Source organism: Saccopteryx bilineata, chromosome 7, assembly GCF_036850765.1.
Source record: "Saccopteryx bilineata isolate mSacBil1 chromosome 7, mSacBil1_pri_phased_curated, whole genome shotgun sequence".
Lineage (NCBI taxonomy): Eukaryota > Metazoa > Chordata > Mammalia > Chiroptera > Emballonuridae > Saccopteryx > Saccopteryx bilineata.
This window is the reverse complement of record NC_089496.1, coordinates 13,127,702-13,615,288: the sequence shown is the minus strand read 5'-3', so window position 1 is coordinate 13,615,288 and position 487,587 is coordinate 13,127,702. Positions and strand designations below refer to the sequence as shown.

The following is a 487,587-nucleotide window of genomic DNA, read 5'->3' as shown; positions in this document are numbered from 1 at the left end:
TGTTGTATAACTGAAATGTTCGAGGCGTAGACCTATAAGGTTTGAAAGAAAGAGAATCATAAAACAACTTGTACAATACACTATTATAAAAGGAAAAAATCTATGTTCATACATCAGGCTGCAAAATAGCTGAATGCATCTCTCCCCAACAAAACAAGTTATGTCTTAAATTATGCAAAAAATGATGAATCAGTAGCAATTACATCATATTTATGATGTGTTTTATTCACAGCTTAAAATTACACTGATGTCATAATAAGTACTAAGCAGAAAGCATGCTACATGAGAACTATGGTACAAAGATAATTACCTTCCCCCATTACCTATATCCTTGTATAATCTCCTTCTCTTGAGTGTGAGTGGAAACTGTAAATGGGATGAGACATCACTCCCATAAGTATGTTATATTATATGACAAAACAAGATTATCCTGGGTAGGTCTAACCTAATCAAGTGAGCCCTTTAATAGAGTTTTCTCCCGTTGGTTGCAGAAGAGGTCAGATATTCAAGTATTAGAAGGACTTAATGCCTCTTCGCTGCCTTGAAGATGAAGGCCACACAAGAAGGGATGTGGGTGGTCTCTAGAAACTTAGAGCGAATGCTGACTAACAGCAAGAAAGGAGACCTCATGGAGTCACTAGATTTTGCCAGCAATGTCAGTGAGCTTGGAAGATATTTTTTAAAGCAGCCAGAGGAGAACTCGGCCCAGCCAACAGCTTGAGACCAGACTGTGGTCCCCTAAACAAAGAATCTAACCATGCTCCTGTTCTAGAGTGTAAGCTGATAATGGGTGCTATTTTAAGTCAGTCTGTTTGTGGTCATCTGCTACAGAGCAGTAAGATAACTAATAGCTAAGTACAAATTTTGAATCCCACCCCCAAGACAATTCACCAGTACTTATCCAATTTGTTTTTTCAACATTTATATGAACAGTGGTATTTGCATTTTTGTAGTCATGAATCTACTAATCATTATTAAAATTATAAATACAACTCAAACCATTCTTAGTCCTGCAGTTTCAGGGACTGAAACCAGCTTTGACTTTTAAAACTTATCATGCCTTTTGGGGCATCAGCCTTAATCCAGTTTTCATGTTTGCTTCCTTGATTCATGAGCCCTGAAACACAAAATACATGAAGTGATAGTATGAGTGACAACAGCAATATTTGTCTACATAGACTCTAACAATACTATACCTCTAAAACTAAGAACACATTGGCACAGCAAAAAATCATCTTAGTAAAGTCAGAGTTTGAGAAGAGTTACAGAGGATACCGGCGCTTGTCCCTCCTTCATTTGCTCAAACAACTCTAAAAGGGAAGCTACTGTTTTGTTTTTAATTTTTTAAAATTCATTTACTAATTTGAGAGGAGGGAAAGAGAGCAAAGCATCGATTTGTTGTTGCATTTATAAGGCATTCATTGGTTGACTACTGTATGACCAGGATCAAACCCACAATCTTGGCATATTGGGATGATGCTCTAATCAACTGAACTACCCAGCCAGGGCCACTATTCTGTTCTTTATTTGTATTTTTTTTGGTATGGTTTTTAAAAGGGCAATGTATTTAAGCACAACTGATAAATAAAAGACATGTATTTAAAGTATGCAATGTAGTAAGTTTTGGCATATGTAAAAATTCTAAGCATATCTATCACGCCCACAGGTTTCCTTGTGCCCCTCTGTAATCTTTCCCTCCTGTGCCTCCCTGCTCGTCACCTCCAGACCCTGCCCCCTTCCTGAGCAATCACCAATCCATTCTGTGTCACAATGGATGTTTCATTTTCTTAAATTTTAATAAACAAGATTATACAGTATGTACACTTTTTTGAAAATCTGGGGTTTCACTCAGCACAATAATTTTTCAGTTCACGGTAGCATGTATAAGGTAGTTTCCTCACACACGGTGATCAGTACTTGACTGAGTGCTCTCGGGCACCCCATGCAGCACCCTCCTCCCAGAGCTCTCTCCTGTGAACTCTAGCAGCCCTGGTCTCCACAGATGCTCAGCTCAGTCTCCTTCACTGGGGAGTCTGTCGGGCTCTGCCTGTTACCCCTCGCCTCCCTGCAGCCCAGAAATTCTCTCAAGAATTCTAGTTCTGTTGTTCTCTCAACCAAGGTAAGTAAGGCTTTCCACCTCTGGCACCCCACTGCACTGTGCACTTTAGAACCCAGTCAAATCTAAACTGAGCAGAGTTGAGCACATACTGTCTCAGCTCATCATATCAACTTTCTTTGCTGAATCCAAACACAAAAATCAGGCATCCTTTTCTTTGATGTAGTTTTCCCTGTGTTAGTACTACATATATGATATTCCCAGCTGATGAGGAGGTGCTTTGTACCATCCGATCTCTGTGTCAAGTGCTCACTTGATAAAAATTCTTCTCTGAATTCCTACGTCTCATTTAATCTGAGCCATAATTTCAGCCATGTCTTCGAGTTCACAGCATCTTTCCCAGAACATAGCTGAGTATTCAGTGACTTCAAGTTTTTCCTTCCCTTGTTATATTTTTAATATCATTATGACCCCACTCCTCATTAAATTGGTAAATCCCTGTGTTAGAAGCTTTTCTTTTTCCTCTAACTCTTCATCATTAAAGGGTTCAGCTCTGTCACTTTTAATCTGTTTTTCTTTTTATGCCTGTGCTGCATTTGGTTGGTCAGGATTTCGAGGTTTCTGTACCTAGCAGGTTTTCTATAATACAGAATTTCTTTCTCTTGTGATTCAAGTAAACAGAGGAAAGAACTGAAAATCTTGAAAAATGGTTGCTCTAACTTTATTATATTTTTAAACAGTTCTCAAATATCTAAGATCTTTTCCTTATATATTATTTGTCACCTTCCCAAGCATGTGCTTCTTGCTTATGGAGAGAGAAGCCGACCTGTCTGTCCCCTCTGCAGCAGTACAGGCCACACATGGTGCCATTGCTATGAACAAAATGAACACCAGCGATTTTAGCTTGGAAACAATACTCAAAAAAATAAGACAACTTACAAAAGTCTATTTAGGTTCCTCAAAATAGCTTTCTCTATCTTGCCAATAAGTAATTTACTGAAAGCTCTTTATACCTTGGCCTGAATCTGTAGAGGCTCTCCTTTAATTTGTAAAGTTTATAAATTCCTTCCTCAAAAAACCTTGTAACACAGATTGGAGCTTAGGGGTACAGAAACCTTGTTCCTCATTTAAATCCCTTTGCCAGTGAAAATCAGACAATGTTTCTTTGACCAACAAATAGGAAACGCCCACCCTATCCCTGGGTTGTTTGGCTTCCTTTAATGGGAAAAAATTTCTTCTCAGGACATATTTTTAAACTATAGCATTTGTGCTCTAAATCTGCCTTGTTTAAACCTACCCAAATATATAAATCTCCCAAGTACTTTTTTGTTTATTTCCCCAAATACCTAGTTGAGAAGCGTTAGTCATCAATTAACCCCAAATGCACCTGATCTAATCAGCACTAGCTGTGGATAAAGACGGGGCTCTAGGAGTAATTTACAGAATTTAGTTCTCTGGTCCTAAAACAGGCTTGAAAAGCTCCTCAGCTGAGGTGAGCTTCTCTCTGCACCCCCTCCTCCAGCCCCTAAACAGACTGTTCTCTCACGTTTGGTTCAGAGCAATAATTCCGGTGCTGCCTTACGAGCAGCAGATTAAACTTCAGTGCATCGTAGTTGGAGGATTCCCTCTCTTACATTATAAACTCGACTGACCACCACTATGGGAAGCATTTACTAGACTAAGTATTTTAGGGAGGGTCAAAAGATGTAAAGAAGACATGCTAATAACCTCAAAAAGCTGGCCAGCTGGCTAGGAAAATAAATCACACACTTATGAAACATAAAAATAATTATTTTCTTTTTTAATCTGTATATTTCACAAACAAAACCTCCAATACCGCACACAATTCCATAATCATTATTTTAATGTTGTCAACACTCATTAACTGCTTAGTCGTCCCTTGACAAAAGTGCAACCCAAGATATCTTGACAACAAATTTTTACTGATAAGTTTTAATGGTGCCTATCATTGTATTTTCTCTCAAATACCTGGACTAATAACAAAGATAATCATACTCCAGGTTTTGAGTAAGTATATAATTAATTAGTTTTGCCAAAGATATATTCTTGGAGAGGATTTCTCTTTCTCAAATTTTCAATGTCTAATCTCATCCACTGAATTTTTCATTTCAGATACTGTACTGTAGTTTTTGTTTTTTCTTGGTGACAGAGACAGAAAGAGAGCAACAGAGAAAGGAACAAATGGGAACAGACAGACAGGAAAGGAGAGAGGTGAGAAGTATCAATTCTTCGTTGTGACACCTTAGTTCAGGGGTCCCCAAACTTTTTACACAGGGGGCCAGTTGTTCACTATCCCTCAGACCGTTGGAGGGCCGGACTATAAAAAAAACTATGAACAAATCCCTATGCAAACTGCACATATCTTAAAGTAAAAAAAACAAAATGAGAACAAATACAATATTTAAAATAAAGAACAAGTAAATTTAAATCAACAAAATGACCAGTATTTCAATGGGAACTATGGGTCTGCTTTTGGCTAATGAGATGGTCAATGTCCGGTTCCATATTTGTCACTGCTAGTGTAACAAGTGATATGACGTGCTTCCAGAGCTGTGACGAGTGCATCTCGTGTCACCGGAAGTAGTACTGTACGTGAGCAATGCCGCGCTTTGTGGCGCCGCCACATACAGTACTCCAGGAGCACAGGATGCATCTCTCACTGACCACCAATGAAAGAAGTGCCCTTCCGGAAGTGCAGCAGGGGCTGGATAAAGGGCCTCAGGGGGCCGCATGTGGCCCACGGGCCGTAGTTTGGGGACCCCTGCCTTAGTTGTTCATTGATTGCTTTCTCATATGTGCCTTGACCAGAGGGCTACAGCAGAATGAGTAACCCCTTGATCAAGCCAGCAACCTTTGGACTCAAGCCAGTGAGCCCGTGTTCAAGCCAGCGACCTTGGGTTTTAGAACCTGGGTACTCTGCATTCCAGTCCGATACTCTATCCATTGCGCCACCACCTGGTCATGCTGTAGTTTTCATTTCTATTTCTAGAAATTCAATTTTGGTCTTTTTTACATTTCTGATGTTTTAACTTTATTCCAACATGTGGAACACAGTTATAGTAACTTTTATTTTCTCTCTCTGCTAATGCTAACATCTGTATCTGTTCTGGGTGGATTTTACTTGATATTCTCTTCATTATGGGTCATGTTTTCTTGCTTCTGCATGTCTGATGTCCTTTGATTAGATGCCAGACATTGTGAATTTTATTTTGTTGGGTGCTGAATATTTTTGTATCCTATAAAACTTTAGCTTTATTCAGGGATACAGTTAAGTTATTTGGCAACAGTATAAGCCTTTCATCTCTTGCTTTTATAATTTTTTAGGCAGTTCTGGAGGGGTGCTCAGTCTAGTGCTAATTGTTTTCAACTACTAAGTCCTCTACCCGATGCTTCATGAGTTACAATTTTTTCCAGTCTGGCAAGAGTACAGTCATTATTCCTGGCCCTGTGTGAGCACAGGTTCCATTTCCTCTGATGTTTTTTGTCCTCTGAACTCTAGCTGTCTTGGTCTCTGTGGATGCTCCACATGGTCCTCCCTCTGTACTAACTACAGCCTGGAGGCTCTCCAGGCAGTTGGCTGTGCTTTATTTTGTTCCCATCAGTGATCACCTTCTGTCATTGCCTAATGCCTAGTGCAGTGGTTCTCAAACTTTTTGAAGTTGGGGAGCATTTAAAATCCTACAAATAATTGTAGGCGCACTATATACAAATTTCTGAGAAATATGTTATAATAAGTCAAATATTAAAGAAAAAATATAAAGTCCAAGTGTGCTTTTATGGTAATTAAACAAAATAAATACAAGAAAATTAAATTTTATTCTGACATTAAAAAACATTTTTATGTTACATTTTTTGTTATGCTTTTTAGAATTTGTAAAAAAGAGGGGTTAAAAAAAATAAAAAAATGACAAAAAGTTATCTTTTTATATATATAGGCACATTCTTAGTAAGATTTAGTAAATTCGGCAGGTCCTGGCGCAAATGTGTTAAGTTTTTTCATTCTTGTGTTTATGAGAAACATGAGCCTGATGTGTCCTAGAGATTTCTTCAATGTTTGGGCATATATTTGAAAGGCAAACTCTCATTTCCTCGTCAATACATTGAAGAATTCCTCTCTTTTTACTCTTGTGTTGAGTGCAGAAACCCCCCACCATACATATCATCTTAACTTTACACCAAACAAAGGATAGAAGAAACTTGCCTCCAGTCTTTCTGGGGAACATGGGGATAGTGTAAACAACCCAGCATCACAGCTTAACAGCCTTTTGCAACCTAATCAGAAGAGTGAGGTAGGGGGTTGGACAAACTGTCAGCTTACAGCCAATTCCCCACACCTCTGTCCCCCAAAAATCTAAATTCTAAAAACCCTGTTGGTTTTTTGGTCCCCAACAGGCACATATTTCTCTGAAATACCATAGGGCGCACCTGGAAATCTAGGGCGCACCAGTGTGCCCTGGCACACACTTTGAGAACCACTGGCCTAGTGTCTTGGAAACTGTTTTTTCATGTATTATGTCTGTTTAAAATGTTTTGTTGTTGTTATTTTAGGTAGAAGGGGAAATTAGTCCTTTTTACTCCACGTCTTGCCTGGAAGCCTTCATTGTTTCTTTCTGTTTTCCACTCCTCCTTTCCTCCCTGCATCATGCTCTTACTTGCTCTCTCTCTCTCTCTAACTTCTTATTTTAAAATAATTAAGGACTCACAAGAAGTTGCAAAAATAGTAGAACGAGGTTCTGTGCACCCACTACCCAGTTTCCCCCATAGTGACATCTTGTATTATGACAGTACATTATCAAAACCAGCTAATCTGTTAGCAAAGTACAATTAATTAAACTACAGACCTTACTCAGATTTCACCATTTTTTGCATACTCACATTTTTATGTTTTAGATGTGCTTTTATGACATTTGTCATATGTATAGATTCATATAACCATCACTATAATCAAGATACAATCACCTATGACATCTCTTTATAGCCTTCCTCCCCTTCCTTCCCTAACCTTTGGCAACTACTTGTCTGTTCTCATAATTTTGTAATTTCAAGAATGTTTCATAGAATCATACAGTTTGTTACATTCTGAGACTTTTTTCACTCAGTATGATACCTTTAAATTCCATCCAAGTTGTGTGTTATCAACAGATTCTTCCTTTTTATTTTTGAACAGTATTCCACTGTATGAACATAAAATGGTTTGTGTGACCATTTACTGGTAGAAGGATATTTTAGTCATTTCCAGAGTTAACTATTACAAATAAAGCTATGAATATTTGTGTGAACATTTTTATATGAACAGTTAAGTTTGATTTCTCCAAGAAAAATGCCAGGAGTATAAATGCTGGGTCATATGGCAGTTTCATGTTTAGATTTTAACACTCTGCCAGACTGAATGCTGGACTGACTGCATCAGTTTACATTCCCAGCGACAGTGCAGGAGAGATCCCATCTCTTTACATCCTTGTCAGCATTTGGTATTACTGGTATTTTTCATTTTAGCCATTCTTCTAGGTAGGTAGTAGTATCTCGTTCTAGGTTTAACTTGCACTTCACTAATAGGTAGTGATGTTGAACATGTTTTTGTGGGGTTTTTTTTTCCATCATGTATCTTCTGTGGTTGCACTTATACAATTACACTTTTATAAGCACAAATCATTTTTAGTTCACTACTGGAAAGAGTTCATTCAGGGTATGATTTGGCCGTGGTCCAGTATTTCTTGAATGATCAAAATAAATACAAAACCACAAAAAAACAAAAAACCCAGGCATCACAAGCAGAATTCCAGTGCTCTGTGACTGGGGCTACACTTTGGTCTCTAGTCTAAGGGTCAGCAAACTATCGCCAAATTTGGTCAGAGGGCTGTTTTGTTTTGTTTTTGTTTTTGTTTTTTTTGTCCTAAGAAATAAGAATGACTTTTACATTTTTAAACCAAAACAAAAGAATATACAGAAGAAACCATATGTGGCCTTCAAAATCTAACATATTTACTATCTGGCCTTACATATAAAGTTTGCTGATGAGTTTGAAACAAAACCTGTCTTTTTTAGGGGCAAACATTAAGAAAATTGATGTCTGATTATCTATTATATCCCAGGGTCTTACACTTTACATTATGATGGGGAAACAAAATCACCACAAAAGCCTCTAACAGTCTTTATTCTGTTAGTAAATTTCTCTAAGTCATTCTGAAGCACATCTACATGACTGACAGGTTCATGTGCTATAAACTTGGAGAAAACCAAAATTTCAGAGTGTTCTAAAAAAATGTATTTCTACTAGTCATATCAAAAGACTATTTTTTTACCATTTGGAGAGAAAATACTGTCTCTAGATCTTAAAAGTGCCATCCAGTGGCCCTTAGTACCATTTAAACCTCTTTTCTAACCCATGGACCAGTTTTCCATCATAAATCACAACACCATAAACATAACTCTCCAGACAAAAAACAAATGAGAGCTCTCTTCTAATTTGGTTTATTTTGATCCCAATGAATTTATTTTTGTATGCTTTACATTTCCAGTTTGACTAAAATAAAGTAAAACCAGTAGTACCACTTTCCCTACTGTGACTATGACCAATAACAATCTGGGGCTGGTAATACACTTCATCTCTAATACTCTCTAAACACCGAAACTGGGGAGCTGGAAGAGGGCTTTGTACCATTAGCACTTTTGGGCTTAGGGAATGGCTTGATATTCCAGTGAGGTTTCATATCTAAGTTGTTGAACCAAGTCTAAAAGAGAACTCAACTTCTTTCTAGAAACATTTTGCCTAAGCCATTCACCATCTGTTGAATTTGCCATATATGGACAGAGACAAAAGTTAGAACCAAGGATCTCATAAGGATTGGAGAATGGACCCCAAAGAAAACACATGTGCACATCTTTTTAGTAGGTAAATATTTCAGCCTGAGAGAGTCCCAGGTTTTCTTTTGACCTCAGAATAACATCTAACATTTGTAAATCACTTTAAGAATCATACAACGTATCCTCATTTACAAGTGACAGCAACAGCAAGAAAAAACATGAAGCAGGAAATCAAATAAAATCATAGGGCTGAAACATCAAACCCTGTGGGAAGCCTGAGTCCCAGGGACTAAGTTTTACGGCATGGCTTCTGGTAGAACTCATGTGCAAAGCCAATGCAGACCTCTTAGCGGTATTTCCACTGCTGAGCTTCAGAGGCCCTGTAAGAAAGGCCCAGATGAGCTGGGCTCAGTTGCCTATAATAACTCACATAGAAAGCTGCTATTTATTTCTAAAATTGGGTTTCAGATTGAAAATCTCCACAGGAGAAGCAATCTGCCCTAATATTCTAAGCCTCTTAAATCATTCCATTCACTTGATAAATAAAATCTGTGGCCTTCAGGCACCCAAGTTTTAGAATCAAAATGAATTATGAAAGTTTCTCTAATTCCCATCAGTTGTTCATACAGCTCTCTCCAGAAAAGACTGCTGTGTCTGTATCTGGGTCCTTCTGCACTATCACTCTAACGGACTTAATCTAATATTACAGACAACCTGTAGATACGTCTGGCTCAACCTTATAGTGTATCATTTGCTACTAGACAAAAGAACTCTGCTAATCCATATTTAGAATCTTGTGCTATGAATAGGAAATAAAATTCATTCTGCAATTGAGCCTTCCTGGTTTAGGAAGAAGGAGCTAGAGTATAAGACATAATAATAAATTAACACACAAAAAGAACTAACTAGGCTGAGAAGCTTCATAATAACCAATTAGGTAAGGATGATGCATCTTCCTCACAGCATCCATTTACCTGTTTCTTCAGCCTAAATTTGTTGAAAGCTTATTTACATGTTGAATTTAACACAGATCATTGTGGAGTCCAAACTACTGAACTTTGTCCTGAATTACTGCATTAACCTGCTGCTAATTAGCTTTTACTTCATTCTACTGTTGTCTTTTCTACTATTTCCCCACTTAACACTGTGATCTTTCTAATATACAGACCTGACTATGTGAACCCCAGATTAAAACCTTCTAGAGCCTTTGCAGTGCACTTCATATAAAACCCAACTCGGCCCTATGTGGTATGACCCCTCCCAAACTCTGGTCTCGTGTGCCACGATACCCCTCCTCTGTACTCTAGCTACACTGGACTTCTCTCACTTCCTCACAATACTAGTGTAAGTTAGATATACCACCTACATTATCTCACAGTACCACCTACTTAACTTACTGTAACACTTTTTCCAGTTTATTGTATTCACTGGTTGGTTTGTCTTGCCTCACTAGAATGTAAGCTCCTCAGATGGCAAAGATCACACTTCATTACCTTTGCACTCCTAGTTTCTTGTAGTTGCCTGACTTAATAAATGCTTGTTGAATGATTGACTTACCAAATAAAGAAAAATAAAGAAGACAGCTGGAGGAACAGCTAGACTAAGGAAAGATGATGTTTGTTTTTAAGTACATTAAGTTGGAGGGGGTAGTACTGGTTTAGTGGAATAGAAACGGGCAAGAAGTTAATAAAGAGATCAGGTCTGCAGATGCTGATTTTATACAATGACAGAACTAGTAAGTATCCTTAAATGATTTAATGAGGTCTTCATTTTTGTTCTAATAGCTGAAGTGATGAGAATGGGGTTTTAAAACTAATTAAACTTCTAAATTTCAGAAAGGCATATGATTTTATGTGTAACAGAAAGAAAAATGACAATATAACTTTATAATTCAAACATTCTTAATATAGGTAAAATAATTTGATTACACTATCATTCAGACCACTATTAAATAAATTTGAATTATTTATAGATTACAGGGGTCAAAAAAAGGTAATTCTGTTGGTTCCTTATCAAATTCAAGAGATTAGATCACAAGTAGTTGATTCTTTCATTTAATATATTTAATTTTCATCATGTAACCAAGAGTTACCCATTAAGTATTGAGTGTACGGGTATTATTTTATTACTATTGTGCTTTTGTTAATAGTCTACGATTTTTAACACATTGTTTTCTTAACACAAAAATGAAAATTTTAAACAAGCTTGATTTTTATGACAACACCCACAGTTGCTGCTGCCACCAGCACCAGCACCACACACTTCCTTTTCCTAGACGTGAGCTCATGGATAAGCCTGTAGTGTACATGCCTGGACACACTAATTTCAATGTCTTCCTTGATGCTGGTAAAATTTAAAAAAAAACCTCACTAGCATTAATTTTTTTAGTATGTACATCTATACAATAAATATATTTATTTATTTATTTATTTTGTGGGGTGCACAGGCAGGACAGACAGACAGGAAGATAGAAAGATGAGAAGCATCAACTTGTTGAAGGACTTTAGTTGTTCATTGATTGCTTTCCCATAAGTGCCTTGATGGGGGGTGGGGGCTCAAGCTGAGCCAGTGACCCCTTGCTTAAGCCAGCAACCTTGGGCTCAAGCTGGTGACCTTCGGGTTCAAGCCCATTGGTTCATGTCTACGATCCCTACCCAAGCCAGCAAGCCCGCACTCAAGCCAGATGAGCCCCCGCTCAAGTCAGTGACCTTGGGGTTTCAAACCTGGGTCATCGGCATCTCAGGTCAATGTTCTATCCACTGTGCCACCACCTGGTCAGACTATACAATAAATATTTTTAAAAGTAGTATTGGTAATCAGTGCAGCTAAAGGTAATTAGAAAAATGTGCAGAGCTAATCACATTTCTGGGACTGAGAAACTTTTATACTAAAATTGCAAGTTTTTGATTTGCATAATACTGAATCAAACTCCTATGTATTCTAATCATACAAAGTTAACTTTAAATCTTGCATTATGTTATTTAGTTGATTTTTAAGTCTAAGAATTAGAAAGTTGCTGTGCCAGAAAAAAAATTATTTTTAAAATTTTGAATTGGTGTAAAAAACAGCATGTAAAAATTATCACATCTTAACTACTTTTAAGTTTACAGTTTGGCAGAGGTAAATATATTTACACTATTGTGTAACAGATCTCCAGAACTTTTTCATCTTGCAAAACAAACTCTATAACCACTGTAAACTAACTCCCCGTTTCCCTCCCTTTTCTTTCTGTTTCTATGAATCTGACTACTTTAGACATCTCATGTAAGTAAAATAATGTAGTATTTGTCATGTTATGATTGGCCCAATTCACTTAGCATAATGTCCTCAAGGTTCATCCAGGTTATAACATGGGGCAGGCCTTTCTTCCTTTTTTTTTTTTTTTTTTTTTGTGACAGAGAGAGGGACAGATAGGGACAGACAGACAGGAAGGGAGAGAGATGAGAAGCATCAATTCTTCGTTGCAGCTCCTTAGTTGTTCATCAATTACTTTCTCATATGTGCCTTGACCGGGGGGATACAGCAAGGTTAGTGACACTTTGCTCAAGCCAGTGAACTTGGGCTTCAAGCCAGCAACCTTTGGGCTCAAGTCAGCAACCTTTGGGCTCAAGCTGGTGAGCCCGCGCTAAAGCCGGCAACTTCAGGGTTTTAAACTTGGGTCTTCCACATCCTAGTCTGACTCTCTATCCACTGTGCCAGCACTGAGTCAGGCCCTTTCTTTCTTTTTAATGCTGAATAATGCTGTATGTATTATATCACACATTTCATTCATTCATTCATTCATCAATAGACTGGGATTGCTCTACCTCTTGGCTATGGTGAATAAGGCTGCTATAAACATGGGTGTGCAAATATCTCTTTAAGATAAGAAAATTTTTAAGTCAATTTTATCCTAGTGAGTATTTAAAACAAAATGTCTGCACTGTGTTACTGATAAGAAGTTGGAAGAAAAGAGTGTTAAATACCAAAATATGACAATGGAAAATAATAAAAGACTAAAACTGCAATTAAGTGTATCATACTTATGTATGGACAATGATATTCATCTTACAAAGCAAAATGTAGCCTCCTTACCAGTAATTATTATACCATCATCTTTATGAGCTTCAGACATCTCTTGAATTTGAACTTCTGAGTTCACATCAACCTCTTTTCCTGATAATTGTAAATGAGCTTGAAGAGAAGGTTCAACCTTGACGAGAACAGAGCCTGTGATAAGTTTATAGGAGAGTTTATTAATGCAAAGAAATGAAAAGTCCCAGAGCCTATTACAAAGATGAGTGAACAGTAGCCCTGCTCCCGGTACACTGTCTTTATTCCTCGGCGTGTTTTACTTCAACGGCAGTGTCTTCTCCTTACTGCCAGGTAGTCAATGCCTCCTTACTCCCAAGGCGTTCAGTTACTTCTATGAAGAGTATGAGTTATTAGGACATTATGAACTACTAGTTCTTCTTTTGCCAAAAGCCCTCTTCACAGAAAAGTGAGTGGTTTATTATACATGAAGCTTGTAGAAAGGATTTACCATTAATTGAGCATTTACTAAGGTGAAATGTAATTATACTTTAATTACCTCTTTCATTCTCCATGTCAACTAGGTGGTATTATTATAATCTTGATTTTACAGATGAGAACTTGACCAAGTTCCCACTAGAGCTAGTATTAGAGTCTAGGTCCAGTTCAATGACTACAAAGCCCATGCTCTAAACCACTGTAGTATTTCACACACGGCTCCCTCATCATATTACAAAATCTGTGACCTCATTGATCATTGTAACACAACCAGAATGATGAGCTCTTGTGCCTTAAGTTGTACTTTGTGGGGGGTAAGTGGATACTGATAATAAAAACAGAATATTTGAATTTTAACTGACTAATGTTTCTGCTCAATGGATTACAATCTTTTCGGTACCTCAGGAAAGACACTCAACTTTATTTCTACTATAATCTTATAGTGATTCAAGCTTCTAAAGGAGGATATAAGAAAAAGAACTCTAAGGAATTGTTTTTCAATACAATGAGGTGGGTTGCAGTGCAAACTCACAAGCGTACTTCTCTGTCACAAGATTTTCTTTCTCTGTTTCTCATATATCACAAAAGTAAGAGGCCCTGCCATGAAACATTAGCCCCGGCTCTGCACAAGACGGTCAGGATGACAGCCATGCTGGATCCTGTAGAGATTCCTTTTAGGGTGCAGTTACTATGGGTCACTGCTTGTCTTGTCGTTTGGTTAACATCAACTTAAGTTTACTTAAGTAACTTTATATCTTTTTAGCCTTCCTAACTGGAGCTGGAAGTTTGGGGTAAGACTGATGACCCCTCAAGAAAGGGGTCAAAGCACATTACTCAGAGTTTAAATGTAAACTACTGACAGCAGATTCCCCATAACAACAGATATGAGGGCTTTAGGACAAAAACAACCCTAAAAAATTTCCAGATGAAAAAAAATACACATTTTTCTACCAAACATACTTTAAAAAGTAGACTAGAATGATTTAAAAAACTTTTTAGGACTTTATTATATCTCTAAATACATCAAATGTGAAAATTTGTTTCTTCTCTTAAATGAATAAGGGATCTGAAATCTGTGGTAGCTTTACAATTGTTAAGCAATGCAAATAGTTTTATCCCCGTGTCTTTCTATACCCTTAAAAAACAAAACCATCACTATACTATCAAAGTCCCATTACTGTGTGCAAATGAAGACTTCTTATGATTTGAAAAACCCTGGCCAGCTAGCTCACTGGTAGAGCTTCAGCCTGGCGTGTGGAAGTCCTGGGTTCGATTCCCAGCAAGGGCACACAGGAGAAGCACCCATCTGGTTCTCCACCCCTCCCCCTCTCCTTCCTCTCTGTCTCTCTTTCCCCTCCAGCAGCCAAGGCTCCACTGGAGCAAAGTTGGCCTGGGCACTGAGGATGGCTCTATGGCCTCTGCCCCAGGCACTAGAATGACTCTGGTTGCAAGGGAGCAATGCCCCAGATGGGCAGAACATCGCCCCCTGGTGGGCATGCCAGGTGGATCCTGGTCAGGCACATGTGGGAGTCTGTCTCTCTGCTTCCCTGCTTCTCACTTCAGAAAAAAAACAAAGAATTCTTATGATTTGAAAACTCCCAAGTGTCTCCACTTTAATGTGGTCATTTATTTTTTAGAAAGGAGAGCTTTTGTTTTATCTTCAAACTCTTTTCACTTCATAAACTGCTTCACGGTTACTGACATCAATACTGTTTTTATTTTAAATTGAAATATTAGCATTAAAATTAACTGCACCATTTACTGAAGGCATAATTCACTGAGATTAATAGTTTTACCAAGGACAAATTTTAAGTGGAAAAGTCAGTATTCAGATACAGGCCTGACTCAGCCTTTCTGTATTTTTTCCGAAGCTGGAAACGGGGAGAGACAGTCAGACAGACTCCCGCATGCGCCCGACCAGGATCCACCCGGCACGCCCACCAGGGGGCGACGCTCTGCCCACCAGGGGGCGATGCTCTGCCCCTGGGGGGGGGGGGGAGTGCGTCGCTCTGTCGCGACCAGAGCCACTCTAGCACCTGGGGCAGAGGCCAAGGAGCCATCCCCAGCACCCGGGCCATCTTTGCTCCAATGGAGCCTTGCTGCGGGAGGGGAAGAGAGAGACAGAGAGGAAGGAGAGGGGAGGGGGTGGAGAAGCAGATGGGCGCTTCTCCTGTGTGCCCTGGCCGGGAATCGAACCCAGGACCCCTTGCACGCCAGGCCAACACTCTACCACTGAGCCAACCGGACAGGGCTCTGACTCAGCCTTTCTGAATGAATTAATAAGGTCATGCTGCCTTTCACAGGGAGAGAGAAAGCAAGCACTGGAACAGTTTCTCACCTGGTACAATGCTGAAGACCTAAGAGACTCAAGTGGCTGGCCCCTGAGCCCTACGCAAGACAGTGGCAGAGTTGGAAAGGAGTCTAGATGTCTTTACCAACCATTAAAAAACAGAGTCATATATGGCATTTTGTGAATGCCATAGAAGTCATATAATTGCATTTTCTTATTAGAGACTCAAGGAGAAGAAAAACCATTATTATGACATTTAATATTACTAGTAACAGAGTAAAAGCTCTTACATGAAGTCTTTTCCTGTTTTGTATGGATGGACAAAAAGTAATACAAAACAAACAAAAAACATTGTCAATTTTCATTCTCATGAAATCTTTTTGAGTGTTATTTAAAATGTTCCAGTAGCCTATTAAAATGGCCTGTGATGTTATAAAATTTGATTGAGATTACAATTTTGTTTCTCAAAATAACTTTCCATTACTTTAAAAAGTTACTGTTGCCAAAGGTATGACAATTAAGAGACCTGAAGTATAGTGGACACAGAAATCTTTACTTCTAGTTATCTTTAAATTTCTGCCAGTAACATGGTTCCAGTTGGTGAAAACAAAATTGTAATCTCAATCAAATTTTATAACATCACAGGCCATTTTAATAGGTTACTGGAACATTTTAAATAACACTCAAAAATATTTCATGAGAATGAAAATTACAATGTTTTTTGTTTGTTTTGTATTACTTTTTTGCCCATCCATACAAAACAGTTAAAGACTTCCATGTAAGAGCTTTTACTCTGTTACTAGTAATATTAAATGTAGTAATAATGGTTTGTTTTCTTCTCCTTGAGTCTCAAATAAGAAAATGCAATTATATGACTTCTGTGGCATTCACAAAATACCCTGAGTAGCATTAATGAAGCTCTTAGAAATTTAGTTGAACATGATATTATTTAAAGGAAAATAATGTGATCTTGAAAAAGCTGTATGTCAGCAGTAACTTCAGTTTCAGACCTCTGTGTTTGTGGTTTTATTTTGTCACTCTGACAAGTGAGCCTCCTTGACAAAAAAATGTATTAAACCAATGTGGAAAAAAAAATTACTAACAGCAGGAACAACAGGTCTCTGTAAGGAAGTATTTTCCTTGTTATACATGTAGCCCTGCTCTGGCCAACATGCAAGAGCTTCTAGACCACATTTTCAAAGATTTTTATATAGAGCTATAGTTCTTAACTTTCTGTGCCCAGGCCATTTCAGCCCCTACTGCCAAGGTACTCAAAGCACCCGAGCCACTTGCTGCCATCTGTGAGTGCACACACATGTACGCAGTCTTCAGATGACTAATCAGTGGGCCACTTTAATGAAAGACCTGGACTCTTAAAATAAGTTATTTGTGTTAGAAATAAGATTCAGACACAGAATAAGTCTTGTCTTGATACTTCAAAGAGACTAAGGGGACACTCCAAGTGATCGATTATTTCAGGACCACATTTTGAAAAGTGTTCTAGAGTGACAGCCTCACAAGGTCCTCTTACAGACTGGTAGAATGCTTTTAAAAATGCATTGGAGCATTTGCCAAAGAATACTCTATTTAAGACATAAAGCTAAACTGAAAAACCCGAAAACTAATACTAAAACATTTCACAATAGGAAGTCAATATATTACATTTTTGCTTGCACTATATAGGTAAAGATAGTCTTCATGGCCACCTGTCCCCAAAGTTTTAAAAGTCATTGGTCTATGGCAGCAATTTTCAACCAGGATGCTGCAGCAGGCACAATGGTGTGCTGCAAGAATTTTTAAAACATGCACTACCTGACTATTTAGTCAGCTGCACTGACCTCTTTCTCTTAGATCGTCAAATAAAAAAATGCCAACGGCCAACACAATAGCCATCAGGTGTGAATGAATCAAAATTATACCTACTTTTTTTGTCATATCGGCAAGAAAATATATTTTTTCATGTGCCAAAGAGTTTTAATAATTAAGTTTATATGTGCCACGAGATGAAAAAGGTTGAAAATTGCTGGTCTACAGGACTAGTATTTCAGTCTTTAAATCAGGTTCTATCAGAAGAAATTTTCTAGAAATCACTCTGTCAGTACTATAAATAAGATAATCTGACCATCTGTTTCCTGATGTTATATAAAACCTTCCTTATGCCATATGTCAAAATAAAACATTCCACTTGGCTAACCTTTATGGGATTTCAATTCCACTTTCCCCAGTTGGCTGACATAAACATCTAAGGCTCCTTGACAAGTTGAGGCTTTCAGACATCCAGAGGATGAATCTAGGGGAAGAAAAACACCATAAGCACGATCATTCTTGAGTAACTGAAATGATAAACTTTAGATAAGGAGCTAAGAATCTTGCGCGTTTCTTTTTCCCTCATAACTATGCCATCTTCTGCTTTAAAATGAAAACAGGAACAGAAATCTATAGTTATACACCCAGACAACTAAAAAAAATCCCTATGGCTACAGTATCCTGCAAACTTACCTCTAAACCTCTGAGGCCCCCTGTCTCAACACGGACTCTAAAACATAAGGTAGGAAGGATGGTGCACAAGCAATGAATCCTCGGCAGTCAAGACCATTAAGCATCACAGATATTTAGTTTATTATCGATTTTCAATATTTATAAAGAATTATAGCTTGTAAACAGTCACATATAAGTAGCGGCAAAGTTAACAAAAATCAAAACCTCTTCTTTATTCTTTTAGCAAATTTGCTAGTACTAGCAAGTGCTACTCAGAGTAAGATTATATAAGGTTTTGTTACTTTTCTTTCTTTTTTTTTAAGTGAGAGGAGGGGAGACAGTGAGACAGACTCCCGTATGTGGCCTAGGATCTACTGGGCAACCTGCACCTGGGGCCAATGCTAGAATCAACTGAGCTATTTTTAGCACCTGAGGCCAACTCTTGGAACTGAGCTATCCTCAGCACCAAGGCCAGTGCTCGAACCAAGCCACTGGCTTCAGGAGGGGAAGAGAGAGAGAAGGGGAAGAGAGAAGCAGATGGTCACTTCTGCTCTGTGCCTTGACTGGAAATCAAACTTTGGATGTCCATATGGGCTGACACTCTAACCACTGAAAAAACCAAACAGTGCCAGCATTTCTTAAAGGGACAGAAATGGGGGGGGTAATCACTTGAAGTGTGGGTAAAGCTTGTTTATATCTAAATATTTCTTATGTCATCATTGACCTTCTTTGTATTTTAGAGAGAGGTACAGACAGGAACAGACAGACAGGAAGGGAGAGAGATAAGAAGCATTAATTCTTCATTTAGGAACCTTAGTTGTTCATTGAATGCTTTCTCATATGTGCCTTAACTGAGGGGCTCCGGCTGAGCCAGTGACCCTTTGCTCGAGCCAGCAACCTTGGGCTTAAGTCAGCAACCTTGGGCTTCAAGCCAGCAACCTCTGGGCTTAAGCCAGCGACCACAGGGTCATGTGTATGATTCCATGCTCAGGCCAGTAACCCTGGACTCAAGCTGGTGAGCCTGCACTCAGCCCAGGACCTCAAGGTTTCAAACCTGGGCCTCCATCATCCCAGGCTGACACTCTATCCACAGTACCATTGCCTAGTCAGGCGACTTCCATTTTACAATCAGCCAACCTTTCAAATTCAAGTCAGAGATAAAGAAGTAAAAGAATGATGCTGAAGAGTTGGTGCTTACTAGCTTCTCTTTCTTTCTCCTCTCCCATGGAAACTGAACCTTATTAAAGCAGTATTCTATCTGACTGCCCTGAGAAGGCCAATGCATATTTTTTTAAAGAGGTCTCTTAAAAAGCATATGTAGGAACTTTTATTAATTCAAAGTGAAAACAGAGTTATTAGGGAGTGTGATGAAACTAATGCCAAAAATTATACTATTATATTTTTTATAAAATATGGTGAAAAAGTATTTGTGTAATTATAAAGAAGACAACATTTTTCTTTAAATTTTAGATGACTCTAAACACAATGTCTTGGAAATAAGATGTTTAAAGTCTGACTCAAAGATAATTTATAATAATTTATACTAAAAAATGGCCTTTATCAAAACCAATTTAATTTTTAAAATACTTTGCAATTTTTTCTTTTTTAATCTTTTCAAGACTTTATTAATTTTAATTATTTTTTATTTTTTAAGACTTTATTTATTCATTTTAGAGAGGAGAGAGAGAGAGAAGCCAGGGAAAAGCAAGAAGCATCAACTCTTATATGTGCCTTGACTGGACAAGCCCAGGGTCTCAAACTGATGACCTTAGCATTCCAGGTCAATGCACTACCACAAGTCAGGCTTAATTTACTTAATTTTTAAAATTTAAGTACCGGTGGCATACAATATTGTTTAGTTTCATATATAAGTTCAACATTTACTTATTTTTTAAGTATCATACTTAAAATTCTAGTATGCCACTACAGATAAATGACAGACTACGTAGACAAAGATGAATATCTGTCTCCTCAAGTACCAACAGAAACTGCTTTAAAATCTCTTACTGCATCCTAAAAGAGGCCACGTAAAAATATATTATGATAAAGAAAATGTAGACATATCATGTGTGCATTATCTCAGGTTGAACAAAATAAAATATTCGACACAGTTTGATTTCTTGCTTTCTCTAGGGCTGGGGTCGGCAACCTATGGCTCGCGAGCCAGATGTGGCTCTTTTGATGGCTGAATCTGGCTCGCAGACAAATCTTTAATAAAAAAAATAATAACGTTAAAAATATAAAACATTCTCATGTATTACAATCCATTCATTTCCTACCGCTTATGTTCATGGTTGTGAGTGGCTGAAGCCAATCACAGCTGTCCTCCGGGACAACACCAAATTTTTATTGGATAATGCACAACATACAAGAGAGTCGTTGTATGGCTCTCACGGAATTACATTTTAAAATATGTGGCGTTCATGGCTCTCTCAACCAAAAAGGTTTCCAACCCCTGCTCTAGAGGGAAAAATACAAAATGTTTATGTGGTTCATAAATCATACTTTTCACTTATCTCTCCCTCTCCCTGCAAATAGAAAAAATAAACACAGCTAAGTAATTATATCCCAAGTCACTAAGTAACTACATTCTCATGTTATCAGTGTTGAGCTCTGATAATGGCCTATCCCTGAGAGACTGTAAAAAATTAAATTAAAACTCAGGATGTATTTTCAAAAGAGAAGGCAAAGATGATATTAAAAAAGCTATGTAGTAAAACATACAGTATTTTTTTCCTTATAACACAAATAATTGAAACTAAAAATCAACTATCAGGAAAGAGTCAAAGTAAGGCTTTATTCACAGAATTTCATATTTTGGAGACTGACATAAAGGAGATATTCTATAGCTCCTAGAGGAAGCCTTAAGGGAATAAGCATTAGAAGGTGATTAAGAAGTAAACAGACATTGTTAGCCTAGACCAGTGGTCAGCAAACTCATTAGTCAACAGAGCCAAATATCAACAGTACAACGATTGAAATTTCTTTTGAGAGCCAAATTTTTTAAACTTAAACTATATAGGTAGGTACATTCCTTATCGAGGTAACGCCAGCATGTGGTATTTTGTAGAAGAGCCACACTCAAGGGGCCAAAGAGCTGCATGTGGCTCGTGAGCTGCAGTTTGCCAACCAGGGCTCTAGACGGTGGTTGGACTAAGTAGACTTCTATAGTTTTGTCATCACAATTTGGGACAAAGATATTGTTAGTCTGACAGAGACTTCTGAGTTTTCCTGGAAAATTACATATACAAAAGAGAAAAACTAATGTCAACTACCAGTTAACACAATATGCAACCAAAGTAATAGATAGTTGTAGTATGCACTTTGCTAGTAACAGAGCATAACAAATAAGCTTGAAAGGCTAAAATTCCAATCTTTGCTATTTTTCTAAAGATAAAGAATTCTCTCAAAATTGGCCAAGTATATTCAGAAAATTCTTCTAAATTTTTATAATCCTGTCAACATGTAGACACTAAGAACAGCAACACAAAAGATATTTCTTGATTTTTACAACTTGATGCCTGATGTATGACCAGAGGCCGCCACCATCATGGCCATGTACATGAAGGTTCTCACCGAATTCAGGCAGATGGTAAAGAAACAATGGAGCCAAAAAATGGTAGGCCATTCCTTTATTAAAGTCTCACACTGGCCAATGAGCAAACACATAGGGCTCCCAAAGCCACTGACACATTCTCTGGTTCCACAACCAGGGGAATCTTCTCTGGTTTCTCCTAGAATCAAAGGTCCCACTAGTCTTAGTGGAGCTCGCAAAGTCCCTCAGCTCTGGTTCCCCATCAGCTCTCTTTCTCTTTCCCAGCAAACATGGCTTCTTCTTCAGCACTCTTCATTCTCTGTGCTCTCACTCTGCATGTGAGAAACATGCAGAAACATGGCTTCTTTTTTCCTCTTCTTCTCTCTCTCTTTTCAAAATTTTCTGGTGCAAAAACCTCTCCTCTAGCAAACATTAGCAAAACAATGGCCCTTCCCAAGCAGGAAGGTAATCTGCAAATTCACAAACCACATACACCTGTTGCTGCCCAGCCCCCAATGCAAACTATAAACGAGCAAACATAAAAATAATATTTTACAAACTTATTTGACCAACACCTATATTTCCAAAGCTACACTAATTCCAAGTAAAAGGAACAAATTTTATATTCAATATATACGACTAAATATATAAGCCTTAATTTGACTTAATAATTTTTAGTTGCAATTATTTATATTATAGCAAAAAAGTTTCAAAGGCAGAATTTTAAGGTTACTTCAAGTACTTTTCTAAATTAATGTCCTCCCTAGGTATTCTGTATTTGGGAAAGAGCATATAGGAAGGAAGCTGGGCTTATGAAAAACACACAGAGCACCTCCCTGCTCCACCCCCTTGAAGATTTTTTTTTAAGGATATAATTACCAGTACACAGCTTCTGGCCATGACTTCCAAAAGAGGCAACAGAGGACAAAGTAAGGCTCTACCAGCACCCCAGGCCACCATTACCTATTATCAAGCTCTGCTCTCTCCTGCTGACTTGGTTTAAATGGAACATGACCTGCTGTTCCAGAAGAAAGTTATTATTTTAAAAAATATGAGTTCAAGAAAAATCAAGGTTTTGATAATCAAATCTTCAGCTTCAGAAGAGAGCTCTATATTACAGAAATTAGGAAAAATAGGGTTTGGGAGGTAGCTTAGAACATACATACAAAATCCAAATGACTGAGATTACTTAAGAAACTGATCAATTATATTACCTAAAGTAGAAATAAAGGACTATAATTATACATATTCTTCTTAATAAAGAAATCATGGCAAGGACACAGTCTAAGACTACTTTCCTGAAATCAGATAGGATAATACCTAAATCATCTCAAGTCTCTTAATACTCCAACTGGATAATATTACACAACCTTTTTTCAACACCCATTCCAGTATTTTGAAGCCTCTGCTATTCTAACAAATTTCACTCTCAGGTTCCTAAAAATCACTTTTTGTTCCTTTGCAACTGTTTCCCTTCCACTAATCTCAATTCCTCGAAATTCAAGTTACTCAGTAGACTTTAATCAGGTTGTCATGATTTGTAACAGCTGCATTCAACCTTTTCAAGTAAATATTTTGTTTTAAGGGAAACACAAACCAACCAATCAAGAAATTTCAAATAAACATTACCCACTTATCATCTTTGGAATTAAAACATCAAACCCAAAATTTCTCCAGAATCATAATAATGGTTTTTAGGGTCTAAGGCAGAGGGTTGCCAAACTACAGCCACTGTTGTAAAGTAACCATACCCCAGATGCTGAAAAGTACTGTACCTCACTTCTCCAAGTTTACGTAGAAACACCAAGTCCAGATGAGTTTTGAAGGGTTTTATTTAAGGAGGATATTTATTTAATATGCTGGCCACATATGGCTGACACGGGGCATTGCAGACCCAAATCATGTGCCCAAGTACACCTCAGGGGCTGTTTAGACACCCTTGATCACTCACAGGCTGAGGAGAGCATGACATCATGGCACAAGCTTACAACATTTGTTTAGGGGATACATAAAAACATTAAGATTTTCAAAGTAACACAATCAAAGATATTTACAATCTTTCAGGGTTTATCTTCCCTCCTTTGCCTGGAGGTATGTTGCTCTCAGGATTCCAGGAAGGGGGGAGGAACTACAATCAATGCAGGGTGGTATGTAAATTCTGTCTCCCACTGAAAGAGAAGTTTCTCAGTCAACCTTTATTTTAGTTTTGAAACTAAATGACCTATTGTCCTTGCAAGCCAGAAACTTCTACATCCTTCTCCCTCCCTTCCCCAAAGGAAGGACGGGACAGGAAAGCCTGACCTTTCCTCCTAAAATATTGTTGGGCAGATAAAATGTATTATGCTCACTTTGTTAAAAAGGCTGTTGCCCAGGTGATATTAATGTGTGTTGAGAATTGTTGTAGCCTGAGGCTTGGTTTTGGGATTAAGCCTGTCCCACCCTTTTTGGTGTGAGGTGGTACAATCCTATCATGCCTCAGAGAAGTGACTTTGTATTAGAGACTTCCCCATTATGTATATTGGATTAAGGGTTTGGATTTCTACACTATAAAATGGGAACGGAGCGAGAGTTTGCTCGCTTGGTTCCTGAGATTAGAAGAGAGAGCAGAGGAGAGCAGAGAAAGGCCACGTGGAGGAGGCCAGGAGAAGCAGCCAAGATGGCGGAGTGCTGAGTGAGATGCCAGTTTGTGTAGAGTTTGTATCTGGGATAAGGAAGGAGATGGGGAACAGAGGTGAATAAGTCTGGTGAGCTAGAAACCTTTGATTCTAGGAAACTCGGATAAGTCAGTAGCTTTGTGAGCACTGAATGTGACTGGGTTTTGGAGCCCAGTGTGTATTTTTACTAGCCCACCGGGTGCAAGCTAGAATTAAAGACTATGGCCCACCAGTTTTTGGCTCCGCTGTTTCTTTGCCGACTGTCCGAATCCAATGCGAACCTGCATGGACCAGAAGGCTGCTGTGATAGTGGCCCTGGCCCTGGCTCCTGGCTTTACAAATATCAATATTAATTTTGCAGCTTTTTGTTACCTTACTACACCACCTCTTATTTTGATTAATAGAGTTTTACTACAACATAGATGCATCCATCCATTTATTTCTGTATTATTAATGGCAGCTTTTATGTTAAAATGACAGGGTTGATTAGTACAAATAGACTGTGTGACCCAGAAAGCCAAGAATATTTATTTTCTGGCCCTTTATACACAAAGTCTGCTGACACCTAACGCAAACCACTTTGTTTAAGGAAATAAGCTTTTCCTCAAAAAAAAAATATTTTTTGATTCTGTTTAAGACAAAGAAATTTACCAATTTACTGAAATGGGCTCTTTTTCTAAAGCCCAAGTAATATACAGTTAGGTATATAATTCTTGCTTATAGAAATGAAAAAACTTCTCACCAGGCGGTGGCGCAGTGGATAGAGCATCGGATTGTGACGTGGAGAACCCCTGTTCGAGACCCCAAGGTCGCCAGCTTGAGCACGGGCTCATCTGGTTTGAGCAAAGCTCACCAGCTTGGGCCAAAGGTCACTGGCTCGAGCAAGGGGTTACTCAGTCTGCTGTAGCCCGACGGTCAAGGTACATATGAGAAAGCAATCAATGAACAACTAAGGTGTAGCAATGAAAAACTGATGATTGATGCTTCTCATCTTTCTCCATTCCTATCTGTCTGTCCCTAGCTATCCCTCTCTCTGACTCTCTCTCTGTCTCTGTAAAAAAAAGAAAAGAAATGAAAAAACTTACTTTCTCAAGGCAATATTAATTTCTAACTGAATATCTATAAGATATTTCTTAACTCTGGGCTCAGGTAATTTTCTTTGAGTCAACAGATTTATCTAAGAAAAATAAAATATCTTGCCTTAAAATTCCTCTAATACTTAATAGTGGGAAAAGGGGAAAGTTTATAGGGAAATTAACAAGAATTCATAATGTTAACCACTTATACAGAGTATGAAACCATCCTCAAAAATGTACATTACTACACATTTCACCCTTTCTATTGCTATTCTTTCCAGTATGGATAAATAACCATTAATTTACAATTTTAGAGGGAATGGTTTTCCATTTATTTTCCCACATTTCCATGCAAAAATAACACCAGCATTTATATTATATTCCTCAACTTCATGTCTGCCTAAAGGACTGCCAGTGAGTAGTATCCTGTACCTCTGAATTTTGAATATTTGCTTCCCCCTCCTTCTTTATTGCTACAAACTCCACCCATGGCTCAAAGTTCTCCCCAGCTAGCTCAGCTTCTTGCCAGTGTACCTCTTTTCCACCCTAGAAACTTCCCTTACTAGTCTCAGGTGTGTTCTCTGCTGAAATGGCTTGAAGATTCTACAGTAAATATTGATTTGCCACTGGAAAACAGGTTAAGTCTTTCTGTCATGTCTTAGTTAAAGTGATTTATAATTATCACTGAGGAAGCCTTTATCTTCTACTTATCCCCATTCAACATAAAACATCTCTAGAAAACTTCAAGAAGGATGTGCACTTTAAACCAGATAATCCAGAAATGATAGTGTTGGTCAAATAAGTTCGTAAATATGATATATATGTTTGCTCGCTTATAGCTTGCATTGGGTGTGGGGGACAGGCTGTAAGCAGGCAAGATCATTATACCCTAAGGCAGTGGTTCTCAACCTGTGGGTCGTGATGTATTTTCCAATGGCTTTAGGCGACCCCTGTGTTTTGGTCGTTTGACCCACGCCGGGGTCGCGACCCACACGTTGAGAACTGCTGCCCTAAAGCTTAGCTTTAAGACTAAGCTTTTCCCCACACCCTTGACTGTTGCATGATAGGATGTGGTGCACTCTCATGAGGAATCCCATTAGGCCTCAGATAAGTGACTTTGTATCAGAGACTTCCTTGTTTGTATATTGGATTAAAGGTTTTGATTTCTACACTATAAAAATGGGGCAGAGGAGCCCATGATGGAGGAGAGCAGAGAAAGGCCATGTAGAGGAGAGGAGAAGCAGCCAAGATGGCGGAGTTCTGGAGGAGAAGCCAGTTTGTGCAGAGAGAAGGACATGGGGAACAGAGGTGAATAAGGCTGGTGAGATAGAAACCTTTGATTCTAGGAAACTCAGATAAGTCAGTGACTTTGGAAGCCTGAATAGAAAGAAAAGTGTTTTCCCACTGTGTGTATTTCTTGCCCACCGGGTGCAAGCTAGGATTAAAGCTAATGGCCCACCAGTTCTTGGCTCCGTTGTTTCATTATCGTCTGTTCAAATCAAATGCGAACCTGCATGGGCCAGGCGGCTGTGATGGTGGCCCTGGCTACTGGCTTTACAGATAGTAAAAAACATTGTTGGACACACTATTTCAATCAGCACAAAGAAAGAAAATATGTGCCTGACCAGACGGTGGCACAGTGGATAGAGCACCAGACTGGGATGCGGAGGACCCAGGTTCAAAACCCCGAGGTCAACGGCTTGAGTGCGGGCTCATCTGGTTTGAGCAAGGCTCACCAGCTTGACTCCAAGGTTGCTGGCTTGAGCAAGGGGTCACTCACTCTGCTGTAGCCCTCCACTCCACGTCAAGGCACATATGAGAAAACAATCAACAAACAACTAAAGTGCCACAATGAGGAACTGATGCTTCTCAACTCCCTTCCAGTCTGTCTGCCCCTATCTGTCCCTCTCTCTGACTCTCTCTCTTTCTGTCTCTGTCATAAAATAAATAAAAGGAAAATTGTAAAATGTCAAAAAGTATAAAACCAGGATGTCCTGGGCATTCATATTGGCTCTAATTCACTGCTCTCCCACAAAGCTCCCAGTTTCCTATCCCAAACCCCCTACCCTCTAAGGAGAAAAAACCACCACCACTCAGAAAGCTCAGAGTGTACCTTGCCCAATAGGCAAGCAGAAGCGAGCTGGGACAAAGAAAAGCTCTAGCTAAACTTTCTTGAAATCTGAACGTTTTCCTCCAGCAGGCACAGCATCACATGTGGTGATCAGGTCTAAAGTACCATTAACCACTATTATTTCTGGCCTAGAATTAGAACAATAACAAGAATAAAAATGGCCCTGGCTGGGTAGCTGTTGGTTGGAGCGTTATCTCAATATGCCAAAGTTGTGAGTTCAATCTCTGGTAAGGGCGCATGCAAGAGTCAGCCAATGAATGCATAAATAAGTGGAACGACAAGTCAATGCTTCTCTCTCTCCCCCCTCTCTCAAATCAATCAATAAAACAATAATAAAATCGCTTGACCAGCAGAGGCACAGTATATAGAGCATTGACTTGGAATGGTGAGGTCGCTGGTTTGAAACTCTGGGCTCACCTGGTCAAGGCACATATGATAAGTAACCAGTGAACAACTAAAGTGAAGGAACTATGAGTTGGTACTTCTTGCTCTCCCCTCCTCTCTCTGTAAACTCAATAAATAAAATATTTAAAATAATAATAATAATGGCTGTTATTTGTTGAATTTTACCATGTCAGACACTGTGCTAAACTACTATACACACACACACACACACACACACACACACACACACAAAATCTTGTTTAATCCTGTAACAACCCTATATGATAGGTACTTACTATTTCTATTTTTTTCAGATGTGAAAATTGAGGCACAGAGAAGTCAGTGCAAGTTAGCAACATGTGTAGAAAGTGGTGAAATCAGAATTCTAACACTATTCTGATTGATGCCAAACTTATAATTATACACTTATAGGATGATGAACCAATAAATTTCCAGAAATAACTTCACATATTCATACATTGGGTCTGCCTATATTTAACTTGCATATCAGGATCCTATCAAGTCATCAGCTAAACTGTAGACTTTATCCAAACAAAATATCAAATAATATGGCTATTTTTAAAAACATGCAAAATTTACCAACAAGCCTTTTAGTACGTACCTACTGTGATGTTACCCATCTTGCTCTGTAATGTTATATTACCTATAAAATAGAGAAAAATAAAAGGCAATTTTATATATCAGGAATAATATAGAAAGAAACTATGTTATATGGTATTCTAAAATATAGCTGGATAATCACAATGTTATTTAATAACGTTGTTTTTGGCAAATTTTCTCAGTACCACACACCAATCAAGACAGTTAGTTGTAACTCTGAAATAAAGAGCTTTTAGGCATCTATCTATGCACTCTTTCTTCCTCCGCCCCACCTTAAGCTTTTATACCATAACTACAAAAAATACCACCATACATTCTGGGAAACGTGGAAGAAACATCATACTTCTAAGATCCATAAATGAAAAAATTACTTAAATGCACTGACTATGCATTTTCAACCCAATATCACCATATTTATCATACTACACAAATCCAAGTTTTGAACCAAGTAGTAGTAAAAAATCTATAATTACTATTATTTTTCAGGTCAGTATACCATGCCTATATGTTGAAGTGGGTTTTGTCCAAGAATTAAAGAGATTTGGGGCAGAAATAATGAATATATTGAAATAGGACTAACAAATTTCCATCTTTCAATGAAAACATATTTAACAGAACAAGTATGGGACATTACCACCTCTTTCCTCCAATATCAAAAATAGTAGGTTATTTCTTCATATGTGTGTTTGTATGTATAATTGTTCTAGAGCCAAACTACCCATATTTACTGCACTGAAGGTATAAGCCATACTGAAGTTTCTACTGTAACTCCAAAACTACATTAAAAAGGAAGAGAACCAAGATGGCAGCAGAGTAGGCAGACGCACAGGCTCCCAGCTCACACCACCAAACTGGATTACAAGTTAATTTAGGAACAACCAGCGTGAAAAACCAACTTTGGATTAAAAGAACAGGTCTCGGCCCTGGCCGGTTGGCTCAGCGGTAGAGCGTCGACCTAGCGTGCGGAGGACCCGGGTTCGATTCCCGGCCAGGGCACACAGGAGAAGCGCACATTTGCTTCTCCAACCCTCCGCCACGCCTTCCTCTCTGTCTCTCTCTTCCCCTCCCGCAGCCGAGGCTCCACTGGAGCAAAGATGGCCTGGGCGCTGGGGATGGCTCTGTGGCCTCTGCCCCAGGCGCTAGAGTGGCTCTGGTCACAACATGGCGATGCCCAGGATGGGCAGAGCATCGCCCCCTGGTGGGCAGAGCGCCCCCGCATGGTGGGCGTGCCTGGTGGATCCCTTCGGGCGCATGCGGGAGTCTGTCTGACTGTCTCTCCCTGTTTCCAGCTTCAGAAAAATGAAGAAAAAAAAAAAAAAAAAAAGAACAGGTCTCAAAAACTAAGGAGCAAAAAAGAAGCCACACTGAGCCTGGTAGGGAGCTCCAAGCCACTGGTGGGGAGGCTCCCCTGCTTCCGGGAGTGAAGGTAGGGTTAGGCTGAGAGGCCAGAAGGGCTCTCATTACAAGAAGAGCAGAAAATATCGCACACAGCCACTTGTCTGTGGACCTGGGAACAAGGTGTGCTAAGAGGGCTGGCTTGTCTTCCAAAATGAAAGTGGGGAGAGAGAGACAGCCAGTGACAGGCAGAGGAATGTATGGGATGTCCTGAGAAGCTGACTCATCCAGTGCAGAGGCACCCATAGCTGGAGGTGGGGTAGAACCCTCAACAAAGCACAAGCATAAAGTGGTTCTGGGTGAACCACCTCCAGAAAGCTCTCCAGTTCCAATCAGAGCAACAACACAGCTCAAAACAGGAAGTGGGGAAAAGGGACAGTAACTCAGATCTCCATGGAGATCTGAGATACACCTCCCCCTACTGAAAGGAAGAAAGCACCCGCCCCTGGAGAGAAGCTGGCAGATGGGGCCTTCAGAGTCTCAGGTTACACCCACCACATTCCTGGATACAGCTTAAAATAAGCGCCCTGCTGAGATCTGTAAACAAGACTACCACTGAGTTAAGAAAACAAACAAATCAGGACTTCAAAGAGGCTCTACTACGTAAGGAGATCACAAATGGAAGAAGCCTACAAGTCATAGAGAATAATGAGTAGGCAGAGAAGCATTAGTCATATGATTCAACCAGATAAATCCTCTGATAAAGTCTTGGATGAATCAGAAGTAATCAAATTACTGATGCAGAGGATAAAATAATGAATTTTAGGATGCTTAAAGATCTCAAAGCTGCAATAGATGGACTTTATGAAAACTTCAATAAAGAAAATGAAAGCATCAAAAAGGACATGGAAATCATAAAGATACAAAAAAATACAAAAAAAATACAAAAAAATACAAAATAAAAATACAAAAATACAAAAAAAAAAAAAAGATTGATAAACCCTTAGCCAGACTCACCAAGAAAAAAAGAGAGAGGACTCAAATAAATAAAATTAGAAATGAGAGTGGAGAGGTAACAATGGACACAGCAGAAATACAAAGGATTGTAAGAAAATACTATGAAGAACTGTATGCCAAAAATTAGAAAACCTAGGTGAAATGGACAAATTCCTTGAATAATGTAATCTTTCAATAATCAACCTGGAAGAATCAGAAAACCTAAATAGACCAATTACAACAAATGAGATCAAAACAGTTATCAAAAAACTCACAACAAACAAAAGCCCTGGGCCAGATGGCTTCACAGGCAAATTCTACCAAACAATCAAAGAAGAACTAACTCATCCTTCTCAAGCTATTTCAAAGAATTCAAGAAGAGGGAAAACTTCCAAGCTCCTTTTGAGAGGCGAGCATAATTCTGATTCCAAAACCAGTCAAAGACAACACAAAGAAAGAAAACTATAGGCCGATATCCCTGATGAATTTAGATGCTAAAATTCTCAACAAAATGTTAGCAAACTGGATCCAACAATACATGAAAAAAATCATACACCATGATCAAGTGGGATTTATTTTGGGGAGGCAAGGATGGTACAATATTTGCAAATCAATCAATGTGATTCATCACATAAACAAAAGAAAGGACAAAAACCACATTATAATGTCAACAGATGCAGAAAAAGCATTCGATAATATCCAGCACCCATTTATGTTCAAAACTCTCAGCAAAGTGGGAATACACTGAACATACCTCAACATGATAAAGGCCATCTATGACAGGCCCACAGCCAACATCATACTCAACGGGCAAAAGTTAAAAGCAGTTCCCATAAGATCAGGAACAAGGCAGGGGTACCCTTTCACCACTCTTTTTTTTTTTTTTTTCCTGAAGCTGGAAACGGGGAGAGACAGTCAGACAGACTCCCGCATGCGTCCGTCCGGGATCCACCCGGCACGCCCACCAGGGGGCGATGCTCTGCCCACCAAGGGGTGATGCTCTGCCCCTCCGGGGCGTCGCTCTGTTGCGACCAGAGCCACTCTAGTGCCTGGGGCAGAGGCCAAAGAGCCATCCCCAGCGCCCAGGGCCATCCTTGCTCCAATGGAGCCTTGCTGCAGGAGGGGAAGAGAGAGACAGAGGAAGGAGAGGGGGAGGGGTGGAGAAGCAGATGGGCGCTTCTCCTGTGTGCCCTGGCCAGGAATCGAACCCAGGACTTCCGCACACCAGGCCGACGCTCTACCACTGAGCCAACCGGCCAGGGCCCCTTTCACCACTCTTATTCAATATAGTTCTGGAAGTCCTAGCCACAGCAATTAGACAAGAAGAAGAAATAAAAAGGCGTCCAAATTGAAAAAGAAATAAAACTAGCATTATTTGCTGATGATATGATACTGTACCTAGAAAACCCTAAGGTAGCAGTCAAAAAACGACTGGACTTGATAAATGAATTCAGCAAGGCGGCAGGATATAAAATTAATACTCAGAAATCAGAGGCATGTTTATACACCAACAATGATGTGTCTGAAAGGGAAATTAAGATAACAATCCCCTTCACTATTACAACAAAAAAATAAAATACCTAGCAGTAAATTTAACCAAGGAGGTTAAAGACCTGTACTTGAAAAATTATAAAACATTGATAAAAAAAATCAAGGAAGATACAAACAAGTGGAAGCATATACCATGTTCATGGCTAGGAAGAATAAACATCATTAAAATGTCCATATAACCCAAAGCAATTAATAAATTCAATGAAATTCCCATTAAAATACCAAGAACATACTTCAAAGATATGGAACAAATATTCCAAAAATTCATATGGAACCCAAGAAAGAACACGAATAGCCTCAGCAATCTTGAAAAAGAAGAATAAAGTGGGTGGTATCACACTTCCGGACATCAAGTTATACTACAAGGCCACTGTACTCAAAACAGCTTTATTCTCTTATACTAATCTTCAATGAATGAAGCAAAACTTGAAGATTTTTTTCATAAAAATATGGTCTTTCTTAAAGAGTATATCATTAGTGCTCATGAGGAAAGTAAAGCAATCTCAAGAAAATAATGGTTCTTAGAACCATAAAGTAGAAGCTTTAAATTCTTAAAGGACTAGTTGCCCTGGTCGGTTGGTTCAGCAGTAGAGCATCAGCCCGGCGTGTGGAAGTCCCAGGTTCGATTCCTGGTCAGGGTACACAGGAGGAGCGCCCATCTGCTTCTCCACCTTCCCCTTCTCCTTTCTCTTTATCTCTCTCTTCCCCTCCCACAACCATAGCTCCATGGGAGCAAAGTTGCCCAGGTGCTGAGGACAGCTCCATGGCCTCTGCCTCAGGCGCTAGAATGGCTGCGGCTGCAATGGAACAACACCCCAGATGGGCAGAGCATCGCCCCTGGTGGGCATGCCAGCTGGATCCTGGTTGGGCGTATGCCGGAGTCCAACTGCCTCCCTGCTTCTAACTTTGGAAAAATACAAAAAAAAAAAAAAAAAAAAAAAAGAATAAGTACTAGTTCATATTATAGTGAGACCTAGTATAAAGTCTGAGACTATAGCTTTTTTGAATGTTAGAGTACAGTACAGTAAAACCATAATAGAACAAGAAAATGATGTAAATAAGAAATATTTGTAAATATAGAAAGTATTTCAAAATATTTTGTCAATGCTAAAAGATTTTAAAGCAACAAAAAATATTTTTCAACTTATATCAAAATTTTTAGAAAATCTCTACCCTAAATAGTAACATTCCAAAATCATTAGAATATACAAAATGGGCCTCTTACCTCAAATACTTTGTGGAATAAGGTAAGAGTATTTTAAAGTACACAAATCAACCAAATGGGCATTATTAGCACATTTTCTGTATTGTTTTCACTTACTCCCCAATCTCTGGAAACAATAAATCAATCAGCTATCTGAGAGGAGCAGATCTTGTAAGAGCCTTCTTCCCGATAAGCACGTGCCGCGTGGTCTGTAGTAACCATGCGTGCTTATGCCACTCTCGAGTCACACGGTTTTCCCACAAACCCCTGTGTTTAAGAAAAATATAGTTTTTCTTAGCTAGCAATTCTTCATTCTAGCATGGTCAGAGGGAAAAATAAGCTATCAATTTAAAAAGAAATATTAGTTTATTTTTCTTCACTAAAAGAAATGTGGCAACAGTTAAAACAGTACATATTCTTACAGAAACCAAGCAGAACAATCAAATATCCTTAAAAGTTAAAATTCTCTTTTGTGTTTTATTTTTTGGAGGGTGGAGAAGCAGAAAGGGAGGCACTTGCTATTTGCAAACCACAGTGCTAAATGCTAAGAATATATAGATGAATAAAACATGATCTTTGCTACTGAAGTGTGTGTAATTAGGCAAGAATCTATGGGTCAATGGACAGCCAGAGATTAGAGGATGCTTTAGCTGAGTACTAGAAGATTACTAAAAGCCAATGGGATGAAGAAGGCTGGGGAAAGAACTTTAGAAGACTACAAACAGAATAATCAGCATGATCAAAGGCTCTGATCAAGGACTCAGAAGTATAAAACAAGTAAGAAGGTATACAGGAAAAGTAAGAGACTGCAATTCTGGAAGACACAGCATAGAGTCAGAAGAGGTAAATGGTAAGTTAGCCAGGTCACTGAGGAAAGGTCTAAGAGAATACCATGTTCAATGTGCATTTATAATAAACAACCATTGCTATAGTGAAAAGGATAAATTTGAAGAAGGCAAGTCTGGAAACAAAGTTATTGCTAGAGTTAAGGCAAGAGATGACAAGAATCTGAAGTTGAACAGAAGTTAGAAAGGAAAAAGATGGGACAGACTGAACAAATATTAAGATGCTAAAACCTACCTATAGTTGGTAACTGATTATAGATGTGGAACAAAAGGGAAAGAGGGATTTAGTACAGGTACCTCGTTTTATTGTGCTTCACAGGTGTGGCTTTCTTCTCCCCAAAACTGAAGGCAAGACCCGCCACCAACAAAAGGATTATAGCCTGACCAGGCGGTGCCGCAGTGGATAGAGCGTCAGACTGGGATGCGGAGGACCCAGGTTTGAGACCCTGAGGTTGCCAGCTTGAGCAAGGGCTCATCTGGTTTGAGCAAAGCTCACCAGCTTGGACCCAAGGTCGCTGGCTTGAGCAAAGGGTTACTCAGTCTGCTGTAGCCCCACGGTCAAGGCACATATAAGAAAGCAATCAATGAACTAAGGTGTTGCAACGAAAAACTAATAGTTGATGCTTCTCATCCCTCTCCGTTCCTGTCTGTTCGTCCCTATCTATCCCTCTCTCTGACTCTCACTGTCTCTGTAAAAAAAAAAAAAAAAAAAAAAAAGATTATAACTTCCTTTATTGAGATATTCACTTTATTATAGTGATCTGGAACTAAACCTACACTATCTCCAAGGTATGCCAATATTATTTTTAGATTGTCAGTTTAAGGAGTCAGATACATGGCATTTCAGAAACAGCAAATGGAAATAAAAATGGAGGGACACAGCCTGACCGGGCGGTGGTGCAGTGGATAGAGCTTCGGACTAGGATGCGGTTGACCCAGGTTTGAAACCTCGAGGTCGCCGGGTTGAGTGCAGACTCATCTGGTTTGAGCAAAGCTCACTAGCTTGAGCCCAATGTTGCTGGCTTGAACAAGGGGTCACTTGGTCTGCTGTGCCCCCAGGTCAAGACACCTATGAGAAAGCAATCAATGAACAACTAAGGTGCCACAATGAAAAATTGATGCTTCTCATCTCTCTCTATTCCTGTCTGTCCCTATCTGTCCCTCTCTCTGTCACACACACACAAAAAATTTTTTTTAATTTTGAAAATAAAATGGAAGGACACAATATGGATGGGGTTGGAAGAGGTGGAAAAGTTGGAGGAATGAGTTAGAAATGTTGAGTTTGATATGCCTGTAAAGATCTAAATGGCTATGTCTCCAGCAAGCTGATAGATGTGTAAGTTGGAAGTCAAGACTAGAAATATAGATCTGAGTCATTAGAATACAAGGGTAGTTAAGACACAAAGTGTATTAGATGCCCAAGGTAAAGAAAGTAGAGAAAGAATGGAACAAGGATGAAATCTTAGAGATTACCAAGGGGGTGGAAAAATCAGGAACTCATAGAACAAGGATCAGGAACCTATGGCTCGCGAGCCAGATGTGGCTCTTTTGATGGCTGCATTTGGCACGCACACAAACCTTTAATAAAAAAAATGGTAAAAATATATAACATTCTCATGTATTACAATCCATTCATTTCCTACCGCTCATGTTCATGGTTGCGGGTGGCTGAAGCCAATCACAGCTGTCCTCCGGGACAACACCAAATTTTTATTTGATAATGCGTAATGTACACGGGTCGTTGTATGGCTCTCATGGAATTACATTTTAAAATTTGTGGCGTTTATGGCTCTCTCACCCAAAAAGGTTCCCGACCCCTGTCATAGAAGTTTGAAAAGAGCAATTACAAATACAAGATTTGACAAAAACTACCAGTAACCTCTATATATGTGCGCTTTTCTCCTTCTTTAGAACAAGACTAAACTCTGTATTGCCACCTCTTATAGTCAGATAAACTCAAAAATATCCTGGATAAAAGTATATGACAGGATAAATGTATGCACTGGTAGGACTGGTTTCTGAAATTTCTCACATGATACCCTCTGATCGTACTTCTTTTCAAGGAAAATTGGAGGTCATACTCTGAAGGTGGCAGCATCACCTTTATGGCAGGAGCCATGACTGCAAGGAGCTGAACCAAACCCAATGTTGTGTGGAATAGCAACGTTTTGTATCACATGTCTAAATCCTGAAGAAAAAATCTATGTTGTCTATACTACAAAGGAAGTTGTAATTCCTTTCTAGTATTTCACATAAAAACACTGTAAGTCCAGATTCAATATTAACATAGCATTATCATAGGTCAAAATGATAAACCAAAGTTTCACAATAAACTTAAATACTAAAATTTGAACAAAGCAGTTTCATAAACTTCGTAAAAAATTGTTTAATCCTATAAAAGCTTCTTTCTTTTAAAAGTTTATATTATTCTTTCTAAATTTACAAGGCAGATTTAGAAATTAACTAGTGACTACTTGTCCTTCTTTAGGCAAAATAGGACATTTCTTTATGAAATTCTCAGTGCTGTCAAAGTTAACTGAATTTGTATCATTAATGTAACTTTTCTGTGAAAGTTTCTAAAATCCAAGGTGATTATTTAAGGAAGAGCTTACGCATGTACATATTGTTAAATCTTTGGGGAACAAAGGACTTTTGAAGTACTAAGAAAATGAGGGAACTAATACTCAGCAATTTATTTATCAATGTATGTTCCCAAAAAACTAAAATGAGACTCTAAGTTATATAGGGAATCTGTTTAAAATGAAATTTTATTCATCAATTACATTCTCCAAACAATAAGTTAAATATAAAACCTAAAATAAAACTGTCATGAGTACTCCTACATATTAAACTTAATCAATATGTTTAAATTATGTTATAAGTAAAACCAATCCCAATAAAACATTTCAAGCTTTACTTTCTCAGGAAACTAGATAGATAGATAGATAGATAGATAGATAGATAGATAAATATTTAAAATATATTTGGTACAATATATGCAAATACATATATATTATATATATGTATAAAATTCTTTAAAATCATAAATACTCAAATAGCAGAATATAATAAAATGTATTTAACACAATCTAATTTTTGATAACTTAGAAGGAAATAAAAATAGTAAAACTGTCACAAAACCTTTTATTTAAAGACTATCCAAGTACCTATTTGTTGACTCAATGAATAAACTAGTTCCTTTTGTATTAGAAGGCATATATACTTAACAATTTTGATTCTACCAACTTTACAAATAGTAAATATTACTGCCCAGTTAGCTTATTCATTGCCCAGTACTTACTACTAGAAAATACAGGGTGAAACAAAAGTAGTTTTACACTTGTTCATGTGCAAACTAGTACAATTGATAAATAATAATACAAGAATAAACTGTTTTTCTTATACTCACAACTGTAAACCTACTATTGCCTCATTCTGTATATGAATCAATCAATACACCTATAGTGGGTACCATGATTCATCATCCAGAACCCCCTTTAAAATGGAAGGGCTTATTTTCCTAGCTGTTCGGATTGTTGCTGGTAGACACCCCTCATCTGTCAGCTCTCTTAGGGGCTCAAATAGGCACAGCCATTTTGACCCAAACTCATACTCCTTCCTGAGGCAGCTTGCATCTAAATGAGGCAATACAGTAAGAAGCTAGGAAAATTCCTGGACAAGTGGAATGTGGAAACTGAGACTAATTAAACAAAGGCAAACAATTTGACCAGTTTACAGACAGCTAGTGAATCACACGATCTTTTCTTCCCTAACTAAGGACACTTGAGAACAAATGGTTTACACTTTTCCTCCTCAACCAGAGAATAAATAGCTTAAATCACCCTGGTCATAAAGATAGAGAACAGAGATCCAATTAATGCCATTTGTGCCAGCCAAACCCAAGGACAGATGAAGTCAGGGGAACATATAACAAAACCCAGTTAGAGGCAGACAGACCCAAGATAAAAGTAAAGCAGCGAAGCTGACCAGAAAATAATTCCAAACTCCTATATATGCTCATTTTGATGCATCAGCATATTTTAAAAAACGTACCTGAAAAGCTTATGAATATTCTGTTGAAACCATCCTTTAAGATTCTTGTGCAGAACAAAAACCCTCATGACAAAGGATCTGAATGTGGGCTCTCTCTGGAGCACACCCATGCCTTTTCTAGGCATGAACCTTTTACTTTCTTTCTCCCAAAGGTCCCAGCAAGACTGCAACCAGGGGAGCAGTGGGCAGCAGCAGCTCTTCCTGGGCTTATCCCCGGAACCTGTCTCGAGGCCCCTTTCTCTTTCCAGTGAGCTGACAGCAGCCCCACCTCAGCTCACTTCTTTCCTGTTTCTAGGGAGCCAAAGCAGAGCCCCACCTATACTCTTTCCTGTTGCTTCTTCTATTCTAAGCCCTTTCTTTGTTAGCTCTTCCCATCTTTAATGAATGTACTCCCCAAATCACAACTCGTATTGTGAAATTTTTCTTGCACAAAGTCAAGGACCCACACACTACAAGCTGGCCTAAGGCAGGCCTGCTCTGAGCCTAGTCCTTGTCCAATAATATAATGATTGGGGATATAAAGGTTCAGCTACCTTTACCCCAACTTGAGACAATCATAACGACCACCTCAGCTTCAGAGCTCCCTCTGGGGTTGCTGAGGCGGTATCACAGTCCAACTTCTCTGGAAATTGGGCTTCCTTCCTTTGCATGGCACTGGTCCCAAAAGGCCTCCTAGCAAATTTGCTGCACTCTAATGTTCATCTGAGAGTCTGCTCTCCTGAGACAACAGTCCAAAAGAGATCTAGGTCTGACTCAGATTTAAACAACCCAAGGAAAGGTATTTGACCATATGAAAAGTCAGTAAATATAAAAGGTTTTACAAAGGCTAAGGAACTTTAAACTTTTATCCCTACAATTTGTTTCCATTTAGCTACTTTAAGCAAACAACATACCTAGAGTATTTTGAAGACTACCTCAGAAAAGTGCATCTGTTTTACTATCATGTAAGCTATTAATGACAAACTGTACCAAATCCAATTCTTGTCTGAAAGAAAAACAATTAAACATTAATGAACTTAGTGGAAACATGGTATAAAGCACTGAGCAGAGCTGTTGTTATTGTGGGTGTTAAATGACTTGATAAGGTATTGCTTTACCAGTAAAAGCTACTCAATGTATTAACTATAGTACTTTTAATTGCAATTAACAGAAATGCAATGCTTATAAAGTCATTGTTAAAATATGAAGAGTTTAAAATTATCAAAACTATTCAAGGCACAGTAGAGGAAAAAATAAATAAATAAACAAGTAAGAAAACTATTCACTTTATCTGGATACAGCTCCACTGGACTCAAGCTACTTTGGGCTCTAATATAACATTACAAGAATGGTTGATAACGTTTAACTATTAAATTAAGGTTCAGGAACCATTTCAAGAATAGAAATACTAATTTCCTAACATTTTTTTAACTGTAAAACTAATTGCCAATCTGCTACACTACTTGGCTAGCACTAGCCACACCTTCCAGTATCACCTAATAATTCACGCTCCTGACCAAAATCTGGAAGTTTTGCCAAAGTGTATAGATCCCAACAGTCAGCTTTCTTATAGGAGTTGGCCAAGAGGTCTATATATGGAAAAAGTTCAGACTATACTCCCTGGAAAATGGTCCAAAAGGTATTTAAGCAGATCTGTATACACTGTACTTCTTGCCAGGATAAGTGAATTAATTCTATCTGTGTATATTTTAGAAAACATACCTAGACTTGAAATATCTGCTACCTGAAAATTTAAGAAGCATGCTGAGTGACACTGAATCATCGCAGGCCCTTTGTCATTTTTCTTCACAATTATCTTCTTCTCTTTTCTTTCAATGAAATGAATTAACTAATATTACTTTTCTGTAAAACATGTTTTGAAAGTCACAAGATGATATTTAATCAAAGAAAACTGACAATAGCAGGGTACTGAAAGGGCCTGCTGCCAATACTAATACACATAAAATACCTTCATCAGAGAGGCGGCAAGATAATAATGGAGAAGGCGGATGTACCAACTTCCACCTCCCAGAACCAAAGTGGATTACAACTTAATTTTAAGAACCATCATCTGGAAAAACCAACTTTGGACGAAACTAAGAGGACTCTTTAACCAAGGAACACTGAAGAAGCCACACTGAGACTGGTAGGAAAAGCAGAAACACGGAGAGGGCTGCCCAAATCCCGGGAGTGAACGGCAGCCGGGAGAGACTCGTGTGGCGGGAAGTGAGTTTAGCAGAGAAGGGAGGGTCCTGGGCCCCAAAAACAAAACCCCAGCCTGTAGCCCCAGAGCCTAGAAGAGGCATACAGACAGCATTTAGCTGTGAAACAAGCCAGGATACTGTTTGCGAGAGACAGATTTCTCAGACCAGGATTCTTCTTAAAGGGACCGTGTAGAAAACCTCTCTCACAACCACTCACCTGGCTGGGGCTCTGGGGATGGGGAGAGCTGAGAGGACCGGAGTAGCAGGAAGAGAGTGTAATCTAGGAGGCACAGGGAGAAACACTCTGAGGGACAGCCACCCTAACCCCTGGGCTGAGTCACCCCCTAAATCTAAAGTGAGTATTTCCCCTGAAACCAGCAATATCAGCAAAGGGAAGCAGGTTACCAGCCAAACAGAAGCTCTCCTGCTACAGCAGAGCAGAGTCACTTAGAAGCAGGGAGCCCGTCAGAGATACAGTATTGAGTGCTAAGGTCTGAGCTGCATTGCCACCCTCACACTGCTGAGTGCTTGCAGGAGGGCCAGCGGCAGTGGGACACAGAAGCACAGTCCCTGTAGGCGGGGAAGAAAGCCAGGGGCTGGCCACACCTGCGGACCTGGTACAAGTGCAGTCCCACCCGGCGGGGGCTAGGCTGAGGGTGGCCGTGGAGGCAGAAGGGGTGCACAAAAGCAGTCAGACAAGCAGCTGAGGGCCCGGCGAGTGAGAACAGTCCGCCTGCAACCCAGCCGCAGGGGCAGGGCGAAAGCCGGGAAACTGGCTGAGGCCTGCAGCTGAGCACAGGAGTGCAACCCTACCCACAGGACCTAGGCTTGCAGCCCTGGCAAATCAACGCAGTCCCACCTGCGGGGGTGGGGCAAAGGCTGAGGCCATCTAAGGCTTTTAGCCCAGATGCAGGAGTGCAGTCCAGCCCATGGGGGCGAGACAGAGGCAGGGGGCCGGCCAGGGCTTGAAGCCCAAAAACGTGAACGCAGTCACACAGGTGGGACAGGGCGGAGGCCGGCCACCAGGGCTCGCAACCCAGGCACGCGAACACAGTCCCGCCTGCGGAGGCGAGGCAGAAACCACAGCAACTGTCGCAGCGGGCTGACACAGGCAACGCCCATGCATGAATGCCCAAGGCAGCATCAGAGGTGGTGGCGGGCCTGCATACAGACCACACCTAGGGAACACAGAGGAAACACCCATCGGACTTCTGTGGCCACATCCTTCTTATACACAGACAAAAGGGAAAGGCAGAGAAATGTACCCTAAATGAATCAAGAGAAATCGCCAGAAAAAGATTTGAATGAGTAGAAAATACGCCAATCACCAGATGCAGAGTTTAAAATAATGATTGTTAGGATACTCAAAAATATTAGAGCAACAATGGATGGACATAATGAGCACCTAAATAAAGAGATAGCAAGTATAAAAAAGGACATTGCAATAATAAAAAAGAATCAGTCAGAACTGACAAATACAATATCAGAAATGAAGACCATGCTGGAAGGAATTAAAAAAGGATGGATTAAGCTGAGAATCAAGTCAGCGAGTCAGAGGACAAGATAAATGAAAGCATAGAAGCAGAGCAGCAAAAAGAAAAGAGGCTCAAAAAGTCTGAGGAAACTCTAAGAGAGCTCTGTGACAACATGAAGAGAAACAATAGCCACATCAAAGGGGTTCCTGAAGAAGAGAAAGAACAAGAGAGAGAATCTATTTGAAAAATCATAGCTGAAAACTTCCCTAAATTGATGCAGGAAAAAGTAACACAAGTTCAAGAAGCACAGAGAATCTCATTAAAGAAAAACTCAAAGAAACCTACACCAAGACACATCATAATTAAAATACCAAAGCTAAGAGATAAAGAAAGAATTCTAAAAGCTGCAAGACAAAAGCAGTCAATCATCTACAGAGAAGCCCCCATAAAGATGACATCCAACTTCTCAAAAGAAACACTTGAGGCCAGAAGGGAATGGCAAGAAATATTCAAAGTAATGCAGAACAAGAGCCTACAACCAAGATTTCTCTATTCAGCAAGGCTATCATTTAAAATTGAAGGAGAGCCTGACCAGGAGGTGGCGCAGTGGATAGAGCGTCGAACTGGGATGCGGAAGGACCCAGGTTCGAGACCCCGAGGTCGCCAGCTTGAGTGCAGACTCATCTGGTTTGAGCAAAGTTCACCAGCTTGGACCCAGGGTCGCTGGCTCAAGCAAGGGGTTACTCGGTCTGCTGAAGGCCCGCGGGCAAGGCACATATGAGAAAGCAATCAATGAACAACTAAAGTGTTGCAACTCACAATGAAAAACTAATGATTGATGCTTCTCATCTCTCTCCATTCCTGCCTGTCTGTCCCTGTCTATCCCTCTCTCTGACTCACTCTCTGTCTCTGTAAAAAATAAAATAAATAAAATTGAAGAAGAAATAAAAAGCTTCCCAGACAAAAAAAAAAAAAAATTCAAGGAATTTATTAAAACCAAATCAATGCTACAAGAAATGTTAAGGGGCCTACTGTAAACAAAACAAAGGGGGAAAAATATCTAGTAAAAGAGGAATGTAGATTTAAAGGATAAAATGGCAATAAACAACTACATATCAATAATAACCTTAAATGTAAATGAATTAAATACTATAATCAAAAGACAGGGTAGCTGCATGGATAAGAAAACAGGACACATATATATGCTATCTACAAGAGACACACCTCAAAACAAAAAATGCACATAGACTAAAGGTAAAAGGATGAAAAAAAAAATTTTATGCAAATGGAAATGAAAAAGAAGCTGGGGTGGCAAAATATCAGATAAAATGGACTTTAAAACAAGGCTATAGTAAGAGATAAAGAAGGTCACTACATAATGATAAAGGGAGTAGTCCAACAGGAGCACTTAAATACATAAAGCAGATTTTGATGAGCATAAAGTGCGAGAACAACAGCAATACTATTATTGTAGGGGATTTTAATATCCCACTAACATCAAGAGATAAATCCTCAAGAAAGAAAATTAACAAAGAAACAGCAAAATTAAGGGATACACTAGATCAACTGGATTTAATAAATATCTTCAGAACCTTCCACCCTAAAGCAGAAGAATATACATTCTTTTCAAGTGAGCATGGTATATTTTCTAGAATAGGCCACACATTAGGGCATAAAACGAGTCTCAACAAATTTAAGAAGATTGAAACCATATCAAGCATCTTCTCTGACCACAATGGCATAAAACTAGAATCAACAATAGAAAAACTGATAAACACTCAAACACTTGGAAACTAAACAGCATATTATTAAATAACAAATTGATCAACAATGAGATCAAGAAAGATATCAAAAATTTACTTGAAACAAATGAAAATGAACATGCAGCAACTCAAAATATGTGGGAAACAGCAAAAGTAGTCCTGAGAGGGAAGTTTATAGCATTACAGTCAAACCTGAAGAAGCTAGAAAAAGCTAAAAAAAAAACCACTTTAATCCTGCAACTAAAAGAACTAGATGAAGAACAGCAAGTAAAGTCTAGAGCAGGCGTCCCCAAACTACGGCCCGCGGGCCGCACGCAGCCCCATGAGGCCGTTTATCTGGCTCCCTGCTGCACTTCCTGTACGAGCACGTCTTTCATTGGTGGTCAGTGAGAGGAGCACTGTATGTGGCAGCCCTCCAATGGTCTGAGGGACAGTGAACTGGCCCCCTGTGTAAAAAGTTTGGGGACCCCTGGTAGAGGAAGTAGAAGGAAGGAAATAATAAAAATCAGAGCAGAAATAAATGACATAGAAACTAAAAAAACAATACAGAGGGCCCTGGCCGGTTGGCTCAGCGGTAGAGCGTTGGCCTGGCGTGTGGGGGAACCGGGTTCGATTCCCGACCAGGGCACATAGGAGAAGTGCCCATTTGCTTCTCCACCCCCCACTCCTTCCTCTCTGTCTCTCTCTTCCCCTCCCGCAGCCAAGGCTCCATTGGAGCAAAGATGGCCCGGGCGCTGGGGATGGCTCCTTGGCCTCTGCCCCAGGCGCTAGAGTGGCTCTGGTCGCGGCAGAGCGATGCCCCGGAGGGGCAGAGCATCGCCCCCTGGTGGGCAGAGCATCACTCCTGGTGGGCGTGCCGGGTGGATCCCGGTCGGGCGCATGCGGGAGTCTGTCTGACTGTCTCTCCTTGTTTCCAGCTTCAGAAAAATACAAAAAAAAAAAAAAAAAAAAAAAAAAAAACAATACAGAGGATCAATGAACCAAGAGCTGGTTCTCTGAAAAAGTAAACAAGATTAATGAACCCTTAGCCAGACTCACCAAGAAAAAAAGATAGAGGACTCAAATAAATAAAATTAGAAATGAGAGTGGAGAAGTAACAATGGACACAGCAGAAATACAAAGGATTATAAGAAAATAGTATGGAGAACTGCATGCCATAAAATTAGACAACCTAGGTGAAATGGACAAATTCCTTGAAAAATGTAATCTTTCAAAAATCAATCCGGAAGAATCAGAAAACCTAAATAGACAGATTACAACAAATGAGATCAAAACAGTTATCAAAAAGCTCCCAACAAACAAAAGCCCTGGGCAAGATAGCTTCATAGACGAATTCTACCAAACATTCAAGGAAGAACTCTTAGCCTTCTCAAGCTATTTCAAAAAAATACAAGAGGAGGGAAAACTTCCAAGCTCCTTTTATGAGGTGAGCATAATTCTGATTCCAAAACCAGGCAAAGACAATACAAAGAAAGTAAACTATAGGCCAATATCCCTGATGAATTTAGATGCTAAAATTCTCAACAAAATATTAGCAAACTGGATCCAGCAATACATGAAAAAAATCATACACCATGATCAAGTGGGATTTATTCTGGGGAGGCAAGGCTGGTACAATATTCGCAAATCAATCAATGTGATTCATCACATAAACAAAAGAAAGGACAAAAACCACATTATAATGTCAACAGATGCAGAAAAAGCATTTGATAAAATCCAGCACCCATGTATGATCAAAACTCTCAGCAAAGTGGGAATACAGGGAACATACCTCAAAATGGTAAAGGCCATCTATGACAGGCCCACAGCCAACATCATATTCAATGGGCAAAAGTTAAAAGCAGTCCCCATAAGATCAGGAACAAGGCAGGGGTACCCCCTTTCACCACTCTTATTCCGTATAGTTCTGGAAGTCCTAGCCACAGCAATTTGACAAGAAGAAGAAATAAAAGTCATCCAAATTGGAAAAGAAGAAGTAAAACTAGCATTATTTGCTGATGATATGATACTGTACCTAGAAAACCCTAAGGTAGCAGTCAAAAAACTACTGGACTTGATAAATGAATTCAGCAAGGCGGCAGGATATAAAATTAATACTCAGAAATTAGAGGAATTTTTATATACCAACAATGATCTGTCTGAAAGAGAAACTAAGAAAACAATTCCCTTCACTATTGCAACAAAAAAAATAAAATATCTAGCAGTAAATTTAACCAAGGAGGTTAAAGACTTGTACTTGGAAAATTATAAAACATTAATAAAAGAAATCAAGGAAGATACAAACAAGTGGAAGCATATACCGTGTTCATGGCTAGGAAGAATAAACATCATTAAAATGTCCATATTACCCAAGGCAATTTATAAATTCAATGTAATTCCTATTAAAATACCAAGGACATACTTCATAGATATAGAATAAATATTCCAAAAATTCATATGGAACCAAAAATAACATGAATAGCCTCAGCAATCTTGAAACAAAAAGAATAAAGTGGGTGGTATCACACTTCCGGACATTAAGTTATACTACGAGGCCACTGTACTCAAAACAGCTTGGTACTGGCAGAAGAACAGGCATAGATCAATGGAACAGAACAGAGAACCCAGAAATACACCTGCGCCTTTATGAACAATTGATATCTGACAAGGGTGGTGATAGCATACAATGGAGTAAAGACAATCTCTTTAACAAATGGTGTTGGGAAAATTGGACAGCTACCTGAAAAAAATAAAACTAGATCACCAACTTACACCATTCACAAAAATAAACACAAAATGGATAAAAGACTTTAATGTAAGTCTTGAAACCATAAGCATCCTAGAGGAAAACATAGGCAATAAGCTCTCCCACATCACTCGCAGCAATATATTTGCTGATTTATCTCCACACGCTAGGGAAATAAAGGACAGGATAAACAATTGGGACTATATCAAACTAATACTATATCAAACACAATGGGAGAACATTCAACAATATGTCTGATAAGAGGTTAATAACCAAAATTTATAAAGAACTTGTAAAACTCAACAACGGGAAGATAATCCAATCAAAAAATGGGCAAAAGAAATGAATAGACACTTCTCCTAAGAGGACATACAAATGGCCAATAGATGAAAAAATGCTCAACACCACTAATCATTAGAGAAATGCAAATTAAAACCACAATGAGATATCACCTCACACCTGTCAGAATGGCACTCATCAACAAAACAACACAGAATAAGTGCTGGCAATGATTTAGAGAAAAGGGAACCCTCCTGCACTACTGGTGGGAATGCAGACTGGTGTAGTCACTGTGGAAAACAGTATGGAGATTCCTCAACAAATTAAAAATAGATCTGGAAACATCCCAAGTGTCTGACTGTGGACGAATGGATTAAAAAGCAGTGTACATATATATATACAATGGAGTACTATGGGGCAATGAAAAAGAAGGAAATATTACTTTTTGCGACAACATGGATGGACCTGGAAACTATTATGCTAAGTCAAATAAGCCAGGCAGAGAAAGAAAAATACCTATGACCTCACTCATTCGAAGAATCCAATCAACAATGTGAACTGAGCAATGGAACAGAGGCAGAGGCGGGATCAGAGGGACCAGAGGGAAAGCAGTCAGAGTGAACACAGAAGAGAAGATGGGATCAGAGAAGAGAAAGAGATTAATGAAATTATATATACATAACACAGTATTATAGTGAACAGGACAGAAAATCTTGGAATAGAAGGGGGGAAGGCATTGGGAGAAGGGGTGGGGGGACCGCAGGGAAATAAGGGGGTGGGGGGAGATATATTCAGTGGATCACTTGAATCTATGTAAACACAAATTGAAATAAAAATAAATTTCATCAAAATTGGTATCAAGTTACTATACAGTTACTTTTTTTAGCTTATATTACTTTATCTGTGAGTTTTTAAAAAGATGCTTACTCTGTAATTAATTATTATTAGTTATTTAGAGGAAAGAGAAAGAGAGAAACATCAACTGGTTGCTCCACTTTAGCTGTGCACCCACTGACTATTTCTCACACTGCCCTGACACTTGAACTGGTGACCCGTGGTCAAGCCCCTGGGATTGCGCTGGCGACCCCAGGATGAAACCACCGACCTCCGCACTTTGGGGAGACATCTAGCCACTGTGTCCCCAGCCAGGCTCCACACAAATATTTCATTAATTTATTTAATCCTTGCCTTTCTTATCATAACATAAAAGCAACCACTCAAACACATCTTTATTTTTAACACTGTTTTTATTTCTTTGTGCTTTCCTTGAATATCTCCTGCACATTCCTTGTTGTTGTTTTTATAAGGAAATGCATTAAAAATCGGAATTATTACTTTTATGTATAACAGCGTAATATTCAATTTCTTGCCAAGATTAAATAGCTTGTAAGTCATTTTATTTTATGAGTTTTTAAAAAGATGGTTACTGTGTAATTAATTATTTAGAGGGCCAGCTTCTAATGGCAGATTCTGTAACTACAGAGAACAGAGCCATCTGTTAAAATTTATATTTTGTGGAAAGTCTGAGATGTACTAGGCCTTTGTCATCTTACCATGAACACTTCCTAATGTAATATCCCCAGCAGCAGAAGACAGAAATGACGATTCGGTGTAAAGATACTTGGCTTTCAGCAAACCATCTTCAGTGGATATATTAACAGAACTTCCCTGCAGTTTATCTACAGTCACAGTCTAGTAAGAGAAACACTCACATCAGTTCATTATAAAACAAAGACTGGTAAAAAGCCACAACGGTGCCTTACAGAAATAGTGGGCAACCACATAAAAAATTACTTCTCAATCACTTTAACTTTGATTCCCTAATTCCATCAGTTACAAAATTATGAATAACAGTGTATTCTCTATGGAATGTGAAACAGACCCATAATATTCCCTTCATTTATCTAGATCTTCTTTAATGTCTCCTAATAACGTTTTATAATTTTATGTAGATATTTTATGAAGATATTTTTAACTTCATTTTATCTTAATTGGTTTTATTTGACCTTAAATCTAATAACTTCACTAAACTCATTAATTCTAATGATTTGCCAAAATTTTTTTTTTAATAAATTTTTATTAATGGTAATGGGATGACATTAATAAATCAGGGTACATATATTCAAAGAAAACATGTCTAGGTTCAAAATTTTTTAAAAATTTACGTACATAATTATATTATCTACAAGTGATAGTTTTATTTCTTCCCTTCCAATCTTTATATCAATGTTTTTCCTGCTCTTTCTCCCTTACTATCTTTCTGGTTCAGGCCTCCAATCCAATGGTGAACAGAAGCCACAGGAGAGCAAGAATCCTTTTCTCATTCCTGTTCTCAGAGGGAAAGCTTACAACATTGCATCACTGAACCTGATGTTTGCTATAGATACGTTTTTGATCCCTTTTATTTTATTGAGGAAGTTCCCTTATATTTCAAATTTGTTTTGTTGTTGTTTCTGTTTAAATAATAATGGGTTTTGAATTTTAGCACATACTTTATCTGATTTTATTAGACCACCATGATTTTTCTCCTTTTATCTCTTAATACACTGAACACACTACTGTGTTTAGAATTTTCCACTTTATATCTAATAAGGAAGTAGTTTTCAACTGAATAGAAGGAATTTTCTGTTCTGAGTTTCCCTAACAAAATATAGTATGTATTTGTTTCAAATATTGAGCATAATGTAAAATAAAGACATCTAAGTTAGAATTACAAATCATCTTTGCCATATTAAACAATTTTTTTATCATACAGTGAATGCTAACATAAAAGTGCTGACACAGTAACTGAGATCACCAGGAAGGCCTGCCATTTTTGCCCATGGCAAAGTTCAAGTATTATACTGGAGTGTTAAAAGAAAGAACATTACTGTTTTTCAACATATGGGCATCAGTGTAACCTGCTTAATATGTCCCTCAAAAACTGTTAACAATTCAAAATTTTTGTTAGTTTCAAGAATACTAAAATATGAGAAGACAAAATATTAAAGGAAAGAAAAGTGCCCTAAGGTTATGGATTTAAAAAACTTTTTTTTTAATGGTTTTTTATTAAATATATAATGTACACCCAACTGCTTCGTATTCTACTATAGTTTGCTGTAAACTAATTATGAATTCACAGGAACTTTTACTTTAAATTTAATTTCAATAAACTTGTCTGAGAAAGATACGTGTATATTCAAATTTGTGAGGATACAAATATTTTATATTCTTCAGTATTATAGTAAAGGTATAAAATTCCTGGAAAATTTTATGGCCCTTGCCGGTTGGCTCAGTGGTAAAGCATTGGCCCTGGCGTATGGAAGTCCTGGGTTTGATTCCTGGTCAGAGCACACAGGAGAAGCAACCATTTGCTTTTCCACCCCTCTCTCTCCTCCATCTCTCTTTCTCTTCCCCTCCCGCAGCCATGGCTCAAATGATTCGAGCAAGTTGGCTCTGGGCACTGAGGATGGCTCCATGGCCTTGCCTCAGGTGCTAAAAATAGCTCAGTTGCTGAGCAATGGAGTGACAGCCCCAGATAGGCAGAGCACCACCCAGCAGGGGACTTACTGGGTGGATCCTGGTTGGGGCATGTGTAGGAGTTTGTCTCTCTGCTTCCCTACCTCTCACTTAATAAAAAATTTAAAAAAAAAGTAAAAAGGAAAATGTTTATCCTTTACTTAAAGCTTGCATAAATTAGAAAATAAATAGGAATACTCTAGCTTTTTACAGATACAGAGGCTGTTTTAGTGAACACAAAAGATAAATAAGTATTAAGAGAATATTTAAAACTTAACTGAAGTGGCAAAGGAGCACTTTTTATTAGACTCTCCCCACAACCAAATAAAGCCTTTAAGAGCTTCTTTATGAATTTCTGGAAAATGTCAAGGATTTACTTTGTTCATTAAATATCAAATATTTTATTCTGTAGGAAAATAAAAAAATATCCACCACCACCCCCCAAAGCAAATTTTCCCCACCACAATACAGTTATTTTAACCAATCATTCTATAAAGTTAATTTCAAACAAATTCAAATTCACTAATACAATGGACTATATCAGATACCAACTAGAACAATTAAACTTAGGATACCACAGTTTACAGCAAGATATCGAGGCTCTGAGTTAGTTACTAATGACAATAAAACAAATCATCATAAATAGACCTTTGGATTAAACCATACTGCTTGCTTATTAACAGAAACAGCTACTTAAAGAAAAAAATGTAGATCCAAAAATCAATAAATACCTTACTGACAGAGATATTGGTATAAATTAATTTTCTTTCCTATACGAAAGGGAAAACTTTTCGTAAGTTTGGTTATTATAAATCCACATTATATATAATGAACACCAAGTTTTTTTGTTTTGTTTTTTAATTTTTTAATTAATTTTCTTTTTTTTCAGAGACAGAGAGAGTCAGAGAGAGGGATAGATAGGGACAGACAGACGGGAACGGAGAGAGATGAGAAGCATCAATCATCAGTTTTTCATTGCGACACCTTAGTTGTTCATTGATTGCCTTCTCATATGTGCCTTGACCGTGGGCCTTCAGCAGACCAAGTGACCCCTTGCTTGAGCCAGCGACCTTGGGTCCAAGCTGGTGAACTTTTGCTCAAACCAGATGAACCTGCACTCAAGCTGGCGACCTCGGGGTCTCGAACCTGGGTCTTCCGCATCCCAGTCTGATGCTCTATCCACTGTGCCACCGCCTGGTCAGGCTGAACACCAAGTTTTAAGGAAGCACTGTGTCATTGTAGCCCAAGCTAAGAAAGAGAGGTCAACCAACAACTATGTCGTTAATTCATCCAACAATCAGATGAATTTCTATCCTCTCTGTACAAAATTTATGATACTGAAATGAATGACAATAGAAAAACAGTAACTCCATATAAAATAATATGCAATGAATGCTGTTGTTTATAGAGCTCATTAGACTCTCACAAGCTTGTTCAGTATACAAAACAAATAATATCATCCCTGTTTTATGAACAATGAAAAACAGTCTCAGTCAAGTCAACTGGTAGTTAATTTTGTTTTAAGTACTTTGTCTATATTAACAATCATTTAACTCTCACAACAATCCTCTGAGTTAAGTGCCTTACTATTATTCTATTTTCCAGAAAATGAAGACACAGATTAAGTAAATTGTCTAAAGTTAAAGAGCTTAGTAAGTAGCTGAACCAGGATTGAAACCCAGGGAATTTGGTTTTTAATCCTGTACTTTTAACCAATTTAAAATGCTGCCACTCAAACAGGCAAAGCACATTTCTGTAAATGTAGTGTACTGAAAGTTAACATTTCATAAGCATTAATTTTATATAAAACATAATCATAAACTTAGAAACATGCTTTAAAAATTAACACTATAAATAGAAATATCTAAACTGATTCTTTTGTACAACATAAAACTCAATCAAGCAAGAAACAAAATAGTGTAACGGGAAGCAGGATTAAGGCCCTGGCCAGTTGGCTCAGCAGTAGAGCATCAGCCTGGCATGTAGAAGTCCCAGGTTCAATTTCCAGTCAGGAAACACAGGAGAAGCAATTATCTACTTCTCTACCCTCCCCCTTCTCTTTCTCTCTCTTCTCCTCCTGTAGCCATGGCTCAAATGGTTCAAGTTGATCCTGGGCCCTGAGGGTGGCTCCATGGTCTCAGGCACTAAAATAGCTCAGTTGCCGAGCAACAAAGCAGCCCCAGATGGGCAGAGCACTGCCCCGTAGGGGGCTTGCCAGGTGGATTGGGGTCCATGTGGGAGTCTGTCTCTCTGCCTCCCCATCTCTCAATAAAAAATTAAAAATTTTTTAAAAAAGAAAGTAGGATTAAATGTATATGTGATGAACTATGAACTTTGTGAGAAAAAAATGATAAGTGAAACAGCGGCCAAAATATTCAAAATATCAAAAAATTATGAGAGAATTTAAATTATTCTTTGATATTTACATATGAATGTCAATATGTAATATTTTTATAACTTAGATCATTTCAGAAACATAAGTCATCAATTAAAGGACAGAGTTTGAAGAAGATAAAAAAAAAGCTGTACAAAATTTCCCTTTTGTAAAATTTACAAAATTTCCCTTTTGTAAATCCGAGACCACAGCACTCTGCCAACTAAATGCCATATCAAAAGAGCTGCCACATGAGGCAAGGCAGTGTTTTTCAATATTTTCCTAGTTTAATGTAAAGGATATATTTAAATGTGTGGGTTTAAATAGTCTCCTACAGGTTGATGACAGAAAATAAAAGTGACAACAACAGAAACAATTAGTGTTATAATCTACCTTGTTTAATTATGTCAACAGTAATATACCTATAAAATATACTCGCAATTCCTCCCTACCATGTATCTGAGAATAAAGCTGAATCTGCAATTTAACAAATTTATAACAGAAAATCCCTGTAAATTGTGAAAGTGCAAAATAAAATGTAACTCAGATCTTTCTCAAAGATTTAAAACATTAGAAGTTGTGTTAAAAAAATTTGTGATAATTTGTACTTCAAAATTAAACTTTTACTCATGAATACTATGTAAAGTCACAGCAACAAAAGTTGATTAAAAAATACAAACTATCTAACAATCAAAATCTCTATAGCTAATAAAAGATTTTTGGAGAACAGTAAAGCTATCTATTGGTGCCATCTTGTGGAAAGTACTAAAGTTTTGAAACTTATCCTTCAGTTGCCTAAAGGCAAAGTAAACAGGTCTTGGAAAAACATTCAGATAAACTTAACACATAAGAAAAAGTTAATCCCAATATGATGGTATTACTTAATGATCAATTTTAACCCATGATCATAAAAATCTCTTCAGGACTAGAATTAAATATTAAGTATTTAAAAATGTTACTGATTCCAAATAAGAAACTAAAAAACTGTCAAAAATATTAAATCACAAACTAAAATTTAAATTGTATAATATTTAATCACCTCAATTTGAAATTTGAATTTACTAATGAGTGAAAATGCAGTAAAAATGGAATGTTATGCCACAAATTTTGTAGAAGCTACCCACTGTATAAGCCAACTTGATGTAACTTCCAATTACTAAAAAAAGAAAGTTTCAATCTTACACTTTTATTTGATGCATGAATATCTATATCTCCATAAATTGTTCCCAGACAGATCACTTTGCCTCCTTTTGTTTGAACATGTAATTTTTGACTCTGAAAGACAAATACAAAAATACATATAAAGAAAAAGAAGAGAATAAATTTGACTTACACTAATAAAAAGATTTCTAACATTTTATACATTTCTTTTTAAATAATGACAAAGGAGAAAAGAGGAACTAGGAATTATATAGACATGCACTGTTTGGAATAATAACACCAACTAGAAAAGAATGTCACCTGCTGTTAAAGGAATTAAATAAGACATGTGAACTCAAAGGGGAATAAATAGCTACTTGGGTGTTCCAATAGCGTCACTGAAAAAGAACTTGAGAATCAAAGATCACTGACTGGCTAACTAAAGGTAAATGATGCTGATGATAACAATAATCACTGTCACTGTTCACTGTTATTAATAGTCATCATTAATAATAACAAATTTATCACTTATCTGGCACTTCTTTGCATCAAAACACAATATTCACTACTTTAACTATTATTTAATCATCACAACAACTCAGAGGAATGGGTATCCTATATTCTCATTTCACAGAAGAAATCCAAGATTCAGTTACCCACAGTGATACGAATCTGAAGTCAGATAGTATAAAAATATAGTCATTATCAAGCAGACAAATAATTGATGGATATTAGAAAAAAGTATTCAAAACAACTGTCACTTTAAATCAAGAGTTCTTAAACAATCTTAAAGTTCTATGGAGTCTGTGAAACTTTAGAAGTTGTAAATAAAAGGTGACATACATGTGCATTTGTTTTTTTTTCTGAGAGGGCTAAGGCTCTCATCAGATTTTCAAAGAGGTCTAAAGCTCAAAAACATTAAGAGCTATGATTAGCCTGCCAGTGATAACTAGTAGATACAGCATAACCTGGGGCACTGAGGTCCCTGCTTTGAAACCCTGAGGTCACCAGATTGAGCATGAGCTTGTTGGCTCGAGCACAGGCTTGACAGCTTGAGTGCCAGGTTGGGGCTCTGGCCTGAGCAAGGTGTCACTGGCTCTGCTTGAGCCCCCTCCCCCAACAAGGCACCTATGAGAAGTAATCGATGAACAACTAAACTGAAGCAACTACAAGTTGATGCTTCTCATCCTCTCTCCTCCCTCACTCCCTTCCTGTCTCTATCTAAAAAAAAAAAAAAAAAAAAAGTTAAGAGCTATTATTTTAATTTAAAGCTCATGTAATTCCAAAAAATAAAATTAAATTAAAAAAATGAGGCAAGTTATAAAATTTTTAAAAATATGAAACAAAATAGTTAATATAAATGTTTAAATCATTAACTATTTAGTATAATATAAGCTATTATACTACATTTAAACAATGCAAATGTGTGGCATTCAATAAGTTAAGGGTCTATTGCCTAAAATATTTACTTATTCTCTAAGAATGCCGGATAAATGTAGTATTGTCATACATTTTGATTGGATAATAAGAAAAGTGGAAAGAGCATGAGCTTAGAAATCCGAAAGACCAAAGTTCAATTCTCAGGTCAATTTATTAGCTATGTGAACTTAAATGAGTTCCTCAGTATCCTCGTGTTTCATAGTTTCTTTCTTGCTAAGAGGAAGATAATTCAAGTATTAAATGAAGGGTTAGCTAAGTTTTCTGGTACATAAAAAGCACTGGAAAACACTGGCTATAAACATGTTATTACATAAGCCAAATATATTTCAAGTCCTTAAAATGAGTGGAACAGAAACTTATACTAATAACTGATCATTAATTCAAGATAATGATACTGTACCATATTTAAATCTTAAAACAGATATTTACCAAGTGTTCTCATTTGTGAATTTAAGTCAGTTAAATCCTGAGCTCTCAAGAATAATACTTTTAACCCTTGGTGTATACCTTAGGATGCACTGGACCTAATTTTATTTTATTAATTTTTAAAATTGATTTTAGAAAGCGAGGAAGAGAAGAGTGGAGAGAGACAGAAACAGAGAAACATCGATTTGTTGTTCCACTTAATCACGCATTCCCAGGATTATTCTTGTATGTGCCCTGTCAGGGAATTGAACCAACAACCTTGGTGTATCAGGACAATGTCCCATTCAAGTGAGCTGATTGAAGAGGAAGAGAGAAATCCCAGGACCTAAGAGATTTACTACCAAGGGTTTGGCTGAAGGTTTTTCTATGGTAGAGCAGAAGTGGATTTAACAGTGGGCACACCGGGCGCTCGACCTGGGCCCTAGCGTCCAAAGAGCCCCGCAAAACCCAGCTTTACATATTTTTTCTAATGACACCAAGTTTGGTTTCATATGTGCAATTTTTACATTAGTAGTACATAATATTTTTTATTTATTTAAAAATATGGTTAACATGTATTTTTATTTTCCCTCTCTCTCAATATTTTCTTCTGTACTTCAGGCCTCAACTAAGCTTAATCTGCGTCTGTGATAGAGGACAGGTTGGCAAAATGTCAGGCTGAGGACTCAGTGAAGACAGATTTAGTGAGGTCTACAGAGCTGTTATGGATGCCTTGCAGTGCTATAGGCAGATTTTAGAAAAGAGGTCATCAACCTCCCAGACTAGCCTGGAGCAATTCTTTAAGAAGGTGGAGAGGCCTGCAACAGTTCCTGTACCCTCTACATCAGCTGCTTCCTGAGATGAAACACCTGTAGCACAGGTACACTCATCTCCAGCGTCTCCTGCATGTTCCTTAATTAATCCTGAGTCACCTGACCCAGTATCTCCAGCACCTTCTGCAGGTTCTCCTGCCTCTCCAGCTTCTTCCTCCCAGTAGGTCCCTCTCTCCCACCTTGCAATGTCCCTTCCAGTGTGCAAGCCAACCACAGGAATAAAGGTAAGAAATATTTTTTACACTTATTTTTTTCTGTTGCTACTGTACAGTGTATTTATATCCTTGTCCTTTTCCTGTGGCTTAGTTGTGTTTTTATGTTCTAGATTATGATTTTACAACTGTGTTAAAATAGGTAAGTGACTTAGGCTAGGGTGTGTTTCGACTGAAACCAAAATTTGGGTTACATCGCTATCGTCGGAACAGAGGACCCCCTGTATTCTTTAATCTTCCATATTTAAGCAACTAAGTTTATTTGAAATGGCTCACATGTGGACAGTGCTAAAGGCAAGTGTGCAAAATAAAGGTAATTGGACAAAACAAATTAACATCAAAACTTTTAAATGAATTAATCATTCTAATTAGTTTATGAATCTAAAAATGAATATGTTTTACAATTGCAAAGCAAAAATGAATGACTTCTCATCAACAAAGTTACCTGACACCAAAGTTCACAAAAATATTGGGAATATTTTGAATATGCAAGTGTAAGAAGTACCAGTAGTAATAAGCCAGAACCAATCAGAGATGTATTTAAAATCATAGATTGGTTGAGACCAATCTAATTTTAAGAAAATTAAGTATAAAATGTCATTACAAAACAAGATGAATTTGTTGTTTAACAAAAATACCTACTTAATCAGTAAGTAATGAGCTACCTGATATATTTAAAATATAATTGATCTAATATTTTTTAATGTCCTATTAGTTTCACTGTACACTTTGAAATGAAATCTAAAAGGAATGAGGAAAAAAACCTTCAAAGTTGCTATACCTTCTATACTTTCAGAAATACTCAATATCACAACAAATGATACTCAGAATAATAGCTTTAGTCTGGTACTGCAGTTCATAATTTAAGGTTTTTTAAAAAATATAATGCTGAAACAAAATTAGAAAAATGCTTATACCTTAACAGACTGTAAGATGCTATCCCCCTGTTCAGTTTCAATTTTGCAATTATCACACTGAATATTTTGGACTTTTACACAGCCAGACCCTGATGACTTGATATTCAAATCTAGAAATGAAAAAATAAAATACAAGTTAGTACTATGGTTAATGGGCTCCAAAGCATTTTGATACCCCCCAGAAATCCAGCTCCTCAGTCACGTTCATAGTATTACTGCAAACTGGAAAGAGCACCAGCCGCCTCTCTCTAAAGCAGGGGTCTCAAACTCAACTCAGCATGTGGGCCGCAGAGCCAAGATCACAGCCATTCAGCGGGCCGCACTAGGTCTACAAAAGGCAACTGTTACGCAACATTTTTCTCACTGCAGTTGAAAACAAAAATCAGTACAACAAGCACAATCGTACATGCAGTTTACTCAGTGTCACAAAACGACCAGAAACTGTAGTTCGCATCACAACTGCTGTTAACTAAGCTAATATCTAGCTAGGATGCTAGAGAAATGAAAAATACAAGTAGGCCCCTAGGCTTACTTAATTTTATCCAAAATATTTTGAACTTCGTGGATTAGTCTGCGGGCCGCACAAAATTGTTCGGCGGGCCGCGAGTTTGAGACCCCTGCTCTAAAGGGAGGGAGCCTCCACTGTGGCAACAGGACCAAATGAAACTTTTTCTGCCAGTTTTTAGACACAGAGCAATACTTTCTGTTGGTCAATGTCATCTAAAGAGAGAAAGGAGCATAGGAGGGAGAGAAGGTCAGAAACTCCAAATCTTAAAAGCACTTCTGGGAAAGATCACAGAAGTTTCTTTCCCACAGAGTTCTGTGTAAAAACATAGCAAGTTAACAAGCCATTATTGTAAACTGGGTAAGTCAGTTAGCCTATTCTTCCTAATATTCATGGAGATTTAAAACTTTGTTCCCTAGCCTCTCCAAATCAAAAACATTTTGCAAGAGTAGCATAGATCACCGTTTATGTTCACAACTTAGTATTTAAAATGCTAACTCTAACCTTTCGTATTCAAAAAGGAGAGTATTACCATGCAGCTATTTCACAAGGTATTTTCAGTAATAAAAAATTAAAAACTGTGAAAAATCTAGCAGTAAACAATATTAAAGCCTTAAAACTGTGGATAAATAACACCAATTATCTGAAGAAAATCAGAAAAGAAAAATAAAGGTGCCATCCTTGGCTATCAATTTAAACATATTTAAACATATAATCTTAGTTGTCTCTGTATAAAAAAAAATACACTGATATTTAATACAATAATCAAGTCTATTTTGTACTGTAATGCTATATTAGTAAATCATCCTCCCCACTCCATACTGTTACATTTTGACATCAATGGTCTCTTATTAATTTAAAAACTTAAAAGAGAGCCCTGGCTGGCTGGCTCAGTGGTAGAGCTTCGGCCTGGCGTGCAGGGGTCCTGGGTTCGATTCCCGGCCAGGGCACACAGGAGAGGCGCCCATTTGCTTCTCCACCCCTCCCCCTCTCCTTCCTCTCTGTTTCTCTCTTCCCCTCCCACAGCGAGGCTCCATTGGAGCAAAGATGGCCCGGGCGCTGTGGGTGGCTCCTTGGCCTCTGCCCCAGGCCCTGGAGTGGCTCTGGTTGCAACAGAGCGACCGCCCTAAAGGGGCAGAGCATCGCCCCCTGGTGGGCAGAGCGTTGCCCCCTGGTGGGTGTGCCGGGTAGATCCCGGTGGGGCGCATGCGGGAGTCTGTCTGACTGTCTCTCCCTGTTTCCAGCTTAAGAAAAATACAAAAAAAAAAAAACAAAAACTTAGAAGAGTAGCAATAAAGCATAGTGATTCAGCAGTCTCCATTCAGTTCAAATCCCAGTTCCACCCTTTTATCTGCAAGTGAACAGGCATATTTCTTGACCTAATTCCCACTAGAAAAATGTAATGAAGGCATGGATTTTTTCTATTTGTTCACCCACAATAAATATGTACTTTATGAAACTTGCTGTTATCTCAATTTCCTTATCTGAAATGGTGATAATATCTACTTTATAAGTGCAATTGTAAAGATTAGAGAAGATTATTTCAGAAGTGTTGGCTGCTGGTATGATCAACAATATCGTCCTTCAGTCCCAGGAAGGAGAAGAGCCTGGGGGAGCCTTTCCTAGGAAAGTGTTGGCTTGCACTTGAGAAATAACAGGCAAGTCAAACACAGAGGAAGCATCATGTAGGCATTATCAACTGAAGTTTCCTAGGTGGTCTCACTATGTTTTTCTTCAAAACCTGTTACGGAAATTTTACTTAGGCCAGTATGAACGAAGACGGGTGCCTATATGAAACCGAACACTTGGTCCAGGTTAGAAAGGAACACTCAATAGCCAGGGCTGTCTTGGGCCAGACCCAGCTGCAGGCAAGGGGAAACGCGGATGGACTGCCATACCACTGAGGGGTTATCAATAAACACCAACCCTGAAAAATAAAACGCTCTTCTATTGACAAGGTGCAGTGACAGAAATAGGAACAAAGTGTCAAAGGAGAACATAAGGATCTCCACAAATGTTATCTGATTTAGCTTATCCCAAACCATGTTTCCATTCGTTTTATAAAACTTGAATGATTGGTGCTGGAATCCATGGGAGTCCAAAAAGACCAGAGTAACAGGCTTTGTTGAAAGGAAGAAAGGTACCCTGCGGGGCAGTTCTCCGGGGAGAAGGGCATCGGTACAGACTAGGGGGTGAATTTTATAGGGTTTGGGAGAGCCTGAGGGGATACTGAGTCAAGTTCTGGTATGTTCCCTTTTATGATTTTACGATTTCAGCTTCCTGGAAAGCTCCTCCTTGGGCAGTTGATCAGCTTTCTGGAACTTTTCTGCCTCAGAGGCGATTGTCCAGTAAGTAAGGGTGAGGTCAGGCAGCCAGGTGGGACAACAAAAGGGCAGTTGGAAGTTCCAGTAAATTCATATCTATCAGTTGGGAAATGAAATCTGTATCGACTGACAAACTCTAAGAGGAAGCTTTAAAGGGGACAAACTAAATCAGGTTAGAATGGCAGATCCAAAGGCACCAAACCCGTTGTAACTCCACTTGCCAAACGTCAGGGGCACGTCCACCTCCACGGACGCCCCGGGGTCGATGGTGTCCGACAGCACGGCCACTTCCCTCAGCGCCTCGTCGTACTTCACCTGCAGGCCGGCCGGGTCCTGCGCCCCACTCACGGCCACCAGCACGCGGTCGGCGTCGGGGTAGGCGAGGGGGTCCAGGGGCTTCACCGCCAAGTGGCACGGGAGCCGCGCCAGCAGCCGACCGCACGGGCTCACCGGCAGCGCCCACTCCGTACGAGCTCCGCGCGCGGGGCCAGGCGGAGAGCCCTCGGGCTCGGACCCGGGCCGGAGCCCGCCCCCACCGGAGCCGCACCGCCGGGCCTCGCCGGGCCTGCGCGCCCAGCGGCCCGCAGCCTCGCCGGCCCACGCCCGGGAGTGCCCCAGCCTCAGGCAGCCAAGCTCCCAGCCCGCGCGGGCTGCGAACATGGCGCGCCCCTGTCGCGCCGCCTCGGACCACCTGAGCCCCAGGTGACTCGCACTGCCCGGGTCCAGAAGGGGAAAGTGTCAGCGAGTGTTCGCTGAGGACAGCGAGATCGCTCACTGTTTCTAGCAACTTAAAATTCAACCGCACACGCCTCAATTGCAAGCTGAAATTTCAAAGCTGTAAGTGTCCATCCCGACCCACACTTCTCGCCTACCGCCCCCCTTCGCAAAGGCAGACGGGATAAGTAGTTCTAAAAGGAGCAAATGGGGAGGGCCTAAGTTGCCCAGAAACTACATATCCCAGGAGGCAAAGCGTGGGGGTGAGGCATGCGTTCTTTGCCTCAAAATCATTAGCCATTGGAAGGACAGAAAGAAAAGGCGACATGACAAAGCAACTGACCAATGGAAAGCGCGGAAGGGGCAAGGTGGGCAAGGCTACGTAGTTTCCTTGGATACCAAGGACGCGATTTCTTCGAAAAGGGTGGAGCTTTAGAGTGAGACCCTGGAGGCCACAACCCAGAGAAACAGAGGATCTTAAATAAGGATCAGTACCAAAGGAAGGAGTAAGAAACTGCGGCGTTGAAGGTGAGAACTAGATGCAAACTAGGAGTACCCTCAGTGGGTAGTTAGGTCCAAACTTCACTAAACTAGACCGGGGTACCGAGAATTGGAGAGTCCTTGACAAGAAGATAAAGAACTAGGGTTGGTACTGTTTGAGAAAACTTTTTCTTTGACAGAAAATATTGAAATAGAGTTAGACTCCTGCCTCGTTCTGACTCTAAATGATCTTAGGCCGCTCATTGGACGTCTCTGTGTTTTAATTGCTCGCTCTTAAAAATGACCTCAATAATATTTCCCTTGACTTGCCTCAAAAGGTTTTTGTAAGGGTCAAATGAGATACTGGTCATTTAACCAGTCAAAAATACAGATAAAGTACTGTATTTTTATTTTAGGGATAACAATGACTAAGTTACCAAGAAAAATATGAGAGATCAGGACTGTGTTGACAGCAGTATTGATCTCTTTTGTCTACAACATGGGAATCATTATTTTACTGGCTTTTCCATTGGTTTATCTGTGTCACTGGACTGGACTTGTTTCTTCAACCTTTAGATGAACAGGGATTGTACTTAATGACTCTATAAGGTCCTTTTTATATTCTATTATTCTGTGGGTAATGTTAAAAATGGAAAAGTGATTTTTTTCCTCCTTTACTGCTTAGTTCTCCCTTTGGAGCCACTTCCTCCTCCTACAAATAATTCTCTAAGTTCTCATCAAAGACACACTGCAAACAATGGTGTTTAATAAAATGCAAGTGCAGAAACTGAATACCTTAACGAAAGGGAAGCCCTTGGCCAAATACAATAAGCAGGATTACTGGGAGCTATAGTGATAGAGATGGCTGGAGTCCAGATGGGCTGAAGTCCTTACAAGCCCAAGTCACAGGGTTCTTTGCTATCCATTAACTTTTTAAAATTTTAGTGTTTTCAGTTATTCTTACCTGCCTTCTGTCCTTGTTCTTCCTCCCCCATTTTCCTCCTAATGAAGGCTTATAACAGGTGCTAACTTTTAGGTTCACCAAGAACTAAATACTAGTTCTGTCCTTGGCTTTAGTTTCATTTGGTCATAATTATTCAGACTGATCTTCAAACTGTCTTTTTAATTAAAATAGCTTTGGAAAAGGCATTGGTTTAAGCAAGTTGAGAATGCATTCAAATTTGTTGTACATGTGCCAAATACTTTAGATTAAATAGGAATTTTTAATGGATAATTTTTTTTCTATGACAAATTCTTTTCTGAGACAAACCAAGTGAATAGAATTGGCAACTGAACCTTAATTGTTTATACGACAAAATGATTGTTTTACTATTTTGAAGTATATACAATAAAACTGAAGACAACTAATTAAAAATTACTTTCCTGATCATATGAATTTGAAATGAAGAAAGTTATTGAAAATCAAGATTAATATATTAAAAAGCTATTGATACTTTAAAACATCTAATGATTTATGTATCAAATCAGTCTACATGTCAATAATGACAAATAAAAGTGACATTATAGTTTTCAGTGCATGTTCACATGTATTATCTCATGGTATCCCCACAAAACACTGTGCTTAGCAGAGCAAGTATTATTATCCTTATATAATAGGTTAGGAAACAAATTCAGAATGTTTAAGATTAAGCAGTTAAAAGGTCTGGCCCTTTTACCACACAACCAAAAAGTCCTATCTTCCTGACACCTTTGAAGAAAAAAAATTATTCATCAAATGAATAGCGAATCATATATAATCCCCCCTTATTTAGAGTTTAATTGTAAGATATTTTTACATCTTCAATTTTTAAAAAGCCTTTCCTGTAGTCATGAACATATACTGTTGGAGGGAGTATAAGTTATTGTAAACTTTTGAGTGATCAGTTCAGCAAAATACATAAAGCACTGTGAAAATATGTATATCCATGACCTGGAAATTATATAAGGTCTACCGGAAAGTTCTGTCCGTTTTTGGAATAAAACAAAATACAAATTTTTCTTACCGTCAATAAACTTTATTAAATAATATAATTGCTATTGTTATTAATGATTTCTTGCCAGCGTGAGTGCAATTTGTATATCCCATTTTTGGAAAATGGTTTATCTTTTGATGCGAAAAATTGAACTAGCGCTTTGATATCTTCTTCATTTTTGAATTTTTGCCCTTCAAAAAATTTTGTAAGGACAAAAACAAGTGATAGTCGGAGGGTGCTAAGTCCAGGGAATATGGTGGATGTGACAGACATGCTTCTGTAGCATTTCTTCCTTGTTGAAATTTGTAAAAATTACAGTGGCGTAAATGAACTTTATCAATAGCCATGGGTACACTATCGCTTCACACATAAGACTAACGTAAATCAACTTTGTTTTAGTTAATTTGCTACATCAGTATATATACATTAAGTGATAAAAATAGAGAGGCACACATGCGCCAAATAAACATGTGCTTACGTGTCGAAACTTGTGATAGAAACGGACAGAACTTTCTGGTAGACCATATACTTTTTGGATTTTAATATAAGCAAAAAATTAGGGATATTTAAAATTACTTAGGTTCAAGACATTTTGTTTTACAGGGTTACTTATGATAGTAAAGAATTGAAGCAACTTAAGTGTTCAAAAGCAGAAGAATGTTACATAAATTAGTATACACCTGGAATATTATGCAACAATATAAACTTACATTTTGAAGACTATTCAAAGATATGGACATTTTTCCATAATTTAACTGTAAAGGGAAAACCTACAGTTCTTCTTCTGCATGTGTCCCCTTTACTCTCACACTATTACCACACTCACACTTCACTTCTGTCACTTCTGACCACCAAATGGTGGTCTTTTACCCATAACAACCTCTGTGGCACCAGTTGGGTGTCCTACAATTTAACTTAATTGTGACACTATCTACCTGGAGATAATGTCAGATCCCACCTCTTAAGGGCTCAGTCCCACGAAACTGTCTGCACCCACTTCAAACGTGGATCACAAATAATAGGTCCCTTGGTTACTCACAACTTCTGTCTGATTTGGTTACAAATTGTAGATTCCCCTGATCCCCTCCTCAGGTTCAGTTAACTTGCTAGAATGGTTCACAGAGCTCAGAGAAACATTTAACTTAGTTTACCAGTTTATTCAAGGATATGACAAAGGATACAGATAAGCAGCCAAATGAAGGTCTGGGAGAGTCCCGAAAGCAGGAGCTTTTTCTATGCCTGTGGCGGTGGGTGTATCACTCTCATGGCGGGGATGTGATCGCTGTAGAGACGGGGTGCTCCGAGAGGGTGATGCATCCCATCTGCACAGGATAGAAGAAGCTCCTGTTCTCAGTAATATGGAGTGAAAGGAACAGAGTACCAACTGTATGATGATCCCAATTCTGTAATAATAATTGTAATTTTAACATAAATTATATTTAAATAAACATATATATTCCATAGAAACAATTCCAGAGGAAAATTCAAAACTTGGTAACTCTAAGTTGTGAGATAATGAATTGCATATTTCTTCATTTTGTGTATGTGTGTTTTCAATAATAAACATATTATATTTATCATTTAAAAAATTTAAAGCGGCCCTGGCCAGTTGGCTCAACGGTAGAGCGTCGGCCTGGCGTGCGGGGGACCCGGGTTCGATTCCCGGCCAGGGCACATAGGAGAAGCGCCCATTTGCTCCACCACCACCCCTCCTTCCTTTCTGTCTCTCTCTTCCCCTCCCTCATGCGGGGGGTCTGTCTGACTGTCTCTCTCCATTTCCAGCTTCGGAAAAATACAAAAAAAAAAAAAAATTAAAGCATCTCTTTGTATATATTACTTCCGAAGACTTACTCAATAACGAAATAGGTAGAGGATTTCTTACCATCTATATGTAACTACCCATGAATATTTTACTTTATTTAATAATTTCAATATAATGGACAGCAGATGGCATAAGAGAGTTTTCAGAAAAAATGTAACCTAAACAAAGAATTATGAAACTCAGCTTAAGTGAGGGAAGACCTAGGAATTTGCTTTCCCAATTATAAACTTTTAAATATATCTTATGACTTCATATGAAATCTTAATAAAATCAATAATCTAAACTACTAACTAAGAGTACTAAGAAGTATTTAATGAATAGGTAGGTCACTTGAAAATTGACACGTTGTTTGTTTCCACATAGATGATGGACAGGAAAATGTTTGTTATTTAATGTGGTCAAATTTTTCTACTTTAAACACCGTAAGAAGTTACCTAGGTTACAAATATCTCAGGAAGATTCTTGAGGTAGGGGGATGTGAGTACTTTGTACTTTAAAGCAATATGTATTTGTGTATTTGTATGTGTGTGTTTAAGATAGTATTTATTGTAACCACAGAGTTTACTTACAATAGAAAAGTTTAAAAGCTTGCTTTAGATTAGAGTTCTTGCAGTGCTAATGCTTTATTCCATTTCCACAAGGAAGCAATAGTGTTTCAACCATCACATAGTAATAGCATTGATATATTCGTTGAGTAGCAACAGCATAATTGCATTCTATATATTTTGAGGCTATGTTGTTAGTTATATCAGGATTATTGCTTCCTGATTTTTTTTTGTCATTAAATGATGAACCTCTTTATCTCTACTATTGTATTCTGTCTTGATGTATATTTTTATCTAATAACAATTTCATTCTTTTATTTCAAACCCGTGACAATATATTTGAGACTTGTCTCTCATAAACAATATAGCTCGATATTTTAAATCTAATTTGAGAATCTGTCTCAACAGGTAAATGTAATCTATTTACATTTTTGGTAATTACTTTTACATTTATATACCTATTCATAACACCTTGCTTTGTATTTTCCACTTGTTGTTCCTCTTTTTCTCTATTAAAGTCTTCTTTTAGTCTAAATGTTTTTCTTTACTCACCTTTTTCCTCCATAGTAACTTAAAAGGTTATTTTCTTCTAATTATTATCCTTAAAACTTTAGTATACTCACTGGACTTTGCAGATGTCTATCAGTCAGTCTCTTCCTCATCCTTTAAAACAATAGAATTTTTTGGCCCTGGCCGGTTGGCTCAGCGGTAGAGCGTCGGCCTGGCGTGCGGGGGACCCGGGTTCGATTCCCGACCAGGGCACATAGGAGAAGCGCCCATTTGCTTCTCCACCCCCCCCCCCTTCCTCTCTGTCTCTCTCTTCCCCTCCCGCAGCCAAGGCTCCATTGGAGCAAAGATGGCCCGGGCACTGGGGATGGCTCCTTGGCCTCTGCCCCAGGCGCTGGAGTGGCTCTGGTCGCGGCAGAGCGATGCCCCGGAGGGGCAGAGCATCGCCCCCTGGTGGGCAGAGCCTCGCCCCTGGTGGGCGTGCCGGGTGGATCCCAATCAGAATGCGGGAGTCTGTCTGATTGTCTATCCCCGTTTCCAGCTTCAGAAAAATACAAAAAAAAAAAAAAAAAAAAAAAAGAATAGAATTTTTTAACATCAGTCTTTTCCCTTCCATCTTCCATGTCATTTATTACCTTGGGTATTTTAGTTCCACCTTGTTTTTGAAGCCACACAAGTAGTTATTATTGTTGTTGTTTTTATTCAATGCTTTTTAAATTTTAGTAATGTTTACCAATTTACCCCTTTCCTTTAGATTCAGTTCATATTTTACTAAAGTATATACATTTTATATATTCATTGAGCCCCTGAGTAATTTCTTCAGACTTTGTCTAAAAATGTCTTTATTTTACCCTCACTTTAATAATAATTTAATTGACAGATACTGTCTCTCAGTACTTTGAAGAAGTATAGTTTTTGCTAATGAGAAGTCTTCTGTCAAATTTAGTTCCTTTATAGAGATCTGTTTTTTCTCTTTGGTTATTTTTGTAATTTTTTCTTTATTCTGATGGCCTTCAATTTTAATTAACAGTCAGTGTAGACTGGTTCTTCTTGTTTGCTTTGCTTTGTTTTAAAGTTAAGTTTATTGAGGTATAATTTATGCACAATAAAATTCACAATTTTTAGGTGTACAGCTCTATGAATTCTGGCAAATGTATACAATCGTATAACTACCATGACAATCAAACCATAGAACTTTTCCATCATTGCCAAGAATTCTCTCAAGACCTTTTTAGTCAGTCTTTCTCCTCCAAAACCCAGAACCCTGGCAACCACTGAACTTTATTACCTGTCCCTATACCTTTTCCAGAAACTCATGTAAATGAAATCAAATAGTACATCGCCATTTGTCTTAGTATATTGCATTTGAGATTCATCCATGTTGTTGTATGTATCATGGCTTGTTCCTTTTCATAGTTCAATTCCAGTGTATTAATATACCATAATTTGTTTATACCTCCACAACTTGATATTTGGATTGTTTCCAATTTTTGTTGAATACGATTAAAGACAATGTAAACATTTGTGTAGAGTTTTGAATGGATATGTCTTCATTTACCTATACATGAATGGGATGCTGGGTCATATGGTAAATGTATGTTTAACTTTATGAGAAACAACTAAAATACTTCCTAAGGAACAGTAGAAATTTGCATTCCCACTAACAATATGTGAGAATTCCAGTTACTCCACATCCTCACAAACACTTGGAATTGTCACATTATTTAAAATCACTCTAATATGACCCTGGCCAGTGGTTCAATGGCTAGAGCATCAGCCAGCATATGGACATCTGGGTTCAATTCCTGGTCAGGACACCCTGGAGAAGCGACCATATGCTTCTCTCTCCATCATCCTCCCTCCCTCTCTCCCTTTCCTTCATGCAGCCAGTGGCTCAGTTGGTTCGAGCGTGGCCCTGGCCACTGAAGATAGCTCTATTGGGACACATGGGCCTCAAGCACTGAAAATAATTCGGTATTTGAGCATCAGTCTGGGTGGATCATGGTTGGGGCACATGCAGGAGTCTGCCTCACTATCTTTCCTCCTCTTACCTAAAAAAACAAACAAAAAGTACTCTAATATGTATGTAGTTCTATCTCTTTGTGATTTTGATTTGAATTTCCCCAATTACTAATAAAGTGAGCATATTTTCATATTCTTATTTGCAATTTGTATATCTTTTGTGAAGTATTTGTTCAGATTTTTTACCTATTTTTCTATTGGTATCTTTGATTTTTTTTATTGATTTATATATTCTTGATACCAGTCTTTTGTTATATACATTATTTTCACATATTATACTTTATTCCCAGCTGTGGCTTTTGTTTTTAGTTTCTCAACAGTCTTCTGAAGAGATCTTTTAAATTTTGAATAACTTCAATTTACCTATTTCTTTTCTTTCATGATTTGTGATTTTGTGTTCTATCTTTAAAAAAACAAAAACAAAAGAAACAAAAGAAAAATTTTCCCCAAATATTGTTCTCCTATGTTTTTTCTTGGATTTTTTTTTTAACTTAAAGTTTTACATTTAGGTCTATACCTTATTTCAAGGAAATTTTTGTAAGTGATGCAGGGTATGAGTTGAGATGAATTCTTTTGCATAAGGATGTCCAATTGTTCCAGAAACTGTTGGAAAATATGATCATTTCAGTGGATTTAAAAAAATTCAGCAAAATTTGCCCAATTGGTGGTAGCACAGTAAATAGAGTGTTGACCCAGAATGCTGAGGTCCCAGGTTCAAAACCTCAATGTTGCCAGCTTGAGCACTGCCTCAGAAGTTTAAGAGTGACCCCTGGCTTGAGGGCGGGATCATCAACATGATTCCAATATCACTGACTTGAGCCCAAAGGTCACTGGCTTGAGCCCAAGGTCTCAGCTTGAGCAAGGGGTCACTGGCTCAGTTTGAGCAACCCCCCAATTGGGAAACTTATGAGAAACAATCAATGAACAACCAAAATGAAGCAAATACAAGTCGATGCTTTTCATCTCTCTCTCTCTCTCTCTCCCTCTCTCCCTTATTGTCTCTCCCTCTCAAATCAATAAAAAACAAACAAAAACATGTAGCAAAATTTAACTCATTCCTGATAAAAACTCTTCATAACTTGGAAGATAAGGAAACTTCCTTCACCTAATACAGGTATCTATGAAAACACTTAATGCTATACTTAAGTGTAAAAGACTAAATGTTTTCCTGCTTAAGATCTGGAACAAGGCAAGGATGTTCACTCTATCACTTTTATTCTTCATTGTACTGGAAGCTCTACACAGTGCAATAAGGTAATAAAAAGAAATAAAAGGAGTCTACATTAGAAAGAAAGAAGTAGAATCATCTTTACCTGGGGACAACATGATCATCTAAGTAGAAAATTCTAAGGAATATTATATAAGTTACTGAATTAATTATAAAGTTTCACAATGTTACAAGACACAAGGTCAATAACAAAATTCAACTTTATTTCAAAAGATTAACAATGACACTTGGGAATTGAAATTTAGTAATAATGCCATTTATAATATCATACAAAATGTGGAATACATAGGGATGAAGTTAATGAATTATATACAAGACCTGGTTTCTGCAAGCCATAAAACATTGCTGAAAGAAACTGAAGACCTAAATAAGTAGGGGAGAAATACCATATTAGAGGACAATAAGACTCAATGTTATGATGACATAACACCCCATATTGATCTATTAATTCATTGTTCAGTCATAATTCCAGCAGGTTTTTGTAAAAATAGAAATTGACAAGATGCTTCTAAAGCATATGGATATATAAAATACCTGGTATAGCCAAAACCATTTAAAAAAAAAATAACATTTTGAGGACTTATGCTACCTCATTTTAAGACTTATTCTAAAGCTATAATAATAAATACAGTTTAAGAACCAACATATGAATCAGTGGGACAGAATAGAGAATATAGAAATAGACCTACACATATTTGGTTAATTGATTTTTGTAAAAGGTGAGTTGATTCTTCAATAGGAAGAGAACACATTTGCCAACAAATGGTGCTGGGAAAACTGGATAACCATATCACCCCCCACCACCACTGCCCTATACCAAAGAACATCAACCCTTACCCCTTACTTCCTAGCATACATAATAAATTGAAATAAATAAAAGATGCAAATAAGAGAGCTAAAATTATAAAAGTTCTAGAAGAAAATATAGGGGAATATCTATGACTATGACTTTGGCAAAGATTTATTAAATAAGATACAAAAAAGCATAAACCATAAAAGAAACTGTCAAATTGGATTTTCTCAAAATTGAAAACTTTTTCTATTCAAAGTATTAAATGCTAAGAAAAGATTGAACTGAAAGTATTTACAAAGCATATTAATAAGGAACTTCTATCCAGAATACACAAAGAACTCTTATAACATTAATATAAAGAAAAACAACCTGATTTTTAAAAATATTTATTTTATTGATTTTAGAGAGAGGAAGAGAGCGAGAAAGAGACAGGAACCTAAATATGCTCCCATATGTGCCCTGACCAGGGATAGAACCAGCAACCTCTGTGCTTGAGGACGATGCTCTAACCAACTGAGCTATTCAGCCAGGGCAAAAACAATCTGATTTTTTTAATGGGCAAAAATTTTTGAATAGACACTTTACCTAAGAAGATATGTAATTGGAATATAAGCCCATTTGATATAATCTGTCATTAAGGAAATGCAAAGTAAGACCACAAATTAAATAGGAAAAGTAGATACCACTACACACCTGCCATAATGGCTAAAACTAAAAATACCGACAATGCCAAGTGTTGAAAAGGATGCAGAACAGGAACAGTTTATATTCCCACATTTTATATTGCTGGTGGGAATGTAAAATGGTACAGTTGCTTTGGAAAACAATTGATGGTTTCTTATAGAATTAAAGATACACTTCCCCTATGACCTAGCAATTCCACTGCTATGGATTTACCCAAGAGAAATGAAAACATATATTCACATAAAGACTTGTACTCAAATAACAACTTTATTTATAATAACCAAAAACAAGAAACAAATCAAATGTCTATCAATTGGAGAAAGGCAAATAAATTGTGATGTATTCATACCATGGAATAGCATTTATCAATAAAAGGAATGAAATATTGATAATCCACAGCAATGAAGATGAACATAAGAAACTTTATGCTAAATGACAGAAATCAGACATCTATAATCTTATTTACACAACATTCTAGAAAAGCAAAACTACTGGTGGTTACTGGGTGCCTGGGATAGAGAGAACACTGATTGTAAAGGAGCACAAAGGAACTTTTTAGAGTGATGGGAATGTTTGTGGCAGTAATTACACAACTGTCAATATTTGTAAAAAAATCACATTATACACTTAAAATTGAGTTTTATTGTACATAAGCTTTACCTCAACAAAGCTACTTTTTGGTTGATCCAGAATGGTAGCAGAATAGATGGAAGCTACAATCACTTTCTCCCAGAACCAAAGTAGAATTACAACTAAAATAGAGAGCAATCAAACTGCATAACTGAAGAGTAGCTGAAGACAAGTCTTATAAGCAAGGATTTACAGAAGCCACAATAAACTCAATTAAATAAATAAATAAATAAAGCTGGCCCTGGCCGGTTGGCTCAGTGGTAGAGCATCGGCCTGGTGTGCGGAAGTCCCAGGTTCGATTCCCGGCCAGGGCACACAGGAGAAGCACCCATCTGCTTCTCCACCCCTCCCCCTCTCCTTCCTCTCTGTCTCTCTCTTCCCCTCCCGCAGCGAGGCTCTATTGGAGCAAAGATGGCCCGGGCGCTGGGGATGGCTCCTTGGCCTCTGCCCCAGGCGCTAGAGTGGCTCTGGTCGCAACAGAGCGACGCCCCGGAGGGGCAGAGCATCGGCCCCTGGTGGGCAGAGCGTCGCCCCCTGGTGGGCATGCCGGGTGGATCCGGTTGGGCACATGCGGGAGTCTGTCTGACTGTCTCTCCCCGTTTCCAGCTTCAGAAAAATATTTAAAAAATAATAATAATAAAGCTGCTTTTTGAATAACAAGACTTAATTGATTTCTCCCTTTTCCTCTTCTCATGGGCATGAGACTCAACTTCAGGATCATTAGGTAGCATTATGGCTTCAGGATGCTTGTCTGGTCAGTCATTGGTATCTAATCATCCTGACTTCTCCTGAAGTACATCTACCTGGATCTCAGACATGGGCCTCCATGCTGGCATCTTCTGAGAATTCTGATTCCCAGAAGATGTCGGTGATCTACAAAACTTTATGAAGCAGTGTCTTTTTATCACATCAAGGGTTCTTGTGATGTAGTACTCCCAACCAGCCTCAACACCTCTCCCACACCCCATGGTGAAAACTCTTGGGCCCTTTCTGCTTAGATATTCCTTTCTACTACATCATGTGAAAAGGTAAGGTTTAGGGTGGCTCCAGAACCTTGCCACTTCCCCAAGGCCCAGTTGGGAATTGAGGCAGATTATCCCTCTGATGCTTTGCATGTCCCAGCTCCACTGTTTTATTATCTGAGCCTGGTCCTATGTGAACAGGGGCCAATGCAGAGGCGGATTTAATGGCGGGCGCACCAGGCGCGCACCCTGTCCCCGACTTCTCAAGGGCCCCACAAAATCCCAACTTGACACTTTTTTCTAATGTAAGGGGCTTAATATTTTCTTCTGCACCCAGGTCCTCAACCGACCTTAATCCAACTCTGGGCCCATGCCAACTCGTTTTCTAGCCAACTCTGCCTGTTCCCCAGCTCAGAGAAAGAGAATTTGTTTATTTTTATTTTTGATTTCCTCTTCCAATGCAAAATAGGAAGATTGGCTTAGTAGAACCTTTGCCTTTAGAGCAGCGATTTTCAACTAGTGTGCCGTGGCACACTGGTGTGCCGCAAGAATTTTTAAAACATGAAATACCTGGCTATTTACTCAGGGGCACTGGGCTCTTTTCCCTTAGTTTGTCAAATAAAAAAGTAACAACAGCCAACATAATAATAGCCGTCCAGTGTGAATGAATCAAAAATATACCTAATTTTTTGTTAGATTGGCAAAAAATATATATTTTGGTGTGCTGCAGAATTTTAGTAATTAGTTTATGTGTACCATGAGATGAAAAAGGTTGAAAATCATTGTTTTAGAGGAAGGAAATAAATTGAGTAAGGGAAGCAGCCCAGGGGGGGAAAGACTGATGTGGAGATCTGCCTATGGCCAGGGTAAGCCTGAGAACAGGAAATACGCAATAAGGAGAGAAGACTATGAAATTTCTAGACATGAGAGAGGGAATTTTGCCTGTTTTACTTAATTGTCTGAAGCTGGCTCTGCCCATACTTGGATTTGACACATATTCTTTTAAGGACTTTTAAAAATAATGTGTTGCTCACGTCCTCCCTCTCCTCCGCCCTCTCTCATACCCAATGTCTTAGACAGTCTTTTTTATCTTAGATTTAAACATCTCACAGTGGGATTTGAAGATTAGGTTTAGCAGGACTCACACAAAATCCTGAGGAGTCCTCTGGGACAAATGTGTGCTGAAAAGGATCCAGATCGCCTTTCCCAGCCTATAGTTCCCAAGCTGACCTCTATTTCCTTGTTCCCTGTCAACACAATTTAAGTCATGTTACACATGAAAGCAAGAGAACCAGGTAGTGATGCGAGGGAGCTAAGAGTTATTGAGGACTACGTGCTGGGCGCTGGACTGAGACTTCACATGCACTGTTTCATTTACTCTTCACAACTTTTGAATCATTTTACATTTAAGCAAACAGCCACTTGCAGGTTGAATATCTTACCTAAGGTCACCCAGAAAGGAGAGGAATGAAATTCAAGACTAAATTGAAGAACTTCGTGATAGTCATTTCCTTGACTTCACGCTATCATCCTAGTGAACTAAGTTAAAACTTCTAATCACAATCTTAGATGAAATAATATGAGAAGTAGGTGGAGGAAGAGGGGGGGAGGGAAAAAAGGAAGGAAGAAACCTGGGCTGTTTCAGATCAAAAGCAGTAATAGCCCATATTTCATGAATAGAACTTCATGAAACAATCCACAGTTTCTAACTAAGATAGAGGAAAGAGGAAAAGGCAGAGGTGGGAGTCAGCCGGCTTGCACTGGTTCAGCAGAACGATGCCTAATTGTTGTTGAGTTTGGCAAACTGGTTATTAAAATGGCACTTGTAATCAGGGTTCTCTCTCAGGTGGGTGCCTGGGCAACTGCCCAATGTGGGAATCACAAATTTACATTCCTTACTCTTTTTTAACGTTATTTGCACAACAGCATGTTCTAAGTGCCCATAGTAATGTTCATTCCATCCATAGGTGAAAAAAATTGCAAGTGAGGATGCCAATCAAGAAACAATATGGAAATATCCTAAATAACAGTTTTATTCCTTTTTGTCAGGTATTATTTAGTATTTTTCATTGATATTTTAAAGCTCTTATAACAATCTAGTTTGTGTACCTCTTTTATTGTTCTTATTTATGTATTAAATGCATGAAGTAATAAACTATCTTTTGTTATATCATTTTTTTAAAACTTAAAACAGTCATTAGGGCAGAGAACTGGTTGTTAAATTATTTGAATGCCACCACTGATGTGTATGTATTTTTTAATTAAAGGTAGTCCAATCCACGTTGTTATTTTAACACTTCAATTATGGGGTAAATTTTGCTTGCAGCTACTTACTGCACTGGTTTTGGTTTTTTCTGTGTCAGAATGGGGTTTTTTGTGCTGGATTCTTTTTTGAGAGGGAGTTTTTCTTTTTCACTTTTTTTAAAAAACGGAAGTTGTGGTTTGATTTCTTGGATATTTGAATGACAAAGCTTTTCTACCCGCTCTTTTTAAAATTTTTATTTTTCAATTACAGTTGATATTTAATATTAGTTTTAGGTGTACAACACAGTGGTTAGACATTTATGTAACTTATAAAGTGATTCCCCTATAAGTTTTGCATTCACTTGATACCATGTATAGTTATTTTCATATTACTGGCTATATTCTCCAATCCAGTGGTTCTCAAACTTTTTGAGGTCGAGGCTCATTTAAAATCCTACAAATAATTGTAGGCACACTATATACAAATTTCTGAGAAATATATTATAATAATTAAGTCAAATATTAAAGAAAAAATATAGAGTCCAAGCGTGCTTTTATGGTAATTAAATGAAATAAATACAACAAAATTAAATTTATTCTGACATTAAAAAACATTTTTATGTTACATTTTTTGAGTTACATGTTTTAGAATTCAAAAAAAGGGTTAAAAAATAAGAAAAATGACAAAAAAGTTATCTTTTTATATAGTATATAGATACATTCTTAGTAAGATTTAGTAAATTTTGCAGGTCCCGGCACAAATATGTCAAGTTTTTTCATTCTTGTGTTTATTAAAAACATGAGCCTGATGTGTCCTAGAGATTTCTTCAATGTTTGGGCATATGTTTGAGAAGCAAACTCTCATTTCCTCATCAATACATTGAAGAATTCCTCTCTTTTTATTCTTGTGTTGAGTTCAGAAAACCCCCACCATACATATCATCTTAACTTTACACCAAGCAAAGGATAGTTAAGAAACTTGCCTCCAGTCTTTCTGGGGAACATGGGGGATAGTGACTGTAAACAACCCAGCACCACAGCTTAACAGCCTTTTGCAACCTAATCAGGCAAGTGAGGTGGGGTTTGGGCAGACTGTCAGTTTACAGCCAATTTCCCACACCTCTGTCTCCCAAAACTCTAAACTCTAAAAACCCTGTTGGTTTTTTGGTCCCCAACAGGCACATATTTTTCTGGAATACCATAGGGCACACCTGGAAATCTAGGGTGCACCAGTGCGCCCTGGCGCACACTTTGAGAACCACTGCTCTAATCTATACTTTACATCCCTGTGACTATTTTGTAACAGCTAATTTGTACTTCTTAATCCCCTCACCTTTACACCTAGGCCCCCAAACCCCCTCCCAACTGACAACCATCATTTTGTTCGGTCAGTTTGTTTATGTCTTGCTTGTTGGTTTATTTTGTTTTTCAGATTCTACATATATGTGGAATCATATGGTGTTTGTCTTTCTCTGTCCAACTTACTTTGCTTAGCTTGATATCTTTAGGTCCATTCATATCGTCACAAATGGTAAGACTTTATTTTTATTTTATTTTATTTTATTTTTTAATTTTTAAATTTGTTTTATTTTGTTTATTTTTGAGAGAGAGGCAGGGAAAGAGACACAGGAACATGGAGCTGCTCCTGTATGGGCCCTAATTGGGGACTCAAGCCAGCAACCTCCATGCTCCCGGACGACGGGAGTTTATTCTTTTTATGGTTGAGTAATATTCCATTGCATATATGTACCACCTCTTTATCCATTCATCTTTTGATTGGAATATTTAATCCATTTACATTTAAAGTAACTATTTATATATATATAATTATTACCATTTTATTTATTGTTTTCTGAATGTTCATGTAGTTTTTCTTTTTTTATTCTCTTGTTCTCTTATATGTTGATGACTTTCTGTAGTGTGTGTTTAGATTCCTTTCTCTTCAATTTTGTATACCTTTTCTAGATCATTGGTTTGTGGTTACCATGTGTTTCGTACATATCAAACTATTGATATATTTATAGCAGTCTATTGTCGGTTGAGGGTTGCTTAAGTTTGAACACATTCTACAATCACTACCATTTTTACTCACCTCTCATGTTTGTTTTGTCATTGTCTTTTTTACTTTTGTGTGTGTGTGTGTGTTTCCTTAATTTACTGTTACAGTTACACATGATATTTCTACTTTTGCTTTTACTTAACCTTTGTGCTAGCTTTAGTGTTGGCTGATTTATTCAGTGCTTTTACTTTTTGTTTGCGTTTGTCACTGAGAATTTTTTTTCTTTATGACGTTTTTTTATTCATATTTTTAATCTTTTTCCTCTTCTTAAAGAAGACCCTTAACATTTTTTGTAATACTGGTTTGATGGTAACCGACTCCTTTAGCTTTCTTTTGTCTGGGAAGCTCTTTACTCTTCAATTCTATATGATACTTTTGCTGGGTAGAATAGTCTTGGTTATAGGTCCTTGCTTTTCATCACTTTAAATTTTTAATGCTAATACTGTCTTACCTGCAAAGTTTCTCTTAAGAAATAAGCTGACAGTCTTATAGGAGCTCCCCTTTAGGTAACTTTTTTTTTTGCTGCTTATAAAATTATTTTTGTCTTTAACCTTTGGCATTTTAGTTATGATGGGTCTTGGTGTGGGCATTTTGGGGTTTATCTTCTGTGCTTCCTGGACTTGTATGACTATTTACTTTGCCAGGTTAGAGAAGTATTCGGTTTTTACTTCTTCAAATAAGTTCTTAATTCCTTGCTCTCATCTCTTTCTATATATTGTTTCACTTGATGCTGTCCCAGAGTTCCCTTAAACTATCCTCATTTCTTGGAATTCTTTTTTCTTTTTTGATGTTCTTAAGTGTTTTCTGCTACCTTGCCTACCAAATTGCTAATTCTGTCCTCTGCTTCATCTAATCTGCTATTGATTCCATCTAATGCATTCATTTTCTTCATTTCTGACTGTATTATTTTATGGCTTCTATAGCCTTTATGTTTTCTCTTTGTTGAAGTTTTCACTGATATCATTTATGCTTCCCCTAGGTTCATTGAGCATCATTATAACCAGTGTTTTGAACTCTGCATCTAGTAGATTGCTTGACTCCATTTTGTTTAGTTTTTTTTTTTTTTTTTCTGGAGCTTTGTCCTGTTTTTTCATTTGGAGCATGTATTTTTTGCTTTCTCATTTTGGCTGCCTCCTTGTGTTTGTTTCTATGATTAGGTAGGTCTGCTACTTCTCCTAGTCTTCAAAGAGTGGCCTTATGTAGTAGTAAGTGCCCTGGGGGGTCCAGTGGCACAATATCCCTGTTGAGTCAGATGCTCCAGGAGTGTACCTTATGTGGGTTGTGTGTGCTCTCCTATTGATTGCAGTAGGTGGGATTAATCCTCAGGCTGATTGGCAGTGAGGACTGTCCATGACTACAGTGGACAAGATGTTGTGTGTGGGTTGAACCCATGGAACAAGATTCACTTTATTTGGGTTCCGCTGCCTGCTGACTTGGGTGTGTCATTTGTGGTCCTAAGTGGTTGGTACTCTAGTGTAGTTAGAGCTGTCCATTGGGTGTTGGTTCTTGGGCTTCTTAGGCTCTAGTGCAGGCTAAGATCAGCCACTGGCCATTCTTACCAGGGCCACCTGGTAAGAGCTACAAAGTGATCTTTATTTGGTAGCTGCTTATATTGGGCTTGGAGGCATCTTGGAGTGGTTATGCAGTCAATAGAGGCTGCCTGCCTCTAGTGCCAGGCTTGGGCTGCTTAGCAAGAGGTACAGGGCATGCTGAGGCCAGCCACTGCTTATTTGGGCTTGGTGGACCTTTGAGAGACTTTAGGAAAGTTCATGGTGTGGACCAAGGCAGGCAACTTATATGTATTAACCTCTGAAAGAGGTTCAGGATGGGCAGGGTCTCAGAGAATCATCAGTATGGGGCAAAAACCATGTCAGCCTAGCTAATGGAGACTCAGACTGGATGTCCACCTGTGCCTGCTGGGTGTGTAGAAGGAAGGTTTAATGAAAGAACAAAGGAAACTGCAGTCATTTTAGTCCTTCCAGCTCTTACCTTGAAGCCCAGCAATTCAGCTCCTTCCCGTATGTCCCTGCTGCCCCTTTGCTGGAGCTCAGTATGAGTGTTTATGAGTGAATGAGTCTGTGTGTAGACCCTTTAAGAGAATGCCTGGGTATCCAGCAGCCTTCATTCTCACCCAGACAGAATCCCAGCTGATTTTCACAGCCAGAAGTGGGGACCCTCTTCCTAGTACTGGTGGTCTAGGCTAGGGAGCTTCATGTGGGGCTGAAACCCTTCACTTCTCTGGGGAAAATTCCATAGTTGAGCTGTCTCTCCCTATTAATTTTTTTTCTTTTTATTGAATTTATTAAGGTGACACTGGTTAACAAAATTATACAGGTTTCAGGTGCAGAATTCTACAACTCGTCATCTATACACTGTATTCTGTTCACCACCCCAAGTCAAGTCTCTGTCCATCACCATTTACCCCCCTCCCCTCTTCTACCTCCCCCCACCTTTTCTGTCACCCCAGAAATCACTACACTGTTGTTCCTGTCCATGAGTATTTTCTTTTCTTTTTTCTCAATCCATCTACTCCCCTCACCCACTCTTTCCTTCCCCAGCAGCTGTCCACCTGCTCTCTATCTATGAGTCTGTTTCAATTTTGTTTGTTAGTTCATTTTGTTCATTAAATTCCACATATGAGTGAAATCATATGGTACTTACCTTTCTCTGACTGGCTATTTTCACTTAGCATAATAATTTCCAGGTCCATCCATGCTATCACAAAGAGTAAGATTTCCTTCCTTTTATAGCCAAGTAGTATTCCAATCCCTCCCTACTCTTATCCACTGCACGTGGGTGTGGGGCCATCCCCTTTCATGTCTCCACCCCTCCTACCAGTCTCAACATGGTTTTATATCCTTAGTTATAGGAGTTTTGTTCAGCTAGTTTTTAGGTGGTTCTTTGGGATGGTTGTTCTATAATTTAGTTGTAATGTTGATGTGGTCATAGGAGGAGGTGAGCACTGCATTTACCTACTCTGTCATCTTGACCAGAAGTTTCTACCCCCTCTTTTTAAAATATGACCTTGAAATCTGAATCTACATCTTTAAAAAAATGCTTCAAGTCTAATCTTGTCTTTATAGAGTAATACGAGGTATTACATAATAGGACATAGAATAAAAGATCCATACAAGAGTAAGTGCAACAGTTGTATCTGTGCATTAGGCTTACCAAAATGGTAATATCTGATGATGATTTTGTTGTTTTTGGATTAAGCGGATCTGAGGTAACTGTAGGCTACGTGTTGAATTGGCTGCCCAGTCTTGGAAGCCTCTTATATTGTGGACAAGAAAAGGCCTTTCAGAAAAGGCCTTCTATAGATTTTTATTAATATTTCCAAAAGAGAATATACATATAATCACAGTGACATGGTCGAGTGGAATTTGTCACACAAATTTAAATATACCACAATTTTGTAATCTCGTTTTGACGTATCTGTTGAGGAGCCACTGAGCCATTTCACCCGCAGGTGTTGTAAAGTACCAAAAGCTGCAGAATTAATATTAATATTTTAAGAGGCTTGGAGAACATTTTATTAATTTGGGTTAAGGTGTGCAGAGAAATTGTGAGAATAGTCTCTGTACTGTGTGATTGGCATAACCAGGATGGCCCTTGGCATTGTATTGTAAATGCAAGGGGAGGAAAACATGGATCCCCAGACATTCCACCACACCTGTGGGGAAAGGGGTGAATGGCTAGCCAGGTGCAGGAAGAGAAAAACCAAAATAAACCTTTTCTTATAGCAGTTCGCCATTTGCAGGCATTTGTCCCCACGGAAACTACCTCTCCTATGTAAATGCATGTGGTTAATACGTCTGAGTCTGGCTCTGGACAGAGAGATGGCGGATGAACACTAGAAAATACAGAAAGGCCTTTTAATATGTAAAGAGACACCTTTCTACCATTGTGTTGATTTGTAAATTTTGTTTTCTCCAACATGATGTATGGCTTGCAAAATTGAACATGGTCCTATCATGTAAAGGACATATGACTATAACCAATAGTGGTAAAGGGCTCTTAATTACAATTTTTGCTTCTATACTTCCCACTTACAAAACTATAAAAACTAGGTAGAACAAAGGGCCAGCGCGCTCTCCCTCAGATTTCTGTCGGAGCTGCTACCGCTTGGCCAAGCTAGACAATAGAGCTTTGATGTGTAAACAACGGACCTTGTTCCTGTCTTTCATGTTTTGAGTCCCTCCGAATTTGGCTTAATACTGTGTTTTCTTAATAAATATAGGAAACTAAAACAACAACAAAAAATTGGTGTCTCAGACTTCTCCCTCCAAGAGGCCTGGTTCCAAGTTCCATAGAAACGATCATGTAACTAACCTGTAGTGATGCGTACTGGGGAAAGAATGCATGATCATGTGCCCAGGGCAGTGAGAGGAGCTAAATTATGAAGAAGAACGCTCAGGTTCTGTGTGGAACTAGGAGAGGAATGTCATGTTTGACTACATTATACCCTGCTGTTCTAAAATGAGTAAAACTTGTGCTTGCTCAGTGACAAGTAATATTAGAGGAGAGTAATATTGGACAATTCCTGCTACGCTGCATTGTTCTTGAGACAATCACTGCCATTTTACCTTAAAAAGGCCACATCATTTGTGTATCCTGCCCCATGCACTGGTGCACAGATACTTGGTTTTTGCACATGCTCCTTGTAACTGTCAAGAAAAATTTCCTTAAGAGTTCAAAATCAAAACAAAATGATGATTTTCTCTTTAGATTTAGAGAAGAGGAAGTAGTAGTGTGTTTTACAAACCAAGGCAAACCATACATGTTCATTGCTTAGTATTTCTTTGTGAAGCTTCCTGTTTTGACTTGATGAAGTTTGAATAATAAAGGAATTCAGTGTTCTTCTGTAACAGGACTAACTTTGTTTACCTTCCTTTCTCCTTTACCCGTCTTTCGCTTTTCTGTGTCACAGCTCAGTACATGTCCTGCTCCTTTTAGAAAGCTTCATGAAACCATGTCCTCTCTTCTTTGGCCTCCTGCCACACAGCAAGCACTGCCTGGGCTGGGCTCTCACTGTCTAACCTTCCAGTCAGGACTGCTTCACTGCAGAGCTTGCTTTGCGGTTGGTGCCCACCGGAAGTGTGCGATACACTGTAACCCTCCTCCTGTAGTCCAGGCTTTTATAGCACCCGTTTCAGTTACATGTACATTTAGACATGTCTTTGCAATTGTTTGATTAATTTCTGCCTGGTCCACCAGTTTGTGAGCCCCCTTGAGGCCAGGGACCTTGTCTGGTTTTGCTCATCACTGAAATCTATCTTCCCACAGCACAGAGGCTGGCGCATGCCCCTAAATTGTCTCTTTGCCTCCAAATGCGTGTCCCTTCCAAACCATTCTTCTCACTGTCACCAACATCTTTCAAACTCAGATAACTCCTCTCCACCATATATATATATAATATATATATATATATTATATATATATATATATATATAATTTCTTGCAATACCTACAGATTAAAACCTAAATTCCAGGTTATGAGATGTCCTTTAAGCCTTGTTTATCCTTCTGAGAACATTGCTTTTTATTCAGGCTTATTTTACATGACTTTGTCTGATGCAGAGCTAGTCATTTCCCTACCTTGTTTTCTCTTTATATTGTAAAATACTTGCATCTTGTAAACTCTTTGTCCTCATAAAATTCAATTAATAGTTGTTTAATTGACTTATTATGGAGATATAATCTCTAGAATTACTATAGTAATACTTAATAGCTATGAAGTTCTTTCTACATCACAAATTTAAAATGTTTTATAAATATTCTCTGGTTTATATCACAGTAGACTGAAAATATATTTTATTCCATTTTTTCACTTATAGCTGTCAATTATATTGCCTGCAGCATGGTGATATTAATACAGTGGGCTTCGCAGCCCTATATTAATTAGAAACCTTGACTATTTGTTTTATCTGTTAAATTTTGGTATCTATTTAAGCCCTTTCCAACCTGCTATTTAATTACATTAACTACTGTTTCAGGTTTTAATTCATTTGATACTTAAATATTTGCCTCTATTATAGTTTCTTACTTTCCTATTCACTCTTTCTTTCTTTTCTAAAGGGTTCTATCAGAACTCCGTCACAGTGTCATTTAGTTTCTTCCCTATGTAAAATAAGTTTACCTGTTTAAAATATTTAGAATGCTTGCAAGATAATAGAAAATAAAAACTTCAGCATAATGAGAATTTGTACAAATTCAACATAACATCTGTCTTTTCTTACCTAGGTAAGATGTATCATATTTAAATGTGCAGTGCTTTGGAAAAGTTGACTAAAGTTAAGTTTTCAAAGTTAATGCCATCTTGATTATAAAGATTCCAAGAACCTTTTAAAAATGTTTTTAAATAAATAGAGGTACTATACTTTGCAAAACTGTAATAGCAGAAAATTGGAAACATTTTATACATTTATAAATTGGGGGTTGTTTGAATAATTTGTGGTGCATCCATGCAAAGGAATGCTATGCTGTTATGAAGTAGAATGAGAACTGTCTCTGTATATTATTATTATGGAGTGCGTCAGCATGTATTATTAGTTCTGTGTACCTAGATTTTGCTTCAAAATAATAAGAAGAGTGGAGAGGAGAAGTAGAAGGGTTTAAGTTTAATTGCTTATGAATTGATATTTGTTGAAGCTTGAGTATTCTTTATACTATTCTTCAGCTTTTGTTTATATTTTATATATTTCATTTTTAAAATTTTTATTAATTATATTTTTTGTGTTAACATGGAATCAAGTGTCCTACTCAGTATAACACCCTCACCCTCCACCCCCATGTCCCTCATTACACCTCCTTTGCTCCCCTTCCCCTAGCTCCCTTCCCACTTCCCTCTGGGATTTGTTGTCCTGTTATCTGTATCTATGTGTTATGTATATATAATTTCACTAATCCCTTCACCTTTTCTGATCCCATCCCCTCACCCCCCTTTTCTTTGACAGCTGTCCCTCTGCTCCCTGTGACCCTGCCTCTGCCTATATTCTGTTCCTCAGTTCACTTTGTTCATTAGATTCTGCATATAAGTGAGATCATATGACATTTGTCTTTCTCTGCCTGGGTTATTTCACTTAGCATAATATTCTCCAGGTCCATCCTTGCCATCGCAAAAGGTAAGATTTCCTTCTTTTTCACAGCTGCATAGTATTCCGTTGTGTATATGTACCATTGCTTTTTAACCCACTTCTCCACTGATGGACACTTGGGCTGTTTCCAGATCTTCGCTATTGTAAACAATGCTGCAATAAACCTAGGAGTGGGTATATATTCTTTTGAATCAGTGATTTGATATTCTTGAATATATCCCTAAAAGTGGGATAGCTGGGTCAAAAGGCAATTCCATTTTTAATTTTTTGAGAAAACTCCACACTGTTTTCCACAGTGGCTTCACAAGTCTGCATTCCCACCAGCAGTGCAGGAGGGTTCCCTTTTCTGCACACCCTCACCAGCACCTACTGTGTGTTGTTTTGTTAATGAGTGCCATTCTGACAGGTGTGAGGTAATATCTCATTGTGGTTTTAATTTGCATTTCTCTGATGATTAGTGTTGTTGAATATTTTTTCATATGCCTACTGGCCATCTGTATGTCCTTTTTGGAGAAGTGTCTATTCAGTTCTTTTGCCTGTTTTTTAATTGGATTGTTTACCTTCCTGGTGTTGAGTTTTACAAGCTGTTTATAAATTTTGCTTATTAAATCCTTATCAAATTTATTGGCTAATATGTTCTCCCATTGTGTGGATTTTCTTTTTATTTTGTTCATGGTTTCTTTTGCTGTGCAAAAGCTTTTTAGTTTGACATAGTTTCATTTGTTTATCTTGTTCTTTATTTCACTTGCTGGTGGAGATAAATCAGCAAAAATATTGCTACGAGAGATATCAGAGAGTTTACTGCCTATGTTTTCTCCCAAGATGTTTATGGTTTCACGACTTACATTTAAGTCCATTTTGAATTTACAGTGGTACCTTGAGATACGAGTTTAATTCGTTCTATAACCAAGCTCCTAAGTCAACTCGTATATCAAACAAATTTCTCCCATTTAAAATAACTGAAATAGATTTAATCCGTTCCAGCCCTGTGAAACATCCCCAAACTATCCTAAATTATGAAAAAAGACATGTTTTATAATTAAGAAACACACATGTATACTTTACCAATGCATAACAAAATATATGAAATAAAAGAAAAAAGTGTTATTTAGTACTGTATTCTTACCTTGGAGACAGATAAGTGTGGCTAACGAAGGTGAATGGCAGAGGAGGAGGGAGGAGGAAGGGATGCAGGCACTGTAGACATGTAAACTAAAACTGCATTTTCTTAACACTAAATGTAAACTAAAACTGCATTTTCTTTACTTTAAACAAAACTAGAACTACACTTTATTTATTTAAAATAAAACCACAAAAACTTAATTGTAAAAAAATGCACTTTCTTAACTGTAAATTTAACCTAAGCTTAACATTACATATTTTTTATTTAATCATCACCTGTTTTTGCCTTTTTGGCTGCACTTCTGGCACTTTCACTTGCAGGACTTTTGAATAAAAATCTATACAAAGAGGTTTGCTTTTGCCTGCCTTTTAAAATGTTACGTCACCCTCATCTACCTCCAGACCCGTTGACTTTCCGAGGGACACAATCTCGTCCAACACTTCTACCTCAGTCTCAGTCTCTGGTTCGAATCCTTCAAAGTCCCTGTCAGCAACAACATAAGGCCATAATGCGTAAACATATCACGCTATGCCAAGTCAATAATGTGTAAACATATCACGATGTTGTAGAGATCTTTCTAAAACTCTCAAAGGGTTAGAATTGTATTCTCAGCCTGACGAGGCAGTGGCACAGTGAATAGAGTGTCAGACTGGGATGCCAAGGGACCCTGAGGTCACCAGCTTGAGCGCGGGCTCAACTGGTTTGAGCAAAGCTCACCAGCTTGGACCCAAAGTCGCTGGCTCAATTAAGGAGTTACTCAGTCTGCTGAAGGCCCACGGTCAAGGCACATATGAGAAAGCAATCAATGAACAACTAAGGTGTCACAGCAAAAAACTGATGATTGATGCTTCTCATCTCTTTGCGTTCCTGTCTGTCTGTCCCTATCTATCCCTCTCTCTGACTCTCTCTGTCTCTGTAAAATAAATAAATAAATAAATAAATAAATAAATATTGTATTCTCAGTTGCCTCAAAGCAGCGGCGGAACAAGTGCTTTGTGTAAAGCTTTTTAAAGTTGGAAATGACCTGCTGATCTATAGATTGCAAGATTGAAGTCGTGTTGGGTGGAAGGTAGAGGACTTTCACGAATTTGAACTCATCAAGAATGTCATCTTAATTCAAGACCAGGTAGATAGGCTGGAGCATTTTCATGGACTAGTAATGCTTTCATAGGGAGTTTATTTTCTTGAAGATATTTCTTCACTGCAGGACCAAAGACGAGATTTACACATTCAATAAAAAACTGCCGCGTAACCCATGCCCTAGCATTGGTGCTCCAAATACCCTGCAGTTTTTCTTTTCTTTTTTTTAAAATAAATTTTTATTAATGTTATTGGGGTTACATCAATAAATCAGGGTACATATATTCAAAGAAAACATGTCCAGGTTATCTTGTCATTCAATTATGTTGCATACCCATAACCCAAAGTCAGATTGTCCTCCGTCACCCTCTATCTAGTTTTCTTTGTGCCTCTCCCCTTCCCCTTCTCCTTTCCCTCCTTCTGTCCCCCCTCCCCCCCCCAACCACCACACTCTTGTCCATGTCTCTTAGTCTCGTTTTTATGTCCCACCAATATATGGAGTCATGTGGTTTTTTCTGATTTACTTATTTCACTCCATATAATATTATCAAGATCCCACCATTTTGTTGTAAATGATCCGATGTCATCATTTCTTATGGCTGAGTAGTATTCCATAGTGTATATGTGCCACATCTTCTTTATCCAGTCTTCTATTGAAGGGCTTTTTGGTTGTTTCCATGTCTTGGCCACGGTGAGCAATGCTGCAATGAACATGGGGCTACATGTGTCTTTACGTATCAATGTTTCTGAGTTTTGGGGGTATATACCCAGTAAAGGGATTGCTGGGTCATAAGGTTGCAGTTTTTCTTTAAGACTCTTTTGGAATGATACACTAGCAGTGGCTTTACTTTACAGTCACCGCTAGCATTTGCACATAATGCAAGGGTCAGATGGTCCTTCATGGGTTTATAGCCTGGCAGCTTCTTCTCCTCTGCAGTGATGAAAGTCCTCTGGGGCATTTTTTTCCAAAAACAATCTTGTTTCATCACAGTTGAACACTTGTTGGGGGATGTAGCCTTCCTTTGAGATAAGCACAGCAAAATGTGCAATGTACTCCTCAGCTGCCTTAACGTCAGCACTTGCAGCTTCACCATGCCTCACCACCAAGTGGATGCCAGATCTCTTCTTGAAATTTTCAAACCATCCATGACTTGCCTTAAACATCCCTTCTGCTGCCTCTTTTTTTTTTAAATAAACTTCAGACAGACTCCTGCATGCGCCTGACCAGGATCCACCCGGCAGGCCCACTAGGGGGCGATACTCTGCCCATCTGGGGCATCGCTCTGTTGAAACCAGAGCCATTCTAGTGCCTGAGGCAGAGGCCATGGAGCCATCCTCAGCACCCTGGCCTACTTTGCTCCAATGGAGCCTTGGCTGTGGGAGGGGAAGAGAGAGACAGAGAGGAAGGAGAGTGGGAGGGGTGAAGAAGCAGATGGGCGCTTCTCCTGTGTGCCCTGGCCGGGAATCAAACCCGGGACTCCTGCATGCCAGGCTGACGCTCTACCACTGAACCAACCAGCCAGGGCTCACCACTGTTCTTTACACTTACTTTCTTTGGTTCCATGATAGCACACAAAAAAGTTAGTAAAAAATGCAAAAATGATGCAAGAACAAGTACAGCACAGTATCATGTCATCAGCAAATAATGATAGTTTTACTTCTTCTTTTCCAATTTGGATGTCTTTTATTTCTTCTTCTTGTCTGATTGCTGTGGCTACAACTTCCAGAACTATGTTAATAAGAGTGGTAAAAGGGGGCATTCTGGCTTGTTCTTGATTTTAAGGGGATTGCTTTTAATTTTTGCCCATTGAGTATGATGTTGACTGTGGGTTTGTAATAGACGGCCTCTATTATGTTAAAGTGTGTTCTCTGTACTCCCAATTTGCTCAGAGTTTTGATCATAAATGGGTGCTGAATTATATAAAATGCTTTTTCTGCATCTGTTGATATAATCATGTGATATTTATCCTTCCTTTTGTTTATGTGATGAGTCACATTTATTGATTTGCAAATATTGTACAAACCTTGCCTCCCCAAAATAAATCCCACTTGATCATGAGGTATGATTTTTTTAAAATTTATTTATTAAATTTAATGTAGTGACAATAAATCAGGGTACATACGTTGAGATAAAACATCTCTAGATTATTTTGACATTTGATTGTGCTGTATACCCCTCCCCAAAGTTAAATTGTCTTCTGTCACCTTCTATCTGGTTTTCTTTGTGGCCCTCCCCTCCCCCAACCCCTCTATCCTTCTTCACCCCATCCCCCTTCCCCCCAACCCTTACCCCTGTTGCCATCACATTCTTGTTCATGTCTCTGAGTCTCATTTTTATGTCCCTTCTATGTATGGATTCATGTAGTTCTTAGTTTTTTTTCTGATTTACTTATTTCACTCCGTATAATGTTATCAAGGTCCATCCATGTTATTGTAAATGCTCCGATGTCATCATTTCTTATGGCTGAGTAGTACTCCATAGTATATATGTACCAAAGCTTTTTAATCCACTTGTCCTCTGACGGACACTTGGGTTGTTTCCAGATCTTCGCTATTGTGAACAATGCTGCCACAAACATGGGGGTGCAAAGGCAGTTCGATTTTCAGTTTTTTGAGGAATCTCCATACTGTTTTCCACAGTGGCAGCACCAGTCTGCATTCCCACCAGCAGTGCAGGAGGGTTCCCTTTTCTCCACATCCTCGCCAGCACTTATTCTGTGTTGTTTTGTTGATGAGCGCCATTCTGACTGGTGTGAGGTGATATCTCATTGTGGTTTTAATTTGCATTTCTCTAATTAGTGCTGTTGAGCATTTTTTCATATGCCTGTTGGCCTGTAGGTCTTCTTTGGAGAAGTGTCTATTCATCTCTTTTGCCCATTTTTGGATTGGATTGTTTGTCTTCCTGGTGTTGAGATTTACAAGTTCTTTATAAATTTTGGTTATTAACCCCTTATCAGACGTATTGTCAAATATGTTCTCCCATTGTGTAGTTTGTCTTTTTATTCTGTTCTTGTTGTCTTTAGCTGTGCAAAAGCTTTTTAGTTTGATATAGTCCCATTTGTTTATCCTGTCTTTTATTTCACTTCCCCGTGGAGATAAATCATCAAATATATTGCTCTGAGAGATGTCGGATAGCTTACTGCCTATGTTTTCTTCTAAGATGCTTATGGTTTCACGGCCTACATTTAAGTCTTTTATCCATTTTGAGTTTATTTTTGTGAGTGGTGTAAGCTGGTGATCTAGTTTCATTTTTTTGCAGGTAGCTGTCCAATTTTCCCAACACCATTTGTTAAAGAGGCTGTCTTTACTCCATTGTATTTCCTTGCCTCCTTTGTCAAATATCAGCTGTCCATAGAACTGTGGGTTTATTTCTGGGTTCTCTGTTCTGTTCCATTGATCTATATGCCTGTTCTTATGCCAGTACCAGGCTGTTTTGAGTACAATGGCCTTGTAGTATAACTTGATATCAGGAAGTGTGGTACCTCCCACTTTATTCTTCTTTTTTAAGATTTCTGAGGCTATTCGTGTTCTCTTTTGGTTCCATATAAATTTTTGGAATATGTGTTCTATATCTTTGAAGTATGTCATTGGTATTTTAATTGGTATTGCATTGAATTTATAGATTGCTTTGGGTAATATAGACATTTTAATGATGTTTATTCTTCCCAACCATGAGCACGGTATATGCTTCCACTTGTTTGTATCTTCCTTGATTTCTTTTATCAATGCTCTGTAATTTTCCGAGTACACGTCTTTAATCTCCTTGGTTAAGTTTATTCTTAGGTACTTTATTTTTTTGGTTGTAATTGTGAAGGGGATTGTTTCCTTAATTTCTCTTTCTGACTGTTCATTGTTGGTGTATAAAAATGCCTCTGATTTCTGAGTATTGATTTTATATCCTGCCACTTTGCTGAATTCATTTATCAGGTCCAGTAGCTTTTTGACTGAGACTTTAGGGTTTTCTATATACAATATCATATCATCTGCAAATAATGATAGTTTTACTTTTTCTTTTCCCACTTGAATTCCTTTTATTTCTTATTCTTGTCTGATAGCTGTGGCTAGGACTTCCAGGACCATGTTAAGTAAGAGTGGTGAAAGGGGGCACCCCTGCCTTGTTCCTGATCTTAAAGGGATTGCTTTTAATTTTTGCCCATTCAGTATGATGTTGGCTGTGGGTTTCTCATAGATGGCTTTTATCATGTTGAGGTATGTTCCCTGTATTCCCACTTTGCTGAGAGTTTTGATCAAGAATGGGTGCTGGATTTTATCAAATGCTTTTTCTGCATCTATTGAAATTATCATATTGTTTTTCTCCTTCTTTTTGTTTATGTGATGAATCACATTGATTGATTTACAAATATTGTACCAGCCTTGCCTCCCCAGAATAAATCCCACTTGATCATGGTGTATGATTTTTTCCATATATTGTTGGATCCGGTTTGCTAATATTTTGTTGAAGATTTTAGCATCTATATTCATCAGAGATATTGGCCTATAATTTTCTTTCTTTGTGTTGTCTTTACCTGGTTTTGGAATAGAATTATGCTCGCCTCATAAAAGGAGCTTGGAAATCTTCCTTCCTCTTGAATTTTTTGAAATAGTTTGAGAAGGATAGGAGTTAGTTCTTCTTTGAATATTTTTGGTAGAATTCTGTTGTGAAGCCATCGGGCCCTGGACTTTTCTTTGTTGGGAGTTTTTTGATAACTGTTTCGATCTCCTTTGTTGTAATCGGTCTGCTTAGGTTTTCTGATTCTTCCAGATTGATTTTTGGAAGACTGTATGTTTCAAGGAATTTGTCCATTTCATCTAGGTTATCTAGTTTTTTGGCATACAGTTCTTCATAGTATTTTCTTATAATATTTTGTATTTCTGTTATGTCAGTTATTATTTCTCCTCTCTCATTTCTAATTTTATTTATTTGAGTCCTCTCTCTCTTTTTCTTGGTGAGTCTAGTTAAAGGTTCATCAATCTTGTTTACCTTTTCAAAGAACCAGCTCCTAGTTTCATTGATCTTCTGTATTGTTTCTTTAACCTCTATGTCATTTATTTCAGCTCTGATCTTTATTATTTCCTTCCTTCTACTACATTTGGACTTTACTTGCTGTTCTTTTTCTAATTCTTTTAGATGCAGGGTTAAGTTGTTTATTTGAGCTTTTTCTAGCTTCTGAAAGTGTGCCTGTAGTGCTATGAACTTCCCTCTCAGCACTGCTTTTGCTGTGTCCCATAAATTTTGAGTTGTTGTATGCTCATTGTCATTCGTTTCTAGGAATTTTTTTATTTCTTCTTTGATCTCATTCTGAATCCATTCATTATTTAACAACCTGCTATGTAGTTTCCATGTGTTTGAGAATTTTTGAGCTTTTCTGTTGTGATTCATTTCTAGTTTCATGCCATTGTGATCGGAGAAAGTGCTTGATACGATTTCAGTCTTCTTAAATTTGTTGAGAGCACTTTTGTGCCCTAACATGTGGTCTATCCTAGAGAATGTACCATGAGCACTTGAAAAGAATGCATATTCTGCTGCTTTAGGGTGAAAGGTTCTGAAGATATCTATTAAATCGATTTGATCTAGTGTTTCCAATAAGTCTGCTGTTTCTTTGTTAATTTTCTTTCTTGAGGATCTATCTAATGATGTTAGTGGGGTATTGAAATCCCCTACTATTATAGTATTGCTGTTGATCTTGCCCTTTAAATCCATCAAAGTCTGCTTTATATATTTAGGTGCTCCTATATTAGGTGCATAGATATTTATAATAGTTATATCTTCCTGTTGGATTACTCCCTTTATCATTATGTAGTGGCCTTCTTTATCTCTTACTATATCCTTTGTTTTAAAGTCCAATTTGTCTGATATAAGTATTGCTACCCCAGCTTTTTTTTCATTTCCGTTTGCATGAAACTTTTTTTTCTATCCTTTTACCTTCAATCTATGTGTGTCTTTTGTTCGAAGGTGTGTCTCTTGTAGACAACATATATATGGGTCCTGTTTTCTTATCCACGCAGCTACCCTATGTCTTTTGATTGGATCATTTAATCCATTTACATTTAAGGTTATTATTGATATGTAGTTGTTTATTGCCATTTTCTTCTTTAAAGGTGTATTCCTTTTTTTTTTTTTTTTCTGTATTCTTTTCCCACTTTGATCTGTTTACACCAGGCCCCTTAATATTTCCTGCAGCATTGGTTTGGTTGTAATGAATTCCTTGAGTTGTTTTTTGTCTGGGATGCTTTTTATTTCTCCTTCGATTTTAAACGATAGCCTTGCTGGATAAAGTAGTCTTGGTTGTAGGTTCTTGTTCTGCATTACTTTGAATATTTCTTGCCATTCCCTTCTGGCCTCAAGTGTTTCTGTTGAGAAGTCGGATGTCATCCTTATGGGGGCTCCTTTGTAGGTGATAACTTTTTTTTCTCTTGCAGCTTTTAATATTTTCTCTTTATCACTTAGCTTTGGTATTTTAATTATGATGTGTCTTGGTGTAGGTTTCTTTGGGTTTCTCTTTAATGGAGTCCTCTGTGCTTCTTGGATTTGTGAGAGTTTCTCTTGCATTAATTTAGGGAAGTTTTCAGCTATTATATAATTGAACAAAGTCTCTATCCCTTGTTCTTTTTCTTCTTCTTCAGGAACCCCTATGATGCGGATGTTATTTCTCTTCATGTTGTCACAGAGCTCTCTAAGAGTTTCCTCTGACTTTTTGAGTCTTTTTTCTCTTTTCTTCTCTGCTTTCATTCCTTCATTCCAGTTGTCCTCTAACTCGCTGATTCGATCCTCTGCTCTATCTATCCTGTTTTTAATTCCTTCCATTGTGGTCTTTATTTCTGATATTGTATTTGTCGTCTCCATCTGATTCTTTTTTATACTTGCTATTTCTTTATTTAGGTTTTCAAACTGCCCCTCCATTGTTGTTCTAAGATCCCTAAGCATCCTTACAATCATTATTTTGAACTCCGCATCTGGAAGTTTGATTATTTCCATATCACTCAGTTCATCTCTCGAAAGTGTCTCTTGTGGTTTCATTTGGATTGCACTCCTTTGTCTTCTCATCCTCTTTTTTTTGTTTTATTTGTAGAGTTGGTTGAGTCTAGGCTTGGTGTTGTCTGCCTCCAGTTTTCAGTTGTGTTATTTCTAGGTCTTCTTGGGTTGGTATCAGCTGTTATCTGTAATCCACTTTCGGATTTGGGCAGCTTTGAAGTCTTGATTTGTTTGTTTTCTTAACAGGTGATAGTCTTGTTTACTGATCTCAGCAGGGGGCTTCCTTGAAACTGTATCCAGGAATGCGGTGGGTGTAACCTGAGACTCTGAAGGCCTCTTTAGCCAGCTAGACTCTCTGGGGGGCAGGGTGTTTTTTCAGCTTCAGTAGGTGGAGGTGTAGCTCAGATCTCCATGGAGACCTGAGTTACTGCCCCTCCTCCCCACTTCTTGTTTTCAACTGTGTCTTGTTGCGCTGATTGGAGCTGGAGAGATGTCCGGAGGTCTCTGATCCGGAAGCACTTCAGCTCTGTTTTGTGAAAGGTTCAGTCCCTCCCCCAGCTATGGCTGCCTCCAGCACGATGAGTCAGCCCTTTTAGCTCCTCTCCTGCATTCCTTATCCCCTCACAGTCTGTCCCTCTCCCTGTCCTCTCCACCTGGGAGATAAGCTGGTCCTTTCAACGCACCTCGCTCCCTGGTCGCCAGGCAAGTGGCTGTGAGCAGTAGTTTCTGCTCCCCTCCCTCCGAGATCCTCTCTGGGCTCTCAGCCCCACCCCACCCCTCTGTTCCAGCAAGCAGAGGAGGTTCAGGGGCTCCCTACCAGGATTTCTGTGATTTCCTCTTTGCTCCTTGGTTTTTGAGAGCCGTTCTTGCAGTTCAGAGTTGGTTTTCCATGCTGATTTTTCCTAAATTGATTTGTATTCCAGTTTGGTGGTGAGAGCTGGGCGTCTGTGCATCCACCTACTCTGCTGCCATCTTTTTCTCCCCTCGAGGTATGATTTTTTCATGTATTGCTGGATCCTGTTTGCTAATAATTTGTTAAGAATTTTAGCATCTATGTTCATCAGGGATATTGCCCTATAGTTTTTTTGTTTTGTTTTGTTTTTAGAGTGTCTTTACTAGGTTTTAGAATGAGGATCATGCTTGCTTCATAAAAAGAGCTTGGAAGTTCTCCCTTTTCTTGAGTTTTTTGAAATAACTTGAGAAGGATATGTGTTTGTTCTTCTTTGAATGTTTGGTAAACTTCGCCTGTGAAGCCATCCAGTCTAGGACTTCTATTTGTTGGTAGTTTTTTGATAACTATTTCAATTTCATTTGTTGTAATTGGTCTGTTCAGGTTTTCTGATACTTCCAGATTGAGTTTTGGAAGATTACATGTTACTAGGAATTTATCCATTTCACCTAGGTTATCCAATTTTTTGGCATATAGATTTTCACAGTATTTTCTTATAATCCTTTGTACTTCTGCGATGTCAGTTATTACTTTTCCATTTTCATTTCTAATTTTATTTATTTGAGTCCTCTCTCTTTTTTCCTTGATGAGTCTGGTTAAAAGTTCATCAATCTTGTTTACCTTTTCAAAAAAACAGCTCTTGGTTTCATTGATTTTTTGTAAAGTTTTTTAAGCCTTTTTGTCATTTATTTCTGCTCTGATATTTATTATTTCCATGCTTCTACTTCCTCTGGGATTTATTTGTGGTTCTTTTTCTAGTCGTTTTTGATGCAGGGTTAAGTAGTTTATTTGAACTTTTTCTTGCTTCTTAAAGTATGCCTGTAATGCTCTGAACTTACTTTTCAGGACTGCTTTTGCTGTGTTCCATAAATTTTTGAGATGTTGTGTGTTCATTTTCATTTGTTTCAAGAAAATTTTTATTTCTTCCTTAATCTCATTGTTAACCCATTGGTTATTTAATAACATGGTATTTAGCCTCCAAGTGTTTGGATGTTTTTCAGTTTTTCTATTGTAGTTGATTTCTAGTTTCATGCCATTGTGATCAGAGAAGATGCTTGATATGACTTCAATCTTCTTAAATTTATTGATACTCGTTTTGTGCCCTAACATGTGGTCTATCTTAGAGATGTACCATGAGCACTTGAAAAGAATGTATATTCTGCTGCTTTAGGGTGAAAGGTTCAGAAAATATCAAGTAAAACCAGTTGATCTAGTGTGTCATTTAAGGCCACTGTTTTGTTGTTTGTTTGTTTTCGGTGACAGAGACCAAGAGAGGGACAGACATACAGGAAGGGAGAGAGATGAGAAGCACCAGTTCTTCGTTGCACTTTAGTTGTTTGTTGATTGCTTTCTCATATGTGCCTTGACCAGGGTGAGGGGGGGCTACAGCACTGAGTGACCAATTACTCAAGCCAGCGACCTTGGGCTCAGGCTGGTGAGCTTTGCTCAAACCAAATGAGCTTGTGGTCAATCTGGAGACCTCAGGGTTTCAAAGCTGAGTCCTCCATGTCCCAGTCCGATGCTCTATCCACTGGGCCACTGCCTGGTCAGGTTGTAGTGACCTTATTTATCCCTTACTATATAGCCTTTGTTTTATAGGCCATTTTGTCAGATATAAGTATTGCTACCTCAGCTTTTTGTTTCTTTGTTTCCATTTGCATGAAAAATTTTTTTTTATGTCTTCACTTTCAGTCTATGTGTATATTTTGTTCTGAGGTGGGTCTCTTATAGTCATCGTATGTATGGGTCCTGTTTTCTTATCCATTCAGCTACCTTATGTCTTTTGATTTCAACATTTAACCATTTACATTTAAGGTTATTATTGACATGTACTTATTTATAGCCATTTTATTCTTTAAATCTACAATCCTCTTTTTCTCAATGTCTTTTTTTTTTTCCTTTGCTTTTTTACAGCAGGTCCCTTAACATTTCTGGCAGTGCTGGTTTGCTTGTAATGATTTCCTTGAGTTTTTGTTTGTCTGAGAAGCTTTTTATTTCCTCTTCAATTTTAAACGATATCCTTGCTGGATAAAGTAGCCTTGGTTGCATGTTTTTGTTTTGTATCACTTTGAATATTTCTTGCCAATTCCTTCTGGCCTCAAGTGTTTTTGTTGAGAAGTCAGATGTCATCCTTATGGGGCTCCTCTGTAGGTAATTAACTGCTTTTCTCTTGCAGCTTTTAGTATTTTTTCTTTGTCTCTTAACTTTGACACTTTAATTATGATGTGTTTTGCTGTAGGCCTCCTTGGGTTCCTTTTTAATGGGACTCTCTGTGCTTCTTGAACTTGTGTGGCTTTTTCTTTCATCAGTTTAGGGAAATAATCAGCTATGATTTCTTCAAACATTCTCTATCCCTTGTTCATTCTCTTCTCCTTCAGGAACCCCTTTGATGTGGATGTTGTTTCTCTTCATGTCTTCACAGAGCTCTCTTAGAGTTTTGTTAGTCTTTTTGAGCCTGTTTTCTTTTTGCTGTTCTACGTCTGTGCTTATGTTTATTTTGTTTTCTAAATCGCTGACTCAATTGGCTTCATCCTGCCTGTTGTTGATTCCTTCTAGTGTAGTCTTCATTTCTGATATTGTGTTTGTCGTTTCTGACTGGTTCTTTCTTATGATTTCAATGTCCTTTTTTATGCTTGCTATCTATTTAGGCACTCATTATGTCCATCCATTGTCACTCTAAGATCCTTGAGCATCTTAAAAATCAGTATTTTAAACTCTGAATCTGGTATTTTGGTTATTTCCATCTCATTCAGCTCTTTTTCTGGAGATTTCTCTTGTTGATTCATTTAGGTCATGTTTCTCTGTCTGCCTGTTTTGTCTGTGTATTAGGTAGCACTGTCAGACTTTGAAATTTTTGTGTTGTCTTTATGAGGAAGAGGGCTTTGTAGTACTGTCCTCCAGGCCACCTGTTTTTCTTGTTCTAAGAATGCTTCTTGTGGGTACTATTTTCCTTCCTATTGTATGGGAGTATTGAATGTAGTTGGCCCTTTTTTGGTATGGTTATTCCTTCAGGCTGGCTGGCTCTAAGGGTCAACCTGGATCATGTGTATTACTCACTGTGCAATGTCTGTCCTGTTAGGTGTATTTATTCTCCACAGTTTCTGGTGCCTGGTAGACTACTCCTTTGGGTGTGCTGCTTGTGTAGCTAGCCAAGTCTAGTGTTGGTGCTGTTCGCCACCCATTACCAGTTGTGTTAGTCAGCTGTTGTTTGTAACCCACTGTGGGCTACTTGTCTGCAGATACTGTTCTTTTTGCTGTTTGTGTCTGCATTTTCTGTGCCTGAGTAGTGTGGGAGTGGCCAACCTGTGTATAAGGATCAGATTTTTCTGCTTAGAGATGAAAGCAGCTCCATAAAAGCCCCAAGCTACATAAGATTTGTCTCCACTTTTCAACTGCTTCACCTCCTCTTGCAGCTGCCTGGTCTTCCCACGGTGTTTTCTGTAGAAAGACCATAGTGTGGGCTCAGACTGGCCTCACTCAACCAACCCCTCTACAGGTTTCAAGATTGTTGGGTTAGGGAAGCTGAAGTTGGGAATACAACGCCAGTGGGACCCCCTACTTCATGGGTCTCTTAGTTAGGAGCTCAGTATGGGGAATGTGGTCCCTAATCCAGAGCCTAATCCCTTAGCCTCTGCTGGTTACTCATCTTTTATTTCTCAACAAGTTGAGTAGCAGGTTCAGGTTGAAGTTGAGCCAACAGTCCTCTCTGCAGAACTTCTTACAGCTAGTGAGACCCTGGTTTCAGGGAGGAAGACTGAGAGAATCCTTTCCTGGGACTGACTGTGCCCCCCCCCCCCAGAGAATGGCTAAGGCTCTTGACCAGATCCAACACTAGGCTCACAGGGACCCACATTTTAAATGTCCATGCTCCAAACCTCTCTACCTTCCCCCTGTGGAATATAACCCAGCAGGGTAGGATATCCAGCACTCAGGCCGGTTGACTCTGAAGCTCCACCCTATACAATGCACATGAGTCATTGCGCCAATGCTGATCACAGAGAGCAGAACTCATTCACCAGGTGTGAGGGGCCCTTCCTTAGGAGACACTGGACCAATGCTCTCCACAGCTGGTCACTGGATGTGCCAGCCCTGGGCCTCCTTGGCAGGAACCTGGCACAGACCAGTGGGAGACGCTGCCCTTGACTGGCTCTCAGCAACTTTCTTGGAGCTACAAGCAATCCAGAGTTTGTGGCTGCCTTTGCTGGGCCCAGGGGCCTCATGGAAATACCAAGCTGCAGGAATAGGCTGACTTTTAACCATACTGGGCCTGGGGAAAAGTCCACTTAAAAGGCCGAGTTTCCCTGAGTTCCGCCTTCTGCACCCTCTCTCTACTGGTTGCTTGTTGGGATCGGCCACTGAAAACACCTCTGCTAGAATCTAGAACCTGAAGCTATTCAGGGATTAGGAAGGGTGGTGGTTATGGCTCCACCCCTTGGCTCCAGGTATCAGTCTGTTCAGACTTTTTTCTCAGACGTCAGTAGGGTGTGGCCCCAGGAGTCTGGTGGGTGTGGCCTCTGAGACCCAGAGGTGTGGTCTGCCTGCACTCCAGACAGTTTCTTCTGAGTTTCTGGTGAGGTGGAAGCACCAGTTCTAGTCTCTGGAGCATGTTGGGGGAAGCTCTGGCCTCCACACCAGAAAACTGAGTCACTGACATGCCCCCTGCTTCCTGGCTTCTCAGCACAACCCAATCTTCATGACTGGGGCAGAAGAGACTCCTGAGGGGAGAGAAGTTGCTTTTCCCCAGGCTGATGCTTCTTAGAGGAAACTGTTCCACCCAGGAAAGATGGCGACTGAAGTATTGGAAAACGACTTAGCACAGGGGTTCCAGTGGCCATTCCTCACAGTGTCTTTCCTGGGCCTCCAACTTTACACTTTCCTTACGCAACTCTAGTCCTCTCATCTCTCCCTCCACTGGAGCCCTGGGTAAGTGGTTGTGAACGAGATTTTCTGTGCAGGCCCTTTAAGATGGAGCCTGCATCACCAAGAGCTCTTTCTCTTTCTCACAGACAGAATGCCTGGCTCTTTTCACCTCCAAATACTGTGTGGGCACCTCTCTAGGCTCTGGGGCTCATGGCCTGGGGCTGAGGACCCACACCTCTCAGGGAGGCCCCCCCCCCCGCCACAGTGAGAGTCCCTCTAGACCCTCAGCCACAACTTGCTCCTGGGAGCGGCACAGCCCTTTCCACATCTTCGCCCTTCCTACCACTCTCAGTGTGGCTTCTCCTGTGATCCTTGGTTATAGATTCCTCTTCGTTTAGTCCAAAGGTGGTTTTTCAAAATGATTGTTCTTAAATTAAGTTGTAATCCAGTTTGGTCCTGGGACGTGGCAGTTGAAATGTCCTCCTACTCCATCACCATCTTGGAATCCCCTATATATATATTTCTTGAATGAAAAGTTGAAATAACAGGTGTGGTCTAACATTCTGAAGGAAACATTTTTATGGGATAGTCATTAACATTTGACATCATGAAATGATTGAACACACAGATTTTAGCATATTAAACACAAATAAATCTAGATATATAACCAAACCATTTTCCTCTCCCTAAAGATTTAAACAATAAACTATGATTACTTAACAAAAGTAAAATGTACGATGCCCTTATAATAATAGATTCTTTTAAAACTGTGTTATGGCATTGAAAAATATGTGTATTAATGGAGGAAAATATCAATGTCTATTAATAGCACATTAAGACAACCTGACATTTAGTGCCTCCTGATAGAAATACATGCTACCACCTATGACGTAGTTTTGTGGTGAGAGGAGGAAAACAAGTGCATGTGTAATGTACAGTTATAGAAGAAAAATAGAGTTGGAAGCTAGTAGTCCAGAGGCATTATCACATCTAATCTGCATATATCAGTGATTTTCAACCAGTATCTCACAAGAATTTTTAAAACATACAGTACCTGATTATTTAGTCAGGGCACTGACTTCTTCTTTTCCCTTGCATTGTCAAATTAAAAAAATGACAACAGCCAACACAACAATAGCTACCTGATGTGAATGAATCAAAATTATACCAATTCTTTTTGCCAGGTCAGCAAAAAAATACACATTTTTTGATGTGCTGCAGAATTTTAGTCATTAGTTTATGTATGCCATGAGAGAGAAAGGTTGAAAATTATTGCCATACATTCTTTATGAAGCAGAAAAATTAGTTACTATTACTCCCATTTTAGAGAGGAGGAAAGAGACTCAATGAATAAATGATATGCCTGTGGTCACGTGACTAATAAATTCAGGAGTCAGAGCCTCCCAGACCTTCTGGATCCACATGATAGAATATGCTTTCCATATTAAAACAACAACAACCAAAACAGGAATTCCTATGACCAAGGAGCAGCTGGTATGATAAGATAGACATATAGATTTGAGAGATGATACATGTTGAACAGAAGATCCGGACCTTAAAATTAAGACAGTTGGTCAAACATAAGGTGATGGATGGAGACTAGACTTTCAATAGTAAGCACTGAATGCAATATACAGATGATGTATTATAGCACTGCACATTTGAAATTCACATGATGTTATAAACCAATGTCAGCCCAATAAATTTAATCTTTAAAAAATTATGACAGTTGAAGTTATCTTCTTTGGCAAGAGAAGAGTGCTGGTATATTATTCTGTTGCATGAAGATTCATATATTTCAGGCCCTGGCCGGTTAGCTCAGTGGCAGAGCGTCAGCCTGGCGTGCAGGAGTCCTGGGTTCGATTCCCAGCCAGGGCACACAGGAGAAGCGCCCATCTGCTTCTCCACCCCTCCCCCTCTCCTTCCTCTCTGTCTCTCTCTTCCCCTCCCACAGCCAAGGCTCCATTGGAGCAAAAGTTTGCCCGGGCACTGAGGGTGGCTCTGTGGCCTCTGCTTCAGGCACTAGAATGGCTCTGATTGCCCAGAGCGATGCCCCGAATGGGCAGAGCATCACCCCCTGGTGGGCATGCCGGGTGGATCCCGGTCGGGCACATACAGGAGTCTGTCTGACTGCCTCCCCATTTCCAACTTCAAAAAAAAAAAAAAGATTCATATATTTCAGAGATGAAAAGAGCAAATGATTAAATTGGCATTCTCCTGTGCAGTGGAAGCCTCTTACCAGCTCTCTCTTGGAAGGGCAGCCATCCCAATGCCTCCAAAGTAGGCTAATAGAGACCCTGCAGGCCAGGCCAGAGGCCCTTTTAGTAACTGCTCTGTGTTCACTTAAATGCATGAGCAAATCAATGACCAGTGCACAGGGCTGGCTTCATAGGTGTGTGACCTATACAGTCATATATGGACCTGCTCTCAGAATGGTCTTGCATTTAGTTTAATGCTCTGGTGACAACATCTTGATGTTTTTAATAATTTTAATTTTGAACTTATACTTTGTAAATGAAGTCTGACAGGACAACTGAGCATACACATGCACAGTGGAGAGAGGCCAGGTGGCAGTGCATACAAGCAGAGGCCTGAGCTGTGGCCATAGTAGGCAGTGTGGCTGTTGATCAATTAGCCTGGTGGCCTGGTGTGCAGGTGCATGTCTCAGGCAATAGGGACACCACAGGATGTTGGTTCTATATTCCAGAAATAATATGAGCCCTGGCCAGATAGCTTGGTTGGATAAAGCATTGTCCAGATGCACAGAGGTTGCTGGTTCAATTCCTGGTCAGGACATGTACAGGAACAGATAGATGGATGTTCCTGTCTCTGTCTCCCTTCCTCTCTCTTTAAAAATCAATCAATAAATAAATAAAATTTAAATGTCATCATTTAAAATAATTTAATTAACTACGTATTGAATTTTAACGATAAAGGTTTACTTATTTACCCAATTAATAAATAGTAATTGAGTGCCTATTACAATGCTCAGTAAACAAAATAAGGTTTCTTCCCTCATGGAGCTTACATTCTAGCTATATGTATTATTTTCCAATTAATGCAACAACAATTTACTTTTTAATTAGAATTATTGGTTTGAGTGTAACAATGGAGAAGATCTTTATAACAAAGCAGGCTTCTATAATAGCATGATTATGACTAACTTTCCTGACCAATAATTCCATTGGAAAATAGCTTACACCAGTTGAGTTTTGTTTGCTTTTATTATTTTCCATTAATTTTACATTGTAAGTGAAGATATCCCTAAATAGCTGAATATGGAATGACTTTGTTTTAGAATTGTGAAAAATGAAAGAGAGTACCACAGACACAGAAGAAGAAGAGGAAGAGGAGAAAGAGGAAAAGGACCAAGAAGACCCCATCTGTGCCATCGTGCCCACAGTTAATATCCGAGATGAGCAGTTTGTGGATTTATCTACAACCCCAGCTTTCATTTGTTTGCATGAGGTATATTTATCTCTCTTTATATACTACTATAGTAAGACCCAAATTGTCTACCTAAAAAGTCGTATGAAACTACTCTCAAAATAATATGTTACGTATAACCTGAAGGCAATATGTACAGTTGAAGCACTTTAAAATAAAATAGTTTCTGCCCTGGCCGGTTGGCTCAGCGGTAGAGCGTCGGCCTGGCGTGCGGGGGACCCGGGTTCGATTCCCGGCCAGGGCACATAGGAGAAGTGCCCATTTGCTTCTCCACCACCCCCACTCCTTCCTCTCTGTCTTTCTCTTCCCCTCCCGCAGCCGAGGCTCCATTGGAGCAAGGATGGCCCGGGCGCTGGGGATGGCTCCTTGGCCTCTGCCCCAGGCGCTAGAGTGGCTCTGGTCGCGGCAGAACGACGCCCCGGAGGGGCAGAGCATCGCCCCCTGGTGGGCAGAGCATCGCCCTTGGTGGGTGTGCCGGGTGGATCCCGGTCGGGCGCATGCAGGAGTCTGACTGTCTCTCCTCGTTTCCGGCTTCAGAAAAATACAAAAAAAAATAATAAAAATAAAATAAAATAAAATAGTTTCTACCTTCTCTTCTAAGAGCTTATCATGTATTCCTGTACTAATGCAGTAGTGTAGGTTCTGATACTTTTATAGCATAATAAATATTTGCATACATGCAGTCAGTTAAGTACATTTATAGGTTGGTAAATGAAGTAAAAGAGATTTATTTCACTATTGAATATACTACATTTACTTTCATAAAATGAAGATAAAAGACCTTGTCATTGAATGCAAGCATGAATATACAAATGCCTAACTAAATGTAATCACTGTAACAGCACTGAAACCTGCTGTCTCCTATCAGCAGAGAAGCAAAAAGAGGAATATGATATATATTTTCATTGTCTTATTTTTTTAAAGGATGAACATTTAAAAAGTACTCATATAGGAGGATTTTTTTAAAAAGTATTGAATGACCATATATGCAACTGTTACCATGTTATGCTTGAGAGCTGTACTTTAGAATATGGTTTAAAGCAGTGGTCCCCAACCCCCGGGCTGCAGACCGGTACTGGTTCGTGGGCCATTTGGTACTAGTCTACAGAGAAAGAATAAATAACTTACATTATTTCCGTTTTATTTATATTTAAGTCTGAACGATGTTTTATTTTTAAAAAATGACCAGATTCCCTCTGTTACACCTGTCTAAGACTCACTCTTGACGCTTGTCTCGGTCACATGATACACTTATCTGTCCCACCCTAAAGGCCGGTCTATGAAAATATTTTCTGACATTAAACCGGTCCGTGGCCCAAAAAAGGTTGGGGAGCACTGGGTTAGAAGACACTTAAATTCTGGACTACTATTAACTTTATGTGAATGTCACTGAACAGTCATAATAAAATTTAATAAACAGTCATAATAAAAATTTAATAAACAGTCATAATAAAAATAAGCTTAAAAAGTCTTAATGGAAAAAGAGTTTATTCAAAACCAAGAAGCAAAACCACATCTGTCCCCCCAAATATTTTGTTGTACAGTACTTTAAACAATTACCACAATGACTATTGAGTACATATATATGTATGTATATATAATGTATGTAATATTGTTATATCTCTAGATATATAATATCAGGAGCACATGATGTCAACGTATGCCATTACTGGTGTTGTTAACTTAGATCACTTGGTTAAGGTGATAACTTCTAGGTTTCTCCTTTGTAAATTTATTATTTTTCTGCTTGAAATTAATAAACACCTATGGGGAGATACTCTGAGACTATTTATATTTCCTATTCCTCCTAAAATTTTTACCTACTGGTTTTACATCTCTTAGTGATTCTTGCCCAAGTCAATTATTATTATTATGGTTACCAAATGGTGATTTTCTAATTCCATCATTGCTTCTACATTTATTAGTTGGCTTCCTATAGCAAGGAAGTACTTTCTTTTTTTATCTAGCTGTTTGTTAGTCTATTTATCTTCCTAATCTACCTATGTAGATTATGAGTTCTTACTCTATTCAATGGGTAAGAATTACCCATTACTGTCATGACTCATTTTGGCACTTTAATTGTCCCAGATTTGGCCAGTGTACACCCCTTCAAAGAGGTTCACCTGTCTTTCTGATGTGCCCGTATGATTCTTTCTGCATGTCTTTATTTTATGTCATAAGAACATGTTCCAGACTAATCTTGTATTTTCTTTGCTCCAACCTTGGAATCAGCCATTTCTTGAAGAATCTCGTGCTCCTTTTAGTGGAGAATGATATTTAAAACCTAAGATCGTGATTCTGGTTATGTTCATTACTGCTAGTTTGTCATTGCTTCTAAGTTCTCTCAGCAGACAGAACCATGAAAGAGATGGATGAGAGAGATGCATGATTATATTTATTCACACAAGTTTATATCTATTTCTACATCAATCTTTCTATATTTAAAACCACAAATTTGTATCTCCGAGCTTAATATTTTTAAGTGAGCAGGGCTCTGCATTTCTGCTAAACAATAAAAATTGTAGTCCAGTTTTTTAAGCCACAGTTAAAGAAACATGAAAGGTTTGTTTTGTAAAGCCAAAGAACTTAGGACATCTCCTGCATTGTAATCTTCAGTGTAACAATTTATTAAATATTTCAAGAGACCCTCAAATTATACTAATTAATGTATATATGAATTATAGTTATTAATTCTTAAATGTGACCAACCCCTGATAAAGTGGATATCTTAGATCAGTGGTCCCCAACCTTTTTTGGGCCGGTTTAGTGTCAGAAAATATTTTCACGGACCGGCCTTTAGGGTAGGATGGATAAATGTATCACGTGACCGAGACAAGCATCAAGAGTGAATCTTAGATGGATGTAACAGGGAATCTGGTCATTTTTTAAAAATAAAACATCGTTCAGACTTAACTTACATTGTTATTTATTCTTTCTCTGCGGACCGGTACCAAATGGCCCACGACCGGTACAGGTCCACGGCCCAGGGGTTGGGGACCACTGCCTTAGATTATAGCATCAAAGAACTGTCTTACCTACACTTTTGAGTAGTGTAAAATTGCCATGTTTCTTTATGTATAAGAACCCTCCCATGTATAAGACACACTTTAATTTTGGGGCCTGAAATTTGAAAAAAAGTATATTACATAAAGTTATTGAACTCAAGTTTTATTCATCATAAAATTCATACAACTTCTCGTCACTGTCAAAACTCCCATTTATTAGCTTGTCCTCATCTGTCTGATGATGAATCACTGTCTTCAACAGTAAGCGCAAAAACAAGTGCAAAAAAGCAGGAAATGCAAGTAAAAAAACCTACAACCACTGTATAAGACGCACCCAGTTTTTAGACCCCATATTTTTGAAAGAGGGTGCGTCTTATACATGGGTAAATATGGTAAATAAATAATTACATCAGTCATTGTACTGCATATGAACTGTTCCTCCACTCAGCAAAATCTTACAGAATAAATTATTGGCTTCCGAAAACTTTATTTCCATTAAAAATACCACTGACGTTGCTCCTTTTGGCATCTCTAACTTTATATTCTAATTCTTTTAACATTCTCCAAGATTTATAATTCTTTTTTTTAAAGATTTTATTTATTGATTTTGAGAAAGAGAGAGAGAGAGAGGGAGGGAGGGAGGGGAAGGAGCCAGAAGCATCAACTCGTGGTAGTTGCTTCGCATGTGTACTTTGACCCAGCAAGCCCGGGTTTTGAACCAGAGACCTCGGCATTTCAAGTCAACGCTTTATCCACTGCACCACCACAGGTCAGGCAAGATTTATAAATCTTACAAAAAATTTAACCTACTTTGTACAAGCTATCCCCCTTTGGTTGTATAAACAGAAAGTGTATCTGCAGAATAGCAGGAGTTCAGATGGCAACTGAGAGAAAACAGTCAGAATTCACTCCCGAAGGTCCAGATGCTTAGCATCACATGGAAAGAACCAGAAACTACTTGTGACATTTATTGTTACTATTGTTAGCTGCACAATTGGCCCAGCACTCCTGAGAGGCAAAACATGGATGTCATGATCCCATCTAACATTTCCTACAGACTGTGTTCAATATGGCATTCATGGCACTCTGCAGTTTTTGCCCAAACTATATTTGCAATCTAATAATTCACTTAGACCAGGGGTCAGGAACCTTTTTGGCTGAGAGAGCCATAAACGCCCATGTTTATTTTAAAATGTAATTCTGTGAGAGCCATACAAAGACCCGCATACATTACACATTATCCAATAAAAATTTGGTGTTGTTCCAGAGGATAGCTGTGATTGGCTCCAGCCACCCACAACCATGAACATGAGCGGTAGGAAATGTAATACATGAGAATGTTTTATATTTTTAACGTTATTTTTTTTATTAAAGATTTGTCTGCGAGCCAGATGCAGCCATCAAAAGAGCCACATCTGGCTCACGAGCCATAGGTTCCCAACCCCTGACTTAGACCCTCATGATCTTCTGTTTAGGTTGTTCCCTTAGCAATTCTCACCTATTCAGAAGCCTAGGAACCTGGCACATACTTGCAAAGCATTTTACAAGGTCATGGATATCCACAGATCCTCCCAGTCTCATCACATTTGAGTGTGCCATTTAAACTGAAAAATCAAATAAAATGCTTTTATAGGCCACGCTTTGTTAAGCCTGTGTCTCTTTCTAACCTTTTAGAGTCTTGCTCCATTCTTAGTCCTCTGAGGAACTTATCATATTTCTCATAGAAAATTTAGAATTCTCCACTGATATTATGATATTCTAACAAGGCAGAACTACACTGTGTTAAGTTTTTACTTCAGGATGAATGTTCATAGTAATGCTTGGGAATTATATGGCTTATATTATAAGCCATATAATTCCCATTCCTGGACTGGGTGCGTTAATGGTGGATACTACTCCCCAACTCTGCCACTGCTGCCAACTCTGAGGCCTGGCCCTTCATAGGCTTTTCTTGTGCTATTGGAAATTTGATCCTTGTCTGTTTTACATTTATGTAAAACAAAATTTTGTGTATCATATATATACAGTAAAGCCCCAAATATTCAGTATATAGCTTGGTGATTTTTTACATATGGCTATAACCAACATGTTCAGAACTGAATTTATCATTCTTCTCTCAATCCTAATTCTCCTCCTATGTTCTCTTTGTTGTTGTGCGATTTAAATATCTCTTTGCAATATCTTTTGATATTTCACTGTAGATTGAGATGATCTGGAAACAAGTGTTTGGAGGCAGTAGGACATGAGAGGAGGTGGTTCACCCACATCCATGGCACCCACGGTGAACCTACCTTTTATCCTCGAACTTTGCCCGCACCCATACATTGCACACATTTGGAATACCTGCACTGGATGACTCAGGTTACTAAACATGTTCAAAACTCAATGCATCATTCTCCTCCAGGCCCAGTTCTCCTGTATGCTATCAGTTGGCTCTGGCTTAGATATCTAGTAAATTTGTCTCATTTGCATTCCCGCTATGTCACCAATTACAATTCCATTTCAGTAATTGAGATAAGATATGGAGAGAGACGGAACCAAGGGTTGCCAATGGAAAAAAGGATAGAATACACAGAGGAGAGATATTACAGAAGTATAAAATGCTGGAGTTAGTGTCTAAATGAATGGGACGGGCATGAGGGGGACAAAAAAATCTAAACTGATGCTAGATTTCTGATCCCAGAAAGTGGTTGAATTACGGTACTACAAGTGACAGAAGAAATTCAGAAGAAGCAACCGGTCTGAAGGAAATGTCTAATATGTGGCTCTCCAGTTCACCAGGGAAGTCCTGGCTGGAGATGTAGTGATAACATGTTCTTGATAGTATTCAGATTGCTTTCTGAAGAAATTGCATATTGTTTCTTATGTATATTTAACAGCACAGTTTTTATATATAAAAACACTACTGTGTATTTATAAAAGGATGTCACCACCCTTTACTAATTCCCTGCTTTTAAAATTATGCCTTTTACTGGGATGTTCAAAAGATACTTTATTTTTTTATACATTTTGTTCTTTTAAAGTTGGTAACAGATTAAATATATTTTGGAATTATTAATAAAAATTTTAACACTTTTTTTTTTTTTTTTAGAGAGAGAGAGACAGGCAGGGAGAGAGGAAAGAAAGAGAATGAGAAACATCAACTCACAGATGCTTTCATTTTAGTTGTGTATTGATTGATTCTCGTATGTGCCTTGACCAGGGATTGGATCTTGGGCTCAAGCCAAGCCAGTGTCCCTAGCTCGAGCCAGTGACTTGGGCTTTTCCTGGCAGCAAGCTTTAGGCTCAAGCTGGCAGCCTTTGGGATCCTGAGGACAATCCTCTGCTCAAGCCAGTGAGCCTGCACTCAGAGCCGGTGACCTCAGGGTTTCAAACCAGCGACCTCAGCATTCCGGTCAGGAATGCTGAACCACTACTGGTCAGGCTAATACAAATTTTAGATTAACTACTGAAAATATTGATTTTCTGATGTTATTAAAATTTCCTGTATAAGAGGTTGTACCTTCTATACAGTTACTGATGAGTTTCTTGAGATAATCCATAATGAAATTTAAAGTGTTTTTTTAACTAATTAAAAAGTTTTCTATTTCTTTTCTACATGAATTTATTAATCAAGTAACTAGTAAAATGAAAACGTAAGCTCCCCATCTTTAACCAGCTTACGGTCAGTGTAGTCTCAGGTATGTAATTTGATTTTCACAATGATTCCATAGGGAGTAGAGGCTTGAGACATTATTATTTTTATCCTGAAAGTTCTGAAAGTGGAGGCTGCCCAGGTGGCCAGCCGGGCAGAGGCAGAGCCGGCGTGGAACCGGCCTGCCGCCTTTCCTCTTAGTGCATGGCTCCCTGACCGTCTTCACTTGGCCTTCACACATCTGAACACTGCTATTTTAGGCTTTTACAGAGTGATATTTTAAATAAACTGTATATTAAAAGAAAAAAATGTGATAAATATTTAACACTCTATTTAAATATTTCTCCTGGTCTCTCTGTCCTTCTCTTGGTTATCACACCTTGCTAATAGCTGTACTTAGAGGATATGCGTTAGAAAAAAGCCACTAAATTTCTTTTTAAACTTCTTCTGCAAGCCTTGCTATTGTTGGCATGTTTTCACTTTTCCTTCACACATCCAGACAGCCTTGCAAGAATTTTGTTTAACTGTCAAGAAACTTTAAACAGACTGATGATTTACTAAACAATACAGATAGGTTTCATTTTCTCATAAAGGTTTTTTGTTTTGTTTTGTTTTGTTTTGTAACTCTGACGGTGAGGTGGAGATATCAAAATCTTTCCAGTGTGGAAGAAAACCCTGGGACATGCCTGGAATGCACTGAAACATTGGGCTGTTGACATGGCTCATATCTATTTACAAAGAACAAAGATTTACATTAGAATTGCAAGAATACAAGTCATATCCCACTTTGCAAAGTAGATTAACACCCCTAAATTCAATCTGTAAACTTGTTCACAGTAAGAGAAAAGAAAGTCCCCTGTTAGGGTATCATTATACTTGGCACATTCAAAATAAAAGAAAAAAAAATAACGAAGATTGAATCTTGTCAGAAATCTGGGGTATTGTCAGAAAAACTCTGCTATCTGAACAGGCTCTCACCGGTAGCAAGCATGAGTCAGAAGAGTTTTGAAAATCAGGGACAGAGAATTGACAGTCCCTCTGCCTCCTGTCTGGGGATTGTCTTCTTTTACTCACTGTGATCATCTTTACTGAGCCTTGACCACATGCCAGACTCGGGCTAATAACCAGAGGATGTGCGGCTGCGTGCTAACCCTAGCGGCTCATCTGCCCCTTCCTGTATGGTTAATTCTCTTCGATTTCCTTTTCTATTTTTTAATTCCCTTACTGACATAATGAGAACCTAGTTATGTGTGTGTGTGCACTCTGGAGCCTTTATTTTTAATTTTATTTAACAAAGTTCATTGCTTCTTTAGCTACTGTTGTAGCAAGTTGATTAAATATTAAAAATAATTTAAAATCCGATGCTGTTTCTTTTTTTTAAGTAGTTGCTCAGCAGATGCTGCTCTTAAAAATAAGGGTTAGGAAAACTAATTAATGATATTTAATTCTTTTGAGAAAGAACCTGAGAGAGAAAGTATGTTGGCTTTTGAAAGCTCGTGGCTCTCAGTAGAGAACGTGCATCTTGTGAGACATAAAAGCTTTAGTAACCCAAGAACTAGTCATGCACCAGACAGGTATAAATTCTGAGAGGCGTTGTTAGGGGATTTCCTCATTGTGCAAATGTCATATAGAGTGTACTTACACAAACCTAGATGGTACAGCCTACTGCGGTAATTGTATGTGCTGTACGTTGTATAACTGGCAGCATAATAGGTTTGCTCACACCAGCACCACAGACGTGTGAGCAATTGTAGCATAGGCCCCAACAGTTGGCTTTTCTTTCTGTAATGCAAGTGCCTGATTTGCGGAGGCATCTACTTCAGCCAAGGCTATCTCTCCAATAAACACGTTGCCAGCCACACACTAAAGAGACAAATGATCTCCTCCATGTCCCCCGCTACTCCTCACCCCGAGGTTCCTTTATTTTGGAGATCTTGGTCGATTTAGATAACTGACCATTTAAGCTAATCCCAACCCCCCTTCTCACACTTCAAATTTCACTCTCTTTTTAAATTCACCAATACAAGGTGAGCCCGTGAAACCCTAGGCCTGCACCCTCAACCCCAATAATAGCAGACCCCAAGCCTGTGTTCTCCCCACCATGACCTCACTATGTGCCCCCTGCGTGCCTTGAATACTCCAGGGCCTGTAAGTAATAACTTTTTTTTTCAAAGTTTTCTAATGGTTATTGCTGACATGCTTTTTGTGATCATAATAAACCCACAGTTGCAGCACTGGTTTAGAAAGGGGATATGTCCGCAGGATGCTCACCAGGGCCAGAGGAGTGCCCCAGGCATTTCTCACCCATAGCACTACTATCACTGGACTGGACCCACACAAAATAGTAATATGTTGTTCCACATCACAGCAGCCACAAAGTCACTAGGTGATAGGAATTTTTCAGCTCCATTCTAATCTATATGACCACCATCGTATATGTGGCTCATTGTTGACCAAAACATCCATATGTGGAATATATTAGGTACTAAAGATGGAAGCTTATAGATTAAAATCTATTATATATAGGTGGATGAGAAGAGAGTGCTCTTATCTGGTGGGCAGATTCCTTGGGGAATAAAGCAGAATGGAGTAGGATTAGGAATTTGGCTATTTAGTAACTGGATTTACAGGTGGCATCAGGAAATGAGTCAGCAGTAGTGAATGCCAGGAAATTCAACTAGAAAAAGGCAATCATAATTTTCATTAGGCAAGCAAGATCAGGATCTCAGTGGTCAAGTAGTGAGGTACACACCAGACTAGGAAGTAAATAAACAGTATCAGAGAGCCAGGTAATGTTTTTTCAGCCACAAGGTTAGTTTCTTATTTTTATTTTTAACTATTTTTAATACATAAAATGCATACATTTATGCCATGGCAAAAAATTCAAAAGGTGCATGGTGTAAAAGTAAATTAGCTTCCCACCCCATTCTATGATTCACAGTTCTCCTGCCCAGCCTGTAGGAGTCAATGCACAAACCAGCAAGTGGTGGTATAATATACACACTTGCTTTTCTTATACATAGTTATCTTGCAACACTGAAACTCTATCCCCGTTAAACAACTTCCCCTTTCCCCCTCCCCCGCTCTCTGGCAACCACCATTCTGCTTTCTGTTTCTCTGAATTTAATTACCCTAGATACGTCATATAAGTGTAATCTTACAGTATTTGTCATTTTGTAGCTGGCTGATTTTACTTACCAAATATCTTCAAGGTTCCTACACATTGTAGCACATGATAGGATCTCCTTCCTTGTTAAGGCTGAATAATATTCCATCAGATGTACATACCAAAGTTTGACTATCCATTCAGCTTTCAATGGACACTTGTGTTACTGTCACCTCTTGGCTATTATAAATAATAATACCATGAGCATGTTGTACAAATATCTCTTTGAAATCCTACTTTCAATTCTTTTCAATGCATACCCAGAAGGGGAATTGTCGTGTTATGAGTTTGTGCATTTTGACATTTTGTTTTTATTACCAAGGTGCTATCCATAGAGGTGTAATTTATGTTCACCAACAATAAATAAATGTCTCTCTACTCATACCAGCACTATGTGGTATCTTCTTTATCTTTGTCCCTCTAATAGGGGGGAATATATCTCATCATAGTCTTTATTTACATTTATCTTAAAATGAGTGGATAGAGCTTCTTTTCACATGTTTAGGACTGTGTTAAAACATAGTGTAGTAGTAGAAAATGTGAGACAAAGGAAGTCCAGATTAGGAGGTAAGTGCCATTGAAATGACTATTCGTTACAGTTCCGAAAAGAAAGGGGCATGCATGTCACAGGGTCAATATGGCGAGGCACCAGATCAGTCAGGAAGCAGAGGGAGAGGGAGGAATTGTAGGCAAGAACCTTTACTGCAGTTCCTGGGGAAGACATGAGAAGCAGGGAAGCAGATTTAGGATTGGCTGTTTTGAATAATCTCAGTTGGCTCTGGAGCATAAGAGATGTCTCTAGTTATTTGGTACCTGCCATTGGGGTGATTAAGTCAAGTGTATAGTGGCCTGAGTGTGAGAAACTTATAAGGGAGATGCTTGAAGAGTGTGGACTCTGGACTGGTTGGTTTGTATTTGAAAAGTATAGCCCTGGAGGAGGACTCTGCTCAATGGTGGGGTGTGTGGAGGCACCAACGAGGAAGCAGGAAGCAGGGCAGAGTGACTCAGACATATTATCAGGCTGTCCAGAACAAGGTGTATCCAGCATACGCACGTAGGGCAAGTGCTGAACCACCAGCCTGACAGAAGCGGAAAGCGTGGTTAATACAAAGATCCATTGTACTTCCTTTTTTGTGAATTCTATCTATATCTTTTTTTCCATTTTTCTATGTGTAGTTTTTACTTGTAGGTTCTTAGAAACTCTTTATACATTTAGAAAGTAGGACTTTGTGTCTAATATGCATTGCAAAAATCTTTGTTGGATTTCATTTGAGTTTTTTCTCCATGTGAAAATTGATTTTTTGTGTGCTTTTCTTTTATAGCTTCAGAATTTTGTGTCACACTTATGAAGACCTTTGCTATTACTATGAGGTGATAAATTTGTTTCCTGTTTTCTCCTAGTGCATTGCTAGTTTGAGTTATCACATTTAACCTTTGTTCCACTGGCATGTCTGTGGTGCAAGGGGAAGCAGAAAGAAGGTGCTAGAACCAAGCTTAGAATTTAATGCAAATCTGCTACCTTCTGAGGCAAATGTTCTTTACATATTTCCAGAATATACAGACATGGATGGAGGCCGGCAGGCATCTCTGGGTGGCATCAGAGTTATGAAGTAAGGGGGTACATGAATTACTAAACATCAGACCTCAAATTAAGAAGACAGGATTACTGCTGCCTGTAAAGACTATGTCTAAGAATGGACAGGCTCACCCTGGCTGGTTGACTCAGCGATGGACTTCCAGCACGTGGAAGTCCCGGGTTTGATTCCAGTCAGGGCACACCAGAGAAGTGACCATCTGCTTCCCCACCCCTTGCCTTCCCCCTTCTCTCTCTCTCTCTTTCTCTCTCTCTCTCTCTCTCCTCCTCCTCCTCATACAGCAGTGGCTCAAATGGTTCAAGCAAGTTGGCCCCGGACATTGAGGATGGCTCCATGGCCTTGCTTCAGGTGTTAAAATAGCTCGGTTGCTGAGCAATGGAGCAGTGGCCCCAGATGGGCAGAGCATCACTGGGTAGGGGATTTGTCAGGTGGATCCTAGTTGGGGAGCATGCGAGAGTTGGTATATCTGCCTCCCTGCCTCTCACTTAATAAAAAAATTTTAAGCCATAAAACCATAAGCATCTTAGAAGAAAACATAGGCAGTAAGCTCTCTGACATCTCTCGCAGCAATATATTTGCCGATTTATCTCCATGGGCAAATGAAACAAAAGACAGGATAAACAAATGGGACTATATCAAACTAAAAAGCTTTTGCACAGCTAAAGACAACAAGAACAGAATAAAAAGACAAACTACACAATGGGAGAATATATTTGACAATACATCTGATAAGTGGTTAATAACCAAAATTTATAAAGAACTTGTAAAACTCAATACCAGGAAGACAAACAATCCAATCAAAAAATGAGTGAAAGAAATGAATAGATACTTCTCCAAAGAGGACATACAGATGGCCAATAGGCAGATGAAAAAATGCTCAACACCACTAATAATTAGAGAACTGCAAATTAAAACCACAATGAGATATCATCTCACACCAGTCAGAATGGCGCTCATCAACAAAACAACACAGAATAAGTGCTGGCAAGGATGTGGAGAAAAGGGAACCCTCCTGCACTGCTGGTGGGAATGCAGACTGGTGCAGTCACTGTGGAAAACAGTATGGAGATTCCTCAAAAAATTAAAAATCGAACTGCCTTTTGACCCAGCTATTCCACTTTTAGGAATATACCCCAAGAACACCATAGCACTGTTTGAAAAGAAGAAATGCACACCCATGTTTATGGCAGCATTGTTCACAATAGCGAAGATCTGGAAACAGCCCAAGTGTCATCAGTGGATGAGTGGATTAAAATGCTTTGGTACATATATACTATGGAATACTACTCAGCCATAAGAAATGATGACATCGGATCATTTACAACATGAATGGACCTTGATAACATTATGCTGAGCAAAATAAGTATAATAAATCAAAAAACTAAGAACTGTATGATTTCATATATTATAGGTGGGTCATAAAAATGAGACTCAGAGACATGGACAAGAGTGTGGGGGTTACGGAGTGGGGGGAAGGAGAGGGAGGGGGTTGGGGGTGGGGAAGGGCACAAAGAAAACCAGTTAGAAGGTGACAGAAGACAACTGGACTTTGGGTGATGGGAATGCAGCACAATCAAATGTCAAAATAACCTAGAGATGTTTTCTCTGAACATATACACCCTGATTTATCAATGTCACCCCATTAAAATTAATTTAAAAAAAGAATAGACAGGCTCAAAATATCTTAAATCTTAATAGTTTGAAAAGAAAAAAGTCTCTGGCTGGCTGGTGTGCAGGGGAGTGGCTCAGTCAAAGTGGGTCTTGGCTCTTGCTCTGCAGGTACCAGCTTCTGTGCAGCTCTCGGCAAGTCATAGAACTTTCTGAGCCTCACTTTACACTAATAGGACATTTCTCAGCTTCTGATCTTTCAGGTGTGACAGGCCTCCCTGTCTACCATAGTGGTTTTCACACTCTTTTTAAACTACAATACATTCACCATTTTTCCACTGGAAATCATACACTGAAGCACAATATGTAAAACAGATTTGGATGTAGCCAGTAGTGATATTCAGATAGTTTAACAACCAGTTCTCTGCCCTAATGACCATTTTAAATATAAGAAAACAATATACTGAAAGGTAATTTATTATTTCATGCTCTTAATACTTAAATAAGAACAATAAAAGAGGTACACAAAACTAGATTATAAGTTTTAAATTATTAATGAAAACATATTAAATAATACCTGACAAAGAATAATAAAACTGTTATTTTCATATTGTTTCTATTTTTGAGAGAGAGACAGAAAGAGAGAGAGACAGAGGGACGGGCAGGACAGACAGAACGGGAGAGAGGTGAGAATCATCCAACTTGTTGTTGTGGCACCTTAGTTGTTCATTGTTTACTTTCTCATATGTGCCTTGACCCGGGGGGCTTCAGCTGAGCCAGTGACCCCTTGCTCAAGCCAGCGACCTTGGGCTTCAAGCCAGTGACTATGGGGTCATGTGTATGATCGCAGGGTCAAGCTGGTGATCCTGTGCTCAAGCTGGTGATCCTGTGCTCAAGCTGGTGAGCCCGTGCTCAAGCCAGCGACCTCAGGTTTCGAACCTAGGTCCTCAGCATCCCAGGATGATGCTTTATCCACTGTGCCACCTCCTTGGTCAGGCCATATTGCTTCTTGATTGGCGTCCTCATTTGCAATCTTTTTCGTTTTTATTTGAGCATGATTGGCTGTGTGTTTTATTCTTAGCCATCTTTTCACTGTAGGAGTATGATCTCATTTCTTTACCTATGGATAGAATGAATATTACTATGGACGCTTAGAATAAGCTGTTCACAGATGAATGTTAAAAAAGAGTAAGGATTTGTCATTTCCACATTGGGTGACTGCTCAGGCACCTACCTTAAAGAGAACTTTGATTTACTAGTGCCATTTTAACAACCAGTTCATCAAACTCAACAAAAAATTAAGTATCAGTTCCGCTGAACTGGTGCGAACCAGCTGAATCCCATCACTGGGTGTGGCAGATGTAGAGGTGAGGGTGCAGAGGTGAAGATCCCTGTTCTCTCCCCTTCTCATCTACTGTCACCAGCAGCACCACGGCCCAAAGCCCCCTGAGCACACTGGGGGAAACCCATGCTCTGTCCAGGTCGTTTCTGGACTGATATAAGTTAGCCCTCTTCCTCCTACTTTCAAACCCATCTCAGCATGGCCAAGACCCAGACCTGCCCCCAGGACGCCTTGAAAAGCAGTGTGACTGGGCTGAAGTTTCTTTCAGGAATAGGAGAGGGAGTTCCCAGTGCGGCCTACAGCAAACTTCCCCAAATTCCTCATCACAGCAGAGGCCTCTCCTATACCCCCTTCTATCCCTTGTTTAAAAACTCCTCTGCAAAGTTTTCTTCTCACCCTCAGGGTGGTTTTCCCCCTCTGTATTTCCATCCATCTTCTCCTTGATATCTTTGACTATTTCATTATTTTTTATTTGAATTTTATTGGGGTGATACTAGTTAACACAATTATAAAGGTTTCAGGTGCCCAATTCTACAACACATCTCTGTACACCGTATTGTGTGTTCAACCCCCAAGTCAAGTCATAGTCCACCCCCATTTATCCCCATACCCTCCTCCCTCTCCCCACCACCCCAGTAACCACCACACTGTTGTCTGTGTCCATGAACTTTTTTTCTTTCTTCTTTATTTTTTGTCTTCAGAGTTCCTTCGGCTTTCCTTCCCACCCAGCATCCTATCATGACCCCCCCAGCCCTGGCACAGGTGGGTGGCAGGGGAGACTGCAGATACTTAGATTTGCATTTTCCTTGCCCTACATAAGGATTAAATATCACCTTTGACCTTACAGTCAAATCTCTTTACTCTGATCTGATGCATGCTTTCTTTCTTCCTTTTGTTGCTGTCCCTTGCCTCAAACCCCATGTGTGGTAGACTGCAAGTGGCAAAATTCGAGGCTTAGCAGAAGGCTAAGTTCTCCCCCCTCTGCCTCCATATCGGCTATGAAGCTGAGTATTTGCGCCCACTTCACTTGCTTGCTTAAGTTGCTGGAAGCAATTTACATGCCCTTCCTCTCACCCTTTGTTTGTTCACATGTTTGTTGATTTCACTTATGCATGGTGGGGGGATTCCTGTTTATGCCTTAAAAGAGTTCCTGTTTTTGCCTTAGATGTGTGACTTTGTATCAAGGACTTCCTTATTTGCATATGGCTATATAATAAAGCAAACGGGCAGGGGCTCTCTCTCTCTGATCTTGCCATCAGCATCGGAAAGGCCTACTGATCCCATCCTCTTTTCTCGATGAGTCTATTTTCTTAATTCTGCACTGTTCTTCCTCAAGACCCAGAATTTCTAGCCATGCTGATCTGCTGCAAGTGGCACCCAAACAGGGACTTAGTATGAGAAAACTAAACTAAAGGCAGGTGACAGAATTCCCCAAGTGTGCACAGTGAATAAATATAGTTGAGAGTAATAAATTATGGGACAATTAGGGTCAAAAGTAGGGGACCTTTTTGTATGAAGAGTTATGCAGCTAAAATGCTTTTTATAATATATTCAAGAGGTGTGCCCCTGGTTCCTGAAGAAGGGAATGGTTAGTTCTGCTGCAGGGGAGCAAGTAGGTAAAGTTATGAGAAGGCAGTGGTGTGAGGAGACAATGGCAGGTGGTCCTGTACTTTGCGGCTTGGGGGCTAAGGAATGTGGGACAGTGTGGCTGCTCCTAGTTCTCTCCAGGTGCTTGGTCTGCCACTCAGCTAAAATTGAGGTAGAAGAAAAGTCTTGTCATGGTCTTCCCGAGCCACCAGTTACAGAAACTATGGAATTTGAGAATGGTTAGGAGACTCAGCTATTTAAGTTATAGCTTTTCCTGTTATTGTCTGATTTTCTTTAATGTGTTAGCAACAATCCTCTGAACTATTATTTTGTTTCTTTCCTATTCTTTGCCTGGAAATTTAGGCAGGGGACCTCTGGGTAGATTTGACTACAAAATTTCTCATGCAGCTGCTGAGAGCAAATTTTCTCAGGGAGATTTTGTTTAGTCCCATCCTTCAGTCCCTCTGTCTGAAAATGCCCTGACTAAAATCAGGCAGGCATCTTTCTAATCTGGTAGTGCTCTGAAATCTCGAGTTTCTCTCTGGTTTGTCTAATTCTTGTTTCTGTTTAGTCTTTGTTTAATGTTGTCTAAAATGTGTCTTTTTTAGGCCTGAATTAAGTTCTTGCATGCAAAAATTGAAATGCCGGCTCTAATGTTGAAAAAATAAAATGATTTTAGAACTTGTAAGGAACGCTCATTTAAATTTAAATAGAATAGAACGTAGATCCTTAAGACTTACTAATTTGGTTAGTACATTGTGTGGTGGTTTCAGAGTTAGGAGTGTTGTTGAAATAGCAATTCAAGTACTAGGATTAATCAAAGTTATATGTTATACTTGTGTTTTTGTGCGTAAATTGTCTTGTTTACTTGTAAAGTTATACTCAGGTAGGTAAAACAAAGGAATTGAGCAAAATTAAGCAGAGCCCTAATAAGGCCATTTCAAGAATTTGTCTCAAGCTGCTTCAGGCAGTTAGAAGAATAGTATAAGGATGCTAATTCTGCTTCTCAGGCCACATCCTGCAAAAGGGACCCTGAGTAAATTGGGGATTTGGCTCCTCTGATTTTGCCTATTGGATTCAAAAAATAGGTCAGGAACGCCCTGAAATGGAACAAACAATACAAAAGCATAAATTTAAAAGACTTTTAGATGCTAGAGCTGATGTACCTGTTATTGCTAAGCTACATTGGCCTCCTTCCTGGCCACTTATGCAGCAGCCACACAATTACAAGGTATAGGGCAGAGTAAATCCCCTCAACAAAGCTCTAGTTTTTTACAATGGGAAGATAAAGAAAGTCATTCTAGACTTTTTCAGTCTTATGTGCTCTCTGGAGTGCCAGTTAATTTGTGGTGTAGAGATGTTTTGAAAAATATGGGAGCATTGCTTGTCAGTCCTAATAGTTTAGTTAGTACTCAAATGCTTGATCAGGGATTTCTGCCCACTAAGGCAGTGGTCCTCAACCCCTGGGCCACGGACCAGTACTGGGCCGTGGGCCATTTGGTACTGGTCTGCAGAGAAAGAATAAATAACTTACATTATTATATTTAAGTCTGAACGATGTTTTATTTTTAAAGAATGACCAGATTCCCTCTGTTACAGCCATCTAAGACTAACTCTTGACGCTTGTCTCAGTCACATGATACATTTATCTATCCCACCCTAAAGGTGGGTCTGTGAAAATATTTTCTGACATTAAACCGGTCCATGGCCCCAAAAAAGGTTGGGGACCACTGCAGTAAGGGACTAGGGAAAGAACAGTGGGGGATTCTCACCCCCATAGAAGTGGCACCCAATACCAGAAGGCATGGATTAGGATATCAAAATTTAGCATAGGGACCTTGGTAGCTCCTGCTACCCCAATAATGCATTGTGAAGACCCAATTACTTGGAAATCAGATAATTCTGTATGAGTAGACCAATGGCCCCATTCTCAGGTGAAACTTAAGGCAGCTGCTCAATTGGTACAAGAGCAGTTACAGCTTAGGCACATTGAACCTTCCAATAGCCCATGGAATATGCCTATATTTGTTATTAAAAAGAAATCAGGAAACTGGAGGCTGTTACAAGATTTGAGAGCAATAAATAAGACTATGGAAATTATGGGTCCTCTCCAACTAGGACTCCCTTCTCCTAATGCCATCCCATGAAATTTTCACCTTGTAATTATTGACTTGAAGGATTACTTTTTTACTATTCCTTTATGCCCTTATGATCACAAGCATTTTGCATTCAGTGTCCCTTCACTTAATTTCCAGGCTCCAATGGAATGATACGAGTGGAGAGTTTTGCCTCAAGGTGTGGCTAACAGTCCTACCTTGTGCCAAAAATATGTTGCTCAAGCTATCTCTCCAGTATGAAGGCAGCACCCTAAGGCATGCATACTTCATTATATGAATGATATTCTTATTACTCATCCAAATAAAGACACTGTGTTGACAATTTTGCAACAACTAAAATATTCTTTGAAAGAATCAGGACTTTATATAGCTCCTGAAAAGGTACAGCAATCTTTACCTTTCTCTTATTTAGGACAAATTATTGAGAGACAACAAATTCAGCCACAAAAATTAGAAATCAGAACAGATCATTTGCAAATTTTAAACGATTTCCAGAAATTATTAGGAGATATTAATTGGCTTTAGACCTTCCTTGAAATTAACTACTGGGGAACTAAAGCCATTTTTTGATATTCTTAGAGGCTCGGCTGAACCAGCTTCTCCTCAGCTACTTATAGCTGCGGGACAGCAAGCTTTAAAGCTTGTAGAAAAAACCTTGCAACAAGCACAACTAAAACACATAAATCCTGAAAAATCAATTGCCTTACTAATTTGTCCCTGAGTTACACTCCAACGGGACTATTGTGGGAAGCTTTAGGTCCTATTGAATAGATTCATTTAGCTGTTACTTCTAAGAAAGTTTTATCGCCGTATTTTGATCTTGTCGCCTCCTTGATTATCAAGAGGCATAGGCAACTCTTACAGCTTATAGGTTTTGAGCCTCAAATTATTGTTGTTCCTTTTTCAAAGGATCAACAACAATGGCTCTGGGAAACTTCCACTAAATGGCAAATTGCTTTTGCAAATTTTACAGGTCAAATTGATTCTCACTACCCAGCTGATAAAATAGTTCAATTTTCATTAATTACTACATTTGTCTTTCCTAAAACAATTGTTAATGAGCCCATTCCTGAAGCACCTACAGTCTTTACTGATGGGTCCAGCACAGGAAAAGCAGATTAATAAACAATGGACAAGTTTATACTAAAACAGTCACCTTGAAATCAGCTCAAAGAATAGATTGCCATTATCATGGCTTTTCAGCATTTGCCATGTTCCTCCTTTAATCTGTATACAGACAGCAGATATTTACTTATGGTTGTTTCCACTATAGAGACTGCTATCTTAGGGACAACTTCTGATGAGGTACTATTTCAGCAATTTCACCTTTTTCAAAGACTCATACTCAACATAGACCTTCATGTTTTATAGGACATATTAGAGCTCATTCCATGCTCCCTGGAGCTTTGGCACAAGGAAATGCCCTTGTTGATCAAGCTACTCAAAAGAAAATTATTGGAGCAACCATGACAGATAAAGCAATTCAGTCTCATACTGTTCATCACCAGAATGCTGCAGCCCTGCGTAAACAGTTTCAACTTTCTCAGGAAGCAGCACAGCAGATTGTTAATCCTGTCTAAGGTGTTCTGTGCTACAGTCTGTCCCCTCATTAAGAGTTAACCCTCAAGGACTCCTACCAGGACAATCTTTGCAAATGGATGTTACTCATATACCTTCATTTGGTAAACAGTCCTATGTCCACGTTACAGTGCATACTTATTCTGGATTCATAGTAGCCTCTGCCAGAACAGGAAAGGCTGCTAAGCATGTTACAGCTCATTGTCTGTATGCATTTTCTATTATTGGACTTACTAAACTGACTAAAACTGACAATACTCCTACATATGTAGGAAAAGCATTTACTATCACAAGTATTTCTTACAATCTTTAAAGTCAAGGTATTATTAAAGTGTACCCAGCAAATATTTAAGGTCAATTTTAAAACAAAATTTAAAAAGGGGAGTCATATCCTGGAGCTCCTGCAAATCTACCTTATCATGCTTTTTACTTTAAAACTTTTCTTTTGATTGCTGATGTACAGGAGACGCCAAATCTCTTTCTCCTGCAAACTTCTACCCTCTTTTATTTGATCCAGCTAATAATACTGTTTTGTCTTTTTCCAAATAGCTCCAGATAGATGAAAAAAGTTTATATAGGTGGATGGAGGACCCTCAAACCCCTCAGTGAGATCTTGATCTTCGAGATCTTCTTGAGCATGGCTTTTAAGGTCTATAATGACCAAGAGGCAGACAAAGCCCAAAAGAGATCAGGTAAAATACCAGCTCTTGGAGGCCACCCTTAAAAACTCCAGCGCCCCGAAGAGACCTCATAGGACTCCATCTGGGCCCTGCTTCAATAGTGGAAAGAAAGGTCATTGAGCTAAAGCCTGCCAGGCTTCTTGGCCCCCACCAGGGACATGCCTTTGCTGTGGGAAAAAGGGACACTGGAAGGTAGGCTGCCTTCTCACTCCTCTAAGGGAGGGTTCAGTCTCTTCCAGCCCTGCTCCAGCCACCTGTGACCTAACCTTGCCCAGCCTGCTAGGATTTGCCATTGGAGGCTAAAGGTACCCAGAGCCATCGACCCCATCTCACATCACTGTGGATGAGCCTAGGGTATTTCTTCCAAGTAGCAGGTAAACTGATCTCATTTCTTATGGACACAAGGGCCACTTACTATGTCTTGCCCAAATATTTGGGTTTTTATTCATGCCTTGAAGATCTCTGTTGTGGGTGTTGAAAGTCCTATTTTCTGCTGCTTTGTTTGTCTCCTTTATTCTGCCTCAATGCCCCATGCATATTTTAGGCTGGGACCTACTCCTAATTTAGAGCTCTCTTTCTCCTTTTTGCCAACTTCTGTTACAAATTTACCTCTGCCACTCAGCATAGTATATCCCAAGGTTCTCCTCACCACCTCCATGGCTGCAAAACTCCAGGAAAGGGCCCCCTGGTCTCATCTCTCCAGGCTGAAGAGAACAGAGGCTCCATCTCCACACATGTTGCAGATGGCTTTTCCAGTCTACCTGAATCATTACCAGCTAGAAGCAGTGGTCATTGGGACTTGGAGACTAGCTACAAAGTGTAGAAATGTGACAACAATTCCAGTGCCATGCGCACTTTTCCTGGATGTGTTGCTGGACTCCTGGACTTTTCCTGGATGTATCATATCCTGGACTCCTACTCCTTGTGACAGCTCTCAATGGGACTGAAGTGGGGTTGGGTCGCATCTGCAGGGATGTGGCATGGTGATGGTGCCAACATGGACGTGGTGAAATTACATTAACATATTAAGGACATTTAAAATAGCAAAGATTCTAGTATAGATCTTGCTGTATTAGCTAAAAATTTGCTTGATAATCTAAAAGTCTGTAATCCCTTTAATGTATTAGAATATTTGGGTATCTGTTAGCATTGGCTATACTAATTTTGTGTTTATTCTGTATTTTTTTCAGTCTGCCTCCGAATTAGAATCTGGGAAACTAGGAAATCAGATGAGTGCAAATCTCAGCACACAAATTAAAAATAAAAAAGAAAAGGAGGATATGTGGTAGACTGCAAGTGGCAAAAAGCCTTTGTAAATTCGAGGCTTAGCAAAGGCTAAGTTCTCCCCCCTTCACCTCCATATTGGCTATGAAGCTGAGTATTTGCACCCACTTCACTTGCTTGCTTAAGTTGCTGGAAGCAATTTACATGCCTTTCCTCTCACCCTTTGTTTGTTCAGATGTCGGTTGATTTCACTTATGCATGGTGGGGGAATTCCCTTTTATGCCTTAAGAGAGTTCCTGTTTTTGCCTCAGATGTGTGACTTTGTATCAAAGACTTCCTTATTTGCAAATGGCTATGTAATAAAGCAAACTGGGGGCTATTGGGCTTTTGGATATTGCATTTAAGAGGCCTCTCAATCCCATCCTCTTTTCTCGATGAGTCTATTTTCTTAATTCTGCACCGTTCTTCCTCAAGACCCAGAATTTCTAGCCATGTTGGTCCACAGCATCCATGCTTCAGCTGAACTAGACCTATTGCTACTTTTCTAACTAGCTCCTGATTGCCAGCCACGGGTGCCTCTCCTCATCCTATACCCAGTCAGATGTGTCTCCTCCACATTCTGTGCTTAGAATTCTACCCATTGTCAAGGACAGCTCGGGTCCCACTTTGTTCTTGTAGCATTCTTTTTCTTGACAGTGTGATCACTTCTGTTTCTGTAACCTCCTCACATTGTGCTTATACATACCTTACACCACTTATTTAGTTTCTTGTTTTTTAAGCTAATTCATAATAGCTTTAGGAACATGGAAAGCAGGAAGCCTGTGGTATTCTTTTTGATAGTCCTTGTGAACTCTTAGCTCACTGTCGCAGTAAGTGTAGCTGTGCCATTTTCAAAGGAATGCTGTATACCAGGGGTCCCCAAACTACGGCCCCGCGGGCCGCATGCGGCCCCCTGAGGCCATTTATCCGGCCCCCGCTGCACTTCTGGAAGGGGCACCTCTTTCATTGGTGGTCAGTGAGAGGAGCATAGTTCCCATTGAAATACTGGTCAGTTTGTTGATTTAAATTTACTTGTTCTTCATTTTATGAACTTGACTCCAATGGCAAGAGAAGTGAAGGCAAAGATAAATGAATGGGACTACATCAGAATTAAAAGTTTTTGCTCAGCAAGAGAAACTGATATCAAAATAAACAGACAACCAACTATATGGGAACTGATATTTTCAAACGACAGCTCAGATAAGGGCCTAATATCCAAAATTTACAAAGAACTCATAAAACTCAACAACAAACAAACAAGCAATCCAATAAAAAAATGGGAAGAGGACATGAACAGACACTTCTCCCAGGAAGAGATACAAATGGCCAACAGATATATGAAAAGATGCTCAGCTTCATTAGTTATTAGAGAAATGCAAATCAAAACTACAATGAGATACCACCTCACCCCTGTTAGATTAGCTATTATCAACAAGACGGGTAATAGCAAATGTTGGAGAGGCTGTGGAGAAAAAGGAACCCTCATTCACTGTTGGTGGAACTGTAAAGTAGTACAACCATTATGGAGGAAAGTATGGTGGTTCCTCAAAAAACTGCAAATAGAACTACCTTATGATCCAGCAATCCCTCTACTGGGTATATACCCCAAAACCTCAGAAACATTGATACGTGAAGACACATGTAGCCCCATGTTCATTGCAGCACTGTTCACAGTGGCCAAGACATGGAAACAACCAAAAAGCCCTTCAATAGAAGACTGGATAAAGAAGATGTGGCACATATACACTATGGAATACTACTCAGCCATAAGAAATGATGACATCAGATCATTTACAGCAAAATGGTGGGATCTTGATAACATTATAAGGAGTGAAATAAGCAAATCAGAAAAAAACAAGAACTACATGATTCCATACATTGGTGGAACATAAAAATGAGACTAAGAGACATGGACAAGAGTGTGGTGGTTACCAAGGGTGGGGGGGGAGGGAGGACATGGGAGAGAGGGAGGGAGATTTAGGGGGAGGGGGAGGGGCACAGAGAACTAGATAGAGGGTGACGGAGGACAATCTGACTTTGGGCGAGGGGTTTGCAACATAATTTGATGACAAAATAACCTAGACATGTTTTCTTTGAATATATGTACCCTGATTTATTAATGTCATCCCATTACCATTAATAAAAATTTATTAAAAAAAAATAAATAAATAAATAAATTTACTTGTTCTTTATTTTAAATATTGTATTTGTTCCCGTTTTGTTTTTTTACTTTAAAGTAAGATATGTGCAGTGTGCATAGGGATTTGTTCATAGTTTTTTTTTATAGTACAGCCCTCCAACAGTCTGAGGGACAGTGAACTGGCCCCCTGTGTAAAAAGTTTGGGGACCCCTGCTGTAGGTAGTACTTAGTAAAGCCCTCCGACGAAATAATCACATTACTGAGTCACTATTTTACAAGGCAAACTTAAAAAGGAGAAATTGCTTCTGGATTTCTGAATGTATTTTCCACATCAAGTCCACCTAAATGTTCAGATATTTAAATGTTTAATGTTAGAAATAGCATCGCACATTAGAACCGTCATGTACCTATTCCAGTTTTATTTTTGCTGGCTGATCTTCCAAAAGAATATGCAACAGGGAAGCAATGATTTTTGAAATAGTTTTTGAAAACAAAACAAAACCTTTTCTTTAAGTGAAATTGAGGGTGGAGACCAAAGATACAAAATAAAAGCAGAAGCACTCTAGGTGAACAGTGTTTCATGCATCATACATTGTCCTGGCTTTTTCATATTCATGAAACAAGTCTGCAGAACTTTAGGGTCTCTGTGGACACAGTTTGAGAACCCCTATGCTAGCAGTTCAGCATGTTAAATACCAACACTGTATTCATCATAAGAATATAAGTCCTCCTGCCTAACTTCTATACCTATCCATGATATTAGAGCCTCTCTAGATTTCTATTGTTGGTTTGATCAGATAAAGACAAAATTTTTGTTATAGGATAGAAATAAAAAAGTCTTAGCTGACATCATTCATTTTAAAAGAAATGTAAATTTTATTTGTTTTTATGTAACAAATGAAAATAAGGGCTTCCGTGTTTACTGGATAAATCTATCAGCCTGCAAAGAACTTACAGCATGCTTTGAACTTAAGCAGTATGTTTTCATCAGTGAATTCTGCCACGTAACCATGGAAGTGAAATAGTGTTTGGAGAGCACTGAAACTTGTTTGCCTTTTCTGTCAGTGTCATAAATTCCAACTTAGCTGAAGGAATAAAGTAATTTTTAACCACTAGGTTAAGTAGGGACATTAACACACTTGGAAAACATATTAATTTTTGAATTATTTCTTGTCAACAGAATTTTATGTAATTGTTTTTATTTTATTGGAATCATTTCCCACTTTATAGATTTACACAGAAAGTCAGAGCAGGGGTGACACTGAGATTTGCTATGTGTGCATTTCACTGTGGAATTAACATGGGTAATTTATCATGGAAAATTAACCGAATCCATGAGAGCCAGGAAAGCTGGAAATGGATAACGGTCCACAATGACAAACCGTTTGTATATATCAGAGGTTTGTTTTGAGTTTTTTCAGGAAGGACTTTCGTGAGTGTAAAACATTATCTCCTTATCACAGATTAATCATGACAAATGGAGATAACATTGCAAATGTTCCTGGGAAAATGTCCAGCACATGTTGGCACTCAGTAAATGACAGCTGTTTATCATTATTAGTGTTTAGAAGCATGAATATCTAAGCAAAAATTAACACAAGTTACTTAGATTAGCTGGAAAAATTATGATACTAGCATTACTGAAATAGAAATTAATATAAGAACTAGTATTGTAGACCCTTTACAACATAAGCACACATTATTTGCTCCTGGTGGAAAATGAGAAGAGCGAGAGGCAATTTGTCTTCAACAGTATCATCCTTAATTACTCAGAGAAAATCTTGAATGCTAGAGATTAAACTCAGAGTTTAAAAAGTTATTTTTTGGGAAAAAATCTTATTCAAAATATTTTGATAAGCATAGAGCACCATGTTATGTACATGCTAGAGAAGTGATAAATATTTATTGGGTTAAAATAATAACTATAAATGTAGTATCAGTTATTTTAAGGGGTTAAGATGTAAAGGATGTTTATTTTTAAAAGTTTGTTTTCAAAAGAAGGGCATATACTCTCAGAAGTATAGTGTAGATTTCTTCAGAAAATAGCTGATAAAGTAATACAGATGTTTTTGAAAGACCACGTAGTGTTTGGGAAGACACTGGTCATCTTTGGGACTCCTGAGGAGCAAAGGTGCAGGGGCAGAGCAGAGTGTGAGCACAGGGGTGGCAGGCTGCTGGCCCGACAGAGGAGTCACCACGGACTAGAAAGGAGTCATTCCCTGGAGAAAGAGAGGCAGTGGAGAAGGGACCGTTCAAGGAATACAGCAGCATTAATAGCATAGAATCTACTATAAGGGATTTAAAGAGACTACCTAAATTCCTGTTTCATTTCATCTATTTTAGATAATGTTGCTTTAAAGAAAGCTAGCTATTGACCATGGTGGATTTTGTTGTGCTGACTTTTGACTATGTGTAAGAGCTACACATCCATTTTATTAGATGTGGGCAGGTGTCCTTGCATGTTACAGCATATGTGTTACAAATAACATTTTTAGCATGTATGTGCATCATATATGTACATGTTTTGTGTATGTATACACTACAAGGAGAACCTACCTATAAGAAAAGAATTACACTCATTTCCACCTGCAAGTGGAACCGACATTAAGTGAACATTGCCAGTCAGATTAACTTATAGCCATTTGAGTGTTCATACCTTAAAAGCTATAGAAATTTAGATTTAGGTTACCTTTAACTTGGATAACTTTTGGAAAGTATTTGCAAATGGAGCAAGGTTTAAGATCATTAATGTTTCCAAAATAAAGAGAAAAGGTGGGGGAAAGTCTCTGCTTAACTAAACTAGTACCTTTATGATTCAAAATGACCATATGTGATTCCTCAAACTTGGGCATTATGCTTTTAACAAAGACTGTTTTTTGGTTTATGGCCTAGTTTTTATTTTGCTATATGCATGTGTGCTATGTCCTGCACAACAGGTCTATTTCAGGGTCTCAAGCAGGAAATGGTATGAAATTTAATTAAAGATAGAGACTTAAAGATATATACATACAGGATGGGTTTGGGAGGATGCCACGGCTTACCAACAATCACTACTGTCCTGCTGCAGAAACATGGCTGCCCCCAGAAAGACATCCGACTTCATTCTTGGGTAATATGGGCCATTAGAAATTCAATGATGTTTCCAAGGCAACTCAAAGACAACCTGCACTGTGTAGTCAATCTAACTTTATACCAAGAAGAAACATGCTTCCAGTCTCTTCTGGGGAACATGGGCGGGTAGAACGAGCAGAGAAGCACAGCCCTGTGTTAACTTAATTAGGCCTGTGAGGTGGGGGGTTGGGCAGACTGCCTCTGCCCCTAGATATCCAAACTGCAAAATACCCTGTTTGCTTTTCAGTCTCTAACACATGTGCACACACACATACACTGTATCCTGCATGATAACACTCCAACTTCACAAGGTGGTTTCTCTCAGAAGATGCAATAGGTCATCACCTCCTCCCTTCATTGTGAAGTAACTGCCTACGTCTAAAGCAGTGATTTGTAGAATACTGTTGTGGAATACTATAATAGCTTTTAAGACATCTAGTAACTCAACAAAATAATTGCTGGCAGAAACAAGAAAAAGCACATCCAAATCTAAAGTAATCTAGAGAAAGTGTTCTAGTGGGAATAAATCTCTGCCCTCTCCACCAGGAAGCAGCCCTTGGACCCCTCAAACAACAGGGTGACAGGGTGGGTGTATGAGACGTATTGGTTCCTCCGTATTTCCAACTGCTTCTGTTCACACATTATTTGTTGTACATTATTTACCAGGTTATCTCATCCAGTCCCGTGGATTTGTTACCATCTGTATTCTAGTGACTTGCAGTTGTATTTCTGAACCCTAGATGTCTTCCCTTAGTGTCACACTAATATTCAAATGCCATCCATTTGGATGTCTTAATAGCTATTTGAACTTAGAAAGTTCACAACTGCTGATCACACACACACACACACACACACACACACACACTTTCCAAACAAGTTCCCCTGCAGTCTTCTGAGCTCAATTAACAGCAGCTCCATTCTTGTAAGTTGCTCAGACTAAAACCCTGTAGTTTTTGGCGGTACCTGCAGTCCTTTCACTGTCCACCTCTGATCTCTGATCAGCACATTTTGTCAACTTTACCTTAAAGATTCACTTCTCTGCAGCCACCACCTGCAGGCTTTTATCATCTCTCTTCAAGGTGATTGCAAACACCATCAAACTGATGATCATGCATCCATCTTGTCTCCCAACTGTCTGTTCTCCACTGAACAACAGTCTTTTAAAACTGGATGAAATCATGTGCTTCCTCTAATCAAAACCTTTATGTCTCTTAGTTAAAGGCAAATCCTTACCATGACTGACAAGGTCTAGATCTGGCCTCCCCACCCCATCCCTTATTTAACCCTAATTCCCCAAGCTGTCTCTGATCTCATAACCTACCCCTACACCCTACACTGTCTGCTTTTCCTGCACTGCCCTTCTTACCCTAAAACAGACCAAGCACTGTTCAACCCGATGCTCTCTTTGCTTGGGGCATAGTTCTCCCAGGTATCTGCCTGGCTGGTTCTCTTGTATCTTTAAGTCTTTGTTCAGATATTACCTCCTCAGTGAGGTCTCCTCAACCACCTGTTAACACCTCTCTGATACTCCTTATCTCCCTTACCCTGCTTAAGTTTTATGGCACTTGTTGCTTATTTATTCATCTCCTCTGATAAAATATAAACTCTCCAAGAAGAGGGTTTTTGTCTGTTTTCATCACTGATATTTTTGGCTTCCTAAAGATTGCTTAGCACATGATATACATTTAATAAATACTTTTTGAATGACTGACAACAAAATCCACTCTAACATTTCTATCTCCACAAGTCTTTTAGTTTCAAGACGTTTCTGGCATCTCAGCTTCAGTTAATATAGCTGCTGCTGACTCTAGGTTTATGTTAACTAATCAAGCAAGCTGAAAGAAACAAACAGATTTGCTTATGCTGGCCCATTGAATTCAGAATTTCTGGTAAATATACCTATACCAATGAATTCAATTGCATCTGAAATTCTGCTTTTTCTTCCTTAGCTAAGCAACCTTAAAATCTCTTCCCATACATATTCCCCGGTTTCCTGCTGATATAATTAGTAAAGTAGTGAAAAGGCTCCTCCCCCAATTTGACTTTATAACTGACATTAGGGCATGCCCTGGTTACAGATCTGGAAATGACAAAGAACGGGATGAAGGAGAATTAAGGTCACTTGCTCGAGAGAAGAAGAGCGTTAGGGATCGCTTTAAGGAGCAACAAAGGCTCTGTCACATTTCGGAATTCAGGGCCTTCTGAGCTCTCCAAGTATAGCCAACTTCTCTCATTTCTATTCTCACTTCCAAACCTTCCCAATTAATAAACAAAAGAAAACTGGCAAAGCTATGATTCGGCAGGTGTTGCAACTTGGCAACACACAGAATGACATTACCATTTGGATTTAGCCAACTGCTTGTTACCTCAGGGGAAAGGGAGGAGGTTTGGAACTGAAGATGGTTTACAAAGGGGTCTTTAGTCTAATCTGTGCTTTTTAAAATTATTCATGGATCTTGTGTGATTAAAATTAATTTAAAGTTACCATATAGTATACAAAGTATGCAAATATTTTTTCCTTAGGAACTCAGGTGGAGCAATCACTGTCCAGCCCAGTACAGCCATACCCCTCTACATGACGTGTACCCAGAGGCATGTTCCTGCTACCAGACCACGTCCATGCCAGGGGCTCGCCCTATCCTGGCACTGTCCAGGACCCTGAGCATGTCAGGCAACCTCCAAGTTCTGGACTCATGCAGGGAAAGTTTTAAGACATGAGGCCAGGTGCAAGTGAGAGTAAGTTTATTAAAGCTTGGGACAAGAAGGCAAAGGCAGGGCCCCTGGAGACCAGATCGGGGGTAAGGCTAGATGAGCTGCTGCTGCTCATTGCTCCCCTGGGTGCAGGTCTCACGGGACCCTTAGAGCTCAGGGTAGAAGCAAAGCACACATGCACAAAGGAGAGTGCACGGTGGTGTCCTTTGTCCTGCAGGTTCTACCTATTTTCTGTAGACAGGAATTTTAGGGGAGCTCCCAGGGAAGGATCTCAACAGACCATTCATTAGATCTCCAGGTGAGTCATTTATTATGCTGATGTAGCAGAATGGGTGTATAGTGGGGCCAGGGGTCCTTCTCTGCTTAGTTCTACCTCTATCTTTGATTAGCCTGACTCTGGTTGGTTTTTTGTTATCTGTTTCCCTCATTAGGGTGATTTAAACCATTTCCTCTCTTGTATCTTTGGTTAGGGAGGGTAGAGTCTTGTAATTCATTTGCTGGCTGTTAATTGCTCAGCTGTTCCAACCAACCATTTGTTCAACCATTTGTCTCAGTTTCCTCCATCTGCTCTTGGTGTCTTTGGGTAGGGTGGGTTAGCTGGCTGTTTGTTGCTTGTTATTCTGGCTCTTTGTTCAACCATTTGTCTGTTTCCTCATTTCACTTGTCAGGGAATTTTCCTAGTTTCTTACTAACCTGCCTCAGTTCCCAGAACCCCTTCTAAAAGTTTGCCATTGTTATGTACCCAATCCTGTAGTATATATCTGATCCTGTCTTGCCATACTTTCCCCTGGCTTCCAACTTCTCACCTGTATGTACCATCTCCCAAATCCTCTGATCTGAAAGGTCCACTCCTCTGCAACTCTGGCTTCTTTAGAACATAGCCCTTCCTGCATGGTAACATATTCATGAACAACTTAGAATAACAACATTCTGCCTCAAATTCCCATTACATCCTAGACAAACATTGCTTTCAGGATAGACTCTAGATAACTGTTGAGTAATGTAATGTATAATAAAGAGTATTATAATGGTAGAGGACCAAAGAAGAGAAGTACCAAATTCCTCCTAATGTCTTCAGAGAAGGCTGCCCAGAAGAGATACCTATTTAGGATGAGGATGATGATGATGATACATGTTATCTCATTTAATCCCTCAATAACTCTAACAGGAAAATCCTCTTGTTATCCTTATTTTATAATTGAAGAGACCAAAGAACAGCGATATTAAGTTACTTTCCCTGTTATCACATAGCTTGCAAATGGTGGGGTTAAAATTCAAACCTAGCAGGTTTGGCTCCTGAGTCCCTTCTCCTAAAGTGTGGGTGAGAAGATAAAACTCAGCAGGTATTGAGAATGGCATCCAATCTAAACCAAAGGAGTAGGATACACAAAGTCATGAAAACATGAGAGAACATGGTTTGTTCAAGAACAAGGCATTCAGTATGGCAGGAGTATGGGTCAGTGGTGGTAAAGGACACTAAAAGGATAGGCAGAAACCCACCCACGAAGGGGCTTATTCGCTGGATTTTGTCATCTGAGAAATGAAGCATTGTTGAAAGGTTTTGAAGCAGGACGATAACATGTCCAGAACTATATTTTTGAATAATCCCTCTGGCAGTGCCATGGAGGACAGATTGGAATAGATTAAAACTGGCGATCCAGGTCGCTATTAGAAAGCGTTTGCATTTTCCTAAGGAGATGATGAAGGCTGGACCAGAGCAGCAACGTTAATGATGGACAAAGGAGATAGGGTTAAATGCCTCAAAATGAAAATGAAACTTTTGTATTACAAATGTGTCAACAGTATTCCAACAGAGGGAAATAAGATAATGGCTTCCTGTATTTGCGTCTATCTTCCTGTTAGCAAAGTAGGACTCACTCAAGTCTTCAAAACTATATATTTGTCTGGTTAGACAAACATTATACAACTTATCAGACAAGAGCAAATATATAAATATTTCACAATGTTTAATATTTTCACACTAAAGAAATAAACTCATGTGAAGATTAAATCTTTTATTTTACAAGGTTTTTGAAAGACATGAAACATAAGTTTTTTATACACAAAGAAAAATAAGAATTATAAACAAGAGCTTATTGTGATGACATTTCCCATCACTTCTACGTTTCCTTGGGTATCCATTCAAAAATAAGGAGCAGCAAATTTTGTTGCTAGAATATCTTCTATGTTTTGCATATTTCGGCTATTAAATGGGTATGTCATTAATTCACCGGAGCATTATTGCTTATCAGAAAATTTTGATTTTTTTTTCAATGAGTGAATTAGTTCCACTTGGAATTTCTAAGGACCAGATTGTAGTCAATATTTTCAAAGAATGATAAAGTTCAAAAATAAAGTCAATTAAGATAACAAATGTTGGCCATTAAAATGGAACCAACACAAGACTCTAAAATAACATATTTGTTAATAGTAAATCCACATATATGAACATTATCATATGTTAGTAAATAGTTATCTTAAGGCAAAAGACTCTCTTAGTTGTAAACTACTTCTATCAACATGTTAAAGATTATAAAAATATAAAATATATTTAGTAAGTGATATGAAATGATTTCAAAAAGGAATGTCTATGTTATAAAATTTTAATTAAAAAATTGTCATAAAAGTTTAATGGAAAATAAAATTTTGATCCTTTGAAATAAGGTAAAAAGACAGAAGGACAAGCTTTTGAATATTTATGTGGATTAAAGGATCATATGCCTAATTCTCCTGAAATGATATTTAGTTCCCATTAAATCAGTCCACACTCATTATATCTGCTATTTTTCTATCTGTCCATTTCTAATCACAGGAATTTAAATTTGCTTAAATTTATATACATATCAATAATTATATATAGCAAATCTAAATGCCCTTATCTGTAATACATTGTATAATATCAAAATGTTCATTTTAAAAAAACAAAAGAGAAAGAAATAAAGAATAAATCAGTTACAACACATTTGGTTTCCTAATGGATAGATATGCAGCCTTTGAGATCTATAATTATAAATTTTGGTCTACAGTGATACATTTTGATCATAACTTCTGTTTAACGTTTTAACAGTATTCATAATAACTTAATTTTCATCACATTTACCTGAAAACTTTGTATGTTATATATTGTCAAAAGAATGTTTTGCTTCTTTTTGATTTAAAATTGTCTAGAAAGGGCAATACTTGAAAAATTAACTTTTTACCTGAAGCAATCATCCTCCTTAATCATTTTCAAATGAGTAAAAAGGAAATTTGTGAATATATTGAAATCTTGGTTACTATATTAGAAACAGACACTAAAAATTAAAGATTGAATGTATATATTTCTATGTCTCACATACAGTGAGTATTTCAAATTTTATTCTAGACTATGTTTAAACATGCAGAATACTGTGGTTCTCTCTAAAATGATCCTTTTTCACAATGATGAAACAACACATTTTTTATAATTTTTGAATATGATGTTGCATTTCAGAATCAATTAATGAATTATGAAATATCCAGACACTTTTTTGGTTAAAAAAATACATACCTGTGTTTGAATCTTCTGTTAGTAAAATAACTGATATACTAGTTAAGGTTAAAATACACACTCTTTGAACTATTGTTCTATATATTTTGAAAGTCATGTTTTTTGATAAATACATTTATGTATTTGTCTTATGAAATTTACCTTTAAAGCTATTATTACTTTGGATATAAAGTCGGCCTTCAGAGTATTACAGACTATAAATAAATGTTTCATTCTTCACTCATACCAACATCTCCAACAGAAAGCCTACCAGTAGTCTTGCACAGTAGTGAGTAATCTTAACTTAAAAACTATTAGGCATAGAGAGCAAAGGAAGATAATTTTTATGTTAGAGCAATGTTCACCATCAAACATCTAAAAAGAGTTATAAACTGTGAGTGAACTATCTTTAAACCAAGGTCTTTACAGTTAAATTAATTTTCTGAATGTGTTTAAGAGTGACATTATTCTACCACATTTTAAAATATTTTCAATGACAAATTTTATTTTCTACATTTCATGAATAGTACACATAGAACAGCTTTAATTTGCCCTGGAACTAAAATGCTTTAGGGTCTTTCTGACCCTAAGTAAATGCCATAAATTAAATAGCTTTACCTCAGAATGAGGATTAGGGCTTTTAGACACAATACCTGAATAACTCTTTATAGTCCAAAAAGAATGCTACACCTTCGGTGTGCTTAAGTCACAACCGCAATACAAATTACTTGGGTAAAATCTGGACTGCTGAATAAATAATTAATTTTAAACAGGAAGTAACACAACTAATAGAAAACTTTTCAATTAAGAAAATTATAAACCTAATGTGTAATTCTCAATATTCCCAGGTACTTGCATAACAGCTACAAAGGACTCCTTTTAAATGTATATTTTTCAGCTTTATTGCAAATGCTGTATAGCTCAAGAACCCACTGCTCAGATACAAATTTTTAACCATGAAAAAGGAATTAAATTGCCCTATTTAGGTAACAAATACTTAGAGGAATGAGCATTAGTGGTTTATGGCTTAAAATGCTTGGGTCTGATCATCATTTTGACCTCTTTGAAGGAGGACTTGTAGCCAGCAGGATGTGCCTCATTCACACCAGGCCAAGTGCCCCAGAAAATCCCATTACGGACACCTTTGTATTTTTGGTGATAATATTTGCCATTTAAGTTTGCTGAAAGACATGCATCAAACCACCAACCTGAACTGTAGTAGAGCCCACAGTTCCCAGAGGGGTATCGGTCATTGTCTCTATCTGGGGTGGTAAAAAACTTCATATCATGGTTATAGTGTTTACTGAAATGTAAGGCATCACCAGCTGTGCCATTGTAGTTACCAACATGTAAACGGTATCTGAGAAACTCATTGGCCACATAAAACTGATCGTACAAGGCATAGAGTTTGACACCATTAAAGTCTTCAAGATCTATTCGAAGAATCATTTCCTTGCTCTTGGTCAGAAGATGAATTTTATCATTCCCCAGCCAAAATTCTCTCCTGAGGTTTCCAAAACCTACTTTGTAGTCTCGCCAGGTCCTGGTGAAGTTGGTGCTTCCGTCGAGCCGCGCCTGCAGCACGGTCCAGCCTCCCCCCATGGTGTCCATGTCACAGTAGACTTCGAAGCTGCTGTTTCTGGGATCCGGTGTGACTCTGTAGGTCTCACTGGCTCTTTTGCCTATTGTGTAGTACTCAGAGCAGTCTTTATATATTAAATGTTGGACTGATGGGGGAAGAAAAGAAAGACATTGGATTTTGTTTAAAAAAAAACTATGCATCTGAAGAGTTCTTTGTATGTACAAAAGCAGTCTGACAATTCTATCATTGGTGATAATGAAACCAAGCTCTGCTAAACTTATTTTAACCTGATTAGCAAATGCTTGTTAAAGCCTCAGAAAAAGAACCTGGTGTTACAAAGGAGACAACATACTCTTGGATGGCAATTATATTTACAATATTGACAACAAACAACAATAAGAACTAAAACTAACAGTTTTAATAATTTAGTAACATTTAGTGAGGGCTACCCTCAGTAAGCATTCTGCCAAAGACTTGATAACATTTTTACACTTAATCTGCACATGAAACTTATGATGTAGATATTAATGCAAATCTGCTGGTGAGAATATTTAGGCTCAAAGAGGATTGGTGGCTTGCCCAAGTTCAGAGAGGCATTAAGCAGCAGAGTCAGGACTCTGATCTAGCAGCTGCAAAGCTTGTTCTTGTAACCACTCATTCCTTGGTCCTGAAAATCAGATGATTACTACTGTCCTGTTCCATGCATTCAGGAGAATCAAAGGTTTCTACATTTTTGTCACCTACAGAGGCTGATAGCCTCCACTGTCAAAGAGCTTTATAGGATATGTTCCAAATGATGTGTTAAAATTCTAGTGTACAGTATTGATCATACATTCACATTTATTTTACTTGCTTGACCACTAAACAAAGCAGAAGTAAAAATGAAATTTTTTTCAATAATATACCAATATTCTTATTCTGAATTTATTATCCAGGAAAGCATTTAGCCAAATATTATATGTTTGGTTTATAGAAATAAATGACAGGTGATTATGTTCAGAATAAGTATAAAATCAGTTAGCATGTTTTGGTAGGAGTCAAATACAGATATTTATTCCCAGATAATTTTATAAAAATTTGCACCAGATAAGGCAAGCTTAATATAAACTACTCTGCAGCACGAGAAATCTATTCATGTGTATTAAGAATTCAAACTATTTGTAATAGACAAGAAAATCTAAATGGGGTCCCAAGGATGTCACCTAAGATGTGAACCTCCCTGCCTTGCAGTCTTCAGGGTAACCTCAGATACGGCTGCCTGGTGTACTAGCCGCAGTGGTCCTTGAAACCCCCACCTACCTTCAGGGGTGTATTTCCAGGGGATGGAGCATGCATGAAGTGCTTGTTCCAAATGAACGTGATCCCTGCCTCAGGAACCATACCCCTTCCAATTCACACTTATGGTAAGCCCTGGTCCTAATGCAGAGATGACTTTCCCAAGAGTAACAAGGCTGTGAGCAGCAGTGGTCCCAGAATGGAAGGCCAGGATTTGGAAGAACCAGTGCCAGAGCTGGTTTATGAGCAGCATGGGCAGGTCTCTATCTTTAACATAGCTTTATTAAAGTCAATTTAGTTATTCCGGGTGGTGAGGATGGGTTCTATTTTTATATGCTTAATTCTAGTTTTAAAAAGAGGGAAAGAAATAAGAACGCATTCCTTTCCTTATTGGCATGCCAACATTCCCTTAAAATGTTTTTGTGCCACTAGGTCTCAAAGCAAAACGTTTTACATACATGTGAAACCATGTAATTGCTTTTATTCCATCTATAAAATCTCCCAATTTCACTAGATATTTGAGATTATGAACTGCAGATTACTTGCTATAAAATCTTGCAAAGATCTCCTTTTGCCACATGATAAGGAGCAGCCAGCAGCGGACCACAAGCGTCTGATCTGCAATGAACAGAGCACAGCCGCAAACCCGGCCTCATCTCTATTTTCAAACACTTCAGCCAAGAGACAAATACATAAGTTAAATGTACTAAAGCATTAAGAAACTCTCTTTACTTCTGTTTGTGTGTAGGTCTGGCATCAACAAAAAATTTGGAATTGAAAGTGCTTTCTAATGGATACAGACTAATTATGATTTTTATAATTAGGGTCCTGTATCATTTCTGCGGTCACACATTTGCAAAGATTTCCTGTACTACCACATTTCCTGTACACACATTTCCTGTACTACCTTGATGAATAAAGGCTTAATTTATTTCATCCGTCATTTATTTAACTTACTTGCTCAGGTTAATGTTTATAGAGATTGTCAAGCTATATAACATTCGTGAACAAATGATAAGAAAATGGTATTATACATACCTGGATGTGATGATTGTACTTGTTCTTGACTGGGACACTTAGAACATTTGCCATCCAAACTGTTGACCACAAATGTCAGATTTGCCACTTTGCTATCAATATAATTTTCTACGTTGTTCATGTTTATAAGATTCAGTTTCTCCAGGTGGCCCTGAAGTACATTGATCTCCTTCTTTGCATCCTTTAGGTCAGAGGACAGCTGGTTAAGCTCGCTCTCCAATTCTGTAACTCTGTTGTCAGCCTCTCCTGGGGCTCCTGCGACCGGAGGCAGTCCATTGCTGCCGGGGTCTCGGTTGTCATCAGCCTGCAGTTTGCTGTCTTGGCAATATTTACTCAGGTTATTTACGATTTCCTTGAGGTTCTGGACTTCTTTGAACACCTCCTCGATCCTGCCGAACTGCTTCGGGAGCTGAATAGTCAGCGGGGGCAGGTTCACCTGGTAGGGGCAGTCACCTCCCTGCTCGCATTTCCCTCGGCTCTCCAGTCTAATCGGGCAGGCGTCCTTGGCCGGTTCATCTTGGACTTCTGTTTCATTGTTTGCCGCAACCAAAACACTATAAGCGAGGATAGCTGAGGTCAGCCAGCACCAGGTCACCGGCTTCATCTCGGCCTTGCGCGCAAGGCAGGGAAGTGGGGAAATGCGCGCGGCTGGAGCTGTTTTAACAGCGGCGGCGCCTGCCTGAGTCAGGCGGTCTGTGTTCTCCGAAATGGGCGGGAGCGCTTGCATCACAAGTTTCAGAAACTCAGGGATGAGGAGATTGTCCTCATCAAGCACGGTTTGCCAAAAATTCTTCCTTATTCTCAAGCAATAGTAGACTCATAGGAATTATTGTTAGTTGGTCGGATACACACGTGGAACAAGTTTAACTTTGATAATTTATTTTATAAAGCACAAGAAAAATCTTGGATTTCTAGATAATTATGCTTTAAAGCAAGTCACTTAATGGTACTTAACTCCACTGGGAAAGAAATTTAAGATAAAAATTCATTGCTAGTTATTCAGACTGTCTGAAGAAAAGAAATATTACAAATATGGAAATGATCCTTTCCCCCTTTTTAGAATGGAGCATTGAGGATCCTGCATTTTCTTCATGTCGGACATTCAGGTGAAATCTTAAGCGTTTCAAAACCTTTAAAAAATATAACAAAGTGCAGCTTTTTTACTTGTGCCGAGGATTATTTAAAAAGGGAAGAAAACGGGTAGAGGGGGGAAAGGGCTGCTTTCTATTCCTTTGACGATAACAGTGTAGTAGAAATGACTAAGTGACCAAAACACGCTTGAAAGTATGTACATCGTTGTCCTTCATCGAAAGCGCAGCCTTCTCCTTTGCCCTGCACTAATTTTGTGATTGTCTGGTCGTCTTCCTCGGCTGCACGCGGTGAATCTGTGAGCCGTGGCTGTGTTCTGAGCCTCTCGTTCCAAGCTCCTTATCCCCCCACCGTCCCCTGAGCCCTGACAGTCGCACCTCCTGCTGGTTTCATTTTTTTTTCAATTTCAAACTCTTCTCAGAGGCTGAGCGCAAGGAGGAACAGTTTCAATTGGAGAAACCACCTCTTTTTAATTTTTTCTTGTATATTGACATTTCATATAAGATTTCTTTTTTTTTTCTTTTTTCTTTTTCTTTTTTTTTTTTTTTTTTTTAATTCTGAAGCTGGAAATGGGGAGAGACAGTGAGACAGACTCCCGCATGCGCCCGACCGGGATCCACCCGGCACGCCCACCAGGGGCACTGCTCTGCCCACCAGGGGGCGATGCTCTGCCCCTCCGGGGGTCTCTCTGCCACGACCAGAGCCACTCTAGCGCCTGGGGCAGAGGCCAAGGAGCCATCCCCAGCGCCTGGGCCATCTTTGCTCCAATGGAGCCTTGGCTGCAGGAGGGGAAGAGAGAGACAGAGAGGAAGGGGGGGGGGGGGGGTGGAGAAGCAAATGGGCGCTTCTCCTATGTGCCCTGGCCGGGAATCGACCGGGTCCCCCGCACGCCAGGCCGACACTCTACCGCTGAGCCAACCGGCCAGGGCCGATTTCTTATTTAAAAATGATTTTACTGCTTTTTAAAATATATATATTTTTTATTGATTGATTTTACAGGGGTGGAAGCAAGAACTATCAACCTCTAGTTGCTTCACTTTAGTTGTTCATTGCTTGTTTGTTGCTTTGTTGTAAGTGTGTGGCCTCCTGAGGCAAACCCAGGGTTTTGAACCGGCGACCTCAGCGTTCCAGGTCGATGCTCCATCTGCACCACCACAGGCCAGGCAACATTTTATTGCTTTAATAATAATTTCGAAATGACTGATGTGGATAAAAATCTAAATTCTTAAGGCACTCCGTAACCTATCTCATATATTTCTTTAACTTGCTTTCTTATGACTTTCCTACATACCCTCTTCATTCCAGCTAAATTACCCATTTCATGTTCTCTGAATGTGTCAGGCTCACTTTACATCCCACAACTATATTTACTCCGGCATACCCAGGTGGCTTGGTCCCACCCCTGGATTGATCTCTTATATGTAGATCATTAACTGTACTGAGCCTTGGTTCTGGGAACTCCGAAGGAGGAATCTGGCTAGTATTCCTTCATAAGGGAATGATGGTTTAAAAAACTGAGAGTGGAGTGCTTCAGGGGAAAAACATGAGTGTATAAATATAACATTCTTTCCAAACAAATTTGTTACACATGTTGTAACACCCTGTGCCTCATTTATCCTCCATCCTCTTCCAGTCTTTTAAAAAATTAAGTTGCTTTTTCTTCATTTTCTTCAATATATTCAAATCAATTTTGTACAAAATTTTTTACTTTGTCTAAAAATATTTATTTAATCTCCTAATTTTATTTTTTACCCTCACCTACTTTCAAGCTGTGACACTCCCTTGTTGTGAGGATAGAAATAAATGAACGATTAGCCCTAGCTGGTTTGCACAGTGGTAGAGCATCAGCCTGGTGTGTAGAAGTCCCAGGTTTGATTCCCAGCCAGGGCACACAGGAGAAGCACTCATCTGCTTCTCCACCTTTCTCCCTCCTTTCTGTCTCTCTCTTCCCCTCCCCCAGCCAAGGCTCCATTTTCCTAGGTGCTGAGGATGGCTCGATGGCCTCTGCCTCAGGCACTAGAATGGCTCCAGTTGCAACAGAGCAATGCCCCAAATGGGCAGAGCATCGCCCCCTGGTGGGCATGCCGGGTGGATCCCCATCGGGTGCCTGCAGGAGTCTGTTTGCCTTCCCGCTTCTCACTTCAGAAAAATACAAAAAATAAATAAATAAATAAATAAATAAATAGGTATATAATTTTTTTAAAAAAAGAGAATGATGATAATATATATAAAAAAGGTTTTATAAAGTAGAAACATAAAAAACAAAGTACTATTTTAAAAAAAAGAATACAGAGAATAAAGATAATATATAACAATATTTTATAAAGTAGATATATGCTGAAATAATATTTAGTTTAAGGTACATTATTAAGTGCCCTTGACTGGCTAGAGTATCTATGAATCCATATATTTAGCTAGTCAAGTATTTATTAAAGATCTTCTGTATACTCAGCCCTATGCTAGAACATACAGAAGATGCAAGCCATGGCCTATTTCATTAGTGCATTCATTTATTTATCCATCCATCCACATTGTCTATTAACTGAGCACCCACTGCATGCAAGACATTATTCCAGGCCCTTAGGCTACACTAGTGAGCAAATCAAACAAAAATCCCCTTCCCCTCTTAGACATACTGAGGACCTTGTATTTTCTTCTTGTGGGGCTATCAAATAAATCAGAAACACTTTCAAAAGTGTCTAAATCTAAAAAGAGCGCTTTCTGTCTCTTGTAATGGGCTTTTGTTTCATGTGTTTGAATCCAGGATTTGCTTTCCAAGCCCTGCTGCTGATTCTTGTGTCCTGCACACCGCACTTAACCGAGGGCCAATGGCATAGTTCCACCTGAAAGGTTAAATATGCTGTGACAGCTGGCTCCTGTTCCTCCAAGACCCATAAAGGGTTCCCCCAGACAAAGGCAGAGAACTGCATTAATAATCAGTTTTTATTGACACTGATAGGGGACCCTCTGGGATTTTGATTTAGACAATTATTGGTCACTTACTACAGGCAGACAGTAAGTGACTACTGCATGGAAGAGTCTCCACCTGCCTAATGATTTATAACCTGTGGGGCCAGACAGTGCTGTGCTATAATTAGTGTAAGAAACTTTCACAAAAACTATCTCCCTACATCCTTCCATCTCTGCGATTACTGCCTGTACTTGCAGAGGAGCAAAAAAGGTCTCAAAGCAATAAATGACTTGCCTGTGGTTTTACAGTATTTCAGATACAGAGTTGGAACTTGCACCTGGATCTGATTCCAAAGTTCATGTCTTTTCTTTCATGCCGCACAGCCAGGCATATTGGTAGCATGTTATGGACAGCCTGGTGCTTAATCACTGGTTAGGTCAGCAGGGAGCCATTGCAGGTTCCTGAGCAAAGGAATGATATAACCAGTTAAGCACTTCACAGAAACTAATGTCAGTGGAATGCTAAACACATTGGAAAGGAGAAATGTTAGGCATGGAGGGCAATTTAGAGACCATTTAAACACTCCAAGCCGTTGTTTCCTAAAACGTGTTTTCTGGAACATGAGTGACCAGATATTGATAATTGTTATGTGACAATAGAGGTCCAGGACGAAATATATCATTCTTATCCTAATATGGCTGGCCAAGAAGAAGGTGATGTACACTGTGTTTTTCAAATGTAGGTTAACAATAGGAACCTTTCATTTTCTAGGATCATTTTTAGGAATGACTCTACTGCTAGAAACCAGCAAAAAGTGGTGTTCAAGGTGAGAGATATTAGTGTGGTGACAGGTACGAGGTAAGTTGTAGACAAGTGTTGTGGCAGGAAGGGTGGAACAGGGTTTGTGGACATATTACAAGCAGTGATAGAAGCCATAGGATCTGATAGGTGATGAGAAATGGAAGAAGAGGAGGGAGAATTAAGGGAGGACTATGAAATAAGACTCTGGTTGAAGTAATATCATGGCAATGAGAGTAGAGAGGAAGCAGTAGTTTGGGGAGTGTGGAATTCCCACTTTCTGACTTTGACTTCTGCCTCCTTCCTCTTGCTGGAAAGCCTTTCTGATCTTCTCATGCACAGCCTAACTGCTAGTATCATCCTCTGATCGGCCCCAACACAGAACTGACACATTATGGCTATTTACAGATTTCTTTTTCCAATCTAAACAAACTATTTAACACTAATATATGGTGGAATTTCAAAGTAACAAGATTAGTTTCTATAAGCCTCATGTGAGAATTACTTTCATCAGTCTGTATTCATATACACAACATATTCAAAGTTCTTTTTTTTCCCTTATACAAAGTATAGTCAAGGGAGGATCTGCACTTATTATATTTGGATCAGATTCCAAAGGTAAAACTTCATTTCCTCTAATATAGTTTTTTAAGGAAACACCATATGTCTCTATTTATACCAAAAGAAGTAAATTTATTGACAATTATTATTTATAGTATTGAGATCCTTCACTAATGTTATGTTTATTATTTTTAATTAATTTTAATGGGGTAACATTGATAAATCAGGGTACATATGTTCAGAGAAAACATCTCTAGGTTATTTTGACATTTGATTATGCTGCATTCCCATCACCCAAAGTCCAATTGTCTTCTGTCACCTTCTAACTGGTTTTCTTTGTGCCCTCCCCTCCCCCAACCCCCTCCTTCTCCTCTCCCCCCAACCTCTTGTCCATGTCTCTGAGTCTCATTTTTATGTCCCACATATGTATGGAATCATATAGTTCTTAGTTTTTTCTGATTTACTTATTTCACTCAGCATAATGTTATCAAGGTCCATCCATGTTGTTGTAAATGATCCGATGTCATCATTTCTTATGGCTGAGTAGTATTCCATAGTATATATGTACCAAGGCTTTTTAATCCACTCGTCCACTGACAGACACTTGGGCTGTTTCCAGATCTTTGCTAGAGTTAAAAACAATGGTTATAAGAATGTTCAATAAATTTAATGAGAACTACAACAGTATGAAAAAGGACATGGAAACCATAAAAAAGAACCAGTCAGAAATGAAGACTACACTAACTAAAATGAAGAGTATATTACAGGGAGTTAGCAGCAGAGAAGATGAAGCAGAGAGTCAAATCTGCAATTTGAAATACAAGGAAGCAGAAAACACCCAATTAGAAAAGCAAAAAGATAAAAAAGAATTCAAACAAATGAGTACAGTGTAAGGAGACTCTGGAACAACTTCAGGAGTACCAACATTTGTATCATGGGGAATACTGGAAGGAGAACAGAGAAAGGAAAAAATTGAAAACCTATTTGAAAAAATAATGACAGAAAACTTTTCTAATTTGGTGAAGGCAATAGACATACAAGTCCAGGAAGCACAGAGTCCCAAACAACATAAACCTGAAGAGGCCCACACTAAGGCACATCATAATTAAAATGCCAAAGGGTAAAGACAAAGAATCTTTTTTTTTATTTATTTATTCATTTTTTTAGAGAGGAGAGAGAAAGGAGAGAGAGAGATAGAGAGGGAGAGAGAGATAGAGAGAGAAGGTGGGGAGGAGCTGGAAGCATCAACTCCCATATGTGCCTTGACCAGGCAAGCCCCAGGTTACGAACCGGCAACCTCAGCATTTCCAGGTCGACACTTTATCCACTGCGCCACCACAGGTCAGGCCAAGACAAAGAATCTTAAAAGCATGAAGAGAAAAGCATTTACCTGCAAGGGAGATCCAATAAGACTGTCAGTTGATTGCTCAACAGAAACTTTGCAGGCCAGAAAGTATTGGAATGAAATATTCAAAGTGATGAAAAACAAGGACCTACAACCAAGATAACCCAGCAGAACAATTATTTAGAATCAAAGGACATATAAAGAGCTTCCCAGAGAAGAAAATGCTAAAGGAATACATCACTACTAAATCAATATTATAAGAAATATTAAAGGGTCTTCTTTACAAAGAAGAAAAAAGATTAAAAATATGAATAATAAAATGTCAATAAATACATCTATAGCAACAATTACTTTAAGTGCAAATGGATTGAATGCTTCAATCAAAAGTCATAGGGTGACTGAATGAGTAACAAAACAATACCTTACATTTGCTATTTGTAAGAGACTCACTTGAGATGGAAAGACACAGTAAAGGGAAGGAAAAAGATATCTCATGAAAACAGAAACAAAACAAAACAAAATAAAACTGGGGTAGCAATACATATACCTGACAAAATAACTTTAAAACAAAAGCTATAACAAGAGACAAAGAAGGACCCAGCAATTCCACTTCTGGGTATTTATCCAAAGAAACCCAAAACACTAAATCAGAAAGGCATATACATCCACATGTTCATTGAAGCATAATTTACAATAGCCAAGCAAACTAAGTGTCCATCAATAAAAAAATGGATAAAAAAGTGATGCATATATACAATGGAATATAATTCAATCACATAAAGAATGAAATCTAGCCATCTTCAACAACATGGGTGACCTAGAAGGTATTATGCTAAGGGAAATAAGTCAGACAGAGAAAGCCAAATGCCATACGATTTCACTTATATGTGGACTCTAAAAAAAAAAAAAAAAAAAAAAAAAACAGAAACAGACTCATAGATCCAGAGAACATTTTGACATTTTGACAGTTGCCAGATAGGAGAGGGGTCAGAGGGATAGATGAAAAGGGTAAAGTGATTAAGAAGTACAAATTGGTAGTTACGGAACAGTCACAGAGATGTAAAGCACAGCATAGGGAATAGAGTCAATAACATTGTAATAACTAATAACGACATGCTGTCAGATGGGTATTAGATTTATCGGGGTGATCACTTTGTAAGTTATGTAAATATCTAATCGCATGGTTGTACACATGAAACTAATATAATACTGTACATCAACTGTAATTTAAAAATAAAAAAGGGTAAAAAAAGAGAAAACATATCATTGGTCATGTGTAACATAGAACTCATGATCAACAGAACTATCACCCATGCCTGAAAGAAGAGGAAGCTTATCTAACATGTGTTTTCTCCATAAGGTACATCATAACCTTCTTGTACTTAATTAACACTAGATAGCACTTTGTCTGACCAGGCGGTGGTACAATGGATAGAGCGTCAGACTGGGATGCGGAAGACCCAGGTTTGAAACCCTTGAGGTCGCCAGCTTGAGTGCAGGTTTATCTGGTTTGAGCAAGGCTCACCAGCTTGAGCCCAAGGTCACTAGCTTGAGCAAGGGGTCACTCGGTCTGCTGTAGCCCTCCGGTTAAGGCACATATGAGAAAGCAATCAATGAACAATTAAGGTGTCACAACAAGGAATTGATGCTTCTCATCTCTCTCCGTTTCTGTCTGTATGTCCCTATCTGTCCCTCTCTCTGTCTCTTCTGGCTCTATCACACATCTCACACACACACACAAAACCACTAGACAGCACTTTAGCACTATGCTCAGGGGCCATTTTAAACAGTGACACCACCAACAAAAAGCACAAAAGTGAAAAACGTGATACTTAGACTACACGGATACTTGTGTTGCCTCCTTTGAGCTTAGCTGAAAATGTGCATGTTGAGCAACTCAGATTTTCAGTCACCCTACACAGGTCTGCAAATGATCTCAAAAGCCCACAAGAATTATCTTGGAATTACAGGTAAATTTTAAATGAGTAGGAGAATTTACAAATACAGAATCCATGAATAATGAGAATCAACTCTATATTATCACAAAATCTAGAGCTTTGAATTTTTGGAAATGACTATATATTCATTTTAAGCTAAAATGATTAATTTAGTATTGCCTGTTTTACCACTTGCATTCCTTGGGATATTGTTTGTTTTGTCTGTCTTTATTTGGTACTTTAAAATAATATAGAAATATGAATTTATATAATATAATATTACATGTATATATATTATATATTATATAATGTTATATCATTTAGATGTTAGGTAATCTATAGAAATATAAATTGAAACAAAATTTAACTTAAGCCTGACCTGAAGTGGTACACTGGATAAAGCGTCGACCTGGAATGCTGAAGTCACCGGTTGGAAACCCTGGGCTCGCCTGGTCAAGGCACATATGGGAGTTGATGCTTCCTGCTCCATCCCCCTTCTCTCTCTTTCTCTCTCTCTCTCTCTCTTCTCTCTAAAGTGAATTTTTTAAAGTTTAACTTAAGGCTTTATTTTAATATTTTAGTTCATTTATAAGAATAATGTTCATCTTAAATTATATGTAAAAGTGAAAATATTAAACTAATTTTCTGCTAACTGAATAATTCATGCTGAATGCATGTCTTTTAAATGCCTGTTCGTGATCTTTATAAAACACATTTTTAAAAGACTCAAGTTTATTTTAAGAAATATATATGTCAGCACGTACACTCAATAAGTGTTAATTTAAAGATGATTTCCACAGTGTTGGTAACTAAACAAAATTTATGAAATGGAGTTAATGTTACAGTGCTAATTGAAATCACTGACTGCTCATCACCCAAGTTCTTCTAAGGAACTCTTTTAAAACATGAATTTAAGTATAGCATTCTAAAATATAACATTATCTTATTTTGTTTATTTCTTTTTCTACTTTTAGTCTGATAATATCTATGATTTGAGTCATTTCCTGTTATTTTCAGTGAAAACTTTGCAGGGTAGAAGGAACCACTTTGTGATCATTATCAACAGATGTAAAATTGCTTAGCCCTTATTTTTTTAATTTTAAAATATCCACCATTATTTATTACAGCTTTTCTCAGCTTGTGTATTTAACATAAATTATTTTGATCATGTTTACATGTACAAATGATGTGGTGTCGGGCACACCTGCTCCACGAGGGTGATCCAGGCGGTGAGACCCCCACGGTGAAGGGAAGCAAGAGGGGCTGGAGGCAGGGCGGTACCTCTTCTAATGCTTTACTGCGGCCTCAGCTCGCTGCTTCTGATGCTCCTGCTGCTGCTGCTGCTGCTGTTACTTCTGCTTCTGATGCTCCATCCTCGTCTCCTTGGTCTCAGTCTCAAGTGTCCTGGATTCTGATGTCTCCCGTCTTCCTTCTCTAACAGTGCCAGCGTGGGTAGATATAGGGCTTAGGGACAATAGCAGCATGGGGCCAATATTACATCAACCATCACATTGGTGTACTGATGTCCACTTCCTGAGCTAGCTAACCTAAACCCAAAAAGGTAGTCTTCTGAGCAGCTGACCGAAAAGTGCCTAGGAACCAAGGCTAAGGCAGCTAGCCCAGATATGCAGAGGAGCTGTACTAGGGCACACAGCCCAGAGAGTCGGGGAGCTAGTACTGCTTAGTTTCTCATAAGAACCAGACCTCCCATCCTAATCTTCATTATTAGGGTCCTCAAATATGGCATGTAGTTTTTTTATTTAATTTATATTTTAATTTATTGGGTCGACATAGTTCACCAAACCATACAGGTTTCAAGTGTACAACTCAATATAACTATCTACACACCACATCAGGCCCTGCTCCACCTCAAGCAAAGTTTCTTTTGGCCCCCATTCCTCCCCCTTTTCCTTCTTCCCCCTACCTGAACCCCCCTTTCTGTCTGACTGTTGCCACTCTGCTGTCTGTATTTGTGTGTTATGTATATATTTTTTGGCTAATCCCTTCACCTTCTTTGATCCAGTCCTTTCTTCCCCCTCCCTCTAACACCTATGACATGACGTGTGTTTTCACAATTGATACAAAGTTTAGCTGCAACAACTGCTGTTATTCCAAAAGATGACAATAGACACAATAGCTGTATAGTAGCATATAAATATAAAATTAAAATAAGTCTCCATTCATTACTGTGATCATCTCAAAAAGAGCATGACAGGAAAGAAAAGAGCCTTAATATGGTAGTCATAGAACCATGTTTTCAATGAGGAATCTTCCACTTTCCTGCCACTTAACTAAGCCTTAATTTTCTCATCTATAATATGAGAAGGTCGGATTAAAGGTCTTTAAGCTCCTTTTCAGGTATTTATGACTCTAAATATTATTAATTAGAAGCCATATAATAGCCAAGCAAATCATCAAAAGGTAATCAGACTGTCCTTTAATTAAATCATTAATTCCAATGGAAAATCATAAAGATCTACCTTGTTTTAGGTCTTCATTCATTGAATACTTACTGAATCATGCTCTGTACTGATCCTGGGGATGACAAGGGTGAAGAAAACAGACACATCTCACACTTAGAGGAGCATTAATATGCAGAGCAACGTGTTTCGAGCCAGAGCCAGAGGCAATGGCAGTTCAATAGGCACTCCCCCCCGCCCAGGATGCAAGGGCATTGGTCTCTCTTTTTGCTACTCAAATGGCTGCTTTTAGTCATTTTTTGCAAATAAGAACACAAAGGTTGTACAGTGTCTGTAAAGAAACAGTGCTATGTTGGGTATATGCTGCCTGGGCAGAGAAGAAAACTTCCTGTTTCCTTTATTTTCTCATTTCTTTGCCTCTTCACCCACCTTTCTAACTACCACCACTCCAAAATCTCCCATTTACACAGCAGAAAATGGAAGTGTTTAGAATAAAAGGGTCATTTTCATGTGTTTTTTTTATTTTGAGTGGTGAACACTGGTCAATAGGTTTCATGTGTACAATTCTATGATACATAATCTATATACTGCATTGTGTACCCACTACCCAAAGTCAAGTCATCTCTGTCACCGCACATTTGGCTCACTTTACCCTTTAACAACCCCAACCCCCTCACTCTGATAAGCACCACACTGTTGTCAGTGTCTATGAGTTTCAGTTTTATATCCCACATGAGTGAAATCATATGGTTCTTAGCTTTTTCTGACTGACTTATTTCACTAAACATAATAAAGTTGTTGCAAATGGCAGCAGTTCTTAATATATATATACACTCAATCAGGGAACACTGAAATATATAAATTATAGTTGCTTAATACAGGCCTAAAGGGAGAAACTGGCAAAAACATTCTCCACTGTCAGCTCTAGACAGATTGTGCAAACAGAAAATCAATAAAGAAATAGTAGCTTTAAATGACACATTAACCCAAATGAACATGGTTGACATTTACAGAACCATTTATCCCAGAACATTCTTCTCCAGTGTGTGGGGAACATTCTCAAGGATAGACCAGATGTTGGGTCACAAAACTACCCTCAATAAATTCAAAAACATTGAAATCATACCAACACGGCCTTGATTGGTGGCTCAGTGGATAGAATGTTGGCCCAGCGTATGGACATCTTGGGTTTAATTCCCTTTCAAGGCACACAGAAGAAGCGACCATCTTCTTCTCCCCCCATCCCTTTCCCCTCTTCTCCCTCTTCCCCTTCCATAGCCTGTGGCTCAACTGGTTTGAGCATGACCCCAGTTGCTAAGAATAGCTCGATTGATTCAAGCATCAGCCCCAGATGGTGTTGTGGGGTGGATCCCAGTGGGGTGCATGTGGGAGTCTGCCTCACTATCTCTCCTCTTCTCACCTAAAACAAACAAACAAACAAACAAACAAAAGGAATATTACCAACATATTCTCTGATCATACTGAAAAAGGAAGTAAATAAAGGAATTTTTTAAAAGAAAACCTTGTCTCATAAAAAATGACATGGGTAACTTCCCTCAGTCTAAAATTTATTTAATGAGTGTAGAGTTTATCAATTCAATAAATTGCAGATTCTGCAGAATGCACAGAATAAAGATATAGCTGTAACACTGAAAATATTAAAACACATGAGGCACATACAGGGTGGGGCAAAAGTATGTTTACGGTTGTTTGTATGGAAAATAATACAATAATTAATGAATAAAAATACAAGAATACTCTGTTTCTCATACTCACAACTGTAAACATACTTTTGCTCCATCCTGTATATTAAAACTTCTTTTTTTACATGCTCTGTTTTACCTGTTCTCCCCTCTTCTTTATACCTTTGCTTCTGCAGTGTGAAGCAGGGTGGTGGGAGGTAGAGAGCTAGAAGTTGCTTTTTAGCAACTTGAAAGCATAAGGATCTGGAGTTCTTACTCTTTTCTTTTTTTCTATAAGGCAAGCACCACCTGTGGAGTCTGGACTGACTTGGAGAATCTAGGCCAAGTTTAAGTTGTTCTTTCTCACCGCTCCACAAATACCCAATATCTGCTGCTTACTACATGGCCAGTCTTTTCTAATTATTCTAATACAGGGGGTCCTCAGGTAGACAGTCTTGACATGCAATGTTTCGAGTTTACCATGCTCACTCCATGGAGAGGAGCTGTCTGCTGAGGACCTCACTCAGCTGGAGAAGCAGCTGATTGAAGAGGAAGAGATAGAAACCCCAGAACCCAAGAGATTTACTAACAAGGGTTTGGCAGAGGTTTTTCTATGGTAGAGGATGGGTAGGCACAATTTCAGGCTGAGGACCCCAGCGATGACAGATTCAGTGAGGTCTACAGAGCTGTTATGAATGCCTTGCAGTGCTACATGTAGGCAGATCTTGGAAGATAAGAAGTTATCAACCTTTCAGACTAGCCTGGAACAATTCTTTAAGAAGTAGAGAAGACTGCAAGAGATGAAACACCTGTAGCGCAGGTAGAATCATCTCCAGCATCTCCTGCATGTTCCTTAGGCAGTCCTGATTCACCTGACCCAGTATCTCCAGCACCGTCTGCAGGTTCTCCTGCCTCTCCAGCTTCCTCCTCCCAATAGGTCATTCTCTCCCACCTTGCAATACCCCTTCCAGTGTGCAAGCCAACCACAGGAATAAAGGTAAAGAACTTTTTTAACATTGATCTTCTATCATTTTTTCTATTAGTTCAGTACAGTATATTTCTGTCCTTTTCCTTTTTCTGTGGCTTAGTTGTGTTTTTATGTTCTAGATCAGTGTTTCCCAACTTTTTTGTGCCATGCCCCACCTTAACCTTTCTAAAATTTTTATGTCTCCCCCTATGTAACATACATAATTTTTAACATAAAAAAATTGATTTGTTCACTTAATAAACATAAATGATAGGTTTTAGGAAGAAATCACTATGAAATTGTTAACAAAACACAGTAAGTAAAATTTCAAAACATATAATGAAAAACAGAAATTTAAATTCCAAATAATTTTAATACAGATTTTTCTATATTAATTTATTATTTTCATTTAGTGTGATCCTTGCGCTTGATGCTTGCTGCACAGAGATTTTATATTAGGTTCCAATTTGGTTAGCTTTAGTCTCAAGTCTCCACGTTGTGTTATATCCAGCCGATTTCTTTTTTTTACCAGTAAATCATTTACAGCACTAAATCCACATTCAGCTAAAAATGAAGATGGAAATGGTAACAATAGTTTTCTTGCACATTTGGTTGAATTTGGGTATTTGATTTCTGTTTCCTCACAAAGCCATGCCATCTCTCCTTTGATATAAATAAAGCTTTAACTGACTCATCATTTTGCAATTCTGCGAGTTCTTCTTGATACTGCATATTTGATATATCAGACAAATCCACTAACATTGGCTGCATCATCCATGTTGGGAAATCAATTTGTTTTAAATCAGAAAATCTTTCTTTTAAATCAGCCGATAGAATATTCAAATGATTGACAATAACAAGTAAAGCGGTATCAGTTACTTCACATTTTTGGAGCCAATGAAACTGTTTAAAGTTTTTGTTGTTAATATGTTTCTGACATAACTCAATATTGGTAATGAAACCAAATATCTTTGCTTTTGCATCCACAAGAGTTTTATTTGTTCCTTGAAGTTGCTTATTTAATATATTTAGTTTTTCAAAGATATCGGCTAAATAACTCACAAATGCTTTACCATCTATTGTTAACAGATACTTCATTTCAGGTTTGTCGCTTAAAAAATCACTAAGAGTATCAAACAGTTCCATAAATCTTTTCAAACAGTTTCCTTTAGATAGCCATCTTACTTCAGTATGAAGTAAAAGTCTCACATGGTCTTCATTTTGTTCTTCACAAAATAGCTTGAAAAGACGCTCACATTTGGCACTAGCTTTAATAGCATTAACATACTTTATTACTGTATGGAATACTTCGTTCAGAACAGGCGAGATGTTTTTAGCTACCAAGTTTTCCCTATGAATAACACAATGCACAAGAATCATTTCTGGATTCTCATCTTTCATCAATTTTAAGCAGCCATTTTTCTTGCCCATCATATTGGGAGTACCATCTGCAGCACAAGATGTTATATTTTTCATTGGTATATCATTGACATCTAAGTAGTTTTTTAGCTTATTATATATATCTTTGGAGGTAGTGGTGCTTTCTGATCTTTTACAGAACAACATTTATTTCTTCAGCAAAATGTCCTTTATCAATATATCTTACGTAAGTTATCAATACTGCCTCACTGTCTCTCAAAGTTGATTCATCCATTTGCAAGGAGAATTTTCTTGTTTTCAGCTTTTCAATAAGTTGTTTTTCAATATCCTCACTCATTTCGTCTATTCTTCTGCTAACAGTATTGTCACTGAGTGGCATAGCTTTTACATCTTTGTCATCTTTTTCAAGGACTGTTTTAAGAAATGCTGATATTGATGGTTTTATTAAATTCTCTCCTATAGTGTGATTTTTCTCCAGTTTTAGCAATGAATAAAGAAATTTGATAACTAGCCTCAAGAACACGATTATTAGTTGAAGTATGAGCAGTAAATAGAGACTTTAATGTTGTTCTTTTTTCAAAATTTTTCTTTAAAGTTTTAAAGTAACTCAAATCTGAATTAATATGAGCACTATTTTTCGCCTTCAAATGCGCCTCAAGACGACCTCGTTTCATTGATTCGTTGGTCAAGCATTGCTGGCATAAAAGACAAAAAAGGAAACCGCTCATCGTGAACAGCGGGTATGAACCCAAATTTTAAATATTCCTCCAAATATTGATGAGTTTTTTTCTTGCTTGCACCACTCATTTTACTATGGGCTATAAGAAATAAAAATAAGATCAATTAAAAACTAATATTAAAATATGTGTTAAAATATATTCAATGTGACATAGAGTAAACGTATACTAAAAATTCATATTTATTTAAATGTATATAACACATTTACTACACTACCACCGCAAATCAAAAGGTATCTATATTTTTTCCACTTGACAAAATTTTCTGGAAAGTTATGCTTCTAAAATTAAAATTGTCGTACATGCACTATTATAGCCCCAATAATATTTATAAAATATTATTGCTTTCTAGGCCCGATGCAAGAAGTACTTAATAAAGAGTTTAATATTGATAAAAATAAAATCAAATACTTACCAATTATATCTATACAATATATATATGTATATTTATTAAATCAACAAGCTTTTACAACAGTTTTGACTGACACTTATTTCAAATTAACACCAACTGAATGATGTGAAACACTACAGAAGTTGCGATGGGCCAATTAGGTGAGAATAACTGCGTTGTTTAGCGAGTTTTTAAAATGTCCGGGGTTCCCCGCGGCAGATGGCACGCTCTGCGGTGAACCCAGGACGAAGTTTACTTGACGATGCCAATCACCCAAGTTGACATTTTGGTCTCATCAAACGAAATTATACTTAATAATTATGTACTGCAATTATTTAAGAATTGCATTTTTTGTTAAATTTAGCACCGATATCTAGCATTGCATTTAAATGGCCCGGGGTGAAAGAGTTAAAGTCGTGCCAAGTCCATTTTCAAATTGCCCCCCTTAACTATCGAATTGCCCCCCTGTGGGGCGTTGGCCCCACATTGGGAAACTTCGTTCTAGATTATGATTTTACAACTGTGTTAAGATAGGTAAGTGACTTAGATTAGGGTGTGTTTCAACTTACAGCAAAATTCAGGTTATATCACTGTCATAGAAATAGAACTGTGTCGTAACCCGAGGACCCCTGTAATTCCTATCCTAACACAGTAGACAGGAATAGTGTAGAGGAATGAAATGGAGCCCAGAGACATGAAAGTGGAGGGATAAAGAAGGCAGACAAAGAAATAGAAAAGGGACTCGGAGGGAAAGAGAGAGGAAAATTGAATCATGGTGGGAGCTGTACCATACCCTTTGTTTAATAAAGATATTAAGTCCATATGTAAAACTAGTTTTACAAGATTTTTGTTTTCCAGAATGGAAATGAACAAAGTTAAAGGAAATTATTAGTATCAGAGCATTAGAACATCAAAGATAAATGCCTTCCCTGTCATTTTGACAGTGGCCAGTCATGTTTCAGATTATATTATTATATTGCCCATCAATAAAGTTAAATAAAGTTTTAGGACATACAAGTTTCAAACAGTTTAACCTTATAAACAGTGAATTTTTATCCAACATACCCAATTTCCAAATGTTCAAAGGAGTGTTTGCTGTACAACTATGTTATTTCTTAAGTTAATTTATTATATATTTTGTTTCTCATATTTTAAAATACCGGTACTACAACAAATATCAACTAACATTGTCAGTTGGAAGTTGAGTATACTAGATATACAGTGTGTCCGTAAAGTCATGGTGCACTTTTGACCGGTCACAGGAAAGCAACAAAAGATGATAGAAATGTGAAATCTGCACCAAATAAAAGGAAAACTCTCCCAGTTTCATACCTATTCAGTGCAGTTCGATGTGGGCTCACGCACAGATTTTTTAGGGCTCCTTAGGTAGCTATCCCGTATAGCCTCTACAGACTCGTCACTGACTGATGGCCTACCAGAATGGGGTTTCTCCACCAAACTGCTTAGCGGTTTCCTTCAACTGCTTATCCCACTGAGTAATGTTATTCCTATGTGGTGGCGCTTTGTTATAAACGTGCCGATATTCACGTTGCACTTTGGTCATGGATTTGAATTTAGCGAGCCACAGAACACACTGAACTTTTCTCTGTACCATCCACATCTCAACTGGCATAGCCGTGGGCTGCTCCACTGTAAACATGGTGTTACGTCATCATCTGCACATGCGCACATGCTGCCACATCATCTTACAAAAACTGGGAGGATTTTCTTTTATTTGGTGCAGATTTCACATTTCTAACATCTTTTGTTGCTTTCCTATGACTGGTCAAAAGTGCTCAATGACTTTACGGACACACTGTATATTCCAGTAATTAACACAACATATTCAGAACAAATATCATTTAGAGTTTACTTAAACAATTTTAATAATAAAGTTATTTCAAGCTTAGTTTTCAGTGTCATAAAACCTTAGGAAATGACATTATGTGTTATCAGGACCAGCCCCTTCACTTTACAGCTGAGTAAATAGGTCTAAGAAAAATGAGATGACCTGTCAAAGCCTGAGCAAGTTTGTCAGAGCTCCAATTCCCAGTCCATCTATTCTAGATTGATCTCCATAATATGTAGCTAGACTATGAAAAACATGCCACCAAACAGTTTACTGTATTAAAACTTTTCTAGCACAAAGCTTCTGGGATTTTTGAAAACAATACAGTTTCTTCAGATCTTTCAAAATAATTGGGAGTTCCCACATATGCTATTCACATGCCTTGCTGCACATGAAAATGATACAATTTCTCTGATACATCTTATGTCTCTATAATTTTTTTCCCATTTCCCTTTCTGTATTATGCTTATGTGTGTTGTCTGGCTTAGAATATAAATTCTTAACCTAACATATTTCTTAAAAATCTATCTCGTGCCCCACCCTGCCCAGAGCTGCATTTTAGAAGGCATGTGACACATTTTTAAAATTTATTTATTTATTGTGTTTACATAGATTCTAGTGTCTCCCCAAAAGCATCCCCCGGCCCCCATATTCCCCTCAACATCTCCCTCCTCCCTTCCCTTCAGGTTTAATTCTGTTCCTCAGTTCACATTGTTCCTTGGATTCCTCATATGAATGAGGTCATATGATATTTTTCTTTCTCTGCCTGGCTTATTTCACTCAACATAATACTTTACAGGTCCATCCATATTGTTGCAAAATGTAATATTTCCTTTTTTTCATGGCCCCATAGAATTCCATTGTATATATGTACCACTGCTTTTTAATCCACTTGTCCACTGTCGGACACTTGGGCTGTTTCCAGATCTTCACTATTGTGAACAATAGTGCCATGAACATGGGGGTGCATTTCTTTTTTTCAGTAGGTGATATTGTGTTCTTGGGATGTATTCTTATAAGTGGGATGGCTGGGTCAAAGGGCAGTTCCATTTCTAATTTTTTGAGGACTCTCTATACTGTTTCCCACAGTGGCTGCACCAGTCTGCATCCCCACCAGCAGTGCAGGAGGGTTCCCTTTTCTCCACATCCTCTCCAGCACCTATTGTGTGTTGTTTTGTTAATGAACTCCATTCTGACTGGTGTGAGGTGGTATCTCATTGTGGTTTTAATTTGCATTTCTCTAATGATTAGTGTGATGTTGAACATTTTTTTCATCTGCCTATTGGCCATCTGTGTGTCCTCTTTGGAGAAGTGTCTATTCATTTCTTGTGCCCATTTTTTTATTAGATTGTTTGTCTTCCTGGTATTGAGTTTTACAAGTTCTTTATAAATTTTGGTTATTAACTCCTTAGATGTATTGTTGAATATGTTCTCCCATTGTGTGGAGAACATTTTATTTTGTTCATATTGTTTAAAAATTACATTTTTAAAAAATCTTTTTTCTAGGGAACTCTCATCCACTGTTGGTGGGACTGTAAAGTAGTACAACCATTATGGAGGAAAGTATGGTGGTTCCTCAAAAAACTGCAAATAGAACTACCTTATGACCCAGCAATCCCTCTACTGGGTATATACCCCAAAACCTCAGAAACATTGATACGTAAAGACACATGTAGCCCCATGTTCATTGCAGCACTGTTCACAGTGGCCAAGACATGCAAATAACCAAAAATCCCTTCAATAGAAGACTGGATAAAGAAGATGTGGCACATATACACTATGGAATACTACTCAGCCATAAGAAATGATGACATCAGATCATTTACAGCAAAATGGTGGGAACTTGATAACATTATACGGAGTGAAATAAGTAAATCAGAAAAAAACAAGAACTACATGATTCCATACATTGGTGGAACATAAAAACGAGACTAAGAGACATGAACAAGAGTGTGGTGGTTACCAGGGGTGGGAGGAGGGAGGACATGGGAGGGAGGGAGGGAGAGAGTTAGGGGGAGGGGGAGGGGCACAGAGAACTAGATAGAGGGTGACGGAGGACAATCTGACTTTGGGCGAGGGGTATGCAACATAATTTAATGACAAAATAACCTAGACATGTTTTCTTTGAATATATGTACCCTGATTTATTAATGTCATCCCATTACCATTAATAAAAATTTATTTAAAAAATAAATAAATAAATAAAAAATCTTTTTTCTGGCCTGCCCTTGGTGGCGCAGTGGATAGAGCATCGACCAGGATTCCCGAGATCACCGGTTCGAAACCCTGGGCTTGCCTGGTTAAGGCACATGTGGTAGTTGACGCTTCCTGCTGCTTCCCACTTTTCTCTCCCCTATTTCTCTCTCTCATCTCTCTATAATGAATAAATAAAGTCTTTAAAAAATCTTTTTTCTGAAAAATAATTTTCTAACATAAATAGAATACTTGCTCATTGTAAAAAAAAAGATTAGAAAATACAGAAATGCATATGACAACTGTAATCCTACTACTTACATTTTTTTGTTGTTGTTTTTAGAGAGAGAGGAAGGGGGGGAGAGAGAGAGAGAAAATAGAGAGAGGGAAACAGGAACATAGATTTGTTCCCGTATGTGCTTTGATGGAGGGTCAAACCAGCAACCCCACACCTGGGGATGACACTCTCCCGTATGTGCCTTGATCGAGGATCAAACCAGCAACCCCACACCTGGGGATGACACTCTCCCGTATGTGCCTTGATGGAGGGTCAAACCAGCAACCCCACGCCTGGGGATGACACTCTCCCGTATGTGCCTTGATGGAGGGTCAAACCAGCAACCCCACGCCTGGGGATGACACTCTCCCGTATGTGCCTTGATGGAGGGTCAAACCAGCAACCCCACGCCTGGGGATGACACTCCAACCAACCAAGCTACCCGGCCAGGGCTACTTCTTTTTTATTGTGGTAAAATATTCACATCATAAAATTCACCATTTTAACCATTTTTTGGTGTACAGTTCAGTGGCATTAAGTGCACTCACACTGCTATGCAGCCATCAGTGCTGTTTATCTCCAGAACTTCTTAATCGACCTGCACTTAAAAGTTTGTATCCATTAAACATTAGCTTCCCATTCCCTGCTGTCCCGGCTCCTGGCAAACACTGCTCTCCTTTCTGTCTCTATGGATTTGACAATTCTAGGTACCTCATAGGAGTGAAATCATACAGCATTTGTCCTTATTTCACTCAGCATACTATTGTTAAGGTTAGTTCATGTTGTAGCCTGTATCAGAATGTCATTCCTTTTTAAGGCTAATATTCCATTGTACATAGGTAAATGACTTTTTGTTTATCTGCTCGTCTGATATTAACATTTGGGTTGTTTCCATCTTTTTGGTTATGATAAATAATGCTACTGTGAACATGGGTGTACAAATTAACTGAGTTTCTGCTTTCAATTTGTGTGTGTACACAGACGTAGAATTAATAGATCATATGGTAATTTTACATTTAATTTTTTTGAAGAACCACAAGACTGTTTTCCACAGCAGCTGCACCATTTTACGTTCCGCTATCTATGCACAAGGGTTCCAATTCCTCCACATCTTTCTGAACAACTGTTATTTTCTGTTTTGTTTTGTTTTTAATAACAGCCATCCTAAAGGGGGGGAAGTGGTATCTCATTGTGATTTTTATTTGTGTTTCCTAATGACTAGTGATGTTGAGGTTTTATTCGTGTGCTTATTGGCCATTTATATTCTTCTTTGGAGAAATGTCATTCAGGTCCTTTGTCCATTTTTAATTGGGTTGTATAATTGTTGTTGAGTGTGATGTTATTACTTTTATTAACATTTTGGAATATTTCAAATTATTTTTTGAATATATAAATACATGTATGTTAATTTTGCAAAAATTAGACCGTCTTCAACATAGTTTTTAATCTTTCTAAATTTTGCAGTATAATACACATACATTAAAGTATTCAAAATACAAAGATATAATTCAAATCAGATATTCAATGACAACTGAGGTCAAAAAATAAAATATTGCCAGATTCCAGAAATTTCCCCCAAGCGTCATTACTCTGTGGTAGTTACTGTTCTGACTTTTATGATAGTCTATAGTTTTACCATTTAAACATGAATCTTTAAACACCACACTTTTGTTTCGCCCATTTTTAAAATTTGATATAAATAGAATCACACAAAATGTGCTCTTTTGTGTTTGGTTTCTTTAACTATATTATATTTGTGGGAGCCATTCATATTTTTGCATGTATTTTCTATTGTGTGGTTATACCACAATTTATTTATCTATTGTTTTTAAGTGAGAGGAGGGTCGACAGAGAGACAGACTCCTGCATGGGCTAGGACTGAGATCCACCTGGCAATACCCCTTACTGAAGATGCTCTGCCCATCTAAGGCCATTGTTTGTCAACCAAGCTATTTTTAACACCTGAAGTGGAGGCTCCATGGAGTCATCCTCAGTGCTGCCGGCCAACTCACTGGAACCAATGGAGCCATGGAAGTGGGAGGGGAAAAGAGAGAGAAGGGGGAGAAGAAGGGATGGAGAAGCAGATGGTTGCTTCTCTTGTGTGCCGTGACCACAGTCGAACCTGGGACATCCAAACTCCAGGCCAACACTCTACCACTGAGCCAACTAGGATCTATTTACCCATTATATTGCTGATGGATATTAGCGTTGTTGACAATTTTTATCTATTACTGATAGTGTACTTAAACATTCAAACTTTTAAATTCAAAGTATTCTTGTAAGATGTTCTAGGAAATTCTGTTCTTTTATGCTTTTTAAAAAACTAGTCCATTCTAATTCTGCAGTACATTCTCTTCATCATCTCTATGACTAGCAAATATGCTCTGGGGATGCATTTGGGATTTGTGGAGACACAAAGCTTATGTAGAGCTAAGTCTGTTGATTGCAAAGGAAGCCAACTGATAGGAATTCTGTGTAAAAGATTAGCTATACTTATGAGTAAGTATTTATAATATTGATAATTATGACCTATATATAGAAACAATATAATATTTTTGAAATAACTTGGTAGCCTTTAAAGTGTTTCATATCAATACTCAATTGGATATATAAATTCTAATACTTTTGGTTATTAAGAAATGTATAACGTTTTAATGAATATTTTCAAAAATTTAATAATGACCCTGTGCAAAAGTAAAGAATACATCCCCAAGTACCTGTACCCTAGCTTCAACAATGATCTATTTATGGCCAATCTTGTTTCATCCCATTCATTTCCTGTACCACCGAACTCCAGATTATTGTGTAGCAAATTCCTAATATCAAAGCATTTTGTTTATAAATATTTTAATCTATCTCTAAAAGACAAGAACTCCTTTTTAAAGTGTAGCTACAATGCCATTATAATACTCCCCTACCTGGCAAAAATTCCTTAATATTATCAGACATCCAATTAGTTCTCATATTCCCCTAATTGTCCTAAACAATTTTTGTTATTATTTGGGGTTTTTTTTATAGTGTGTTTATTTGAACCAGAATCCAAATAAAGTATCCACATAAGGTCGAACTACTGCAACTAAATCTATATTCTTCAGGTTCCTCCTATCAAATTTTTTTCAAACAACTTTTTGTTTAAGAGTCTGGATCATTTATCCTGTAAAATTTCTCACAGTGTGGATTTTGTCATTTTGGTTAATACGATCTTTCTTCCTTATATTTCCTTTGCTTTCATATAAGCTTAATGGAGTCACATTGAAATATGTGTGTATATGGTGGGGTAGGGGGTAGACAAGCTGCTTTCTAAATGGTGCTATATCCTTCCATTAGGAGTCTCCTACTACTGGTTTCTCCCCTTCGGTGACATTACCAGCCATTGGTGATCCTTGTCCGGATTCACTAATGCATTAGGAATTGCAAAATGTAATTAGTTACATTATCATTTCTTTTTCATTTATTAATTAGAATTCTTCTAAAAAGAGAGACTTTTAGAAGTCTCTCATCAACTATTTGGCTACCCTGAGGTAGAGTTCATGCAGGAGAGGTATGATAAATCTTTGATTCAGTCCCTTGATTTACCAGTTTTCAAAATGCTTAATTGATTTTATCCTCCAAATGTAAGAGGCTTTTTCTTTTTGTTATGAATTCATTTATTTAAACATATTCATTTCAGTATTTTATGTTATCACCCTTATTGGCAGTCAACCTGACCCATTTTTGTCCAGTGTGAGGCTTTTGACATGACTTTGGATTTCGTTGACATAACTCTAATAGCCTTTGATAGCTTTTTGCTTTATGAAGTGACAGGGTTTCAAGGCTCATTTTGTTCTTCACATGCTCCAAACTTGGAATCAGCTCTATTTCTAATAGTACGAAGTGATATTTGGAGACTGGAGGGGCTTTTTGCTACTATATTGATCTTTGTTTTGATACCTTTTTAATGGACAAAGCAGGAAAATTTATGTTATATACTTATATAATATATAATATAACATGTTATAGCAAAGTCAGCAAGACAGGGAATTTACTTAACCTCATCAATCTTATAGACATATCTCCTTTCTTCACATCAAAATCATGGTTTTTAATGACACTCATTGACTTTATTCCACAATTCACACCTAATAGTTTCAGAATAGCACTGCCACCAGCAATGTGGTTTCAGAAAACAGATGCAGGTCTTTTTGTCTTTATGGTATAAACTACCTCAGATTTATAGTCAAATTGGAATGGTTCCTCTCTGTGCAGTTATGTACCAACTTGATATATAGTTATGTTCAATTAATTTACTTTATTTTCAATGTTTAGCCATTACTTTTAAATGTAATTATGATTTTATAATTAAGGTATTATTTATAAAATAAGTTAAGCTAGATGATACCTCCTAAACAAAGTATATTCAAAGAATTCTAGCTTCATACCTACTCCCTCCACCCTGTTTCCTCTCTCTTCCTATAAGATAACTATACTTTAAGGTTTATTCTTCCTTTATATTTATACATATTTGTATTCACAGTATAGTTTCTGGAATTTAGGAAAGTTTGTGATTTTGTTATAATGGCTATCTTGATATTCACCCCATTATTACAATGCCCTTTCTCCTCTTTTTTAGAATTAATTTTGAATGTTGTCTCTTGGTTTCATACTAAAAGTGATACTGAAATTAGCTAAGGTATCTTCTTCCCTCTATCCTTTTTCACAGCATCCATTTGACATTGTATCCTTCTACAGATGTCATCCTCCCCTACATGGTCTTTTATGTCAGTCAACCTGTATTACCTTAAGTTCTCAACTGTGTTTCACACTGTTTCTATTCTATTAACAAGACTATGCTACTCATTTAGAGTTTCTCTAATTCACTTCAAAATGACTAAGAGGATAGAGTCATGGTCAAATCCCTACAAAGCCACTCATCAGCTTTATGACCTTGCTCAAGTTACTTAGCCACCTTGAGTTTTGTTTTAGTTTTTAAATTTTGAATTGTAATACTTATTTATAGGGTTATTGTGAGGACTAAATAAGATAACATACATAAAGTACCCAACATAATAAATATCAATATTTTAATAAATAGTTAATGAATACTTTACAATATAAAAAAGAATGATTAATTTGTACTTTTCATGTATTCATTTGGTAAATATGTATTAAATTCATTTCATGAATGATTTATTTAGTAAATATTTATTGAATGACTGTCATTGGCTAAGCATTCACACATACTCTTTCTTTCACTTACTCAACAAGTAATTATGAGTTGCACATGGGCTAGACTTTGGGCATACAGTGATGAGATAGAATGACATGTTCCCTACTTTAATAAAACTTCCCGTCTTCCATTTTACCAGAAGTCATAAATTTTGCTATTTTTGAGTAAGTTATTTTTGTATCACTAAATCCCTAGTGTGCTGGTGATTGGTTTGCCTGGAAATAATTTACCCGTTTGACTATATTACTAGATGTTCACTTCCTGTTTAGCTCAAGCCTTTACTAAAATGATAACTGCTGGGGTAAGTTGTCAGAATTTATCTGCATTTCCCTTACAAATTACAATTTTCTTTTTTTTTGTCAAAGCTTGTAAAGTACAGAGCCAAAGGAAACATTAGCTGCAAAGATAATGCTGCTAGAGAAGGAAAAGTTCTTTATAACTCAATGTTTCCTGTTTTCAAACCCCAACAAAATTTAGCTGACACATTTTTTCAATGTCTTCATATCTTTTTAGGTTACATTTTGTTTCATGGTGTGTGTTTTACTGAACTAAAAATATGTACATTTGAATAGCCTGACTTGTGGCAGCACAGTGGATAAAGTGTTGAACTGGCACACTGAGGTCATCAGTTCAAAACCCTGGGCTTGCCTGGTCAAGGTACATATCGGAATTGATGCTTCCTGCTCCTCCCCCCTTCATTCTCTCTCTCTCTCTGTCTCTCCTCCCTCTAAAATGAATAAATTTTTTAAAATTAAAAAAAAGAAAATACATTTGAATGACAAAGTAACAAAATATTTTAATTTAAATAATTTAAAAATATTTCAGTTAGTCAAAAATATCAAGCTCATGTTTATTTAATCTTTTCATTAAATTATCAAAAGCTAAAGTGGAAAAATGGTAAGAAAATCTCAGAAACTTTAAAGTATTAAATAAGTTCTAAATCTCAGATAGCAGTCGTATACCCTTCTGCTAAGGAAGGTGCAGAGATTGGCAAGAGAGACAGCTACACCCTGAAGAATATGACATTCCAAAAAAACTGTACAAGAGTTTTATAAGTAGAACCGTTCTCTCAATTAACTGAGTATTTTCTACCTTTAAATATATATTGTAGAAAATATTCATATATATGAAATAAAAATATTTTTATTATAAGTATAAAGTCGGGTCCCTAGTGTATCTCAAATGCTTATGTCCATAAAAGTCTGGTCTCAAATGCTTATGTCCATAAAAGTAACATAAATGAATGACAAACAGCTTAGGTGTTATGTTAACATTGCCTTTACATTGAATGTGCCTCTATTAAAAGGGGCAGCATCTTTTAGTACCTCTGAGGTCAGTCTCATCTAAATGCCAATTGACTGTTAGGATATAATCTAGTGTCATCAAACCTAATAATTTTTCAAGAGGCTGAAAATTCTGATTTTTATGGAAAATCTATTTTTTTTAGGTGAGAGGAGGGGAGGGCTGTCTCCTATATGCACCCTGATTGGGATCCACTGGGCAACCCCCCATCTGGGGCCGATGCTCTGATTACTGAGCTTTTTTTAGTGTCTAAGGTTGATGTGCTCCAATAGAACTATCCTCAGTGCTCAAGGTCACACTCAAACCAAGTGAGCTGGCTTTGGGGAAGAGAGATGGGGGAGAAGGAGTAGGGAAGAAGCAAATGTTCACTTCTCCTGTGTGCCCTGACCAGTATTCAAACCCAGGATCTCCATATGCCAGGCCAATACTTTATCCACTGAGCCACTGGCCAAGGCCAAATCTATCAGTTTTTAATTGTGCATACTAGAAATATCCAGAGTGTAGTTATCCTATTGGCTGCTAGTTTGAAATCTCTGGCATGAAATACCCTGTTATAACAAGGATTAAGGTCTATCTTACATATTTTAAGAGATTTAGGTAGTATCATCCTTCCTTCTTTTTCTAGGATAGAAATAGTTACATATCCTTAAGCTGTTACAACCTTTTATGAATAACTAGAAATGTGGCACTTCCATGAAATGAGGCTCTTTATGTTTGCCAGAAAACACATTATTTTGTAATAGTTGACTTAGTGAACTAGAAACAGCTGTGTTTGGTGAAATGTTTGTTAGAATCTATTTTTAAGGGTTTATTTTTCCATTTCTTTTTACTTTATTTTGCTTGGGCATCAAAGTTGGTATCAAGTGAAAAAGTTAAAGTTACACTTGGTGAGGTGTCGTCAGAGAAATGGTGCCATTAGGGGTGCTCCCAATATCTCCGCCTAAAATTTCAACAAATTCAACAACTAGAGACAGAGAAAAAATCTCAGGAGCATCTAAAATATAAACATACCAGGCAAAGGTATGATTGGGTGAAAAGGTAGCTGAATATGCAATCCATTCTGAAGGAAATAAGATGGAGAACGGAGTATTCCGCTTTCCTCACTGATCTAAGGAAGGGCTGCTTTCGCCTGGAACTGAGAGAAATGGCGGATTTGGGGCAGAGGGAGGAAGGTGGGATAGGGCGGATAATCAAGCAAGGGGGAGAGTGCACTGGCTCAGCCTGAGATTGTGGACGTGGGGGTAGCACAGGTGGCAGACTCTGAAGGAGGTTGCTGGAGCGGATTGCCCGTGGAGGCCGACACCAGGGCAGCTTTGGGCTTTGTGCACTCCCAGTCTGTAATCACAGGTGGTGTGTGAGTGGCTCCACCTGACACCTCTGGCATGGGTGCGTGCACTGGCGGGCAGAGGGGCTAGGCCTGAGATTGTCGGCAGTGGACTTCTGCACAGTATGTAGCCAGCATTTCTCTGTGGTCCTGGCTTCCTGACCAACAACACAAGAAGTGTGCAAGGGCCAGGATTCCTAGGCCTGGACATGTCCAGGTGGGGCACCTCTGCGAGCCAATATAGGTCACAGATCACATTCCTGTGGTGCAGACCTCCAAGTGCACTGTGGAAATTGTGGGGGCTGGGCTGTGGGCTTCCAAACACGGCACAAGGGAGAAAAGCTTGTGGAAATTAGACCCGCGGAGTGCTGAGGTGTACTAGACATGCCTGGGGGCGCTTAGAAAGGCGCCTGATCAGCAATCGGCTTCCTGCCCTGCCTGCTTTCTCTTATGGCTCTGGTTGGCACAGCCTTACCCAGAACTGTGCTTTGAGCGGTGCTGGACAAAGGACCTGGCAGCAGTTAGAGCCTCTTGCTCCACAAGCAGTGGCTGGGGCAACTTCACTGCTAAGTCCCCAGGCTGCTAGCTCAGAAGAGAGAGGTGTGGGGGAAAAGCACCTGGAAAAATGACTCTCCCACTGTCGGAGCCTCCAAACCCTAACAAGCCCCACCTACTAACGTGACTGAGGCCCAGCTTACATCATGGCCATAGCAACAAAACAGCAAATCTCTACTCAGGAGCACCTCAGGGGCAAAACCTGTAGTACAGCACCACCTGCCAAAAAGAAAAAGAAAAAAAAAGAAGATACCTCTCAAAACCAGGAAAAAATTACATTTTTTATAAATTTTTTCCTTTTGTTCTTATTTTCTTTCTTTTTTTTTTTCCACTTTAGTCATTTTATCTTCTTTCCGTCTTATTCTTTCCTTTTCCTTTGGAACTTCATTGTCCATAGGTGTTACTTTTTCATTCTTGTTTTTTTTTTTTATGAGGGTTCTATTTCAAAACCTTAACATTTTTTTTCTTCTTTTGTCTTTTTATTTCTCTTTTTCTTTTTCTCTTATTTGATCATCATTTATCAACAAATTATTTTATTCTGGATTCATATTTTTCTTTGTGGCATTTTGTGTGTTTTTTACTTTATTTTTTTATCTCTTCGTCATTTCCCCCAGCTCAGGCTCCCCATTCTATGTAGTTTTTGTTCCACTTATCATAATAAACTTTTCATTTTTTCACTGTATTTTTTTTCTATTTTTATTTTTATTTTATTTTAATCATCTCTTATTAGTGTTATTAACAATACCACTCTCAAATGCCATTAAGGAAAAAGGAATCAAATATCATGGATACAAAAGACAGAGAGGAAGCTCAGATAGATGATGAAATATCTCTAGAAAAAAATTTCAATTGCTTGGAAATCTTGGAGTTAAATGATAGAGAATTAAAAATTGAAGTCCTAAAAATACTCAGGGAAATACAAGAAAGCATAGAAAGGAAATTTAGAGAGCTCAAAAAACAACTGAATGAACAAAAAGGAAATTGAAACTATGAAAAGGAATCAAACAGAGATAAAAACCTCAATACATGAACTGAAAAATGAGGTAACAAGCTTAGCTAATAGGACAGACCAGATAGAGGAGAGAATTAATGACATAGAAGACAGGCAACTATAGACACTACAGAGAGGAGAGAGAGATTCACAAACTTAAAAAAATGAGAAAGCCCGAAAAAGACAAGATGGCCACAGAGTAGGCAGATGTTCCAACTCCCATTTCCCAGAACCAAAGTGGATTACAACTTAATTTTGAGAACAGTCTCTTGAAAGACCAACTTTGGACTAAACTAAGAGGATTTATAGCCAAGGACCACCAAAGAAGCCACATAGAGACTGGTAGGAAAGGCATAGATGCAGAAAAGGCTGCCCCACTCCCAGGAGTGAGCGGCAACCTGGAGGGACTCTTGCAGCAGGGAGGGTTGCCCCAGCAAGTTGTGGGTCATCAGCCCCAGAACCAGAATCCCAGCCTATAGTTTTGGAGCCTGGAAGGGACGTACAGACTGTATTTGGCTGAGAAAGGAGCCTAGATACTGTTCGAGAGAAGGAGATAGAACTCTCAGACCCAGGCTCTGTCTTAAAGGGACCGCACAGAAACACTCAGTCACAGACACCTGCCCTGGGCTCTGGGAGTAGGGAGTGCTGAGAAGACTGGAATTGCCAAGGGAGAGTGTGGTCTCTGAGGCACAAGGGGAGAAACTTTGAGAGATGGCCACCCTAACACCTGGGCTGAGTCACTCCCCAAATCTAAAGTGAACATTTTTCCTAGGAGCAGCAACACCAGCAAAGGAAAGAAATTTCCCCACCCACCAGAGGCTCTCCTGCTCCAGTCAGAACAAAAAGGCGCTTAGACGCAGGTAACACATTAGGGACACAGGTAGTGAGTACGGAGATCTGAGCTACACTGCTCCCCCCCACGCTGCTAGGTGCTCACTGGGGGCAGGTGGGCTGGTGGTAGCAGGGTGCAGCTGTGGGGGCCAGGGTGTTCAGAGCACATGCGGGCCCACCTGCAGAGGTGGAGGCCGCAGTGGTCGCAGCAGAGGTTCAAACTCGCGCGCAATCCCACCTGCAGTGCAAGCCCATACTTGGCAGCAGCAGCAGAAGCCAGGGTGACCACAAAGGGGGTCCGAGCGGGCAAGCGCAGGCTTGACCATGGAGGCAGAAGCTCGGGCAGCATGAGCCCACCCTTGGTGATAGCGGAGCCCTGGGCAACCACAGAGGCCATACAGCGGGTGCGCATTGACCCACCTAAAGAGGCTGAAGTTGCAGCAAACGCTGCAGAGGACCAAGCTCACTCACAATGCTGCCTGTGGTGCAAGCAAGCCCTTGGCAGTGGCAGAGGCCCAGGCGACTGTGGAGGCAGTCCATGTGAGCACATGCAAGCCCGCCGCAGTGACGCAGGCCAGGCCAACCACAGAGGCAGCCCAAGCACACACATGCAAGCCCGCCCGTGGTGACTGAGGGCAGGGCGAATGCAAAGGCAGTCCAAGCAGGTGTGCTCTAGGCCACCTGGGGTGGTGGAAGCCACAGCAGCCAAGGAGGTGGGCTGGCACCAGCAGCACCCCTGCCCAAACACCCAAGGTGGTAGCAGCAGTGGTGGGCAGGACACACCACACATTGGGAGCACAGAAGCCACACCCACTGCACCCCTGTGGCCACACCTTTCAGAGTGCTGAAAAAAAAAAAAGCAAAATAAAAAAATAAATAAAAAGTCTGGATAGAATGACACCTGAGGCTAAGGGCCAAGCCACATCCAATACCATACTTAATCACTGAATTACAGTACTGAGCCCAACAAGTAGCCAACAATAAGAGGCAGCAGAAAGTAAATCTCAGGGGAACTTGAACTTTTTTGTTTGTTTGTTTTTGTTTTTTTGTTTTGTTTTTTTTTTAGAGAGACAGAGAGAGGGATAGACAGGGATAGACAGACAGGAAAGGAGAGAGATGAGAAGCATCAATCATTACTTTTTCGTTGCAACACCATAGTTGTCCATTGATTGCTTTCTCATATGTGCCCTGACCATGGGCCTTCAGCAGACCGAGTAACCCCTTGCTTGGGCCAGTGACCTTGGGTCCAAACTGGTGAGCTTTTTGCTCAAACCAGATGAGCCTGTGCTCAAGCTGGCAGCCTCGGGGTCTTGAACCTGGATCCTCTGCATCCCAGTATGATGCTCTATCCACTGTGCCACCACCTGGTCAGGCGAACTTGAACTTTTAAAAGAACTTCCCCCAGGCTAAGAGTAGATCAAAGCTAGCCTAAGAGTGCAACTGATATTTACAATGGCACCTGGGCCCAGCAGAGGCAGCCAGAGTATCTGGATCACCTGTAGCTCCTAAAAGGTTGATAAGAGACAGTCATAGGCAGTGTCCCCACTGATCTGCACCAGGCTCTGGCCAGGGAGGTCCAGGATGGGCACATCCAGTGGCCAAATATAGAGAGCATCAATTCAGGACCTAACATCCCTTGTTAGTGTGGTAGCTTAAGGAAAGACTCCTCACACCTGACCCAGCTAAGACGTAGAAAACGCAGACTCAAATAGAAAAAATAACAGTGAAAGCAGATAAGTAGCCCACAGCAGAATACAAACAACAGTTGATGCCAACCCAAGAATACCTAGAAACAACACAAGTGAAAATTGGAGGCAGACAATATACCAACCCTAGACTCAGCTAGCTACACAAACAACACACCCAAAGGAAGAGTCTATACAAAGACAAAATGGGAAGACAAAGAAATGGAATCAAATGAACCAACAATAGAAATCCCAGGAAAAAGAATTGAATGAGATGGAAATAACAAAATAACTGAAGGCCAAGTTTAAAATAATGATTGTTAGGATGCTCAAAGATCTTAGAGTGATATTGGATGGACATAATGAGACTAAAATATATAAATAAAAAGCATCAAAAAGGACATTGAAATCATAAAAAAGAACCAGTAAGAAATGACAAATACAATATCACAAATAAAGACTACACTAGAAAGAACTAAAAGCAGGCTGGATAAAGCAGAGGGTCAAATCAGCAATTAAGAAGACAAGATAAATGAAAGCATGGAAGTGAAGCAGCAAAAATAAAAGAGGCTCAAAAATTCTGAGGAAACTCTAAGAGAGCTCTGTGACAACATGAAGAGAAACAACATCCACATCAAAAATGTTCCTGAAAGACAAGAGAAAGAACAAGGGAGAGAATCTGTTTGAAGAAATCATAGCCAAAAACTTCCCTAAATTGATGCAGGAAAATGTCACACAAGTTCAAGAAACACAGAGAATCCCATTAAAGCAGTGGTTCTCAACCTTTCTAATGCCGTGACCCTGCAGTACAGTTCCTCATGTTGCGGTGACCCCAAACCAAAAAATAATTTTGGTGGCTACTTCATAACTGTAATTTTGCTACAGTTATGATTCAGAATATAAATACCTGATATGCATTATGTATTTTCCGATGGCTTTAGGTGACCCCGCAAGGGTCGTGACCCACAGGTTGAGAACCGCTGCATTAAAGAAAAACCCAAAGAGACCTATACCAAGACACATCATAATTAAAATGCCAAAGCTAAGAGATAAAGAAAGAATACTAAAAGCTGCAAGAGAAAAGCAATCACCTACAGAGAAGCCCCCATAAGGATGACATCCAACTTCTCAAAAGAAACACTTGAGACCAGAAGGGAATGACAAGAAATATTCAAAGTAATGCAGAACAAGAGCCTACAACCAAGACATTTTTATCTAGCAAGGCTATCATTTAATGTTGAAGAAGAAATAAAACACTTCCAAGACAAAAAAGAAAAAAACTCAAGGAATTTATTACAACCAAACTAATGCTGCAAGAAATATTAAGGGGCCTGTTGTACACAGAACAAAAGAGAGAAATAATCTAGTAAAAAAAGGAATGTAGGTTTAAAAAATAAATTGGCAATAAACTACATATCAATAATAACCATAAATGTAAATGGATTAAATGCTCCAATCAGAAAACATAGGGTAGCTGCGTGGATAAGAAAACAGGACCTGTACATATGCTGTCTACAAGAGACCCACCTAAAAACAAAAGATGCACATAGAATGAAAAAAAAGGGATGTAAAAAAATATTTCATGCAAATGGAAATGAAAAAAAAAGCCTGGGTAGCAATACTTATATCTGACAAAATAGACTTTAAAACAAAGGGATAAAGAAGGTCACTATATAATGATAAAAGAAGCAATCCAACAGGAAGATATAACCATGATAAATATCTATGCACGTAATATAGGAACACCTAAATACAGTACATAAAGCAGATTTTGATGGACATAAAAGTCAAGACCAACAGCAATACTATAATAGTAGGGATTTCAAAACCCCTCTAACATCACTGGATAGGTCCTCAAGAAAGAAAATTAACAAAGAAACAAGCAGACTTAAAGGACACACTAGATTAACTAGATTTATAAATAACTTCAGAACTTTTCACCCTAATGCAGCAGAATATACATTCTTTTCAAGTGCTTATGGTACATTCTCTAAGATAGATCACAAGTTAGGACACAAAAAGAGTCTCAATAAATTTAAGGAGATTGAAATCATATCAAGCATCTTCTCAGATCACAATGGCATGAAACTAGAAATGAACTTCAATAGAAAACTAAAAAACACTCAAACACTTGAATACTAAATAGCATGTTTTTAAATAATGAATGGGTTAACAGTGAAATCAAGGAAAATAACAAAAATTTCCTTGAAACAAATGAAAATGAACATACAACTAAAAATCTATTGGACACAGCAAAACAGTCCTGAGAGGAAAGTTCATAGCATTACAGGCATACCTTAAGAAGCTAGAAAAGGCTCAAATAAACAATTTAACCCTGCATCTAAAAGAACTAGAAAAATAACAGCCAGCAAAGCCTAGAGGAAGTACAAGGAAGGAAATAATAAAGGTCAGAGAAGAAATAAATAACATAGAGGCTAAAAAATACATACAGAGGATCAATAAAAGCAAGAGCTGGTTGTTTGAAAAGGTAAACAAGATTGATCAACCCTTAACCAGACTCACCAAGAAAAAGAGAGGACTCAAATACATAAAATTAGAAATGAGAGTGGAGAAGTAACAACTGACACAGAAGAAATACAAAGGATTGTAAGAAAATACTATGAAGAACTGTATGCCAAAAAAATTAGACAACCTAGGTTAAATGGACAAATTTCTTGAAACATGTAATCGTTCAAAAATCAATCTGGAAGAATCAGAAAACCTAAACAGGCTGATTACAACAAATGAGATTGAAACAGTTATCAAAACACTCCCAAAAGACAAAAGCCCTGGGCCAGATGGCTTCACAAGTGAATTCTACCAAATATTCAAAGAAGAACTAACTCCTATCCTTCTCAAGCTAGTTCAAAAATTTCAAGAGGAGGTAAGACTTACAAGCTTCTTTTATGAGGCGAGCATAATTCTCATTCCAAAACCAGGCAAAGACAACACAAATAAAGAAAACTATGGGCCAATATCCCTGATGGATTTAGATGCTAAAATTCTCAACAAAATATTAGCAAACCGAATCCAGCTTATATATAAAAAAAAATCATATATGATGATCAATTGAGATTTATTCTGGGAAGGCAAGGCTGGTGCACTATTCGCAAATCAATCAATGTGATTCATCACATAAACAAAAAGAAGGAAAAAAATCACATGACCGGTTTGAAACCCTGGGCTTGCCTGGTCAAGGCACATATGGGAGTTGATGCTTCCAGCTCCTCCCCACTTCTCTTTCTCTGTCTCTCTTTCCTCTCTCTCTGTCTCTCTCTCTCCTTCTCTCTCTCCATTCTAAAAATGAATAAATAAATAAATAAATCACATGATATTATCAATAGATGTAGAAAAAGCATTTGATAAAATCAAGCACCCATTTATGATCAAAACTCTCAGCAAAGTGGGAATACATGGATCATACCTTAACATGATAAAGACCATCTATAACAAACCCACAGCCAACATTATACTAAAAGGGCAAAAATTGAAAGCAATCCCCTTAAAATCAGGAACAAGGCAGGGGTGCCCCGTTTCACCACTCTTATTCAACATAGTTCTGGAAGTTCTAGCCATAGCAATCAGAAAAGAAGAAGAAAAAAAAGGCATACAAATTGGAAAAGAAGAAGTAAAACTATAATTATTTTTGATGATATGATACTGTACATAGAAAACTTTAAAGTCTCAGTCAAAAACCTACTGGACCTGATAAATGAATTCAGCAAGGTGGCAGGATATAAAATGAATATTAGAAATCAGAGGAATTTTTATACACCAACAATGATCTGTCTGAAAGAGAAATTAAGAAAACAATACCCTTCACTATTGCAACAAAAAAATAAAGTAACTAGGAGTAAATTTAACCAAGGAAGTTAAAGATTTGTACTCAGAAAATTATAAAACATTGATAAAAGAAACCAAGGAAGATACAAAGAAGTGGAAGCATATAACATGTTCATGGATAGAAAGAATAAACATCATTAAAATGTCTATACAATGGTACCTTGAGATATGAACAAACCAACATACAATTTTTTAAGATACAAACTACGACTCGGTCCGTATTTTTGTTCGAGATCTGAGTGAAATTCTGAGATACAAGTTGTGGTTCGGGAAGCTGCCACTAGTTGGGGCATTGGCGCAGAGGTCCAGTATTGGCAGTTTGATATATGAGTTGACTGACTTATAAGCTCAGTTACAGAACGAATTAAATTTGTATCTCAAGGTACCACTGTATTACCCAAAGCAATTTATAAATTCAGTGCAATTCCTATTAAAATACCAATGACATATTTCAAAGATATAGAACAAATATTCCAAAAATTTATATGGAACCAAAAAAGAACACGAATAGCCTCAGCAATCTTGAAAAAGAAGAATAAAGTGGGAGGTATGTATCAAGTCATACTACAAGGCCCTTGTACTCAGAACAGCTTGGTACTGGCATAAGAACAGGCATATAGATCAATGGAACAGAACAAAGAACCCAGAAATAAACCCACACCTTTATGGACAACTGATATTTGACAAAGGAGGTAAGAGCAATCAATGGAGTAAAGACAAATGGTGTTGGGGAAATTGGACAGCTACTGACAAAAAAATGAAACTAGACCACCAACTTACACCATTCACAGAAACAAACTCAAAGTAGATAAAAGACTTAAATGTAAGTCAGGAAACCATAAGCATCTTAGAAGAAAGCATAGGTGGTAAACTCTCCGACATCTGTCACAGCAATATATTTGCTGATTTATCTTCATGGGCAAGTGAAATAAAGAACAGGATGAACAAATGGAACTATATCAAACTAAAAAGCTTTTGCACAGCTAAAGACAATATGAAGACAATAAAAAGACAAACCACACAATGGGAGAACATATTCAACAATACGTCTGATAAGGGGTTAATAACCAAAATTTATAAAGAACTTCTAAAACTCAACACCAGGAAGATAAACAATCCAATCAAAAAGTGGGCAGAAGAAATGAATAGACACTTCTCCAAAAAGGACATACAGATGGCCAATAGGCAGATGAAAAAACGTTCAACATCACTAATCATTAGAGAAATGCAAGTTAAAACCACAATGAGATATAACCTCACACCAGTCAGAATGGCTCATTAACAAAACAACACCAACTAAGTGCTGGCGAGGATGTGGAGAAAAGGGAACCCTCCTGCACTGCTGGTGGGAATGCAGACTGGTGCAGCCACTTAGAAAACAGTATGGAGATTCCTCAAAAAATTAAAAATGGAAATGCCTTTTGACCCAGCTATCCCATTTTTAGGAATATATCCTAAGAACACCAAATCACTGATCCAAAAGGAGAAATGCACCTCCATGTTTATGGCAGCATTGTTTACAATAACCAAGATCTGGAAACAGCCCAAGTATCTGTCAGTGGACAAGTGAATTAAAAGCCACATATATATGGTCAAATAACCTTTGATAAAGGAGTCAAAAACACACAATGGACTAAAGAAAGCCTCTTCAATAAAATGGTGCTGGGAAAACTGGAAAGCCACATACATGCAAAAGAAAAGAAACTCAACTGCAATTTGTCCCCTTGTACCAAAATTAATTCAAAATGGATCAAATACCTAAATATAAGATCTGAAATGATAAATTACATAGAAGAAAACATAGGTACTAAATTCATGGACCTGGCTATAAAGAGCATTTTATGAATTTGGCTCCAAAAGCAAGGGAAGTGAAGGCAAAGGTAAATGAATGGGACCACATCAGACTAAGAAGCTTTTGCTCAGCAAAAGACACCAACAACAAAACAAACAGGCAGCCAACTAAATGGGAGATGATACTTTCAAACAACAGCACAGATAAGGGTCTAATATCCAAAATATACAAAGAACTCACAAAACTCAACAACAAACAAGCAAATAACCCAATAAAAAAAAATGGGAAGAGGACATGAACAGACACTTCTCCCAGGAAGAAATACAAACGGCCAACAGATATATGAAAAGATTCTTTTTTTTTTTTTGTATAATATTTTTCTGAAGCTGGAAACGGGGAGAGACAGTCAGACAGACTCCCACATGCGCCCGACCGGGATCCACCCGGCACGCCCACCAGGGGCGAAGCTCTGCCCACCAGGGGGTGATGCTCTGCCCCTCCAGGGCGTCGCTCTATTGCGACCAGAGCCACTGTAGCGCCTGGGGCAGAGGCCAAGGAGCCATCCCCAGCGCCTGGGCCATCTTTGCTCCAATGGAGCCTTGGCTGCGGGAGGGGAAGAGAGAGACAGAGGAGGGGAGGTGGAGAAGCAAATGGGTGCTTCTCCTATGTGCCCTGGCCGGGAATCAAACCTGGGTCCCCCGCATGCCAGGCCGACGCTCTACCGCTGAGCCAACTGGCCAGGGCCAAAAGATTCTTATCTTCACTAGCTATTAGAGAAATGTAAATCAAAACTACAATGAGATACATCACGCCTGTTAGATTAGCTATTATCAACAAGACAGGTAATAACAAATGTTGGAGAGGCTGTGGAGAAAAAGAAACCCTCATTCACTGTTGGTGGGAGTGTGAAGTAGCACAGCCATTACGGAAGAAAGTATGGTGGTTCCTCAAAAAATTAAGAATAGAACTACCTATATTACCCAGAAATCTCTCTACTGAGTATATACCCCCAAAACTCAAAAACACTGTTACATAAAGACACATGCAGTCCCATGTTCATTGCAGCATTGTCCACAGTGGCCAAGACATGGAAACAACCAAAAAGCCCTGCAATAGATGACTGGATAAAGAAGATATGGTACATATACACTATGGAATACTACTCAGGCATTTACGACAACATGGATGGACCTTGATAACATTATACTGAGCGAAATAAGTAAAGCAGAAAAAACTAAGAACTGTATGATTCCATACATAGGTGGGACACAAAATTGAGACTCATGGACATGGACAAGAGTGTGGTGGTTATGGGGGGGGAAGGAGGGGGTGGGGAGGGGAGGGCCCTAAAAAAAACAAATAGAAGGTGACGGAAGACAATTTGACTTTGGGTGATGGGTATACAACATAATCAAATGTCTAAACGATCTGGAGATGTTTTCTCTGAATCTATGTGCTCTAATTGATTAATGTCACCTCATTAAAATTAATTGTCTAAATAAAATTTTTTTAAATTACACTTGGTTATATTATATGTTTTTTTCTGCTTTTTCAGAAACTAAGACAAACTAAATAATTACATCTCCAAATATGATAAAAACCAGATTTCTTGGAAAGCTGTTAGTTTCTGAATATTCCACCCTTTTCTGAGGAAATTCCAAAATAATCTGTTATATAATTGCCATGAGTAATAGCTATCCATCTGTTACCATTCATACATTTATAAGGTGAGTAATTGGTTCAAATTAGTGCATAAACTAAAAGATTCTGAGGCTCTAACTTTGGGTCTAAATGTAATACTTTATAGTACCCATTTAATTATTTAAAAATTCTAATATCTTGCTTTTTAAAGAGTTCTTGTTAGGATTCAAATATTAAAGTATTAGATTTTCTGCTTTATTAATAGTTTTGAATCTCTCTGAATCTTAAATTTGGCCCACTCATCATTTGTAGTTATTTATGTTGAGTAACTGTGGGCTGAGTTATGTGTCCATGGAAGTAGATCATGTTAAGTACTTTCCCTGGGTGACAAGCTTCAGGAGAAAACTTTTGACAGTTTTCTAATCAGAGGCTCTTAATACTCCATTTCACCTGTATAGAAAATGTGTATTCCACATACAATCAGTGCATAAATCTCCCATGATCAGGATCAAGTTTACTCCCAAGTTTTCCTATTTGTAGACACACACACACAGACACACACACACACACACACACCATTCAATTTGCATACTAGTGTTTTTATATTCTTTTGGTGATGTCCATAATGATCTTTGGCCCAATTCACATGTGCATATGGAAATGGAAACTCATACATTGAGATTTCCTTCTGTGATATGCTCAACCCTTCATGCCACACCCCACTTTGGTAGACACTGATAGATACTTCAGACATATGCTAAGTACCTGCTGTGTGCCATGAAAGATTCTTGGGGACACTAGAAAGCCCTGCCTCCAGGGAGCTTTCCATATGGTGGACTGACATGACACGTGAGTATGATTTTAACACAAGGTTAAGTGCTCTACTTGAGGAATGTGTGAAATATGGTAGCTTCATTCATTAAATATTTTTGAGTACCTAAGGTCAGGCAGTGTCCCAGATACTAAGGATACATCAAATGAACAAGAGTCAGAGGTATTCTTCCCTAAGTGAAACATTTGAAGAAAGACTTACACCAGGATTATGAAAGTTAGCCTGTATTTTCATGGTTAGTAATTTTACTTAACAGCGCTGGCCGGTTGGCTCAGAGGTAGAGCATCAGCCCAGTGTGTGGAAGTCCTGGGTTTGATTCCCAGCCAGGTCACACAGAAGCATCCATCTGCTTCTCCACCTCTCCTCCTCTTGCTTCTCTCTCTCTCTCTTCTCCCTCCTGCAGCCATGACTCGATTAGAGCAAGTTGGCCCAGGGTGCTGAGGATGGCTCCATCACTTCGCCTCAGGTGCTAAAAATGGTCTGGTTGCAATGGAGTAAGGGCCCCATATGGGCAGAGCATCGCCCCTTAGTGGGCTTTCCGGGTAAATCCTGGTCTGGGTACATGAGGGAGTCTTTCTCTGCCTCTTCTCCTCTCACTAAAAATAATAATAATAACAACAACAATAACTTTACTTAGCAAAATGGAATGGCTTCTACACACTAGCAATAGACAATTCAAAAATGAAAATGCAAAAAAATTTATTTATTTTGTATTTTTTCTGAAGCTGGAAACGGGGGAGACAGTCAGACAGACTCCCGCATGCGCCCGACCGGGATCCACCTGGCACGCCCACCAGGGGCCACGCTCTGCCCACCAGGGGGCGATGCTCTGCCGCGACCAGAGCCACTCTAGCGCCTGGGGCAGAGGCCAAGGAGCCATCCCCAGCGCCCGGGCCATCTTTGCTCCAATGGAGCCTTGGTTACAGGAGGGGAAGAGAGAGACAGAGAGGAAGGAGGGGGGGTGGAGAAGCAAATGGGTGCTTCTCCTATGTGCCCTGGCCGGGAATCGAACCCGGGTCCCCCGCATGCCAGGCCGACGCTCTACTGCTGAGCCAACCGGCCAGGGCCGCAAAAAAATTTATTTTTAGTAGAATCAAAAAGAATAAAATACTTAGAAATAAACTTAATAAAATGAAGTGTCTTGTCTAAATCTCTGCCAGGACTTAAAGCCCCTCACCCGTGAATCAGCAGGAATGAACTCAGGCATCCCCATGTTCGCTCCCAAGTTTCCATTTGATGGAATCAGTGGGGAAATTCAAACTGAAACTTTTGAGTTTTTCTTCTTTTTTAAAGAACAATTCTGTGATTGGCAGTGAGAGGCATCACTGTCTAGCACAGTCTGCCTGCGACAAGGGGAAGCAGAAGGCAGTGCTGCAGCCACATGCTGCTGGGCCTCGCGGCTTCCCGGATGCTTCTGCTAACTAGTTATTTGTGAGTACTGGAAATGGTACTGTGGGCAGAAGCATCCTCAAAACAGGAACTAGACATGGGCACTAGAGGCCCCACGTTTCTTTCTTGTGGGGCATGGCTACGTCCCTTTCCTGAAACCTCACATCCTAGCGCTGAGAGACACTGGTTGGCGCCTGCTAGAAGGGGCAGTACTCTCAGCACACTAGAGGAGGTCTGAAAGGTGGGCACCCACACCTGCTCAGCTACATAGAAAGCAGCCAGTCCCAGATCCCAGCCCCCTGCTCTCTGGGCTCATTCACATTTACAGTGACAGACCCTTAGGACACGGTCATGGCAGGCCAGTGAGATCACTGACCAACTGTGGACATTTTCTTCATGCATTTGTAACCCTGTGCCAGAGCTGCTCTGGTCTCCAAGGGCCTGGCTCCATTCGGATGTCTCACTGTAAAAGTGCACTGGAGGTGGGACTTCTGCATGCGAAAGACTGAAAGCATGAGTCAAAATCAACTGGCAACATGGTTCTTTCTGCAACCATTGCTTTTCCTGCCTCCACCCTATTCTTCTGGTTCCTGTTTTGTGACTTTTTTCATTCACTGGTTTTAACCTGGCTCTGTTTCTTGACTCTGATTATCTCCTTACCCTTATGTGAATACCCCTCATGGCTTTGGTTCTGTTAGGCTCACCCTTTAAAGTTCTTAAAGAGGCATGTGGATTTCAGTCTGGCTTGTTTCCTGTCTTCCAACCTGGTACTCTCTCTCCCCAGGATCTTTGGAAGTAGGGGAAAATAAGTTTAAACAAGGTGAAATGATTGTTAAAATTCTAAGCATTTGTAGTTGCATTGGGACAAATATGAATTTTTAAAGGAGTGTACTCATTAACATGCATGTACTTAGGCATGCTTTTTGCTTCTTTGACTGTACATGTTATCTTAAGATTATTGTAACTTAACTTTGAAGTTTTACATATAGATATGCCTCTGCATTACTCATCCACAATGGCCATTACATTTGATACTATAACTCTTGGGAGGCCCTGTTTGTGACTTGCAGCCTCCTCATCACATTCCTGTGGTGGACCACCAAAGGAGAAACAGCACAAGGGAGTCCCCATTGCTCTGCTCTCCCTGTGGGGCCTGCCAACCACTGGGGAGAAGTGAAGCAGTGGACCAGGCAGCAGTTTTGTATGGAACACTCTGCTCTTTCAAGTCTACATTTGGGCCAAGTTACTGTTCACTCTTCCTCCTTTTCCATTGCCTTCTCTAAGAGGTAAGTTAGATTGGAAGTGAATGAGTAAATAAGATGTCTTCCAACTATATCATTGGTTTTTATTTAAGCTTAAATCAAGAACAGTTTAAGATGGCCAAGAGACATATGAAAGGATACTCAACATCACTAATCATCAGAGAAATGCAAATTAAAGCTACAATGAGATATCACCTCACACCTATCAGAAGAACTATTGTCAATAAATCAACAAACAAGAGCTGGCGAGGAAGTGCACAAAAGAGAGCCCTCGTGCACTGTTGGTTGGAAGGCAGATTGGTGCAGCCACTGTGGAGAGCAGCATGGAGTTTCCTCAAAAAATAAAAAATAAAACTGCCTTATGACCCAGTGATTCCATTTCTAGGAATAATATATCTGAAGAAATTCAAAACACTAATTTGAAAGAATACATGCACCCCTATGTTCACTGCAGCATCATTTATAATAGACAAGATCTGGAAGCATCCCAAATGCCCATCAGTAGACGAGTGGATAAAGCAGCTGTGGTGCACTTACACAATAGAATACTATTCAGCCATAAGAAGAAAGAAATCTTGCCCTTTGCAATGACAAGGATGGACTGAGAGTGTATTATGCTAAGTGAAAGCAAGTCAGAGAAAAGACAAGTACCATATGATTTCACTGTGTGGAATTTTTTTTTACTCTTTATTTTTATTTTATTTTATTTATTGATTTGAGAGAGAGAAGGGGGGGGACAAGAATCATAAACTTGTAGTTGAGTCTTATGTGCTTTGACCAGGCAAACCCAGGATTTTGTACCAGTAACATCAGCATTCCAGGTCTACACTTTGTCCATTGTCCATTGGTTACTGTGTGGAATCCAATGAACAAAATAAACTAACAGACAAGAAAGAAACAAGGCCCTGGCTCAGTAGCTCAGTTGGTTGGAGTGTCATCCTTATACACCACAGTTGTGGGTCTGATCCCCAGTAAAGGCACATACAAGAATCAACCAGTGAAGGCCTGGCCAGTTGACTCAGTGGTAGAGTGTTTCCTGGCATGTGGATGTCCTGGGTTTGATTCCTGGTCAGGGCACACAGGAGAAGCGCCCCCATCTGCTTCTCCACCCCTCTCACCCTTGCTTCTCTCTCTCTCTCTCTCTCTCTCTCTCTCTATATATATATATATATATATATATATATATATATATATCCCCTCCCCTCCTACAGCCATGACTTAATTAGAGCGAGTTGACCCTGAGTGCTGAGGATGGCTCCATGGCCTCCAATTCAGGTGCTAAAAAAAAAAAAGGCTCTGAAGGGCTTCCTCAGTGGATTCCAGTCAGGGCACATGTGGGAGTCTGTCTCTGCCTCCCCAACTCTTACTAAAATAAAAAAAATTTTTTAAAGAATCAACCAGAGAGTGAGCAAAAAGTTGAGGAGGAGGTGCAGCCGGCCATGAGGAGAGAAGAGCTCCAAGACTGTTAGTAAGGCATATGCTTCTGCGCCCCATAGTGTGAGGGTATGCCATTTTAAAATTCGGTAGAGGGAGTGATGTCAGAGAAATGGTGCAGTAAGGAACAATACTGATAAATCTCCCCCAAAATTCAACAAGATCTTCGACCAGAGACAGAAAAATCTATCTTTGGAGCCTCCAGAAGTTCTACACTAAACGTGAAGTACTATCAACAAAACCACCCTCAGATACCATTAAGAAAAAGGAAATCGAATATCATGGATACAAAAGACAGAGAGGTAGCACAGATAGATGAGGAAAAATCTATGGAGACAATATTTAATAGATTGGAAACCTTGGAGCTAAATGACAGAGAATTTAAAATAGAAATCCTAAAAATACTTAGAGATATACAAGAAAACGCAGAAAGGCAATTTAGGGAGCTCAGAAAACAACTCAATGAACTCAAAGAATATATTACCAAGGAAATTGAAACTATAAAAACAAATCAAACAGAGATGAAAAACTCAATTCGCGAGCTGAAAAACGAGGTAACAAGCTTAGCTAATAGAACAGGCCTGATAGAAGGTAGGATTAGTGAAATAGAAGACAAGCAACTTGAGGCACAACAGAGAGAAGAAGAAAGAGACTCAAAAATTTTAAAAAATGAGAAAGCCTTACAGGAATCGTATGACTCCATCAAAAAGAATAACATAAGAATAATAGGTATATCAGAGGGAGAAGAGAGAGAAAAAGGAAGGGAGAACATATTCAAACAAATAATAGATGAGAACTTCGTAAGCCTCTGGAAAGAACTAGAGCCTCAAATTCAAAAAGTAAACAGAACTTCGAGTTTTCTTAACCCCAACAAACCTACTCCAAGGCACATCATAATGAAATTGGCCCAAACCAACGACAAAGAAAAAATTCTCAAGGCAGCTAGGGAAAAGAAGAATACAACATATAAAGGAAGGCCCATTAGATTATCATCAGATTTCTCAACAGAAATTCTACAAGCTAGAAGAGAGTGGACCCCAATATTTAAAGTCCTGAAAGAGAGGAACTTTCAGCCAAGAATACTCTACCCATCAAAGCTATCTTTCAAATACGAAGGAGAAATAAAAACATTCACAGATACAGAAAAGATGAGGGAATTTAACATCAGAAAACCCCCACTCCAGGAATTACTAAAGAGGGTTTTCCAACCAGATACAAAGAACAAAACAAAACAAAACCACAAGTAAAAGCTCCACCAAGGACACAATAAAACCAAATTTAAACTGTGACAACAACAAAAAAAGGGGGGGGGTAGAGGACGGAGATTAACAGTAGCAAAGGACGATGGAATGCAAAAGTACTCACAAGATAGTGCACTACAATGAGCAGAGTAGGAACCGTTTTCATTACTTAATGGTAACCACCCTTGAAATAACCACCACAGAAGCACATGATTTAAAAAAGATAGAAACAGAGGAAAGAAGTATAGAATACAAACAAACAAAAACAAAGGATAGAAAAACAAAAGAGAAGAATCAAACAATATACAACATTAACAGAAAGCCATGTATAAAATGGCAATAAGGAACCCACAAGTGTCAATAATTACACTAAATGTAAATGGATTAAACTCACCAATAAAAAGGCACAGAGTAGCAGAATAGATTAAAAAAGAAAATCCAACTGTATGCTGCCTACAAGAAACCCATCTAAGCAAAAAGGATAAAAACAAATTCAAAGTGAAAGCCTAAAAAACAATACTCCAAGCAAATAACATCCAAAAAAAGCAGAGGTAGCCAATACTCATATATGATAATGCTGACTACAAGACAGCAAAAGTACTCAGAGACAAAAATGGTCATTTCATAATGATTAAGGGGATACTAAATCAAGAAGACATAACAATTCTTAATATATATGCACCAAACCAAGGAGCACCAAAATATATAAGACAGCTACTTATTGACCTTAAAAAAAAACTGACAAAAATACAATCATACTTGGAGACCTCAATACACCGCTGACGGCTCTAGATCGGTCATCCAAACAGAGAATCAGTAAAGATATATTGGCCTTAAACAAAACACTAGAGCACCTGGATATGATAGACATCTACAGGACATTACATCCCAAAGTGACAGAGTATATATTTTTCTCTAGTGTACATGGATCATTCTCAAGAATTGACCATATGTTGGGCCACAAAAATAACATCAGCAAATTTAGAAAAATTGAAGTTGTACCAAGCATATTTTCTGATCATAAAGCCTTGAAACTAGAATTCAACTGCAAAAAAGAAGGGAAAAACCCCACAAAAATGTGGAAAATAAACAACAAACTTTAAAAAAAGGAATGAGTCAATGAAGAAATAAGCGCAGGGATCAAAACATATATACAGACAAATGAAAATGAAATACGACATGTCAGAATCTATAGTATGCAGCAAAAGCAGTGATAAGAGAGAAGTTCATATCACTTCAGGCCTATATGAACAAACAAGAGAGAGCCCAAGTGAACCACTTAACTTCACACCTTAAGGAACTGGAAAAAGAAAAACAAACACAACCCAAAACCAGCTGAACAAAGGAGATAATAAAAATCAGAGCAGAAATAAATGAAATAGAGAACAGAAAAACTATAGAAAAAATTAATAGAACAAGGAGCTGGTTCTTTGAAAAGATCAACAAAATTGACAAACCCTTGGTAAGACTTACCAAGGAAAAAGGAGAAAGAACTCATATAAACAAAATCCAAAATGAAAGAGGAGAAATCACTATGGACATCATAGATATACAAAGAATTATTGTAGAATACTATGAAAAATTATATGCCACCAAATTCAACAACCTAGAAGAAATGGATAAATTCCTAGAACAATACAACCTTCCTAGACTGAGTCAAGAAGAAGCAGAAAGCCTAAACAGACCAATTAGTAGGGAAGAAATAGAAAAAACTATTAAAAACCTCCCCAAAAATAAAAGTCCAGGCCCAGACAGTTATACTAGTGAATTCTATCAAACATTCAAAGAAGACTTGGTTCCTATTCCACTGAAAGTCTTCCAAAAAATTGAAGAAGAAGCAATACTTCCAAACACATTTTATGAGGCCAACATAACCCTCATACTGAAACCGGGCAAGGACAACACAAAAAAAGAAAACTACAGACCAATATCTCTAATGAATACATATGCTAAAATACTAAACAAAATACTAGCAAATCGAATACAACAACATATTAAAAAAATAATACATCATGATCAAGTAGGATTCATCCCAGAATCTCAAGGATGGTTCAACATACGTAAAATGGTTAACATAATACACCATATCAACAAAACAAAGAACAAAAACCCCATGATCTTATCAATAGATGCAAAAAAGGCATTCGATAAAATACAACGCAATTTTATGTTTAAGACACTCAATAAAATGGGTATAGAAGGAAAATATCTTAACATGATAAAGGCCATATATGATAAACCATCAGCTAACATCATATTAAATGGCACAAAAATGAAGGCTTTCCCCCTTTAAATCAGGAACAAGACAGGCTGTCCACTCTCTCCACTCTTATTTAATGTGGTGCTAGAAGTTCTAGCCAGAGCAATCAGACAAGAGAAAGAAATAAAAGGCATCCATATTGGAAAAATAGAAGTAAAGGTATCACTTTATGCAGATGATACGATCCTATACATTGGAAACCCCAAAGAATCTACAAAAAGACTACTAGAACAATAAGGCGATACAGTAAGGTCGCAGGATACAAAATTAACATACAAAAGTCCATAGCTTTTCTATATGCCAACAATGAAACATTTGAGAACAAACTCAAAAAAATAATACCCTTAACGATTGCAACAACAACAACAACAAAATACCTAGGAATAAACATAACAAAGAATGTAAAGGACCTATATAATGAAAACTACAAAGCACTGTTAAGGGAAATCAAAAAAGATACCATGAGATGGAAGAATATTCCTTGTTCTTGGTTAGGAAGAATAAATACAATCAAGATGGCCATATCACCCAAAGCTATATACAGATTTAGTGCAATTCCCATCAAAATTCCAATGACATATTTTAAAGAAATGGAACAAAAGATCATCAGATTTATATGGAATTATAAAAAACTCCAAATAGCCAAAGCAATCCTAAAGAAAAAGAATGAAGCTGGGGGTATTACAATACCTGACTTCAAAATATATTATAGAGCCACGACAATCAAAACAGCATGCTATTGGCAGAAAAATAGACACTCAGACCAATGGAACAGAATAGAAAGTCCAGAAATAAAACCACATATATATGGTCAAATAATTTTTTTTTTTGTATTTTTTTCTGAAGCTGGAAACGGGGAGAGACAGTCAGACAGACTCCTGCATGAGCCCGACCGGGATCCACCCGGCACGCCCACCAGGGGCGACGCTCTGCCTACCAGGGGCGATGCTCTGCCCCTCTGGGGCATCGCTCTGCTGAGACCAGAGCCACTCTAGCGCCTGGGGCAGAGGCCAAGGAGTCATCCCCAGCGCCTGAGCCATCTTTGCTCCAATGGAGCCTTGGCTGCGGGAGGGGAAGAGAGAGACAGAGAGGAAGGGGGGGGTGGAGAAGCAAATGGGCGCTTCTCCTATGTGCCCTGGCCGGGAATCGAACCCGGGTCACCCGCACGCCAGGCCGACACTCTACCGCTGAGCCAACTGGCCAGGGCCAAATAATTTTTGATAAAGGGGCGAACAACACACAATGGAGAAAAGAAAGCCTCTTCAACAAATGGTGCTGGGAAAACTGGAAAGCCACATGCAAAAGAATGAAACTCAACTACAGTTTGTCCCCTTGTACTAAAATTAATTCAAAATGGATCAAAGACCTATATAAGACCTGAAACAATAAAGTACATAGAAAAAGACATAGGTTCTAAACTCATAGACCTTGGTTTTAAAGAGCATTTTATGAATTTGACTCCAAAGGCAAGGGAAGTGAAGGCAAAAATAAATGAATGGGACTACATCAGACTAAGAAGTTTTTGCTCAGCAAGAGAAACTGACAACAAAATAGACAGCCAACTAAATGGGAAATGATATTTTCAAACAACAGCTCAGATAAGGGCCTAATATCCAAAATATACAAAGAACTCATAAAATTCAACGACAAACAAACAAACAATCTAATAAAAAAATGGGAAGAGGAAATGAACAGACACTTCTCCCAGGAAGAAATACAAATGGCCAACAGATATATGAAAAGATGCTCATCTTCATTGGTTATTAGAGAAATGCAAATCAAAACTGCAATGAGATACCGCCTCACACCTGTTAGATTAGCTATTATTAACAAGACAGGTAATAGCAAATGTTGGAAAGGCTGTAGAGAAAAAGGAACCCTCATTCACTGTTGGTGGGAATGTAAAGTAGTACAACCATTATGGAAGCAAGTATGGTGGTTCCTCAAAAAACTGAAAATAGAACTACCTTATGACCCAGCAATCCCTCTACTGGGTATATACCCCTAAAACTCAGAAACATTGATACGTAAAGACACATGCAGCCCCATGTTCATTGCAGCACTGTTCACAGTGGCCAGGACATGGAAACAACCAAAAAGCCTTCAATAGAAGACTGGATAAAGAAGATGTGGCACATATACACTATGGAATACTACTCAGCCATAAGAAATGATGACATTGGATCATTTACAACAAAATGGTGGGATCTTGATAACATTATACGAAGTGAAATAAGTAAATCAGAAAAAAACAAGAACTGCATTATTCCATACGTAGGTGGGACATAAAAACGAGACTAAGAGACATTGACAGGAGTGTGGTGGTTAAAGTGGGGGGAGGGAAGAGAAAGGGGGAGGGCACAAAGAAAACTAGATAGAAGGTGATGGAGGACAATCTGACTTTAGGTGATGGGTATGCAACATAATTGATCGACAAGATAAGCTGCACATGTTTTCTTTGAACATATGTACCCTGATTTATTGATGTCACCCTAGTAAAATTTTAAAATAAATAAATAAATAAAAAGAATCAACCAATTAATGCATAAATAAATGGAACAAATTGCTTTCTCTCAAAAATAAATTAATAAATGCATACATACCTACTAAATAAATAAATAAATAAATAAACCGTTTCACAGGCACAAAGAACAGACTGGTAGTTGTCAGAGGGGAGGGTATTGGAGGGCTGGCTAAAAAAGGTGAAGGGATTAAGCAAAAATAACAAACAAAACTCATAGACGACAATATGGTGATCACCAGAGGAAAAGGGAGTGGAGAGAGGTAGATGAAGGTAAAGGGAAGATAAATGGTGATGGAAGAAGACTAGACAAGGTGGGGAACACACAATACAATGTACAGATGATATGTTATAATATTGGACACCTGAAACCTATATAATTTTATTAAATGTTACCTCAATACAATAAAAAGTTTTAATTTAAAATAAAAGAACAGTTTATTGAACATGATTGAGCACTTACAAAATACCAAGCTATATGCTGGAACTCAAAGATGATTGCAGTAGGGTTCCCATCATCAAGGAGTGTATAGCCTAGTGGGGAGACACATTTAAACATATATTGATAATTGTGTACAATGTGTATAATACTAGATGCATCTAAAAGTAGAGAAGCCATAGAGAGAAAAAGTAATTCTGCCTGGAGATGTCTCTGGAAAGATCCACAGGTGGTGACCACTGAGATGTTTTAAAGGGAGAATACGAGCTCTCCAAGTGGACAAGATAGTAAAGAAATTAAAGACAGGAGAATATAATGTGCAAGGACATGGTACAGTTTGAGAGCTGTCTTAGTTTTCTATTGCTTTCATAACAAATTAGCACAAATTTATGGCTTAACACAAATTTACTATCTTTAATTTTGTAGTCAGAAGTCCAACATGGTCTCAATGAGCAAACATCAAGATATAGGCAGGACTGCATTCTTGACTGGTGGCACTTGGGGAGTAACTGATTTCTTGCCTTTTCTAGCTTCTAGAGGCTACACACATTCTTCTTCTTATGACTCCCTTCATCTAGTAAAGTCCTTCTCACAGTCCTTTCATTCTTTCCTCCTTATTCCATTTCATCTCTCTGACTCAGCCAGGAAAGATTTTCTGCTTCCAAGGACTCATGTGATTAGATTGGGCCCAGTCAGATAAACCATAATAATCTCCCCTTTCTCAAGGTCCATACTCTTAATCACATCTGCAAAGTCCTTTTTACCACGTAAAGTAGCATATCCACAGGTTTCAGGAATTAGTACATGGACATCTGCCTACCACAGGAAATATGATAAAACTGAAATGGTCATGGGAGGTTTAGAAAAGGAGGGGAGGGATGGCAGTTGACAGATAATGAAGACCCTTGTACACCATGTTGAGGGATCTAACATTAGACTTAATTCTGAAGGTGATGGGATATTTTGAAAGGTTTAAAGCAAAGTAAAAAATGTGTTTGCATAGAGCACTTTGTTGGCAGCCTGAAAGATAAATTCAAATGAGACAAGACTTGAATTTAAAGAGAGTGGTTAATTGGCTATTGCCACATTCTCAATAAAGAGTGTTGAGGGACCCTGGCTGGTCCCTGAGCAGTGGATAGAGCATTGGCCCAGCGTATGGATATCACGGGTTTGATTCCTGATCAGGGCATACAAGAGAAGCAACCATCTGCTTCTCTCCTCTCCTTTTTCCCCTTCTCTCCCTCTTCAGGCAGTGGCTCAATTGCTTTGAGCATTGGCTCAGTCACTGAGATGGCTCAGTTGGTTGGTCCCAGTACATCAACCTCAGGCACTAAAAATTGCTCAGCTGATTCAAGCATTGGCTCCAGACGGGGGTTGCTGGGTAGATCCTGGTCAGGGAGCATGCAGGAGTCTGCCTCACTATCTCCCCTGAAAGAAAGAAAGAAAGAAAGAAAGAAAGAAAGAAAGAAAGAAAGAAAGAAAGAAAGAAAGAAAGAAAGAAAGAAGGGAGGGAGGGAAGGAGGAGGGAAGGAGGGAAGGAAGGAAGGAAGGAAGGAAGGAAGGAGAAAAAAGAGGAAGTGATGAAGGCTTGTGCATGGCATATTATAAATTATTTTGTTATATAAAACAAGCTGACAATATCTATTTCAGCAGAATCTATAAATGTAATGCCCCATATTACCCAATATCTCTTAAAAAATGGTCACAATACCTAACAATGATATTCTTCAAATAAATAATTTTAGGGGTTAAGCAAAGAAGAGGTCTATACTCTAATCATAATTACCATAGCTTTACAGGTGCCTTCACCAGGACAACCTGTTCCAGCTTGTCCAATAATAACAGATAGCCTGTGGACCCTTCTATTTGAGAGTCATCAGCATATAAGTGATAGTTCAGACTATGAGAGTAAGTAAGATATTCTTGGATTGTGAGTAACTTAAAATGAGTAAAAGCGTAAAGACTAAATCCTGGTCAACACCAACTTTTATGGGGGGACCAGAGAAGAAAACAGAAGAATAAAGAAAGAACCATGAGACCATATGTCACAGGAAACAGAGAAGGAGAGAATTCTAAGAATAACGAACTGTAAATAGGTCGATTGTAATAAATGTCATAAAATTACTAAGTAAGATAAAGACAGAAAAGTGTAACTTGAACTTAATACTTAAAAGTTCACTAGGGCTCTACTTCCAGCAAAGTGTATTAAAAGAAACTGGATATATTCTTCTACATTAAGTTACTAAAAAAACTGATCAAATGATATGAAACAATGGTATTTAGACTTTGGACAACAGACAGCACACGACAGTAATCCCTGGCAGTAGGGAAATAAATGAAGTTAAGCCTATAGTCACCAGCTTACTATTTAGATAATTTCCAGTGGTTGCATAGAAAAGAGAACACAGAGCCAGGTATTGCTGATTTGGGAAGACAGAATTTGGGGTTCAGGGAGGCCCAAACTGGCAAAATACATAGATCATGAAAGGAGAGAGTTTCAGGGAAAGAGGGAGAGAGATGGAGATATCCAGAGTCCTGCAGGATGGTACTGATCAGTGCATACTTGCAAAGAGACTGCTGAGGCTGGAGAAGGAACTCCCAGAGAGGAGGGTATGGAACAGTACCTAGAGCCAAGAATACCAGGACCAAGAATGGCTCATGTTTCCATCAACCAGAATAGAAAGACCTCCTAATACATGGGCTCTGGATAGAAAGGTATTGAATAAGTAGTGGGGTCAGATAGTCCTGGACAAAATACTGTATATTTTTAAAAAGAGTATGTTTGAGAGCATAAGTAGATGAGTTAAAAGCAAGTCTTGAAAAAACCAAACTATTTCCAACAGTTTGTTAAATTAACAGTAACTTAACTGTGACTCACAGAACCCCAAAATAATTAAAGGAACACCAAAAAAATTTATCTCTCAACAGTGTAAAATTCACAATATCTTGTATCCAATCAAAAATTACTAGGCTTGCAGCCCTGGATGATTGGCTCAGTAGTAGAGCATCATCCTGGCATGTGGAAGTCCCAGGTTCAATTCCCAGCCAGGCACACAGGAGAAGTGCCCATCAGCATCTCCACCCTTCCCTCTCTCCTTTCTTTTTTTTTTCTTTTTTGTATTTTTCTGAAGCTGGAAATGGGGAGGCAGTCAGACAGACTCCCGCATGCACCCAACTGGGATCCACCTGGCACGCCCACAAGGGGGCGATGCTCTGCCCATCCGGGGCATTGCTCTGTTGCAACCAGAGCCACTCTAGCGCCTGAGGCAGAGGCCACAGAGCCATCCCCAGTGCCCAGGCCATCTTTTTGCTCCAATGGAGCTTTGGCTGTGGGAGGGGAAGAGAGAGACAGAGAGGAAGGAGAGGGGGAGGGGTGGAGAAGCAGATGGGCGCTTCTCCTGTGTGCCCTGGCCAGGAATCGAACCCAGGACTTCTGCACGCCAGGCCGACGCTCTACCACTGAGCCAACCGACCAGGGCCCCTCTCTCCTTTCTATCTATCTCTCTCTTCCCCTCCCACAGCCAAGGCTCCATTGGAGCAAAGTTGGCCTGGGCACTAAGGATGGCTCCATGGCCTCCCCCTCAGGCACTAGAAGGGCTCCAGTTGCAACAGAGCAATGGCCCAGATAGACCAAGCATCACCCCCTGCTGGGCATGCCAGGAGGATCCCATTTGGGCGCATGCAGTAGTCTGTCTCTCTGCCTCCCTGCTTCTCACTTCAGAAAAATACAAAAAAACTTACTAGGCATGCAAAGAAGCAGAAACATATGACATATAATAAGGAGAAATCTCAATTAGTAGAGTAGACACAGAAATAGAATTAGTAGACAAGTGCTTTAGAATAGCTATTTTGAATTTTGGGGGAAAGGTAGAGGAAAGCATAAGCATAAAAAGAGATGTGGAAGTTATAAAAAGACCCAAATCAAACTTGCAAAGATAAAAATTACAATAGCTGAGATGAAAAACTCAGTAGATGGGGTTAACAGCAGATTAGACACTAAAGAAGAAGAGATTAATGGACTTTATGATATAACAGTAAAAACTGTCCAAAAATGAAAGAAAAAGACTAGAAGATAAAAATGAACAAGACATCAGTGATCTATGGACATCATGTGGCCAAATATATGAGTAATTACCCTCACAGAAAGAGGGGGGGACAGTAAAAATATTTAAAGAAATAATATGAGAAAATATCTCAAACTTGATGAAATCTATAAACCCACAGATCCAAAACTTTGACAAATCTAGAGCCAAAGAAAACTACACCAAGGCAGATCATAAACAAATTACTAAAAAACAGAGATGAAGAAAAACTATCAAAAGTAGCCAGAGAGAGGGAAAAAAATGGTGACGGAGTAGGGGGATGTTCCAACTGCCACCTCCCAGGACCAAATTGGATTACAACTTAATTTAAGAACAATCATCTTGAAAAACCAACTTTGGACTAAACTAAGAGGAGTCTATAACCAAGGATCACCAAAGAAACCACACCGAGACTGATAGGAAGGGTGGAGACGTGGAAAGGGCTGTCCCACTCCCAGGAGTGAGTGGCAGCTAAAGGTCTGAAGGGACTCACAGAGCAGGGTGGGTTGCCCTTAGAGCTGTGAGTCCTCAGCTCCAGGCCCAGAGCCCCAGGATAGAGCCCCAGAGTTTAGAAGAGGTGCCCAGACAGCATTTAGTTGTGAAAAGTGCCAGGTTTCTGTCAGCAAGAAAGAGACAGAGCTCTCAGGGACAGACTCCATTTTAAACGGCCCAACAGAAAACTTCATTCACAGCTCTGTTGGAGGAGAGCTGAGAGGACTGGAGTTGTGGGAGGAAAGTGTAAAGTTGGAGGCTCAGGGAGAGACACTGTGGGGGATAGCCACTGGAACCCCTGTGCTGAGTCATTCTCCAGTACTGCAGTCGCCATCTTTCTTGGGTGGAGCAATCCCCTCTGAGTGGCATTGCCTGGGGAAAAGCAGCTGCTCTGCCTTTGGGAGCCTCTCCTACCCCAGTCATGGTGATGGGTCATTCTGAGAGGCCAGGAAGCAGGGGGGCATCAGTGATTCAACTTTCTGGTGTTGAGATTAGAGCTCCTCCAACACACTCTCTCAAGACTATGACTGGTGCTTCCACCTCACAGGAGACTCAATTAAAACTGTGGGTGGGCAAACCACACCTCTGGGTCTCAGAGGCCACACCCACCAGACTCCTGGTTCCTCACCCTATTGAGGTCTGTGAAAAAGGTCTGGACAGATTGACACCTGGGGTCAAGGGGCAGAGCCATACCCACCACCCTTCCTAATCTCTGAATTGCTGCAGGCTCTAGACTCTAGCAGAGGTTTTTTTCAGTGGCTGAGCCCAATAGCCAGCCAGCAGACAGAGGCTACAGGAGGCAGGACTCAGGGAACCTTGGGTGTTTCAGTGGACTTTCCCCCAGGACCAGAGTGAGTAAAAACCAGCCTAGGAGTGCAGCTTGGTATTCCCATGTACATCTGGGCCCAGCAGAGGCAGCCACAAACTCTGAATTGCTTGTAGCTCCAAGAAGGTTACAGAGGGCCAGATGTGGGCAGTGTCTCCCACTGCTCTGCACTGGGTTCCTGCTTGGGAGGCACAAGGCTGGCATATCCAGAGGCCAGCATGGAAAGCATCGGTTCAGGACCTAACAACCCCTGCTAGAGTGGTCTCCTAAGGAAAAGGTCCTCACACCAGGCCTAGTTGAAGCGAGTTCCACTCTCTGTGATCAGCACTGGCACAGCGGCTCATGTCCATTAGATAGGGTGGAGCTTCACAGTCAGCTGGCCTGGGCACTAGATATTCTGTCCTGCTAGGCTAGATTCCACAGGGGGAAGGGAGAGAGCCTGGAGCATGGACATTTAATATGTGGGTCACTGTGAGTCTATTGTTGGATCTGGTTGAGGGCCTTAGCCACCTTCAGGAGGGGCACAGTCAGCCCCAGGAGAGGACTCTCTCAATCTTCCTTCCTGAGACTGGGATCTCAACAGCTGAAAGAACTGTTGAAGAGGGGACTGTGGGCCTCACTTTGATCTGAAACTGCTGCTCACCTTGTTGGGGAGAAATAAAATTTGAGTATCCAGCGGTGGCTGAGTGATCAAGCTCTGGAGTAGGGGCCACATTCCCTGTACTGAGCTCCTGACCAAGAGACTCCTGAAGTAGGGGGGTCCCACAAACGTTGTATTCACAACCTCAGCTGTCTAACCTACCAAGCATGCAACTATAGAAACATGACCCAAATGAATCAACAAAAGGAATCCCCAGAAAAAGAACTGAATAAGATGAAAATAACCAAAATACCAGATTCAGAGTTTAAAATAATGATTTTTAAGATGCTCAAGGACCTTAGAGCAAAAATGGATGGACATAATGAGCACCTAAATAGATAGCAAGCATAAAACAAAGACATTGAAATCATAAGAAAGAACCAGTTAGAAATGACAAACACAATATCAGAAATGAAGACTACACTAGAAGGAATCAACAGCAGGCAGGATGAAGTAGAAGACTGAATCAGCGATTTAGAAAAGAAGATAAACTTAAGCACAGAAGTGATTAAGTGTTTCTCTTCATGTGATGACATGAAGAGAAACAACACTCACATCATAGGGGTTCCTGAAGGAGAAGAGAATGAACAGGGATAAAGAATCTGTATGAAGAAATCATAGCAAAAAATGTCCCTAAATTGATGTAAGAAAAAGCTACACAAGTTCAAGAAGCATAGAGAGTCCCATTAAAGAGGAACCCAAGGAGGCCTACACCAAGACACATCATAATTAAAATGTCAAAGTTAAGAGACAAAGAAAAAATACTAAAAGCTGCAAGAAAAAGGCAGTTAATTACCTACAGAGGAGCCCCCATAAGGATGGCATACAACTTCTCAACAGAAACGCTTGAAGCCAGAAGGAATTGGCAAAAAATGTTCAAAGTGATGCAAAACAAGAACCTACAACCAAGCCTACTTTATCCAGCAAGGCTATCGTTTAAAACTGAAGAGGAAATAAAAAGCTTCACAGATAAAAAAAAAGAAACTCAAGGAATTCATTACAATCAAACCAGTACTGCAAGAAATGTTAAGGGGCCTGCTGTAAAAAGAGCAAAGGGAAAAAAATTGAGAAAAGGGGAATTGTAGATTTAAAGAATAAAATAACAATAAACAACTATATATCAATATTAACCTTAAACATAAATGAATTAAATGCTCCAATCAACAGACATAAGGTAGCTGTGTGGATAAGAAAATAGGACCCGTACATATGCTGACTACAAGAGACCCACTTCAGAACAAAAAATACACATAGACTAAAATTGAAGGGATAAAAAAAAGCATTTCACTCAAAATAAATGAAAAATCTGAGTTAGCAATACTTATATCTGACAAAATAGACTTTAAAACAAAGTCTACAATGAAGGATAAAGGTCACTACATAATAATAAAGAGAGCAATCCAACAGGAGGATATAACTATTGTAAATATCTATGCATCTAATATAGGAGCACCTAAATATATAAAGAAGGTTTTTATAGACATAAAAGGAGAGATCAACAGCAATACTATAATAGTAGGAGATTTTAATACCCTACTAACATCAATGGATAGATCCTCCAGACAAAAAATTAACAAAGAAATAGCAGCCTTAAATGACACACTAGAAAATAGATTTACTTGATATCTTCTGAACCTTTCACCACAAAGTAGCAGAATATACATTCTTTTCAAGTGCTCATGGTACATTCTCTAAGAAGACTGAAATCATATCAAGTATTTTCTCTGATCACAATGGCATGAAACTAGAAATCAACTACAATAGAAAAACTGAAAAACATTCAAACACTTGGAGGCTAAATAGAATGTTATTAAATAGCAAATGGGTTAACAATGAGATCAAGGAAGAAATAAAAAAAATTTCCTTGAAACAAATGAAAATGAACATAAAACAACTCAAAATTTATGGAACACAACAACACCAGTCCTGAGAGGAAAGTTCATAGCATTATGGGCATACCTTAAGAAACAAGAAAAAGCTCAAATAAACAAGTTAACCCTGCATCTAAAAGAACCAAAAAAAGAACAACAAATAAAGCCCAGAGGAAGTAGAAGAAAGAAAATAATAAAGTTCAGAGCAAGCCCTGGCCATTTGGCTCAGTGGTAGTGCATCAGCCCAGGTGTGTGGAAGTCCTGGGTTTGACTCCCAGTCAGAGGACACAAGAGAAGCACTCATCTGCTTCTCCACCCTTCCTGCTCTCCTTTCTGTCTCTCTCTTCCTCTCCAGCAGCCAAGGTTCCATTGGAGCAAAGTTGGCCGGGGTGCTGAGGATGGCTCCATGGCCTCTGCCTCAGGTGCTAGAATGGCTCTGGTTGCAACAGACTAACACCCGAGATGGGCAGAGCATTACCCCCTAGTGGGCATGCTGAGTGGATCCCAATTAGGTGCATGTGAGAGTCTGTCTGTCTGCCTCCCTGCTTCTCACTTCAAAAAATATACCAAAAAAATTTTAAATTAAAAAAAAAAATCAGAGTGGAAATAAATGACATAGAGGCTAAAAAAACAATACAGAAGAGGCCCTGGCCAGTTAGCTCAGTGGTTGAGCGTCGGCCTGGCGTGCAGAAGTCCCGGGTTTGATTCCCGTCCAGGGCACACAGGAGAAGCGCCCATCTGCTTCTCCACTCCTCCCCCTCTCCTTCCTCTCTGTCTCTCTCTTCCCCTCCCGCAGCCAAGGCTCCATTGGAGCAAGGTTTGCCCGGGCACTGAGGATGGCTCTGTGGCCTCTGCCTCAGGCGCTAGAATGGCTCTGATTGTGGCAGAGCGATGCCCCAGATGGGCAGAGCATCACCCCCCAGTGGGCGTGCCGGGTGGATCCAGGTCAGGCACATGTGGGAGTCTGTCTGACTGCCTCCCCGTTTCCAACTTCAGAAAAATACAAAAAAACCAAACAAACAAATAAAAAAAAATACAGAAGATCCAGGAAACTAAAAGCTGGTTTTTTGACAAGGTAAGTAAGACTGATGAAACCTTAACCAGACTCATCGAGAAAAAAAGACAGAGGACTCAAATAAATAAAATTAGAAATGAAAGTGGAGAAGTAACAGCTGACACTGCAGAAATACAAAGGATTGTAAGAAAATACTATAAAGATCCATATGCCAAAAAAATGGACAACCTAGGCAAAATGGATAAATTCCTAGAAACATATAACCTTCCAAGACTAAATCTGAAAGAATCAGAAAACCTAAACAGACCGATTACAACAAATGAAATTGATACAGTTATCAAAAAACTTCCAGCAAACAAAAGTCCTTTACCAGAAGGCTTCACAGGCAAATTTTACCAAATATCTATCTCCTATCCTTCTCAAGCTATTTCAAAAAATTCAAGAGAAAGGAACACTTCCAAGCTCCTTTCATGAGGCAAGCATAACCCTCATTCCAAAACCAGATAAAGACACTACAAAGAAAGAAAACTATAGGCCAATATCCCTGATGAACTTAGATGCTAAAATTCTCAACAAAATATTAGCAAACTGGATCCAGCAATACATGAAAAAAATCATACATCATGATTAAGTGGCATTTTTCTGGGGAGGCATGGCTGGTACAGTATTTGCAAATCAATAAATGTGATTCATCACATAAACAAAAGGAAGGGTAAAAATCACATGATAATAATCAATATATGCAGAAAAAGCATTTGATAAAATCCAGCACCCATTTATGACCAAAACTCTCAGCAAAGTGGGAATACAGGGAACATACCTCAACATGATAAAGGCCATCTATGACAAACCCACAGCCAACATTATATTCACTGGGCAAAAATTGAAAGCAGTCCCTTTAAGATCAGCAACAAGGCAGGGATGCCCCCTTTCACCATTCTTATTCAACATAGTTCTGGAAGTCATAGCCACAGCATCAGACAAGAAGAAATAAAAGGCATCCAAATTAGAAAAGAAGTAAAACTATCATATTTCCTGATAATATGATATTATATATAGGAAACCCTAAAGTCCCAGTCAAAAATCTACTAGACCTGATAAATGAATTCAGCAAAGTGGCAGGATATAAAATTAATATTCTGAAATCAGTGGCATTTTTATACACCAACAATAAACTGTCTGAAAGAGAAATTAAGGAAGCAACCCCCTTCACTATTGCAACAAAAAAAATAAAGTACCTATGGGTAAATTTAACTAAGGAGGTAAAGGACTTGTACTCAGAAAATTATAAAACATTGATAAAAGAACTCAAGGAAAATACAAACAAGTGGAAGCTTATACAATGTTCATGTATAGGAAGAATAAAAATCATTAAGATGCCTATATTACCCAAAGCAATCTATAAACTCAATGCAATTCCTATTAAAATGCCAATGTCATACTTGAAAAATATAGAACCAATATTCCAAAAATTTATATGAAACCAAAAAAGAACACAAATAGCCTCAGCAATCTTGAAAGAGAAGAATAAAGTTGGGGGTATCACACTTACTGATATCAAGTTATACTACAAAGCCATTGTACTCAAAATAGCTTGGTACTGACATAAGAACAGATTAACAGAACAGAGAACACAGAAATAAACTCACACCTTTATGGTAAATTAATATTTGACAAAAAAAGGTAAGAACACACAATGGAGTAATAACAGTCTCTTTCATAAATGTTATTGGGAAAATTGGACAGGTACCTGCAAAAAAAAAAAATGAAACTAGACCACCAACTTATACCATTCACAAAAATAAACTCAAAATGGATAAAAGAACTAAATGTAAGTAGTGAAACCATAAACATCTTCGAAGAAAACATAAGCAGTAAACTCTCCAATATCTCTCGTATTTTTGCTGATTTATCTCCACACGCAAGTGAAATAAAGGACAGGATGAACAAATGGGACTATAACAAATTAAAACGCTTTTGCACAGCAAAAGACACCATTAACAAAATAAAAAGACAACCCACAGCCCTGGCCAGTTGGCTCAGCGGTAGAGTGTCGGCCTGGCGTGCAGGAGTCCCGGGTTCAATTCCCGGCCAGGGCACACAGGAGAGACGCTCATTTGCTTCTCCACAACTCCCCCTCTCCTTCCTCTCTGTCTCTCTCTTCCCCTCCCGCAGCGAGGCTCCATTGGAGCAAAGATGGTCTGGGCACTGGGGATGGCTCTGTGGCCTCTGCCTTAGGCGCTAGAATGGCTCTGGATGCAGCAGAGCGATGCCCCAGATGGGCAGGGCATCACCCCCTGGTGGGCATGCTGGGTGGATCCGGTCGGGCGCATGCGGGAGTCTGTCTGACTGCCTCCCCGTTTCCAGCTTCGCAAAAATGAAAAAAAAAAAAAAAAAAAAAGAGAGACAATCCACACAATGAGAGGACATATTCGCCAATACATCTGATAAGGTGTTAATAACCAAAATTTATAAAGAATTTCTAAAACTCAACACCAGGAAGATAAACAATTCAACTTAAAAATGGCAAAAGAACTGAATAGACACTTCTCCGAAGAAGACATACAAATGGTCAATAGGCAGGTGAAAAAGTGTTCAACTTCACTAATCATCAGAGAAATGCAAATTAAAATCACAATGAGATACCAACTCACACCTGTCAGAATGTTGCTCATTAACAAAACAACACAGAGTAAGTGCTGGCGGTGAGGATGTGGAGAAAAGGGAATCCTCCTGCACTGCTCGTGGAAATGCAGACTTTTGCAACCACTGTGGAGAACTATATAGGGTTTCCTCAAATAATTAAAAATGGAACTGCCTTTTGACCCAGCTATCCCAGTTTTAGGAATATACCCTAAGAATACCAAATCACTGATTCAAAAGGAGAAATGCACCCCCATGTTTATTGCATCATTGTTTACAGTAGCCAAGATCTGGAAACAACCCAAGTGTCCGTCAGTGGACGAGTGGATTAAAAAGCAGTGGTACATATACACAATGGAATACTATGTGGTTGTGAAAAAGAAGGAAATCTTACCTTTTGCGATGGCTTGGATGGACCTAGAGATTATCATGCTAACTAAAATAAGCCAGACAAAGAAAGACAAATATCATATGATTTCATAATATATGTGGAATCTAATGAACAAAGAACTGAGGAGCGGAATAGTGGCAGAGACGAGGTCACAGGGAGCAGAGGGACAGCTGTCAGAGGGAAGCGGATGAGGGGTGGGATCAAAGAAGGTAAAGGGATTAGAGAAACTATATATAGTTATACATAACACAGAGATATAGATAACTGGATGGCAAATCCTAGAGGGGAGGGGGGAGGGTGTTGTGGGGGGGCAAAAGGGTATAAAAAGTGACATAGGAGTGGAGGTGAGGGAGTTATATTCAGTGGGACACTTGAATCCATGTAAACACAATAAATTAAAAATTAATAAAAATTAAAAAAACAAAAGAAATACATTAGGCCATCCTAAAATATGCTGCAGATATTAAAAGATTATGACAATTTCATATGAATAACCTTAAGTTAGAAGTGAAAAATACTAGAAAAATATGACAGTGCCTAGAAAATGTGAAGTTAAAACTAGAATAAGCAATAGAACGTTCATCCATAAAGGAAAATCACTGTGTTTAAAGGGAAACATTATTCTTACAGAAAATATAAAAGAAAAAGGAGGCAGAGATATAAGGGGGTCATCAGTTAGTTTACCAGTTTGCTGAGGTGCTGGTGTTCTGGTCACCATGGACTGCTGTGTGACTGGCAGACAAGGAAGTGGAGATAGGAGCTGAGAGACTACACTTTCTGAGATAGACTGAAGTGAAAGTGAATGTGTGAGAGAAAAGGGTGAGTAGACGGGAGCATAGCATCCAAGGCGAATTTTGTCTTTTCTTTTTTAACGAGAAAAACTTGAACAAATTTATAGGTCGAGGTTAATATTAATGATAATAATAAAATAAATAACATTGATTAAACCCTTACTTGTGTACTCGATAATATACAAAATACCTTATATGGCTGAGTCATTTAGTCTTCACTACAGTTTAATGAAAAGGGGCTATTTTTGTGTCTTTTACAAAGAAGAAACTGAGGCACAGATTGATTTAATATTACTTCAAGTTACATAGTTAAAAAGTAGCAGAGCTGCAATTCAAACCAAATCCACTTGTGATATACTTGACTACTACCTGCTGAGCCAGTAAAGAGGGAAAAATAGAGGTTATCAAGGAGAGAAGGCATAACTCAGGGGTCCCCAAACTACGGCCCGCGGGCCGCATGCGGTCCCCTGAGGCCATTTATCCGGCCCCCACCGCACTTCTGGAAGAAGCACCTCTTTCATTGGTGGTCATTGAGAGGAGCACATTGACCATCTCATTAGCCAAAAGCAAACCCATAGTTCCCATTGAAATACTGGTCAGTTTGTTGATTTAAATTTACTTGTTCTTTATTTTAAATATTGTATTTGTTCCCGTTTTGTTTTTTTACTTTAAAATAAAATATGTACAGTGTGCATAGGGATTTGTTCATAGTTTTTTTTATAGTCCGGCCCTCCAATGGTCTGAGGGACAGTGAACTGGCCCCCTGTGTAAAAAGTTTGGGGACCCCTGGCGTAACTGGTGATTTAATGTCTAGGAAGGGGTGGAAGAGCATACATATGAGAGCATGGGTGGGTCAGCTGGTCTTAATCAGAAGAAAAGGAAGACTTGGTTTTTGAGATCTGGTGCAAGAACTGAAAGGTAGACGTGGTGTGGATCAATGGATCCGCTGATGTGGGGGATCACCAAATTGTTTGGTGAATGATTTAGGTGTATGAGAAAGCTAAAGCTTCATATAACCGCTAAGGGAGAAAATCAAACAAAAGGAGTGATGAATGGTTGTTGAGACTCAGCTGTATTGGGAAACTACTTCAAAAGGCTGTATTGTATATTTCCAGCAATGAAAGGGAGAGGGTGGGGGAGATGAGCATGGTAAGGATTTCAAGTTTATGCTGCCTCCCAAAGCATGGGAACAATTTCTCGAAATGAGACCAAACCAATAGGTAATGTCAAAAGAAATGACAAGAATCGAGTAGGTTAATAATCATGGCCTTTTGGGTTGCACTGCAGACACACAAACACCCAATTGTTTCCTTACGCTGACCCCATTCCGGATAAGTTCACTTGGTGTAAGTTCTTACTAAGCTATTACTTTCCCTGGAATGTCCTAGAATTCCAATTTTTGAAATTTTTTCCATATTGTTGCATGTCATCTATGAATCACTAACTCTTGTTAAACTTTTAGCTCTAGAGTAAATGTTTCCTTCCAGTGTCAATTACCAACAAGGCAATTTAGTAACACAAGTAACTATTGTGAAACAGTATTTATGAACTTAGGATATTATATCTAACCTTTCATTATATGTACTCTTTGACAGTTTAAGATAGGTCTTTATGCTCTATTTCTTAGATTCTGCATTTTTAAAACATGACAAATTCGGTACCCATTTGTATCATGTGGTGTGAAAATGCAACTATTTTTTCCACGTTATGTTTGTGTGTGAAGCTTTTCATTTACTAGAATTGAGTCTGACCAGAGGTGTACTTGCTTACAGAGGCAATTTCCAATTTCACAGAAATGTCAATTTTTTATGACATTTAACTTCCAGATTATGACTATTATTTTTAAGGAGAGCAAAATCTATTCTCCACAGTTTTGTCCTTTTTTAACTTTTTGAAAGTTTATCTTTTAGTAGAGTAAACCAACTGATAGCTTACCAATCCTTTTCCTGAACACCCATGACTTAACCTTTTCCGGTTTATGTAGAAACTGCAAAGACATATCAGATGTTTGCCCTGTCGAGCTCTCCTCAGTGTTTAGGCACCAGAGGCAGGGGAGTGATGGGAGCAGCAAATAGGAAAGGAACCCTCCCTATCCTCCTGCTTCTCCTGTGGTCGTAACTCTTGCCAACATGCATCCTTGGCACACCTCCCAAGAGGCTTCAAACCACTCTTCTTGAGAGGAGACCCAACTGAGGGAAAATAGCCGAGTTTTTGCTAAGTCTGCTTTTTTTTTTTAGGTGAGAGGCAGGGAGATAGTGAAACCAACTCCAGCATGCACTCCAACCAGGATCCACCTGGCAATCTTGTACGGGGCTGATGCTTGAGTAGTGAGCTATTTTTAGTGCCTAAGGCTGATGTACTCCAACAGAGCTATCCTCAGCAGCCAGGGCCATGCTCAAGCCAGTTGAGCCACTGGCTGCAGTAAAGAAAGAAGAGAGAAATGGGGGAAAGTAGATGATCAATTCTCCTGTATGCCCTGACTAGAAATCGAACCTGAGATGTCCATACACCAAGCCAATGCTCTATCCACTGAGCCACAGACCAGGGCCTAGAGTGCATTTAACAATGTTTTTCTACTCTGATTTGGATACAGACACCATGAAACCTCACTATGTAGACTCAAATCTTTACATTTTATTGGTTACATTCATTCTTTTGCTCCCTTGGCAAACCTTTGCCAGGCACCTATACTGAGCCTACGGTTCCACTGGCCGGTGATGGAGTCAAGAACAAGGTAGCCTGGGCCCTGTCCTTATGGTGTTTATTTACTAGTTGGAGAGCAATGTGGTTTTTTTTTAATTACATAAACTTATTGCCACATATTGTGACATAAAAATACAAATGATCTGGGGAGGGTGGTGTATGTGAATATCTAAAATTTAGAAGTCAGAGAAGGTGGTCTTATGGATTGACAGTCAAGCTGAAGTCTGAAGAGAGAGTTGAAGTGGAGTTGGGTAGAGTGAGGAAAGGCCACTGCAGAAGCCCTAGGGAAGGAAAGACATGCATTTGTGGAAATAAAAGGCAGCTCATGTGGCTTGAGCACCGTGAGGCTGAGAAGGGTGTTGTGAAAGAGTTCACGCAGGACCTTAAGCATCACTTCAAGACTCTTGAATTCTATTTCACTTGAAGAGTTTTGATTACTGAGTATAACAAGACCTTGTTTGAGTTTTTAAAAGATCTCCAGAAGAAGCAAAAGGACAGGGGCCCCATGTGGAAACAGTGACGGAGGGAGGGCCGTGGAGATTACTCTGTACTAGTCCACCTGGCAGAGGGTGGGACTGGGGCCGGTGGGGTCAGCAAAGGAGAAAAGTGCATAGATTTAAAAAATATTTTGGAGATAAGAACAACATGGTAATGAAAACCACAAATCTTTTCTCTAGTTCTATCTTTTTGATACTGTGTCACAAGCAGTTCAGTCAAAGTCAAACCAAATACAAAATATTCATTACATTATGGTAAAACTTTAGTGTTCAATGTTGTGTTATAATGTCTGTTAACTACTTATCACCTAACTTACAGAGTAAATCAAGGTTCTTTTATCAGAAATGAAAAGAGAATGAATAATACTGCTATATGTACTGGACAATCTTGCAGGGTTTTTTGACACTAGAGGCAGAGACTTCGAGGTACAAGAGGTGAATGTAGATTTTTGGAGCTGAACCACTTATGTTTCAATCCTGATTCTGCCTTTAAATAGCTCTGTAACTTTGAATGACTTCCTTAAATTTTCTAAACTTTAGTTTAAAATGGAGATTATATCTACTTCACAAAATACTTTTGAGAATAAAATAACTGATGTACAACACTTGCTCCTAGTAGATGCTCAAATAATTATTAGTTCTCTCACCGTAAAAATAGCCATCCTAGTAAACTACACTATTCAGTTTGCTTGTTAAACCTAGAAATATTGTTTTAGAATTGGAGAAATTTATTTCAATTTGCTCCCTCAATTTGCAGATGAAGAAATCACAGTCTTCATCTAGAGAGAAGAAAGACTTGCTCAGGAGCACGGAGTTGACTAGAGCCAGTATAGAACTAGAACTACTTTCTCCAAGCATCCAGTTTCCTCTCTAATATTTAACTGAAAGATTTTCTAAGATATCCATGCTCTCTCTGCTTAACACAGAAAGAGAGTGATGGCTAACAGCGATCTTGTGTTCTCTTTGCTAGTTATACGCTGCGGGAAAGCTTGCTGGAACCAGAGTGGCGGAGTTAAAAGCCAAGTACTCCTTGTTGCATGATACTGTCATAAGGTATGCTGTTCACCGATGTGCAGACATCTTCAATCATATTTCTATTTCTTACTTATGATGGGACCTGTCTTATTTTGTATTTCCCCCAAAAGCAGGCCTTGAGGCAAGGATTTGAGTTCAAGTAGTTGGAGAAGTGATACCGGAAATTGTCGTGAGAGAGTGGGGAAGTGAGAAGGGATGGGAGGCGGCCAGTTGGGGATGTGTTCATCTTCGGGTTAACACTGTGGCGGCTGGAGCCCAGTCTCACTGAGGGCACTGTGTGTGACAGTGTAGAGCACACAGCAGACCTCCCACTGAGGGGCGAGGAAAGTGGGGTATTTGTCCATCCCTTTTTGATTAACGGTTTCTTCTCAGGAGAAGAGCTCCTGGCACTTCTAGCTTGTCCTCTGAAAAGCCAAGCAAGCTCTGATGGCAGACAGAGCTCTCGGCCAGAAGCAACAGTGCTGTTGGCATATATGAGAGCGGCCGGGATCTGGTAGGACACTTACACTGTCCACTGCAGGACATCCCTGTAGGAGAGTTCTCCCGCACTTGTCACCACTCAGAGGTGTGGGGTCTGTGGCAACCCCAGCCTGCGTCCGCTGAGACTGCGGTCTGCTTCTCACCTCTGTCCCACAGCAGGCAGTGTAGGACACTTCTCACCGCCAGTCCCAGCCAGCAGCAGGCCAGAGCAGGCTGCCACAGAACAGCTGAACAAGTCTCCTTGAGCACCTGCTATCGCCATTGGGAGCAAGGGGGGAAAGCGTGAGGAGAGCGGGAAGCCCTGTCCGCGCTGCCCCTTACTGCTCCCAAGCCGCTGCTTCCTCTGCCCACCCTGCTTCACAGCCTGGCACGGTGTCTCCATTAACAGCCAGGGAGAGATAGCAATGGATAGGAACTCCATCCTGCCATCCCAGCCATCCTTTTCCCGTCTCCAACCACTCCCCTGCTTGTCTTGTCCAGTCACTTGGCTGCTTTGAGGATGGGAGCAATGGTGAACGGGGAACAGATCAGAGCCACGTCCCTGTGCACCCTTCACTGTCACCCACCTCATGGTCCCTCGGCTGCTCCGAGGGTCCCGACCACACTGCAGGCCCTCCTCGGCCTCCCCACCCCCAAGCTGAATCCCCAGCCTGTCCCAGCGGAGCCTCCGCTTCCCAGAGGTAGTCCTGCCTGCGCACGAGTTCTCAAGACTCGGCACTTCGAGGAGTTAGATGGAAACTCTGGGCTGATCTTTCCCAACACACTCTGCGCTGCTTAGCTGGGAGAGAACACGCAGTTCCTGGGCATCCGTCCCACCTCTCTGAAGATACAGGAATATTGCGCGTCTCGCCCCCTAGGTAGCTCTAACCGGAGCCCTGCAAAGCCTCGCGGGCCCGGGCTGGGCTTCCTCACTGCCTGGCCCACAGCTCAGTCCCGGGGCCCCAGGACAGATAGCAACGTGAAACCAGAGCTGCCGCGTTCTCGTCCTACTTCCCAGTTGGGTTGCAAAACTATTCCTCTCCTTCCGCTGCCTAGTTCTAACTGCTCTTGCCCCGTAGTTCTCTTTTTTGTTACTACAAACAACCACTCCTCTCCGCTCCCCCCGTGCTTGGTGGGGGGAGGTGTGAAGCAGTCTCTTCGCTCTTGCCTCTGGGGCTGGGACAGGGTGGATGGGCTGGGAATACTGAACTGAAACCAGTGAGTTTCCCGTAGAAGCTAGTGGTAAGAGCTGTCCAGTTCTCTTCAGCTGACAGGATACTTCAAGGCCGTGCTGCTAAGTTACCCTTGTGTTCTGACTGGCGCCCCTCCACCGTGCCACGTCCTCGGGAGGAAGCCGTGCTGCACACTCACTACGGGACTCTCCTTTTCTGGGACACAGCACACAAGAGTCGGAGCTCCAGCTGCTCCACAACGCCAAGCGCTTCACTGAGCAGATACAGCAGCAGCAGCTCCACCTGCAGCAAGCTGATGACTTTCCAGAGGCCTTCTCCACTGAGGTGTCTAAAATGCGAGAGCAACTGCTCAAGTATCAGAATGAGTATAATGCAGTGAAGGAAAGAGAGTTCCACAATCAGTACAGGCTGAACAGGTAAGCACACACTTCTCTCACCACACTGAACACAGACATGAGCCAAGCTGTCTCTATGGAAACAAAATTAGAAAATTGACTGAACTGGGCATTTTAGGTACAATGAGTATGGATAGCAATGTTTCAATGATGACAAACTCATTTTTCCCCTTGATTCCCTAGAACGGGCAGTCCCAGAACAGTAAGGTTACACAACTTCTAAAAAGCAGCTCAGGTGACAGGGAGATGCTCTCAGGAAAAGGAGGTCCCTGCTGTGTGTCAGAACAACCATGAGCTTTGGGAACTGCAGCCAGAGAACACATTCCCCAGGCCAGAACAAGGGCCTGGCACACACTCCGGCCCTCCTCGCTGTGACCTCGGCCCTTCCGTTCTGGAGATCACGTGTCTGCGTGGCCGGTGCACCACACTCGCTTCTCCAATCAGCCTATGCGAGCTGAAGGTCAGAGCTGGCTCACTCTCTGCTTCTAATATCAGAATTCGGGTCACATATACAACCTTATTCTCCTATTACTAAACTATTCCTTAGGACCAAGAAGGAAAGTTACATCCTTTTGAAAGACACATTTACTTACTCAAATCTACAGTATGTCCTTCAGTGAACTAAAGCAACAATATATTGCCGGAGGGCAAATGTTATTACCAAAATCTTTATTAACATTCCTCCTGTGGGGAGCAAGTTTGTGGGAGAGTTTGTTCAGCGAATCACTCTGTTTAGACTGAATTTCTAATGAGCGTAATGAAGGTTTTGTGCTGTGGTGGGCTGCGTGCCGTGCCATGCCGTGCTGGGTCCTGACGGAGAGCCACGCTAGCGCTCCTAGAATTTGTTCCCAGTTAAGGTGGCAGAGGTTTCCTGGCTATTTTTATAAGTAGGAAGATTTCTGACCAAGAGAATGTAGTTCAGTCCTGCTGATCTATTAGCAGATGACTTAAGTGACCTTGCGAGCCCTGAGTTTTGAAATCTACCTTTAGGTCCTATTTTTTCAGTGGGGAAATGAAGAAGATGAACTTAATCAGAATTATATTTATGAGGAAAAAAACCTTTGCCCTTTTTTGTCTTTCCATCTAAACTTGTTTCAGGCTCACCAGTGAGATCTATAAAAAGAAAGCTTAGCTATTTCTGTGCTCTGTAAGCTCTTTCAGTTGAAAAAATAATGAAATTAAAACAATTGGTGGTTGTTCATTAGTATTGAAAATATGAATGCTTGACATTTCCACGAAAGGGTAAGAACATAAGTCAGTTGATATTTAAATTGTTTAAAATTTCCAAGTCTTCCTGCCAAGGGGAAAAACACCACCACCAGACCTCTTTCTTTTAGGTATAGACAGGCGAATTGTTCATTGAGTCGCTCGGGTAGGGAGGGGCCCGTGCATACTGAACCACAGTGAACAAGGACAGTCAAAACGCGCGTTAGCAAAAATGTTTAGTGAGTGTTCCTTTTGGATTTGTAATGTATGATACTTTAGCTTGAGCATACTGCTTTCTCAAATATTAACAGCTCAAGAAGTAACAAATGTATCTTTATAAAAATATCAGGAAAGAATAATAAGCTGCATATTTCATTGTCTTAACATGGTACAGAAACAAATTCACTCAACACTCTTCCCTTAGGAGAATAGTAGATGTTTCCATCTCCACATAAAAATAAAGAAAGTAAGCTTGTGAGAGACTCTTCATCCAGATATACAGATGATAGTTTTCACACCGACACAACAAACCCTCATTTTAATCAGGGTCTAAATACTAGAAACCCAAATAACTAACCCTCCTCGACCGAACATTTGAAGGAATTTCTGAATTACTGATAACAACTAAGAATTATATATTGTTCAAGTGCCCTATAGAGTAGAATTTTCCTCTGTAATTTAGCTGATTTCCTCATGTTTTCACAAAATAAAAATTCTTTAATAAATGTTAATTAGAAGTATAATTACATGGTTAGTTAATTAAATCTGTCATAATGGCTAGTTTCAGTTTGGAGATTAATATTTATTGATGACCTCTTGATAAATGTGAAGTTTAGGAAATAATATGTAACATATTTAAATAAATTAAATTAACATATTATAAATAAAGAATGAAGTAATTAAATGAATACTGCTTGTAACTTATTTTTGAAACAAAGCAGAAATTACATGTCTAGAAACTTTCCCTGAAAAATTTTTCCAATGTTCTTTTCACCCTTTTCCTTGCATTCGCTTTACCTGTTTTTTTTTTACTTCTCTGCTTTCCAGTAATTCCTAAGATCAGGACAGGAAATACATTGAGTCTCTCCCACTAAACCTATGATATATTCTGGCACATGTCGATCAGCTGGGGAACCAAGGCCATTGGCAGCACTGTCCGTCGCAGGAGTGGATGTGGAGAGTGGGGACACTGTGCTGCACGTGTGTGGGGCTGTCACATGGCCCCGGCCTTCGTGTCTATTACTCTTCTGTACTGGCCCCTGGTGTCCTGTGGCTGCTCACCCAGACTGTCGTAATTATTTTCCACTCTTAGTGCAGTAGTGACAGCAAAGTTGGGACCAAAGACAAGCAGATCCAGTAAGAAGGGAACAGGAATTATTGTAGCAATGCATCTGGAATTCCAGAAAGTTAGAATGTGACCGAGGGGCACGCAGGTCTTCAGAATTAGCAGTAAGGAAAAACTCACAGCTCAAACCCTTGTTACCTTCTAAATTAAAAAAAAAAAAATCTTTCCTGCCTGCCCTGCAGCAACCAAGATCAGAGCCAGCTTAGAACAGGTTTGCAGTGTAGTCCTCATAACCCAAAGAGAAGCACCTGAGCTACGTGTTTAAGAGGCAGGCCCAACCCTAACGATTCTTTCTTTCTAAGCCTTCTCACCCAAGGTGACATTTGGACGTTTTATAAGCTTTCTGTGTGGTCCTGATTCTTGTCCAAATTTGAGAACTGTTGGTTCCCAAAGTGGTTCTCAGCCCTGACGACATGTGAGAACCACCTGAGTCTTCTCTCAGTGACTTCTCAGTCTGTGCTTCACCACCTCCAGTGACAAGGTCACACCCCCACAGCAGCCAAGCCAGCTTTGAACAGTCTAACTCTGAGATGTCTATTGCTTGTATTGGTTTAGAAATCTACCTTATTGCAACTTCCACCCATTAGGCTGGTTCTACTCCCAATGGTGAATAATTCCTCTTGTACATGGCAGCACACAAGGTCTTCTGAATTGTCCATTCACTCACAGGTCCTTAAAAACAAAAGGCTTTGGCCTGACCAGGTGATGGTACAATGGATAGATCATTGACCTGGGAAGCTGAAGACCCAGGTTCGAAAGCTTGAGGTCACCAGCTTGAGCATGGGATCATAGACATGACCCCCATGGTCTCTGGCTACAGCCCAAAGGTCTCTGGCTTGAGCAAGAGGTCACTGGCTCAGCTGGAGCCCCAAAGTCAAGGCACATATGAGAAAGCAATGAATAACTAAGGTGCCACAATTATGAGTTGATGCTTCTCATCTCTCTCCCTTCTTGTCTGTCTGCCCCTCTCTGCACCTCTTTTTCTCTCTCTTTCTAAAAAAATAAAATAAAATAATAAAAATAAAATAAAAATGAAGCCCTGACTGATTGGCTCAGCAGTAGAACGTTGGACCGGTGTGTGGCGGGCGGTCCCAGGTTCGATTCCTGGTCAGAGCACACAGGAGAAGCGCCCATCTACTTCTCCACCCTTCCTCCTCTCCTTCCTCTCTGTCTCTCTCTTCCCCTCCTGCAGCCAAGGCTCCATTGGAGCATTCCCCTCCTGCAGCCAAGGCTCCATTGGAGCAGAGTTGGCCTGGGTGCTGAGGATGGCTCCATGACCTCCACCTCAGGTGCTAGAATGGCTCCAGCTGCAATGGAGCAACGCCCCAAATGGGCAGAGCATCGCCCCCTGGTGGGCATGCCGGGTGGATCCCAATCGAGCGCATGCAGGAGTCCGTCTGACTGCCTCCCCACTTCTAACTTTGGAAAAATAAAAATTTTTAAAAATAAAAATAATAAATAAATTAAAAAGTTAAAAAACCCAAAAAACTTTGGTGACATGGTTTCAGTGCAGACTTTCTCACCTCAGAAAAGAGATGAATCCTGAGGAGTTTTGACATTGAGCACCTTTTAGTCAGGAAAGCTGAAGATATCAGACACATTTCAATTTTAATGTTATTTTAAAAGGTTAAGAGTTAATATATATCAAGATGCACACAAAAATTGTGGTAATGCTACACAAAAATTAGAATCCAAAAAGAGAAAAGAAAATGACATTGTGTGTAAAGGTGTTTATTACATTATTATTTATTATAACAGTGAAAAACTGAAAGCAATCTAAATTCTAAAAAATAATGGAACGTTAAAATAATCGCATATTCCAGAGACAGACTGGTATTGAAAAGCCCTCTGGAGTCAGGTAGTAATTGGTTTGAATGTCAGTTCAGCCTGGCCTGTGTGACTGGAAGAGGTGCTTGTCTCCTCATTTCTTCATTTGTACAAAGGAGATAAGCAATACTTACTCAGCAAGGTTCTGAAGTTTACTAATGATGTATGTACCTAGCATATAATAGGTTCAGTGAAAGATACTGTAGATCAGATTTAGGAGTATCTTATTATGGAAAATTTTTTATTATGGTAAAATTTTTTATCTACCTACTAGAGAACACTGAAACTAGCAAAGAAATTATGTTTTTCACCTTTAAATTTTTTATTGTATTTATTGAGGTGACATTGGTTAATAAAATTATACAGGTTTCAGGTGTACAATTCTATAATACAGTCTCTATATATTGTATTGTTTTTTTACCACTTGAAGTCTCCCTCCATCTGTCCTTGCTCTATCCTTCTCCATCTACCCCACCCCTTTTCCTTCCTGCAGTCCCCACACTGTTGTCTGTGTCTACAAGTTTTATTTTCTTTGCTTAATCCCTTCACCTTTTTCAGCCAGCCACCTTCTCCCCTCTGACACCTGTCACTCTGTTCTCTTTATCTATGAGTCTGTTTCTATTTTGTTGTTAGTTTATAAGTGAAATCATATGGTAATTAATTACCTGTCTTCCTCTGACTTGGGTGTTTTGCAATTAGGAATATATATATATATATATATATATATATATATATATATATTTTTTTTTTTTTTTTTTTTTTGTATTTTTCTGAAGCTGGAAACGGGGAGAGACAGTCAGACAGACTCCCACATGTGCCCGACCGGGATCCACCCGGCACGCCCACCAGGGGGCAACGCTCTGCCCACCAGGCGGTGATGCTCTGCCCCTCCCGGGCATCGCTCTGTCGCGACCAGAGCCATTCTAGCGCCTCACCCGGGCCATCTTTGCTCCAATGGAGCCTCGCTGTGGGAGGGGAAGAGAGAGACAGAGAGGAAGGAGAGGGGGAGGGGTGGAGAAGCAGATGGGCGCTTCTCCTGTGTGCCCTGGCCGGGAATCGAACCCGGGACTTCCGCACGCCAGGCCAACGCTCTACCACTGAGCCAACTGGCCAGGGCCTAGGAAAATATTTTGCACTTGAAAAATAAATTATTGATAGGCCCTGGCCAGTTGGCTCAGTGGTAGAGTATAGGCCCAATGTGTGGAAGTCCTGGGTTTGATTCCTGGTCAGGGCACACAGGAGAAGAGTCCATCTGCTTCTCCACTCTTGCCCCTCTCCTTTGTCTCTGACTCTCTCTTTCCCTCCCACAGCAAAGACTCCATTGGAGTAAAGTTGGCCCGGACGCTGAGGATGGCTCCATGGCCTCCACCTCAAGCGCTGGAATGGCTCCAGCTGCAACAGAGCAACAGCCCAAATGGGCAGAGCATTGCCCCCTAGTGGGTGTGCTGGGTGGATTCAAGTCAGGTGCATGCAGGAGTCTGTCTGACTGCGTCCCCACTTCTAACTTTGTGGGGGGAAAAATTTTTTTAATTATTGATTGATTTTAGAAAGAGAGAGGAAGGAAGATAGAAACATCAATTTTTTGTTTCACTTTTTTATGCATTCATTGGTTGATTCTTGTATGTACCCTAACCAGGGATCAAACCCACCACCCTGGCATATTGGGACAACGCTCTAAGCACTAAGAAACCTGGCCAAGGCCAGAAAATATTTTACTTACACATTGGGTACAAATGGATTCAATCCTATGAATAGATTTAATATAATTTTATTAAAAGCTACTAAAAGGAGGCCCTGGCCAGTTGGCTCAGCGGTAGAGCATCCACCTGGTGTGTGGAGGTCCCAGGTTCAATTCCTGGCCAGGGCACACAGGAGAAGTGCCCATCTGCTTCTCCACCCTTCCCTTTCTCCTTTCTCTCTCTCTCTCTCTCTTTCTCTCTCTCTCTTCTCCTGCAGCCATGGCTCCATTGGAGCAAAATTGGCCTGGGCGCTGAGGATGGCTCCATGGCCTCCGCCTCAGGTGCTGGAATGACCCCAGTTGCAGCGCAGCAACGCCCCAGATGGGCTGAACATTGCTCCCTGGTGGGCATGCCGGGTGTATCTTGGTCAGACGCATACAGGAGTCTGTCTCTCTGCTTCCCCCCGCCCCCACTTCTCACTTTGGAAAAATACAAAAAAAAATCAGCTAAAAGGAAAATAATATGAATATATTAAGATATAATATTAAAGATACAAAATAAAGATACAAAAGATGTAAATATTATATATTTATTAGCTCTATTAGATTTATTAGAAAGATATGAAAGTAATATTGAAATGTTAAAAGGGAAGTAAAAATGATCAACTGGTGTGATGGGGTGGGACTATTAATATTATACAGCTGAACCTTGAAGAACATGCAGGGGCTAGAGACACTGACCCCTGCACAGTCAAAGTCTGCGTATAACTTTTGGCTCCCCCAAAACTTAACTCCTAATAGCTTACTATTGACCAGAAGTTTTACCAATATAGCATAAACAGCCAATGAACATGTATTTTGTACATTGTATATGTTATATACTATATATATTCTTATAATACAGGAAGCTAGAGAAAAGAAAATGGTAAGAAAATCATAAGGAAGATGAAATATATTTACAGTATTTATTGAAAAAAATCTGCATATAGAGGACCCATGCAGTTCAAACCTATGTTGTACAAGGGTCAAGTGTATTTCTCTATTACTACAAAAATGTACATTTTTAAAAGAAAAAGGTCAATCAATGTTTCTTAAGAAAAAAAGAGAAAAATGAATAATAGAAATATAATTAGTTAAACTGCCCTAAAGAATTAGCCATTTTATGTTTGTTTAAAGAAAATATTGCCTGATCTGTGGTGGCACAGTGGACAAAGCGCCAACCTGGAACACTGAGGTCACTGGTTTGAAACCCTGGGCTTTCCTGGTCAAGGCACATATGGAAAGCAACTACTACGGGTTGATGCTTCTCACTGATTCTCTCTCTCTCTTTCTCTCCCTCTATCTAAAATCAATAAATAAAAATTTTAAAAATATATGTAAAAAAAGATTACTTTATATTTATTCAAAGGAAAGATTATAAGTCTTGACTTGTGTGAGAGCTTCTTGTTACCATTTTGAAACTCAAGTTCACCAAGGTTGCCTTCACAACCAAAAGATAGCAACACACTACCGCCACCACGTGGCAAGATGGGTGTGGTGTAGGATCAATAGCTTGAAAGTAAAGTATCGATTTCTATACAAGCTTTAAAAGCAAAGGCATAAGTATTCAAAGCTCTGAAAAATTCAGCTTTATCTTGTGGCCAAGACAACTAACTATATCAAAATCCAAGTGGCACATACTTATTACATTAACCTTAATATACATTATTGCAAATAAAATGTCTTAAAAATGAAAACTAATGTGCATGCATTCTTAGCTCCATGTTCCTAGACAGTCTGGCTAGTATGATCTGCTTATTTGATGGAACCAGTGGAAGCTGTTGAGTAATCCAGGAAGGCATTACCTCATTGCAAATAATACAAAAAACAAAAGGTCCAGAGCCTGCCTGGAAGGAGCAGAGTATAGGAGGGAGGTTATGCTCCCAAGTAGTTATAGCATGATGAGGTAACTGCTCTGGTGGGCATGTGTCACAGTGCTGAGGTGGAACCGAGAGGATGCACTGAAACTACTGTAGCGATTGAACACTGGGCCTGGCAACAAGCATGAGAAGTCCACTGGGAGGAGAGAGGGAAAGTTATTACTGCAGAAATAGCTAACTTGTACTTTGTACTTTGTCAAACCTCCTTTTTAATTTTTTTGCAGCTTAATGGAAGAAAAAACCCTCATAACAAAGGAATTTGAGAAGATCCCTAAGCCAGGAGTAAGTCTTATATAGATGGTCTAGAGTTTGTTAAATACAGCTGGATTCAAACATCCCTTTAGATAAATATTAATTTGTCACAACAACCATACCCTGAAATGTTTAAAAGATCCAGAAGTCTTAACTACAGATTATATAGAAGGGAATATCTATATAACTTCTGGAGTAAACATGGGTGATATCTATTATATGCTTTAGCTGTTTGGCATCTGATTTAGGCTGGGATTACTTGGACATTATTTGCTTTTTTTCCAGAAGAAAAAAAAAAAGATTTTAAAAGGTTGGCATTTTAAAACATTATTTTTGCTATAGCTATTACCATCATAGTTTCCTGAACAACTTATTACAAAACATTTTTATGAAAAAGATATATCACTTATCTATTCCTGCCTAATAAAATGCCCCAAAACTTAGTGGCTTAAAACAACTGTTTCTTATTTTTCACAGTTCTGAATTCTTCTGGTCTAAGTTGGATCTGTGAGGGTTGGGTGGTCTAGCATGACGTCATTCCAATAACAGCCAATTGGCAGGCTAGTTGGTCTAAGGTCACATGTCACTAGTTAGTCACACGATGCTGGAAGGATTGATTTCCAACCTCAAGAAAGAGACAGACTCAAGAGAGGGCAAAATCAGCATGCAAGCACTTTTCAAGCCTCTGTTTAAATCACTTTTGGAATATTTCAATGGTCAAAGCAGGTCACATGACCAAGTCTAAAATCAAGGGGTAGAGAACTAGATCTTACCTCTTAATAGGAAGAATGACAAAGACTTACAGGAGTAAGAGGAATTTTTGTTTAATGTTTGCAATCTATCATACAGAGTATATAGAAAGATTATCACACTTTGTATTATTTCACCTTCTGAATGGTTATATTTCAAAAGCATGTTGTTGGCATTTTTTTGTTTTGTTGTTTTTAGAGTGAGAGAGACAGGAAGGGAGAAAGAGAGGCAAGAGAGAGATGAGAAGTATCAAGTCATAGTTGCTTCACTTTTTTTTCCTTTTTTTTTTTTTTGTTGTTGTTGTTCATTGATTGCTTCTCATACATGCTTTGACCAGGGGGCTCAAGCTGAGCCAGTGACCCCTTGCTCAAGCCAGCGACCTCAGGCTTCTAAAACATGATCCCATGCTCAAGCCAGTGACCCCATGATCAAGCTGGCAAGCCTGCACTCAAGCCAGTGACCTCAGGATTTCAACCCTGTGACCTTAGTATCCCAGGTTGATGTTCTACCCACTGTACCACCACCCATCAAGAATGTTGGTGTTTTGGCCCTGGCCAGTTGGCTTAGCAGTAGAGTGTTGGCCTGGCGTGTGGAAGTCCTGGGTTTGATTCCCGGTCAGGGCACACAGGAGAAGCACCCATCTGCTTCTCCACCCCTCCCCCTCTCCTTCCTCTTGATCTCTCTCTTTCCTTCCTGCAGCCAAGGTTCCATTGGCCCGGGTGCTGAGGATGGCTCCATGGCCTCTGCCTCAGGCACTAAAATGGCTCCAATCAAAACAGAGCAATGCCTCAGAGGGGCAGAGCATCAGCCCCTAGTGGGCATGCTGGGTGGATCCCGGTCAGGCGCATGCTGGAGTCTGTCTGACTGCCTCCTCGTTTCTAACTTTGGAAAAATACAAAAAAAAGAAGTTGGTGTTTTAATTCTAAAACCTGTTTAGCATAGAGCAAACTACTATTTTATATATGTGTGTATATATATTACATTATATAAGTATACATACAATTATTATAGAATATATAGAATATATAACATATATAAGGATACCTAGCCATCGTTAACAACACAGATTTTATGGAGAAGAGCACTTTGAAGTTTAGTTCCAGGTCATAGGATCACCAACTGCACCCCCTTCCAGCAGCAGAGGAGGAGGGAGATGTGCAAAAATCCCGAGCAGGTCAATGGAGCCGTCCACTCAGTTTAGCACCATGCAGACTTTCTGAGTGTAAGAAAGCTTCCTGTCCTTGAGTCCAACACTCCCCAGATAATCAGGCAGGGGAAACAAAGGTACTATGTTATGAGTGTGGGGCGGGGCAGGGGTGTTTGGGGAGCATGTGTGTGAAATGAGAGAAGTAATATCAATAAGAAAATGGGAGACTAGGAGTGCAGGGTATTTAGCATTCCAAACACAAACTCCTGAATTTCATTGGGACGCAGGTTAACCAGAAGCAGATAGTTCAAGATTATTTGCATCAAATTTTGTCAAATTACAAAGTTACTAAAAAATAGCTGGAAAATTTTCACTAATACCTTTTGGTCTAAAATAAAAATTAACTCTAAAAAAGTGAATGTTTAAAATATAGGAGGAGCCTTACCAGGCAGTGGTGCAGTGGATAGCGCGTCATACTGGGACATGGAAGACCCAGGTTCAAAACCCCAAGGTTGTCAGCTTGAGCACAGGCTCCTCTGGTTTGAGCAAGGCTCACTAGCTTGAGCCCAAGGTCGCTGGCTTGAGCAAGGGGTCACTCGGTCTGCGCTAGCCCCCCAGTCAAGGCACATATGAGAAAGCAATCAATGAACAGCTAAGGTGCTGCAACAAAGAATTGATGGCTCTCATCTCTCTCCCTTCCTGTCAGTCTGTCCCTATCTGTCCCTCTTTCTGTCTCTCTCTGTCTCTGTTGCGCGCGTGTGCACGCGCGCACACACACACACACAAATATATATGTATATGAGGATAAAGAAGAACACTAGAAAAAAAATGAGAGTATGAATCTCATGTAAAATGTTTAATTCCTACAGTACAATTGTCATGCCTCTATTAAAAATGTCAGAAATAATAAATTATATTTAACTTGGTAAAAAATCACTCATGAAACTCAAAACGAATATAAATATTTTTATATTAGGAAGAAAATTACTTTTAATTTCATATTTAGGTAGATAAATGTTTGTTCAGATGCTAAATAACCTGGCAATTTTCACGACTTTTAAAGGAAATGGAGAAAAAGATGAGAATATTGAAAGAAAGCACTGAAGAATTACGTAAAGAAATAATACAGAAGAAATTAGAAATTAAAACTTTACGGGAAGATTTAACATCTAAGCAGAAGCAATTACTAAAGGAGCAGAAGGAACTAGAAGAATTGTTGGAGTATCAGGTCACCCTAAAGGTGTGCTCCTTACAGTTCATTAATGCCCAGACAGTGTGCCTGCAACTGCATGTGTCAGGTTTGACAAAGAGGTGTACCATCTCACAAACTGAAATGATCAGCATAGTGAGTAAGCTAATCAGACTAAACCGGTCTCTGGAAGTTCACGAAAGTGCAGAGTGCTCGGTAGTATCATTGTAATTTGGAATCCCAACCCAGGGAAAGGTCTCTCTGGACTTCACCAAGCATTTTTCAGTATTACAAATGATTGCCACAACCATAGCCTCTTCCTGGACCAGTAACCATTTCCTAACCTCTTATTTTTATCACCCTATCCTGATCTGCTTGATTCCATTCTACTTCTCTCTCACCATGCCAGTGATGAGGGACCTGTATTTCTGTTTTAGGAGATCATTCAGATTCATTTTATTTTTTCAATGTGTAATAATTCTCAAAACAAGTTACATAGTCTAGAGTTATTTTAAAATAACATCTGGCACTCTTTGGCTTAGAGGACAGTTATTTTACACTTTGACCTCTTTTTCCTTATGTGTCTTAGAGCAGTTGGCCCAGATGTGCCCAGCTGCTGCCTGGAACTCAGGAACTAGGCAGAGATGGGTTATGAGGAACCCAATGAAGCTAGAGCTCAGGCCTCTCACTTGCATGAACCTCTTCCAAAGCCTTGTACCTAATTCACATTTTAGTTTTCTACTCTTTTTCTTAAAGAGACCCCCCTCCTAAAATTGTACAAGTCTCAGCCTCATAAAACTTGGATCTTCCCCAGGACTGAGTGAGATCCCAGGGAGAAATGCACACACTGCTGCAATGTGTTAACCTCCCTGCCTGTGTTAGCCCCAGAGTGCACTGTGACCCTCAGGTGGGAAGGGGCTCTTCCATTCCCCATGCCACGGACATAAGATTTTTGAGGCTAAGACTGAACCTTCTCTGAACCTGCAGAGCATAATGGAAAGTAAAGCTTGGCCTTGACAAATTATTAGCTATGTGACTTTGGGAAAATTATTTTAATGTCTCTGAGCAAGAGTCTTAGGCAGGATTCCCTAGAAGCAGAGCTTAAGACAAGTATTCATGGAGAGAGGGCTTTAAGGAGAATCTGATAAGGGAGTAAGGGAAGCAGGATAGAACTGGGAAAGAAACTGGGCCAAAATATGGTTTCAGGAGAACCTGAGCATCTGCCTGATTCCACGGGGAGCTCTTGCCCGTGGATTGCACCACAGAGGCTGTTCCACCCAGAGGCAGGGAGATGGGCTGTTATATCACCACATCAGTCAGTCATTTCACAGCCTTTCCCCCTTCCCTCAATCCCCTATTCCCCAACAAGTCAGCTCTGCTCAGCTATGGAGAAGAGAACAAGCGTGAACTGTTAGCAGCCAATTCCTACAACCTGTGATGGATGGGTATACTTCCATAGAGGGAATCTGGGCAGAGCACCGACTATAGTGTAGTCACTGTAATAAATAGAATAATTAAAGCACCCAGCATAGCACAGAACAGATAGTAAAAGTTCATTCAATATATTGTAGTTTTTTTGTTTGTTTGTTTGTTTTTTGTATTTTTCTGAAGTTGGAAACGGGGAAGCAGTCAGACAGACTCCCGCATGCGCCGGACCGGGATCTACCCGGCATGCTCACCAGGGGCGATGCTCTGCCCATCTGGGGTGTCGCTCTGCCGCAATCAGAGCCATTCTAGCGCCTGAGGCAGAAGCCACAGAGCCATCCTCAGCGCCCGGGCAAACTTTGCTCCAATGGAGCCTTGGCTGTGGGAGGGGAAGAGAGAGATAGAGAGGAAGGAGAGGGGGAGGGGTGGAGAAGCAGATGGGCGCTTCTCCTGTGTGCCCTGGCCGGGAATCGAATCCCGGACTCCTGCACGCCAGGCTGACACTCTAACTGAGCCAACCGGCCAGGGCTGTAGTTCTTTTCTCTCTCCTATTTAATTTGCTTAGCTTAACTGCCCCTGGCCCAAGACTACCTAATTTAACATGGTTGCATTTTTTTACCAGGATGAAGTGGTCCACCATCAAGCCATTCCTGTACAAATTGGAAAAGAGATAGAAAAAACAACACGCAAAAAAGTGTATGGTTTAATATTTTCATTTTTAATCCCTCCCAAGTTATGTGCACACACTAAAACAAGAATATTAACCACTGAACACATCAAATTATGGTTATAATTTTAGAAATACTTGCATTTGTTCCTGTCTAGTTGTGAGTATCAAGTTCATTAAAAGAAAGTAGTGCAGCCTATGACTAGCATTCATGACACTCATTTGTGTCTCAAAATTGGGGACAATATTCTCTTCCAAATTTATAAATCATATCTTTATGGACAGCTCCAAATGATCTTAACAGAGATGGTCAAGGGATAAATTATTTAAACTATGTAGAGTTTTATGGTTTAGAAGAATTTCAGTCAGCCAGAAGCTTAAAGCTCAAATGATAGGAATTCTTTTCCTCTTATTCACCTGTGTAACACACACACACACACACACACACTCAAAATTCAGGGTGGATTTTGAGGCAGAGTTACTGACAAAATTCTCAAAGTTTAGAGGAACAAAAGAAGATAAAATGAAGTGATGACACAAAAATTCTGGAGAAAGAAGTAGGTACTAGTAATGGTTCTAAAAGCCACGCCCATCAGCAACAAAGCTAAACATTCAGGTCAGTTCTGGGAGGCTGGTCAGGATGAGACAGAACCCCAAGGTCTGGGGAGAAAGTGGGCAGGCTGGACAAACCCAGGCCCTCAAGGGCATTCAGGGGAGATCTCTGAGCCCCACTCATCTGTGGTCTTCACCCCACTTCTGAGATCACTGAATTTATGACTAGCTCTTCTGTTGCCTGATAAAGATGTAAAAATAGGTAAAGACAGCTGGGCTCAAAATAAGGCAAATGTGTGTACATATGTATGCATGAGTGTATCTGTAGCCACACACATGTGTTATGTGTGTATGTACCCCTCACAGAGAAATGGAAAAGAAAAAACTGGTCTTGGAAGGTGAACTCAAAGAACTAAATGACTCCCTAAAGAAAGTTGAAACCAAAATTAATACTATAACAGAAGAGAAGGAGGACGTAATAAAGGAAGTTGAAGGCAAACGAGCCTTACTTGAAATCAAGGAGCGAGAATATAACCAATTTGTCAAGCTGTTAGATTTAACCAGAGAGAATGAAGCAACTGCACTAACTGAAAGGTTAGTTATATGTGTGTTTGTCATCTAAATTTTTCTTCAGTTTATACATGAGGATTCAAAACATAATCTCAGACAGATTTGTTTTTTATTTCTTTTTTTTTTTTTGTATTTTTCTGAAGTTGGAAATGGGGGAGGCAGTCAGACAGACTCCCACATGCGCCCGACCGGGATCCACCCGGAATGCCCACCAGGGGGCAGTGCTCTGCCCATCTTGGGGCTTTGCTCTGCCGCAATCAGAGCCATTCTAGCACCTGAGGCAGAGGCCACAGAGCCATCCTCAGCACCCGGGCAAACTTTGCTCCAGTGGAGCCTTGGCTGCAGGAGGGGAAGAGAGAGACAGAGAGGAAGGAGAGGGGGAGGGGTGGAGAAGCAGATGGGCGCTTCTCCTGTGTGCCCTGGCCAGGAATTGAACCCAGGACTCCTGCACTCCAGGCCGACACTCTACCACTGAGCCAACCAGCCAGGGCTCAGATTTGTTTTTATAGAATTTTTCAATAAACATTGTTATAAAATTTATTTATTTATCTTTTTTTTGCTGAATCTCTCTACCCCCCTCATCTAGCCTCTTGCCCTGACAGCTGCCAGCCTGCTCATCTTTGAGTTTGTCTCCATTTTGCTTGTTCATTAGATTCCACATATGAGTGAAATCATATGGTACTTGTCTTTCTCTGACTGGCTTATTTCACTCAGCATAATGCTTTCCAGGTCCATCCACGCTGCCACAGAGGGGAGGATTGCCTTCTTTTTTATGGCCAAGTAGTATTCCATTGCATAAATGTACCACAGCTTTTTATCCACTCATTTACTGATGGGTACTTGGGTTGTTTTCAAATCTTGGCTATTGTAAATAATATTGCAATGAACAAGGGGTGCATATATTCTTTTGAATTAGTGTTATAGATTTATTTGGATAAATTCCCAGAAGTGAAATCACTGGGTCATAAGACAGTTTTATTTTTAATTTTTTGCGGTAACTCCATACTGTTTTCCATAGTGGCTGCTCCAATCTGTATTCCCATCAACCGTGCACAAGGGTTCCCATATATATGAGGATTTGAAACATAATCTGAAATAGATTTTAATGGATTTTTTCAATAAACATTTTATAGAATTTTAAAGCAATTTTACCATTAATAAAACATATCTTATTAAATAAAGCATTTAACGTATTTTTTTTCCATCCTTTACTCATTGTTTTCAATTTCCTGTGACCAAATCTGAAAGACACAATCTGTTGTATTTTGTAAGTTTCTGCATTGTGCCTCTGGAAAATTATGTCACTGGAGAGTGCTGTAGTTGAGGGATGTTTTTTTCCTACAAATGAATGGTGTTTCTCACGTAATTATGACTTTTTCCTAATGGGAACGATTTGGTGATGTGATTTCCTGAGAGAGTGTTACTTCCTAATTTTAAGTCAAATTGCAGGGAAATTGAGAGCCTCTCTTTTTGACTATCTGCTATTCTATTTGGGTTTTTTGTAAGATTGTGGCATTAAATGATACCAACTTGCAAACAAAGTTGCTATGGGTGTTGTTTACAACTTGATTCTAACATGAGAATAGTTCTGTATGTATATGCTGAGCTTGCGGCTTTCAAAACATGAAGGGCAACTGATGACTAATCACTTTCATTTTGTCTCTTTACCTGGAACAGAGGGATCTTGGATCTCAATTTACGAAACTGTCTCATTGACAAACAGAACCACCGCGATGAACTTTCTCGGAAGCAAAGAGAGAAAGAACGAGATTTTCGAAATTTGAAAAAGATGGAGCAACTCTTGAAAGTGTCGCGGGATGCCCTCACTCAGACTCAAGCCCTGCATCAAAGGCTTCTGTTAGAGGTGGGTGCTCTGCCTCCACCTCACTTGTAAGCTCAGTGTTAACTTTTTGAAGTAAAAATCTATTTAAAAGTTGTTTTTGCTATCAATAGAAAAAGAGGAGGAAAAGAAAAAGAACAGAGAAAAGGTCTTTTTAAAATGCATGAAATGCACCATGGGGAACAGTAGGGTATCTCAGTGACAGAATATTAGAAAGGACTTATAGGATTTGAGCTCATGTTAGATGATTTGGGGGATGGTTTACAGAGTGAGGCTTTGTTCTGGATTTGGATGTTGTCAGAAAGTGAGAATAATTTTATGCTTGAGTACTGTAATAAATCGCAGCTAGAAAGAGAAAGACTAGGTCGAGGCTAAAGTTGTAATTGGGAAGGACTGTGAGATGAGAATATGTGATATCTTGTGGATTAGACAATGTTCATGTTTTTGTCTGTGCTCATAGAATAGAGTTGGCTGGTGGTTATTTCCGTGGAATGTTTGTGTTCAGCAGGATACCAAGGCCCAGCTGTGAGTGCCAGGTCAGCTCCTGGATGTCAGATGCTTTTCTCTTTGTCAGCCTTCCGCTCTGTCACTGATCTCATTCTCAGTATGTGTACTTCCCAGCTTTGATTTTAGGAGACTTGCTCCATCATCTTGGTAACTCCCTCCACCCCTCCCCTATGTTGGATCTCCTGTTTCATGGACCTCTTCTATTTCTTCCTCTTGGCCTACTCTCATTTTGTGGGAGGAGCATGCCTTCCAGTAGCTTCTTGGGAAAAGGTAAATGGAATGTGACTTTTTAAGACCTGTGTGACAGAAAATGCATGTCAGAGCACCTTGCATGTCAGAAAATATTTTTTTCTTCTTTTCCAAGTGAGAGGAGAGGAAATAGAGAGACGGATTCCCACATGCATTCGCACCAGATCCACTCAGCAAACTCCATCTGGGGCTGATGTTCTGCCCATCTGGGGCTGGTGCTCACAACCGAGCTATATTTAATGCCTGGTGCAGAGGCTCCACAGAACCATTCACAGTGCCAGGGACGATGCACTCAAACCAATCGAGCCAGGGCTGTGGGAGGAGAAGAGTGAGAAATAAAGAAAGAAAGAGGAAGGGTGGAGAAGCGGATGGTGTTTCTCCTATATGCCCTGGCTGGTCATCAAACCTGGGGCATCCACAGGCTGGTCTGATGCTCTACCACTGAGCCAACTGGCCAGGGTCTTGTCAGAAAATATTTTAACTTCTCACTAGATTTATAGATACAGTAATTAATAATTTAACTGGAGATGGAATTTTTGCTTGGAAATCATTTCTTCATAAAGGAGGCATTGTTTCATTGTTGTTTAGCTTCTGGAGTCACTATTAAGAACCTTAGTGTCATTCTGATGCTGGATCTTTTGTTTGAAGCCAGTTTAGTTTTATTGTTCATGTTTAAAGCCTGTAGGAATTTTTACATACCTCTAGAATTATTTTTAAGTTTCACAGTGATGTTCCTAGTTGTGGGTCTTCTATCTATTGTGCTGGACACTTAATGGGCTCTTTGTATATAGAAACATATGTGTTTCAGTTCTGAGACTCTGTCTTAATAGTTTCTTTAATTATGTCTACTCTTTCTTTGTGGGACTCCTGTTATCCAGATGTTGTACCTTTTTAAATAGTCTTTTAATTTCTTTGTCTTTTTTTGTTATTTTCCATTCCTTTTTCATTTGGATTTGCTGCAAGGGGAGATTTTCTCAACTTTTTATTTAAATTCCATATAATTTCTTATTCTACTACCATTTTTTAAATTTCCATAAGCTCTTTTTTTCTCTGAATGTTTCTTCTTTATGTTATCCTCATTCTTACTTCATATCTTTTTTTGTTTCACTGAGGATGTTAATGATTTTTTTTCTCTGAATAGACTTTATTTTCTGATTATTACATTTTTCTGTTTTTTTTATTTATGTGTTTGTATTGCTTTTTTTTGTGACGGAGACAGAGAGAGGGATAGATAGGGACAGACTGATAGGAAGGGAGAGAGATGAGAAGCATCAGTTCTTTGTTGCGGCACCTTAGGTATTCATTGATTTGTTTCTCATATGTGCTTGACCAGAGGACTAAAGCAGACTGAGTGATCCCTTGCTCAAGCCAGCGACCTTGGGCTCAAGCTGTGACCCTGGGGTTTTGAACCTGGGTCCTCCGCTTCCCAGTCTGACACTCTATCCACTGTGCCACTGCCTGGTCAGGCTCTTGCCTCTTTTTTTAAAGAAATTTTCCTCAAATATCTTGTGGTTCTTGGTTATCTTCTTCTGTTTAAAAGTGGGATATTACAAAGCTAATTGAATGCTATATCTGATGATAAGTCTTGCCTACTATAGGTTGATCTAGCTAGACACAAATATAGAAGGAATTGCCCTGACCAAAGAGGAAATTGCAGTAAAATGCTCATATGTTAATTAATAGGTGCTATTTATATTATGTCACTTTTAGCTATTAAGTTTACAAAATAGCATTCACAGAATATAAAACTAATAGAAATAAAACTGTATTAAAATCCTCTTCCCTATTGATCTTAAGAAAAATCTATGTTTTTGTCTTGTACAATTTCAGTGAGAGACTAGTTTCTCTTTGACCTTGTGACTTTTATAATTATCCCAGCCACAGCTCTACAGTGGTTGGCAGTACTTGAAAATAAGAGTGGGTCAGGCCAGTCACGCCCACATGAATGAATATTTTAGACCTGTATACAGTCCAAAAAGGAAAGAGATAAAAGGTACGCATGAAGGATTCCAGTTATTTTCCAGAATTTGTTTTCCCCTAGAGACGGTTGTTTGATTCTCCTGTGGCCTTTGATCATAGAGACTGTCTCAGAAATTCAAGCCACACACCTCATGAATGTTTGAAATATTTCAAAATAAAATCAAAGCCTTAAAGAAATGGAGGTTCACTAATATCAAATAATTGGGATGTTTACAGCAACAGAATAATGTCTAATTTCTTAACTTTTGTGAAAGTTACTGATATTTGTTCATGCATTGAAAATGGCAGGAAAAACAGACACCAAACTATCCACAGTGTACCCGGGGAGTAGTGCCGAGAACCAGCGCAACTCGTAATTGTCCAGGTCCCGAGTGAAAAGGGTGCAGAATGAAGAAATAAACTCAGAGAGAAAAAGGATGGGGTCGGGAGGTCTCTGCAATGCCTTTAGCTTGCAAGAGCTTACAAGAGTCAAGCAAAGCCCCCGGTCTGCTTTATTATATAGTGCAGAGCCATATGCAAATAAGGAAGTCTCTGATACAAAGTCACACACAACTGAGGCATAAACGGGAATCCTCGTAAGAGTGCACCACCCCTCACCATGCAACAGTCAAGGGCGTGGAGAAGAGTTTAGTCCTAAAAGGGTGTGGGGAAGAGCTTTTTCTTAAACTAAGTGCTAGGCCAGTGGTTCTCAAAGTGCTAGGCCAGTGGTTCTCAAAGTGTGCACCAGGGTGCACTGGTGCACCCTAGATTTTCAGGTGTGCCCCATGGTATTCCAGAGAAATATGTGCCTGTTGGAGACCAAAGACCAACAGGGTTTTTGGAGTTTAGATTTTTGGAAGACAGAGGTGTGGAGAATTGGCTGTAAGCTGACAGTCTGCCCAAACCCCACCTCACTTGCCTGATTAGGTTGCAAAAGGCTGTTAAGCTGTGGTGCTGGGTTGTTTACAGTCACTATCCCCCTTGTTCCCCGGAAAAACTGGAGGCAAATTTCTTCTATCCTTTGTTTGGTGTAAAGTTAAGATGATATGTATGGTGGGGGTTTTCTGCACTCATCACAATTTAGAGTAAAAAGAGAGGAATTCTTCAATGTATTGATGAGGAAATGAGAGTTTGCCTTTCAAATATATGCCCAAACATTGAAGAAATCGCTAGGACACATCAGGCTTATGTTTCTCATAAACACAAGAATGAAAAAACTTAACACATTCAGGCCAGGACCTGCCGAATTTACTAAATCTTACTAAGAATGTATCTATATATATAAAAAGATAACTTGTTTGTTGTTTTTTAATTTTTCAACCCCTCTTTTTTACAAATTCTAAAAATTATAACTCAAAAATGTAACATAAAAATGTTTTTAATGTCAAAATAAATTTAATTTTGTCATATTTATTTTATTTAATTGCCATAAAAGCATGTTTGGACTTTATATTTTTTCTTTAATATTTGACTTAATTATTATAACATTTCTCAGAAATTTGTATATAGTGCACCTACAATTATTTGTAGGATTTTAAATGCGCCCTGACTTCAAAAAGTTTGAGAACCACTAATTTATGGAGAATAGAAGAAAGCATCAGAGAAGTGGCTAGCTTGAGTTCAAAAAGGAATACATTGTATTGCATTGTTATTTGTAATTCAAAACATGTAAATAACTAAATGTTTGAAGTCTGAAATCAGGGAAATTTGTCAAGAGCCTTCAGCTGATAGAGTAGCTGTTGCGCGTGCTCTCATCATATTGTCTGTGAAAGCCTGGAAGGCTCATCATATCTTCCAGTTAGTGTTCACGTACAGATCTGCCTACACCTGAAGGCAGGGCCTGTGGAGTGCTAGCTTCTGGCTCCTGCAGCGCAAACTCAGACCCGGTAGCCAGGACTCCTGTCGACTTTCTCTGAATTACCGTATTTCCCCATGTATATATAAGACGCTTCGGTGTATAAGACACATCTTAATTTGGGGGCCCAAAATTTGAAAATATTATATTACATAAAGTTATTGAATGCACGTTTTATTCACCATAAAATTCATACAACTGTTCATCACTGTCAAAACTCCCATCCATGAGCTTGTCCTCATCTGACTGATGATAAATCACTGTCTTCATATATTGCCTCGTCCTCAGTTCCATCTGTGGCACTTGGAATGCCACAACCACTGTATAAGACATACCCAGTTTTTAGATCCCAAAGTTTTGGGAAAAGGTACATCTTATACCTGGGGAATACAGTAACACCACTCTCCAGAAGGAGAAGTCAGATTCTCCCTCGCTGATGTCTTAAATCTTCTATTACTCCCTCCCTGATCATTCAAGTCTACGTGGGGTTTTCCCTTTCCGGACCTGGGATAGCAGTTATTTGCTGGTCAAAACCACAAATTTGGTATATTGTTCTGTGGATTTCATGAGAATCTACCTTATCTCCCTGAGTCCAATGTATGCTTCTCAACAGCTAGCTCTCTATGATGGAAGAGGCCCTGGAAAGCAGGACGTCCTTGGGCATCTGAGGGTAGAGAAGGTGCTACTGACAATGCACTGTTTTATGGATGCTAGGCCCCTAAAAACGCCCTTCAGCTAGTTTAAAAGAGTAGCATGAACTTTGGAAGGATCCTTGTTAGATGACCTTCAAATCACTAAACAGTACAATCTTCCCTTCTTGGGAAAAATTTTAGCCAGTATTCTACCTTGGTGCCTAGAAGTGTGTGCTTTTTTACAGTAGAAGATAAATTACATCAGCCTGATGAGGCAATAGTGCAGCAGATAGAATGTTGACCTGAGACACTGAAGGACCCAGGTTTGAAACCCAAAGTCACCAGCTTGAGCACAGGCTAATCCGGCTTGAGCATAGGCACAGGATCTCTGGCTTGAGCAGGAGATCATAGACATGACCCCATGGTCACTAGTTTGAGCCCAAAAGTCACTGGCCTGAAGCCCAAGGTCTCTGGCTTGAGCCCAAGGTCACTGGCTTGAGCAAGGGGTCACTGGCTCAGCTGGAGCCCCCTCCCCATCCCAGTCAAAGCATGTATGAGAAAGCAATCAATGAACTACAAAAGAGCTGCAACAAGAAATTGATACTTTTCATCTCTCTCCCTTCCTGTCTGCCCCCTCTCCTTCCTCCTCTCTCTCTCAAAATATCAATAAAGATAAACTACATCAGATTGGAGTCATGAGCTTTTATTATAAAGGTCCAGCTCTACGCCAGCCCTATGTCAAGAACGCTGTCAGCCTCCCACATAATCTTCCTGTGTCCTTGGCTGGCATTTCCCCAGCAGCTGCCATGTGTCCACCTCCTCTTTCCTCTCTGCTCCATCATAAAGAATCTGACAAGCTCATTCCTGATAAGGCAACAAAGACTGGTGTAATGAATCGGTGCCTTCTCCCCAAAGGACTTTAAGAACAGAAACACAAACCAATACAGTAGAAATGTAATGGTGGCCTGACCAGGTGGTGGCGCAATAGATAGAGTGTCGAACTTGGACATAGAGGACCCAGGTTCGAAACCCTGAAGTCACCAGCTTTGAACGTGGGGTCATCCAGCTTGAGCATGGGGTCACAAGCTTCAATCCAACGTCACTGATTTGAGCAAGGGGGCACTTGTTTTGCTGAAGCCCCCTGGTCAAGACACATCTGAGAAAGCAATCAATGAACAACTAAGGAACCACAATGAAGAATTGATGCTTCTCATCTCTCTACCTTCCTGTTTGTCTGTTCCTATCTGTTCCTCTTTTTGTCTCTGTCACACACACACACACAAAAATGTAACAGTAGAATTTCTGGTATCAACAAAAATGGTGAAAGAGGCTTTTGTGTGTGTGTGTGTGTGTGTAAGAATTTTCCTGATACTCATCAAACTACTACATAGGAGTAGCCAACTATTCTCACTGTTATTAATAAATGCCTGACCTGTGGTGGCGCAGTGGATAGAGCTTCAACTTGGGATGCTGAAAACCCAGGTTCTAAACCCATGGTAACCAGCTTAAGCATGGGCTCATCCAACTTGAGTGCTGGCTCGCTAGCTTGAGTGCAGGGTCACCAGCTTGAGCACAGGATCATCAGTATGATCCCAGTGTCGCTGACTTGAGCAAAGGGTCACTGACTTGGCTGGAGCCCCCACCACCACCTGTCAAGGCACATATGAAAAGCAATCAATGAATAATTAAAATGCCACAACTACAAGTTGATACTTCTCATCTCTCTCCCTTCCTGTCTGCCTATCTATCTCTGAAGACAAAAATAAATAAATAAAATAAATAGGTCCTGTTTCTTCTGTAATTTCTAGGATTTAATAAATGAATTAACACTTTATAAGCATAATAATATCATTTGAATATACAATGTTATGATCATGGGACTAAGTCAACCACTTGGATTTGTACCTACACCATTGAGGCAGGTTGCCTGAGGGTCTTTTTCCTCCTTTTCCTCATCTGTACAATTGGAGATAGTAATGTTAGCTACTTCATGGAGTTATTGTGAGGATTCGATGAGATCATATATATAAACACTTATAACTTTGTGTGACACATAATTAATGCTTTATAAATGTTAGCAGCGATTATTAGTAAGTTTATTCATTTCCGAATAAATAAAAAATGGCATATTTGCAGCTAGTGAATGACAGACTTTTGGCAGATGTTTATATTGTAGTTTTCCATGACTTTATAAAGAATAAGAATCATAATTTGCCCACCATTTTCAAAAGGTCCATGATAGTATTCACTACATGACTTTGAAGATTTCTCTCTTATATAAATGCCTGTTTTAAATTTATTTTGACTTCCAGATTGATGCTGTCCCTAAAGACGATTCTGTATTATCTGAGAGGAGGAGGGAGCTCCAGAAGGAAGTTGAAATGGCTAAAAGAAATTTGACCCAACAGGTTAATATCACCTCTCATTTAAGTTTCCATCTAAGAATAATTAATATGAAGATGTTGGGTTTTTACAGTCAGTGCTCCATGAAACCTCATCAACAGCAGAGGCAACAGAGGTTATGACCCTACTTCACATGGGTCTGTTTCCTCAGCTCAGCATTTACTCCATCGTGCATTACATTTTGGGGGAAACAAATACTTGAAGCAGCAAAAATTATACAAATTCATGAGATTTTTTAAATAAAAGGGCTATTGATTATACTTTTTAAAATAAATAAGCTTGACCAGGCAGTGGCACAGTGGGTAGAATGCTGAACTAGGATGCAGAGGACCCAGGTTTGAAACCCCGAGGTTGCTGGCTTTAGCGCGGGCTCATCCAGCTTGATCGGGGGTGAGGGGTCACCAGCTTAAGTGCAGGGTCGCTGACTTGAGCCCAAAGTCGCTGGCTTGAGCAAGGGGTCACTCACTTTGCTGTAGCCCCCGCCCCACTGCAGTCAAGGCATGTACGAGAAAGCAATCAATGAACAACTAAGATGCTGCAATGAAGAATTGATGCTTCTCATCTCTCTACCTTCCTGCCTGCCTGTCTGTCCCTACCTGTCCCTCTCTCTGTCTCTCTGTTTCTCTCTCTCTAAATAAATAAATAAACAAAATATATTTTATTTCACCAATGTCTAATTTAAAATTTTTAAACTTTGTGTATTCAAGCCACTGTCAAAGTGTTTTAAAACATATTTGTAATGTCTTTTTCTTAAATGTACTTGAAAATATAAACTGAATAAAAAAAGTTCTGTCATGTTAAACACATCATATTTGTACACTTTTATAAGATAAAAAAAATACTTGGAGCTAAGGCAGTAAAGTTACTTTGTTTTATGTTTTAATAAAAGAAATTTTGCATAGGAAGTAGAAAAATAGTCTAAGATAATGACCCTAGTGTTTTTTTCCAAAGAAATAAACCATAATATGTTGTGTTTTTCAAAAGAAAATCCTATCAGAAGCTGAGTCTAAGTTAGTAGAGCAGCAATTTGCAGAAGAAAACAGGCTTTTAAAGGACCAAGAAAACATTCGAGAGCTGGTATGCAGCCTTGTCCGAATAACTCATATAAGAATTGATGAGAAGGAGCAAAAATGTAAGGATTTCCTGAAAGCTCAGGTAACCGCATTTTTGTAACTGTCCATAAATTACTGCAAGAGTTTAAGGTAGCCTCATTTTAACACCAATGTTCATTAGAAAGCTGTAATTGTTAAGTTTTCTTTAAATTCCAGTGATGAGGCCCTGGCCAGTTGGCTTAGTGTTAAAGCGTCGGCCCAGTGTATAGATGCTCCAGGTTCAATTCCCAGTCAGGGCACACAGGAGAAGCATCCATCTACTTCTCCACCCCTCTCACTCCCCCTTCTCTCTCTCTCTCTCTCTCTCTCTCTCTCTCTCTCTCTCTCTCTCTCTCTTTGTCTCTCTTGCAGCCATGGTCCGAGGTCTAAATGGTTCAAGCAAGATGTTCCTGGGCGTTGAGAATGGCTCCATGGCCTCGCCTCAGGCACTAAAATAGCTCGCTTGCTGAGCAACAGAGCAGTGGCCCCAGATGGGCAGAACATTGCCCCTGTAAGGGGCTTGCTGGGTGGATCCTGGTCGGGACACATGCAGGAGTCTGTCACTCTGCTCCCCCCACTCTACCTCTCGCTTAATAATAATAATAATAATAATAATAAATTCCAGTGATGATACAATTTCCCAAAGCAAGACTAATCATGCCTGATTCCATTAGCAGTAGTCAACAACCTAAAACAAGAAGGACCTAGATCACAATGATTGGAGCATTTGAACAGATGACCACCAGTAAGAATAAGGTGGTAGACACAACCAAAAGCTGCACAAGCCACAAACATCTCACACCCGGTTGTGATTTGCCTAGGAACAAGAGCAGTAGCAGCACTAGACCACTCTCCCTCCCAGGTTCATCAAGCCATCATCACTTAAACTTAAGGCTAGGACACCCTTAGTTACTGCTTCACCCGGTGACTTTCCTGGGCTCCCAACAAAGTACCAGAGCTGATCCAGTGCAGCATCCCCAAACCAAAACAATAAAACCAATAGCAAAAACAACCCTCTCTCATGCTAGCTGAGACTCTATTAGAGCCACTTATTCCACTTAAGAATTATGTCCTTAAGAGGTTCCCAGTTAAAATGAATATGACATGACATACTACTAAACTAGAAACCTGAATTTACCATGTGGCCCAGATGTTGGCTGTTTCTAAGTGCAACCTTTGTTCTAATTCTGAGCAAGTATTTACACAGAGTAGCATTTCTTATTGTTCCCCAGGAAGGACTGACATCAAAGCATTAGTGAGCAATGAGGTTAAACACAGATTTCGCAGAGAAGACTGAGAGAAGATCTACACCACACAAGTCACAGCAAACTCTTCAAATTTCCCATTCTCTGTTAATTTATTCCACCTCAGAGTACTTGAGAAACTAAAAGATGTCGAGTAGGGTTGACCTACTGGCATTCACAAGGTAGCTGGGTGTCGAAGAATAAAGAAAGGCAAGGCAGTGGCGGGAGGGAGGGAGGAAGAGGCAGCTTGAGAGAACAGGTGGCTGAGGGCGGGCAGCTGGGGGGGCAGGAGCAAAGCAGGAAAGGAGGGAACAGAGGGATACTGTTACAAGGAGCAGTGATGCTTTATGAATTAGACAATTTTTAAATTAATCTCAAAAACTGATACATGTCATCTATGTATCAAAACAAACCTCATTATTAAATGAGCTTATTCTTTTTAAAAGCATACAATTCTTTCTTTTGACATAGGGAAGTCAAGAAAGGAAAGATTGTTTTCCTTAAGTGTTATTAACATTGGGAATAAGTCTGTTAAACATTAGCTGTAATAGACTGTAATTTTTGTAAGACAGCAGTCAATCTCATTTTTTTATTTCACATGTTATCTACATCCCTAAAAAAAGACAGAAGGTAAAGGGGAAAGTAGTGTTGCTATCATCCCCAGATGGAAACGATAATACTAAATTTATAGCTATTTTATTCTTCACACATAGAGTTACTTAAATAATGCTGTTTCTTCATGACTCCTCACTGAGAACAACATAAAACTGCCATGTCAGTCTTGGCACTGATGCTGAATTTCTGTTTAATTGCGCATGCCAATGGGCTTTGCTCCCTGCGCCTCGACAGGAGGCAGACAGAGGTCTTCCTCTGCTTTCCATCAGCAGACGCTTCATCTCTGAATGTTTCTTACCCTCGATGAAGGCCGCAGTATCTTCACATTCAAAGAACATAGCTACTATATTTAGGTTTGGTATAGTTTAGGATTTTAGAAATATAAGTGCTATCTTAAAATATTCATGGGTAATCTATAACATCTTATGGCTGATCTCAGTATGGTGCTTTATTGTGTGGGAAACACACTCAATGTACAAAAAAATGGAAAAGTGCTTTAAAATCATGGCTTGTGTCTCACAAAACACCACAGAGGAGTCGTAAATAACATTTATCAACAACTTCCTACAAACCCTCCCTCATACATGTTGCACAACCTTTCACTCACCCAGCCCACCCCTAGGCTCCCTCTAAAGTTCCCCGCACTTCTCAAACCCTGCCATACAGGCTCTTCCCTCTTCCTCCTCTCTCTTTCTTTCATTCCCTTAATTAGCCCTCTGTCCTAGCTAGCATGGTTTGGCTCAGCTGGATAGGCAATTTTCAGATCTCCCCAGATCTGCACTCAAGATCTTTCTTAATGAGATACAGTGAGGCTGGGAATATTCATGTATTGGTGGTTGTGGGCTTTATTATTATTATTATTTCACACATAATTGTTATATTTCAGCAAAGATATGCAAACATTGTGAAGGAGATCAAAGCAAAGAATCTGGAAATCAAGGTATACAAGAAGAAACAGCGTGAAATTCATCGGAGGTAAAAGAATTATGTGATGATTTATCTAGTTGGGGGTGGGAGGGAAGAAAACAGATCCTAATTTCACAAGTCTCAACAACACATGTATTTTCACAGACTCAGAGAATTTGCTAAACTGTATGACACTGTTCGAAATGAAAGAAACAAATTGGTTAATTTACTTCACAAAGCTCATCAGCAAGTAAATGAAATAAAAGAAAGGCATAAAATGTCATTAAATGAACTGGAAATTTTAAGAAATAGTGCAGTTACTCAAGAGAGGTAAGTGTTATAATAACTATTGTCCTTTCAAAGTCTTCTCTGATTTACTGGCCTCTGAAACACATACTCTGGGATGGAAAGGCAGAAAACCGTGGCTGTGACAAAGCTACAGAAGCCCTCCCTCTAACTGACTCCACAGCTGACAATCTAAGCACCTGCATGTGATTCCTTACGCTTCTACTGTTTGGAAGGCATCTATTTTTAAGTGAATAAGAAACTATAATATATAACTATGCTTACTATGTTTATTTTCATTTATCCAATTAGAAAAAAGCACTCATTTAATAATTTGCAATTAAAGTTAGAAGACAATCAAATGCTTATTAGCCAGCATTCACTGGTTGTAGATTTGAAGCCTCTAATGCATTGGTGAGGGGCATATAGTGGTTAAAAGAAGGGGCTTTCTAGATTCAAACCCCGGCTCTGCTATTAGTAGCTGTATGACCTTGGGCAAAATACCCTTTTTCTCTGGCCTCATTTTCCTTAACCATAAAAATTGTCCTTGTTGTATAGGACTTTGTAACAAGGTAAACCATGTAAAAATACTCAGAAGTATCTGGCAAATAGTTTTTTTTTAATTTATTTAATTTATTGCCATGTGCCAAGAACTGTTTGACTCTCATTTATATTTAGTCCCTGATTAATGAGTCTATATAACCTCCCATTTCCTTTTATAAAAATATTACAAAATGGGCCCTGTGTGGGTACTGGAGCAGTGGGGGTAGAAAGGAAGGGACATGTATAAAAAGGAAACTCTAATTTACTAACCAGGTTCTAATCTTACATGAAAGTAAAATATCATTTATAGAAGCCAAGAATTCATTCAGCATTTATTGTGATGCTTTGTTGAGTCAGGCACCACCTTAGGTCCAATGCACATTATCAGATATAACCATATCTGTCTGCCCTTAAGAGAGCACTGTCTCGCAGTAAATGAATTACTATAGTCTCTGGTTTTGATAAAGAGGACCAGGAGAGTCTTGAGGTACAAAAGAAAGATGTCCTAATCTGGATGGAGGGGCAGTTTGAGACCTCGGGAAATTACAAAAATTCCTGAAGAGTATCATATCATGAATATCATCATTACTACTACTATCATTGTGTGTGTGTGTGTGTGTGTGTGTGTGTGTGTGTGTGTGTGTCAGAGACAGAGAGAGGGACAGACAGACAGGAAGGGAGAGATGAGAAGCATCAATTTTTCTTTGTGGCTCTTTGTTGCAGCTCCTTAGTTGTTCAAGGATTCCTTTCTCATCTGTGAGTTGACAGGGGGCTACAGCAGAGCGAGTGACCCCTTGCTCCAGCCAGTGACCTTGGGCTCAAGTCAGTGAACTTGGGCTTCAAGCCAGTGACCTTTGGGCTCAAGCCAGCGACTATGGGCTCAAGCCAACAACCATGGGCTCATGTCTATGATCTCAAACTCAAGCCAATGACCCTGCACACAAGCTGGTGAGCCCATGCTCAAGCCAGATGAGCCCATGCTCAAGCAGGCAACCTTGGGGTTTCGAACCAGGGTCCTCTACATCCCAGTCTGATGCTCTATCCACTGCGCCACTGCCTGGTCAGGCATACTACTATCATTATTTTAAGGGACATACTAAAGCAAGAGCTACTTTGATACTGTTTGTGTTTTGAAGTCTTCATTGTTTTTAAAGAAACTTAAAAAAATTATAATTGTATCCATTTCCCACTATTTTTAAAGAAAGCTACAAAATTCTATGCTGAAACATGCCAACAATGTTACCATCAGAGAAAGCATGCAAAATGATGTGTGCAAAATTGTAGCAAAACTTCAGGAAATGAAAGAGAAGAAGGAAGCACAGTTAAATAACATTGACAGACTTGCCCATATGATCACTGTGATTGAAGAGGAGATGGTGAAACTTCGCAAAAAATACGAACGAGCTGTTCAGGCTAGAAATGAAAGGTAAAAATCAGGAACCTACTATAAGGACAAAGCATCTAGAGATCCTGTTCAGAAATCTTTCCCTTTTTTCTATCTGGACTTGACAGTAGGTAGTGAGGGACATTTGACATTCAGGTTTTATTTGTTTTGGAGGGAAGGTGTTAGCTCAGTGGTTCTCAAAGTGTGCGCCAGGGTGCACTGGTGCACCCTAGATTTCCAGGTGCGCCCTATGGTATTCCAGAGAAATATGTGCCTGTTGGGGACCAAAAAACAAACAAGGTTTTCGGAGTTTAGATATTTGGGGACAGGTGTAGAGAATTGGCTGTAAGCTGACAATCTGCCCAAACCCCACCTCACTTGCCTGATTAGGTTGCAAAAGGCTGTTAAGCTGTGGTGCTGGGTTGTTTACAGTCACTACCCCCCATGTTCCCCAGAAAGACTGGAGGCAAGTTTCTTCTATCCTTTGTTTGGTGTAAAGTTAAGATGATATGTATGGTGGGGGTTTTCTGCACTCATCACAATTTAGAGTAAAAAGAGAGGAATTCTTCAATGTATTGATGAGGAAATGAGAGTTTGCCTTTCAAATACATGCCCAAACATTGAAGAAATTGCTAGGACACATCAGGATCATGTTTCTCATAAACACAAGAATGAAAAAACTTAACACATTCAAGCTGGGACCTGCCAAATTTACTAAATCTTACTAAGAATGTATCTATATATATGAAAAGATAACTTTTTTGTCATTTTTTTATTTTTAACCCCTCTTTTTTCTAATTCTAAAATACATAACTCAAAAAATATAACATAAAAATGTTTTTTAATGTCAGAATAAATTTAATTTTGTCATATTTATTTTGTTTAATTGCCATAAAAGCACACTTGGACTTTATATTTTTTCTTTAATATTTGACCTAATTATTATAACATATTTCTCAGAAATTTGTATATATAGTGTGCCTACAATTATTTGTAGGATTTTAAATGCACCCCAACTTCAGAAAGTTTGAGAACCACTGGGTTAGCTGTATGTTTTGCCTAAAAATAAGAATCTCTTTTCTGATAAGAGATAGGCAAGAGTAGAATTTGGGAAGTTGCTTACTTGAAAATCAAAGTCCTTTCCCAGATACCAATTAGGATGCCTCTGATACCGTCAAATCCTTCCAGTCAAACGGACATAGATAAGTCTTCGGATGGTGCATCGATGACTGTGACGGGTCTGCTCATCATGATGTTTATTCAGCCTTTCTCCCAGTTTTTCTCTGGGACCTTTAGGCGAGCAGTGCTTCTTCCAGGCTGCAATTACGCATGACTCAATTACTACTTTAGCAGTTTTCCCAAGTTTCTTGTACCCTGGAGAAATCTGGCATGTGCGATTACAGATCCCTCTAGTAATTACACCTGGGACCAGACTGTTTCTCATCAACCCTTAGCTGTGTCCGGGTAAGTGCTGGCCCTTGAAAGTACAAAGAGGTGGTAAGGCACTGCTCCTGCTTTCTATTCTTGTGTGTGTGTGTGTGTGTGTGTGTGTGTGTGTGTGTGTGTGTGTTTCCGAAGTGAGAAGCAGCGGGGAGGCAGACAGACTCCCGCATGCACTCGACCAGGATCCACCCGGCATGCCCACCAGGGGGTGATGCTCTGTCCATCTGGGGCATTGCTCCACTGCAATTAGAGCCATTCTAGTGCCTGAGGCGGAGGCCATGGAGCCATCCTCAGCCCCCGGGCCAACTTTGCTCCAGTGGAGCTTTGGCTGTGAGAGGGGAAGAAAGAGATAGAGAGAAAGGAGAGGGGGAAGGGTGGAGAAGCAGATGGGTGCTTCTCCTGTGTGCCCTGGCTGAAAATCGAATCCAGGACTTCCACTTGCCGCTTGGGCGCTCTACCGCTGAGCCAGCTGGCCAGGGTCCTGCTTTCTATTCTTAAGAGATATGAGATCATGAGAGGAACCAATAAATGGCAAATGAGAGAAAATATAGTTAAGATTAACCAAATACAATTACATGAACACATGTTTTGAGAAGAGAGAAGTAATTAAAGATGAACTCTGGGATAATGGATATGCAAGGTGTGTGGGAAGAATTTCAGGGTAGTGAAGAATACCATTTGTTCAGAGTGCTGGCAGGTGTTTTTGCTGGGGGAAGAGTCTTCTTATTTGGCTCCTGGTACAAACCAAGCAGTGTACTCCCAGGCCCTGGCAAACCACTGGGGCTGGAATTAGAAGTTTCTTACTTTGTTTCTTCCCTATATTCTCCTCCTAAGAAGGAGTCTTTCCCCTGGTGTTATTATAAATGACAGAATTTTGCCTCTTTATTAGGAAATATGCATCAGAAATAGTCAACTTTAAAAGAACCTAATAGGCTTGCAAGTTGACATAGAACAGAATCATTGCAGAAATGCATTCGTTGGCCCTCTGCCTGGGTACCTCTGGGCAGAGCTTAGTTGGCAAGCCTGGTCCAAGAAAAGGGTCTGCAGAAAATTAGACTATGGGATCCCTTTGGTCACGCATGGGGAATGACATTCTTTCCCACCCTAGGAAGTCTTGGGTGTTTGCAGAGATGTGGTGCTGGCCAACCACATGGCCAGTTCAGAGTCCAGGCCCTAAACGACCATCCTTCCATCCCCCAACCACATGGCCAGTTCAGAGTCCAGGCCCTAAACGACCATCCTTCCATCCCCCAACCACATGGCCAGTTCAGAGTCCAGACCCTAAACGACCATCCTTCCATCCCCCAAACTTCAAAGTGTGAATTTAACTAGAAAGCCACAGGTGAATATCCACTGTCATGCAGAATTACGTAATGTTGATATGTATTTTGCACCCAAATCCAGAGAGAACCACAATAGCTAATAAAACTATGGCCTCAATTTCCCTTTCCGTCTGCCTCTCAATTTGACTGCAGTGGCGTTCAGCTGATGGAGCGGGAAAAAGAAGTGCGCATTTTTAATGAAAAAATAAATATCCAAGAGAAGATGAAACTAAATGCAGAAATTGAAATCCATGTCCTGGACGAAAAAATCCGATTCCTGAAACTGAAGATTGCAGAGAAGCAAAGGCAGATTCACGTGACCCAGAAATTACTGCCAGCCAAGAAGTCGCTGGATGCTGACCTGGCAGTGCTGCAGATTCAGGTGGGAAAGCGTCCCTGCGACACTTCCTGGGACCATTGCTTTCTTCCCCTCTCCACGATTGGTTTGTAGATCATATATTTTCTTACATGTCAATCAAGCCATGCTGCTCCTGGGACTTGTAAGGACCCATGAGTTACAAGGCTCGTTTCAAAATGCCAGGACGCTGGTGCAGGAACTCTGCGCTCCGGCCCAGGGCTGCGGCGTCCTTCCCACCACGCGCGTTCTGCGCTGCTGGACACACAGCCTCCGAGTCAGCCCTAGCCTAACCTAAGTAATTTCACTACCGCCCGCATAATTATGTTTTCAATTCCTGCTGGAAAGGTCTAGCTTTCTTACTGTCAGTGCTCTTGCACCCTGGAGACAAGACTGTTGTTTGTCATTAATTGGCAATCAGGTGCCATCACACTTCTTGCTGACCCCTGTGGTTTCCCTGAAATACAACCCAGTTCCTGACCTGGCCTTTTCAGAAGTGTACTAAAGCTAAAAACACTCAATATAAAATGTCAATAAAAGAAAAAAAAATAAAGCTACTTTCTTCACATGTCATAATTGCATTTTTCTTAATTACAAATATAAGAAAAAATTAAACTAAAAAAATTGTAGCTTAAACATTTTTCCATTAACTCAATGTAGGAATAAATTTTAACCTATAACAAATTTTCTAAAATGTCAGGTTTGCTTTCAGATTTTTGTCCTGATTATAAAATTAAGGCATGTTCAGTTAATAAAGTTTTGATAAAATACAAAGTTTTTAAAGAAGAAAATAAAAATGTATCCCTAATATCCTTCTAGTCTTTCTCTAGGTGTACAAGTAAATGGTTTCCATTAGCTCCTGTTGTAAACACGATTTTGGGTCCTGCCTTTTTTATTTTTTTTAATTAGAAAGATTCTTTTTTTAAAAATTTATTGTGTTTACATAGATTCTAGTGTCTCCCCGAATGCATCCCCCTCCCCCGTGTCCCCCTCAACATCCCCTTGTCCTCCTCCCAACAGCTCCCTCCCCCTTCCCTTCAGGTTTAATTCTGTTCCTCAGTTCACATTGTTCATTGGATTCCTCAAATGAGGGAGGTCATATGCTATTTTTCTTTCTCTACCTGGCTTATTTCACTCAACATAATAGTTTCCAGGTCCATCCATGTATTATGGGGCCATGAGAAAGAAGGGTCCTAGCTTTATAATGTAATCATGTCACGGGCAGCCACAGATCCTGCAGCGGCTGCGCGCTGTGCCTGGTCACCTCTGCGCCATGTCACTGCAGGCCCGAGGCTGCTCCTCCTTCAGCCTGCATCTCACACGAGCATTCATGCGAGCCCTTTGTCTGTGGGCCGACTTTCTTGAATATCTGGGGCAACCCTCTCTGTGAGAGGGTATGGTGCAGAAATGCAAAGAACTTCAAGTTAAATATCAGATAGCATGCTCTTTCTTCAAATCCATAGGGCCGCCCCACCCCCGAAACCGTCGCTGCACGCATTACCCCGTGTAGCATCCTAGCCTAGCTCCATTTCACGACTGTCTGGCCACGTTTCATCCCCATCTCCCCTCCACGCTTCACCACCCCAGATTGTCCCCCAAACACTTCAAACTTATCCCACTCCATTTTACAGAATAATTTGGCTCTCCTAAGCGCCTTCCCAGAACATAGTTTCAGGTCCATCTTTGCCCAAACTAACTTATCAAGATGCCCAGCTGAACAAAAGAATGAAATTCAATCAAGTCCACAACCGAAAAATTCACTCTCTACTTTGTAAGCATTTTATTTGTGATACAAGTTAATACTTCTATTCAATGGATAAAATTGTTTTAAAAATATATATAGTTGGCATTTCATTATATAAAATCAGTTATCCAGTTTGAAACATAAATTCAGTTTACCCAACAGGAAATATTATGCTTTTAATGTTAGTATGTGCTGCCCGTGTGAATGGTACTGTTCTGACTGCGTATGGAGTGAGACATGGGTTGTGCTGTATCAGTTACCTGTTCTATTAGAGTTAGTAGTTCTAAGATTAAGAACAAACGAATAGAAAGTTTCCCATTAGTCTTCACACTTCACGTAATTATTTAATTATCTACATGGCACTAATTACATGGGCCCTTTGGAAGACTTGGTATGAACTTTCGAGCCCCAGATGCACTATTTTTGTGCCGTACCTTACAGGCTGGATCCTGACCATGGCTTGTTCTTTATTAAAGATGGTTGTGTTTTGTGTTTTTCTTTTTCAGTCTTTGGATTTTTGCATCATTTTGGGAATTCTCTTAAGGTTTGCATTTTTTCAGTTCTTTGAAATAGTTTTTAATCATGAGCCATATTTTCCTGGTGCATGTAATAAGAAGTTCCTTTTTAGGGATCTTGGAAGTCACATGAACTGTTGTAGCATACAAGAACAGCATTTTATATAGAAAAAGTGAATGGTTTTTCCTCAAAGGCCCATGGGAAATAAGATCAATCGAACTACTACTGGATAAGCAAGCACCATATTTTTGCTTCCTATCTTATTTCCTAATTAACAGAAGGAAGTATTGCATTGTTAATAACTAATACTACAAATGCTTAATTATACATAGATATATATTTTAACTCCATATTGTGGGCATGGCAGAAAGAGAAGGAAAAGAAAAATATTAAATTATTTATGTCACCATTTAAAATTATTTTTGTCAGGAGTGGGATGATCAATTTAAAAATGTTAAACTCTGCCCGCAGCACCCTTGACATGTTGTAAAGTTCTTTATATTATCTTCTTTTAAATTTTGTTTTTTTAATTTTAGTGAGAGGAGGGGAAGCAGAGAGACAGACTCCGCATGCGCCCAACCGGGATCCACCAGGCATGCCCACCAGGGGGCGATGTTCTGCCCATCAGGGGCCATTGCTCCATTGTTCAGCAACCAGAGCCATTTTTTAGCATCTGAGACAGAAGCCACAGAGCCATCCTCAGTGCCTGAGGCCAACTTGCTTGAACCAATCGGGAGGGGAAGAGAGACAGAGAGAGACAGAGAAAGGGAAGGGGGAGGGGAGGAGAAGCAGATGGTCGCTTCTCCTGTGTGCCCTGACCAGAATTGAACTGAGGACATCTCTTCACTGGGCGACGCTCTACCACTGAGCCAACGGTCAGGGCTTATATTATCTTGTTTAGTGGATCAACACCATGAGATGGGGCCTTATCTTCCACTTTGACAGTTGAGAAAACTATAGTGTAGAGAAGATAAATAAATGCTTGCCCTGATGGTATGCAGGTTTTCAGTACAAAAGCTAAAACTAATATAAAACAAAAACTCAGCCGTCACTTCTACTTAGGAGTGGCCATATTGCTTCCTCCACCTCTAAAGCCTCATTAATTCAATAAATATAGTTGACATATGACATTATATTGGGTTTTTAGTAAAAAAATATATAAACAGTTCAGTCTATTCCTCACAAACTGTACATCATGCTGAACTAGTAATTAAGAACTTCAACTTCATTCTTCTTTGAGAAGCCATTAAACCTATTGCCAGCAAAGGGTGTTACACTGGAGTGGATATTCTCTACTTGTGTGTTGTCTACTCTGACCTCTGTAATGACCTGCAATAACGATGTCAAGTCCGTACAGTCTGACTCTGCAACCGCACAGCCTCCCATGAGTATAACATGAAATGGGAAGCAACAAAGGACTGGTTGTAAAACCAGCTATTCTTTGATGACTCAGAGTCACTGCCTTCCTTGTGGGGTCAGTTACAGACATCATGCATATGGTGTCATGGTGAGCAAAGCACTGTTTAACCTCAAGTCCACACTGACTGGGTTTTAAGTATGGCCCTACTGAAACACACTAAAAGATGCTGGGCTAAGTGATTTCAAGATTTATGAGCAACAGCGTTGGTTTTAAAGTTAATGCATCTTTCTTGTTCAATAGTTTTCACAGTGTACAGACAGAATAAGAGACCTGGAGAAACAGTTTGTAAATCCTGAGGGTAAGAACAGAACCCGCTTCCTTCCAGGAAAAGATATGACTAAAGAAGAAATGACCAAAAAATTAGATTCGGTAAATATTCTTACTTTAAAAAAAATTTTTTTATTCATTAAATTTATTGGCATGACATTGGTTAATAAAATTATGTAGGTTTTGTGTGTATAATTCTATAACACATCATCTGTATCTTGTATTGTATTGTGTGCTCACCACCCCAAGTCAAGCCTCCTTGCATCACCACCTATCCCTTCTTTACCTCTCTTACCTCCTGCCACTCTCCTTTTCTTCTGTGAGTCACTATATTCTTATCTGTGTCTATGAGCTGGGTTTTTGTGTTGTTGTTTTTTTTTGTATTTTTCTGAAGCTGGAAACCGGGAGGCAGTCAGACAGACTCCCGCATGTGCCCGACTGGGATCCACCCAGCACGCCCACCAGGGGGCGATGCTCTGCCCATTCGGGGCATCGCTCTGTTGCGACCAGAGCCACTCTAGCGCCTGAGGCAGAGGCCACAGAGCCATCCTCAGTGCCCGGGCCATCTTTGCTCCAATGGAGCCTCGGCTGCAGGAGGGGAAGAGAGAGACAGAGAGGAAGGAGAGGGGGAGGGGTGGAGAAGCAGATGGGCGCTTCTCCTGTGTGCCCTGGCCGGGAATCAAACCCAGGACTTCCGCATGCCAGGCTGACGTTCTACCACTGAGCCAACCAGCCAGGGTTTCTTCACCTTTTTCAACTGACCCTCAAGCACACTCCTCTCTGCAGCTGTTAGTTTGTTCTCTGTATCTATGAGTCTGTTTCTATTTTGTTTATTTTGTTCATTAGAGTCCACATATAAGTGAAATCATATGGTACTTGTCTTTCTCCACTGGCTTATTTCATCTAGCACAGTGGTCCCCAACCTTTTTTGGGCCACGGACCAGTTTAATGTCAGAAAATATTTCCATGGACCGGCCTTTAGGGTGGGACGGATAAATGTATCACGTGACCAAGACAAGCATCAAGAGTGAGTCTTAGGTGGATGTAACAGAGGGAGTCTGGTCATTTTTAAAAAATAAAACATCGTTCAGACTTACATATAAATAAAATGGAAATAATGTAAGTTATTTATTCTTTCTCTGTGGACTGGTACCAAATGGCGCATGGACCGGTACCAGTCCGTGGCCCGGGGGTTGGGGATCACGGATCTAGCATAATACTCTCCAGGTCTATCCATGCAGTTGCAAAGAGTAAGATTTTTCCTTTTTTTTTTTTTTTTTATGGCGGAGTAATAGTCCATTGTGTAAATGTATCACGGCTTTTTTATTCACTTATTTACTTGGGCTTCTTCCAAATCTTGGCTATTGTAAATAACACTGCAATGAACATAGGGGTGCATATATTCTTTCGAATTAGTGTTTTTGGTTTCTTCAGATAAATTCCCAGAAGTGGAATTACTCGGTCATAAGGCAGTTCCATTTTTATGTATTTGAGGTAACTACCATGCTGCTTTCCACAGTGGTGGCACCAGTCTGCATTCCTACCAACAGTGCAGGAGGGTTCCCTTTTCTCCACGTCTTTATCAGCACTTGTTTTTTGTTGTTTTGAAGATAGACACTCTGACAGGTGTGAGGTGATTTCTCGTTGTGGTTTTAATTTCCATTTCTCTGATGATTAGTGACATTGAGTATCTTTTCATATGTCTATTGGCCATCTATGTGCCCTCCTTGGACTCCTTGGAGAAGTGACTATTCAAGTCCTTTGCCCATTTTTTAATTAGATTATTTGGGTTTTATTGGTTTTGTTTTATAAATTCTTTATAAAGTTTGGATATTAACTCTTTTTTTTTTGCATTTTTCCGAAGCTGGAAATGGGGAGGCAGTCAGACAGACTCCTGCATGCGCCCGACCGGGATCTACCCGGCATGCCCACCAGGGGGCGATGCTCAGAGCCATTCTAGCGCCTGAAGCAGAGGCCACAGAGCCATCCCCAGCACCCGGGTCATCTTTGCTCCAATGGAGCCTCAGCTGCGGGAGGGGAAGAGAGAGACAGAGAGGAAGGAGAGGGGGAGGGGTGGAGAAGCAGATGGGCGCTTCTCCTGTGTGCCCTGGCCGGGAATCAAACCCGGGACTCCTGCACACCAGGCCGACGCTCTACCACTGAGCCAGCCAGCCAGGGCTTGGATATTAACTCTTTATCAGATGTATCACTGGCACACATGTTCTCCCATTCAGTGGGCTGTCTTTTCATTTGTTGATGATTTCCTTTGCTATGTAAAAACTTTTTAGTTCGAGGTAGTCTGATTTATTTTTTCTTTTGTTTCCCTTGCCCGAGGAGCTATATCAGAAAAAATATTACTACAAAAAATATCTGAACTATTACTGCTTATGTTTTCTTCTAGGGTTTTATGGTTTTGATTTTAACATTTAAGTCTTTAATCCATTTTGAGTTTATATTTACATATGGTGTAGTTCTGCTCTCTTTTTTGGCCCCTATCTGTCCCCTATCCCAACACCATTCATAGAAGAAACTGTCTTTACCCCATTGTATCTTCTTTCCTCCTTTGTCAAATGTTAATTGACCATAAGACATGGGTTTATTTCTTGGCTCTCTATTCTGTTCCACTGATCTGTCTGTAATGCCAGCACCATGCTGTTTTGACTACTATGGTCTTGTAATATATTATAGTTTGATATCAGGTAGTATGATTCCTCCAATTTTGTTCTTTCTTAAGAAAGCTGTGGCTATTTGGGGGCTTTTGTGGTTTCATATATATTTTGGAATATTTATTCTAGTTCTGTGCAATATGCCATAGATATCTTCATAGAAATTGCATCTGGTCAAGGACTTTTGTTTGTTGGGAGTTTTTTGATTACTGCTTCAATTTAATTAGTTGTAATCTGTCTATTCTGATTTTCTGATTCTTCCTGAATTTTTAGAAGATTTTATGTTTCTAAGAATTTATTCATTTTGTCCAGGTTGTCCAATTTGTTGGCATATAGTTGTTCATATTACAATACTTTGCATTTCTTTGGTGAAAGTTGTTACTTCTCTTTCATTTCTGACTTTATTTATTTGGGTTCTCTATTTTTCTTTTCTTGTTGAATCTAGTCAAAGGTTTGTCGATCTTTTTTTATCTTTTTAAAGAACAAGCTCTTGGTTTCATTGATCTACTGTATTTTTTTAGGCTCTATTTCATTTATTTCTGTTCTAATCTTTATTACTTCCTTCCTTCTACTCACTTTGGGCTTTGTTTGTTGTTCTTTTTCTAGTTCCTTTCAAATGTAAGGTTAGATTGTTTATTTGAGATTTTTCTTGTTTCTTTTTTATTTTTTTATTTTACAGAGACAGAGCAGAGAGAGGGATAGATAGGGACAGACAGACAGGAACGGAGAGAGATGAGAAGCATCAATCATTAGTTTTTTGTTGCGACACCTTAGTTGTTCATTGATTGCTTTCTCTTATGTGCCTTGACCGCGGGCCTTCAGCAGACCGAGTAACCCCTTGCTCAAGCCAGCAACCTTGGGTCCCAGCTGGTGAACTTTGCTCAAACCAGATGAGCCCGCGCTCAAGCTGGCGACCTCAGGGTCTCGAACCTGGGTCCTCCGCATCCCAGTTCGACACTCTATCCACTGCGCCACCGCCTGGTCAGGCAGAGATTTTTCTTGTTTCTTGAGGTAGGACTATAATATACTATGAATTTCCCTCTTAGAATCCCATGATTTTGGTTTGTTTTGTTCTCATTTTCATTTGTTTCAAAATATCTTTTGATTTCTTCCTTGATCTCATTATTAACCCATTCTTTGTTTAGTAACATGTTTTTAGCCCCCATGTCTTTGTTTTTCAGTGTTCTTCTTGTGCATGATTTATAGTTTCATGCTATTATGATCAAAGACTATGCTTGATATGGTTTCAATCTTTTTAAGTTATTGAGACTTCTTTTGTTTTCTAACATATAGTCAATCTTAAGTAATGTTTCATGTGAACTTGTAAAGAATATATATTCTGTTGCTGTGGGGTAAAATGCTCTGCAGATATGTATTAAATCCATCCAATCTAGTGTGTCATTTATTTAAGTCTACTGTTTTCTTGTTTATATTGTGTCTGGAAGACCTAACCATTGATGTCAATGGGTGTTAAAATGCCATACTATGATTGTATTACTGTTGATCTCTCCCTTCATGTCCATCAAGATTTGCTTTATATATTCAGGTGCTCTTGTGTTTGGTGCATAAATGTTTACAAGGGTTAAAGCCTCTTGCTCCCTTTATTATTATGTAGTGTCCTTCTTTGTCTTATACCACTGCCTTTGTTTTAAAGTCTATTTTGTCAGATATAAATATTGCTACTCCACTTTTTTCCATTCCATTTATATGAAATATCTTTTTTTACCCCTTTACTTTTAGTCTGTGTATTCTTTGTTCCGAGGTGGGTCTCTTGTAGACAGCATATAGAGAGAGCTCGTTTTCTTATCCATCCAGCTACTACTCTGTGTCTTCTGATTTCAGCATTTAAGCCATTTATATTTAAAGTGATTACTGATAGATACATATTTATTGCCATGTTATTCTTTTAATTATGTTCTTTTGGGGTTTTTTTTCTCTTCTTCTTAAAGAAAGTTTTTTATTATTGTTGTTTAGAGAAGGGGAGATAGTGAGACAGACTCTATGTGGTAGGTGTCCTACGGGACCCAGTGGCACAGTCTCTGGATCAGTTAAGCTGGGTGCTCTAGAAATGTCCCCTGTGTGGGTTATGTGGTCCCTCCCGTTTTAATTGCATTTTGATTGCTATTGGCCTGTTCATGCACGGGGTTGACCCTCGGGCTGCTGACGATAAGGACCAGCCTCGATCACGTGTACAAGCCGCTGTGCAGGTGCTGACCACACGAAGTGCATCTGCCTCAGCAGGGTCTGTCGCTTCTTCTATAATCCTTGGTTATAAGATTCCTCATCAGCTAGTTTTCAGTTAATTATTCAGGTTGATTATTCTGTACCTTAGTTGTAATTCCAGTTTGGTCCTGGGAAGAAGTGAATGTAGCTTCCACCTACTCCACTGCCTTTATAGATTCCCAAATATTCTCTTTAAAAATAGCACCCATTTGCCCCTTGTTGATCTGTGTTACAGATATCCATTCATACTAGTGTTTCATGTTATGAGGACAGATTTATGCCTTATTATTTTCCCTTTTTTTAAGTGAGAGGAGGGGAGATAGAGAGACAGACTCCCACATGAGCCCCATCTGGGATCCACCTGCCACCCCATCTGGGGTCGATGCTCAAATCAACTGAGCTATCCTCAGCACCTGAGGCCGAAAGTCAGACCAACAGAGCCACTGGCTGCAGGAGGGGAAGAGGGAGAGAAAGGGGAGCAGGAGGTGAGGAAAAGCAGATGGTTGTTTCTCCTGTGTGCCCTGACCAGGAATCAAACCCAGGATATCCATATGGAAGGCTGAAGTTCTATCCACTGAGCCACTGGCCAGGGCCTATGCCTCATTATTCTAAGCACTAATATATTCCTTTCATTGTAATCTAGTAACAAACAAGCTTGACTTTAAACACTTGCCAAAATAAATAAAAATTGAGTGGTTTCATATGCCTACTTCTGCATCATAACCCAAAGTAGAAATTTTGGCATCTTGAAGGGATTAATTTGTCTTCCTGATGGGAGCATATCAGAGGAAGGGCAATAGAAGCTAGATGAAGGTGACATTTTCTACTACAGGGAGGAAGACTTCCCAGAGTTATCTGGAGGGGGTTGAGCAGCAGAAGTCTTGACTTAGCCCAGCTCTAAAGACTTTCTTGGTCCTGGCCAGTAGGCTCAATGGCAGACCATTAGCCCAGCATTTGGATATCCTGGGTTCAATTTCCAGTCAGAGTACATAGGAGAAAAGACCATCTGCTTATCCACCCCTCCCCCTCCCTCTTTTCTCTCTCTTTCTCTCACTTCTCGCTGCAGCCATGGCTCGGTTGGTGAGCACATCGGCCTGGGCTCTGAGGATGGCTCCGTAGAGCCTTCACCTCAGGTGCTAAAAATAGCTTGGTTGCGAGCATTGCCCCAGATGGGCAGAGCATCAGCCTTAGACGGGTGTTGCTGGGTGGATTCTGTTTGTGGCTCATGCAAGAGTCTATCTATCTTCCCTCCTCTCATTTGGAAAAGAAAGAAAAAAATAAACTTTCTAGAGGTATCCAAAAGCAATGTGTCTCCAGTAAAGGGGAAAAAAAGTTTTGACTTGCTTGCATTTCTTCCCCTTTCTTATTGCAATGGTTTTTGTCTGTAGCTGGAACTACAGCTGGCCAAGAAAGAAGAGCAGTTACTGGAAAAGGATTTCATCTATGAGCAGGTCTCCCGACTCACGGACAGGATCTGCAGCCAAACTGAGGCCAACAAGAAGGACACACTGCTCTTGGCCAAGAAGGTCTGAGACGCTGCCTTCCCTCCTCTGCCCTTACTGTTTTACATGGCTCATTCCCCACCACTCCTTTACTTTTTAGCATAGCCCATAGAGATTAGGCTCTATGACAAGGAAACATAAAGATATAGAATTAAAGATGTGAAGATGACTCTTAGAGAATTGTTCAAAGTAAGTTTCAATCGTGTTCTGTGAATGAATTCACTTTATAGTGGATAAACCGAAGCTTTTAAATGACAGTAAACCAGTTTCACTTAACTGGGCACCTATCCAAATATGACAGTTATTATCTATACATTCCAAGTTCCAAGTGAAATCCTTTCTAGTTCCTTGTCCCCTTAAACAGCAGTCTGCATGGAAACTCAGCCAGAACCCAGGAATGGAAGGGGACCATTCAAGATAACAACAGCCTCTCACACAAGGGCCTATTACAACACAGGGTAGAATCACTGTCAAGGCCCCACTAGTGAGGAGAGGCCAGTGACACAGAGCTTCCTAATTTCACAGACTTAAAATACTGCTACGAGACTGCTGATCCAAAGAGACGGGGTCAGACTGGTACTGCTGGCTGGTGTCTTGAAAGGAGCCATGAGCAGGAGGGAGATTGGTGATTGTCACACAATGGGGCCTTGCACCATGCGGTGGCCAGAGGATCATGTGGCCTCTGTGGCCCCTTGGAGCCTCCTGCTGTGACAGCACAGGGGTTTTAGTCACAGTAACAGTTACTGAATGAGCCATGTGCTCCCTTCATGCTAGGCACAGGGGCAGAAACAGAGAGGAAGAGGCACATTGTTCACACCATGGGGTGCAAGGAGACAGACAGGAAAATGGATCGAGGCAACACCCATGCTTGACTGCAGTCTACAGAGAGCAGTGACTGATCCTCGTTCTTCTTAGTTTCCCAACACCCCACATGAGACTAGACTCTAAAACAACATATATTGAATAGGTAAACAGTCCCATTGGAGGTACAGTTCTGGCACACTAAATACAAAGGATTGACTGTGAATCTCAAGCCTCCTGGGCCATTCTATCTGGCTTTGTGCACTTCACTCTGATGACTTCCACTGATGAGTGAGCAGTGAAGGGGGCACTTGTGTGATTCATGACTCTACCTCATGAAATAAGAACATTAAGACTTTTTAGGCTCATAAACTTTGCCTAAATTAGCATGTCTGGCCCTAGCTGGTTGGCTCAGTGGTAGAGCATTGGCCCAGCATGTGGAAATCCTGGGTTTGATTCCCAGTCACACAGAAGTGACCATCTTCTTCTCCACCCCTCCCCCTCCCCCCTCTTCCTCTTCTCAAGCCATGGCTCAAATAGTTTGAGCAAGTTGGTCCCAGGTGCTAAGGATGGCTCCATGGCCTTGCCTCAGGTGCTGAAATAGCTCGATTGCCAAGCAATGGGGCAGCGCCCTATAGGGGGCTTGGCAGGTGGATCCTGGTTGAGGCACATGCAGGAATCTGTCTCTCTGCCTTCCCACATCTCATTTAATAAAAGAAAAAAATTAGCATGTCCAATGTTGCTTTAAATGTTGCCTTCCTTCCTTTTGCAAAACGAATTTCCCTTTCTTTGGAGAAAGTGTTTGCTGAGGGTTAGCTTGTCAAAGCTGATGGAAGAGTGACTCCCAAAGTCAACAATAATGCTAGAGAATCGCCAATAGTGGCTACTGCAGCGATTCACGTGGTCAGGAACATTCCAGAACATCTGAGTTCTAGTCTAGTGATTCACCTACCCTTTCCTTTCCCACCTTCCATGTTCTCTAGCTGGATTTCATTTCCATTTAAAATTATAATGTCCTCATAGTACCCAGAACTTGAAGGCAGAAAGATGTTCAGGCATCAGATCTGTGATTTACTGGTACAGGCAAAGGACCTTGAGAAAGTCACGAAAATTATCTTAAAACTGAGTTTCCTAATCTGTGAAATGGCTGATCTCAGCTACAGTGGTTAGAAGCATTCCAGTCAAGCAGAGGCAGCCTCGCTTTCTGTGGGTGCTCAGTAAGAATGCATTTGCCTCAAGCCTCTCATCTTTCCTAAGTAGCTTATGGCTCATCTTCCAAGTGTCCCAAATGAACAGAAAATGGGAAATCTCAGCAAACACTTAGAGCAACACAGAATAATACCATCTTTTTATTTTTATAGAGAAGGAAAGTTCGCTAGTTACACATACATACATACAACACTCGAATGTGCAGTGACTGATTAATGAAGTTAGATGAAGATAATGTCTCATCCCCAAAGTTTAAAATGATAGTCTTTTATTCAATGTATGCTTCCTAAAATTTACTACAGTGTAGAGGAGCTCAACATTTTTATATTCCCTTAAGGGACACTGTGTGCACACAGCAGTCAGTGATTCCATTGTCAGAGGCAGGTAACCGCGGCAACAGCAGCCCTGTCAGCAGTGTGCGGCAGACCAGAGGGGGCTCTGTTCGGAGAAGTGCTTCAAGGTCAGGCCGAATTTCTGGAAGTTCAAATTCGTGTCTCAATTTACCCTTGTTCAAAAACTGAAGGACTAAAATAGACTAAGAATTTAATCATTTCTTTATTTAACAAACATTCAGTGTTCATTTTGCTTGAAGCTTCCTCTGTCCCAAGCACTGGGAACATGATGACTAAAACAAGTCGTCCTTGTCCTCATGGAGAGTGCACTTTTGTGGGATGACAGACTGTAACCAAACAGCCAGTACCTACATATATAATACAGCGCCAGCAGTGAAAGAGGACATAAATTAAATATCAAGCAAGGCAGCAGGACAGCGCTGGCAGGTGGCAGGTATCACTCAGTGACCTCCACGCCACGGCCACACTGACGGGTTGTGCTATGGGACAGAAAGCTTAGGGAGCCACCAATTTCAACTTTACTTCTTTTACTTTTTTCTTTCTTTTCTGTATTTTAAAATCAACTATTCCACTTACTCCTATCTTATAGTCCTTTGATGATACACAGCTGATGTGAAATGATAAACACACACACACAACCAAAGATTCCATTTCAAACCATTGGCCAGACTTTCCCCAGTTCAGCTCATGCTTGCTTAAGACCTAATAGTTATGCATCCCGGAAATTATGATCAATAATACAAACATGTTGAGCTGTGATGGTTTCCATTAAAGAAATTTCAGATGCAGAACCTCTGCTGATGACCTTATGTAAGTAACATTTAAATATAGTTTTTGTTCTACTAGATCTTTTCCCCTGGATAAGAGATAAATGAAGAGCATGGCAAAAGTAGGCCGGAACTCAGACATCAAGAATATTTCATCCTCCTCTCCTATCACCTCTTAAAAATAAAAGAGACTTAACTATTCCCCTCAATGCTATCCACCTGAACATCTGCTAACTCGATGAACATATCTCTCTTTTTCCCCCTCCTTGTCCTTATTTACACACAGCTGGGGTGGTGGGCTCAATCTCTGAGATCTCATCCAATCCTTATTTTCTATAAATTCCCATTTAAACTCTCCTTCCTTTGGACAAAAATGCCCCCCACATTACAGACAGCCAGCAGTCTGCCATTTTTTCAATTATTCCTAGAATGTATACATATGCTAAGCCTTGGCTTCTTCCACTCTAGATGAATGGCTACCAGAAAAAGATTAAAGGTGCTACTGAGAAACTGATGGCCCTGGTTGCTGAGCTGTCCATGAAACAAGCGCTCGCCATTGAACTCCAAAAGGAAGTCAAGGAGAAAGAAGACTTTATCTCCTCTTGCAATTCCAGAATAGAAAAAGGTCTGCCACTCCATAAAGAGATAGAGAAAGAGTGGTTGAAGGTCCTCCGAGACCAGGAAATGTATGCCTCGGCCGTCGCTGCAAAGACTCAGGTACTCTCAGCTTCTCCACTGCACTTGGAAAGTGGCCAGAAAGGGAGGTGTTCAGGTGTTTCGATCCTCTCAAAATATATGAAAAATTTCTCACTCACCCATACATAGTCTAAAGTCAGAAGAAAGGTTTGTTTTTTAAGATATTATGCAGGCAAATCAAAGCACCACAGTACAAAACACCTGATATTCCCCGAGAACACTTGGCGAGCACCAAGTTCCGCCCCAGTCTCACACCTGGGCTGGAGGGGCTGACGGATGGACTTCCGCTGGCACGGCAACGACCAGGCTGGCTTCGGTTCTATTCCAGGTCTCCGATCTCTGTCCTTATAGCCCTGCTCCAACCATCTTACTCTCCCATGCCCATCTCCTGTGGCCACCATGGCATACTGCGACACCTCCAGTGTATTAAGGTTGTCACCACCTTTTGTGGACTCTGCCCTTAGTGTGCATCATAGGCCTCAATGCCACCCCTTTTTTCTCCTGCCACTGGCCCAAGTCTAAGTCTATCACTGTTTCCACTGCAAATTGGGTGCCTGGTCCTTCTGCCTAAACCCATGACCTTTCCATATTCTTAGAATGGAATTAGACATCTCTTTCTCAGGAGACATTTTGGGGACCTACAACTCACTCTCAGACTGCCAAGTAGACATCCTCAAAAAGATCACTATTCACCCCCTAACCCAAGAAAAAGATGCAACCCAAACAGTGTTAGGAATATCCAAAAACAGGGTCTGATTTGTAATTCCCACGCTGCCTGGTACTGTGTTTTCTTGGGCTTTCAGATTTTAGCTACAGTATCCCAGCTGTCAATCACCCAGCTGCATAATTTAGGATTCTTTTAATGCTGTAAGAGACTCCTCTATTTCCCAGAAGCACAGGCAGAATCTTGAGGATCTTGAGGCTCCAAGCCAGCTACGGACCGCTTCTTTCCTCTGAGTCTACCTACTCCGTGTCTCTTCCTTTCCTAACATTTGAGCACCAATGACTTACCAAAGGGGACAGACTGTCCTACCTCTGTCAAAAACAAAACATGGAAATAATTAGTGTTTGATGAAAGATACTGAGGTTGGAATACAGGGGAATTTAGAATCCACCAATCAGTTTATGATAAACAATAAACCTCAGGCACAGAATGATGCCTGAGCAACATGAGTTATTCCAATGAGATGCAACACATGATGGTGCGTGTGCAGTGACTTCACCCTCACACCCTCTTATCCTTTGGGGGGATCTTGGCCAGCACAGCTTAAGACTGCTCAGATGCAGCTATGTCTGGTGGGCCCTGGGGCAAACTGACTTCACTAGTTTTCATAAAACTAAAAAGGAAAAATCATTCTTTGCAGGAGTTCATGGAACTAGATCATCGCCTGCTGCCCAATGGTGTTTATACAACTGCAGAGCAGCGTCCAAATGCCTACATCCCAGAGGCAGAAGCCACTCTCCCTTTGCCAAAACCATATGGTGCTTTGGCTCCTTTTAAGCCCAGTGAACCTGGGGCCAATATGAGGCACATAAGGAAACCTGTTATAAAGCCCATTGAAATCTGAATATGTAAGTAAACCAATCCAGGCTTCTCAAGAAGACACTTCAGCCTGGCTTCCTCACATACACAGTTGGAACATGTCAGCATAATAGCTCTAAATTGCAGACAAATACAATACCTACAATAAAAAGACAATGTAAGTTTTCTTTTACACTCATTAACTGCTATAGTTTACATGCTGTTGAGAAGGACATAGAGTTATTCTCTACAATTATCCCAAAGCATATATTTGCATTGCTCAGTTCTTTCTTTTTCACTTTATATATTGAAACCCTTCTTAAATATATAGTAGGCCAGATGCTATAAAAATGCAATAAAAATAAATCTATTTTCAATGAACTACAGAAATGATCAGAGTGGCCTTTTTATTAAAGAAAAGGAAATGCTGTTCCATATACTAACTTTAGCCCTTTTTAGCTGGCTCAGTGGATAGAGCGTGGCCCGCGTGCAGATATCCCAAGCTCAATCCCTGTTCAGGGCACACATGAGAAGTGACCATCTGCTTCTCTTCCCCTCCCTTTCCACTTCTCTCTCTCTTCTCCACTTCCGCAGTCAGTGGCTCTCAGTTGATTTGAGCATCAGCCCCAGGCTCTGAGGATAGCATGGTTGCTCTAAGCATCAACCCAAATGGGGTTGCTGAGTGGATTCCAGTCAGGGCACATGTGGGAGTCTGTCTTTCTATCTGTCCTCCTCTCAAATAAATAAATAAATAAATAATACACTGACTTTAAAGAAAAAGAATGATTGTTTGAAAAGGAAAATATTCCAAGGAGCTTACCACACTTTGTTAAATAGTTGTAATTGAAGTTACTATTGTTAAATCTAAATCAAGTAAAAAGCAGTAGGGAAGCTTGTCATTTTCAAAATAATATTATGGTGATTCTTTGTATAAGTAAATAATCCTTTTTTGCTACAAAAATAATTATTCCCTTTCTTACAAACCTAGATTTATCAAAATGTTGTATGCAAATAATTCATGATTATTTTAAGTTCTGATATCTGATTTTTCAAAATTCCAATGAAAATATTTATAATTTGGCAGATGAAAGAGTTGAAAAGGAGGCCAGCTCCACTTCTTCCTCTAATTTTACTGTATTTCATCCAAGTACATTCCTAATTCTGTTTGTATATTTTCTCATGTATGAATATATTCAAGATTTCAAACCTATGGTTTACATTCATTAATATGCTCAATCTATCTTTATTTCATACTGGTATCAGTTATGACTTTTATTTCACAACTCTGGATATACCACATTCCTTTATTTTGCTAAATCAAACAAAATTTGTTCCAAGCGCTCATCTTGCCAGATTGGAGGGAAAGTTGACCTCACTTTCCGCCTGTGAGCCTGAGTCCAAGCCGCATGCTCTGTGAGGTACCGAGAAGCAGCTCCTTGGGGGCGCCTTCTAAGCACCCTGTCCTAACCATGTGGCTGACAAAGAAACGCACGAACACAGGTCCTGCGCTGTAGGAATTAATAATTACATCAGGGGCTGAAAACATATACACATAGGAAGCTTAACAACATAAGAATGAAACATAATTTTCAAAAATTACAGAGGGAAAGGCCTAGCTGGATAGCTCGGTTGGTGAGAGCATCCTCCCAAAGCACAGAGGTTGCTGGTTCGATCCCGGTCAGGGCACATACAGGAAAAGATCGATGTTTCTGTCTCTGTCTCTCTCTAATGTTCAAAAAAAAAAAAAATCACAGAGGAATGGATGCTTCCAAATGACAATGGGGCTGCTGGCTGAGTGGAAGGTGCCTCTGTGCAGGACGGCCTGTGGATCAGTCAGATGGGACTCCCTTGGCCCTTTAACATAGGTGAGATTTTAACCGGGGAGAGGGGGTTCCGGAAGTGGGGGGAGGGAACAGCCTGCGCAAGGCTTAGAAGTAAAAGGACGAAAGTTGTGCTCAAGGTCCAGTGAACTGAGCTGGCTAAAACAGAATGCTCATCTCGGGGAACTAAGCGTAGGAGGCCAGGACTAGGGTGAGTCTGGAGTTTACCCTGTGAGTTTGATTTTACCCTGTAATGAACGGCAAGTTGTTGAAGGATAATGAGCAGAGGAGTGACAGGATCAACCTAGTGTTTATGTCCAGTAAAGTCAGCTGAATTAGACCTTAGACAGTGACTGCAATGAGCCAGGTATGAAAAGAAAAGGTAGGACATGAAAAATAATGACCTTATCAAAAGAAAACATCACCACTGCTTTGCTCATGTGGCCATAAGATTCTTGAGCCTCAGTGACCATGAAGTATTTGCCCACAAAAGGGAATTCTGAGCGTCAGCCTGGTGTGCAGGAGTCCCGGGTTTGATTCCCAGCCAGGGCACACAGGAGAAGTGTGCCCTGCTTCTCCACCCCTCCCCCTCTCCTTCCTCTCTGTCTCTCTCTTCCCCTCCCGCAACCGAGGCTCCATTGGAGCAAGATCGGCCCAGGCGCTGGAGATGGCTCCATGGCCTCTGCCTCAGGCGCTAGAGTGGCTCTGGTTGCAACAGAGCAACGCCCCAGATGGGCAGAGCATCGCCCCCCGGTGGGCATGCCGGGTGGATCCCGGTCGGGCGCATGCGGGAGTCTGTCTGACTGCCTCCCCGTTTCCAACTTCAGAAAAATACCCCCCAAAAAAGGGGGGGGAATTCTGTAGGAGAGGACAGTTTTCAGAACATAGTGATTGTTTTAGAAAAGAAGTTAAACTATTATACCAGCTAGGGATATTTATAATAATTAAAATTTCACAAGTTCGCTGAGGAAAATAATGGGAAAAGAGAAAAGCAAAGGGTCATGGCTGACTCCAGGCAGGAACTATTCTTATGGGCCAGAATGAAGTCACGGCAGAAGCGAAAGGGCAGGCTGGGGAACCGCTTAGATGTGACGGAGGCCTCTGAAAAACATGTCCACAGACTCACGATTCCTGGCTGGCATAGAAAGCCTTTGTACAAAGAACAAAAGAGGCCAAAACTTTCAGGGGTTTTTGGGTCTTTTTCATGATAAGGTACTTCTAAATCAAAGTTTTATAAATATAAAATAATCTTTAAAATATTAAATACTGTTCCATCTGAGCCATCACAGAAAGACAAATCCTACTCCATAAAGACTGTATGTACAAATTGCTGTATCTTACAAATTATTCTATACTGGAAATAGCAGATTTGACTTAGTCCAAATTCAGTTTTTTAAAAACTATCCTCTTTACAAATAGTTTTTGTGCAAAATTTAATTTTTCTACTTGTCAAATGATTTTCAATGACCCTTCTAGTTTTTGTTTTTCTAAGCAGTAGTCCGCACATTTTAAATCATATTTTATTTCAGAGTGCAACAGAAACTAGCTTTCGCTATGAAGCCACTAGGAAGAGCATCATGCCACTGCCCCCTCCTTAGACTGTCTGCCATTCTGCTACACTTGACTGCTCATCTGCTATTCAAAACTGGGCTGAGTACAGCAGACTCCTTCTGTCTGAACGAGTACCAAACTGAAATTCAGGTCGCTCAACACTATATTCTGCTTCTGGTAACCAATTTTGAACATTGCTAGCGATTTCTCCATAGAAGTAGAGCTAATGAGCAAGATGAAAAATTAGAAGCTGGTATAATATTTTCTTTTTTATAAGCCTAACAGCATTGTGGTGTGTTTCAGAGCTGCTTCCTCTACAAATTTTGCATCCACATTGTCATGTCCTTCAAAAGCATACAGAGCTGGAAAGACAGAGAGAGAGAAAAGAGTTACTATGGTCCATGCAACATTTATTATGTTGTATCCACATTTAAGTGCCCATCAGTAGATGAGTGGATAAAACAGCTGTGGTACATTTACACAATGAAATACTATGCAGCCATAAAAAAGGAAATCTGACCTTTTGCAACAGCACAGATGGACCTGGAGAGCATTGTACTCAGTGAAATATGCCAGTCAGGGAAAGACAAGCACCATATGATTTCACTCATATGTGGACTCTAATGAGCAAAACGACCTGACAAGTACGACAGAGACAGACTCATACACAGAGCTGTCGGCTGGGGAGTAGTAAGGGAGGTGAACGGATAGACCAAAAAGGACAAAAGCACAAACCCATGGACATGGACAACAGTGTGGTGATTCCCAGGGGGTGGGGGGGGGTGGAGAAGGGGTGTAAGAGGGATCAATGGTGATGGATAAAGACTTGACTTGGGTTGTGAACACACAATACAGTGTGCAGAGATGTGTTGTGGAACTGTGCACCTGAAATCTGTATAATTATGTTAATGAGTATCACCCCAATAAAGTCGATTAAAAGTAAAAAAGGAACCATAATTTATATTTTTAAAATGCATTGTTCTGAGAATGTATTGTTAAATTTATTAAAACTCAGAACCAAGAAAGACCATTTATATCAACCAAATGGGTTTTTAACAGCTTAAATCCTTTTAAAACTTTAGAGGTAATTTTTCATTTGGTGATTTACTCTAGGTAAATTAGATATTGCTGATTAAAACCAATTGCAATAAGGAGCTACTTACAAGTAAGGGGTCTTCTGGAAAGCAAAGGGTAGAAGAAGTAAGTAGGGGCTGATTGACACATCAGAGGAAAAGCAGGAAAGCTCTGAGAACAGAGGAATGAATTACCTTGATTGGAGGATTCTATATCTGTCAGTGTTTCAATGAAATAGTTCAGAGGCAGAAATTCCACACTGAATGATGACTTGTCAATCATAGAGCTCCGAGGCTAAAAAGGAAACCACTTTAGGTATTAGTTGATTATCTAAAATAGCACAGACTTAAAAAAAAGTGGTAATAACTACAATTGCTTCTATAAGAATGTGCAGAAATGGGCAAAGTGGATCCAAAAACCATTTAGAGGGACTGGGCTTTCACATTGACTCACCTGTTTCTTATAGTCCTGAAGGAGTCGCTTCACATGGTTCCGGGAGATAATGTTAGAAGTCATAGGATGATCCCAAAGTCGAGAGATCTTCTGACCAATAAGCTATTATGCAAATTCAAAACTAGGTCAAGGGGCATCTTTAGGGCAATGAAAGTACAACACTACAGTGATGCCAAATTCGTAGAATGAGCACAACCAAGGGTGAACTCCAGAGTTAACTGTGGACGTGAGAAGACTGCGATGTCGGTTCCGCGACTGTAGAAAATGAGCTGTTCTGATGCGGCATGTCGGTAATGGGAGGCCACACGTGTTGGGGCAGGGGACATATGGGAAAGCTTCGAACCTTCCACTCAACTTTGCTGTGAACCCTAAAGTACTCTAAAAAAATAAAGTCAATAATAAAAATAGAAGGGTAGAAAACATATAGAGGAGAATATAGCTCACACTGCATTAAGTAAATGTTATCTTATATCTATTCATAATTTTAAAAGTATTATTCCAGACTTGCTAGTTAGTCTAAAAGTCCCTTTATGCTTAATGACCCTTGGAAGAAGGCCATTTCCTAGGAAGTATGCTTCTGAATTGTGAAAATACTCCCTTAAATGCAACCCTGAGAAAGCATCTTAGACGCTGATGTTGCCAAATTCTTTTTCTGAAATGGAGTTTATCTGCTACTCTTCAAAACTGGGGTTCTGCATGCCAACTCTGTGATGTTTTGATAGGAAACTAAAGGTTATAGGCATGTACTCTGCCAATGCCTTGCCCAAAAATTTTAATTCCTAAGGGTAACAGGCAAAAAAAAAAAAATAATAATCCAGTTCAGAGATCAAAGTAAATGTTCAGAGACAATCCCCAGAGAGACCTAGCCATGGAAAATATGCTTTGTTTTTTCTCCTTGCCTTTGCTTCAGTACGCCTGTGAGGGGGAAGGTGCTGGAAAGCAGCCGATGAGGCCCACAGGCAGCGGACATCCCTTTGGGCAGGATCGTGCCAGGGACACAGGGCTCAAGGTGGATGAACAGTGCGCAGAGCCGGCTCGGATGGCCAGGCTGTGCAATTCCGTATTTTCATCCTATTTTTAACTCCAAGAGCTAATGTTCCCCAGAAAATAAGGGGAGCCTAGATAACCCTTTCCCCATGGCTCTCCTTTCTCGACCTCTGGATGGTTCCCAGGCTTGGCGGAAACGACAGTGGGAGGAACGCAGCTCCAGAACCTTCTGACCTCACCTGTGTTTAAATCCCTTATCAGTTTAAACCTCAAAGCACGTTTCCCTCTCCCTCCCACAGATGTAATCAGACCCACAGATGTAAATATTAGTGTGGTTTCCTAAGAGAAGAGAGCGGCCAAATGTTTTCGGGGGGGCTGTGCCAGGGAGGCCCAGAGCCGGAGGAGGAGCACCGCCGCCTGCGGGACGGGAAGGCGGGCAGGGAGGCCCAGAGCCGGAGGAGGAGCACCGCCGGCTGCGGGACGGGAGGGCGGGCAGGGAGGCCCAGAGCCGGAGGAGGAGCACCGCCAGCTGCGGGACGGGAGGGCGGGCGGGGAGGCCCAGAGCCGGAGGAGGAGCACCGCCGGCTGCGGGACGGGAGGGCGGGCGGGGAGGCCCAGAGCCGGAGGAGGAGCACCGCCGGCTGCGGGACGGGAAGGCGGGCGGGGAGGCCCAGAGCCGGAGGAGGAGCACCGCCGGCTGCGGGACGGGAGGGCGGGCGGGGAGGCCCAGAGCCGGAGGAGGAGCACCACCGGCTGCGGGGCGGGGAGGCCCAGAGCCAGAGGAGGCGCACCACCGGCTGCGGGGCAGGGAGGCCCAGAGCCAGAGGAGGAGCACCGCCTGCGGGACGGGAGGGCGGGCGGGGTGGAAGGAGCTGAAAAGTGAAACAATTCAACTGACTTCAGCCCAAAGCAAGTAAATGCTCGTTCTGCAAGAAGAAATTGAAGGAGGTTCACGCCAAGGCTTAGGGAGAACATAAAATATAATCCAGGATTACCGGAGGAAGCCGCACAATGATGCTGAATTTGAGTTTCTCATTTTTCTCTGTGTTGTCCAGATCTACAAGAAAGTTCCATTGGAAAACAGAACAGAAATCTCCATTTTAATGTCTGAACAAGCTAATGATATTTCAATGTTCATCCTGAAAATACAGATCCCAACCTTATATTCTCAAGCTAAGTCTAACAACACTTTGAAAATTCTAGTTTGTGTCTCTGAATGAAGGGATTTTTAAATGAAACTGTTTCTGTATATCATGGAATGTCATTCTGTAACAGGCTGCTAGTCTGTTACAAAACAATTTTATAGACTAACTTAAAACGGAAGGTATTTTGAAAAATAGAAAACACTTTAAATATATTAACAAGACTCATTTATAAAATACCACAATCAAACCAAGTGAGTGATTGTGCTACAGATCATATTTAAAGTTCAAATTCACATAAGCACTGCATCTCTCATTATTTTCTTGCATCTCAAGTCTAACTTTGTAATGGCGGAGTTAATCAGCTGAAAGTAAGCCATTTCATGAAATTGCTGAGAAATGCCCTCAGAGTCTCCTATCCTCAGTGCCCTCATGAGAAATGCCCTCAGAGTCTCCTATCCTCAGTGCCCTCATGCATAGACAAGGAATCTAACAGCAGTCTGTGAGCTCAGAAGCCATTTGGGGTCTCCTGAAGGGTGAAACACTTTAAACTAGACCAAAAATGGTACAGGAAATGAACTGTACTGAAAGAAGGACCAGCAGCATAATTTATGGGGCTCAAAGCAAGAAAACAAAAAAAGAGCTCCTTATTCAAATAATAAGAACTTCAGGCTTTAATACAAAGTACTGAATAAGCGTGGGGCCCTTCTGTGCTGCTGGCCCCGTGTGACCACCAGGGAGCACCCCCTGGACGCCAGCCGGGTGCTCAGACTGGAACGAGCACTCTGGCAAACTCGAGCTCGGAGCCCTTACCTTTCATGAGCCTTGTGACAGCTGTTTCTGTGAGACGCAGCACCCCACTGTCAATGTAGTGCAGCAGGTTGTGCAGAGGGAGACAGTGGACTCCGAGGATTGTGTGCAGAGTGTGAAAGCCTAGGATGGGAGAGGTGGGAGGTGAGCAGGGTCAGCCAGCATCGCCAGCGGTCAGACAGGAGGGAATCGGCGATGCTAATGAAGCACTCAGCTCGTGCTTGGTGCCTAGAGTCAACTGAATGCTGCTTGAGGACAAGGCCCAGATTTCCTTCTTAATGTCACCGAGACTAAGCATCGTGCTGGGTATATATAATAATTTCCCAACAAGTCTGCCACTCTTTCACCTGTGTCTCTTCCTAGACCAAAAGAGAGAAAGAATACAAGACCAGCTCGATGAAAATTGGTTTTATAGTTTAACAAGTTGGCAATTCTACAGTAAGATGGCAAAAGAGAACAGTTAACCGAAGACCTTCAAACTCCACATGCCCAGGCTAGAAGCTGATGGATGGGGCCCTGGTCGGCAAACCGCGGCTCGCAAGCCTCATGCGGCTCTTTGGCCCCTTGAGTGTGGCTCTTCCACAAAATATTACGTGCGGGCGCTACCTCGATAAGGAATGTACCTACCTATATAGTTTAAGTCTAAAAAAAATTGGCTCTGAAAATAAATTTCAATCATTGTACTGTTGATATTTGGCTCTGTTGACTAATGAGTTTGCCAACCACTGGATAGGGGCCATTTTGCTAAAGAGGAGCAAATTGGAACCAGAGGAGACAGCTTCTCTGCCTAACCTCAGGCATGCTTTTGGGGTTTACTTGGACTAAATTATATAAAAGAATAATTAAAATGATATGGTCAGATAGAAAATCTATAAAAATTCAAGAGAAAGGCTCTCCAAAATCTGAGTATCTTGGGAAGTCTCCTCAAACACGTGGAAACCTCGAGCTCTAGGTGCATGATTAATAATCAATGATAAAAATAACACCATGGAAGAAGATATCAGACCAGGAGAGAATCAGAAAAGCCCTCTTGGGAAAGACGGCATGTGGAGGGAGCTGTGAAGGGTACATGCGACTCCTGGGTGGAAATGAGGCGACTCCTGGGTGGAAATGAGGTGACTCCTGGGTGGAAATGAGGAGACTCCTGGGTGGAAATGAGGCGGGAGGACATAAAGCGGGGACAGCGGAGGAGCCAGAGTGTGTGAGCAGACCGAGGCTGGAGTCCCATCACATCGCTTACTAGCTGCCAGCAGCTAAGCCTTTGTGAGCCTCTTTCTTCATTCTTCAAATGGGCCTTCCAGAACCCTTCTCCCAGGGCTGCTCTGAGAACCGGAGCTGGTCTGTGGAGAACCTTGCCCGTGGTGTAACAACACTGACTCGTAGCAGATGTGTCCTGAGGCCCTCAGCCTACACTGGCCTCCTGGATCCTTGCGCAACTCCATCAGGTGGCGACCAGTTTACAAATGGGGAGGCTGAGTTCACAGGAGCTAGGAAACTTCCCCAGGATCATATAAACAGTAAGTGGCCAAGCTGAAATTTGAACACAGGCTGTGGGACTTCAGCCTAGGCTTCTCCCATGACATTATCCTGCCCCAATAACTCATAGTTGTGTTAACAGAACGGTAAAAACAGGAGCCCGAAAGTATGGGGCATGTTCAGGAACCATCAAGTGACATGGCTGAGCTGACATCAGGTGTACAAGAGGACTGATAGGAGGGAGGGAGGGTGAAAGGTTAATGCAGCAAATCCCTTGCACACAGAGGGCCGGGCGCTGGTTGTGCAACAATGACCAAAATGGGCACAGCAGCTGCTCCCACCTTATGGTCTGAAGGGAGAGACAGAAAATCAAATACTCATAAAAAATCAATATGTATTTTTTAATGTGACCAGCTCTATGAAAGAGAAGTGCAGGATGCTCTGTGTGTGACAGGTTGAATGCTGAATGACAGGAAGGAATTTATTATTTTTAGACTTGAGGGAGGCACTGAAAAGTTTTTAAGCAGGATGGAAAGAGGATTGGAGCTTTACTTTTGGGACATTAAAATGGCAACAGGTGAAGAAGGATGCCCTCTAAATCAACACTTGGCCACAGGAGGCATGGAGACCTCCCGGAGGCCACTGCAGAGCCGGGGCCAGGGCGACGAGGGCACTGGCCGTGAGAAGGAGGGAAGGAAGGGAGTGGGGACATAACATGCACAGGCTTCAAAACTGACTGGAGTGAGGAAGAAATGACAAGGAATCATAGCCCAGTCTTGGGAGCTTACACGACAAAGAAATGAGACTCAGAGCAGGGATCTGAATTCAGACAAATAATGGAGTTTCTCTCTCTCTCTCTCTCTCCCCCCCCCCCCCTCTCTGCACATGAATCATGAGCAGTGAGTCCCAGGTCCTGGCAACATCAAGGGCCAGATAAAGTGCAGGCTCTACCCACAAGCAGATGTTAATGGGCTAACGATGGATGAGTCCACTAGCTTCCCTGAATCCCAAAACGAAATAGTGACTTTACTAGCTGATTAACAACATGAGATTTTTCAAATGGATTTGGACATTCTTCCAAACATTTAAAAAAGCTATGCAAATATTTCTAAATCTTATAGATTTTCTGGACTCCAAATTCCTTTCCAGCCCTGTGTCTCTGTCCTAAAGACCCCTGATGACCTTCCTTCTCCATCCCCAGGGCACAGTCCCAAAGTCAACAGTCCGTCCTTGGCTACCTCTCTGCATGTGAGCTCTAAGCAAGAGAAACTTGGCTAAAATAGACATCAGTTCCAAAAGGGAGCTCTTCCAGCCGCCCATGTCCTCATCCTCCCGGCAACGGCCTCTGCTAGCCAGCAGGAGGGGTTTTTCCTTTTGGGCTCAATCCCTCCCCCCCACCCACTGGTCCCTTTTAAACTGCCAATGTTCCAGCTCTAAACCATGACTTCCTTTTTGTGATCCTAATTCATCTTTTTTTCTTTAACCAATTCAGGTTACACATTTCTGACACTTGAAATTAGTTTTTGCTACTCCAGGAAGCCTGGACAGCATGTACTCTGACACATGAACATGAAAAATACCCTATATTTGCACACACGTGTGTGCACGCACCTGCTCCAGCATTGCTTCACCTCTACTTCCATGTCATATGAGGGAAACACACATTTAAGAGAAAAAAAGTATAAAACTGCTCTTCCCTACTTGACCCATGGACAGAAGCAGCTAAGTCTAATCAAAATAATTCTCAGATACCACCGGTCACACTCTCCTATGTTGTCTCGCCTTACCCACCCCGTGAAAGAATGCAGTGTTCTGCAGAAAGTGAATTTTATGATCTCCCTGGAATAATGTCCCCAATAAGTCAGTTTCATTTATTTACAAAAGAAGCTTGTACATCCATAGAGAACAAATATGAAAGTGTCAATTCATTCCTCTGCCAAGTCTTTTGTGTTAATCACAAATAATTAAGAATTTAAGCCAGAAAGCCATACATAGTTTCCATAAAATTCCTTCACTCTTTCTAGAGGGTACCTCACAATTCATATTCCATTAGGGTAACTTTTTTTTTTTTTTCTGAAGCTGGAAACGGGGAGGCAGTCAGACAGACTCCCGCATGCACCCGACCGGGATCCACCCAGCACGCCCACCAGGGGGCGATGCTCTGCCCATCTGGGCATCGCTCTGTCATGACCAGAGCCATTCTAGCGCCTGGGGCAGAGGCCGAGGAGCCATCCCCAGCGCCTGGGCCATCTTTTGCTCCAATGGAACCTTGGCTGCAGGAGGGGAAGAGAGAGACAGAGAGGAAGGGGGGGTGGAGAAGCAGATGGGCGCTTCTCCTGTGTGCCCTGGCCAGGAATCGAACCTGGGACTTCCGCACGCCAGGCCGACGCTCTACTGCTGAGCCAACCGCCCAGAGCCCCATTAGGGTAACTTTAACCCACCCATTCTCCTCATTAATGGACACTTTCAGATTTCTACAAAGTCAAAAGAAACCCGTCTTTACCTCTACCCCAAACAGACCTTATAAGACAAGGTGCGTAGACAGAGAAAGCATGGAGGATGCCAAACTGTCTCAGATATCTCACAGATGCAGAGAACTTCAGACATGCTATAGGGGTTTTTGCGCCCAAACAGCCAAAGTTTGAGTATCAACTAATTCAACTGGAATATAAAATTCAAAAGGCAGCACAGGATCATAGATAAAAGCACATTGGATTTAAATAAGCAACTGGCTTGTTGCTTAATAGCTGTGTAGCTTCAGGCAAGATACTCTTAAACTTTCTGCACCTCAATTTCACCATCTTTAAGTGGGAATAATATTAAGTGAAACCATATGAAAGTGCCATTGTGTTGGTCAAAAATTTATGCGGTTCAATTTAGGCTCCTACCAGTCAGGGTTGCTTTTTTAAACATGTGCTAATGTATGTAAAGTACTTAGAACAACACCTGGCACAAAATAGGCACTATAATGTTGGCTTAAGACAAACAAATAAAGAAATGAATTAATGATGAATGAATGAATAGTTGTATATAAATGAATAAAGTAAACTGGCTGATATATTATCAATAAGACAACAAACAAGTGTTGGCGAGGATATAGAGAAAAGGGAATTCTAGTGCACTCTTGGTGGGATTATAAATTTGTGAAGCCACTATGGAAAACAATATAAAAGTTCTTCAAAAAATTAAAACTAGAGCCCTGGCCGGTTAGCTCAGTTGGTTAGAGCATCATCTGGAAGCACAGAGGTTGCCAGTTCCATCTCCAGTCAAGGCACATCCAGGAGCAGATCAATGTTCCCCCCGCCCCCCCCCCTCTCTCTTCCTTTCTTGCTAAAAATCAATAAAGAAAAATTTTAAAAATTAAAAACAGATCTATCATATGACCCAGCAATTCCACTTCTGGGTATTTATTCAGAGAAATCCAAAACACTAATTTGAAAAGACATATGTGCTTCTGTGTTCACTGCAGCATCACTTACAAGAGCCCAGATATGGAAGTGACCAAAATGTCCACCAACAGACAAATGGATAAGAGATGTTCCATATATACAACAGACTATTACTCAGCCATTAAAGAGAATGAATTTCTGCCGTTTATGACGGCATGGATAGACCTGGAGGGTAGTATGCTAAGTGAAATAAGTCAGGCAAAGACAGACCATACGATTTCCCTTATATGTGGAATCTTTAAAACAAAATAAACAAACAAAACGAAAACAAATTCATAGATACAGAGAATGAACTGATGGTTGCCACATGAAAAAGGGGTTGGGGAAACAGGTGAAAAAGCTTAAGGGATTAAAAAGTTCAAACTGCCAGTTACAAAAAAAAGTTAGCCACAGGAATGTAAAGTAGAGCATAGGTAATATATCAATAATATAACATGTATGGTGTCAAATGGGTACTAGAATTATTGGGGAGATCACTTTGTGAGGTATACAAACATCTCATCACTATACCATATACCTTAAACTAATATAATACTATATGTCAACTATAATTAAATGGACAGAATTTAATTATAAAAGAAAATTCTTAAAGAATTATCTAAACATATATTAAAAACTGGATAATATATATTATGTAGTGATAACTACCATAAAGCTTACATTAAGACTTATATGTAATGAACACGAGGAAGGTAGTTTATAGCAATTGAAGCTTATTATTTCTTATAATAATAACTGATTTATATGCACATCTTCCCAACTAAAGCTTTGTTAATTTTTGTGATGGCTCTAATTTCTAGTACAGTACCTGGCATGTAATAATTGTTCAACAAACATTGGTTGATTGAATGAACAAGTGACCAATGAAAGGAATGACTGCATACACATGTGCCAAGGATGCTCTGAGGCTTGATTTGATCCTATTTCAAATGTTAAGGGAAATCTTTAGTTCCTGAGCAAGTAAGAATCAGTTCAGTTTTGACATGCAGCCAGACCCACTACCTTCTGTCGGTTAACGTTCTTCATCAGATAAACCGGGCTTACAGACGATCAGAGTAAGAGCTCCTCTGGTTCAGAGTATCCTAGAAAGTTACATGGGGCCCAGCCTAGGCTCCCTGAAGTTAGTGACAAACTACAGGATAGTTTCACAATTGGGGTTTCTGGTCAGCAGAGCCCAACCTCAGGGTCACCTCTCACAGTGACACCAGACAGAGCAGGTCTCCCCTTAAACTCATAAGGTGTCAAAGTCTAGGGACCATGTGAAGAAGAAAGATCAAATGCATTACAACAAAAGATAAAAGAGCCAAGACTTACCAGGAGGCAGAGGTAAAAACAAATTGTTAGTAGCTTCCAGAATCCGGGTCATGATGTGGAAGACAGAGAATTCAGCAGCATTAGCCTGCCTGTCGCTGGAAAAAGCACCAAAGCTGCGTGTGAGCCAAAGAGCTCATCTCTGAAACGCCACTTGTCTAAGCAGTGGCTCTGAAAACCACAGGCTACTCATGGAAGGTTATGCCGTGTAGAAAGCTTCAAAAATAAGATGTGACCATCAGCCTAATACCTAGAATCGAACCAGACAGGTGGTACATAAACGATAAATTATAGCTGACTGGTTGGTGGTGCAGCACAGAGCGTAGGGGTTCAAAACCCCAAGGTCACCAGCTGGAGTACAGGGTCACAGGCTTGAGCGTGGGATTATTGACATGATCCTGTGGTTGCTGGCTTGAGTCCAAGGTCACTGGCTTGAAATCCAAGATTGCTGGCCTGAGCCCAAGGTCACTGGCTTGAGCAAGGGGTCACTGACTCAGCTGGAGCCCCTCAGTCAAGGTATGTATAAGAAGAAATCAATGAACAACTACAAGCTGATGCTTCTCACTCTCCCTTCCTGTCTCCATGTCTTCCTTCCCCCCTCTCTCTCTTGCTAAAAACATAAATAAGTAAATTATATTAGCTTCAATTCCCCTTCTTGACTGTACTGAGCTCATGTCCCTCCACCCTCCATCAACCATATGCTAAGGAAGAGGATGAGTGAAGGAACAGGGGAGAATTAGTGGTGAATTCAAATAAGTTAAAAAACCGGTCCTCTGCCCTAATGACCATTTTAGGGCATTGTACTGAAAGGTTGTTTATTATTTCATGCATTTAGAACAATAAAAGAGGTACACAAAACTAGGTTATGTTTTAAGAAAGAGTTTTAAAATATTAATGAAAAAGTATTAAGTAGTACCTGACAAAAGACAATACAAGTTGTCACCCTCTGGTTGTTTGGCACTTTTTCTCTTTACATTATATGTTTGTTTACTGAATAACAAATGTGAGGGAATTAAAATGTACTATTTCATCAAAGGTATAATGAGTTGTATGAAATGAATAAATAAATATTACAAGCATAATTCCATCAAATTATTTTCACCTATGGACAGAATGAACATTACTATGGGTGCTTAGTATACACCGTTGCGCAGATGAACATTAAAAAAGAGTAAAGAGCCTGACCTGTGGTGGCACAGTGGATAAAGCATTGACCTGGAAATGCTGAGGTCGCCGGTTCGAAACCCTGGGCTTGCCTGGTCAAGGGCACATATGAGAGTTGATGCTTCCAGCTCCTCCCTCCTTCTCTCTCTCTGTCTCTCCTCTCCTCTCCTCTTCTCTCTCTCTCTGTCTCTCCCTCTCCTCTCTAAAATGAATTTAAATAAAAAATTAAAAAAAAAAAAAAAAAAGAATAAAGAATGTAATTTTGTGATTTCCACATTGGGCGGCTGCCCAGGTGTCCACCTTAGAGAGAACCCTGATTACAAGTGCCATTTAACAACTGGTTTGCCAAACTCAACAAAAAATTAGGTATCAGTTCTGCTGAACCGGTGCGAACCGGCTGAATCCCGCCACTGGGAGTAACTTGAAAGGCCGAGTACAGAACTACGATAGATGGTCAGGATTGGTTAGCAATGCTTTCAACTGGTAAGTTTCTGAAAGGCTTTGCTAAAACAAGCAGCACTCAGAGTTGTTTTGGCTCGTGACACCATGAAAAAAGAGCGAGAAATACTTGCGTACAAGTGGAGAACCCAGGGATGAAGATTATGTTTCCTCCAACTGGTTTCCAATATTTGGCAAATGAGATGCAGCTGGAAGGGAAAGGCAGTCTGTTTACTTCGGCTCATCCCCCTCCTCTCAGGGCCGACAGCTGTCTCTCCATGCTCTGGCAGGCAGGCTCAGGGCAGCTGGCATTCATCTGTGCCCGGACACAAAACCAGCCTTTCTGAGGTCAGTTCTGAGGCATGGAATTCAAAATGGAAAGACTGAAACTGCACCCCAGAGTCTGACAGAGCACCCTCTGTCCGCACAGACAGTGCCCGGCTGAGCTCCCGGCCCGGCTCCCAGGCCCTCAATTACAGGCTCTCGTCCACCAGTGCAGGCTAAGTGCAATGGGGCCTGTGCGAGGCGTGTTAGTGTCAAGGACCAACAGCTGACCACGAGAAGAAAGGTGACAATGACTTGCATGAAAGCCCCGAGCATGGACTGTGGAGTAAGACTGTTTTCAAGTGCCCAGGTTCAACATTTTACTAGTTTGTCAATAACAGAACAGTGTCTGCCAAACAGTTATCAGCCATTAATCCATGCACTGCACACAGGGGTCCCCAAACTTTTTACACAGGGGGCCAGTTCACTGTCCCTCAGACCATTGGAGGGCTGCCACATACAGTGCTCCTCTCACTGACCACCAATGAAAGAGGTGCCCCTTCCAGAAGTGCAGCAGGGGGCCAGATAAATGGCCTCAGGGGGCCGCATGTGGCCCGCTGGCCGTAGTTTGGGGATGCCTGGTAGGGTCTCCCCACAGGCACAGACAAATGCTAGTTATTCTCAATGATGTAATCTCACTTTCATTTTGGCTTAAATCAAGTAAGATAACATGTGAGTAACAGAATCAGGTTTTGCAGCAAATTCTGAGAATTTGTTTCGGAAAGCTGCCCAGTGGCCCTCCTGAGAGGCCGCTGGGAGGCGTGGCTGCTCGCTGCTGGGCAGGCGCCGGTGTATCTGGCTTCAGTCAGTAATCGCTGAGGTGGAAAGTCAAAGGCGCTGAGTTTTCTGAGACCACACCTGTACCACCACATCTGGTCCTGCTGGCTCTAGGAATAGTTAACACAAACTCGTGTTAAACTTCTATGTGCGGTGCTAATAACGCCAAGGTCGAGGGTTCGATTCCCATATGGGCCAACTGTGTCTTCCTTTTCTTTGCCTGTGGTGGCGCAGTGGACAAAGTGGACAAAGTGTCAACTTGGAATGCTGAGCTTGCCAGTTTGAAAGCCTGGGCTTGCCTGGTCAAGGCACATACAGAGAACAACTACTATGATTTGATGCTTCCTGCTTCTCCCTTCTCTTTCTCTCTCTTTCCTCTCTCTAAAAATCAAAAAATAAAAAGAAACTTTTATGTGATTAACTCTGGGGAAGAATAAGGCTTGAACAACAACTCTTAACACTTTGAAAGATGAAATTTAAAGACAATAGAAATAAAGCTGAGCCTGACCTGTGGTGGCTCAGTGGATAAAGTGTCGACCTGGGAACGCTGAGGTCGCCGGTTCAAAACCCTGGACTTGCCTGGCCAAGGCACATATGAGAGTTGATGCTTCCTGCTCCTCTCCCTTCTCTCTCTCTCTCTCTCTCTCTCTCTCTCTCTCTCTATAAAAAAAAAACAACTGAATAAAGTTAAAAATAAAATATTAAAAAAAAAAGAATTCAGTAAAAAAAAAAAAAGAAAGCTGATAGAGTTGTGTTAAATAGTTCTATGTTATTAAAGGACAAAGTAAGCAAGTTAATATCAACATAGGGAAGATCAGTAACACATTCATAAAAGTCAGCTCCTCAGTATAGATCTACTGCAAGGGAGAATTATTTAAGAGTTTCAATGCTCTGATGATAAATATCAGTTTACGAGAGTATCAACCTCACCTAATACAGTGGTACTTTGAGATACAAAAAGACCAACATACAAATTTTTTAAGATACAAGCTGTGACTTGGTCCATATTTTTGTTCGAGATCCAAGCGAAATTCCGAGATACGAGTCGTGATTTGGGAAGCTGCCACTAGTTGGTGCATTGGCGCACGGGTCCAGTATCGGCAGTTTGATATACGAGTTGACTGACTTATGAGCTTGGTTACAGAACTAATTAAATTCGTATCTCAAGGTACCACTGTATATTAAAAACTATTAAATTCAAAGATATTATTTAGAAAACAGACACCAGTCTAACCAGAAAGTGGCACAGTGGATAGAGTGTTGAACTGGGATGCAGAGGACCCAGGTTCAAAACCCTGAGGTCACCGGCTTGAGCATGGGCTCACCAGCTTGAGCATGGGGTCACTGGCTTAAGCATGGGATTATAGACATGACCCCATGGTCACTTGCTTAAGCCCAAAGGTCACTGGCTTGAGCAAAGAGTCACTTGCTCTGCTATAGCTGCCCCTCCCTCCAGTCAAGGTATATATAAGAAAGCAATCAATGAACAATGGAGGTGCCACAACAAAGAATTCATGCTTCCTGTCTCTCTTTCCTGCCTGGCTGTCATTATCTCTCTCTCTCTTTCTCTTTCTGTCCCTGTCACAAAACAAATAAAAAACCAGATACTAATGACTACAAGAAAGGCAGAAACTTTCAAATTAAACATAAAATTAAATGAAGGCCCACTCTAATAAATTTAACTAATCTTCCAGAGTTCAATGCAAACTATATATTCACACACTGGCTCATTTGCATATTGGTCTTAACCAAACTTGAAGAAATGGAGTGTTCTTTGTTTTTTCTTTGCATTTAAATACTTTAAAATTTTTTCCAGCATGCTGTTTCTAGATTCTAAGTAGGATCAAACTTCAACTCTATAAGCTTTTTAAAGGACCAATACATCCTCAAAATTCAATCTAACAACATCACCTCTATAGACACATGAACTGATATTATTAATTTGGATCACACGATTTCAGTAAGTGGCTTCCTGGTACATGAGTTGGTAGATGAGCTGCCAATCACACCAGCAGATTCAAATGTGATAGTATTTATATAACTAACTAGAATCTGGCCTAATCAGGCTGTTAGAGCTAATTAAGAATTGAAGCTCAAGTTCTCTCGTGTCTGCATAAACCTCCATGTACAGAAATCATGAGGACTATTCGTAAGAACCTGGAGAACGCCAAGATGAGACGCGAATGTTTGACAACCATGCTACATTCACTAGTGTTCTGTGTTTCATGAGCACATAGTCACTATTTGAAAGGAGTACAATAAACCACTTTCAAAACCAAATTCTCTTTGTTTTGAGGTTATTTCTTTTCCCTTTCCTCAGTTTATAGCAACAAATATACTGGTTTGAGAGTGGGAGACCTCCAAAACCCTAATTTGAAAAACACACTGAATTACATATTGGGAACTACTATATATACAAGGGGGGGTAAAAAAACAAAAAGCAAACCAACCAGTTTTGAATTGTAGTCCAGAACCATCTGTTCAATTTTCTTCTTTTCTACACCCTGTAGGTGTCTCAGAAGATGGTCCTTCAGTTCAGCCACCATCTGAAAATAGGATATGTTAGATAAATCACACTCTACCCATTTACACCTGCAACTGGTGTGAATTAGACCCATTTATTAACATTCATTAAAAATATGACAATAATGGGTCTGCAGACCCCACCAGCAGAAACGCAGGACCCTCACTCTTCCTCTGAGGAGCACTAGTTGGGGTGACAGTGTTTTCCTTCAAAGGAATAGTTCTGATTCCCCCAAAGCCTGGGCAGCAGCTGAAACTTGAGCTCCAAGGCCCTGATGAGAATTCTCCAAAGAATTCTCAGAGAAAAATTGTTTGCCATATCCCCAATTATTTTGTCAGGCTAAATTCCTAGAAATAAAATGTGTTCGGTCACACCCTGAAGGTCGTAGAGACATTGCCAGAATGCCTTCCATTGTGGTTACGCTGATTCTCCACCGTGTTGGGTGAGGCTCCTCGATTCCCTGCACCCTGAACTCTGCTAGTATGATTTTTAAATTGCTGACAATTTGATAGTCAATAAAAAAGAAACAAACAAAAACACTTGTTCTATTTGTCATTTAATTTTAACAATGGTAAACGTTACTTTTCTTCCCCTCCCCTGACTTGAGAGTTTGGGCGTAAACTTCAGAAAATTCACTGGTCACAGGCTTTCTTCATTTCCTTTCTGGTGTGTTGTTCTCTTATTGATCTATAAACTTTACTTATACCCCTAATGTTAATAAATTATCACATATACCACATTTTGCCCAAAATGTATTGTTTGCCTTTTGTTTTCTGTTTGTTTTAAGTTTTCAATCTATCTTGTCCTATATGTCTATATTCAATAATAGAATAAAAGGCCTTCCTTATTTCAGTATTATTTAACTACCCACTTATTTTATTCCAACTCTTTCATATAGTTAAATACTTTATATTAAACTCCTTTCCCTGATATTTCTGTTGGTTTATGGTATAAAGAGGTAATATTTGGGATAGGAGGAATTTAACTTAATTTTCTTTTACAAATAAACAACCATTGACTGGTTGATTTATTAAAAGCAATTTCTTTCCACATTGACTTTTAAATTCTTCACGTCTCATACACTAGAGATTCTAATTTAAACTAGAGAGCATACTATTTTTTGTACAAGTACTGTACTGTCGCTGTCGATGTAGCTCAACAACACACTTAGTTGCCTGGTAACAATGTCCCATGCCTCTTGACTTTGCTAAGTGAGGCACTTAAGTCAACTGCCAGAAAATTTCTATTGGGTTTTGGCTTGTGATGTTATTAAACCTAGATGCTAAGGACTTGTGAATGGGATATTGTTTTCCATTATTATTTCTAACTGATTAATTCCAATTAAAAAAATAGATAAAGAATCACCAGCTTACTAACTTGCTACTATTTTCCATTTCCCAGTTGATCATTTTGTTTTTGTAGCATTAGACCAGGGGTCAGGAACATTTTTGGCTGAGAGAGCCATGAACGCCACATATTTTAAAATGTAATTCCGGTATGCATTATCCAATAAAAATTTGGTGTTGTCCTGGAGGACAGCTGTGATTGACTCCAACCACCCACAACCATGAACATGAGCGGTAGGAAATGAATGGATTGTAATACATGAGAATGTTTTATATTTTTAACATTATTATTTTTTTTATTGAAGATTTATCTGCGAGCCAGATGCAGCCATCAAAAGAGCTACATCTGGCTCGCGAGCCATAGGTTCCCGACCCCCCCTGCATTAGACAGTCTTCTTTTACTTTTGTTTCTTATTGCATTAGCTAGAATTTCCAGAACCAGCTGGCTCAGTTGGTAGAGCACTGACCCGGCATGTGGAAGTCCCAGGTTTGATTCCCCATCAGGGCACACAGGAGAAGTGCCCATCTGTTTCTCCTCCGCTCCTCCTCTCACTTTTCTCTCAATCTCTCTTTTCCTCTCCTGCAGCCATGGCTCTACTCGTTTGAGTGCAGCCCAGACACTGAGGATGGTTCCATGCAGCCTCATCCTCAGGTGCTAAAAATAGCTCAGTGGCAAGCATGGCCTCAGATGGGCAGAGCATCAGCCTCAGATGAGGGTCACCAGGTGGATCCCAGTCTGGGTGTATGCGGGAGTCTGTTTCTCTATCTCCCCTCTTCTTAAATAAAAATTTAAAAAATAAAAATTTCATTGAAAATCACAAGGATCCTTAACTTCTTTCTGATTTTAATAGGAATGCTTCCAATATTCCATTAAGAAGGAGGTTGGCTATTTGTATTAGATTATTCTTTGTCTTATGGAGTTAGCATATTTCCAAAAGTAAAATTTTACTTTTATCAACTTGAAGCACCTATAGAGATTATAATTTTTTCTCTTTGACATCAATGTGATGAATTACATTAATATTTATATATTTCCTAATATTAAGCTTTCCTAGAAAGAACTCCACTAGTCACAATGTATTTTTAAAAAAACCACTGAAATGTATTTTAATTAGGCTTGTGGTATCTATATTCATAAGTGAAAGTGATCATCATCAAATTTTGGTTTCAAGGTTATGCTGGCTTTTTAAAGTGATTAGGAAGCTTCCCATCTTTTTTCAAAAACAATTCACACACCATGAGAATGACCTGGCCTTTAAAAGTTTAAAAGAACAGATTCATTAGATAACTTGGGGCCTTTTTTGGAGATAATCTTTGACATTTTTTTCAAATTATTTTAGTTATTGTGCTTTCAGGTCTTCTGTTCCTTCTTGGCTCAAGTTTGGTCATTCTCTTTGCCAAGGATCCTTTGTTTAACTAGAACTCTTAAGTGTATGAGTATGTATTTATACATACTTTTCTCATATTTTTAACTTGCCATATATAGTAGGAGATACATATCCCATTCCTAAGCCTACACAATATTAAAAATGTTTTATTGAACTTTCCTGATGTCTACATCAGTCTTTTATAGATTCTGGAGTTATTTACCAATTCTGCTCTTTATATTTCTTTGGTCTTCCTAGTAGTGGGACTTCTTGAGAAGGAATTCTTTATTCTGTTTTATTTTAAACCCAAAATACAAATGCCACAGAGACGTTGCTTTTTCCTCATTTTAATCACTCTCGGGGTCCACTTCCTCATGATGTTTTGTAATTGTGTATTTATCCAGGCAACTGGCTAATGAGTCTCTCCCACTAAACTATAATTCCAAGAGGGCAGCAATCATATATGTGTTCCTTAAAACTGGACACATAGGACCCATAGTGGCTGGACACAACTATGTGTTAAAAGAATGAAAAACAAGATTAGAGTGAGAAATACAATCTAGCCTTTCCTCTTCTCCTTGAGCCCGTTGCCTGCCACTGCCTGAACTGCCCACAGCCCACATACCAGCCCCACGAGCAGCCTCTGCTGGTTGTCTTCCTCCTGGAAGAGGGGTGTCGATCTTGGCTCTGAAACTAAACAGAGCAATTGTTAAGCAGCATGGTCTATGGGGAATGGGCTAGAAGAAAGAGGAATCAGCCTCAGTTTCCCCTCTCTTAGTCACTGGGAAAACATAATAGCTCCCTGAGTGAATAAAAATGTTTACTAGGTAAGTGTGACCTAGTCCTGCAAGCTGGACTGATCACTCGGGTGGCTTGCAGAGAGCTGGGGCAACAGAGACAGGCAAAGCTGGGAGGGAGGGAAAGGAAGAAGGGAGGGAAGGAAAGAAAGGACAGAAGGAAAAAAGGGATGAAAGGAAAGAGGGAGGGAGGAAGTGAGGAGGAAGGAAAATATTACATCCCAGCGCCAACAGGCACTAGCTTTGATTTTGACACAAAGCTCACCACTGCCCTGGCCGGTTGGCTCAGCGGTAGAGCGTCGGCCTAGCGTGCGGAGGACCCGGGTTCGATTCCTGGCCAGGGCACACAGGAGAAGCGCCCATTTGCTTCTCCACCCCTCCGCCGCGCTTTCCTCTCTGTCTCTCTCGTCCCCTCCCGCAGCCAAGGCTCCATTGGAGCAAAGATGGCCCGGGCGCTGGGGATGGCTCTGTGGCCTCTGCCCCAGGCGCTAGAGTGGCTCTGGTCGCAACATGGCGACGCCCAGGATGGGCAGAGCATCGCCCCTGGTGGGCGTGCCGGGTGGATCCCGGTCGGGCGCATGCGGGAGTCTGTCTGACTGTCTCTCCCTGTTTCCAGCTTCAGAAAAATGGAAAAAAAAAAAAAAAAAAAAAAAAAAAGCTCACCACTAAGAACCCCGAGACACAATAACTGGGGACCTCTCTTAACTCTAAGGGGGACATAACCCCAGGAATGGAGACTTAGTGACACTGACTCCCCTCCTATCTGTCTTTGGGGATTACTCAGCTAAGGGGACCAGTCAATTACTGTGGCAATAATACTAATTAGCATAAATTATCAGACCGAAAGGTTAACTAGATCAAGATGGAAAAGTGATGTATAAGGTCAAATCAAGTGGCACGTTCTCCACCGTACTTGCACTTCACCAGCAAGACTAGAGGGGCACAAACAGTCTCATTGAAAAATCCGTCCTAACACTCCCCTAACAGCACCTGGCACCCTGCTTTTCTGCCCGGAGCACCTGAGGCGTAGCACCAGTCACGGGACCGACTACGCTGGTCCTGGGCAGACGACTCCTTGTCGGAGGGCATGGACGCCTCTGGATGCCTCAGGAGAAATTCTACTGGATCCTACACGCCCTTCATGATTACGATGGGACGATTCAGGTCCTGAGCCCAGCAGCCCAGAATTTCACATGGAGTGCTCTGTGGCTGGCAGTGAGGTCATTCTTCCTAGGAAACTAGCACAAGCAAAGCACGTGAGAGGAAGCGGCAAGTGCCCAGAAATGTGTCGAGAAAATGACTAGCAACAGGCTGCAAGCAGGCCTGACGAGCAGGAGCAGGAGAGGCTTTCACGGGGGACAGAGGTGGCACAGCAGCAACAGGGCCCGCCCCCCAATCACACACACTCACACCCGGGTGCACTGGGCAGAACTCCTGTCCTCTGTTGCCTGGTGCTGGCGACCAGCCCCCTGGCGTCAGACAGGGATGACCTGGTAACAGGGGCAGAGGCCGGTTCCCTAGGGCTGCTTGCTCAGGGAGCCCAGGCTCCATCCGCCTGGGCTGGCTGACAAGGTCACCATCCCGGGTTATGTGTGGGTTGTGTGCACAGCTGCGGATGTGCAGCAACACACTGTACAGAATAATTTCCGTTAGGGTCACCCAACATACACCTAAACATCCAGGCTCATAAAACAGAAGTGAGATATAAAAATAACAGCTATTTAAATACACTCTGACCCTTATGAGCCACTGACAAAACCATAAAAAGGGCTTATACTTGAATACACTTGGCGTTCTCCTCCCCTGGCTTTACCCAGCTAAGACCCCCTTGTTTGTCAAGACTTCCCCAACCATCCCTACTCCTGACCTAGCCCTCCCCGCTGCCTCGAGGCTCTATGACACCTGTCACCTGGCTTAGACATTAAGCCTTAGCATTTCTCCTCATACTCTGATGACAACCAGCCACCCCAGGTACCCACATGTGCTGAGCACTGCCCTCGGTGCTATAAACATTACCGATTTACCCTCCTTTCTCCTCATCCTTGCCCTGAGGGGACCTACAAAATGGTTAAATGGCTTGCCTAAAAGGACACGGTGAGCATGCCGCCAAGCCGGAATGCAAGTCCAGCTCTGTCTGGCCCCACGCCCACCTGTGCTCTCCCTCCAGATCACAGGGCTTACCTAGAGCCCCCGCCCCCAGCACCACAATGACCCAGCCTAGTGAGTGCCCGAGTGCCAACCACAATGAGAGGAGCACACAAGTCAAAGGCCCTTGCACGATCACACAGCTGGACAGAAAGCAGCCCTGTGCCAAGGGAATTTCCAAAGTGCACCCTGTGGGCACAGCCAAAGGGCATGCGAATTAGATCACCTCTATGAGGAAAAATAATGAAAACCAGAAGGCCATCTTCTGGGGACTCCTCTAGCAAAAGCACACTGAGCAGCTGTCCCTGCAGGTCCTGGTGCCAAGACAGGCAGGGCGGGGCTGGGCAGCCCTCTCACAGGAGGATATTAAAGGGGCTGCCTTCATTACACTGTTGGAAGAAATTTTCCTGCCGACCCACAGTGGAGGGGGTACAGTGTTAAAAACCAAACATCCTCTGAAATCCAGACGGCTTTATTACAGGTCTTTTCTTACCCAAATTCCTTGCTTCTAGGTTAGAAAACACCCTACAAAGAAAATAGCCAATGTTAATTCAAACAGGAAGTATTATTTTTTTAAAAAAAAATGAAAGCCACAATACCATACAAAGATATCCTCCTTTAAAAATTCAGAAAACCACTGCAAAACTGTTTTCAAGCTGGTAAAAACCTCAAAAACTTTAATCAACTTGGCAAAAGCCATATTAGGCAATTTCAAAACTCAAAGTTCTTTAGTGCAAACAATGACAATAATTTAGAACAATTGCAGCTCTCACTTAATGGAAATAATGGGAACAGAAAATAGAACAGAGGTTGGAATGGGGCCTATACTTGTAGCACTCTGAGATGACTCACTATCTAGAAAGTCTGCTTTCAAAATAAGAGCAGGCTCACCAGCCCACTAACACCTAATACTTTTTAAAATCAGCCTACCTCCGTACCCCCTACAGTGCTCAAGTAATAAGAGCTTCCTTTACCACTTCCTGATATATCATCTATCCATAGCGTATGAGCCTGTAGGGCTTAATTTCCCTACTAGCAACTCCAGCATCAAGCTCCTGAAGAGGGCCCAGGGGCTGCCTTCAGAAAGCTGACAGCACCACACACAAAGGAAATAAGCTACTTCCATGGACAGTAGCCAACGAAAGAATAGCAAATGATAACCATCTTACAAATACAATAATCCCCAAGTTTACTTACTTTGCTGCATTATCAAGAATATTCCTCACATACACCATGGGCCTTCTTTGTCCCGTTTTCTAGGAGTGAGAACATGTCAGAGGTGCGAATGGTGAAGGTCTTGTGGGATGACATTTTTCACATCAAGGACATAATTAAGACAATTAAGAGTTTCAGAAAAAGATAGATACTTTCCAGGCAAACAGGAAGAACACCCAGGTAAAATACCCAGATTATTAAAAAATTGTTTTCTGAAACTACTATAGATTTATAGGAAGTTGCAAGTCAACCATATATTACACACAGCAACACTACAACTATATACAACTACACTACAGAGACATCTCAGGGACTCTTCACCTGAGATCTTCCCAATACATATTTACATCTTATAAAAATGACTATACATGGTCTACTATCCAAATCAGGAAACTGACGCTGGGACGAGCGTATAGTTCCGTCATCACAAACGCAGATTCCTGTACACCACTATCAATACAGAGAACACAACAGTTCCATCACCCCAAAGAAGCATCAGAGAAGCACCTCTGTCTGCCTATTAGATCAGTAGCAACGATGTAAAAGTGCCTGGCGCCTGGGGAGGGTGCTTAATGCCTCGCAGCTATCACCTGGATCTAACACGTGTGCTTTTGCTTCTTGCTTCATTCTCATGAACCTACACATACCTCCTCCGAGATCAGCCTGTGCCACTCTGTCCTGACCACGCTGTTGTGATAGTGTAAGTGTGGCTTGGAGTACTTAACATATTCCAGGTTGGCGTTCAGTTTTTCCCAGTAGTTCTTAAAGCTATGCACCTGCAGGAGACAAAAACATCAGCAAGCCTGAGCAGCAGGCAGGCTCTGTTGGCCAAACTACCCAGAAGGACTAGGCAAGCCTTGCTGCAAACCTAGTCTCCCTTACTTCCTCTGCTCCTACAGGGCCGCATTTCCAAGTGAATACTTTCCAGTGAAGGATGGCTTTTTCATCCCAATAGGGATTCTAAAATAGAGTCCTGCCTTCTGAAAGGAGTCCTGCCTTCCCTACTTCCCTTCCTAACCCATTTCACTTGGAGAGAGCCGCTGCTCACTTCCCCAAACTGGTATGATTCCCCTGGGTTAAGGTTGAGCAGGTCAGCCTATGTGAAACACACCAGTGTTGTATCAACAATGCCATGTTCAAGCCCTGGCCAGGTAGCTCAGTTAGAGTGTCATCCCAATGTGCCAAGTTGCAGATTCAATCTCTGTTTAGGGCACATATATGAATCAACAAATAAAGGCACAAATAAGTACAACAACAAATAGATAGGTTTTTTTCTCTATTCACTTTCCCTCTCCCTCTCACTAAAATCAGTCAATCAATAAATAATTTCTAGAAAACTATGCCTGTTTAGACAAACAGTGTTTATAAGATTTGGAGCATTTGGAATAGGCTTACTTTCCCACTAAGCTAATTTACTTTCAAATAATTTCCCCCCCAAAACCTAGGAATCAGAAAGGCAAAGGGAACTGGTTTCACATTCAGTTGTCAAGGACTCCAGAACAGAACAGTTGGCATCCTATCCTAGGTCTCTGGCTTATTGATAGAATTGTACTACCCTGGAGCAAGAATGCATCTATTATGTTAACTTTTATATTAAATGCAATATTAATGTCATTTTTAATGTTGAAAAATATAGTGATACAAACTTTTTTTAATTAATGAAGATAAATTTATGATACACACATTCTTGCCAAAAAATATGCAATTATAAAAGATTTGACTGGGGCCAAGGGTACAATGTGTGGCCCTAAAACAAAGAGAGCTAATGCCTACTGTAGTAACAGACTTGGAAGTGCTATAAGAAGAAAATAAAAGAGAAATAAAATGCACCTCAATCAAGAAATATGCTCTTATGTTAAATAAGAGCACATTGCCAAAATTCTTATTGAAAGGATGGTCACAATTGGTTCAAAAGGGATTTTGGAGTATCTGTAAGGTGAGTTACATAATAACAGCTTGCTGTTTTAGGAGCCTGAAAGCTTAGTCCAGCCGACATTGCTTCTCACAAGGACAAAATACTATTTTCAAGAATATGTCATTTCCAGGGGGAATCGAAACATTAATCAGGCCATATTCCCTTCTTGACCTATCTTGCTCACCTTTTCCTTCTCTTTCCATTTATCTATACTGAATGTGTCTTCATCCACGTTTTGGTCTTCCTTGTATTGAAAATGTAATAATGAAAGCAAATCCTGTGGTCATTTGGCAGTATTAGGTCCCTGATGGGAAGTCACCACAGCTTTCTTGCTATTCTGCCTCTAGGTTCAGGCACACTACTGCCCAAAGCCAGAAAACTTATTTGTGTTGTGATGACACCTAGTGGTCAATTAAGCTATTGGCCCTGCCCGCTTTGCCACAGGAGCCCCACCATGTGGCTGCCTGACTGCTCAGAAGATACCCGGGAGGAGTGATGCTGTCCTTTTACCTGTCATAGGTCCTCTCCCCTCAGACCAATGCCACCCTCCTGTGGAAGACCCCACTCACGCACTCACACTGTGGCTCCTAAGAAAAGATCTCTCCCAAACTCCCTTTCTTCTCTTCGCTCCCCCTTAAAAAATCCCTTTTCTCAGCTGAGACAAAAACAGTCCATGGACAGGCTTCAAAGGGCTTGTGAACCCACTGATGGCATGTGAAGTGTATTATGTGTGTGTGCGAGACTTTTCTGCGAGGTCTGTAGTTCGCTCCATATTTTCAAAGGAACCCATGGCCTAAAATAGTTCAAAACCACCATGTTTCAAGGAAAAGAAACTAAAACAACAGCAACAACAACTTAGATTTAAATAAGACAGGTTCTTGGCCAAAAGTCTCCAAAATATTGTAATATTAACTTATAGGTCTTTCAAGGAGGTCACTGGGCTAAATGTCATATAACATATGTTACTATGAGGTATCTACTAGATAAGTGAGGCAACTTTTCAAGTTATAAAAATTCAGAGACTCCAATTCATTGTAAATTGGAAGGGAGCTTCAGAAGTCTGGCTAATAGATGAGACCCAAAGGATGAAAATGGATCGGAGTTCAGTGAAGGACAAGGAAATGATGTTCTTGCGGGCTCTGAGGAAGTGGGGAAGACTGAGACTTGGATGTGGATCTGGGTCCAGATCGAGCGAGCATTCGAGCAAACAGCCAAATCACTTCGTTCTCTGTGGCGAAGATAACTGCCTGAGAGTTGATTCCGAACTTCAGCAGCCGCCTGGTTCCTATGCCCTGGAGATTTACTGATTTGGGGTGTAACCTGAGCCTCCTGAGTTTTACAAGTACCCCAGGCAACCCTAGTCCTCAGCCAGGGCTGGGAACCCTGCTTGAGCAAGTCCAGGTAACCCCAGCCTCCCTCCCAGCCTCAGACATTTTCCTCCATCTCCACCTCTGGTTTGAAGCCTGAGGAAGACTCGGGATTGTGCTGTCAAATAACAGGAGACGGCATTAAACAGGAGGTTAGGGCCAATGTGTGATGGATCTCAAATGCCAAGTTAACACCAGCATGCTCATTAATCCAGACAATAAAAGAAGCCCAAGATAAAATTTAAGATATTGTAACACAGTGTTGGGGGTGGGGATTGGGAGCTGCACAATCCCATCCTAACAGCCAGCCTGCGAGCAGAAAGCACCCTCTAAGTCGACCAGCACTGCGGTTGAGCACTGAGTGCTGTATGCCTCAGAAACAGCTGAGCCAAGTGCAAGCCATGACGGCCCAAGAAGCGCATCACCAGCTACTTAAAAAGAATTCATAAAGCCTTGAAACATATCAAAAAGCTTTATAAGAAAAAGATTCATGAATTTAGCTACTTCTGGGAGACCGGGTGTTAGAAGCCACTAGAGGCCCTGGCCAATTGTCTCAGTGGTAGAATGTCGGCCCCTGCATGTGGATGTCCTGGGTTTGATTCCCAGTCAGGGCACACAGGAGAAGCAGCCATCTGTTTCTCCCCCTTTCCTCCCCCTTCTTTCTCTCTTCTCCTCCCACAGCCATAGCTAGATTGGTTTGAGTGCATTGCCCCAGGCACTGAGGATGGCTTCGTGGAGCCTCTGCTTCAGACACTAAAAATAGCTCAGTTATGAGCATGGCCCCAGATGGGCAGAGCATCAGCCCCAGATGAGAGTTGCCAGGTGGATCCTGGTCTGGAGGCATGCAGGAATCTGTCAATTTCCCCTACTCTCACTTGGAAAAGAAAAAAAGAAAGAAGCCACTAAATACTGAAGGAATGATCTAGAAGCATTTTCCTGCACAAACAGTAGCTTTAAACTTTGATTTTGAAAGAATTCTCTTCTTGAGAATTAATCTCTTTTCATCTACAGGGATGACATGAAATAATTAACAAACGTAGACCAGACCATCATGGCTATTAATTGAACAAAAGAACAAAAGAGGTATTTAATAAGGTGACCAACTGTCCTCCTTTAGGGAGGACAGTCCTTCTTTTGTACGTTCCATCCTCCCTCATGAAGTGTCCTCCTATGTGTCCTCCTTTTTGATATTGGAAGACTAATCTGTAAATGTCCGTATTCAATTGGTGCAGAGTCGATCCATTGCGTGTGATATGACGTATTTGTATCTAAATGAGTAGTTTTTTTACAATTATTATTAAAACTTAATAGGCATGTAAGCATAATTATCATATAAAATATTACAAATATTTTATTATACATTTATCATATTACAAATGTTTTTATTATGCACTTATCACATTATAGTGTATTATTATTGCAATGAATAAAATGTTTCTTTTATTTATGATATTGTTTTCTTCCATTTATTTTTGTCCTCCTTTTCATTGTAAAAAAGTTGGTCACCTTAATATGAAGGCACTGTTTCTCACTTATGATCTGGATTGCCAGTTAAGAAAAAAAGGAAGAAAGAAAGAAAGAAAAAAGCCCTGTGGTACTGGCTCATCACAAATTACTATCAGGAAAAAGAATCTGCCCTTTATTTCTTTTTTTTTTTTTTCTTTTTAGGTGAGAGGAGGGGAGACAGAGAAACAGAATCCCACATGCGCCCCAACCGGAATCCACCTGGCAACCCATCTAAGGCCAATGCTCAAGTACTGAGCTATTTTTAGCACCTGAGGCTGATGAACTCCAATGGAGCTATCTTCAGTGCCCAGGGCCAATGCTCAAACTAATCGAGCCATTGGCTATGGAAGAGGAAGAGAGAAAGAAGGGGGAGGAGCAGGGGGAGAAGCAGATGGTTGCTTCTCCTGTGTGTCCTAACCGAGAATGTAATCTGTGACATCCATACACTGGGCCGACACTCTATCCATTCAGTCACTGGCCAGGGCCTGATCTTCATTTCTTTCCTTTTTTTTTTTTTTTTTTTTTGGTATTTTTCCTGAAGTGAGAAGCTGGGAGACAGTGAGAAAAACTCCCTCATGCACCTGACCAGGATCCATCTGGCAAGCCCACTAGAGGGTGATGCTCTGCCCATCTGGGCTGTTGTTCTGTTGCAACCAGAGCCATTCTAGTGCCTGAGGCGGAGGCCACAGAGTCATCCTCAGCGCCCAGGCCAACTCTGTTCCAGTGGAACCTTGGCTGCGGGAGGGAAAAAGGGAGCTAGAGAGAAAGGAGAGGGGGAAGGGTGGAGAAGCAGATGGGTGCTTCTCCTGTGTGCCCTGGCCAGAAATCGAACCTCATGACTTCCACACGCCAGGCCAACGCTCTACCACTGAGCCAACTGGGCAGGGCCTGCCCTTCATTTCTAAGGAAGCCCTCTGGCTTTGGTCCTAAGTCTTCTGATTAGCCAGCATCTTCTGACAGGAGAGGAAGCCAACTAGAAGAGGACCTTCTCTTTGCTGGCCAGGCTCAGCAAGTAGAGCTGGCATATCCATGCACTCTGGCCTTCAGTGGGTACCACTTCAGTATCAGCTTTTCCTTGCAGCCTAGAGAACCACAATGACCCAGCACCTCTAGCACAGACAAAATGAGATAGAAATATCTATGTGTCCATAAAGCTAGCAAGGCATCATATTAAACCAGGATGCACTACTGACAGGAACTCCTGATGTAACAGAATGAAATGCTCGGCCTCTCTGACTCCAAGCCTGTGTTGTTTACAAGAGCTTCAGGTTAATCGCTTCTGCATAATCTTGCATGTAGACATGTTAATCATTGAAAGGAATTCCACTTGCACCTTGAGTTTTACAAAAACAGCCCCTGACCAGAAAGTGCCATTCCCCAAGGAGATAAGGGAAACAGGTACAAAAATAATAATTGGTTACCAAAGATTTGCAGGAACCTCATGACTAGACTCACATCAACTAGGGTCAATAGGCTAAGAACAAAGTAGTTGTACTGTCTTCCGCAGACCACTGCTGGTGCCGATGTCTGCCATCCTCAGTCACCTCTTGCTCCTTCCTGTCTTCCTTAGTATAAAAGAAGGTTGAATTCTGTACTTTTTTAGATGGTGGACTAGCTCTTTAGGATGCTAGTCCACCATCTTCTCACCTTGCTGCCTTTCAGAATAAAGTCCTTGTCCCAATACCTTGTCACTCAACTAACTGGCTGCTGTGCAAAGTGGTACGAGCTCGGACTTGGTTTCCCTGAGGCTTCCTTTTAAGGGAATTGCATGTTGTAAGTACAAGTTCTATTTACAAATGGACTTCCTCTTTCTTTCCAACATCTAGTAAGAAACCAAAACAAACAAAAAAAACTCTTCTTTGCCTAGCTGGGTAGGTCTCAGCCATTTTTCATGAGCTGGATTTTTTAATGTAATCACTAAATATGGCTCTACATTATTCCATTTCAAAATCAGTACATGCCCTGATAAAGCCAATGCTAAGGTACACTGCTCAAAAAAATTAGGGGATGTTTCAAAATGAATATGAAGCAATAAAAAAAACATTTGATATGTCACTTGCTACTTAATTACGATAATTGAGTTTGCATCTCATTTGCATAATCAAACAACTTTCTTTGACTTGTCATTTGTTTTTCTGATAATCTTGTTTAATAAAAAAAAAATCAGGCCCTGGCCAGTTGGCTCAGCGGTAGAGCGTCACCCTGGCGTGCAGAAGTCCCGGGTTCGATTCCCGGCCAGGGCACACAGGAGAAGCGCCCATCTGCTTCTCCACCCCTCCCCCTCTCCTTCCTCTCTGTCTCTCTCTTCTCCTCCCGCAGCGAGCCTCCATTGGCGCAAAGATGGCCCGGGCGCTGGGGATGGCTCCTTGGCCTCTGCCCCAGGCGCTAGAGTGGCTCTGGTCGCAACAGAGCGACGCCCCGGAGGGGCAGAGCATCGCCCCCAGGTGGGCAGAGTGTCGCCCCCTGGTGGGCAGAGCGTCGCCCCCTGGTGGGCGTGCCGGGTGGATTCTGGTCGGGCGCATGCGGGAGTCTATCTCTCCCTGTTTCCAGCTTCAGAAAAATACAAAAAAAAAAAAAATCAGATGCTTCTTTTTCATATCGTTTCATATTCATTTTGAAATAGTCCCTAATTTGGGGGAGCAGTATATTTTTCTCCCTTCAACCTTAAAAATTAAACATTACATCTCCAACCAAATTTATTAATAAGAGCAACACAGCTTAATGACTAGGAGGAGAGGAACACAACTAAGGATCCTTGATCCTTGGTCTGTTCCTTAATTTCATCGTCTGGGAAGTGTACTGAAGCCCCATCTCTACGGATAAGACAGGAGCGAATTTACCAGCATGGTCTTCTATTTCTATTTCTTTGCAGCATCATAAAATTATGTTTCACAATATTAATTTTGCTTCCCATAACTCACTGTCCCAGAAAATATGAGTATGAGAAAAATTCATTTTTTCTCTACAACAGTCTACTCACAGAATACTTCCCTTCTCATCACCAAATATGTTTTTCCCCCACATCCATCAGTTCTCCAACATCAGTTGGATATCCGACCATTAAACATAATTTTGACATTATCTCCCCAGAGACAGTTTAGATCCTCAAGTTGAGGGCTCAGTCCTATAAAATTTGCCCCCCCTGCAGATTCCAATCACAAATCCAGGTTGTCACCTGTGCTTTGAACTGATGGTCTGTAAGTCAGACCATCTTGGGTTTGATAATTTTGCCACAGTTGTTCACTGAACTCAGGAAAACAGTTACTTACTATAAACTCAGGAGCAGCCGGGGGGAAGAGGTGCATAGAGCAAGGTCTGAGGGAAAAGGTACTGAGTTTCCAAGCCTTCTTGTTGCAGTAATATAAGGTTATAGTAATTAAATATATAGAAATATAGAAAAACATGGAAGATATATAAAAATAATTAGGATATAATATTAAAAGCAATTAAGGAAATTAAGTAAAGTTATGCTGTCTGGATAGGAATGAATATAGTGTGTACAGATGTGATAAACAGACTGTGTCTTTCGCTCAGGGCTCAGTTAGTGTGTGTGTGAAGTTACATATAGGTAAGAAGTGGCTTGAAGTCATAACTGTGGGTTGACGTAGACAGGAGGCTCCTCCAGGAACACCTTAAAAGTGGCTTGATGTGACATTTCAGTAGATTAACATAAAAAGGGCTCCCTGAGAAGAACTCCCCAAAAGGTGGTTTGAGATGATTATCCTGTAGATTGACACCTGTTCGAAGGCGTTGGCCAGAAAAGGTACTAAAGCTGAGGGCCCCCTGCTGCAGTAGTCGCCCAGACTCCAACGTGAATGTGGACTGTCTCCATGCAGTTCTGAGCTCTGACCAAGAGAGGAACACGCAGACTGTACCCCTTCCAGGCATCCCCAAACTACGGCCCGCGGGCCGCATGTGGCCACCTAAAACCATTTATACAGCTCCCGCCGCACTTCCGGAAAGGGGCACCTCTTTCACTGGTGGTCAGTGAGAGGAGCACTGTATGTGGTGGCCCCCCAATGGTCTGAGGGACAGTGAACTGGCCCCCTGTGTAAAAAGTTTGGGGACCCCTGTCAGGCACGCCAAAAGGATTTGTGAGTAATAAACAGCCTGTGTGATTACTGCAACTAACTCTGTGTGTTGGCTGTGTCTTTCCTCCGGTGGCAGTTAGTGTTGGCACTTATCATTAGTATCCTCATAGCCACCTCACCTTAGGTGGCATGGAGTGGGGGAAGGCTGAAAGTCCCAACCCTCTAATCTCAGGGTTGCTTCCCCGGGCCAAGGTTACAGCAGGGGTCTCAAACTCAACTCAGCATGTGGGCTGCAGAGCAAGATCACAGCCGTTCGGCGGGCCACACTAGGTCTACAAAAGGCAACTGTTACGCAACACTTTTCTCACTGCAGTTGAAAACAAAAAAAAATCAGCACAACAAGCACAATCGTACATGCAGTTTACTCAGTGTCACAAAATGACCAGAGACTGTAGTTCGCATCACAACTGCTGTTAACTAAGCTAATATCTAGCTAGGATGCTAAAGAAATGAAAAATACAAGTAGGCCCCTAGGCTTACTTAATTTTATCCAAAATATTTTGAACTTTGTGGATTAGTCTGCGGGCCGCACAAAATTGTTCAGCGGGCCGCGAGTTTGAGACCCCTGGTCTACAGCCTTAGGTGCTTTTCAAAAGTCACCTCGTTAACATAGACTCAGATGTGGCTGAAAAGGGCTTCTTACAAATAACAAAAGACATTCTTCTCACCTTTGTACTGTGGAGCTATTTCAGAAACTAGAAACAAACACTAAATATTATAACAAGATATCCCTATAAAGCTTATCACTTAGGAAATTACAAGGATTTTAAGAGCCCTGTGCCAGGAACTATGGATGAAGACCAAATATATTTTCAAGCTATAACACAATATCACATATGTATAAACTGAACTTTGGAGAATCAATTAATATTTCCCACATAACCAATTGACATGTCTGATACTCCTACATTTTTGTCCAAGCATGATTCTAATTTGAAAACTGTCAGCTGTTACACTGCGATTGCACTGATACTCTGGATCTCTAACATGCCTTTGATTTAACTGATGGTGGTTGTCTGAATGGGGAGGGTCAGGGAACGGGTGCCTTTGTGTTTCACTAAGCAATTAGTTATGCTAATGAGCTGCCAGTTAAAACAGTATTTAAAAACAGAACTTTTAAGTGAAGGAGCATAATTAAACAAACAAGTCTCTAAATGGAGACCAGCCCAGGGGTCAGCTACTGTTCCCCAACTGCTCAGGGCATTCAGAGGCCTGAGGGGCAGCCGTGGAAAGGGGTTTTGCGTCTTTGCGGACTTCCAGTCTCTGGGTCAGGTAGTTGACCATCTCTAAACAATTGACTAAATAAAAGGTCTCCTTACTTTATTAAATAAAACTGAAGATGTCTTGCTTAAAAAGTACTTTGGTAATACTACATTTCTCCATTTGTGACATCCTCTTTCAACTTTTATCTTTATATTCAAGTAAGTTATTGTTTCTCTTTTATAATCCATACATGCTTCCTGTGGTAGGACAGTTTTAACAGTTTCTCTTCTCATAAAATCAAAGCTAATTTTTCACATTTTACAAAAATTGCCATTTCCCTGGAGAAAACCATGTTTTAAGAAGGAATATAAAATCATTCTTAGGAAGTCACTCTTGATGACATTCCTTTTAGGGCAAGACTTGTTTCAATATACTTCTTGTATCATTTTAAAAATTCTTTTTGAAGTCATTTTATAGAGTGAGGAAGCCTTTTGTCTTTCAAGTAACAGTCTTTTTTGAGAGAGAGAGAGAGACAAAGAGATAGAGAGAGAGGGACAGACAGACAAGAAGGTAGAGAGATGAGAAGCATTAACTTGTCATTGCATTGCAGCACTTTAGTCATTCATTGATTTTCTCATATGTGCCTTGATCGGGGGCTCCAGCTGAGTCAGTGGACCCCTTGCTCAAGCCAGCGACCTTGGGCTCAAGCCAGCAACCATCAGGTCGTGTCTATGATCTCATGCTCAAGCTGACAACCTGTGCTCAAGCTGGTGAGCCTGCATTCAAGCCAGAGACCTCAGGGTTTCGAACCTGGGTCCTCAGTATCCCAGGTTGGCACTCTATCTACTGCGCCACTACCTGGTCAGGCAGACAGTCTTACAATTCAATGGTTTATATGTCCTAACATGTTTATACAAGGTTGGCAAAAGGAGGATTATGATTGTGAGTACAAGAAACACAGAGTTTATTCTTAAATTAGTAGGTATTGAGGATTATTGTATTTATTAGTTGATTATAACTGTACACCTACTTTTCCCCAGCTGTGTATATCAGACATCTGTACAGTGCTCCACTTCACGCTCCATCAGCAGAGAGAGCAGCAGGAAAGCGCGTATCCGGTTTCATTTTCCCTCCCCTCCCCTGAGCCTGTGTCAGGGCAGTACGCCAAGGAGAATGGAAGTGTGGGTCAGAGTAGGCAGGCTCCCGTGGGCCTTGTGGAGAGGCTGGCAGCAAGCAAGCATTCAAAAGGTAGCTAATGATTCAGGTCATAGGTGCTCACAGTCAACTCCTATCAAAAAAGCATGACGAGAACAGTCATAACTGGCGCTGCGAGGGAGGGCAGAAGATGAGAGGTGCCGCTGCAACCAGGTCCCTCACAGTATAATTAAGCTGGGACTTGGGGTAGAAGAAGTAGGTCAAAAGCAGCAGTTTATAGTGATGGGTATTATTTAAGCAGAGGTGGGGAAACAGATGAGAGCTATTAGGACCAGGTGTCCTGAGAACTGGAAGGTACTGATTAGTCTCTCAGGCTCAGTGACCAGAGTGGGGGTGAGGGAGCTCACCAAACCAAACCCAGAACCATCTTCTGAGCCCACGACCAGCCCCAGCAGTACATGTCTGCCTTCTCCCATGGATCATACAGACCATGAGGAGATCTACAGAGCAAGCTTGTCCTAGGTAACACTTCCTATTAGTATGTGGGCACAGGTGGGGTCACCCAAGAGCGTCCACGCATAATTGGGAATGGGTAATGTGAAACCACCGCAAGCAGGGCCAAGTGTTAAAGACAATTAAGGGAGAAGAGAGAAAGTGAAAGGAAAGATTGAATAGCCAAGGAGAAGAAAAAACATGAACAATACAGGAACACATCATGTTACACATGCACGCGCGCACACACAGGCGCGCACACACAGAAAACAAAACCAAAAACCAGAGTGAACAAATAAGCTACTTTGTTCCCAAGCAAAGCCAGATAATAATCTTGAAATAAGCCAAGGGGTAAAAACTTTAAGAGAACTTTCCCATCACTCTTCATAATGAATTTTTAAAATAAAACACATAACATTGATAAAATTATAATAAAGTTATAAACTCATAAGTCCCTTGTAACAGGGTAAATTATCACAACTTTTTTTAATATCAATTTGGCAGTAAGAACCAGAGGCTATAACAATTGTCACAGCCATTCACCCAGTAATACTCCCGGGCATTTAGCCTGAGGGGAAGAGACCCAACGAGAAGCTGTCTGTAAAACAGTCACTGCAGGGTTATCTGTAATAGCCATTTTTTAAAGTGGGGGCTGGAAACAAATTAAGTGTCCCAAAACAGAGGGATGATTAAGTAATTAAGACACAGAAATCTCTCTGACTGTCTGTCTCTGTAAAAAAAAAAAAAATTAAAGAAATAAAAGACACAGCAACCCATTAGAGTTGATAAAGTCATTTCATTAGTAATCATAGTTATGAAGTTTATGTAGCAACATGAAAACTGTTATGACACATTATAATTTGTAACCTTTATTAAATAGCTCTAAATTGCCATTACTACTCTGTAAAAACACAGGCCAACGGCAGAGCCTAAGGGCACGTGGGGAGACAGAGTGAGCTGATACTGCCGGAGCTGCGGGATGATGGGTGACATTTGTCTCTTTTTAAAATTCTCTTCACTAGTTTGTTGTTTGTCCATTGAGCGATTTATGGGTTTGGCGGGATGAGTTGTAGAAGTAGAAACAATAAAATGATAGGATGGAGGCTCTTAATAAGAAGCTTTTGAACTAGTAATCAAACCTTCTTCTCCTTCCATCTTCAGTCTTTGTAGAGCTTCAGAGTACTCTAGACACACCCCTTTAAGTCTCTTCTTAAAGCACCCTTTCTAGGACCAAAACTAGAAGCACTAAGCCTACCAGTCAGCCTTCTCTCACCCCCAGGGCATCACTGTGACCTCAGACGCAAGCCCATGGCTGTCCCAGCCGCCCCGGCCTGGCCAACCCAACCCTTTGCTTCTTCGGAGACCCAAAGGGGTCAAATGTAAAGAAAGAACGGTGCTGAGCTTCCTCTGAGAGCTGAAATTCCCAGCACATACCAACCTGTAATTATGGGAGGCCAAAGACAACAAAGGAATTTCAAGGAAACTGCTAGAATACTCCCTGGGTTCTAACTAGTCTGCATTCTTTTCTCCTCTGCACCCACCTCACTCTCTCCACTGTATTCAGAACGCTTCGAAACCACCAGACTTCAGAAAGACACCAACACTATGGCTCCTGGGCAGGAAGGGGGACAGAAGCTCACTGCGACCACAGCCCGCCTACCCATTCAGACTCCTGAGAAACACACAAGCTGTTCTTAGAACAAGAAGAAAATTAAATATCCTGGCCAGGGTACTTAACGGTGTTAAGATTATGCATGGGGGTGTGCGTGTGTTATGACAAGGTAAGAACACAAATGAAGTAGAAAACAGGTACCAGGCCTCATAAGATAACGGACAAGAACTGACTGGTTTGAGGCACAATAGAAAGTACTAGTTCTGTGTGGTTTATGCTGAGCGTTGTAATTCTCTAAAAAGTACTCTGAAAAAACTTCTCTCACCTAAGACCATTCCTATGAATGCCATAATACCATCCTTAGTGGCTGCTGAACCACTTGGGATTTTCTAGAAAACTAGCCCTAGCCTTTACCTCTGTCCTCGTCTGACACTTCCCAGTCCCTCTGAACCACCATGATGTTCGGGCAGCAGTTTAACCGCATGTGGTGGAGTGTGAGGCCGCAAGGGGGCCAGCACTCCCTGCCTGTGAGCTGACTGCGGGACTCACCTTCATCAGAGGCAATGTGATCTCTTCCGTCACAAGGGCTATTCCAGGAATTTCCTACAGTGGGGGAAACAGACACAGTATCAGCTGCCACAGCTCGGGCCTGCAGGAAGTGTTTGCTACAGACAGAAGCAGAGGGCAGCTTCCAGTCTGCTAACCTCGACTTGAAGTAAACCTTGGAGTTTATAAATAACAGCAAACACAGCTTATCTCTTGCCTGGGAAGAAAAATATTCTTGGAAGTTATGATTATAATAGCTGACGGTGTTTCTAAAGGAAATAAGATGACTAATGAAGAAACACAAAACAAACAGTGTATTGTTTACACATTTGCACTATCAGTGTGATAATAAGGAGGGCACAGTCCATTTTTTTTCCTCCTTCATTCCTCTTCTTTTCTTTCATTAAATGTTCTAAGTTGGCCCTACCTCAATAGAAGGAGCCAAGAGTAATGGGATTTCTTGTATGACTTTAGTAGAAATTTTCTGCACCTCATCCTGTACCATAATTTCAGTTCCAAGAGAGCCCCATAACGAGCTGAGGCAGGTATGTCTCACCACAGCAAAGGACGAGCAGCTCATCTCGGGAAGTCCCAACTCTCACATTCTGCTAACTAGTAAGCATTAAAAAAGACACTTAAATAAAAGGACAAATTTCCAAAATCACCCTTTTGTCACTGTAATTTTCAAAGTGTGTTTCTATGTGAACTGTGTATATCAGCTTCTCAATCAGTCATTCCAGCTTTCAATTCCTAAAACTAAGTAAGTAATATATGAGGAAATAATTTAGAAGGTGTTATGCAAAAATAAAATCTGGTATTTGGATAGGACTTGCATATCCTGGCTTTTACTGATATGCAATATTCCTGTGAAGAGGGGATTGCAGCAGAAAAGAAATAAACGTCTAGAACATTCAAGCCTCTGCATTTTCTACTGCGAGACTAAAATGCCCGTAATAAGAATCTTGTGTGTTTCATAATGTCCTTATAGCTTTAGGTTATAAATAACATCTTAAAATAGGTATAACAAGACTAATTGTTTGCATAGCATAATTCAGGGTCATCAATGTGTAAGAGCACCATATTTCCTAGTACTTTAATTTTTTCCCTAGTATTTTTAAAAAACCAATTCAGTTATTTACAGAAGAGATCTGCCTCCACACTTTGTACGGTGACAGTGTGACAGTGTTTATTGAGGGTGCAGCATAAAGAGCATCTTCAGGTAGAGAAAGGAAAAATAAATAATTTGCATCATTGCTAAATCCTGTAAGCATAGACTTATAGGATTTCAGGATTAGAAGAGACCTTTAAAGTAACCTACTCCAACCACAAGAACTTAAAAGCAACGTGGTAAACCCTAAAATAAGCTTAGTACACAGGTGGTTATAACTTTGAGTTTTTTTATATCGTACTTCTTATAGCAGGGGTCCCCAAACTACGGCCCCCTGAGGCCATTTATCCGCACTTCCGGAAGGGGCACCTCTTTCATTGGTGGTCAGTGAGAGGAGCACATTGACCATCTCATTAGCCAAAAGCAGGTCCATAGTTCCCATTGAAATACTGGTCAGTTTGTTGATTTAAATTTTCTTGTTCTTGTCTGACCTGTGGTGGCACAGTGGATAAAGCGTCGACCTGGAAATGCTGAGGTTGCTGGTTCGAAACCTGGGCTTGCCTGGTCAAGGCACATATGGGAGTTGATGCTTCCAGCTCCTCCCCACCTTCTATCTCTCCTCTCTCTCCCTCTCTGTCTTTCTCTCTCCTCTCTAAAAATGAATAAAAAAAAAATTTTCTTGTTCTTTATTTTAAATATTGTATTTGTTCTCATTTTGTTTTTTACTTTAAAATAAGATATGTGCAGTGTGCAAAGGGATTTGTTCATAGTTTTTTTTTTATAGTCCGGCCCTCCAACGGTCTGAGGGACAGTGAACTGGCCCCCTGTGTAAAAAGTTTGGGGACCCCTGTCTTATAGGATGTCACTTTCTATGTCCACAACAGCTCCTCACCGCACAAAGGGATGACAATGTAAAAGTGAAGACCTGCATGGCAGGCTGACATGCTCCATCTCAGAACACAGCCCTGGGAACTAGAGGCTCTGTCTCTACCTCCCAGACTGAACCTGACAGGGCAGGACAGCAAGAGAAAGCCCTGGGTGGTGGGCAGAGGAAGCTGAGATGCACATTTCCTGACACTGGGTGGTTTAACCTGCAAACTTCCGGCCACACACCACAGAGTCTGCATGTACATTCACAGGGGTTCTTAAAGAAAGCAGTGAAGAGCTGAGGAGAAACACGCTCAGGCCTGGCCTGGGCTGGTGCAGTGGACAGAGCATCAACCTGGAATGCTGAGGTTGCTGGTTCGAAACCCTGGGCTCACCTGGTCAAGGCACATATGATGAGCAATCAATGAACAACTAAAGTGAAGCAACTGAGTTGATACTTCTTGTTCCCCATCCCCCTCTCTCTGTAAAATTAATAAAGAAAATCTTTAAAAAAAAAAAAAACACCCTCAGGTCTTCCCCTTATAATCCTACAGTGAAGCATAAAATGTTTAATAACTCTAACAGTGAAGGACAAGAACAAAGGGGCTTTAGGAAAACACTACCATGTGCATGCCAGAAATTGAGATATTGATCAAATACACTTGATCTGTCTTTTTCAAAGACTGTACTTAAATACTCTAAGTACAGAATGGGAAGTGTCACAGTTTATCCTGGTACATCTTTTCTCAGGTCTCTATTATCTGAATTGAATTCTTTTTCTAAATGCCTTTTTGATACAAACCTCTGCCTCAAGACCAAGCACGTAGTTCTGACACCTAGGTTCGAAAGGAGGGGAGGGGAATCTTTTCAGGGGATGCCTGTACATGCCTTTTGCTTTCTGATCCAGCAAAGTGCTGTTCGCTGCGCCAGTGTTCCAGAAAGAATGAACCGTGGTTTAGCTCAGCCTTACCTAACGAAAAAGGAGGCATCTGGACCGGCTGGAATAAAAGGCTAAATGAGTGAGTTTGCATAAAGTTACTGACTTTTACTGATCATAAAGCTCTAGAATTATTACCTTTTTTCTCTGTCAGTCTGGGAAAATGTATCATGAAGGTACCAATCTACTCAATCAAGGAAACCACTCAGACTGATAGCAGTGGTCCAGTGTCCCTCGTTTATAAAACCCCAGGGAATATTTTAATCCACTCTAGGTGCTAATAAAATTAAAATGTCATTTGAAGGTGATTAAGGCTTAATTTTGCTTGATAGGAAGAATAACCAGTATCCTATACCTTGTCCTTAATTCTTCTGTTTTATAAATATCTTTGGCCAACAGCAAGAATTATTTTTCTGCCAGGAAACACCAATTCAAGTCTTTATCAGTCAAAATCAAAATGAAATCACAACCTTCATCACTGTGGCAAGGATATCCTACAACTAACTCACACTGTGGGTTAATTTTAATTACAAAGGAATATAAAAGCGTTAACTTACTGTATTCCAAGTGAGCACTGAGGAATATGGCAAAAGTTTATCCATATTACTTGTCTCTGGGTAAATGCTCCAATATGAAGACGCTGAGGAGGTTTTGAAAGGAAAAAAAAATGGACATGGTTTAATAATAATCAGGCAGTAGACACTGTGATTTGCCAAAATGAGCAAACAGACAAAACTTTTCATCCTTTAAACATTAACCTATAATTTTATCTATTGATTAAAATGTTCAGTTTCTGCTTTTGACCAAGAAACTGTACCACTGGCTATCAAAAAGAGTTGTATCAAAAAGGAATTTAGACTGTATCCAAATGGTACTAGACCACTTCATATTGAACCAACCAACCCAAAACTGAGCTAAGAAAGTTACATTTTATGGAGCCTGACCAGGCAGTGGCACAGTGGATAGCACATCGGACTAGGACGTGGAGAACTCAGGTTCAAAACCTTGAGGTCGCTGGCTTGAGTGTGGGCTCACCAGCTTGAGCGTGGGGTCGGTGGCTTGAGCATGGGATTATAGACATGACCCTGTGGTCGCTGGCTTGAGCCCAAAGGTCGCTGGCTTGAAGCCCAAGGTTGCTGGCTTGAGCAAGGGGTCACTCGCTCTGCTGTAGCCCTCCCCCCCCCACGACAAGGCACATGTGAGAAAGCAATCAATGAACAACTAAGGTGTCGCAATGAAGTGTTGATGCTTCTCATCCCTCTCCCTTCCTGCTGTCTGTCCTTATCTATCCCTCTTTCTGACTCTCAATCTCTGTCAAAAAAAAAAATGAAAGAAAGTTACATCTTATTGAAGAAAATCACTGATTAGGTTATAGAATCAAAAACATATCTTGTATCTCATCTGTCTCTGAACAGTCAGTGTCTGGCAAAACCACAAGAGAATGAAATTTAATTAGCTGCTGACTACAATAGAGAAAAAGGCTCCTAACCAGCATTTTGACAGGTTGAGGCATTATCAATTTACTGTTTCCCTCAGGCAAAACGGTCAAGGATTCCACTTGACATGCAGCATAACCAACACCTACCAATTATAAATTCCTGAATGGGGTCAAATGAATAGCAGGCAGAGATGTTCTCAGAAATCCATTGAATAATCTTTAAAAAGTAAGAAGACAATTCTGTTAATATTTTAATCTGCACCCTGTCCCTACCACCAAAGAAGTATAAAATATATATGAATCTTGTAAATTTTATACTTATTTTGGAATTGTGTTAAGACTATACTCACTTCTATACTATCTATAAGATACATAATGGGGCCTGACCAGGCGGTTGCACAGTGGATAGAGCGTCAGACTGGGATGTGGAGGACCCAGGTTCGAGACCCCAAGGTCACCAGCTTGAGCGTGGGCTCATCCGGCTTGAGCAAAAAGCTCACCAGCTTGGACCCAGGTCGCTGGCTGGAGCAGGGGGTTGCTCGGTCTGCTGAAGGCCCGCGGTCAAGGCACATATGAGAGAGCAATCAGTGAATAGCTAAGGTGTCACAACGGGAAACTGATGATTGATGCTTCTCATCTCTCTCCACTTCTGTCTTTCTGTCCCTATCTATCCCTCTCTCTGTCTCTGTAAAAAAAAAAAAAAAAAAAAAAAAGATAAATGAGTTCCTTTTAATGAGCGCCTTTGGCTGAAATCCAAATAAACCTTCCTCAACCCACCGCTTGTTTTTGCTGGAGGAGGTCATACTCTAGCAGAGAACCAGTGGGAAGAGCTGTAGGACACAGGAGAAAACAAACCCCCTGGGCTTAGGACGCACAGAGCTGGGCCTAAATTCCTGCTCGGTGACCGGTGTGAACAGTGTCACACTGTTCAACTCTGAGGAGCAGCATCGCACCGTCCTCTTGAGGGAGGGAGGATCCCTGTGGTATGAGCAGCTCCCTCATAAGCTTCCCAAACATTCCCCAACTGCAAGACTTGAATAAAGCCCCTGGGTCCCCACCTTAGAATCGGCAGGTACCGATGTCTTGCCTTGCCATGGTGGACTCACATTTCTGCTCATACCAATAACTTGTTTTTTCCAAACTTATTCATGTTCATTATAGTTATTTTCACAATTAGGAGATTTAATAAACTATTACTACATTCAATTGAAATATAAATGTGAAAGGGTGGTGTTGGGTGAACAAAAGTTGGATGCTTTGGAGAATGCTAAAACACTTACTAAAAAACTAGGTATAGGGGGACAACTATAAAAGTCTGAGAAAAAAATTGCCCTATATACACAAATGGTTTTGAAATTACTGCTCTCCTTAGGAAAAGAAAAGAAAGAAAGAAACTAACAAAGTAAGAGATAATACATTGCTAGTGGTTTAATGTAAGAAAAATGATTTTGAACTTTAGTTAGCTGACATTCAAATAAAGGGTTTAATTTACATCAGAAGATGGGTGAATTAATGGTCATTTACAGGTTAAAATAAAATGTTTAAGATATTTTTTTTGGTTAATGAACCAACCACCCGTTGGTCCCAATTAAATCACTGACTTCATAGAATAACTGAAAAACTAAACGACAGAATGTTTAAAAGTGCTTTTTTTAAACTATAATATAAAATTTAAGTGTAACTTTCCATAAAATCTATGCCAACAGATTTTAGTCCATTTGACAATATACACCAAATACAGAACAGGTGAAAAAGCAATTTGAGGAACTCATTATTTACTGAGCACTTCTTTAGAATGTTACTGATGTCGCTAAACATTTATTCACAATATTGGAAAGAGTGCAGTCAAGATAACAGACACACCCTCACAGGTGGAGGTCTGGTTGGGATCTACTACAAAAGAGCACAAGAGAAAAATATATTCATGTCAGGATGGAGACTATAAACCTTGATAAATTGTTAACAAATAAAAATAACTTCTGTTCATGTTCAATCACTAAATAAATACACTTGATATTGTCTACTGATCGATTTTTAAACTTAAGCTATGTTCCAACCTTGGCTTCCAGGAACTGTGGGTCTTGGCCACGTGCAAGCACACAGTGCAACACAGCCATCTTTTCACAGTCCAGCCGGGCACTCCAGAGGAACTGTAATAAATATGACTGGTTAAGAGATGCTCTATAGAGCTTTCCAGAACACCAGTCCAGTACCAGGGACTCTGACAGCGACTGTAAAGGACTATGAGGTAGAATATCGATCACTTCATTGTTTCCTGGCCAAAACAAAAGAAAAGAGATCAACAAATGAAAGGAACCCTTCTCACCCAAACATAAACACTGAAGTCAAAACAAACCCAAATGGACCATGTTCATGAGGAAAAACTAAAGCCGTACCTGTCAGAAACAGACTGTGACAGATCAGGTCTGGATGCTGAGTGTTAAGTAGATGAAAGAAATGACCAGGTAAGTAAACAGCCACGTAATAGTCTGTAAGAGGGAAAGATTTACGTCACCTACACATGGCAAGAGCTGTACAGGTACAGATAAAGTTCAAAACTTCACAGTGTTCCTATTTTTTTAAATCTCTTAAAACACAATAGTTTTGACCCATGTGAAAATAAGCTGTCTAGCCCTGGCCAGTTGCCTCAGTGGTAGAGCATCGGCCTGGCGTGCAGGAGTCCCAGGTTTGATTCCCGGCCAGGGCACACAGGAGAAGTGCCCATCTGCTTCTCCACCCCTGCCCCACTTCTTCCTCTCTGTCTCTCTCTTCCCCTCCCGCAGCCAAGGCTCCACTGGAGCAAAGTTGGCCCAGGCACTGGGGGTGGCTCTGTGGCCTCTGCCTCAGGCGCTAGAATGGCTCTGGTTGCAACAGAGCAATGCCCCAGATGGGCAGAGCATCGCCCCCTAGTGGGCGTGCCGGGTGGTCGGTCACATGTGGGAGTCTGACTGCCTCCCCGTTTCCAACTTCAGAAAAATACAAAAAAAAAAAAAAAAAGAAAATAAGCTGTCTGATGTCAGTATATTTCATCTCACCAGCCAGAGCTCATTAATTCCTCTCTGTGGCTAATACTCAGACATTTAGCTATGGTTGCCTTAATTTAATCTGTAGTTTTGTTTCTAAGTGAATTGTGTTTTTTTATAAGTCTAAGTGATCTTTGGGAGCAAATTAGAGTAGAAAACAGTAAACAACATGAATTATTCTTAAATCTGATAAACTAGGAATAGCTTATAGTGGGAATCTCCTTCATGGCTTATGCCAGTTTGGGGAAGCTCTAAAATTTAGTTTCCTGTATTTATCCACTCATCATCATCATCGTAGTCATCTTCATCATTGTTTTCATCATAATTGTCACCATCATCATCATTTTGTTTAGAGAACCCTTAAATTGATATTCATCAAAAACAATCGCTACACTCATTCTGACACTTTATGACGGACTAATTTACTTTCTTGTATAGCTAGCTACCTAGAATTCACACTTTTATGGCCCCTGAACAAGATATTTTTGTATTAAGAACACTTTACACAAATTAAGCCAAGATGTAAAAATAGACTTCTGGAGAATGAAGAGGGTAGAAATACTTTTTTCTAGGCTCTTAGAAAGACAGAAATTCACATGATTGTAGTAAATTTCATATGGTTAAACATTTAGATTATAAGTGAGCCAGCTGGAATCTTATCTTCCAAAGAAGCAAAGAAATATATGCTAATCATGTACACAAAAGGCATTCTGTGCAAAGGAAAGAGGATGTAAAAGTCTAACCCATCACTGTGAACAGTGATGTTCCAATGCTTAAGACAAATGGTTGCAATAATACAATTATGGCAAACCTTAAGTAGAAAAACACAAATAGTAATGTAGCAGGGCACAGTGGTAAGGTTTTGGGCATCAAATGACCTTGGTGCCCCAATTAATTAGGATGGTGCTATGTCCCTGGGAGAGGGGGCTTTTGGACTATATGAAGGTGCTTTGAGTTGTCACAAGCATTGGGGGATTGACTTCAGAAGAGAAGATTATATGATGAAAGAGACAGAAGTGATGTGGTCTCAAGCAAAGAAATGCCAGCCTGCAGATGCTGTAGGGGCCAAGAACCCTTTCTCCCCTGGCACTCCAGAAAGAGCCATTTCTGTCCATATGTTGATTTTAGCTCCTCAAGACTTACTTCAGAATTCTGACCTTCAGGCCATAAAAGAACGTTTGTGTTGTTTTAAGCCTTAAGTTTACAGCAGTTGGATACAGGATAAAGAAGAAACTGAAGCCGTGCCCCTGATAAGAGACCCTGAAGGAAGCGTGGGCACACGGCTCCACCTTCTGAAGACTCAGCTCCACTCTCATCACCTGGCAAAGGTGCTTCATCAGGATCACTTCAGCACAACGGCAGATACTATTCATTATCTAAAATAGAACGTTTTTATTTATAAACATATCTTTCTTATACTGTGGTACTTCGGGGGGTTCTTTGAAATTTTCCAAAAACTCTAGTTTTTAATATGTCAATTAGTATAAACCTCTTTTAAGAGGGTGGCAATTTAGGGAAAATGCATATAGTTAATAGCAAAAAATACATCACTCAAAGAAGCAATATTGTTGTCATAAAAATTACCTCTAGAACAGTTTGAATTGGGTACAATTTTGTGCCTATAAAATGTGTTTGAGGAAAGATGACCTCTATAAGACAGCCTATTTTCACAAAGCTCTAGTATTCATTTCTGCCTTCCCTACATTCTGAAGACCATAGATTAAATCATGCCTACTCTTTTCAAGACTCATTCCCAGGGTAGAAAAGGGGAAGGGTACCTTTGACCTCACAAATTGCTAAGGTTTTTATTTCTTTTTTAGTGGCAAGTTTCTTCTGTCAGCCTTGAGATCGGATGCTAATAAGAGTAAGTTCCAGGACCACGAAACTGTGTTGTCTCCCTGAGCACAGAAAGCAGTAGCTCCAGGCCCTCCCAGGCCGTCCCCTCAGGCTCAGCGCTCCTGACAGAATCCGCCACAGAAGGCCCACTCAGCAGAAGATACATCACCTCACCCACAGTTTCATTCAAAATAAAAATCTTCTTATGAACATTCTTACCATTTTGGTTCTCACTTTGTCCAGTTCCTTCACATCACCCTTTCTGAACCTTTGTCATGGTAGTAGCTTTTCCTTTTTAAATGCTGAGCCAGGGCCCACGTGTAGGCAAGTGATAGTTCTGTTGTTTAGCATGTGCTGATGTGTTTGTGCCCCACATCCCAATTAGCATGGAAAAGCCACTTTTAGCCGAAATACAATAAGCTCCTTTATTTTCCACCTCATAGACTCTTAATACAACTCAAGTTCCCTTTAGCATACTTACTCAATGAAAAACTCACTCAAGCTGATCCACAAATGATTTGTGGGACTTGGAAGCATGTAGCAGTTAGCAACAGGGAATGACAATTTCCCAGATACCGTTGTCCTCTCAAGAACCAAGGGCCAACACGATGTATTATTTCTCATCAGCTTTTAGGGAGCACCTTTCTCACTGCCATCATTTTTATAACAACAAAATGGCTTTTCTGAGTGCTACTAAAAACATAAGAAAGCTCACAGTGCAGGTTCTCTAAAACACAGAAATGCATCCCTCACCTCAGACCCCTACAAAGGCTAACGGAGTTGGGGTGGGGGGGCTGTTTCCAGGGAAAACCTTCTCCTACCAGGCTTCGAGAAGGTCAGTTATTGTCACTGCAGTCCAAGTCCCAAAGAGGCATGAGAAAACTGGGTATACCGAGAAGAAAATGAGATACAGAGGCAGGACATGTGCCGGAAGGATCAGTACAGAGAGATACCACTCTCTCTCACTCACCGAGGTTAAGAAAAGTGATGCCCCTTGTCACCCGTGAGGGAGCCCTTCCCAGCGCAGCCGTGAAAGTCCTGCTGTAGCCTGTGGGAGAGAACACGAAGCATGTTAGGAAACAAAGAGCCGGAATTCCACCCAAGGTTGTGACTCTCTATACCCCTCAACACTCAGTTCCTGTGATACTGAAAGGCGAGCATCTTGACTTCCAGATTTCACTTCCCCATCATTCTCCAAAAGCCAGCACTAAGGGTGGATGACTGCAATGCAGTCACATTCTAGTAGTTGTTCCGGGCTTATGGCCCAGAACATCTTAGACCTTAATAACAGGTTGTGCTGGGAGGGAACAATCCAAAGGAATCTCCTTAAAGACCAAGAGATGGAGGAGACCAGGTGGCTCACTGGCCCTCCTGCCTCAAGGCTCACGGCCACACTCCTGAGTCCATCATCACCCTTTGAGAGTTCTCTGAGTCATTTTATACCACTGTGGGTTAGAAAGGGTATTAGACTATCTACTAAACTCAGTATATTAGGCCTCACTCTCCACTTTTCCAACTCTTATTATCTTCAGAAAAGCTTTATCTACTGGTATTAATCATTAATCATTAGAAAAATGTGTGAAAACTTTCCATGCCATCTCAAGTTTATACTATTAAAGCATGTGTATATGTCTAGTTCTGAAGTTACTTTTATTTTCATTATTAAGTTATTAAACTTTTTAATCTTGATCTCTAGCTTCTGAAGGAAATATAAAGCCCACTTTAGGCAGAATAATAAGCTGGTATGGCCTGGCATCAAAATTTTAACTTTGTCTACAGTGTACACTATATAAATACCCATGTTTAAAAAAGTAAATAAGCAAAATAAATACTCCTTAGCATGGTTCAGACTAAAACTATTAAAGGACACACTGTGACCAACTCCAGAACTGAACTGGTTGGACACTTGACTCCTGTTCCCCAGGCTGACTGTTGACATGTCAAGTTTTGGGGTCATAGTTGTGTGAAGTGAAATAAACATACCTTAGGTCTAAGATCTGTTAAGGTCTGAGATCATATAAGTTTTTAACTAAAACCTTAGGTATCTTTTAAGTTAAATCCATTGACACTTTCCAATTAGTGAAAATAAAAAAGCAAACAAACACACTCTGGGCAAACATGTACATTAGGATTGATACACAGGCCTAGAAAAAGACACAGGTCAGGATGAAAAGCATATAATTTATAAAAATATTTAGCTAATAATATTCATCACTAGTAAATTTCTTTAGGAAGCATATTAAAGGTATACAGTTACAGAATGTACTTTAAAATACTAAAATGTATCAAATTTGCTGCTATTTGGAAAAAATTATTATGTAAAAGTAAAACACAAAAAATATAAAAGGTACCTTTATGAATATAAAACACCGAATAAGTGATTTGTTCCCAAGAGTCAAGCTTCGGGCTGTAACACACACATAAGCTTCCTAGAAGGAAGGAGGTAGTCAAATCATAAATAAATAAAGTTTCCCAATCACTTACGCTTACTTATATTCCTTTAGATGTCTTGCCTCAATTTACCTCATAGGTTATTCCCCAATTCTAGAAATGGACTATTAACAAGTTGCTAAGAAATTTCAGTTCAACCCTTACTCAACCTGCACCGTAGCAGTGGATTGCACTGGGCCGGCGGGGCTGGGAGAGGAGCAGGGGCGCACCCCTGGGTATGAGAACACGGGGACGGGGAGCTCTGCAGTCTCAGGAGAGCCTCCTAATATGCACATGCTGCCCGCCCTCCTCTGCAGCTCGCCTTCCAGTCATTACTAAGAGCTATGGCCTGTGGTTAATCAAAACTGTGTCTCCTCTTTACAGAAAATTTCCAGTATTCTTATTTATCTAGAATAAAAGGCGAACTGGATAATCTTATGGAGAAATAAGAGCACATGTGGTGTGTGAGCCCCCTACCCCATCCCTACCCATATTTGAGCCACTGAGGGCTTTGGTCCAAGGCTAAGGAAAGCTCCTAGCATAGAGCACCTTTCTAGAAGAGCCCTGAACACCTACCTCACTAACCCATCACTCCAGAACACCCCTGGCCTTCCCACCTCCTTCAATGTGTGAAACTGTACATCATTTCTAACAACTGTTGCTGTTTGGACAATGAGCTAATGTTCACCAATGACCTACAAATGAGAGCATTAAGCTCAAATTGATACTTCATTCTAATACTAATGTTTATGTTATGATTAACTAAAATAGGAGATTTCCCAGGTGGACAGGAACTTGACAAGAGTGTAGAAACCTGGGTTTTAGCTCCCAAGCTAACACTGAGCTAGCTGTGTGAACTTGATTGTTACATCAGTAATCACACTATTCCCTCCATGAACTCTACTAGTTCCTTTATGAAAATATCATGGTAGGAGAAAAGATCTATTTCCCCTAAGAAGGCTATTAGAGGATTATTATAAGCATTCTGTTAGAATATTTATAATTTGTGACTATTTTTAATAATATTTAAAATTGCAATATATTGTTAGTGCTTTTCATTGCAAAATCTTAAACAAAAAATAATAACTTTATCAGATAAAAATAACAATTCTGTTAGGTATAAAATTATTGTTATGTTTACTGAGTACATATTGATATAACTTTCTTTAAAACTATTGTAAATTCCGGGGGGGGGGGAGAAAGAGGGGGAGGGGGAGGGGGAGGACAATCTGACTTTGGGTGATGGGTATGCAACATAATTGAATGACAAGATAACCTGGACATGTTTTCTTTGAATATATGTACCCTGATTTATTGATGTCACCCCATTAAAATTAATAAAAATTTATTAAAAAAACTATAGTAAACTCACTAAGAATAAAAGTGATGCTATACTAAAGCATAACTAAAAATAATAATTATAAGAGCTACAAAAGTCCCATGTAGCACCTTGATTACTTTCACACAGTAAACATACTACCAGCCAAAATGACTGGTTTGCCCTGTCCTTCTATGTACCATAATCACAAGGAGGAATTTTTAGTCAAGGTAGTTAAAACTTCAGCCTCTTTAATAACAAAGAAATAAAAACTAAAACAAGGCACTATATTTTCCCTTTCCAATTAGCAAAGTTTTAGAAAATGATCATCAAGTCTGTCAAGGGAAGAGTAGAAGAACTTCCTCAAACAGCAGCCGTGAAAGAGTAAGCTGGTACAACCCATCTGAAACAGTCCTGCAGAGGGTGAAATAGTCATGCTGTTGACCCAGGAATAATTTATTTAGGAATCCATCCTGAGGAATAAACATGAAATGTTTATATCAGGATATCAGAAAGATCACAACCTCCTTTCTTGCAAAATCCTCCACATACCATCCTTTTGAGAAAGGAGGTTATTGTTTTCCTTGTTTTGGAGAAAGTTAAAGTAAGATGTAGACCAGGGGTCCCCAAACTTTTTACACAGGGGGGCAGTTCACTGTCCCTCAGACTGTTGGAGGGCCGGACTATAAAAAGAACTATGAACAAATCCCTACGTACACTGCACATATCTTATTTTAAAGTAAAAAAAACAAAACGGGAACAAATACAATATTTAAAATAAAGAACAAGTAAATTTAAATCAACAAACTAACCAGTATTTCAATGGGAACTATGCTCCTCTCACTGACCACCAATGAAAGAGGTGAGCCCTGGCCGGTTGGCTCAGCGGTAGAGCCTGGCGTGTGGGGGACCCGGGTTCAATTCCCAGCCAGGGCACATAGGAGAAGCGCCCATTTGCTTCTCCACCCCCCACCTCCTTCCTCTCTGTCTCTCTCTTCCCCTCCCGCAGCCAAGGCTCCATTGGAGCAAAGATGGCCCGGGCACTGGGGATGGCTCCTTGGCCTCTGCCCCAGGTGCTAGAGTGGCTCTGGTCACAGCAGAGCGACACCCCGGAGGGGCAGAGCATCGCCCCCTGGTGGGCAGAGTGTCGCCCCCTGGTGGGCGTGCGGGGTGGATCCCGGTGGGGCGCATGCGGGAGTCTGACTGTCTCTCCCCATTTCCAGCTTCCGGTAAAAAAAAAGGGGTGCCCTTTCCAAAAGTGCAGCGGGGGCTGGATAAATGGCCTCGGGGGGCCGTAGTTTGGGGACCCCTGATGTAGACTAAATGTACCTAATTGCTTACGCTGACGGCCATACACAGAGCTCATAAGCAAATAATTCCAAATAGGTTGTGGCTTAGGTCCCCTTCCCAATCCCAGAGGGAACAAAACAGCAAGGTGAAATGGGATGTGTACAGGCACTACAAAGCTATCCTACTCATAGACTTTTCTTTGAGAATGTAAATGTTCTATATTCTGTTGTCCAATATGATAGCCTGTAGCCACACTTTAAATGTCACAAGTGTGAATAGGAAATGCCTTTTGTCATTTTACTTAATTTTAATTAACTTAAATTTTAGCCACATGTGGCTAGCGGCTGCCATATTGGACAACACAGCTCTGGAGCCCTCTGGTTCTCAACCCTGAATGTGCAATATTAAACTTACCTGGGTTCCACCTTTGATCAACTAAATCAGAACCTCTTGTGGGGGAGACCCCGCCATCAGTATTTTTTAAAGTTGCCTGAGGCAAATTAATTGAATTCTCTAAGCCTCAGTTTCCTCATCTGTAAATAAAATATAGAACCTACTCCACATGGTTATTATGTGAAAATTAAATGAGATAAAGTTTAGCCGCTATTATTATTATTCCAGAATAATTTTGCTGCTATTTACAAGTTGGGAAAAATCATAGTTTGAAAAAACAAAGCATGTTCTTAATGGTGTATCTAGAGATGTTTAATAAATATTCATCAGTGATGAAGATAACATCTCAATGTTGGCTAGCCTTCGGGAAACCATTAGGACAATGACAGCTGTTATGGACAAAGTTTTCCAAGGGAAATTACCTCACTGTAAAAAGCTCTACAAAATGCTAAAACACAGACCTAATTCTGGGAATTTGTGAAGGTCAATTCTTAAAATTATTTGACCAGGAAGGAGAATTTACAATTTTCACCCCTCACTACCCCCCGGTAGGGGTGCACAGAAAAGATTACAGCTGCTGACTCAGAACACACAAGAGTACCCTCGATACAGCTTCAAGGTATCAGTGAGGAAATAAGGGAGAATAATTTCTTTCCTTCACTGCCTTAGGGAGTCTGATTTACCCTCCTATTATAAAAGATTTATTAGAAAAATCTATATGAACTCATAATCTTAGTCCATATGTGGCCAGATGACAGTAATAGCACTTTTGCCCACCATCAACTCTCATGAGCACCCCCATCACCCAGGGTTGTGGTTTTTTTTTAAGATATTTTTTATTGAGTTTACAGAGAAAGGAAAAGGGAGTGAGAAGTATCAACTCATAGTTGTTTTATTTTAGTTGTTCACTAATTGCTTGTCATATGTGTCTTGATTGGGCAAGCCCAAGGTTTTGAACTGGTGACTTGAGATTCCAGGTCAATGCTCTATCCACTGCACCACCACAGGCCAGGCAGTCACCAGGTTGAAATCTCTACTTTCTTGGGAGTGCTTGAATTTTATTTCTTAGGGCAGTAGATTCAGGACAAAGGTTTTCCAAAACATTAGAAGTAATGGTGAAAGGGCAAAGTAGTTCCCAATGATGGATATGTGACAGTTGAACACCCAATATTATTATAGCATCACATTGATGTATATAGTTAAAATAGGTTGAGTTTGTACAAGGCTCTGAGTCCATCAGAATCCCTTTCATAAACCACACTTTCTGGAAAATGAAGCTATTATAGAGGAAGACACATAGGGATTAGACTAGCTGCTCCCTTCACCTTTCCTACTTTACTGAAATAGTTTTTGTGTTTGTTTGCTTGTTGTTTTTTGGGGGGGTTCTTTTGACAGAGATAGAGAGAGAGTCAGAGAGAGAAACAGGGGCAAACAGACAGGAAGGGAGAGAGATGAGAAGCATCAGTTTTTCTTTGTAGCTCCTTAGTTGTTCAGTGATTGCTTTCTCGTATGTGCCTTGACCAGGGGGCTACAGCAGAGCAAGTGACCTTTTGCTCAAGCCAGCAACCTTGGGCTCCAGCCTGCGACCTTGGGCTCAAGCCAGCAACCTTTGGGCTCAATCCAGTGACCATGGGGTCATGTCTATGACCCCATGCTCAAGCCAGCGACTCCTCCCTCAAGCTGGTAAGCCTCAAGTTGGATGAGCCTGCTCTCAAGCCAGCAACCTGGGGTTTCGAACCTGGGTCCCCTGGGTCCCAGTTTGACGCTCTATCCACTGCTCCACCGCCTTGGTCAGGTTAGTTTTTTGCTTGTTTAAGCACAAAGGTAAAAAAATCATTTTTGAAAAGTAATTTGGGAAATATATAAACTGACGATTAGTCAAAAACCAAACAGGTTGCTTCTCTGTCATGTTTCAGCTTAAATCTGGAAGCATCCCATTTGAAACAGGCTAATTTTTTCTATTTCAGAGCTGCCTGTGAAGAGCAAGGCCCATTTTCTACTTTCCCAGACACGGCTGAGAAAGGGAAAACAGACTCTTTCACATCTCATGCCAAATATACCTAACATTTTAGTAAATAAGATCTGTCATAGATAGTCCATTTATAAATTATAGCTGCTACTATTCATGAGACTTTCCTATGGGAACAAAATAAAAAGGAATAAAATCTTCACAGTACATAAGCCTAAAATAATTGTTTATGTCAGTAAATGGCACCACTGTTCACCTGTTTGCTTATGCCAGAAGTCTGAACCATTCCTCTCCGTCTAATTTATAGAAAATGTTCTCAGTTCCATTTCCAAAATGCATCTCAAACCAGTTCTCTCTGCCTCTATTGCCCATCCTAGCTAAGCACTTTCATCTCAAATGTACAACCACAGCCTCATCCTAACTGCTCATCACCCTGCTCTTTCTCTTGCTTCCTCAAGTCCTTCCTCACACGGCACATAACTAGTCATGTCACTGCTCCCTTAAAACACTTCAGCGAAGGGACATCAATGAATCCTAAAACCTACAACTGGGAAGTTCTTAAGGAATAAGATAGTCACATAATGCCAAAGTATCATCTCATGTATTACGAGTGCAAAGTTTAAAATGTACCTTCACAAGGAAAACAGGCAGAGGTTACCACTTAACCAAATGACCAAATGTAGCATTGCTGGTATTAGGACATCCTGACAGAATATGCCTCCTGATCTGGTGCAAATAAAGTTCACAACCTCACTAATAAAGTATTCTTACCAAAAACGTTCAACCAAAAGCCTTAAGGACTAAATTCTAATTTATAGGAAATGTAGAGGATAGAGGAAAAAGTTAAATAACACCACCAGAAAACAATGAGATAAATCCAGAATGTGAGACATTCCACAAGGCAAATGGCCTGGGTCCTTCAAAATATCAATGTCGTGGAAAGGAAAAAAAAGAGCAGAGGATAGGAGGTGGGAATCTATCTACATCAAAAGAGAGGATACAAAGACATCACCAAGTACAACACATGAATCTTGATGGGATCCTTACTTTAAAAGTCATACACCTACATATACATATTTATTTATTTATATGCATACACATATATACACACTCACATATTTTGAAACCATTATGGAAATCTGAGTATGAAAGTTTACTAATTACTGTTTTTTTCACTCCATAAGACAGACTTTTTTTCCCCAAAAGCAAACGGGAAAATACCTGTGTGCCTATGGAGCAAAAAATACGGCATTTTATTAAATATTTTAATACACCATTTGGTTCAGAATTTTTTTTTCCTCTTTAAAACCCTAGGTGTGTCTTATGGTCAGGTGCGTCTTATGAAGTGAAAAATATGGTCATTTCTTCCAGTGACAATGGAACTGAGGTTATATAAAAGAATATCCTTACCCTCATCCTGAATTATTTAGTGGTAAATTATCATGATGCCTATAACTTGGTTTTAAAAAGTTTAGTCAAAAGGGAGAAAATAATATCTAAATGTGGGTAAAGCAGATACTGATAAAGCAGATACTGTAAATGATACAACTGTTTAAGGAAAAGGCCCATGGATGTTCATTATAATCTTGAATTTTTCTGTATGCTTGAGCACTCTCAAAATAAAATATCATGATAAGAACAAAAAACCCTTTAGTGGCTTCTCATGACTCTTAGGGTGAAATCTGAAGTGTTTCCACGGTCTGCAAGGGCCTGCCCCACCTGGGCCTGCCTCTGCAGCCTCCGCTCACCATGGTCTCCCTTCTGCTCTCTATACTCCAGTCACACTGCTCTTGGTTCACATACATCCTCCAAGTCTTCAGTGAACTATCACCTCCTTCCCTAAACTCCCACAGATTGGTTGATGCAGGGACTCATGTGGCTGAGGGAGAAGTAAGATGGACAGGAAAAAAATGGGATGAAATATGAAGAAGTGAGATTGGAAAGGGAGCAATTTTCAGGATTAAGAACAGGACGGGATGTCTTGGAGGGAGGAAAGAACAGAGATTGACCAGCTGAACTGGAATATATCTGAAGAAACTAGTATCTTCTGTTAAACCTCAATTATATGGTACCATGGCTTCTATAATTCTCATTCATAAGATTTATCATGATTCTATGTAAAAACTATGTGTGCACCTATTCATTGTCAAAAATCCACACCAAATAGTATCCTCTATATTAATACAGACTAGGTCAGTTTTGCTAATCACTGTATTCCTAATACTTAGCATACAGAAAGTGTTTGTCAGCTAAAAGAATATCACATAATTTAGCTTTAAAGGAATACAATTTTAGTCCAAGTACTACTTAACTCACATAGTAAATGTCCATTGACATTGGGATATAAAAAATGGCTATTAGATTTAGTTATTAGAATTGATAATATAGACGATTGTTCAGGTAAACGAGCAGTTTTTCCACCAGATTTGTTCATGTAATCCTACTCTTCTCCTCTCATTTTCAGATATTCTTTTCTTCCTCTCTACTTTCTCTATCTATAATACACAGGTGTTGAGAGACAGAAGATGGTACATTAACAACACTATGTCAAGCTTTTATTGTCTTCTCAGTAGGTCATTGCATGGCTCTTAAAGCAGCTAAGGACAGGTTTAGAACCCAAACACATCGGTAAGGCTGATGCAAAAACATCCCCATCACTGAGCACTCGTTAGTTAAGGAGCAGGAGGACCTGGCCGGTTGGCTCAGTGGTAGAGCATAGGCCTGGCGTGCGGAAGTCCCAGGTTCGATTCCCGGCCAGGGCACACAGGAGAAGTGCCCATCTGCTTCTCCACCCCTCCCCCTCTCCTTCCTCTCTGTCTCTCTCTTCCCCTCCCGCAGCCAAGGCTCCATTGGAGCAAAGATGGCCCAGGCGCTGGGGATGGCTCCGTGGCCTCTACCTCAGGCGCTAGAGTGGCTCTGCTCACAACAGAGCGATGCCCCGGATGGGCAGAGCATCGCCCCCCTGGTGGGCGTGCCAGGTGGATCCCAGTCGGGCGCATGCGGGAGTTTGACTGCCTCCCTGTTTCCAGCTTCAGAAAAATACAAAAAAAAAAGATGGAGCAGGAGAGAAAATGTAGACTGATTAAATGTGAATCCATACTCTCTGGTAGAACAATGATTCAAAAATAGCTATTAGAACAATAAGCCTGCTGACTGGCTTCTAAAATTTTAAATAGTAGATGTATAAAATAACAATGGAGAAGATAATTTGGTATATAAAAATCAATATGATCACTTATATAAAAACATAGCTATTGTATTTCATTTTCAAGATCCAAATAACTAAACAATGATTAAATTTTGTATAGAATTCAAGTATAGTTGAACAAATTGATAAATGCAACCCTGGTTTTACCTGTATGGTTGGTAAAAACACACAGAGTCAGATATTTGGATAATTTCTCTTGGTCTTGATGATAACCACATCCAAAGTTGACAAGTCTAAGAACATAAAAGATAAAATGTTTTGAATTCATTTAAAACTAAGTTCTCTCATAAAGGATAGTAACCACAAAATATACCTACAGAAGTAGAGCTATATCCCTAAGAAATCTAAGGAGTTAACATTTTTTTGTTGTTAAAAACCTCCATAAAACAGTTATTATTTTTTAAGACATGATACATAAACAGTGTGGCCCTAGAAACAGAAAAAATTACTTTCAACTTAACATTTCTTGATTTATATAGGACTGCATATGTTTCAAAAATAAGCCCAACTGAATGTTTATATATGATGAAATCAAGCTAGTAAAATATTGAATAGTCTAGGATCATTGCTTTAATTCAAGAAGACTATCCTTTTTCTGTGCACTGATGGTCTTGTGTCTCAAAAGCACTTCATGTTTTTACTAAAGTAGTTTGGGCAGGGGGACTCACCTTTTGTGTAAAAAGGAAAACAGAAAAGAAGTAAAGCAATAGATATCATTGAGCTACAAATGGATTAACCTGTGACATCCTCTTTGATGGCAATAAGAAAAAGTTTTTGATGCTTAATTCTAAACAAAGCTGTCTCTGACTCATTGAACCTTTTATTGAACCACAGAAAGAAGAGCACTTCTATAGATCAGAATAGACACACCCTACAGAAATAAGTGGCTACAAAAATCAATACGATTGGCTTTTCATGGAAAACCCTGTGTTCATGCTTGATAAAGCTGTTTGTATTCTCTATATAGAGCAAAAGTATAAAAAAGATGCACACACACAGAGAATATCAAATTATCCTTTTATCTGCACACCATATTATTAGATATAAATATGATCATTCTGCCCAAGAGTACCTATAAAAACTAATAGAAATCTATGAATAACTTACTTAAATCCTGAGTCACTTAATGATATGTCCAAGGGTGCTTCAAACTGTCAAAAAGTCAGGAAAAAACAAACAAAAAATTACATTATTTAAGTGACAATAGTTCTGAAGACCAGAGCAAGCCTGACAACTCTGAGCCTAATGATGAAGAGCCCACTTAACCAACATTATATTCAGAGATTATTCTGAAGATACACAGCACAGAAAGCCCATCAGGAATATTCTGGAGTTTCCATACAATCACAAGCTTGATGTATATTTATTTCTCAAAGGGCTAATACTTGGAAAACTTTGTTTCAGATTTGAATATCATAAGTGGGTTCTATAACAAACCAATTGAAAGGAGTAAACTTTTATGATACAAATTACCACATGGGAGGGAAGAACTGCATGTCTTTAGTAGCAGGGTGGATGAGTAAAAAAAAAAAAACCCTAAAAACAAAACAAAGAGCAGAAAGAATAAGTGAAATTCTTAAAATGGTACAATACTTCCTGACCGGTTTTGGTGAAATGGATAGAGCATCAACCTGGAACTCTGAGGACTCAGGTTCAAAACCTGGAGGTCACTGGCTTGAGCACAGGCTCATCTGGCTTGAGCACAGGCTTGCCAGCTTGAGGACACGATCATCGAACTGATCCCATGGTCACTGCTTGAGCCCAAAGGTTGCTGGCTTGAGCTCAGTATTGCCAGCTTGAGCAAGATGTCACTGGCTCAGCTTGAGCCCAGGCATGTATGAGAAGCAATCAATGGACGACTAAAGTGATGCAACTACAAGTTCATGCTTCTCATCTCTCTCTGTCTCACTAAGAAAAATAAAAGGTACAATACCAATATTTGTCGTGGTCAGGGAGAATATTGATGTGCTCTCCACTACTGATCTTATTCTCAAAGCGTCCAACCTCACAAGTCCTTTGGCATCACTGACTTATAACTACTTAAAGCTAATTATTACTATAGACCACACCTATTACTTTCTACTAACTCTCACCTTACACTTGTTGCTTTAAGATGAGGCATTCAGTTAGCAGAAATTGCCTGTTTGTATTATTTGCAATTGTTATACTGTTGAGTCTTGAGATGGCAAGAACTATTTCACTTGCTCACACAGCTGGCTAACAGAACATCAAAGATGCTAAAATGCCAGGATAACAACCCTCATTGAAAGGGAGCAGCAACATGTTAAAAAGTTTTTCTGGTCCAGTGATTTTTCTGGACTTACCATTAGGTTAAAGTTCTCACTGGCACAAAACTGGATGCATTTTAAGATACTCCTTGATTTCTAAAAGAGAAAACAGAATAAATGACACAGTACCCCAAAAAGTCAACAAAAACACTAGTTAAACAAAAGAGCACAAGAAATAGAGAAGTAGCCAAGAAGCAAACAGAAATGAAAACGTTTTCATTATTTTTAATAAACCATCAACGAAAGTGCAGTGATTACAAAACAATGTCCAAATTCAACTGCACCTGTAAAGTGCAGGGCCAGCGGATCAGTTTTTACCTTTAGGTCAATGTAGTATAATCTCTGCTCTGACATGTCCCACTGAGCCCAAACAAAGTCCTCTGCTACTCTCTTTCTTGGGAGATGGGCAGAATTTTTAATCACCTAAAGAAGCAAAAAGATTTTAGAAATAAATAATCATTTTTAAAGAAATAAGATCTAGGAGTCATCATTATTTTGCATATTTTATCTGAATAATGCACGTAAATACTGTTTTCACCCCTAAGCCTCTCTAATCTTAACAGGGATTTCCCAGTTAAGGCTGATGGAACTCAGGGAGGCCCGGGGCATGCAGAACCGCACACCTGTTTCGGCTTGCCAATGTCCATTACAATCACACGCGAGGAAAGTCACGCTGGGCAAAGGTCCAAGAGGACCTGTTTGTCTCTGAACCTTGGAAATCACATCTTGTTTCCATTTTTCTGAAATGTGTTAGGTTGGGATAGATTTGAGCACTCTTTCAGGTAATATGTGCTGATAAGAACCTCATCCCCGGAGTGTGGCAAGCCAGGTTCCCATCTCAGTTTCATACCTATCTAGAGCTACGTCACCTCTGTGAGGCCTGATTGCGGTTTTCCTGTAAAAATAAGGATAAGTATAATGCCACCTCTATCGTGCAGGAATGTGGTGAGGAATACAAGGAACCACATGCTGCCTCAGGAAGCTGTTGTCTTAACCTTTAAGAATGACAGCACGACCTGACCTGTGGTGGCACAGTGGATAAAGCATCGACCTGGAACACTGAGGTCGCTGGTTCGAAACCCCTGGCTTGACTGGTCAAGGTACATATGGGAGTTGATAGTTGATGCTTCCTGCTCCTCCCCCCTTCTCTCTTTCTCTCTCTCTCTCTCTCCTCTTTCTCTAAAAATAAATAAATAAAATCTAAAAAAAAAAAATCCATTGAAAGAATGAGGGCAAAGCGCCTGTCACAGAGGGCGCGCCCGGAGGAAGGAGTGCGAAAGCTGCACTGTCTCCGCAAGGAGACGTCCACCTTGTCCCCACCCACCTCGTTCTGCAGTGTCTCTGGGCTCCCAAACCCTCTTCTCACCACCCAGCGCCCATTCTCAGCTTCCGACCCTAAATCCTCAGCACTGGCTTTGTGATCCTGTCTTGTTCTTTCCTCTCTGACCTGACCCTGAACTTGCTCTCCCATCCTCTTAGCCACTGGTGGCCCAGAGCTCCAGCCACATGTTGTTCTGATCATGTTCTAGCCCAGCCTCTTGATATGAAGCAATCAATAGTAGATACATATTAATAAATGCCATTTTGCATTTCAGTTTTTGTCACTTAATTTTAGAATTAAAATTTTCAGAGAAAAGCTATTCTGATGTAAACTATAAAAATGGTAGAAAATCTTTTTTTTTTTTTGTATTTTTCCAAAGTTAGAATCCGAGAGGCAGTCAGACAGACTCCCGCATGCGCCCAACCAGATCCACCCAGCATGTCCACTAGGGGGTGATGCTCTGCCCATTTGGGTGTTGCTCCCTTCCAGAAGAAACCCTTCTAGCGCCTGAGGCAGAGGCCATGGAGCCATCCTCAGCGCCCGAGCCAACTTTGCTCCAATGGAGCCTTGACTGCGGGAGGGGAAGAGAGAGACAGAAGAAGGAGAGGGGGAGGGGTGGAGAAGCAGGCACTTCTCCTGTGTGCCCTGGCTGGGAATCGAACCCAGGACTTCCACACACCAGGCCAACGCTCTACCGCTGAGCCAACCGGCCACAGCCAAAAGGAAATCATTTTTAATACTAATAAGATATTAATATCTCATACAGATTGTTAAGGGAAAGACAACCCAGTAGCAATATACACAAGAGTATAACTAAGCAATTTTTAGAAAAACCAATTCAAATAGCCAATAATCACAGTGAATGCTCTCAAGCTCACTAATTTTAAGGGAAATGCAGACTAAAATAATAATGATATCACCTATACTCACTGAATTAGAATTTTTTTAGAAGACAAATATACTTATTGGCAGTAGGTTATATTTTGCCTATAAAACTGCAAATTGTTACAATTTTTTGTGAAAAGCAGTCTGGCAAAATCTGTTGAAATTTATTTAAGCATCAATCCAGTTATCCATCCCTGAGGATTTAACCTCAAGAGATGTGTGTACCAAATATGTAAATTTATAGACACAAATGTGTTTGAGACAATTTCTAATGCAAACAAATTTTTAAAAAATTGGTAATCAAGTAAACATCCATCTATGGAAGAATGGTTAAAAACTATGTACATTCAGGCCGAGACTGTTATGTACTTCTAAAAAGAATAAAATTGGAACCATCCTAGTTGACTGGCAGGTATTCCACACAGGTGAATGAGGTGGGAGTGAACACCAAGCGAGCCCATGGGTGTGTCAGTGGTGAGGATGATAAACAATACACATAGAGAAAAAAGAATGAAAGGATACAAACCAGGTTGTGAACAAAGTAAAAGGAGAAAAGGTGAGGGAGAAGTGGAAAACAAGCAAAAAAAGAAAATTGAACAATATCCGTGTTTTTCAACCACCAGTCTGCAGACTGGTCCACCAGAATTCCGTGCCAGGCTACGAAAGAGTTAATGACCCTGATGTTGTAGGAAGATCGTAGACCCAATGCTCTTAGTCAGATTCGCTTATGCTCAGGATGATTTCTGCCTTAGTGGTCCCCGAAGTAATTCTATTTTCACTGTCCCCAAGTGTGAAAAAGTTAAAAAGCACTGAACCAGATAAAAACTCCAGCATATATGTTATGACCCCCCTTATTATATATGTATATATATATCTATGCATACATTTTAATTATATCTTTATTTAGTAACCTATATATGAAGTAAAAAGCAAAAACAAAAGCAGCAAATTATATATATGTTATGATTTTATTTTGATAAAAACAACTGAATCCTCGTGTATGCTGCCTGAGCGAGGTGAAAGGCGTGGGAAGAGTCACACGAAGCTGCCATCACTACGATCTCAGGAGATGGAGAGGGCGGCTGAGGCAGAGGGAAGGGGACACTGAACCCTTTCTATATCTTGCACTCATTCACATTTTTACAAAGCAAGGCTATAATTCAAAAGACAGCAGATAAAGAAAATGTTCTGTTTCTACAACATTAACTTATCTTCGACAGTCTAGAAACGTCACTCGTGGAAAAGAATCTAAAGCAAAAGGAATTTCAAGTATTTACCATTCTATTTCCATCTTCTTGGATGATTTGGATATGAAATTGTTCAATATCTTTAAACAAAGAAACAACAGAAAGATAATTTAACCTTCATAGAAAATATGAGTACTGCTTTCAACTAACAATTTTGAATATTTTTTATAAAAAATGGAGATTAAACAACTGCCTGAAAAATATTATCACACACAGCAATCTCACAATAAAGGTTCAAAACATTTCCCACCTTTCTTCAACCTCTCTTCACAGTCTGATTCAAAGTCCAACACTGACTCTGCTCCTCAATATCAACAGTACACGCACTTAAACTTCCTGCTCCCCTGAGTTCCCTCAACAAGCATTTGCCTCCCCTGCACCATCAGTCTTAGCCACAGCTAAATAAGGGCTCACTTAGCAGGGTTTATCTTTAGTTTCCAAATACCAAATACTTGTTTGCATGAAAATATAAAAAAACTCATACAAGTTATCTGGTGTCCCTGGCCAGTTGGCTTAGTGGTAGTGTTGGCCCAGCATATGGATATCCTGGGTTCAATTCCTGGTCAGGGCACATAGTAAAAGTGACCATCTGCTTCTCCATCCCTCCCCCTCCTCTTTCTCTCTCTTTTTCTCTCTGTCTCTTCCATAGCCATGGCTCAATTGGTTCAAGCGTACTTGCCCTGGGCACTGATGGCTCCACGGAGCCTCCACATCAGGTACTAAAAATAGTTCGGTTGTGAGTATGGCCCCACGTGGGCAGAGTGTCAGCCCCAGATAGGGGTTACTGGGTGGATCCAGTTGGGGCACATGTGGGAATCTGTCTCTCTACCTCCCCTCCTCTCACTTGGAAAAGAAGATCAAAAAGATATCTGAGGGAGGCGTTTTTATAGGGACCAATTTCACATTAAGAAAACTAAATATTTTGGGCCAATTGGTAGATGATTCCTATTTAGATTCATTAATCATACTTACCTTCAACCAGTTCTAGTTACAAAAATGTGAGACATTCAATTGGGCAAGAGCACAGGGACTCATCACAAGTCTAAACCATCAGGTTTGTTTTTCCAGTTATAAATCAGCAGTTTCATCTTCGACTCATGAAAAGTGACTTATTAGATAAAATCCACCAGTAAATTTTTCCCTTTCTCCCTCTAACCCCCAACCTGAAGACATCATTAAAGGATGTACCAGTCTTATGTGCCTCTATCTGAATTTGATCAAGTTAGTATCTGTCCTCAAATTCTGCCATGAAATTCTTTTAGCATCTCATGCCTTCCCTTCTCTCCATCCAAGCCTTTCTACTTATGTCATGGTTACCCACCATGACAAACATCTTAAAGAAGGATGGGCAAAAGAGGTAAAAATGACCCGCACACTGTTCTACCAACACCTTACCACAGGAGAAACCTGAAAATCCACATATGCAGGAGCCATATTTCCCAGGATGAGGAAACAGCAGGTCTGAGGGAGCAAGAAGTGGGGGCCAACAGAAAAGCCCTTCCACAGGCGTCCTAGGTCTCAAACAGACATCGAGGTCAGCAGCCCCTCAGCACTGGTGAGCGGACCCCTAGGAGATTCCGTCACGCCTAGACTCCATTAGGAGATGCGCCGCTCAGGAAGCCCCCACATACCACCTAAAGATGCACTTACATTTCTCTTCTGAAATCAGTAACAGATGGTTTTCTGGAAGAGGATGACTGTCAACACGTGGGTAGAGGAACTGCAAAAAGAAAACTAATCAAAACCACAAGGAACTACCTTGCTTACACAAGTATTTCAAAAGTCGCATTTGCTCACTATACACTACATGCCATAGAAGGGACTAGGAACCACAGAACAGTTTAGGTGAATCACAAGCATGCACATATTATGAGCGGAAAAATGGAACACTTTCAGGAGCTCAGTTTTCCAAGGGGAAATTGATCACAGGCACAACATAACTCATTTAAACAGTCAGTCTAAAGTGTAAGCTGTTTCTAGGGATCTTGCTTCCTATTTAGAATATGTAATTCTGAAGCCAATCAGAAACAATATAACATTTGTACATAAAGTTCACATGGCCCTAGCTGCTTGGCTCAGTGGTAGAGCATTGGCCTGGGAGTGTGGATGTCCCGGGTTCAATTCCTGGTCAGGGCACACAGGAGAAGTGACCGTCTGCTTCTCCACCCCTCTTCCCTCTCTGTCCCTCTCTCTCTGTCCCCTCCCTCTTGCAGCCATGGCTCGAATGGTTCAAGCAAGGTAGTCTGGCGGAACATCACTTGCTGGGTGGATCCTGGTCGAGGTGCATGCAGAAGCCTGTCTGCCCACCCGCTTCCCATTTAATAAAAAATAAAAAAATAAGAAGAATCGTGAATATATTTGTTGTGAGACTAAACCCTCAGTATTTAATTTGAGAGCTAAGTAACCGTACTTTCCATTATAACGTCAGGTCCCACATCCAAGAGATAAAGCACAACCCAGCCGGGAACTTCCCAGGAGAGGACGTGATGGCATGCGGTGAAGGACTTAGAAGCCTCAGAGCACAGAATGACTGCCCCTGGGAAAAAGGGCTGACCCCCCCTCCTCTGTGCTCTCCCTTATGTGACGAACAGGCAGCCAGAAACCCACGGCCTGACACTGTCAGCTGTGACATGTGGGACCACTGGCCATGGCTGACTCCAGTGACTTAACTTTTTCATCATCAAAAGGCTAACTATAAATCAGCAGGTTCATTTGTGACATGAACATTTACTAGATAAGCCTCACCAATGAATTTTGTTTTATCCCTCCAAACTTGAAGGCATAATGAAAGGATATAACCTTTTATGTCCCTGGGGTACCATTGGCAGTCTCTCTATAGACTAGGAAAATTTTTGACAAAATATATAACCTGGTATCCTAACTTTGCAGAATGACAAATTAGAAATAGAACTGGTCAATTTAAAAAACTAATTGTAGTCAGTTTTTCCTTTTAGAATTGAAAAATGAAACATTAATGATGTTGTATACCATTCTTCATAGTAATAACCTCAAAATAATCAAGTAGATAGTAAATGCAGAATTCGGCTACAAAAATAATATAGAATTTATTATCTCCTGACTTGAGAAATGGGTTACGTCGAGCAGGATGCTTTGAATACTGCAGTTGGAAAGCAAAGATGAGTGACACCACACAGATGATGACAGAGCAAATGCTCAGTGCTCAAAAACAAGGAGAAAGTCCTACGGAAGAGGACAGCCTCCACCTCCCCGCCAGGTGCAGAGAGGCCGCCAGGGAAGGCTCACTTAGGACTCTGCCTGGACTGAGGGGCCACGGAGTTCTGAACCTCTGCCTGGACTGAGGGGCCACGGAGTTCTGAACCTCTGCCTGGACTGAGGGGCCACGGAGTTCTGAACCTCTGCCTGGACTGAGGGGCCACGGAGTTCTGAACCTCTGCCTGGACTGTGTGGCCACGGAGTTCTGAACCTCTGCCTGGACTGAGGGGCCACGGAGTTCTGAACCTCTGCCTGGACTGAGGGGCCACGGAGTTCTGAACCTCTGCCTGGACTGAGGGGCCACGGAGTTCTGAACCTCTGCCTGGACTGAGGGGCCACGGAGTTCTGAACCTCTGCCTGGACTGAGGGGCCACGGAGTTCTGAACCTCTGCCTGGACTGAGGGGCCACGGAGTTCTGAACCTCTGCCTGGACTGAGGGGCCACGGAGTTCTGAACCTCTGCCTGGACTGTGTGGCAAGCAGGGAGAACATGATGTTAAACATCCCATTTAGGTGGTGGCGGGTTTTCTCTCTATTAGGAAGCAACCCTAGAGCAAGACATAGACATCAGAACAGAGATCAGGCTTCAGGCACAGCTCTACAACGCACGCAAGGTTTGGGGTTTTATTTATTGCAGTGTGAGTAAGAATCTCTTTATAGATTTTAGAGAAATATTTACCTCCATAAATATGGAGGTGCAACTGTTAATATTTGCCACTGGAATGTATGGACTATAGGGGTGTAGATGGTATCTAGCTACCCACCAGAATGATCTGGAAGGCGCGCCTCATGCTGACTCTTAAGAAGCGCGAGATTAGAACACAAACCCTATCTACTGCTGTCCACTAAGCTCCTCTGTAAAGAGGAGCAGATGGCACATGTCCACGTAGGGAAATGTACTATTGGAGAACATGGGTATTTTGATAAGAAAAGGGAAGCAGAGCCTGACCTGTGGTGGCACAGTGGATAAAACATCAACCTGGAACGCTGAGGTCACTGGTTCAAACCCTGGGCTTGCCTGGTCAAGGCACATACAAGAAGCAACTCATAGTTGCTTCTCCTCCTTTTTCTCTCTCTTTCCCTCTTCTGTCTCTCTCTCTTTTCTCTCTAAAATTAATTTAAAAATCTTAAAAAAGTAAAAGAGACTTAAATAAAAGAAAAGGGAAGGAGATAGACCAAAGGGATTGAAGGGCACAACCAAATTCAGTGGCCAGTGAAGCACGCTTCTCTAAGGGGACAGGGAGGGAGAGAGAGAGAACAAGTGAGAGAGAGAGAGAGGGACAGAGAGGGAGAGGGAGGCAGAGGGAGGGAGAGGGGGGGAGAGCGAGGAAGAGAGAGGGAGAGAGAGGAAGAGAGGGAGAGAGAGGGAGAGGGAGAGAGAGGGAGAGGGAGAGTGAGGGAGAAAGAGAGGGAGGGTGAGGAAGGGAGAGGGAGGGAGAGAGGGAGGGTGAGGGAGGGAGAGGGAGAGAAGGAGAGAGAGGGAAGGTGAGGGAGGAAGAGAGAGGGAGGGTTAGGGAGGGAGAGAGGGAGAGAGAGGGAAGGTGAGGGAGGAAGAGAGAGGGAGGGTGAGGGAGGGAGAGGGGGAGGGTGAGGGAGGGAGAGGGAGGGAGAGAGGGAGGGTGAGGGAGGGTGAAGGAGGGAGAAAGGGAGGGTGAGGGAGGGAGAAGAAGGGTGAGGGAGGGAGAGAGGGAGAGAGAGGGAGGGAGGGAGAGGGAGGAAGAAAGAGGGAGATGGGGATCTCCCATGGGTGGAGGTTTGAAGATGTTTTTCTCCCCAGGGACACAGATAGGCCTGAGAGCAGGTCACAGGGCTAGGACTGAGACAGGGTCATGTGGTGAACACAGGTTTTACTTCACATGGGTAGGGACTTCCCTTTGGCCTATGGATGCAGTCATGCATCATGTATTTTACTTTTTAATTTGACATAAAATTCACCATCCAAATTCACTATTTTAAAGTAAACTATTCAATAGTTTTTAATATATTCATAATGTTACACAAATACTTGTAAAAACTTTTCCCTTCCCAGGTCTGAATTACCTTTATGAGTCCCAATCCTTCAATAACATGGCGATCGCCTATACAGCCCTGGGGGGTGAGAGGCTAAGCAAGCCAAAAGGACAGGCCAGAACAGGGAAGTGTGCTCTGCCCCACAGTCACCCCTGCACTGACGACAGTGTAAACAGGGTGGCTTCCCGGGGGAGGAGGGTGCGGCTCGGGGTCTCCATGCCAGGCCCCTCTGGAAGCCAGCAGTGAGCAGCAGCCCACAGTGAAGCCAGGAATGGTGGCGAAAATGCACAACTGGAAGGACTGCCAACAGTGGAGGACCCGATGGCAAGCAACCCCCTTTCCTAACACACACTGCAAGAGGGAGACCCTTTGGCTTGAGGCTGGGAGGGGAGACAGACAGTTCATGTTACAAAAGGAATTGGGCTGCAAGCCGCAGCAGCGAGTATCTGTGGTAGCTGCACTCTCTAAGCCACCACAAACACTGATACTGAACACGGACCATGGCTCCTGGGGGAAATAAAACGGTAGCTCCTGTGAGCCTCTAGTCACAGTATTTTAGTCAACAAATTATAGATAGCTTTGTTTAATGTGTGTCTGTTTAAAGACACCTGATTTATTATATACTGTTGATTCAGTAGCCTTGAGCACTATAAATTCGTGCCTGAATGAAGCTTTCTAACTACAACACATATTTTTCTCTGTATAGCACATCACAGTCTTCTCTTTTTGCGAGAGGGAGGCAGGGAGAAGGAGGCAGGAACACCGAGCTGCCCCTGTATGTGCCCTGAGCAGGGAATGGATCCAGCAACCTTCGCACTCCAGGAGGTGGCTCCAACCAACAGAACTATCTGGCCAGGGCTTCATTTTCATTGATTTTTAGAGAGGCAGAAAGAGGAATGCACTCAGCTGTGCATTCTTTGGTTGCTTCCCGTGTGTGCCCTGACCGGGGATCAAACCCACAACCTTGTCGTTTCGGGAAGACCCTCTCAACTGACTGAGCTAACCGGCCAGTGCCACATCACAGCCTTCTTGCACTTAGGAACACTAGATAGCACTTCAGCACTGTGCTTGGGCACGTTTTAAATGGTGAAATCACTAACAAAAATCCCCCAAATTTAAAACATCATGGCACTAAACAGAACACAAAGGCAATATTTGTTCACAGTATGAGAAGTGAATCAGCAAGTCAGGGTCGCCTTGTTTGCCTCGGCTGGAAATGTGTGCACTGGGTAACAAAATGCTCACCACTTAGAACACATCTGCAAATGATTGTGAAAGCACCATGAACATTGATTTTGGGATTAAATAAATGTTAGCAAGTAGTAGAATTTGTAAATATGCAAGCAATAAGGATTGACTCTATCTTGTGCACCTGCATTAGACACAGTGCTTCTGCATCAATTCATGGAGTTGACAAATTATGGGATGAAGTCCTTTAATCACAGATATTTAATCTGCCAACTATATGAATATATTAAATAAACTATTTTAAACTTACCTTAAATGTGTTTTGATATTCAATATTTTATCATGTAAAACATTACCTTACCATAAGACAAACCATGATATAATAGAGACAGAGGAACCAGGTGTGAGTTTTAAAATTTTCCTTGCTTACAAAGGAAGAGCTGATAATTCCTGCCATACCATTTATCAGAGTAATTTGAGGATTAAATGTGATCATGTGCGTGAAAGCACTTCGTAAACACCACTGCCTCCAGGTTTATGTCTTTTGATGAATGAGATGTGTTAAGTGACATGCTTCCTTACCTGTACCCAAACACAGCTATCCACTGCTTTTAGAACCTTCACGTCATTAACGGGGTGGATTTCGACCAACAAAGTTAAGCACTTTGATCCTACAAAGTAAAGGAGACTTTTAGAAATGAAGACCCGAATATCACACATTATCTTCTCCATGTGGGTCTAAACTTGGAAAATGTGAATGTGGCTCCTACTGTATTACACAAGAAAAGTAATTTTCTTAAAATTTACTTTGACATTTCTTAAAACCCCAAGCAGATATAGAAAACATCAGAAAGGAGAAGTTGATACACATGGAGTGGGAGCAAGTCCCACCCATTCCTCAGCCATTCTGAGCAGAGCTTCACAGGCCCTCTGGCTTCTAGGTCTAAATAACACAACTCACTTCGAGTAACTCCAGCTCTGCAGCACGATGGTTAATGTTGTTTGTATGTGAAAATATGAAGATACTTCTGCTGCATGGACATGTGACGGTTGACGGACAGGGTCTCGGCTCCCCTCAGGAGAGGGGCAGAGCTGCTCTGATAAGGACCCACTTATTTCCTACATGTCACACTCGAGCAAATGTCACCAAAGATAGCAATTAGGAGAAAGTCCTTGGGCATGGGCTATAATAGAATTTTCACAGATATCCAAATTTAGGCCGAAAGTTCCTTCCTCTCCTCCAAGATTAAACCTCAAAAGGAGTTGCCTTCTATTCGAGTTCTTATAAAGGGTCTGCTATACCTGGGTACTTTCAATTACTTTATTTTGAATAACAATGTACAGTTTGGGGGTAGCACAGCAGCCTGTCATGGAATCAAAGCCAGTTTCACTATTAAGAAAGTAACCTGACAACACTGCTTTGTTTAATTTTTTTTTTAAAGGCAAAGAATGTAAAGCAATTTCTGGGATAATCCTCATAATTGCAAGGACCAAATATCTCCATAAACATGCCTATAAAGATTACTTATAAATCAAGACAGCGAGTGAGTTATTATGTGGGATCTCAAATATACAACAACAGAATAAATGAAAATCAGCTGCTGTTTGGTCAGTGGGTATGTGTAGCTTAGAATAAAAATCCAGGATCATACATCAGTTCAAAAGGGCTGTGTTTCTAACAAATGGAACAGAGACAAAGGTGAGGTGCTGCGAGAACTTGCTTGATGACTCTAGGAAAAAGAAAGACATTAATATCAAAGGTACTTGTGGTAAAAAATGGAATTGAAATGTTCTGTGAAATGTGAGAATGAGGTCAACTGCCAGTGAAAAATAAAACATTCTTTTAAAGAATGTGAAAATGAGAAAAAAAGCAATTTCCTTTATGTTATTTTAATTGTATATAATAAAATTAACATATTAAGTAGTATAGCTGGCATTTGACTATTTTATTTCTTTCCATAATATATATTTTAACTGAAAAAAACATTTTGGGGGGGCAGGCAGGAGAATCTTCTCATTGAAAAAAAGGAATTACCTTATATTTGGGCTTTTTGGTACTGAATTTGTATCCATATCAGATAACCAGCTATCAACTGAATTGACTTGCCTTGAAAATGGGAGATATTCAGAGGCAGAAACCATCTTCCTACACTAATACCTCCCTTCTTTAGAGCAGCAGAGACACTTAACTAGTGAGCATAATGATAAGAGTAATCCAGCAAAGGGGAATTTCTCTGAATAACACCATGTGCTTTCATAATGTAATGGGAAACATACTGAATTATGATTCTAGGGACGTCAACTCTAGTGTAAACTCTGCCACTGACCTTATACTTTTCAGCAAGTCATCAAGATTTCCCAGGCCTCAGTACATTGTTATTTAAAAAATAAAATGAAAAACTACAGAACCATATTGTTTCTACAATTACTTTCAACGATAAAAATCCCATGATTCCAAGAAGTACTTGTCTTTAGACTTTAGAGACTTTAGACATCAGAGGGGACGGGGAGGGCATCACCGAAGGGTAAGGCAGGGCCAGGCAGAGCGTGGACATCCGGAAAGTAGAGACTGCAGGATCGGAAACAACAGGGCTGGGCCTTGACGGCGTTACGCTAAGTGAAGTGAGGCAGACAGAGAAAGACAAAAGCCAAATGATCTCTATTATAAGTGAAATCTAAAAAAAAAATACACATGTATTTATTCATTTATATATGAAAACCAGTTCATAGATACAGAGACTAGATTGGTGGTTACAAGGCAGAGTGGGTAGAGGATTGGGAAAAATAGGTAAAGAAAATCATTTTTGTTCAAATAAATTAAATAAAAGTTTTAGAAAAAAGCATAAGAATGGGCATGGCATGGGGAGGTGCAGGGGGCGACGGCAGGCGAGGGCAGAGGCTGAGCCAGGTGACAGGGTGGGAAAGCCCTTGGGGCCTGGTGCTGGAGAAGCTCCGGTTATTAGAATAGCCCTTCATAGCCCGTGATGGTACTTGGGGGCTCTGAAGACCTCAGTGGCTGTGGGCCCAACACATGCCGTCACTCCGATCGCGGCCCAGTGGATGACTCTGTGCCTCGGGTTAGTGAATTCCCCAGGGGAGGGTGAAGGGGGCGGCTGGGCCTGGCTTCCTCTGGTGAGTCATTTTCTAAATAAAACATTAACACTGGCACGGCCACATCAAGATGACAACACTATTGATAAAAGTTGCCCTCTGTATAGTGTGTGGATCAGGAACCCTACCTTTCATATGAAAGATGTTAGAATCTGTCTTATTTGCAAGGGAAAAAATCTCATTATAAACAACAGAGCATTAAATAACACCTTGAGGCCAACTACGTATTAAAATCAAATGGCTTACCAAGTCATTCATGGACAAGCCTTTTCGAAATATTTATTCAAAGGACAAAACACTGTCATAGATCCTATAGTGTCCTCTGGTTACATCATTCCTGAAATCTCAGCTGAACACCAGCCTCCTGAGGGTCTCCACGATGTCCTCTCATCACCCTGCTCTCCCATGGCCTGTTCCTACCACTCCGTCCCTGTTCACTCCACTCCAGCTTCACGGACTCCTCGTGACCCTTGAACAGTGAGTCTACAGAGCGCATGCTGGCACCAGGGCCTTGGTTCACTGAGAGAAATGCACTTTCCCCATAGCCTCACGCTAGCTCCCTCTCTTCTTTCAGATCTGTTTAAATACTCCACTAACAGTGTTTGCTAGGATCCTCCCCCAAATAAACTAATTACACTCAAATATTTGCTGAGACTCTACTCAAGGGGAAACTCAAACTAAGACAAGAAGTCATCTCAGGGAACAGGCTCACTTTAGCATGAGGGCCTCTCATGGAGTCAGGAGCCTGAATGAGGGAGGAGGATGCCTGTGTCAGGGCCATTACCGAGTTAGTGACCGCCTTGGGTCTGGAGCTGCATGGCATGCACTTCAGAATTATCCACGTTAGTACCGGGAAGGAGGAGAACTTATCCTTCATCTCCTTTCCCCCCAGTGGCCATGCCTACCCTATGGGAATCCTTCCCAACCATACTTCCAGGTACATATGCAGGTAGCAAACAGAGTTCCCAAGGGATCTGGGCAAAAGCAAGAAGCAGGCCGCAGCTGAGGTGAGGCACTGTCTGTCAAATGACACTTGGGCAGAGCTGGTTCTCACTGCAGAGGCTGGCATGACAGGTGAGCTAAGGGGATAAAGTATGAGGTGTCCAATAACTAACAATGTTCATTCTAATATTTTTAAAGAAGCAATCAGATAATCTCACTAGACATTGCATCAAATCTTACTTGCATCAAACTTCCAAAACCGAGTAAGCATACCTGAGTAGTATTTAATGTTGTACTCAAACAAAACTTACAGTAAAGTTGATCTCAAAGCACATTTTATAATATAGATAATCGCCCCTGTTCTGCATGACAATAGGCATAGATGGTAAACATCATGTAAAAATTATAGTTACTACTGGGTTTACCAGAATAACAATTTCTAAGGCTAAGAAAATAAGGATCAAGAACGAGGAGGCAAAGGGACCTGATCCAGCCTCATGATTGACAGGAATGCAAGCATCTGGGTCTTTCTCTTCTTGGATAAAGGTGTTTATTAGCCCAGGAAATCAGGGTCCTATCCTGGTGCTGTCCATACCCTTGCTTGGAAGGTCAGGACACCGTATCTTTACATCCTATTTCAGTTAAGCTAGTTTAGTTCCATTACCTCTGCAGTGAGCATTGCACCTGATTTTAAGAAGAGCAGAGAATGCTGAGAGCAGGACACGGCACAGAGGAGGGAGGAGGACCGATGGTCGTTGGTGTAACATGCCAGTGGGACTGCCGGATGAGTAACATATGTGATAAGATTTCTGAGAACACACTCTGCTCACTGACATCTCCCAGAAACTCTTTTGCTGAGGACTCTGAGAAGTCCTGCCCAGACTGGGCTCTGGCCCCCTGGACACTCTGTGCTGGCTCTGTGGGAGCCCAGGGCTGCCTCAGAGGCCTCATGCGGAAAGTATGTGAAAGGGGTTTTCCATCATACGCAACCACAGGAAAACACATCTGGATGGGAACTGTGTTAACAGAAGGAATTCAAGTGCCAAATAAACAGAACAGATGGAACACTCTGCCAAGTGAAAAAGTAAGAGACTGAAAAGTGAGATCCACTAGACCAGAGGTTGAAAAACGGCAGTCCACAGGCTAGAGCCAGCCACACACAGGTGCTCACCATTGTCTGAGTAGAATTTTTAAAAATATTTCAACTGACATTTAAAAATAAAAACTTTACATCAATATTCATTCTTCTCTTGATAAATTAAAAAGTTGGTCCCACTGAGCTTCCTCTGAAGGTAGGGCACTCTCTCTATGGGCACCCTGCCCACAGCCAGTCCCTGTAACTCGCCCTGAAGACACTGCCACACCTCTCTGCATACCACTGTGTCCCCTGCATGGTGCCCAGTGCCTGACCCACCGCAGGCACTCCGTATTTGTTGAATTCTGAAGACAGATGGATATAATAGAATGCTGAAAGGATTGGGGGACACTACATAGATAATAAACTATGAAGTGGGCCTTGTCAAATAAGTAGAATTAATTTTGTATTTAGAATTGGTGGACTACTCATAAAGCATTATGTATTGGTCAATAATTAACAAGGTATAAAGGGGGTATTCTTAAAGAAATACAACGCTTTCACCACCCTTTACACTAGCTTCTAACCAAGGAGTTCTAGTGTGTTCTCAATGTTTATTTAGTCTGCACGTGCTACTTGTCTTTTTAATACTTCTGCAATTCACTGTTATATTTCCTGTACTTTCCTTCTCACTTGAAAAAATTTTAAACTCTTGTATGCTTGACATGACCTTTACCTTTTCATTCTGAGATAAAGCTATTTGTAAAGATGCCTGAAATAGGACTAAGTAGTTCAATAAATCTTCACCCATCAGTAGACATGAAAAAGCATAATTTCATTACCTGGTTGAAGCACATTCTTTCTTCCTTCTTTAGTAGACTGAACTAAACTTGCAGCTAACGGAAAAAGAAATAAAAAATTAGCAAATGATCCAGGCAGTGGCTTGTTAACGTTTACTGCCTGCTCTCTGAAATAAGAGAGAACTCTAGGATGTCAGTGCATGGTCACGAAAGAATGCAAAGCAATCTCAGCGATCTTCTTCTGTAGGTAGACTCAACAGAACCTTTCTTTCGCATCTAATCTCCTTGTAGCATCTCTTCACAGAAAATTGATGTAACAGATTAATCGAATATTGTAAAAATCCAATACTTTGAAATTCAAAAAATAAAGTTTCGTTCTTGACATGTAGCAATAAAAGAGTTCAACTTACCAAGCAAAGTTTTCTCCCTGTTGACAGAGCAGCTGACAACTTGCAAGTCTTTTTCAAATGTATAGAGATGCTGTTAAAACAATGAATTTTTTCATTTGGAGTTTCATACTGAGTAACAATTTTATAAATACAAATGCCCATTTAGCTGTCTATCAAGTATCGTTGTGGCAAACATTTTACTACAGAACTGTCAACGAACCAGTTTAATCATACTAATAAGTTTCTGATTATTTTTTAAGACAAAAAAGTGCTACTGTAGGCCATGTTTGGCACTGAAACTTGGCCATGAAGCAACAGAGCGTAGCGATTAAGAGCACAAACCTTGCAGCCAAACTAGACCCAGGTTTTAATCCTGACTCTGTCACTTGCTGACTATGTGGCTTTGGACAAGTTACTCAACTTCTTTATCCTCCATCAGTAAAACAGGAATCCTAATACCTATCTTACGAATTTTTAGAAGGATCAAGGAGATAAGCCATATGAAGTACTTAATACAATGTCTGCCCCACATAATAAGCACTCAAATGTCAGTTACTAAAATTATTGAGGCAAGTAAAGTTTTAATCAAATTATATAGCATGATATCACTAGCTATGTGTAAGAGGCTGTCACAAATACATCTCTTACAGGACTCTCCTATTTAGTGCATTGGCAAAGCAATCTTCTATCCCTGTTTAATCTTTATTTTTTATTATCTTGTTGCTGTTTGAAATGTTGCAAGATTCCATTTCCCTGAATAGTAAAGAAAATAAAAACAGTCATGCAGAAGGAGGATGTGAGACACAGATTGAGGAACTGGGGACAATCACTTATATTAGGCAAACATACAAAGTACACTCAGAGGATAAGAAAAGACAGAGTCTTAGATGTCAGGACAGAATGGGCTAAGAGAAACACTAAATAGAAGTATTAAGAAGATAATTAGCACCTGCAGACAGGAAAAGCACTGAGAACACACTACAATCCTACAGCCAGAGTGGATAAAAAAAAAATGCTGGGAAGTCAGAAAACACTTGATTCAAGAAAGTAAATTTTGAATAAGAACTAAGAATAAAAAGGCTCTGGATTAATGTGAGAAATTTTAGTTTCCCTTGACTCTTGTTCTGATTAAGAAATTCTAAATTGTAAATAAGAAGAATCATGGATGTATACACTTAATATCTAGTGTTTTATCTTTTTAATTATACAATACCACATGAGCATAGACTCAGTATTTAAAACATGCAGACACTACCACATAAAAAGTCAAAGCTTTTCATTATGCTCAGCCAGTCCCAATTCCATTCCAAAATGAAACATGTTGGTAATTTGCTTTTTAGCCTTCTGGAGCCTTTAAAATGAGTTTTTAATATATATTTATGTGCATATGTTGCATAGTTTTCTTTTTTTTAATAAATAAATTTTTATTAATTTTAATGGGGTGACATCAATAAATCAGGGTACATATATTCAAAGAAAACATGTCCAGTTATCTTGTCATTCAATTCTGTTGCATACCCATCACCCAAAGTTGTTTCATAATTTTCTTGCAATTTTTAAAACATTAATGGAAAGCATTATCCTGACTTGCTTTTTTCATGTGGCAACGTGTTTGGAGAAGCTTTGGTGACAGTGTATATTTTTAGACATCTTAATCCCTTAATATTTGTAAATTGTTTTTACATAGGCACACAATGACTCCCTCCCCTTTGCCCCAAGTATTAGACAAGCCTGTCACATCATCTAATGAATTATGTGAGTGGCTTGGAGGGAAATTAAGAAAAGCAGACTAGGCCTGACCTGTGGTGGCTCAGTGTCGACCTGGAACACTCAGGTCGCTGGTTCAAAACCCTGGGCTTGCCTGGTCAAAGCACATATGGGAGTTGATACTTTCTGTTCCTCCCCCTTTTCTCTTTCTTTCTCTCTCCCTTCTCTCTAAAATGAATAAATAAAATCTTTAAAAAAAAGAGAGAATAGAAAAGCAGACTAGGTTCTATGCCTAGATCTTTGAGAAGAAAGAATAGTGAAGGTAAAGCTGAAGCAGAAGTCAGAACCAGAGCTTATTATGACTTCCTAAGCTTTTGGATATGCACAATTCTCGGGGAGGGTATTAGACTCCCTCCAATCCTACAGAATACCAGGTAATTGGTTTGAGCCAATTTTACTTAAATCTCAAAATCTTCACCAAAACCATCAGCCAGTGTTTTGGTTACAAGTCCTTGCACTTAAAAAATAAAAATATATAAAATTATATATATATATATATATATATATATATATATATATATATATATATATATAATGGTTCCAAGAGAAGTTAAAAGGGAGAAGAGAAGAAAGGCAATGAAATAAAATCTAAATTAAAAAAAAACAAAATAAAATTTGTATCTAGAGAAAAGAAGGCAGAAAGAAGTTGACAACTCTAAAAGCAGTAAAGTAGTCAATGAGTAATGTGGTGATTATTTTTTACCTCATTTTGTCTGGTTTGACAATCATATAATCCAAAGAAGACATTTCCCTTACCATCCTGAAAAAAAATTAACCAGATATTTATTAAATGTCATTGCTTAGAATGTTAGGATGTTACAAGTTTTAAAACAAACCTGTAATAATTCAATCAAAATTAGCAATGAGCATCTAAAGGCAGCAAGCTGTGCATGTGAGAAAAGGACCCACTCATCATCTGGGCGCAAAGGACAAAATAGCTTAAGAATGTACAGCTCAGTGAGCGTCGGGGACACTGTCAGCAGGGACTGAGCATGGTGAAAGGGCAAATCCCTTTGTACTTTCATTTATTTAAGAGAATATATATGATGGATATTGGGGGTAACTAGATCAAGATCATGCATTCTTATAAGTGAAACTTTTTGAATCATAGGGTGTCTTAAATGCAGCATACTTATAGATACAACTTAAAAGAATAACTTTCTTAAGCAAAGCAAATAATAATAATAATAATAAATTTACAGTGACACAACTGTGCAAAGCAGACAGGCCACTGAAATAATTCTTTTGTGTTTCTCTACTACATATAATAAAGTTCTCAGTCAAGTTAAATTCTCTTTCCTTAGAACATAACATTGAAAACATATTGTTAAATAATAATGCCTCAAAAATTCTAAATCTAAACAGATCATGTAGCACAGTGGTAGTCAACCTGGTCCCTACCGCCCACTAGTGGGCGTTCCAGCTTTCATGGTGGGCGGTAGCGGAGCAACCAAAGTATAAATAAAAAGATAGATTTAACTATAGTAACTTGTTTTATAAAGATTTATTCTGCCAAACTTAGTGAAAATCCAACATAAAGTACTTGGTAAGTAATTATTATTATATGCTTATATATTATTATATAATATTATTATATAACTTGCTGTAACTCTGCTTTATAAATTTTATAAAGTAAAGTTACTTCCCTACTTTATAAATCACCATTACTGTGGAACCAGTGGGCAGTTATAAAATTTTACTACTAACAGAGATACAAAAGTGGGCAGTAGGTACAAAAAGTTGACTACCTCTGATGTAGCATAATCATATTTGATATTTTCTCAAAGATAAAAATTTAACATTAAATTTAAACATCTTCTACTTGGCATTTTTCCTTGAGAAAATGAAACTGTTCATTCATTCTAAAAAAAATGAGTGCTGTATCAGTCATTATGCAGTCTTATTTCATTTAAAAAAGAGAAGACTGCCTGACCTGTGGTGGCACAGTAGATAAAGCGTCAACCTGGAATGCTGAGGTCGCTGGTTCAAAACTCCCGGCTTTCCTAGTCAAGGCACATATGAGAAGCAACTACAACTACTATAAGTTGATGTTTCCTGCTCCTCCCCCAACTTTCTCTCTCTCTCTCTCTAAATCAATAAAAAAATAAAGTCTTTTTAAAATTAAATAAAAAATATAAAAGAGAAGACTGAATTTAAGTCACCCTATTCAACCTCACAAAATAAAAAAAAAGTCATATGTTAAAGGCGAAATACAAACAAGAGTTGTTATCCCTTAATAAGATAGAGCATAAAATTCTGTAAAAAGAGAATATAAATGGTTAAAATAGTAAATTTTATGCTACATATGTTTGCCTACAATGAAAAAAGAAAGATATAGACATACCTTATAGGTATAGATTATACTTCCATTTCTTTCAACATTTAGTACACGTAAGCTCTCATAATTATTCTCTAAAACACCTGAAAAGATAGTAATAGCCAGTTAATACTTAGCAGGCTATATTTAAGAACATATCTAACAAATATAATATTAGTGAAAAGCCGAGTACTGAAGTATACTGACAATTCCATTATATAGAGTTTAAAAACAGGCAAAACGAATCTGCTGAATTAGAGGTCAGAGTAGTAGTGACCTTCAGGGAAGAGGAAAGGAGTAGTAATTGGGGTTATTTCAAGGGAGCCTTCGGAGGTGCTGGAAGTATTGTATACACTGATAGGCTCACTTTGTAATAACTCACTGAGCTGTACACTCTTGTCCCATGTGTTTTTCTGCATGTATGTTATACATTTTAAGTATCCATTAGCTTCTCCTTTATGTGTGTTATTTATTAGGGGTATAGAAATTTAGAGTTGGTACGGCTTCCTGGTGGATCCTGTCAGGAACTCAGCAGAGCTGAGTAGCAGATTAAAGCAAAAAACTGAAAAAGCAAGTAACAGTCAAGCTTTTTCTCACTTACTGTGATAGTAAGCAAAAGGTGACCTGGAATGCTGAGGTCACTGGTTCGAAACCCCAGACTTGCCTGGTCAAGGCATATATATATATATAGGAGTTGATGGGACCTGCTCCCCCCCCTTTCTCTCTCTCTCTTTCTCTAAAATGAATAAAGTCTTTAAAAATATTTTTAAAAACATTTAAAAAATAAAAGGGAAAAACAAGATAAAAAATAAAGATAATTGGTTAGCTGGACCCCTACACTGGAGCTGGAGAGTCAAAGAATAGGTTTCTCTGAGAATTTAGGAATCATCCTGTGATCTCTTTTCCCTACTCCTGACAGGAGGAAGTTGTGGAAATCTTCTGGGGGCAAGACAAAGAAAGAGGGCAAGTATTTTTATGTATGGTATACACACTTTTCCATGTATACTGAGCTGTCACATTTCCCATTGATTAAAATAATAAAGATTAATCACTTGGCATCTTAGAAGAATAATATGATTCAATTAGCTTGCTGCTAAATAGCACTTCACAATTTTCAGACTTCTCATTTCTATCTCATCTACACTATGTAAGGTATAGTATTATAGGACCATTGTAATGATAAAACAATTGAGTTTGAATGAGGTTAAGATACTTGGCCAGTATCATACATGAAAAAAGTGGCACAGACTAAACTCAAACCTAGAAAATGCTGTTTCCTGTACCATGCTTACAATGGGAAAATGGATAATTACTGAAAAATCCTTTTAGGATAGATTTTGTAGACCTCTAAAAAGAATTTCAGTGAGTTTCTTTTCATCCTGCACACGGCTCAAAACTTCTGGAATGCACGTGTCAATATTTTGAGAAGTACTTTTTTTTTCTTTCAAGATTATAAGGATTCTGGGAGAGACTTTTTCAAAAGAACACTTAAAAGGTTTCGGCTAAGATAAGAAACTCCTTTACAAAAAAATATTGCTAAGAAAATCCATTTTCCTTGAGAAAGCACATCTATTTTCAGATCACTAAAAAAAAAGTACATATCACAACAAATGATGTGTGCTTATCTCATTAAACCAGTAGTTCTCAACTCTGGCTGCATCAGAATCTCAGGAGAACTTGCAAAAAAACATGGATCTCCAAGACCCCAAAATACTCTGATTTTATTGGGCTGGTGGGGGGCCCAGTCTCTGGTGTATGTGTTTTTAAGTTCCCCGGGGGATTCTAATATGTATCCAGAGTTGAGAAATACTAAACTACATATTTCTAATATACAGGGATGGGCAAAAGTAGGTTTACAGTTGTGAGTACACGAAAAGGAATTTATTATTGTATTATTTTCCATATGAACAACTGTAAGCCTACTTTTTTTCACTCCATATACTAAACAATTATTCATTAGCTAGCATAACTAAGGACCAGCTTATAATGTAACCATGGCAGACAGTTGTAAGAAATGATAAAAAGAATGCTTCTGTGGGTCTGCTAGGTAATAATAACTGCAGTTCAAATAAACCCACAGTTATGTACATGGTTCTTATCTGAAGGGCATGTGAGTTAGACAAATAGGGCTTTGTGGGAAATCCAGAGACCAGAGACTCACAACACACCATTAGCCCATCAGCCCTTCCTCCCAGGTTAGTTGCTCATGTTTTAGACACACACCCTTTTAAAAGAACTCTTCAGCCCTGGGCAGTTGCTCAGTGGATAGAGCATCGGCCTGGCATATGAACGCCCAGGTTCAATTCCTGGTCAGGGCACACAGGAGAAGCAACAGTCTGCTTCTCTCCCCCTCCTTCCCCCTCTTCTCTCCATCTTCCCCTCCCATAGCCAGTAGCTCAACTGGTTCCAGTGTGGCCCTGGGTGCTGAAGATAGCTCTGTTGGTTGGAGCACATCAGCTTCAGGTGCCAAAAATAGCTTGGTACTCGATCACTGGCCCCAGATGGGGTTGCCAGGTGGATCCCAGTCAGGACACATGCAGAAGTCTGCCCTCCTCTTACCTAAAAAAAAGTTTTAAAGAAGAAAAAAATTCTTCAATACCCTCTTTGCTTATTCATCCTGACTGTTCTCCCAGTAGTTCACCACTGCAAAGTCCACAGGAGGAAGTTTCGCAATTTCAAATGAGGAAATGAGGTTTAAATTTACAGTTCAGTGTACTCTGTGCTCCTGAAGAAAAAATATGTAGCATTTGGAGAGATAAGATACTTGCCTAAATAAACCTACTAAAGAAAAGGAGAGTACCTAGATATTGACAGTGTTGGCGAGTCATAGCTCATGTAAAATAGAAGGTGGTTTGCCGGATACTGTCATCCGTTGCAATCCAGTCATAGCTCATGTAAAATAGAAGGTGGTTTGCCGGATACTGTTATCCGTTGCAATCCAGTCTTCGCTAAACATAAGTGATTGCATTTTATAGGAAGATGTTTGTCAAATGTGTAAATTTTGTTTCCAACCACTATGAGACAAAAATCAGAAAACAAAGTATTTCTTGTCTTTCCAGTGACTATCCAAGGGTGGGAATGGGGGGACCTCAAAACCTTCTATAAAAATTTGAACTAATTCCTAACACACAGATTAAAAGGGGCCAAAATATGATTATACCTATGACATTTATATTCTGCAAATAATTCACATAAATCCTCAGGCTCAACATGACCAGATATTATAATTCCTAAACTTATGAAGTAAACATCATGATGTGATTTCAAACTCATATTATGAATGTAATGCCACTGGCCGGAGTCGGGTGGGTTCACACTGGATTCGGGCAGACAGTAGAGGAACTGTGGAGCCAGAAAGCATTGGGCCATTTCTGTCCCCCAACAGCAGGGGACCAAAGAGGCAGGGGAAAGCCACTTCTCATGGCAGCAGGCAAACGAACAGCAAAATGGCCCCTCACAGTGGCGGGCAGGCAATCTGCAATCCCCCTGAGTCAAAGCACTCATAGCCTTACACAGACTACACACACGTGCTCACACTAACCATGCAAAGTGCAAGCAAGCAACCCTAATACAGCTGTTTTCTTAGTGATAACTAAAATGAAAAAAGGCAAAGACAGGGTAATAAGTTAAGCAGCAATAAAAAAAAAGATGAAAATGAGAAAAGTGAAGGAGGGAGGTAGGAAAGGAAAAGGGAAAAGGAAAGAGTGCCAAGAAAACAGGAAACAAGGAATGATTAAGAAACCAGACAAAGAGACCCATACGTATATGTGAACTTGACGTGTGACCAAAGCGGTTTTGCTGTCAATGAAAAGTGACATGGCTATGTGGTTAGTGATACTACAACAATTAGTTATTATTATGGTATGGGGCAGCTGTGTTAGGCTTGCTCGCTAGTTAATGGCTGCAAGCCCTTTGCCTGATTAGTGCCTGAGTGTGTGGCAGTGCCATGTGTGCATAGCCTATATAAGGCTATGGGTGCTTGTGCTCAGGAGGATTACCGATGGCAAGTTGCCTGCCCGCCACTGTAAGGGGCCATTTTGTTGTCTGTTTTCCTGAGAGGTGGTTTCCCCTGCCTGTGTGCTGGTCTGCTGTTGTGAGACTTTATTAAACAGAACAGCCCAACCCTTTCTGGCTCCAAAGTTTCTCTACCGTCTGCCCGAATCCAATGTGAACCTGCCTGGCCTCAGCCACAGGCATTACATCTGGTGTGGTTGGCAGGATTTGGAGCAGATCAGTATGGAGCCACTGACACCTTTGAGGGGTGGAATAGAGGAGTGGCTGTTCCCGGTGGCTCTCCTGTTGGAGACTGTGGGCTGGGTGTTTTTTGCAATACTGCAACAAGAAACCAAGAGCCCTGTGTGAGAAGCTGAGCGAGGTCAAAAACTCCAGGATGAGCTGCATATTGAGCGGAAACTACTTCGTGATATGGAGTGAGTGCTGGAGGAGGCTGACTGGGTCCAAGAGTTGCAGTGTGAGGTGCAGGCTGAGCATTAATGACGCCTGGAACTGGAGCAGTCTCTGGAGAAGGAATTGCAGGTTTACAAGTTGCAGTTTGCCCTGGAAGCTGAACATTGGCAGCTAAGGCTGTTGGTGAAACAACTGCAGGTTCAGAAGCTCGAGAGTCAGTTTCAGGCCAAGAGCCAGCAGCTGCAGGAGCCAAAACAGGCGCGGGAGATGGAGCAGCCTCCATGTCAGTGGAGCGGCTCTAAGTCAGTGAAAGCAGGCATTTCTGACTCTTCTGAGGGGAAAGTTCAAGCTGCAACTGCCATCTGCAGACTCAGGGCCCAGCTGGTGGTTGCCAAGAAGGTAAAGACCCAGCAGCCAAGAGTCCCTCAGGGGCAGCCACAGCCTCCTCCCCAGATAGTGGAGCACTCTGTGGTCTGGCCCTGCAGCCAGGCAGAGCTGACGGAGTCGGGGGGTGAAATTCAGGCAGAAACCCATCATGCCCCTGGCAGCCTGCTTGGTGTGGCTGCGGGACATAGGGGTGGATGGCATCATGCTCCCTAGAACCGAGACGGACCGTAAGACTGTGAGGGCTGCTGCCCATGCAGCCCTGACTAACAGGAGAAGTGAGTCTGTAAAGGTTATCCGAACACAGTGTGGGTAGATTTGATTGTGGCAGGTGCAGATAGGGAGAGATTATATGGCAAGCCTAATAAAGTCTTACTGGAGCTTTGGCAGAAGTTTGCGTCAGAATAGAGGTTCCAGCTGCTGAAATGGTGGGGGGAAGTGGTTGGTCCCGGCATCTGCCAGGAAAATGGCAGGCATTCAGGTTGCAGGATCCCCAAGACCCATTGTCCCAGTATGAATAGGGGAAGGGCAAGGGATCCATTCAACGAGGATGGGCAGAGGCCAGAGGCCCCATGTGAAATTGGCAATCCACTGGTCCCCTTCTAATGTGCAGCAGGTGTTGGCATTAGAAGGTAATAGGTGCTTTTTTTTTTTACAGCAGCAGCAGCTAAGAGAACTGTTAAGGCAACACAAGCCTTGAATGTGTTTGACCCCGCCAGGCCCTGTGAGCTTGCTGAGGGGGTTGGATGGGGCTTGTGGTGATAGACAGCACACGATGGAAAGGTGCTGAGGTCCATTAATAAAGAAGTGTATGGCTAGTTGCCTGTAATGGACCTTTACCTTGGTGATTTGTACAGACAGCTGGGCTATCTATCGTGGACTGACTCTTGGACTGTGACCAGAGGGGTACAACAGCTCTTTTGATGGATGGACATGTCGCTCATGGACAGTCCTGTGAGACACCCTGATGGGGGGGAGCCCCACGGCACCTGTGGAGGCCCCCTTGCACTGGTTCTCATCCAGTTGCAGAGGTGCACCAAGGACACTTTACGGTTTCCACGGACACAGCCCAGGACTATACAGACTCTCCTACCTACCACAGGGTAGGGAGTTAGAGGTTGGCCTCCAGGTGACACATGGGGCAGAGTGCTCAGGTAGACATTGTGAAGGGCACCTTTTTAATTATTGTGTAACTCTTGTTGTTGCTGTAGTCTGTTTCCTGTCATGTAGATGGTGAAGTAAGCACTCCTAATGGGGTGGAATGGGGGGCAGCTGTGTTAGGCATGCTTGCTGGTTAACAGCTGCAAGCTCTCTGCCTGATTAGTGCATGAGCACGTGGCAGTGCCATGTATGCATGGCCCATATAAGGCTATGGGCGCTTGCGCTCAGGGGGACTGCAGATGTGCGGACTGCATGCCTCTCACTGTGAGTGGCCATTTTGTTGTTTGTTTGCCTGAGGCGTTTCTCATGCCTGTGTGCCTGTCTGCTGTTGTGAGACTTTATTAAACGAAATGGCCCAATGCTTCCAGCTCCACAATTTCTCTACCACTTGCCCAAATCCAATGTGAACCAGCCTGGCCTCAGCCACTGCATTACATATGGCAAACAATAAAATTGCATTCCTACATCATATCACACACAAAAATAAATGTCCATATGGATTAAAACAAAACATGAAGAGCAAATCTATAAAGTTTTTAGGAGTTAATATTAAAATGTCTTCATGACTTCTGAATCGGGGAGGATCCCAAAAAGCATAAACCATGAAGGAAAAGACTCATAAATTAGACTACATTAAAATCTTTTTCCAAAGGCACCATCAAAAACTAAAAAAAAAAAAAAACCCGAGAAAAAATATTTGTACCATATATGATGAATAAAGGACTAGAATCCAGAATACATAAAGAACCCTAAAACACAATAGAAAAGTGGACAAAATAATGACAGACATCTCATTATAGGAGGAGCTCAAATGAACAATAAATATATATACTCAACATCAGGCCAGTGAAATAACATTTAGGTCCACCATTTTACAAAAAAAAATTAAATCTGGAAATATTGAGAGCTTGTGATGATATAAAGCAGGGGTAGTCAACCTTTTTGTACCTACCCCCACTTTTGTATCTCTGTTAGTAGTAAAATTTTCTAACCGCCCACCAGTTCCACAGTAATGGTGATTTATAAAGTAGGGAAGTAACTTTACTTTATAAAATTTATAAAGCAGAGTTACAGCAAGTTAAAGCATATAATAATAATTACTTACCAAGTACTTTACGTCATATTTTCACAAGTTTGGCAGAATAAATCTTTTATAAAACAAGTTACTATAGTTAAATCTATCTTTTTATTTATACTTTGGTTGCTCTGCTACCACCCACCATGAAAGCTGGAATGCTCACTACTGGGTGGTAGGGACCAGGTTGACTACCACTGATATAGAGTATCAAAAACATTTCTAATCTATAAATTGGGGGTATATTAAGCTCACCTACTCTGGAAAATAGTTTAGCACCACCCAGGAAACATAAGACGTGCCTAGCCAATGACTCAGCAACTCCAGTGTTAGACGTCATCCTAGAGAAACTCGGGCAGCTGTGTGGGGGCGGCATGAGCAAGGCCAGTGGAAGCACTGGCTGTAATGGCGTATCCCAGAAACCTCCCAATGTCATCAACCAAAAAAAAAAAATGAAAAGTGGTGTTCTCTAGAAATGACCCTGAGGCAGTTTAGAACCCGGGATGTCTATTAGGGAGGGAGCCTGCAGGAGGAAAGAGAAGGAGGTAGGACGAGGCAGCAGGCAGTCAAGCTGTAATGCAGTGCCAAAAGCTTTAGGCAACCTCAGGGTCCTCCGTCTGGGAAGCTCTAGAACTAAAATAGATTATCAAAGTTGTCCATGATGAGTCAGAATGGCTAAGATTTTATATCTCACCTCAAACCCTAATTAGGATCCTGGCAGGTTAGCTCAGTAGGTTAGAATGTCCTCCCAAAATACCAAGGTTGCAGACTCAATCTCCAGTAAGAGCATATATGGGAAGCCACTAAGTGGAACAAAAAACAAATGCTTCTCTGTCTCTCTCTCTTCCTTTCTCTAACTCTCTAAAGTCAATTAATTTTTTTTTTAAGTGAGAGGAGAGGAGATAGAGAGGCAGACCCTGCATGCATCCTGACCTGGATCCATTCAGCAAGCCCCGTCTGGGGGCCGATGCTGGAATCAACCTCAGTGGTCCCTGGAACCAATGGACTCACTGGCTGTGACAAGGGAAGAGAGAGAAAGAAGGGGGAAGGGTTGAGGGGAAGAAGCTTTTCATGTGTATTCTGACCAGGGATCAAACCAGGATGTCAGCACACTGGCCAACACTCTATCCACTGAGCTGCTGGCCAGGGCCAGTTAATTTTTTAAAAAGAGGGCTTAAAAAAAAATAGAGCCGCCCTGGCCGGTTGGCTCAGCGGTAGAGCGTCGGCCTGGTGTGCGGGGGACCCAGGTTCGATTCCCGGCCAGGGCACATAGAAGCGCCCATTTGCTTCTCCACCCCCCCTCCTTCCTCTCTGTCTCTCTCTTGCCCTCCCGCAGCCAAGGCTCCATTGGAGCAAAGATGGCCCAGGCACTGGGGATGGCTCCTTGGCCTCTGCCGCAGGTGCTGGAGTGGCTCTGGTCGTGGCAGAGCGACACCCCGGAGGGGCAGAGCATCGCCCCCTGGTGGGCAGAGCGTCGCTCCTGGTGGGCGTGCCAGGTGGATCCCAGTCTGGTGCATGCGGGAGTCTGTCTGACTGTCTCTCCCCGTTTCCAGCTTCAGAAAAATACAAAGAAACAAACAAAAAAAAAAACAGACCCTAATTAGAAGTAGGCTATACCCAAAAGGCCAGATAGCCCTGTCAAAGCAATGCCTGATAGCTGAAGACTCTCTGCTGACCGCAATTCCGGCAACTGGGGTAATCCTGCCTTGAAAGGAGGATCTACACAGTACACACCATGCTCAGCATATTGTTGTATAGTCACCCAACACAATACTAGATAACAGTAAAAGTTAATGACCTAAAGCTACAGCAGTCAACATGGAGAAATTTCACAACATTGAGAAGAAAAAAAGCAAAAAGAATATATATAGTATGCTTTCATTCATTTAAAATTCACAAACAAAATGAAATTATATTTTCCTTATGGAAAAATATATATAGGTGAAAACTATAAATAAAATCAAAGGAATGTTGATTCCAAGATGGCAGTGGAGTAGGCAGACATACAAACTGCCACCTCACGGGACCAAACTGAATTACAAATTAATTTAAAAACAATCACTGTGAAAAACCAACTTTGGACTAAAGGAACAGAACTCGAAAACCCAGGAGAACAGAAGAAACTACACCAAGACTGGTAGGAAGTGTGGGGATGCGGTGGGGCTTCCCCTGCTCCCAGAAGCGAGGGATGGCTGAGAGTCCAGAGGGTTTCTCATTGTGGGGAAAGAGACCTTGAGTGATGGGGGTCCTCAGTCCCAGGACCGGAGCCCCAGCCTAGAGACCCAGAGACTGGAGGAGACAGCCTGACAGCATTGAGAGGGGAGAAGAGCAGGATTTCTGTCTGTGGGAAATGGCTGGCGAAGAAGTTGAAGCCATACAGGGCCAGCACAGAAAATATTGCTGATAGCCACTTGCCTTGGGCTCCAGGGGTGAGGAAGGCTGAGAGAACTGGTCTTGCGTGAGGAGAGTGGGGAGATCAAGGCACAGGGACACAAACAGTGACAGGAAGAAGAATACCTGACCTGAGTCATTCTCCAATACTGAGGCGGCCATAGCTAGGTGGAGGGTCATTCCCTCCGTCCAGCACAAGCCTGGCGTAAAACCAGTTGACCCACCTCCAAAAAGCTCTCCAGCCCCAAACAGCATGAAAGGCCATTCAGAAAGGAGGAAGCAAAGGGGAGGGGCAACGGCTCAGGTTTCTGCTGAGAACTGAGCTACACCTCCCCCTTCTGATATGGAGAACACGCTGCGCTGCCAGAGAGTAACTGGGCAGACCACACCTTCTGGTTCTCAGAGGCCACACCCACCGAATTCCTGAATAGAGTTTCAACTGGGGTCAAAAAGTACCCACTACCCCCCCGTCCTAAACTCAGAAGTCCCCCGCTGAGCTCAGCACACAAACAGCAGGGAAATTAAGACTTTTAAGTGGCTCAACTTGTTAAAGTGAATTAAAATCTGAGCAACCAGCAGAGGCTGAGGGATAAGCCCTGGAGGAGGGGCCACATTCCATATACCAAGCCCAGCTGCCCAACAAGCTTGCAAACTGCACACAGAAAAAATGGGAAGACAAAGAAATGTAATCCATATGAATCAACAAGAGAAATCCCCAGAAAAAAAAACTGAATGAGACGGAAGTAACCAAATTACCACATGCAGAGTTTTAAATAACGATTGTTAGGATGCTTAAGGATTTCAGAGCTACAATGGATGGACTTAATGAGAACCTAAATAAAGAAATTGCAAGCACAAAAAGGATTCTAAAATCATAAAAAAGAATCAATCAGAAATGACAATTACAATTTCAGAAATGAAGACCACACTAGAATGAATCAACAGCAAGCTGGATGAAGCAGACGACTGAATCAGCCAATTAGAGGACAGAATAAATAAAAACATAGATTCAGAGCAGCAAAAAGAAAAGAGCTCAAAAATTCTGAGGAAACTATAAGAGAACTCTGACAATATGAAGAGAAATAACACTCACATCATAGGGGTTCCTGAAGGAGAAGAGAAAGAACAAGGGATAGAGAACCCGTTTGAAGAAATCATAGCTGAAAACTTTCCTAAATTGATGAAGGAAAAAGTCACACAAGTTCAAGAAGCACAGAGAGTCCCGGTTAAGATAAACCCAATGAGGCCTATATCAAGACACATCATAATTAAAACACCAAAGTTAAGAGATAAATAAAAAATAAAAGCAGCAAAAGAAAAGAAGTCAATTACCTATAGAAGAGCCCCCAAAAGGATGACATCCAACTTTTCAACAGAAACACTTGAGGCCAGAGGGATTGGCAAGAAATATTCAAAGTAATGCAAAACAAGAGTCTACAACCAAGACTTCTTTATCCAGCAAGATTATTGTTTAAAATTAAAGGAGAAATAAAAAGCTTCCCTGTTAGGGACCAAAGAGCCAACAAGGTTTTTGCAGTTTAGATTTTTGGAGGACAGAGGTTTGGGGAACTGGCTATAAACTCACAGTCTGCCTACCCCCCCACCTCACTTGCCTGATTAAGTTACAAAAGGCTAAGCTCGTCCCCTAACCTCTGACTGATTGTTGAAGTTGGTAAAGGCAATTTACATGCCCTTCTCTATACCTCCATATTAGCTGTGATGCTGGATTGTTTATACTCATCCTACCCCCCCCCCAAGTCCCATGGAAAGACTGGAGGCAATTTTCCTTTATCCTTTGTTTTGTGTGAAGTTAAGATGTTATGTATATTGGGGTTTTCTACAATTGGTAAAACTCTTGGGTTGCCTTGGAAATATGATCAAAGAGATCATTGATTTGCTAATAGCCCACTTTGCCCTATAAATAAAGGAGGAAGTGGGTTTTGAGCACACTGTCTTCTTGCCAGCAGCAATTGTATAGTCAGATACAACAGACGTCCCCCACCCTGATTTCCAGGCAAAGAATAAAAAAGAAACATCGACCCCATCTTTTATTTCTTTAAGCCTATATTCTTAATTCTGCGCCGTTCCCACTCAGGACCTGGAATTACTAGCTGCGCTGGTTCACGGCAAGTGGCACCTGAAAAGGCACATGAGAAGGGGAAAATTAAACTGAAGGCAGGTAATAGAACTCCCCAGGTGCATGGAGTAAAATTTTTGAGTTGAGTTTTGGGGGAGGGTATAATCGAGAGTAATAAATTATGGGACAGGATCAAAAGTAAGGGACCTTTTTCCTTTTGTACAAATGTTTTTATTTGAAGAGAAGATTTTTTTTATCAGAGTGAGGTAGAAACGAAGAGATGTAAATATGAGAAGACCTTAGAGTCTGAAGATGACTTGGGAGATATTGAGGATGTCACAACAATGGCCGTTTTAACCTTTGTGCCTCTGCTGCCCTCTGCTCTTTCTTGTGCTTATTGGGTTGCTCCCAGGGTCTTTGTCTCAGACTTTTGGAGATTCCTGCTCCAACAAGCTTTAGATCAGGCTTGAAATATAGAGGATTACATCAAAATATCTGCTGATATTGGGCCTTCATATATGCAAGGTCTGGCTATTGCCTCAGTGTTTCAGGGGAGGCTTCTAGGATATTTTGATAAAAGGCAGAACAAATGAAAGAAGGAAGGTCAGGGAAGTACTTCTGCCCGTGGACCTTGTTTCCAATGCAGGGGTTTGGGACATTTTGCTAGAAATTGCCTTGGTCCCCCAGATATTAGTCTCAGCCTCTCCTTCAAGGGCAGCCAGCTCCTAAAACTGCGGACCTCTCCCTACTCTGTGGGAGAGGGAAACATTGGGAAAATGAATCTAAATATACCGATGAAGGGCAATTGATTCAGGGAAACAGAAAACAGAGCCTTCCCCGCCCCAGTCAACTAAGTTTAGAGCTCAGCTAAAATTGAGGTAGAAAAATCTCAGGCATAATCAACCTGAACTGCCAGTTGCAGCAGCTATTAGAATTTGAGACTACATAGGAGACTCAAGTGTAAGGAAAGTTACAGCTTTTCCTGTTATTGTCTAATTTTCTTTAATGTTTTAGCTACAATCCTCTGAACTATCATATTGTTTCTTTCTTATTCTTTCCCTGGAAATTAGGGCGGGGGACGTCTGTTGTATCTGATTATACAAAATTTTCACGCAGCCACCCGAGATTTTTCTCGAGAAAGTTTTGATGAGTCTGATCCGTCATTTAGTGCCTCTCTCAAAAAATGCCCTAAATCAAGCAGGCTCTTTCTAATCTGGTTGTGCTCTGAAATCTCGGGTTTCTCTCTGGTTTGTTTGGTTCATCTAATTCTTGTTTCTCTTTAATGTTGTCTAAAATAAGTCTGTTTTTAAGGCCTGAATTAAGTTATTGCATGCAAAAATTAGAAATGCCGGCTCTAATATTAAAATAATAAAATTATTTCATCCCTACATTTTCTTTTAAATTGGAAGTTGTAAGGCATGCTCATTTAAATTTTAATAGAATAGAATGTGGATCCTAAAGACTTGCTAATTTGGTTGAGCTGATGCATCTGTTTTTGCTAAGCAACATTGTTACTCAACAGCAGTCACTGAAATGCAAGCTGTGAGGCTTAGGGCAGAGTGGATTTGCATGACAAAGATGTAAGTTTTTTTTGTTTTTGTTTTTGTTTTTTACATTGGGAAGATAATGAATTACTAGTGGCACTTTCCAGACCAAAAAAAAAAACCCTCAAGGAATTCATTACAACCAAACCAGTACTGCAGAAAATGTTAAGAGGCTTGCTGTAAAAAGAGCAAAGAAAAAAAGAAATCGAGAAAAAGAGGATTATAGGTTTAAAGGATAAAATGGCAATAAACAATTACATATCAATAATAACCTTAAATGTAAATGGATTAAATGCTCCAATCTAAAGACATAGGGTAGCTGCATGGATAAAAAAAAAAAGAACCCATACATATGCTGTCTACAAGAGACCCACCTCAGAACAAAAGATACACATAGACTGGGAATAAAGGGATGGAAAAAGATATTTCATGCAAATGGAAAGGCAAAAAAAGCTGGGGTAGCAACACTAATAGCTGACAAAATAAACTTTAAAACAAAGACTATAGTAAGAGATAAAGAAGGTCACTACATAATGATAAAGGGAGCATTACAGCAGGAAGATATAACTACTATAAATATATATGTGCAAATATATGAGCACTTAAATATATAAAACAGATTTTGATGGACAAAAAGGGCGAGATCAACAGCAATACTATAATAGTAGGGGATTTTAATGCTCCATTAACATCAATGGATAAAATTTCCAGACAGAAAATTAACAAATAAACAGCAGCCTTAAATGACACACTAGATCAAATGGATTTAATAGATATCTTCAGAACCTTTCACTCCAAAGCAGCAGAATATACATTCTTTTCAAGTGCTCATGGTACATTCTCTAGGATAGACCACATGTTAGGACACAAAACAAGTCTTAATAAATTTAAGAAGATTGAAATCATATCAAGCACCTTCTTTGATTACAACAGTACAAAACTAGAAATCAAATACAATAGAAAAAATGAAAAACATTCAAACACTTAAAGACTATAATAGCATGCTATTAAATAATGAATGGGCTAACAATGAGATCAAGGAAGAAATCAATAACTTCCTTGAAACAAATGAAAATAAACATACAACTCAAAATATATGGGACACAGCAAAAGCAGTCCTGAGAGAGAAGTTCATAGCATTACTAGCATACCTTAAGAAGCAAGAAAAAGCTCAAATTAACAATTTAACCCTGCATCTAAAAGAACTAGAAAAAGAACAACCAGTAAAGCCCAGAGGAAGTAGAAGGAAGGAAATAATAAAGATCAGAGTGGAAATAAATAACATAGAGGCAAAAACAAAACAAAACAGAAGATCAATGAAACCAAGAGCTGGTTCTTTGAACAAGTAAACAAAATTGATGAACCTTTAACCAGACTCACCAAGAAAAAAAGAGAGAGGGCTAAAATAATAAAATTATAAATGAGAGTGAAGACATAACAACTGAATCAGCAGAAATTCAAAGGGTTATAAGAAAATACTATGAAGAACTTTATGCCCAAAAATGGAACAACCTAGATGAAATGGATAAATTCCTTGAAAAATATAATCATTCAAAACTCAATCTGGAAGAATCAGAAAACTTAAACAGAGTGATTACAACAAAAGAGATTGAAACAGGTATCAAAAAACTCCCAACAAACAAAAGTCCTGGGCCTGATGGCTTCACAGGCAAATTTTACCAAATACTAAGTCCTATCCTTCTCAAGCTATTTCAAAAAATTCAAGAGGAGGGAAAACTTCCAAACTCCTTTTATGAAGTGAACAGAATCCTCATTCCAAAACCAGGCAAAGACACTACAAAGAAAGAAAACTATAGGCCAATATTCCTGATGAATTTAGATGCAAAAATCCTCAACAAAATATTAGCAAATCGGATCCAGCAATACATGAAAAAAATCATACATCATGATCAAGTGGGATTTATTCTGGGGAGGCAAATATATCAATGTGATTCATCAGATAAACAAAAGGAAGGAGAAAAATCACATGATAATATAAATAGATGATATTTATATTCGCAAATATATCAATGTGATTCATCAGATAAACAAAAGGAAGGAGAAAAATCACATGATAATATAAATAGATGCAGAAAAAGCATTTGATAAAATCCAGCACCCATTTATGAGCAAAACTCTCAGCAAACTGGGGATACAGGGAACATACCTGAACATGACAAAGGCCATCTATGACAAACATCATACTCAATGGGCAAAATTAAAAGGAATCCTGTTAAGAACAGGAACAAGGCAAGGGTGCTCCATTTCCCCACTCTTATTCAACATAGTTCTAGAAGTCCTAGCTACAGCAATCAGACAAGAAGAAGAAATAAAAGGCATCCAAACTGAAAAAGAAGAAGTAAAACTTTCATTATTTGCTGATGACTTGATGCATAGAAAACCCTAAAGTCTCAGTCAAAAAACTACTGGAACTGATAAACAAATTCAGCAAGGTGACAGAATATAAAACCAATATTCAGAAATCAGTGGCATTTATATACACCAACAATAAACTGTTTGAAAGAGAAATTAAGAAAACAATCCCCTTCACTACTGCAAACAAAAAAAATAAAGTACATAGTAGTAAATTTAACCAAGGAGGTTAAAACCTGTACTCAGAAAATTATAAAACATTGAAAAAAGAAATCAAGGAAGGTACTATATACTGTGTTCATGGATAGGAAGAATAAACATCATTAAAATGTCTATACTACCCAAAGCAATATATAAATTCAATGCAATTCCTATTAAAATACCAATGTCACACTTCAAAGATATAGAAAAAAATATTCCAAAAATTTATATGGAGCCAAAAAAGAACATGAATAGTCTCAACAATCTTGAAAAAGAAGAATAAAGTGGGTGGTATTACACTTCCTGATATCAAGTTATACTACAAGGCCATTGTAGTCAAAACAGCTTGGTACTGGCATAAGAACAGGCATACAGATCAATGGAACAGAACAGAGAACCCAGAAATAAACCCACACCTTTATGGCCAATTGAAGTTTGACAAAGGAGGTAACAGCATACAATGTAGTAAAGACAGTCTCTTTAACAAATGGTGCTGGGAAAATTGACCAATACATGCAAAAAAAATGAAACTAGACCACCTACTTACACCAAATGCAAAAATAAATTCAAAATGAATAAAAGAGTTGAATGTTAAATCGTGAAACCATGATCATCTTGGAAGAAAACATAGGCAGTAAGCTCTCTGAAATCTTTCACAGCAATATATTTGTTGATTTAACTCCACGGGAAAGTGAAACAAAGGACAGGATGAACAAATAGGACTATATCAAACTAAAAAGCTGTTGCACAGCAAAGGACACCATTAACAAAATAAAAAGGAAACCCACAGAATGGGAGAACATATTCGCCAACACGTCCAATAAGGGTTTAATAACCAAAATCTATAAAGAACTTGTAAAACTCAACACCAGGAAGGTAATCAATCCAATCAAAAATGGGCAAAAGAAATGAATAGACACTTCTCCAAAGAGGACATACAGATGGTCAATGGGCATATGAAAAAATGTTCAACATCACTAATCATTAGAGAAATGCAAATTAAAACCACAATGAGATACCACCTCACAGCTGTCAGGATGGCGCTCGTTAATAAAACTACATACAAGTGCTGGCGAGGATGTGGAGAAAAGGGAACCCTCCTGCACTGCAGGTGGGAATGCAGACTTGTGCAGCCACTGTGGAAAAAAATATGGAGATTCCTCAAAAAATTAAAAATCGAACTGCCTTTTGACCCAGCTCTCCCACTTCTAGGAATATACCCCAAGAACACCATAGCACTGTTTCAAAAGGAGAACTGCACCCCCATGTTTATGGCAACATTGTTCACAATAGCAAAGATCTGGAAACAGCCCAAGTGTCCATCAGTAGACGGGTGGATTAAAAAGCAGTGGTACATATATACAATAGAATACTAATACTACGTGGCTGTGAAAAAGAAGGAAGTCTTGCCCTTTGCAACAACCTGAATGAACCTGGAAACTATTATGTTATGTGAGATAAGCCAGGCAGAGAAAGAAAAATATCATATGACCTCACTCATATGAGGAATCCAATGAACAATGTGAACTGAGGAACAGAAGAGAGGCAGAGAAGGGGTCAAAGAGTCCGGAGGAAAAGAAGTCAGAAGGAAAGGGGAAGAGAAGAGGGGATCAAAGAAAGGAAAGACAGTAGTGAAAGTATATACAAATATTGATCGACTTACGACCTATGCAACTTACAACCATTTGACTTTACGACCACAATCACTAACCCCAACTGCTCAGCGTCTGGTAGCGCAAGCATTGCCCAGCTGGGTATACAACAGTGTGGAGCAACTTCTGGCAGCACTACCATCTCCGTGTGCACCATTTCAACTGTTATCCCAGACTCGGTACAGCAATTTGTGTTTTGTGTCTTGGATATTTTTCATCAAACCCCTCCCAAGATGTCTACCAAGAGGAAATTGTCTTTGCAAATATTAAACCAGTTGTACTGGCAATGCAGTGTTTTACTTAAACCTGACGAATGTAAAAATAAGAAACAAAATGGTGTAGAGATGATACAAATGGCATAAAATGAACAAAGAAAATTATGATATATAACAATAATGAAAGAAAATTATGATAAAATATGACTTAAAAATTTTTATAACATCATTTCACAGTACTGTACATATAGCCTACTCAACTTACGACCAAATCGTGTTACAACCACTCTGTCGGACCAATCGTAGTCGTAAGGTGAGCACCAGCTGTACACATAACACAGAGAGATAGAGGGCAGGATAGTAAATAATAGAGGGAAGGGGGGAAGACGGTGGGGGAGGGGGCAAAGGGGTTATCAAGGAGAACACAGAGGGGGGAGGGAGGGAGATATATTTGGGGGGGAACACTTGTAACTATGTAAACACAACAAATTAAAATCAATTTTAAAAAAAATCAAAGAGATGTTAAAATATAAAAATTTAAATGGTTGTTACCTCTGGGAGATGAGGGACACAGGAAAAAAGAGTTAGGTGGGGAACACCAGAGCTTCAGAAAGTCTTTATATTGTTCTTGTTTAAGGTGGGTGCCTGGTTTTATTTTGTTAGTTATTATTTGTAGCTTACATGTATTAAAATATTCTTTTGAATAATTATCTTAATTTTAATTCTGAGAAGAGCAACTATTTTCCCCACTTATTTCAGGAGAACCCATTTTCTCAAAGTTCAACCCAGAATCAGAAGATGCAGGAACCAAATCTGGTCTCCTTCCTCCTCGACTACCGGTTGATTAAAAGACTGAATTTCCATGGTTGACTTAGCCAGCTCCCTGGCTATTTTGCTAGGAATGTGTCTTACTTCATGAGTACTACTACTTAGCACCACTATGAAATCTTCGATTTTATTTGCTGATGTAAAAATATTAATGTTTCCAATTTAGATAGCAAGTCTGTAGACAGGAGACATTGTGATGGTATAATTATTCAATTTACATTTGAAAAGCTGAGACTTGAAAGGGAAATCATTTGTACAGATGTGTGGAGTAATATCTGTGCTAGAAGTAAAATAGAATCCCAGATTCTCCTGCCAGTGCTACAGATTCTAGCAGAAGAGGGATTAACTTGAGGATTTCTAGGAAGTTTACTTTCTGAGGACACAGGGTACCTGTTGTTTTAGTGGAATGGCAATTCACAAATGTGTATTTGTTCACAGAGTGAAAGACACAGGAGCCAAAAACTGGCTCACACACAGATTTTTAATCACAACATACATTACTGAAACATAAGACTGTGGCATTTCACACTTCATCTAACTTCTCATTTGTAGACTGTTAGGTTCAAGGAAGTGTGCTGTGGCTGCCAGAGTCTAACTCTTAGAAAAACAGGAGCAGGGAAGTGCTGACAAGGCCCCTGTGAGGCCGAGAACAAAGAGTTCAGCACAAAGTTGGGCGAACATCCTGCATTCTATGAGTCAGAGACCCTTATCAGAAGTTTATGTTTGAAATTCTCCACTGAGCTTTACCCCGCTCCCCGTTACTATGCTGCCCGCGACCTTTGTAGCGAATAGCTAACTGCCACATCTGCTTCTGTATAATGCTTGCTCAGCCTAGATAGCCACCCTATAAAAAGGAGCCATTTTAGCCTGACCTGTGGTGGTGCAGTGGATAAAGCATCGACCTGGAAATGCTGAGGTCGCTGGTTCGAAACCCTGGGCTTGCCTGGTCAAGGCACATATGGGAGTTGATGCTTCCAGCTCCTCCCCCTTCCCTCTCTCTCTCTCCCTCTCTCTCCTCTCTAAAAATGAATAAATAAAATAAAAAATAAAATAAAATAAAAAATACATCAAAAAAAGAGCCATTTTAGAATCTCGGGGCTGCAGTGTTCCCTTGCGTGGGTTGCCTGCAGTCCCTGCGCAGGTTTGCAATAAAACTTATAAAATTCACTTTGGGTTTGCTGTGGTCTGTCTCCTGGGATGTAACATAGACAACTGCCATTTAGCTTATAAGGTGAACGTTCAGAGGACCACTTTGGGGTGAAAAGCAAGCTTGGAGCTGCCTACTGTATTTTAAAAAATTAAATTTTCAAAAACTCTTCAGATATTCAGGAGCCTTTTTAAAATTTCCCCCCAAATGAAAAGTTTTCCTAATAATGATACTAGTCGTTAAACTCGCTAGTCAAAAATATGACTACAAAAATATGACTTCCCATTTGTAACTAACAACCAACAGGCCAAGACAAGGAACCCTACAAATATTCTGCTAAAGCCATGGAATAGTGTAAAAATATAAGGTAGGGACGGAAAACTTTCACCAGAGTAAGGGGAAAGGAGTTATAAATACGGGTAATTTGAGAGCCCTTCCAAAAATGTCCTCCAGAAGTTTATCTGTGTTTAAGGAAAAACAGGAGGGTAAGAGAGGCAAGCACACTGGGCACTGGGGTGGAGAGCTACTGTGCACGGGGGTGGGGGGTGGGGAGGGGTGTCCCTGCTTTGAAGCTGAATTTAAGCCCTGAAGAGGCACCACTGTTGACAGCACACTTCTTAAAAAAAAAAAAACAAAAACAAAAAACAAAAAAAAAACTAGGAAATCACAGTTTCCTCTTCTTTAAAGTTTTAATTGATCCATGCTAGGATGGTTTGAAGTCCGTTTTCACTCATCAAAATGTTCAAGATACCCCTGAGGAAACTGGGCGGGAACCCTGAGCATCCCCTGCGGCCCGCACAGATGGTGCGCTGCGGCTGGCGGGCGCGGTGCTTCTTTGGAAAACACGCGCTGCCGGCTCACTGCTCACAGCCTGAAAGCGGACCCCTGGCCTCCCGCCTTCACACTCTAAGCCACGGACACTGTCCGCACAGATGCAGAAGAACCTCTCACATATGTGGGAACAAACTATGCACCTGTTACGCTCATACAATTTTCTTGGTGGCCATGATTCTAATGCAAGAATTTCCAGGAGCTTCTAATCTTGTCAGAGCCCCGACGAGGGTGCTGACCCCCACCCCCCACCCCCGGGCAGCTGGGGCGCGAACGCAGCGCGGGGAACGACCCTCGGTGCCCGCAGCCTTGGGCGGGGCGGCCGCCCGGCAGCTGCTCTCCGCGTCCTCTCTGAGGTGATGCTGAGGGTACCACTGTGCCCCGGCCTCTCGGCTAAGGTCGGTTACTGTGGGCAACGAGAGGGGGGCGGGGGGCACCGGGCCGTGAGCGTGCGCGGGGCTGCTCCTGCCTCCCCCCGTGGCCGGGGTCGCGGGTGGTACAGCCCGGGCTCGGGACCGAAGCTCATGCCCTCGGCACTCACCCTCCCAGGCTGGCAGGGGCCACAGGCTGCCGCCAGCACCTGGGTCTGGCCTGTGCCCACCCCCTGCGCCCAGCCGGGAGCCCCGGGGAGAAGGGCCCGGACTCCCGCCCCGCGCGCCCCGCGGGCTCCCCGCCACCCGGCCGCGCCGCCGCACCTGCGCCACCGCCTCGGGGCCCCGTGCCCGCGGCTGCCGTCCGCTGCGCCCGCAGCCACGGGAGCACGTCCTTCCGGAGCTCGAAGTCGGCAACCAGACGGAGAGCCATCGCGCGCGCGGCCACCGGGCGGCTCCGGCCCCGGCCCCGCGCTCGCTGCCGCGCCCCTCTGCCCCCGCTGCCCTCCTTCCTCTCCCCACCCCCGCCGCCGCTTTCGATTCTGCCCGGGCGGCCTCAGGAGCCCAGCACCGCCTCCTCCCGCCCGAGCTGGGCACGCTGGGCCGGGGCGCGGGACCTGGCCCGCCAGGTCGAACCCTCAACAAGCACCCTCTGGCGGAGGGGCAGAAAGGGCGGGAGGGAGGATTGAGGCTTTTTAAGAGCTCTGTAGATGTGGCTGGACCAGAGGTTATCAAAGTATGTTGCACAGTAGATGTGGGCGCTAGCCATCTTTTTCTTTTCTTTCCTTTTCTTTCTTTCATTCTTTCCCTCCTTTTCCCTCCCTCTTTCCCTTCTCCCCTCCCCCTTTCTTTTCTTCCCTCCCCCTTTCCCTTCCTCCCTCCCTTCCTCCCTCCCTCCCTTCCTTCCTTCTTCCTTCCTTCCTTCCTCCATCCTTCCCTCCTCTTCTCTTTTTTGTTCCTCCCTACCACCCTTCCTTCCTTCCTTACTTTTCTTTATTTCTTTTTGTTTGTGTGTGTGTGTGACAGAGACTCAGGGACAGATAGGGACAGACAGGAAGGCAGAGAGATGAGAAGCATCAATTCTTCGTCACAGCTCCTTAGTTGTTCATCCATTGCTTTCTCATATGTGCCTTGACCTGGGAGGCTACAGCAGAGCTAGTGACCCCTGGCTCAAGCCAGTGACCTTGGGGTCATGTCTATGATCCCACACTCAAGCCAGCAACCTGGAGCTCAAACTGGTGAGTCCGTGCTCAAGCTGATGACCTCCGGGTTTTGTTTTTTTATTTTATTTTTTTAATAATTTTAATGGGGTGACATTGATAAATCAGGGTACATATGTTCAGAGAAAACATCTCTAGGTTATTCTGACATTTGATTATGCTGCATTCCTATCATCCAAAGTCTAATTGTCTTCTGTCACCTTTTAACTGGTTTTCTTTATGCCCCTCCCCCCTCCCCTTCCCCCCTCCCCTTTCCCCCTCCCCCCTCCGCCCCAGGATAAAGTGGACCCTTGACTTTTACTTTACTGGTCCCTTCTAGCCTTTCACCTAGAACTTCAGCTGCACGTTAATTTGACTTCCAGAACACCTCTGATTCTACCCTCCTGAAAGAAATCAGCAGACCCTCCCAACTGCTTCCACAAAGCCTTCCCACACTGCAGCCCACAGCGTCCCTGCCCTGAGCCTTCCCACACTGCGGCCCACAGCGTCCTCTTCCCCCCTCCCCCTTCCCCCTCCCCCTCCCCCTTCCCTCTCCCCCTCCCCTTTCCCTCTCCCCCAACCCCCTCCCTCTACCTCCGGGTTTTGAACCTAAGTCCTCAGTCTGACTCTTTATCCACTGCGCCACTTCCTGGTCAGGCTCCTTTTCTTTTTCTTCCTCCCTACCTCCCTTCCTTCCTTCCTCTTTTTTTTTTTAATCCCCAGGTGATTCCACTGTGCAGTAAAGTTTGAAACCCACTTGGCTAGAGGTGTTAGTAGTTGGGTCTCCTGAGAAGGTTCAAGTTCATCCCAGGGGCAGCAGCGGGCAGTATTTGGGACCTACTGGACCCAGTTTCAGGATGGTAATGTACTATCAGTAGTGTTTAGGTAACAGGTAGCAGCAGGGAGCCTGTGAAGAAGATGCTTGTATTTTAAGACAGATACTGGATACACTGGAAAGGGTTAGTTAGCTTAACAGGGACAGGGCCTCTGTTTATAGGTTTCCTACCACTGGATGTGGTGAAGCTAAATTTTTTAGGATTCCCTCTGTGATTAGCCTTCTAACTGCTCTCATTCTTCTGGGGGAACCTCCTCACCCTATCACTGCAAATATGTCCAGTGTGTTCTGAATCTCTTCACTCAGCTTCATTTTCATTCCTGCCGGAACATCGTAAGTTTAGTGGTTGCTGTGCCTTTCACACTGCCAGCTCCAGTGCCTCCTGAACATCAACACCAGGTTATTACTCACCCTGAAACAAAGCTGTCCTCACATCCCTTAAATAACAGCTGACCGCCCCAGGATAAAGTGGACCCTTGACTTTTACTTTACTGGTCCCTTCTAGCCTTTCACCTAGAACTTCAGCTGCACGTTAATTTGACTTCCAGAACACCTCTGATTCTACCCTCCTGAAAGAAATCAGCAGGCCCTCCCAACTGCTTCCACAAAGCCTTCCCACACTGCGGCCCACAGCGTCCCTGCCCTGAGCTCCTAGGAGGAATTACTAGTACACTTCATTTGACAGTCATATACCACCTTGAGACATGAAAATTGAACATTAGTCTTGTCACACCTCTCTGCCCCTTTGCTTCCTACGAGGGGCTAACAGAGTACCGTGTAGGTGTTCAACAGTTATTGAAGAATGAGTAAATACAGTAATAGATAAAAACGCTTTGTCGCTTATTTCTCAAAGCTAGGGTCTGAAAAGAACCTGCATTGCAGTCATCTGGAAGGCTGTTTTACAGTGCAGACTCCTGCACTCTAGACCTGGGCAAGGCCCAGAAACGTGTATTTTAACCAGAGCCTCAGGTGATTCTTAGGCTTGCTATCATTTTAAAACTAAATAAAGGTAAAAGAAACCTGATTTTCCCTTGAGACATGTTTCTCCAATTGAAGTGGCAGTGATTTTAGGTAGAATTCCACTGCTCACCACCATATTTGTCGGAAAATCTTCCCCCCTTTAAAGTGCATGATGATTGAACAGAAATGCCTTATGAGGCCAATAATATTGCTAGTGCATAAAAGGAAGGCAGCTGAAGTCATAGGTGCTACTGCAAGAATGTTTCATAATAAGGGAAGCTTGGTGCCTCTGTCGTGCAGAAATGCCTTCACTTGCCTATTTAAAAAGTTCAGTGAATTTCTGTTATTTTCTAAGTTAACCTCTATTTTTGTCAAAAAAGACTGATTTTGTAGTCCTCATCAAGCAGTGGTTTATGTAAAAATTCTCTTCAAAATAAATTTTAATTAAAAAAAAATGTGGATGGCCCTGGCCGGTTGGCTCAGCGGTAGAGCGTCGGCCTGGCGTGCGGGGGACCCGGGTTCGATTCCCGGCCAGGGCACATAGGAGAAGCGCCCATTTGCTTCTCCACCCCCCCCCCTTTCCTCTCTGTCTCTCTCTTCCCCTCCCGCAGCCGAGGCTCCATTGGAGCAAAGATGGCCCGGGCGCTGGGGATGGCTCCTTGGCCTCTGCCCCAGGCGCTAGAGTGGCTCTGGTCGCGGCAGAGCGACACCCGGAGGGGCAGAGCATCGCCCCCTGGTGGGCAGAGCGTCGCCCCCTGGTGAGCGTGCCGGGTGGATCCCGGTCGGCGCATGTGGGAGTCTGTCTGACTGTCTCTCCCCGTTTCCAGCTTCAGAAAAATACAAAAAAAATAATAATAATAAATAAAAAAATAAAAAAAATGTGGAGATGATGAGAAATAATGAAGCAGAAAGATGTGGCCAAAACCATGAAGGAAGTAAATGAGTGAGTTTGAGATACTTTCCTATGGAAAAAGACTGGTAAATGGTGACTTACTAGATAAAATTTGTGAAGGGTTACTAGAAGATGCTGATGTATTATTCTTTAACTCTAGAGAAGACAGAACTAAAGACTGTCATATCTTCTTTATTTAAAAAGCTGCTTTATTGATTGTGTTAAACTGATTGTGGTATTCATTTCACAATTTATATGTATATCAAATCATCACATTGTACACTTTATAAACAATTATATTTGTCAATTATACCTCAATAAAGTTGGGGGGAAAGAAAGCTACTTCATGGATCACTAAGCACTGACTGGCTTTTGGATAGAGTAGTAGTTCTGAGAGATTTTGCTTCTGACTTCATTAAAATCAAAGCATAGCATAGAGTTGGAGACTTAAAGATCTTATACACTGTAACCAAGGACTTTATTTAATAGCTGAGGACATTGAGACTCGAAAAGGTGAAATGAGGGTCTGGCCTAAAGTAGCAAAGCTAGTTAACCACAAATTTGGGATCAGAACACAAGCCTCCTGCTACTGGTGTTTGTGTTGATTTTGTCCAGAATTAGATCACTCTTAAATTACCTTTCAGCCTGAGAATATCTAGTTATCCAACTACCACACCATAATTGGGGTGGAATTCTGGGAAAACAGTGAGAAATCACAGAACTTGGTTTTCTCACCACACAATAGGTTCTTTATGGATTTCATCTTGAATTTAGAGTTGAAGAGAATTAAAGGCATTGGAAATGTGGGTTGAGTAAATCATTTGTAAATGAACATAGTTTATTTAACGGAGATGTTAAAATGAAAAGTTCTAATCCACACTCCTAACCCAGAAAGAGCTCCTGGAGGTGGTAAACTATACAACTTGATTTTGAAAGAGTTAGAAAATGGCCTATTTAACCAATCTAATTCAAAAGTCTAAAACTGCAAGTTATCTAAGTTATTAACTAAAGATACTAGGTTTGAAATTTTCATTCAGTGGAATGATAGATGTGCTCAAAGGACATATTGTAGAATTTTATTTTTCAATTAGAATTTACATTCAATATTATTTTGTATTGGTTTCACGTATACAACAGAGCGGTTAGACAATCATATACTTTACAAAGCAAACCCCAAATAAGTCTAATACCCACCTGGCACCATACATAGTTTATTACAATATTATTGACTATATTCCCTGTGCTATACTTTACATCACCATGACTATTTGGTAACTATCAGTTTTTCCTACTTAATCCCTTTCTCTTTTTCACCCAAGCCAACCTCTCCTCTGTCAAGCATCAGTCTGTTCTCTGTATCTATGAGTCCTTTTTCTATTTTGCTTGTTTATTTTATTATTTACTTACACAAATAATTGAAATCATATGGTATTTGTATTTCTATAACTTATTTCACTTAGCATAACACCCTCTAGATTCATCCATGTTGTCACGAATGGTAAGATTACATTCTTTTATGGCCGAGTAATATTCCACTGTATATATGTACCACCGCTTACTTATACACTGGTTTATTGATGGGCTCTTGGATTGCTTCTAGTTCTTGGCTATTGTAAATAACATTGCAATGAACATAAGGGTTCATATATTCTTTCGAATTAGTGTTTTGAGTCTCTACAGATATATAACCAGAAGTAAAATCTCTGGGTCATAAGGCAGTTTTATTTTTAATTTTGCAAAGAATCATCATACTGTTTTCCATATTGGCTGTACCAATCTGCATTCACACCAACAGTGCACAAAGGTTCCCTTTTCTCCACATCCTTGCTAGCACTTGTTGTTTGTTAATTTATTGATGATAGCCATTCTGGCAGGTGGAAGGTGTGATTCCTCATTGTGGTTTTAATTTGTATTTCTCTGATAATTAGTGATGTTGAGCTTCTTTTCATATGTCTATTGGCCATCTGTATGTCCTTTTTGGAGAAGTGTCTCTTCAGGTCCTCTGCCCACTTTTTAATTGGATTGTTAGTTTTTTGGTGTTGAGTTTTATAAATTCTTTATAAATTTTGGTTATTAACCCCTCATCAGATGTATCATTGGAAAATATCTTACCCCATTTAGTAGGTTGTCTTTTCATTTTCTTGATGGTTTCCTTCACTATGCAAAAGTTTTTGGTTTGATATAACCCCATTTGTTGATTTTTTTTCTTTTGTTTTCCTTGCCCAAGGAGATGAATTTATTTTAATATTGCTAAGAGAAATGTCTGAGATTTTACTACCTATGTTTTCTTCTAGGAGTTTTATGGCTTTGAGTCTTACATTTAAGTCTTTAATCCATTTTAAGTTTATTCTTGTATATGGTATAAGAAGATGGTCTAGGGGATTCCAAGATGGCTACCGATTAGATGGCAACTACACTCATGGTATCAACTGGATGTACAGCTAAATTATAGAGAATTAATCTGAATAACCAACTGAAGTTTAGCTTAACTGAAATATCATAACCAAGGATTTAGAGAAGAAGCCACATAAAGACTGGTAAGAAGGGCAGAGATGTGGGAAGAGCTGGCCTCCGCACCCACATATGGTAGCTGAGAAGCCAGCAGGATACCTTAGAGGAGGCAGAACTCCCACCTCCCAGATGTGTGGGGGCTGACACCTAGACACATCATAGTTAAAATGTGAAAGGCTGAAGACCAAGATAACCTTAAAAGCAGCAAGAGAAAAGCAGTTAGTTACCTATAAGGAAGCTCCCGTGAGGCTGTCAGCCAATTTCACAACAGAAACACTTCAAGACAAAAGGGATTAGCATAAAATATTCAAAGTGATAAAAAGTAAGGACTGACAACAAAGTCTACTTTAACCAGCAAGGGTATCATTATAAATTAAAGGCAAAATAAAGACCTTCCCAGACACACACACACAAAAGAACCACTAAAGGATTTAATCACCACTAAACTAGTATTGCCAAGAAATGTTAAAAGACCTGTTTTAAGAAGAAAAAATATAGAAAGAGAAAAGAACGTAAGTACAAAGAATAAAATGGTGCCTGACCAGGTGGTGGTGCAGTGGATACATCGAACTGGGATGCTGAAGACCCAAGTTTGAAACCCCGAGGTCACCAGCTTGAGTGTGGGCTCACCAGGTTGAGCACAGGGTTGCCGGCTTGAGTGGAATCATAGATATGACCCCATGGTCACTGGCTTAAGCCCAAAGGTCACTGGCTTCAACCCAAGGTCACTGGCTTGAGTCAGCTGTAGGCCCCTGGTCAAGGCACCTATGAGAAAGCAATCAATGAACAACTAAAAAGGACACAACAATGAACTGATGCTTCTCATCTCTCTCCCTTCCTATTTGCCTGTCCTTGTCTGTCCCTGTCTCTCTCTCTAAAATAAAATAAATAAAGAATAAAATGGCAATAAATAAGTACCTATCAATAATAATCTTAAATGTAAACAGTTTAAATGCTCCAAACAAAAGACATAGGGAAGCGCATAGATAAGAAAACAAGACCTGTATAAATGCTGTCTAAAAGAGAACCACCTCAGAACCAAAGCTACACACAAACTGAAGGTGAAGGGATGAAAAAAACTATTCCATGCAAACGGAAACAAAAAGCTTGAGTAGCAATACTTAGACAAAAAAGATTTCAAAACAAAGGTCATAGCAAGAGACAAAGAAAGTCACTACATTATACTAAAGGGAATAATCCCGTAAGAGAATATAACATTTATGCATCCAACACAGAAGCACCTAAATATACAGTGTGTCCGTAAAGTCATGGTACGCTTTTGACCAGTCACAGGAAAGCAACAAAAGATGATAGAAATGTGAAATCTGCACCAAATAAAAGAAAAACCCTCCCAGTTTCTGTAGGATGATGCAGCAGCATGTGCGCATGTGCAGATGATGATGTAACACCGTGTATACAGTGGAGCAGCCCACGGCCATGCCAGTCAAGATGTGGACAGTACAGAGAGCAAGTTCAGTCTGTTCTGTGGCTTGCTAAATTTGAATCCGTGACCAAAGTGCAATGTGAATATTGGCGCGTTTATAACAAAGCGCCACCACATAGGAATAACATTACTCGGTGGGATAAGCAGTTGAAGGAAACCAGCAGTTTGGTGGAGAAACCCCGTTCTGGTAGGCCATCAGTCAGTGACGAGTCTGTAGAGGCTATACGGGATAGCCACCTAAGGAGCCCTAAAAAATCTGTGCATGAGCCCACATGGAACTGCACTGAATAGGTATGAAACTGGGAGAGTTTTCCTTTTATTTGGTGCAGATTTCACATTTCTATCATCTTTTGTTGCTTTCCTGTGACCGGTCAAAAGTGCACCATGACTTTACGGACACACTGTATATAAAAAAATATTGGTGGGCATTAAGGGAAAGATCAACAGTAGTACAGTCATAGTAGAGGATTTTAACACTCCACTGACACTAATAAATAGATCTTCCAGACAAAGAATCAAGAAAGCAACAATGACTTTAAACACTGCATCAAATAGATTTAATTGATATTTACAGAACATTTCATCCCAAAGCAGCAGAATACATGTCTTCTCAAGTGCACATGGAGCATTCTCAAAGATAGACCACATGTTAGGACACAAAATAAGTCTTCATAAATTCAAGAAGATTGAAATTATAAGTATCTTCTCTGATCACAATGGTATGAAACTATATATAATATTACAAAAAAACGCTGAAAAACATTCAAACACATGGAGGCTAAATAACACGTTCTTAAAAAATGAATGGTTTATTAGTGAGATCAAGAAAGAAATCAAAAGTTACCTGGAAACAAATGAAAAGTAACATACAACCCAAAATCTATGGGACATAGTAAATGCAGTCCTGAGATGTGGGGAATAAACTGCAAGAGACAGTTTAGATTTTGGGGGGACAGGTGTGGGGGACTGGCAGTAAACTGATAAGATCCTTGCTACCCATCCCCCCACCTCACTTGCTTGATTAGGTTGCTAGAGGCTGTGGGAGCCTATAAACTGACAAAGATCCTTGCAGTTTAAGGCGTAAATTCTCCACAGCCTCTGATTGTTTGATTAAGTCCGTAAAGGCAATTTACATGCCCTTCCCCACAGCTCCAAGTTAGCTGTGATGCTGATGGTTTGTACTCATCCCATCCCCCATGTCCCTCAAAGAGACTGGAGGCAGTTTTCTTTTTATCTTTTGTTTTGTGATGTTAAAATGTTAAGCATGGTGGGAGATTTTCTGCACTTTGGAAAATTCTTGGTTTGCCTCAGAAATTTGACTTTGTATCAGAGCTCTATTTGTTTTGCAAATGGCTTTGCTCTCTGCACTATTAAATAAAATGTTTTGGGGGTTAGGTTCACTCTTGCAAGCCATCACCTTTGCAATGAGGCCTCCCAATCCCATCCTTTTTCTTTCTGTATTTATTTTCTAATCCTCCACTGTTCCCACTCAAGACCTGTAAAATTATGAGTTGCGCTGGTTCATGACACTGAGAGGGAAGTTTATAGCATTACAGGCTGACCTCAAGAAGCAAGAACAATCTCAAATGAACAATCTAATTCTACACTTAAAATACCTAGAATAAGAAAAAGAAACAAAGCCCAGAGTAAGTAGAAAAAAGAAAATGCTAATATCAGAGGGGAAATAAATGACATAAAGACTTAAAAAAACAATAAAAAGGATCAGTAAAACAAAGAGCATGTCCTTTGAAAAGATAAACAAGATCGATGAGCTGTTAACCAGACTCACCAAGGAAAAAGGAGAGCAGACTCAAATAAATAAAATCAGAAATTAAATAAAAGAAGTAACAATTGATACCACTGAAATAAAAAGGGTTGTAAAAAAATATTATGAAAAACTATATACCAACAAAATGTACAACCTGAGTGAAATGGATAAATTCCTAGAAACATACAATCTTCCAAAACTGAATCAGGAAGAATCAGAAAATCTGAATAGACCAATTACAACTAATGAAATTGAAGCAGAATAAAAAAAATACCAGCAAACAAAAGTCCTGGACTGAATGGTTTCAAAGGTGAATAAAACATTCAAAGAAAAACTAACATTTATCGTTCCCAGATGTTGGGCAGATAAAATATATTATGCTCACTTTGTTAAAGAGGCCATCGCCCAGGTGATATTAATGTGTGTTGAGAATCATTGTAGCCTGGGGCTTGGTTTGGGGATTAAGCTTTTCCCACCCTTTTTGATGTGGGGTGGTACAATCCAATCATGCCTCAGAGAAGTGACTTTGTATTAGAGACTTCCCTATTTTGTATATTGGATTAGAGGTTGTGAAGCTACAATATAAAATGGGGACGGAGCGGGAGCTTGCGCTCTTGGCTCCTGAGATTATCATTAGAGGAGAGAGCAGAGCAGAGAGCGGAAAGAGGCCATGTGGCCAATAGAAGCAGCCAAGATGGCGGAGTGCTGAGTGAGATGCCAGTTTGTGTAGAGTTTGTATCTGGGATAAGGAAGGAGATGGGGAACTGAGGAGAATAAGGCTGGTGAGCTAGAAACCTTTGATTCTAGAAAACTCGGATAAGTCAGTGGCTTTGTGAGCGCTGAATGTGAGTGGGTTTTGGAGCCCAGTGTGTATTTTTACTTGCCTGCCGGGTGCAAGCTAGAATTAAAGAAAATGGCCTATCAGTTTTTGGCTCCATTGTTTCTTTACCGACTGTTCGAATCCAATGCGAACCTGCATGGGCCGGGCAGCTCTGATGCTGGCCCTGGCCGTGCCTGCTGGCTTTACACCAGACTATTCAAAAAAATTCAAGAGGATAAAGACTTCCAAGCTCCTTTTATTAAGCCAGCATTATCTTTATTCCAAAACCAGATAAAGGCACTACAAAGAAAGAAAATGATAGGCCAATACCACTGATGAACATAGATGCAACTCAACAAAATATTGGCAAACTGGATCCAGCAATACATTAAAAAGGTCATATACATCATGGTCAAGTGGGATTTATTTCAGGGATGCAAGGTTGGAACAACACTCAGAAATCAATAAACGTGATACATCACATAAACAAAATGAAGGATAAAAATCACATGATCATATCAATAGATGCAGAATAAGCATTTCCTAAAATCCAGCATCCATTTCTGATAAAAATTCTCAGCAAAGTGGGAATTGAGGAAACATACCTCAACATGATAAAGGCCATAAATGACAAGCCCACAGCCAACATCATACTCAATGGGCAAAAACTAAAAGCATTTCCCTTGAAATCAGAAACAAGACAGGGATTTCCACTTTCACCACTCTTATTCAACATAATACTGGAAGTTCTAGCCACAGCAATCATACAAAAAAGAAAGAAAAGGCGCTGGCATAAAAAAAAAGACACATAGATCAATGGTACATAATAGAGAGCCTAGAAATAAACCCAGGCCTATTTGATCAATTAATATTTGACAGGAGGAAAGAACATACAATGGCATAAAGACAGTCTATTCAGTAAATAGTATTGGGGAAATTGGACAGATACATACAAAAAAAAATGACCACCTTTTATGAAAAAAATTTTTTTCTGATTTTAATTGCCTCTAAATAAGTTTCTTTTATTTTTTAATTAAATTTATTGGGGTGACATAGGTTTCACAAACTATATAGGTTTCAAGTGTACAATTCAATAAAACATCATCTGTATACTGCATCGTCTACCCTCCACCTCAAGCAAAGTCTCTTTCTGTCCCCATTTTTGCACCTTTGCCCACCTCTGCCTCGCCCCCAGTCCCCTTTCCTCTGGCTATCACTCTGTGTCTGTGTGCTATATATGGATTTTTTTTCTTACTCCCTTCACCTTCTTTCATCCAGCCCCAACTCTCCTCCCCTCTGACAGCTGTCAGTCTGTTCCATGTGTCCGTGCCTCTTGTTTCTATTTTGCTCATCAGTGTATTTTTTTCACTGGACTTCATATATAAGTGAGATCATGGTATCTGTCTTTCTTGATCGGTTTATTTCACTTAGCATAATAATGCCCAGGTCTATCCATGCTGTCACAAAAGGTAAATTTTTCTTATTTTTTTACAGCAGTGTAGTATTTGATAGATACATGAATTCCAAACTTCCCTCTTGATGTTCCGCTTATCTGTCAGACCTCACCCTTACTGGACTAATGACCCTGAGACAGAGGAATTCCAAAAAAGCTGAGAAGCTGCCCCAAGGAGGGGCTCCGGATATACCAGGACTATTGATTCAACACCCACATGCTCGAAGCCCCCCAAGGAGGAACATTCCGGACATACCAGGACTTTTGCCTCAGTATCCCCTCAGGCTCTCCCAAACACTACATAACTCACCCCTAGTCTGTAACTGGTGCTCTTCTCCCCCAGGAAAAGTGCCCGGCAGGGTTCCTTTCTTTCTTTCAATAAAGCCTGTTACCATGGTCTTTCGGACTCCCATGGATTCCAACATTTGGTGCTGAAACCCGGGACAGGGTACTAACTGCCTGGAGGATCCCTCTTTGCCGTTCAAACTTACAACCAGGGAAGCAATGGGCAGCGGCAGCTCGTCCCGGGCTTACTCCCTGATTCTGTTTGGACGTGTAAGTGTGGGTTGATTGGCCGGCAGTCTAACCCTGTCCTGAACCCCTGCTGGACCAGAAGGTAAGGAGTTTCTCCCTTCCCCTTCCCCGGTTGGCCTCTAAATTTCTCTCTAAAAATACCCCTTTCTGGCCCTGGCCGGTTGGCTCAGCAGTAGAGCGTCGGCCTAGCGTGCGGAGGACCCGGGTTCGATTCCCGGCCAGGGCACACAGGAGAAGCGCCCATTTGCTTCTCCACCCCTCCGCCACGCTTTCCCTCTCTGTCTCTCTCTTCCCCTCCCGCAGCCAAGGCTCCATTGGAGCAAAGATGGCCCGGGCGCTGGGGATGGCTCTGTGGCCTCTGCCCCAGGCGCTAGAGTGGCTCTGGTCGCAACATGGCGACGCCCAGGATGGGCAGAGCATCGCCCCCTGGTGGGCAGAGCGTCGCCCCATGGTGGGCGTGCCAGGTGGATCCCGGTCGGGCGCATGCGGGAGTCTGTCTGACTATCTCTCCCTGTTTCCAGCTTCAGAAAAATGAAAAAAAAAAAAATACCCCTTTCTGGTCGGATGGTTTTCTCTGATACGCCTCACGTTTTGAGGGGTTTGACTTTCAGTCTCAGTGGACTGCACGGAAGACTAGGTGCCTAGCCAAACCTCTCCACTCTCTCGGACTTCTCGTCCTCGGAGGTGACGACCTCTATCAGGGACGACTCCCCCACATGGAGATTCTCTCCTCTTGAGACAGTGACAAAAGGCGGGGACGCCCCCTCTTGCTCACCTGTCTCTACTATGGGCTCTTCAGGGTCTAAGCCTTCCGACCAGACACCTCTAGGATGTCTCGTAAAAATCCTCACCAAATTCGGTCTCTCAGACCTGTTGGGCGGATAAAATGTATTATGCTCACTTTGTTAAAGATGACACTGCCCACGTAAGGCCATCGCCCAGGTGATATTAATGTGTGTTGGGGATCATTGTAGCCTGGGGCTTGGTTTTGGGATTAAGCCTTTCCCACCCTTTTTGATGTGGGGTGGTACAATCCAATCATGCCTCAGAGAAGTGACTTTGTATTAGAAACTTCCCTATTTTGTATATTGGATTAAGAGTTTGGATTTCTACACTATAAATGGGGACGGAGCTTGCGCTCTTGGTTCCTGGGATGATTAGAGGAGAGAGCAGAGCAGAGAGCAGAAGGAGGCCACGTGGAGTAGGCCAGGAGAAGCAGCCAAGATGGTGGAGTGTGGAGTGAGATGCCAGTTTGTGTAGAGTTTGTATCTGGGATAAGGAAGGAGATGGGGAACTGAGGAGAATAAGGCTGGTGAGCTAGAAACCTTTGATTCTAGGAAACTCGGATAAGTCAGTAGCTTTGTGAGCACTGAATGTGATTGGGTTTTGGAGCCCAGTGTGTGTTTTTACTTGCCCGCCGGGTGCAAGCTAGGATTAAAGATGAAGGCCCATCAGTTCTTGGCTCCGTTGTTTCTTTACCGACTGTCCGAATCCAATGCGAACCTGCATGGGCCGGGCGGCTGTGATAGTTGCCCTGGCCTTGGCTACTGGCATTACAAGACCTCAAACCAAAGAAATTAATCTTCTTCTGTAACACGGCATGGCCTCAGTACAAACTAGACAATGACTCCCATTGGCCTGAAAACGGGACATTCAATTACAATATCCTAAGACATCTTGACAATTTCTGCCACCGGACGGGGCGGGCATCAGAAATTCCTTACGTGCAGGCTTTCTTCCCCCTTCTCTCCTGTCCTTAATTTCTGTACTTTCTGTTCTACACACGCAGGCCGTTTTTGGCCAAAGAAACCTCACCTAAAACCTCTGCTCCTCATCTTTCCTTCTCCGCAGACTCCCAAACTCTCTCCTCCTGCCTGACCCCCGGGGCACCCCTCTCTCGGGACCCCTCTCTAGTCTCTCAGCAAATCTTTTTTGCTGGAGTCTCTTCCCTCCAGAAAGCCTCTTCCCTTCACTGAATCCTGTTTTCTCATTTCACCAGTCTCTCTTTCTCCTCCCCTGCTGGCCAGGGGCCTCTCCCTTCTCCACTGTGTTCTTCGTCCCCTCCCCCCTCCTCAGAAGCTGTGGCTCTGGCTGCGGTGCCTGTCTCATCTCTGACCTCTCTTCCCTCCTTACAAACTGCAGTTCTGTCTCCTCTCCGACCCCTCCTCCTTCCTTACAAACTGTGACTGTGCCTCTTTCCTCCTTGCCCTCTCCTCTCTCCTCAGAGCTCTAAATCCTTTTGACTCCTCTGACCATGTGGCGCCACACCAATACTTTAACCTCCTCCTCCTCCTCCTGCAGATTCTGACCCTCCTTCTTTCCATCCAGCTGCTCACACGTCCATCTACCTGCTTTCTCTCTTCCTCCTCTATGCTGGCAACTCCCTGCCATCTCGAAAAACTTAAAAAGCAGAATTATATTAAGCTATGTAAGTAATCTGTCTTGTCTGTTTGTCAGAAAATATCTCTAGTATAATTTGAATTGAAACAACTAAAGCACGCTCATTTAAATTTCTTAATTCATAATATGTGAAGTCTTTGTTTAATGTGTAACTGTGTCTGTTTCTAAGGCCTTAAACCAGTAATTACCCACCTCATAAACCAGGTTTACTCATCCCCATGGAATCTCCCTGCAATACCCCCATCTTTCCTGTTCGAAAACCTTCAGGAGCTTATCACCTCATACAAGCCTTATATCTAATCAATGAGGCAGTAATTTCTCTCCATCCAGTAGTCCCTAATCTCTATAATAAATTACTCTCACACATTCCCTCAAACACCACTCACTTCAGACCTCAAAAATGCCTTCTTTTACCATTCCTCTACATCAGGGGTCTCAAACTCAACTCAGCATGTGGGCCGCAGAGCAAGATCACAGCCATTAGGCGGGCCGCGAGTTTGAGACCCCTGTACATCCTGACCTGACTCTTACTTTCTGTTTGCCTTTACCCAGACACTAATGCAGCCCAGCAATTTACCTGGATTGTCTTACCCCAGGGGATCAAAAACAGCCCACACCTGTTTCAGCAGGCACTAGCTCAGGATTTAGCAGCACGCAATCTCAAAACTAGTACTCTCTTACAATATGTAGATAACCTACTCCTCTGCAGCCCCTCCCTGCCTGCCTCAAGGAGACTCACCACCACTCTTCTTAACTTCCTCACTTTGAAGGAATATCATGTCTTCTCTGCTAAGGCTCAACTTTATTCTCAGTCCCTAGTCTATATAGGCATTACTTTAATCCCCACCACCTGAAGTCTCACCCTAGATCAAACTCAGACCCTCCAAGTCTCCAACCACCTACCACAACAGATCAAATCTTTTCTTTCCTCAGTCTAATTAGGCTTCTTTAGACACTGAATTCCCAATTTTGCTCTCTTAGTCAAGCCCCTCAGTGAGATCTTCTGAGCATGGCTTTTAAGGTCTATAATGGCCAAGGAAGTAACAGAAAAGACAAATAAGGCCCAAAAGAGGTCAGGAAATACCAGCTTTTGGCATATGCTCTTAAAGGCTCCAGCGCACTAAAGGGCTTCATAGGATTCTATCAGGGCCCTGCTCCAGAGTGGAAAGAAAGGTCATTGAACTGAAGCCTGCCAGGCTTCCCGGCCCCACCGGTGACACACCTGTGCTGTGGAAAGAGGGACATGAGAAGGTAAGCTGCCCCCTTGCTCCATGGAGGGAGGGTTCAGTCTCTTCTAGCCCTGCTCCAGCTACCTGTGACCTGACCTTGCCCAGCGTGCTGGGAATTGCCACTGAAGGCCCAAGGACATTGTTCACGAGCCTAAGGTATTTCTTCCAAGTAGCAGATAAGCTAATCTCATTTCTTGTAAACACAAGGGCCATCTACTATGCCTTGCTTGAATATTTAAGTTTTATTTATCCCTCAAAGATCTCTACTGTGGGTATTGACAGTCTGATTTTATTGCTTTATTTAATGTTTAGTATCTCCTTTGTTCCTCTTATCTCAATGCCCCATGCCTATTATAGGCTGGGACCTGCTGGTAATTCCAGCTAGAAGCAGTAGTCACTAGGACTTAAACTCTAACTGCAAAGTGTAGAAATGTAACACCCTTTCCCTAAGTACTTGCAGGTTTTATAGGTTACTCAGCAAATTATTCAAAGACTGTCCAAGAGGCACTTCCAGCATTACATCACCCAAGGACTGACTTTCACATGGACAGGTCCACACACCATGATCTTGACAACTCCCACTGCTGCTAAAATAGAAAAACGGAATGCCTTACTCCAATCACAAACCTGAAGCTGATTGGTCTACATATGGTAAATATATGAAAAAACTAAGGACTCTTTTAGTCAGGCTTTGGGAAAAGGGAAACTAGGATAAAAAGAAAGTCAACTTAATTGTCACTGGGGGTTAAAGATTTTTAAATCAAGAGTTCTGACTAGAAAGGAATTGTATGGTTTTGGTAATAGAAGGTATAAGGTATGGAAATACTTTTGAAAGAAAAAGGAAAAGCAAGTTGTTATGAAGGCCAGTTATTTCTGGATAAGAAAGTGCATGAAAGTTGAAGGTTTATGTAAGTTGTAGAAGGTTTGTGCAGGTTGTAGGAGATTTGTGCCGAGAAAAAAGAACTTGTACAGTCAGAAAACTGGTTTTCAAAGAATGTTTAATCAGTCACCCTAACTAATAATCCTCTACCCTCCCCACTTATTAGGACGACTCTTTCCTCCACCCTGACCATTTGGAGCTCAAAGACAGAGAAACAAAACCGACCCCTTGTCCTTCTATTCTCTATTCACCTCTCAGCCTGCCTCACCAAATCAGGAACTTTCTACTCGTGTGGGACCAACACCTATCTACGTCTCCATACTAATTAGACAAAAACCTGTACCCTAATCTATCTCACCCTAAATATCAACCTAATCCCACCCTATGAGCCTCTTCCAGTTCCTAATACACTATCCATCAATGTAAGGACCAAACGAGCTATACAGGTAATTTCTCTTCTTATTGCTTTAGAAATCTCTACAAAAGTAGATCTAGGGACAAGGGGACTAGCCACACTGCCCTATCTTATTCCTATTTACTCACTCTCTCTTTCTCTCTCTGAAGCCCAGTGAATTCGTAAACATGGAATCAGTGGTTTCACACAAACTGGGCGTCTTACTATTGCCTTTCATTAGTCCACTCACTCTCCTATTTACTTTTCTAACTTTTAAACCCTGCCTCTTACATTTGTTTACTAGTTTCTTACAGAACTGCATGCAGAACTTTGCCAATCAGACAACTGGAAAAATCTACCTAACCCTACACATCAACCCTGAAACCTGCCCTCATGAAACAGAAAAATCTGAAACCCTGTATCAGCAAACCTCCTAAATTCTATCTTTCAACCTCTACAGGTCCCCTAACCCTAAAGCTCTCCCATATTCCTGAAGAACTAGGAGAATAAATAGCATTCACCTCTTAACGCTTCTCAGTCTTTTTCCCTTCACATAGTAAGGGGACAAGATTGCTGGGTCTTCTTGGAGCCTACAAACAGACATGAAACATTTCTTTTAACTCAAGCTAACTGCTCTCTCCAGGTCTGCCAGGAAAAATTATCTCTTAACTTTACCATGGAAGAACTTTCACACACACACCCCTTATACAACCCTCCTTATCTCTGCATTGCTAATCTCCAAATACCTGCCTCTTTCTTTATTAAGTTCCTACAGGCCGGGATGAGAGAAATCTCTAGGATTACCTACAATCAAATGCTCCTACACTCCTATTCCCCAGTACCCCAAGGAGAACTTCATGAGGGAAATATCAAATAGGTAGGGATGACAGCAGGAAGAAGCTACCCCTCAGCCCGAGAAGTTCCCTCCTGAATGTTCTCCAAACCCTCTTCCTCTTTACCACACATATTCAATCCTTATAAAAAAACTTACACCAACAGGTTTCCTGTATCTTAAAATCTCCACATGTCCTCTCATTTGAGAGGAACCAGACCAGCACATCTTATGAGGCTCATCCAGGAGACCATGCATCGCCATGTCACTCTGTCCACTCGGCACTCGCAGCAAGCAACTAACAATTATTACCTCGCAAAATTTTTTTACTTCCTCACTCAGGTTTTCGGAGACATCGCCTGGTTCAGACCTTACAGCATGGAAATTGATGACCTCCTTAACTGGATGAGGGACTTGGCTTGGCAAGATTCCCTTCTTGAGTTCTCTCCAGAAGAAGCAATAATTTTCCAATTTTTTCTCCTCTTTCTCCTCATCACCCCTCACCATATATTATAAAATTAATAACTGCCTTTCTTTTATATGTAACCACAGAGTTGAGAACTGATAGATACGTGAATTCCAAACTGCCCTCTTGATGTTCCGCTTATCTGTCAGACCTCACCCTTACTGGACTAATGACCCTGAGACAGAGGAATTCCAAAAAAGCTGAGAAGCTGCCCCAAGGAGGGGCTCCGGATATACCAGAACTATTGATTCAACACCCACATGCTCGAAGCCCCCCAAGGAGGAACATTCCGGACATACCAGGACTTTTGCCTCAGTATCCCCTCAGGCTCTCCCAAACACTACATAACTCGCCCCTAGTCTGTAACTGGTGCTCTTCTCCCCCAGGAAAAGTGCCCGGCAGGGTTCCTTTCTTTCTTTCAATAAAGCCTGTTACTCTGGTCTTTCGGACTCCCATGGATTCCAACAGTATTCTACTGTGTAAATATAACACAGCTTTTTAATCCACTCATGTACTGATGGGTGTTTGGGCTGTTTCTGGATCTTGGCTATTTTAAGTAATGCTGCCATGAACATATGGGGTGCGTATATTCTTTTGGAATTAGTGTTTCAGGTTCCTTTGGATGTATTCCCAAAAGTGAGATTGCTGGGTCAAAAGGCAATGATTTTGAGGTAACTCCATACTGTTTTCCACAGTGGCTGCACCAGTCTGCAATCCCACCAGCACTGCAAGGGCGGTCCCTTTTCTCCACACCTTCACCAGCCCTTCTTGTTTGTTTTTTGATGATAGTCATTCTGACAGGTGTGAAGTGAATCTCATTGTGGTTTTAATTTGCATCTCTCTGATGATTAGTGAAATTGAGCATTTTTTCATATGCCTAGGTCATCTGTATGTTCTCTTTGGAGAAGTGTCTATTCACATCCTTTGCCCATTTTTAAATTGGGTTGTTTGTCTTCTTGGTGTTGAGTTGTATAAGATTTTTATATATGTTGCAAATTAACCCCTTATCTGATATATCATTTATAGATATACCCCTTACTGAAGGGACTGTCTTTAGCCCATTATATGTTCTTGCCCCTTTGTCAAATATTGACCATAAAGGCATGGATTTATTTCTATACTCTGTATTCTATTCCACTGATTTATATGCCTGTTCTTATGCCTACCATGCTGTTTTGATCACTGTGGTTTTGGAGTATAGTTTGATATCAGGTATTGTGATACCTTCAACTTTGTTTTGTTTTGTTTTCTCAAAATTGCTATGGCTATTTGGGGTCTTTTGTGGTTCCATATAAATTATTGGATTATTTGTTCTAGTTCAGTGAGATATGCCATTGCTATTTTAACAGGAATTGCACTGGATCTGTAGATCACTTTGGGTAGTATGGATATATTAATGATGTTAACACTTTTCTGTCCATGAACACAGTATATTCTTCCATTTATTTGTCTCTCCCTAAATTTCTTTTTTAGTATCTTATAATTTTCCAAGTAGAGGTCTTTTACCTCCTTGGATAAATTTATTCCTAGGTATTTTGCTGGAATCGTTAGGGTTTTCTATATATAGTATCATGTCATCTGCAAGTAATGGCAATTTTACTTCTTCCTTTCCATTTTGGATACGTTTTCTTTCTTCTTCTTGTCTGATTGCTCTGACCAGGACTTCCAGTATTATGTTGAATAAGAGTGGTTAAAGTGGAAATCCCTGTCTTGTTTCTGATTTCAAGGGAAATGCTTTTAGTTTTTGCCCATTGAGTATGATGTTGGCTGTGGGCTTGTCATTTATGGTCTTTATCATGTTGAAGTATGTTTCCTCAATTCCCACTTTGCTGAGAATTTTTATCAGAAATGGATGCTGGATTTTAGGAAATGCTTATTCTGCATCTATTGATATGGTCATGTGATTTTTATCCTTCATTTTGTTTATGTGATGTATCACGTTTATTGATTTCTGGGTGTTGTTCCAACCTTGCATCCCTGAAATAAATCCCACTTGACCATGATGTATATGACCTTTTTAATGTATTGCTGAATCCAGTTTGCTAACATTTTGTTGAGCATTTTAGCATCTATGTTCATCAGTGGTATTGGCCTATCATTTTCTTTCTTTGTAGTGCCTTTATCTGGTTTTGGAATAAGGATAATAATGGCCTATTAAAATGAGCTTGGGAATCTTCCTCTTTTTGAATTTTTTGGAATAGCTTGAGAAGGGTAGGTGTTAGTTCTTTTTTGAATGTTTGGTAAAATTCTCCTGTGAAGCATCCAGTCCAGGACTTCATTTGTAGGGAGTTTTTATTATTATCATTACTGCTCTGATTTTGTTGGTTGTAAATGGTCTCTTCAGATTTTCTTTCTTCTTGATTCAGTCCTTGAAGATTGTTATGTTTCTAGGAATTTGTCCATTTCTTTCAGGTTGTCTATATTTTTGGCACATAATTTGTTGTAGTACTTTCTTATAATCCTTTATATTTTTGTGGTGTCAGTTGTTAGTTCTATTTCATTTCTAATTTTATTTAGACCCTCTCTCTTTTTTTCTTGATGAGCCTGGTTAAACGTTTATCAATTTTGTTTATCTTTCCAAAGAACCAGCTCCTGGTTTTATTGATCTGTTGTATTATGTTTTGGATTCTATTTCATTTACTTCCACTGTGATCTTCATTATTTTCTTCCTTCTACTTATTCTGGGCTTTGTTTGTTGTTCTTTTTCTAGTTCCTTTTGGTGTAAGGTTGGATTACTTATTTGCAATTTTTTTTGTTTCTTGAGATAGGTCTGTAATGCTATGAATTACCCTCTTAGGACTACTTTTATTGTGTCCCATAGATTTGAGGACCTTATTTTTTTTTTATTTTTTATTTATTCATTTTAGAGAGGAGAGGGAGAGACAGAGAGAGAGACAGAAACAGAGAGAGACAGAGAGAGAGAAGGGGGAGGAGCTGGAAGCATCAACTCCCATATGTGCCTTGACCAGGCAAGCCCAGGGTTTTGAACCGGCGACCTCAGCATTTCCAGGTCGACGCTTTATCCACTGCACCACCACAGGTCAGGCCTTGAGGACCTTATTTTTTATTTCATTTGTCTGAAGTTAGCTTTTGATTTCTTCCTTGAAATCTTCCTAATAACCCATTCACTGTTTGGTAGCATGTTTTTAGCCTTCGTGTGTTTGTGTACTTTTGTTTTCTTCTTGTAATTAGTTCTAGTTTCATACTATTGTGGTTAGAGAAGATGCTTGATATAATTTAAATCTTCATACATTTATTGCAACTCGTTTTGTGTCCTAACATGTGGTCTATGCTAGAAAATGTTCCATGTGCACTTGAAAAGAATGTATATTCTGCTGTTTTGTGGTGGAATACTCTGAAAGTATCAATTAAATCTATCTGGTCAAATGCATCATTTAAGGCCACTGTTTCCTTGTCAATATTTTGTCTGGAAGATTTATACACTGATGTCAATGGGGTATTAAAGTTTACTACTATAATTATTATTGTTGATCTATTCCTTTATGTCCATCAATATGTGTTTTATATACTAATGTCCTCCTATGTTGGGTGCATAAGTGTTTACAAAGGTTATACAGTTTTATTGGATTGATCCCTTTATCGTTATATAATTTCCCTCTTTGTCTTTTATTATAGCTTTTGTTTTAAAGTCTATTTTGTCTGATATAAGAACTGTTACCTCATTTTTTAAATTTTCATTTGCATGAAATAATCTTTTTTCATCTTTTACTTGCTGTTTGTGTGTGTCTTTCGATCTTCAGTGGGTCTCCTGTAGACAGCATATATATGGGTCTTATTTATTCAGTTACCCTACATCTTTTAATTGGAGTATTTAATTAATTTACATTTAAAGTGATTAAAACAACATTTCTATTAGTAAACTCATGTGTGTTGAAATAAGTACAAGTGAGTCAACTAAACACCAAGCCTTGAATTTTGAATGCTATTCCTTTGAAAGCAGAGCTGAGAAAATTTTCATGAAAATTAATAAAGGTTACCAAAAACCCATTAGAATCTAAGTGGAATATATGTAATGTTCCCCTGAATGTTTCAGGAAACTATTTCAAGTTTTGTAACTAAGATGCTGAAGTACTGACAATGAGGTGGCTTCCTATATAGATATTAGGAATGCTGCTTCCTGTAGTAACCTATTTTTGATAGAAACATTTAATATGTTTTTAAGTAAATAAATAGTAATCCGGTGATCATTATGACTCCATTTGCCCCCAGTAAGGTGGTAACATTTCCTCTGGCCAGTGATTGATTTAGGAGTGGGCATGTGCGTATCAGGAGTAGGTTCATGAGAAGTTAATGAAAACCCAAGTTAACTGTGAATTAAACACACAGGGTTCTATTTTCTCACATATCTGGAGGTAGGCAGTCCATTGCTTGTAGGGCAGGTCCCTGAAATCATCATTGACTCAGGCTTCTTTCGGTTTTTAATTCCACTAGCTCTTTTTTTTTTTTTTTAAATATTTTATTTATTGGTTTTTTAGAGAGAGAGGAGTGAGAGAGAGAGACAGAGAGAGAGGAAGGGGGAGGAGCAGGAAGCTTCGACTCCCATATGTGCCTTGACTGGGCAAGCCCAAGGTTTCGAACCAGCAACCTCAGTGTTCCAGGTCGACGCTTTATCCCACTGCGCCACCACAGGTCAGGCTCCACTAGCTCTTTGAGTATATCATTGTCCTCATGGTCCAAGACGACTGAGAAAGCTTCAGCCATCTTATTTGCATTCCAGAAATCAGAATGGAAAAAGAAAAGAGGATGCTACCTCCCTTTAAGTATACTTCCCAGAGATTCTACACAATATTTTTTATTTACATTTCGTTGACTAGAACTTAGTTGTATGGTCAAATCAGATGCAAGGGAAGCAAGGAAATATTGACTTTCAGTTGGCTAGCTATATGCCCAGATAAAAATCAGGAAAATATTACTACAGAAATTGAGGAGAAAGAATATTCGAAAGCAGCTAGAGGTTTCTGTCATGGCATGGAATCCAACTGTGGATAATGGCTTATAAGGAACCTTTGCTATGGTATTGCCAGGAAAGATTTCTCTATTTTAATAAAAGAAACATGGGAAAAGAAGGTCCTTTCAGCCTTTACATATTCCAGGACTTGGATATGATTCCTGGAACTTCACCAGTCTTGCTACCAGTCTGAAGAGGGAGTCAACAGATGGAGCCAGGCAGAGTCCAGAGAACCTCAGAGAAAGGGAGCCCAGCCTGTTGTTCTTGCTGCCCGCCATCCCTCTGGCCGTTTTGACACTAGAGATAACAAACTTCCCTACTGTTTAAACAAGAGTTAGTCAAGTTTTATTTTACTTGCAGCCCAGGATCTCAATTTTAAGGGGCTATCACTTATACATTTTGGTAACTTCTACCAAAGAGTGATGTGCTTATAGTAGGGTGTTTTGTTTTGAATTTTCCGTTACAGTTTACATTCATTGTTACTCTGTATTAGTTTCAGTTGTACAGCACATTGGTTAGGAAATCATATCTTTTGTTCTATATTTCTGTATCATTCTTTTTTCTTTGTATTTTTCCAAAATGAGAAGCGGGGAGGCAGACTGACAGACTCCCGCATGCGGCTGACTGGGATCCACCCGGTGTACCCACCAGGGGGTGATGCCCTGCCCATCTGGGGCGTTGCTCCGTTGCAGCCGGAGCCATTCTAGCACCTGAGGCAGAGGTCATGGAGCCATCTTCAGCACCTGGGCTAACTTTGCTCCAGTGGAGCCTTGGCTGAGGGAGGGGAAGAGAGAGATAGAGAGAAAGGAGAGGGGGGAGGGGTGAAGAAGCAGATGGGCATTTCTCCTGTGTGTCTTGATGGGAAATCGAACTGGGACTTCCACATGCTGGGCTGACGCTCTACCACTGAGCAAACCGGCCAGGGTCTGTATCATTCTTATTAACATAAAATTAAATAATGATAAGGGCATAAACTTGTGGGGGAAAAGCCCAGATAAGCAAAAAGAATCAGTTCCTAAACCCTGATAATTTAAGAACTGGATTAGATCACTCCTGAAACTCATTCTATTGACAAGACTTTTCAATTACATGAGCCAATAAATTTATTATGTAAGCCAGTTTGAAATGGATTTTCAGTTACTTCTTATTGCAGTAATATAAGGTTATAGTAATTAAATATATAGAAATATAGAAAAGTATGGACAATATATAAAATAACCAGGATATAATATTAAAATTAATTAAGGAAATTAAATAGTTATGCCGTCTGGATAGGAATGAATATAGTGTGTACAGATATGATAAACAGACTCTGCCTTTCGAGCAGGGCCCAGTTAGTGTGTGTGTGAAGTTACATATACATAAGAAGTGACTTGATGTCATAATTCTGTAAATTAACATAAACAAGAAGCTTCCCTAGGAAGACCTTAAAAGTGGCTTGATGTAACATTTCAATAGATTAACATAAAAAGCGCTCCCTTGGAGGAACTTCCAAAAAGGTGGTTTGAGGTGATAATCCTGTAGATTGACACCTGTTAGAAGGCGCTGGCCAGAAAAAGTACTAAAGCTGAGGGGCCCCCTGCTGTGGTAGTCACCCAGACTCCAACGTGAACGTGGACTGTCTCCACGCCACTCTGAGCTCTGACCAAAGCCAGCCGAGAGGAGCACGCCGATGGGGCCCCCTTAAGCTGTACCCAGGCACGCCAAAAGGATTTGTGAGTAATAAATTGCCTGTGTGATTCTTGCAACTAACTTGTGTGTTGGTCGTGTCTTTCCTCTGGTGGCAGTTAGTGTTGGCACTGATCAGTAGAATCCTCATAGCTGCCTCAAGTGTGGTCTCTAAGAGGCTGCCAGCCCTGCTGATAAGCAGAAATGTCCCACTGTATGGGGAAGTCAAATCGGGGACACCTGATTGACGTAGAGCTTGGGCTCTACTGGGACACTTCTGCTAAAAGAACCCCCAAACTGGGATTCTCCAGCTTTAATGAGCATACAAACCACCTAAGGATCCTGTTACATGGTAGAATCTGATTCAGCAGGTAGGGTCTACCCTTCAACAGGCTTTATCAGTGTTTTTCAACCACCGGTTCACCAGAAATTTTGTGCTGGTACATGAAAGAGTTAACCACTCTGATGCTGTGTGTATATTATAGACCCAATGATCTTAGTCGAATTTGCTTATATTCAGGGTGATTTTCTGTCTTAGTGGTTCCTGAAATAATTCTCTTATTTTCATCAGACCCTAAGTATAAAAAGGTTGAAAACACTGCTTTAAGTGACGCTGATGCTGCTAGTCCATAGATGACTCTGAACAGCAAATTTCTGCTACTTACGCAGGGTCTTCCCACCCGTGCACTGCTACCTGACCTCAGCACAGAGACGACCAGATGGGGATCAGCTTGTGTGGGCTAGCTGTGGTGATGCCCCAGAGCCGAAGGTCTCGGTCCAGAGAGAAGTCTAAAATGGGGAAGAGTACTGATCATAAGTGAGAACCTGGCCATGGGCCACACGTCCTAGTGGCAGACCACAGAAAAGCAGGAACTGAATGGAGGATATTTTAGAAAAAGGAAAAAGCTCTTATTCCAGCACTTCTAGAAGGCAGAGGCTGGGTGTAGGGCTGGTGGCTGTGCCATGGCCATGCAGGTTTTCACTGGATTCAGGCAGATAGTAAAGGAACTGTGGAGCCAGAAAATGGTGGGCCATTCCTTTATTAAAGTCTCAGAACAGTGGAGAAGCAAACAGGCAGGGAAAACTCCTTCCCTTTCTCACTCTGGACACTCCCAGACTCTCCCAGATTCACAGGCCCTCCCAAGCAAAACAGCACAAATCAGGGCTCCCCAAGACCCTCAACACTTTCTCTCCCGCCCCTCTGCAAAACAGGCTGGGGGAAAACCCCTTCTCCAGCAAACAGTCGCCCCTCCCAAGCAGGAAGGCTGTCCGCAATTTGCAACCTGCCTCCCTGAGGGCAAGCACCCTTAGCCCTCCATAACCCACACACACAAGGCACTGCCCCAATACAAGCTAGCAAACTTAAAAACATCTGTTTACCCAACAGGGGGCAAAGATGAAAGTACTGACACTTCCAGGAGAGATGCAAACACAAGGCAAGAGAAGAGGTGAAGCAAGGCAGTGAATCAGAACCTGCATTATTACGAGATTTCATGTGTACACTGAAGTCTGAGAAGCACTGTTCTAGCTACCACACGTTTTAAAGTAGCGCTTTCTTTTCTCTGTGGCTGAGTTATTGAGTTTCAAGGCTGTGTTGATTTGGTGCAGAGCAGAGAAACTCCAAGATTCAAGAGGACCAGGGGTAGGAATATAAGGGTCTTCCCAAATATACTACTATGTGTACATCACAACACAGTGATCACAGGAAAATACATAGGCATCCTAAGTCAAGACCTTCTCGACCTACATTCAAACTTTTCAGTCCAGTAACAGTAGTAGAGATATATACAATATGAGATGAAAAAAGATGTGGACTTTTAAGAGAATTTTTAAAAACCTGCAAGATATTCAAGGTAGAAAATCCACATGTCCTTAAATCAACAATTACAAGTTCTGGTATGACCAGATGTTTTTGCAATTATTTCTTAGTATATTAAATTCTGTCCTAAAAATGAAAGTGAATCATACTGACATCTTACACATTATCTTCATCTAAGAAAGGAATTTATTTACATATGTTTAAAAATAGAAGATACAGTCCTCTTTTTTTTTTTTTTCTGAAGTGAGAAGCAGGGAGGCAGAGAGACAGACTCCTGCATGCGCCTGACCATGATCCACTGGGCATGCCCACAAGGAGGCGATGCTTGGCCCATCTAGGGCGTTGCTCTGTTGCAAAGGGAGCCATTCTAACACCTAAGGCGGAGGCCATGGAGCCATCCTCAGCGTCTGGGCCACCTTTGCTCCAATGGAGCCTTGGCTGCAGGAGGGGAAGAGAGAGACAGAGAGGAAGGAGAGGTGGAGGGGTGGAGAAGCAGATGGGCACTTCTCCTGTGTGCCCTGGCCAGGAATCAAACCCAGGACTTCCACATGCCGGGCTGACGCTCTACCACTGAGCCAACTGGCCAGAGCCTGTGAAGTTTTTTATTAAACTTTAGGCACATGTTAAGTTTTTTAATTTAAAAACTTCACTTTAATTTTTTAAAAAATTGTCTTCTCTCTAATTTTGGTAATAAAATTATTGTTCAAGACCTACAGGGCCCTATTCCTGACAATTTGTGCCAATTTTTGTCCTCTGTAGTTGGCTGGACAGAGATGGCTGGATGCCAAGGGACATAATACGCTGTTTCTATATGTTTTTCTTAGAGAGCTGACAGTGTGTTCAGCAGTGATTGATAGAATAACTGTTTAAATCTTCTTGCTTATTATTTATGTTAGTGAGAGGACACTCTCCCTGCAATTTGTTGAAAAGATGACTGACATAGATCTTTTTTAAGGAACTATTCTAAAGAATAATAGCCCTATAATCTGGAGGGAGATAAAGTACTGCCATTTCACAAGATGAAGTAGACTATAGTGTGACTCTGTTCTAAAGGAGTTTATGCCTGATTTAATCAGTGAATAAGGAAGAATTGGGTTGAAACGATTAGAAAGGTTGCTAAATATTTCTGACAGCAAGACTGTCTCACCAAGCTCCTTTTAAAAGTTTAGCCAATGAATGAATATTAACTGTGTGGAATTATGATATCTCAGATAGGAAGAACAATGGAATGTACAAGGTATGGAAAGGTCATTCAAAAATATATAATTATGGAAAGATGGACTCATCTGTATACACAGATTTGAGTATTATATTACAATAGCCAGGGGCTAAATGTTATTATATTCTATCTCGGTTAGTGAACATTCTATTTCTACGTGGCTTTTCATTTTATTTATTTAGCTTATTTTTAAATTTTTTAGATTTTATTAATTTTAGAAAGAGAAGAGAGAGAGAGAGAGAGAGAGAGAGAGAGAATGGGGGGACGAGCAGGAAGCATCAACTCATATGTGCCTCTACCCGGCAAGCCCAGAGTTTCAAACTGGCAACCTCCGCATTCCAGGTCAACACATTATCCTCTGTGCCACCACAGGTCAGGCTCTTTATGGCTTTTTATTTTTTATTGTATTGTTTTCTTTTTAAAGATTTTATTTATTGATTTTTAGAGGGGGGGCGAGAAGCATCAATTTGTAGTTGCTTCACTTTAGTTGTTCATTCATTGCTTGTCTTATGTGCTTTGACTCGGCAAGGCCAGGGCTTCGGGCCAGCAGCCTCAGTGTCCCAGGTCGACCTGTATTCATTTTGGCACCACTGGTCAGGCTCTATGTTGCTTTTTAGATTTCTCTTTTCTTATTTAAACTGTATCATTTTAAGAGAAACTTAATATGTTCACTTGTTATTTAATAAACAGAAATTTGTTCTTGCCCCTTTCTTCTCCCTCCTCCTTTTCACCCCTGTTCCTTCCTTCTTCATTCTTTCTCCCCTCTGTTCCTAAACAATCCCATCTAAAACCGTCAGGCAGGGCAAAGAAAGGTAAGCACCTGTACAGTCAGAGTTAAGGGGAGGGCCAAAACTGGGGTTTCAGAGCCCCAGCAGGATAAAGAGGTGTTCATAGCGGAGGGGGCATCAGCCAGCGTGAGGTGTCAGAGTCCAGTCAGGGCGAGTGGGGCATTTGTGTGGGTGGGTAGGTGGGGGAGGTTGTTCAGCAAGGGGTAGCAGATTTCTGGTGGCTTGGGGAGGGCATTTCCACAGGGGTGGGAATGGCAGCTGAGATGAGAGATTGGCTACTTACATGGGGATTAATCAGTAAAGTAAATGTATTAAGAATACCATGACCCTGGTCGGATAACTTAGTTGGTTAGAACATCATCCCTATATGCCAAGGCTATGGGTTCGATCGCCAGTTAAAGCACATACAAGAATCAACCACTGAATGCATGAATGAGTGGACACATCGATACTTCTCTCTTTCTCTTCTCCTTATCTCTCTCTCTGAAATCAGTAAGTTAAATTTTAAAAAAGAATAACATGGGGTATGATTCTCACTGGCAGGCAATGGTGTCATAAAAAAAGAAAAAAACCCTAAAATAAACTCTGTTGTGTTGGATTGAAATTGGATATTGGTGTAAATTTAAGTCTTCATTTGATGGATGATGATAGATATCATTGTAAATGGTAAAGTAAATGGATGTTTGCATATAAACATATATATAATATATATATATATATATATATTATATATATATTCCCTAGTGTGTCCACTAAACGCCTAGGAGCAGCAATAGCCCTGCTATCCACGGGCACACGTGGAGTGAGGAAATAACGGCACGAGCCTGGAACAGTGCGAGTGCCAGAGAGCAAGGACACCATCAGGTGTGCTGAGGAGATGCCAGAGGACACAGGAGCCAGTGTGCAGGGGGTCCAACTGGCCAGACCTGGCACAGTCTAAGCACCAAAATAAACAATGATAATAAAAGATTATGAACTGTTAAAAAATAAAATGAGGCATATTAAAATTTAAAGGATTATTTGAACAAAATCTATTCAAATCAGGCAGCACCAAGCAGGAATGGATTAGAGCAGGGGTCCCCAAACTACGGCCCACGGGCCACATGCGGCCCCCTGAGGCCATTTATCCGGCCCCCACCGCACTTCCAGAAGGGGCACCTCTTTCATTGGTGGTCAGTGAGAGGAGCATAGTTCCCATTGAAATACTGGTCAGTTTGTTGATTTAAATTTACTTGTTCTTTATTTTAAATATTGTATTTGTTCCCGTTTTGTTTTTTTACTTTAAAATAAGATATGTGCAGTGTGCATAGGGATTTGTTCATAGTTTTTTTTATAGTCCGGCTCTCCAACGGTCTGAGGGACAGTGAACTGGCCCCCTGTGTAAAAAGTTTGAGGACCCCTGGATTAGAGAGCACTCTCCTGGTGAAAAGCTTTTATAGAGAAAAGGCGAAAACAAAGTCCAGGAACTATTGATTGGCTGTCACTTTTTTTTATTATTATTTAGAAAATTACATTTACTGGGGTGACATTGATCAGTAAGAGTACAGAGGTTTCAGGTGAACATCTCCACAGCATCTGAACTGCTGGCTGCGCTGTGTGCCATCACCCAAGGTCAGATCATTTCCCGTCGCCTTCTATTTGTTCCTCTTTACTCCCCCCCCTCCTCCCCTCTGGTAGCCACTTCACTTTTATTTATATCCATGAGTCGTATTTATTTATTTATTTATTTTTAGAGAGGAGAGAGAGAGACAGAGAGAGAGAAGGGGGAGGAGCTGGAAGCATCAACTCCCATATGTGCCTTGACCAGGCAAGCCCAGGGTTTCGAACCGGCGACCTCAGTATTTCCAGGTCGACACTTTATCCACTGCACCACCACAGGTCAGGCACATGAGTCACATTTTTATATGATTGGCTGTAACTTAAAGCCTGATTGGCTATTTGTGATTGATTGGCCTTGCTTTTAATTTCGTAACCTTGAGGTATTTACGGGTTTAGATTGTTGCCTGCTTAAGTGGGCTGCCATGGCATTATAGCCACCTCCGTCTGATGGCTTTTTTCTTTAATTAAACAAACCTACTAAATAAAACAGAAAACCATAAGGATATACAAATAGATAGTTTGACATAAAACAGGATATCTAGATAGTTTCCAAGTACCTCCCAGAAAATACTTATGAGGGCTGGTATACACCACCTAAATCAGAGAATAAAAGTCAATGTCATCAGTAAAGGGACCAACAGAAATTATAGGATACAATACTTCCAAAAATGATAATGTTTACCTAATCATGACAAACCCAATTAAAGGATATTACATGAAATAACTGGATTGTTATTTTTGAAAGTGTCAAGGCCATGAAAGCCACTGAAAGGCTGAAAAGCTGTTCCAGGCAGAAGGAGACTAAAGAAATGTGACAGATAAATGCTGCATGTGATCGTGACCTGGATAATTTTGCTATAAAATTCATTAGTGGGTCAACTGAATAAACTGAATGGGTATGAGAATTAGGTGGTGGTGCTGTATCAAGGTTAACTTCCTGGTTTTGATTGTTGTCCTGTGGTTATAGAGGTGAATGTTCTTGTTTACAGAAAATGCATACTGGATTATTGAGGGGTAGTGGGACATCCGGTAAGCAATAACTCTCAAATGCTTCAGAAAAAAGTTATTTGTATGGCACTCTCAACTTTTCTGTAAGTTTGTGATTGTTTCAAGATGAAAAATATTTTTAGAAACATAAACGTTATCAGAATGACTGGTGTTTCAGATGCCTCGTAAAGTTTTTTTCTCCCCCATAAAAGGAACTGTAATTTCCTATCATGCTAAGAACAAACTTCAGTGACGTGGGTGGGTTTGATTTAAAACACTGAATCTGCCCTGGCTAGTTAGCTTGTTAGTTAGACCATCCTCCCTGATGCGCAAGGTTGGGGTTCGATCCCCAGTTAGGGCACATACACAAATCAACCAATTAGTGCATAAATAAATGTAACAACAAATTGATATTTCTTTCTCTCCCCTCCTTTCTCTCTCAAACCAATTAAAATATAAATTAATTAAAACACTGAATTATCAGAAGATGCAAGGCCTTTAAATTAAATTGTGTTTTCCCCTTCTGCAAACCTATAAAGTTACTAATCTTATTACCTGTGTTCGATGAAGTAAATTCTCTAAAACTGGCTAAAAAATAAAAGGAGAAACATGATGGAAAACTTTATTTTCACCTCTTAAATGACTGTTTTTTCCTTAATAGGAATCTTCCATTAACTGGCCTTAGAAGGGGAAAAATTACTAAAACATTTTTTTCAGAGCTATCATATGACTTTATTTCATATAGAAATTGATGGCAAGAAATAAACACTATCTATTACATAAATATTTTCATTAAAATGCACACACTGAGTTCATGAACTTCTGTGTGAATGTATGAACAGCACTTAGCCCTTTGAGAAGAGCCCATCGCAAGTATTTACGTGTGGAGCGGATGTGTTCAAGTCCAGCTGCCATGTGTTCTGTACGTAGATGCCTTTTCTCTTCCAAATTTCTAATCACAGTGGAGGCCACAAGAGAGAATCTCTGAAGCAATTCATTAACATGTCGCCATCCATGCTCTCAGCTCCAGCTTTCTCGGAGAGTCGCCTCTGCTGATGTCCCTCACAGAAGACCCATTGTCACCGCCTCCGAAGGGCAACTCCTGGAGGGACCACTCCAGCCAATCGAGGGTCTCGAGTAAACAAAAACTATGCAAATAAACTGCCATCTCCAAAGCACTGGGTCACTGGGCTCTTCTGAATGCTCTTAGGAAAACACATTTAATTAAAATGAAATATTTTGTTGTATATGTAAGGTTTCGATTCAGGAGCTTCTGGTGTCCCTCCTGCGAGTGTCAGTTATGGAAGGGAAATGACAGGAATTAAAGAAACCTCTTTTTGGGGGCAAGAATTTTACATTAAAAACATGTTGTACGTGATTTTAAAAAGAAAGGTGTTCCTCCTTGCTAAGAACATTGATTGCATTCCCTGCCTTTTCCACCTGTTTTCAGTTTGAATTTTTTCCAGCTTGTCTTCCACTTGGCTTTGAGTGCTGGGAATTTCCGATTCCCGTCTTCTGTGGCAGCCTCCTCCAGCCCTCCGCTGTCTGCCCAGTGGCCCTGTCTCTGTGCTGTCTTTGTTCTCACATAAAATATCCCTGCAAGCAATGATTAAAGGTCTGTGAATTCACACTGACTCATTAGCTACTTAAGATCTTCTTTGTTAAGTAGCTTCTTTTTAAATTTCGGTGGTGGTTTATTTTTTATTTATCTTACTAGGAATCACAATATACAAAAGGAACATGGCTTGATCAGATGTATAAAAAACAACCTATATCATAGAAAATCTTTTTGAAAAAGATTTTCCTGTGCCAAAAGAAAAGAAAAGAAAAGAAAAGCCTCTGAACTTCTCTCTGTGTACATTCTAGTAACAAGACTACTTCAGAGCAATAGAAACAGTCCAGCGCATTCAAATAAGGGCCCAAGTGCATTTACAAAGTAGTCACAGCATAGGGAATATAGTCAATAATATTGTAATAACTGTGTATAGAGCCAGGTAGGTACTAGACTTATGGGGGGATCACTTTCTAAATTGTATAAATGTCTAACCACTATGTGTGCACTTGAAACTAATATATTGAATGTCAACTGTAACTGATAATTTAAAAAAACAAACAAAAAAGGATCCAAGTAGTTAATCACCAAAACATCTATGCTTCAATCTTCTTAAACCCATTCTTTTCTTTTTTTAAAATTGATTTATTGGGGTGACACTGGTTAACATAATTATACAGGTTCAGGTGCCCAATTCTACAACACATCTCCGTACACCATATTGTGTGTTCACAACCCCCCCAAGTCAAGTCATAGTCCACCCCCATTTATCCCCCTCCCCTCCCCCTCACAACCAGCACACTGTTGTCAGTGTCCACGAGATTCTGTCCTTTTTTGCTCTATCCTTCTGCCTCCCTCACCCCCTCCCAACAGCTGTCAGCCTGCTCTCTATGTATGAGTCTGTTAAAACGCATTATTTTTAGAAAATAATTTAATTTGTGGGAGTATTGAGATTTGTAGGTGATTTTTAAAAACTTTTATTAAGGGTTCCATTAATGTTCCTCCTTCATGTTCTATTAATTTTTTGAAGTATTTAATGTAAAACTTCTTCATCCTCAAAAATCCAAACCTTTTCCAAATTTTGAGCTTACTGTTTCCAACACAGAGTTTTTCTTTAAAAAGGTGATCTGTATCTCCGGCAGTTTAGTCTTGGGTCTGCTGAAAGAGGGACGGTGGAGACCAGTCAGACAGGGGTAAGAGCTCTCTCCCGTGGAGTCAGGACACTGTCAGAATGCCTTCTATCAAAGGCAGCCTGAAGTCTGCATGTGTCACCTTTCCCTTCCGGGCCTCCAGCTTTCCAAATGTCCATCTAATCTGGGTCCACCCCTGGGAGCTGACAGTGCGGTTCCCTGTCGGGGTGCTCTTTGATAGTGTCAGAACCTCGTCGCTTAAGAAAAAAGCCTGATATCTACACCAGGTTGGCCAACCGCTCAGATTAGTCTCAAGAGGGTAAAGAATTTCAAGTATTAAAAAAAGAAAACTAGCAAAGCAAAAGGGTGATGTACTCAGTACTTGACCTGTAGTGAAGCCTGAATTTTTGTCACAACCCTTACATCAGGTTGCTCTGTGACTTTGGGCAAGTCACTCAAACTCTCTGGATTGGGTTTTTGTAAAATAAAAGAAGTTGCACTATGATCCCCCCACACACACCACACACACACACAAAGTCCCTTTCAGCTATAAACAGTTCTAAGATTCTTAACTATAGTAGCAGTAAGATAATCTATAAAAGATATCTGCTCATTAACCCCTGTCATCAAGTCCATATGTGGAGAGAGGCTTAGGGAAAATATTGCAAATCTAGTACCCATAAAAACATGGAAATTTTTAAAGGAGAAAGATGGCTGTATAGCAGGATAAGGCACATTCTACAAAACAACCCAGGAAAATGGAATTAAGGATTAAGAAATATTACAGTGGGGGAAGGCCCTGGCTGGTTGGTTTAGTGGTAGAGCATTGGCCTGGCATGTGGATGTCCTGGGTTTGATTTCTGGTCAGGGCACACAGGGGAAGTGACCATCTGCTTCTTCACCCCTCCCCTTCCTCCTTCTCTCTCTCTGTTCCCCTCCCACTGCCATGGCTCAGATTGGTTCTAGCATATTGGCCCCAGGCACTAGGGATGGCTCTCTGGAACCTCTACCACAGGCACTAAAAATAGCTCAGTTGCTAGTATGGCTCCAGATGAGCAAAGCATCAGCCCCAGATGGGGCTTGTTGGATGGATCCCAGTTAGGGCACATGTGGGAGTCTCTCTACCTCCCCTCCTCTCACTTGGAAAAGAAGGAAAAAAAATATTAGGAAGTTTTTAAAAATATCAGTTCAGTTCAACTCCTTAATTCCCCCCTCAAAAAGTAAACTGTAGATTTACCCAAGGCCACTGGATAAATGCCTGACAGTTCTTTGGGGCGTCAATGTAAGAAACATTCAAACCTGTAGAGAATTTTTTATGAGTTTATTTGAGCCAAACAGATGGCAACTGCTGGGTAGCAAAATCTCAACAGATTGAGAAAATGCTCTGGAGCAGGGGTCCCCAAACTTTTTACACAGGGGGCCAGTTCACTGTCCCTCAGACCATTGGAGGGCCAGACTATAAAAAAACTATGAACAAATCCCTATGCACACCACATATTTTAAACTAAAAAAACAAAACGGGAACAAATACAATATTTAAAATAAAGAACAAGTAAATTTAAATCAACAAACTGACCAGTATTTCAATGGGAACTATGGGCCTGCTTTTGGCTAATGAGATGGTCAATGTGCTCCTCTCACTACCACCAATGAAAGAGGTGCTCCTTCCGGAAGTGCAGCGGGGGCCGGATAAATGGCCCCAGGGGGCCGTAGTTTGGGGACCCCTGCTCTGGAGAATGGCAGTTTGCACCTTACTTTAAACATCAGAATCAAAGCAGGAGATGCAAGAGAGCTACATGAAATCCAGTGGTGATAGGTCAGGGAGGCGGGTGAAAACAAAGCTGGGAAATCTTTGCTATTAGATAAAAGGTAAAAGGAACAGACCCTTGTTTTACATAGGTCGGTACAGGATAATTAACAGTTAACAACATGATAATGACAGCAAGGAGGGGATTTATGGTCTCTGCTCTGGTGCATGGTTGGGCTTTGAAGGTTTGGGGAGTGTAATGTCAGTGGCCGAGGCCAGGCAGGTTCAGATTGGACTCAGGAAGGTGGTAGAGGAACTGTGGAGCCAGAAAGTAGTGGGCCGTTTCTGTTTATACTATAGTCTCGCAACGGCAGAGGAGCAAACAGGAAGGGGCAAACTGCTTCTCATGGCAGCGGGCAAACGAACAGCAAAACTGACCCCTCACAGTGGCGGGCAGGCAATCTGCAATCCGCACTGAGGGCAAGCACCCATAGCCTTACACAGACTACACACACATGGCTCTGCCCTGTGCTCACACACTCACCAAGCAAAGTACAAGCAAGCAAGCCTAACACAGGTATTTTCCTAACAGGGGGACAGAGAAAATTACTTTAATATTCCAACGATATGCTACCAGTTATGTTATTGTAGATGCAAAAAAAACCCCCAACAGATATATATATATGCTCAGCTAAGGTAAACATTGACCTTTATTAGGGAAAAATGCTGGCCTAAGACACAATTACCTGCCATTAACTGCTTTTAGTTAGAGCATTTTATTTCAGACCATCCTATGGGGTTAGTTTAGATCTCTGAGTTTGTAAGGCCCATGTAACGCCAGTGGCCGAGGCCAGGCAGGTCCACATTGGATTCAGGCAGATGATACAGAAACTGCAGAGCCAGAAAGTATTGGGTCATTCCGTTTAATAGTCTCACAACGGCAGGGGAAAACCTGCATCTCATGCAAAGAAACAGCAAAATAGCCTCTCACAGTGGCGGGAAGGCAACCCACCAGTCACCCTCTGCAATCCACAATGCCCCTGAGCACAAGCACCCACAGCCTCACACAGGCCACACACACGTGGTGCAGCCACACCTCAAGCACCAATCGGGCAAAGTGCTTGCAGCTGATAAACCAGCGAGCAAGCCTAGCACAGCTGCCCACAGCCCACCAGGCAGGCCTCCCCTGGGCTTGTCAGTGGTAAGCCTAATCCGGAGGGACCCGAAACACTGAAGACATGAACAAATCTGTTGATTACATCAAAGCTTTATTGTCTAGCTTGGCCAAGCGGCGGCAACTCCGACAGAGGTCTGAGGGAGAGCGCGCCGGCCCTTTGTTCTACCTAGTTTTTATAGTTTTGTAAGTGGGAAGTACAGAAGCAAAAATTGTAATTTGGAGCCCCTTACCACTATTGGTTACAGTCATGTTTCCTTTAACATGATAGGACCACGTTCAATTTGCAAGCCATACATTATTTTGGAGAAAACAAAATTTACAAGTCAACACAATGGTAGAAAGATGTCTTTTTACATATTAAAAGGCATTCCTATATTATCTAGTGTTTATCAGCCATCTCTCTGTCCAGAGTCACATGTGTTAACCACACGCATTTACATAGGAGAGGTAGTTTCTGTGGGGACAAATGCCCGCAAATGGCTCGTTGCTATGAGAAGAGGTTTATTTCGGCTTTTCTCTCCCTGTACCTGGCTGGCCATTCACCCCTTTCCCCACAGGTGTGGTGGAATGTCTGGGGATCCATGTTTTCCTCCCCTTTGCATTTACAATACAATGCCAAGGGCCATCCTGGTCATGCCAATCACACAGTACAGAGACTATTTCTCACAATTTCTCTGCACACCTTAACCCAAATTAATAAAATGTTCTTCAAGCCTCCCAAAATATTAATATAAATTCTATAGCTTTTGGTACTTTACAACACCTGCGGGTGAGGTGGTGCAATAGCTCCTCAGTCAGGTTTAATGTGTGGCCCCTTTTTTGCCCACAGGGGTTATTTAAAACCTTCTAAGTAAGATTCAAGCAGTGTTCCTAACTTTTGCTTTAACATGCCTTATCATGGTTGCTTTCAGTGTTAGAAAAAGCCTAACTTCCTTGCTTACTGATTATATGAACTCAAATAAACCACCACTCCCGTCCTCGGCCCTTAGTCAGAAGTCTCTTTCAGTGTGCACACTGGATAATTCAGTGTGTGCAGTGTGCTCATGGAAAGAATAATATTGGAATAAATAAAAACCCAGATGTCTTAGGTGGCCGAAGCCACTCGATTTCCGCTCTCTCTTTCATATAGTATACATATTAATTTTAAACCACAGGTGAAAATTAAAGCCTGCTCCCTCCCAGTCTCTTTGATGTTGCAAAGATCAAGAGCTTCTTAAGGGAAGGTTTCTTGCAGGGAACACTGATTCCACGTATAATCAGTCCCCAGAACTGATTGCTGAGACTGTGTGAGCAGGACTGAAATGCTCTGTGGACCTCAGGGAGTTGGCCACACTGCTAGGCCCTCTCCAACAAGGACCGGGTGGGGAAAAGGGGTCCATTTGAAAACCAGTTCACCAACAGCTGAAATTGGGACATATATCACAGTAACATATGTTTAAATGAAAGACAATTTCTATTTCCAGGAACTGCTTTTTATCTGAGGAGAGGGAGAAGGGATGGGGGCTAGATTCAATATACAGTGTGTCCATAAAGTCATGGTGCACTTTTGACCGGTCACAGGAAAGCAACAAAAGACGACAGAAATGTGAAATCTGCACCAAATAAAAGGAAAACTCTCCCAGTTTCATACCTATTCAGTGCAGTTCGATGTGGGCACATCAACAGATATTTTAGGACTCCTTAGGTAGCTATCCTGTATAGCCTCTACAGACTCGTCACTGACTGATGGCCTACCAGAACGGGGTTTCTCCACCAAACTGCTGGTTTCCTCCAACTGCTTATCCCACCGAGTAATGTTATTCCTATGTGGTGGCGCTTTATTATAAACGCATCGATATCACGTTGCACTTGGGTCACAGATTTGAATTTAGTGAGTCACAGAACATACTGAACTTTCCTCTGTACCGTCCACATCTTGACGGGCATGGCCGTGGGCTACTCCACTGTATACACAATGTTACATCATCATCTGTGCATGCACACATGCTGCCACATCATCCTACAGAAACTGGGAGGGTTTTCCTTTTATTTGGTGCAGATTTCACATTTCTATCGTCTTTTGTTGCTTTCCTGTGACCGGTCAAAAGTGCACCATGACTTTACGGACACACTGTAGTTCTGGTTAGCTAATATGCAATTAGAATTCTGACTGGCATCAGAATCTTGCAGGCTAATGGGTGAGGTGGGGGGCTGGCCTGGGGTATTCTCTCTCTGAGCCATCTCTAGCACACATGTTACCTTCACTCTGTCACCTCTCCTAGTGCTTATTGGAGAGCATGGTGGACACAGGGAAGTCAAGAGAAAAAGGGGAAAACAATAGTGGGAGGGGTCTGTATGGCCAGCAGTCACCGTTGTCGTGGCCATGCACATGCAGGTTCTCATTGGATTTGGGCACATGGTAAAGAAACAGTGGGGCCAAAAAATGGTGGGCCATTCCTTTATTAAAGTCTCACACCGGCTGACGAGCAAACACACACAGGGAAAAATACTTCCCTTTCACTCAGGGCTCCCAAAGCTACTGACACATTCTCCAGTTCCACAACCAGGAGAATCCTCTCCGGCTTCTCCAAGAATCAAAGGGCCCACCAGTCTCAGCGGAGCTCGCAAAGTCCTTCAGCTCTGGTTCCCCACCTGCACACATGGCTTCCCTCCAGCACTCTGCATTCTCCCCTCTCACTCTGCAAAAATGGCTTCTCCTTCTCCACCCTTTCCTCTCTCTTTCTCCTCTCTGCAAAACATGGCTTACTTCCTTCTCTTTTCAATACTTTCTGGCATGAAAACCTCTCCTCCAGCAAATATTAGCAAGACAATGGCCCTTCCCAAGCAGGAAGGTAATTTGCAATTTCACAGATCACATACCTGGCACTGCCCAGCACCATTTTTTAACACTAAAAGTGAGCAAACTCAAAAAATACAAATTTTACAAACTCATTTGCCCAACAGGGTCCTGTAGATGAAAAATGGTAATGGTAGTGATCAAACTCGTTTCAGGCCTCTTGTCTCTTTTCTGTCCATCTTGGGCCCCTCCTCCAGCTCTGCGAAGGAATGTTATAAGAGCAACAGAGGAAAGCTTTGTCTTCCTGGCACCAGTATTAAAAACATAAGTCAAAATATCTTCCATTAGAGCATTTACCTGAAATGAGATCTAAATTCCAGAGAAGAGTAATTGCCCTCTCAAAATACAAGTCCTGAGCTGGCTCACACCAAGGAGCACCCCTCCCGAGTCAGAGGGACGAGCTCAGCCACTACCTGTACTGCCCACAGGACACCCAGTCCAGTCCCCAGCTCCCTATGACCCTGTGTGATTCCCGTTCTCAGAAGCACCCTTTAGATCAGGGGTCAGAAAGCTTTTTGGCTGAGAGAGCCATGAACACCACATATTTTAAAATGTAATTCTGTGAGAGCCATATAACGACCCGTGTACCTTACGCATTATCCAATAAAAATTTGGTGTCCCGGAGGACAGCTGTGATTGGCTCCAGCCATCCGCAACCATGAACATGAGCGGTAGGAAATGAATGGATTGTAATACATGAGAATGTTTTATATTTTTAACATTATTTTTTTTTATTAAAGATTTGTCTGCAAGCCAGATGCAACCATCAAAAGAGCCACAACTGGCTTGCGAGCCATAGTTTCCCGACCCCTGCTTTAGATGTACGTACGGGAGCCTCCTGGAGGGCTTGTTAAAACACAGGTTGTTGGGCTCAACCACCAGTATCTGATTAACATGTCTAACGAGTCTCAGTGATGCTGATATCGCTGGTCTGGGGAACCACATTGAGAACCAATATTTCAGCACATAGCAGGCATTTTACAAACACTTGTGTTTCATTCTCATGATGGGAGGTAAGAAATGCGTGCTGTGGAACAGAAGAAAATAGGAGTCATTTCATTCTGTATTTCTGGGTTTCTATGTGTTTGTTGTACTTTTCCTCACTGTTTCCCATGCTGTTGATGCAATTTTAGCACTGTTAATGAAATTTTAACATTTTCAGGAAACAACTGCTATTTATCTCCTTGAAAGACAATGAAGATTTAATGATAAGGAAACTGCTATTTTAGAAGAAACTAGTGTTTCTAATGTGTCCATGATAGCCTTACCTCTTCTATAATTGACAGCAGGCATTATGGTCATGTCCATTGACTTTTGATATTCTTTGAAATCTTTGCAAAAGTTGTCAATTAAAAAAAGCCCAGGTGATTTGCCAAGATTGATACAGGAACTATGTTTTTAAAAACAGAAACAAGCATCTCTGACCTGACAAAATCTTTTCTAATTCAAGTAACCATTTTTGATCATACACCTGAGGAAATTTTTTTTTTTTTTTTTGTATTTCTCTGAAGCTGGAAACGGGGAGAGACAGTCAGACAGACTCCCGCATGCGCCCAACCGGGATCCACCTGGCTCGCCCACCAGGGGCGACGCTCTGCCCACCAGGGGGCGATGCTCTGCCCCTCTGGGGCGTCGCCCTGCCACGACCAGAGCCACTCTAGCGCCTGGGGCAGAGGCCAAGGAGCCATCCCCAGCGCCCGGGCCATCTTTGCTCCAATGGAGCCTTGGCTGTGGGAGGAGAAGAGAGAGACAGAGAGGAAAGAGGGGTGGGGGTGGAGAAGCAAATGGGCGCTTCTCCTATGTGCCCTGGCTGGGAATCGAACCCAGGTCCCCTGCACGCCAGGCCGACGCTCTACCGCTGAGCCAACCGGCCAGGGCCCACCTGAGGAAATATTTGAGTGTGCACAGTGGAGCTCGGGGTTACTGGTTACTACGTGGAATTTCTTTAGCTCATCTTCCTTAGCTTCCAGCCTGAAGTTAAAAGAAAGTGAGTGGTTTAAAGCCTGCATTTGTGGCTGATGATCCCTTTTCTGAACTTCCTTCTCTTAGACAGACACTGGTTGGGAAAAACTCAGAGTGTGAGGAGCTAACTTTTATTAATAAAATGAAATAATGCATATTCATCAATATATGGATGACTGGAATTATCTCAGATTTGCAAGGAACACCTCAATGACAATATTTTGTCTTGTAATTATGCTTCTCCACGCTCAAAAAGCTTTATAGACTTTTAAAATGAATCTTGGTAACATCCCTCTGAAGCAAATGAGGAATGGTTGTAATTATCCCTTTCCCGAGGTGGACAGTCAGACACAAAGGAGGGGATGGAATCAGCCAGGAAGGAATCCCAGCTGAGGGCCCAAATGATTCTAATATAATCTGCCTCTATGACCAATGCCATTTTCCTCTGATTCATAAAAATGTGTTGTGGGAAACTCTGAAGGCACTGTTCTCATTCTTTAGTGATGTCCCAATCTTCGTCGACATGTAAAGAGAGGACATGACGAGACTGGTTAATACAGGCAGCAGCAGTACACATCTATGGAAACCAAAAGTCAGTTATTCTGTCTGGATAATAAGATAAAGGTCCTTCAGCGCTGAACTCCATCAGTACCTGATTGGCCAGCACCACCTGTTATTTGCATAAAAGCAAGGCCACAAACTTCTAAAAGTATTCAACATTTGGGAAGGACTAACCAACTAGGAATTTTTCTGAGTGACGATAGTGTTCAATGCAACAGGCTTAGAAAATAGGCTGTCTCTGGCCAGAAGCCAGATGACTAACAGAACTGCAGAACAGATTCCGGGGAGAGGAGAAGACAGCCTCCCCAAAACCTGCAGTATGGACCCTCTTTCGCATCATGCCATGTTTTCTTTTTTTTAATTTTTTTATTTTACTTATTCATTTTAGAGAGGAGAGAGAGAGAGAGAAGAGAAAGACAGAGAGAGAGAAGAGGGGGAGGAGCTGGAAGCATCAACTCCCATATGTGCCTTGACCAGGCAAGCCCAGGGTTTCGAACCGGCGGCCCCAGCATTTCCAGGTCAAGGTTTTATCCACTGCGCCACCACAGGTCAGGCACCATGTTTTCTTAAGAAGAGATTCATATCATAAAAACTGTGTCCTGTAGGAACTATTAGTTTTAATAATCTCAACTTGTAAGCAATAGACACCAGGACAGGTCCATAAGCCAAAAGGCCCAGAAATCTCCAGCTGACTGACTGCCATGCCTGCTCCCTCAGCAGCATCAGGCCACCAGGGTTCTCGTCATCCCTGCCCCTCCTTCATGTTCCCAGAGGCTCCCATGATCCTGAGCCTGCAGGCGGTCAAAGGCCACGAAGTGCTCGGAGGGTGGAGGTCTCAGGCACAAAGGTTTCGGGTTTTCCTTTTCTGTGAGCACTGTTCTTTACTGAGTGCAGGAGTTCTCACGTATGGAATTCCCCCATTCAAGGGTGGAGCAGAAACACACAAACTTCTCAGAAGAGGCAGATTATGAAATGGGTAACCCACTATTCTAAAAGGTGTTTGCCTTAACTTTCAAAAAATAAAAAAAAGACCTTATCTATGCAGTGTTCCTTCTAATACTTTTTTTTGTGACAGAGACAGAGAGAGGGACAGACAGACAGGAAGGAAGAGAGACGAGAAGCATCAATTCTTCCTTAAGGCTCCTTAGTCTCCTTAATTGTTCATTGATTTCTTTTTCATATGTGCCTTAACCAGGGGGCTACAACAGAGCGAGTGACCCGTTGCTCAAGCCAGCGACCTTTGGGCTCAAACCAGCGACCATGGGTCATGTCTATGATCCCACGCTCAAGCTGGATGAGCCCGGGCTCAAGCCTGCAACCTCAGGGTTTTGAACCTGGGTCCTCCATGTCCCAATTTGACACTCTATCCGCTGTGCCACTGACTGGTCAGTCCCATCTAATGCTTTAAAATTGAGAGGATAACATGCTACATATTCAATTACCTATTAAAATTGACTAGGTCAAGATATAAATAGGTATTTAGAGGAAGGAATAATGTTCTAATCAAATAAAACAGCTTAGTTAACTGGATACTGTGCTGCATGGCAAAAAATACAACAGTAAGGAGATAATTGAAATGACTGGCACTTCTGCCATAGCTTGAGGAACAGTTTTAGGGCTTTCTTTACTTTGACAGTTCTTTTACTTTGATAGTGTTTTCTTTTGCCAATATCAATATAATCTGCTTTCCATAATCCCATGGACTGCTTTGATGATCAGCATTCACACAGATATATTTGTACTGAGAAAAGAAAAAAGAGCGCTGGACCAAATTCCCTTTCTCTCAGAAATTTCTTTGTCGCTCCCTGGAACTTTATACATCTTCATCCTTCCAGTCCTTGTTTTGTTCTTCTTAAATTTATCGAATGAAAAGAATTATCTAAAGAAAGGAAAAAAAAACCCAAAAACGACTTCAGGCCCATAAGTGGATCTCGAAGGGAACTGCTGAGGGAATCGGGGATTCAACAAGTGGTAATTCTTATCAGGCAAGTCCAGGAAACACTGAACAGGTTTACCTTGCTTTACTGGGCTTCACAGATGTGGTATTTTTTTATAAATTGAAGGCAAGCCCCCCCATCAACAAAAAGATTAGAACTTGGTTTATTCAATATTTGCTTTATTATAGTGATCTGGAACTGAACCAGCAGTAAGTATCACCAAGATATGTCTGTACTGTGGGGTCCATATCTTCCAAGTCAAAATCAGAGCACACAGATGTTTTAATAATTAGTAAATTTGTTTACAATAAATGTTCTGCTAAGATATACTTACCTCAAATACTTTTATAAATGACATGAAATACAAACAAATGGCTTACCTGCCTGGATAGCTTGGTTGGTAAGAGCTCATTCTGAAGCACAGAGGTGCTGGTTCGATCCCTGGTCAGGGCACATACAGGAACAGATCGAGGTTACTGTCTGTCTCTGACTCTCCTTTCCTCTGTATCTGAAGACAATAAAATAAACATTAAAAAAACAACAGTAAATGGCTTAACTATATAGATAGTAACTTGCGCCTGACCAGGCGGTGGCGCAGTGGATAGAGCGTCGGACTGGGATGCGGAAGGACCCAGGTTCGAGACCCCAGGATAGCCGGCTTGAGCGCGGGCTCATCTGGCTTGAGCAAAAAAAAAAAGCTCACCAGCTTGGACCCAAGGTCACTGGCTCGAACGGGGGGTCACTTGGTCTGCTGTAGCCCCCCAGTCAAGGCACATATGAAAAATCAATCAATGAACAACTATGGTGTCACAACAAAAAACTGATGATTGATGCTTCTCATCTCTCTCTGTTCCTGTTTGTCTGTCCCTGTCTATCCCTCTATCTGACTCTCTGTCCCTTTAAAAAAAAAAAAAAAAAATCAATAAATATTTATTTACAAAAAAAAAAAAAAAAAAGATAGTAACTTGCGTTTTGACTTATAAAATTCCTACCCTGGCCAGTTGGCTCAGCGGTAGAGCATTGGCACGGCGTGTGAAAGTCCCGGGTTTGATTCCCAGTCAAGGCACACAGGAGAAGTGACTATCTGCTTCTCCACCTTCCCCTTCTTTTTCTCCACTCCCTACCCCCCCCCCAGCCATGGCTCAAATGGTTTGAGCAAAGTTGGCCCTCAGCACTGATGATGGCTCCATGACCTCACCTCGGGCACTAAAATAGCTCAGTTCCCAAGCAACAGAGCAGTGGCCCCAGATGGGCAGAGCATCGCCCTGGTAGAGGGCTTGCTGGGTAGATCCCAGTGGGGGAACATGCGGGAGTCTGTCTCTCTGCCTCCCTGCCTCTTGCTTAATAAAAATAAATAAATAAAATAAAATTCCTTTCTGGGCCTGACCTGTGGTAGTGCAGTGGATAAAGTATCGACCTGGAATGCTGAGGCTGCCAGTTCAAAGCCCTGGGCTTGCCTGGTCAAGGCACACATGGAAGTTGATGCTTCCTGCTCCTTTCCCCCTTCTCTCTCTTTCTCCTTCTTCTCTCTAAAATGAATAAATAAAGTCTTAAAATTTTTTTCTGGCTTTTTCAAAGAAGAAGACTCAACCTTAATTGGGAACCATCCTGGATATATGGCTCCTGTCAAGCCAAGAGTTCTCCCCTGGAAAGGGGTGAAGGCAGGAGGCAGAAATGGAGAAGGGCAGACCAGAATGGGGGCACACAGAAAGGAGAGGAGAATGAGAACAGATTGGATCTTAGGCTGGGAGGGAGAAGGAGAGAAAGTATTGGAATTAAGAAAGTGACCATTGCCTGACCAAGCGATGGCGCAGTGGATAGAGCATCAGACTGGGATGCGGAGGACCCAGGTTCGAGACCCTGAGGTTGCCAGCTTGAGCGCGGGCTCATCTGGTTTGAGCAAAGCTCACCATCTTGGACCCAAGGTTGCTGGCTTGAGCAAGGGGTCACTCGGTCTGCTGAAGGCCCATGGTCAAGGCACATATGAGAAAGCAATCAGTGAACATCTAAGGTGCCTCAATGAAGAATTGATGCTTCTCATCTCTCTCCATTCCTGTCTGTCTGTCCCTCTCTTTCCCTCTCTCTCTATCTCTGTAAAAAAAAAAAAGAAAAAGAAAAAAGAAAGTGACCAGGACTATGCTATTAAATATTTAGCATCTTCCAACTGCAGCTGTGACTACTGCTGTATCTATTTTACTCTTTGGATATCAAATAAAGCCAGAGAAGTCAAATACTGTCTTCAGCTCCTTAAGTAACTCCCATAAAAACAACCAAAGTAGATTTACCTTCAGAGCAATCCAAGACAGAATTGGCTTTCAATAGCAAGACAGACAGTGCCCAGCGTGACCAGGCAGTGGCACAGTGGATAGAGAATCAACTTGGGATGCTGAGACCCAGGTTCAAAACCCCAAGGTAACTGGCTTGAACGCGGGGTCATCAGCTTGAGCATGGGATCACAGACATGACCCCATGGTCGCTGGTTTGAGCCTAAAGGTCGCTAGCTTGAGTCCAAGGTCGCTGGCTTGAGCAAGGGTTTACTTGGTTTGTTGTAGCCTCCCAGTCAAGGCACATGAGAAAGCAATCAATGAACAACTAAGGAGCTGCAACTATAGGCTGGTGCTCCTCAGCTCTCTCCCTTTTTGTCTGTTTGTCTCTGTCTCTCTCCTTCTCTCCTTTCTCTCTCTTACTAAAACAAAACAAAAAACCAGTGCCCAAAGAAATACATATTCTAGGAAGGAAGAGAAAAGACCATGAAGTGCTTTCTCTATATCAAGTACTATGGAATGAGCATTCATGCATGGCTGTAATAATATTCACTCAATGAGTTCTTCTTAAGAATAGTGCAGAGCACTGAGTTAGGGGCTAAGAATGTAAAAAAGGATGGTCTGTGCCCTCATAAAACGTACAATATAATGAAGATAGGTGTTTAAAAATAAACATAAATGTGACTAACGTAGTGGCTTGAAAATTTAAGTCACAACCCAGATGTGCTGAATGTGAATCTTTTCCAATGGAAACTTTGCTCTTGAGTCCCTTTTCTGCTGATGGAAGAAAAATTAACTCAGTCTAATGACTTACATATAACCCAGTCTCTTCCGTTTAAAACTAGTAAATATTTATTTTGATTCATAGTTCCCTTCCTTTTTCTTCTGTTCCCCTTTCTCATGAGATTGCGCCAACTTCACCAGGAAGCTTAACTACCCTGTAGCATCAGGGGACAAGGGGCTTCCGTAGTGCAGATGTCCACATGGTCCTTGGTGGGTCACATACATGCATCGCCTGAGGTACAGTTGCTCAAAAATGGTACAGTTGCTCATTGCTGGTGTGCATGTTCCCTACCATTGCTTCGGCCTCGAGATCCACACACTCAGTCCCTTCCGGTTCCCTGACCTCTTGATGTTTGCCTCCATCCTCAATCTCCTTAGGGATGTAAAACCTGTCAGCAGTCTCCCCCACACCTTCTGGCACGTGCAGGATTTATAATGCTGCCCTCGGGACTTTCTCAGTCCTGCTGCTTAGGTGTCCTGTAGACTGAGTGCTATTCCAAACCCGACATTCCCCTAAATCTGGGTATTACAATATCCTTCTCTGGTTGTGCCCTAGTTGGGCACAGGGTGCCAGAGCAGCTTCTCGGGACCCATAAGCATCTGCGGTCTACTCTCGTCTCCTCTGAATCTCCTCTTCTTGTTTATTTGAAGGACTGGCTGAACATAGAGTTTTTACAACAAGCCTATGAAAATAGGAAAAACTCGGGATGAAGAAATAGACTCAACCTTAGTTGAAAGAGAGGACTGGGTAAAGATAAGCACATGTATATAGAATGACTCTGGTCTAGGACCTGAGTTCTTTCTCACTAGAGAGAAGACAAGAGGAAGGAACAATTAAATTTGACTTGGTGTTCAGTCATAAGAGAAAAGGTTCCAAAGTGGAAATGATTATCATGAATTGTCAAGTTTATGTTTCCCATTCCCAGCTAGAAACCATGGTTTGTGCATTATGCAGCATTTGGTTATACATAAAAAATTCATGCATCCTGATTATTCTAATAATATGCATGAACATTTTCTTTAATTTTTTTTTAATTGAGCACAGGGTACAGCAGAGAGACAGACTCCCACACTCACCCCTAACAGGATCCACTAGGCAAGCCCCCTACTGGGCAATGCTCTGCCCATCTAGGGCCATTCCTCCATTGTTTGTCAACTGAGCTATTTTTAGCACCTGAGGCAAGGACATGGAGACATCCTCAGTGCCAGAGGCCAACATACTTAAACCAGTTGAGCTATGGCTGCAGGAGAGGAAGACAGAGACAGAGAGAAAGTAGAGAGGAAGGAATGGAGAAGCAGATGATGGCTTCTCTTGTGTGCCCTGACTGGGAATTGAACCCAGGACATCACACGCTGGCTGACGCTGTACCACTGAGCCAACAGGCAAGGGCCATTTTCTTTAATATTTAAAGCTGCTTTCTAACTGTACTCCAGGCATGTAAACAGCAAAGCACAGACTATAAGGACAGCTGTAGGTCAAAACTCTGTTTTCTTCAACAAATAAATTGCGAAGAGCAAAGAGAGAAATAACATAGATTAAGGAGAAATAATCACAATGTGGGGAGCTGGATCTTGATTTAAAAAAAGAAACTAAAAAAAAGTTGATGTTTTTAAAACAAAGGGAGAATTAAACACCAATGGCATATTTAATTATACTAAGAAATTTAGGCATAATAATTGATCTTGTAGTTACTTTTTCAAAAGTATTTTTGTCTTCTCAAGAAATATGCTTCAAATATTATTAGATGAAACAATCTGATGTCCATAATGTTTGCTTTAAATAATATGAAAAGGGAAGTAATGAGAAAAGGCCTGGCATATAAATGGCCTTAGGCTGATGGATACTGGGGCTGAGTGATAGGCACATAAGGGTTTATTGTGTCAGTCTCTCTACTTTTGTGTGTATTTAAAATTCTTTACAATTAAAAGTAAGGAAAAAAAAGAACAAACAAAAAGTAAAAAATAAAATCTGCATTGTAATTCTACCCTCTCTCCATGACTGTGTGACTAGACAAGTGCTCGAGGCATACTGTGTCAGTGGAGAAGAGCTCTCATTTTTCTTGACGTCTAAGCATTAATGTATATACATATTATATACATTTAGTCTCACATACATTTACTCTCTGTGAAATTTAGATTATAATTCTCACTTCGGAAAAATACAAAAAGAAAAAAAGTGGGCAAAGGACCTGAATAGACATGTTTCCAAAGAGGACATACAGATGGCCAATAAACATATGAAAAGATGTTCAACATCACTAATCATTAGGGAAATGCAAATTAAAACCACAATGAGATATCACCTCACACCTTTCAGAATGACTGTCATCAATAAATCAATAAACAAGAAGTATGGCAAGGATGTGGAGAAAAGGGAACCCTTGTGCACTATTGATGGGAATGCAGACTGGTGCAGCCACTGTGGAAAGCAGTATGGAGATTCCTCAAAATATTAAAAATGAAACTGCCTTTCACTTCTAGGAATATATCCAAAGAAACCCAAAACACTGATTTGAAAGACTATATGCACCCCTATGTTCACTGCAGTATTATTTACAATGGCCAAGAGTTAGAAGCACCTCAAGTGACCATCAGTAGATGAGTGGATAACAAATCTGTGGTACATTTACACAATGGAATACTACTCAGCTGTAAAAAAGAAGGAAATCATACGTTTTGCGACAGCATGGATGAATCTGGAAATTATTATGCTAACTGAAATAAGCCAGGCCAAGAAAGACAAGTACCATCTAATTTCACTTACATGTGGAATATAATGAACAAAACAAACTAACAAACAAAATAGACACAAACTCACAGGTACAGAAAACGGACTGACAGCTGTCAGAGGGAAGGGGGTTAAGTATCTGGGTGGAAAAAATGAAGAGATTAAGCCAAGTCAAAACACTTAAAGACACATACAACAGCGTGGGGACTGCAGAGGGAAAGGAAGGTTAGCAGAGGTGGAGGAGGGCACAAGGGGCACAGATGTGATGGAAGGAAATCGAGTTGGGTGGTAAACACACAACACCATATACTGATGCTGTACTATTGAACTGTACACTTAAAAAATGTATAATTTTATTAACCAATGTCACCCAATAAATTCAATAAAAATTTTTTTAAAAAGAGAGATAACCAGATATTTGTCTTTTGATTAAAGCATATAACCCCTATTTATGATGAAAAAAAAAATCAAACCTCAATCTAATCAAGATTGTAAACCTAACTCCAATTGTTAGGAAATGCTGGCACAGAGGTACACTAAACTGTTAAATGAACCATAAGATGGAACCAGCCAAATCCAGAATGTGAGCATCATCATAAGACAAATGATTCGGTTTCTTTAACAAATAAATTCAGAGATAAGAAGGCGAGAGGGACAATTACAATTTTTGAAATACTTAAGATTTAGGTATAAAATTTATTGTCTAGATTTTGTGTGGATCTTGAGTTGAACAAACTAATTGTTCTTAAAATATAGGGGAACTTTGAATATTAATTGGATTATTTAGTGATAATAAGGAATATTGTTTTTACTTAAATGAGATATAGTATTGTGGATTTTTTAGGCTTTATATATTAGCAACACAGATAGAAATGTTTACACATGAAGTAATAGGATATTTTTGTTTAGCTTCAAAAATTTAGTGTGGCAGGAGAGGGAACATACAGATGAAACAAGACTGGTCATGAGTCAGTCATTAGTGAAGCCAAGTGATGCATACATGAGATTTTATTATAACAGTCTATCTATTTTTGTATGTTTGTCAATTTTTCTATAATAGAAAAGATTTAGAGAAAAGGGGAAACAAGATGCACCAACTGAAAATAGTTTCTGAAGCTGAAAAAAAAAATTTTCTGAAATGGAAGACAATCCAGCTAAGTTTCACTTTGTGTAAAATGAAAATATATTGCAAATGTGCTCTTTAAAAAGACAGCGACAGAACCACTGGGGATTTGTCATTTTTTGTTTCTTTATTGCTAAATTTTAAAACTAAGAACTTTAAAAAAATAGACTATGTAAATTATTTTGTTCTTTAACAAACATTCATTGAGCAGACACCAAGTGATAGATAGATGTGCATTTTGCTGTATATATCTGTGGAACTTTAGCAATAGTATAAAATCAGCTGGAAGTACAGGGAGGCCAAGCAATTAGAAATCAGTGCAAGATAACATCGTAACAAAACCAGCTAACTACCTGGTAGAGCTTTGTGCTTCCTTCCAGAGAATATGGTAGTTTCAGGAATGAGATGCTCAGGCAGCGGGCACATTTCCCAGCACAAGGTGGATTGCGACTGGTTCTCAGCAGCAAAAGCACTGTGACATGTCCCTATTGGCCTGAGGTGGTCAAGAGGCTGATTTGCCTTCTCGGCTCTTTCTCCAGCTTCCAGCGCCTGGGCAGCTCTGGGAGCTTTGTGCTAAAGATGGCAGAGCCTCTATTGCCCTGGGTACCTAAATGGCTACAAAAAGCACAGTGCCTCATCACCATCGTTGCCAATCCACCAATACTTACACACTATTACCAATGAATAACAAGTACACTTCTATGATGATAAACCACTGATAATTGGAGTTTTACCTGTTATAGAGGCTAATATCAGCTGCTAAGTGGGATACTGCCATGTTAACTCAGGGGTGAGAAAAATCATAAAATGGTTTCATGGAGAAAGGGGAGCTTGGAGCTTGATTTTGAACTATGAGTTCCATGAAAGAGACTAATGGAAAGGGGTGAGGTCAGTGGGATACCAGAATAAGGAACCAACGCAGGAACCACAACAGAAATTTGCATGCTGCTAGGAAATAGTAAGATCATCCTGATGAGCAGGTGCTGGTTGGGGAGAGTGGGAAATAAGGGTGAAGAGACAGGAAGGGATTAGAATATTGAGATCCTTGAAAACTCAGGACCTGACTCAATGGAAACCACTGCAGTTCCTGGAACACATGGATGTCTGGTGAAAGGTCTCTGTTAGGAAAATCAGTGAGGCAAGAGTGCAAGATGGGCCCAAGGGGAAAGATTAGTTTGAGTGACAACCAGGTTTGATATACCTGGAGACCACATTGGCGAACTCACTGAAAATGATTGGTAAGTGCAAGTGCCATGTTCAAGCACAAACCCACAGGCTTTGCCAACAGAGGAAAAACATAAAACCAAAAGCTTACTCAATCAGAAAATGCATGCTAGCCCTAATTCTCAAAATTCTGAGTTTTATTTTTAAGGCATATTATTTAATCTCACTGAGAGTTTTTCTTCCTCTGTAAAATGAGGGAATAGAGTTAGATGGCCCTAAACTTCTTTCCATCTATAAAACCATATGGTTATGAAATCATGAAAGAAAAGATTAAAACAACATAAGTGATATATCCAGTAGGAGGAGGCTGAGAGGGAGAAATATTCCATTGTATGGCTAAAAGAATCTGTTGGAACTGGTCCCCTATAGAAGGATACTTGAATTGCTACTAATCATTTCTATTACAAACAATGTAGCATTGAATAAGCAAAGTACTTTAATTCTTCTAGATTTTCACTTACACTTTGGTTTTAAGAACAAATCCTGATTATGATAACTTACCATAAGAGTTACACTAATTAGTGTTAATTCTCTTAAAGACCAAGATAATGTTAAAGTTTATTTCCTGATTTTATTTTTATTTTATTTATTTTTACATTTTTATTGATTGATTCTAGAGAGTGAGAATGAGAGAGAGAGACAAACTGGTTTGTTGTTTCAGGTATTTATGCATTCCTTGGTTGATTCTTGTATGTGCCCTGACTGGAGATTGAACCCGTAACCCTGGTGTATTGGGGCAATGCTCCAACCAACTGAATTCCCAGCCAAGGCGATTTCCTGATTTTAAAGATTAAAATATGTAGAGGTACTTTGAAAAAAATTATAGCTTCACACATTTGCAATATTATCATCTTTATTATTACCATCAATCACAGATAGCACTAGCTACATTTTCCTTAGATAACGATGAGTAAAATAACATTAAAGAATTGTTTGTTTTTTTATAATTCCTCCTGAATTACATTATCTATTTTGTATTACATTATAAATAGGAAGAGCCATTAGATGAAAGCGAATTTTTTAAAAGTAAACTAAGAAAGCACTAATTTCAAACCTGAAAGTAACCACTGATACTATATAGAGCAAGCCTGACCAGGTGGTGGCACAGTGGATATGAGGATATGAGTGTCGGACTAGGGACGTGGAGGATCCAGGTTTGAAGCCCCAAGGTCACCGGCTTGAGCGTGCACTCATCCAGTTTGAGCACGGGCTCACCAGATTGAGTGCAGGGTCGCTGGCTTGAGGGTGGCATCATAGACATGACCTCATGGTCACTGGCTTGAGTTCAAAGGTCGCTGGCTTGATCAAGGGGTCACTCGCTCTGCTGTAGCCCTCCGATCAAGGCACATATGAGAATGAACAACTATGAAGCTGCAACAAAGAGCTGATGCTCCTCACCTCTCTCCCGTCCTGTCTGTCTGTCCCTATCTGTCCCTCTGTCTGTCTCTCTGTCAAAAAACACACACACACACACACACACACAAAACAAAGAAGATGGGCTGATGGGACAGATGAAGGAATGGATAAAAGCAAAGTTGGGTAACAAAGCAAATACAGTACAGTGTTTGTAATAGAATAGGTATGGGTGGGTGTATGGATATTTAATATACAGTTTTTTCAACCTTTCTGATTTATCAAAATAAAATGTTGGGTGGTGAAAAAAATGGAACTTCAATTGTATTTCTTATCATAATGCTTGATTACAAGATAAGAGCAGTTGAAAAAATAAGTTTTAGAGCAACAGGAAAAAAGGGAATTGGCCAAAAAACGAGGTTAGCTAATACTATATTTAGTAAGCTTCTGGTTCCCTAATGTGCACCTAATTTTTTTATAAAAGATACTAGATTTAATAAAGGTATTAAAAACCATGGACACCAATGTCAGTATCTATCTTTCAAGAGATCCACAGGAAGAAAATCAGCGTGGGGTGGGACAGACTACAAATAAGAACAAATAAAATTAAAAAAAAGAGAATTAAAGAGAACAGGGAAAAGCGGATAACTAGAACAAAACATACCTTTTCGTTATGACCAATTTTGTAAAAAAAAGCCAAGTGGCCAATTTTGAATTCTCCAGAATCATGATGTTTTTGTGCACACATTTTCAACTTCTGAATTAAGTGCTTCATTGAGACTTTCAATCTATACTATTTGAATATTTACAATCAAAATGGTTGCAACAGAAAAATAAACACATTGATCTTGGTTTTCATTTCTGTCAAAACAGTAAACAAGGTAAATGTGACTGGAGTCTCCATTTTCTTTTCTTTCTTTCTTTTTTTATTTTGTATTTTTTCTGAAGTTAGAAGTGGGGCAGTCAGGCAGACTCTTGCATGCGTCTGACCGGGACCCACCCACTATGCCCATCAGGGGGCGATGCTCTGCCCATCTGGGGTGTTGTTCTGTTGCAACCAGAGCCATTCTAGTACCTGAGGTGGAGGCCATGGAGCCTTCCTCAGCGCCCTCAGCGCCCTCAGCACGTGGGCCAACTTTGCTCCCATGGAGCCTTGGCTGTGGGAAGGAAAGAGAGAAATAGAGAGGAAGGAGAGGGGGAAGGGTAGAGAAGCAAATGGGCTCTTCTCCTGTGTGCTCTGACAAGAATCGAACCCAGGACTTCCACACACTGGGCCGACGCTCTACCACTGAGCCAACCGGCCAGGGCCTGGAGTCTCCATTTCAAAAACAAAGGGAAGGGCAGAAAATTCTGTAGGTAGAATTGAGGTTGGTGGGGGGAAGAGAGAGAGATGATGCTTTGGGAACTGAAAATAAAGATATTGTTATTAGTGGGACACACACCTATCTATAATGAAGTATTTGCCTCAAAATAGATTTTCTTTGTGCCTTAAACCCTAAACTGTGCTGTGTCCCTTAGGATATCACAGAATGGCCTATTTTCAGTTGTTAATCCCAGACCTTAATACTAACCTTTTTCTTCGCCTATTAGAGGATTAATTTAAATTAGCTTTATGGATCACAGAACAAGACATGCATTAATATATATCTTTGATGGCCCCTGACCTAGCAGAGCATGAGAAGTATCTTAAGTATGAAATAAATGCAGAGTGGTGCTCATAAGGATTAAATTTTAAATTGCAAATGCAACATTGATTTAGTTTCTATTTTGCAGACTGTTTTAATTCTGCAAAAAATAAAACCACTTGCAATATTGAACCACAGTCGGTGAACACAAAGATTCTTAAGTCAAGAAACTTAATCAATTTAGCACATTTCCACTCCTTTTTTGAGACGTAAATTCAATACCCTGCCACTACAGCCTTGCCTGCAGCCTTGATATATATAGGTTGCAATCTTCTAAATACTACTTTCACCTCGTTAACCTCATTTGAATGTAAGTACTTTAAAAACATGTTTATTTAAGAATCAAATAATTTGGTTTTCTGTTACAAAAACTGTAAAGATATATTTATGAAATAGGATTCTGCAAAAGAATCATCAATCCAGAAAACCCTTGGACATGACATTCTGAAAAATGGTTTTACTTGGTATTTAGAACATGAATATAACTTGCCATCTACAGTTTCACTGAGCTGGGCTGGTCGTGCATGGTGAAGCTGAGCTGGAGCCAGCCTGGGGAGTCGTAAGGTAACAGGATTGGCTGGTGAGTGGCTCAGAGGTCCTATGCGCATGCGAGCTCACAGTGTGGGCTCTTGCCCCTGATGTGCAGTAGCAAACGCCAGGGTTACCAGGGACATCAACTACCTGGAAGCAAAGCAAATGACTTCTCTCTATTCCTCTATCCTTACAGTTGTGGGCACGGAGGAATAGGACCAGGAAGTATCAGAAGGAAGGGCTCCGTTTCATATATTTACTTACCTCACTTTATCCTCACCACCACTTTAATAAGGTAGTCACTGTTATTACCCCTTTTGCACAAATAAGGAAATTGAATGTCAGAGAAATTAAGCAATTTGCCCAAGGCCACCGGGCAGTCTGTGATCCAACCTGGACTTAAACTCAGGACAATAGAGCCCTGCGTTTAACCATTACCCTGCAGAAATGGATCTGAGTCCAAGTGCCCAGGGAAGCTTCCTGGAGGAATCAGACTGGAAGTGGACAGGAAAGGCTGCGCGGACTGGACCGACAGACAGAAAAGGCAAGACCTGTCCAGGAAAGGAAGAGCAGAAGCAAAGGGACGGAAGCAGGAATGCCTGTTGGTGGAGCAGTGAGGGAACAAGCCTGACTCGGCTAATAGATCATTCTATTTTGAATAATAACATAGGACTCTGGCACTTTAAAACACATTTATATCCATCTCATAGATCCTCAGAACAAATCTTTTAATTTATTATAATCCATCTTCATATATATACAGAAGTTAAAGATCAAGAGGATAAGCAATGCCTCCATCATGTACCTCTCCACCACAGGGCCTTTGTACATACTGCTCCCTCTGCCTGAAAGTTCTTTCTCTCCTCTTTATCTTACTAGCTACTACCCACCATCAGTTCAGTTTGACCTTGACTTCCTAAGAAAACCTTAGCTGATTCCCCTGCCTTGGTCAGATCCCTCCCTAGTGTACGCACTCATTGAACCTCGTACTTCTCCTTTGAAGGGTTCATCATATTTATTCTACTTGTTAGTGGAAATAAATGCAAAAGATTAAATAATTGAATAAACACATTAACAGAACCCAGTTCTGCCTAGGACTGTTGCTTATATATACATTTTCCACATTATTGCACTATTTATAAAAGGTGCAATTGAAAGATCTGAAGTTATTTTACCTGGGAAATAGAAAATTTAGGAGAGAAGATCTGACAGCTGTCTTCAAATGTCTGAAGAACTATCATGTTGAGGATTAGATATATTCTACATAGCTCCAGAGGGCAGAACAAAGACAAAGGGGTAAAAGTCCAGGGAGGCAGATTTCATTACATTGTAAGTGAAATATGTAACAATGAGACCTGTCCAAATTTGAAGTGGGCTGGCTTTTAAGGAGGTGAGTGTTCAAAGGCCAGCGGAACACCTGTCAGGGTGTGGTAGTGGAAATTCCTGTTCTGGACCGGAAATTTTTAGCCACTTTAATATACTTCTCTAGGTCTGGAATGGGCTTGAAAGCAAAAACGAATCTGATTTGAACTGACTTCAAGGAGAGAGAGCTGCAATAAGTAATTGTTCCTATGATACCCTACTGACACTGGACCCTTTAAGAAATCTGCATGCGTGGGTGGCCACTTCGGTGCCATTGATGAGGTCTTTAACAGCTAGCATTCCAACAGTAGTTAAGGTTGTGCAGCTGCTACTGTGACTAAACAGCAGGGAACACTCCAGTGAACAAGGGACTGATTCCAGGGTCATTCCCTCCTCCAAGCAGAATCTCCCTCTCCTCTTCCTCCCCTCCCCCAACCCTAGGCCCACATACATACAAACATACTTCCAGACTGGAGACTCCCAGCGGTGTGCTGACAGATCATGTTCCAGACCACTACTGGAAGCTGTCTTTTCCCAGCTACTGAAGGGTCAACCCTTAGCTGAGCACAACTTAACAGCAACGCTTCCCTTCATGTGAACAGTCAGATCAGGAAAGAGACATTGCGTGGGAACAAAACTAAAAATCATCTTTTTAAGATATCATTTCTATCTTAAATTCACAAAAACAATTATTAAAAATGATGTGGAGGCTGAAAACTAGGAATCCTGAGTTGTAAATCTATGTCTAAGGACACCAAGACACGGATAGGCGAGCGCGTAGACCTGTGATTTTTATTCTCAGCAGGCACAGCCCTGGACCAACAAGGACAGGTTTTCTATAGAGAAATGTAATCTGAGCAGCACATAACCAGTTTGCAAATTTTGGAATTTAACCCATTTGTGAACAATCAAATTAATATTGTAATGTTAAAATTATAAGTGATAATCACTTGTATTTGTTCAAAAGATATTTGGTAATCCAATCATCGAATATTTATTGAACTCCAACTCTGTGCTAAGCACTATGCTAGGCACTGATTACAGGGAAGTAAACAACATAGATATGATCTCAGATGTTACAGGTTTAAAATCCAATTTAGACAATTAATTAAGTTCGTGTATAAAAATGCCTCTGATTTCTGTGTATTAATTTTATATCCTGCCACCTTGCTGAATTCGTTTATTAGGTCCAGTAGTTTTTTGACTGAAACTTTAGGGTTTTCTACATACAATATCATATCATCTGCAAATAATGATCGTTTTACTTCTTCTTTTCCAATTTGGATGCCTTTTATTTCTTCTTCTTGTCTGATTGCTGTGGCTAGGACTTCCAGAACTATGTTGAATAAGAGTGGTGAAAGGGGGCACCTCTGCTTGTTCCTGATTTTAGGAGAATTGCTTTTAATTTTTGCCCATTGAGTATGATGTTGGCTGTGGGTTTGTCATAGATGGCCTTTATCATGTTGACGTAGGTTCCCTGTATTCCCACTTTGCTGAGAGTTGTGATCATAAATGGATGCTAGATTTTATCAAATGCTTTTTCTGCATCTATTGAAATTATCATGTGGTTCTTCTCCTTCCTTTCGTTTATGTGGTGAATCACATTAATTGATTTACGAATGTTGTACCATCCTTGCCTCCCGGAATAAAGTGCACCCCCATGTTTATGGCAGCATTGTTCACAATAGTGAAGATCTGGAAACAGCCCAAGTGTCCGTCAGTGGACAGGTGGATTAAAAAGCTGTGGTACATATATATGATACAGTGGAATACTATGGGGCTATGAAAAATAAGGAAACATTACCTTTTGCAACAATATGGAGGGACCTGGAAACTATTATGTTGAGTAAAATAAGCCAGGCAGAGAAAGAAAAATATCATATGACCTCACTCATTTGAGGAATACAAGGAATAATGCGAACTGAGGAATGGAATTGAGACAGAGGAGGGATCAAAGGGACCAGAGGAAAAGAGGACAGAGGGAAAGGGGATGATAGGATCAGATAAACCTGAAGGGAAGGGGGAGGGCGCTGTAGGGAAGGGGGCAAGGGAGATGTTGAGGGGAATACAGGGATGGGGAATGCATTCGGGGTGACCCTAGAATCTATGTAAACACAATTAATTAAATAAAAAAATAATAAGCACCAAATTAATACACAGTACAACTGTGACAATCAATGGGAAGGAAAAGGGTCAGTAAGAGAGACTCCTAAAATCACAGTAGGCTTTTCTGAGGAAGAGATATTTCGCTGAGAAATTAATAAGTGGAGGCTAGCCTATGGGGGCGCAGTGGATAGAGTGTCGATCTGGAGCGCTGAGGTCGCTGGTTCAAGGCCCTGGGCTTGCTGGGTCAAGGCACAGACGACAAGCTACAAGCAAGCGATGAATAACTAAAGTGAAGTAACTATGACTGATACTTCTTGCTTTCCCCCTCCTCTCTCTATGTAATCAATCCACAAAATCTTAAAAAATAATAATAAGTGGAAATTGACTTTGTTCAGGGTTAGAGAAAGGACATTCCTAGCAATGGGCACGCCCCAAAGCTCTGGAATAGTAAAGAATTTGATTCTGTTAAGAATGGAAAGAAAAAAAAAACAGAATGAAAAGAAAGCCAATAGAGTGAGGGGGAGGCCTTGAGATGACACAGAGGAAGAACGTAAGGGCGGAGCCTGCGGACTGAAGGTCACTCTGAAGAGAATGGGAGCCCAAGAAGAGGGGAGTTATGCAATTTACATTTCAAAAATGATTATTCAAAAGGTCAAATGTGGAAAATGGATTAGGTAGAGGCAAGAATCATGTCTCTATTTTCCATATAAACCCCCATTCACAAAAAAGGACAACTTCCAATTTATGATCATATTAATGTAGCATTTTTAGAGTTATTTCTTTTAAATAATTACAGAAGTTTAACATCCCACACATTTTTTGTTTACTAGGCAACTCTCTCCCAAGGATGCACTATTGCTAAATGAATGAAAACTGAAATCTTCTCTATTCGGGCAGTATAAATCCTAACTTACACTGAGAATGAAGACAAATTACTACTTCCACGACAGAGGAAGAAGCAAAAATAAATGCCTTTTAATGTAGCGCTGCATTCAGCACATTATCTCTCTTATAAACAGGGGAAACTCTGTGCCTCACTGAGGATGTGGGACAGAGACAAGGCTAGAATTAGATATTCACCATGACTGATTCTGTCTTTGTTGCCCAGGGCTATTTCTTTCTGCGGAGCACGTAGGAGCAGATCAGTCGATCCTCTTCATCGTTCTCACCAAATTTAGGTGTAGACTCCTGGCAAAATCAATTATGTGTACCTGGGTAACACAATAAGACCTTGAAAAATAATGTGCTTTTTCTCTTCCTGCTGTGAGAACAGGACCATGGCATGGTCAGTTCAGGGACAGGGGCTGGAAACTAGTACACCTTAAAGGACTTCAAAGGCAAAGGTAATACTCAACTTCCTGCACCCACAGTAGGATCAGCACAATCCAGGCTACTTTCCAAATCGCCTCCCTTTTCCCCAAGCAGCCCCAAAAGGCCCATTCACACAGGTTTTGTTTGTTTGTTTGCTTGCTCCTTTGTTTTATTTTTATTTTTTTAATTTTTTTTTACAGAGACAGAGAGAGAGTCAGAGAGAGGGATAGACAGGGACAGACAGACAGGAAAGGAGAGAGATGAGAAACATCAATCATCAGTTTTTTGTTGCGCGTTGCGACACCTTAGTTGTTCATTGATTGCTTGAGAAAGCAATCAATGTGCCTTGACCGTGGGCCTTCAGGAGAGCGAGTAACCCCTTGCTGGAGCCAGTGACCTTGGGTCCAAGCTGGTGAGCTTTTGCTCAAACCAGATGAGCCCGTGCTCAAGCTGGTAACCTCGGGGTCTCGAACCTGGGTCCTTCCGCATCCCAGTCCAACGCTCTATCCACTGCGCCACCGCCTGGTCAGGCGTTTTATTTTTTATTTTTTTATTTTTTTTTCATTTTTCTGAAGCTGGAAACAGGGAGAGACAGTCAGACAGACTCCCGCATGCGCCCGACTGGAATCCATCCAGCACGCCCACCATGGGGCGACGCTCTGCCCACCAGGGGGCGATGCTCTGCCCCTCCGGGGCGTCGCCATGTTGCGACCAGAGCCACTCTAGCGCCTGAGGCAGAGGCCACAGAGCCATCCCCAGCGCCCAGGCCATCCTTGCTCCAATGGAGCCTTAGCTGCGGGAGGGGAAGAGAGAGACAGAGAGGAAAGGAGGCGGAGGGGTGGAGAAGCAAATGGGCGCTTCTCCTGTGTGCCCTGGCCAGGAATCGAACCCGGGTCCTCCGCACGCTAGGCCGACGCTTGCTCCTTTGTTTTATAGTGTTGCTATCAAAGTTGATGCTTTATGAAAGTAAGGATATTACATTAGAGAAAGTAAAAGAAAAGCTTACTCCTTTTAGTCCCAGGGGATTGTGGAAATATGTGTGTGTGTGTGTGTGAGAGAGAGAGAGAGAGAGAGAGACAGACAGACAGACAGACAAAGAAAGACAGAAAGAGAACAAGAGAAAGAATCAAACATGTATTCTGATTTCCCCTGTTAGTGAATTGTATTAAATCTGTGGTTCTCAGTCTTTGTGTGTGTGTGTGTGTGTGTGTGAGAGAGAGAGAGAGAGACAGACAGACAGACAGACAGGAAGGGAGAGATGAGAAGCATCAATTCTTAGTTGCAGCTCCTTAGTTGTTCATTGATTGCTTTCTCATATGTGCTTTGATGGGGGGGGAGCTACAGTAGAGCGAGTGACCCCTTGCTCAAGCCAGCAACCTTTGGGCTTAAGCCAGCGACCTTTGGGCTTAAGCCAGCGACCTTTGGGCTCAAGCCAGCAACCATGGGGTCATGTCTATGATCCCATGCTCAAGCCAGAGACCCTGCAATAAAGCTGGTGAGCCCACGCTCAAGTCTGTGGCCTCAGGGTTTCAAACCTGGGTTCTCTGTGTCCCAGTCCGATGCTCTATCCACTGGGCTACCACATGGTCAAGCCGTGGTTCTCAGTCTTAACGTGCCTCAGATCACCTGCAATGCTAGTTAAAACATAATTGCTGGGCTCCACCCCCAGAGTTTCTGATTCAGTGGGCCTAGAGCAGGACTCAAGAATTTGCATTTCTCACAAGTGCCCAGGTGATACTGGCCGATGCTGACAGTCCAATGAGAACCACTGTCTTGAATAAATGAAAGTAATCCCAAGGGCGAAGGAGTTCCTTGTCCTTGATTTTCAAGTAGTGCCCTAGAAAGAGATCATCTCTATGTCCTACTCCTGCTCAAATCTCCCCAGCTCATCCTTCATCATTGCAGACACATAAACTACATCCCTCTCCCATTTACACCGAGGCATCTGCTTAAGGAGAGAAACAGGATGGGTGGGGGGAATCTCAGAGATTGACCCCTCCTCCAAGAAAGGCAGCATTGCCTAAGAGACAGTTTAAATTCCCAAATCCAGTGGTGGGATTCAGATGGTTCACACTGGTTCAGCAGAACCAATATCTAATTTTTTGTTGAGTTCGGTGAATGGGTTGTTAAAATGGCACAATCAGGGTTCTCTAGAGAGGTGGGCACTTGGGCAGTCGCCCAATGTGAAATCACAAATTTACATTCCTTACTCTTTTTCAACATTCATCTGAGCAACAGTGTATACTAAGCACCCTAGTAATGTTCATTCCGTCCATAGGTGAAAATAATTTGACAGAACTATGCATTTCATACAACTCATTATACCTTTGATGAAATACTACATTTTAATTCCCTCTTGTTTGTTACTTCAGTAAACCAACATATAATGTAAGGAGAAAAGTGCCAAATAACCAGGGGGTGACAAGCTGTCATTTGTTTGAGCTTTGTGTTACACTCAAAATTCCCCTAAGATATTATTAGTGCACTGATGTTCCCCGAATGGTGAAACCAATAGGAAGCTAGGACACAATGAACCAACAGAAATATAGATTTCAAGGGTTATCTTATTGCCCATTTTAGAAGCTGTGGAAGAACACTCACAACTTTCCCATGACAAACAGGTTTATCATACACATTATTCAGTAGTATTTAAACTGCATAGCTTAATGCCATTTATTAATTCAGCCTAGAAATTTTTATTTAGTATAGATAAAATAAAGAAAATGTATGTTACATTACTATTTTTTCCTTAATATTCTAAAGCTCTTTCTTATAACATAATCTAGTTTTGTGTACTTATTTTTATTATTTTTTATTAAATGCATAAAATAATAAACTACCTTTTGGTATATCATTTTTTTTATACTTAAAATGGTCATTAGGGCAGAGAACCGGTTGTTAAATTATTTGAATCCCACCACTGCCTAAATATAACTATTCTTAAATAAAATTGGACACAAGGTCAGGCTTATTTCTCCTTCATTTACCTATCTAATAACCAATGAGGCTTCATAAAGCCTTCTGCTTCCCTTTTTTCTTTTCCCACTGGCTGGAATGGTGACTCAGCTGGTATGGTGGTGAGCCATCTTCAGCAGTGTGGATGGCAAAGCATAAAGAGAGAAGGAGCCTCAGACCCTGACACTGTCAAGACACCTTACAGATACTGGACTTTACTTGTTTAAGTCATTATATTGTGAGCTTATTAGACAGTCTAATCTGTATCCCAACCAATACAAATGGAGTGAGAGATATGGGTGATGTGAGAATAACACATAAATTCAATGCGGTGCTTAAAAATGTGCAAACACATTTTTTCTGTTATACTTTTCCATGTTGATTGTCCGTGATCCTCCCAAGACCTCAAACAGAACAATAGATCAAGACTTCAATAAAATGTTTCACTCTGCTCATTGCCTGTCTTCCTTCTCTTTCTCAACTATCAATATTGCAGTTATTTGCTAGCAATCTATGTAATTTCACCTCATGTTTTATTAGAATTTCTTCTACAGTTGCTTTAGAGTTATTACAAATTGCTCAGGTTTTTTTTTTTATACTTTCAAATATCAGAATAAGTAATGAATATCCAAAACAGTACACTTGTTGTCATTATCAACTTTTTACTTCTTAGGGAATTAATAGGTATGATATTGATTAAGGTGATAATGTGAAAATTACTTCCAGCTGAATCGTGGGACAACATACCTAAGAATATAAATATATATTTATGTATGTGTATTTAATTTTACATATTTACATATATATTCCCTTAAATTTTTAATTTCTATGTATGTGTATAATAGAAAGATAACTTCTGTTGAATATAAAATCTTATAAAATACATTCTCAAATACTTTTCTCATTTAGTAGTCAAATATTTTCATCAAGTTTGTCTCTTTATAAACTCAATAGATATTTATATAATGTTAAATATTCTTTTTTTTTTTTTTTTTTTTGTATTTTTCTGAAGCTGGAAACGGGGAGAGACAGTCAGACAGACTCCCGCATGCGCCCGACTGGGATCCACCCGGCACGCCCACCAGGGGCAAGGCTCTGCCCACCAGGGGGCGATGCTCTGCCCCTCCGGGGCGTTGCTCTGCCGTGATCAGAGCCACTCTAGCGCCTGGGGCAGAGGCCAAGGAGCCATCCCCAGCGCCTGGGCCATCTTTGCTCCAATGGAGCCTTGGCTGCGGGAGGGGAAGAGAGACACAGAGAGGAAGGAGGGGAGGGGGGTGGAGAAGCAAATGGGAGCTTCTCCTATGTGCCCTGGCCGGGAATCGAACCGGGTCTCCTGCACGCCAGGCCGATGCTCTACCGCTGAGCCAACCGGCCAGGGCAAATATTCTTAATATATTTGATTTTGTCCAAAATAATATTTTACAGGTAGTATAAATAATCTCCAAGGTATTGATACTCAGACTGTACAGAACCATATTAATGCTAAGCTCATATTCAGTTCTCAGCAAATATTTTTGGTTGTTTATAGAAATCATAGTCCTTCAGAATACCACTCAAGCCTGATCAGAGGGTGGTGCAGTGGATAGAGCATCAGACTGGGATGCAGAGGACCCAGGTTCGAAACTCCAAGGTCGCCAGCTTGAGCATGGGCTCATCCAGCTTGAGCGTGGGCTCACTGGCTTAAGCATGGGATCATAGACATGACCCCATGGTAGCTGGCTTGAGCCCAAAGGTCGCTGGCTTGAAGCCCAAGGTCACTGGCTTGACCCCAAGGTCGCTGGCTTGAGCAAGGGGTCACTGGTTCTGCTGTAGCCCTCCGGTCAAGGCACATATGAGAAAACAATCATTGAACAACTAAGGTGATGCAATGAAGAATTGATGTTTCTCATCTCTCTCCCTTCCTGTCTGTCTGTTCCTATCTGTCCCTATCTCTGACTCTCTCTCTGTCTCTGTCACAAAATAAATAAATAAATATATATATTACTCAAAAGAACCAGTAAGTATTTTGAATTTCTTTCTGAATTGTCAAATCACTAATTTGGCCAAGATAAAATAATTTGAAAAACAAATGGACATCACAGTTTACCTCCTTCCTGGCCCAACTAATGTAACACTATTTTGTACTCCCTCTACTGAAAGCACCAATACTCAGGCAGTCCTCTTTCCAAACAAACAAAAAAATACAGCTTCAAAAGTAAAATGGGCATTCATAGCATCAGCCATACAAAATTATAAAAATATGTCATTTTATTTCAAATATTTTGGTGTACTTTGAAATATACTTTCAGAAGAAGGTAATAAGTGAATGTATTCTATTAAGCTCTAAAGCAGGGGTCTCAAACTTGTGGCCCGCAGGCCGCATGTGCGGCCCGCCGAACAATTTTGTGCGGCCCGCAGACTAATCCATGGGCTTACTTAATTTTATCCAAAATATTTTGAACTTCGTGGATTAGTCTGCGGGCTGCACAAAATTGTTCGGTGGGCCGCATGCGGCCCGCGGGCCGCGAGTTTGAGACCCCTGCTCTAAAGCATCAAGAAACCACAATGCAATCATTTTATCACCCTAACCAGCCGCTGATCATAGAGATGGAATGAGAAACCATGACTAGGTTTGAATGAACAATGAACCTGTGTGACAAGCTGCAGGAATACAGCAAACCCAGACATAAGCATTGCTTGGGACCCACTGGTCAAGACAGAGCCAGTAGTTAGAAGTCAGGAGAGCCACCATGAGATATGGAGCACACACATGCCAGAGTTCAAAGCAAGTCTTGAATCACAGGTAACAGAGGCCAAAGCAAAGCACAGAATCAAGAATCAAAACAAGATTTCAGAATCATGCATATGGAGCACACACTGTACTGCCCATTGGTCATTTGAGTAGATCTAGTTGCACCAGGAATAGCATTTATTTGTCCTGGCTGGATAGGTCGATTGGTTGGAGCATCATCCTGATACACAAAGGCTGTGGGTTCAATCTCCGGTCAGGGCACATCCAGGAACAGATGGACGTTTCTGTTTCTCTCTCTTTCTCTCTCTCCACCCCTTCCTTTCTCTATAAAATCAATTTAAGAGAATAAAAAAGAAAATAGTGTGTGTTCGCTGCAGGTAAATCAGTCCCAGCCACTCCTCCCAGCACAGTGGCCTCCCAGATGCTGGGGACTAAGTATGCCATTCATTTTCCCCACTATCCATCAGCTGGGACTTCAGAAGGAAAGCCAGAGTGGTTACCGACTAAATAAAGAACTTATATTTTCTTTTCATGCCTGAGTTGTAGTGTGAGTTAAATTTCCAACTTGCTACATTAGCTACTCGCTGGACTTCAAGCAGATTAAAGGGCAAAGCAAGTCTGAAATTAGGCATAATACTGTCCAGCTCAAAGCAAGTCTGAAATTAGGCATAATACTGTCCAGCTAGTCAGAGAAGTACTAGAAGACAAAATTAAATAAAACACACACACACACACACACACACACACACCATTTTTCTTTTTTCTTTTTCACGGCTTTGTTCACATATAATTCATATACTGTACAATTCACCTATATAAAGGTATATAATTCAATGGCTTTTAAAATATTCAGACTTGTACATTCATTACCACAATCAATTTTAGAACATTTTTATTACCTCAAAAAGAAACCATACTTCCCTTAGTCACCACTCTAGGCTACCACTTTTTACCACAACTTACTTTTTATGTCTGGATATGTGCCTATCTGGACATTTCATATAAATAGACTCATTAATAAGTTGTTTTGTGTGTGTATGACTGGCTTCTTTCACTTAGCATGTTTTCAAGGTAAACCATGTTGTAGCACTTATCAGTACTTCATTCCTTTTCATTGCTAAATATCACTCCCTTTTATGGACATGGAACGTTTTATTTATCTATTCATCAGCTAATGGACATTCAGCTTGTTTCTACTCTTTGGCTATTATGAATAATGTTACAATGAATATTCATATTAAAGCTCTTGTGTGGACATATATTTTTACTTCTCTTAGGTATATAGCTAGAAGTGGAACTGCTGAATTTTATGGTAATTCTATGTTTAACTATTTGAAGAACTGCCAGATTGCTTTCCAAAATGGTTGCACCATTTTTCATTCCCATCAGCTGTATGGGAATAGAATGAGGATTCCAATTTCTCCACATTCTTGCCAATAGTTGCTATTATCAGTTCTTGTTTATTAGAACATCCCACCATCTATTTGAAAATTTCAACTAGATCTTCTAGACCTTTGGAACTGGAAATTGAACCAATTTCTCATTTAGAGAAGCCCACTACAAAAGGCAAAATCCTGAGCACAGACATGCTTAATGAACAAGGAGGAAAGAAAAGGCCAAAGTTGTCTGGGTGTTGTGGGAGTGATGCGGGTAACCGTATGAAATTGCCAATAGTCAAGCACTTTTTGGCCTACAAAACTAGTACATTCAGTCTGACCGGTGGTGCTGCAGGGGATGGAGCGTAAACCTAATACACTGAGGTCCCTGGTTTAAAACCCTGAGGTTGCCAGTTTGGGCACAGCTGGCCAGCTTGAGGGCGGGATCATAGACATGATCCCAAGTTCACTGGTTTGAGCAAGGGGTCACTGGATCAGCTTGAGCCTCCCCCCCAGTCAAGGCACATATGAGAAGCTGTCAATGAACAACTAAAGTGAAGCAACTATGAGTTGATGCTTCTCATCTCTTTCCTCCTTCCCTCTCTAAAATCAATAATAATTTTTTAAAAGGTACATTCATATGGTTTGTTCTAATACAAAACAATTCCTGTGGTGTGTATAGTGAATGTTTAGGACCTGTAGGTGAATTAGTTAGAAAGGCAGTCCAGCTGAGAAGATTCCTGCATTGCCTTCTAAGTTTCAATTTTATCTCTGGGTGACAGAGAAATCAATTCACAAAAAAGCTTTTGACAAATGGCCAATAAATGTATTCTTAAATGTTTAAAGAATTTTAGGTATAGCCTGACCAGGCAACGGCACAGTAGATATAGCATCGGAATGGGACATGGAAGACCCAGGTTCAAAACCCTGAGGTCGTTGGCTTGAAGTGGGCTCAGCAGCTTGAGCACAGGGTCGCTGGCTTGAGCGTGGAATCATGGACATGAGCCCATGGTTGCTGGCTTGAGCCCAGACGTCACTGGCTTGAAGCCCAAAGTCGCTGGCTTGAGCAAGGGGCCACTCGCTCTGCTGTAGCCACCCCCTGTCAAGGCACATATGAGAAAGCAATCAATGAACAACTAAGGTGCCTCAATGAAGAATTGATGCTTTTCATCTTTCTCCCTTCCTGTCTGTTCTTATCTGTCCCTCTCTCTGTCTCTCTATCTGTCACAAAAAATAATTTAGGTTTAAAAAAGAAAACTTATTTTCAGTATCACAAAAAAAAATCTAATGATAATATTCAACATTAATAAGGACTCAGGGAAATACACTGCTCTCATATATTTCTGGGTATATAATCTGGAAAAATCTTTCTGGAAGACAATCTGAATACCCTTTGACCAAGCATTCTTCTATTAGGAATTAATTCTAAGGAAATAATCAAGGATATTGTTTTTTTTAAAAAAAGTTTAGCCACCAGAATATTTTTATTATTATTATTGATTTTTAGAGAGTGGAGAGGGAGGGAGAGAGAGAGAAAGAGAAAGGGGGAGAAGCAGGAAGCATCAACTCATAGTAGTTGCTTCCTTTATGTGCCCTGACCGGGCGAGCCCAAGGTTTCAAACCAGCAACCCCAGCATTCCAGGTTGATGCTTTATCCACTGTGCCACCACAGGTCAGGTGCAGGATACTCTTAATGTTTAAAAATATCAAGCTGGTTAAATAAATCATTATCATTCATTTAAATAAATACTATATAGCTATTGCAAATATTTAGGTGAATATGTAATAACATAGAATGTTCATAATATTGGTAAACAAAGAAAAATTAAGTGTCTTGACCTGTGGTGGTACAGTGGATAAAGTGTCAGCCTGGAATGCTGAGGTCATCGATTCAAAATAATCAGGGATATTGTTTCTCTCTCTCTCTCTCTCTCTCTCTCACTATCTCTCTCTCTCTCCTCTCTAAAATGAATAAATAAAAATCTAGAATTTTTTTTAAATTAGGTTATAAAACAGTATGTGTGTCAGTCAGGGCTCTTTTTAAAAATATTTATTGACTGATTTTAGAGAAAGAGAAAAAAGGAGAGAGAGAAAAAGAGAGAGAGAGAAAATCATCGATTTGTTACTGTCTGTGCCCTTACGGGGTTTCAAACTAGCTGCCTCTGCGTATCAGGATGATACTCCAAGCAACCGAGCTGTCCTGCCAGGGAAGTCAGGGCTCTTAAGAACTATATCAGATTGTCTAGGCTTGAGTTTCAGAGCTGCCATTTATAGTTATGTGACTTTGATCAAGTAACACAACATCTGTATAACTCAGTTTCAACATCTATAAAACGGAAATAATACCAGTACATACATCATAGGGTTATTGTAATAATTAAATGAGTTAATACACAGAAAGCACTCTGAAATTTGACCAACACATATCTTAGATAGTAAGCACTAAGAGTTGCTTACTGTTAGAATTTGTTGTTAGTAAATTACGTCAACTTTTAAGCTAATTATAGAAGTAAAGGTAGGGAGACAAAACACTGGGCCAGAGCTACATCCACCCCAAACGTTCTGCAGAGCTGGTCCTTTGGAGTCACCACCCCACTGCCAAGCACTGACCCCACAGCTTACACTGTGAAGTTCTCAAAGGCTGGGCATTGTACATGGCCACAGAACAGCTGTCTCTGCTGCCACTGGAAACCGGAAGCAGCTGCCATCACCGCCATCCCCTGGCCAGAAAGGATTCTGCGTCATTCCTACTGCTTTGAGTCACTAGCTCCTGAGTCAAAGTCTCGAGAGGATGCATCTGCTCAGCTGCACCAGGTCCCCGGCTCCCAGATGTCAGGGAGGTTGAGAAAAGGAGCAGCGACTGTTTTTATCAATAGAAAAGGCAGACTCTACTTTATAAAACAGAGGATTCAACACACTTAGAGAGTAAATTTATGTACTAGGCAACAAAAGAAAGATGCAAATGATTCCTTTATGGTTTACAAATAGAGATATAACCTGAATATATATTTACATGCAAAGAAAAAATGACTAAAGGGATATACATCGAAGTGTTAATGATTAATTGTGAATTGACCGTTATGGCTGATTTGAACATTTTATCTCCTGACTCTACAACTTTCTAAATCTTCTGAAACATAGAAAAGACCGATTTTCTTTTAAAGCAATACTGGGAACATCATATCTCTGGTTTGAAAGAGAACTGAGTTTTCCTTAGAGATGGCCATGGGATGGGTAGTGGACGATTAGGCTCAGGGGGCCCCTGTGACCCTACAGCAGGCCCTTGCCACTCAAAGTGCGGTTTACAGATCAGCAATAGCAGCTTGACTCAGAAGCATATTATAAATTCAGAACCTCAGGGCCCACCCCCAATCTATTGAAAGCAAATTAGAAAATTAATTAAGAAGTAGTCTAGAAGCATAAGCATCAAGGCTTGATAACTGACAATATGAAAATAGTCATGAACCTTGGAAACATATCCAAGCTTGGAAGAAGGCAAGGTCACTGACAGAAATGGATTGCTAAAATAGCATCCAGTTTTAATGGAAAAAGACAAATTCGGTTTTAAACATATGAGGGTTGAGAACTTGAAAGATGGCCAGATATATAGGATCAGCCTGGGAACTGCAAGACGGGGAGCCAATAAGGAAGGTCACGACTGGGCTTACAGATTTGAGAGTAATCTAAAAGGAGATAACAGAAGCCATGAGAGCATACAAAGCCAGAGAAGAGATCCAAACAAGATCTTTTAGTAATACCTATATTTTGGAAACAGGAGAGAAAAGACACCAGACAATGGGTGGCCAATACTAAGATCATCAGATTATAGTGTCAAAAAGAAGCAAAGAATAGATGGTTAACTATTATTCAATTCTTTCCTCCTTTCATGCCAAACTAGGAGTGGTGGACACAATTATACTTACTCTAAACAGGGCAGTGATGAATTAATGGAGATCTTAATTCTTGAGACATAGAATGATCAAAATATTTGGAGGGGCTGGAAGAGATACTTTGGATGTTATAGTAATAGGTCTCATCATCAGAAGATAGCCAAAGTTTTGTGGCTTTTTAAATGAAAATTTTGTAATTCTTACAGTGTTTCAAATCAAGTAAGACCATGGCTTATCTTTGTTTCCTTTCTTCCTTCATGCATTCATTCAACAAACATTTACTGAGCACATACTATGAACCAGGCACTCTTCTGGATATCAAGGATATAGCAATTAACAAAACAGACAAAACTCTTTGCCCTACTATGGCTCACATTCTGGAGAGGCAGACAGATAATAACCAAAGAAATAAGTAAACATACAGTATGTTAGATGGTGATAAGTATTATGGAAGGAAAGAATATAGGGGTGGTTTCAGAGTTGTAATTTTAAAAGAGGTGACAGGGAAGATAAATAGGCCTGAGGAGGGTGAGGAAGCCACTCATGATCTGCAGGAAGCATAGCCCGGGGCAAGGCTGAAGTTGACATGGTGTGGTTAAGGAGGCTAGTGTGGCTGGCCTGAGGGAGTAAGGGGAGTGAGCAGGGAAAGAGGACTAAGGGGTAAAGGCCATTGGAAGTTTTTGAGGATATAAGTGACATTATCTGTCTTGGATTCTAATGGAATCATTCTGGTTGCTCTTTCAAGAAGAGGCAATTGTAGGAAAACCAAGTAAGTGACTCTGTAATTACCTAGGCAAGAATAATGGTGACTTGGACCAAGTACCTTAGACAGTTTTATCTCTTTTCGGATATCAATCTTTTTGTTTTGTTTTTTAGTATAGCACACTAAAGTGGGATGAGGTGGGGAGAGATTGTATACAGACCAGGGAAAGGAAGACAGAACTCTCAGCTCTTCTAGTTAAACAATTCTCTGTATTTTCACATTCATCTTTAGCCACACAGAAAAAAATTTATAAGCAATTTAATTGAAATGCTTAATTAATTAAAGCTGCTTAGTTATAAAAGTTTTTCAAGGAAATGTTTTGTAAAAAACTAAAAATCATTATCATCACTGTGTCAATATATTTAGGCCAAGGTAACAATGAAAAAAAGTAATATGAGTAATATTTTTGAAATGGAGAGTCAGTAACTAATGACTGGCTCTGAAAGGTGCTATTTTAAACCTCCCCTCTTTCAATGCTATAATTAAAACAAAAATGAAAGTGAAATCTAGAGAGTACACACAAATATCTGAGTCACATCAGGACATGAAATTTGCTTTTTCTGTGGATCTGGGACCAAAGGCTCCATTTATTTACTAAAGATTCAAAGGATAAACTGATAATTTCTTATTTTAAAATACGAAGGCAACTGTCAAGTTAAACACTGATTCAGAAAGAAGAGTTGTCAACACTGTGTTAATATTACCCTAGATCAGCGATTTTCAACCTGTGTGCAGCAAGAATTTTAAAACACACAATACCTGACTATTTAGTCAGAGGCACTGACCTCTTTTCCCTCAGATCGTAAAATAAAAAAATGACAACAGCCAACACAACCACAGTCATCTGCTGCAAATGAATCAAAATGCTACCTATTTTTTTTGTCAGATTGGCAAAAAGTTTATTTTGGGGTGTGCTACAGAATTTAAGTAATTTAGTTTATGTGTTCCATGAAACAAAAACGGTTGAAAACCACTGCCCTAGCTCTGTGGAGAGATTTATTGATTACAAAGCACTTTCACTACCATTATCTCAATTGAGCCCCATCATAGGCCTATTAATATCACTGTTATTAATTTACAGATGAAGAAACCCAGACTCAGAGAGGTTAAGGGACTTAGCCTAGGCCACTCAACTAATTAGCCAGTATGAGAGCTGAGAACAAAATCTTCACTTCCCAGTCCACTGATCCTTATACGACACCTGCCTGTGTACTTTTCCAGATCTAGAGTCGGGGAAATCTGTTTTTCCTGTGCAGGAATAATCAGGTTAGCAAGACCAAAAATGGAAAGCAATTCTGTCTCCCCCATTTAATGTTAGAAAAATCAAGGAACCGATGGTTTTTTTAATTATTCAGGGGCTGGCTTGACATTTAGGCAAACCTTACGCCCTTTCACCACTTCCCTTTATGGCTTGCTCTATCTCGGGCCTGCTCTTTAGCACTTCCACCAGAGGGCAGGCGGGGCAGGAACACAGCCCTGGAATTTGTTTGATCAAAAAGGTGGAAGAACATTACCCGGGCTGGAGAGCTCGGTTGGTGGAGCATCTTCCAGAAGTGCAGAGGTTGCCAGTTTGATTACCCAGTCAGGGCACACACAGGAACAGACTGATGTTCCTGTCTCTCTCTCTCCTCCACTTCCTCTCTCACTAAAATCAATACATTAAAATTAAAAAGAAATGTTGGAAGAACAAGACTTACATTGCTATTTTAAGTTAGGCTTTGGAATCTTTCTAGATTTCAGTTATTAATGAAAACTTTGCCACCATTCTCCTGTGTAGACCTAGAATAAACAGTGCAACAAAATAATATCAGAAATAGAGAATAACATTCATTACACTTCTTTATATTTCCACTCTGACTTTCCTAATTGAGAAATATAAAATGTTAAATTTTTAAATATATAGTGCTTAAAAACTGTGGGGAAATACATGGGCAATGAACAAGAACAGAAAACTCACGAAAAGAAATTCAACTAGCAGTGAACATGGAAAAATGTTCCATTCCACGGGCAAGTAAAGAAATAAACACTTAAAACAAACAAACAAAATCATCTTTCATCCATCAAATTAATGAATATCAAAAATGAGAATTATTGATAAGGGCATAGTAAAACAGGCATTTTAATATATTTTTAGTGGAAATGTAAATTGGTACCATCTTACTGGAGAGAATTCTAACCATATAGAGAGATTAAATCTGATAGAAGAAAATCACAATAATTTCCTATTACCCAAGTTGGAATTAAAATCGGGTTCTTTTCCCTCAAATCAAGTGACCTCTTACATGAAGAATAAGGACTCATGATATGCTATGTGACAGAACAAAAAGCAAGCTTTCTGTCACTCTGGCCCTCTGCAGATTCAGCAGGGTGGAAAAATATGGATCTTATTTATTTTTAAAGATTTTATTTATTGATTTTTTTTTAGAAAGAAGAGAGAGAGAAGGGAAGAGGAGCAGGAAGCATCAACTCCCATGTGTGCCTTCACCAGGCAACCCAGGGTTTCAAATCAGCGACCTCAGCATTCCAGGTTGACACTTTATCCACTGCGCCACCACAGGTCAGGTTAAGATGAGTTTCTTATGGGGGAGAGAGTAAGTGGTAATGCTCACCAGTCTAGGGAAGACACTGGGCGCACTGACAGAGGGAGACTGGAGCCTCTGGATGCCTAATAGCCACAGGGTCTGCCTCAGGCCCACAGGAGGGAAAAGCCGCTCTCTCTGCGAATTCCAGCAAGTTTAACACATCACGCTGACCTGCATCTTATTCCAGGTTGTCCCAGAGAGAGGGAACCAGAAGGTTCTGACATTTATGGGACTATCCAGATATAGTCAATTGTCTTGTAAACAATGGCTAGGCACACATGGACTGGACCGCTCACGCACCCTTAAATTACAATGCTATAAGACAGTCATGGTCATATCGGTCAAATGCAACATTTGCCCCTAAATTCAAACCACGGCACTATAACAGAGTTGCTTGATCTTACTTATAACTTAATACCTACTAGCTTTAGCTATTGTAAGAGACAGTCTGAGGGCGAAAAGGAGAAAGTATCATTATAATAGAAATCTGCTTGGAAGGCCTAGGCCCCAGAAAGAGATTTTTCTGAGTTCTCTGAACCATCATACTTTAAAATAGGGAGAAAGTGGGAACAACCTAAATGTCTAATCAAGAGTGTAGTATGCACCCATTAACCATTTAACAAAAACGGAAAATGCTTGTCCTAGAACAAGAAGTTAAGATACCGACTACCGAGGTCCCCGCTCCAGGTAAGCCGCCTCTATCCTATCTTTCCCACTGAGGCAGAATGGATAAAAAGCATGACTGCTTTAAAATGAGATCGCAGCAGGCAGATTAGAAAAGCAGATGAGAATGTGAACTCCTGTTGAACCAGCAGGGAGTGTCCCACCTTCTTTTCCCTCTAGTCTCTCCCAGCCTGGACGCAGCACAGCCAAGCCAGAAGTGGGAGCAGGCCTGGACAGACAGAGCTCCAGGGGAAGGCTGGAGTTAGGCCCAAGGAGAAAGAGAGAGGACCCCAACACTCAGAGAAAAACAGGAGAAATCACCTAGTAGTATTACTGTATCTTTCTTCCTCCTCTTTTCTTACGTCTTTCCTGCTCCAGCTTCCAAGTGACCTAGGAGTACCAGCATTGGTGCCACCACAGGCCAGAAGCAAGAGGCTACAGTGTCTAAAATATCAAGAAAGAAATCTTTATTGAGAAAATAGACCTGAGGTCTGGGGTCTATTTTCTGGGGTCTGGGGAAGGGAATCGTGGTATCAGAAATGGAACAGTGGAATGACATTGGCAAAATTCCCATAAGAAACACCATGTGGATCTGTCCCATGTAGCTGGAAATGTGAGTCTAGAACACAGAGGAGCGATCAGGGCTAGAATTAGAAGTTGTGAGTCATATGCATTTAAAGTCATTTGAAGGTAAATACTCTAGATGTTTCTCTTAACTACTGAGTAATAGTGAATTACTGAGATTTTTCTCGCTGTGTTCTTTCGTATCTGCTCCGCTGAATAAGTGAAAGATAAGACCAATTATTACAATTCTAAAACTGGAGTCTACCTTAGCACTGAAAAAAGCAAACAGGATTTTTTAAATAAATTTTTATTAATGGTAATGGGATGACATTAATAAATCAGGGTACATATATTCAAAGAAAACATGTCTAGGTTATTTTGTCATTAAATTATGTTGCATACCCCTCGCCCAAAGTCAGATTGTCCTCCGCCACCCTCTATCTAGTTCTCGGTGCCCCCCCTCCACCTAATTCTCTCCCTACCTCCCTCCCATGTCCTCCCTCCCCCCACCCCTGGTAACCACCACACTCTTGTCCATGTCTCTTAGTCTCGTTTTTATGTTCCACCAATGTATGGAATCATGTAGTTCTTGTTTTTTTCTGATTTACTTATTTCACTCCGTATAATGTTATCAAGATCCCACCATTTTGCTGTAATGATCTGATGTCATCATTTCTTATGGCTGAGTAGTATTCCATAGTGTATATGTGCCACATCTTTATCCAGTCTTCTATTGAAGGGCTTTTTGGTTGTTTCCATGTCTTGGCCACTGTGAACAGTGCTGCAATGAACATGGGGCTACATGTGTCTTTACGTATCAATGTTTCTGAGGTTTTGGGGTATATACCCAGTAGAGGGATTGCTGGGTCATAAGGTAGTTCTATTTGCAGTTTTTTGAGGAACCACCATACTTTCCTCCATAATGGTTGTACTACTTTACACTCCCACCAACAGTGAATGAGGGTTCCTTTTTCTCCACAGCCTCTCCAACATTTGCTATTACCCGTCTTGTTGATAATAGCTAATCTAACAGGGGTGAGGTGGTATCTCATTGTAGTTTTGATTTGCATTTCTCTAATAACTAATGAAGCTGAGCATCTTTTCATATATCTGTTGGCCATTTGTATCTCTTCCTGGGAGAAGTGTCTGTTCATGTCCTCTTCCCATTTTTTTATTGGATTGTTTGTTTGTTTCTTGTTGAGTTTTATGAGTTCTTTGTATATTTTGGATATTTGGCCCTTATCTGAGCTGTTGTTTGAAAATATCATTTCCCATTTAGTTGGCTGTTTGTTTATTTTGATATCAGTTTCTCTTGCTGAGCAAAAACTTTTTATTCTGATGTAGTCCCATTCATTTATCTTTGCCTTCACTTCTCTTGCCATTGGAGTCAAGTTCATAAAATGTTCTTTAAAACCCAGGTCCATGATTTTAGTACCTATGTCTTCTTCTATGTACTTTATTGTTTCAGGTCTTATATTTAGGTCTTTGATCCATTTTGAATTAATTTTAGTACACGGGGACAGGCTGTACTCGAGTTTCATTCTTTTGTATGTGGCTTTCCAGTTTTCCCAACACCATTTGTTGAAGAGGCTTTCTTTTCTCCACTGTGTGTTGTTGACCCCTTTATCAAAGATTATTTGACCATATATATGTGGTTTTATTTCTGGGCTTTCTATTCTGTTCCATTGGTCTGAGTGTCTATTTTTCTGCCAATACCATGCTGTTTTGATTATCGTGGCCCTATAATATAGTTTAAAGTCAGGTGTTGTAATGCCCCCAGCTTAATTCTTTTTCCTTAGGATTGTTTTGGCTATTCGGGGTTTTTTATAGTTCCATATAATTCTGATGATTTTTTGTTCCATTTCTTTAAAAAATCTCATAGGAATTTTGATGGGAATTGCATTAAATTTGTATATTGCTTTGGGTAATATGGCCATTTTGATCATATTTATTCTTCCTATCCAAGAACAAGGAATATTTTTCCATCTCATTGTATCTTTTTCGATTTCCCTTAACAATGCTTTGTAATTTTCATTATAAAGGTCCTTTACATTCTTTGTTATGTTTATTCCTAGGTATTTTATTTTTTTTGTTGCAATCGTGAAGGGGATTATTTTTTTGAGTTCGTTTTCTAATATTTCATTGTTGGCATATAGAAAGGCTATGGACTTTTGTATGTTAATTTTGTATCCTGCGACCTTACTGTATTGGTTTATTGTTTCTAATAATCTTTTTGTGGAGTCCTTCGGGTTTTCGATGTATAGGATCATATCATCAGCAAAAAGTGATACCTTTACTTCTTCTTTTCTGATATGGATGCCTTTTATTTCTTTATCTTGTCTGATTTCTCTGGCCAGAACTTCTAGCACCACGTTAAATAAGAGTGGAGAGAGTGGACAACCCTGTCTTGTTCCTGATTTAAGGTAGAAAGTCCTCAGTTTTATGCCGTTTAATATGATGTTGGCTGATGGTTTATCATATATGGCCTTTATCATGTTGAGATATTTTCCTTCTATACCCATTTTGTTGAGAGTCTTAAACATAAAATTGTGTTGTATTTTATCAAAAGCCTTTTCTGCATCTATTGATAAGATCATGTGGTTTTTGTTCTTTGTTTTGTTGATATGGTGTATTATGTTAACCGTTTTGCATATGTTGAAACATCCTTGAGATTCTGGGATGAATCCCACTTGATCATGATGTATTATTTTTTTAATATGTTGTTGTATTCGGTTTGCCAGTATTTTGTTTAGTATTTTAGCATCTGTATTCATTAGAGATATTGGTCTGTAGTTTTCTTTGTGCCATCCTTGCCAGGTTTTGGTATGAGGGTTATGTTGGCCTCATAAAATGTGTTTGGAAGTATTGCTTCTTCTTCAATTTTTTGGAAGACTTTGAGTAGAATAGGAACCAAGTCTTCTTTGAATGTTTGATAGAATTCACTAGTATAACCGTCTGGGCCTGGACTTTTATTTTTGGGGAGGTTTTTAATAGTTTTTTCTATTTCCTCCCTGCTGATTGGTCTGTTTAGGCTTTCTGCTTCTTCATGACTCAGTCTAGGAAGGTTGTATTGTTCTAGGAATTTATCCATTTCTTCTAGATTGTTGTATTTGGTGGCATATAATTTTTCATAGTATTCTACAATAATTCTTTGTATATCTATGATGTCTGTGGTGATCTCTCCTCTTTCATTTTGGATTTTATTTATTTGAGTCCTGTGCCTTTTTTCCTTGGTGAGTCTTGCCAAGGGTTTGTCAATTTTGTTGATCTTTTCAAAAAACCAGCTCCTTGTTTTATTGATTTTTTCTATAGTTTTTCTGTTCTCTATTTCATTTATTTCTGCTCTGATTTTTATTATCTCCTTTCTTCGGCTGGTTTTGGGTTGTCTTTGTTCTTCTTTTTCTAGTTCCTTAAGGTGTGAAGTTAAGTGGTTTACTTCGACTCTCTCTTGTTTGTTCATGTAGGCCTGAAGTGATATGAACTTTCCTCATATTACAGCTTTTGCTGCATCCCAGAGATTCTGATATGTCGTATTTTAATTTTCATTTGTCTGTATATATCTTTTGATCTCTGCGCTTATTTCTTCTTTAACCCATTCATTTTTTAGAGGTATGTTGTTTAGTTTCCACATTTTTGTGGGTTTTTCTCCCTCTTTTTTGCAGTTGAATTCTAGTTTCAAGGCTTTATGGTCAGAAAATATGCTTGGTACAATTTCAATTTTTCTAAATTTGCTGATATTGTCTTTGTGGCCCAACATATGGTCAATTCTTGAGAATGTTCCATGTACACTAGAGAAAAATGTGTACTCTGTCGCTTTGGGATGAAGTGTCCTGTAGATGTCTATCATATCCAGGTGTTCTAGTATTTCGTTTAAGGCCACTATATCTTTATTGATTCTCTGTTTCGATGACCGATCTAGAGCCGTCAGCGGTGTATTGAGGTCTCCAAGTATCATTGTATTTTTGTTAGTTTTTGTTTTAAGGTCAATAAGTAGCTGTCTTATATATTTTGGTGCTCCTTGGTTTGGTGCATATATATTAAGGATTGTTATGTCTTCTTGATTCAGCTTCCCCTTAATCATTATGAAATGACCATTTTTGTCTCTGAGTACTTTTTCTGTCTTGTAGTCAGCATTATTAGATATGAGTATTGCTACGCCTGCTTTTTTTTGGGTGTTGTTTGCTTGGAGTATTGTTTTCCAGCCTTTCACTTTGAATTTGTTTTTATTCTTGTTGCTTAGATGTGTTTCTTGTAGGCAGCATATAGTTGGATTTTCTTTTTTAATCCATTCTGCTACTCTGTGTCTTTTTATTGGTAAGTTTAATCCATTTACATTTAGTGTAATTATTGACACTTGTGGGTTCCCTACTGCCATTTTATAAATTGCTTTCTGTTAGTTTTGTATCTAGTTTGATTCTTCTCTTTTGTTTTTCTATCATTTGTTTTTGTTTGTTTGTGTTCCATACTTCTTTCCTCTGTTGCTACCTTTTTTAAGTCAAGTGTTTTTGTGGTGGTTTTTTCAAGGGTGGTTACCATTAAGTAATGAAAAGGGTACCTACCATATTCATTGTAGTACCCTATCTTATAAGTATTTCTGCACTTCATCGTCCTTTGCTATTGTTAATCTCCATCCTCTCCCCCCTTTTTTTCCTTTGTTGTCACAGTTTAAGTTTGGTTTTATTGTGTTCTTCTTGGAGCTGTTACTTGTGGTGTTGTTTTCTTTTGTTCTTTGAATCTGGTTGGAAAACCCCCTTTAGTATTTCCTGGAGTGGGGGCTTTCTGATGATAAATTCTCTCATCTTTTCTGTATTTGTGAATGTTTTTATATCTCCATCGTACTTGAAGGATAGCTTTGATGGGTATAGTATTCTTGGCTGAAAGTTCCTCTCTTTCAGGGCTTTAAATATTGGGGTCCACTCTCTTCTAGCTTGTAGAGTTTCTGCTGAGAAATCTGATGATAATCTAATAGGCCTTCCTTTATATGTTGTACTCTTCTTTTCCCTGGCTGCCTTGAGAATTTTTTCTTTGTCATTGGTTTGTGTCATCTTTATTATGATGTGCCTTGGAGAGGGTTTGTTGGGGTTAAGAAAACTCGGTGTTCTGTTTGCTTCTTGAACTTGAGGCTTTAGTTCTTTCCACAGGCTTGGGAAGTTCTCGTCTATTATTTGTTTGAGTATATTCTCCATTCCATTTTCTTTCTCTTCTCCCTCTGATATACCTATTATTCTTATGTTATTCTTTCTGATGGAGTCAGACAATTCCTGTAGGGCTTTCTCGTTTTTTATTATTTTTGAGTCTCTTTCTTCTTCTCTCTGTTGTGCCTCAAGTTGTTTGTCTTCTATTTAACTAATCCTATCTTCAATCTGGGCTGTTCTGTTAGCTAAGCTTGTTACCTCGTTTTTCAGCTCGTGAATTGAGTTTTTCATTTCTGTTTGATTTGTTTTTATAGTTTCAATTTCCTTGGTAATATATTCTTTGTGTTCATTGAGTTGTTTTCTGATCTTCCTAAATTGCCTTTCTGTGTTTTCTTGTATATCTCTGAGTATTTTTAAGATTTCTATTTTAAATTCTCTGTCATTTAGCTCCAAGGCTTCCAATATGTTAAGTCTTTTCTCCATAGATTTTTCCACATCTATTTGTGTTACCTCTCTTTCTTTTGTATCCATAATATTCGATTTCCTCTTTCTTATTGGCATCTGAGGGTGGTCTTGTTGATAGCACTAATTACAATTAATAAAGAGTAAAAAGTAAAAAAAAACAAAACAAAACAAAACAAAAAGGTAAAACACCCACAAAAAAAAAACAGTAATAATTTATTATTTCCCCCTTTTTTCTTTCTTCTCTTTCCCTCCTCTCCCCTCCTCAGGGAAATATCGTGATGACCTGTGAATTATATTATGCTAAATGGAACAAAAACTGCATATAATGGAGGGCTTGATTTGGGCTGAAGAGTTCAAGGGGCAAAAAAAGGGAGTAGGGACCTACTAAATGCAAAAAAAAAAAAAAAGGGAAGAAAATCTTAGACAAGCATAAGATGATTTGCTTGTAAGTGATGGTCGACTAAGAGATATAATGAGAGGGATAAGAGGGAACCAGAAAAAAGGAGAAAAAAAAAGAATAATAAAGAAGAAAAAAATAAAAATAATAAGTAAAAATCTGTTGTATTAAGTGGAGCGAAGACTAAATACAATGGAGACCTTGGGTTGGGAGGAATGCTAGTGAGTTAAAAAGCAACGTAAAGGCCCTGGCCGGTTGGCTCAGCGGTAGAGCGTCGGCCTAGCGTGCGGAGGACCCGGGTTCGATTCCCGGCCAGGGCACATAGGAGAAGCGCCCATTTGCTTCTCCACCCCTCCGCCGCGCTTTCCTCTCTGTCTCTCTGTTCCCCTCCCGCAGCCAAGGCTCCATTGGAGCAAAGATGGCCCGGGCGCTGGGCATGGCTCTGTGGCCTCTGCCTCAGGCGCTAGAGTGGCTCTGGTCGCAATATGGCGATGCCCAGGATGGGCAGAGCATTGCCCCCTGGGGGGCAGAGCACCGCCCCTGGTGGGCGTGCCGGGTGGATCCCGGTCGGGCGCATGCGGGAGTCTGTCTGACTGTCTCTCCCTGTTTCCAGCTTCAGAAAAATGAAAAAAAAAAAAAAAAACAACGTAAAAAGTACCCAAACTGCCACAAAAATAAACAAACAAACAACAAAAAAAACAAAAGCGAAAAAGAAAAATAAAACCAAAAAAAAAACCTTGAGTCACAAATTAACTAATTTGTTTGTGATTGAGGATTAAATGGGAGGAAAAGTAAAACGAGAAAAGAAAAAACGAATAGAAAGGAAAAAATAAGAAAAAGAGAAAAACAAAGGAAGAAAAAAAAGGAAGAGAAAAAAACAAAATAAAGCAAAACAAAAAAAACAAAAGAGGAGAGAGTGAGTTAAGTGTTTTGGAGTATAACCTTAAAGGAGGGTGAGGATGAAGAAGAGAAATAAAATGTAACACTCATGGGTAGTGTAGTTCAAGAAAAGGGAAGCATAAGATGGGCAGAGAATAGAAGGACCGAGGTGGAGGAAATAGAAATAATAATAATAAAGGCAATAAGATAGAAGAAACAAACAACAACAAAAAAAATTAGTGGAACAAGTTGTAAAGTCTGTGGATTTTTCTTGATTTTGAGAGGTTAACTTCTTCCTTTTTCTTTTCTCTCCCTCTTCCTGGTCGGTGACTCTGTACCCCAGGCTCTGCCCCTGTGTCACACTTAGGTAGGGATTTGCAGTTGATGGGATTCTATGGCAATGTCATATAATTCGCTTTAGTCTTGCTGGTAGTCAAGGCTTGTTGGCGTTTGCAGGGTCCAACGATGAGAGAGTTTGCTTTCCTGGAGTCTCTCTCCTAGTCCCCCCTTCCTGAATTAGCAGCCTGGTGATCCAGCTATAAGGCTGCAACTGCTTCTGCCTGGGGAGTAAGAGGCTCAAAGAGCTAGGAAATCCCCACTCTATCCCCACTCAGCGCAAGGCTTTGGGAAAGGCTCTGGCAGTCAGAGCCTCCAGTGTAATCAGGCGGGGGTGGGAGTCAATTGTTGTCAAGGTGACTGTTTAGCGCCTAGCATTCAGTTGGACCACTCAACCCAGGCTTTCCACACTTTGTAGCCTGTTTTGGCTGGGAAGAAGAGGCACTAGTCTCTGCTTGCGACTAGTGTAGTATAATAGATCTTATTATCTGCCAAGTCCCTCTTGTTAGTGTTTATCCCTGAATATGGAGGCTCTATCAATCAGAAGTTGTCCCCACCCCTTTAGCGAGAGGCTCTAAAAAATATCACGCCTCTTGTCTTGGATCGCTGAACTGAGAGAGATCTTATCAATTAGAACCCGTGGGTGTGCAGATTTCATGGGTTAAGCTAATTTCAGTGATTGGGTCCGCAGCTGTGCTCCCGAAGGTATTTCAGGCTGCCTGCGCGCCCCTTCCCCAATGCTTGGTTGTTAGCTTGAATGGCTGGGTGAGGTGCCCCGCCCACGGAGAGAATCTCCCAAGTAGGGAAGACCGCCCTGGCACCTCTCCCGCTCACCCCGCCGCTGGCGGCTGGGGCGCACCGGGCGCAGGACAATGGGGCACCCTGGGTGTGCGGGCCAGTAGGGTGCTCTGGGCGCGTGGAATGCCCAGGGCACGCGCGCAAATGGGGTTCTCCGGGCACCGGTGGCTGGGGACTCTCCCTCGCAGTGCGCGAGCCGCTGGGAACGTTAGCGGTGCTCGCTTTGCAACCGGACTGGGCGCGCGCCAGCGGCTGCTCGCCGCTCCCGAGTGTGGGCTGACTCACCACAGGCGCACTCCCTCCGCGGCTTGAATGAACGTCCCTGCGGTAGTTAACTTCCTCCACACCCTCGTCTCTCAGATTCAAGTGATAGTAGTCCTTTCGCTTTCAGTTTGTGTGGAACTCCGGAATGCTCCGAGGATAAATTTTTCTGTTTCTAGTTGATAAATTTGTTGTGATTTTGGGGAGATCTGTCGGACACGTTGCTCACGGCGCCATTTCCGTGACGTCACTCCAGCAAACAGGATTTTATTTGGTCCGAGGTCTGGCTTCTCAATCAGTGGTCTTCAGACTCTGCTTGCATGATTCCTAAAATAATTTTGAAAACTTTATATTCCTTTACATATTTTAAAATTTGCATCTAAATGTCTTTATCATACAATAACATAGTGGCCAGCAATATGATTTCTGGTGTATTATAACTATTGACATGTTTAAAATTAACAATTATACCACTCAAAAATAATCAAGGAATGTAAATAGCATAGAGGTTTGATTCCCACCATCATCCATTTAAAAATATGTGTGGACCAAGTTTTTCTAATTGGCAGAAATTTCATATCCCTTCTTTTTCTCCTTAAACTCACATTTCAATTCCATTTCCCCCAAGATTATATCCTAATATGCCATATTTTTTAAAAAATATTTTTATATATTTATTCATTTTAGAGAAGAGAGACAGAGAGAGAGAGAAGAGGGAAGGAGCAGGAAGCATCAACTCCCACATGTGCCTTGACCAGGCAAGCCCAGGGCTTCGAACAGGTGACCTCAGCGTTCCAGGTTGACACTTGATGCACTGCGCCACCACAGGTCAGGCCCTAATATGCCATATTTTGATGCCTGAAAATCTTTGATCACTTTATCACAATTCTTTGAAATAAAAATATGCATACAAATTGAAATGTTCTCTGGTTCTGTAATGCTGTTAGTTTTTCTTCTGTGTTTTAGTTAACAGCACAGTTATTAAATTTTAAAAAATGATCAAACAACATAAATGATACGTTTAAATAAATGTTAGGGGTTTGGGCAAGATGGCAATGGAGTAGGCGGATGTACCAAATTCCACCTCCCAGAACCAAAGTGGATTACAACTTAATTTTAAGAACCATCATCTGGAAAAACCAACTGTGAAGTAAACTAAGAGGACTCTTTAACCAAGGAACACTGAAGAAGCCACACCGAGACTGGTAGGAAAAGCGGAAATGCGGAGAGGGCTGCCCAGCTCCCAGGAGTGAACGGCAGTGGGGAGAGACTCGCGTGGTGGCAAGTGAGTTTAGCTAAGAGGAGAGGGTCCTGGGCCCCAGGAACAAAGCCCCAGCCTGCAGCCCAGGAGCCTAGAAGAAGCATATGGACAGTATTTAGCTGTGAAACAAGTCAGGATACTGTTTGTGAGAAAGAGAGAGATTTCTCAGACCCAGGATTCTTCTTAAGAGACTGCAGAGAAAACCTCTTTCACAACGACTCACCCGGGACTCCAGGTGATGGGAGAGATGAGAGGACCGGAGTAGCAGGAAGAGAGTGTAATCTAGGGAGGCAGAGGGAGAAACACTTTGAAGGACAGCCACCCTAACCCCTAGGCTGAGTCACCCCCCCAAATCTAAAGTGAATATTTCCCCTGGAACCAGCAATACCAGCAAAGGGAAGCAGTTCACTAGCCAAACAAGCTCTCCTGCAGCACTCAGAGCAGAGTCGCTTAGAAGGAGGGAGCCTTAAGGAATACAGTAGTGAGCGCTAGGGTCTGAGCAGCACTGCCTCCGCCCACACTGCTGAGGGTTTGCTGGAAGGCAGGCAGCAGCGGGATGCAGAAGCCTAGCCGGCCACAAATGAGCCCTGGTGTGAGCTCAGTGTCACCCAGTGGGGGCGGAGGGGACTCACGAAAGTGGTTGGCCCAGCTACTAGCCAGGCGAGCAAGAGTGGTCCTGCCTGCAATCCTGCCAGCAGGGTGAATGCAAAAGCCTGGGAACAGGCAGAGACCCATGGCTGAGCGGTAGCGCGCAGCCCCACCTGGCCTGCAGAGCCGGAGCCGGGGCTTGCGGGACGACACACGAGGAGGGCTCCGCCCATGGGGACCGGGCGAAAGCTGGGAACAGGTAGAGACCAGAGGCTGAGCAAAGGTGCTCAGCCCTGCCCCCGGTGCTGAGGCTTGTGGCCCCGGCCAGCACCCAACCCCACCTGCAGGGGCAGGGTGAAGCCGAGGCTTATAGACCCAGTCACGTGAACAAAGCCCCACCTGTGGGGTCAGGGCTTGTAGAACTGGACACATAAACACAGCCCCTCCCGTAGAGGAGGGGCAGAAACGGCAGAGACAGCCGCAGCGGGCAGGCGCCGGCAACATCCATACCAGAACACCCAAAGTAGTGGCAGAAGGGGTGGCGGGCCTGAGACAGACCACACCTAGGGAACACAGAGGCCACACCCATTAGATGCCAGTGGCCAGACCCTTCTTATACACACACAGAATGGGAACGCAGAGAAATGCAAACCAAATGAATCAAGAAAAATCCCCAAGCCCTGGCCAGTTGGCTCAGCGGTAGAGCGTTGGCCTGGCGTGCAGAAGTCCCGGGTTCGATTCCCGGCCAGGGCACACAGGAGAAGCACCCATCTGCTTCTCCACCTCTCCCCCTCTCCTTCCTCTCTGTCTCTCTCTTTCCCTCTCGCAGCCAAGGCTCCATTGGCGCAAAGATGGCCCGGGCGCTGGGGATGGCTCCTTGGCCTCTGCCCCAGGTGCTAGAGTGTCTCTGGTCGCAGCAGAGCGATGCCCCGGAGGGGCAGAGCATCGCCCCCTGGTGGGCAGAGTGTCGCCCCCTGGTGGGTGTGCTGGGTGGATCCCGGTCGGGCGCATGCGAGAGTCTGTCTGACTGTCTTTCCCCATTTCCAGCTTCAGAAAAATACAAAAAAAAAAAAGGAAAATCCTCAGAAAATGACTTGAATGAGTCAGATATAAAACCAAATTACTGATGCAGAGTTTAAAATACTGATTGTGCCTGACCAGGCAGTGGTGCAGTGGATAGAGCGTCGGACTGGGATGCTGAGGACCCAAGTTCGAGACCCCCAAAGTCGCCAGCTTGAGCGCAGGATCATCTGGTTTGAGCAAAGCTCACCAGCTTGGATCCAAGGTCGCTGGATCAAGCAAGGGGTGACTCTGTCTGCTGAAGGCCCATGGTCAAGGCACGTATAAGAAAGCAATCAATGAACAACTAAGGTGTTGCAACAAAAAACTGATGATTGATGCTTCTCATCTCTCTCCGTTCCTGTCTGTCTGTCCCTATCTATCTCTCTCTCTCTGACTCTCTCTCTCTCTGTCTCTGTAAGAAAATATTAAATAAATAAATAAATAAAATAATGATTGTTAGGATGCTCAAAGATCTTAGAACAACAATAGATGGTCATACAAACACATAAATAAAGAGATAGCAAGTATAAAAAAGGACATTGAAATAATAAAAAAGAATCAGTCAAAAATGACAAATACAAATCAGAAATGAAGAACACAATGGAAGGAATTAAAAACAGGATAGATGAAGCTGAGGATCGAATCAGCAAATTAGAGGACAAGATAAACAAAGGCATGGAAGCAGAGCAGCAAAAAGAAAAGAGAATCAAAATGTCTGAGGAAACTCTAAGAGAGCTCTGTGAAAACATGAAGAGAAATAACATCTGCATCATAGGGGTTCCTGAAGTAGAAGAGAAAGAACAAGAGATAGAGACTTTGTTCAATCATATCATAGCTGAAAACTTCCCTAAATTGATGAAAGAAAAAGTCACACAAGTTCAAGAAGCACAGAAAATTCCATTAAAGAGAAATCCAAAGAAATCTACACAAAGACACATCATAATTAAAATACCAAAGCTAAGTGATAAAGAGAAAATATTAAAAGCTGATAGAGGCCCTGGCCGGTTGGCTCAGTGGTAGAGCGTCGGCCTTGTGTGCGGGGGACCCAGGTTCGATTCCTGGCCAGGGCACATAGAAGAAGCATCCATTTGCTTCTCTACCCCCCTCCTTCCTCTCTGTCTCTCTCTTCCCCTCCCGCAGCCAAGGCTCCATTGGAGCAAAGATGGCCCGGGCGCTGGGGATGGCTCCTTGGCCTCTGCCCCTGGCGCTAGAGTGGCTCTGGTCGCGGCAAAGCGATGCCCCGGAGGGGCAGAGCATCGCCCCCTGGGGGGCAGAGCGTCACCCCTGGTGGGCGTGCCGGGTGGATCCTGGTCGGGCACATGCGGGAGTCTGTCTGACTGTTTCTCTCCGTTTCCAGCTTCAGAAAAATGCAAAAAAAAAAAAAAAAAAAAAAGCTGATAGAGAAAAAATGACTATCACCTACAAAAGAGCCCCCATAAGGATGACATCCGACTTCTCAACAGAAACACTTGAGGCCAGAAGGGAAATGGCAAGTAATATTCAAAGTAATGCAGAACAAGAGCCTACAACCAAGGCTTCTTTATCCAGCAAGACTATTGTTTAAAATTGAAGGAGAAATAGAAAGCTTCCCTGACCAAAAAAACAACTCAAGGAATTCACTACAACCAAACCAATGCTGCAAGAAATGTTAAGGGGTCTGTTGTAAACAGACCAAAGGAGGAAAAGAATATAGCAAAAGAGAAATACAGCTTTAAAGAATAAAATGGCAATAAACAACTACATATCACCTGACCAGGCAGTGGCGCAGAGGATAGAGCATCGAACTGGGATGTGGAGGACCCAGGTTCGAGACACTGAGGTCGCCAGTTTGAGCGCAGGCTCATCCAGCTTGAGCAAAAAGCTCGCTAGCTTGGACCCAAGGTTGCTGGCTCAAGCAAGGGGTTGCTTGGTCTGCTGAAAGCCTGCGGTCAAGGCACATATGAGAAAGCAATCAATTAACAACTAAGGTGTCGCAACAAAAAACTGATGATTGATGCTTCTCATCTCTCTCTGTTCCTGTCTGTCTGTCCCTATCTATCCCTTTCTCTGACTCTCTCTGTCCCTGTAAAACAAAAACAAAAACAAAACCCCAAAAAACCCTACATATCAATAATAACCTTAAATATAAATGGATTAAATGATTCAATCAAAAGACATAGGGTGGATAAGTGGCATGGATAAGAAAACAGCACCTATACATATGCTGTCTACAAGAGACACACCTCAAAACAAAAGATTCACATAGACTGAAGGTAAAAGGATGGAAAAAAAAATTTCATGTAAATGGAAATGAAAAAAAGCTGGGGTAGCAATACTTATATCAGACAAATTAGACTTTAAAACAAAGGCTATAGTAAGAGATAAAGAAGGTCAATACATAATGATAAAAGGAGCAATCCAACTGGAAGATATAACCATTATAAATATCTACGCACCTAATATAGAAGCACCTAAATATATAAAGCAGACATTGATGGATATAAAGGGTGAGATCAACAGCAATACTATAATAGTAGGGGATTTCAATACCCCACTACCATCACTAGATAGATCCTCAAGGAAGAAAATTAACAAAGAAACAGCAGACTTAAAGAACACACTAGATCAACTGGATTTAATAGATATCTTCAGAACCTTTCACCCTAAAGCAGCAGAATATACATTCTTTTCAAGTGCTCATGGTACATTCTCTAGGATAGACCACATGTTAGGGCACAAAAGCGGTCTCAACAAATTTAAGAAGATTGAAATCATATCAAGCATTTTCTCTGATCACAAAGGCATGAAACTAGAAATCAACCACAACAGAAAAGCTAAAAAATATGCAAACACTTGGAAACTAAATAGTATGTTATTAAATAATGAATGTTTAACAATGAGATCAAAGAAAAAAATTTAAAAATTTCTAGAAATGAATGATAATGAGCATACAAGAACTCAAAATTTATCGGACACAGCAAAAGCAGTACTGAGAGGGAAGTTCATAGCATTACAGGCATACCTTAAGAAGCTAGAAAAAGCTCAATTAAACAACTTAACCCCGCAGCTAAAAGAACTAGAAAAAGAACAGTAAGTAAAGCCCAGAGGGAGTAGAAGGAAGGAAATAATTAAGATCAGAGTGGAAATAAATGACATAGAGGCTAAAGAAACAATACAGAGGATCAATGAAACCAGGAGCTGATTCTTTGAAAAGGTAAACTAGATCGATGAACCATTAAACAGACTCACCAAGAAAAAAAGATGGAGGACTCAAATAAATAAAATTAGAAATGTGAGTGGAGAAATAACAACTGACTCAACAGAAATACAAAGAATTGTAAGAAAATACTATGAGAACTGTATGCTTAAAAATTAGACAACTTAGGTGAAATGGATAAATTTCTTGAAACATATAATCTTTTAAAAATTTATCTGGAAGAATCAGAAAACCTAAACAGACTGATTACAACAAATGAGATTGAAACAGTTATCAAAAAACTCTGAACAAAGAAAAGTCCTGGGCCTGATGGCTTCACAAGTGAATTCTACCAAATATTCAAAGAACTAACTCCCATCCTTCTCAAGCTATTTAAAAATATTCAAGAGAAAGGAAGACTTCCAAGCTCCTTTTATGAGGTGAGTATAATTCTGATTCCAAAAACAAGCAGACAACACAAAAAAAGAAAATTATAGGCCAATATCCCTGATGAATTTAGATGCTAAAAATCCTCAACAAAATATTAGCAAACTGGATCCAGAGATATATGAAAAAAATCATACACCATGATCAAGTGAGATTTATTCTGGGGAGGAAAGGCTGGTACAATATTTGCAAAGCAATCAACATGATTCATCACATAAACAAAAGGAAAAAGAAAATTCACATGATATTTTCAATAGATGCAGAAAAAGCATTTGATAAAATCCAGCACCCATTTATGATAAAAACTCTCAGCAAAGTGGGAATACAGGGAACATACCTCAACATGACAAAGGTCATCTATGACAAGCCCAAGCCAACATCATACTCAATGGGAAAAAATTAAAAGCAATCCCCTTGAGATCAGGAACAAGGCAGGGGTGCTTCCTTTCACCACTCTTATTCAACATATTCCTGGAAGTCCTAGCCACAGCAATCAGACAAGAAGAAGAAATAAAAGGCATCCAAATTGGAAAAGAAGAAGTAAAATGATCATTATTTGCAGATGATATGATATTGTATATAGAAAACCCTAAAGTCTCAGTCAAAAAACTACTGGACCTGATAAATGAAGTTAGCAAGGTGGCAGGATATAAAATTAATATTCAGAAATCAGAGGCATTTTTATACACCAACAATGATCTGTCAGAGAGAGAAATTAAGGAAACAATCCCCTTCACTAATGCAACAACAAAAAAATAAAGTACCTAGGAGTAAATTTAACCAAGGAGATTAAAGACCTATACTCAGAAAATTGTAAAACATTGATAAAAGAAATCAAGGAAGATACAAACAAGTGGAAGCATATACTGTGTTCATGGTTAAAAAGAATAAACATCATTAAAATATTTATATTACCCAAAGATATTTATAAATTCAATGCAATACCAATTAAAATACCAATGACATACCTCAAAGATATAGAACAAATATTCCAAAAATTTATATGGAACCAAAAAAGGACATGAATATCCTCAGCAATCTTGAAAAGGAAGAATAAAGTGGGAGGTATCACATTTCCTGATATCAAGTTATACTACAAGGCCACTGTACTCAAAACCGCTTGGTACTGGCATAAGAACAGGTATATAGATCAATGGAACAGAACAGAGAACCCAGAAATAAACCCACACTTTATGGACAAATGATATTTGACAAAGGAGGTAAGAGCATACAGTGCAATAAAAACAGCCTCTTCAACAAATGGTGTTGGGAATATTGGACAGGTACCTGCAAAAAAAATGAAACTAAACTACCAACTTACACCAGTCACAAAAATAAACTCAAAATGGATAAAAGACTTAAATGTAAGTTGTGAAACCATAAGCATCTTAGAAGAAAACATAGGCAGTAAGCTCTCTGACATCACTCGCAGCAATATATTTGCTGATTTATCTCCACAGGCAAGTGAAATAAAAGGCAGGATAAACAAATGGGACTATATCAAACTAAAAAGCTTTTTGACAGCTAAAAAAAATAAGAACAGAATAAAAAGACAAACTACACAATGGGAGAACATATTCGACAATACATCTAATAAGGGGTTGATAACCAAAATTTATAAAGAACTTGTAAATCTCAACTCCAGGAAGATAAATATTCCAATCAAAAAATGGGCACAAGAAATGAATAGACACTTCTCCAAAGAGGACATACAGATGGCCAATAGGCATATGAGAAACTGCTCAACATCACTAATCATTAGAGAAATGCAAATTAAAACCACAATGAGATATCACCTCACACCAGTCAGAATGGGGCTCATCAACAAAACAACACAGAATAAGTGCTGGCGAGGATGTGGAGAAAAGGGAACCCTCCTGCACTGCTGGTGAGAATGCAGACTGGGAAGCCACTGTGGAAAACAGTATGGGGATTCCTCAAAAAATTAAAAATTGAACTGTCTTTTAACCCAGCTATCCCACTTTTAGGAATATACCCCAAGAACACCATAGCACTGTTTCAAAAGGAGAAATGCACCCCCATGTTTATGGCAGCATTGTTCACAATAGCAAAGGTCTGGAAACAGCCCAAGTGTCCGTCAGTGGACGAGTGGATTAGAAAGCGGTGGTACATATATACAACGGAATAGTATGGGGACATAAAAAAGAAGGAAATCTTATCTTTTGCGACAACATGGATGAACCTGGAAACTATTATGTTAAGTGAAATAAGCCAGGTAGAAAAAGAAAAAGATCGTATGACCTCACTCATTTGAGGAATCCAATGAACAATGTAAACTGAGGAACAGAATTGAGACAGAGGAGGGATCAAAGGGGCCAGAGGAAAAAAGGACAGAGGGAAAGGGGATGATAGGATGAGATGAACCTGAAGGGAAGGGGGGAGGGTGTTATGGGGAGTGATGCAAGGGAGATATTGAGGGGAATATGGGGGAGGGGGGGTGCATTTGGGGCAACACTAGAATCAAAGTAAACACAATAAATTAAAATCAATAAAAATAAATAAATTTTAAAAAAACACTAAAAATATAAATGTTAGGTATAGAAAGTTAAAATTTTATTGTAAATGTATCTTTTAATGAGATAATGGGGCTTTTTCTTCAATTGGTTTATATATCTATGGGTTAATATTACTGCCATAATTATACACAGACTTTATTCTTTTTTTTTTTAATGTAAGCTCTAAAAAAACTTACATAAATGAGAAGATGGGCTGAGAGGAATTTCATTACAACAATAGCCTGCAATTAGTTGAACCTCTTAGAGTTATAACTGAAATTACATACTAATGTATAATTAAAAATTATTTTTCAGCAGTCAGCAACTGGCTACTCAATTCCTCCTTTAATTTTTTAAGAGTAAAAAATTGAAAACCTTCTTAGTTTCAAAAGGATTATTATAATTGTTCCCCCCCTCACTGTGTACACCATTAATTCGAATTATTTTTTCATCTGGCACTGAGGGGTTCTTGCACCCCAGTGCAGAGGTGCTGGAACATCTGAGAGGGGGAGGCCTTTCTTTCATGATGTAGGAGAGAAGGGAAGGCCATGACGGAGGGGGAACTGAGAAAGGAGAAAGTAGCACATAGCAGAGATCTCAGATCAGTCTGAAGGAGAATGAAGGAAACTAAAGATCCAGAAGCTAGCTCTATCCAGTAATTCTATCTTCAGGCCCTCTTTCCCCACAGAAAACCTTTGTGCACCCTTAGCCTGGGATTGCATTTCATTCACTCCTTCATTTAACAAAAAAATTTTAGGCACTTTCTGCATCAGCCTCAGTGCCAGGCCCAGGGATACAAAGACTTTACACTCCTGTATTAAAGGAACTTACACCAGCAGATCGGGGCTTAGGCAGCCTGGCCAGCCACCTTCTGTGCTTCCCACCAAATATTCTCCACATCCTGGGATTTCTCTTCACATCCCTATTTCCTGTTCTACCAACAGCAAAGTCTATGTCCATCTCTGTCTCTGTCTGTGCATCACACACACAAAAGTATGGACAAACAGGTCTGAGCAGAACTCCAAATGTGCTGCCTGGAAGTCACATCTGCAGACAAATTTGTTTAGCAGTTACAGTGTCGATGAATAGAAAATAACTTATTTGCAACATTGCAAAATTACACATAAAAACCTGGATATGAGGCTTCTCATGAAAACTTGATACAGAGCCTTAGTCTTATGTTGCAAGAGTCAGCTGGCGATGAGTAACAGCCGCTCCCTCGGCACAAGGTCTGCCCTCTCCACTTCACCTGCCTCTCCTTTCCTCTGGCATGCCCTCCCCCTTTCCATCATCACTTGAATTTCTCTCTATCACACTAGAATATAGTTTGCCCTCATACTACCCGCACACTTATCAGGTATGCGCCTGCACAAACACACACTCACGCACACATGTAACCCCTGCTGTCTCAGTAACAAGACCCTCAAAAGCAAGATGTAGAAATGCAATTTAGTTATTCTTATTCTAAAAACAATACATATGTAATATAGAATATAGAAAATGGGGGAGGGATGAAGGGAAAATTATTAAATCATCAGTGATCTTGCTGCTGAAAAAATCAGTGAAAATACCTCAAAATGTATCTTTCTGATTTATTTTGTTATATACAAAACTACCCTGACACATATGTTGTTCTGAGTGGGCTTATATTTTTGTGTACTTCAAAATTATTATTATTTTCCTTTGAAACCTATGGAATTTGTTTGGAATCATGATTTCCTAGAAATAAAATTCACCTACTTCTAACTTTACTGTTCAATCCAGCGTTACATACATAGAACTTTGTACAATAGTTTAATTTATGTAGAACTCATTACATGCATTAACCTTGTATAACATTTTAAACTTATTTGAAATTAATTTGAGGTTCTCAGAGGGCATGTCAAATGCTTTGGGGCTTTAATGATAAAATAGATCACTTGGTTCTGGTAGAGGAGTATGCTATCACTTTTGCTTTCAGTATCTCATATATCTACCATAGCCATTTTCAGATAATTTTCCACTGGGTGTGGGTGGTAGGTGTACCCTGTCATTTGTTCATGTTTTACAAAAACACTTGTGATATAGCTAGTTAGATAATGAGAGTAAGGTCCAAACACCTCTTCTCTCTACACCTAACTCCCAGGGACTACTACGTCAGGCCATAGACTTCAAGACGGAAAGAGAAGTCCAAATTGACTAAAATTACCCTGGCTGGATAGCTCTGTTGTATTGTCCCATAGGCTAAAGTTGTGGGTTTGATCCTTAGGCAGGACACCTATAGAAACAGATAAATGTTTCTGTCTGTCGATGTTTCTGTCAGTCTGTCTTCTCTCCCTTCCGCTCGCTCTAAAATCAATCAATAAATTAAAAAAAATAGATTTCAATTAAATCTCTGTCACCTCTCATTACAGCTTTTCTTCTGGGGCTTATATAGAAATTAAGTTCACAGAATGTCTGGCATATAGAGAAATAAGGAAGTATTTCTTGGATGTCCAAGTTTGTGGGGATTCATCTTTGCTTTGCCTGTTGTTTCTTTCTGTGAAATATACTGTTTTGGAACTTGCATTTTCACAGAATTACATTGTGAATACATAAGTAAAATTTCCAATAACTTTATAGACATGTTTTAAGAGCCTACACTGTAAAAAGTTTAAACTGCAGTTATTGCTTCTGTTTTAACTAGGATTGAAAGGGTTACAGAGAGTTAAGATGCCAACGATAACTGTAGCATGAGAAAAAGAGAAATTATGAATTTACAAAATTATGAGGGAAGGTTACCTTTTCTTTCCAAGTAAAATAAAAGAGTATCAGGGAAGGTGGTTGTTGTTTTGTGTGGTTCCTTTTAGTCAAGCAGAAAATCAGGCCAGACCAGGCAGTGGCACAGTGGATAGAGCATAAGACAGGGACACAGAGGACACCAGTTCGAAACCCCGAGGTTGCTGGCTTGAGTGCAGGCTCACCAGCTTGAGCGCTGATCATAGACATGATCTGACTTGAGCTGGCTTGAGCGTGGGATCATAGACATGACTCCATGGTTGCTGGCTTGAGCCCAAGGTCGCTGGCTTGAGCAAGGGGTCACTCACTCTGCTGTAGCCCTCCGGTCAAGGCACATATGAGAAAGCAGTCATTGAACAACTAAGGTGCTGCAATGAATACTTGATGCTTCTCATCTCTCTCCCTCCTTGTATGTCTGTCCCTATCTGTCCCTCTCTCTGACTCTTTCTCTGTTACTGTCAAAAAACTTATTTTTAATTAGTATATCATATTTTCTACACCTTTCCTGTACCCTTTTGGGCCTTTCAATTGTAGACTGTAGCAGCTCCAACAGCATCAGAAACTACCTGAACCAATGATTGTTATAATTAATTCCATTTTAAAGTTGCTCCATGTTAAACTTTTCTTTCCTGAATTATTTACACACTGGTTATTTAACATATATTTACAGAAGGCCCACTCTGTGCCAGGCATCATGCTAAATGTTGGAAAAAAAAAGTGAACCAGATAAAGTCCTTCCCCTCTAGGAAATGGACAAGTGCAATGATGAACCGCAATGAGAAGAGAGTGAAGTTTGCAGTGAGACATGCACGGGAACAAACTGGCCTAACACCCAACTGAAGAGTGACTCAAGATAAAGGAAGGAGATGGCTGAGTCTTAAAAAATGAGTAAGGGTTTCCTAGATGATAAGCCATTCCAAGTAACAGAAGGAGAGTGTGCAGAGAAGTGTGGTGAGAAAGTACTGTGAATTCGGGGAAATAAAATGTAGGTCAGCATGCCCAAGGGTTTAAGTTAGAGGAGGAGCATCCTCACAGATAAGGCTGAATTCCAGGGCAAATGTCAGACTGTAAAGAATCTTGTGTGTCTCGCTACAGGGTTGAATTTTATTCTCAAGGCAATGGGAATACATTGACGGCTTTTTGACAGAAGAAGGCCATGATCAGATATGTGTTTTAGAAGGTCAATTTGTTGGCAGAACAGGGATTCAGTGTTGGAAACAGGCAAGAAGCTGGGAGGCAGTACAGTCATCCAGGTAAAAAATGACCATGGTGTCAGCTCGGTAGCAACAATGAAGACAGAGAAAGGAGGGTACAATTAAGTATATTTATGGGAGAAAGACCTGATAACTTCCTGAATGTAAGAAAGAAAAACTTTCTGGTCACGATCATTAAAAATGCTTGTGAAAATGTTTGGTTAGTATAAAATTTTGATTCGAACAAAGAATATTCATTCTGGTTTTTGAGACCTAAATTTTTATATTGAAATCTTTTCACTCTCTTAATTGAAAATAATTCTGATGGTCTCGTCTATCTCATCAGTACATCTTTTTTTCCGAATCAAAAACCACTATTTGCTGAGAAGGTGACAAAAAAATGGGGATGTGGTTCTTTAAAACTGTAGCAATTTCACATCTCTGTCACCACAATCTACTACACCTGTTTATACACCCACCTCCTGTCATTATTAATAGTCCTTTGCTTTCTCAATTTTCCATTCAAACCTAACTTGTAAAGAATAGACTGACCACCAAATTGGGTGAGTCACTTTTAAAGTCATTCTTATGGTTAGTAGAGTTTCGGTTCTCAAATTTGTCTTAAATAATGAGAGTTATCCTTAATGTTCAAAAATGTGGTTGAGTAATTCCACCACCTTTGTTAAATATATCAAAAGAAGAAAAGGAAATTGTAATGCAATATGAAGTTAAATTGTGGACTCAAGTCATGTACTATGATAGGTGTGATCTGAAGGAAAGTGTACTCACTAATGTCAACTTGAAAAATTTGAATGAAATAGGAAAAGCACTGCTCAATAGGCTTTCATAAATATAAATTGTAAAACTTAATACTGCACTAAAGATGTTGCAAGCTTTCTGAACAAGCTCATGATCATATGAAACATATTAACATGCTTTAAACTTGAATCACTTTTATCCTCTATATGCCGTTGAAGTTAATGTTAAATTGCTGTTTTTATGATTAAATATTTAGAACTCTATTACCAGTGGCACTTAGTGGTAGAATTACAAAATTATGGGGAACAGAGTTAGGGAAATTCCGGACTCCACTAACAATTCCTTAAGTAACTCAAAATGTCCAGGACAGAGATTTGGACCTTCGTTTAAATAATAGATGAGTTCTTGTAACTTGAACATACAGAAGAAACCATGGAGATTTTTTTTTTCTCAAGCCTCTAATATTAAAGAACTGAGGGGGATTCCAAGATGGCAGCAGAGTAGGCAGACATACAAACTGCTACCTCATGAGACCAAACTGAATTACAAATTAATCTAAGAACAATCATTGTGAAAAATCAACATTGCACTAAAAGAACAGAACTCAAAAACCGAGAACAGAACAAAACACACTGAGCTTAATAAGAACTGCGAGGGTATGGTGGGGACTCCCCTGCTCCCAGCAGGGAGGGGAGGGTGAGGGTCTAGAGGAATTCTCTTTATGAGGAGAGAGACCCCTGAATGGCAGGGGTCCTCAGTGCCAGGACCAGAGCCCCAGCCTAGAAACACAGAGACTGGAGGAGACAGCCTGACAGCATTGAGTGGAGAGAAGAGCAGGATTTTTATCTGTGGGAAACAGCTGATGAAGAGATTGCAGCCTTAAAGGGCCAGCACAGAAAATATCATTCACAGTCCACTTGCCTGGTGCTCCAGGGGTGAGGAAAGTTGAGAGGACTGGTCTTGCATGAGGAGAGTGGGGAGATCAAAGCACAGGAACACAAACGGTGATGGGTCTCCAGTGCCGAGGCAACCATAGCTTAGGGGAGGGTCGCCACCTCCATCCAACACAAGCCTGACGTGAAGCCAGGTGACCCACCTCCAAAAAGGTCTCCAGCTCCAATCAGCATGAAAGGCCATTCAGAAAGGAGGAAGTAAAGGGGAGGGGCAGTGACCCAGGTTTCCGGAGAGACCTGAGATACACCTCCGCCTTTTGATACAGAGAATGAGCCCTGCCCTGGGAAAGTAACTGGGCAGACCATACCTTCTAGTTCTCAGAGGTCACACCCACTACATTCCTGGATAGAGTTTCAACTGGGGCCAAAGAAAAAGATACACCCACTACACCTCTCCTAAACACAGAAGCTCCCTGTTGGGCTCAGCAAATAAACAGCAGGAAAATTAAAACTTTTAAGCAGCTATACTAGTTTAGGAGAATTAAAACCCGAGTAACCAGCAGAGGCTGAGGGATAAAGACCTAGAGCCACATTCCATATACCAACCTCAGACTCACAACCCTAACAATCTTGCAAACCACAAAAAAATGGGAAGACAGAGGAATTCAATCCATATGAATCAACAAGAGAAATCCCCAGAAAAGGAACTGAATGAGATGGAAGTAACCAAATTACTAGATGCAGAGTTTAAAGTAATGATTGTTAGGATGCTTAAGGATCTCTGAGCTACAATATATGGACTTAATGGGCACCTAAATAAAGAAATTGCAAGCATCAAAAATGACACTGAAATCATAAAAAAGAATCAATCAGAAATACAATTACAATATCAGAAATGAAGGCTACACTAGAAGGAACCAACAGCAGGCTGAATGAAGCAGAGGATTGAATCAGTGAATTACAGGACAAGATAAATAAAAACAAGGAAACAGAGCAGCAAAAAGAAAAGAGGCTCAAAAACACTGAGGAAACTATAAGAGAACTCTGTGACAATATGAAGAGAAATAACATCTGCATTATAGGGGTTCCTGAAGGAGAAATGAAAGAACAAGGGATAGAGAACCTGTTTGAAGAAATCATAGCTGAAAGCTTTCCTAAAATAATGAAGGAAAAAGTCACACAACTTCAAGAAGCACAGAGAGTCCCGGAAAAGAGAAACCCAATGAGGCCTACATCAACATACATCACAATTAAAATACCAAAGTTAAGAGATAAAGAAAAAAAATACTAAAAGCAGCAAGAGAAAAGAAGTCAATTACCTATAGAGGAGCCCCCATAAGGATGACATCCGACTTTTCAACATAAACACTTGAGGTCAGAAGGGAATAGCTAGAAATATTCATAGTGATGCAAAACAAGAGCCTACAACCAAGACTTCTTTATCCAGCAAGATTATCGTTTAAAATTGAAGAAGAAATAAAAAGCTTTGCAGACAAAAAAAAAAAACAAAACCAAAAACAAACAACAACAAAAAAAACAAAACAACTAAAGGAATTCATTACAACCAAACTAGTACTGAAGAAAATGTTAAGGAGCTTGCTGTAAAAAGAGCAAAGGAAAAAAGTCAAGAAAAAGAGGATTACAGATTTAAAGAATAAAATAGCAATAAACAACTACATCTCAATAGTAACCGTAAATGTAAATGGGTTAAATGCTCCAATCAAAAGACATAGGGTAGCCTGACCTGTGGTGGCGCAGTGGATAAAGCGTCAACCTGGAAACGCTGAGGTTGCCGGTTCAAAACCCTGGGCTTGCCTGGTCAAGGCACATATGGGAGTTGATGCTTCCTGCTCCTCCCCCCTTCTCTCTCTCCCTCTCTCTCTCTCCCCTCTCTATAATGAATAAATAAAATCTTTAAAAAAAAAAGACATAGGGTAGCAGAATGGATAAGAAAACAGGACCCATACATATGCTGTCTACAAGAGACCCACCTCAGAACAAAAGATACACATAGACTGAGAGTAAAGGGATGGAAAAAAATATTTCACGTAAACAGAAAAGAAAATAAACTGGGGTAGTAACACTAACATCTGACAAAATAAACTTTAAAACAAAGAGTATACTAAGAGATAAAGAGGGCACTACATAATGGTAGAAGGAGCATTACAACAGGAAGATATAACTATATATATTATAAATATATATGCGCCTAATATAGGAGCACCTAAATATCTAAAACAGATTTTGATGGACAAAAAGGGCGAGATGAACAGCAATACTATAATAGTAGGGGATTTCTATATCCACTAACATCGATGTAGAAAATAAAGAAACAGTGGCCTTAAATGACACACTAGATCAACTGTATTTAATAGATATCTTCAGAACCTTTCACCCTAAAGCAGCAGAATATACATTCATTTCAAGTGCTCATGGTACATTCTCTAGGATAGACCACATGTTAGGACGCAAAACAAGTCTTAAGAAATTTAAAAAGATTGAAATCATATCAAGCACCTTCTTCAATCACAAAAGCATGAAATTAGAAATCAACTACAATATAAAAACTGAAAAACAAACACTTGGAAACTAAATAGCATGTTATTAAATAATGAATGTGTTAACAAGGAGGTCATGGAAGAAATCAAAAACTTCCTTGAAAGAAATGAACATACAACAACACAAAATTTACGGGACACAGAAAAAGCAGACCTGAGAGGGAAGTTCATAGCATTACAGGCATACCTTAAGAAGCAAGAAAAAGCCCAAATAAACAACTTAATCCTACATCTAAAAGAACTAGAAAAAGAATAAAAAACAAAGCCCAGAAGAAGTAGAAGGAAATAATAAAGATCAGAGCGGAAATAAATAACATAGAGGCAATACAGAGGATCAATGAAACCAGGAGCTGATTCTTTGAAAAGGTAAACAAAATTGATGAAAGTTTAACCAGACTCACCAAGAAAAAAAGAGAGAAGGCTAAAATAAGTAAAATTAGAAATGAGATTGGAGAAGTAACAACTGACACAGCAGAAATTCAAAGGATTGTAAGAAAATACTATGAGAACTGTATGCCCAAAAATGAGACAACCTTGATGAAATGCATAAATTCCTTGAAACATATAATCATTCAAAAATCAATCTGGAAGAATCAGAAAACTTAAACAGACCGATTACAACAAAAGAGATTGAAACAGTTATCAAAAAACTCCCAACAAACAAAAGTCCTGGGCCTGATGGCTTCACAGGCGAATTTTACCAAATATTCAAAGAAGAACTAACTCATATCCTTCTCAAGCTATTTCAAAAAATTCAAGAGGAGGGAAAACTTCCAAACTCCTTTTATGAGGTGAATATATTCCTCATTCCAAAACCAGGCAAAGACACTACAAAGAAAAAAAATATATAGGCCAATATCCCTGAAGAACTTAATTGTTAAAATTCTCAACAAAATATTAGCAAATCAGATCCAGCAATACATGAAAAAATCAAATACCATGATCAAGAGGGATTTATTCTGGGAGACAAGGGTGGTATAATATTCGCAAATTAATCAACATAATTCATCACATAAACAAAAGGAAGGATAAAAACCACATAATAGGCCCTGGCCGGTTGGCTCAGCAGTAGAGTGTCGGCCTAGCGTGCAGAGGACCCGGGTTCGATTCCCGGCCAGGGCACACAGGAGAAGCGCCCATTTGCTTCTCCACCCCTCCGCCGCGCTTTCCTCTCTGTCTCTCTCTTCCCCTCCCGCAGCCAAGGCTCCATTGGAGCAAAGATGGCCCGGGCGCTGGGGATGGCTCTGTGGCCTCTACCTCAGGCGCTAGAGTGGCTCTGGTCGCAACATGGCGACGCCAAGGATGGGCAGAGCGTCGCCCCCTAGTGGGCGTGCCGGGTGGATCCCGGTCGGGCGCATGCGGGAGTCTGTCTGACTGTCTCTCCCCGTTTCCAGCTTCAGAAAAAAGAAAAAAAAAAAACCAACAAAAAAAACCCACATAATAATATCAATAGATGCAGAAAAAGCATTTGATAAAATCCAGCACCCATTTATGATAAAAAATCTTAGCAAAGTGGGAATACAGGGAACATACCTCAACATGATAAAGGACATAAATGACAAACCCACAGCCAACATCATACTCAATGGGCAAAAATTAAAAGCAATCCTCTTAAGAACAGGAAGGTACCCCCCTTTACCACCTTTATTCATCATAGTTCTTGAAGTCCTAGCTACAGCAATCAGACAAGAAGAAGAAATAAAAAGCATCCAAATTGGAAATGAAGAAGTAAAACTTTCATTATTTGCTGATGACTTGATACTGAACATAGAAAACCTTAAAGTCTCAGTCAAAAAACTACTGGAACTAATAAATGAATTCAGCAATGTGGCAGGATATAAAATCAATATTCAGAAATTAGTGGCATTTATATATACCAACAATGAACTGTCTGAAAGAGAAATTAAGAAAACAATCCCCTTTACTATTGCAACCAAAAAACTAAGTACCTAGTAGTAAATTTAACCAAGGAGGTTAAAGACCTGTACTCAGAAAATTATAAAACATTGATAAAAGAAATCAAGGGAGATACAAACAAGTGGAAGCATATACTGTGTTCATGGATAGGAAGAATAAACATCATTAAAATGTCTATACTACTCAAAGCAATATATAAATTCAATGCAATTCCTATTAAAATACCAATGTCATACTTCAAAGATATAGAACACATATTCCAAAAATTTATATGGAGCCAAAAAAGAACACGAATAGCCTCAGCAATCTTGAAAAAAAAATAATAAAGTGGGTGGTATCACACTTCCTGACATCAAGTTATACTACAAGGCCATTGAACTCAAAACAGCTTGGTACTGGCATTAGAACAGGCATACAGATCAATGGAACAGAACAGAGAACCCAGAAATAAACCCACAACTTTATGGTCAATTGATATTTGACAAAGGAGTAAAAGCATAAAAATGGTGCTGGGAAAATTGGACAAATACATGCAAAAAAATTAAACTAGACTACCAACTTACACCATTCACAAAAATAAACTCAAAATGGATAAAAGAGTTGAATGTTAAGTCGTGAAACCATGATCATCTTGGAAGAAAACATAGGCAGTAAGCTCTCCGATGTCTCTCGCAACAATATATTTGCTGATTTAATTTCATGGGCAAGTGAAATAAAGGACAGGATGAACAAATGGGACTATATCAAACTAAAAAGCTTTTGTACAGCTAAAGACAATATGAACAGAATAAAAAGATAACCCACACAATGGGAGAACATATTCGCAAACATGTCCAATAAGGGTTTAATAACCAAAATCTATAAAGAACTTGTAAAACTCAACACCAGGAAGGTAAACAATCCAATAAAAAATGGGCAAAAAAGCCTGACCTGTGGTGGTGCAGTGGATAAAGCGTCGACCTGGAGATGCTGAGGTTGCCGGTTCGAAACCCTGGGCTTGCCTGGTCAAGGCACATATGGGAGTTGATGCTTCCAGCTCCTCCCCCCCTTCTCTCTCTCTGTCTCTCCCTCTCCTCTCTAAAATGAATTTTTAAAAATGGGCAAAAAAAATGAATAGACACTTCTCCAAAGAGGACATACAGATGGCCAATAGGCATATAGAAAAATGTTCAACATCACTAATCATTAGAGAAATGCAAATTAAAACCACAATGAGATACCACCTCACACCTGTCAGAATGGCGCTCATTAACAAAACAACACATAACAAGTGCTGGCGAGGATGTGGAGAAAAGGGAACCCTCCTGCACTGCTGGTGGGAATGCAGACTGGAGCAGCCACTGTGGAAAACAATATGGAGATTCCTAAAAAAATTAAAAATCAAACTGCCTTTTGACTCAGCTATCTCACTTCTAGGAATATATCCTAAGAATAAGAAATCACTGATTCAAAAGAAGAAATGCACCCCCATGTTTATTGCAGCATTGTTTACAATATCCAAGATCTGGAAACAGCCCAAGTGTCCATCAGTAGACGAGTGGATTAAAAAGCAGTGGTACATGTACACAATGGAATACTATGTGACCATGAAAAGGAAGGAAATCTTACCCTTTACGACAACATGGATGGACCTGGAGTCTATTATGCTAAGTGAAATAAGCCAGGGAGAGAAAGAAAAATAACATATGACCTCTCTCATGAGGAATCCAATGAACAATGTGAACTGAGGAACGGAAGAGAGGCAGAGAAGGGGTTAAAGAGCCAGAGGGAAAGCATTCAGAGGGAAAAGGGATGGGAGGAGGGGATCAAAGAAAGGAAAGACATTAGTGAAAGTATATACACATAACAGAGAGATAGAGGGCAGGATAGTAAATCATGGAGGGAAGGGGGGAAAGTGGTGGGGGAGGGGCAAAGGGGGTATCAAGGAGAACACGGGGGGGGGAGGTATATTCAGGGACCACTTGTAACTATGTAAACACAACAAATTAAAATAAAAAAATAAAGCGATTAGAGGCAAACAGAAAGAAAAACAACAAAAAAACAAAAGAAACAACTGAGAACCAAAGAATTATGTGATATAATCAACAAGACAGAAGTGGTTGGTACGGACCCTGGAATCTCCCAAAACTCTTCCCAAACCTCCTGCCTGGCTGCTCCTTGATCTTAGCAGTAACATAGTTGAATCAGAGCAGTTTCAACTAGAGAAGGAAAACTCTTTTTCGTAAAGTTAGTAACCAGCCTCTAAATTACAATATTATATAAATTCTGATTTTATATCTCTATTCAATATGCTTAAAGGAAAACACATTCAAATAATTACATCTGTTAAATTTGAAGTAAAAAGGATTTAGGTTGTGGGTATACATAAACTAAATTAATCAAAAGAGTAAGATTCTTTTTTTAATTTTTAAGATATTTTCCCTTTGGAGTAAACACAGCAATGAGACTAAGATGACCGATTGCTTAGAAGTTAGAGATTCTGTTTTAATAAGCAGATAGAGATAATAGCTACTCAGCATATATTCCGTGTTCCATCTCACCCTATGTTCACAAGGTCTAAAGCAAAGCCAGCTTCTATCTAATTTGTGATTTTCAGCAGTTTTAATTATGGTGTTACTGTAATTGTGAAACAGTTTCAGCAAAGAGAAAGTGGAGGCCTGGCAGAGGCCCCAATGGAGCCCCCAAACAGGAAGTTCCCTGTCTCTAGGTCCTTATCTCCTCATATCCATCATGAACTGTAAAAAGAAACACGGAGATAGTTGTGCTAAGAATATGACATATAAGAGTCCTTGGAATAATTGGGAAACTTAGTGTTCATATGTAATATTCAATTGTAGTTTTTTTATTCCTGGCCATTAAATTCTTTTTTTAAAATCTGTGTTGCAAATGCTTATAACTGAGGAGCACTTGGCTGCTCAGCGGTATTCATTTTCACAGGGACTGGGCGGGGCCCTGTGCCAAAGGAAGTTCAAAGCAATAAAACAGTTACTCAAGCCCTTGCTGCTGAGCCACTGTTATTCAGAAATCATGTTATTCAGAAATCATGTTATTCATTAAAGAATTTACCATCTGTATCCTACTCTGGTACTGAGAACTCTTTTCATAAAGTGATGGCTACTCCTAATCAATAGGGAAGGGAACTAACATTTGAGCACCTGCAACCTCTTTTACATGTCTCCACATCCTCACAACAGCCCTGTGAGAAATCTATTACCACACTTCACAAATGAAGGAACCACTTCTGAAAAATAAGGAAAATTGCTCAAGGTAACACAGCCAGAAGGCTGGTCTGTCTAACCTCAAGATTCAAGTCCATTCCATCATGCTCTGCTCTTTCTCCAATTTAAGAAGAGGTAGAGGAGACCCCAAATCTCCCCTCAGTGTAAAAATATATTGTACAATCCAATGTCCTTTGGGGATGAAAAGAATTGGTCTTGCTATGATAGCAGAGTATGCCTCTGAGCATTTTATCTGCAAAATCTGATAGCTACCCTTCACTTCAGAGAATCAGAAAGTGTCTCTATGATTAACTAACTCTCAGGTGGGTGTTTAAGACATGCAATTTGATGATGAATGTGGGAACATTTGCTTCGCAGCCATCAAACCAGACCTAATCCCAGCTTCACTGTACTGAGGTCGTCAGATGCCAGAAGTGATGACAGGGGCCAAGGCAGATGTTAGGATAAACTAACAAGGAGGCTGCAGGCCAGGAAAGGGTCATCTAGTGTTTGAACACGAACATATAATTTCAAGCCCTCTAACATTGGTGACTGAAAGAGGCTGTCAGAAAAGCAGCGTGGTTTTGGCTGAGAGAGCCACAGAGATGGGACAGCTGAGCTGCCAGCAGGATCTGGCTTTGTCATTAGGAGTGTCAAGGCTCTTCGGCTAAGCACTGGGCTGGCCTTCACATGCAACGGGATCGTGTGAGACGGAACATTAGGTCATGGCCAGTGTACCAGAGCCAGTCAAGTATGTTCCACATTTAGAAAAAGAGGAACAGTTTCTGGGCTCCTGCCCCCTTAAAAGGCCATAGGACAACCTAAGGTCAGTCAGAATGGAAAGGCCTTGGTTTTCCTTACCCTACATACACATGAAAACTGTCTAGCACTGTAGAGGCCACATTTTTACATTGTGTGTCTTAGAAAAGTAGCAGTAGTGTTTTCATCATATTCACAAAGATAAATATTAAAGGCCTGCCTGATTATGATGATTCACACACATTAGGCTACATTTTATCAGAGAGAATTAGCTCCCAAATATGCTGATCACAAAATGCAATGATGTATTGAGGGGCCAAAAAAATCAATGTGTTAAAATATACACATGTAAAAACAGAAAGCTTTTTTAAACCAAAAGACATGCAAACAGCATTTTTAAATGTGGGGGTGGGGGGAGCCTGACCAGGTGGTGGCGCAGTGAATGGAGCGTCAGAGTGGGATGCAAAGGACCCAGGTTGGAAACCCTGAGGTCACAGCTTGAGCAAAGCTCACCAGCTTGGATCCAAGGCCACTGGCTCGATCAAGGGGTTACTTGGTCTGCTGTAACCCCCCAGTCAAATCAAGGCACATATGAGAATGCAATCAATGAGAAACTAAGGTGCTGCAACAAAGAAATGCTTCTCATCTCTCTCCCTTCTGGTCTGTCTATCCCTACCTGTTCCTCTCTCTGTCTTTCTCTGTCTCTGTCGCTCTCATACAAAAAAAAGTCAGAGGAAAATGTTCACCATCACACTGATAACCAAAGACATGCAAAATAAAGTTGCAATGAGTTCACTTTTTATTGCCTCTAATATTGAAAAATTACAATATTTAATGCAATAAAAAGTTCAGTGAGATGACCTCTCCATACTGATAAAATATATAAATTGTTTTGCTTGACCTGTGGTGGCACGGCAAATCAAGTGTTGAGCTGGAATGCTGAGGTCGCTGGTTTGAGATCCTAGGCTCACCTGGTCAAGGCACATATGAGAAGCAACTACAATGAGTTGATGCTTCCCATACCCCCTTTCCTTCCTCCCTCCCTCCCTCCCTCCCTCCCTCTCTCCCTCCCTCCCTCCCTCCCTCCCTCCTTCCTTCCTTCCTTCCTTCCTTCCTTCCTTCCTTCCTTCCTTCCTTCCTTCCTTCCTTCCTCCTTCTTTCCTTTCCTTTCCTTTCCCTTCCCTTCCTTCCCTCCCTCCCTCCCTTTCTTCCTTTCTTTCTTTCTCTCTCTCTTTCCCTCTCTTCCTCCCTTCCTTCCTTCTTCTTTCCTTTCCCTTTCTTTCTTCATTCCTTCCTTTCTTCCTTTCTTTCTCTTTCTCTCTCTCTCCCTTTCTTCCTCTCTCCCTCCTTTCCTTCCTTCCTTCCTTCCTTCCTTCCTTCCTTCCTTCCTTCCTTCCATCTTCCTCCCTCCCTCCCTCCCTCCCTCCCTCCCTCCCTCCCTTCCTCTCTCTCTCTCTCTCTCCTCTTTAAAATCTATCTAGCCTGACCAGGCAGTGGCGCAGTGGATAGAGCGTCAGACTGGGATGCAGAGGACCCAGGTTCAAAACCCCGAAGTTGCCAACTTGAGCACAGGCTCATCTAGCTTGAGCAAAAAAAGCTCACCAGCTTGGACCCAAGGTCGCTGGCTGGAGCAAGGGGTTACTCGGTCTGCTGAATGCCCACGGTCATGGCACACATGAGAAAGCAATCAATGAACAACTAAGGTGTCGCAACAAAAAAGTTCTCATCTCCATTCCTGTCTGTCTGTCCCTATCAATCCCTCTCTCTGACTCTCTCTCTCTCTGTCCCTGTAAAAAAAAAAAAAGAAAGAAAGAAAAAATCTATCTATCTCTCTTATCATCACCTACCTACCTACCTACCTATAAATTACCCTGAGTTCTCTGGAAAGTAATTTACCACTATATTTTTAAAGCCTTAAAATATTTATAAGCCCATGAAAGTACAGTGGCATCAGAGACTCTGGGGGTTGGACCAAACAATCTGTATGAACAAGCTACCTAAGTGATTCTGAAGCACATTTAAGTTTGAGAACCACTGCCCTAGGGACTCTTACCTGCTTCAATGGTTTAATGACCATTGCTAGGCAGATGAATACTAAATCTACATCTGTATCCAAAATGTTTTATTCTGAATTCTAGACACAGATGAACAACCAGCCACTTGGCATTTCCTTTTTGATATTTCACAGCTACTTCAAAATAAACATGCGTAACATCAGTTAAGATATTTCTCCCCCAAGTAGTCTCAATCTCCAGTGATCCCAATCTTCATAAATGGCATTATTATTTTCTACTCAAGCCAGAAACCTAAGTGTCATCCTTTTTTTTTTTCTTTTTTTCTTTTTCTTTTTTCTGAAGCTGGAAACGGGGAGAGACAGTCAGACAGACTCCCACATGCGCCCGACGGGATCCACCCGGCACGCCCACCAGGGGGCGATGCTCTGCCCCTCCGGGGCGTCGCTCTGCCGTGACCAGAGCCACTCTAGCGCCTGGGGCAGAGGCCAAGGAGCCATCCCCAGCGCCCGGGCCATCCTCGCCCCAATGGAGCCTTGGCTGCGGGAGGGGAAGAGAGAGAGAGAGAGGAAGGAGGGGGCAGGGGTGAAGAAGCAAATGGGCGCTTCTCCTATGTGCCCTGGCCAGGAATCGAACCCAGGTCCCCCGCTTGCCAGGCCGATGCTCTACCGCTGAGCCAACCGGCCAGGGCCCCCCTTTTTTTTTTTTTCATGCACGCAAGAGAGAGATAGAGAGGAACAGACAGACACAGACAAACAGGAAGGGAGAGGGATGAGAAGTATCAACTCTTTGTGGCGACACCTTAGTTGTTCATTGATTGTTTTCTCATGTGTGCCCTGACCTGGGGGATCCAGCAGAGCAAGTGACCCCTTGCTCAAGCCAGCAACTCAAACCAATGACCTAGGCTTCAAGCCAGTGACCATGGGGTCATGTCTGTTATCCCATTCTTAAGCTGGCGACCTCGGGGTTTCAAACCTGGGCCCTCAGCATCCTAGGCCTACATTCTAGCTCAGGGGTCCCCAAACTTTTTACACAGGGGGCCAGTTCACTGTCCCTCAGACCATTGGAGGGCTGGACTATAAAAAAAAACTATGAACAAATTCCTATGCACACTGCACATATCTTATTTTAAAGTAAAAAAAACAAAACAGGAACAAATACAATATTTAAAATAAAGAACAAGTAAATTTAAATCAACAAACTGACCAGTATTTAAATGGGAACTACGCTCCTCTCACTGACCACCAATGAAAGAGGTGCCTCTTCCAGAAGTGCGGCAGGGGCCGGATAAATGGCCTCAGGGGGCCACATGTGGCCCACGGGCCGTAGTTTGGGGACCCCTGCTCTAGCCACTGAGCCACTGCCTGGTCAGGCCTAAGTACCATCCTTGACTCCCCTACATTCTTCTACCTCAACCCTATATCCAATTAAGCTGTTTCCTAAAGAAAGATATTGCTACAGACTAAACTGAGTTCCTTAAAATTCATATGTTGAAGCACTGACCCCTATTGTGACTGTATTTGGAGATCAGGGTTATGAGGCAATTAAAGTCAAATGAAGTCATAAGGTTGGGACCTTAAAGCCACCGGATTGTGACCTTGTAAGAAGAGGAAGAGAGCCTGACCTTTGTATAGGGTGTCAACTTGGAATGCTGAGGTCACTGGTTCAAAACCTCAGGCTTGCTGGGTCTAGGCACATACGAGAAGCAACTATTGTGAGTTCATGATTCCTGCTCCTCTCCCCTCTTTCTTTCTCTCTCTTTCTTCCCTTTCGAAAAAAAAAAAATCAATAAATAATATCAGCTTGCTGTGGTAACAGCATAAGTGCCACCTTTGTCTCACTTTTGTCTTCAAAATATGACATTCATAATATGTCTGCTTTGGCAGAGAGATGGGCCACATGCGGAATCCGAGGAATTTTGGAAAATGGAAGCCTCAGCTCTCTAGCCTTTAGTGTGTTACAAGGGGAGGGGGGTGGAGTAAGGTGGGTCACCTGTGACACTCTCTCTGCATCATACTTGGTGGATTAGCTTCTCTACTAGGCTGGGAGTTATCGGGGCAGCAGCTCCAAGTGATGTTAACTGTTTAGGAAGTACCAGCACTTACCACAGTGATAAATAGTAGGGGAGGGAAGAAAGCAAGGAGGGAGGGGAGGAAGGGAGGGAAGGCCTTAATATGGATTGGGAAATTCTGTTTTGTCAGTATTTAAAACTTCACATGAAATGGAGCAGGGACTGGCACTAACAATTTTCATTTCTTAGTAGCTTTGCTTTCACTCTCTCTTCATTTCTATAACTATAAACTTAATATAGTTCAAAATCCTTACATCGGGGGGGAAAAATCAGTTGTCTCTGAACTAGTGTCCTGCCCAATTTCTCCCCATTCTAGTCCCTTCTACATAATGATCTCTGATTGGGTTTCCTAAAATAGTGGTCTGCAAGCTTTTTACTTGCAAATACTTTCAAGAGCATTTTATAAGGCTTTGTGTCCTGCACTTTATTAAGCTGATATCTAAAACTTTCCATTCCAAGTAAAATAGTTGCAAAGGATGTACTGTCCAGTGTACTGTACATATTGTCATTAAAAAATATTACAGTATTTTAAAAAGTATATCAGATAGAATCTAAATATCATGTCATCTTTTTAAAAAATACACGAATAAGCTGTTTTTTAAGTTTTGCATCTTTCCTTTTTTCTCCTTGAACACATATTTCTCTCTGCTTCTACCAAAGAATTTCATCCTAATATGACATATTTTTACTCTTGAAAGTCTTTTGTCAATTATCTTAATTATCACAGCCAAAAGCACATATGTTGAAATTATATTTTAAGTTTTATCATAAAGCTGTGTTTAAAAATTATTCCGCATTCGGCTCCTCCGGTAGGGGTGGACCCAAAAGCCCAGAACAGGTGGAGTCCCACTACTGAGCGTGGGCACGCAGTCCCGCCTGGCCTGTGGAGCCAAGACTTGCAGCCGTCCGATGAGCAGACTCCTTCTGAATCAGGCGAGACCTGCAGCTGAGCAAAGGTGCTCACCCCTGCCCTCAGGGCCGAGCATAATGCCACCCACAGGGGCGGGGCGAAGGCCAAGGCTGCCGAGGCTTGTACACCTGAGCATGTGATCACAGTCACTCCCCTGAAGGAGAGGCAGAAACCACAGCAACGCCCATACCCGAACGCCCTAGGCAGCAACAGCAGAGGCGGTGGCGGGCCTGCAGACAGACCACACCTAGGGAACACCGAGGCCACACCCAGTGGACTCCAGTGGCCAAAACCTTCTTTTACACAGACAAAATGGGAAAGCAGAGAAATGCAACACAAATGAATCAAGAGAAATCCCCAGAAAAGGACCTGAATGAGTCAGATATAACCAAATTACCAGATGCAGAGTTTAAAATAACGATTGTTAGGATGCTCAAAGATATTAGAACAACAATAGATGGTCATTACGAACACCTAAATAAAGAGATAGCAAATATAAAAAAGGACATTGAAATAATAAAAAAGAATCAGTCAGAGCCCTGGCCGGTTAGCTCAGTGGTAGAGTGTCGGCCTGGCATGCAGGAGTGCTGGGTTTGATTCCCAGTCAAGGTACACAGGAAAAGCACCCATCTGCTTCTCCACCCCTCCCCCTCTCCTTCCTCTCTGTCTCTCTCTTCCCCTCCCGCAGCCAAGGCTCCACTGGAGCAAGGTTGGCCCGGGCGCTGAGGATGGCTCCTCAGCCTCTGCCTCAGATGCTGGAATGGCTCTGGTTGCAACAGAGCGACGCCCCAGATGGGCAGAGCATCGCCCCTTGGTGGGCATGCCGAGTGGATCCCGGTCAGGCGCATGCGGGAGTCTGTCTGACTGCCTCCCTGTTTCCAATTTCAGAAAAATACAAAAAAAAAAAAAAAAAGAATCAGTCAGAAATGACAAGTACAATATCAGAAATGAAGAACACAATGGAAGGAACTAAAAGCAGGATGGATGAAACTGAGAATCGAATCAGCGAGTTAGAGGACAAGATAAATAAAGGCATGAAAGCAGAGCAGAAAAAAGAAAAGACTCAAAAAGTCTGAGGAAACTCTAAGAGAGTTCTGTGACAATATGAAGAGAAATAACATCTGCATCATAGGGGTTCCTGAAGAAGAAGAGAAAGAACAAGGGATAGAGACTTTGTTCAAACATATCATAGCTGAAAACTTCCCTCAATTAAGGCAGGAAAACATCTCACAAGTTCAAGAAGCACAGAGAACTCCATTAAAGAGAAACCCAAAGAAATCTACACCAAGACACGTCATAATTAAAATACCAAAGCTAAGTGATAAAGAGAAAATATTAAAAGCTGCAAGAGAAAAAAAGACTATCACCTACAAAGGAGCCCCCATAAGGATGACTTCCGACTTCTCAACAGAAACACTTGAGGCCAAAAGGGAATGATAAGAAATATTCAAAGTAATGCAGAACAAGAGCCTACAATCAAGACTACTTTGTCCAGCAAGACTATCGTTTAAAATTGAAGGAGAAATAAAAAGCTTTCCAGACAAAAAAAAAACAACTCAAGGAACTCACTACAACCAAACCAAGGCTGCAAGAAATGCTAAGAGGCCTGTTGTAAACAGATCAAAGGAGAAAAAGAATATAGCAAAAGAGGAATTTTTAAAGAATAAAATGGCAGTTTAAAAGAATAAAATGGGGCTCTGGCCGGTTGGCTCAGCGGTAGAGCGTCGGCCTAGTGTGCGGACGACCCGGGTTCGATTCCCGGCCAGGGCACACAGGAGAAGCGCTCATTTGCTTCTCCACCCCTCCGCCGCGCTTTCCTCTCTGTCTCTCTCTTCCCCTCCCGCAGCCAAAGCTCCATTGGAGCAGAGATGGCCCGGGCGCTGGGGATGGCTCTGTGGCCTCTGCCTCAGGCGCTAGAGTGGCTCTGGTCACAACATGGCGACGCCCAGGATGGGCAGAGCATCGCCCCTGGTGGGCGTGCCGGGTGGATCCCGGTCGGGCGCATGCGGGAGTCTGTCTGACTGTCTCTCCCTGTTTCCAGCTTCAGAAAAATGAAAAAAAAAATAATAATAAAAGAATAAAATGGCAATAAAAATTATTTTGCAGTTATCATTTAAATTATTATTAGCATGCTATTGATAAAAATAGCATAAATATATTATAAAGTTTGATAATTATTAAACAGAAAATTCAACTTTTTGTTTTAATGAATCTCTTAATGAGCTGGACAGAGACTGTCTAGCTTTGCTAAAATTAGGTCAAGTGTGTATTTTTAAATAAAATTAGGTCAGGTATCAGTTTAGCATAATTACTTATCATTTATGGCTAAACTGAGAAAAGGTTTAATTTCAGTTTTATTCCCCTACCTTTTTGTGTTTTATTATTAATGTAAACGTTGAGGAAAATTTATTCATGTAAACATTTAGGTGGGAATAGGGATTTTGTTACAGCAATGACCTCAATTTTTTGTATTCTGTCAGAATCTCATGCCAAAAATCATGTGGAAACCTATTTACCAAAATTTGCTGTCAATGTTCTATCAGTTGAGAACTTGATTGTAGATCTTTGAAAGCAAAATAAAAAACCATCTAATTGCAAATGCAATTGTTATTCATTAATGTGACTCCTTTTTCAACACCAATACCAATACCTATGCTGTGTTTCTAATTAATCCAGTGGGTTACAGAGGTTTCTCAACCACAAGGTAAAACACTACAGAAAGATTAGGGTAAGCGGGGGCCTTTCTTCTTTAAAATATGACATAATGGGGAAGAGGTGTGTGAAAAAGAGGTGGAAATTTTGTATCCTCAGGCAAATCAGGCTGTTTAAATTTTTTTAAAGCTTTATAATTGACAAATAAAATTTTAAAATATTTAAAGTATATAATGTAATAATTTGGTATAAGTATATATTGTGAAAGGATTTGTCCCATCAAGTTAATAAATATATTAATCACCTCACATATTTACTTTTTTGGTAGGGGAAGGTGGTGAGAACATTAAAGTTCTACCTTCAGTAAATTTAGTGTTGTCAACTAGTCACCATGTCATACTTTAGATCCTCAGACTTTATTCATCCTGTAACTGAAAGTTTATATCCTTTAATCAACCTCTTCCTATTTCCCCATCCCCAACCACTGGTAACCACTTTCCTACTCTGTCTCTATGTGTGTGACTTTTTTTAGATTACACATACAACTAATACCAGGTAGTATTTGTCTTTTTTCTGTCTGGCTTATTTCATTAGCATAATGCCCTGCAAATTCATCCATGTTGTTGCAAATTACAAGATTTCCTATTTTTTTTCTATTAAAAAACAGTTTTGGCCTTCCTGATGGTGGTGCAGTGGATAAAGTGTCAACCTGGGACACTGAGGTCCCAGGTTTGAAACCCCGAGGTTGCCAGCTTGAGCGTTGCTGGCTTGAGCCCAAAGGTTGCTGACTTGAGCTCAAAGTCGCTGGCCTGAGCAAGGGGTCACTGGCTCAGCTGGAGCCTCTGATCAAGGCACATGTGAGAAGAGATCAATCAACAACCAAGGTGCCACAACCATGAGTTGGTGCTTCTCATCTCCTCCCTTCCTGTCTCTATCTAAAAACCCAACATATTGATTTTAGAAAGAGAGAGGGAGAAACACTGATGTGTCATTCCATTTAGTTATGCATTCCTCAGTTCATTCTTGTATTTGCCCTGACTGGGGATTGAACTGGCAATCTCAACATGTTGGTACAATGCTCTAACTGAGCTAACTGGCCAGGGCTAAGATTTCCTTCTTTTTCAGACTGAATAATAGTTTGTGTGTGTGCGTGTGTACCACCATTTCTTCATCCACTCACCTGATGACAAACATTTAGGTTGTTTGCACACTGGCTATTGTAAATAATGCCGCAATGAACATGGGAGTGCAGATACCTCTTCATGATAGTGATTGTTTCCTTTACCTACTCAGAAGTGGGATTGCTGAATCATGTGGTAGTTCTATTTCTTGAGGAACCATTAGACTGTTTTGTATAATAGCTGCACCTATTTACATTTCCACAAATAGCTTACAAGAACTCCTTTTCCTCCATATCCTTACCAATACTTATCTCTTGTTTTTACAGGTCAGCCATTCTAACTGGTGTGAGGTAATATCTCATTGTCATTTTGATTTACATTTCTGTGCTGATTAGTGATGTTAAGCACCATTTCATGTGCCTGTTAGCCATCTATATGTCCTTGGAAAAATGTCTCTTCAGATCTTTTGCCTATTTTAAAACTGGGTTATATCCTTCTTTGCTATTCAGTTGTATATTTTGCATAACCCTTTACTGGATACTAGTTAGCAAATATTTTCTCCCATTCCAAAGGCTGCATTTTCATTTGTTGATGGCTTTCTTCGCTGTGTGGAAGCATTTTAGTTTGATGTAGTCCCACTTGTTTATTTCTTCTTTTGTTGTCTTTGTTTTTGGTGTCAAATAAAAAAAAAAAAACATTGCCAAGACTAATATCAAAGAGCTTACACCCCTACCATATTTTCTTCTAGGAGTTTTATAGTTTCAGATTTTTTTTTTTTTTTTGTATTTTTCTGAAGTTGGAAACGGGGAGGCAGTCAGACAGACTCCTGCATGCGCCCGACCGGGATCCACAAGGCACACCCACCAGGGGGCTATGCTCTGCCCATCCTGGGCGTTGCTCTGTTGCGACCAGAGCCACTCTAGCGCCTGAGGCAGAGGCCATGGAGGAATCCTCAGTGCCCTGGCAAACTTTTGCTCCAATATAGCCTTGGCTGCGGGAGGGGAAGAGAGAGACAGAGAGGAAGGAGAGGGGGAGGGGTGGAGAAGCAGATGGGTGCTTCTCCTGTGTGCCCTGGCCGGGAATCGAACCCGGGACTTCCACACACCAGGCCAACGCTCTACTACTGAGCCAACTGGCCAGGGCTAGTTTCAGATTCTTATATTCAAGTTTTTAAGTCATATTGAGTTGTCTTTGTATTTCAATGTTTTGCAGTTGGCTGTCCAATTTTCCCAACACCATTTATTGACAATATTATCTTTGTTTGTTATGATCTTGTAGATCTCTTAGAAGCAAAACCCAATGACTTTCAGGGTTAGGTGTTTGGGAGGGGGTTAGTCAATTGAAAGTCTTAAAAATTGGGGTACTAAATACAGAGTCCAGACCCTTTGCCCCTCAGGGAGAGTCCAGACCCCTTCATTTTATTGTTTGGTGCTGTATTGGGGGTAAGCTTTATGAAAAGAATGCATCTCAGCCTGACTAGGCAGTCGTGCAGTGGATAGTGTCGGACTGGGATGTGGAGGACCCAGGTTTGAGACCCCGAAGTTGCCAGCTTGAGCACGGGCTCAACTGGTTTGAGCAAAGCTCACCAGCTAGGACCCAAAGTCACTGGCTTGAGCAAGGGGTTACTTGGTCTGCTGTAGCCCCACAGTCAAGGCACATATGAGAGAGCAATTGATGAACAACTAAGGTGCTGCAACAAAAAATTGATGCTTCTCATCTCTCTCTGTTCCTGCCTGTCTGTCCCTATCTATCCTTCTCTCTCTCTCTCTCTCTCTCTCTCGCTCTCTGTAAAAAAAAAAAAAAAAAAAAAAAAGAATGCATTTCAGCCTTTCTTAACTGATTTGATGTGGGTATTTTCATATTTGTCTGATGTGTAGGAGCTGCTTGGCTAGTTTCTGGACCTCTTTTGGAGGGAACTGCTCCATGTGTACTATCAGTGTGTCCACGAGAGAACTGGAGCCCGGAAGAACCTCCTCTTTTGCACTCTTGGTCCTCTTTCCAGACAGTTTTTCGGAATAGTTTTAAGGAGTGCAGAGGGAAACTGAATATGCAGAACCTTTATTCCTTAAAACTCTCCTTGGCTTTCATAGCTCTTGTAAAGTCTTCCTATACCACTGTATATGTATAGGTACAGTTCGACTGTTACCCTGAAACAGCACAACTTGCCTAAGTAGTATCTTGTTATTGACATAAAAGACTCACAAATTTTAAAAAAATTGTTAAAAAATGAGAATGACTAACCATTTAAATCTGTTTTATTTTATTTTAACTTTTTATTTATTGATTGATTTTAGAGAGAGGAAAGGAGAAAGAAAGAGAGAGAGAGGGGAAAGGAGAAAGAGACATGCTCACTTATTTATGCATTCACTGTTGATTCCTGTATGTGTCCTGACTGGGGATCGAACTTGCAATCTTGGCATATCGGGACAATGCTCTAACCAACTTGAACTACCTTGCTAGGGCTAAATTTATTTTTCAATGACAGTTTACATTCAATATTATTTTGTATTAGTACCATGTGTATAGCATAGTAGTTACTCATATACTTTACAAAGTGTTCTCCCTGATATTTCCAATAGCCACCTGACACCATATGTAGCTATTACAATATTATTGACTATATTCCTTAGAGTGTAGTTGAACTCCTGTGCCTATTTTATAACTGGCAATTTGTACTTTTTAATCCTTTCACCTTTTTCACCCAGTTCTCCACCTGACCTCCACTCTGGCAACCATCAGTCTGTTTTTTTCTATCTATGAGTCTGTTTCAATTTTATTTGTCCATTTATTTTGTTCTTTAGATTCCATATGTGAAATCACTTTGTCTTTCCCTGACTTATTTCACCCACAAGCTCCATGAATGTTGTCGCAAATGGTAAGGTTTTTTTTTTATGGCTGAGTAATATTTCATTGTATATATAAACCACTGCTTTTTTATCCACTCATCTACTGATGGGGACTTGGTTGCTTCCATATCTTGGCTATTGTAAATGAAGCTACACTGAACACAGGGGTACATGTTTCTTTTGTATTATGGTTTGGGTTATTTTGTATAATACACCTCAATGGAATTGCTGGGTCATAAGGCAGTTTTATTTTTATTTTATTTATTTATTTATTTATTTATTTATTTATTTATTTATTTTTTGTATTTTTCTGAAGCTGGAAATGGGGAGAGACAGTCAGACAGACTCCTGCATGCGCCCTACCGGGATCCACCCGGCATGCCCACCAGGGGTGACGCTCTGCCCACCAGGGGGTGATGCTCTGCCCCTCCAGGGCGTCGCTCTGCCGCGACCAGAGCCACTCTAGCGCCTGGGGCAGAGGCCAAGGAGCCATCCCCAGCGCCCGGGCCGTCTTTGCTCCAATGGAGCCTTGGCTGCGGGAGGGGAAGAGAGAGACAGAGAGGAAGGAGTGGGGGGTGGAGAAGCAAATGGGCGCTTCTCCTATGTGCCCTGGCCGGGAATCGAACCCAGGTCCCCCGCACGCCAGGCCGACGCTCTACTGCTGAGCCAACCGGCCAGGGCCTATTTTTAATTTTTTGAGGAACTTCTATATTGTTTTCCATAGTGGTTGCACCAATCTGCATTCCCACCAATAGTGCACAAAGGTTTTCTTTTTTCCACCTCCTTGACAACACTTGCCATTTGTTTATTTATTAATAGCCATTCGGACAGGTGTGAGGTGATATCTCATTGTGGTTTAATTGCATTTGTCTGATAATTAGTGACACTGAGCATCTTGTCATATGTTTATTGGCCATTTGTATGTACTGTTTGGAGAAGTATCTATTCAGGTTCTCTGCCCATTTTAAAAATTAGATTGTTTGTGCCCTGACCAGGTGGTGGCTCAGTGGATAGAGCGTCGGACTGGGATGCTGAGGACCCAGGTTCGAGACCCCTGAGGTAGCAAGCTTGAGCGTGGGCTCATCTGGCTTGAGCAAAAAAAGCTCACCAGCTTGGACCTAAGGTCACTGGCTCGAGCAAGGGGTTATTTGGTCTGCTGAAGGCCTGCGGTCAAGGCATGTATGAGAAAGCAATCAATGAACAACTAAGGTGTCACATCGAAAAACTGATGATTGATGCTTCTCATCTCTCTCCATTCCTGTCTGTCTGTCCCTGTCTATCCCTCTCTCTGACTCTCTCTCTCTCTGTCCCTGTAAAAAAAAAATTAGATTGTTTGTTCTTTTGGTGTTGAGTTGTATGAGTTATTTATAAATTTTAAATATTAACCCCTTATTGGATGTATCATTGGGAAATATTTTCTCCTATTCGGAAGATTTTCTTTTTGTTTTGTTGATGGTTTCCTTTGCTGTGCAGAAACTCTTTAGTTTGATGTAGTCCCATTTGCTTGGTTTTTGTTTCCTTTGCCCAGGGATTATATATCAGAAAAAAATATTCCTATAAGAAATGTCGGCCCTGGCTGGTTGGCTCAGTGGTAGAGCGTCAGCCTGGCGTGTGGGAGTCCTGGGTTTGATTCCCAGCCAGGGCACACAGGAGAAGCGCACATCTGCTTCTCTACCCCTCCCCCTCTCCTTCCTCTCTGTCTCTCTCTTCCCCTCCCGCAAGCCAAGGCTCCACTGGAGCAAAGTTGGCCCGGGCACTGAGGATGGCTCTGTGGCCTCTGCCTCAGGCGCTAGAATGGCTCTGGTTACAACAGAGCGATGCCCCAGATGGGCCAGAGCATAGCCCCCTGGTGGGCGAGCCAGGTGGATCCCTGTAGGTTGCATGCGGGAGTCTGTCTGACTGCCTCCCCGTTTCCAACTTCAGAAAAATTCAAAAAAAAAAAAAAAAAGAAAGAAATGTCAGAGATTTTAATGCCTATCATTTATTTTAGGAGTTTTATGGTTAAACCTGTATTTTAATAGAGCTTATTATTTAAGTAACTTGAAAACTGGGACCACTGGTAAATGTATGTGTAATGTCACCATTTCTAGAACTGATGAATATTTTTGCATTTAGTATTTCTAAAATTTCACCAAAAATTTAGGATTTTTTTTTTTTTTTGCACAAGAAGCTGTTACTTAATCAATAGTGATTTTACAACTTGAAGAAATACACTTGTAAAGAAGGGGGCCAGCAGGAGAGGAGTAGTGGTCCACCATTCTTGGTCCTGCCCTTCCACAGCACAAAGAAACACTCCTCCCAAGCTTAGTCACAGATTGTTCATCTTCACTGCGCCTCATTCCCAGGCCTCCACCCCAGATTCTGATCCAGGATGTCTGTGGTAGTGGGGAACACTCCAAGCCATTTGGATAAAAGTGGCCCTTGGGTGACAATCTGGGAAATACTCACCTAAATGGAAAATGTCTCAAAAAATGTATAACTTAAAATCTGTAGAGGTGATTTATAAAATAAAAAATTTAAGATTTAAGGGTGTGTCAGACCCCGGCTGGATAGCTCAGTTGGTTGGAGCATCATTCTGGAGCACATAGGTTGCTGGTTCTATTCCCATGTCAGGGCACATACAGAAGCAGCTCGATATTCCTGTCTCTTCCTCCCCCCAAGCCTAGGCACATATGAGAAAGCAATCAATGAACTAAAGTACCACGACTAAAATTAAGTAGAGGAGGGCAATATAAAGATTAATAAATCAACATAACTTGATACCTTATAACAGGAGGGAAAACACCTCTACAATTACACTGGATAATTTGTATTCACAGTGTAGCTGTGCTATAAAATAAAACACAATGACAAGCTAAATGAGGAGTGGTGCAGCCTTTGGGGTAAGAGGTAGAATTTTTAGTATATATTGTTAGATTTGCATGTTTAATTGCCTAGTTATCTTTATAAATACTAAAAAATAATTAATTTACATGTAAATATAACATTTTTTACAGCAAAATGTATTAGAGGTCCTTATAAAGAACTCAGATTCTCTCAACCTATGGAAAGGCTAATGAACTGATGACATTAAAGTGTTCCATGTGCCTTTATATTTTTGAAAATGATATTTTTTTCATCTACAAGGACAGGATGAAATGTGACTATAATGTAAGGTGACTTTTTTATTGAACATTTAAACATACACAAAGAGACTAGTACAATGAACCTCATATGTCTATCCACTATTTTTATTTCATCTACTACCCACATTGCCCTCACCTTTCACCCCTGGAATATTTTAAAAGCAAATCCCACACTATTTCACCTTATTATTTCAGTATGTATCTCCAAAAAATGACTTAAAAATAACCACAGCATCATTATGACTTCTAAAAATTAGCAACATATGACTATTTTAAAATATGCTATAATTTGCAAATCCAAAGGAGTGTTCTTTTCAAAGAATCATCTCTAAAGGCTATAAGGGATGCTAGCATTGTTCAAAACATTTCTGGAGTACTTCTTGGGATTATTTTCAGAATTTGCTATATATTCCTTAATTATCCCAAATGAGGATAAATCTTCACTCTTCCAAGATGGACTTGACTTGAAAATAGTCAAAAGTCTTCAGGAAAATAAGCCCCAATAGCCTGACCAGGCGGTGGCGCAGTGGATAGAGTGTTGGACTGGGATGCAGAGAACCCAGGTTCGAGACCCCAAGGTTGCCAGCTTGAGCCCAAGGTCAATGGCTCGAACAAGGGGTTACTCGGTCTTCTGTAGTCCCACGGTCAAGGCACATATGAGAAAGCAATCAATGAACAACTAAGGTGTCGCAATAGAAAACTGATGATTGATGCTTCTCATCTCTCTCCATTCCTGTTTGTCTGTCCCTATCTATCCCTCTCTCTGACTCTCTCTCTGGCTTTGTAAAAAAAAAAAAAAAAAAAAAAGAGCCCCAATAAATAGGGGGAGTGATCAGACTGGGCGTGACTGGTTTTGTTAAAGAAAGTAATATGAGGCACAAGGTGTGTCTCTTTCATGAAAGGAGTCTGATGCTCATAAAGTAGCTGAGAAACTCCCTCCTCAAGGACCAAGGTGTTGAGGGAGAAAAAGAGCTCTGTTGTACTGAAAGCTGAAGCAGGAGTGAAACTAAGACAAGAATGAGAGGTGCTGAGAGAGCCAGCCAACTGGTGAAAGGAACTTATGCCTAATCTTTGTACCCTAAATTCCAGTGATTCCAGGCCGCTTTCAGGATTTATCTTGCATTTCAGGCCTCCCTGCTTTTGCAAACAGTGTTCCCTGTAATTGGAATGCCTACTCTCCACTGGGTAGAACCGCTGGATGAATCTCTAGCCATCCTTTAAGACCCCGATCAAATATTACCACATTCCTTGACTCTCTTTGGCATAATTAGTTAATCCATTGTCTAATACTAGTTGTACTTTGTAGTTCTCCTTTAATAATACTTCTGTGACTACTTTGTAATTATTTTAATATGTATGTGTTTTCCAATTAAACTGGGAGCTTCATTTTTGTATCTGGTACACACACAGTGACAGGCATATAGTAGGCCCTCAGTAATCATTTGTTTAGCACATACAGTTAAGTAATAGAGTTAACTCATATATCTTTACATGGTTTAGACCCTAAAGTGTCTGTCCTCCTAACACAGCAAAGTAGTTGTGGGTTCAACACATCACAGAATAAAACAGAGAAGAAAAATCTTATGCAAGAGCAGTGTTTGTAAAGAAATCCTAGACATTTCCGATGCTTGCAGTGGAAAGTTACAGCACAAAATTGTCCAAAGAAATGTTAGCAATTTCTTTTCCTCTTTTTAAAAATAAAATTTCCAAATCCATTTTTTGGGGATCATATTTGGTTTTTATTTTTGAGGAATTAAGGAATTAACAAATTAAGTATCCATTAAAATTGGGTTCAAAGTTAGTTGATTCACATTTTTATCAAAATAAATTTGGAAGGAAGACACAAAGCATAAAAAAATGAAGTATCTATTTTTAAGGAAATAGTTGACAAACTTTTAAGGCCATTGTGCAAAAACTAAAGAAATATGGAACGACTGAAACAAGGACTTAATATGTTCGCTTGTCAGGACAATTCACACACAGCACTGCTCTTTCTCTCCCACATCTGCCCAGAGCAAGAATAGCTTTATGCCAGGGCCACACCTGCCACACTTGTGGTGTAGTCCTAGGATAAAAAAATAAAGGAGTGTGTGGGTAGCCCAGGTGGGTAGAAAGCAGAAAAGAGAGCCATCTGCAAAGAACTATTGTATATGCTATCACCTGTTCTTGGCCGAACCTGAATTTTATCAAGATCAGTGGTTCTCAAAGTGTGTGCCAGGATGCACTGGTGCACCCTAGAAGATTTCCAGGTTCACTCTATGGTATTCCAGAGAAATATGTGCCTATTGGGGAGCAAAAAACAACAGGGTTTTTGGAGTTTAGATTTTTGGGGGACAGAGGTGTGGGGAATTGGCTGTAAGCTGACAGCAGGGGTCCCCAAACTACGGCCCGAGGGTTACATGCGGTCTCCTGAATACATTTATCCAGCCCCTGCCACAATTCCGGAAGGGGCACCTCTTTCATTGGTGGTCAGTGAGAGGAGCATAGTTCCCATTGAAATACTGGTCAGTTTGTTGATTTAAATTTACTTGTTCTTTATTTTAGCTATTGTATTTGTTCCCGTTTTTGTTTTTTACTTTAAAATAAGATATGTGCAGTGTGCACAGGGATTTGTTCATCGTTTGTTTTTTTTATAGTTCGGCCCTCCAACGGTCTGAGGGACAGTGAACTGGCCCCCTGTGTAAAAAGTTTGGGGACCCCTGGCTGACAGTCTGCCCAACCCCCCACCTCACTTGTCTGATTAGGTTGCAAAAGGCTGTTAAGCTGTGGTGCTGGATTGTTTACACTACCCCCCATGTTCCCCGGAAAGCCTGGAGGCAAGGTTCTTCTATCCTTTGTTTGGTGTAAAGTTAAGATGATATGTGTGGTGCGGGTTTTGGATTGATTAAACATAAGGAATTATCTCTTGAAGCCTTTTGAATTTCTATAAAAGAAGAATATGTGGCAATATCTAAAAAAGCTTTGAACATTTTACTACAATTTTCAACATCTTATTTATGTGAATTAGGATTTTCTACCCTCAACACAATTAAGAGTAAAAAGAGAGGAATTCTTCAATGTGTTGACGAGGAAATGAGGGTTTGCCTTTCAAATATAT

The 487,587-nt window shown here is 40.4% G+C and overlaps 4 protein-coding genes and 1 non-coding gene across 11 annotated transcripts; 2 read left to right on the top strand and 3 right to left on the bottom strand.

The window, feature by feature from the left end:
• Window positions 1-204: 204 nt before the first annotated feature.
• Window positions 205-61,481, bottom strand: FAM185A (family with sequence similarity 185 member A). 2 transcript variants are annotated; one of them, XM_066239863.1, is made up of 8 exons: window positions 60,838-61,481; window positions 57,788-57,897; window positions 54,023-54,115; window positions 48,522-48,660; window positions 28,561-28,602; window positions 17,875-17,970; window positions 12,956-13,090; window positions 205-1,117 (listed from the first exon to the last, which is right to left on the bottom strand). In XM_066239863.1, the coding sequence occupies exons 1-8, from the start codon at window positions 61,274-61,276 to the stop codon at window positions 1,005-1,007; spliced, it is 1,167 nt and encodes a 388-aa protein (XP_066095960.1). In that variant the 5' UTR covers window positions 61,277-61,481; the 3' UTR covers window positions 205-1,004. The 2 variants fall into 2 exon arrangements, with proteins under 2 accessions (XP_066095960.1, XP_066095961.1); XM_066239864.1 differs by lacking the exons at window positions 12,956-13,090; window positions 17,875-17,970.
• A 268-nt stretch (window positions 61,482-61,749) lies between these two features.
• On the top strand, window positions 61,750-259,844 carry CCDC146 (coiled-coil domain containing 146). Of its 4 annotated transcripts, none has more exons than XM_066238449.1 (19): window positions 61,750-61,858; window positions 102,660-102,829; window positions 207,756-207,838; window positions 209,679-209,888; window positions 218,067-218,124; window positions 221,055-221,231; window positions 223,228-223,301; window positions 224,191-224,418; window positions 226,072-226,258; window positions 233,749-233,844; window positions 234,824-234,994; window positions 237,676-237,764; window positions 237,861-238,025; window positions 239,725-239,949; window positions 242,826-243,054; window positions 246,948-247,076; window positions 253,252-253,389; window positions 256,964-257,212; window positions 258,556-259,843. In XM_066238449.1, the coding sequence occupies exons 2-19, from the start codon at window positions 102,671-102,673 to the stop codon at window positions 258,757-258,759; spliced, it is 2,871 nt and encodes a 956-aa protein (XP_066094546.1). In that variant the 5' UTR covers window positions 61,750-61,858; window positions 102,660-102,670; the 3' UTR covers window positions 258,760-259,843. The 4 variants fall into 4 exon arrangements, with proteins under 4 accessions (XP_066094546.1, XP_066094548.1, XP_066094549.1 ...); XM_066238450.1 differs by lacking the exon at window positions 61,750-61,858 and adding an exon at window positions 76,681-76,751 and having other exon boundaries at window positions 258,556-259,844; XM_066238451.1 differs by lacking the exon at window positions 221,055-221,231.
• On the bottom strand, window positions 134,347-140,432 carry FGL2 (fibrinogen like 2). The gene is made up of 2 exons (XM_066239546.1): window positions 139,750-140,432; window positions 134,347-137,581 (listed from the first exon to the last, which is right to left on the bottom strand). The coding sequence occupies exons 1-2, from the start codon at window positions 140,351-140,353 to the stop codon at window positions 136,875-136,877; spliced, it is 1,311 nt and encodes a 436-aa protein (XP_066095643.1). The 5' UTR covers window positions 140,354-140,432; the 3' UTR covers window positions 134,347-136,874.
• Window positions 259,845-260,824: 980 nt separating the features above from the next.
• GSAP (gamma-secretase activating protein) lies at window positions 260,825-406,787 on the bottom strand. Of its 3 annotated transcripts, none has more exons than XM_066238455.1 (31): window positions 406,766-406,787; window positions 341,188-341,264; window positions 339,547-339,603; window positions 337,098-337,167; window positions 336,730-336,783; window positions 331,342-331,430; window positions 325,979-326,048; window positions 324,359-324,408; window positions 321,194-321,298; window positions 320,912-320,971; window positions 319,695-319,738; window positions 318,735-318,820; window positions 310,331-310,408; window positions 308,950-309,027; window positions 305,517-305,609; window positions 305,178-305,395; window positions 303,268-303,337; window positions 302,240-302,322; window positions 298,774-298,827; window positions 285,531-285,659; window positions 284,866-284,924; window positions 284,162-284,193; window positions 281,352-281,419; window positions 277,940-278,035; window positions 274,527-274,597; window positions 272,790-272,884; window positions 266,554-266,673; window positions 265,594-265,655; window positions 263,612-263,713; window positions 263,353-263,452; window positions 260,825-262,446 (listed from the first exon to the last, which is right to left on the bottom strand). In XM_066238455.1, the coding sequence occupies exons 8-31, from the start codon at window positions 324,359-324,361 to the stop codon at window positions 262,355-262,357; spliced, it is 1,998 nt and encodes a 665-aa protein (XP_066094552.1). In that variant the 5' UTR covers window positions 324,362-324,408; window positions 325,979-326,048; window positions 331,342-331,430; window positions 336,730-336,783; window positions 337,098-337,167; window positions 339,547-339,603; window positions 341,188-341,264; window positions 406,766-406,787; the 3' UTR covers window positions 260,825-262,354. The 3 variants fall into 3 exon arrangements, with proteins under 3 accessions (XP_066094552.1, XP_066094550.1, XP_066094551.1); XM_066238453.1 differs by lacking the exon at window positions 406,766-406,787 and adding an exon at window positions 362,142-362,309; XM_066238454.1 differs by lacking the exons at window positions 260,825-262,446; window positions 263,353-263,452; window positions 263,612-263,713; ... (1 more) ...; window positions 266,554-266,673; window positions 406,766-406,787 and adding exons at window positions 266,687-266,909; window positions 362,142-362,309.
• A 43,768-nt stretch (window positions 406,788-450,555) lies between these two features.
• Window positions 450,556-450,631, top strand: TRNAT-UGU (transfer RNA threonine (anticodon UGU)). Its single transcript has one exon. It is a non-coding gene; the product is annotated as a tRNA-Thr (tRNA).
• Window positions 450,632-487,587: the final 36,956 nt, after the last annotated feature.

What these genes read in the sequence shown, in the direction of transcription:
- GSAP (XM_066238453.1), bottom strand. Translation starts at nt 362,250, where the DNA reads ATGGCTCTCCGTCTGGTTGCCGACTTCGAGCTCCGGAAGGACGTGCTC. An exon ending in ATAGCTGTGTTTGGGTACAG is followed by an intron (nt 326,049 to 331,341) that starts GTAAGGAAGCAT and finishes TTCTTTTTGCAG; the next exon opens with TTCCTCTACCCACGTGTTGA. An exon ending in CAGTGCTCACTTGGAATACA is followed by an intron (nt 298,828 to 302,239) that starts GTAAGTTAACGC and finishes CCCCCACTGTAG; the next exon opens with GAAATTCCTGGAATAGCCCT.
- FAM185A (XM_066239863.1), bottom strand. Translation starts at nt 61,276, where the DNA reads ATGTTCGCAGCCCGCGCGGGCTGGGAGCTTGGCTGCCTGAGGCTGGGG. An exon ending in TACATTAGGAAGTGTTCATG is followed by an intron (nt 28,603 to 48,521) that starts GTAAGATGACAA and finishes TCTATTTTATAG; the next exon opens with GTAATATAACATTACAGAGC. An exon ending in GATGGGTAACATCACAGTAG is followed by an intron (nt 17,971 to 28,560) that starts GTACGTACTAAA and finishes TTCTTCCCCTAG; the next exon opens with ATTCATCCTCTGGATGTCTG.
- CCDC146 (XM_066238450.1), top strand. Translation starts at nt 102,671, where the DNA reads ATGAAAGAGAGTACCACAGACACAGAAGAAGAAGAGGAAGAGGAGAAA. An exon ending in TTGCATGATACTGTCATAAG is followed by an intron (nt 207,839 to 209,678) that starts GTATGCTGTTCA and finishes TCTGGGACACAG; the next exon opens with CACACAAGAGTCGGAGCTCC. An exon ending in TGGCAGTGCTGCAGATTCAG is followed by an intron (nt 243,055 to 246,947) that starts GTGGGAAAGCGT and finishes CTTGTTCAATAG; the next exon opens with TTTTCACAGTGTACAGACAG.
- FGL2 (XM_066239546.1), bottom strand. Translation starts at nt 140,353, where the DNA reads ATGAAGCCGGTGACCTGGTGCTGGCTGACCTCAGCTATCCTCGCTTAT. An exon ending in AGTACAATCATCACATCCAG is followed by an intron (nt 137,582 to 139,749) that starts GTATGTATAATA and finishes TTCCCCCATCAG; the next exon opens with TCCAACATTTAATATATAAA.